This window comes from Paramormyrops kingsleyae, chromosome 16, assembly GCF_048594095.1.
Source record: "Paramormyrops kingsleyae isolate MSU_618 chromosome 16, PKINGS_0.4, whole genome shotgun sequence".
NCBI lineage: Eukaryota > Metazoa > Chordata > Actinopteri > Osteoglossiformes > Mormyridae > Paramormyrops > Paramormyrops kingsleyae.
This window is the reverse complement of record NC_132812.1, coordinates 25105683-25570193: the sequence shown is the minus strand read 5'-3', so window position 1 is coordinate 25570193 and position 464511 is coordinate 25105683. Positions and strand designations below refer to the sequence as shown.

Here is a 464511-nt window from a genome sequence, read left to right as displayed (position 1 = left end):
GGCCACCGGACACTGTTTCAGACATGAACATGAGTACTACTGTTCTTTTTTTAAGGTGTTTCTAAAAACCTATGTAGCAAACACTGGGACTGAGTTACTCAAAACGAAGAAGCAGCTAACTGAGGAACAACTTCAGCGGCGGAAGGTGTGAGGAACCCGGTACCTAACAGACAGGGAGAACGCGCGAATGGAAATCAGCCACGGTCTTACGGACAAAAGCAACAAACGGAGAACTTCCTCCAGATTCCTCAGTGTTTTGTGTTTGATCTTTTTGTACTTTTGAAGTTCTAGCAACACCATTCATACATCATCTGCATACTTATCATCAGTTTCTTTTTTTTTATCGCTGTTGCTTTAATAATTATAATAGATATTGTTGTGTTACTTTGTTATACTGCCAATTATCGCTTTCATTCCGGGGATCTATAAGTTTTGCTGGTGTTCTTTTCTCCTGCAGCACATTATTATTACCTGTTACTTATTATATTCGACTTAATATCGAACAAGAGGGCTTTCTTGACTCCCAAGAAAGTTCAAAACACTCATTTTATGTTAGCATAAAGCCACCCCCCCATTGGGGATACAGAACACTAAAGGAGATTATGAAAGGACACACTTGCCCCCAGCAACACACATTTTCTATAAGGTTGCTTTAAGAAAAATGTTCCTATCTTCCTATGATTTAAGGACAACAGGATCTGATAAGGTAATAACTTAATTGATCCCAGGGGCAATAGATAACAGCTGATATTTTAGTGTTACAAGTAATTATCCTCGAAGTATTGAAATGTGGCAACATGATCTCTCTTACCATAAGTATTTAATGACCATTTAACTAACCCAGTGTTTGTGTAGCTTATCTTACAGCGTGACTTAAAAGGAATAGTACAAGATATCTGGACAAGTACAGATAGGTGTTAATTATTGAATAGTAATGGGGCAAAACTAATGTTAAAGTATTTTTGATGGCTGAGTGTAAGACATTAATTATCTCTTTACTGGGTTATTGGCAATCTGTTCATTTTGTATTGACACCGTAAAGGGTGGCATTAGGCAAGTGCTAAGTGTTCACACAACGTGCCCCAAAGACACTTTAAATAAACATATTAGCGGATTAGAAAATAAATAAATGGGAAACATGATGTGTTTCATGTGAAACACGTTCTTTTAAATTAAAACGACACCATTTTTAGTTTAATAAACGGCTGAACAGAAAGGAGAGGCTATTAATTATCTCATTCAGTGCTTGTAACTCCTTGGAAGGGAACGTAAACATTACATTTTGTTTTTAATTTTTTTAAAGAAATTCTGAAAAGTGCACCGATGTGGCGGCTTAACACCAGCTGGAGCAAAATGTTTTTCCTAGACGTCTGTAAATTTCTAAGGCATAATTAAAACAGAACTTGAATACTAAGAAGTACTAAATATTTAATCGCTTACTTGGATAAGGCTGAATTTCGGGAGGGGGGTGGCAGGGGGGGGGGTTGTTACCAAAGTCACAAGATTAATGTGGTTAGCTCGCAAAAATATTTTTATTTTAGTGTTCATGTATAGGCATTATAAATTATTAATGTACAGGAAAAATAAATACTGTTTGAAGGCCTTAATACAACATCATGACATTTTAGTCCACTGTACTCATATTTACATTTTTATTCCATTTTCTTACTTCATTTTATTACAACATTTTAATTTCAATTTTGACTTCATTTGACGGAACACATCTTGATATTTTTATTGCCATATAATAGAAACGCCAATTACACTGATTTTAACTGTATTATACATACTCACCAAGTACTCACCAAGTATACCATGATTGCTGGAAGTATAGCAGAATCATTTCGAAATTGTGAATAGCTATTTGCAGACATTACAGACATTTATCACACTGACAAATTTGGAGGAAGGTTTTTTTTTTTCCAACAGGAATCTGGAAAGGTTGTTCCTCAAGACTTACTACTGTATGTTCACTGAGAAAATGTGAATAGTATTTTTATAGAGGGATGAAGAATCGGCCATGTGTATTTGTTAATAATGGGGAATGTTTCTTTGGGATTTGTATATTTGTTTTTTTATTATTATTGTTGTTATTCTCACCATGAGATGAGTTTACGTTTTACGTTAAACACAGTTGTCTACCGGTGGCCTGATTTTGTTTCTGTATATATCTGTAATCTGGAACTGTGAGTTTTGATTTGATGAATTCATGACTTGTAGCCCCGCCCCCCCCCCCGTCATTCAAAGTCACTCCCCCTGTGCCTCTCTACTTAGCTTCGTGACCTTTGTGTTTTATTCAGTCTCTGCTCACATAGTAGGATCTGGTTTCAGAGTCTGGTGTACGTACCTTCCTCTTCTGCTCATTTACACTTTTGTAAGTAATGGAGCTCTGCAGAGACTCTGAGGAGAACTTCACTAGACGCTGAGGAGTGACCCCCCCCCCCCCCCCCACCCACCCTGCCACCCACATGTCCAGAACAAGCAGACAGTACACACCAGTGTTGTCAACCCCATTTCCACACTGCGTTGGGGTCGAGGAGGGAGGACACGGCTGAAGAGCTGTTCCAGATTTCCACGTACGACTCATTCATTCTTCCCGGGAAGCTTTTATCCCGGTCCGTGTTCCTCTGCTCCCTTGTTCATAAAAATCATGTTTAGTTTAGTACAGAATGGTCATCGCCTGTTGTACACTCATTCACACTGTTCGCTCACTGACAGTAACTGTAAAAATGATCTGATGGTGGCAACACTGGTGTTGACTTTTCCTTCCACCTTCCAAGGCTTTATCACCCTCCAGGCTACTGCATTTAAAATACAGCCCTTCGTTTTTGTTACACGAATCTGTCAAAACTATATTTTTAATTTAATATAAATAAAGATCAATACAGTATGGTACGATGTGTGTGTCCAGTCTTTGGGGCACGGTTGTAAGTCACTGTAAGCAGTGGCACAGCAAGAGATAGGTGAGCCTATGATCTGCGGTGACCTTCTGAGCGAGATGGGCTTCAAGCTTCCCCTGCAGCTGCTGTCTGATTCCTGCACCCTACACGCCACAGAGTGTGTCTTCGATTTGGAGACTTTCCAACATGAACCGGGCAGTCAGTCCTTCCCAGGAGGCCCCCAGTCCCAATAATTTGTTTACGGAATCCTTAATTCAGCTTCTTGCTTTCCGAATCATTATGTAAAATTCAGGCCATACCCATGAAATGTTCCTCAACAGCAGGGCGGCGCTGCAGTTAAAGATGTGACCTTGTGATACAAACATTGCCGTGCTGCTTCATGGAAGACTCTACTTTGTGGGCCTTAAGCAACATCCTTTATCTGAATTGCTCATGCAAATATTCATTCATTCAGTGATAAATGATAAATGCTTTATTTGCCATTTGCACAAGCACATGTACAGGTACTTGGAAATGCTTCTCTTCGCAAACCCCATTTAGCTGGGGGGTCACGGCGCAGGGTCAGCCAACGCGCATCGCCCCTGGAGCTGGGGGGTTAAGGAATATCTAGCTGTAAAAACACGATGTGAACCTACAACACAAATGACCCAAAGTATATTTTGGCAAGTGCTCCAGTGCAGCATCCAGCTCTAAATACACCGGTAAGTTTCTATAAACAAGCCTCAATCGAGTACATATTTAATCATGGAATATCTCTATCTGTACATATCACTTTTATAAAGTCAGTATTAGGAGCATACCATGTAAAGTTGTTTTTATGACCTGGATTATCTTTCTCTGCTGGTACAATAAGATAAATTTAACAATAACACACAGCTACCTGCAAATGAGTATCGTCTTTTCCAGTGTTTCCTGACCCGGTCCCTGCCGAAGACAGTCCAGGTGTCTGCTCCCTCCCTGCACTAGGTAGCAAAAATATGTCTGGGAGCTGGGAGGCAGCAAAATTGTGGACTGTCTGGGTCCCGGAGGACCGGGTTGGGAAACACTGGCCTATTCACGTCAGCTAGAAGCCATTGAAATGCCAGTGATTATGCTGGGATGCAAGGCCAGTTTTTTATTTCGCGGAAAAGCGAAGATACAACAGGATGAAAGGGTCATGCTGTGTGTTCTTGCTCAAGTACAGGATATGAATCTAGTATCTGTGCTGCTTGCAGTGGAGTTATGACTTTGCACTTCGCAAAGGTGTCTAATAAGCTGGAGCCAGTTTCCACAAATACCCTTTATTAAAGGGTTAGCATTACATTTCCTGGCAGTCGGTGGGGAAACACGACAATCTACTCATCAGCGTTACCGGTTACAGGCAATCTATCAGCCGTCTGCCAGAGTGTAATCTCTCTGACCGAATTGCATTGGCAGGAATATCGTTTAAAAGGTAACAACATGATTACCATGAAATTGGCTGCTATCATTACCACAGGTCATATTTCTCCAGTCAGTTTCCTTCAAGTCTTCGATTTACTGCATGGCAGGTGGCAACAGTGGCTTTCTAGTGACAGAATGGGCCTCTCCTTCCATGATGGAGCATCTGGCCCAGTCATTTTAGTGGGCAAACATGCAGACGTATATATAATGATCACTATTCCATCAAGGGAATGGGAGGAACAAACATGGAAGAATGTAACGGGAGTGCCGCCCCGACGGGAGGCACATAGCGATGTCCACATTGCCACAGATCAAAATCAGGCAGGCATGACTAAAGGTTATATCGTAAATCATTAGTACTCAGTATGGAGTCTCAGTGGAAGCCCAGACTAGCTACCTAAATTGGCTCCTTGACAGCTGTATACTTGTGATTGTGTCATCGGGCTCACTTCTACATGGCTTTGAACAAAAATAAATAAATAAACGTAAATGTAGCGCATTGACGGTAGGTACACGATGACACATGACAGGGCAATTAAAATGTGGAGACAAACATAAAAAGGCATTGCAAGATAATAATTAAAAATGCTATGCAGTGCACTACACATAAAGTTTGTAGACCTACAAAGGAATCACCAAGGATTTCCATCAAAGCCTCTGTCGACAGTGTCCCCGTCCCCTTATTAGTTACAATGCAAAACCGCTGGCGCTAAATGAAGCATCCTTAACTGCTACCAGAGATTATACTGGCAAATTTATTTTTATGCTTTTGTCCCGGGTATATTTAAAACTAACATACAATCGCTATACATTACTATGCCACTTGTTAGAACAGTAGTTAAAATAGTACTTTAAAAAATCTTTAATACTTGAATTGAGTTAACTTCTCAACGCACCTCTCAAAATGCTGCTGTAAAACGGGGACCTTGAGACAAAACTCTTCATGCACCCAATTTCCTAACAATACAAGACACCCCTTCTGGTTGTCTCTCGGCGCCAAATGACCGGGCCCCACGCGGGGGTTGGTAGACGGTGTAGTGTGAGTTCATGATTACACTCTTGCTATACAGTAGTTGGTATAATGCACTAATTGGTTCCAACTGTTCCATTTATCCAGTACAACCAATACAAACGATGGGTTTCCACGGAATAAACTGAAATTAGAGATCCCTAAATGATGTTCTGCCCTCCATGTTGAATTTGTCCATAAAGGTTGGATCAATTGAGTACTAAAGGATAGATAGTAAGAATTCTTTAAAAAATAAATATGCGTTATGCTTACTGTTATATGACATGCCCATTCGTGTTTGATTGTATCCAAAAGCTCATTATTTTAAAAGTGCTTTGTACCTGCTCTTTTCCCCACGACCCTGAACAGGATAAGTGGTTAGATGATTGATTTTTGTTTGTTTGTTATAGCTGGGTATTTTGTTTTTATTCAAGATGTTCAGATATGTTTATGTACTTAGCCATTATGCCACGGTCGCTCCTGCAAATTCGGATTTTCGAGTTCTGCACATCGAACATTTCTGTCTTTTTAAAGTAATTCTGCATCCAGAACATACAGATTTGTCACTTTCTGTGTGTCGTCTCCCTCTAAACTTTCCTGCTTCTATAGACATGCTTGGGGAAAATTATTGAAAAATTACCATCCGACGCAAATAGCAGTTATATAGGTGGCTTTGCCTTTGATGGATTTTTCTGCTTTGTGTTTCTCGGCTATGGATCATAAATAATAAACATTTTTTTTATGTTGCAAAACATATTTGACATTTTGTGTACTTGGCAACGTACTTCACCAGTTAATGAAACAAGGAGATGTTAACTTTTTCTAACGCAGGCCTACTTGTTTAATAAGGAAATAAAGTTGGTGTTAATATTCCTTCTGAGTCTTACATGAATGTCAAAGTGGCTGGAAAGGTATGCTTCAATACCTTAGTTAGTATTATTACTCAAAGAAGGGTTATGGTTGAACACTTAAATGAGTGCAATTATCCGGCTCCCTCAGTCTCTTACAATAGACACATAAAGCGCACAAAGCCACAATGACAGCTTTTTGTCGCTGACAATGCTCAGGTAATTGCGGTCTGTCACATTTCAGGAGTCTATTCTTGACGGGTCAACTCGCAAAACAACGTGCGGATCTCAGTGCAATAATTTATCTCCAAATGCTTTGTCCAAATTACCTCATGTAATTCGTCTTAGAAAGATTATGGTATATTGTTAAGCTCTGAAACTGTGCCTGGAGAACATAGGGGATTGCGTAATTTAAAAAGAGGTTGAGACATTATTTTCATTTTCCTTTTTCCTTACTGTGTAACTATATGAACCTAATAGTCTATTGAATGGGGTGTATGGGATATTAAAAACTTCCTTTATACACAACGAATATACACCAGCTAAACTCTATGTTAAAAGGAGACGGGTTAAGCTGGAATCTACTCTTGTATGAATGAAACGTAAATCATGTAAACTTTCCTACATTTATATTTTTTTAATGTTGCTGGCCAGAATTTTATTGTTACACTGTTATACTATACAATTAGGGTGGCTCTTAGGTTAGCTATCCATCTTTTTGTTGTATTTTTTTTTTTATGAAACCACTTATGGTCCTTAGCACACTTCAGGAGTCATGGGATATTAGGGCAGGGCATTTGTCCCCAGGACACCAGCCTATCAGCAGGGCAGACACGCTCACAGATCTCTGCACTGGGGGCAAGTTACAGAGTGAACACCACGAGAGAGCCGGATTATTTGGAAGAAATCATGCAAACAGTCAGGATATAAACCTACCGGTATGAGGCAACCACACTACATCTCTTTACCTTTCACTCTTATAAATTCAAGACTAGGCCTATTCAGAGATGGTGGCAGCAGAATACGAACAGGAGGGCAGCTGAAATGTACAGAGAGGGCACTGACTTTACCCAAAGAATTATGCTTGCTGTGCACAGCTTTACGATTGATTAACAAGTGTATCATTACACCACATACTAACAGATCAACAAAACCCAGATCGTATAATAGCACTCTGAGCTTGATTTTAACAGAGCCAACAACATTTACCAACATAAAGCGAATGAGCGCTTTAAGCAACAACCAAAAGCTAGATAAACTAAGCTAGCTACCTTCATGAAATACTGTGTGTGACGACTGCGTGCGTTGAGCGGGGAAGCAGGCAAGAGAGCCGTGAATGCGATCAAAAACGGGGTTTATTCACGGTTGACAAGACGACAGGGGAGCACACAGCAAATTCACGTCAATGACAGACCTGGGGAAACAGACTTGAATGCGGACTAAATACACAAGACAAGCAGAAAATAACAGGCAACTGGTGATCACAATCAGGGTAGCACACTTAGGTAATGAGGGGGCGTGGCACGCACGAGGATCGTACGAGCAGGTCATGACACTGTGGAAAAGTTTCCTAGGAGTTGACACAACAAAACCCAACAAGCTTAGGGCTACACTGAAAAAAAATGCACTGGGGTTACTTTAAAAATTAAGGCAACGTTTTGCATGTATTTATAAGTAAGTTCAGCTCAAGTAAATTTCAAGAAAACTGAATGAAAGACTATTTGTTCACATTTGTATCCCAATGCAGTTCGCGCACATACAAACACCCACAGTATGCCAACTTAACCTTAAGTGGTTTCTATCTGATATTTTGAGTCGGTCTTACCAAATGATTAAATCATTTAAATTTTTACCGTTGTTCTGGAGAAGCACAAAAAGTTGGGGCCTGTATCACAAAGCTGGATTTTTGGATTGGACGTAACTGGATTTAAGGTATCCAAGGTAGTTTAAATCAACTTCGTTCACACACATTTAGTATAGACTACCTTAAATCCAACAAGTTATCTTGCTAACCCCAAAAAAACCCAGCTTCATGATACAGGCCCCTGCTCAAGAGACATTCATCTTCAGTTGTATGGAAATATTTTGGATTTGATACTGCTATGGAGAAATGGACCACATGCAGCTCCAACAAGCCAGGGTTTTATTAACAAAACACAAAGGGAGAAACAGTAAGGTAGGGAGCAATACCGGGAAAAACGATACCAAAGGTAGGAAGGAACACAGAAAGCTATAATAACTAACACAGGGTAACTACATCAAAGAATCATGCAGCCACAATGAACCACTGATGAACAGAACAAGAGCAGGCACTTAAATACAGTACTAAGAAGACACTGTGCAGGACAGGTCAGAACCATAACCAAATCAACCAATCACTAAGGACTCAGGGCAACAAAGAATAGGTGGGGTATATTACAATTAACAGGCACTAGACAACAGGAAACATTAAGAAACACTGAGGGCTATCTACACAAGGAGAGACTAGAAACACAAGTAAAATAGAATATAAGGCACGGACAGGGTAACAATAAACAAGAACCCAAGAGCAAAGATACATATTAACCAGAAACTGGGGGAGAAAATAAAAGCAAAATACTAAACAAAGGTGAGACTGGCTTCAGGCTATCGGTGAACGCATGAAAGAAGGGAAGTCTACCTGTAAGCTAGACCCTCAGCCCACCTGCCCACACAGCAGCCTGGGAAAGTAGAAGGTAACACCAAATGATGGCCAGTGGACACTGCTGGCCAAAGAGGGAAGAGACACACGGGACAGAGTCAGACCGGCACCGACCCGGACAGATACGTATGATAGTGAGCAAAAGAAAGTCACCTGTCAGCAGAACTCATGGCAACAGCAGCAACTTGTCTGACAGACTTTATTGGTCGATTTGGTTTGGGCAAACTCATTTTTTGCTTTATAAATATCAGAATATTTTTTGCAAAAAAAAATCACATCATGATATAAATGCAAACTGAACATTGCCTCACTTAACGTAATATTTTGATGCTACATACTGTAGATACAAAATGATGCCAAATTTAACATGCAGTGGAAAGTCTTGTAGCAATTTGAACTGCTACTGCAGCAGAAGTGTTCCAGAAGCATGTCAGATAGCGCAAGCAAATCACAAGGTTTCCTTCACTTGGCCATTTAAAAAAATTGTTGGCTTTTAACCATACTCATGATTATTCTTTAACTATATACATGTACATAACTTTTATTTCAGTGTTTAGTATTTTTTTATGTTGCATATACTCTTCTAAACATTTTAAGTAAAGCATGCATATTTAACTTTATAGTAGTAGTCTATAGTAAAAACTGGGTTTTTTGAGTAACAAGTTGTCTGGCCACAAGTGTTTTTTTTTTTAAGTGTATGCTACGTTAGTTAGCTCACATTTATCCAGACAACCAATCGTGAATGTGACTTTGGTTTTTTAACAAATTATGCTGAGCTGAATTATGTATCAGTATTTTTAAGTGAAAATAAATTAAATTAAAAAATAAAAATAGACCTTAATCTTCACTGAGGGGGTGTAGTAGTCCATAGGGGTGTGGGGGGTATGCCCCCCCACTGTGACACCGGGCCGGGGCCTATGAATGTGTTCATTTATTCCAGGAGTTACATAGTTGTGTTTAGCAGGGTTGCCAGCTGCCACGCATCTGGCACGACGCTCACACTTCCACTCTCACGTGTATGTAAGAAATCTTATGGCAAATCTATGTTATTCCATCGTAAACCTAAAAATAGCTACATCTAAAGCACTGGGGTAGTTTGCCAACGTAAAAAAAAACTGTTACTGTATATGCATGTAAATGCATGAGCAAACTTGTCTCGCATTGAAAATCTCAGCCAGCCAGCTGACCAAAGTTGGCAAGCCTGCGTTTAGCCTGTTGTAAGATATTATGCAGTCTTACCGTTCTGGGTGGTTCATTCGGCCATAAAGCTTTTTCTTTCCCCTTTGGTAAGGAGGGCTGCGTAGTGAGCTTGCTGACTTGGGGGGGGGGGGGGGGGGGTCATTGCTACACTGGGAAATGCACTCATCAGTCAACTTCCAGGTGCTCTTTTTGTTTCTTGGTTTTAATCCTTACATCCACTTCACTGGACCACCCTGCGCTTTATGCAAACTTGGTGTGTTTTGGCTTGAAATCGCTCCTGGAGTGGGAGTGGATCTTGAATGTGCTTTTGAATGCACTAAAATAATATCCAAGCTGCAAACGATCTCAAGCATTTTCTTTTCTGCATTACCCGGGATGAACAAAATGAAAATGCGAACGTCGTACTGTTTTCCCTGTAGAATTGGAACTATAGAGTAAATAGGTGCAAAACGACTGCGTTAATTGTGCGCTCGCTGCTTTGCAGTCACCTGCAAGGTCGACTCCATCTTCAGGTGGCTTTTTTAGCGACAATTGGCAATCAAGAATGAACTGAAACGAAACAACTGTGAAAATGAGTGAATGTGCGCTCAGCCGTTTGTGCAGATAATTGCGGTCATTTGACTTTTTTGTTCTAAGAGGAGAAGAGCTGGGGGGAATTTCATAATGGTGATTTCCAGTGAGTGTCCATCTGCTGATTCGATGCCAATGGTATTATAACATACATATGTTTCACGTGATTAGGGGGCCGTGAAAAGGACTTTGAAATTAGTGGCGGTTTGGCATTTTCTTTTGGCCTGCAGGATGTGCACTTTAGTTAAGGACAGTTAACTTTTTAAAAATGATGTACTTCCCCATGTAGTGCATTTATTGCGAAAGACTAAAAAATGAAGCAGAAACGTTAATTGCCTTTTCTTCATGCAAAAGGCCTTTAAGTGTATGAGTTGCATTTACAAAAGTGCTGGTTTCTTGCCAGTGGTTCTGTTTGTAGGAGTATCTGACTGAAGAGGACTTGCAACACATCTGAAAAACAAGCCTTTCAGACCCGGTTATTTAAGATAATCCGCAGACTTTGTAGTGAAAGGTTTAATGTGGGGTGCCTGTGCTCCTATCTTATGGGCAGTGATACGATTAGTGTGTGGAGTTTGGTAGAAGAAAATAGTACCCACATTAAACATCGCACTACAAAGTCTGTGGATTATCTTCAATTACCAGGTCATGATTTCTGATAAGAGACATTGTTGTTGAATTTTTCAAATATATATTTCTGGCACTTTAAACACCACAGAAAGAATGCTATTCACTCCCATTATATTGAAATGCCATTCACCCCCATTATATTCGAATGCCATTCACCCCCATTATATTCGAATGCCATTCATTCCCATTATATTCGAATGCCATTCACCCCTATTATATTTGAATGCCATTCACCCCCATTATATTGGAATGCAATTCACTCCCATTAAATTCGAAAGCCATTCACTCCCATTAAATTCGAATGCCATTCACTCCCATTATATTCGAATGTCATGCACTCCTTTTAACATTTGCACAAGTTGGTTGTCTTGAGCACAACTGCCTGTTTAGTAACTCGAGTTTTATCACTATGACAACATATTACCCTGTATAACCCCATGAAAATTAAACCGAAAAAAAACACAAATCACATGAACTATGGCTGGACACAAAACCCATCGTTGCAATCATTCAAACGGAAGGCATGGGCTAGTGATAGTATCTAATACAGCCTCAGGCCCAGCGATTATAGACAGTACAGTATGTTTACTTTTTAAAATATCAGAATTTCTTGTTTTTAAATTAGTCTCATTTCCTTTAACCTACTCTCGTAGCCAGATGAGCTCTGTTAAAATAGTTTTCAAAGTTTTCGTTTTTGTAGTAGAAAGTTTTGGTATTTTAATATGATTGTTTCTGACTTAAGTAAGGATTGGATATGTCTTGTTATAATAAATTTCTGTAATAGTACCATAATACTGTTTTTTTTTTCTTTCTTTTTACTGATTATTCACATTTTTTCCAGTTGAAGTGTTACTATTTCATTTGAAATAAAATTTATATGCCCTAAGAAACAAAGCAAATTAATTTTAAATGATTATTGCTATTCTAACACTTCCAAATAAATAAAATGAATCCAAGCTCCATGAGACACGCCGCTTCAAAATGAACTTTCCTCTCATCCTGGAGCCTAATTGTTTTAATGCGGGATTTATTTGTTCCGTTAAGATGCCAAATCGAGCAAGAAAGCTATTACTGCACCATGATGTGTTTTCAACAGAGGGAGGGGTTTATTTCTTACAGGGGAAAATAGAAATTGAAATATTGAAAGCAAATACTATGAAAAGAGCCTTAAGGCAGCAACATTGATTCGCAGAAATTACCCAGAACTGTTTATTGAAATTATGAATTGACAAAATAATTTTCAAATGTTTTGTTATACAAGATAAACCAAGGACTCTACAAACACCTATTCTCTTTCTTGCCAATAGTTACACTGTGGAAACAATTGCCCGCTCAGACAAGGACATAGGATGGCAGACAGACCAATAGAGATGCTGTCCTGTCATACTGTCAGTTGTACCACCACACCTTCCACTCGCTATAGCTGAGCTCTTTTAATGTAACACCAAAGATGGAAAAAAAGCAGAGCAGGGTGTTTAAACTTGTCTTACCCTCAGCGTGTTTAAAACTGAACCCAGATCTTTGACTTAGGGCACTCAAGGTTTACCCCATGTCATTTGTACAGTCTGTTTAAATTATACCCAACGTCTTGGGATATGTATTCAATGTTCCCTCCGTCCCTGAGCTCACTCTGCTGAAAAGGAAACTAGCACAGACCAGCACAGCTGGTTACCAGCATGACCAGCATAGTGTATGCTAGCTATACCAGCATATGTTGTGCTTTGGTGCTGGTGGACCAGTATCATTGGTGAAATATTGCTGGCAGACCAGCTTCATATGTAAGTAGACCAGCTACATCAGAACCACACCAGGATTAAGCAGCACAGACCATCAAGGAAATCATACTGGTCTAGGCTGTTTTTCTTTTTAGAAAGCCAGTGTGTTTCCAAGAGTGCCAGCAACAGGGGTCCCACTTCAGAACCGTAGCAGCAATTTCCATCCATCCATCCATTTTCTGTAACCACTTGTCCCATTCAGGGTTGTGGGTCCAAAGCCTGTCCCACAATCTACAGGCCCAAGGCAATGAACAACCCAGGATGGGGCACCAACCCATTATAGGGCACATTCACACAGCAGCAATTTCCACCAAGTTTATTTAATCGCTGATCTCTGGAAGGCATTTGATTTCAGCGGTATATCCCTAGTGTAAATTATTTAAAGATAAGATCAAAGTTTGGTGTGTGCTGGAGGTGTGCGCTATGTATGAATTGAAGGGATCTATTTGAGAGAAGTGTAGCTCTGTGATGTGAGGCTTTCAAGTTTAAAAACTGCACAAACATTTTAACTTTAAACTTGAGTTTCATGTCACTCATGAGATGTTAGGCGGGGGGGGGGGGGGAATGGTACATGTGGGAATTAAAACATGACTAGCGTGTGGTTGTGGGAGGTTTGCTGGGTGTCGTCGCGGCATTGCATCCCCTGGCTCCGTGTGCAGTGTTTGCATGCTCTCTCTCTCTCTCTCTCTCTCTCTCTCTCTCTCTCTCTCTCTCTCTCTTTCTCTCTCTCTGTATACAGGCAGTCCCCAGATTAAGAACGTCTGACTTACAGACAAATCGTACTTATGTATTATATTGATAATTTGAGTTAAATGCAGAGTGTCGTAACAATGAAGACATACACTACTTTGTGATGCTCATGAAAACATTGCGCAGTCTCAGCGATTCATCATCTCAAGGTCCAATACTGTACAGTTACTTTTATTATTATTATCATGATTATTATTATTGCATACTGTATATTTGTTTTTGTTGACTTACCTACAATTTCTAATTAAAGAAAGGCTTAGAGACTGGATCTTGTTCGTAATCTGGTGACTATAAATTGTCCTGTGATGGCATCTACTCCAAGTATGGACTCTAACCCAGGATTACATGAATAGCGTTGGGGATTTTTCCTTTGCTGCCAAAAAGTTTGGGATATAAGGCTTGATTGATAAAAGGTCTGACTGTCTTATGACTGCTGCTTTGCTAAATGTGCTGTATTTATTTATGCATGGGCTTGGGGGTTGGGGCAAAGCAGGAGGGAGATCTGACTGGCATTGTTCATGTATTTGATTTATGCTGCATGTCCTTCCTCATCAATATTAAGTATACATCTCTGGTCTTCTTCACCCAAAGTAACACACACTGAAATCTTCATCCCAGCCGGTGGCAGGAGTCTCCAATATTTCACTCTGAGATTTAGCCAAGCTAGGTCCTTTGCACTGGCAATACCAAGCAAATATTTATTTGCTCAAGCATACACATACATACATTCACAGAAACACAGAACCAAATACCAACCCAACTGAGGGCACATCTGACCACGAGCACTATGAGATGGGGGGGGGGGCGGAGCCATATTTGCAGGATATACAGGTATGTCTTTCTTCTTGCAGAAATGACTGTTCTGTTGTGTCCCATTCTGCTCAAACCCTAGGACTGAACACAGATACTCCTGAATAAAGATCTCATTCCACACTCAGCCAAATGTCATGGTCTGTTCAGCAACCCCAGCAAAAGAGAGGTTCACGATGTCGCTTGAAGCCGATAGCAATCCTTCCCTCTTCCAGTCACTCGTCTTGAGCAAGGTCCCATTGTATAAGCCTAAAGCTGGAAGAAAACGCTAGCCCTTGTTTCAGCACTTATGAAAGGATGTTAAATCTAGGATATCAGTGAAATTGAGCACTTTGAGTGAAAAACATAATGCATAATTATAACACTCTGTGTCACAGAAGATTTGCGAGTGCAAAGTCTGAGTGTTTTTCGTTTCAGAGCCTGTGCAGTAACAAGTTGAGCAAACTGCAGGAAAAGCAGGGCTCGTTCCCAACAGCACCACCAAGTGGTGGGGATGCTCAGGGAGACATATGTCTGTTATTGTTCTGTCTCCATCTGGCCACAGTAAATCCTATTCTGTATTTGGTACTGATGCAAGAAATGAGGTTTCAAATTCTCGCAGTAGGTAGGACGACCATATGCTGCCAGTCGCTGTCTGGTCAAACACAACGGGAATGAATAGACTGAGCAATGGGATGCTGGTTAATTCAGCAAATGCTCTGCAATGCAGGACGACAGCACTGTGGCTGTAAAGATTCCCTTGCTTGTCCCCTGATGAGCAAGGGGGCTGTCCTTGGTACTGAAAATGTATAACGTTGCTGTCTGGGGTGCTGATTTTCAAGGCAGACGTGGCGCAAGTTTTGGGAACCAGGTGTTGGTTGAAAACTACATTTACAGCGTCACTGATGGAACTTCAACCATATCAGAGGAGCAAATACACACGGCGCTTCGGCAAACGCAGTACCGCATGCCCGTGCGCACCCAGGCCAAACAGATTAGCCCAGGAAAAATGCAAATGCGCACGGGAGGACGTATATGAAGAAAATCCATCTTTACACGCTATGCGTTTTGGACGTTTTAGAAAACAACAAAGCTATTTTGATATTGTTTATCAAGGGCGGGCTAATTAAAGTGTCAAAATTCATTGTACACACTCCATTCTCACCTTGTCAGAGGGTAATTGGGAATATCAATCTTGTCTTCCACACCCCCCCTCCACTAACCACCCCCCCCACTAACCCCCGCCTAACACACAGCACATCACAGTCCCTCATTTAACTGCATGACTTTGTTACCAAAAATATTTCAGAATAATTACTGTCGCCAACATAAGGCACGTCAGGCACAATTTAACGGTTCTAACTAGCCGAGGCCCTGTCCAGAGTGCAGCCCTCATTGTGTGACCCTAACAGCTGCTGCTGTCCAATGTTTACTGCTCAACCCGTGTGCCATTAAAGCGCGCGCTAGTCTGTCACATTAGCGGCTCCCTTTCGCGTCACCAAACGCACAATCCAGGACAAAAGTTCTCCTGCAAATTTCCACCTGAAAGGGACTCAGTAGAAGCTTCTGGAGGTGGAGACTATATCAGAGAGAAAGAGCTCTGAACAGCTCCTGAATCAGCTAGATATTTATGCTGTAGAAATTCAGCTCATGAGCCTAAGCTTGAACCTTGATCTCTTGTTTTTGAAGTTTCTCTCATCCGGAGTGACTTCATTTTTCCTGTATTATATGACAGGAACTGTGCTGTCTTTTAAGGTGATGACAGGGCAACTTTTTGAGCAATGTTGCCAGGCAACTGCCAACCAGGTGAGACAACGGGCAAAAGTCAAAGTTTTTTAAATAGAAATGTGTTGCCCAATATCAATGGGAAAGTGCCTGAGCAACACTGGTCACCAGCACTGCCTGGCAATATTGCTCAAAAAAGTTGCCCTGTGTATCGTCACCCTTAGATTAGCCACGCAGCTCAAAGGCTCTGTAGTTTGTGACGTTTTAAGTCTCGACCCCACAATCTTCAGGCTTCCCTATACGTGTCCTCAACCCCAACGCTTCATATTGCCCTTGCATCATTGTCCCCAGGGGTGGATAGTGATTTTTCACGCCCCCACCTGGGGTCTTTAATGACCCACCCTAGTGAACACACCTGGACCTACGGGGCCACGGAGGGAAGCAGGTGTCCTCGTGCCTGGACTGTATGTTTCTGCGGCTTATCACTGGATACTGCTCTATCCTATCCTAGCTGTGGTCCTTTCCTGCTGATGCTCTTGGGACCAAAGGTGTGTTTGCATACATTGTACCATCAGCACTGAAGCGTATCTTTGTTTTATAAATAAATTTTGATGATGGCCTCCGAGGATGCACTGCATATCATTTTCATTTTACACTTTCTTAGCTGATGTTTTTATTCAGTGAGTTATTTTTTTTCCCTACACATTTATAAAGTAAACTCTTTGCACCAGAACAGGTCAGGTGTACTACCTTGCTGAAGGGCATGTCGGTTCCCGTCATTAACTGTAATGTCACCCTCCATCGTCCCCTGATACGATGACAATTTGTGACGACGGGTTAATCTTGAACCTGGTTCTAGACACAATATCACCGTGGACTGTGTTTCTCCTTGATCCTTTCCCTTTTTGTACCCCCTGAATACTCCCCCCAAAAAATAATAATTCCATGCCTCATTTAGGATCCTCATCACCCCGGCAACAGCACATGCAATAAGTAGCTGTTTGCACAGCAGAGCCGGTGGCCCAATCCCACGGGCTTGTGTCTTAAAATACACACTGTAAATGTGGCTCTCTGAAGCAGACATCACTCGGCTGCGTAAACATCCCTCCGTCTGAGAGAGGCAGCACGGTGACGTCCGGGGACGCGTTTGTCACAGAGCATCACTCGCTTTGGCCCCATGTCTGTGACTGAGAACTGATCGGTTACCATTCAGCTGCCACAGGCTCGCGGAGTAAATAAATGCTTCTGCCCTGTGGCTGTTGGATTTATTCCATCTGTGAGGAGCTACAGGTTTTCCAAAAATGACCAGACAAAAGTAAATTCGTCTCAGGTTCCTACACCAGGAGCTTCTAATGGTGGTTTATAGAAACATGTAGCTACAGTACAGGACCAATAAAATATGTCGAAAGGTTTATATCAGTAGATGTATCGCTGTTGACCATTTAGTGTTTTGGCCCGAGAACAGAACTCAAACCCATAAACCCCTGTAGCTCAGAAGTTTGTGGCTGTCTACAGATGGAACAGATGGAAATTTCATGATAATGATCATTTAAATCATTATAGTGTGCTTCCCCCAGCTTTCATAAACTGTACTTTATCCTCCTGCAAGTTTGTTTACACTATGATTTTTTTTTTTATTGGAAACAATATCCTGCCATTCAGGGCGTCCCCCAGCCCTGTGACTTATGCTTCCAGGAATAGGCAGGAAGAAGGAAGGTAGGATGGATGAAATATATGTGATTTTTTTTATGCTATTTTCAGAGAAGAAGCTGCATAGTACATGAATTTTTTTTTTTAATCAGCATTTAGGTCCATGTTAGTGAAACACTGTGTGCCTGTGTGCATGTGTGCATTGTATTTACAATTAGTGGCATGTAATGATTTATTGTTTCTAATAAGTGGTACAAAGGGTCTCCGTGTGCTTGAATGTAAGCTGAGGAAATGAATAAATGTGTCCTCTGGTGCTGCCTGACATTTACCGTGGATGTAGAGGGAAGCTGTCTCCCCCTAGAGGGAGAGGAGAGACATGCAGCCAGTGTTCCAAAGCAGATGGGAGGTCTGATCAGGGGATGCAGAGGTAATGTGCGATGGCGTGAGCTCAAAGCACCACACTGGCAGGGAGACGGGGGGGGTGTTGGGGGGGGGGGTGTGCCGAGGCTGACTGCAGGAGGATCATGGTTTATCTTTGCCCATCATTTGGGGCTTTGGAGCCTCTGACTGGTCCTGAATCCCAGGGTCTGTAGGGAATCCAATTGGAAAAATCACATTTTGTACAATGACAGACGCGGAAGGGCCAGGGAGGGGACGTGGCTCTGGGCCTCACAACTCATCGCGGTTTCCGAGAATGTGATCTCATCTGGGGCTGAGGAGGACAGCAGCAGAAGGGTGAAGCCAGGCTCCGGAGCCGCACGGCTTACGGCTGCTTGTTTACTTTCCCTAAAGTGGGAACCGTGCAACTTTCTCAACTTGATTCATTGCACAAGTTTGTTCCTTTGTCTGTGTTTTTTTACGGCTACGACTTTTAGCAGTGGCCCCTGTTCTCTAGCACAAAATTATGTTTTGGGCCTCAAAACGCCCCCCCCCCCATATTTTCTTTCGTAGAGGTTTTGGACCATTTGTTGTTCATTTTTTATTGGCAAAGCATAAATATGATGTCCGGTGTTACAAATAGCGCGTTTAAAATAAATGATCACATCATGGCAGAGAGTAAGAACAGCTTTCCTTAGCATTTTGATGAAACTGCTCATGGTTCCTTTCTTTTGCAGTCTTCATTGCTTTTTCTGTTTGCCGCATTCATTTCCCAAATTGAGTTATTAAAAAGTTCAGGTGAGGAGTCGAACCTTCAATGAAAATGTTGCCCATCGACGCCAAGAGGTCGTACTCTTCAACAAATTGCTGTGTCAAAAACTACTCTCCAGCAATCTATCCATTTGAAGTGCGACTCTCAAACGTATTGCTAAAGAAACATGGAATTATAAGTTATACAAAATTCAAAATGAATAATTATAAAGACTGACCAGTATTATGGAAAACATGAAAAATTTGGTAAACTACTGATTTACAGTCTTTCCAGATCCAAAGCAGGCCTCTTCACCCACACTTCCTGTTTCCTCCACTCCTCACCATGTAATTGACAGGCTCTTGAATACATTAAAAGATTAGGTCATCAGTAAAAAGTCCTTCTTCTTACTGTGTTGTGTTCTCTTACCAATGTGACATGAGAGTGGCAGTGTTCATATTTATATTTCTGTGTCTTGCACCTCTCCTCGCCTCAAAACCCAATAGTTATGTGTCTAAGGTGTATATAAAGCTTTTTGAAATCACATAATAGCACTTAGAACTACAGTGATGGTGTGAGTACCGTGCCGGTCATCATCCGCTCGCTGAAAACATACAGCCCCCCCCCCCTTTCTCGCTCCGCTTTCTCCTGCTTTTGAAGTCAGGACGCGCGGTGGGGCCGTCCTCTGAAAGTCAGGCCCGGGCGAGTAAACAGAGAAATGCTGGCTGCGACAGCTGAAGGAGAAACACCCCTCTCCTTGATGAGATAAATATTATGCTGCTCATTCTGCCAATCAAGTACATCCTGTCAGCGGCGACGTCTTCCAGCACCGCAGAAGATGCAGAAACGTGCTCTGGCTGTTGTAAGCAGAAACAACGGTAAATGGAGGGGAAAAAAAACAACATTTTTTGTCTTAAATGGAGAGGAGAGGGTGTTTCCCCCCCAGAGTCTATGGACACAAATTGCCTTGACTAAAGAGTGAGCCCCAGTCTGATTACCTGCACTGCTACAGGAGATTTGATTGGTTGTGGTGTAAAAATAAAATTAAAAAAAAGGTATGTTGGAGTGCCAAGATTGTCTTTTCAACTTTCTCTAGTTCCTGGTGACATTTATTAAAGAGTGACCATCTATAGGGCAACATGATGGGTGGGGCCAGTGTTCTGGTCTCTGATTGGAGCACCGCTGGAACATTCTACCCAGCTCTCTGCCGGTCTGTTTGCTAGCAAGTAATCATCTTCATTAGTCACGCTGTGCAAGGCGCAATTACAAATTAGGTAGCTTATTAGGACACATTAGGTGATATGTAAATCCATGTAAACGTGGCTGCGCCAAGCACAGCGTCTCGCCGACGTATCTGGTGTTGGCGGATAATTGTTGCCAGCAGAATCGCCGGCATGCGGACGCCTGTAGTGATGAAACGCAAACAGCAGCCATCTTCACTCAGGTTGAGTAACCAGAGGTGTGGCTGAGGCTTTTCGTTTAACAGCTGAATCATGTGAAAAGAGCAGCGATTAGGTGAGTGGGCTGTAGCATGCACCTTTAAATCCTAACGCAGGAATCAATATTGTACCCTTTTAAAAAATTCCTCTAGTAAATATTTAACAGTTTGCACAGAAATTCAACTTTGACCGAAACCACATACAGAATAAATAAATAACACAGAATGTAAATTGAACTGCTCTACAACGAAACAGATAGTACTTCTTCAACTAAACAAATGTCAGATACTGAAAAAAATCCTAGACTTATATAAATTCAATCTTCTTTCAATATTCACCTGCATTTACCCCGGTATCAGGCTCAATAGGTTGCCAAGACTTGATTTTTGTGATTTGACACAAATCTAACAATTAGAGAATCAAAACAATAAAATTTAAATGAGACATTTATACAAACTAAACGAGTTTGTTGAGTGGCTCGTAATTGAGTAATGCATTTCAAGGCACTAAACAAATTGCAGACAAATTCAGGACTGATCATTTAATTAAAGCCAAGCGTTACTAATTGAACGTTTAAGTTTGCCTTAAGTTTGCCTCTTCCCATGCCCCGGATGTCATTTGATTCTTTGTGCAGCATGAAATCTGCCAGAGATCCAGTGGCTGAAAGGACAGGCAGTGTTTTTCAGGTTTGACACAGCTTGTTGTCATGTTTCCCGATTCATGACATTATCCGTTCAGGTGAATTCCGATCCTGCCAGGCTATGGGAACTGGAGCGCCGTAATTGGAACCTGTCAAATAAAGATAACACGGGAAAATCCAATTAGTCATTAATCTCAGGTTTTTTCCTCCCCCAAGGACCACATTGAGAAGGGAGCTGGCGGGTAACGCTGGATTTAAGTTAGCAGACTAATGAGCAGGGTTGTCCACCGGGTGAGAAACCTTCAAGGACACGTCCATGCAGAGCCCTGCTGCCCCCTGCAGGGGAACAGGGTTGAGTGCTTGTTGGCATAGGAGAAACATCTCCCAGTTATGGGTCTAAACTCGGCAGTTTAGCAAACATAGCGGGGTTCAACTGGTCACGCTTCCCAAGCCCCACCCTCCTCCATAATGGACTGGTCTCTGGTTACATCTTCGGCTAAACGCGTATGTTCAAAGGCACCGGAGGACATTTGGAGATCAAGGTGCTGAAAGTCGGTATGACCAGTAATGGCCAGTAGCTGAAGTTCTCATGTATCATCGGTAGCTTTCAATAGCTAACAACTGTAGTCTTTTAGGAGAAATGATCAAAAAGTTGCCTGTAAGCCATTGCAAGATAATAACCATTGCGTTATGTTCTTCTTTGACGACAACTACTGTATAGGCACTGGCACTGCTCTGCTGTATTCTGACGCTGCATGACCATCAACAGCCAGAGGGGGCGCTGAAGCATCCTCATCACCCCTACTTTCAAGGCTACTGCATATTAAGTTTATTCTTGATTTGAAGCGCAGAACATGTTTTAGCACAGCACAAGAACCTTTAAAAAGGGTCCTTTAACAGGCAGCATTCTGGAAGAATGTCCTGCAGAGAGGAACTTTTGATGATGTCGGTAATGAGTAGATCTGTTTACGAAGGGGTTGTAGTCACATCCCCTGGCCGCTATACAACAAAGCCCTCGCTTCAAGTAGTCCTCTCTATTTTATTTATTATTCCCGAAACCATTGACAACGTTTTCTTCACTTATTCATTGTGTATGTGCGCTCACATGTTTGTATTATATGCAGCTGTATAAAGAAGAGCAAGGGCCACAGTGTCTCTTGAATCTGGATGCATCCGGTCACCATGGCAACTGCTGCCGGGGTAAACACTCTGGGTGGTAAAATGAAGACTCGATGCACAGCTGATGAAGTTCTCTTTCCCCTCGGTGGGGGTTTCTTCAGGGGGAGCGACGTATCTCCAAGTGGGTCCCACTTGATTGAATACACCCGATTTCATTTATTTGTTATAATTTATTTATCTCTATCAGCTCTGGGTGGCCTGATCGATTTTCGATACCGGCATGTCATTTTCAGGGTTGGGGGGGCGGGGGCGGACCAGAGGCTCTTCCAGAAGCTACAGGCCCAACGCAGGGACAGTCACACACCATTCACTCACACATGCACATCTGAGGGCCATTTGGTAACTCCAGATCACGTCAGCATTTTTTTGAGCTGTGGGTGGGTGATCTGGAGTTACCTGTAGGAAATCCCACAACGGCACATGGAGAGCATGCAAACTTCATACACGTGGAGCCATGGCAGACACTCAAACCCTGGTTCCAGAGGTGTGAGGTAGCAGTAATAACCAATGAGCACCCCCCAGTGTGCACTGCATAAGCATAAGGATTTTGTTATTGTACCGTATAGCAAATGACTCCAGTACAGATGTTCATTCATCTCCCTAGGCTTCTGGTATGCTGCAGAAGCCCAAAATTTCCATGGTCAAGTTTCGGTCTGGACATCAGGGGAAGAAGAGCACAAGACCGCAGTAGATGAGAAGGGCAGCCATCATCAGCGGTTGGTGTTATCACCCCAGCTTTGAGGGCTCCTGCTATCCTAAAGCACAAATCGTAGCCCCCAAAGGTCTATAAGGCACCCACGATGCCAATTTGTGGTCCAGTGATGGAATAGCATGCGTCAGTCCAGCGTCTTTTGGCCACCGACGTGTCTATTTGCACAGTGGTTTGGGAGTTGATTTCACTTCCACTTGTTCCTGCAGCAGTAAACACCATTGGGGAAATCTCTGTGATTGTAGCTGCATTTTATCCACTGTGACCCCAGTGTAGGCGCCTCTTATTTATATGTACACTTTCACACCACTCTAATGGCACTTTAGACAGAAAGGGTGCCCCCTAGAGGGCCCTCCAAAAGAGCACCGCAAATGCCCTTCAGACAGCATAACCGCCTCTAAAACCACAGTATTCAGGGCCCCTCCCAAGAGGTGTCGAAAAGCAAGGTCAGACCACAGCCACTTTCGCCTCCCCACCCCCAAACTTCCTTACAAAAACAGACTACCTGCATGCTATTTGTATTCTAACCATCCGTGGTATTGGTATAAAAAGAGGGTAGGCTGGTGATGTTCATTTTTCCAGCATATTATTTATACAGTAGGCTGACTCTTTTGTCCTTCTATTTTCTGCAGGAAAAGCCATTAAGCCTAATCTTAATGAATTTGGATGGGGTACAATGACGTCCTTGGCCAGCTGATTGGTGATTAGTTAACTCCGAGCACAGTCTCCCTGTGGGCCTCTGTGCAGCCCCACACCAGAACTGATACACGGCCTTCAGTGATTAATCATCCATTCCCAACAGACCCAGGAAAGTTTCCAGCCTCTTATCGTGTATTTTTTGTATCTTGTTACTTAGCATATATTAAGGTTTGTCTATTTATGCATTTGGGGGGTTTTTTTTACGGAAGTAATTCTGGTGTCTACCTCAAGGGCACAGTGGGTGCGCTCTTCCCTGATTTTGAATGTGCAGCTGTTGATCGCAAGACAACAGAATCCATTGGGTGTGAAAAGCAAGAACCCTTGGCTGCCATAGTTACATAGCGGGGAAGTTGGAAGTGGTTGCCCGACCCTAGAGGGCCAGGAATGCAGAAGTTGAGAGGAATGCTTGAGAGGGATCTAGATTAGGTCAGCTGTGATGAGGTTGACTTTCAGTTGATGGTATGACACTGATGACATGCATATTCGGGGCATTTAGTGGATGTCCTTCGGAGATATAACAGAATAAGAGGTGCTGCTTGCATTGCCCACACGGGAAACACCACCCAGGTTGACAATGCTGAGTGACACCTGGGTAATACAAGATCCAGTTCAAAACCACTCACTGCTTTGTAATGCCACAAACATACTGGGCATTCTCACTTTAACGGCACAGTATTTTTAATCCTAAAATTCATACCAGAGACAGTGACACCATCCTCGCGGGATTGTTTACAGCTCCAGTTTTCGCCCTGTCAGCAGGTCTGCAGTGACAGAAACAGTGACACAGTAACCAGTCTCCCCAGGCAATCAACCAGTTATCCTATTAGACACGGTGCCTGTCATTTCATTAGCACCGCCCACAAGAACAAACCACTTATAAAAGTTGACGCCTTTCACAGGTTTGGAAGGCTGTTCATGACTTAACTTATGCACACTTTCATAAGAAATTTGCTGGCAGATATTTAAAGGAACTGCAGCTGGTACTGATCTTATCATCAAGACCTGCTGTAGCTGGCTCTCGTATGCGTGCAGGTCAATAGCGCTTATTTTACTTTATCCTCCGGCTCGCTGCATGGTTCCACGGCTATTTTTAGGCATTGTCAAAAAAAACAAACGATCTCAGTTCAAAACCTACCCTCCGGCTCTATTTTGAACAAAGGCCCCATTTTTCAGATTCCATAAACAATTTGTGTCAAAGCTACTCGTTCTCTTTGACAGCTCAGTGACCAGCATCTCTCCGGCTTGGCAAACGGATGTAATTTCATTCTGTGCATAAATATCGGTTCCATTCCGCGAAAGCGGACACACGTACGCAGGACCGACAGCGCTGACAAGCAATTACTGCTCCGTGTCTCTTTCGGAGCTTATCAACAGCAAGTCCTCCAGACAGCACACAGGCCGTGTGCGAGCAGGCAGTGAAACAACTCCAGGTTGGAAATGATAACAGAATCTTCTCATTTCTCAACCCTAAAGATCAAGTACATCAGGCATGAGTCACATTTTAAAAACAAGACATATCACTCCTGGTCTGCCTGTCAGGCCGCCGGCTATCAAAGGCAGTAAATGCAGTTTTCATTTACAATACAAAACAAAATGGGCCTCATATGTGAGCCAGACCTGCTCTTAATCTATCCAAGCACAAAATGATACCCGTGAATTAAAAAGAAACTATATGGAGATAATAATCCTTAATGTCCAATTGATGAGTATCCAGATCTTCTGTTGCCTAACTCCCACACTGGCATCTGATGCACTTAACTGGCTTGAAAAAATGGGTTGATGTTTTTCCCCCAAGGGCATGTATCAAAGGTGTGTCATAGTATTGAGGCAAATCGGTCCTCCAGAGGGCGCTATGGTACATCAGCCACCGGGGTCAAAGGGCAGGAAGCATATTAGCCTCTGCTGGCTAGCATACAGCGACAAACCCTACAGATTCTACACCCACATTGACAAAAGTTCTTCTTGGTATCAACTTCACAATTATCCGATTTGGATAATTTGCAACGTAAAGGAGCACATTACTGAAAATTCCAAAGTGGCTTCTTTTGGTATTAAAAATCTTTTGAGGGATGGATATAAACCTTCAAGGGCAAGGTGCTGCACCACCGTGACAAAAATTAAATGTTCATCGGTGTAAACGCCTTTAAGATGCATTTTAAGGTGAATTTATAGCTCTTAGATTATCTTGGAGGGAGTTTCTCATCTGACCGTTTCCAAACCTAACAGCCACGGAAGCTCTGTGACTGGTAATTGGGGTTGGGGTCGCCCCTGGCACTCCTCCAGCCCCCGGGTGCCCCTTCCACACTGCCCCCCTCCCCTCCCCTCCACCGCCACCCTGATCCCTATGAAAGGTTTTGCAGTAGAAGAGGTTTAAGTGGGAAGCTTCCATTAGTGTGATGAATGAGCGAATAAGAGGCTGTGAACACTCCTGTGAGATCAGACACACCGAGTACATAAAAGGTAAGGGTCTCTGTCTACCGGTTTTCCTAACCTGCCATGTACATTTTAAAGGGAAATGTTCCCGTTAGGATATAAGCCCTGAAAATTACACCATGTGGGGAAATTCTAAACACTAAAATAGCAATTTTTTTGAATTAGCCAGCTTTTAAAAAAATTAAAAGTTCCAAAGCTCTCTATCAATATTCATAGGTAATGCTATTTTGCTGGGGTGGAGTCAGAAGCCCCCCTTTTTGCCTTAATACAGCATTACAGCTCAATGAGTAGCTCTGGAGTCAGCTGGGGAGGGGCTCAGATTCTGGCCCCACTGTGTGGAGTTTGCATGTGTTTGAGCGAGTGTGTTTGCCCTGTGATGGACCAGCATCCTACCCAGGGTGTCCCCAGCTGACTGGGAGAGGCTCTGGGGTCACTGGGACCCCATACTGGATGAATGGTACGGAGGATGAATGTTGCATTAACATGAGCTACACTAAATAGTCCCCACAAAGACAGGTGTTATCAGTGTGTGTGTGTATGTGTGAGTATGTGTGTGCGCGAAGATGTGTGTGCGTGTGCCCGCGCGTGAGTATGTGTGTGTGTGCGCGACTCCCCATTAAGCCGAATTTAATCAATGTCCTGAGAGCACATTCTCCCAGGAATACGGATGTTTCCGGGTGAGCGATACACATTTTTCCGACACGCTTCCCGTTTCTCCTTCCTGTTTATCCCACCTCCTCGCTCTTCCCGGAGTTTAATGCCCTGCCGCCTGCTTCCTCCATAATGTGCGCCATGGGATTCAGCCTTCGACGCTTCACGGAACGTTTCTGCTCCGTAACGACTTTTTCTCCGTCATCGTATTTAAACTGCTGGCTCATTTTCTAGATTTAGACGCGCTTAAATTAACATTTAACTGAATTAATTCCTGGAACTGTGCAATAAATCAAGCCCTTTTCATGCTTTCTATAATGGCTGTCAGTAAACCTTTTAGACAGCAAAATATTTTTATCTAGTGGCAACACTCAGATAATGGTTGAGTTTTTGAAGGCTGCGACTAAAGTTTAATCAGTTGCAGATGTATTTTAGAAATAATTGAAGCGTATGTTTACAGTATGTGGGGTGTAGTTGGCGCGTATCTGTCTTTGGTTAGGAATTTGCTGGAAGGGTCACACAGGTTCGATGCTCAGTTGAATCATACCCTACTGGATGACAAAAACAGGGTAAAAAGGGAGATCAGTTTGGGACGGGGGGAGGGGGTACTGTTATTAGTTCAAAGAACATTCCTCTCAAATGTTTGTTATTCACAGTAATTAAATTAATGAATAAAATACTAAAACTGTGTATCCAAACAAAAAAAAAATAGCAAAGTTGTCTGGGTTTCAAGAGATTTGACAAAAATTATTAAGTATTCAATTTAAACGCAATTTTACACAAACATGTTCCTGAATCCCCATTTACCTTGATATATCCAATATCCTTGGAAACAAAATGGCTATTTCAAATATAATTTGAGCTCAGTGTGTTTTGCTTGGCATCAGAACAATATAACGTTACCCCTATGATACCTAAAATGGTTAGATGGAGGGTATCCAAAAATCACAAGTTAAATAAATGTATTACTCTTGCAAAAATAGATTGAAATGCACTTTCCAGCTTCCCTGGATTGTGTAATATAATTACCAGGAACTTGGAAATAATGGAAACATAACGCTTAAAAACTTGAGGTTGTCCGTTTGCTTAGTACATGCCCTTGTCTTGAAAGGTAGATGCAGGGTGGTTTTTGCAATCAAGGTCAGACACTTAATGTAATCGTATTCTGAGGGCGTGTTGCATGGAGATGTACATCCTTTACAGATCCTTCAGAAGATTCTGAATGCTTTTAATGATGCATTAGTAGCCACTCAGACCAAACTCACAAAATCCAGCAGAACTCGCAACCACAGGCTGCTCCGGTATCTCCACAGTGGTGCCTGCAGAAAATTTTGATTGGGGTGCCCATCACAGCCAGCCATATTTATGGTGGCGCCTGGGGGTGGGGGTTTCTGGGGAATGGTAGCTGAAAGAGAAACGGAAGAGAATTAAAAACTTTCCGGGGTATTGGCCGATCGATGGGCCAGATTTATTGAAGTTTGGATGGCTACCCCTTGCTGGGGGGGTCATGCTACTGAAGTCCAATTGGCATGTATGTGTCGAGCACCCTTGGGGCTCTTAGATTGGCTAAAATCATGGTCCTCAGGCACCGGCAAGCAGACACAGACACACCTGCTCATGGCTGGGGACACGCTCACCTTTGTGGGCGAGGTCACCCGTATCTAAGGTGCACGCGTGGCCGCTCGACGACGTCAGCACACAAGGTCACGCACGCGTACACACAGACGCGGCGCGCAGATGTCGTCTTCAGCTACCCCCGAAGTGCCGTGAGCAGCACAGCTTTTTTGCCTGTCAGCGGGTGTCAAGAACGATTAGATAGCTAGTCACCGGGAACCAGGAGCTAGCAAGATCCCCGCCTAGATACACTGGGGTGTACTGGGAAGGAGGGAGGGAGGGGACATGTAGGGAGTATGATGAGGTGTGGCAGGGGAGTGGGAGGGGTGGGGAGGGGGCCAGGAGCCCCCGGTGCGTGACAGAAACTCTCATTGTCCTAGACCCAGGCGGACACGTTCCAGTTTTGCATGTACAATGAGATTGTGCAGCACGTCCAGAAAATACAGCAGATGGGTCTTGGGCTATAACTCCATTCCCTGAAATGGAAGCACGCTGGCTTAGACATCTCTTCGCCACCCGCCCGCACCCCCCCTCAACACATTGGCATTTTTACCAGGGCACACAAGCCAAAGGCACCGCGATTATAATGTCAGCTTTAGGCCGTACCAGCATCAGGCTCCTCTGTCAGTGTGTGTCGAGTACACTCAATTCCCAGCTCCTCCTCACAACCGAAAGCGACCGATTCATTAAAAACGCCGCGATTCCCCTGGTCATAGATGACGTCGACGGCTCACTGGGTGCTGGAGAATACTGACCCCCCAATCAGAATTATAACTTTAAGGAACAGATCTGCCTCCTTTCGCAGGACATGCTCTCTCTCCCTTCATCCCTGCTTTTTAACACTCCACCAGTTGTGTCACTTCAAAGATATTCGGCATCTTTTCAATATATGCTGCAACTGTTGCATGCCACCATCCCCTCGGCACATTAATTAATCAGTATCTCTTTTTTTCCAAGCTGTACGTCTTTCAGGCAAATGTCATTTCCTGGCAGGCTGGACATCATCTGCTCAGTGGCAACGGTGCAGCCATGGCTGCCTCTGGCAAGTGTCCCCCCGGTCCTGAGAGTGGAAAAAACAGCGAGCAGGAACAAATGCAGCAGCGTGAACTCACCATTCTAAAAATACAGTCATCTGATAGTGAAAGCTGGCTCTTGGCCTTGGCTGAAAGACACGATTACGTCGCTCTCCAATCTCGGGTGGTAATGCGCCAAATTTTCGCTGCTGCGACCCCAAGTGACTTAATTACTCGACTTTGGGTCATTTATATTCGCCACAAAGCTGAACCTTGGCCACATTAATGTCCATGACGGTGTCCAAGATCAACCAAGACCAGCAGCTTCTACATCTTATATGTCATACAGACACAGCCTTAAATTCTGACCTGGATTTAACCGTGACTGTTAGTCAGCTCTTCGAGCACTGTGATAAATTGGCATTCATTAGCATTTCAAAGAATGCTATTTGCAAAAACAGCATAAAAAGTACTTGAGGAGGTAATTTGGAATTTGGGAGTTTGGATTAGAACTAATATGAATAATTGTGTTAAGAGATTTGAATAAAACAGTGAAAGGCAATAACAAAATGAAAGCAATCTCAGGCCCGCTCACTCAACCGGGACCCAGCAAAATGTTAACGAACATACCAAAAGGAATTGCTCAAATTTCCTTTCGATTGATGAACAAATGCCAGGAGGCATAAGCCTCATATCCAAAGATGGCCTTCCTTTACACTGCTTCACCCCTTAGGCCGTCTAGGCCAGAGTTTCTCCATCCCCAGACAGTTCACGTTTTTGCTTCTGGGAGCTGGGAGGGAGCAAAAACGCAGTGTCTGAAGGTCCCTGAAGAGCAGTTTGGGAAAAGCTGGTCACCACATCGAACGTTACAAAACAGCTTTGTGGAAGGTACAGCAAGAGAGTGATCACCGAATAAAGAGGTGTGGCATTTCACTCTTTCAGGATCACTCTAGCTCAGGCTTGGAGTCCAGTGTGTGTCTTGGAGTGAATCTCTCTATGGTGAAGACTACTGGGCCAGATGGGAAGACAGCGGGGGGGCAGGCACACAAAGTGGCAAGAAATCTTCTCCCCTCCCCATTTCGCTCCTCTCTTCCTCTCCACTCCTTGGTGCAGGCCAAGTCGCCCTCCCATGTGATTCTAACAACATGTTCAACCCAGAAGCCATTTTAAGTCTTTCTCTGCTAGGAGAAAGACTTGAAAAATGTCTTGAGTATGTCTGCACAAGGGCTCGTGCAGATTCCATTAGATATGTGCGAGCAAATTACGAGGAAAATGTCCCCACTTAATAAAACCTTTTTAACAGCTTTGTGTACTATATGTCTTTGTGGTGTGCGTTACTCTTTAATTGCATTAATGGCTGGTCCCCCACAAAGACAGAAACGCGAGCTCGTATGTTCATGCATTTAAATTGGCTGTGTTGTTTGCGTTTGGCTAATTGGGTGTCCCTGTGCGTGTATGTGGGTGTGTGAAATCAAAGCTTTTTCATCTAGCAGATAAAAGCAGGAGGCCTAGTAGATTGAAGTCCTTTCACAGGGCAACAGGAATGAGTTGTGAATAAGCAAGTAGAGGCATTCTGAGCAGAAGCGTGACTTTAGCTAGGAGAATGTTCCACTGATGTCATTTACTGATTGTAAGTGTATGCTCAGTCTTGATAAGCTTAATGGAATAGGCTGGTCATCATACACAGTAAAACTCTGTCATCCAAACAGACTTCTCACTTTCAGCTCAATCTAGCCCGCCAGTCCGAGCCTCAACCAATCCAGGCATGAGGTCGTTCAAGCCCTGGCCAATCTGAGGCTCAGGTATTACGAAGCTGTTTTCACAGTTCCAAGGTGGGGCTTCATCTATCTGCATCAGCTGAGGGACGTGTTTCAGCACTCAAAAACTTACAAAAAAGAAAACAAAGAGACAAACGTAATAACACAGTTTTGTCGACTTGGTGATAGATTGCAGCATTAAGCCTAAGCTAAGTATTTTTATATTACCAAGGATATGATAAAATTTGAAAAAACAGAAAATAAATAATAAAACTGGTTTATTGCAAAGTGGAAGAGCATGTCCAAATTCTCTCATGCCGTCAGGGTGGTGCTTGGCTGTGAGTGGGCGGACGCAAGAGCCTCTGTATTTCACTCCTACGCCGTCTTCAAGGAAAGACAAAGCTCCGGTCTCTATCCCAGAAGCCCCCTCCCTCCATACTGGTCTCTGGGCCAGAACACACAGCCCACCTGGTGCCTCTGAATCCACCCACGCAGGGCGGAGCCCCCAGTGCCGATTCAATTATCGCTATTCATTACCTGAAGATCAACGCTAAAGGCTGGTGTCTTCGAGATGAAATGAATCGGTCATAGTAATCCTCAAATAAAATATAAATTGCTATATAAATGGGGGGGGGGGGGCTCTGATTGTGTGCTATAAAAATTCATAACACCGCGCTGCGAGCTAAAATGCTAATTGGATTGCGTTACGGAAACATCAAAAGAGGCGCAGCTTTAAAATGAATTCAGCAAATCTTCGGTTTTGTGGCTGGGGCACTTGAGTGCCGTAAACTTGTTATCGACGTGCTTGATTGGGCCTCTTGTTTCAGCCGTGGCAACGGCCCTGGGGAGGGGGAAGCCAGCGGCACGCAGTGAGTCAGAACAGGCATGGGGCTGGGAATGGGGGGGGGGGGCTTCATGATCGCTGACCGCAACTCAGCTCCAGCCGGGTTCCTGCCTCCTGTATGGTGTGATTAAAGCACTGCAATACTACCCTGGGACCATTTTTAAAGACTAAAACACCAAGAAATACAATGGTGATTAGATATAGATAGATAGAGAGATAGAGAGATAGAGAGATAGATAGATAGATAGATAGATAGATAGATATGGAAGACCAGGGACAGTTGCTGACTCGAATTTGATACCTGTTTACTCATTATTGTATCTTCTTTTAGTGTAACGTTTCATAAGTGTCAGAGTTGTTGCTCACAGCATGTCTGCTAGCAGACATGAAGGTCGTACCGTCAGGGTTAGTTGTTGAAGTGTGTTACAAGTCCATTCAACAGCTGTCTCCGGTCTCCTCTTTTATATTACATATATATTGCTAGCAGAACCTACTACAAAGAGTGAAGTCAAAAGGATTCCAACTGCAACCGATTACAATGGAAGAAACAGCAGGAACATGAGTAAGAAAGGCCTATTGAGAAACCTGAGGTAGAGCCCAGATATTAGTGTGAAATTCACAGCCATGAGACGATCGAACGGGCGCCCAACTCCCTGCGGTGAGCCCCCTGTTCAGCGAGTGCTCTGTGCTCCGTTGCCCAGGAGGGGAGCTGGCGGGGGGGGAGGTGAAGTCACAGCGGGCAAACGAGAAGGACAGAGCGAACGTCTGGAGGAGAGCGGCTGTTCGGGGATCGCGTTGGCGTCCACGTTGGAGGCACTGACTGCAGCGAGATCGAGGGGATGGAGATTTAGCACAGTCACCAATTCTTAGATTCAGATTTGAAAACACCCTTTGTGAAGATTGCGAGCAATCATTGGGCTGAAGATACATCGAGGTGCTGGTCAGGAAGCATGGAGATGTGTTTACAGTCATGTGATTTTCGACCTTGTGAAGGGAGTGATTTAAGGCTATATGCATACTTATTTTCAAACAAATTGGAGAATGAGAATGATCAAAGACTAACTTCTGGATGATCACAATGAGGAAAAGAATGACACTGGTATACAGTGATTTTGGTGTCAACGATGTCTGAACGGTTTTATATTAAGTTTATGGTGCTGATTAAGAATATGATGGTTTTGCCAGATTGGCTCTAGTTTCTGAGATATTTAATAGTTAATTAATTAACGCAACACGTTTGAAAAACATTCAGAATTGCAAGAATATTTTTATTTTAGTTACAACTAGTAAGTAAACAGTCTAACATCATACAAAAAAGAAATAAAAAAATATCTAACAGTGACAGGAAAAAGTTATGCATGATTTGATTAATTAATACAATATTAATTAGTTATTAATTGTTATTAATGTCAATGCTTCAAAAAACGCTGTGTATGCGATTTGCTTTTATGTGTGTCATCAGGATAATCACGTTGGAGACTCCAACAGTAGTCTGCCATCATGTGTATGTCCCATCTGCCTTGATATCTCTCCTCCATCACCTTCATATCCTGGTGGAACCTCTCGCCTTGTTCCTCGCTGAAGTCTCCAAGTTCATCTGGAGATCTGTTTCAATGGCTATGGAGATAGTGCATCTTTATGCTCATATTAACTCCCAAACTTCTGAAGTTAGCAAGCATATCTTGCACCAATTCTTCATAATTGTCTGCTCTGATTACCCAAGTAGTTCTTCACAACAGAGACAAAACTCTTCTAGGCCGAAGCCTCAGTGTCAGTCAAGCATTTGGTAAAATTGCATTGTTGATGCAGGCTCTTCTTCATGAAGTCATAATTTTTACATGTATTTATATACTTATTAAAACATAACTTTTTGGGTCTAAACCAAGACTGGGTTGACAAACTTATACTGCAGCCGACTTCTTTCCTCTCAAATTCACAGTTGAATTCGGGCTTCTAAAAGTCGCTTTTATAGCATTGTAGGCCTACAAATTGAAATACAATATAATTATATTGGATATTTCATTACCTAAGGCACTGTTAAAGATTCAAAAGACAGATCAAAAGCTATTGCATTTGTTATCACACACAAATCACATTATCATCGCATCGAATGCATTATTTTTATGGATGTCCATTATCCCAAAAGCTAGAACCAATTCAGCGAAAGTAAAGGGAGTTTTGAATTCAGCACCCTCGAAATACCCTAAATCCATTCAAACAACCTTGGCACCTGAAAATTTTTTTTTGTAGACCTGTGTTATCAATTCCAACAAATGTTCATTAAATATAGTAACAGGCCTTGGAAATCTGCTCTGTTTGCTGCTTCTTTATTACATCTGTGAATGAAAGGGAGGGGCCTATATGAGTGAAGGGGTGGGGCCTGTGAGAGGGAGGGGTCTGTGTGTAGGGAGGGAGGGGCTACATGAGTAATGGCGCTTTTCCACTGGCATACAGGAATCGAGTTGTACCACAAAGAGAGACTAATACTACGTTCACACTGTCAGCTACATCGTTCAATTCCAATTTTTCAGATCGGATTTGTCTATCTATGACTGTAATGTGAACGCATCGGCCCTCCGAAACGTCACGCATGCGCACATTGATACGTTTTTACACGGGTAAAAAGCTAGTTGTAAAATTGGCACGTTGTGCGGCCATGACCGCTGCGCTGATTCGAGTCTTTTGCCTCCATAAACTTTGACTTCAGGCTCTTTATTTTTCTTTGGCATTGTAGCCACGTTCATTTGTGTCTGCGCTGTGCCAGTTACTTGGCAATTATTTCAAATACTACTCTATTACGATAGGTTCCTTCCAGTTTACCTTGAACAGATTCATTTCCCCAAATATCAATTAAATCCCCAACTTCTCCATCCTTCCACTGACTGTTATCGCAGCACATTTTTACCTTCCCGCGCTGCCGGTGCAGACTGATGATGTCAGCGCATGTGTATGAGCAAAAAGCCACATGAATTCCGATCTGAGCATCACATTCAGGTCGCATGGCCGCGAATCGGATACGTATCAGATTTAGTACCACATATGTAAGTAGCACAAATCTGATTTGAAAAGATCAGATCTGTCTCACATTAAGGCAAAAAATCTGTTTTGAGTCACTTCAGCATGGCAGTGTGAACATAGCCTAATTACTCACGGTTCCAGCTCACTTCGGTTTTCCACTGCAGAAGGGTCGGCTCACTAAAGGCATTGCCGGGTTCAGAGAGTGATAGTGATGTAAAACTGAAGATACACTTATTTACTTTCACACAGTATACATCAAGGTTTACTATGTGCAATAATAATTTTTTTTTACTGTGTGACAATTTCCGCTGGCACATCTATGAGACCTGCTGTGTTATGCAAGTATGAAATGCTAACAGAATTAGCATTCACTTGTAATCTCCATCCTAGTTCATCCCAAAGGTGTTCCATGGGGTTGAGGTCAGGGATCTGCGCAGGCCAGTCAAGTTTGTCCACACCAAACTCACCCAACTATGTATTTATGGACCTTGATTTGTGCACTGGAGCACAATCATGCTGGAACAGAAAAGGACTTTCCCCAAAATTGGAAGTATAGAATTGTCGAAAATGTCTGGAATGCTGAAGCATTAAGAGATCCCTTCACGGGAACTAAGGGGCCCAGTCCAAACTCTGAAAAACAGCCCCTCCTCCACCAAACTATACAGTTAGCAAAATGCAATTAGGCAGGTAATTTTCTCCCGGCATCTGCCAAATCCAGACTCCAGACAGAGAAGTGTGAGTTGCCACTCCACAGAACATGTTTCCACTGCTCCAGTGGTGGCGTGCTTTACTTCATTTGAGGCTTGATGATGTGAGGCTTGCATGCAGCTGCTTGGCCATGGAAGCCCATGGCATGAAGCTCCCAGAGTATAGTTTTTGCTGGAGTTAATGTTTGGAACTTATGTTGAGTCGACAGGGCATTGGCTACCTCTAGGCACTCTGAGCCTCTGCACTCGGCGATCCCGCTCTGATACTTCACGTGGTCTGCCACTTCCTGGCAGAGTTTCTGTTGTTCCTAAATGCTTATACTTTGCAATAATACCATTTACAGTTGACCATGGAATATCTAGAAGGGAAGCAATTTCACTAACTGACGTATTGCAAAGGTGGCATCCTATGACAGCACCACACTTGAATTTAGAATTTTGATGTCTTTATAATTATTATAAAATGTAAAATTATAAAGTAGCACAAATAAACCTTTTATGGGTTGGTGTGTTCAAACTTTTGTCTGGTACTGTAAATTGTAACCCTTCCTTCTACTATAAGTCGCTTTGATAAAAGTGTGATAAATCAGTTAAATGTAAATATATACATATTTACACTTCTTTACACAGTGTGTAGTTCGAGTACGGAATAGTCTTCCTGCTCGTGTAGCGCAAGCTAAAACCCTGGGTTCCTTTAAATCAGAGCTAGATAAGATTTTAACAACTCTGAGCTATTAGTTAAGTTCTCCCCAAACGAGCTTGATGGGCCAAATGGCCTCCTCTCGTTTGTAAATTTCTTATGTTCTTACAGTATATTCTTATATTTCTTGCTGTTTTACTTAACTCAGTGGGCATTCGGTGTGACAGGTCTCCCGCAACGCCAAGGTCTCCTGAAGCCTCCTGCTGTCCTCCAGTATAATATGCAATAAAAACAATTAATTTGAAGTCACTTTCTAGCCATACATCAATAAACACTTTGGTTGCTCATGAAAATATTTATAGGAATTGAATTGAAAATATACTTTGAATATATATTCATGCTTTAAAAACTGCAGAAATACATCACTGATATCATTGCCTTTAGAATATACATCTATTAAATGCAATATCATATAAATATTGCTCAACTTTGTTCATGCCATATATTTTGGCTTAAGGCTTATGCTATTAGTTTTTAGCTTACTGTAACAATGAAAAAGAAATTGCATTTGATTTGTTGTTATTTGCAAGCTTCTTGATTAGTTCTATGTGGGCAACCACGTTTATAGATAATTTGCATTTTAACCCATTGCGTTTTTTTTCTGAGTGGGTGGGGGAATCTCTGCAGCTCAGTCTGTAGGGATGAGAGGTAACGTGTCAGAAAGATGGTGCTATCTAGGTGTCAAACCCACCAGCTGAGACCAGCAGAGTAGCTGGAGAATTGGGGATGGTGGCGTCCTGCTGTCCCACAGATTTGTTCCCTGCAATGGACTGGATTCCTCAAACTGTGGCATTGTTGCCTAGGAGACTTCAATTTTTGTTTGTTTTGAAAATTCTCTGGCTTTTTTATGCAAGTCAGGGCCACATCTATAGCCTGGAGCAAAATACCAACCGGATTTTGCATATTAAATTTGGACCGAAGCTTTTTCTTCAAGATTCCAGTAATGTGTTTGCTGTGATTCAAATTATACTTATATGCAGGGGTATAGTTACAGATGGATGGGGGAGGGGGGCTGAGTCTTTGCTGGTGGGGGGGCGATGGTAATCATAATATAAAAAGCTATTAATGACTTAAGCCAAAAAATACACATTTATTTGGGGGAGCTAAAAAAACATTTTTTATTCGGGCGAGCTAACCCCCCCCCCGCCCGCCCCCGCCCCCCCCTAAAATGGGTCTAATGATGCCCCAGCTAATATGTCAGCACCATGAGCTCTACACAAACTTGGCAGTCGCCCTCTAAAGGGAACCTGACTACACTGAATGATGATGCATTAGTGCTGATGACCGTTCTCAGTAGTGACTAGCAAATCAACAAATGCTAATATAAGAATATTATTAATTTTAAGCCTATCCAATTTCCGTTCACTGTATTATTGTGGCTTTGCCATGATGACTGTGGCTGTAGGGTCACTTTGCAACGATCAGCAGTTGCTTAAAGAAGTTGATTTGAGGAAAATGCAGTTGTACCATCGACCAAGTTGCTTAACTGAAATGACTTAAACATTCAGCTCCTTAATTGGGTAAATCGTGGGCTGATTTAGACTAGGAAATGTATTTTAATCAGTATTCTATACAATTATAAATGTATTCATGATCAGATGTTACACAGGGCAGACTAGCTTTAAAAGCTCTCTTATGAATGGATTTCATCTTAATAATTTATACCCTTCTCGCTTTCTTACAGTACTGAGGTTCGTAATACAGGCCTGGATACCATTTACCTGTGGTACCTAAAATGCCAAAGTCCTGTTTCTAAATCCTCTAAATCTGTCTGTATATCAGTGCCAGTAAAATAACAGAAACCAGAGAGATGTGGTCACATAGTCTCTGTTCTGTAAACATATATATTATGCACCCAAATACACAAAAAAAAACATAAACTCTTGTAACGCAAAGTTCGACAAAAACAGTGGTATGCAAGTAGAACTTCCACTTAAAGGTATCCAAGGTTTTTTTCAGAATGAAGTGCACAGTTTTTACTGAAGATGATCAGAAACTAACTATGCTGCTAGACAGAAACTCATTACATCTTTAAATAAATTGCAATTGAATTGAATTGAAATTGAATTAAGACTTAGTTGAAGATTTAGCAGAGAATGGATGAAGAGAAAATGCAGTTTGTTACAAAATTGAAGGTCAGAAAAACAATGAACTCAGAACTCTTCGCTCTTTTTACGGCAGTTTAACACAGAGACACGATAAACATCTATCTCCTTTAAAAATGCCAGAAAGGAAACAAATTATTGCCCAGTATGTCTGAGATCGGAGGAGCCAGACAAGGGTTCTGCTAACGGATTTCGATGCGCGTAACAGATGTCTGTTCGCTCCCCTTTCCAGGCTGAGGAAGCTGCTGATGCCACCAACCACCAATCCTATTGGAGGACTGTCATGATCGCCCTCACTGATTCGCTCACGACTGGACGCTCGTTCAGAGTCCCTTAAGGATGCAAAGTATGAATGAGAAAGCGGAGAAAGCTCTGGGACACAGCTCTGTCCTCTTCTGAAAACGTAGGGCAATACAGCTTGTTATGCAAAATTCTTTCCCCATTTTTCCTTGTGCAATTTGTTTTCAGATTAAATGATCTTGTGCTAAATATTACAGGAAATCACAAACTGCACTAGCATGTCACTGGGGAATGCACGGTGGAAGTGTGCAATGTGACTAAACGAGTACCTAATGTACTATTATTTGTATACATTCACATTTTCAGAGAAGAAAAACTTTAAGTCACCGATGCTGCAGTAATACACTGAGAAATGTGCTCAGAGATCCTTCACAGGACAATATCCATCCTCCATCAAAGACTGAGGAAAGGGACAAGTTATATGTTTAATTGTGACCAGCACCAGTCAGTTGTAAGTGCGTGTCTGTGTGTCTGCATATGTATGTGTGTGTTTTGGCCTTCTGTTTGTTGGGCAGGGTGTGGTTTAAATCATTCATAGAGAGAGAGTCATGCTTTGAATTGTTACTAACCTAACCATGAGCAGTCTCTCTCAGTGCTTGTCCCGTGTGTAAACATGAACATATCAAAATTATAGAAGATACTACATTGTAGAAGCATAAGCTTGTGAAATACAAGCTTAAAAGACAAACTAGACCTACAACTGTTAGAAAATTACCTATGTATGTATATTTCCCAACAGCAGTGAATACATTAAACTTCTCAGTAAACTGTCTGCTTGTTGACGGCTTTGTGTCTATACAAAACAATCTTAGAGATGTCATACTTCTTGTTTTTTGAGACCAAAGCAGTTTCATACCTAGGCACCCTTGTTTTCTAACAACTTAGGGGCTAGTGATGTGTAAATAACCACAGTACAGGGAATACTTCACTATTAGCAAGCTACTTTGATCAAGCATTTCCAGTAATCATTTGATAATTGGCAAAGCCTTATGGGTAATAATAGAAACAACAGTATCGGTGTCAGATTGTTTCTGGGTTCTTAACAAATCCATGTATGGCAAATCAGATGTCAAGACATGGTTTTATTAACAACAACGCAGAATATTAGACCACTGGTACATTTATTTATTCAGCAGAAATCAGAAAAACACAAGAACAGTCGTCTTATGTTCTGTCCTGAAGTCTGGCTATGCAGCTTCTCAACTCTGATCTGACTCCCAATGGTGTGACCTCAGCCCATTTTATAGGTCTGTTTGGATCTTCTTCTTAAATGCCATATCCTGATATTTAATGTCCTCAGTTAAAGGAACCCATAAATTCAGAACCTGTGTTCCTTTGAAGGACTGTTGATATCCTCTGGAGCTATAGAGAGAGAAGATGAAATGTGTTCCTATAAAACCCCGTCTGTATCATTTTAAACTCATTGGGAAACTTGTCATTTGCCTTTTTCTCCTCTTGCTGACAAAATCTGTTGAAAGAGGGTGTGAGGAATCTTCTCTTCTCTTAATTAATGCTTCAGTAACAGCGCAAAATTTAGGCAAGACTGTGTTGTACTTTGATCAGAATGTTCTGCGGTGTTCAGTACTGACACTACAATGGCCTCACCATTCTCCGGATTTCAGGCACTGCTAGCTTCCCAGTTAACTTGCCTGTCATAAAATCCAAAGAGCTGCAATGTGCTCTGTTTGAAAACGTCAGTATTGCTTTTCTTTATGGGCAAAAACCAAATATATGGCCTTTGGTATTGTACTGCTTAAGGGCATTAGTCACTGTACACAGCAATAAGAACATAAAACAGTTATAAGAACACAACAGTTAGTACTGAAAACAAGAGATATTAAAATGTTTTATTACTCTATAGTACTAACACAGTAATAGAGATTTTTTTCCTTACAATTTGAAAGGAATAACATTAATACACTTTTTTTTTTTTTTTTTTTTTTTTTAATGTAGTTACATATTTTTAAAAAGGCAGGAAAGTGAATTAATTAAATTCCACGAATTCGGTGGATGTGTTTGCAGGCATCTGCTCTTTCACGAGTCCCTGAATGCACAGCAGCTCCTGGTGTGTAATCAGAAGCCATTCAGAGGGACACGACGCAGGTGGGGGTATGAGGAGGACGAGCGGCGAAACAGCGCAAACTGCCAGCACCCGCACACGTCTCCATCCACCCACCGTTTGCCCCCCCGAGTGCTCGAACGGTGCAGGTTCATGGGGGGAGGGGGGCACTGAGATTGATCACAGGCAGCACAGAGCAAAAGGCAGGGGGCACTCTGGATGGAACGCAGGCCAGTCCGTCATGAGATGCACACCCACCAACGCAGCCGCAGTATCTCAACTCCACGCCTCTGTGCTCAAATCCCGACTTTGCTGTCTGTGTGCATTTTGCATGCACTCTTGCAGTTTGGTAGCCGTCCTTCTGTTTCCTTCTGCAGTCCAAAGACATTTGTGCTTCTAAATCGCCTATAATGTGTGCATATATGTCAGGGTTCCCTAGTTCCGGTGTGGGAGGGCCGGTTTGCAGATTCCAGTGTTCAGACACACCTACTCAACCTGGTAATTATTTGATTAAGGTTTGTGTTGAACAGGGAAATCTGGAAACTGAGGGATTCTGGCCCTCCTGGACCGGACTTTAGGAACCCTAATGTATGACATCTGTGATGGACTGATATCCCATCCAGGGTATCCTTGGACTGCCTGGGATAGACTCCAGGTGACCTTCTTCCACATAAGTGCTTAGATAAGCCTTTCAAAAAGCTTTCAGTTTCTACATGTAAGTGCAAAATTTGATTTATTTTTTATTGCCCTCCAGAATCACGCTGCCTCTAAGACAGTTACACCCCATAATGTACCATTAAAATCGAATTATATTTTCTAAATCTGTTTCCCTAGTCCTCCTTCATTTTACTTCAAACCTTTTTCCCCAATTAATACTAATTAGCTGATGAATTAACGTGCTCGCAATTAATGATGAAACGATGGTCATGGCCGTGTGTCAGCTACAGTATATGTGTTCACCCCTCTCGTTTCTCATTTTCCATCCTGACCCTGCGGAAGCTGGCAGCTAAATGAACAGACGGTGGCCATTAAAGGCTGGCGCCCCGCTTTCCTTTAAAGGCGAAATTATCGGAAATGCCGCACATTACGACGCCGGCTTCCTGTTGGGATGGAGACAGAGTGATGATCCTCTATGATCTCAGCAATAACGTGTAAAAGCGAGAGGCCGAAAGATAAAGGCCTTCTTATTCGTTAATCGCAAATCGGCAGCTAGACGTTTCCTGCCCCAAAGGTGATCCCCATGTACTGGGCTGTCAGCTGTGTCATTCACAGAACCACTTTGCTTGGGGGGGGGGGGGGGGGGGATTCAGTCTCTCTTCAGAGCCAGAAGTTAAAGCGTCCCTATGGCACTGGACTGCACAATGGAGAGTGATGTCACCCATTTCAATGATGCTGTTGCTCACCGGCAGGGTGAACATTTTAGCCCTTTGGGAAGGGATATTAGAAGTGGACTTATTTATAACCGGTGCTCCATCTGCGGCTGGCAAACCTCGACTGATGTGCAAGGTAGCTGCTTCAGCTACTCAGCCGTAGCGGTAATGAAGGTAATTGGTAAGCAGTAATGACAGTCCCGGAAAACAAAAAGCTTTGGCGCCGTTTTTCGAGTCCCCCTTTCTCACCACTTCACTCTCCGGCTTCGCAGCAAATGAGATTAGCGACCGCCGAGTACCATGGCCCTTCGGGGAGGGCGGGAGAGGGGCTCGGCGCACCAGAGACTCTCCGCTCATCCGCCAGCCAGAAGGGGACCCCATCTGCCTCGCGCCCCAAACACGCGCCCTAGACCCACAGCAGACATGACATGCATGAGCCTCTGTGGGTTACATGCTGTAACCGAGTCCATGGTGCTGTCATGGATTGCCGACCAGGGGGGGGCAGCCAAGCCCACGCCTGGGTAACTACCTGAGCGTCATTAACAATGCATCCACTCAACCATCCACCTATGTTCTGTGACCGCTTGTCCTATTCAGGGTTGGCAGGATCCGGAGCCAATCCCAGAATCCATGGCCACAAGGCAGGGAACAACCCAGAATGGGGCCGTTAAGAATGCAATGAAAAACCTGCCTACCAATAATTGAATTCGGGCTGATAAATCTGCGTTAATAAAATCGCAAACTCTCTCCGCGTTTTGTAAAAGCAAACAGGCATGTGGAGGTGAACTTTTGCGCCACCCCCATGCCTCCCGCCCCCGTTCAGATGCATCCCGCAGTCCATGGATACCCTGACATCCGCCAGGGCTTTTAAGCTCCTGTTCTCTCGTTCTCCACCTCATCACACCTCATCAGTCCTGATGAGTCAACCAGAGTTCATGGTCAGGGGCCATTGCGGAAGGCATGGTGAGGCAGGGTCTGTGTCATAAGGTGCCTAATTAAATCTGACTTACTTTAATGGGACGGATTTTAGAAACTTGTAAGACAGCCTGTTCTCATTCCTTCTCACTTAGCGTGCCTGTTACTCACCCGGCAGAGGAGCTGCAAGGGATCTGTTACGCTTTTTCTGCTGGTCCATTCAAAGTGAGTGAACAATGAATAGCAGGGTCAAATTTAGCTTAAAAAGGCGTGAGAGAGATAAGTCCTTGGATCCAATTAAGATTGTTTACTTTAGAACGATGCTTTAATGGTGGGAGGAGCGCAGCACCCAAACTCACCCCTAGGAGTCCCAGCATGCATTCAAGTTAACCGACGGAGATCTGTTATTGCGGGCCAATCACGTCGGCGCTATGGCACATCTGATTCGCTGGAAAAGTGGGTGTGGGAGGGAGCAGGGAAGGAGGCAAGGGCGGGGCCATCCTGGTGGGCGCATGAGGATGTGACATTTCCAGAGGCGTGCTGATTTGTCTCCATCTATCTCAGCGATGCAGGAGTCGATAAGCCGATAGTTCAGGTTTTGGGGGGGGGGGGGGGGAGCGTCCTGACGCGGGCCACCCGGGAGACCGCCCCTCCCCATCCGACACGCGTCTCTGCACCTGACACATCTGCCGCTGGCCCTGGTGCGTCGCGAATGCGTCACTCTGCTTCTTAAAATGCGATGGAGGGGAGAGGCTTTTAATTACTTCCACACATGCTGCAGGTGATCAATGATGATCAGGGGTGATTTGCATTTTGTTGATTTTTGGACACTAAGTCCACAGCTAACTTTTATTTGCCTTTTTATATAACTGGGTACTTGACCAAAGTGGTTCAGGTCATGGTGGGAAACACTTTTTCCTTACGCTCAGGGGCACCGCTAGAGATTTTGGGCCCCCCAACCCAGACCAATCCAATCACATTCCAAACTCTGAACCCCCCTCCCCCCACACCTACAGGGTCGGGGTTCAAACCCTGTTGCCATTCTGTGTAGATATAGTTTGCATGTTCTGGGCATGCTCAGTAAGCCCACTCGGTGGATACCTGCCATTGGTGGTTCTTGAATACAGAGGATTGAATACTAATTCTAGAATTCTTGAATATTAATTGCCATAGTAGATGTACCTGGTTTAATACCCTTATAAAGGTGTAAAATGTTTGTGATATAAAATGCATAAATTTCCGTCAGATAGTGTTAATGAATTACTTTTGAAATGAGATAACAGTGGTTACTGTGGTGTTTGCCAACCAGCTCGAATCATCGGTCTGTGTCATAATTGTTAAATGCAGAGCGATTCCTGACTACTCAAAGATAATTCAGTCATATTTACATATGGAAAATACAATAATGGAAAAATGATTTCTGGGCTCTTATAAACTCTGCTCATTACTACAGCTGGCAGGTCTATCTCAAACCAACAGAGGAGAAACAGCAAACATGTAGATGAACTTCACTCTGTAAAGTCTGGTATTTTAAATGTCACATGGCTAGTTTTCATACGTGTCGCAGAATGTTATTGTGGCTGAATATATCTTTTACAAGCTACTGCAAGAGGCTAAATAAAAGGACAACCCACATACATTTTCGGGGAGATAGTGTGATCTGAGACAATGTCCTTCAGTCAAAAATCATGCCCCAAAGTTTATTACACCCCTATACATCGTAATGGTCCTTTCCTTACATTGAACAAGATTGATTTGATGTTTGATTAGCAGGGAAGTATATTTCACTGTATATACCGGCCATCTGCATTTGGTAAACTCCAGGGATTGAAATAAAATGTGAGAAAGGCATTGCAAGACATTACACTGACTCCAAGGCAGACTGCGTGCAACAGCTCCCCCTGCTGGAGACAGAAGGGTGACTCCACACTAGCCTCACCAAAGTATGTACGCTTCTTGGCCATGTTCAAGTGCAGCCTTCATGAGCCGTCATTCATTTTTCACTCATCAGAGCTTTTGCTGTGGAATTTGACGGTTTTGTTTTTTGCGCCGTTTTGCAGGTTTCTCCACCTGTCAGTCATGCTGAGGAGGGAGCGATTGTTCACAGAAATGTCCCGGCAAGTTTCCGCTCTCCAATTCTTGAAACAGTCTGCTGGCTACCTCTGCTTTTGCCGTCTGAGGCTTTAAAAGGGCTTGTTCCAGATTATTTAACTAAGCTTCTTATTCCAGTTGATCCTCAAGGTTCACTCTTAGTGCTTTCAATTACATAGATCATAAATGATAGTGAGGCCCTTTCTTACATAATCACTGGAGCAGGCTACAAGATTTTGCCCAGGAATCAGATACTTTCTATCTTTAAATATTGATTAAATATATTTAAGTAGACTTTTTTTCAGCCTCACTTGTTCATTGAATAGCTGATGTGTCCAAAATATCTTACATTTTTATCTTGCTTGCCTGTCATGCAGCATGACGACCTTTGACCCCTCTGTCATAGCCATGCGCCTGCCTGCCTGCCTGTGTCTCACTTCTACGTTACTGAGCCAAAGGTCATTGCACAGATCAAAGGCTTGTTCTTTGGGATTTACCTTGTTTAATGGAAGCATGTATACATTTTTGGTGGTTCAGCAGGTAGTGTTATTGCTTCGCTCCTCCTGGGCCCGGGGTTCAAATCCTGCCTCTGCTCTTTGCGTTTGCATGTTGTTGTGTGGTTTTCCTGCCATGGTCCAAAGACATGCAATAGACTAACTGGGTGACACTTTACTTGAGGGGGACACAAATAATGCAGTATTATGGTATTACTTATGTATTAATCCACCACATACTGATCTCATGTTGGTTCATCAATAATAAATCGTGACATCTTTTATCTCGAGTAATTACAGTATTTGCCACTATATTTGTTGACCTTTGTGAACTACTGAAGGAACTACTGAAGGAACCGACTGGAGCAACTAATGAAGGAACTACTGAAGGAACGACTGGAGGACCTACTGAAGGAACTATTGAAGGAACTACTGAAGGAACGACTGGAGGACCTACTGAAGGAACTATTGAAGGAACTACCGAAGGAACGACTGGAGGACCTACCGAAGGAACTACTGAAGGACCTACTGAAGGAACTACTGAAGGACCTACTGAAGGAACTACTGAAGGAATGACTGGAGGAAAGACTGGAGGAACAAGTAGTGAATAACACATGTGAAATACTGATCTCATGATGGGTTGATTTTGTTCATGGAGGTTTGTGTAGAACATGGCCTCAGACCTGCAATCAAGATGCTCAGTCCCCTCTATCAGTCAGCGACTGGATTAATGGGTTAACCTGAGGTCAACGATATATTTTTCCAAAAACACTTTACCTGTATTTAATAGGTGAAATGCATAAAAACATCTCTGCGGTGAGTTGGCGCCTACCCAGGGTTGGTTCCCGCCTGCGCCCATTGTTCCCGGGATAGACTCCGGTCCCCCCTGCGACCCCAGTTGGGATTATGCGGTTTCGGAAAATGGATGCATGACATAAAGAGGTCAAATCAGGGACATGCAGTGGGGTTGGGGGTGCCTGAGCAATTGAAAGTGTTCCATTCTGAGTCCAAAGTGCCCCCCATGAAAAATACCGCTAACTTTTGAAAAATATCTTTCAGAGAGGAGTTGTGAGGCCTGCACTTAGAGCAGCAGCCAGAGAAAACACCCACATAATACTGCCCCGAGCAATTTGCTGATCTATGGTCACATAGTGACCAACGGGTTGCACAGTCAGCAACATGTCTTTCCACTGTCCACCAGAGGGCGCCAGAGAGAAGATGCCACTGCTCACCTGCCCGGACGATGCAGTAAAACAATGGTGATAATCTTACATGCAGTGCCCCCCAAAGGACTTGGGTCACATGACAACACCTCCAATAAGGTCATTCCTGCTGAAGCTCCTATTCTGCGTTACATGGTTAAATGAAATAGACAGGGATGATATTCTGTGTGGAAGGTAGCAATGCGGTCAAGAATACATTTACAGCTCGGAGATTCCAGCATTTAGCCTCATCCATCCAGCCCCTGTGGCTGAAATTGTAGTGCGATCTCCATACCAGGGCCTGAAAATGGCACCTCCCAGTTACGTTCCTTCCTTCTGTCTTGGTGACGATGTTTTGTGGCTGGCAGATGCCAACATGTCCATTCTTCACTAATTCAGTTCACACAAGGAACACAAGCTACGGCGTTATCACCAAAAAAAACATCATAATACCAGTAATGGTTCTATATTCTCCAAATGCAATTAGTAATAGCTGAGCCAATCTGAACCGGTAACACAATCACGGTGTTCAGGTTTAAGTGATATAGTTGACTATGACTGACCTGTTCAGCCAATTTAACTAACAATATATGTATGACCTAATCAGTTTCATCCAAATCTGCCACATCTGACTGACCTTTTCCATTCTGTGTGATTTGGAGTCAGTGTTTATCAGACTGCTGCATAGTAACTAGATGGGTAGCAGTAAAGGTTACACTGATGCCCACTGAGGGAGCCGTAAGTTAGCCTGGCATTCATGGGCAATCAGCCCCAGCATGGTGGCAGGCAGAAAGCTGATAAACTGTGATCTTAGCACCTCATGACACAAAAAGTAATGAAATAGCCCCTCATTACACGTAATTGAAAAATGGGGTCTATTTTTACCCCTCTCAAGGACTTTATCAGCCACATTGTAAACTAATCTGACTGATTAGTGATTAACTCTGTTGCATAATTAAGCCGGTGATTGTTGTGGGTAATAAGTCCTGGGTAATAAATGTAGATTCGGAACCGCTAACATTTACACCAAAGTGTGGCTCATATGCAGGAGGTAAGAACAATGACTTCTAGTGTCTAAGCTTTATGGCTGTTGCTCTGATTGGATTTAAATATATTTTTGCAGGGGTGCAATATTCATGGCCAGTTGACATGCATGTGTAGTAATGATAGGGATTTACTGGTGGTTTCCTGTCTCACGTGGTGCTTTAATACAGAATTTCAGAAGGTAAGGAGCCTACCTATGGGCTCAGCAGCAGAGCCTCCATATCTGTAGGTCATAAACCTACGGCTGAATCCTCTACTCCACCAGTTGCCCCTGATTTTAGTTCAGACAGTATACAGAGGAATACCGTATGAGGCAACACAAAACAAAACTGTTGACCTTAATCTTTTTTTAAGCATCAAATATTCCTCCTTTGTGCACATTCCTTTAAAATATTACTTTATCAAATTCAATAACGCCAGAAATTTACCAAGTGTCAGTTCAGAACAGCTTGGGATAGGGAGCAGAACTGTGTATGGTAAGGAACTTAAAAGGAAGGCATTTTATGTAGCTGTTCTGCGTGGGGAAAACATGCTGAAGTACCTTGTACAATAAACCGATTTATCAAAGGGGGGGGGGGCTTCACTCTGGGATACGATAAGAATAAAAGCTCAACTTTTACTGGTTCCGTGTCCCTTGCTTGAATTTTAGCTTGACTCGTAGTAGCCATGTGAGAGGACAGCAGACATTGTGGTTATGGATCTGGGTTTGCGACCAAAGGATTCGATTTCTGGAAAGCAGAGATTGCTGCTGTAGTCTTGTGTAAATACCTAGCTTGTTTTTTTTTCTTCTTCTTTTTTCTCCAAGTGAACGCACATCTATCTGAAAGTTTGCCTGATGCAATGATGACACTGTTAAAAACAACGGGGTGAAGCCTCAGAAGCTCGAGACATCGGTGGTCCCAGGACACTTCGGCCTTGACATCTGAAGTGTGCGACAGGTGGTTGAACAGCAGGATCAGCCATGACTTCGATGAAAGATCTGCTTTATGAGTAAATGTAGCTTCACACTTTGCATTCATCATCTCCAGATTGTGTACTGAAGCTTCCGGGACTCGGATGCCCTTTAGTAACCTGTGCAAAAACTATGTGACTCTGTGGGATCATTTTGGCTCAAATTCGGTCATTTGTGCCAAGTTGGTGGCGACGGATTTTTTGCTTATGTTCTTGGCTTCGGCTGTGATGTCAACCCTGGTAAGAGAATTTATGCTCTTTTCTGGAAAGCATTGGAGCCTCCTATTTATAGTGAGAGACATGCAAAAATAGTCCTTTGTTGGTTTTAGGAGTTGAGGCCACAATGTCAGAGGTGGGAACAATTGTTTCCAACACTTACCATCACAGGCCAGTAGTTCAATCAATACTTCTCAGGGGGGAGAGACATTTGAGGGCTTGCTGCTTTCAGATTCTGCTTCAGTCTCGCCTTGTTCAGAGGTATAACCAATGTTATATATGAGGCGAGAATAATTTGTCCTAAGGCAGAGAGAGTTATCGCTAATGAATGAACTATGCCTGCAGAGGCCCGAGGAAATCGCATTTTGTTGCTTAGCTGATAAGTGCCCACTACTGCATTGGTTTTGGAGGTTTCTGCCACAGATGAGAGTACAGAATAACTCTATCTGTTGCAACCAATACTCCGCCCTTCATTAAATTATAATAAATGGAAGAAGACTAGATATTTGAACAATGGATACCGGTAATTGTTATCCTCTGCACTCCTAGCCCACAAAGACTCTCGATGCCTTCCAGAGGAGAGATAACCGCAGTGTTTAATGAAGACCCACCTCTGCGGATCCCAATCCATTATCCTCCCCTCAGTTCCCCTTAATGAGCTGAGTCTCAGTTGCATGACAACTTCTCCTCATGGCCTAGACGGACAAAAGAAAGAGAAACAGGTTTGGGAATTCCTTAATTCCCATCGATCCTGCTCTGCAGATCAACAACAGACCGTTTGCCGACTCACGGCTCCTTGATCTCAAACAAAATGACGCCAGCCAGTAGCACTGCCCAAGGGTGCGATCGGGGCAAAGGGGGGGGGGGGGGGGCACGAGCAGCGTGGCCCTGAGAGAAGGAGCTCACCCCGGGAGCCACGGAGACAGACAAAAACAACTTCTCTGTCATCCAAATGAGACTATCCAGACCCCCCCCCCCCCTTCCCCCAGGTGTCAGTCCCCCCTTTGCAGTGTTTGTTGGGAATATGAATTATCAGGCATGCAGGCTGCGTTCTGCATGGCCAACGGCTGTCAGGAGAGGAAGGATGAATGGTTAGAGACAGAGAGCAATGAGACAGACAGAGGCCTGCGGTGACACACCCCCCCCCCACCCCCAGGAAAAAAAACTCACCCCCAGACTGACACCGTGGAGATATCAGCACCAGGATACGAACTTCAGTGTGACAGATGCTTTTATTTCCACACAAACCACAAATGGGTTTTCGTCTTTGGCGCAGTTTATAATTGCACAAAAGGCTGTGCCGTGCTCGTGAATGGCGGCATGTACGTACGCGTTTGCGAGTGTTTTTAGCCGCGTGTTTATATAGTATCGGTGACTGTGCTGTGGCAGCTGGGATCAAAAAGCAGCTGAAACTCTTTTAGAGAAGGACATTTTGTTGTTTTGGCTGCTCTACGTGATCCTCTTCAAAGAAGGACCTGACATGGCAGCCGGCATCACCGCTGGAAAAAACATCTTGTATCTGTGAGTGGTTTTCACTGCAGCTCTGTGATCTAACTCTCTAAAAATACAAGTTGATGGAGGCCAGCAGGCCCGGTTGAAGCAGCAGTGATTAGCAGCACTATACGGCTCTCAGGTAAATACCAGGAGCAGGTGTGGCTCATCAGAAGCCAAGTGGGACAGAAAACCTACTGGATAGTAGCTCTCCAGGACCGGAGTTGGAGACCCCTGCTATAGGCCCAGGTTATCCTACGACTGCCAAAACGAGGTTTCGTCGAGCTAGTAGAGCGCGAGACCAAATGCCAAGGCGTGCAAGGAAGGTTATCTTTGCAGTCAAAGGCAAAAGCGGAATATGTGACGGACTGGGTGCCAGCGTCTCTGGAACTGGAGCAAAACGTTCAAGGAATATGAAATCACAAGAAGATCTAACTTATTAATGGGGAATATACCACATGTTAAACAGAATATTGTTTGATTATTCTTAACCGAACACCCTATCAAACATAATCATATTGTTTATTGGCAGTACAAAAATTTGTCTAGCTAAATATGGGAAGAAGGATACCTCACCAACAATGGAGTAGCCTTTACTAACAGAAACCTAACTGGCCAAATTGATCTTTATTGTTGCGTGATACACTTTGATACATTTTGATTTGATGCAAGGGGCATCTCACAGAGATGTAACCCTGCAACCCTTACCTGGATGGATGGATTGAATACTGTACCAGGGGTATGGATAAGTATTGCGTATTTACACCCTTATACGTCCAAACCACTACCAGGTATTCTAGTATTCCAGGCAAACCTGGGGGATCCCATCTGTCCAACTCAAGGTTATACTGGTGAGTGTGTGTTTTACACTAAAATGCATTCGTTGCTGCTGATGTAAAGAACACTACTGACTGCACGATAATGACACTTACAGCCACAAGAAACCATTGAATACAAGACAAAATATGATATATAATAAATGAGGATAATAACTCCATACAGGTACTTTGGTAGGTGAAAATATAGTAATATGCAGTACTACTGTTGACTGGCCTTTTTCTGTATAACATTAAACAGAACTGCATAGTTAAAAAGGATGTCTTTTTGTGTGAGCCTCTGTCTGTACTGCTGATGATATTACCCGGGTTTAGTTGTACGGTATCTGTTTTGATATGAATGGGATGACATCTTTACAAATATCCTGTCTCAGTGTATCTGACTGACCTGTTCTTCTGTTTTCTTTTTACTGACCCTATTGCATGAAGTAAAATCGCCCTATTGAGTTACAGTTTAATTCATGATTATACTGAATAGTCAAACCATACAGCTGAAAGCAGGCATAAAGTGTTTGATGCTTGTAAAACAGAAACATCAAATATTCCTTCACCTTGAACAGACTTAAATTTATACAGAAGGACATGAATTTTCTTTTCTTTTTTTTAAATCACTGTCTCCTATAATAAGGGTGCAGTATTCAGGACCTCGGGCCAATCTGTTCTTAGAGAGCAGGCTGGACCATTAGAATACTGCCCTTCTTGCTGGCCGCTCTGTCCAGCTCCAGAATCGAGCACCTGATCATCTGCCTTTTTTAACCTGGCTAAGAACGTGATCACAGCATCCTTTACTGCGGGAAAGTGAAATTGCTCAGGGGCCACATGTGTTCAGTAGGATATGGGCCCTGCTCTGTTCACTTCAGCTCCCGTCTAAACACGCCCGTCTGAGACTAACCTTCTGGAGCTCAACAAAACAAATCTTGCGATTCCTCCAGTGAGTCAGTGCAGCGTAACACGTTTCGCTCTGCGAGGCTTCATCTTGCATGGAACATTTCCTGCATACTGCAAAATTCTTCCACCAGGTGAAAACGCAGTCAAATGAAAAAAATATAAATCCTATGCACAATGGCTAAAAGCACATCATTGAGGTGAGAGATGCTGAAGACCTCCCCTAAACATCCCATAATATGTGAAATACCCTCTGGTACTCATATTCTGAAAATGGGAGCCAACATGCAAGCGACTTCCTGGCTTAATCGGAGCAAACCATGTGAGTCCTAATTGCAGGGAGGTCACATTTCCCTCTGACAGTTGGCGCAGTCCGACGGGCCATCTTCACAATCAGGCCTGCCTCCATTTATTGTGTAATGTAGCGCAGTCTGAGTCACAAATGCATTCTGACAGCACTTGGTCCTTTCCCGGGATGCATCTCATTGTCATGGCACACTGGATCTCTGCCTTCTGTATTAACTGGCCAATTAGGCCCAGTTGGGGTAGCGAACGAGATTGACTTTTGGTGCTGCTTGTGTCTGTCTTGAACAACTATGGCATAACAACACATACGTACAAATGTAAGATGTTAAAATGAATGAAATTTTCTCAGTGGGCTATAAAAAGACTGAATGAATTTTTGTTGCAATTTATTAGTGAGTTTGTCATCTAGCGAATGATTCATTACATCTAATCAAAAATGTGTTCTCCATGTTTAATTGTCATTACTTTTCCAACAAAAAACACTGACTATAAAAAATAAAGAACAGCCCCGGCAACGCAGTCTCAATTTAACTTTTACTTATGTATGTATTTAAAATATCTAAAACCTACGTGAAGCAGGAATTCACCTTTATGTTGCACACCTGTTTGGTACTCATACTATTCAGACGTATCACAATTAAACCGGAAATATATCAGGAATAATCGTGTTTGACGTAAACTTTCAAATCTGTGAAAGCAGAGAGATCTCGCAAACCCATAGCGAAACAGAAATAATGTAAGGATCGGCTCTGATCCACCGCCTGACCCACAGCCACGCCCCCTATGTCGTTCCTGTTCTCCAGAATACTGACGGCTGTTACTTATTGCCGAAATTGGCCAATTCTATATAACCGCTCTAACATGTGTGCGGAGTTGACTCATGTGTGTTTACTGAGTGTTATTCTGTCTCCGCCAGCTATCCCGAGCAGGGGCGTAGGTTTCATATTAACATTGGGGGATGACGGGTACGTCGGCGTCATAGGTATGACGTCACGTCACCTTATAAGGCGATTCTGTAGTCGCAGTGCATACAGTTCATTTTTTTTCATAAACTATTGCAGTTCTAATTACAGTATATAAAGCAAAATGTATGCTTCCATTTTGCTGTTATTCATATTCACTAATATAGTACTTTACGTGCATTAAGTCCCACATTATGTATGCTGAATTTGCGGGAATTATTAAAATTATAGACAATCTGTGAGAATCGGCCATGAATATCAGGTCATTCATTGTGGAAAAAATGACCTCACTTCTGGGCCACTGTGACACCCCTGTCACTCTCCTGCACCCCGTCTCTCCCACAAACATGTCCTAACTTTCTGGAAAGAAACACATAAAATAGCAACTAAAAGGTCCTAGAAACCCATAGAAGTAGATATGGAAGATTTACGGAATCTCTTCTTGGCAATAAATGGGATTTCTGGCAGCACTGTTTATGGACTAAATGATTCTGAGTTTCTGGTGACTGAATATTTACTTTATGGTCTTTTCCAAATAAATACCAGGTCTGCCCCCGTTTTTTGACGGCCTTCCTACTTATTTTTATGCCCTAACTGCAAACACAGTGGGATGAGAATTGTGACTTCACACCCACCCGGTCACGCCCCCTTCTGGCGTCGGCAACAACAGCCGGTCCTGCCCACGGATGATGGGACTCCCTATTTCGGCCCCGCAGCGGCAGCAGGTCCGTGCGAGGTATTGTTGGCATACCACTACTGAGCGCTCTAACTCTCTGTTCTCCCCGAGTTACCCGCGCCTCCTGCCTGCCCTCCTTCCCGTCCGCCCTCCCCGTGACTCCCCTCGTGGATTCCTCCCCTTCGTGTGTCTGCGTCCTCGGACAGACTCCCCGGCTCTTCGAACCCTTGGACCCCCTCTCGACTACGGTATCTGGACACGTTTTGGCTTCAGGCGATATATACGGACGGATTCCTGGAAAGACCCCGCTACGACCTCTGACCCCTCTCCGTCTCATCCCTAATAAACTTGATAGCTCGGAATGTTCTGTCCTGGTCTTGCATTCCGGTACAGACTGACACAAACACTATTTACCGATGCATTTTCAGCATTGCTGATTCTGCTACGCTGTTAACCAACCAAGCTAGTTGCACAACCAAATAAGATCATCGTTTATGAACCTTGATTGACATGAGATGATTAAATTCCACCGTTTCACATAGCATTTTATTGATTAACTGCTGGTTATGATACAAGGCCTTCACTGAGTTAAGTTTACATACAAAGCCATACCACGCCTCTGCGCTCACCACTCTCTGTGTTACAAATAAAACATGGGCATGGATAAACTGACAGATTCAGGGGGCCAAGCACTTTACAGGGGCACTTGAACATATAAAATGATAAAATATTATATAATGTAAGGGGGCGGGGAGCAACAAGGTGTCATTTTGTCGGGGGGGGGGGGGCAGAATGATTAGCTACTCTCCTGGTCTGGTCTCACACCCTTCTAACCTGATGGTTGGGTCCTGGTCATCATAGTAGCTGCGTTCAAACCTTTAAGTTACAAAACCAGAATGAAGTTAAATATTTCCATACAGAGGAGGCCAGGTTCATTACTGTGTGTTGAAAAGGTTTTGCACATTTTTGGGTTTCCCCTCGTTTAACACACCTGATTCAACTTCTTGTGCTAATTACCACACATTTGTGGTGGAACAGGGAAAGAACTAAGCTACTCAGGGCTCCGGCCCCCCAGGACTGCAGTTTGACACCCCTGCTCTTTTCACTCCCAGGAGGTGCTCTGCTCAGAAGGATCTTTGTTTTCTCTCTCTCCGGGACACAAAGCGATCTCACTACCAGTAACGGGGCACCACTCATCCTGAGCGTAGCACACTCACACCACATCATCGCAAATCCAGCCCAAAGGCCCATTTTCTCAGCTGGATGCCCAGCATAATGGTAAACAGGGAGGGGATGCTGGCAATTAAGAGAATGGGTGCAAAAGGAATCAGCGTGAAAGGACCTGATGAATCCACAGGATTGACTGAGAGGAGGGAGATTTCCATGTGTGTGTGTCCCCCCCCTATTCGGAGCAGCTGGGTCAGCCCCAGTGCCTGGAAAAGGTAGGTCAGCAAGACCCTGAACAAGGGGCTTTCCCCAAAAAAAAAAAAAAAAAAAAAGAAATCAAGAAAATCGCAGAATCCTTTGTTCTTATTTATTTATCTTCTTCCATATTTGGTTGGTAGCAATGTAGTAGTTTGTGGAAGTGTATGCTCCACAGCGTCCCCTATTGAAAGCAGCCTCCTGGAATCTCTGTCGTCGCATATTTGCATCCTCCACTGGAGCATAGCTGGGAGGAAGTTAACATAACATTCTTTCAAATTCAGAGAGCTTATGCACTCTTAATTAAAGGGAATAGAGAATGCAAGCCCAAGCCTTGTGTCCACACCGGGGAATTTATTACCCCCCCCACCCCCCGGGACTTGTGATAATTCTGTTTTCAAACCAGAAACAAAAGTACAAGGAATTGTGCAAGACCAGTGTTTTATTTCAATTAATATATGCCATGTAATATCACGGTGCTGGCAATGGGAGTGCCGGAAATGTACGGAAATTATAATAACAGGCTTTCAATAAAATATTCATAGCCCACAGCTAGAAAATTACACTGCAGCCGGGTAATTAAAAGCCATGTCTAATTTAAATACTTGCCTCAGTTCCTTACTATATATATTACTGAAGGAGTTTGGAAAGTGCTTTTTTCTGTGTGTTATGATTCCACAATACCTGGGGGAGAGGTGGTCTGTGATTGCAGGGAGCAAATTAGTCTTTTTGTGTCTCTTTAAAAAGCAGAGGACACCATGCAGCCAGTCTGTTTCATCTGTTTCATCATACCTAGTATTTATAGCCAAAGAAATGCGACTTACCGTACAATTTCATTTTTTTCTGGTTGGCTGATTATGGGTACCATTACCCATAATTCAGCAGCCACCTGATCTGGGCACCTGCAAAAAGAATGGGTGAGATTGGGGAAAGAATAGGAGGGAGGGGAGTGGATGAAGGGGCAATGCAACGCGAACACTCAGATAATACCTTTGTCTTCTGATTCTGGCGTATTTGTCTGATCCCTTTCTTCTGAGTTTACTCCTTGGTTAAATGATAAAGTTTCCATTTGAGTCACAGCGAAGCCGTTTATTGCTTCCGAGCTGGACTTGTTTTTCTCTTTTTAATCAAAACTTCTCATTTCCCGCTTAGGTTGATGTTTGCTCCCTGGACGGGCTTCGGTTTCTCATCGGCGGATGCTTCTGACCCCGGGGGCGATATCGCCGGCCGCACTGTGGCTAAACAGCACAGTTTTTTCGGTTAAGAAAAGCATCTTGCTTTGGAGAAGAGAAAATGCAATTTAGGGGACAGGCTGCTAACAGAAATCGAACCGTACAATAGCACAGCGCTCCTGCCACAGTAGCACTTTGGTAACAGACTATACTTAGTGTGTGCCTTGATTCCAAATGGGTGAGTTTGATCATCTCACCACCCAGCCTCAAAAAATACTTATTAATCGGTGTTTGTCAGAGGGTTAGAGAAGACATCTGTAAGGTAAAGAGAAACCAGCTTTTAGGAAGGCGTCCATTGCCGCAGTATCACTAATCTGCAGTTCCTCTGCAGTCAATGCAGTGCTACTGCAGATAATCATAAAGAGCAATGTTTCTCAATGCAGTTCTTAGCTGCCCCCTGACGGTCCGTGTTTTTGCTCCCTACCAACTCCCTGCAAGACATACCATATTTTTGCAGTAGGGAGCTGGGAGGGAGCGAAAACTCGGACCGTCTGGAGGTCCCCGAGAACCGCGTTGAGAAACACTGTCATATATGACTCCGGCTCTGCTGTGCCACACACTGGACAGGGGGGTGAACTGCAAGCACAGGTGCAGTAAAGGGGCTGAGCTCATGACCGCAGATTCGAAGGGAGAAATTCCCAGCAGGGGTCGTGCCCATGTAACCTTGAGCAAGGTGCTTAACCTCGATTTGCTTCGCTAAAATATACAGCGGCATAAAGGTAGATAAGGCGTGAAAGTGTGGAAGTGACCGGGTCATACCGTCTGCCAGGCAGATAGTCTCTCTCCGCCCTACTGTATGTGGCTATTGCCATCAAAGTGTTCTAGGCTAAGAAGAATTTGTTAAAAAAATTATTGTCTCGTCACACTTGTCCTCTGAGACGTGAGCAGGCGAGTCCTCGGCTGATCGATGAAGGATTTGGCGCATGGGGAGGCAGAGACCCGTGGAATAACGGGACGGCATTTGAGATGGCAGTGGGCGAGCGAGCCACTGTGACTTTGAAGCATCGGCCCGTCAACGTTATCTGGGATGATGCAGCCTGCACTGGGCGGAAGAGGGAGACGGATCCCCTCTTCTCTTTCATGGGGAGGCGGGGGGGGCAGGCATCTTCCTGTACATCTCATCCATATTGTCTGCTGGTTAAGTGTGGAGGCGGGTGAATCGATGAACGTTTCAGGATTCTTATTACACCGGCCCGCTGTGTCGCTGACGGCTGCCATCATTCTTTTGGGCAGGAGGAGGCGAAGTTGCCCCGCAAGTTGCCACAGGATACCTGGCCCTGGGTCACCATAGCTGCAGTATAATAAATGCTAATGTCCCTTGTAGTCACAGTGTGTAAAATTAAAGTGTCCAACGCGGTAGCTGAGAACCTAACTCAGCGAAGACGGAGGCTGGAGCTCTCCACAGCACTTTAACCCCTTACATCTGTGCCCCAGCTTTTGTCGACGACCTGCTCCGGCAAGAAGATCCGCTTCGGATTTACATGCGCTGCAGTGATTGGTGAAGTCAGTCACCCACGTCTTCGTTACACAAACATCTCCAGATACTCATGGGAATCCAGCGCTGCCGGATAAACATGCTGACTTTTACCCGCAGCATCCACCGGGCGTATTTCGGAAACCTCCCCTCCGTGGATCTTCAAGCAAGCAGAGGCAAAATTTAGATGCGGGGCGATCGTTTTGTTCATGCATATTTCACCCTCCACTGAGTCTCGGTGCAAAATTGGGACAGCTTATAAATCAGATTTATTAACATAAAGAAAAGCCTTACATCAGTCTTTCAAGTTACTTGTTAAATTTATTCAAGGCATCTTATAAATCAGCAAAAAACACTCATGTGAAAGTAGGAAACATCAAAAGGGGATAAATGGCTTGCATGCTCTCTAAGCTCGTCAGAGACCCCTGATGTCTTTAAGAGATTCTTGTTCTTCTGTGGGACGCTGAGGAGCTGCGGGTGGCCTGAATGGGGAGTGGGGGGGGGGGGGGGGGCATTGTCCCGTCGTTGTCTGAGAGGACACGAGGTCGGCAGTGGTGGCAACCACAGAGTGAGGGTCTTTTTAAATGTGCGACTTCCCCAGCCGGCTGTGGGACACCGCAGAGGACCCATAACTCACACACACCCAGAGCCATAATTCAGCACTGCATGGCTGCATCTTATCTCCTTTTATTTGCCACGTCTGCTGCTGGGGGGGGGAGGGGTGGGGGCTAAAAAACAAATTACCTCTGATAAGTAGGAATTTGCCTCCGCGTTTCCGGGTCAGCGATAAACTGCTCTGCCGCAGTCTGACAAACGGAGTCTGGGGCCCGTTTCCCGCTCTTCCATCTCGACTGTTTTTATGTCATTTAGCTGCCCAACGGACCCCTTTGTGCAAAACGATCCGTTAGCCCGGCTGCCGTGTTATTTACAGTTATTTACAGTTTCACACCACCAGACATCGCTGAGGTGCTCAGCACTGAGCAGCCTGCACTGAAGGGCCTTATCCTGATGCAGGAACTGCAGCGTCTTTGGTTCCCGAAGACATAACGGCCAAGGGACACTGCTCAGTTCAGCAGACGGAGCACAGATTACAGCGGACATCGAAAGGCATGCACTCCGGCAGAGCAACAATAGCAAGGGGACGTGGGACGGGGGGGGAGGGTGGGGGGTGATAATGGGCGAGGTGAGGCGAAAATAAAATCTATGGCGTCAAGCCTGTATCAGAGAAATACAGCCACCTACATGCCTTCGAGCAGCGACCCCAACTAATCCAGGGTCGATCGCATTTTCCAACCCTATTTATTTCTTCTTTGGTTCGGGCGGCCAGCAATTTACTGACTGCTCTCTAGTAATAAACCCGATTTCTCCTTTCTATTTTTTCCCCAAAGAGGACAGATATCAAGGTAACTAGGCAGTGCAGCACAGAGAACATAAAACACCAACGTCTTATTCCATCACTTTTATTAAGTTCAGCCCCCCTGTTTGCCCTGTGTGTTAGTGTAGGCGCTGTTCCTGTGTAGGGTCTGTGCCTATCAGTAGGCTTGAGGTTGTACCTCGAGTCAGACACTATGAGTCGGCTGAGAGGAGAATGTTGTTAGTTTTAACCATTCGGCAGGGATGAGTCTTGTAACTTGTCAGTCAGTATATGTTAGTACATGTTAATAAAGCTCTACGTCGGACCTACTGTGAGTCGGTACCTGCCAGTTAGGTTCAGTGTGATATCAGTCAGTGTCTCACCTTCCCCGAATTCTCTAGGTGGGGGGGTCGTGCAGTCCCTCGGGGCAGAAATTTGTGTAGTTTGGATTATTGCAGCTGTGTTGCGCAAACAGGACGCGCCGCCATCTCTCAGCGGCACGGGCAGAGCTGGCGTTGACGTACCGCTTAGCATTTTACGAATGTTTGCTGAAAGGGAGCCGCAATTGCCGGGGCTCTTAAGCTCACAAAGTGCCGCGATATTAAAGCTACTCTGACTGCACAAGCGTCACGTCACGGGGAAGCGACTCCAAGTGTCTGTTCAAAAGAGGGCCGCTTTCAAAAGCCAGGATGTAGACATCTCCAACTGCATTTATGGCTCATGCTATTTGATAAAGTACTCTTGTTGAACCATACAGGCCTGATTCTTCTTATACTGTACAAGATAAAATTATATGATTAACTGTATATGAGTCAGAGGTCTTACACATCTAGATGGATGTTCCTATTGATATTTGACTTGGATTTGATTTAAGGAAGTTGGTGCTTGAAAACAGGAAAAGTCAAAAAGTCACGCAGATATCAAAAGAGAATTTTCAAAATATAGATAAAAACATTATACATTAGTCATTTATAATCTGTACATAAGTTTACATGTATTTGTTATTTAATGAGTGAGTTTCAGAAGACCAAATATGCAGGAAAAAAATCACAGGATGAGAAGTTAAGTGGTAAATGATTATGCACGTTGTAACATCTCTTAAGAGTTTAAGCTTAAGCTGGTTGAGCTGGTTGACCAATTTATGATAAATACAGGTGTGTTTTTGCATGATCGTTTGATGGTTTAGTTGGTCATACCAGCTTATGACGGTCATTTTAACTGATTTAGTTGGTCATACCAGTATGGTCAACTTGACAGGCTGGTCACACCAGTATGACCAACTGATGACCCAACCAGCTAAACCATCAAAAAGCAACAATAGCTGGGACATGACCATCGAAGACCATCTTTGACAATAAGTGGGTATGGCCAGGGCATGGTGAAGGACGGATGGTCCGCGGTAAGGCACCAGGGGAAGGGGATTTTACTGGTCGGACACGAAAGGGTAACAGGAAAATAAAAGGCACTATGAGGGGTCTAAAAAAGTCAGGTAGGTAAAACGTAAGAACTAAAACAGGGAGCAGCACAGGAACAAACACAGCAAATACAGGGAATGAACGACAAGGCAACAAGCAATGCAACTGAACTCACGAGAAGAACAGGACAGGAACTGAAATACATACACGATGAGGAAAAACAAGAGACAGGTATGGGCATTTAACCAGCACTGATAACACAGGGGCACAGGTGAGGGTAATCAACAGACAAAGAATCAAACACCAGAAGAGGCTAAAATAACAAAGGTAACAGACCGATACAACAGGGAATAACAGGGAGCAAACGCAAGGAACTGTAGCAGAAATACACAAATACATCATAAACTAAGAGAATATAAAGAAACACACGTTAAATTATAACCCACAACAGAAGGGGACGCCTAGATGACATAGCCTAGGCTCAGCCCATTAAGCCATGCAGCAGCCTGGGGAGTAGGGAAAAACAAATCAAGCTAATACCAAATAGGATGACCAGTGACACCTGCTGGCGAAATGGGAAACAGATAATGAAAGGGCCCAATCCTGACAGATAAGGGTGGAGGTTTTTAGCTGTTTTTTTTCCAGCAGGAGTCATCAACATACAGTACCAAGCATGTCTAAAAAAGAAGATATGAACCATTTGTAATTTGTATATGTTGTGCTTCAGTAGAAATGCATTTTAGCTTACAAGAGCCTGGAGACCCATGAAGAAGGTGAGTAGAGCGCCATCAGGGGAGCAGTCTGAGGAATTAAGCAGGAGGAGCATGTTCAGGTGCAGCTGAAGGACAGGAGGTTGTCATTCATGTGAAACCCGTGTGTAATATTACAGCAGCCTACCTGAGCTCCAGCAAAAGGCGATTTGCACGCGTGTGGGCTTCATCTGACTCTAATGATCCACTCAAAAGCAAAATCGGAGTCTAGGAGAGCCTCTCTTAGGAAACATTCACAGCATTTCAAACCGAAATCTTGAAAACTGGACTCTTCACTGAAACTTGAATTAGTCAAGCAGCTATAGAAGACGTATAATAGACTGTGGATAATTACCCAGAAGAATGCAGATTCATGTCCTGAGAACGGTCATGCACCTATAGTTATGTATACCTTTTGCAGCTGGTGAACATAACCACTGTACTGTGGAAAACAAAGACAGAACACCTGGTTGCTGCTGTGAGCAGGACTTGAACCTGCATTGGGAAACCCCATTGGATTTCAAGTCAAGATCACTCAGCCATCATAGCAACATTGGAAAAAAAAAAAAAATGGGTCTACAATTATGTAATTAGTGCTCATATGCTGGTTTTTACCTTTGTCAATAAACAGATATTCAGCATAGACAAAATCAGTCTACTGGAGTATCTGTTGCCATATGTAATGCTCGTGGGCTTTACGTTGAGTTAGAATATTAGATATTTCTCTGTTTATGAACAAGCTTGAGTGATGGCTGAGATGATATGAGATGAGAGGGAGTGGCTACTTTGAAAATAATCACCAGTACAGGAACCCGAGGTCTCACCAGTCTGGGTCTCTTATTTATTCTCTGGAAGAGGAATAATCTATATATATTAATCAGCTCCATAAAATGAAATGCCCATCTTAAGCTATGGCAACGAAGGCCACTAGATATAATCATTCAATTGCGTATAACCTAAATAAACTAGAATTCCTAAATAAACACAGTGAATTCAGGATGCATTTAAATTAAGATTTGCTTTTGATTATGCATGTCTGTTTAAAGGCAGCTTATTACAATACTTTGTTAAACCATCACATACCTTAGGTTGGCGCCCTGTCCTGGGTTATTCCCTGCCTTGCATCTGTAGATCCCGGGATAGGCTCTGAACCCCAATGACCATGCATAGAACAAATGGATGGATCTCACACTTTTAGCTGTCCCAAGAGACAGGTGTTCAGAATAGCCTTTCAGTTGGTGTGGAGATGGGGGCATGAGGTTTTCTGCGAGCTGTCAGGAAGGGTGAGGTGCAGAATGGTCTGAGGCTGGTCCCACCTGGGGGATAAGCAATCACGCTTGCTGATTACCTGTGAGCATGATACCAGGGTCCTGCAACCAGCCATGATGAAATCCAATCAAACACCTAAACAGCGTGCAGGGGAACATGGAAGAGCTTTCTGCCCCCTATCAACCACCCAGACCAAAGCTTTCAGGGAGCTGTTGTATATCACAGTTAGGAGTAATTCTGGAGCCATTCTGGAGTCATCCCTGTTATGGTGACGACCCCAATACTGGTTTCTGGTCCTTTCTAGTTCCTTACCAGCACTGGTATAAAGCTCAAAGAGTACGATTTAAAAATGGTGAGTTTTGCTAGATCTTTCAAATGTTGCTGATATGGCAGAATTCATTAAAAGCATGACTAAGCTTTAGTGGGGGGAAAAAAAGCAAAATATAAATAAATAAATCCTGAATTTTAATGGTTTTTAGCAAGATTTGAAAGGGAGGTTTGTATTAAATTTTGTTGCAAATGGAAGTGCTTGTGCACATGGTACGAGCTATAAAAACTGTTCTTCACAGTGTCTGAAAAGTAAACATGAAAGAACAATTGGCAAAAAATAATAATAATAATAATAAATTCAAAAGTAATCAGAGCTGTCATGTTTCTGAAGGTGTAATCAGAGGAAGCTTGAAGCTGTCTTCACTGGATCACAAGGGCCTTGAGAGACACTTTCAGGTGGGTACAGCTCGTCTTTTGTAATGTCTGAATGCAAGTACAGATTATCCATTGTGTCTAATTGCATATCCTTTCCCGTAACAAGGAAAGACGTTTCCCATTTTCATGGTAATAATGAAATGTATAATTTCAGGTACATTAACAACCTTTTCAGTTTCTGAAAACAATATGAATGGGTTGCGAAATGGATTCCCTGGATTTATCATTACATCGTTAATTAAACGTGAATATAAGGAAATGCAAAAAAAAAAAAAGAATAGTTTATATTATATGGCAATAGCAGGGGATGGGATCATATTAAAATCGTTAGGTAAAGAGATACTGCTAATGATATAAAGAAAAAAACCTGACAACCAACAAACAAAACTGAGACCCTTTAGCAAACCCCAAGTCATGGGTCATCATACTGATGTTACATCACTGTCACTGTGTCCCAGCACCCCCTGCACTTTGACAATGACTGGCACTTGCCTCCATATCTTGGACTTCCCAGTAAATTAAAATTTCAAAAGTTGTAAAAAGGACAGCATTGACTCCTTCCATTCCAGATATCTTAAACAATGTATTACAACTCACACGTGACCTTTGCTGTGAGCTGCTATTGATCCAAATATTGCTAGAAATTAAAAAAAAGTAGTAGATGTTTTTTTTTTTGCCGTGTCTGTGTGTTTACATTACGATCATTAGCGGTATGTAAGACCAACTGTCATAAACCAGGCAGAACATCAAGGACACAGTATATGCTTCAATTACGAAAATTTGGAGGATACAACAACTGCAACTTACAACCAACCATGGAAAGCAGAAATGTATTATGGGTAAATGTATCATGGGTAATGTAAATGGGTAAATGTTAATATTAGAAGAAGCAGCCGCCACATCCTACTTGCCTGACCCTCCGGTCTCGTCCCTAACGTGGCCCTGATGAGCCAAACCTGTTTGTTGCCCCTTGTTAGTCCTCCTGTCTGCTTGTGGCCTTCCCGCTACCAGTTTCCTCATTTTGGATCCCTCGCAGTCCTGTTTGTTTTCCAGTCCATCTTTAGTTTTATTTTAATAAAGCTCCTTTTGTTCTCCTAATGCCTTCCCAGGAGTCCTTCATCCTGTGAGTCACAACAGCAGCTTATATTGTCGGTTGGTGCCCCTGTCCTGGGTTATTCCCTGCCCTGCACCTGTAGTTTCCAGGATAGGCTCCAGAACCCGTGCACAGATATAGAAAATGGATGGATGGACGGAGAGATGGATGGATGTTTACTGCTGTAAATGCTATATTGCTGTGCTGTATTAGCATGTATCTGCTTTAACACACACACATGCGTGTGTGCGCATAATATATATATATATATATTATAGATAAAAAAATACAAATACACCCTGTGTGATAAATGGCATGCTAATAAATAATGAATACAAGAAAACATTAAATGCTGAATATCAACAAGGAATCAAAATCTGTTTACATACTTTGGAAAAGCTTTGATTAACTTGGTTGTCAAAACACAGATCATGTTAAGTTACTACTTGTGAACATTTAAGAATTTTCTAAAATAGCATATGGCCAGTATACAGTTTGATAAATTCAGATTGTCACTTTTACTTATTGATTTGTTTATTTATTTTGCTTGTTTATTAAGAGTCCCTAGAAAACAGCATTTATCAAAATTGGATGGGAAAATTATTGTTTAAAAAAAATCCCAGTACGTTTCTGCTTCCAAGATCCATGTCGTCTTTCGCACTCTGGGGAACATGTAGTATGACTTGCACTTTGGCACTCTAGCCATTGAACACTAATCAAACAAAAAACAAACCAGAAACCAAAGTATCATTTAGTGAGTGCTGGGTGAAATCCAAGTACTGAGGAAGTACAGACACACACATACAGGCACAGTCCATTTATTCATATCTTCATGGGGATTCTCCATTAATCTCTATAAGCATAACCCTAATCCCAACAACCTAAGCCACTATCCAGCCCTAACCTTAACCGTAAGTAACCAAACAAAATGCGAGACTTTTGGCATTTTTAGGTTTTTGATTGCAGTCACACATTTTTATCAAATTGAGGTTATCTTTGCAGGGACCAGAAAAAATGATCCCATAGGTAAAACGTTCCAGGTTTTTCACATTGTGGGGAAATACTGTATAGTTCCAACAGAAATTGCAAATACACACACATTCACACACACACACACCACGCCTGTTTTGACCTTCATGTGCAGTTCACAGGATAGTCACAGGCCATTACTTTCACTGGTGAAAACTGGCACAATCTAAGCTAATGTGCATCTGGCAGCCAGTTGTATCAGTGTCATGTCATAATTTCGCAGCACGATGCTGCCATTGTTACTGATCACATATTTCATCCATATTTCACATTTCATCAGAGTGTAATGCTGGTGCCAGCTCGGGTCCTCCTTTTCCAAACACTGCAATGCCTCACAATTAATTATGTTCCATTTACTCCAGTCATCAATTTTTTTTTGGGGGGGGGGGGGGGCTTTATTACTCTGCTGACAGTTTCCCATATGCTTCCAGTGGGTTTCTAAAGCTTGGTTACCCATAATCCCCCTGGGCTTCTCTCCTAACACTGAGCTGGACCACTGGTCTAGGCCAGTGTTGCTCAACCTGGTCCTCAGGGATCCCCAGACAGTCCATGTCTTTGCTCCCTCCCAGTTACCTGGCAGACAGTCCTGTCTGGGGGTCCCTGGTTGAGAAACGCTGCCTTAGACTATTGAGCATTGCAGGGCATCTGGCTTCAACGAGACCAGTCAGATCCAATTAGTACGAATACAGCATCGTCTATGACCAATATATGTATAACTGAGGTTGATGTGATACTAAGCCTAGCTAAACTCAAAATAAATAAATCGCAGGGGCCTGATGGCATCTTACCTATAGTTTTAAAAGAGATGAGGGATATTATTAGCCAACCTTTAACTTTAATATTCCAGAAATCTTTATCTGCGGGTGTGGTACCATCAGAGTGGAAGCATGCTAATATAACACCCATATTCAAAAAAGGGGATAGAAGTAATCCAGCAAACTATAGGCCAATCAGTTTAACTAGCATTACTGGAAAAATAATGGAAGCTATAATTCAAATGAAAATGGTAGATTACCTAGATGCAAATAACATTATAAAGGATAGCCAACATGGATTTAGGAGAGGTAGATCCTGCTTAACGAATCTACTTGAGTTCTTTGAGGAAGCTACAAGTGAAATTGATCACAAAAAGGCCTATGATGTGATTTACTTAGATTTCCAGAAGGCCTTTGATGTTGTCCCCCACAAACGGCTCTTGCTAAAGCTTAAAGCTGCAGGGATTTTAGGAACTGTGGCAGTTTGGATCAAAAACTGGCTAACTGACAGGAAGCAGCGAGTAGTTATTAGAGGCACAATGTCACAGTGGGCCTCCGTTCATAGTGGGGTACCGCAGGGTTCAATTTTAGGACCACTATTGTTCCTAATTTACATTAATGATATTGACACAAATACATACAGTAAACTGGTAAAATTTGCAGACGACACCAAGGTGGGCGGTGTAGCAGATACTGATCTAGCAGCAGAGAGGCTTCAAAGGGATCTGGATTTAATTAGCGAATGGGCTGATACTTGGCAGATGAAATTTAACACAGATAAATGTAAGGTAATCCATGCAGGGAGCAGAAATATAAAGTACAGATATTTTATGGGTTCCACTGAAATAAAGGTAGCTGATTACGAGAAAGATCTAGGTATGTATGTTGATGCTTCCATGTCCCACTCTCGCCAGTGTGGGGAAGCAATAAAAAAGGCCAATAGAATGTTGGGTTATATCTCTAGGTGTGTGGAGTTTAAGTCAAGGGAGGTGATGTTACACTTGTATAATTCCTTGGTAAGACCCCACCTAGAATACTGTGTGCAGGTTTGGTCACCATACCTCAAGAAGGACATTGCTGCTTTAGAAAAGGTGCAACGAAGAGCTACGAGAATGATTCCTGGTCTTAGAGGAATGTCTTATGAGGAGAGGTTAGCGGAACTGAATCTGTTTAGCCTTGAGCAAAGGAGACTAAGGGGGGATATGATTCAGGTCTATAAGATTCTAACGGGTCTGGATGCTGTTCAGCCAAATTACTATTTCAATATTAGTCTAAATACTAGAACTCGTGGCCATAAGTGGAAATTAGCGGGAGAACATTTTAAAACAAAATTTGAGGAAGCACTTCTTTACACAGCGTGTAGTTAGAGTATGGAATAGTCTTCCTGCTAGTGTAGTGGAAGCTAAAACCCTGGGTTCCTTTAAATCAGAGCTAGATAAGATTTTAACAACTCTGAGCTATTAGTTAAGTTCTCCCCAAATGAGCTTGATGGGCCGAATGGCCTCCTCATTTGTAAATTTCTTATGTTCTTAAGTCATGACCCTGCTGGTTTAACAGTGCATGTTCAGATTAGCACTTTCAAAACAACCACCTCACTTGTCATAAAGTGAAGTGTTTCTCCATAACAGAAACACAGACTCCTGTAATGGCTGACACACTTCAGTACGGTGGGGGCCTAATTGTCATCAGTCTGCCTCAGTCCGCTCTCATGTAGTACTCCTCCACTGAGCCAATGACACACACACACACACACACACACACACACACACACACACACACACACACAGCAGCATGACCAGGTCATATGACCACCAAATCAGATGCAGCGTTCCTGTTTCACTTGATTTATGTGACTTAAATTTAATTTTAATAAATAGAATAACAGACCCTCAGCTCCTCAATAACCGAGAAGGTGTGTTGTGTTTAATGCAGGATACACACACATTCTCACTATAGCTGGGTCCTTTTAAAAAAATTCATCTCATCTCCAGTGGTCTACTGCTCAGGGCTACAGTCATCCCTTCCTAGCTGCAGGTGAAATCCGTGTCTACACGGAAGTCATTTGTTCTTGCCTGCATTTAAAATTTGGAACTTTTTTTCTGCTCAATTAATTCAACTACTTATACATCTATGCCGACTTTGGTGGTGTCCAGAAGATGCATCAGTTAAACCAATGGCGAGAATTAATAATCAAGGAATTAATTACAGCAGCAGGTTAGGTACCGTGTTACTGGATGTAAGTTAGTCCTCTTTGTTGTTTTAATGATATAACTTGCTATGAGGAAAACTATACACATGAATGAAAGCATCTCTAGAGCTTAGGATCAGTCTAATCACATCCCCACAACCTTCTAAGACCATGGAGGACAAAAGCATTAGATCACAGCATTTGCTAAGACATGGAGTACCTGCGCGGGTGGTTTTTAGAGCGATTTCACCCCCCGGGACCTCTGTCAACTGTTAATCATACCAGGGTTTCACAGGGCAAAATGTTGGAGAGACATTTCACTGCAAGACTGACTTATCACTGCAAGACTGGCTACAGACTGGAGAGTGAACAGGGCCTGGTGATAGGGATGAGAACAAAAAAAATTCACCATGGGTGAAACCCCAAAGTCCAGGATCGATTTTTAATCCCAGTCCATCCATGATGGGAAGGTTTCAAAATGACACTGCGATTTTGGCTCGATAAAAACAGGCGCCAGGGGCCATGATGAGATCCCTAGTAACGACGGACTCAGGTTACTAGTTAGTTGATACTTATTCAGTATTAAGTCAAACCCTAGAGTTTGTGGTTATCATGGGTGGTCATCATGTTTAACCCAATAGGAACCGATGAAATAAGTAACAGAAAATGAGTTGATAGTGAAAGATAATCCGACCCAATACTGGGTTCAAAGCCTTGTTTCACCCATTGCTACCATTTCTGCCGCTGGATGCTTTTATCGCATGACTGCAAGCTACATTGCGAAGGTACAACAGAAAGCTTGAACCCTCTGGTTACAAATCCACATTCAGACCCTAGAAATTATCCTGCATCACATGGCAGCCATAGGTCCAGAAGAGCCATCTGCTGGTTTATATGAGATGATAGGTACCTGCTGATGCTGGAGTAAGGTAATCTTCTTCTGTACATATCATCACCTCCACAAGGGGGTGTGTTACGCAACCCAGACTCAAATCATACATATGGCATCTCAAAAAAGAAATTGTGATTGACCTACCCTTCTTTGTTAATATTTTTCTATGATGAGCATTATCATCATGTAATTTGCCTCAGGAACTGCCAATTCATAACTCCCTGATAGGATGCAATATTGCCTAACTTTAGCCTGTATGCATCAAAAAATGGAAAGTTAAGCATATTTTGTGAATCCTCAGGATTTAAAAGCCCTCTCAATAACCCTTTATTGCGTTCATCTGCTCCACGGTCGTCATTCCTGTCTATCGGATGGCTGGGTGTTTTATGGGAAATTACTGACTATAAAAATGCACATGTTCCTCTTCCCTAGGCTGATGCATGGCCCATCGTCTGAGTGGTGACATCGTCAAAACATCATGACAGATCTCCTGCAGCAGTCACATGCGCATGGGAATCACGCAAACATGTTTTTCTGTTGACACCCAGGAAAGGAAAACTGACGGTTAAGTTGAAGTGATTTCGGTTTTTCTGTACAATGAGAATCACTCTAGAGAGCTGTCATGGTAAATATCAAAGGAATAATTGGGAGGAGATGCTCAGTCATCACTGGATGCTACTGATGCTAATTGTGTAACAGGAAACAAATTAAACGCTTTCAAAGGTGGGTGTTTCCCACTGTGGGGAATTTTGGCAATGTTTAATATGACGTTGATGGGATTCCCTTATTGTGATCTCTGCAAAGGAAACCTTAAAGTGACCTAATGAAACTGGTACTCCAATAGACGAAGCACAGGATTCTGCAGGTTGGAGTAGTGGGCATATCGAAAGGATAGTGGGCGCGTCAATTTTCTTTGCCGTGTTGAAAGGTGGGTGTGTCAACAGCATTAAGTGCGGCAAAATGGGTGGAACCACACATGTGCAGCAACTAGCTTTGCATTTTCTAGAAGTATGGTAGTAAGTGCAAGCAAGCATAGGAAATGTCTTACACTTTATGAACAAATATGAAACAGGAATTTAATTATGTCTGCCAATCATAGTCGTTGCCTTGCCTACGCATCAGACAAATGTCAGGTCTCTTTCTCAAATGACGTTTCTTTTACAGCATTTTCAGCCAATAGAAATAACCTTTTGGCACACCTGCTCTACTGCACACGTCACCTTTCGACATGCCCACCTCTCGATTTACCCACCACTCTATCCTGCAGAGACTCAGTCTCCTTTAGTATCTACTCTACCAGCTTTCACATTCTACCATTGGGTTGCAAATAAATATTTTCCAGTGACACATCCATTTTATTGTCTTACATTTTCAATCACTTTATTCTCTAAGTTTCAAATAAATAAGGGAGACACCGAGAATGAGGCCAAAGCAGGGGTCACATTGTTATGAGGGCTGAGCCAATAGGGCACATGTTGAAATGTGAACGGAACGTTAAATGAGTGAAAGGAGTGCATGACCGGCGGCACACAGTAATGGTTTAGCGTGCTCTAGGCTGAGCGTTAGGTGCGACACCGTGCAGCGTCCTGGATATCGGGCGATTCCATCACCAACAGGGAGCTTGGGTGACCCCAGGCAGCAGCCATGTGACTAACATGAGGTTACGGGTCAGCTGAGGACACCTGACATGCATTGATGTCATGCTGTGGCATAAAAATGTGATGGACACGTGAGGATACGAACTATGGGGGGGGGGGGCTCTGTGTTACTGTGTCTTCCTTCACACATCCACCTTACAGTGGTCATTTGGTGTCGCCCAAAGGCTTCGTAGATCAGAAGCAATGAGTGTGAGTGGCTGAGATAATGGAAAATTGATTAATTTGCTGTGCAGGCACATTAATGTCTCAGCCTCTATCCATCTCCCTGCAAACTGTCAAATGTTTAAAAAAAAAAATGCATGGGGCACAGGGAGTGCTCAGTCTCAGAATAACTAATAGCACAATATACCCTGACAAAGTGCACATGTACACTGCTAAAGTGTATCCATGTTCAGCTGGAACATCGGCGTATGAGCCACATAACAGCTGGAGTTCTATTGTACAAGGTTAGGCTTAGCGTATATGGAAAGGCTAAGTATCCAGCAACTGAACATGGGGGATTAGAATCCCATTCCTAGCCAACAGTAGCGCTTACACTGAAAGCGCAGAGTATTCTGCATCTAATCAAATGTTTGCCTTAGTAGGTCGATGGGGTAGTGCATGTGTAGCCATGCCAGGATACTTCCATCTCAGTAGGCACAGAATCAGACAGTATGATGACCAGTCACTTTCACCTGTTACTAAAAACAAGGGCAGACTTGTTTTTCCTGTTTCCTTTGCCTAAGTGTCAAATTTCAAGTTTGATTACTTCATGCTAAATTAGACAGCTTTGACAGTTGAAGTATGACTGACATAATTCCTCAAACTAATAATTTTGACTTTTCAAATATCTAATTATCTAGGGGCATGGAACAAGGAAAAAAAAACATGCACCTACATAAAGCAAATTAGTTAAAGGTGAAACATGGAAAGCTCTGGAATATAGTTCTAAAGGATTCCTAAAATGCACTGCATTTTACTATTCCGTTTGAATGCAGATCCAAAGAAGCTGCAAGAAATGAGGTTATACCTAAACAATTTCAAACAGATTTTCCCTTAACCTCATTCTTGTCCTGTGTGGAGGCAGTACATGCCTAAGACATTTAGGTTATCCATGTACAGCAATGTGTCACAGGGTGTAAACATCTCAAAACTAAATACCACCACCATTAAGGTCTCATGGGATGTGAGCTCTCAGAAATTAGAGAATTGCTCTTTAGGAAATGGAATGTGAGCAGCTATTTCCTTGTTTGCCACTGAAAGGTGAGCAGCTCCAGGATTATGATGGATGAGATGAGCTGCTAAACAATTGCCATTACCATTGCAGGTGGATGTCTGTGGATGGGAATGACCAGGTGTGTGGCTGCTGTGACACCAGCTGTGGACCTGCAGGTGTAGCAGGTATGCTTGGCTCTGCCCAGAAGATGCTCTGGTGGCTTGTGTTGGTGTGACTGAGGCACCCTTCTTGCCCCTGCAGGTGCTCAAGGCACAGGTGTTCTGGGTCCCATTGCTATCCAACAGGGTCCTCCCATGGGTAGTCAGCCTGGACAGCTGTATATGCTGAAGGGATAGGTACCTTCTGCCCTGTGCCAAGCTGTGCATGGTACCAGGATGGAAGGAGCCACCTAACTTACCTGCCATATTTTGCATTGTTTGTTTTTCCCCCTAACGTGGTGGTTGCAGGTGGACTATGCTGGAAACCAAGGGCACTGTGTTATGGTGGGGTATAGCAAAGGAGGAATGAATCACGCAGCGGCTCCGATAAGTTTTAAGTTTCATTTAACAGAAACAAACAGAAAGGGAGAGACCGAGAAAAGGGACTGCAAGGGGTCAAAATAAAACTGAAAGTGGAAATAAGGACAGGGAGCAAAACAGAAAACTACAATAGGGAATAACCATCAAAAATGCAACAAGCCACAATGAACAGCACAAGAGCAGGCACTTGCATATATACAGACAAGGCTAACAAGGGGCAGGTGCAGACCATAACCAAATCAACCAATCAGGATAGGCACATGACAAGAAACGGGTGGAATCAATTGCAATTAAACACAGAAACCTAGAAACCTTAACACTAAAGGCAAACACTAGAAGATACTAGGAACATAAATAAGCAGAATAAAATTAAGGCAAATATAAGGCATCAGTAGGGTAAACCTAAAATAGATAGTAACAGACAAAGGAAAACAGTTAACCAATAAATATTAAGTAACAGATGAGGCTGACCTCTGACCAGTGTTGAACTCAGCCCCTGAGCCACTAGCTCAAACCATTGAGCTATATAGGAGCCCAGGGAGCAGGGAAAAACACGGAACGAGGATGGCGAAGTGACACTTCTGACCCAAATAAAGCACATGTATTATTTGAAATGGTGCAGTTAGCTGCTTAATTCTTGGCTCCCAAATACATTTTTGGACTGCCCAGAACCCCCAATCAGTCACATCACACTGCTTGCTGCTCATGGATTTTTGACTCACCATTAGATGGTTGGAAGGTCTCAGTAGGGTCATTCCAATGATTTCATCCTTGGAGCTGAAAGAAACCTCCTTCCAGGGAAGGCATTTAATGCATGGAGCTCAGGGCCTGAAAGTAGTCTGGCCTGGTAATAAGGTAACCAAAGATGATGTTAGTTGACTAGCTATGTAGTTATCGAAGTTAAGCAGATAAAATTAGTCGTATAAAGTCAAGAATCATAAATCTGTCATGGATCCGGGCAGCTCAGACACGAGGACGTGGCCATCGGGCACAAAAAAGGGTGGACAACCCACTAGCGGCTCCAAGAATAAAAAGGAGTTTATTAAACAAAACCGAAAACACTAAAAACACAAAACCGAAAGGACCACGAGGGTCAAAAACTAAAGGGGATAATTAAAGACTTAATATCACAAATAACAAAAACTGGGACGGCAAACAGAATACAAATCTAACCAAACTAACAAAGCTTAGACAAGCAACAACAATGAACCACTAGGGAACTGAACAGAAGCAGGAACTAAAATACTAAGGGGTAACGAGACTAACACAGGACAGGTGAGACTAATTAACAAAGACCAGGGAAACAGGGCACAGGTGAAACTAATAACTCAAAGGAACTAAAAACAGGGAAACTAAGAACAAACCAAGGAATAAGAAACCAACACTGGGGAATTACAGACAGGTAAAGACAAGCAGGGCCACAAGGAACAAAACAAAAACTACAAAATCAAACACAAGAACTAGAGAAACTCAAATGAAACACTAGGGAGCAAAAAATACAAAAACAGAGGAGGTGGGATTCAAACACAGGACAGAAGGGCACACAGACAACCACATGCTCAACACATTGAGTCACATAACCAGACAGGTAACAGAGGAGAACAAAGACTAACATAAAGAACGGGATGACCAGCAAATGCCTGCTGGCCAAACGGGGGATGGGACACACAAGGACCACAACAGGGGCTGACCCTGACAATATCAACAATCATAAAACAACAATCATAAATACAATATTTACTATAACAAACAAATACTCAACAGATGACTTCATAAAGCATATTCCATTAGATGTTAGGTGCTATCAGTACACAGAGAATGGACATATTCCATCTATAGTAAAAAGTCACGATTGTCAAAAAGTAAAGATAAAATTTTCATCAGTTAGGGATGACATACCACTTCTGCACAGGGTACTGTAGATCATCTCCCCTTAAAATTTCACTTGTAACTATTTCTTGCAATCTGTTTTTCGCATTGAATACCAAACTACTTTTTTACTGCCAAACAATTTTATTTTATTGGCAAACAAATTTACTTTATTGGCAAACAATAGCCTTTGGGTCAAAAGTATTCATGTAACAATAATATCAAGGTATATATAGAAAATTTTAACAGAATCATTATAATAATGCTGCCAGTAAAACTCATCTTTAAATTTGTTTATTGTGTTTTGTCTCTTTTTTTGGACAAATAGGGGTGTAGTGATGTGGAGTGTCTGTACCTGTAACTGTATAAAAGAATAGGAAAAGAACAATTATACTACATAAGTACAGAAAAGACAACCAGCGTCAAAGTACCCTTTTGCTCTTACTGTTGATCCAGCAGACTGGGGTGTCCAACATCCGTCTTTTTTTATAGAATCCTGTAGTGTCACTTTTAATATTTCTTTTAACGATATCAGTGTCATTTTACAGACTGGTTGTCATCGATCTGCACCAGCCCCGAATGGTATATTCCGATTTTGGATTATTTGTGTTCTCTGATTAATAAAAGTTCTGTTTAGCACCTGCACTTTCCTCTGAGTGGATGTTTATGGGTCTCGCTAGGTACCAAACTTACAAACGACTAGAGAAATGTTTTTTTCTGTTACGTGCCGTACGAGTTTGCAGGAGGTCCTGGCAGATTCTTCGGACTTCCCGCCCTCGTCGCCATTCGCCGGCTGGGTCTTCAGCTCCGCCCACACGCCTTGTCGTCGGCAGCTTGTCTGCCATTCATCTTGGCTCCGCCTCTTCTACCGACCAGACCCCGCCCACGACGACTCCGATGCGCCGCTCGTCATTTCCGGGTCCTGCGAAGAAAAGGCTACAGTTCGCAACACTCGGGAGTCGGGAGCTCTGCTCATTTCTTGTGTGTTTGGTTTGTTTATTGGTTTTGATTATTAGTGTATGACGGTTTTGGTTTTTGGTACTGTCGCTTTGGTTTGATTTGTTTCCTGGTTTATTTGATCTCTCGTTTGCCTTCTCCCTTCGGTACCGTTGCTTGTGTTTTGTGTGCTTGCTGTGTGTGTAAGGAGTGACTGCCTTTTTGTTTTGCGAGTCGTGACGATTTATTGTTGGTTTGTTTAGGGAGCTAGGTGGTAGAATTGTTGTTCTGTTTATAGTTTCTTTATCTCACGCAGGATTAGATTGGGTTCGTTCGGTAGCGGTGTTTTGTTTGTTGTTTTGACCTTGTCACTCCCGAAGTCTGTTACACCTGTTGTTTGTGAAAGTGTTTGTGAGAAATAAAAAAAAATAAAAAAAAAAAAAAACTGAACATAATATTTAACAAATCGGACATCTAAGAACTACAGCCTGTCGCCAGGTTACGATAGGGTTACGTTCTGATAAACCTAAAATAAGGCAAAAATATCGTAAGGAGAAAAGGCATTTTAATACAGTACACCTATCCTAACAAGCATTATAGCCTAGTGTACCTTAAAAACATGTTTTGAACACTTACGTTAGCCTACGATTGTGCAAAATAATTAACACAAATCCTATTTTATAATAAAATGTCGAATGTCTCATTTAAGTTATTGAATAACATACTCAGTGCTTGAAGTGGGGAAAAATAAGTGCAGTTATTCTAAGTTTCCGACATTTGACATTTGTGCGGTGAAAAAAAAAATCAAGTCTTTAGGATGTGTTGGTTCAAAAACGATTTTAATTTAATCATTCTTCCAAGCAATAACCTATAGGTATAGGCTACTTTTTCTAATTCACAAATGGGATACTGAAAAACCATTAAAACAACATGTAGTCTTTTATCGGTCTTGTGATATTGTCTATTCTCGCGCCACTGTCGCTGCGTCGGATCAGTTTCAGTAAGTACCGGAACGCAGAAAAAAGTGGCGGAACCCAAAAGACGAAAATACAGAAGTTCCGGAACTGTGTTCCGGCCCACTTGAAGCACTGAACATACTGGAAGTGAAAAACATTTACCCATCGTAAAGTCAAAATATCGTAACGCGGGGGGCGTCTGTAGTGCTGATCCAAACCCTAGAAATGTACGACCAGATTGAATACTTAAAATGGCAAACACAGAAAACAGACTTTCTATCAGAGGAATCATTAGCACCAGTTCTTGCTAAATAATGTGACCACGGTAGCTTCCTGTAAGTGTAGACAGTGTATTTCACCATAAGATGACAGGATATTTTTATCGCATGTTTCCCTTATCTGACTATTTATTTGAAAGGGAAACACTGCACCATATGCACAACGAAACAAATTCACTTGGCCACACATCAATGAGGTTACTCTGTGGACCATTACGCATCTAATAGGGAGTGTCTTTCAATTTGATACAAGTGTTGATAGAAAATATTGCAGGTATGGGTATTATTCATAGTGTATTTCTGCTTTAAGCTCCAGCACCTGTTTAAAAATTAAGCACTGGTGGAAATCAATGTTAGGGGCAATACCATCACCTACTGTTAGTGAGAATCAGTTGCTGACACTGGATTGTATGTGTATTCTGTATTTCATTTATCAGTAGCAGTATATCATGACCTAGTCCCTACCATTGTTGAAATGAATTAATGCCTTTTGTCACTATACACATGTATAATGGGATTAAGAGCAGCTCCATCAGTGCAAACATGTAGACATGACAGATAGTGCAAAAAGTTCTACAGCACTATATACATATGGAAGAATAACTAAATAGGGTTTAAATATAATACACAATGTGATATGCAGTGTGGGTTATCACATTTAGGTATTACATGGTACTAATGATCATGTGCAGTGAGTAGTGGATTTTGGATACAGAGCAAAGATATTGCAGTTAATACTGTTTAGGTAATGGATATTGCACAGTTGATAGAGGTCCAGGGGTTGGACTGTGTAGTCTACTGTTCAGTCAGTGCATGTGTACATTTAGGGTGGTTATGGCTTTGTGGAAAAAACTTTTGCTGTGATGCACCTGTTGCACCTCCCTAAGAGCAACAAGTCAAACAGATCAGAGCCAGGGTGGGAGCTGTCCTTGATGTTTTGCCCTGCTGAGGCAGCAGGAGGGGTAAAGATCCATCAGGAAGGTGAGAGGGCAGCTGATATTGTGCCGCTTTTATTACTCTGAAGCCTCTCCCTGTCTGCCATGGTGCAGCTGCTGTACCATACTGTGATACAGTACATCAGCAGGCTCTGATGAGTGGTAGAAGGTCAGTAGCAGGTTGGAATCCAGATTATGCTTCCTGAGGACCCTCAGGTAGTGTAACCACAGGTGAGCCTCCTTGGTTACATGCCGTGATGTCTGTCCAGGAGATGTCAGCAGAAATACCAAAAGGTGTGGACCCTCTCCACACACTCACCATTGATGAAGAGGATGGTTAAGTCAGTGCTGTGCCTCCTGAAGTTGACTGATCTTCCTGGGGTTCAGAGCCAGGTTGTTCCAACCTGAATTATACCTACACCCTTGCAAGTGCCCCAGAATGCACAAGTGCTTCAATTCAGTATGATCACTTACATGTTAAAGGTGATACCAAACCAAGCTGTGGTGCTTGAGATCACCACATTGAAGGGAGGCCATCAGCCACTCCCCAGAACAGACTGAGGGAATCAGCATTCACTTCTGACTAGCCTTGTCTGTTGGTTCCAGGCCCTGATCCCCATACAGGGGGAACCTTCCCTGAAATGGCTTCCTTGGTGAAGGAACCACCAACACCTTCCACCTAAGGGTATGGCTTTCCCACAGGGTCCCTTTCCAGTCATGAAATCCACAGGCAGCAAGCAGTGGGAATTCCTAGGCAGTCCAGAAGTGTACTTGGGAGCCAAGAAATAAAGCAGACAACTGCACCATTTCAAATACTACTAGTGCTTTATTCAGTCACAAGACAGTGCCTTTGGTCTCCAGCACAGCTGCCAGAGAGGGAAGCAGCACAGATCACAGCAGGCAAGTTAATTGGCTCCTTCCATCCTGGTACCATGCACAGCTTAGTACATTAGGGCAGTAGGTACCTATCCCTTCAGCATATACAGCTGTCCAGGCTGACTACCCATGGGAGGACCCTGTTGGATAGCAATGGGACCCAGAACACCTGTGCCTTGAGCACCTGCAGGGGCAAGAAGGGTGCCTCAGTCACAGACACAAGCCACCAGAGCATCTTCTGGGCAGAGCCAAGCATACCTGCTACACCTGCAAGTCCACAGCTGGTGTCACAGCAGCCACACACCTGGTCATTCCCATCCACAGACATCCACCTGCAATGGGGAATAGCAATTGTTTAGCAGCTCAACTCATCCAGCATCATAATGCTGCAGCCACTGACCTGTTGGCAGCAAGAGAGAAGGAACAAGCCTTGTGTTGGGAATCCACAGGCACAGAAGCCACTGTTGCTCTCAGGCTGCAAGTAATGAACATCTAGGGGACAACAAAAGCATGCTAGCTGCCAGTTCATTTAAGCATGGAAATCCTGCATGAGTGCCTGTACTCACTGAGCTCCTGCCATCTTGAGAGAACCTAAAAGCATCCAGCTGAAGCTGCAGCTTGTCATCCTGCTTTCTGGGCAGGAACTGGGAGCGGGATCCTGTCACCTTGGCATCAGTCAGGCACCTGAAGGCCAGGCATGTCAAGCAGCATTGCCCAAGTGGCCTCATACACAACCATACAATGTTACTCACCCAGAGTTCTGCACAAAGGCATAGCTAGGGACAGAGGACACATCAGGGACCAAGGTGGCCACACAGCTGTCCACAAAGACACGCAGGGGCTGACTGTTGCCCACAAGGACAGAGGCTTCGATGTTCAGGACACTTCCCAGGAAGTACACATTGGAGGCCCTCTCATTCTGCCATGCATCTGTACAGAGGGCACATGCACTTGAGGACAAGCCCACAGAGCAAAGCCAAATACTGTATGCTGCATGAATCCCTTGCCTACCATCCATCAGCCTCAGTGAGAAGCTCAGTTGTGCCTCAGCAGCCATTGTGGCATAGTAGGGGACCCAGGTTGGCACCAGGGCATTGCTGCTCACATTTTGTTTCCTAAGGAGCAAGCATGATTTAGAGATCAGTGGTCATTGACACCAAAGAAATGGTCCTCTGCATTTAACCCATATGTATCATGACATGCAGGGGGCAGCTAGTTCAGCACCCAGGGAGTAGTGCCTTCCTGGTCAGGGACTCAAACCTGCAATCAGTTACCAGTGATTTTCCCTAACCATTAAGCCACCACTACCCATTTGGTACAGTCACTAGAATGAATGGCTCCTATGGCTAGGAAGCACCAAAGCATATGGGGCATCCTCACCTCAAATAGTGACACTCAATGCCAACCATAGCACCATTGGTCCTCACAATGGGGAGGCCATTAATACCCCTGGGTGTGTAGACCAATGCAAAGCTGTAGACCAGGGCATCAGCAGTCATCTGGAGAAGATGAACATGATTAGCACTAGCATAGCCAACACAGCAACCAGCAGAAGGAAGCCCTCATACCGTCAGTGTACTTCCACAGGCCTGCAGTGCAGATTGAAACTTCACTGTGCCGGAAGCATCCTGCCCAATGGGTGCGCAGCCACCGAAGGTGATGTCTGATGCATTGATTGGCTGACCATTACCAAGGAGGATTGGTTGCACAAGCACCACAACAGAATCCTCCCCACATACAACACTCACACTATCAGGGCTCACTTGCATTCCAGTCACAGATTTAACCAGAGCAGGAGCCACTTGCTTGCCCAGATAGCCAGTCGCCGCCACCTGGGGAGCGCCTACGCCAACCTGATAGCCGGTCGCCAACACCTTGGGACCACCTGCGCCAACCTGATAGCCGGTCAAAGCCACCTGGGGAGCGCCTACGCCAACCTGATAGCCGGTCGCCAACACCTTGGGACCACCTGCGCCAACCTGATAGCCGGTCGAAGCTACCTGGGGAGCCCCTACGCCAACCTGATAGCCGGTCGACGCTACCTGGGGAGCCCCTACGGCAACCTGATAGCCGGTCGAAGCGACCTTGGGACCACCTACACCAACCTGATAGCCAGTCGAAGCCACCTGGGGAGCACCTACGCCAACCTGATAGCCGGTCGAAGCCACCTGGGGAGCACCTACGCCAACCTGATAGCCGGTCGAAGCTACCTGGGGAGCACCTACGCCAACCTGATAGCCGGTCGACGCTACCTGGGGAGCCCCTACGCCAACCTGATAGCCGGTCGAAGCGACCTTGGGACCACCTACACCAACCTGATAGCCGGTCGCTGACACCTTGGGACCACCTGCACCAACCTGATAGCCGGTCGAGGCCACCTGGGGAGCCCCTGCACCAACCTGATAGCCGGTCGCCAACACCTTGGGACCACCTGCGCCAACCTGATAGCCGGTCGAAGCCACCTGGGGAGCACCTACGCCAACCTGATAGCCGGTCGAAGCCACCTGGGGACCACCTACACCAACCTGGAAGCCGGTCGAAGCCACCTGGGGACCACCTACACCAACCTGGAAGCCGGTCGAAGCCACCTGGGGACCACCTACACCAACCTGGAAGCCGGTCGAAGCCACCTGGGGAGCAACTACGCCAACCTGATAGCCGGTCGAAGCTACCTGGGGAGCCCCTACGCCAACCTGGAAGCCGGTCGAAGCCACCTTGGGACCACCTACGCCAACCTGATAACTGGCTGCCACCACCTGGGGAGCCCCTAATCCATTCTGATAACCTGCTGGCACCTGAGGGGTCTTCACTTGAAATCCAGGCTTCAGTTGAGCTTTACAGCTACAACCTAATAAAAGAAGCAGCACTATAACCCTCTCATGCACTGCCATTGTTTCAGAGCTGGGAGCAAAGCACACTGATTTGGCTGCTTTGCTTGCAGACTATATTGTAGTTGCTGAAATCCTCTACACCTGCCAGGCCTGTTCTGATTCGTCAGTATGGAATCCTCACCATGCAGGGTTAATCAAACACTGCTTGGGCTCTAACGACTGAAATACATTTTTCTACCAACAGTTACTTTTTTCCCAGCAGTTATCAGTTTGGTGCTCTCATGCTGTAATAGCCCACAGCACACATACACTGAGATTTTACTGGTGTTTTTTTTGGCTTTAAATAATATTGACTTCCTGGCACATGACTGCACATGGCCAACAATTATATTTGGTACATATTGTAATGTGGGCATATCTACAACCCCAGACCCCGCCGCTTTTATTATTATTTTCCATAATCCTATTTCATTCTGACTGGTCAGCAGGGTCGTTGTTAATTGTTAATTCGAGCGTAAGGAGAGGAAAAGCGTCTCTCGTCACTTTAGAGGGAGTGCTGAAGTATGAGCCCACCTGCTATGTTAGGAGGTTCCTCTAGGGGCGCTACTGATTACACGTATCTACCAAACCTCACAACGAAAATGTTCCCTGTAGTCGGTGCATCGATAATGAATGAAGCGATGACTTATTGAGGGTTATGGCGCCGAGTGTTGGGTAGATGATAAAGCGTGTTAGTCGTCTTGCGAACAAAGCTAACTGCTACAAACGGGTGCTGTGATTAAACTTAGATCTAATACATTTAGTGAATATCTACGTACAATTCCGAATGTTGCGTTATGGCGAAGCACCATGGACGCGGGTGAAAGGCCGGTATTCGAGCATTTACGTTTATATTTGAGTGTTTGTTCGTGTTGCCCACTATCTCATAGTGATTGCAAGGTGTTCACAATGTAATTTATCCTTGAAAATGGGATTAGATCTCTGTGATCGGTTCAGTTTAGGGTATATACTGAGTTATATGAGCAAGAAGAGTATACTGTATTCTGCAGTTTCATATTGTTTTATATTCTTAATTTTGTGAGTCGCGGGAGTGAATCTACCGCAGCGATGTAAATGCTCTACAAGCCAAAACAGTAAAACCCATATTGTGTTATTTCCATACATTGCAGACGCTGCATCCTTATTTAAATGAGTTGCACCAGCGTGGACTGACGTGCCGCACTTCTGGTCCATAACAGGATTGTCCCTGTCCTATTAAAATACCTGTCTCCCCAAAATCCATTTTTTCTGGTATGTGACAAAACACATGACTTTATAGATTAATCCTAAAACAAGTAAATGAGCACCATTTGCACGACATATCGAAATGTATCTTCATACAGCCAGCCGTCAATGAACGGTTTAATGTCTTTAATGGACTTAACGTGGGCTGTTGTCAGTGAAGCAGGTATGTCAGTGTCAATAAGACACAGGCTAATCTCACGTTATATTCCCAGTTAGCAATCATGCTACTTAGCTAGTTCTCTAGATATCAACGTTAAGTTGCTAAAATTAGTCAAGTAATCCATACAATTAACGACAATCATAAACACAGTTGTTTACTATAACAAACAAATACTAGTTTGTTATAAAAAGTAGATGACTTAATAAAAACATGTTTTCATTAGTCAATTAGATGTCATGTGCTATCAGTACACGGAGAATGAGCGTATACCATCTATAATAAAAAGTCTCAATCGTCAAAAAGTGAACATACGCAGGTTTCATCAGACAGCGATGATATTCCACTTCCGCACAGGGCAGGTCAGATTAAAAGGACACCCCACTTTGAAATTTCACTCTTTTGCTTTTTCACATTGAATCCCAAACTACTTTATACTCATGTATTGTTAGAATAATAGGCTGTTGGCACACAATAGTCTTTGGGCCAATTCATCCTTTGTAATGTCTAATCACTACGTTACAAAAAACATGCTATGTGTAAACTTCAACAGCTGGAGGACCTTTGCCAGTGCGAGACTGCTGCCATGAAACTGCTAATTAACCAAGTTATATCTGGCAATGTCTCTGCAGTCTTTTGCCAACCAGAGTTTTTCAAAGGTATTGTCCGTGGTTTGTGCACGTCACTGACATTTCACATCCCAGGGCCTGAGGGCATCGCTATGAGTATGGACATATCCCTCCACATGATGTGGCAGTACTGTGCGTGTTTAAGGGGGGTTCTGGGCCAATTTGTTCTGTGCTAGGGCTGTCCCGATATCAGATTTCCATAACATGATTATCGTGGCTAAAAGAAATCACGATAATATTATCTTGGTATCTATAGGGCGGTGGCAATATAATCGTGATCATATGATGCGCGTGCAATAATCACCAGGGGCTAGCCATTGCGTACGCACAAAACGGTCCTGAAAAAGGCGTATGCAACTTCCCATGCAAACATTGCGATCTATAGAACCAAACCTGACGGTAGAATTTGCGTACCCTTACAGAAACACTGCCCCATACATATGAATATTTTAGAGAAAAATTGTGATCCTGATGGAAATGGTGAATTGAAGCCAGATTGTAGAATGAATGTGAGTGGGATCATTGCACCAAGGATTATGCCTTGTGCTTGTGAGCCATAACTCATACATTTAATTTCAGAGTGTATGAACTCCACAAAGAAAGGACCTAGGACTGAACCCAGGACCTTCTTGGTGTGAAGCAGAAGCAGTAGCACTAACCACTGTACCACCATGCCACCATGTTGGACTTTAAACTGTAAAAAGTACCTCCACAACACATGTATTTTTTCCTTGTTTATCTACAATATCTCCTCTTCCGAAAGATGTTGAGGCTGTTGAGCTGTCCCTTTCTTCACCGCCACTTCAGTGCTTATAATTCGCTTCCCAGATTTACTAAAACAGTCACATGTGGTATGCTCCACTAACTAAATTTATTAAAAATAAGAGTACACTGAATGTACAAGTTACTAACTTTTGGGCGTCACAATATGCCTCTCAATATTTTAGACGTACTACTAATCTGCTTACCAAGTTGTGGGGGTTAATAAACATCTGTATAGTACCAAAAAGCGGGCGCCCAGACAAATGTTTACGGCCATCATATAAAGCCCTGGTGATTATTACGTGTGTGCCATATTATTGTGATTATATTGCGACAGCCCTAGTGGTATCCTTAAATTTGTTTATTGTATTTTGTGTCTCTTTTTTTGGGCAAATACAAGTGGAGTGAGGTGGAGTGTCTGTAACTGTAACTGTATAAAAGCATAAGGAAAGAACAATTATACTACCTAGGTAGTGAAAAGACAACCACGGCTAAATCACCCTTTTGCTCTTACTGTTGATCGACACTTCCTGCAAGTAAGTCAGACTCGTTTCCGGTGAGGTTTGGACTCTGCCAGGACTGCCCTTTGTCAGCAATTCTGTTCATAGCTTTTAAGGACAGAATTTCTAGGCGTAGCCAGGGCATTGGGGGTGTCCGGTTTGGTGACCATAGGATTAGGTCTCTGCTTTTTGCAGATGATGTGCTTCTGTTGGCTTCATCGGACCGTGACCTTCGGCTCTCACTGGAGCAGTTAGCAGCCGAGTGTGAAGCGGCTGGGATGAGAATCGGCACCTCCAAATCCGAGACCATGGTCCTCAGCCGGAAAAGGGTAGAATGCTCTCTTCGGGTCGGGGAGGGGGTCCTCCCCCAAGTGGAGGAGTTTAAGTATCTTGGGGTCTTTTTCATGAGTGAGGGAAGGATGGAACGGGAGATCAACTGGCGGATGGGTGCAGCGTCAGCAGTGATGCGGGCGCTGCATCGGTCTGTCATGGTGAAGAAGGAGCTGAGCCACAAGGCAAAGCTCTCATTTTACCAGTCAATCTACATTCCTACCCGCACCTATAGTCATGAGCTATGGGTAGTGACCGAAAGAACGAGATCACGAATACAAGCGGCCGAAATGAGTTTCCTCCGCAGGGTGGCTGCTCTCTCCCTTAGAGAGAGGGTGAGGAGCTCGGTCATTCGGGAGGGACTCAGAGTAGAGCCGCTGCTCCTCCGCATCGAGAGGAGCCAGATGAGGTGGCTCGGGCATCTGCTTAGGATGCCTCCTGGACGCCTCCCTGGTGAGGAGTTCTGGGCATGTCCCACTGGGAGGAGGCCCCGGGAAGACCCAGGGCACGCTGGAGAGTCTATGTCTCTCGGCTGCCTTTGGAACGCCTCGGGATTCCCCCAGAGGAGCTGGATGAAGTGGCCGGGGAGAGGGAAGTCTGGGTCTCCCTGCTTAGACTGCTGCCCCTGCGACCCAACCTCGGATAAGCGTTGGAGGATGGATGGATGGATGAATATTTAGGAAATATATCCTGTCCCCAGGTTACGATGGGGTTACATTCCGATAAACCAATCATAAGGCAAAAATGTATGTTAATACAGTACACCAAACATAATAGCCTAGCCTACCTTTAAAAATGCTTTGAACACAATATTTAACAAATCGGACATCTAAGAATGTGTCGCCAGGTTACGATAAACCTGTAAGGCAAAAATATTGTAAAAATGCATTTTAATACAATACACCAAACATTATAGCCTTGCCTACCTTACAAACATGCTCTGAACACTTACATTAGCCTACAATTGGGTAAAATAAACAAATCCTATTTTATAAAATGTTGAATGTCATTTAAGTTATTGAATAACATACTGAAAGTGAAAAACATTTACTCATCGTAAAGTCAAAATATGACAGACCATCGTGCCACCGGGGAGTATCTGTAGTGTTGATAAAAACACTAGAAATTGACAACCAGATTGAATACTTAATGACAGATTCTTTCGATCAGAGGAATCATTAGCACCAGTTCTTGCTAAATGTGACCACTGTAGTTTGCTGTAAATGTAAACAGTATTTATTGTAAGAGGATTTTATTGCACAATTCCCTTATGAATCGTTTGAAAGGGAAACACTACAGCACATACACTGAAAAAAATTACTAGACACAAATCAATGTGTAATAGAGTGTCTTTCACTTTGATGTAACAAGTGAAGATAGGAATTGCAGGTACATGTTTAATTCTTAGTGCATTGTCAGTGCACTCCACTTCATACTCCGTTGGTTTGTTCCAAGCTGTAGCACTGATTTAAAAATTAAGCACTGGTGGAAACCAGTGCTAAGGTTAATACCCTCACCTACTGTTAGTGTGAACCAGTTGCTGATACTGGATGGGTATTCTGCATTTCATTTATCAGTAGCACTGTATGACCCCTAGTCCCTACCATTGTTGAAATCAATCCTATAACCTTCTATTCAGAAGAAGCACTTGCATGTTACAAAGGTGATGCCAAACCAGGCTGTGGTGCTAGAGATCACCACATTGAAGGGAGGCCATCAGCCACTCCCCAGAACAGACTGAGGGAATCAGCATTCACTTCTGACTAGCCTTGTCTGTTGGTTCCAGGCCCTGATCCCCATACAGGGGGAACCTTCCCTGAAATGGCTTCCTTGGTGAAGGAACCACCAACACCTTCCACCTAAGGGTATGGCTTTCCCACAGGGTCCCTTTCCAGTCATGAAATCCACAGGCAGCAAGCAGTGGGAATTCCTAGGCAGTCCAGAAGTGTACTTGGGAGCCAAGAAATAAAGCAGACAACTGCACCATTTCAAATACTACTAGTGCTTTATTCAGTCACAAGACAGTGCCCTTGGTCTCCAGCACAGCTGCCAGAGAGGGAAGCAGCACAGATCACAGCAGGCAAGTTAATTGGCTCCTTCCATCCTGGTACCATGCACAGCTTGGTACATTAGGGCAGTAGGTACCTATCCCTTCAGCATATACAGCTGTCCAGGCTGACTACCCATGGGAGGACCCTGTTGGATAGCAATGGGACCCAGAACACCTGTGCCTTGAGCACCTGCAGGGGCAAGAAGGGTGCCTCAGTCACAGACACAAGCCACCAGAGCATCTTCTGGGCAGATGCAAGCATACCTGCTACACCTGCAAGTCCACAGCTGGTGTCACAGCAGCCACACACCTGGTCATTCCCATCCACAGACATCCACCTGCAATGGGGAATAGCAATTGTTTAGCAGCTCAACTCATCCAGCATCATAATGCTGCAGCCACTGACCTGTTGGCAGCAAGAGAGAAGGAACAAGCCTTGTGTTGGGAATCCACAGGCACAGAAGCCACTGTTGCTCTCAGGCTGCAAGTAATGAACATCTAGGGGACAACAAAAGCATGCTAGCTGCCAGTTCATTTAAGCATGGAAATCCTGCATGAGTGCCTGTACTCACTGAGCTCCTGCCATCTTGAGAGAACCTAAAAGCATCCAGCTGAAGCTGCAGCTTGTCATCCTGCTTTCTGGGCAGGAACTGGGAGCGGGATCCTGTCACCTTGGCATCAGTCAGGCACCTGAAGGCCAGGCATGTCAAGCAGCATTGCCCAAGTGGCCTCATACACAACCATACAATGTTACTCACCCAGAGTTCTGCACAAAGGCATAGCTAGGGACAGAGGACACATCAGGGACCAAGGTGGCCACACAGCTGTCCACAAAGACACGCAGGGGCTGACTGTTGCCCACAAGGACAGAGGCTTCGATGTTCAGGACACTTCCCAGGAAGTACACATTGGAGGCCCTCTCATTCTGCCATGCATCTGTACAGAGGGCACATGCACTTGAGGACAAGCCCACAGAGCAAAGCCAAATACTGTATGCTGCATGAATCCCTTGCCTACCATCCATCAGCCTCAGTGAGAAGCTCAGTTGTGCCTCAGCAGCCATTGTGGCATAGTAGGGGACCCAGGTTGGCACCAGGGCATTGCTGCTCACATTTTGTTTCCTAAGGAGCAAGCATGATTTAGAGATCAGTGGTCATTGACACCAAAGAAATGGTCCTCTGCATTTAACCCATATGTATCATGACATGCAGGGGGCAGCTAGTTCAGCACCCAGGGAGTAGTGCCTTCCTGGTCAGGGACTCAAACCTGCAATCAGTTACAAGTGATTTTCCCTAACCATTAAGCCACCACTACCCATTTGGTACAGTCACTAGAATGAATGGCTCCTATGGCTAGGAAGCACCAAAGCATATGGGGCATCCTCACCTCAAATAGTGACACTCAATGCCAACCATAGCACCATTGGTCCTCACAATGGGGAGGCCATTAATACCCCTGGGTGTGTAGACCAATGCAAAGCTGTAGACCAGGGCATCAGCAGTCATCTGGAGAAGATGAACATGATTAGCACTAGCATAGCCAACACAGCAACCAGCAGAAGGAAGCCCTCATACCGTCAGTGTACTTCCACAGGCCTGCAGTGCAGATTGAAACTTCACTGTGCCGGAAGCATCCTGCCCAATGGGTGCGCAGCCACCGAAGGTGATGTCTGATGCATTGATTGGCTGACCATTACCAAGGAGGATTGGTTGCACAAGCACCACAACAGAATCCTCCCCACATACAACACTCACACTATCAGGGCTCACTTGCATTCCAGTCACAGATTTAACCAGAGCAGGAGCCACTTGCTTGCCCAGATAGCCAGTCGCCGCCACCTGGGGAGCCCCTACGCCAACCTGATAGCCGGTCGCCAACACCTTGGGACCACCTGCGCCAACCTGATAGCCGGTCGAAGCTACCTTGGGACCACCTACGCCAACCTGATAGCCGGTCGAAGCTACCTGGGGAGCCCCTACGCCAACCTGATAGCCGGTCGAAGCGACCATGGGACCACCTACGCCAACCTGATAGCCGGTCGAAGCGACCTTGGGACCACCTACACCAACCTGATAGCCGGTCGAAGCCACCTGGGGAGCACCTACGCCAACCTGATAGCCGGTCGAAGCGACCTTGGGACCACCTACACCAACCTGATAGCCGGTCGAAGCCACCTGGGGAGCACCTACGCCAACCTGATAGCCGGTCGAAGCTACCTGGGGAGCACCTACGCCAACCTGATAGCCGGTCGAAGCGACCTTGGGACCACCTACACCAACCTGATAGCCGGTCGCTGACACCTTGGGACCACCTGCGCCAACCTGATAGCCGGTCGAGGCCACCTGGGGAGCCCCTGCACCAACCTGATAGCCGGTCGCCAACACCTTGGGACCACCTGCGCCAACCTGATAGCCGGTCGAAGCCACCTGGGGAGCACCTACGCCAACCTGATAGCCGGTCGAAGCCACCTGGGGACCACCTACACCAACCTGGAAGCCGGTCGAAGCCACCTGGGGACCACCTACACCAACCTGGAAGCCGGTCGAAGCCACCTGGGGAGCAACTACGCCAACCTGATAGCCGGTCGAAGCTACCTGGGGAGCCCCTACGCCAACCTGGAAGCCGGTCGAAGCCACCTTGGGACCACCTACGCCAACCTGATAACTGGCTGCCACCACCTGGGGAGCCCCTAATCCATTCTGATAACCTGCTGGCACCTGAGGGGTCTTCACTTGAAATCCAGGCTTCAGTTGAGCTTTACAGCTACAACCTAATAAAAGAAGCAGCACTATAACCCTCTCATGCACTGCCATTGTTTCAGAGCTGGGAGCAAAGCACACTGATTTGGCTGCTTTGCTTGCAGACTATATTGTAGTTGCTGAAATCCTCTACACCTGCCAGGCCTGTTCTGATTCGTCAGTATGGAATCCTCACCATGCAGGGTTAATCAAACACTGCTTGGGCTCTAACGACTGAAATACATTTTTCTACCAACAGTTACTTTTTTCCCAGCAGTTATCAGTTTGGTGCTCTCATGCTGTAATAGCCCACAGCACACATACACTGAGATTTTACTGGTGTTTTTTTTGGCTTTAAATAATATTGACTTCCTGGCACATGACTGCACATGGCCAACAATTATATTTGGTACATATTGTAATGTGGGCATATCTACAACCCCAGACCCCGCCGCCTTTATTATTATTTTCCATAATCCTATTTCATTCTGACTGGTCAGCAGGGTCGTTGTTAATTGTTAATTCGAGCGTAAGGAGAGGAAAAGCGTCTCTCGTCACTTTAGAGGGAGTGCTGAAGTATGAGCCCACCTGCTATGTTAGGAGGTTCCTCTAGGGGCGCTACTGATTACACGTATCTACCAAACCTCACAACGAAAATGTTCCCTGTAGTCGGTGCATCGATAATGAATGAAGCGATGACTTATTGAGGGTTATGGCGCCGAGTGTTGGGTAGATGATAAAGCGTGTTACATTTAGTGAATATCTACGTACATTTCCGAATGTTGCGTTATGGCGAAGCACCATGGACGCGGGTGAAAGGCCGGTATTCGAGCATTTACGTTTATATTTGAGTGTTTGTTCGTGTTGCCCACTATCTCATAGTGATTGCAAGGTGTTCACAATGTAATTTATCCTTGAAAATGGGATTAGATCTCTGTGATCGGTTCAGTTTAGGGTATATACTGAGTTATATGAGCAAGAAGAGTATACTGTATTCTGCAGTTTCATATTGTTTTATATTCTTAATTTTGTGAGTCGCGGGAGTGAATCTACCGCAGCGATGTAAATGCTCTACAAGCCAAAACAGTAAAACCCATATTGTGTTATTTCCATACATTGCAGACGCTGCATCCTTATTTAAATGAGTTGCACCAGCGTGGACTGACGTGCCGCACTTCTGGTCCATAACAGGATTGTCCCTGTCCTATTAAAATACCTGTCTCCCCAAAATCCATTTTTTCTGGTATGTGACAAAACACATGACTTTATAGATTAATCCTAAAACAAGTAAATGAGCACCATTTGCACGGCATATCGAAATGTATCTTTATACAGCCAGCCGTCAATGAACGGTTTAATGTCTTTAATGGACTTAACGTGGGCTGTTGTCAGTGAAGCAGGTATGTCAGTGTCAATAAGACACAGGCTAATCTCACGTTATATTCCCAGTTAGCAATGATGCTACTTAGCTAGTTCTCTAGATATCAACGTTAAGTTGCTAAAATTAGTCAAGTAATCCATGAAAACGACAATCTTAAACACAGTTGTTTACTATAACAAACAAATACTAGTTTGTTATAAAAAGTAGATGACTTAATAAAAACATGTTTTCATTAGTCAATTAGATGTCATGTGCTATCAGTACACGGAGAATGAGCGTATACCATCTATAATAAAAAGTCTCAATCGTCAAAAAGTGAACATACGCAGTTTTCATCAGACAGCGATGATATTCCACTTCCGCACAGGGCAGGTCAGATTAAAAGGACACCCCACTTTGAAATTTCACTCTTTTGCTTTTTCACATTGAATCCCAAACTACTTTATACTCATGTATTGTTAGAATAATAGGCTGTTGGCACACAATAGTCTTTGGGCCAATTCATCCTATGTAATGTCTAATCACTACGTTACAAAAAACATGCTATGTGTAAACTTCAACAGCTGGAGGACCTTTGCCAGTGCGAGACTGCTGCCACGAAGCTGCTAATTAACCAAGTTATATCTGGCAATGTCTCTGCAGTCTTTTGCCAACCAGAGTTTTTCAAAGGTATTGTCCGTGGTTTGTGCACGTCACTGACATTTCACATCCCAGGGCCTGAGGGCATCGCTATGAGTATGGACATATCCCTCCACATGATGTGGGAGTACTGTGCGTGTTTAAGGGGGGTTCTGGGCCAATTTGTTCTGTGCTAGGGCTGTCCCGATATCAGATTTCCATAACATGATTATCGTGGCTAAAAGAAATCACGATAATATTATCTTGGTATCTATAGGGCGGTGGCAATATAATCGTGATCATATGATGCGCGTGCAATAATCACCAGGGGCTAGCCATTGCGTACGCACAAAACGGTCCTGAAAAAGGCGTATGCAACTTCCCATGCAAACATTGCGATCTATAGAACCAAACCTGACGGTAGAATTTGCGTACCCTTACAGAAACACTGCCCCATGCATATGAATATTTTAGAGAAAATTTGTGATCCTGATGGAAATGGTGAATTGAAGCCAGATTGTAGAATGAATGTGAGTGGGATCATTCCACCAAGGATTATGCCTTGTGCTTGTGAGCCATAACTCATACATTTAATTTCAGAGTGTATGAACTCCACAAAGAAAGGACCTAGGACTGAACCCAGGACCTTCTTGGTGTGAAGCAGAAGCAGTAGCACTAACCACTGTACCACCATGCCACCATGTTGGACTTTAAACTGTAAAAAGTACCTCCACAACACATGTATTTTTTCCTTGTTTATCTACAATATCTCCTCTTCCGAAAGATGTTGAGGCTGTTGAGCTGTCCCTTTCTTCACCGCCACTTCAGTGCTTATAATTCGCTTCCCAGATTTACTAAAACAGTCACATGTGGTATGCTCCACTAACTAAATTTATTAAAAATAAGAGTACACTGAATGTACAAGTTACTAACTTTTGGGCGTCACAATATGCCTCTCAATATTTTAGGCGTACTACTAATCTGCTTACCAAGTTGCGGGGGTTAATAAACATCTGTATAGTACCAAAAAGCGGGCGCCCAGACAAATGTTTACGGCCATCATATAAAGCCCTGGTGATTATTACGTGTGTGCCATATTATTGTGATTATATTGCGACAGCCCTAGTGGTATCCTTAAATTTGTTTATTGTATTTTGTGTCTCTTTTTTTGGGCAAATACAAGTGGAGTGAGGTGGAGTGTCTGTAACTGTAACTGTATAAAAGCATAAGGAAAGAACAATTATACTACCTAGGTAGTGAAAAGACAACCACGGCTAAATCACCCTTTTGCTCTTACTGTTGATCGACACTTCCTGCAAGTAAGTCAGACTCGTTTCCGGTGAGGTTTGGACTCTGCCAGGACTGCCCTTTGTCAGCAATTCTGTTCATAGCTTTTAAGGACAGAATTTCTAGGCGTAGCCAGGGCATTGGGGGTGTCCGGTTTGGTGACCATAGGATTAGGTCTCTGCTTTTTGCAGATGATGTGCTTCTGTTGGCTTCATCGGACCGTGACCTTCGGCTCTCACTGGAGCAGTTAGCAGCCGAGTGTGAAGCGGCTGGGATGAGAATCGGCACCTCCAAATCCGAGACCATGGTCCTCAGCCGGAAAAGGGTAGAATGCTCTCTTCGGGTCGGGGAGGGGGTCCTCCCCCAAGTGGAGGAGTTTAAGTATCTTGGGGTCTTTTTCATGAGTGAGGGAAGGATGGAACGGGAGATCAACTGGCGGATGGGTGCAGCGTCAGCAGTGATGCGGGCGCTGCATCGGTCTGTCATGGTGAAGAAGGAGCTGAGCCACAAGGCAAAGCTCTCATTTTACCAGTCAATCTACATTCCTACCCGCACCTATAGTCATGAGCTATGGGTAGTGACCGAAAGAACGAGATCACGAATACAAGCGGCCGAAATGAGTTTCCTCCGCAGGGTGGCTGCTCTCTCCCTTAGAGATAGGGTGAGGAGCTCGGTCATTCGGGAGGGACTCAGAGTAGAGCCGCTGCTCCTCCGCATCGAGAGGAGCCAGATGAGGTGGCTCGGGCATCTGCTTAGGATGCCTCCTGGACGCCTCCCTGGTGAGGAGTTCTGGGCATGTCCCACTGGGAGGAGGCCCCGGGAAGACCCAGGGCACGCTGGAGAGTCTATGTCTCTCGGCTGCCTTTGGAACGCCTCGGGATTCCCCCAGAGGAGCTGGATGAAGTGGCCGGGGAGAGGGAAGTCTGGGTCTCCCTGCTTAGACTGCTGCCCCTGCGACCCAACCTCGGATAAGCGTTGGAGGATGGATGGATGGATGAATATTTAGGAAATATATCCTGTCCCCAGGTTACGATGGGGTTACATTCCGATAAACCAATCATAAGGCAAAAATGTATGTTAATACAGTACACCAAACATAATAGCCTAGCCTACCTTTAAAAATGCTTTGAACACAATATTTAACAAATCGGACATCTAAGAATGTGTCGCCAGGTTACGATAAACCTGTAAGGCAAAAATATTGTAAAAATGCATTTTAATACAATACACCAAACATTATAGCCTTGCCTACCTTACAAACATGCTCTGAACACTTACATTAGCCTACAATTGGGTAAAATAAACAAATCCTATTTTATAAAATGTTGAATGTCATTTAAGTTATTGAATAACATACTGAAAGTGAAAAACATTTACTCATCGTAAAGTCAAAATAAGACAGACCATCGTGCCACCGGGGAGTATCTGTAGTGTTGATAAAAACACTAGAAATTGACAACCAGATTGAATACTTAATGACAGATTCTTTCGATCAGAGGAATCATTAGCACCAGTTCTTGCTAAATGTGACCACTGTAGTTTGCTGTAAATGTAAACAGTATTTATTGTAAGAGGATTTTATTGCACAATTCCCTTATGAATCGTTTGAAAGGGAAACACTACAGCACATACACTGAAAAAAATTACTAGACACAAATCAATGTGTAATAGAGTGTCTTTCACTTTGATGTAACAAGTGAAGATAGGAATTGCAGGTACATGTTTAATTCTTAGTGCATTGTCAGTGCACTCCACTTCATACTCCGTTGGTTTGTTCCAAGCTGTAGCACTGATTTAAAAATTAAGCACTGGTGGAAACCAGTGCTAAGGTTAATACCCTCACCTACTGTTAGTGTGAACCAGTTGCTGATACTGGATGGGTATTCTGCATTTCATTTATCAGTAGCACTGTATGACCCCTAGTCCCTACCATTGTTGAAATCAATCCTATAACCTTCTATTCAGAAGAAGCACTTGCATGTTACAAAGGTGATGCCAAACCAGGCTGTGGTGCTAGAGATCACCACATTGAAGGGAGGCCATCAGCCACTCCCCAGAACAGACTGAGGGAATCAGCATTCACTTCTGACTAGCCTTGTCTGTTGGTTCCAGGCCCTGATCCCCATACAGGGGGAACCTTCCCTGAAATGGCTTCCTTGGTGAAGGAACCACCAACACCTTCCACCTAAGGGTATGGCTTTCCCACAGGGTCCCTTTCCAGTCATGAAATCCACAGGCAGCAAGCAGTGGGAATTCCTAGGCAGTCCAGAAGTGTACTTGGGAGCCAAGAAATAAAGCAGACAACTGCACCATTTCAAATACTACTAGTGCTTTATTCAGTCACAAGACAGTGCCCTTGGTCTCCAGCACAGCTGCCAGAGAGGGAAGCAGCACAGATCACAGCAGGCAAGTTAATTGGCTCCTTCCATCCTGGTACCATGCACAGCTTGGTACATTAGGGCAGTAGGTACCTATCCCTTCAGCATATACAGCTGTCCAGGCTGACTACCCATGGGAGGACCCTGTTGGATAGCAATGGGACCCAGAACACCTGTGCCTTGAGCACCTGCAGGGGCAAGAAGGGTGCCTCAGTCACAGACACAAGCCACCAGAGCATCTTCTGGGCAGAGCCAAGCATACCTGCTACACCTGCAAGTCCACAGCTGGTGTCACAGCAGCCACACACCTGGTCATTCCCATCCACAGACATCCACCTGCAATGGGGAATAGCAATTGTTTAGCAGCTCAACTCATCCAGCATCATAATGCTGCAGCCACTGACCTGTTGGCAGCAAGAGAGAAGGAACAAGCCTTGTGTTGGGAATCCACAGGCACAGAAGCCACTGTTGCTCTCAGGCTGCAAGTAATGAACATCTAGGGGACAACAAAAGCATGCTAGCTGCCAGTTCATTTAAGCATGGAAATCCTGCATGAGTGCCTGTACTCACTGAGCTCCTGCCATCTTGAGAGAACCTAAAAGCATCCAGCTGAAGCTGCAGCTTGTCATCCTGCTTTCTGGGCAGGAACTGGGAGCGGGATCCTGTCACCTTGGCATCAGTCAGGCACCTGAAGGCCAGGCATGTCAAGCAGCATTGCCCAAGTGGCCTCATACACAACCATACAATGTTACTCACCCAGAGTTCTGCACAAAGGCATAGCTAGGGACAGAGGACACATCAGGGACCAAGGTGGCCACACAGCTGTCCACAAAGACACGCAGGGGCTGACTGTTGCCCACAAGGACAGAGGCTTCGATGTTCAGGACACTTCCCAGGAAGTACACATTGGAGGCCCTCTCATTCTGCCATGCATCTGTACAGAGGGCACATGCACTTGAGGACAAGCCCACAGAGCAAAGCCAAATACTGTATGCTGCATGAATCCCTTGCCTACCATCCATCAGCCTCAGTGAGAAGCTCAGTTGTGCCTCAGCAGCCATTGTGGCATAGTAGGGGACCCAGGTTGGCACCAGGGCATTGCTGCTCACATTTTGTTTCCTAAGGAGCAAGCATGATTTAGAGATCAGTGGTCATTGACACCAAAGAAATGGTCCTCTGCATTTAACCCATATGTATCATGACATGCAGGGGGCAGCTAGTTCAGCACCCAGGGAGTAGTGCCTTCCTGGTCAGGGACTCAAACCTGCAATCAGTTACAAGTGATTTTCCCTAACCATTAAGCCACCACTACCCATTTGGTACAGTCACTAGAATGAATGGCTCCTATGGCTAGGAAGCACCAAAGCATATGGGGCATCCTCACCTCAAATAGTGACACTCAATGCCAACCATAGCACCATTGGTCCTCACAATGGGGAGGCCATTAATACCCCTGGGTGTGTAGACCAATGCAAAGCTGTAGACCAGGGCATCAGCAGTCATCTGGAGAAGATGAACATGATTAGCACTAGCATAGCCAACACAGCAACCAGCAGAAGGAAGCCCTCATACCGTCAGTGTACTTCCACAGGCCTGCAGTGCAGATTGAAACTTCACTGTGCCGGAAGCATCCTGCCCAATGGGTGCGCAGCCACCGAAGGTGATGTCTGATGCATTGATTGGCTGACCATTACCAAGGAGGATTGGTTGCACAAGCACCACAACAGAATCCTCCCCACATACAACACTCACACTATCAGGGCTCACTTGCATTCCAGTCACAGATTTAACCAGAGCAGGAGCCACTTGCTTGCCCAGATAGCCAGTCGCCGCCACCTGGGGAGCCCCTACGCCAACCTGATAGCCGGTCGAAGCTACCTGGGGAGCCCCTACGCCAACCTGATAGCTGGTCGCCAACACCTTGGGACCACCTGCGCCAACCTGATAGCCGGTCGAAGCCACCTGGGGAGCGCCTACGCCAACCTGATAGCCGGTCGCCAACACCTTGGGACCACCTGCGCCAACCTGATAGCCGGTCGAAGCCACCTGGGGAGCCCCTGCGCCAACCTGATAGCCAGTCAAAGCCACCTGGGGAGCCCCTGCGCCAACCTGATAGCCGGTCGAAGCCACCTGGGGAGCACCTACACCAACCTGATAGCCAGTCGACGCTACCTGGGGAGCCCCTACACCAACCTGGAAGCCGGTCGAAGCCACCTGGCGAGCACCTACACCAACCTGGAAGCCGGTCGAAGCGACCTTGGGACCACCTACACCAACCTGATAGCCGGTTGCCGACACCTTGGGACCACCTGCACCAACCTGATAGCCGGTCGAAGCCACCTGGGGAGCCCCTGCACCAACCTGATAGCCGGTCGAAGCCACCTGGGGACCACCTACACCAACCTGGAAGCCGGTCGAAGCCACCTGGGGAGCAACTACGCCAACCTGATAGCCGGTCGAAGCTACCTGGGGAGCCCCTACGCCAACCTGGAAGCCGGTCGAAGCCACCTTGGGACCACCTACGCCAACCTGATAACTGGCTGCCACCACCTGGGGAGCCCCTAATCCATTCTGATAACCTGCTGGCACCTGAGGGGTCTTCACTTGAAATCCAGGCTTCAGTTGAGCTTTACAGCTACAACCTAATAAAAGAAGCAGTACTATAACCCTCTCATGCACTGCCATTGTTTCAGAGCTGGGAGCAAAGCACACTGATTTGGCTGCTTTGCTTGCAGACTATATTGTAGTTGCTGAAATCCTCTACACCTGCCAGGCCTGTTCTGATTCGTCAGTATGGAATCCTCACCATGCAGGGTTAATCAAACACTGCTTGGGCTCTAACGACTGAAATACATTTTTCTACCAACAGTTACTTTTTTCCCAGCAGTTATCAGTTTGGTGCTCTCATGCTGTAATAGCCCACAGCACACATACACTGAGATTTTACTGGTGTTTTTTTTGGCTTTAAATAATATTGACTTCCTGGCACATGACTGCACATGGCCAACAATTATATTTGGTACATATTGTAATGTGGGCATATCTACAACCCCAGACCCCGCCGCCTTTATTATTATTTTCCATAATCCTATTTCATTCTGACTGGTCAGCAGGGTCGTTGTTAATTGTTAATTCGAGCGTAAGGAGAGGAAAAGCGTCTCTCGTCACTTTAGAGGGAGTGCTGAAGTATGAGCCCACCTGCTATGTTAGGAGGTTCCTCTAGGGGCGCTACTGATTACACGTATCTACCAAACCTCACAACGAAAATGTTCCCTGTAGTCGGTGCATCGATAATGAATGAAGCGATGACTTATTGAGGGTTATGGCGCCGAGTGTTGGGTCACGTTGATGGAACGGAACTCTCACTTAAGTAAGACTGACTTGTCGAAATAAGTCAGACTTTCCCTTAAGCCTGCTTCATGGAATACCCCCAAGACGTCAAAAGAGTTGTTGTCGTTATCTGAGATAACTCCGAAATTCTCCCACACATCGGACTTGATTTTAGTGGAGGTATTGGCTACAACTTTAAACTCCCCACTTGCTAGTTTTCTTTTCAACTCCTCAGCATCCATTTCGAACAGCTGCAGGAGATCGCGCGCGCTTTTGAAAATGAAAGTGGGAGAGATTTCTGGGAATGCGCGTGCAGGTATATACTGATATGGATTTTACGTTTTTTCACCTTAAATGCAATGATTTTTTTTGTGTGTCATTAAAATATAGCCCTAGGGTTTTTTTTTTTTGGCACATGATGTTTTGAAAACCGCAATTTAGATCCGCGTTCTCCTGCATCCGATCCGACACAGTATATTTTTCTCTCATTTCATAAAAATTTGCGGGTACTCGAACCCGTGCAGGACTCTGCCTGGCAGGACCTTTATGGGAGAGATGGTCATTCTAATATAGATGGAGTTATGACACTAGTCTAATTGTATTAGTTTTGTAGCTTTTGGTTACAAAACCAACCTGTGTTTTTAATATAAGATAAAACCAGGGAAGTTACTTGAAATGTTTTCATATTTTTTCTATAATTGCAGATTTGCACAATAAATATTCTACGTTCACGTCTACTTTGAAATGTATTAACAGTTTATTATACAACTTCCTGCTGCAACGCCTTTGCTATGGATATACGTATGTTACACTTTCAAAAACAGTTATATTGAAATTTACAGATCAAAATATAGTCCTACCGCAATATATACTCTCTACCGTCTATGGTTCAAATTATACCGCAATATGAATTTTATGCCATATCGCACAGCCATAGTATACCGTATTAATGAGAAGCATGTTTTGAGGCCAAAAAGTTGTAATGTGTATAAACCCGGAGTATCCTTCTGTTTTGTAAACGTGTCGGACTTTAAACTGCAAAAAGTACCGCCGTTCTTAACCCCAGGATTGCCTGTATTCTGAGTTTACTACTAAAATAGCAAAGACAACGTTTCTGCACACTTCAGGTGTGATGGATCCAGCTGCAAGATCAGTCAGGAAATTAAATGGATAATAGATGTGTGGTGTTGGTACTGTCTCTTAAAAAGCGGGCTGCCATTTCTCTCTCCCTCTGCTTTTCTAATACAGGCTCCTTCTGTCGTATTTTTTATTTTATTTTTATTACTCATTAGCTTTTTTTTCCTGGAATATACTGTCATTGGCCTGTTAATAGAATGAGTAACAAAACAAGCTTATGTTAGATTAAAGTATTTACATCAGCTGAATTTTAACAAGATTCTGTTTTGAAGTAAGAGTTCACAAACACTGCGTGTGTTTGGGCGTGTGTCACCACACAAATGACGAACAATTTTGTAAACAATACAAAACAACAGACATTGTATTTATTAGTTCACACCCTTATTCCAGGACAAAAATGAATCTCATAGTGATCATCAATTTGGATGTAAAACACGACTGGGTCGAGGAATTGTGTATGGCAAGGACGTTTTTATATTAGCACACAAACAGCATGTTTTCCTAGTAATAAGTGGGACGATTACACCCAAAGGCATAGTGAGAATTTAACCTTGTTTGCTCATTTATGTCATCCCATCTGCCCAAGAGAGCATGGGCACTGTGGTGTTGTTACTGCTTAAACACCCAATGACTGTAATCATTTTTATTATTATTTAGAATGGACAGCCTTAATTAATAAGGGGAGCAAGAGGTTAGAAGGTGGATTGGTGACTTTATGTAATATGTGCCAAGTGCACTGAACTGTGCCCGATCACTGGCATCATTTGACACAAATTCTAAACTTTATTCGGCATTCTGTGAGCGAAGGATGGTACTGCAGCGATTGGGGGGGCGGATGGGTGGCATGGGAAGCAGCATCGACCCCCCCCCCCCGATTCTCATCTGGACACGTTCTTGTATCCAGTCTGCTCCCACATCAAAGACGTGGCCAAGCTGTCGCGCTTGCTGTTTACTACCTAACTAATGCAAGACGCCAGCAGACTGGAACTCAATTAGCCAGTGAAGGTTAACTAGGCTCCCCCATGACTCAGGTGGGGATAAAGCTGCTGAGATGGTACAGGCCATGGTTGAAAGCCAGGCTGATACGCAGACGCTGTGCTGGAGATCCCACACATCGACTCCTAGTTGCCAGCCAAGGTGGCTGTTAGGGCTGAGCTTGCTGAGCCAGTGTTGCTCCACTAAAGCAATAACATCCCCTCGACTTTGATTAATTACCTTCACTGGCACTTAGGTTTTGTATGAGTAAGCTATGTTCCCTGTGGGACCAGGGGAAGTTTCTTTCTAAGGGAGTGCTTCTTCCCTAATTCACAGTAACCCTCCTGTTATTCACCGGACAGGAATACTCATTTACCTATAAAACCTAAAAGACCAATTTGCAGTGCACATTGAGTATTTTTAGTTTTAGGGCTCTACATTCCTATTTTCAAAAAATAGCTGTACAGAATGTTGTCAGGTATTGCAGTTTTTAAAATGCATTTTTATTACTTGCATTAGCTGTAAATCCAAGCAGAAAGAGGTTTGTTCTCTCTGTACAGAGTGTGTCTGCAAGTCTTTTCAGTGGCCATAGTATATCCATGTCCCGATCATTAAAATGATAAAATATAGAACTTGCAAACTAAACAATATGAAATCCCCATTTACATAATTTTTTTGTTAGCAGAATGGAAGAATGTGAGGGAGTGATTATTCTGTAGTGTGGCTATTTATTTCATTGTTTGCTCACAGATCGATATGATATACTTAGTCAATTGTAGATGAACATGGAATGTTCCAATTATTCAATGCAATGAGGCGGAAACTTAAAATCATTCATTGTGAAGAAACCCTAAAACCACTCATAATCCATAATTACAAATAATTTGTTCTGCCTTAAGAGGCATGCTGACTTCCACTGTTCCACCCAGTGATCCAGGCACTGTAAAACCTTCTCAAAAGAAAGTTAAGTAATTCATTGTTAAGTCTAAGGTCTCAGGACCAGCAGTGTTTCCATTTAAACAGCAACCTTGTATTTATTTTTAATTATTTCCCCTTTCCCAGTTTTGCCACACCGATGCATTTAATGCAATATATACAACAAATTATGCCCCTTTGCTGCTGTATGCAAAAACACTCTCCTGGGATCAAGTAAGCATATCTGTCTGTCTCTCCATCCATAGATCCATCTATCTGTCCATTCAACAGCAGGACAATATGGAATTGGCCCTATTGACTATTCGGGCTGACCCACTGGGCTACTGGGTTTGGGGGTGGGGGTGTTGTGCTGACCTTATTTGGGTAGGGCCATGTATGAATGTGTAAGTTTGCTGAATATGTCAAAGGATCACCCAAATATGGAAAAATATACACCATGATAACATTTAAAGTGGCTTACAAAGAGCAGTGGAGCATCAAGGTTAGACTGTTACATATAAAAACAAGTTTACATTTGTTAAAAATGACTCCTGGGGGAAAGGGGTTCATCTGTTGCTGGAGGCTATTGTTTACCTGCTAAATGACTCATTTCCCGGTTGCAGCAGGAGTGGCAAACCAGAGTGAGGGAAATGACTTTGTTCAGCCCAATTAAACAACCCCGCAGGGTGGACAGCCATGCAGGGACATTTTTTTTGCCGTGATGGACATGACAGAATTCTTTTTGCCCTGCTGTTCCGTGTGCTGCTTGGTGTGTTGCGGCAGATTCAGCCAGGAGTCTGTATGGACCACTACGGGACCAGTGAAGACCCACTAGACGGTCATCCCTGAACCAGAACACAAACAAAATGGAATCTTGCCATTGAGCAAAAAAACAAAGTAGTGATGACTACTAGCTTTTTATCAAAAATATTCTTTCAATATGTAACACATCCTGATGTTTGTATTATGTACATAAATATGCAGCTGTTTGTATGTAGAACTCATTGTGGCCAGTTCAGCACAACACTGGGTCCTTGGCAGATGAAGTCTGATTCTGATTTTGATTCAAATTGTATTTCTATACCTGGTATTCCTTTATTGATATGTTTGACAAATATTTACTTTTGTTTAGATGTTTTAAATATGCAGTTGTGTACATGCCCAAAATTGTGTTGAGAAAGTGCATAATAATCTATCAGCCTCCAGGTCTGCTCAGACCCAAGTCATCCTGGTAACCACAGATAAACAAGCTTCCACACAAACAAACCGGGTCCCAGGAGACTGCAGTGCGGACTGAACGTTTTCACTGAAAGATAAACGGATGAAGAAAATGAAGGGCCTCCTATTCCACAGTTAAACAAAGGGAGACAGAAAGTGTAAAATCAATAGGGCTCTGATGCCACAGGGAGATCACACTGTTGGCATCTGCGTGTGGGCGGGGATTTTGCCGACAGGCCGTAGCTGATTGGTCGGGAGCCGTACACAGAGCAAGAAAAACAACCGAAAGGTCCCTACTGCTCACCTGCGACACCTGCTCCGGGGAAGTATCATCCTTTCCTCCTACTCATGATCAACACTGAGAACCGGACGCCTGTCTGGGGGGGAAGGGAGGCAGGAACCAAGACAGCATGGAAGAGAGAGAGAAAGATTCAGGTCAGACACTACCCCAGGCTCAGAGAATACTTTGGGTCCAAAGTTTTTGTTGTTAAAAACAAGGTTTATGGGTTGAATCTACTTTTGTATGTATCAAACTGGATCTGTTTTTTAGCTTTACTTCAGTCAAGTGTTGCTTTGATATGCATCTCTATACACAGTGTCTTGCCTGCTAATAAAATAATTAATGCAAGGTAATTCTATGGACAATATACGGCTGAGATGAACCAGCTCCTTCATTTAAAAAGGAAAAAGTAATATCTCGCTGAACTTATTCTCCTTTCACAGCATGGCATTCATTTTCTTTAGGCAGAAACTTGCAGTGTCTGCTCCACTGAGGGAACTCTGGCTAATTTCCAGTAGGGCTGTTGACCATAAACAGAGAAGCAGAGTCTAACAAAGGGTGCTGATGCTCATTCTTGCAAAACTACGCTATTATGCAAGATTTATGTGTCCTAGAAGAAGACCTCAGTACGGTACATCGGTTCAGTGCCTTGGTCACTGATTCATGTTAAGGAGCAGGCCATGGAGTCAGTAATGGGAGGATGCCCTCTGAAGTTCCAAATAATAAGCTTGTGTTTTGCTTTCTTTGTTTATAGAGTTTTGTAGGCGTGGCATCTTAACTACAATTGATTCATTTGTCCGTTCACCACAAGCTACACCCAGGCATGGATCACTTTTAACCAATTACTTGGAGTTCCAGCAAAATAATCCAGGTGTGTGATCTGGATTCATTCCCAGGGCATTATTAACCACACTATGATCCAGGCAGTTATAGAAGATGGATGGGTATGTTGTCAAACAGCACTGACCCAGAGCTGTATAACAGCAAACATTTTGAGCATTATTTGACTCAGAAGCAGGGTTTAATGTTCCCAAGGTGTATTGGTCAGCTGCCCTGATGACACGTATCAGGGACTCATTGCTTGCACTGATCCTCCGTTCAGCACTAGCCAACCCATGCAATACCTTAACAGCAGGGCTGTGCACCATTCAGACTTAAATTGAGAATGTACCTGAAATTCTTATTTAATTCATGAATTTGAGTTGAATTTCAATTGCAGTTAGAAATATATATAATATGCAGAATTCAGAATTTGAATTTGAATTTAAGAAAGTAGAATTAAAATGAAATTAAATTCACATAAATTCATATATATAGTATAGGTGCAGCTGTAACAATACAGCTTAATATTTCAATATGAAGTGCACATAGACATGTTAACATTCATACCATGTATTGTATCATTTTTACAAAAAAAATTTTGTTTTTCAGAATGAAGGAATGCAACAATTGCAGTGTCACCTATAGGACAAATAATTTAACTATGATGGAAGAGCATTTCATGCAGTCAGTCATACAAGAAACCCAGTGACTACTCTATCCATCTGACAATCCATGGATACTCACAAGAAAAGCTACTGCAGACTCCTCACAAACGGTAACACATACAAAAAATGCAAAGACAACATATCAGCCCATGGAAAAGAACTTAGAGGGTGAACAACCTTTCTTTCTGACATTCCAATTGAAATTACAATTCAGCATCCTGTGTGGTGTGGCCAATTCAATTCAAATTCCTATTCATTAATGTATAAATCCTGAATTTTGCCAATTTGCAAATTTGGGGCCTGCATGTTGTAATAAAAGTCTGTGTGATTCTTGCACCAATTCAAAGTATTTGAAAAAGGCTTTTCTGAAAATCTTTTATTGGCCAGGCCAATTTGTTCTCTTGGAGAATACAGATCCTTCTGCATGAAAGGTTTCTGTTGAGACACGCTTGACCTTGGAAATGTTGACCCTGCCTGGGGCTTTGTTGTCTGCTTTTGGTTAAATGTTAAACATATGCAGTAAAAAAGAAACAAAACAAAAGGCCATCTTGTGAAGACTTGTGGTAGGTGGGTGTCTGCTGGAAGAGAGTAAGCGAAAGGCTAAAGGAAACACCTCCAATTTAAAAAGTCACTAGCGTGAGTTAGCGTGAATACAGAGAGATGCTGCATTATTGTCTGTGATGCTAAATGATCCGGAAGCTTGCAGAATCTCGTTGAAGATGGTAACAGACTGTCCATATTCAGTCATGCTGGTTTCCCTTCTGTGGATAAGTCTTATTACCAAAGAGAGTAACCCTTTACTCGTGGGGCACAAGTACTTCGTAGTAACTCAGTTACTACTCAAGTACAAATCATGAACGAATGTAGTAGCTACTTCATATAAAAGATGCATCATGATTCATTAATGATGAATAAACATGAGATCAGTATTTCATTTGTTATTCATGACGTGTTTCTTCAGTAGTTCCTTAGTAGTTCCTTCAGCAGTTCAGAAAGGTTTATCAAATTCACAAATTTGGTAACTGTAGTTACTGCTCAAGATAAAAGATGCATCATGATCCATCAATGATGAATGAATATGAGTTCAGTTTGTAACTGAGACTTAAATATTGGTTAATTAATACATATGTAATTGCATAATACTACATTTTGTGTGCCCCCTCAAGTAAAATGTTACCCCAAAGAGTTGAGAATCAAGCCAATATGGTCTGTTTCACAGTTTATGTCATCCCAGGGCAGATATACCAAGATATCTTAACACTACATGAGATGTTTAATCACCCCAAAATACAGGACAGGACCATTTGGAGAGAAACCATTGCCTTTGATGGAAACAGTATTGCGGTTCTTTGCTATTGAATCACCACTATGGGCCTGGTCAAACCTGAAGCTAATGAAGCTATGCATGAAAAATGCATGCGTCTATTAATACTTGATTATGTATTAGGTTATTATTAATCAAGTGTATATAATAAGGGTGCAGGGTTTCAGGAAAACAAAAACACATATTGAGGAAATGCACGTCTTCACAGTGTTCTCAGAAAATGAGGAAGCAGAAAAAAAGGAAAATAATCTCCAGTGTGGATTTTTACTATTTTCCTCGACTGCACACAAATTTTTGGTCTTTTTCAGTTCAAGTGAAATGGCACCTGATAGAAACCTCTGTCACGAGTACGGCAGCAAGGAGTCCCGTGCTCTTTGAGATGGACTGCGAATGCTGGTCTGGCTGATCAAGGGGCAATCAATAGATAAACTGGGGGATACCTATTGCTGCAACCTTCTGGCCGGAGACACCTTTCCAATCCCAGATCAATACCGTTCACGTCCAAGGGGAGAAGGCCAACTGAACAGAAAAGGAAACATTTCTGCAGGAGTCTGTCTTCTGCTAAATTATTAAAGAGCTGCATACCATAACCATACCCAAAATGTCAAGTGTGTTTAAATCCCGTTGCGGTTTCCTAACTTTGTGAAGAAATATTATTTTTCCTCTTTTTCAAGTGGTTGAGTTTATACACCAGACTGGGTCTCTCTGTGCTCCATCAACTATCCACCTGGGCCATCTGATACCCTTCTTACTGTGTTCTGCTTAGTCTGGAAAATCTACGCACCAGTACAACTTACTGGACCAACATAATTGAATATGTGTGCCTACTGATTGTGTGTTCACATTGAATTTTTGAACTGAATAATTGAAAATGACACCTTTTCTCATATCCCTTGCAGTAGTAAAAGCTCAATATAGAAAGTTTGGGAGATTTTGGCCACTGCAGTGCATGGTCAAAAAAGTTCTGCAGATGTTTATCTTCAGCCAAGCCTAACATAAGTGATGTAAAATCAGCCACCAACAACCAAACTCTCCAATGTGACTATTTGCTACATAGGTTATTAAGCAAATACTTTATGAGTCATACCAAGTGTGGTAAAGTAGCCCTTTAGTTTCTCTGCCCGCCCCCGTCTATAGAACAAGCTTCTTGAAGACCGGAAGGTCTGCCAAAAATTGTCAGCTGATTTAAATTAGGCCGTAAGATGTTACTGTTTGCTGCAGTTTTTCAATATATGAAATCAGTGGCAGTTTATTCATGCACTGCCACTGCAATGTAACTTATTTTTAGTTAACTGTTTATTTGTTTAGGCTTTTGGGTTTTTGTTTTTATTGTCTTTTGAATGCGATTTTGATATCTTCTGTTTTAATGTATCCCTGTGCCTCTGCGAAGCCTTGAGTCGGAATTATGCTGTATAAATAAATTTGCCTTGCCTTACTCGCATTATAGACCTCAAGAGGTTACCTTCACTCCATGACCTCAGCCACCTCAAGTGTAAGAAGGCATTGATCTCAACCACTTCCACAAGTATCATGAGTCACTCCAGAGTGACATGATGAAAAAACACAAAATGACACGCATTCTGAAACTTGCCAGGATGCAGCCCTACCCCGCAATGGCGCCTGACACTCTTACAGCACACATGTCCTGTTCAGTTCCAGCAATGACTCACGCATTGCTCATTACTCCCCAGTGAAGATGGGAGAAGGTCTTTAAATAACACGAAGCATGAAGGAAGGACATAAACATACAGCAGAAATCCCAGGAGGGCCCCCAGTATAATACGCTCAAGCGTGGCACTGTTTCTGTTTCTGTTTCTGTTTCAGTCAAACGTTCAGCTGTAAGTTGCTCGAAAAATGCATGTTGTTATATATCATCAACTGAATGAGCTTTGTATTTGCTCTGGGCACTGAAATTTCTTGAAATTGAATGAAAATGGGGTTACATAAATGTGCATTCTTGCAGCAGTAAGGTGACCAATTAATCCATGGCAGAGAGGACACTTTGAGCTACTTCGAGTACAAACTACTTTAAAACTGAAAGGTTCCTGTTAGGTCAGGTTAGGTTGGGAAGCACACACTGGTACGGAGCGTTGCCACACCTACCACACGAAACACCTCAGGAATCCAGTTGGCGACCCCCCAGGCTGACACACGGTCCCGTCCCAATCTCCAGAAATGGCCATCTATCTGCCACAGTATGGCATTACGTTGGCATCCATTGGGCTGGTCCAGCTGCTCTGGTTCTCAGGCTCCTGTGAGCCGGATCACCCTTGAGGAATCGCCACACATGACCGTAGTGCCGGAACTGACGCTCCTCTGCAATGCAGGAACTTCCACAGAAATTCCAGACTCTCCTGAGCAACTGCTCATTCAACACAGAGTCAGACCAGTGGTACCCAAGGATTCTCCAAAGAGACAGTGATTGGCTAAATAGTTCAGTTCTTCCCGTGCTTTGACTGGGTGTTTCCTTGACTGGAAGACTCATCTAGCTGTTTCACATTAATATTAGTGAGACCTGCATGATTATAGGAGACTGACCAACCAGCCCTCCTTTTAACTGAAATAGTTGACCAATTCTGTCCTAGCTCAAAGGGTCTTCCCTGAGATGGATTATCTGGTCACTCTATAAGGAGGGTTTACTAAACATCTACAGTGATCTCCAAAAGAGGTGACATGATGGGGCTCCATGCAAGAAGACAACCAAGTAGCATGCTTTATGTAATTCCTAAGACACCAGTATGCTCGCCACTTTCTAAGATCTCCTGTTTTGTCACTTGTAAGCTCCACATGATGTAATTAGTGTTATTTTATCATGTACCATACAGCAGTACACCAAAGGAAGTGGTACTCTGCTTGCTACCTTTCTTAAAAAGATGCTTCGACACAATGTCAGTGTTTCTCGTTATTGGCAAACAGTTTAAGAGCGCCATCTAGGGGATGGAATTGCATATATCAGCACCTGACAAAAAAAAATATTTCTGAGCTGGAAGGGTTCATATGATTCCCCAGAACCCCAATGAATCTGTGTTATTCCCCCGGGCATACTTTCCTTGTTTCCTTTCTCCCAGCATGAAACAGTGTTGCCTAATTAGCTCAAGGATTTAAAATACACAGGGGTCTTTTATCTGTACCCGTTAGCACTGCAGTTAAGTGAAGTCTTACCCTTTGTTCCTCTTGTCTTAGTGGATGTTTCTTTTGTCTGTTTTTTCTTTTTGTTTTAATGACTTTTGGTGCGGACTTAATATAGCATGTCACGACAAAGCCCTCTAGTGTTCAAAGCTTGTCAGGCAGATTATAGGATAAGGCTACACGTTCTTTGCCTTTTTGTTGGGTGATACTTCCAAACCCCTTTTGTATAAAAGGATGGTACATCTGTAGGGCACTGTTGGAATCAGAGTCCATGTGATTGTCTATACTGATGAAAAACGGGTCATTCCACAGCTGCTCGTGCTCAGTCAGGTGACACACTTCCCAGAAGCTTTTGTCAGCATTCACAACCTAGTGCCATGAGCGTCCCACCGTGTGCAGCCTCAAAATGTATCTCAAGTAGGTACATATAAATGGCAAACTGACCCACCCAAAAAAAAATATTTAAAGAACACTGTGCCAGATCATTTATATACGGTAAATTGGTCCATGATTCCTGAGTGAGTTTGCTGTGTCTCTCAGATGCAAAGTCGCATCCTCAGAAAGCAAAGCTGTCACAATCAGAAACCACAACTGTGTAGCACAGAGGTTTCTGCAGCAATCGGTCATCGCAAAAGCAGCAATGCACAGCAAGACCTAATAGGTGATATAACCAGCTGTGAATTAAATTATGTGCCTGGGGAACCACTTGGCATTACAATGGGAGTGACAGCAAGCATAGCCAACCTCCAGCAGATGTTTCCTGAGCTTGATAGCATTTGACCCATTATTTCTATATAAATCTGCCAGCATTAATAATTCCATTTAACATACATTAACTACTGCTTTTGCACATGGTCTGGGGATTTTCTTTTGTGATTATTTTTAATTTCACAAAGTATACTCAAGGTTAGCAATGAAGAAACGGCGGCAATACAAGAACTAATGAGGATTCATGCCAGCTTTTCCGGAAGCATCCTTTTGGAGATAACAAGTCATTAGGTGGCGGCCGGCCCCGCTCACCAGCCATTAGCTAAACGCTTTGTAAGCAAAGTTAAGTCAGCGGATCTCAGACCTAAAATTATAAACTGTTAGGAATATAATAGGAGACACGATGTTAGGGGAGCGAGTGGTGAAAAGCAGCGACTGAAGGAGCCCACCCCCCAAGCAGCGTATCAGTGGTGGAGGGGAATTAGATCCCCTGGCCGTCTTTATTTGTCTGCTGTTGATATGGAAGGTAATTATTCAGGTTTATCACAATGTGGATTTCGGTGTGGAGGAGCTAAAATTAGACTGAGCGGACAAAAAAAAATCCCTTCATGCAGCAAAAAGACCAGCAGACAGATTACTGCTGTTCTGAGGGGGGTTTTGTTTCAGTCCTATTCGACTCCAGCACAGAAACTTTTATCATAAGACACGCTTGATAACCCTACTGAAAAACACAGCATAGACCAGCACGATTTAGCTAGCTTAACTGGTGGACCAGTATAGCTTTGTTGGTCTACTTGCATATGAAGCTGGTCTGCCAGCAATATTTCATCAATGATACTGGTCCACCGGCACCACAACACAACATATGCTGGTATAGCTAGCATACACTATGCTGGTCATGCTGGTAACCAGCTCTGCTGATCTGTGCTAGTTTTTTTAAGCAGGGAATATTCTCAAATCATAAATAATGATTATAACTGTTAATAATTACCAGTTAATTATTCTTGGACTGACTGTTGAACTTAATTCTGAATGTCCAGCAGTTTGCTAATACTGTGGATAAACTATAATCCTGTGTATAAATGAAAGATCTATAATCTGATGTTGTGCATCTGGTTCCCATCTTTCTGCTCATTGTTTTAGCTGAGATTCAAAACGCGTAACTGGGAGTCCAACGCTGTTTAAACATGAAACATAATTATCATGATTAGGATGATTAATATGGGCACTAGAGAAAATACCGTATTTCTGCATGTGGAGGCTATAACAAATATCAATAAAACTCTCATTACTGAAACACTAACTGAAATTTTAAGTACGTTAATTTTTTTGTGGATTTGTGTGACTTTGGGTTTCATAATAAATACATGCTAATTAATGAATGTTCGTAAAGTCATGCTGGCTTGTACCAATAAATTAAATACAATGTGTTCGTTAATTTAGAAAATGTACCACTATATTCTTCTTAATACAATTAAGCACAGCAATGGGGTTCATTTAGCTAATTAATCTCCAATGGACATCACCATGATGTATTTTCATAAGTAAAAAATTAAGATGTAGAGTTCGAGGGAACAAAAACTGTGCATGAAGAAGTATAGAAACAGGTTACACTGTAAAGGGGATTGAGTTCAATGCGTCATCGAAACCTGACATTTACAGAGCCCTTCTATTCATTTTTGATGCAGATTCTGCTTCAGCGTTACTGCAGGGCATAGAGCGACAATATTGCGGACTTTTATTCCATGGGGTGCAATTTGAGTGAGCCAAACCAGTCATTTATCCAGATTAATGTTTGTTTAAGTAGTAAATACGTCTATAATAAATTATCATTACACCTTAATATGACTTAAACAAGCCACATTTTAAAGTATACCTTTACAATATAATTTTGTTTTGTTGAATATGTTCCAAAAACATTTTCATGTGACCAGTAGGGGGTGGAATTGCACCCCCTATAAAATCGCCTATGTAGTAGCTATGCACAAAGTGCGCATCTTACGGAGGGGCGATTCCGTATTACATGTTCTATGTTAAATTGAGCTGTATGTACAGGTGTCATATATACATATATATATATTTAGTGGATTGTTGGATGTAAAATTGGATGTAAAATTTCGTCACACCTATTTACAGTATGACCAGGCATGACGAGACGTCGGACTGAGTTTTGCTCTCCTTCCAGTTGCTGTCTTTAACAGATTTATTATAGAAATGTTTCATAGCATATAACAGTTCTATTTTAGGAGAGCAAACGATTTAATCTAAATCGAGTTCATCATAAATAATAATTACCTTCCTAAGGAAATGCTTCCCGGAAATTCATCATTTTAAATTGCGATGAATTGCCCTCACTGTGCTGTATAAGCGGTGTTGATGCACAAATGGAAATAAGTTTATATAACAAGTATACCTCCAGTTTATTATGGGTAATTTTAAAGGCGGTATATTTAAATCATCCCGAAATGAGAGGGGTATTACTTGAAACATTACGGTAACTGTTTATCTGTTCGATCTGCGCATGCTCGTAATTCCTAAACTGTTGTTCGAGAGTCGTGTTTGTTTTGCGTGTGTGTTACGAGAAAAAACAGCGACGTGTGCATTTTTAGTTCGGCAAAGTTGGCTAGAAATTAATTTAGCCTGCATTACTTCTAATGCTGTTGGGCGCTGCTTACTTTTAATTTTGCATGCGCTTTCTGGCTTAGCTCAGCAGCTGTCAGTCGCACACCTGCAGGGTGGGCGCAGCTTCCTAGTCCGCTTTAAGGAGGCGTGTGCCGAGCCTCCAGTCCAGCGGGAAAGTGCACAACCTGGCCAGGCTCCTGCCGCGTCAGCTGAGCTGCTTTCGGCTTGTCCCTTCGCCACCGGCCCGCGCCCAAAAGGCTAATAGCATTTGCCGGAGAGCTATGGCCTCCAGAGCCCTGAAGAACCCTTACAAAGACTATGATGGGACGCCAGCCTGCGCGCAAGGCTTGTTCGACGATAAAGGCAGAGTAAGGTCCTTACAGCCGGCACCTGTGCGTCAGGGGCGGGGGAGGGGACTCGCAGCAGCTGGGGTTGACTGGGGCGGGGGTTGTCGCTAAATTGTTGCGAAATTTGAGTAATCAGCTGTTATAAAAGGGGGCTCTCTTGATAAATTTTGCAGTTGGCCCCCTGCTATGGGGGGCCGCTTGGCGGGTGTCCCGATGGTTATGCTTCAACCAGTCGGAACTTGGACCGATGTTATGCCGAATTTTGCTTGCCGCAGATCTCAGCAGCTATAAAATCGGACTTTAATGTTCTTTTTACACACTTCAAAATCAAATGGTGTTAGCAGCTTGTGTCTTAGGCCGTTTTGGCTTAACAGTGTTAATGTCAAATAAGCAACAGTCATCCTGGCTGAAAAAAGGGGACGCAAATCTCGGCAAATCGGGCTCTCCTAATAATGCACCCCATGTAATAATAATAAACCTTACATATTTGGGGCTCTTTTGGCTTAGCTATCATCAGCTTGGCAATGTAATATCGTTTCTTTTAATAGACATTCAGATTACGTTGTTATCGGTTAATATTTTAGTCTGAAACACAGGAGATGTATTACTGCACAGCTATAATCAGCAGTTTATCTGACAAAAAAAACAAAACAATACTTTGTGTGGCAGTGCAAGACTCGGCATTATATATGTATCAGCCCACTGGCTGCTTATTCGTCATGGGAAGGCGATTGTTCATCCCCATGTAGTTATTCTAATTGTCCCGGCTCTTCAGCAAAAATGATTTACAAGGTGTGAATTGGTGCTTATTTGTATTTTATATATATATATATATGTATTATATATATGTATTATATATATATATATATATATATATATATATATATATATAAAATGCCTGCAGTCTTACATTTTTTTTCTTTGGAGCCTGTAACCTACTTAAGGCGTAGCATGATGGTGCTGCTCCAGGGACCGGACTTGGTAACCTAATTATTATCTTTCACTTATTCCTTGGGTCTCTCTGTCTCCTAGCTCACCTCTGATTTCATTGGCCGCCTGCGTGGTAAGGTCACAGAGCTGCTGTCCCAAATGGAGAATGGGCTGCGGTCTGCCGACCCCAGGGACTGCAGCGGCTACACTGGATGGGCAGGTAAGGATATTATCATCAGTGGTATCAATTGATTTTTAAATTGGAGCATGATTATTAGTAGCAGATTGCATAGTAGCTTAGTGGGTCCCACCTTGGCTTCATACTTCCAGAGCTGAGAGTTCACATTCTGCCCCCACTTTGTGTGTTTGAGTTTTGAATGTGTTTATACATGTTATCTCTGATTCTCAGACCAAAGACATGCAGTTAGGCAAATTTGTCTCTCTGAGTCTGTGGCCTCCAATGGACTGGCATCCCATCCAGAGTCTCTTCTAACCCAGTTTCCCCAGATAGTCTCTGGGCATATTGTGACCCATGCTGGATACCCTCACCTTCCCCCCCCAGGGGTAATTAATGTGAATGTGTGTTCCCCTGCCGCACAACAGGCATCGCCCTGCTATACCTACATCTCGACAGTGTGTTCGGGGAGTCCTCCTTCCTGCAGAGGGCGCTAGACCACGTGAGCCGCAGTCTACAATGCCTGACACGCCGCACTGTAACCTTCCTGTGTGGCGATTCGGGCCCGTTGGCTGTGGCAGCTGTGGTCTACCACAGGCTGGGGAGAAGCCAGGAGGCCGAGGAGTGCTTGGGCAGGTTAGTGTCAGCACATATAGCCCATAAAACAGCAGCATCTTTGTCATGCCATATCCATAGCAACAGACATAGCTCGTGGTTATTTGTGTCACAGTTACCTTGATGAACTAGAATCTTTTCACAAAAGCAACACTGGGGTGTCCAGTGGAATGGAACAGGAACTGAACCTGCAACCAACTCTCATATCAAGTGTTTTTTTTTTATTGTCATTTCAACCATGTACAGTGGGTACAGTACACGGTGAAAAGAAACAATGTTTCCCCGGGACTTTGGTGCTACATTAAACAACACAGGGCTACAAAGCTACACTTAATGACATAAAGTGCATGTGTGTGCAAACATGTGCAGACACTGCAGGACTATGCAGTAAGACAAGACAGTGGCACTAACTAAGACAGTGCAGCGTTGACCAGTGCACAGTGCACGTCACATACCATACTTTGTCTGCTACATAGCAAACAAGTATGCAAGTATGCAATTTGGGACGTACCCTGTGTCTCCATGCAGTCAGGGTTTGTGACCACTTTCCCCTTCACCTTCTCAGGCTGCTCCAGATGCACGAGTCAGTCGTGAAGGGGAAGGGGAACCTTCCAGACGAGTTGCTTTATGGCCGAGTGGGATACTTGTATTCCCTGATCTTCATCAACCAGCAGTTTGGGCATGAGAAGGTTCCTTCCCAGTACATACAACAGGTGAACTAGCACCTCATTCAGGGTTTGCCTTGTTACTATAATCACCGTTGAAATAATTTGTTGCTCTCCTTACACTAATTGTGCTGTCATTTTCCGTCGCTGTACACAGTGTAATGAATATGGTTCGTCTGACTTAAAGCCACACTTTACTTGTTAGCTCAGTTTATTTGCATGTAATCACCAGTACACTTAAAGGGGCCCTGTTACGCTTTTCCAGTTTTTCCCTTTCCTTTAGGGTTATATAGCTTTTTGTGCATGTAACTTATCTGCAAAGTCTTAAGGCTCAAAGTACTTGCCAAAGGGAGTAACTCTCACCACAGAAACCACTCTCCTCTAATCTGCCTGAAACGCCTCGTTGTAATTCCAGCCCTTACTTCCATGACATGGTGAGGTCATCCCATAACACAGTCCTTATTGGCCACTTACCTGCGAGGATCTGTCTGCAGGCTGCAAGATAGGGCAGAACATGTAGGGCAAACTGACCTATCAGAGCACATGGGGCTCATCGGGGGGTGTGGCTTAAAGATCTAACAGAGCTTTTCAGGCAGAATGAATAGTGATGTACATTAAGAGAAAAATTGTGTTTCTGGAACATTGAAGCATGTAAATCTATTCTGGTAGACCCCAAAAGTAAAATTACGAACAGTGAAAATGAGCGCAATAGGGCTTCTTTAAGTTACCAAGATATTTGAAACGTCTTGTCTGCGCTCAGCCCCGTGTTTGTGCCCCAGATTTGTGAGGCCGTCTTGGCCTCTGGGGAGAACCTGTCCAGGAAGCGGCAGACTCAGGAGCAAACGCCCCTGCTGTATGAGTGGTACCAGGAATACTACGTGGGGGCAGCACACGGCCTGGCGGGAATCTACTACTTCCTCATGCAGGTGAGCAGAGGGAGTTCCATTCATGCCAGCTGAATGCCAGCTATGCAGAATCGCACGTCAGAAGGAGAATCTCATTGGCCAGGAAATCAGGCACCTCTATCAGCCATTGGACCATCTCACCTTTCCTGTAGGGCTGGGCAATTAAAAAAAATAATAATAATAAATTTATAAATCATGTCAGCCAATGTCGACAACTATCACGATAAATGTCAGATTGTTGTTTCCAGTTTAAAAGCTGATTTTTGCTCTTGAGTAAAAGTTAAAGGAACCTGATGGGTAATTATGGTTTTAAACTATTCTTTATCGGCAGAACGTGCCCAACATTTTCTGAAGGGCATTTCACAGGTAGAAGTTGAACAGGTTATTTTAGTCGGCACCAACAGAACGCCGCCGCTCACATCATTTCTAGCCTTTCTGAATTCTCTGTGGATTCTTACTGTCTGTATTTTTCATGGACTGAATTTTACTGTGGACTAGTTTAGTTTGTCCCTGTTCAAATAAATAAACAATGTACAAAATACATTAACCTCAAAAAAAGGAGAGATGCTTTGTACCAGGTTATACCACTATTGCTAATTTACACCTGTAGTCCCTGGACCGGCTGGTGTTAAAAGTGTATAAAACTGTGAAAAATGCAAATTGAGACAGATTATTATAAAAACATTATCATATATACAATCCAATAGCATACAAACACCGTTTACATACAGTCATTCAGAACATTTCAACTCCCAAACTTCAGTGCAAACTACACTTTCACACATCAGCTCTATGAGAGCAGGTTTGGGTTGATTGGATTTTGCTGGATTACCCTTATTGGCCGGGTTGCTTTGGGTTTACCTGCCCTCCCAGTCAGTTGCCCTTTTTTTCGTTTGACTGTGTTGTCTTTAGTCTCTCTGCCTATTGCATCTTATTTGTTCAACAAACCTCCCGTTTGAGTTCTATGGTTGTGTCTATGCTTTCGCTCCCCTGCCGAACCTGACAAGCAGTCATAGAGGAAGGGTTAGGGTTAGGGTTAGGTTGTCATTTCACTGTGACGCAAAATGAGTCCTTGGCGACACGTTGGGTCGTAATTCGTATAAAACTTTCATCGAGCATCAAGTGATGTTGACATCGAGGAAAATTATATCGCAATAATTGTTATCGTTTTATCGCCCGGCCCTACGTAAGTTCAGAGTGCCCAAGTATCAAGCAATGAAGCAGCACCTCTCGGATGAGCCTGAAGGTGCATTGCCTTTTGTGGAGGATCCTTCGAATATTAAAAATAGAAACTATGCCCTGTTCCCCCTCCCCACCCCACAGCCAGGTTTCGGGGTGGGTGAGGAGAGGCGTCTGAGACTCGTAAAGCCCAGCGTCGACTACGTCCAACGGCTGAAGTTTCCGTCGGGGAACTACCCGCCATGCATCGGTGACTCGCGCGACCTGCTGGTTCACTGGTGCCACGGCTCACCCGGGGTGATCTACATGCTCCTGCAGGCCCACAAGGTGCGTTGAGGCGCTCTGAGTTTGCATCCCCTGTCAGGTTCCTTATCTGTACAGCAGTGACCCCTTGTGGCCATGTTAATGATTACATTTGCAAAAAGCTGATTTCTTTTTTTCATTTCAAAGTATGACAGTCGCCTTGGGCAACAAAAGCCATGTACCTCTGATGTTGTCCTATATTTGTTATACAGTCATATTTTTTCATTTTAGTGTCAGGGAGGCTATCATCGTGTATCCATTTATTTTCAACATAATTTTTCTTTTGTTGTAGGAGATGGAATAGAGGCAAATAGTTTTATTATCACCAAACAGACATATAGCTCAATAAGGTGAAAGTATTCATGGGGGCACATGCTTCGTCATATTTAGTGCATTGTGCTGGCACCTGGCGAGTGGGACGAGGTCACCTTTTATCTCCGAGCAGGTTAACTCCCCAAGGGCTGTTCTGGGCCTGCAAGAAACCATGCGGCGTATCTGGGGGGGGGGACCGAAAACGGAGCCCCAGAGCTTTTCATCCTTCGCTTTACTCTCCTTTACTCTCTTCCTTTCTTTTCTCCAGGTCAATGGTCACACATCAGTGCAAGCCATGTCACTGCATTGGAACTAATTCATCGTTACTGCCTTTGTTAGCACTAATTGAAAGTACAGTTCATTTATTATATTATAAAAACTGAGTGTAGGTGGGCTTGCTGATGGATGGGGGGGTGGAGTCACAGGGTGTGTCCAAAATCACGTACTTACACAGTAGGTACTGAATTTTGTCAGAAGTCTACTATTCGACCGTTAATGTAGTACATACTGTATGTATATATGAGAATAGTATGCATGCACTTGGACACACCGCAGTCGGCATCTTTCATACTCCCTAACGCAGATGCCTACTAATGACATAGCTTGACCTCCCCACAAAAGTTGAATGAAAAACCCAATGAAAAAACTATGAATTAAAAAAATGCATGTTTGAGTCGACTTGTGTGACAGGGTATTGTTTCCTGCTCATGGATGGCACTTCCTCTGCCATCTTGACAAAAATTTCTGCAGTGTACTTCGTGTACTTCGTCTCTCTTTGCAGATCCAGTGACCTTCTGGGACAGCATAGTGTCCATCGGCTGCACACTTCAGAATTTTGCATAATGTAGTATAACATCCTGGTACCTTTCACATGCCATCTCATCCTTACTCAGTTACATACTGCTCATATCGCATATAATATTTTGTCTTCTACATAGACAAGTATACGATTTCGGAGACGGTTTTTGTGACCTTTGACCTATGACGGACCCTGCTCCACTTCACTTTCATTGCGCATCACACACCCCCAGTGTGGGAGTGTATCCTGGGATGAGCTGTGAGGGGCGGGGCAACCAGTACGTAACACTGGTTTGTTACAAAGGACCGGCAGAGTATCGCTCATCCGAATCCCGGAGAAAACCACCATCGACAGAGCATCTTACCAGCATTCCTGACATTGTCTTTTTCTTTACGTAGGTCAGTGTAGTACCGTCTCCAGCTGAAGCCGTACGCTTATTGATGTCTCCCCCGAGCAGGTGTATGGTGGTGATGGCTACCTGGGAGACGCGCTGCAATGCGGGGAGGTTATTTGGACCTGGGGCCTGCTGCAGAAGGGCTATGGTCTGTGCCATGGGGCAGCGGGTAACGCCTACGCCTTCTTGGCTCTGTACAAGGCCACAGGCGACCTTAAGCACCTCTACAGGGCCTGCAAGGTGAGTGTCTCCCTCCTCCTGTGGTTCGTTTCTCTCTTCAGAGGCCGTCCATCACTCACCATCACGCAAAAGCCTGGTTCTAAGCTAAAGAAATGACTAGATCATTCAGTCGGCCGTGATTAAGAGGTACGGTAGCACCATGCTCGGGTAGCGGTGCAGATTACTGCTTTTGAATTGGATTGTGTGAGTTTTTCAGTGTTTTTCTTTATAGTATAAAGGAACAAATTCTTGAGCTTTTCGTCTCCTGTAGTTTGCGGAGTGGTGTATGGACTACGGAAAACATGGCTGCCGTACCCCGGACACGCCCTTTTCACTGTTTGAAGGTATCGGAAGCCGTACTTCTGTTAACATCGTTCTGGCCCAAATCCACCGGGGGACGCCCCCCCCCAAACAGGGATTGGCTGCCCAAGGCCTTTGTAATTCATGTGGTATGACTACTGTAGACGTTCAGGCTGCGTGTCGGAGATGCTCTGGACTCCGCCTCAGCGGCTCTGCAGCCATCAAGACCTGTTGCAGCAAATCTAGTCTGTGATGTAATTACTGTGAGTAATGCATCTGCTGAGTGGTACACATGTTAACAGGTCCGGGTTGCATAATGAAATGTGAAGTAATTTCATCACCAGAGCCATTATGCTCAGACCCAAAAGTAGTTATAAGCAGGTTTCATTGAGATATTAAGAGATCCATTATATACCAGGGAGATCTTTATAAACCACGGCTTTAGGCTAGTTAATAAATATATACTTTATGGTTTAGTTTCAATACACAGGGGCTCTTTCGAATATTTTTAATTTACTTTTTTTTTTTTTTTAAGTTTTAATAAATAAAATTCATGATGCAAAGTACTTCATATTGTTTGTAAATATGATATTGGAATCTAACATTTAATCCAAACACATTGATAACTTAATTTGACACAGTTCTTCATAAAAATGTGCGGAATCTCTAACAGCAGGGCATTATGGTACTTGTAATCACCACACCGTCGGCTCTCTGTCCCGTCTTCAGGTATGGCTGGCACCGTCTACTTCCTTGCTGACCTGACTCAGCCTCTGAGGTCAAAGTTCCCAGCCTATGAGATCTGATGGATTCCCCTCTGTCTTGGCACAATCACCCGCGCGGTCGCTGTTCATGCCTGCAAGCAAATCCCGCTTTGACCCCCGGCAAACGCCACCCCACAGCCCGTGCCACAGAGCTGCTGGTGTGGGTGTAGTGGAGTCAGGCTTGGTCTCCCTGTAGGTCGCTCTCTGGCTCCACCCCCATGATTTTTGGTTTGAAGACACTCAGGTTCAGGAGGTCTGGCAGGGTAATGCTTTGCATCCCCAATAAACGACACCTCGCCTCCGGACGGGCGAGTATGGAGAAGAAGAAGAAGAAGGACGGGGTAACCTGGTTATGGTGGGTGAACTAAGCATCCCTTCATAATTATTTTTTTACTAATATGTGATAGCACTTCTTTTTTGCTGATGTCAGTTTTTATATCCGAGTTTCAACTTTTTTCCATACCAATATGCACTTGTCACATAACTCGCCTCGATGAAGAGTCTCCTCTTTTCTTAAAATATTTAGTTTTGTGAGAATTTTTTCCCTTCACTGAACAGTAAAATAAAGTTTCATGTCACTGTCATTAAGCTGTTAGACCATTTCAGTTAATAGTTTTCACAGGAGGTGACTGACTGTGACCTGTCCTGTGGGGTATTTACCTATTTACTGGGTATTAATAAGGTACTCGTACTAATGTTTTCCATTAAGTAGGAAGAGTTCTGTAGCTTTCGTTTGCATGTAGCTGGTAGGTGATGTTTGGTGAGCTTTGTGGACATTAGCACCTTGGGGCTTTGCACACACTGCTGTCTGCTGTCCAGAACTGCTACTCATTGAAAAAATAATAAAGTGTTTGAAATCTGTCGCACCAAACCACTCTTGTCTGCCTTTTCTGTGATTCCAGTGCAAGGCCTGTACTGTGGTACCACAAAGGCCAAGGCACTGACCTCCAATCCTGAGAGAGACAAGGCGCAATAGAGATTAAACTTTTTGGTGCTTGGATGACCGTACCTATCCAGTCAAAAGCAGAAGATTAACAAAATTCACCTGGGTGGTTAGTCTGGTAAAACAAAAGTCTGGTGTGTTGCATGTGTCATGTCAGCATATTCAGACTTCGCTCATTAAATGTCCTGGACCCCAGTACATTGGCCCAATAATGGATGATTCAGTATTTAAAGATTTAGAGTTTATGATGTTGCTGAGGTATTTTCTATGAAAGGAAAGACGTCACTCAGCAGCTAGTAAACATATACTGAAGTTGGAACGATACAGGAAAGATTAGAATGACCCTGCACAGAATTCATGAAGCATTTGTAAAGTGCTACACTTTGGACAAAAGCGTTTGCTGAATAGTGACTCAATGTAGATGAATATAAACAGGAATGGACGTGAACAGGAGAAAAGCAGGGCAAACCTATGATCGGGAAACAAAGTAACAAACACTGGTGAAATAAGAACATAAAATTAAATAGGTAAGACCGGCCCCTGGCCAGCTGCAAACCCATGACCGGAGAGTCACTGAGCTATGGGGTCGTCTCATGACCTGAGCGAACACGCTAGGGCTAAGGGACAAGATGGAAGAAGAATAGGATGGCTAGCTAGCTGACCCTGACAAGGACATGATAAAAGTCTTTTTATCCAAAGCTATATGTGGTTATTTAATTTTTTATTTTTTTTTTCCTCTTAAAAAATTCTCCATCCACATGAAAATGCTGAAACGCGTTGTCAAGAGCATGTCAAACCAACAGGTAATACCATAATATTATAACTCTAACCGTAAAGCCTTGTTGGCCAATCAAAAGCCTTATTACCAGCTATGCTAGGCTAAAAACAGCTAATGCAAACAGCGATTGGTGCACGCTCTGACGTCAAACGGAGCGGACAGTGGTGCACAATCTGACGTTACAGGCCAAAAACTCTGTTTTCCCTGTCTAGGTGTCTACACTGAAAACGGAGTTTCTGAAAATCTTCACCCTGGACAGGGTTTTACAAAAGCTCCATTTTCAGTGACGTAAAACACCATTTGCGTGTGGATGAAAGGCCAAAACGCATAGAAAAAGCTACGTTTTTAAAAATACCCATGTAAGCTTGGACAAGGCCTTACACCAGGGCTATTCAACTCACAGTCCTCAAGGGCCGAGCCCTGCTGATTTTCCAGCCTTCCTTCACCTGTGAGCCAGGTGTGAAGCCTCTGACCAATCAGAATCAGTAATTATTAAACTAACTACCTGGGAGAACTGAAAACAAGGCCTGGATTTGGAATTGAGGGCCTGAATTGAATAACCTTACCTTGGACAATCCTTATAGCAACTGGGGGTTAAGAGCCTTGTTCAGGGGCCCACCAATGAAACTACCAAACCAAACCTGGGATTTGAACCCTCACCCTTCTAAACATAGGCATAGTGTCCCAGCCCGCTGAGCCACACCCTCCTTAGCTGAAAGTGCAGAAGAATCCCCTTCATCTACAGTGTACAGAGGTCTGCTAAAAATGCTAAATTAAGAATATGATGTTGAGGAGGGAGACCTACAGCAGGGTCGCCTTCCCATGTCTCCCTGGTTCAACTCTGACACCAACAGAGTGACCAAGGACTAGTGGCACCCATTGGTGAGTGAGGGCATTTGAGGGTCCCACCCGCCCTATAGCTACTGAAGCCCTATTTCTGCGTCGCTGTGTAATTATCTCTACTATCCTGTCCAGTATTAAGTTGCAGGTTGTGATAACCAACTCAGCTGTTTAAAGGAGATGCCACGCTTTCACTCCAAAGTTAGAGTTTACTTGCAGTTGTCATTATGCTGCCCTGTGTTTATCGGACCAGTCTATTTTCTTATGAATGGTGCATGAATCGTGATGCTAGACACGCTGCTCGGACAGGATAGATGTTCTCTTACACGATTAATCATGAGTGAAACCAGAGGATGCTGACAGCTCAGGCATGTGCTTAAACCCCCGGCACTGGAACATATCGATCTGTGATGAAGACGGTTTCCAGCATTCAGATTGGGTTTCTCTGACGACCCCCTAAAGGACCGCTGAGGCTTTGTGCGGCCTCGCGCGCCGTAATCCTCCGCGGCTTTGCGGACAGCTTTTAGCGGCGGGCTGGAGGAGTGAGTCGACCTCCTTAAGGAGCTGCAGCCCCTGGGAGAAGCCGCAGGAAACCTCACACCTCTGGGGGGGGGGTGCCCTTTAAATAGCTCGCATCTGTCCTGGGGTTCAGTTTCACTAACATTCCTGCCGTAGCGTGCAGTGGACCCCATCCACAATGGGCCCCCAAAGGTCTATGTCACTGACCCCACCCCGGACCCCAGAATCGGGGTCCTGCTGACCAGTAGTGTATGGTCTTGGTGCGGTCTTGGTGACGTCAAGACCCTGACCGCGCTATAGGTATCAGACATAGGTGAGGAGTGTCTGTGCAGCCCTTTCACTGCTACCCTTCTATCTTTTAGCCAAAACCTAACATCATTTTTTCGTTGGTGTCTCCAAAGTTCCTTCACCCCTAGCTTTCAGGTTCTCAGTATGGCCGTAATGCTCATTCGATCTGACACCCAGACTGCCTCCATTTTATTACAGCTGTCCAAACGGCCCCTTTCTGGTCACTGGTGCTGTGGCTCGATATACTTTCTTTGGCGTCATTTCAAAGCAACAGTCGGGTGACTGAGTCCTCCACGGCCGGCGCTCGTCTCTCGAGGGATTACATGGACAGGGTGCTGATGGGATAGGGTGACCCATCGGGCCGCTTCCGCTCTGGCTGCTCCTAACTTTTCAGAAACCGATGGAAGTAGCAAGAGCAGAAATCTCACGTCTCGCCCCCACTCCGAGGGGAGATGTGTTTTATGGGACGACCTCTAGGGGGCGCAGTGTGTACTAACAGCCCATTACTGGAAACTTGAGAATGTGATAAGACATCTCAGCGATATGACATTTCAGTCCTTTTGGGCTGAATGGATTCCATGACCTAAATGACTTAGCTCACTATGGTTTTCAATCACGTTAAAACATGTTATAACTGCAGTTATTCTTTCGGGGGATGTAAATGAAATGTCTCTGTATCCCTTTACTATTATAGCTATTCATCAGCTAAATGAAATTGATGAAAAGATTGCACACATTTTGACGACAAATGTGTTCACATTTGTTACCCAGGAGCTCAGTTAAGAAAATGCTCATGATTTCGAAAATCTGCTGGAAATAAAACCAGCAGATCTTCTGTTCTAACTCACCATTGCGTTGTGTTGTGTTCAGAAGGTTCAGGGAAGTCATGCTTGTTAAGTTTCCCATCTCCATAGATTTTATGCGAGCATTTTCAGTAAAGAATAACTGTTATATCTTTTACATTAGCTTGTTTTAATGACTGGCCTACTTATACAGGGTAATACCGGGTAATGCATGCCTCTTGGTGTCATTCATGTGAGAAGTTATTTATGCGTTGACTTTAAGCATGCTGATGTGATTGTGCTGGTTTCTTTCAGTATTTTCACATTTCTAAGCTAATCTCTGTGACCGCAGTGAAATCCACTTGGGAGATTGCAAGACTTCCAAAGCAAGCTTCATTTCTGCGAGACTCCCTTGGCTTCTTTGACTGAAAAATATCGCCTGTTCTCCCTGTGGCTCCAGCTCACAGGTGGCTTTGATTAACCAGTCGATCAATTTTTCAATGGAGCAGAAGGACCTTTGACCAGACATTTTTCAGAGGACCGACAAACGTGACGTCGACATTCGCTCATCCCTGAAATCAAATGCGCTTTGAGTGTTTTAACGCTGGCCTTTGGTTTGCTGTAGTGGCAGGGCGGAGACTTGGAGTCCGGGGGGGGGGGCACGGGGGTGTCACCAACCTCATTCCTGTGGTTCTACACACGATCATGTGTTTCTGTGTCTTCCCCCTGGCCAGGCAAGGGCGTAACTTTGGGTTGAACACTGAGAGAGCTGAGGTCTCCACCCATTTAGGGGGGTCCAGGGGCATGCATTGGTCAGTTTTAATTACTTAGGGGGTTACAACCCCCTATCAGATGAGATCAGAGAGGCCCGGACGTTTCACACATGCATTCACAGAGGCAATCCAAAGAGAAAGCAGCTGTATTAAAGCCACATTTAGGTGCTATAGTCCGTGTTGGAAGGCTGCAGCTTTGTCATGAGCGTCTAAATCAGGGAAGATGCATCCCCTAAATGACAGCCCATCGGAGGAAGAACCACAAACACCATGGCTGCTTCTCAACAGGCGTACCCGATCGTACTTGTGTACCTGTTTTACTTCACCTTCCATCGCCAAAGACCTGTTCCAATACTCAAGAACAGAAGTACAGAGGATTGTAGAAATCCCCGGATGTTGGTCTTGCCCCAAATCAGAGTCAGATTCACTTTATTTTCCCAAGTATGTTACACATACAAAAAATTTGTCTTGGCGCATGATTGACATGTAACATCAAAGATACAACAGTTACATCATTGCCAAACAAAAATTACTTCCCCTATCCTATTATCTTGTTTTTCCATCAAGACATTTGAAAGAAAGTTTTTGAAGACTGAGGCCACAGTTGCCTCCATAAGTTACACATACCCTTTCTTAATACCATGGCTGCCCTGCCCTGTGTCCCCATAAGGCGGGGGGGGGGGAGGCGGGGGGGGGGGGTCCTGACTCTAGTATAATTAGAGCGTCAAGAGTGTTCAGGGCTCCTGGGACAGGTGCAGGTTAGGAGGTCCAGGAGGACATGCCATGGGCCTTCGTGGGTGAGCGCCGATGACAGCTGAAGAAATGAGGCTTTCTGTGGTCCGGTCACCCCCCTGGGGGAGGGGTGTTCAGAGAAAGTAGGGCTGGGAAGCATATGAATGTCTTGGGGCTCCTTTTCCCCTGTCTCCTGCCAGGGGGAATAGCGGGGGCCTCAGGGACCGATTTAGACAAGGGTGAAGGAACCAAAAGTCATCTAGTTGGCCCTGTCTGGTAAGTGGCACTGGCAGCTGACAGTCCCGGCCCCCCATTCCCCCACTCCTCCAGAGCAGAGGGCTTTACGGGCTGCCCAGAGCTGATCTGGGGGGTGCGTGTGTCCTTGTTTCAGAATCATCTCCACCCTCTTCACTTTCACTATTTTCCCAACTAGGGTGGTGTGCTAAACAAGTGACCCGCCACATGACTCTGGTCAGAATGTCAATTAGACTCTATCTTGATTGCAAACAGTTATTTCTGGAAACTTTATGTATACTGAAGCATGCGGTTTCTTAAATGAACACTAATGGCAAAGCAGCAAACAGATCACCTGGATTTGATCACAATGCTTGTGTGTTTTTTGTGTGTGTGCTAGTAATTACGTATTACGTAATTTGCACTGGATCTAATGATTTGAGTTCTGATTTACTAACTAAATATAAATAAATACACAAGACGCCGGGGTGAGCCGTGGGGGGCCTTGGCCGTCAGACACCTTGCCACCATGACACAGCTTCCTTAGCCTGGATGCACCATTTCTTAGAATAGAACACGCTTACTAGTGTCCACATGCTCCTCTTTCATTCATTGGTTGAAATCCAAATGGGTGCATATTTCAAAAACCTGTCCGTACCCATGGTGTTTTCTGACTCCTCTTTGTAAGCGGGAGCAGAGCTATTGGGAGCAAGATTGATTCACTTGTAATGGTAGCACTTCACTTGACAGGGCACAAACCATATAATATTATGGTATTACTTATGTATCAATTAACCACAAACCAAGTTTTAGTTACACACTGATCTCATGTTAATTAATTAATCATTAATGAATTCTGATGCATGTTTCATCTCAAGCTATTACTATATTTGTACTATATCTGTTAATTCTGTAAACCCTTGTGAATTACTGAAGGAACAACTAAAGGAACTACTGAAGGAACAAATAATGAATAACACAAGTGAAATACTCATCTCATGTTTGTTCATCATGAATGAATCGTGACTTTTTAATCTTATCTCAAGTAGCAACTATTTGTTCATGATTTATAATGATTTGTACTTCAGTAGTAACTGAGTTATTACTAAGCATTTTTGACCAATCAAGTAAAGTGTTACCCTTGAAATTATCAACACCAAATGCTGGATAATCTCTAGAGAGTATGCAGCCACCGCAAAGATGTATCCATAGGGAGAAGAAGTGCACCGTTCAGTTAAGAGGCCGCTCTGGAGATGATGATGATGATGATGATGATGATGATGATGATGATGATGATGGATGTTGTTATCTTCCACCCATATTCTATCCAGATATTCTGATCACGGTCACAATGATCAGAATTATTAATTATTATAATTATTATTATTTGTTATTAATTATTATTAATTATCACACATTAGCAGTCTCAGATATTTCAATTTTCATGAAATGAGAGGATATGATCAACAGCTACCATTCCGTAAGTGTCTTTAAATAGGCCTAAGGATTTGTTTTATGAGCCGTCAGAGCGATCACGTTAATCGTTATTAAAACTCTTGGCTCGGTGGGTAGGCGTATTCATTCTGAGTTAGTGCCAGCAGGAAGGCATATCTTGACGGGCGGGGTTAGACAAACTGAACGATTTGCGATGGGATGTTATCATTTATGAAGGGGATGTGATCAAATGACCATATGCCGTTTGGTAACACTTTACTTGAGGGGCACAAATAATGTAGTATTATGCTATTACTTACGTATTAACCACAAACTATCAAAATAATCATATAGTTACTCACTGATCTCATTTTCGTTCGTTCATCATCAATGAATCGTGACGCATCTTTTTTCTCAGGTAGCTACTATATTTGTACTTCAGTAGTAATTGAGTTACTATAACTTACTACTAAGTATTTGTCTCCGTTTTGGACGGATTCTGCCATAGATCTTTGCCGAGGTCACATTGCGCTCATTCGGTTTGTGACTGCGTGGTTACGTACTTCGCGTCCTGATTGCACTGGTCTATGTTTTGTACAGGTCTACATTAGGATATTATTACAGATATAGATTGTCTAACTATAGGCTCTATGCACACACAGACATGCACACACACACACACACACGTGAAAGTTATCCGAACTACAGAAATAGACGGGTTGTCATTGTCTGTTTAAGAAATAATAATAAAATGATATGGTTATCAGTGGTAGTCATGCTGTGACAGACTATTTATCACTGGGGTTGCAGTTAAATCCGCGGCTATTAAACCGTTTTTTCCCATCCATTTATATTATATAGGCCTAGCTAAAAAATGAACATTATTCATTAATTTTAATATAGACTGAATTTCCATCCCAGCCATCTGCAAGCTGTCGATGCGGATGCTAGAAACTTCTAGGAAACACGTACAGCGAACCAACTGGCTTCCACAAAAATAAACCATGAGCCAAAATAAAATATTTGACTGTATTTGACCGTACTTCGTATTCTGTAAATTGTTTAGTCACGTGGGTGGCGGTGAAACGCACGAAATAAACCCATTGTTCACCTGGACTTATAATAAAGCTAAGGAGCGGGCTGCTTGTCTACGTCAGTGCCCACGGATAATAACCCCATTTATCGTTTCCCGTGCAATTTCTACGCTCTAAATAAACAGGTTGTAGAGCGGTCACACTATCTCGGCCCAATTCCATTTATAGAGCAGGCACACACCCTTCTCAAGACGCTGTCCAATCCGTTCACAAGTGTCTGTACGACGACGAAGACTGAGTAACATATGCACATATATATACTGCCATTCTATTCTTTAACGCCTTGTGTGTCGTCCAAGTTCACTAAGCTGCAGCTCACCAGTTCTTTTGGCACCTTGATCCCGGGCAGGAGTCGTATATATTCTTCGTCTTAAATTAAATTTTAGAAGAACGAAATGGCACCAAAGAAAGACGTCAAGAAAGCCGAGCCCGCGAAGCCGGCTGCTGCACCCGCACCGGCACCCGCACCGGAGCCTGCACCGGCACCTGCTAAGCCCGCCGTCGACCTGTCCGCTATCAAGGTAATTTTCATTTTGCTCTCTTCTATTGCACAGCCCCATTTTTGTGCGCTGAAAGTTTCATCGACTCATTCATTCAAAGGGCAGAGCAGTTCCTCTAAAAGTAGCCTACGCTGAGATTCCGTAGCCCGAAACTAGGTAGCACTACGTAGACGATTGCAATACAATCCCCGATGAGCGCTGTTAACGGTACAAACTATAGGTTAATAGTTTTTAATTGTCTGATCGGTGTTTGTAAATGTGATATAAGCAAAATATATCTTACTATTATTCAGTGTCTGATATTAAATATAGAGTGATTAATTGCTATTTTTGTGTTGTCAAGAGACCTAAGTTAATTGATCTTTCTGGATGATTGCCACAGATTTTCCGCCTGGGGCCGTCAAAGACCTCGGAAATAAATGGAACTAGATCACTAGATTACAGACAAGTGGCATCGAGCCTATAAAGATTTTTTCCTTTTTATTATTTAATTTGGTTATTCTTGTAGGAAATTATCCAACACACAAATGTGTGTCATTGTGCGCGTATTATTGTTGACTTTACAATTATGTTTAGTGCTGAAATTAATTTACATTTTGTTCATGATCAAAGTGCAGTTTTTTTATTCTAAGTAGGTTTCTAGCACATATTTAACTATAAATTGACACACTATGAAACGTAACAGACCAAAATGGTTTCTTCATGAAATACGCTGTGATTTTGTTAGGGATAGTTCTGAACTGTCTGAATGACTGAGCTCCCTTACAGGCATGAGGTCTGCGCACCTTAAGCCAACAAGCTCCAGTTAATCCAGATTGCGTCGAAATGTGGGAGGGCGGGGCCTGTCGGTTCGGTACCAAATGTGGAGCCATGATTGCATCCAAAAAAGGCTCTGACTACTCTATTTAACTAAGGAAAGAAGGAAACAAAATAGAAAGCTTAAGTTTACATGACCATGATGTATCGCTATATATGTACAATATACTTTCAGGCAGTAACCTAAAACACAAGATGTAGTCAAGATGGTGTTAGGCCTAATTATTGCAAGTGCAGCTTACACGTTGTACGCTGTAAAATAATGCTGTGTATTTCAATACCGTCACTTTCAAGAGCCAAAACTTTCAATAGCCACTTATTCATACACACACGAAAAAAGTGAAGACACTTAGAAAATACTTAAGTAAAAATAAATGTAAATGTAAAATGTTTTGACTTCGATTAGCCTATTTACTCTTGCTTTGTAAAGTTAACTAACCTTGATATTTGTCCAGTAGTAATATTTATCTGGCTTCAACACGTAATATACCTGATGATGAAAATTTCGTATAGGCTACTCTAAGTTGGGACCACAAATTCATGATATAAACATCAGCGGATGATCCATAATAAAAATAATAAAATCATACTCTTAAATAATAAAATCATAGCTCTTAAATTAGGACACTAAATTACCTATCTTATTACATTAGTAGAAATAAAAGGAAACCGTACATTTTTTTTTAACCAGTGATGTGAGTTACAAATGCATTGCTCGAATATGTTTGAAATACGCTGACCAAAGCGAATAACTATAAGTGACTTTTGGCAGTTCCTAAATATAGCACCCATCCTTCTAAAGACCCCTACAGTCAGGAGATTGGAGATCCGCTTTCAGGTTCCCGCAAGCATGTGGAAGAAGTCAGGCGCCGCTTATACTTTTTTCCCTGTAATAAATAGGAAATGTTCCACACATTCCTGCTCGGAAACTCAGTTTTTTATTTGCGTGGTAGATTTTTGTAAGTTCGAATGACATCACAAGTAAATGAGCACTGCGATGTGAGGACTGACAAGACCCGCTGGATTTTATAATATTTTTCTTTTTTTTTAAGCGATTGCATATTCACATTTTAGCATGTACTAATATGAAAATATAGGTATCTCCCTGTCCAAATTCCATCTTTTGAAAGCCCGGATATAAAGACTAGAAGCTACTCTGTCCCATAATGTGCAGTGAGGTCTCTGGGACACAGAATGTGTTGATATTAGAAACGCTACTGGGAAAACTAGCGTGAAGCAAAATAAAACCTAACGGAACGTCTTTTATGATTTGCGACACTGTGGGAGGGTGGGAGAGCAATGCATTCTTTCCACACAGGTACTGTACATCGCCAAGTGATAATAAATATATAAATTACTGGTGTAATTGGATCCATCACTGGTGCACGTTCCAGTTCTCCTGGGAATTCTAAGTCATTTTAAGGTGTGAAACGTTCTACTTTACACTCACTTATAAAATTTTCCAGCTGCGAGACGGCAATTAACCGGAGTGTAAAACGCAACCCACATCAAACGGATATCCTGCAAACCCCAAACACACAGAGCGTAGGTGGGATTCACACCTCCATTACCCACTGAGCCACAACGAGCCCCTCACCATTAGCACGGACATCTCATAAAATCCCAAAAGTTGGTATGAATATGCTCAGAATAAGAGACAGCTGCTACACCATTCAGAGTGTGAGAGTGTGTGTGTGTGTGTGTGTGTGTGGGGGGGGGGGGGGTAGTTAGGCTTTAGCACCCCACCCCTTTTTTGTATTAAGTATGCCCCCCCCCCCCCAGTTGAGACTCTGCCCCCTTCCCATTCATCTTTAACTGCGTCTGTTGTGTGACTTACGGAGATGTTCTTATATCAGAAGGTCTTGCACAAGATGGCTGGTTCCAAATAGTTTTGTTTCAAAATATCTATTCTCTGTCCTCTACAGGTGGAGTTTTCTGCTGACCAGATGGATGGTAAGTAAATTTTGGAATGTAGTATATGTTCAGAAGACAGATAAGTTTGAATGTGTGCATGTAGTGTATCCCAAGGAACCGAAGAGTATTTATCGTGGGGACACCCCTCCATGCGACAAAATGGATCGCTCTTGTCACCCCCTCAGCAAAATTTACGTGGAACCGTAGGGTTCCCCAAGGTCCAAGGCTGAATTTTAGGCCCAGTCCAGCCTTGTGTGTCTTACTGTATATGTTTTACCTTGTTTTACTTGTTTCGGTAGAGCACCGATCATACAGCGCAAATATTTAATCGGAAACTGCACTGTGTTAACAATCAGTTAATGAAACAACTAGCGTAAAAATAAATTAATATAACAATGCAATCGCTTGTAGCCTGTTGCACCAATAACTGGTGGTCCCCATTCTTTAATATTACAGACGCTCCTCTACTTACGAACTTTCAGACATATGAACAAAGAGGACTGTAAGTCCAAATTATATTAATTTGGGCTCCCGTTTCCTGTCCACAACATCAATTTTTTTTTCTGCGCTCCAATTCTGCCTAGTACGACTTCTGGCCCCTACTCCCGCCGCGCAGCAGCGTAGCGTGCGTACTCCCAGAATCCTAGTTCTTTGTACATGCTTATACCTTTAAAATGATGTTGAATAACGACTTACGAACGGCCGTTCGGAAGGTATCTTGTTCGTAAGTAGAGGAGCGTCTGTACTGTCCTCAGGTTTGCCATGTGATGATCGTACTGTTGGTTTATTGTTGTGTGTAGGCTTATTTAGGATAATGGCAATTATTGATGTTCCCAAAAATACAGATCGGGATATTTTTATCCTTTTCACAAGGCTGGCGCGCGGCCCGGTAAACCTGGCATTTATTAGGGACGCCAGACCACCTGCACCACATGCACAAAATAAAATGTATGGTAACACCACGATAATTGTAATGAAATTGCTCCCATCTGCATTTGTATACCTGCTGTATTAATTATAATTACTTCTATGAATGCAGGCATGGTTTGGGGGCATGGGTTGAGGACGGTTTTGGTACACGTGGAGGTGGGGTAGGGATGGGGATGGGGATGGGGACAGATGTCATCCCCAAGTAGCTCTCTAGTGCGCATGTTACCATGCGATGTCACCTGGAACCCTCCTTTTCTTGGCCAACAGGGGGCGGTGTTTGCTCTTTTTTTGTCAGGGGCGCTTGATATGTACACGCCGGCTCTGCCTGCTCCTTATCATATATAGGATAACCCTTGTTACATGAAAAATGCAACTACAGACTAGCAAGGAAACAGGCAGTCAGCCTTGATGGGTTTATGCACTGTCCTCTTATTTTCTTTGAGTAGCCTATATTTATTTCCTTCAGCACGTAGTCCAATATTGGCAGCTAGCTAGCGACTTCTCGCGGTCGGAGCTCTAAAAGCTGAATTGGTTAATTATAAAGAGTTTATGCTTAGTGTGGCAGCCGTGGGCCCTAGTGCTTTGTAGGCTGTATGTGTTTACTGAACGCTTGGCTGTAGCACCAGTACGCAAACCCGTGTGGCTGAAATTAATTAAACACGAACATAACAACAAGTATAATATTATTATTATTGGGGGTACTATGGGGGAGGACGTAAAAAGAGGCATCAACGCAACACAAACATACACATAGGAGGTATTCCTACTGAATAAAATAAAATGTCAACATGAAACAAGGGGAAATCCTGAAGACTTCAGGCAGTTCAGAAATCCCAACTGGACACATTTTTAGGTCCCAAAAAGAGGACAAATCCAGGAAAAAGAGGACGTATGGTCACCTTAAATTAGATACATGGATACTGAATATCGGCAGACTGATATAGCGATTGTTCCGTTTTATATTAGTCTACCATATCTGTACCACACAAATTGGTTAGAGGGGTTCAATGCAGCTCCACCCAAAAACTGCAGGTAATGTGTTGTGGAATTTAACGAGTAGCTAAATGGCCCCATCATTAGAGTAAAGGTTTGTGTTCCTCTGACTGTTCTGCCCATAGACTACAGAGAGGCCTTCGGACTATTTGACAGAGTTGGTGATAACAAGGTGGCCTACAATCAGGTGGCTGACATGATGCGTGCTCTTGGACAGAACCCCACCAACAAGGACGTAGCGAAGATCCTGGGAAATCCATCTGCAGAAGGTGCCGAAATGCCCCCTCCCTCATTAACATTCCCAGGCCAAGCCCCCACTTCTACAGTTACCAATATGTGGACCCTGCACTTTGCGGCTGGGGGAAATAGACCGATGGTTTACAATACTGTAGCAGCTTCCCTTCCAAAGCATACAGCTGCATGCCGTCCCAGTTTTCTGACTGTCACACTGTCGAAAGCTCACTCTCACTGGGGGGTGTTTCTAAAATCCCTGTAGCAGCAGAGAAGCACCAGTTTGGTTGTACATGCATGCAGAGATGGAAAGTTCAGGTTCAGAAAGTGAGAATCCAGACCAATATTTTGTTTTAACCAACTAGTTAGCTGGTTGGTTGAAACAAAATATTGGTCTGGATTTTTACTTTCTGAACCTGAACTTTCCATCTCTGCATGCATGTACTTTTTCTTAACACCCTGGTCCACCGACTCCATGCAGAAATGGCCAACAAAAGGGTGGACTTTGAGAGCTTCCTGCCCATGCTGCAAGCCATCGTCAACACCACAGAGAAGGGAACCTTTGAGGACTACGTGGAGGGTCTGCGTGTCTTTGACAAGGAGGGCAATGGCACAGTGATGGGCGCTGAGTTGCGAATTGTCCTGTCAACACTGGGTAAGAGTAAAGACTGGCTACTGACAGCATTTGGATGCAGTGCTATTTTAACACCATTAAGAGTTAAGCTTACAATTCAGTGAATTTTTTTTCATACATTTCAAAAATTTTGTAAAAATTTTAAATAGTACATCCCCAATATTGTAAATTACCTACAGAGTTGCAAAATCCAGCACAGATTTAAAAGAATAAAGGTCTGAAGATCAGTTTGCTGACTAAGACTTTGCCGGTGTTTCTTGGTCCTGTGTGTGCATGTACGTCGCGAATGTTTTTGCGCTGACCGGCCATCGATGCATCCGCAGGTGAGAAGCTGACTGCGTCCGAGGTCGATGCTCTCATGCAGGGACAGGAAGACGAGAACGGCTGTGTCAACTACGAGGGTCAGTACCAGGCCCCCTGATCTGTATGTCTCAGTCTGCAGGACTCCATCAGAAGACAGGCATCAAATTACAAACTGCATCATGCCCTGTATTACTGTATATAAAACATGCTGGAATTGTGTCTTGCTATTACCAGACTTATTATCTTTTACACTTGTTGAAATATATGTATTTTTACGTCTATATATTTGCACTCTTACGTTTACTTGCTCACGCGTAACAGTTCCTTTATACTGTGTTTTGCTAAGTTCACTGATCATCACAAATTTGAAAGACAGACAGACAGACAGACAGACAGACAGATAGATAGATAGATTGATAGATTGATAGATTGATTGATTTCAGTGGTTTCAGTGGTTTCAGTGGATTGGGTGACCCAAAGACAATCCAGTGTTTTCAACAGGTGGTGATTTTTTTTGGTGCATACGGCACCGACTATGTCCCATGTATTCTGTTGCCCCCCCGCCCCCCCCCCCCCCCCCCGCTTATCTCTTTCATGTCTCTCACTTCTCCCACTCTCTCTTCCTCCCCTCCCAGCTTTCGTCAAGCACGTCATGTCTGTGTAAGACGTCTCCAGCAGAAGTCGTGGAAGCCGACGCATATCTGCGGACCCTATGGTCTCGGGACGCCCACTCATTGTTTCTTAGACCAGCCGAGGAACAAAAAGGACAATGGGATGTCACTTCTCAGCCATTCGTTTCCTTTTTGCTTTTCTGTCCTCCCCCTCTCTCTGGAGGCCACCTCTCCACAGCAGAGCATGCCCACTTTTAACCTGAACCCCCTCCAATTTGCTGCTTGTGAAGGTTTGCCTCCTACAGAGGGATGGACCAGAGGATGTGGTAGAGGTGGGAGTTGCCCCCTCCCCTTGCCCCACCCCACCACGTCACTGCTGTACTCACTGGTGGTGCTCAAATACTTGCCATGACTTTGTACTTGACCTCCCATTCCCTCAACACGTAATTTATTTTTGGTCTGTCATTTCACAAAATAAACTTGTTAAAGGTACACCATAACCTGACCTACCTCTGTTCTTTCCTTTCACATTTAAACACCTAAATTTATTTTACATATAATACCATTGATTATCTGTTCTTGAACCAGTTTGATTTACGGTGAAATACACATTTTTCTTTTTCTTTACATTATTCATGCATCCTTTGCTGTATCCTATATATAGAACAGAGCAGAATCGCTGTAATTTATTAATCTCTTTGGGGAAATTGGGTTGTTTTTGCACATCCCAGCTTGCTCTCCATGAACAACACAGACAAACATGTTTTTATATACAAATGAGAGCAAGTTTTGGGGTCGGCGCACATTATTGCTCATTAACAGAATTTGATAAGAATAATCGTGGGCGATGAATTTGAAATCCTTTCTCCCTGCTCCCATCTCCTACTTTTTTCACACAAAAGTAAGCACTATCAATTATTTTTAGTTTAGCCAATGCCATTACATATCGCTACCGACATTTCTTCCAATTCCTACAGGTTTACATTGACTTCAAAATAAAACTAGATTAAAACAGGAGTGACCCAAAGTGTTTTGTTAATCATGACTCGGGGTAAATGGTTGTTTCAAGAGTCAGGTAATAGACAAAGTGAGAAATTGCAATGTGCTAAAAAATAACCTTATTGCTAATACTTCCCTTGTGATGAAATTGTCACAATTCCAAATTTTGAAATATGTTCATACCACTCTCAACACTAGGTGGCAGTATTCACGGCCACATTTGTCATGTGGCTTGTCCTGTCCTCCGAAGGGGTGTCAGTCACAGATCAGGTTAAAAAAATGTAAGATGGGGCAGAGGGACTCTTCAGAAAAACACCAACTCTGGTGGTTTAAGCGATGAAGTCACAAGGCAGACCAGCGTCTGCCGTAACAGTAAGTTTATGTTCCTGGCAGGTAATTTTAATGGTCAGATTAATTCATAGGCTACTCTAGGCTATAAGTGCAGGACTCCTGCAAAAAGTGGAACCTATTAAAAGTGCCTGATCAATCCATTCCCCCAATTTGAAAAGTTTTACCAAAGGCACAATTGCTGATTTGCAGATTACTGACGATAACGTTCGTTTTTAATTCTCTCGCATTTCCCTTTTAGCTGAAAAAGCAGCTCAAGTGGGCTTCCTCCCCACATCAGCCTAGAGCTCCCAAACAAGTTAATCCATCCCTGTCTGACTTAAGCTTGCCGCAATAATAGTCATCAGCCAAAATAAACCATGATATTTTATCAATAGCAATGGGGAAGTTGTCTTTTGACCAATCCCATCTTGCACTCTGTGAAACGCACACACATATAGGTTAAAGTTAGGAGTGTCCTAACATACAGAAACCCTAGGCCAATTGTGGGTTATTAAGAACCATGCCCAGAGCCCCAACAGTGCTATAAGTCTATTGGCACAGGGATTTGAACCAGCAACCTTCTGATCACAGGCACAAAGTCCTAACCAACTAAGTCAGATAGTGATGGTCATGAAGATACTTGCAGGGATGATGTCAACTAACTGACATCATGGTGCCAGGAGAGCAACCTCTTTCTAAACATCGGCAAGACCAAGGAGATGATTGTGGACTTCTGCTCGAAACAGATCAGCGTGCATGCACCCCTCTACATGCATGAGGCTGCAGTGGAGAGAGTCAGCTGCATCAACTTCCTGCGGGTTAACATCTCTCAGGACCTGTCCTGGTAAAAACTAAGACAGCACAGCCCAGCAGCCCCTGATCTTTCTTTGTAGGATAGAGACTTGGCATGTCCTCCCACATCCTGAGTTCTGCATGTGTACCATGGAGGGTATCCTAACTGGCTGTATCGCTACATGGTATGGAAACTGTACAGCCCATGGTCAAAATAACAGGAAAAGACAGCAAAGAATATCGCTGGTTGCAATCTGTCTGACATCCAGGAAATCTACACAAAAAGATGGCCAAAAAAGTCACGTTTATGTTCAAGGATCCAGCCATCCCAACCACAAAGTGCTTTCAGTAGGACCACCAGGAAAACAGCGTCAGAGCATCAGCTTACTAACAAACAGACTGTGCCAGGCTATATTTCAGGTAGCAACGCTGCTCAATACCTGATTAGTATGGAAAATGTGCACATTTCCATTTATTATTTATTATTCCCTTTCGGGGGTGGCACGGTGTTGCCATGGCAAACACTGTTGTCTTACACCTCTGGGACCAGGGTTCCGGTCTCTGCCACGGTGTTGTGTGTGTGTAGACTGTATGTCCTCTCTGTATCATCATTGGAGTTACCAAATCACCCTTAGGTGTGAGTGAATGACAAAGGACTGGCACCCCATCCTGGGTTGTTTCCTGCCTTGCACCCATAGACTCCAGAACCGTCCCCCCCCCAACCCTGAATAGGACAAGGTGTTTCAGAAATTGGATTGATATTCTATTTAGCAATTTCATGTATTGGTTTATTTATAATATATTACTCTTAACCGTACTTATTTCTTTACTACAGAGATAAATACATTTTGATTTGGTTTCACTGTCCTTCTCAGGGCTGGTTAGTGTGTTGATCGAAATGGTTAAAATGTCCTTTTATTTCCCCGTCGAGAGGGGGCGCTGTCGTGTTGATTACGCTGCAGTGCGGAATCGAGTCAGTTTACTCAGTGTCCTATTATAGTTAAAATGTATGTGAAGAAGCTTGTACGGAACTGCTTCGGCGGCCTAAGAAATGCCGCTTTTAGGGTCCCCGTCCAGCGAACTGCGAGTGCTACATGTGTCAGGTATGAATTCACGTATAATATCGCTGGAGTTCAGTCCGAAAGTACTGGTCTTTAAACTTTGCTTATGCATTAAAATGCACTCGCTTTGTGATCTGCAAATATGAATCTGTATTGTACTGATGTCTATCTATATTGATCCGGCCGAGGTTGTTAATTAGTTATTTATAAAGAAAAGTAACTGGTCCGTGATACGTTTTCAACAGTCAACTAACTGCAGTTGTAAGACATTCACCTTCATCTGTATGATATTGTGCCGTTCCGTATGCCCAGTGTTTTTGACCTATTAATCTGTTGCTAATACACGACGCAGCGCCAGATTGTTTACCCGGATCAACTCCAGCCATGAAAGCGGAAACATTTCTTTTTCGACGGCGATTTATTCAGTACTGCTTGCACACTCACTTTAGTAGAAGTTCATTTTTGTAATTAAATGCCGTGCTTATGTGCGCACAGCTGCCCGCCATTTTTTAATCTCTGGGCGCAGGATGATGATGATTCTACTACTACTATTATTATTATTATTATTATTATTATTATTATTATTATTATTATTATTATTATTATTATATTAAATAAATCAGTTGAGACGGGTTTTTTTCTTTCTTTCTTTCTTTCTTTCTTTCTTTCTTTAACAATTTGTATTATATGCACCAGACATGGGGCAGATCGAGTGACACAGGTCACTGGTAAGTCAAAAGTCCAAACCCTCAGCTGTGGCCCCCCGAACGCTTCGTGACTGTACACCGATTGTTAATCGATCGTAAATGCCTTCGTAACCAAAGTAATTCGTTTCGTACACTCCGAATCCGTCGTTATTTTCTACGTCGTTCTTTATCTGAACTTTCGCCTGCTGCCCTGTCACGATCCTGTCAGATCGCCAAAACAGAAGAAACACTGACGGTATTTTTTGGATGACGTATTAATTCTGATGATATAATGAGTCAATATTGCAATATAAAACTATAATGTCGACTATAAATTAGCGCAAAAGTGCCTCGTTGTTGTAGCACTTGTATGCAGTTTCAGTACATAACATGGCTGTGCACTATTCAGAACTGACTTGAGAATGACCTTGAAAATCAAATTCAATTCATAAAACTGCTTGAAAACACGGTGCAGCATCGCCTATAGAATAAATAATTTAACTGAAAATGCAGACTTTGGCTTACAGAAAACTGGAAAATGTTTGCAATCATTGTCAGACACACTGTATTGACCAAAGGTTGTTTGATAGAGCTGTCACCTAGCTGTGGTTGAATATTAAACCTTAAGTACTCTTCATAGGCCTATCTGTGAATGCAACACTGAGTAAATCATGTATTTGTAAATTCCATGCGACAGCTCTGTTCCCACGAGTAAGTGCCTGGAATCATCGCAATTACTGTACAACACTTCATAATCAGGCAAAAATTAAATGATCATAATGTTGTAAAATATGTTTAATGTGATTTTATAAGACAAAATAAATACACGTCTTCCACATCTTTTAAAGCATCAGCGACCAGACAATCAATAAGCTGAACATTTAGGAAAACTATCTATACATATGAATAAAAGATGGAAACAGCAATTCTGTAGCAGCACAAGGATTTAAAGCAGCACTTAAGAGTTTAGCCTCCCAACCCTAAACCTTGACTCCTGATAAAACACCTAATCTGAGTTATCAACTAATTAAGGCCTTAAGGAGCTGGATTCATAGTGTTAGGAAATCTTTAAAAAATTCGACGACATCACTGACAGATTGGCCGCAAGAGCACTGTGACATCTAACGTTAAAGTGATTTGCTAATCTGCACATCGGATAAGATAGTTGGACAAGATTCAATGTTGTCAGTGTCTGAATTTTTTTCCCCACGTTTTACAGATTACTGCCCCCCCCCTTTTTTTTGTACTTGTCATTCGCTTAAAAAGTTGTGTAATTAAAGTTCATCAATGGTTACTTCATGCTAGTGCGCTGAACTGCGCTCACCAACACATCTCTCGGTTCGTCCATCTCATGGCCGTGTTGTCTGCGTTGTTTATGGGCGCACACGGCACAGGACTTCTGAGGTTCTGATAAGAACTGTCAACGCAACTGTGGAGCTGGTGGCAATGGGGAAAAAAAAAACATTTGCTGAATGTACTATTTGCGTGTTACTTTGAGTAATATAGTATAACGTAAATGAATCATGTCATTTTTTAAACTGAATTGCATGTATTGTGTATGTATATACTATAAACTTGAAACAACAAAAAACAATAAACGTATACCATACTCACCAGTACTTCTTTTATGACCCCTACAGGCTAATCGCCTTTAATTATCTAAGATATGTAATGTTTCTTTCTTTCTCCTTGTTGAGCGACTGTTCCCGTCTTCTATCCCTCCCTCCCTAGGCTGCAGCACTCCCAGCCGGACTCCAGAGATGTCCGCTCCTATCGGCCAGAGACGAGCAGTGCCAAGACCCTGATGGACATTGGCACTCGCAGGATCTTCTCTGAGGATCACGACCTCTTCCGGCAGAATGTGCGTCGCTTCTTCCAAGAGGAGGTGGTGCCTCATCACAACCAGTAGGTGCCCTGATGCCACAAAGTCAGTGGGTAGCTGGTTCTGGCCCATTGTATGAATTGCCGTGTCTTACTCTGGTTACCTGTAGACCACATATTTAGTAGCTTGTGCAATAGAAGCCATGTCTAAGGTGGAGTCATTGTGTGATGTATTTTGAATAACGATGCATTTTATTTCTGGCAGTGTTTTGGGCAACTGCGGAGGGCCTGTGTGTATTCAGTGACTTGCATGTGATGGCTTCTGTTGACTGTATTTTTGTCTCAAGGTGGGAGAAGGCGGGCGAGGTGAGCCGGGAGCTGTGGGAGAAGGCCGGGCAGCAGGGCCTGCTAGGAGTGAACATCTCTGAAGAACAAGGGGGTGTTGGAGGAGATTTGCTGTCCTCTGCTGTCGTTTGGGAAGAACAGTGAGTCGACAGGTCCTATACATTTGTTAGCCGAAGACTTCCTTTAACATTTACACTTTTATTAAACTAAATTGCCCTAATAGTATCTATTTTTAATAACCAGTCAGTGAATAAATTGTTTGTAGCTTTCTACAATGTGTCTGCATGTTTGCGTATGATCACCTGTCTCCCAGGATGTACTGCAATTGCTCGGGACCCGGCTTCTCCCTGCACTCAGACATCGTGATGCCTTACATATGCTCGTACGGCTCCAAAGCCCAGGTCCAGCGCTTCATCCCGCAGCTGGCTGCTGGGAAGTGCATCGGTGCCATCGCCATGACAGAGCCCGGAGCCGGCAGGTAAGGCCAAGCGAGGTACTGTAAGGCGACATGAAACATAGTTCTGCGTTCCATTTACCTCGGAGCTGGGAGTAACGTCACACCCGAGTTAACCGCATTCTGGTACCACAAGTCGGAAAGCCACTCCGCAATACCAGGGACCTGTTTCAGGCAACATGATCTTGCTTAGCCAGATAACTTGTCAGATTTAAGGTACCCCAACTGAAATAACCTTTATCTTTGTTCACTTGCATTTAGCCCAGACTACCTTAAATCCGACAAGTTATCCAGCTCAGCAAGAAATCGTCCTTTCTAAAACAGCCCCCAATTCTAGCCAGTTAATTGTTAGCCATTGCTAGCAAAATCAGTTGATAACACATTACTTGGTTTTTTGCGTGTACAAACAATGTAGCAACACGTCCACAGATAGCGGTTGGACAGTACTGTGTATAAGACCAATTTAATGATACATTAATAAGTGCCTATGAACCGTATTAAACTACAGCTTTCACTGTATTCTGAGGTCGGGGTTGCAGAGGATCCACCAACTTTACGAGTCGGGATTCCGACTTCAGAGGGTGTTCCAGTCCAAATGTCACGCAGCATATAACCCTGCCTTCCTTTGCCTCCTCCCAGGCACCGAATTTGAACAAGCAGCTTCAAATGACTGCCATCTTATACCGTGTGCATGCGGTTTATTATGACTTTGACCTTGACATTTTGAGCCTTTTTGCTTTCCAGCGATCTCCAAGGTGTCAGGACCTTTGCCAAGAAAGATGGCAACGACTGGATCCTCAATGGAAACAAGGTGTGTTTTGGATGGATTGCAGTTCGGTGTCTTGTATAGACAGGAATATTAAACCAGGCGGAAAATCACCAGGTCGCTCCCCAAACCCCGGCAGGTGTTCATCACAAACGGCTGGTTGAGTGACTTGGTCATCGTGGTGGCTGTAACAAACAGGGAAGCGCCGACTGCAGCCCACGGCATCAGCCTCTTTCTGGTGGAGAATGGAATGAAGGGCTTCCACAAGGGTCGTAAGCTGGAGAAGATCGGGCTCAAGGCACAGGTGACCACAGACGGCTCTGAATTGCTACCACTTCTCTGTTCTTTAGAAATGTACGAGGAAGGATTCGCTTCTCACATGCCTCACATAGAGTCTCATACCCCATATGTCCCAGCACAACCTCCAGGCCCCCCAGGTCATCAGAAATGGGTTCTCTGATGATCCCTCACTCCAAACAGAAACTAGAAGGTGGCCATGCGTTCTGGGTCACAGCCCCCGGATTGTGGAACAGTCTCCCCCAAGCCATCAGATCTGCACCCTCTGTTCATGTTAAATCTCATCTTAAAAACTAGAGAGTATAAACGGGTTTTAAGTCATATTAACATTCTGAGGTATCCCCCTCTGTCAATACTCATAACATCTGTCTGTGTTTATGTGATGATTTTATCTTCTCTTATACCCCTTTATTAGTTTTCTTTTTTCTTTTTTTTCTTTCTGTCCTTTCCTTTTGGTGATCCTGCACAACACTTTGGTCAGACATATGTTTTATAAATAAATTTGACTTTGACTTTTGACTTTGGCTTGACCCCGAGCAGAGTCGTGACTTTCTCCGTGCCCCCAGGACACGGCTGAGCTGTTTTTCGAAGATGTCCGTCTCCCGACAGATGCTCTTCTGGGCCAAGTCAACAAGGGCTTCTACTACCTGATGAAGGAACTTCCCCAGGTAAGACAGTCCAGCTGGCCATGTATCTTCTGGGAAAACAGGAGAAAAGGTGTCGAGATTTTCCAAGGAAGGTTCTCATTCTGATTTCAGTCGATGAGCGATCCCTTAACCTGTTAGGATTATTTTGGGGCTGTGCAGACTGAACACTTCTCAGATTGGTAAAAAGTTTACTCCCCATCAGGAACGCTTGCTAATCGCTGATATGGCCATCGCCAGCTGCGAGTTCATGTTTGAGGAGACCAGAAAATACGTGACGGAGAGGAAGGCTTTTGGCAAGACCATCTCTCACCTGCAGGTGGGTGTCAGAGGGCTGCTTTACGGACGGGTGTACCTTGTGGTTTCCGGTTTGTTGGGCGGTAAAACCCTGCGTCTATCGCCCCCCCTCCGTGCAGACAGTGCAGCACAAGCTGGCTGAGCTGAAGACTGAGATTTGCGTAGGGCGGGCCTTCCTGGACAGCTGTCTGCAACTGCATACAGAGAAGAAACTGGATTCTCCCACCGCCTCCATGGCCAAGTACTGGTGAGCAGACAAAGGACTAAGACACACACACACACACACACACATACATACACCTCTGCCTATGGCTGATTGCAGTCACGTTAGTGCTCTCAGATTCTTGCTCTTGGTTTAATCTCTTCAAATGTCACTGAGAACCTTCTCTCCAAAAAGGGCCACTGACCTCCAGAACAAAGTGGCTACACAGTGCCTGCAGCTTCACGGAGGGTGGGGCTATATGTGGGAATTCCCCATCGCCAAGTAAGTGACCGCCCACCCATTAGTGTCAATAAGCTTCTACGGGGAGGGAGGGTCACATCTGATAGTAATACAACCCTTATGTTGACCTACAGCATGGCTGCTCATTCCCGCTTCTATAAACCAAAAGTCTTGGTCCTCTACTGACCTGCTTTCTCCCTCAGGGCCTTCGTAGATTCGCGCGTCCAACCCATCTACGGTGGCACCAATGAGATCATGAAGGAGCTGATTGCCCGTACCATCGTGGGCAACAACTGAGCCTATGAGAAGCTGATTTGAGCAGACGGACATTCTGTGTGCCTTACTCTCTTTGCATTGACCCCTCTGAAGTTGATAGACAGCCGACTACTGCTTTTCTATTTGGGAAGATGTTTAACGATAATTGCTGACGGATACCATCTGTTCCATCTACGTAACCTCGTAACCATGTGAAACTGTGCGGCAGAACATAACATTAAATATTTGAACTAAAATCGTGCCTGTAAAAGTAATTAATGATGGTTTACTGGTTTATTCCTGTGCCTATATTAGTGCTTAAAATGCACCTTTTCTACATCCAGTCATGGGATGTTAACTGTTTTGGGAAGATATAAAGCTTCAATCCGTCTTCCATCCCGAAAAGGTGGAATAGGGGTGTTGCTCAGCCTGGAGCGATCCTAGGATGCACCGGGCAGAAGTGGGGGACACCCAGGGTAGCAGACCGCATGATTCATTACAGGTTGAACATACTCAAACTTTATTTGATGTAAAATTACGTAAGATCCTCATACATTTCATTTCTAAATGAAAGTTGTAACTGTTGAATAAAAAGTCTTTGTTTTGCGTATAACTGTATTTTACTTAAGGAAAAACAATTTTGTTACAACTGAATGCATTTAAAGTCGGTGCCAATTAAAATAACGCGCTATACGGTCGAAACAAACTGAACTGCGGAGATTTTCCGAGATTATTAAGACATCCTACTTTTTATCAGTCAGTTTGGTAATGTATCTTGTCGTGCTACCTTGATTATATTTAGATTTATAAACAGGTCATATAATGTCATTCTATCAATAATAATAATATGCGTCACTGCCGTTACCTTCGTAACCTCACGAAAGACACAAGAATTTTATGTTTTTGTTTGGTATCAGTTTAACCAAGGACCTGATCAACACATGAAGGACCTGGCGTATGAAATGTGATCTTTGATAACGGACAGGATTGTAAACTGTGGATACTTTGTATAGTAAACCAGAGTAATGTGGATGTCCAACATATATGATTAACTATCTAAAGGGCATAGATAAATGGGAAAATTTTAACGAGAACTACTTTTGTTCGTTGTTATTGCTAAAGCAGTGAAGTTTATGTACAGTAATGTTCATTGCTTGCCGCCTGACATTCTCTCTTCATTAACACTGGCGAGTGAAACATGAATAAACAATCTATCCAATTATCTACTTTTAAACTACTACACATTTAAAGAAGAGATAAAAGAAGTGAATAACTTATAAAGGTTTTAATTGGTACTCCAGCAAAAATAGAGCTAGACTGAAAAGATTGGGACTAAGAAGGGGGCCCGCCGTCTCGGGGCAGGACTGGGGAGTTTATGGAGGGGTTGCGTGTCATGGGGGCCCGGTTGAAGGAATTTCAGACCGTCTACGATGATCTAATTCAATTGGTTTTTAGTAGGGAGAATTGTGTGTGTGACACCATTGACCGGTCAGTAGGAGGCGCTATACATCAGATTTCCCCACATGGGGACCCTGGATGTGAATGCGTGCAGTGCCAACTGGGCTTGCTGGAGGCACTGTGTCTCCTTTTATTGTTCGAGGAGCAAAGTCGGCGTGAATCTGCCGCTCGTTTCACTATAACCCTGCGATCAGTCGCTCCGACATGGCGATCGTGGAGAAGCGGCGTTACGGAGCAGCCAGCATCTGAGTTCCCTTTAAAAATCCAGAGGCGATCGCTATTTTGGGAAATAGGGAATTATTGTACCTTAATCCTTCGGTTGTTTACGCGTGGAAGGTCTTAAAGAAAAGGTGAGTGCAATTATGCAACGTAATTTGGTCCATACAGATCCATGTGTTGCAAGCTAACTTGTTTGAAGGGTAGATTAGTGTTACGTCGCCGGTTTCTACCAAGGATTTTGTTTTATCTTCAACCTTGCCTGTTATCGATGCGTGCATTTCACGGCCATAGTTTGTGAAGTTTACACGATTTGCACGTCTTGTTGGATAATCTGTTGTGCGCGCAAAACGTTTTGTTTCTGGGCATTAAGATGATGTTTTGCTTTTTCTATTTTATCTGATAATATATCCAGTTCTGAAGCACCGATTGCAGAATAAGACCAAGTAAACACGACGAGTGGCTAGTGTGATTTTTTCCCCCCCGTATCTCAAGGACGGGTGATAAAATAACCCAAATGCGCTTATGTGGGCTATTGTGGTTGGCTGTATTATACACCTTATTGTCGGAGCAAACGCATGCAAGACGGGACTGGTGGTGGTGGACCGCCTGGAGTCGTGTTTCCGAGTGATGTGATTATTTTACAGAAATATTTAAGAAAATAGTCCGTTTGAATCGCCCATTTATTGGAATGATCAGTTCACGGGTGAGCACATCCCGCTCCACGTCATTCATGTTAGCTGATACTGTCAGGCAGTATATAGAACGAGTAATATACCGGGATCCTGTTATTTATTATATTATTGTAATCCAGGGAACATGCATTTTCATTTCTCATTTTTCATAAACACGACGTGCTTGAAATCAAAGACATCCCTAGCTCTACGTGCTTCGGTTACTACCCCGATAGTCCGTTTTATTTATGTGATATCTAATCTTCACAATGTAGTGTCTATACAGCCAATATACACTATTGCATCAACCTGAAGGATCACTTTGCTAAGATACATACTCTGGGAAGCCACTGCTTATGATTATCTGAGTATATGGAGGCTTCATACATTTCCATAATAAATGAATAATTGCTGTAGAGTGTCTGTCTGTTAGTATGCTTACGGTATATCTCAAATGCAGCTGTGAGACCCATTTTAAAGCTTTTTATTCATATGAACACGGCTAGTTGGAAGGGAGAGGTCTTTGATCCCTTTTCTCCTTCATCCCAAACAAATGCGTTAAAAAATGCGTGTAATTCTTAATGGGAAGTGGTTTTTGGTGGATTCGTTTTAGCTAATGTAATAGTCTGGGGATTATGTTGTGTACACGTAAGAACATTTGAGAGTATTTTCAAATGCTTTTGAAATCAAAATGTGACAATGTTCATGTTCCTGATTTCGCTCGTACACAGCTGAAATGCAGGATAAAATCGGTACTATACAGGGGATTAGACCGCATGACTCACTGTAGAGAGGTTCAGCCTGAGGTAGCTGTTATGCTTTTTACCCGTTTGTTGCAAATTGTCAGTACTATCTCTCAACATCTTGCCTCTTAATCAGGTCAGACCAAAGTGCAGCAGGGACTGGCATTAACAGTGGGCTCCGATATTGGGGCTATAATGAAGCTTTTGTTTATATGAATAAGGTTGATAAAAGTAACACAAAATCATTCTTACTTTGCTTTAAAAAATCACGTGATTTAATCTCCTTCCTTTGCATTGTACTGTTTTTTTATGGTTGCAGCCTCATTTTTCATCCCCTCTGTGCTTACGGATATTTGCATGAATGGTTGCTGTGTACATTTGCAAATAAGGCCACAGGATTAGAATGAGCTCTTTTGTAGGCCTACAGGTCTGCATGTTCCTACACTCCTGAACTGACACTTGAAGCAAGTCAGGCTTTACCAGAGCAAAACATCAGCAACTTTAGCTAAGCCTAAGAAAAAGATGAGAAGCCCGTCATTTACTGAATGCCTTTTGTGAAATTCAGTGAAATAAAAGCATTTAAGTAACACTTAGATCAGCTTTTATAGCAATAAAACCCTTTCTAATATTCACATCTTTTGAAAAATATCTGCTGTAGTGTGCACATACATATGTAATCGTTTGATTATGTCTGGCAGCTGAGGCTTCTGGGACAGGTTCACTATGATGCAAGACACTGAATCAAAAAAGCACAGTTGAGGTTTAGTTGTTATTTAAACTGCAACTTGACTCAGCTTAGATGTAAGCTTAATGGTTTCCCCCTGAAAAAACACTGGGTTTCAGCACTAAAAATAGAACTTTGCATTTGGGAAGGGGAGGGGGGGATTGGTCTCTTGGGGCCGTGAGACATTTTTCAGGAGAGACGGAATAAGTTTGAGATCCTTCGGAAGGTATTCCCTTTGAGATGTTTTGTTTGTGCTGCTGAGGTTGACAGGTGTTGCAACAGGTCCTGACACGTGACCCTCTTCTGGAGGAGGGGGTCTTGGAATGGACTGTTAACACAGAACTGGCTGTAATGCAGGCCAGCTGTGTGTATTCCCCACACAAGTACGGGCTCGCACTGCAGCTAAACACCCTCTCCGACTTCACCAGCCTCTCCGACGGGCAGCCCCGTGGGCCTTTCCGCTCTGAATCTGAAGGTGTCCTTCGCGCAAGGCCTCACGTGGCCCCGTGCCGGACGGGAAACAATGGAGGCGTCACATTGTTTTGCGTCCGCCCCTGAAACAAAAGCCGGGTTAGTACACGAGAACACGCTGTCGCTCTTTAACGAGCACCGGCCCTTCCCTAAGCTGCAGAGGCTCGCAGGCTGACCAATCCCGGAGCTTTATGGCAGAAGATGAGCACATTCGGCCCAAAATAATCTCAGCCTGTGGACCAGGGGCTGCCCACATCCTCTGATGATGGGATCTGTAAGGCGTTTGTATGCGGTGGCCAAGCAAGCGCAGGGGGTCCCATCGGAATGTCAAGAGAAGCTGAGAAGCGGTAGGTGAGGACAGAGACTCATGGGGGAAATTTCAGTCACATGTGAATGATTTTTTTTTTATTTAACAGACCTATTAAATACAAAACAATTCAGATACAGCAGCAATTGTTTATAGTTCGAGCAATATGCAAACGCTGATCTGCAAGGCTGTGAATATATGTTGGAGAAAGGATGATTCACTACAGTTCACTTTTTGTTATGTCACAAGATAATAGTACATGTTGCAAAAAATATGTATTGGTCCAGTGTGGCACCGCAAGGGTCGCGTTGTTATGGGGTTCATCTGTACCTATGCTGGCCTTCTCTTGACCTTCATGCTCAGGGTTTCTCTTGGCGTCTCGTTGCGTGAAGGCCAAACTCGTCGCCATATAAACACAGCTGTGTCGTCCATTTACAGTCAGGCAAACTGCTAGTTAGCGCCAAGAATGTTAACGTGGGCGAACATTTCAAAAATTCCCACGAAGGCAAACCATCAGGCTTCTGTCGAAAAATTCTGGGAAAAATACTGACCTCGGGGAAAAGACGGATTTTATGACCTATAAACAGTGGCCTGATTACTATCTACAAGACTCAGGTAGTCTAACGTCTATGCTAAGCAATAACTATGCCTCCAGGCTCTTTTTAGAAGATGAGCAGAAAACATCTGATGGTTTAACTCCTGAACACGTGCCAGAAAGTGGCAGAAGTCCAGGAAAGTGGCATTTTGTACCATTTCTGCATTATTTTTATGGGCCAGTAGATGGCCTGATGGTTAGGAACTTAAAACCCAGAACCTGAGTCCTACAACCAACGAGTTGCAGTGTCCACAGGCGGGGTGCACAACCTGAACTGCTCCACTGAAAAATGTATGTTACAGTGTCTGCTGAGCAGTTAAAGAAAATGTTTAAGAAACAATCTTAAAGACCTCTAATCAGAAGCTGTGAAATTGCATAGGGAGGGTAGGCCTTGGTACCATCCAGAACCTGTTCTGCCTGTCCATTTAGCAAGATCATTGTGTCAAGATCTCGCTAAGGTGAGAAGAATAGCCCTTTGATTTTGGGGGTGCTGCTGGGGGGGGGGGGTCAGGCTGGGGTCTCTGTGAGTTTATCTGTTGGTGAAGCACAGGCTGTATGTCAGCATCTGGATTTTGATGTCACTCCTCTTTAGATACCAATCTTTAGATACCTACCATTTGTCTTTAGGCAGGCAGGAAAGGGAAGAGACGATCATAACAAATGCAAAAATTTGCCATTTCATAAACTTGTGGGTGCGCTGAGACTGTTCCTGATTTTTCTTTATTACGGAGTGGTGCTTCCCCTTTGCAATTGTCTGTGAGAAGTTCAGAGATTACACACTCCAGCTTCTTCAGCTTTCATTTCAAACCCACGCCAGACTGGGCCTGCCTCAGTCTCTTTTATTTGGAGGGCATCTGGCAGGGTTCTGATTTGCATATTTTGCCCTTACGCCAATGTGTTAGCTTTTTATGTTAAACACGCAAAGAAGGTTTACTTGACGGGCTGACCTGCAGACAGTGAATGAATGTGTTTCCGTTTGACGCTCCGTCAGCCCAGCAGGAGAGCTGGCCCCGGTCGTCACCTGGAGGTCACCAGTTCATCTGTGTCATGTGACTGATCTGTTTGCGTCCGCTGAGTGAAATGACTGGGTCCTGCTCCATCTCCCCCGCCCTCGAGCGACCCCCCCCCCCCCGGCTGTATCCTCCTTCAAGGCTTCTTGCATCACTGTACAAAGCCTGCAGTGTGTCAAGTGAAAATTGGGGTGGCTGACATCACAATTAAAAGAAGAGCGTGCTGGTGGTCTTTGTCCCCCCGCCCCTCCCCCCAAACTGATGCTGAGGTCATGTGTTAAGGAATGCCTTTAAGCTACAATCCTGATTTTTAAATGAAACAGGGCTGGTTCTGTCTGTATTTTGAGAATTCCCCCTTGTCTTTGAAGTACTCTTATGTTGCACAATTTCTCCCATGTCTCGCTGCATGCCGTGAAATGCTGTAATTGTCTGGTGAGCCGAGACTGTTCCAATTAGGCGTCATTTTGAAAAACTTGGGGAAACTTTGCTTAACAGCATGGTTCTTGTGGCACGAAATATGTACATACACGTTTTTTGTTTATCGCAGTAAGGAATGTTATAGCTTCTCCTGTCCTGCTTCGGGTTGCTGTGCTGATTGAGGTCTCTGCTCAGCATATGTGACAGATCAGCGGGGGAGCTTGTTGTAATTTTCTCTGTGCTGTTACCGAGTGGTAAACAAATTCTGTACTTTCATTTAAGAAGGTTGCTGGGTTTTTTTAACATCTTGAAGTAAAACAGGGTTTTTTCCCCAGTGTGTGTATAATTTGTCAATGTTAGTGTGTGAGACTGGCATCTTAATATGTGTGAAATAATACTCAAATGAAATGTGTCATGATTTCAGTGGGTCTGGAATGAACAAGTGGTTTTAAGAACTGAATTTACTCACTCCTTTTCACCTGGCTGCCTTTGGTCTGCTGTAAAAACGTGTTCCTCCATGCAGTGTAGCTGGCCAGCTCCTAGAGAGACATCGCACATAGACAGTACTATGCACCTTCGTCTCCTCTGGTGCCCTCGGGGGACAGGAGTACTGAGAACATCGGGGGGTTGGAAGTCAGCAGCATGTCATTGGATAAGAAGCTTTGAGGCTGTTGGGCAAACCTGGAGGTCATTCATCTACATTCATCTGCATTTCCAGCCTGTGCTCATGTCACCCTGGTGCCTGAAGGGATGTGAAGGACAGGCCTGAACCAGCATGAAGTCCTGAGATCAAAGGCGGGGTTGACCCCCGCTGGGTTTTGACACTCTTCGCTCTACGGTCCCAAACCCATCTCTGTAGTCTGGACCTTGTGTACTAGGTTGCTTTTTCACATAGAGGGTTCTTTTGAAACACCCTTCTGCTGCCTTGGTTATTCTTCAGTATAGATGTCAGCTGTCTGTTACAGACAGTCGCAGGCTCTTAATCTCAAAGTCTCTCTTGGTTCCAGTTGGGGAAAGAATATTGGATGCTGCCAAGAAAAGTCTCTTCCTCTTGCTATTTGTCCTGTATTGTTAGCACATCTCAAGCTTTCTGCCCTCTTTGTTGATGAGGACTTTCCACACATGGACGCATGAACAGGATGGGGGGCATTAGGAAAACTGGTGGTTCTTATGATAGATATATACTTGATTTTTTTTATTTTTTTATTTTTATAAAAACTGGTTTCTCCTGTGTTCCTGTGGATTCAAAAAGAATCAAGTAAGGCAGGTCTGCTTTGTGTTTCATTATTGAAAATAGACTGGTCATTATGTATATCACAATCTCTCCAATATGGCTATCGCTCTCACCAGATGCTGAGTTTTAATGAAATTCCTGCCGGGAGATCCCGCTGCCTGTTCCCGCCCTTTAATTCTGGTGATGGATTGCGGTCCCATCACAGTACCTCCCACTTGTGTCAGACTTGGTCCCTTGAGATCAAGATCCTTAAATTTCCATGGTAACCTGCTCGTCTATGCACTAAACCGGTTGATGATGCTAGCACCGCGAACTCGGGTGAGCGATCCGTCTTTGAATGGCTGTGATACGTCAGTCGTCAATCGCAGATAAAGAGTGAGGAGGAGCTGGCAATGGGATGTGGTGCTTTGACAGGGAAAAGACGACGAAGGAGGGATTTGGCCGTGTGTGTGCGTGTGACATTACCCTCTGCTGCCTCCCGTCCTCTAGGCAGGAGCGAGTCTGACCTGGGGACCATGGTGGAGCCAGAACAGAAGCCAACAGCGGGCCAGCGCCTCGGTGCTCCGGAGAGCCTTGGGATCAGTACCCTGGAGCCTGGCCACAAACCGCCTACCATGCCTCCAGGACGTCAGATCTCCATCAGGGTCCGCATGCTGGATGACACTGAGGAGGTGTTTGATGTTTCGGTGAGTCCTAACTTAGCACCTTAGTGCTCCGCCCTGCAAGCCCAGATTTAAGGGGTTTTGGGCTGCGTGTTGTTGGATGGTTTGGTAACTTAATCACGATGAAATTATGAAATGCTGTAGTGCTCAGGTTATTGTGTTCGATTGTGTTAGAATGCAAATGCCGCGGCTCAGAGTTTTACCATTGGCTGCTTTGGAGCAGGTTTTGGTAGTTTGCTCTCTAGCAGCACAGTTTCTGACATGGATGAGCTGGATGGGGATATTTTTGGCGATTTTCTGTCGCAAAGAATGTGACCTGTATCTGAGCCACAGCTGAGCCGTAACCATGCTGACCATGGCGATGCTCACTAGCAGGGCCCAAAGGAGGCCAAACCCAACTGGTTGCATCACCACCATCTGATTGGTCAAAACGCATGGTTCTGCACGTGGATTATCTGAAGGAAAAAGCGTATATTCTATATATGATTTATTATTAGTATATATTGATGCATTCCTGATAACTCAAAACGGAGGAAAAAAAGAGGAAGCAAAAACGTGGACTGTCCGGGGTTCCCCAAGGACTGGGTTGGGGAACACTGTCCTAGATCAAGGAACTTCCAGGAGTGAACACACCAAGTGATCCACCCGCATCTTCACTTTGTCCTAAGGCTTGCTACATATTTAAATTCCATTTAGTTTAATTGACACTTGATACCACTGATGACTGTCCAAAACTATCCAAAGCTCGTTGAGTATAGATCATTACAGCAGAGTGAAATTCAGTAACTGCCTTAAGGATAATTTAGAAGTACTCAGTCTGGAATGTCCTCATAGCAGCTCTGCCAACTGCCCCAAATGTTTTCAGAAGCAAGATTTAAATCCATGCCTCCATTCAGAGAACAGGATGCTCATTAGCGCTGGAGGCTGTTAATCGTCAGCCTGGAACCCGGCCCACTAGGTTCTCCTAATGAAATGTACTTTCCGACAGGATTGTGTGTAGCTGCATTTGTGTGAACATGGTTACCATGACATCAGCGATGCTGGCCAGAGGATTGTGGGATTGTGCCGTGCGAGGTGGAGATGCACTGCAGGAATTATTTTTATTACTACTAACTTCCTTATGTGTTACGATTAATAAACATGCTGACAAACTCAGTACTCGGTACTGGCAGCTGTCCCTTATATGTTTAAAATTAAATTTGAATACTGTTTGTGTTCATCCTACAGGCGAAGCAAAATGAAAACTGCCCATTAAGGCTATTAAGCCTTTTCGATTAACTTACCTCGCTGGAGGCCTGCTCTGCCGTGAGACGTCCCAGTTAATCACATTAACCACGCACTGGCAATTCCGTTCCTGTTTGTAACACGCAGTGTTACCCGCCATTTTTTTTTGTGTCTAAATGGAGCCAAAGAGCCAAATGTTTTCTTGATAGTGTTAGCTAAACTACTTGGGTAAGGGAGTGTATTTTTGCTACCGTGTGAATGCTCCCCAGCAAACAGGAAGTAGATGGGAATACAGGCCGCAACAGAAGGATGATTCCATGCAATGTTGTGACCTCAAATGGCCTAAAGTTCTGATTGCGTGATACATAATTGCAGAACTATAAGTACGAATGGTGTGTCAGCAATGAATATTAATGGCCATGTGACCAGGACACCAAAAGCATCTGTTCCCCTAATGGTTATTAAAAGGTTTTTTTTGTGCAGCGTGACCAATATGCTTGCATAATGTATGATCGCTTGCATCTGCTTGCTAGCGCAGGTGCCAACCCCACAAACACAGAGAAAAGTGGGGATTCGAACCCGCAGCCCTGTAAGAGTGAGACCACTGCAGCCACCCCCTGAGCCAGTGTGCTGCCTCTGATCCTTGGTACTCTGTGTGATTTTTCACGGTAAAGATAATTTATGGGAAGCTGTTGTCCGACTGCTCCTCCCACCAAGGTCATGTGGTCCACAGTCGCCCTTTGAAGGCCACTGAGAATTTAGCTTTTTGGCATTAGGGTGTAGATATGGCTGGTTCGGTCTGGCAGTCGCTGGTGTCTAGCTACACCCCTGATTCACTTCTGAGGATTCAAGGGATTTTCTCATGATGGCGTGTCTCCTATCAACTGTCTGGGCGCATTAGAATCATCGCAGAGGGGGGTGAAGCCTCATTGGTTGTCGGACTTATTTTAGAACCGTGTCCCAGACCCTCCTGTTTTTATGAAAGAAAGATAAAGTTTGGGATAAAATGTACAATAATTTTTTATCGGACAATATACAGGACAGATAATCCAATTCAGCTCAGAGCTTGGCTGGGGAGGAATTTTCCATCTACTGTGTGCTGTGTTTCTGGAGATGTCCACTGACTCATGCCAGCCTGTGTTTGTAATTCCAGTCTGCTATGATACCGTGATGAAAAGGCTCTAAACACAGTTGTCCATCTGGCAAGAATTGGAGGTGGAGGGTAGGGGGGGGTGGTGGTGTTTTTTAAAAAATAAACACTCATCTCCTGTGGAAAAGTAAAGAAGAAACCACTCATCTGTAAGCAAAGCATCATTTTTAGTGTCCAGCGTTTTTTTTTCATTTCACGGTGATGACACACAAGGAGTGAACATCCATGGAATATCTGAAGTATTCCCAACAGTAGCTGAAAGTGAAGATCATTTGTGGCATGAAGGTTTTTGGGATCCTCTTCCTCCTCAGTGTTCATTTCTAAGCCTTGTGGAATTAGCCTCCTCCACCTAACAGAGTCACACATTTTAATCGTGTGTAACAGATAAGATCGTTCCCAATAAGACCCCCCCCCCCAACCAGAGTGCTATGATCGGGATATCTTGTGAAGGAGTGAGTAGGAGAAGCATGGACATCATTAAAAAGGTTTTGTAGCTGCTGCCGATGACATGTTTGAAGTGCCTGTGTACTTTAGCAGGCAGAAGCTAAGCTTTTACTTTACAGAAACCATGAGGTGGTCCTGGAAGAAATGAGCACTTTGCTCCGTTGTGAAAACAATGTTTTAGTGCAGTTTTCTGTTTCTTGGCCTGGAGATTCTGTTGATTGCAGTTATTAATGTTTTGTTCGGGACTAAATGAAGATGAAAAATCTATCCCAGTGATGTTTCTGCCAGAATGACAAGGCATTCTCTCTCATAAAGGAAAAGTAAATCACAAGGCTTTTTTTCCTGGTTGTTGTTTTAAAGACGCTCCTGTAGAAAAACGTTAATTAAACACAACAAATGAGATCAATAGCTGTTTTTGCAGTTTCATAATCCATCTCAGGTCTCTAAAATCCACTGAAATTTAAATGTGAACTCCCCATGTGAATGGCTAACGTGAATCAGCTTGAAGATTAAAGTTCTGCTTATTTTGATCAGTCTTTGCAGAATGTTCAGAGTAGCAGTCAGACTTGCTGCTGAAAATATGAAACATGGATCATTTCCATAAAAAATGCCTATTTAAGTGCCATGACAATCTTATTTTTTTGCGTGAATGATTGTAGGCCATGGCTTGTGTTTTAAGTCTGTAGAACTGAACTATTGTCTCAACATGTAAACATTAGTCTCTAGATAAGATACCAGACTCTAGTCCCAGAGGATCAGATAACCTGTTTGCACACCCCCGTCTGTCTGGATGTGAACTCCCTTCGGATGACGTATCGGCAGGAGGTGCCATAGGGGGACCATCCTGTGTACTCGTGTTGCGTTTCAGTGTTTTTGGCCGCTTAACAGTGTGCCGTTCTGCACGGCTCATACCTGATGGAGGTTAGCAGGGACGTTTGATCCCGCGTTTGCACTTTGAAGCTTGACATGCGATATGGGGGATTCAGACTGACTCCATCGTGGCAGTCCCTCTTCTTCTAGCGGAACACACTGAATCACATCCATTCATATGCGCTTCTCTTGACAGGAAATTCCACACATAATGCTTCCGTAGATAAGTCTAAAACATAACCCCTCCTTGTGTAGCGCAGTTCCTTGTGTGAAATACTATTTTGAATACTGTTCTGATTTTTGCCCACGATTACATTTGGAAAGCCAGTTCTGATTAGAAATAAAATCGTGTTTGTATAGTTTGATTTTCATTGGTCTGATTTTGGAACAAAGAACTGATTTCCACAAATTTATCTTCACAGTGGCTTTACTTACACTACAGTCCAAATTGTATTGGCTGTTTTTCACGATGCCTGAGTGTTTCTTTTTATTATTTTTTTTGACTGATTCAGAGACCAGTTTGCAGTTGATATGAACTGGGAAGAATGAGTGGGAGGAACCAGATGAAGACACCAACTGCTTTTTATTTGTTTGCCTTCCCTGTGTCTCGTTCGCTTGGTCTTTGGGATCGTCTGCTTGGACGGAAAGACACAGACAAACGGCTACAAACAAAAGCTGGTGGATTTTGCTAGTTTCCAGAAATACTATTTTTTAGTGAGTGTTGGCTTGCTAGCTGCTGCTGGCCCGTGCGGGAACGCCCCGGTGTGGCGAGCGAGGAGAGCGAGCCACGGACGGGGAAGATGGCAGCTTCTCTTGGAATAACCTGTAGCCCACATAAGCGGCATGTGGAGGGCCTGACCTGTGGTGACCTGGACTTGGTTTCAGGCCAGATTCTGGAGACTTTGCTCTCCTCTTTGGGGGCAAGGGGGGTGGGGGGGGTAACCTCTCAGTTCTCTCTTCAATTTTGCCCCCAACCCCTGGAAGAACTCTAGTCCATAAGCGAAATGAGTGGCTTTGTTGTTTCCGTAAGACAATGTGTACATGTACACACATGGTCTTTAACATGTTTACTGGGATTTAACCAGCATGGGGGGTGGGGGGGGGCTTCTTCTGTGAGCCGGCTGTTAACCCCTGACCGGCGGGACCCCCTTCTTTCCTAAGGGCTCTGTAATTACAGGAATCCTTGTTGCCGTTTTCGGCTGCTGTAATTGCTGCTGGAAATGCAAAGTATGCAAGTGTGGCTTCATGTATCGTGCTGCCCCAGTCGGGGTGGGGGGGGGGGCAGATGCTTGATGGTGTCAGAGACACATCTTATTTTGACATTGTGAGGACCTTTTTATTAAAAAAATATGTGACTGCAGTCAAAAAACTAAAAATGACAAGGCTCTTGTATTCTGTAAGGTTAGGACTGGGTAGGGATTACGGTTGTCATTATTGGGATTAGAGTCTATCCCATGGAAATGAAGGGAGAATCTCCATAGATATAGATACCTAATCTGTGTGTGTGCATACATGTGTGTGTATGTGAGTGTCTGTGTGTGTGTGTGTGTGTGTGTTTTCTAAGGAGGAATGCCATGTGGGTGTCAGAAGAGCCCAAAGGCTATAGTTCTCCCCTCCAGTATACGGCAGGCATTCAGGCCGTTCGCCCGGGTGATTTCACACTCTTACTGGATCTGAACTATCGTGGATCTCATCTTGCTTCGCTGTACGGCTGTGAGGATAAGGGCACCCTACTGTGCCTCTGTCAGCCATTACCTTGGGCGTTCGTTATTTAAACTCCTGCTAGCCGCCGTGGCGAAGCGAAGCCTCTTGTCTCACCGACAGATCGCTCGTGTCCGTTTGTGCTGGACGCATCTCATTCCCAGTTAAGATTTTGTTTTTTAGGTCAATGAGTGAATGTGACCATCGAATGTTAAAAAATGGGCTTTTGTGCATGCATGGTTACGCCTATTGGCTGTTTTTTACATCCCAAAAATACAGGCGAGCACATTTACTGGCGTATTTTTTAATAATCCACGTGAAAGGATAGAATTAGCCTTTCCCTGAGGACTTTGTATCCATGAGCTAGTGCAAACAGATCTGTTTCCCTGTAATATATGAGCAAATACCTTCTCTGACTGGAACTGGTGCTTAACTCAGTGAAGATGGAAAACGCCTCCCTCATGGTCAGTAGTTAGTGCTTCATAAAAAGGCTCGTGATAAAAGCAGGTTTATTTAATTTCTCAGCGTTGCTCTGTGCGCAGTGGTTAAACATTTCATACTCTGCTCTGAATAATGAAGCTATTTTATTTCAGCTGACACTGATCCGTGTCAGTTTCATGCAGAGTTCCATGTTACCATCTGGTGGGCTGCGGTGCAAACCTTGACTCCCAAGAAAGAAGCTGATTCCTTTAAAAAAATTGTCCTGGCAGTTTATCCTGAGATCAGGGAAATCCCAGAAATGAATGCTGAGGGTCTGTTATCACCAATTAGCGCAGAGGTGCTTTTCTGCCAAAGAGCTGCTACTGTTTCTCAGGTGTCTTATGCCTCCTCGTGTGGTTTCTGCTGAATAAAAAAAGGTTCTGCATTTTCATAGCTCTGAGGGTTTGAGGAGAGAAGTGCATCTGGAAGCTGAAAGAACCTCTCCGTAGAAAGGCGTCTGTCGTGGCATTTTACGACATATTTCAAGAAGCAGCTGAATTGGCTGTGGTGCAAAGTGATGGGTTTGATAAAATCCTCAATATCACCCTGCATAGGAACCGTAAAGAATGCACTGCATGCCCTTGCTGTGATTTCCACGAGTAGTTTCCATCCTCAGTGAATGCTGTTAGCCTTTTATATTAAAACTCTGCTTTTGTGGCAGGACTGAGGCCCTGCTGTGGCCAAGACACATTTAAATATACCAGTGTAGGGAGCAAAATTGTGGACAGTCTGGCAGGGAGCTCAGAAGGAGCAAAAACATGGACTGTCTTGTTGGTCCCTGAGGACCGGATTGTGAAACAATGCAACAAACGAAAGGCGAAAATGACGAGCTAAACTCCATCAGAACATTTGTCCTCCATAAAAGATTTCTCCCTCCGAACAAACCGTCTTGTGCTTTCCTGCTGTAACCTGTCCTCATCTCGTGGGTGATCTAGGGGGAGATTACAGATTTGTTCGGCAGAAGATTCCTGGCGGCTGCATACCTTGTGTCCCGACGAGGAAAGCCCCCCCATCCGCGGAATAGTCACGGCCCGGGATCGGTCCTGCTTTTGGCTCTTGAGTGACTGTCTTATTAGCTGAAGATAAGGGGGGTTGGTAAATTGAGTAATATAATGTACAGGCTGGAGGCGTGGGAGGTAAACGAATGGAAGCAAAGGACAGAACACGTTTGTTTTGACAGAAAACAGAATGCTTCAGGATCCGGGGGGGAGGGGGGGTGCGTTTGTTTAACCGTGTTAACAAAATAAACTGCCTCACAATGCAACTACAGTGCATTTTACCATTTAAAGCATGTTTACTGCAGTAGTCCAAATTAAACATCCTCGTTATTTTTAAATATACCCCCCCACACCTTCCCTCACCATGTGTGCTATCAGCTTTATTTGGGGGGGGGGGGGGCGGCTATCAGATGGCCAGTGTTAGATGAGATGTTGTATGTTGTACAGGTGTTTTTAAATTTCTAGCACTGAATGTGTGCTTGTTTGCCAAATGGCTTTTTGAGTTCGATGTTGAACAGGCGATTAGCATTGGTCACCCTGCCTTGCCGGTCCTCCTGAGTGCAGAGCTGCACACGGTCACCCCTGGGCTCGCTGTACCGGCGACGGCTCTGGGCCTCACTAAACGTCTTGAATCGGCCGGCGGGGGGGCTGGTGAGTGGTGTTTACGTTCCCTGGCAGACCAGCACCCTTTCTGCCTTTACTAAGCTGATCCCTATCCATTTGTAGAGATATCTGGAATGTCTCCTGCTGCTGGTCTGTGTGTGTATGTATGTATGTCTGTATGTATGAAGGACATAAAGGAAAATAAAAATAAATTTGAAAAAATCTAAATTGTAAGATGTCTTATTTCCCCCAAAGACAAATAACCTAACATTGAAAGACACTTTTTTCCTTGGCTCTCAGGAGGATATAAAATGCTTTTTTATTCCCTAATGGGAATATTTTTTGATCTATGGAACCGCTGGTTCTACTCTGCCATTAGTGTGTGCGGCGGGGGAGGTGTGAGCAGGATCTCGAAGGTGGGGGGGGGCGTCGCTAATTTGTCCTTGGTTACGGCTCACTGGGAGCTGCATTGTCCAGCCCCACCCCCACGCCCCTATCGCCCCACCCAGAATCCATCCCAGCGTCCAATTGCAGCCTCCCTGGCAAGTGGCATGTTCTGATGGGGGGGACGAGGCTCCGGTCTCATGCAAAAACTCCCACTCGTTTCAGCACCTATGCCTGCTTTTTCTGGGTGTCGGTCTCCTAGCAACCACGCTCCAAAGCTGGCCCCGGCACGCACGCGTGGATGGACAGCACGATTAAGCCCTCGCTGGATGTGCTCCTTCATTGAAATCGGCCAGGCTTTTTGGATTAGCATATGGTTAGATTTTCTACTTATGCTGTAAAAATGCTTCATTAATAACTCAAGGAGTCAACATTTGATATTTAGAGCCTCACGGTTGGCTCCTGTTATGAGGAGATAACGGTTTACTGCTGTCTAGTGAACCTCAATCTCAGCGATTATGGACAAACCCTACTGACATCATCTCTAATGTACATACTGTGTGATGTTTGGATAGCTCTCATTTAAAGACAGTTTAAGATGCGGTCCCCAACTCACCATTGTAGATGCAATTACCTTTCTGGATGATTAGACCTGTGTTAATTGTCGCATTCATTATGCAGTCATTTCAGCCCCTCTGCTCCTCTTAGTGCTCCCTTCAAACCCCTCTGGTGGGAGAAGGCACCTGGACCCTCTGATGTATCTGCGCCAGATTAGGTTCTCTGGAGCACGTTATGCCAGATGGCCTAAAACGACAACCTACGTGGTGCCTGAGTTTCTGCCGTCTTCCCAAGTTCTCTGGTCGTCACGTTGACTGGAGTGACTGCAGGCTGTATTTTAGGCTGCAGAGGCGGTCTGTCTGGACCCTCCTGAGTACTCTGTGGGATTCTGGGGATGGATTAGAGGGAGGCCCTGGGGGCGGGGCGGAGCTGGCTCCCCTGGGTGATTTGCAGAGGACCTTCTGGGAGCAGGGGATCTTCTGAAGAGAATATTTCAACAGACTAATAATTCAGTCTGTCTGTAACCTCTGTGACGCTGTTAATGGATGGGACCGTTCATACAGTAATGTCTTACAATCTGTTGCCTCCCGTGTTCTTGCTTTCTGAATGGCATCAGACTACTGGAGAAGTCCTGGTAAAGTTATCTGTGGTGTCCTGCTCAGCTTAAGGGAGATCAGAGCAGTAATTCCTGATTTATCTCTCCATTGCACCTCATCCTACAGCTGCCACTAACCATGCTTTTTAACCCCAGTATAAGCCCGGATAATTACTGGTATAGTGCATCATACACCCTGTTCTTTCCATTAACCACAAAACAAACTGGTTTTTCGCCTAATGTGCAGTGCGTTGAATATAAGCATGTGTTGAGCGACCCGCTAAATCACTCACTGGAGGAGGAGAGCAGCCGGAGATGATCTCAGCTACGTGTTCATGCCCATCATTTGTATATCTCAGGTCTTTGTGTCTTTTTAAAAAATATATAATTCATTCACACGAATATATTTATAGCAGTGTTTGTCTGTGTTGCACTGTTGGTATAAATCCGTCTGCATGGGATCTTTGACGTGCATGAATAATGTAGGCTGTCATTTTTTAACCGTAGTCTTGCTACATCCGGTGGGGCCTGGATTCTGAGACCACAGCGGCCCAGTTGGGGATCGGGTCAGAGCCTTTTCTGTCATGGGCTGTTAAACTCTGTTTCAGTTCAGTCGGGTCCCCGAAGAATTCAGTTTAATTTTTGTTGGAATCTTGCTTGAATTGGCGTTTTGAAGTAATTCTGCAGGGGCCCTAGTCATTAATACTCACCCACTTAGCCGTAAGATGATGGGATCTTTCATTTACCCCGTTCCCTCTGCGGACAGCAGCGGATCATTGCGATAAACAGCAGTTACAGCATGAAGCAGTTCTCTCCCGATTTAGTTATATTGGAAGCTAATAAGGTCTCTAGTGCCCTCGAAGGGGATGCATGATGTCTAATATATGTCAGAATCTTTTTTTTGCTATAAAAGTATCACTTTAAATGAAAGGAGGTTACAGTCCCATGTACTTTCAAGCACTGGCTGGATATACTGACTCTCAAGCAGGCGGTGACCCAGAGATGAAGTAAGCACTGCATCTGGTGTGCAGTAAGCAGTGAGTGCAGTAGTTGTTAGATGTCTAGCCAAGGATAGTCAATGTCATGTTTTAGCCAAGCTTACACAGGTAGGCTGCCAAGTGTGACAGGAGAATGACGTGCTTCTTGGTTTTACATCAGTCCCTGTAGGTTGACTTTCCGTACGATGCATTTTTCCTTGTCATGGGACATGCATTAGTCATAAATGGAGCTTTACATGGGCCGCGTATCGAGGTTGACCGCGGCTTTCAAGACGCACACATTTACCGCCAACCGACCGAGGAATACCAGGAAACGGCACTGAGTTCACATGTTCAGTTCAAATGTCGTATCTTCTGGGAGTTTCGAAGAACCCGTTGCAAAATGGCATGACCCTATCAGGAACTCTGTCAATGAGAACCGAAATATGACCAAATTAAAATTTCGACCATTGAAATCGGATCCTCAATCTACTGCTGATGCCGCAGGATCGGCGTCCAGAGCTGGCGGCCTGGTTGTGATCACGGCTGACTCTTCCACACGCCGCACAAAAAAGCTTCAACCAACCAACAAAAATGTTCTACCAACCAGTGGTATGCAAACGAGGAGGAGTGCTGGCTTTGGTATCCCCAACTCCCCTGGCAGGGTCTGGATGTTTTTAGGGATCTGACTGTAAAAAGCATTTAGGACAGACCTCCCAGATTTTTCTTTCCATCACGTGGCCTGCGGGCTCAGTTGGACCAGAAGGTATGTTATGGTGACGTTGGTGCTGATCACCTGTTCTGTCTTTCTTGATCAAATCTTTTGGCGGAGAGTGTTGGATGTGTCTTTTTTTTTGTCTTCTAGATTGTTCTCTAGTCTAGGAATACGACACTGTTAGATTTATGTGCTTGAGGTCATGCTGTTGATCTCTGGGTAAGGAGAGCCATGATTCATCACGTTACAGTTGTGCTCCTGGAATTCTGTTCTCTGGGGATAATCCAGAACAAGAACTGCAATAGTAGACAGATTGCTTCTTTGTTTTTTTACTCTCTGTTGAACCATATACCAGCTTATAAATACTCCCACTACTGCCATTTCGTACCTCTGTCTCCGATGTGTTCGGTCGCTGTCAAATCCTCCAGCCGAATTTGATTTTTCAGCAGCTCAGCGGTGCGGTTAAAGGGTGGCAATAATGCTCCATCTCTGTCTACGAGCTGACGTGTGTCTGTGAAGCCAGGCGCTGCCGATCCGGCTCTCGGTTGCCATGGCGAATTCAGCATGCGTGTCCGAGGAGTCCGTGCCCCCCCCCCCCCCTCCCTGTCCTCCCGGTAGCCTCCGTCGCTACACCCTCCGGCTTTTAGTGCCTCAGCAGGTCACGCTGCTGCACGGGAAAGCCGACGTTTGGCCCTGTAAGGAGATAATTACCCCCAGCATGATTAGCATGAGGGCAGACTCCCCCACGCGCATTTTTACATTTCAGTCGGCCCTGCCAGGTATGCCTTGATCACTTTATAGCTGCTTAACCCCTTGGTGCGCCGAATGACCCACTTTTTCCTCGGACGGAGGGCATTGTTTTCTGCCTGTGCTCTCTGGTGGCTGGGCGCGGAGCTGCTGGTGTAGGTCCAGGGAAATATGAAAGTCTCCCCTGGGATGTAAGTGGGGTCGCATTTAAGGCTCCCTATTCTCGGCTTATTCCGCATTTTCATTGAGAATATCGTCTTCATGGTGAAAGAGGCACCCTTTTTTTTTTTCTTCTCCTAAAAATGTGCTATTATTCAGTGTCCCAAATGGTAGCTTCTGCACTGAATTGCTTATGTACTGAAATAGCATGCGTACACAAACTCATCACTCGTCAAGCTTTTGAGTTTTTCGTCGATTGTGCTCTTGAGGGATTGACAGAATTAAACCCCTGTGTTGAGTGGGAAATCGTGGGTTCGGTTTATTGATTTATTTGGCTCAGCCAAATTTATCTGGCTCCCCAAGCAGCCTGGCTTCCTCCTCCCATATCTCCATGCAGCCAAAAGCTGGGTCACGCCAGAGGTTGCCATCTGTCTGTGGCGCCCTGCTACGGAGTGGCAGCGGAGGAGCTCCTGTGGGGAACGGGTACGCTAAGCGATCCGACAGGCCGTCGTCCATCATCGCGGGCCGGAGCGTCCCCCGCCGATAAGGACGAAGGAAAAGTCTGGCATTTAGCCTTTCGCACCTTTTCTGGCTGCCATTTTCGAATCGGAGTGGCATTGAAAATGGGACGGTGCCTCTTTGGAAAGTGCTGGAACGTGTCGGTCCACTGTATCCCGCAGGCTTGCCAGCAGTGATGCATACTGGGCCTCGTAGCTGTGGATGCTTCCTGTTTTACACTTGAAGGAAATTATCTGTGTGCCACTCTGTTTTTTTTTTTTTAGCTTTTTGAAATGTTAGCCCATGTTTTCTCAGACGCGTGTCGATCTGCCATTTTTTGCGTGTCGCGTGGCACTGAGAGGCGGCACCTGCTTAGGTCATGAGCCCTTGGAATGAGCGGCTGTGCGTATCCCTGCCAGCCCATATTACAGACGCCGGGGTGGTGGGAGCGGCGGGGGTGCCCTCTCCTCGGCTCTCCCCGTATCCCAGGGAGATGGTCTGAGCTGGCTCGCACACCGCGGCCCCCCAGCTCACACGCAACAGGGGTGGGAGCCCATCGTTAAATTTTAAACTGAGCCAGACGGCGGGATGTCTTGGCGGGGGGGGGGGGTCTGGGAGGGTGTGGCGGTAACAAAGGAATTGGCCAGTGCCGCAGAAGTTAAAGACCTGGATTAAAGGGTACTGGGTTCGAGCCCTAGGAGGGAATCTTCTGTACCGCCCTGGAGTTCCAGTAAAATATCCAGCTATCTGAATGGGTGGAATTGCAGGCTGCGTCAGCTGAGCAAGAAATGGAAATAGAAAGCAGTGATGGTGGCTTATAGGCAGTAAAATGTTGATGGGTGTATAATGTTGCACCACAGGGCCTATTAAAGACACCCAGAGCTCAGCCGTTAATAAGGCAGCACGGAGATTGTGCTGTATGGGGGCGCACTGCCGCACTCCTTTACAAGGTAGCAATTCATGCCTCTCGTGCAAATATAACCTCACGATGCCCCCTGCCTATGGAATGCGTTATAAACTCCGTCCCCCTGGATGATCGCCTCTCCATCCCAAAGGATTGAAGTTAAATATAGTTCTATAATGACTAGGTTATGTTAAACTGCCACCGGTTTACCATCAGCGCTAGCTCACGTGCACAAGTGCGCCGGCCGCCTGCCGGGGCTGTCGCCATGGAAACGGAGGAGCCGTTCGGCAGCCGGGCCGGCGAGGATGCGGAATCGCTGTCGCTCTGCAGATGTTCTGTAAGCTGCTGGGGGATTTTCCATGCAGCTTTTGGCTTGGGGGGGGGGGGTGCGTTGAGATGACAGTGGAGCTCACCAGCTGGGCCTCCAGGTTTTGAGGCCTGTGATGCCCCAGCCCCCCACCTCCTGGGGTGCACATGCAGTTGTCCTCTCCTGCCGGAATGCTAACGAGCCCATTAGGCTAATCGTCGCCACGTGGCTTCCGTGCTGCGCTACCCGTGTTGCTCCAGAGTCTTCAGCATCACTGTCATTTTTGTCTGGTCCATCTGCTCTTTATATCGAGCTCCAGCTCGCCCTGCAAGGTTAGGTTAGGGGCACCTTGTTTTTGAGTTGGTCTCCTTCTTGTATCATTACTACTATTACATCAGTCCTCCGAAAATAGCTCCTCCCCCCCAAATTTAAAAAAGATTTAAGTAATTAAGGAAAGTGGCCTGCTGTCAAGTGTCAGCTTGGAGATTGCAAAGTGGCTTCAGGTGACGGAGAGGCTCAGGCTCTCGACCCTCTGCGGGGGGGAAGGTCGCTTTTCAAGGGAGGTTGCAAGGGGAACATCAGGTGCCCTGGACTTTGTCGGCCAGCTCCATGTTTCGGGCTGATCCTGCCCCATCGCCCCAGTGCTCATTAGGGTCCTTGTCACCGTGTCAGTCTGCACATGTGTGAGTATCATCTGTGGTGCCCCTACACATAAATTATGAATGAGTAATTAATTAGCACTGCGAGGCCGTGCCAGAACAGCACTGCCTGCTCTATAAGGACCTGCAGGGCTGCTGTAAGGCCCGCAGGTGGCATGGTGACTAAGGGCAAGGCAGTTACCTGCCCACATGCCTGGGAACGTCTGTCAGCCAGTGCCAGCTAAACAAAACAAGAAATATTAGTTTATAGTGTCTGTAATCAACAATAAGCAATAAGATGTATGTGTCATTACATGGCAGTCTTTTAAGTTTTCTTTGTACCAGTTTTTCACTACAGTGGGTTCTCATTTGGTGTGCATTTTATATACTTTTTTAAAATGATGTGGTACAAGTTAATAACATACACCATTTTATTTTTTGTGGGGGAAAAAATGTTGAGAATAAGTGGAATTTGAAAGAAGTGCATGTTTCTGGAGCGCAGCAGCAGTGTAAATTGAGAGCCTCTGTGAGTCAGCCATGTCTGTCATCGAATCATCACTGTCAGGAAACGGCCGTCCGCGTACTGAGGATGGAACGTGCTCTGAGTGACTGTTAGACTGCTGTTCTCGCGCTACTGCTCACTCGCATGCTGCAAACGGAGCGGTTAGCTAGGGCGGCCTTTTCACAATGGCTCCCCCTCTGCCATCTTGTCGCTGTCGTTACAGATCATGTTTTCGGTCATTCATACTAGTAAGAGTATAGCTCCGTGGGGGTGGCTCCTGAGGCCTGGCCCAGACGGACCCATGAAGCGTTTTTGGGGGCTGACACGTCTTGTTCCTTAACCTAGGAACCCAATAGGAAAGCCCCCCCCCCCCAGACCCTGCTGACTGCCGTTACGTAAAGCTGCCAAGAGCAAATCGTGTCGAGCAGCGATGGGTAAAATCAGGAAATCTAATTTGGCCCTCAGGCATCACAAGTGCTGCCAAGTTCCCGATGTTCTGCAAATTCCCCCTTTTTATCAATGAGCTTCTCTTTAGCTCCTTTTTATTTTAGCTCTCTGGAGCAGGAACAACAAGGCGTCTTTTGTGAGCCCTTCCGGTTTTCCATTCTTGTCAGAAGGCCGGTTTTAGGCGACTCATGGTGAGCCCTGTGAAAGCTGGCTTTCACCCACTGCGCTTACATAATGGGAGCTGTTCCTTTAAGGGGTGTTTCACAGATTCGGAGGCAGCCACTGGCCCGGTCAGCTCGGCCGACTTGGCCTGGTAAACAGCTGCTGTGGTCTATGTGCGATCTTAGCAGAACATGTCACCGAAATCCGGCCATTCGTCCAGTGGTGAACGACGGCAGACCACGGCAAACGGGTCACCAGAGCACTTGATTGGACATGAAGTGAAGGAATTGGAATGTTTCAGGTTCGGCACCTGTGTCCAGAGAACAGCTTTGCTGTGGTACACTTAGGCAGAATACGTAACCTGAGTCGATCCAGCTAAATAATTTTCTTTTCAAGCTGACTAAACTGTGAAATTCTTTGAAAATGAGCTAAGGAGTTTAAACCAGGATTTTTGTTCCATAGTAATAACACCGAAAGACCGAATAACAGTTCATTTGCTCTTGGCCTTACTTGCATAAAAATTAGGCGATGCTGGACTGTTACTGATTTCAGGTCATCCCGACCGGGTCCTGCTCAGTCTGTGACACGTCACCATCGCTATGGTGTCACCATGACACCCAGCAGCCCTGTGAATCATAAGCAACTCCTCTTAGTCATTACATTGGAGTCCTATCTCCTGTCCACGTCACATATAGGCTTACTGTTTGTGGATTTTAGTAGCTGCTAAGCACCAAAGCAGAGATCAAGCGAAATGAAATGTCTTAATCAGCCAGCTATTTTTGATAACTCTTTAAGCCTTAATGCTGTTTGTTTTGATTGTGGCTTCATCTGGATGATGATCTCTGAGGCGTTGAGAATCGTGAGAGTTGATGATAAATCATGATAATTCTCCTCCTCTCAGCCTCTCCTTCATGATCACCATATTAGCGCAACGTGTTGGACAGTTTAAGACCACAAACCCTTGCACGATTAGTCCTTTCATTCCTCACTACCATCTTCCTTCACTCTTGCTTAAAGCGAAAACATCCAAGAACAGAAGATGGAGCTGAAGAATGTGCCAATCGTTGTTAGATTTAATCGGCTGTTTGAGACATTCACAGACATTCTTCTCTCTATTGCTCACTAGCCTCTTAATTCTTTCCGTGAAGCGTGCAATAAATCACAATCATTTTAATTGTGGAGTGGAATGTGACCTCGAATGTGGTGGCAGTTTCAGCCCTGGGTGATTTAAACATGCAAACGTCTGGTCACCAGTCCAGCTGCCACACGTGGACACGGCATTGTCATGTGTGAAAGCTGTGTGATTAATGTGTCCCCGAGTTCAGCCCCTACCAGTGTCGGTGAGTGAAACGCCAACGTTCCTCATGTACAAAATGGGCTTGGTGTTCAGTGTAGGGATAGAAGCCCCTTTATTTTCCTCCAATAGTTGCATTCTGAAGAATTGATGGTCCAGTCCGTTCTATGAGGACAGTTTTTGGTTTACTGGAGGATTTGTTTTTAAGAAAGCAAAGCCGATTTCTCTCCTCGTTTGCTCCTCACTGAGTATAATGAGAACCTCTTCATTCCAAGGTCCGTTAAGAGTGTTTGGAAGGTGGTGATGAAGCACTATGTGGCCAGCTATTTGGATAGACAGCCAGGCCGCTAGGAGGTCTCTCAGCCATTGGTCTGACGTCAGGTGATGCCTTGCAGGTGTCCCGGTTCATGTCCCTTTTCACTTAAATTCAAAAGTCATTCTTGATGGAAAGATTGTCTGGCTATTGATTTGTAATGTCTACTGGGGTGACCGACAGTGACGAATGGGGCTTGGTCACAGCTGTGTCAGATTCTCTCTCTCTGGCATGAAGGCACATGGCAAACCATTGGCTCGAGTTCCCTTGATGTATTTTTAATGCAGGTTTTTTGGTCGCCCTGGGTATTCTCACTAGGGAAACCATCTCCCCCCCCCCCCCAGCACGTCCATGGACAGTAGTGTCTCCTCAGTTAGACTGGCTTGAAGCCAACTTTTACAAGGATGAGTGAAAATCTGCAGTATTGTGACAGGTGAAGAAACTTTGATATCGGGAAGTTTCTGCAACAATGAGCTATAATGATGTTCTTTGTGTACCAGCTCATGGTCTGTCTTTCTTTCTAGGTAGTGCCCAAATTCAGGGTGAGATTAAATTTAGAGAAATGAGGTCAAGTTGGTGGGCAAGATGTTCTCCTAGGATTTGGAGCCCCGGTGTCCCCATGACGAGGAGATGTGACATGCACTCTGCCTTACACAGCATTTCCCTTCAGGTTCCTTTAGTTGGCTTTTATGTTGTCTTGATTGGTTGGGGGAATTCATCTGATTCATCTCCCGCTGCGCTCTACCCGTAAAGCCTTTTTGTACGATAACTGACACGTCTGTGGAAGACATTTGTGGAAAATTCGTTCTCCCGAGTCGTCATTTATCTGCAGGACTACTGTCTTCCATACTGTTGGCACACGTGGTCGAGTAACATCCACTCACCTGTCTTCATTTATGATGGATGGGATCGTGGGCAGGTGCTTGGAGCCTGTCCCGGGCAAAATAGTAGACAGGGCTCGTCTCATTTGTTATAGCAGTGACTTATCAACACGGTATTCAGTTATTTGTCGGGAAGCCATGAGATGACTGATAACTGTTGTCCAAGTACTCAAAGAATCGGCTTGCAGGGGGTTTGGAGACAGCCTTCAAGAGAAGCTGTGATTCTCTTATTTGATGGTTGGCTGTCGACAGCCAGCTGTCAGTTTGCCTGTCTTCCAGCTGGCACCTTGGCAGTGACTCCTTATTGGTGCCACGCCTCCCATCAGCATTTGCTGTGCCCAGGCTGAACCGTCACGGCCTGTTTTACAGGAGATGATGAGAAGGGAACCGTCCAGCCTCATTCTTCATTTCAACCCAGCTTCCTCCTCTTACCAATAGATCATGCCGTTTAATGCCTTAGCTACTGACTTCGCTACATAGCTCTGTGTGAGCTGTCACGTGTAAAAATGGGAGTAGCCCTGGTGGACGCTGAATGTTTCAAGACATCCAGGTTAGCTTTGGAGAATTATGGGAAAATATGGCCGTTAAAAGAGGAAGTAACCAAAATTAGGCTCAAAAGGGGGGGATAAAAAGTACCACAGATTGATACAAGCTATGCCAGCAGCCATATTTAGCATGTCTGTTCCAGATATGCTGACCTGTGTGTTTCGCTCTAGCCCTTGGGCTGTGCTCCATTAAAATGGTAAGTACATAGGTAAAATGACCCATTGTATGCAAGCCACCAAACACCCTCGGTAAACCAGACTTTGGGAGTGATTTGTGTTTTTATGACTGCCCTGGGTTTGCCATGATCTTGAGAGGTTTGGGGCATCTGTGGGATTTGTTTTGCCCCTCCCTCTTACTCCTGATCCATGTTGGCATTACAGACATTGGCATTACAGACGTTGCCCACCTCATGCCCCTGCTCCCTTGACTAGGCACCCGTTCAGCATGCTGGACTATTTACAAGGACAGGAGTGTAGCCAGCCAAGCTTAATCTGCAGCAACTGCTTCTCCAAGGCTAAGCGGTATTAAGCATGACCATCAGTGCAGATGAAGATCATATCAAAGAGCTACTTGGTGTCAGAAGGTTTCAGCTGCCAGAAGTTATTTGTCATTATTTAACAAGTATTTCACTTAAAGGTTTTTATTAAAATATCCCTTGTGATTTACTCCCTGTTACTTGCCAATTGGTCACATTTCTTGTCCACTAAACAGTACATCTCCTGCTGATCTTGGACTTCTTTCTGGCTGCTAAAAAACTAATTGACATCGGGGAGTGACCATACGTAAAGATGAACGTGATTATTACTCTTGGTAAGCAGGGAGGTGGTGATATTTCTGTAACTATCTGATATGGACAAAACCAAACAATTGGGAAGCTGGAATCTTCTGTTTTTTGTCTGTTTCAGGTGCATCCTACAAGGAATCATTTATAATTGTCCTAGATGCTGTGTGTTTTCCTGACAGTGAGGATTTAGTCCATTTTTGCAGACAGGCTGTTCCTGCGAATGACTCCCTGTTCTCGATATGGGAGCTTGTATCACCAGTGAGTTCACTTAACAAGAGAGAGGCTCTTGGCTTGTTTGCTGTGGTGTTGGTCCAACAAGGAAGTCACAGGTAGGTGCTATATGAGTAATAATGCCGGGATGCCTCTGCCCAGTGTCCCACGGCCACTGGTTTAGGACCCCAGTATCCCACGGCTACTGGTTTAGGGCCCCATAGTCGGTAGGTCTCCTGGTGCGTAATTTCAGAGGCCCTGGATAAAGTGTTTGCTCAGCCTGTGGCAGTGAGAGAGATCCCTCTCTACTGAAGGGTCTTTGTTTTATTTTTACACCTCACTGTTCGTCATTCACTGGCTTCCTCTGAGCGGCACTTAAGCTGTGCTGAGACCTGCTGGCTTCTCTGTTTTCGGAGTTGTTCTTCACAAAGTTCCGAAAAAAACAGCCCTCTGTGTTTTTAGAGGGAAAATAATTTATGGCCTAAAGTTTAACTTGAGGGAAAAACGCTGAACATTTTTCTTACCTTACATTTTCCACTAACACATCATTCCTGTGTTTATCTTCTCTGTGGTGCAGCATATCGCTGTCGTCCACCAGCAGTTTCATATGGCAGGGAAGCGCAGTTCTGCAGTGTTCCGCACAGTTATGAATGCACGTGCAGATTGTGTCCCCTACACTTAACCTGTAATTGAATTTAATTAAATTGTAATTAATTTAGGCATATGTCACAGGGAATAGTGTGCCAAACACCTACATCTTGCAGTTCTAATAAGAGTCTCACTTTGAGCTCTGGGAATCGTTCCTCTGTTTCTCTGCGTTATACAGACTCTGCGGGGAGGATGGAGTCTGTGTCAGAGGCTGCGAGGCAGCAGCTGGCCTCACTTTCAGTGAAACAAACACGTTTGGCTGTTTCTCGCTCAGGGGCCTGTACTGGCTGGACAGGTCGGGGGGGGGGGGGGGCAAATGCACATTCGGCTGGCAGGGTCAGGTACTGCTTTAACTTCTCAAACGGAAAGTTCGTGTTTCCAAAAATCCATTGTTTCAGGAGCGTGAAAGAACACATTTTCTCAGAAACTACTTTACAAAACAAACCTAAAACAACTAAATGAGGCACCCTCGGCACTGCAAATAGAAATGTGTCTTTACACAGCCATCAGTGAATGATTTAAATGGACTTTTGTGGATTGTTGCCAGCAAGGCAAATTTTTTGTGTCCGTTAAAATTTGTTGTTAAAATTAGCAATATAAAGTAATCCATACAAACGACCATCATGAATACCAATGTTAACTAGTACAAACATAAATACTAGTTAAAGAGATGACTTCATAAAACATCTTTTCATTGGTCAGTCAGATATCAGACGCTATCAGTACACAGAGAATGAGCATATTCCATCCATAGTAAAAAGCCACAATCGTGGCGTTTTCGTCTGACAGTGACGATAGGCTTTTCGTCCTGCCAAATGACGTCCTCTATCCTTTGCTTACTGCAGTGGTGTTTCTGCTGGAGGTCCCCTCTTCCGTGTGCCGTATATCTTCAGATGGGCTCCAGAGTCAACAAGGACCTTGTGCTGGACATAGAGTTATAGAAGTCGCATAGATGAGTTAATTTTTTCATCACATCTGAAATTATTCAGATCTTGGGCAAAACATAAACACTGTCAGAAAGCTAGCAGCTTTTTCTGAGCTTGGTTGTGTCTGCAGTCGTTTTATCATGGATTTCCATGCTGTAATTTTCACTTTTTGTGGTAGTATTTTTGAGAGGTCTAGTAAATGAATGCTGACTTTTATCCTCAGGTCATGGCAGCAGTAGAGTGGCTGAGAACGTTCCAGATCTGTAATCCGAGCCCCTTACAGGCGCACACTGAGTAGCCAAGCTTTTCTTTGTGTCAGAAACCTGTTTCGCCCCCGTGGTCCTAAGCAATTTTTTCTGGAAGGTAGTATATTATCCCAGAATCAGACCTTAATCAGTGTTGTTGTCCTGAATTAATGGCCTTTTCTTCTTCTGTGGTGTCAGGTAACTGCTTTTGTGACTCAAGGTGACAGTCAAGTCTTCCGATGAGTAGTGTAATTTCTTTCTTGCTTGAATACCCTATTTTGCCTTCTGTGTCGCGCGCTGCTGTTGTTAATGGCTGTACAATATGCTTTGATGTTGAATCCTATTTGTTTTGCTCACCATGTGAATTTCCATGCACTTCCTGTAATTTGCCGGCATTTGTTGTATCTTAAAGAAGGCATGGCCGCTCCCACACACCAACGTCGTCCGGTAGGTCTTTACTCCCAGACTTCCTGTCTTCTGCCTTTTGGCTCATCACTATCCATTGAGAAACAGCAGCCTTCACAGACCCACGGCAGCCTTCACAGACCCACGGCAGCCTTCACAGACCCACGGCAGCCTTTTCCGACCCACGGCTGGCTTTACCGACCCACGGCTGCCTTTACCAGCCCACGGCAGCGTTTACCAGCCCACAGCGGCCTTCACAGACCGATGGCGGCCTTCACAGACCGATGGCGGCCTTCACACGCCCACGGCTGCTTTTACAGCCCCATGGCGCCCTTTACTGGCCCATGGCTAAATTTACAGACCCACACTTGGCTTTACACACCCCCAGCTGCCTTTGTCACTGCCACGCTGTCTCTGTGGCCTACACCCCCCTTGATTATGACAGGCCTTCAGCTCAGGTGGAGGTGCCCCCGCCTCCATGCGTCACCCCTAAGGTGACGGTGTCTTGGGTAGAGGTGTGGAGCCAGTATCATAACCTGAAAATATGCTGGTGGAGCTTAGTGACTCCTTAGCTCAGGTTACGGCCGTTCCCCACTGGCAAAATCAGAACTTAAATTGGGTGCATTTTGCACATTCGGCTGATTGATTGTTTTCCTGCCCGTGAGATTGACATCACTGGGTAAATATACATGTCTGTACCGCTCATCTGATTGGGTAAAAATGACCATGGGGATCATAGGTCATGGGAAGCGGGTTGCAGCTTCATACTTCCTCCCTGTGCACGGGATTCCCCAAGTGCCGATCCCCAGCCGAAAGGGGAATGACCACATTCTGTGGGTCTGTTGGGGGACGTGAGTGTGAATCATTCATTTGCTTTTTACGGCTCAATGTGGCAGACAGAATTTCTTCTAAATTTTTAGCAGAAACATCTACCCACAGCCAGAGCTGGATAATTCAAGTCCGGAGAGTAAAAGTCCAGGCCAAGATTTTGTTTCAAAGTTTAGTATAAAGAGTTACAGTCTGAGTCCTCAACTGGTTGGTTGAAACAAAATCCTGGTCTGGACTTTTACTCTCTGGACCTGAATTACCAAATTCTGCTGACATTATACCTCTTTTAGTCCTCTAATTAAATCACTGATGACAAATGAATCATTTGGACTAAGGAATGTAAATCACTGTGTGCCCCCATGCTGTGTTGGAGGAGTCGACGTCAGTCGGCAGGCCAAAATCTGAAAGGTTTCTTCTCGTACTGGACCCTGGACAGAATCGGGCATTCCGATAAACTGGTCTGTGGTCCATTTAGAATAAGAAGATGATGAGTTATTCATCTTAACATTACATCATGGACTGTTGTTTAGGAGTTACACAGAAGGGGAGGAATACCTCTGTTTTTTCTGCTTCCGCTTACTAGGACAAAGTGTTGAACTTTGGTGGGGGAGGGGGGCTTTCTCTCTTACTCTCTCCATTTGTGATTGCGACCATTGTGCTGACGCATTCCTGTGACTCTCAAAGTGGGAGCTCAGGAATTCCCCCGGGGATGAATCGCACCCCGAGGTGTGTTTGGCTAAGTTTGTATAGTGACCATTTCCACTTGCAATGTTCGGTCATCCCGGTTTGCTCGAAAGTTCATCTTTCTTGGCGCTGTGGAAAGCAGATACCTCAGAAACACCAGGCTGAAATGTATCACAAACCTTGGGAGTCTCACAGATATTTGAGCCCTTTTCTTTTGCCTTTAAAACGTCGGACATTCTGAATAGAAGCGACCATATCTTGAAGCTCCTGCCTTATCAGAACAATGAAGCGGATTTTTACAGCACCCTGCAAACCAGCAAAAAGTCAAACTACATTAAGCGGGATCTCTGCTACTTTGATAACTTCCGATACAGGCGAAGGTGAACAGAAGCTTTATCTGGCCCCCAAGCTCCAAAAGGCATTGATACTGACAGGCCCCACACAGTGAGGACAGGGGCTGAATGCAGAACCATCTCTGCTATTTATTCTCAGCGAGTGTCTGACTTCATAACAGTGCCTTTAACCCCAGTCCTTAAGCTTTCTCACAGTACTAGCAACGTCCTCATGTGGACTCCTATTCGAGGATTTGAGATGTTTCTCGCCTCTCAGAAAGCCTGGGGTTTATTCCATAAACGCTTCACAGTATGAATTTGGGAGTCGGCAGCCAAGCTTCCGTGGCCGGAGTGAAGGGCCAGCCATTTACCATTTCATGGAAGGCTGCTCGGAGCTGGACAGCGAGGCGGCCATATTTGTGGTTTCCACGGCGTATTGAAGCGCGTGCATTTGGAGCACGCAGAACGTCGCCCCTGGCAGAGGGCTCCCGATGTGGGTACCAGCGGGTTGAAGGTCGACCTAATTCACAGCCGGTTTGGAAATTCCAGACCTTCAACTAGGAATGCTGAGCACCCTCTGTACTCCGGACGACGTTCCCATCAGTCGCCTGGTCGGATCCTGGAGGAGACGGGATGAGACTGTCTCCTGTTGCAGATTTGACAGGCGGGTTCAACCCCCGCCACAGTGCCGGGAAAGGGTTAGCCTCAGGCTCTGTCTGCGCTGTGAAGGAATGCAGTCGCTGCTGGGATATTAGCAATGACGCTTTGATAGCGGGCTACAGTGGTGATTAGCCTCTGTAGGCTAACAAGTGGACTGAGTGAGAGTTTGCGCATTACACTTTCTGGTCCCTTAAAATATGAAATGCAGAAAGAGCATTGGCACTTGGGCCAGATCCCTGTGGTCATGCCAGGCTGAGAGAACTGACCTATGACTAGGCCTCAGACATGACTACAGATGTGTCGTTCGGCTGGGGTTGGAGAATGGTTGTAGATGCTGACGCCCAGGCCTGTTAGACTGCCTGCAGGGCGTAGACTATGCAGGACTCCTGGAAGACTGGGGGGCAGGGGCGGGTGTGAATGTAAAAGACCATTGAGTAAGAACGTTTTTATTGCGCACTGTTGCACCACGATGTGGCTCGTTTTGATGGAGGTGTCGTGTGTCTTATCCAGGTGCCAGCTTGGAGAAACCTCCGCCTCCAGTAGCCATGGGGCGCTGTTTGCTCAGCTGCTCTCCCGAGGTTCCCTGATTTGCCGTGACTCAGTCGGCTGCTTTATATAATTGCCTTTGATGTCAGGCTGGTCCTCTGAGGGGAGTTTCTAACCGGATGCGTGAGATTCGAGTCCCCTGCCATCCGATGCCCTTGGCTTGACGTTTGCAAACGGAGTGATGCGTGAATTCCAAGGAGACCTCATGGGCTGTTTAGATTAAGGTGGTTTAAATGTACAAATGGCAGGGTATCCGGCAGATCACCTTCAGCACTGAAGGGAGAAAGAGCCCTTGTGTTAGAGGATATAGCTGTCTTCCACCTTGCCCTTATTTACAAAGGCTATCCAGTGTCATCATTATGTCGTGTTTCTGGCATAGGCGTCCCAGGTTTTTCAGGGGAGGAACATCCTTCACAACATGCTTGTTCCCTCTGCAAAGGAAGTTGATTTTCTCCTGGGTGTGTCGAGGCTGCATTACTCTGTTCTGGTTCTTCAACACAGAAAAGGAACTTCTAAACAATGAGAGATATGTAAACACAAAGACAGTTACATCTATAAATATCTAATGCAGGAAGTGTTTTAGACTATTTTTTGTTTTTTTTTACAAATGCAGACCAAGGTTTTGTTTCAAGCATCCAGTTGAGTATAAAAAATCAGTCTGATTACTCAACTGGTTTGTTGAAACAAAAGCTTGGTCTGGATTTGTACTTTCTGGACCTGAACTTTCTACTGTTTGTAATTTATAACTTTTGTTAGTAACTTCCCCACCCCTGTGGTTATGATTGTATAAAGATATAAAAAACTAGCATTACTAATATACACACAGCTATTTACAAAGTACATTTATATGATATACCTGTACCCGACTATGCACTGCTCCCCCGCCTGATACTTGCCATGTATTAAATGCTCTAATAGACCAGTTTTTCCCAATCTGGTCCTCAGGGACCCACAGTCAGTCCCTGTTTTTGCTCCTCTCAGCTCCCTGCCAGACAGTTCACATTTATGCTTTCTTCCGGGAGCTGGGAGGGAGCAAAAATGTGGACTCTCTGTAGGTCCCCAAGGACTGTATTGGAAAACACTGCGATAGACTGTTAGCGTGAAGACTCGCTTTCCAGTTCACTCGACATCTGCTTTTAATCGGGGGTGGCCCATAGTTGGTAGTGAATCAGCTACTGTAGTGAACCCCCCCCATCTCCATTTTCTTCAGCTGCTGGCAAAAGCCCCATTGGAAAAAAAGGAGGAACTTGCGTAATTCTATAGTTCAGTGTGGCCTCTGCCTCTCTGTTGGTTTTACAAGGGTTTCCAGAACCTCTGTTTGGTGCTGTGCCTCTGCTTCTACTCCAGCAGGCTTAGTCATGGCAGTTGGGCCCGAATTCTTTTACCAGTGGTGTATCACCCCATCGGGGCAGGTCTGGGCTCCAGCTAAGTTGGTAGTGCTGGCACTCGCAGCCCAGCTCTGCTGGTGTGGTTGGATAGGATGGATGTAGTAATCTATGCAGTTGGGTTTCTTAGAGGAAGTGGGCTGCCAATTGATAGTCTGTTTGAGGACGGGACCTTGAGTAATGTTGACCGCATGTTGACATGGCCACCATGGTGGTCAGTCTCTCAGCCTTGATTCTTTGGTGTCTCCCTGGCTACATGGGTATCTGAGCATTATTCCGTGTCGTAGTGATTCATGGTGTCTCTGGTTTTGCTTTGTTCTGTGTTGCAGCAACGGGTTCCCGGCAAGGTTCTCTTTGACTTGGTCTGCGCCCACCTGAACTTGATCGAGGGGGACTACTTTGGCCTGGAGTTCCAAAACCAGCGCAAGATGACTGTGAGTCTTCGTCGAAAAAACGGCCTTTTGTTCATCGGAATTCCATCCCTCTGTTGTGAGCGGTGCTGATTAGTCCCCGTCTTGGGCTACAAAAGGTCTGTAGTGCTGAGCAGATCATCTCAGGGGCCATCAAAGAGAAGGCAGTTATCTGTGAGAGACAACATTTATATCCTCGAGCAAGAAACATCCACACAGAGCCAAGACAGCAAGTTAAATTCAAAAACAGGCAAATTTAACGGAGGGGGGTCACACTTTGAAGCCAGATGCTATACCCCCCGAGTTTCCAGCTCTGTTCCTTGCCACCAGCTGTGCCTACATACTTGGGGGAGTATCAGTGGACCCCCCACCCCCCCCCCCCCCCCCAAGCAGGCTCTGACTCCATGTTTGTTTCCACAGGTCTGGCTGGACCTGTTAAAACCCATCGGCAAGCAGATCACGCGTGAGTGTCCCCCCGGGGGAGCCCCCCCGACCCAGCCAGCACGCCATAACCGCAGGCAACAGGCAGAAGACGGGCCTGCAGAGCCCCTGCATGCGAGAATGTCTTATATAAGCAGGGCGGCTGGGCTTTCAGCTGGAACTCCTATAAATCGTTGCAAGTTTGTGTGGGGAAACAGGAAATTCTCAAAAATAGAATCGCTGTTTGCTTTGCCTTAACGTTTATTTTTAATATATCATTTCTCGTATATCAGGTTTAAGGAGTATGCGTGAATGATAAATATGTCATTGTAAAACTGTAATAAGGCGTGTCCTTGCAGAGCCCAAGAACACGATCCTGCGGTTCGTGGTGAAATTCTTCCCTCCAGACCAGGCTCAGTTGGTGGAAGAGCTCACCAGGTAAGCTGAGCAGCAGAGTGTCCCTGCCTCTCACCGCGTTCCTCCACCTCGTCTCCGGCCTCCATTGTTCCTTATCTGCAGCTGTCTGCACGCTGCCTATCGAGCCAGTACCTCCCCCCCCCAGCCTGGCTCGAGCCGGAACCCGGGCAGATTTATTCTGTCTTTTCTCCCCCCAGAGCTGGAAGATTAGTGGACCGGAGCTGCCCTCAGCTGTTCTTGAGAATGGGGGCCTTGTTTGGGTTATGGCAGGCTTCAGCAAAGCAACTGGCTGCTCGTCATGAGCTGATTGGTCCATCTGCTGCCGGTGGCCAGATTCGGGGCGCTCTATCCCCAAGAGCAAGCTTATGAATCAGAACGGCTCCAGGCGCCGGCATTTTCTGCATTATTCTGCAAAACGGGGGGAAGGACAAAGAAACATCAGCTGCCAAAATCAAGGGACAGCTACTAACCCCCCCCCCCCCCCCCCAAATGTTTCAGATAATTTCCTTTTAAGTTTAAAAAAAAAAATCTGTAAAACTATATTTCCGTTGTTGCAGATGTTTATCTACAAATTTCCAAAAAAAAAAAAAAAACGGAAATCTAGATTTAGGCTAACATGTCCTGGGCAGCCAGCAGTCCATTCCCGTCCCTTTTGGGTCTCTGGACTCAGTGTGCTGTGTAAACACCGTGCTGGCCTTTGCTCAATGCTGAATGCCTTTTCCACAGAACGCCAAGACCACCGGCTCCGGAATGCTGATTTATATTTGTTTAGCGTAAAGCTGTCTGTCCTGTCGAAGCTTTTCCCACTGTACATTAACTCTGCTTTGTTATTGTCCTCGCTGACACATGAATCCCGAGGAGACAGAGCCCAGTTTGTCCCATCTCTATCATGTCTGTGTGGCTGGTGCCACTTGTTTCCATCTGGCGTGTTTGACCAAGTACCCAAAGCATATCTCACACCTGGATATTTCCTTGGGCGGCGTTTCTCAACCCAGTCCTTGGGGATGCCTAGAGTGTCCGTCTGGGAGCTGGGAAGGATACAAGCAAATGGCCTGTCTGAGAGTTCCTGGGGACTATGTTGAAAAGCACTGTTCTAGCACAAGTGTGGTTAACAGCTTTCCTAGGGTTAGGGTGACTGCATAGCTCCACAATAACTAGATCGGCTGTTGTCTGTTAGCACACTGGTCACTTTCGCCCTCTTCTCTACCCTCCCAGGTACCTCTTTGCCTTGCAGATCAAATACGATCTGGCTTGTGGACGGCTGACCTGCAATGAAAGCAGCGCCGCCCTGCTGGTCTCCCACATTGTTCAGTGTGAGTCTACGGCTGCACCTGGTTATTAGAATTGTCTGATTTTCTGTGGTCTGTGTTGTTCTTTAAACTTTTTATAGAAAGTCCTTTACCGAAGGTGTAGACACGTGTCTTCTGTCTTTCCTGTTGCTTGTTACACTGTGCATCGTCCATTTTTGGCCGTTCTCCATGCAGAGCACGTGAAACGCTTGCGTAGCTCCTGGTACCCGGAGGAGCCCCACAGTAAAGGTTTCTCTCCTCCCCCCAGCTGAGATCGGGGACTTTGACGAGACGCAGAGCAGGCAGCACCTCCTCTACAATAAATACATTCCCGAGCAGGAGGCCCTGATGGACAGAATCGTGGATTTCCATCGCAAGCACGTGTGAGTCTGGTGGGCTGGCATGTGTGGGTGTGCTTTTTAAATAAGACATTTTTGTTATGTTTCAGTTTTGTTGAAATGGCTTAATTGACTTTATTGGAGTTGGGAGGACATCCATTAAAGTAGAAATGTTGCCCTTGTATGTGTGTGTGTGTGTGAGAGAGAGAGAGCAGTGTATACATATGTGTGCGTGCATGCATGCTATGTCACCATAATAATCCTTCATGCAGTTCAATTAAGTGGAAGAGATGGTGTTCATGTCTCATTAACAATTAATCCCTTTAGGAAAATGCCACTTGAAAGGTCAGTCACATTCCACCGGACTCATTCCGGACAGAGTCATTTCAGCAGAACCATTTACCGATTATTGCCCTGATCTGTGCCATCTACTGCACGTCTCTCAAGCGCAATACGGTCGCATTCCGTTTTTAAATGTCTTTAGCGTGGCTTTCGATTTTCAGAGTCGCATGGTCATAGAAGCAGCGTCAACATCTCTGAAACCGCGAATGACTTCCTACAGAAACGATTACAGTCGCTATCGAGTGTGTGAGTGGTGACTGATAGAGGGTGGGAAAGCCCCCACATCCTTTTCTTGTCTCCCCCTCGTATGGGCCCATCCAACTCGCCACCGACATTAACTCCCGCCTGTAATGGATGCCGTCCTGCTATCTGTACAGCTGGAGAGGGAGGGCCAGCCGCCGACAGGCCTGCAGTAGATATCGCTGCCCCGCGTCCTGCCCCCCCACCCCTCGCCACTCCCTTCCCATTTGGTGATAACGCCAAGACACCGTTCCGGGTGTAACCTCGCTGAGAATTCAGTCACTAATTAAGCACCGCACCAGGAAACAGGAAGTCATTTTCAGAAATTACTGAGGCAGGGAAGCTTCCTGTTGGAGGGGCCCCCCGGTCGAGCTGGCTGAGGTTTATGCTGGCTTTCACAACTCGGCCATGAAGGTGCATCTACTGCACGTCTCTCAAGTGCAATACGGTCGCATTCAGTGAACCCTTCATTATGATAGCTCGTTAAGTTAGGGATCAGGAACTCTGAAGTAAATGCTGCATACGCCTGGTGCGGAGCTTGGAAGAACGGCGAGGGATTTTTCCTAGATACACGAGCGACGTGACATGCAACTTAGGACAATGCTGGTGGATGTGTTTCCATTACAGTGCAGGCATGTCCCTACATAACAGTTTACTCTTTCTCAGAATTAATGTCACATGACGTCAGTGTCTGAGGTCCAATCGGGTGGTTAATTATGCAAGTCTCAGAGTGAGCAATTAGTTTGACAGTCATGGCTAATAGTTGTTTGCCACATTTCAAAGAAGTGTTTTATGACTGTTCTTGCAAGTTAATCTAATGCACAGTTAAATTACAACATTTTATGGGGTAAAATGAATTATAACTGATGTGGAAAGTATGCTGTAAACCATATGCAAGCTGATGGAATAGGACAATAATACAATTCAGTAGAAGCTGTAAATACTGATGATTTAGCTAGCTCGACATTCCTGATTAAGCCTCCTTGTTACTTCACAGGACATTACGGGAAGCTTTGAACACGTGTCAGTAATTAAAATACAGTTTATATCTGGACATTAAGGCTCCTTGTCTATGGAGGCACGATGTGAGTTACCAGATTCGTTTTTCTTCTCCAGAGGCCAGACCCCGGCTGAGTCTGACTACCAGCTCCTGGAAATCACGCGTCGGCTAGAGATGTATGGCGTGCGTCTCCATCCAGCCAAAGACCGGGAGGGCTGCAGACTGAGCCTGGCTGTCGCCCACACGGGAATCCTCGTCTTTCAGGTGACTGGCGGACTCTTCCGGTCTGTCACTAGGGTACAAGGTTTGAGAATTGGCTAGTATTTCTTAATTGGCCAGTTGGATACTCAACCTTTTGCCCTGCTTTTCTGATGGGAAATCCGTGCTTGTTCCCAGTTAAAATGGTCATTTTGATGTAGCCCATTTACAGTGCTGTTGTTTTATGATGGATAATTTGTTTTGTTTCGAAGAAGCCTTCCCTTATATATCCCTGGCTGAACGTTGAGAGTACATGTCCAAAATAAACATATGTTCAGTTCTGGGACAGTAATATATTACCCAGAATATACAGTAATGTCCTTTTGCCCAATAGAAGGAGAGGCTTCATTTCTGGTAGTTTCAGAGAAAGCCTCCTCATTAAAAACACCGCAAGCAGACAGTGAAAGCTATTTTTTCTTGTTTATAGATTTTCCCCAATGGGAACTGGCTTTTTCTTTCCTTTTTTGTGTGTTGCTGAAATTGAAGGAACGTTTATCATTGTGCTGAAAGGGCCATCAGACTGAGAGTTTTTTCCCCCCTCATGTGTTTTCTGAAGGGGCACACGAAGATAAACGCCTTCAACTGGTCAAAGGTCCGAAAACTGAGTTTCAAAAGGAAGCGATTTCTCATCAAACTCAGACCGGACCCAAATGTGAGTGCCTCTTTCATAGTGACCCCTGTCTCAGACAAAAGGGCTGCGTTATGGTACAGTGATAATGAATGATGATGATGAGGATGAAGACGAAGAACATCTTCGGTTCAGTTGTTACAACTGTAGAGATTGATGTCAGGTGTTTTAATAATAGGAAGGCTCTCAGAATAATTCAGCTATAAATTGTATAACAGTCATTGTGTGTGTATGGCTGAACATAAGCTGACCATGTAAATAACATTCTTTTATTTGCGGTATGAGTTTAAACTGAGATTAGAACCTAGAGAACCTTGAAGCAGATTGTCAATCTGGGGTCATATATTTTAATAATAAAATAGTCATATTTTATCCCCTCCTCCTTGTTGTGGATACCAGCTACTCAAAATTTTCCCATTTTACCTTCATTCAGCAACATGTTCAAACCTGCTTGTGCTGTCTGTAGCAGTCTGTACGGCTGACCTGCTACTGTGTGACTGCCCCCTACTGCAGAGCGCATGCCAGGACACCCTGGAGTTCCTCATGGTCAGCCGGGACCACTGTAAGGTCTTCTGGAAGATATGTGTGGAGTACCATGCCTTCTTCAGGCTCTTTGAGGAGCCCAAGCCCAAACCCAAACCTGTGCTCTTCACCAGGGGGTCCTCCTTCAGGTTCAGGTAGAGTCCGATGATGGTGCAGACACTGGGACAGATTTTTTAATACTTTATGGCAGTGTTTCCCAATCCAGTCCTTCGTGGACCCGCAGTCGGTCCATGTTTTTGCTCCCTCCGAGCATCCAGTAGGGAGGGAGCAAAAACATGGACCGACTGTGGGTCCATGAGGACCGGATTGGGAAACACTGCTTGATGGTTACGGAGATAATGATTTACTACATGGGTATCGCTGAAATAACTATGAGTTATTCCACAACATGTCTTACACATTTCTTTTCTCATGTTCTGTCACCTCCTCCTTCTCTCCATCACCGTCTTGTCCTCTCCATGTCTTCCATCTGTACTTCCATTCAGCGGCCGGACACAGAAACAGGTGATTGATTACGTCAAGGACTCGGAATTCAAAAAGATCCCTTTTGAAAGGTAGGACTTTGGGTATTTTGGAATTGTGTTTCTTTTAGGACATTGCAGGTAGTCTACAGTCCACTTTTAGCCTGCTGGATCTGGACATCGCCACAGAATGCTCTGGAAAGGTAGCCGAGGAGGCTGTTTGATGAAGCGTGTGTGTCCTGGGCTGAGCCGGGATGGGGCACCATTACCGGCCTCCCATTCCGCTTCTGTCTTCCAGGAAGCACAGTAAGATCCAGTCCAGCAGCAGCCCATCTCTCCTGCCCTCCCTGCGGCGCTCGGACGTTCCCACAGAGGTCAGTCGTGCTTCCAGCTCTGCTCCCATCCCTCATTTTAGCCGAGGAAGCCTTGCCGCTGAATGACTCAGTGTGGTCTACAAGCTTATGTTTAATTCAGCTGCCGAAAGCAGGTCAGTAAATGTAGACGGACCTCAAACACCTTCCATAGTGTGTATATTTATCGCCATATGTAATGATCAGTCCTTAGTAAGCACAAGTCTGGTTACTCCTCTTATTTATTTAATGTTATTGAGTTTATTGACGTATTTTATGAAGTACACTGTCAGAAAAAAAATAGTACCATTTTGTACCTTTGTCACTGGGGCTGTACCCTCAAGGGTCTACCAATTGTACCATAGCTGCAGATAAATGTACCTTTTAAGATACAGAAATGGACCATGAGGAACATTTTAGCTAGCATACAATTGGCAGACACCGGGGTACAGCCCCAGTGACAAGCAAAGGTACAAATTGGTGCCCTTTTTCTCTGACAGTGTAGGAGAAGGTGACTCTTGCTGTTGAGCCTGTTGAGGTGGCCGCCGTCCTCGTTGGTCATTGGTAGCCTGACCTTCTGACTTTGCTCCCCAGAGCACCAGCAGCACCTCCGGGATCAAGACCGAGTCCTCGAGCCAGCACAACTGGAGCTCGGCGGAACAGCAGGGGAGCAGCCCCTCTGCCCAGCACAATGGGGGAGGATGCGAGGCTCGGGTCGGCCCCGGGGCGGAGGAGGGGCGGGGCCAGGGGACCCCCGCTAGGCAGACGGCGGAGCAGCTGAGCACAGGTCCAGCATCCCGAGCCGCCAAGGGCAGCAGCTCCTCTATCCCATACATCGACTGCAGTGACATAGATAGCGAGTATGACCTGGCGAAGTGCCACGTCACACGCTCCCGTTCCCGCAGTAACGACACTCACGAGGACGAACCGGCGTTCTGGGGAGGCGGGGTTAACGGCGCATACCACCACGAGCGCGAGCTGCGCCTGGCCAAAATCCGGTACCGGGCCAGTCCGTGCCGCGACTCCGACGACGAGTCGCTGGACGCGTCCCGCTCTGGCAGCGCCCCCCTCCGCGCGCCACTCCACAGCACCCTGCTGGATGACGTTTTTCGCGCCTCGGAGCAGCGAAGCCCCTTCGTGTCTCGCCGAGTCCTGGCGGGCAGCAAAAGTGCCACCTCCAGCCCGCTGGTGACCGCTTTTCACCGGACCGGGTCGCTCGGTCACGAGCCCAATGGGCACGTGAGGCGCTGGGGTGACACCAGCCGGGTCTTGGGCACGCGTCCAGGGCAGCGTGACAGAGGGGCTCTTTATGGCAGTCACTCCCCCCTCGCCGTGCGCCCGCCGGCCCCCCACAAGCTACGAAACGGGCATAACCGCTCAGAGACCGACCCCTCGGTCCTCAGCCGCGGTGGCGAAACACCGGGCCGCCAGGCACGCTCCGCCATCACCGAGCGCCGCATGGTAGCCAATGGCCTGTGCCCCCCCGGCCCCCCCGGCCAACCCAAACAGAGCCCCGCACGCCGGCTTTACGGCCGAGCTGGCGTCGATCACATGGGAGCAGTCCAGATGATGGACGGCTCCACGAGCAGCGGCACCGAGTCCAGCGACTCTGAGTCGGAGGCGGGCATCTCCGTGGGCCACCCGCTCATGTACGGCAACCCCATCGCCGTGGGCAATGCGTCGCCCATGCCCGGGAGTAAATTCTCCTTTGGCAGCCTGTTGGACGAGGAGGTGGAGGACGACGCCGGCTTTAACTTTAGCGACGAGGACGGCTCGCGGGTCCTGAGCTGTTAGGGTGCCAGGCGGGGTTTTGCTCATTTCCACTTGGTCTTCGCCTCTGGTGACTGCGCACAGCCACCATGAGGTGTTTTCCCTCACATAAGTGTTGATGTTCCCTAAGTCTCTAAAGAGCTTTTCCCATGGGAAAGATATACTGGTTTAGAGATGAGTAGGGATTATGTTTAAATGCATCCCTCTCCCTTTGCGTGCAAAGTCAACTTTGCCCAGTCGGGGGAGGGGCCATGCGCACTCGAAACGAGGTCACTCTTCGCTGTTTTGTCAGACCTGAATGGTTTTTTTTGTCCGCTGGGGTTTGGGAAGCATCTTTGTGCCAAGCGGCAGGTTTAGATGGGAGCTGCTGACTTTGTGTCCAGTCTGGACTGAAGCCTAACGAAGCACTTTGTTCTCTCGCTCTCTGAAAAACCCCGGTGTGGTTGACGGGCAAAGCTGACCACAGCGGATCAGGGATTTCGGTTCACTGCAAACTCAAGCTAACCGATATCTAATGATAACTAAATTTCAGAATGAGCGTTTATTAATTTTAGATTTACCACGACCCTCACCTGGAGAAGTGGATTGAAGATTAAAATGGACAAAAACCTTGAGTGCAAAATGATTATTTTCCACAAGAGGATGTATAACAATCTTTGAAATATGAATTCAGTGCTCAGTCAGATGCCTTCACGCGTATTAATGGTAGGATTCAAAATGTAATTGTTTTATTTACATTTTTTCTTTTCCTAATAGAAGTCTTGATTTCACACTTGAAAGATTTTTAATAAAGGTTTCCAGTTAGTCTCGTGCAGTAGGTTAGTTGGAAGGAGATTCTCTTACTCTTAGATGTCGAGTAGATTAGTTTACACAAATGTAGTATTATTTACCCGTGGCATTGAATGTGTTCATCATAGCCTTAGATGCGTTTCCCTGGTGCGGTTTGTGGTCATCTCGTTTTGTGTGTGTGTGTGTGTGTGTGTGTGTGTGTGCGTGTGTGTGTGTGCGTGCATGTGTGCGTGCATGTGTGCGTGGCTGCGTTTCTGCTTCATGCGCAGCTGTGCTGTGCTTGTTGTGCTCAGAAGGCTGATCTACCTGTAGCAGAATAACCCCCCCCCCCCCCCCCCAACCCATGTAGTCCTCCAGCTCTCCTGTCGGTCAGATGCCCTTATGGGACTCGGCTGTAGTGACAGGTTGTGATATTCTACGCTGTAGGTGGGTCTTATTTTGGTTCAGATGAGAATGTGACCCAACCACACAGGGCTGTGAACCATTTCACACACTGTAATGCATATGGGGTTAGGGCCAGTGACTGTCGTTACCGCTGGGAACAGTGGTGTACCTTAAGGCTATAAACCGCTGTCTTCTCTGGACCGTGGCTTGGAAGAAACGTTCAACTCGGCTGACCGTGACGGCTGTGTCCATGTCGCCTCGCCGCTCGCCCTCCCCGGGCATGTTCCCCATGCCCACCGCTTGTTCAGCTGAGGTGCCGACCTCCACCAGCCCTGTGACACTCTCACTACCCAGCATGCACTGCTGCCCAGCCTCTCCCAGAACCGTTTACTTCCTTCTCTTTTTACAAATTCAAGATCTATGGAGCTTCATGCCCATTATTGTCATCTGTTTGTAATGTATGACCTGACTATCCTATCTGACTCTGTTTGTAACACAACGCTTGTTTCCTTTTAAAAACCAAAAGAAGACTCTGTCAAATGTAAACACTCTCCTGTCAGCATGTCCTTGTTGGAAAGAGATCGTCCACCACTTCTGCTTCTCTTCTTTTGCTGTTCTGCGGTGGCCAACCTACCTTTCCATGGGGGTGGGGGTGGGGGGGGTGGTGGCATTGCCGGCCAGGGTTCCCTTTGAACGCAGTGATCCCGTTAACTTCAGAGTTCGCTTCAGGATGCCGTAGCGTGGGATTATCTAGCAAGGGCTGCATGTTTGTGTAAGAAACGTCCATATTTATTCAACCGTTATGCATATCTCACTCACTTTGCTGTGATTTTTTAAATATTATTTATACAGCTCCCAAATTTTGTACTGTACTACTTACAAATGTTAAATGACCCACAAAAATGTAAAGATTCACATAAATTTTTGGTTTGCTCTTCTGATGATTATTTCAACTGTATTGGGATACAAGACCTCTGTGAAAGGTCTACAGTGGATTTTACTTTCTATGTTTTATTTCTGCAAAATGAAGAATTTGCTGTAGGTGGATCTCTTGTACTCTGCTAAGAAGGTTGGGTCAGTGTTCCTCAGGCTACGCTGTTGAGGTTAGGCAGCAGGAGAGCGAGAGTCACCTTGGTTACTGGATCACTGCGGTTTTAAAGAGACACTGAGCGCTGACTGTTGGCTTCTCATGGGCTGATATGCTGCATGCAGCTAACGTACTGCTTATGGGGGGGGGGGGGGGGTCTGAAAACCGGATTGACGCAGTACGGCATTGCTGTGCCAGTTCCACCCGTGTTCAGCCAACCAGACAGTCTATGTATATCGAACCCCCCACCCATTAAGGGTAGAATGCATGGGCACTTCTGCACTGGGGGGTACCACCACCCCAACACTCTGGCATGTCCCTGGAGAGTGACCCCCACCCCACCCTACCACCACCCCTGCTCACTGGCATGGCGTGTGTCCTGCAGTGTCCCCCACTGCGTGCCCACTGGCACACTTTCCGTTTCCGCCCCATTCAGTCCTCCCACAAGCTGCACTTTCAGTAAGTCTCACTGCAAGACTCGCAGGTTTTTTTTTATTTTTTTTAAACTAAAACGTTTTCTAAAGCATGTTTCGTATTAGCATTAACGTTTGTAAGCTTATTTTGTACTGAGCTTTTTTCCTTGAGCCGAGGTTGACTCTTCAGTCCTTTTCGTACTATGCTGTTAGTGTGTATTTATTGCAGCCTTGCGTTTTGCTGAATGCTCCGTCACGGCCGCGGTTGGCAGAGATACCTGCTGAAAGTGCTGCTTCTCACTGCCCCAAAACCAGAGCCCAGAACGCGGGACGGACTATGTAATGACGGCCCGGCGATACCCTGACCTGTCCTCTGTCCTCGATCAGCCCACGCCTCCTCTCCCTCTAAAAGGCCGTTGAGTTGGCACAGGCCAAGGCAGTTTTCATGACTGTCGGTTGGACTTTACGTTAAGACTTGGCGGGGGGCAGGGCTAAGTCTACACTCACTGTAACACCCCCCTTACATTTCCTAACTGCTGAAAGACTTCTGTTGAAAACTAGGCCCCGTTATGTACTTGCGACTGTAATACTTTTGTATATTGTAGCTTTGTATTGGTGTTCCTCTTGGCACGTACTGCATTCTGTTACTGTCTGATTTTCTATTTTCTATACTTTAACATTGTATAGGGTTGTGCACTAGTGTCAATAAAGTTGACCTTTGTGAAGTGGGAGTCCAGAATCTTCTTTAAAGACCCCCAACGATGTCTTGTGATCGTCCTAGATGCTAGAGTATCCCTGCCCTTCCGTCTGTGGTGGTGTTTAGTAGAACATTCTTAGTTTTTGTCGTGTGTTTGTCTCTCATTTATGCATTGGTGCTCGTGGGGGTGTGTCTGTGTAGCATGCGTGCTGGCCGTTTCGCACCATCCCATCGTCACTCCTCTTCTTCCATCACGTAGCCAGTTTCCCACCCCGTGTCGTAGATGGCTAGAGGTTTCAGGTTAATCGCTGTCTTTTTGAAGCCAGCCTAGCGCGCTCTGTGGACAGAGAATCCGTGTCGGGCAAGTATGCCGTCCAGAACCGTAGCAAATGTAGTCATGATGTAGTTGAATTAGGTAAGTCATTCTGTCTGCCGATTTTTGTTTTCATGACCTCTTTAGACTGAAAGGGGCTGAAATATGTTGACCCATCAGACCCTTGAAGCCATATTCATACAATTGGAGATCTTGAGGTCTTCACATGCCTCGAGCAAATTATTGCAGTTAGCTGTAGCCACAGACCATTTGATGCCCTGTTTGATGTTCCTTCTGCCTATTTGCATACACCCTAGCCTTAGACGTAAGAAGTACTCTGAATGCAAAAAGCATTTCCCACTTACTGTCTTTTTACACTCTTTCAGGAAGAGCATCCAACAGCCCACGTCTGTCAGACTCCTCGGGGGCGTCCCAGGGTCTGCTCAATGGGCAGAAGCAGACACTGACCCCAGGCCAGAGCCCCGATGGGCGGCAGCCTTCACCACTCACCAGCCCTCTGCTCAATGATGCCGGCTGCCTCCGGACCGACGACGAGGACGAGGTTCGGAGGAAGGTTTGTGGCCCAAATGGCCGTGACTTGTAAACAAGTTGGAGTGGGATCGATTGGGTGCTGGCAGCTTCTTTGGTGGTCAGCCAGAGATCCTCTGTGTGTACTGAACTTGACATGTCTTTTAGTTTCCTCCATTACATCTTCGATTTCAATCAGTGCTCACTGTTGCAGAGGTTCCCCACCGACAAAGCCTACTTCATTGCCAAGGAGTTGTTGACAACAGAGAGGACATATCTCAAGGACCTGGAAGTTATTATTGTGGTAAGTCTGTAGTGATCCAGTTCTGCTTACAGTTTGGTGGAAATGCCTTTGCCACAGGCCATATTGAATGTCACGGATCTCTTGAGGGATAGCACTGAGTCAGATTTAGGTGAGACAAAACATTAGTAAAACGTTTGTTAGCTTCCACCACTGATCCCTCCTCTCAACAATGACTGTTGGAAGAAACCACATTTTGCTATTAACTGTCAATTAACAGCTGTTAGCACAGCTATCTCCTCCTCTATGGTTTCCAAGACTGTACTCAAGGGAGAGCATGGCACCTTGACTCTCCATGTTAGTGGGTATGAGTCAAAACCCTTCTAATAATAATAATAATGAATCTTTTATTGGCCATTTGCACAAATATGAATACGGGTGCATCAAAATTTGTATATTTGTCCTCATTCTGCTCTCCGTAGCTTGGGGGTCACAGTGCAGGGTCAGCCATTGTGCGGCGACGCTGGAGCTGGGGGGTTAAGGGCCTTGAGACTTATCTGAGCCACTCACCGCCCCCACTCGCCTATTCTGTCGACTTTGCATGACTTCCTCGCGCTCGTGTGCTGCCGCACTTGAAAATGGATTTACAGTCTGAATTTAGACATTCGTCTTGCTTGTTATGTCGCCGTTTACGCACAGAAGTCCTTTCATTTTCCCTTTGAAGAGTCATTGAAATCTACCTCCTGTCAGAGGTTTCCCCACTTTAGCTTTGTAGGAAGGGCAGCAAGGAGAGCGGTGGTGAAGTAGGCCTGCATGAACACATCAACTGGTTCCTGGAGCAAGGCCTCCAACCTGAACCACTAAAGTACCCAGCTATGTAAATTAGTAGAATTGTAAGCAGCAACAAATGTAAATTTGTGTCTTATTATCAACAAAGCTTGCTGGTGCTGTTCAGCATACTGGGTTGACAGCTGCGGTTCTCTGATGTGCCGACACTGCTACCGCGGTGCTAGGCTCTCTCTTGGACATCTGCTTCTACATTCTTTCAGCTTGTGGCCCTTTTCTTTCAGTCCTTCCAGAACTCTGTGGCAAATGACGAGGCCATGCCTGACTCTCTCAGGAACATTGTTGTCTCCAACTTCGACCCCCTCTACAAGTTCCACACAGGGTTTTTGAGGGAGGTAGAGCAGAGGCTGGCTCTCTGGTGAGTTGAAGAACCTCGCCATGTTTTCTTGCTGAGTGACTATTGGTGTGTTTTTTTTTTTTTATCTTATCAGATTGTTACATTTGTCTGCTCAATTTATTTTTAGGAGATAACATTTTTCCGGCATACATGGATTAAAGTGAAATACTTAGAACAGGGGTCTCCAACTCCGGTCCAGGAGAGCTACCGTCCAGTAGGTTTTCTATCATACCCGGCTTCTCATGAGCCACACCTGTTCTCAGGTAAAAACCAAGTGGGACAGAAAACCTACTGGATAGTAGCTCTCCAGGACCGGAGTTGGAGACCCCTGGCTTAGAATATAAATGCTTCAGGGTTTCTTCAGAATTAATAGCAGTAAAACCATAATTTTGGTTTTATTACATTTTTTTTCCCCAAAAATTGAGTTTGTGCCAAATATTGCGGAATAAGCTGGCAAGATTTCTGTATATGCCTTGTTCATCTGTGTTCATAAAACTCTTGATAGTGGGTCTATTATCTCTCACTATCGATCTGTAAACCTGCCTTGTGGCGACTTCCGTGTGTAGCTCAGGCAGACAGTTGGAGAGGATCCAACAGGAAATTACATGCCTTAACATGGCTTCGAGAGCGATGGTTTCTATGGTAATGGATGAGCAGTGACAATGGGTCACCCCTCCCTCCCTCCCTCCCTCCATTTGTATGGACCGTCACATGGGAATCTGCTTGCATCAACTGAGTGGTTGATAATGCCTAGCTCTGCTCAAAGAAACTGACCAGGAGAGTAGTCGTTGTTAGAATCAATCTTGGGAAAAATAAGCTGACAAAAGGAATATTATAATGTTGGAATGTCTAATAAAAGATTAAACAGATTGTTAAATTAAAATTTAAATGCATCAGTGGTTTGAAGTGTGCTGGAGAAGCTGCCTTAAATTCCCCCCTAAGGCATTATATTCTGAGTGTCTCTTCACTGCATTTGATCTACTTTTTTAAGTTGGACAGCCTCATGCCGTGTGTGGTAATGAGTCTCGCCTTAGGAATTTGAGAAAGACCATGATAAGTGTGGATCATCTTCATTCACTTCCTTGTTAGGGCTTGCATGGATACTCCAGGCTTCCCTCTGCTGGTTGGTACATAAAATTGCAGAATATATATTATGTAAACCATAGACCTGGGGTGGGCAGTATTATCTAGAAAGGACTGTTGGATGCGGGTTTTTGCTGCAACTAGATTACTAATTAGAGGACTGATTGGCTGAAGAGTCCTCACACCTGGATTTGAACAGTGACCTAAAGGCTATCCCTGCATGCACACTGGCCCTTTGAGGGTGATTGCCCACCCCTGCCGTAGACTATGCTGTATGCCCGTATGTATGACCATGCTGAGGTTGATGTGTTCTGCTCAGGGAGGGCCGCTCCAACGCCCACATTAAAGGGGGCTACCAGCGGATTGGTGATGTCATGCTGAAGAACATCCAGGCCTTAAAGGTAAGGAGCCTTTGCCAAAATGCTGTTCACTGCCACCACATTGTCGACACCCACAGCTTGAACCAGGGCTGAGTGCTGAAACTGTATTGCTGGGTATTTGGTGGTGAATGATTCAGTGATTTGGTTCAGAATAAGTAGGATTTTCCAGGAAGTGCAATTCCCCGAAGCTCATTCATACTACAGGAGAGGTTCTCACAGTCTTAGCAGTTACTGGTATTTTCACCAAACCAAAATGGCGGTTTCAAATGACATATAGTCAGCATTTGTTGAAGATTGTATTCTTTGAGTTCCAACAAATACTGAAAGACAAGGCGTGGTGGGCAGTGTGCATCTCAGTGAGTTGGACACCTGTGTCCAGAAGGTCGTTAGCTTGATTCCTGTAGCTGACAGGCTAATAATATCACCATTGAGCCCTTGAGAAAGGTCCTTAGACCATGTAGCACTGTTAATACTATGCTGGTGTTCTTTTGCTGCCCTGTTAAAAATCTTCCACATGCCCTGTTATTGAAGCCCTGTGTGTTTTACGGGGAGCAGAGGAGCATTAAAGAGTTTGTAGGAGGAAGGCGGAGCTGTTTGGGATCATGGCTGTCTGATTGGTTCTTTGGCATTTAGACAGGCTGCATGCTGGGTCAGAAGTAACAGATGGAATGGGGTGGAGGGGGTATTATTTGGCTAATTAAGAGCCCCCTCCCTTCATACTTCCCCCTAAACCAGCGGATCGCGTTTGAAGCCTTTTTAATCACTCTAATTGTTATGCTCATTAATGAGCAGGGTCCAACAGGAAATAGCCACATGGGCCCCACCCAGGTTGTCCACTGAATTATGCCATATGACCCAGGCAGGGGTCTGGCCAGCCGGTCACATGTGTGTCTGGACTTTTTCATGTGTGGACCAGCTGATCTCCTTTGGAGCACCACAGGTGCATTATGGGAATGGACTCTGTCAGAAATTTGACTTTAAACCTTACCGTGATTTAAAGAGATGACCGTCCAACATAAGTAAGTGATGAATTATGGATTTTTATACTAGAGCAGTAATTCCAACATGGCCACCCACACCTGTTTGTCAAAGTTGGACCGATAAGTGGATCATTATTCCTTTGCTTTGCGCTCAGGTGCGCCGAGCGTCTGCCCTTCACAAAGGTGCCGCCCGTGGCCGCCGGTGTGTAACGCAGCCTCCCCATTCCCGCAGCAGCTCTCAGCCCACTTGCAGAGGCACTCGGAGGTGCTGCTGGAGCTGGAGACGGCGTGCCGCTCCTCACGCCGCCTGGAGGCCCAGTGCCGGGACTTCGAGCTGCAGAAGGCCTGCTACCTGCCTCTCAACGTCTTCCTGCTGCGGCCGCTGCACCGCCTCATGCACTACAAACAGATCCTGGAGCGGCTCTGCAAGCACTACCCCCCCACGCACGAAGACTTCCGGGACTCCCGAGGTAGGTGCCCGCGTGTCTTTTTTTCTTTTTAATATTGTCCAGTCACTGCCTCCTCCCCCCCCCCCCCCACCACTCTCCCTGGGATCAGCATCAGGATCATCACAACCTTGAATTCAATGAGCGGTTCTGTAAATTGCAGGACTGATATGTATGGTGGTGGGCAGCTCAGGAGGTTACGATGTTCGCCCTGGGATCAGAAGGTTGTCAGTTCAAATCCCATGGTCTGCAGGATGGTTTCACCATTGAGCCCTCGTGCAAGACCTTTAACCCCACACTATTAGAAAAAAGGTATCAACTTGTACCTGTGAGGGTATAATTACTTGTCACTGGGGCTGTACCCTCAAGGGTCTGTCAGATGTATCCAAGCTGTAGGTGCATGTACTTTTTAGTGTAATTTAAGGTACAGAAATAGACTCTGAGGAACATTTTTGTACCATTGGGGGTATATTTGTTTTTTGTACCTTGGGGAATGACGCTGTACCAGTGTGTACCCAGTGTAACAGGGCTGTACCAGTGTGATTCACCAGGGTTTGCCTGATCCCACATAAACATCTGCCAAACATCCTAATGCCTTTACGTCACATTCTAGGTCAGTCTTGTTTTTGTACATGCTAAGAAATGCAATTCAGATGTCAAAATCTGGTACGATTTCAGGTGCTTGAGCATGCCGTTGGATGTGAAGTTTTTAGTGAACCCATGCAGATTTTCCAGTGTCTGTTAGAAGTGACATATCTGTCTGATTCATATTAGGGGAACCAGTCATTGAACGGAATGGCGTTGATTTACTGTGGTGTAACAGTATCGTGGGAACGTTGAAACTCGGAGCATAGCGATGGAGCTGCAGTGAGAGCCATGTTTTTTTTAGAAGGACGAAGTGCAGTGTTTGGGTTGTGAAGCTGGTGTGACCACAGTGATTAGGGCTGATTCCTCCCAACGCACGTTCGCCCTCCAGCTGCGCTAGCGGACATATCGGAGATGGTGGCCCAACTCCATGGCACCATGATCAAGATGGAGAACTTCCAGAAGCTGCTGGAACTCAGGAAGGACTTAGTGGGCATCGACAATCTGGCCGCTCCAGGACGGGTAAGCTGTGTCTGCGGATCGTCCCCTTGGTGACCTCCAGGTCATATCCTAGTTGAAGCAATAATGGCTGCAGGTTTTTTTTTCCCCTTGAACAAACGGTGACTTTATTGTAAATTTCTGGCGTTTTCCCCATTGTTTGTTGTTCCTGCAGGAGTTCATCAGGTTAGGCTGTTTGAGCAAGCTGTCTGGGAAGGGCCTGCAGCAGCGAATGTTTTTCCTGGTAATTCCTGTTTTCCTGGATTTAACTGTAGCCATGGGTGAAATGGGGGAGTGTGATTGGGGGTGCCGTGGTTCAGCGTCAGTCGCTTCCCGATTTGACTCCAATGAGACCTGGGTTAATCCCAGAAGTTATTGACGAGGTAAAATAATCCCAGCCATGGCTTTTGAAGCCTTGTCCTGCCCATAGCTAAGCTGGACGAGACAGAAACCACTTCGTTTGGCATTAATGCTTTTGTTTCGCATCGTTTGCACCTTGTAACATGGTTAAAATTAAAGGGGATAGAATCGGATTCCAGGATGGTCCCAGAAAATTCCGGGACAGCCTCGCAAAGCACCAATCCCTTGGGTCTGGGTGCACATAACTCAGTTGGCACTGTGGCATTTGTTAAATGGATTCTTATATTCCAATTAATAAGGTGCCTGTTGCTTAATATCGGCACTTAGTGGACGGCATGCTGACAGGTTACGGTTGTTTAAGGTGGTCACATGTGAGCTTCGAGAGAATTCATCTGGCATTTAGGATGCAGGGGCAGGATTCCACTTCGTCTTAAGACGACTAAAATTCAGGCAGCCGCTTTTTGCCCTGTGCTCTGGTGTGCGTGTGAGTAAAAGGCGTCTTTCTGCCCGGCGACAGTTCAGTGACATCCTGCTGTACACCAGCCGAGGGACGACCACCTCCAATCAGTTCAGGGTGAACGGTCAGCTGCCCCTTTACGGCATGACGGTGAGTCTGGGGTCATGGGAGAGGGGCCACGGATGAGCGAATCGCACCCGAGACCAAGGCTGCTGCTGTTATATCTTAATACGGTGTAAACTTGTAAACAGAGAAGCTGTAAAAGGGGTTAATAAGACTAAGCTGAATATTAGAGCAGCTGTTAAGTAACCTAACAGAATAATGAGAGTGTGGGCCCTGCATGTTTAAGTCTCTCTGTGCAGCTACTAATTAAAGCATTAGGAAAACAGAAGCTTTGTTTTCACAGCCCAGTTAGTGTGGGATCCTCTGCGGAGGGGCCATGCGGTCGCAGTGAATGCGCACGCAATTACATTACAGCACCGCCGCTGACATCACTGTCCCCATCCAATCGGCGCCGCCGTCTTCCTATGTCCCCCCAGATCACCGAGAGCGAGGACGAATGGGGCGTGCCCCACTCCTTCACATTGTTCGGACAGCGCCACACGGTGGTGGTGGCTGCGAGGTAAGACCCCCCCCAGAGGCGTCTGCAACAGCAGGTTATACTGACGTGCCCCTAACAGAAGGGTCGCCATAGCAGCCAGGGCCTTTGTTACCACAAAAATCCATCAATTACCTGCACTACTTCATGAAGCGTTTAACTGGCACGGCTGAGAGCTCGTGTGTGTGCCCTCTAGTGGCCATTTCCTAACATGCACCTCATTAAAGCATTCAAAGTTGAATTCAATTTCAGCGTTTTGCTTCGATTATTGAATCTGTTATTGTTTTGGCCTGAACGTAAGGCTGTTTTTTTCCCCAAAAAATTCCATCTAAAAAAACACATTGTCCGACATTCAAGAACTAGAATATAAATGTCATTATAAACATACAACAGAAGAGAGCATAGATTATCTGCCTCCTGGCCAAACGTAATTCGTCAGTTTTGGAATATCAATGTTTCAGCGCACCACCTGGGCAGGATCCCTGAGGCAAACTTTTTCATTTGTTTTGATCCCACCCACTGTCCCCAATTGGCTGACATAATTCGACTTTAAAATAACTGTCATGTCCCTTATTAAAGTGACTCAGCCATTCACCACAATACATTCTGTGCTCTTTATGCGGATCTGCTTCGTCGAAAACAACCTGCATCCTGGGATTTGAAGCCTTAGATACTTTAGTCTGTTTAAAGCATCGTCATCCAGTCATGTTAGGTTTGCACCTGATTGATGCCCAGTGAGAGATGCAGCCTTTCCCCAGATTACGATGAAGTTACATTCTAATAAACCTATCGTAAGGTGAAAATGCATTTTAATGCAGTACACCTAACCTAACTAACATCATAGCCTAGCCTAGCCGACCTTAAACATGCTAAAATACTTCTACAGTTGGGCAAAATCATTAACACAAAGCCTATTTTATAATAAAATGTTGAATATCTCATGTAATTTATTGAATAATGTACTGAAGGTGATAAACATTTACCGATCGTAAAGTCGAAATATCGTAACCTGTATGTGCCAAGTCTAACTACCCCATGAATTCATGGAATCAAACCTTTGGATTTTCTTTCACACAATCCTCTTTCAGCTCCGCGTCTGAGATGGAGAAGTGGATGGAGGACATCAGGATGGCCGTTGACCTCGCCGAGAAGAGCAGCGGCCTTTCCTCTGACCTGCTGGCCAGCAGCCTCGGCAACAAGAGTAAGTTGTCCCGGTTTTCTGTGGGCCGCGGTGCTGCATGCGATGGGCAGACCTTCCTTTCCACCTTCCTCCCTGTTCCACAGCTTAGCTGCTCCCATATCATATGATCACATCTCAGTCGTAATTTAATTTGAACAAGTTTTGTAAACTCCGTCTAAGTGGCAGGAAGTATACAAACAATTCCATTCTCGCCTCACCCCTACACTTCCTGTGTCACGGTTAGCAAACTGTTTAAAGGGGATGGAGATTGGGCACCTGCTTGAATTCCAGGATGACGGCCGGCCAGTCTGACGGTCCACACTTCCAAGTTCTGTGCGGAAAAACCTGTGTCACGGCAAAGCCCGGCTGCCTTCGTGCCAAACCCGGCACCGCCACGCGGCCCGAAGTCCACCTCAGCTGCTCGGGCCTGCTGCCATCCTTGTGTGCGGAGATGAGCTAGTGACCCGTTTCACTAAATTTCCCAGAATCCCCTGAGGACTCAGCCCTGGAGCAGGAATCTGAGGATGACCTGAGCGCCTCCCGTACCTCCCTGGAGAGACAGGCGCCCAACCGCGGCAACACCACGGTGCACGTTTGCTGGCACCGCAACACCAGCGTGTCCATGGTGGACTTTAGTGTTGCCGTGGAGGTACCTGCCCCGGCACGACACCCCCGCTCCGTCCGTGTGTCTGTGTCTGTGTCTGTCGCTCTCAAACCGGAGTCTCTGTCAAGCTCACTAATGCTCTGTCTTCTTCCTCCTTGCCACACGTTCCTACTCATGGGGCGTTAATCCCAGCCAATCCCCGGAAGTCCCTGCCGTCGTGCTGCAGTGTTTCTCCTCAGGCTTTCTGATGACTCGCTTTCCCATTTCTGTGTCGAACGCTGCTTCCGGTCTTTCACACTAGTGAATTTTAACACCTTAGACCCGTGTTTCCCAATCCGATCGTTGGGGGCCCGCAGTTGGTCCATATTTTTTCTCCTCCCAGCTCCCAGTGGTAAAAGCGTGGACTGTCTGTAGGTCCCCAGGGACTGAATTGGGAAGCGCTGCCTTAGTCTGGCACTATGGCTGTCTGTGCCTTAGCATTGGAATCCATGGTTGTGCCACGTGGACTGATTTTGTCGCTTGTGATTACGCCCCCATTCTTGTGGGCATCTCCACTGACCAGCCGTCCTGGATGATGCCCCCCCGCCCACCCCTCACATATAGTCTATCCTTTAAAATCGAATCACCCCCCTGTTCAGAAGCTGTTGTAAGTCGTCGGGAGAAAACATGGGCATCGTTAGGTCCGATCACTCAGGGCTATAGCTCCAAGAATTTTAATCCTATAGCCCCGAGTATTTTATCCCCGATGCCAGTCTTCCTTCAAAGAAAAAAAAAAAAGCCCGAGGTGAACTTGACTTAGCTCCTGATTTTTTTTTCTATAGCTAGAAATGCCGCTGGGAGGAAATAAAGCTTTAAAATTGCGGTGAGTGAGAAGGTGGAGCTCCAGGCGTCCAGCTCTGTCGCCTGAGGTGCTGACCGGCACTGGTCCGCCCACATTGTTGACATTATTAAAGGTTGAGTTAATGCAGCCATTGATTGACTGCACACAGTAATCCCCAGCTGTGGGGTTTAAAAAGGTCATTTTTTCCCATCTGTAACACTGTGTTTTAAGTGCAAAGGGCATAATTGTTTACAGGGTAACTGGAGCTGGTGCTAACGGGGGTCGGGGGTGGGGGGTGGGGGGGGGGTACTGAAGTGTAAAATGAGCATCACTCCTAACATGTCCTGTTAATTATTCTTAAAAGCACCAGTCTTGCTGGGTGGCACAGGAAGCCCTTTCAGCTGTTTTAATGGCCCTTCAGCCCTACCTCCCCCCCACCAGGCCCCCCTCCCCCCCCACCAAGCCCCCCCAAGCAGCTCATCTGTTCGAATCTGTCTAACCTGCTTATTACATGTTCAAACTATTCAGCCTCTGTCTTTGTCCTCCCTCTTCGTCTGTCTCTGTCCGCCTGTCTCTGTCCGTCCGTCGTCCTGACCCCTTCCCCTGTCCCCTGCCTTGTCATGATAGAGGACCCTAGGCCAGTCACTTCCTCACTGGCGCCCCCTTTTGGGGGAGCTGTGCCGTTCTCTCTTGTCTGCTGGCACCGAGTTTACAGCATCTCCTTTAATGACACCTGCAGGAGTTCAGAGGTAAAATTGCCAGGCAGATGAGCCCCGGGCGATGAGCACCAGCCCCTCGCATGAACTACTGATTTCATCTCCGATTCCCTCCCCCCCCCCCCAAACCCTCGACGCGTTATTCGCGCATGCAGGCTTCCAGCATGACTGTGAGTTCGGCTGGCTGTGATAATAGCTGTTTATCGTGAGTGAATCTGCGTCAGCCAAACCTCAGATGATAAGAATCCCCATCCTGGCATGCAGCCTCTTCACCGATCTGTGTATTTTACACCTTAAATCAAAAAGCACAAGCTCAGAGCAGCTATTTATCTGTGTTCCTGGGTCCACAACTGAATCTGCAAGGTCACTCGCAGTGTTAACATCCAGGCCGAAATAAAATCCCAGGTTGATGCTTGGCTGCATCACGCAGATCGACACTACTGACAGGGTACATGAATTTAGGAGGAAGAAGAGGCTCGATGGAAACGGTGTTTCTGGAATTTACCTCAGATTCATAACGGGGACTGTCTATAGCAGTGGCTGCCAATGCATTGGCCGTGAGCTTGCAGTTACCCACAGGGAGCCAATGATTAGCCAGCATAACATTTATTAGAAATCAGGCTTCTTTTTTTGTACGTCATGTATAATCCCAGAGCTCCCAGCTGTTACTGTCCCCACCCCACCCACCAAGATTCCATTCTGTGTAAAAGTAGGTTGGAGACCCCTGGTCTATATTATACCTACGAGACAGTAAAGGCCATCTATGTACTAGGTTCACGCACACACAGACATGATTTGTAATTATATCTTTGTGGGGACTCTCCATTCATTTCTATGGGGAAAACTCTAATCCCAACATGGCAACCTTAAAACTACCCAGCCCTAACCTTAACCACGAGTAAGCAAACAAAATACGAGACATTTTAGGTTCCTTGATTGCATTCGCAGATCTTTGTGAGTACCTGAAAAATGGTCCCCAAAATGTTTTATCACATTGTGGAGAACAATTGGTTCCCACGATGTAATATAAACATAATCCACACACACACACACACAAAGGGTGAAGAAATGTTTAGGGAAGACATTTTACTTCATAACTCCCTTATATAGACGTCTCCTATTCCCCGTCGCTGGCTTATGTAAGTCTGTGCCTGTTCTTTGTTATTCCTTATGAGTATTTCCTCTTCTAATGACAGAATGAATAACTGACAGCTTTGACAAGCCCCCATAACTGCCGGATTCATCTGTTTTACTCGTCTCCCGCCCACTAGAACCAGCTGTCAGGCAATTTGCTGAGGAAATTCAAGAACAGCAATGGCTGGCAGAAGCTGTGGGTGGTCTTCACCAACTTCAGCCTGTTCTTCTACAAGACGCACCAGGTGAGGCGAACGCCGTTGAGGTGCGAGCTCGTCATAGTGGGATAGGCCAGGAAGGGGTCAGGGGTCACACAGTTTGCTCTCCTGACCTGTGATTGTTTATGGATTAGATAAATGTTTCCTTTAACACTCAAATCAGAGCATTCACTGACAGCAGCATGTGCTTGAACGGCATAGCAAGAATAAATAAATGTATTGGTTTGTGTCAATACTTCACTGTTTTGTGTCAATACTTCACTGTTTTGTGTCAGAACTTCACTGTTTTGTGTCAGTACTTCAATGTTGCCTGAGGTTGTAGAATCTGGTGGTGCCTCTTTCCCAAACTGTTTTTATTGTCATATGTTCACGTGTTCCGACAGTTTTCCATCAGGAGATGCAGTTCAGAGTCATTCATTGTTACGAATGCGAGAAACTGCAGCAGGGTTTCGGTCGGTATAATCCAACCCCTTCTTTCCGTAGGATAATTACCCCCTGGCCAGCCTGCCCCTGCTGGGCTACTCCGTCACCATCCCCTCCGAGTCGGAGAACATCCACAAGGACTACGTCTTCAAGTTGCATTTCAAATCCCATGTCTACTACTTCCGATCCGAGAGCGAGTACACGTTTGAGAGGTACTTCATGCTGCCGTCTGAATCCAAATGGCCGCCCTCTCAAAATGTGTTAACAAAGTAACAAAAAAGTCCAGAAAATCCCTCTCTCTTCCTGCTCTTGCTATTTTTGGCTCACTGTCTCATTACCTCTTACCATTTATGCTTCAAATGAAGGGCAAACTTGTTATACGCTGAGAAATGGGTGATTGAGGCAGGCGTGGAGGATATTTTAAGCCCTAATTGCCTCCATGTTTCCAGTGTCCCTCTCCCCCCCCCTGGCAGGGCGAGTGAGCCACCGTGTCTCCTCATCACAGCCTGGAGGAGCAAGCTAATGACAGCCGGTCCTCAGAGACTCAGCCGGTGACACATAAATCGGCCATTTTAATTAGCCCTCGCCTTTTATTCGTCCCGAGTCTCAAAATGAATTGTGGGAAATTGAAGCCGATAGTTGCAGCTGCATATCTGGAGGAATGAAGACGGGGGGGAAACCGTCAGCGTCCCCATCAGACAACAAAACCATGACACGTCTGACACTCTGCTTTGGTGTCCTTTCGGATTCTCACTTATCAGACTGACCATTGAAAACCCTGGTCTGTCAGAGGTCCAGGCATGTTGCTTTTCAGTCTAACTCGGCTCTTAATAGCTATGGTGATGCCATTATCAGGATATGTTTTAAGTTCACTTGTGGCTCCAGATATAAATCAGATGTAAACACACTTGCATCCAGGAACCTCCTGAAACGGAGCCCCTGCATCAAAGGCTGGTCCCTGAAAAAAAATATACTTCGGGTTCACAGTGAACTTTGATGCGTATGGGTTTGTTCAGGACTAACACCCTCTCATGTTCAGGCAGGTGTTCTCTGATCTAGATCTATCCTCAGGAACTTGGGGTCACGGGATGACGGTTCCATACCTGTGATGTACACCAATGCCATCAGCGTGTCTGACTCCCTGTCCGTTCCCCGCAGGTGGATGGAGGTCATCCGCAGTGCCACCACCAGCTCCAGCCGTAGCCATGCAGTGACTCGGAAGGAGCTCCACCTCTATTGATCCAAAGGCCACGCCCACTCACCCTTTTATGGTCAAACCAATTCCTTATCCTCAACACATCGCACCACTTTGTGGCATCAACTTTATTTCTGTTCTTTGCAGTGTTTGATACTCTTTTTTTAATACTTTTTATTTAGAAAAGGAAAATGAAGAGTCGTGTGCGTCCCACAGCACTGGTGCTCTTTAAAGGCTGTGCGTACACTGGCTGTCTGTGATATGAGGCTCTTACGCTGCCTTTTGTAGGATTGAATTTTTTTATACAGTTTTTTAAGATTTTGTGAACCACTTTCTGATTTTTACATGTTTTGCATTTTATTAATTGTTTTTTTTTTTTAAATACAGACATTAATTTTAATTATTTTTTTTTTCAAATGGATGGCTTTCATTTCAGATGTGGCATAGAGTAAATGTAATTAAAACTCTGCTTGTTATTTTCTTTTGAGAGAAAAGGCTGCTTTTAAAACTGCTTGAGTGAATATCGATTCTTACCAATGTCTTTATACATTTTACTATGTTACTGGTTGGATTCAGAGCAATGGCTGCTGGGGAGTCTGTGTACGTACTTAAAGGGAATGTGTATGTGTCTGAGAGAGCATATGTAATTAATTACAGAGTAAGATGTCCCTAAAAAAAACTTCATTATTGAACACAATGCTAGTGAGATGTTACTGTATATTTTAAGAGAATGTTATCCATTTATATATAAGACATGCTTTTAAGGCCAATGATGTTTTGGGTGGCATTGTTAGTTTTGTGGAAGTATAAAGCAAATTCTATTCCGATTGGGTAAATATTATCAATTATATATTCAAACCCTTAGGTCAGATGTATATAACATTGTTACTTGTTAATTATGTATACTTTATTACATGCAAATCCTGGAATGGATAGTTTTAACAGAAAATTGTATTAAGTACATTTGCAGAACGTTGTGGTCTGTGGATCCTATGACCCATTCAGAGGCCAGGCTTTTGTACCATATTACAAGTCCTTCCCCTGATCAAATGAGTGCATACTGAAGTGTTGGTGTAGTGTGGTGTGGACAGGAACATCAGCTGTAACAAGATTAAATGCTTTATTTTCCTCAGAAAGCTGAGAGCTCTATGGAAATGAAAGCAATAAAACAAAATGTGACTATGTGTTTGTGTGTTGCTTTTGCTATGCTGTTTAAAGTCTTCTGTATATTATTAATTAAAATATACTGTAGTGATTGCTGGATGACTCTTGACACAGATAGGTGTGCTGCTTTCACTGGTGAGTTCACAACCTGCCCCAACAGAGCCCTTACAATATCTGCACCTTTTTTGAACCTGTGGTGTAGTGTTGTAATTCATAGCACTGGAATAAGTGTCATTCAGCATATCGTGTTGAAAGCAGAGGTAGGTAGCTCAGGTCCAGAAAGTAAAAAATCCAGACCAAGACTTTGTTTCAACCAGCCAGTTCAGTACTCTGTGACTGAGACTCTTTATACTCAACTGGTGGGTTGAAACAAACTCTTGGTCTGGATTTTTACTTTCTGAACCTGAACTATCCCCCCTCTGGCTACTACATTTAAATGCCATTACTCTAGTGGGTAGAGCCAATGTTTTACTTTACGTTCCTGATTTTGTATTGGCCTGATTTAATCCCTTTGTTTTTGAATTCTCCTAGGATACTCCTAGAAGTGCTTGGCTTCAAAATATACTACATGTAATTCCAATCTTTGCCAATAGGTGGAGCAACAGTTTTGTAAATTGAATTTCGGCATTTCCTTCCTAAGGAAGTATTCTGTTTTTTAACAGCATATACATGTGATGTATCATTAACGTGAAATACTCCTGCAGCATAAGAGGCCATCACACTAAAACCACTCACAGGTAAAGTGAATAACATTGCTTATCTCATTACAATGGCACCGGTCAAGGGTGCCATTATATAGGAGACAAGTGATCAGTCAGTTCTTGAAGTTGATATGTTGGAAGCAGGAAAAATGGGCAAGCTGAATTGTGATGGCTAGATGCCTGGTTCAGAGCATTTCTAAAATGACAGGTCTTGTGAGGTGTTCCCAGAATGCAATGGGCAGGACCAACCAAGACGGGTCCAAGGAAGAACAACCGGATGTGCATGGGGAGCGAAGGCTAGGCTGTCTGGTCCAATCCCACAGGAGAGCTACTGTAGCACAAATTGCTGTAAAAGTTAATGCTGTCTATGATGGAAAGGTGTCAGAAAACACAGTGCATCTCAACGTATGGGGCTGCATAGCTGCAGACTGGTCAGACAGCAGCAGACCAGTCAGAGTGCCCATGCTGACCCCTGCTCACCACTGAAAGTGCCCACAATGGGCACATGAGTGTCAGACCTGGACCATGGAGCAATGGAAGAAGGCGTGAAGAAGACAAGATGGCCTACATAATCATTATTGCAGACCAACTACACCCCTTCATGGCAACGGTATTCCCTGATGGCAGCAGTCTCCCTTGGCAGGATAATGTGCCCTGCCACACTGCAAACATTGTTCGGGAATGGGTTGAGGAACATAAAAAAGAGCTCAAGGTGTTGACTTGGCCACCAAAATCGAGCATCTGTGGGATGTTCTGGACAAACGAGACCGATCCATGGATGCCCAACCTTGCAACTTACAGGACTTAAAGGATCTGCTGCTAATGTCTTGGTGCCAGATACCACAGGACACCTTCAGAGGTCTTGTGGAGTCCATGCCTCAATGGGTCAGAGCTGTTTCTGTGGTATGAGGGGGTCTGCAGAATATTAGGAAGGTGGTTTTAATGTTATGGCTGATCAGTATATTCTCAAGCCAGGTTTTGATGCAAAGTCCACCACATGTAAGTTCACTTTCAGTAAAAACCTAAGAGCACAAGGAAGTTTTACATGACTAAACTGAAAAAGTGCCTGTTTAATAATGGCAAATCTGCTGATACGAACTGCCAGAGTTCTGCTGATATGAAAGATGAGAGTTCAAAGATTAAATTAATTTCCATTTATGGGAAATATGTTTGTATTAAATGCACTTCCAAATACACCTGAACCAACATCTACAAGAGGCTTGGTCCCATATGCAAATTTGTCACCAGGGACAGCCGTGTCTAGGATATGTGGTACAGAGACTGAGAGCAAATGGTTTCTTCATTTGTAATTTGACCGTGTGCCGAGGGATTTTAAGATTTCAAAATTTTGCCCAGAAGTTCACACTTGGGGGAGACTGGCTAGGTGACTGAACCTCGGTGTTAAAATCTGTGCAGATGTATGCTATTCGAGAAATAGGGGAAGGTTTGTAGGTCGGATATTTTGCTTCGTCTATATATTCAATTTTATACTACAATTAATTCGGAGGGTAAACCTGTATATTAACTCCACTGTGTCAGTAAAAATGCACCGAAATGTTGACTAAACAGCTGTATGTGTTTCCACATGCCTGACATGCTGAACATGTTACACATGTTTTACACATCAGCCGTGTTAGTTATTTTCAGATGCTATTATGCTCCGTTGCGTAGGTATCTCCAATTTGGATTATATAGCTGTTGGCAGGTGGATTGGATTTCCCCATGCTAGGCTACTTTTTAGGCATTGGTTCCAACATATGCTTATGAAGTTGATCTGTCCAGCACTGATTTACAAATTATGTCCCATAATTATAAAAAAAACAGCCACAGTGACTCAACACGAGGTGCAACAAGTAGGGATCTTTCGCTTTCTTTTTTTTTTATAGTCCCATGAAAATCACGCGTGATTTCCCCCCAGAAATTTCCGTCGGCACGCTAGGTGAATTCTGCGATGAGATGACTGAGATGTTGGTATCGCGGGGGAGTTTAGGGAAGCGTTGGGTCTAGATGTGGATTTGGGTGAAGCTCGGTTTGATTTAGATCAGGAGGAGTGGCGAGTTGCTTGCCCAGAGAGCTGGCGCAGCATGGAGAACCGGGACAGATCCGTATAAGACGGTGACAGCGCACCGGGACAGCCTGTTATGAGAGCTGTAACGCAGAGTGTATATATACACATAAGGCTAAACGTTACAGGACAGACTATTCTAAAATGCAAGGGATTAGTAAAGAGAGAGGCTTCTTACTGCGCTTAAGATGATTCTGTTTCAGAGTCACGGAGCACTCGGTTTATAGGGGATAACGGGAAGAAAAGCCGGCTGATGGTTTCTATTGGGACCTCTGCACCTTTCCGCAGATTCTCTTACTCCTTGGATATAAGTTGATGAAAGGCTCTTTTCGGCGATGTCTCACACAGCCCACTCGGAAACTAGGAAGTTCACCCGGGGTCTTAGCAAACCGGGGACCGCGGCCGAGCTGAGGCAGAGCGTCTCCGAGGTGGTCAGGACGTCTGCGATCGCGGTGAGTAAAGTCCATTCATTTCGCATTGCTTTCACTGTATTTTTAAGTGCGTTTCCATCGCGTCTCAGCCGCGGATACGCTTTGGGAAAGGAGTTAATTTGCATGGCGTCACACCTCGTATCTGAAAGCATTTATAGGTTAACTTGCTGCTTGCTGTTAAGGGGAGTTTTCGCCCAAGGAGTGAGTGAACTTTGGAAATCTTCCCCCAAGAGTCCGTATCGGCGACATGCATCGCCGCGACCTCCAGATGACGCAGCTCCCGACTGCAATCGCGATATATTTCAGATGAGGGCGGCTGCGGCTGCCGATCGAAGCGTTGCCGCTTAGTGGGCCGGCATCGCCTTGGCTTAGTGGTATGCGAGCGGCTATATCAGATCAGTATGGGATCTGCACGCCGGAACGGGAGGCTCCGGGCTGGCGGGGTCTCAATTACCGACAGACGCAGAACTGAAAGGCGATGATACGGTGTTGCTGAAAGCTCTGAAGTTTGCATCTGAGTTTGAGTAACAGCAACACTAAGTGCTCCAGGACATGGGAGCAAAGCCTTCGTGTGGTGAATGTTTTATTTCAAAAAATAAATTAAGAAAAGCAATTAATTATCTCAGAAACATGCAAATTGATATAGGCGTGTTAATCGTCACCTCTGAGGGATTATTTTAAGACTTACCTAGTTAGGACTGGGTGATGATATTCACGGAAGCGAAGGATGTCATGGGGTAGCTTCAGTTTGCTGAGCCCCGGATATTTCAGAACTGACATTGTCCATTTTCTACTGTTTTACTTAAGAAGGAAGTAGAAGAAGGAAAGACGCATCAAGTTATATCTTTGTATTTATTAACACTGCATATCAGGATTTCTTGCTCAGCCGGAGAAAATTGGAGTGTACCCAGAGGAAATCCCCCACAAATATGGAGAGAATATGCAGATTGCACATATGTAGACCTGGGGCTGGGATTTGAACCCCTCCAGTTCTGGTGGGGATATCAGAATGAGGTTTGTTGGCCATGCAAGTTCATACTTACAGGACGTCTGGCTCGTCATGGGTCTAATAGTGACGTAGCTGGGTAAGTGTGATGTGGCATTACACCCCACTGAGCCGTCCTACCTACCTTTAATCTACTGACACCTCAAGGAGGACCATGTCCTACGTGCCACTCCAGAGTGAAGCCTGGTGTGAAAAAGGCCATTAATCTTGTAGGTGACGTGGTGACGTCCAGCTGAGCAAGAGTATTGTCTCTCAGGCACATACAGCTTAGGAGTAGTGGTCGTCTCTTAGTGCACTCTGACACGAATAGATGTCCTAGATAGTTTTTCTCAGAGGATGCACTTGTGTGATTGCTTTGTCCCAAGCATCTGAATTACCACAGAGAATTTTATGGGTAAAAGTAGATCTAGACACTGAAAGGCCAGTAGGTGGAAAAAGGGGATGTGTGGAACGTAGGCAAACATCATGTGTCTTGGTTATGGACCTGTATGGTTGACTGTGATCCCTTAGTTAACCCTTCAGGTTTGAAGTCCAAAGCCCTGACTCCCCCCATAACAAATAGTATCTGTCACCTGCGTCACATTCAGTTCTAAAAAATCAGTTTGAGGTTGTTGGGATGCATCTGTTCTGTGTTTAGCTGTAGATTTAGGCTGTGAAGTGAGTTGAGCTCTTGGCCATACCCACATCCCGTGAGTAAGAATCGTTCCTGTGTCCCGCGGAAGGTCAGATTACCATGATGTGTGTCAAGTGTCGGGCGTGAGTTGCAGCTTCAGTGCTCTTGAACCCGGGTCATCCCGTTGGCCCGCATTGGTAGCAAAACTCTTCTGTAGGCGATCCTGGTTCTTGTGGTTCTCAGTCTGGTTCTCAGGGACCTTCAGACAGTCCATGTTTTTGCTTCCTCCCAGTTGTGGACTGTCTGGCAGGGAATTGGGAGGGAGCAAAAACATGGACTGTCTATGGGTCTCTGAGGACCGGATTGAGAAACACTGATCTGTTTCTTCTTGTAGCTCTGCTATTGCCCCTCCTCTTTTGAGTTTTTTAAGGCTTTATGAAATGCAGATTTAGTGGCAAAATCAGTTATAACATTTAGACACAACTTAGTGATGGGAGGGATGAGGTGTGAAACCTGCAATTCATGAAATTTTCCAGTTGTAACACACTTTCCGTTGGTTGCTTTACTGGTTCCCAGTGGTAATGACAGTGATTGACAGCCGTGGTGAGTCCCACCCACTATGGGTTTCTCAGGTTCATTTCTCACATTGCTAGGTGATCCACTGATGAATGGATGGAAATGGCTCACAGAGGGAGTCAAAGAAGAACGAGGGGTCAGTTTTGGGCCAGCTGCACAACTGCAGTCAATAATGCATGTTACATTTCAACCAGCGGCTCCCTACCCAGAATCCAGTTCACCATGCCCTGACCATTCCTCTGTTTGTGCAGACAGCGGGGATAAAGGGCAGTCGCTGGCAGGAATGAGACCCACGCCATTGGGAGTTTATTTCTGTGAAAGGTTTTGCATCATGTGACCGGAGGGTAAAATGTTCCGGTCCCTTCTTCTGAGTTCCGTGGGGTGCCACGAAGGCCCAGTGGTTGGCATCGAGATGCTGAGAACTGAGAAGCATGCAAATACGAAGTCGTTTGACCCCATGTAGCTCTCCTGCAGTTCCTCGTTGATGCTGTTTTTGACAGTTGACTTGTGGTTTTACCTCTAATATAGGCCTAACCTCTGAATCATCTATACAGCCTTCAGGAATATGTTGATTGACACCATGGTCATTCCAGACATGTTAATGACATGGTGAGCAGGGCTGGCTGTTGAGAAACAACACTTGGAAACATGTCAATCAACGTTTCATAAGGATGATGACTCAATTACACGATGGTTAAACCAGTCAGTGACTGACAGCGTACAGTAATCCTGTCCACTATGGGTTTCTGAACCCTGTTCATCTCATCACTAATGCTAAGCAATAAAGCTAAAAAAAAAGAATAAAGTCTGAATGAAAGTACTTTATTAGGGGTGAGCATAGAGGTATAATTAGTATGAAAAATGAAATACTAATTGGACCAGTTGTCCTAGGGGATTGGCTAAAGTGGGAACTGATAAACTGGTCCAGCTGGGAATGGGCCGTAGCACTTTGCAAAATCGTGGTCATGGGAAAAGTGTCTTCCGGAATATGTGTGCAGACAGCCTCTGAGTTTATGTACACCTGCCATAGCAAGGTCTGAAGACCAAGGTCCCCATTTCGAAACCTTCGTCCCCCGCCCGCAGGGCTGCCGGTCTGGCCCGGTGCGGTCTGAGTCCGCTCTGTCTAGCACAGGAATGAAAGGAAAAAGGAGCAGAACCAGTTCTTTATCTGCCCGGCAGTCTGTCTTCTAGGTCTGCTATCGTACTTGCTTGATGAGGTACCAAACGACTGAGTCAAAGATTATTTGCATATGCATACCAAACGTGGAATTTCTGCAGGAGTACTCGCTTGGAACGTTCTTTCATGGACCGCAAGCAGCTGAGGGTCTGTCTGGTTTAATGAAATCGATGCTGATCTCATTTACAGCAGGGGAGCCTTATGACAGCCAGGGACTTAAAGGGAGTTTATTAAAGTCCCCGGAGAGGAAGCGCGGTCCGGAATGAGGCCTCGGTGTGCGGACCTGCCTGATGGCTCCTGTGGAGACAGGACATTGTGGACAGCTCCTTTCAGGTTATCTTGTGGGTTTCTCTCCATTTTTACCCAGGATTTCCTATTTGGGATTAAATAAAGTTTAGCTGTCCAGTGAGGTGCCTGATTGTCTGCCATCATTATTTATGGTTCAAGTGACCCTTAAATCACCTGCCGCAACCATAATGCTATTGTGCAGACTGAGCGTGTGGGAGAAAGTCACAAGACATGCAACATCAGCATAATTCGGAGTGTCCCCTCTGCCCTCACATGCTGCAAATCCCTCCAGGTCATCTGTCTGGTGCCCCCCCTCCCCCTCCCCATTCCCCAGCTCTTCATTGAGGCTCTCAGGCGACCCAGGTGTTGTAACTGAGACTGGGGGTGTGGCCATCAGGGCAGTGTGGGAGACCCAGGACCGGGGGCCATCTTCTCTGACCTCCTTCGTGCTCCCTGTGGATGGGGAGGTGCGGCCCCGTCTGCGGCTGCTCGGGCGAGCCGGGGCTCGCTCTGCGCACGGCAACGAGCCGCCGCTGCCTGCTGGGGGTGTTCAAAAGCCGCAGACCGTCAAGGATATTCCCGGCGCTGCGTGATTTACGACGGAGGGGGCCCGGCGTAACGTGAGGAGCGAGAGCCGCGCCCCCCTGGGCCGCTGTGGTTCAGCAGGAACCCGGAGCGCCGTTGGCTAATGGTCATACGAGATCCAGCCGCGGCCAAGGCTGCCCCGTCCAAAAACAACCCTGTTTACTCCTGTCCTCAGGCTGAACTGGAAATTCAAATACCAGAGATTCATTAGAATTTACAAACACACCCCCCCCCTTTTAAGCCAAAACACATAATTAGGCACGGGAGGAACCGCAAAAGGGTCTGCCTCTCATTTTTTCTTTGTTATTAACATTACTAGCATCGCTGACTATCAGTTTTCTTCTGCTGTGGATGGTGGCCCATGCTTGGTGTGTGTACACACTGGGGGGGGGGTGCGTTTGGGCAGCTTGGGTTACAGAATCTCAGTTCTGGAGCTTCAGTGTTACCTGCCCAAAGCGTTGGTTCTGAAGGAAGTTGAGCTGCCCCACTGGTGGCATGTTTTTGATGGGCAAGAAGGGCCAGGAAGGAGAGCTGAATTATTACAGCCAAGTGAAAAGGCGGTCAGGGTCACCGGGGTCACGGGCCCAGTCCCCCCAGCTCTGGGATCAGGCATGTTGACGTGTTAGGGAGTGGTGATGGGTGGAAGTGAAAGCAGGCCCACTCAGACTAGGGGAGTGTGTCAGTGAGGAAACCCTGTGTCATAACACCTATGCCTTTAGCTTTGGGCGTCTCTGTAGTGTCGGGTTTATTTTAAGTTCCTCGTGGTCGTGTCCAGCGGTATCCCAGCTTGGGGAGTAAGTGGCCAGCCTGGGGCATGACGGCACTGCAGGTTTGGGGTCCTGAAGTGAGCACCTGGTGTGATTCTCCCACTGGGGCTGCGTGCTGGTCCTGGTTGGCGCTCACTCTCCCGTCCAGGGTCACATGGCTAGCTTTGGGGCGCTGACTCCTTACTGCATCATCTGCGCAGGCTGCCTGCGGGTACAGGGTGTGCCTGCAGCTCAGCTAATCATACAGAGGCCCCATGTTACCAGGACCTTTCATAAAGAAACGGGGCGTGATCTAAGGCTGCATGATTCTGGGTAAAACATGAATCATGGTTGTTTTTTTTTCCACTCAACTTTGCAGAACCGAGAGGGCACACTTCAGGGTTTTAACAAACAACTCACTTCCAACTGCAAAAAATGCCAAACAAACTTGAACCAAACTCATTTCCATCTGCAAATAATGCCAAGCAAACTTGAACCAAACACCTTCAGTCAAATATTTGCTACAAATGTCTTTGCTACAAATTTGTCGCGTTAATCCAAAAAGAAATCCACGAAAGTGAATGTGACCCCTTTTTCAGTTTGAACACAACATTATTGCTCGGGATGAGGGGTATGATCGCGATTTAAAAACGATCAGTCATGCAGCCCTAGTGTGAATCATCTTCTGCAAAGATAGTGGGTCTGCAGAGTTAGTGAAGGAATTACTGTTGGTGGAGCTTGGACCTACAGGTTCCTTCCAGCAGCGTTTCCCAGTCCAGTCCACAGGGCACACTGGACGGATCCACATTTTGTTTTAACCCAGTTCCCAGCACATCTGTAAGGTAGTTAGAGCTCCTGATTGCTTGAGTCAGGTGTTCTGGGAACTACGATAAAACAAAAATGTGGATCCGTCCAGTGTGCCCTGCGGACTGGATTGGGAAACACTGGCTTACAGTGTCATGGGACCTGTGGGTTAGGCCTCTGTGCCTGTGATCAGAAGGGTGTCGGTTTGAGTCCTGTCACCGGCAGAATAGACACATCTCCTTTTGGCTTTTGAGCAAGACCCCTAACCCCACAGATAAATGTCCTGACCCTGCATTGGGCCCCAGGCCTCACGCTACTGTATTTATGTGTCTATGTCTCAAAAGAGAGCCAGATGCCATGTTCTACAACAGGGGTGGCCAGTCTTATCCAGAAAGGGCCACTGCATATGTGGGTTTGTGCTGCAACTCCCTAATTAGGTTACTAATTAGAGGACTGACTGGCTGAAGAGTCCTCACACCTGGATTTGAACAGCTGACCCAAAAGGTTTTCCCGAAAACCCGCATAGACAATGGCCCTTTGTGGATAAGATCGGCCACCCCTGCACAAGAAGAAACATTCCAGTGTACTTGTACTCATACTTGTGCCGATGGCAAATAAAGCAGAGAGAGAATAGGGGAAAATGAGCAGCTTGTTTCCCCCCCCACGTTTGTTCTCTGTGTATACATACATTTCTGGTGAAAGGGGGTAATTTTATACACTCTTCCTCCTTTGAAGAGTCTGGAAGGTCCCTAACTGAGGAGAGCTGGCCGTAGATTCATCCTGGGGATGCTGCTCCACGCTTCTCTGCAGACCGAAATGTTTACGTGCATCACAGTGGCACGCACCCTCGTGCCGGGGGGCAAATGTCGGGTAGATGGAATTTCTGGAGGGGGGACTGACTATTGCAATTGATCCTGTGAAATGAATGGAGGTGTTTCTGATGGCATGCGTTCGAAACAGAGGCCTCGTGTCACGAGCAGAGCAGGGCCCCGGCCAGGTGCCAGAGTGGACCGGTCCCGGTCTTGTAGGGACCTGTATGAAATGCCACGGTGAGAGAGAGCCTTCATTGGCTCACACGCATCCCCCCCCCCCCCCCATGCATCAGGCACACGCACACTGAGATTAACTGGGAGCAGCCAACTCCCTCGAACCAGCTCGTCTGGAGCGAGGAACTAGGCGATGCTTCTTTTAATTCCTACAAATATGCGTTCGTTTTACTCCCCACCCTCCCCTGCAGAAGTTGCTGTGCCTTGAGACAAGATTGACTGCAATACTGGCGCCGCCTGATAGATGAAAACTGGAACCGCGGTTGAAAGTACTGTTACTCAGACGGGGCGCGCCGTGACACACGAAATCCACGTAAAGGGAATGATCCAGGGCTGCGTGCAGGTGACCGTCACATTCACCCGTGCAGGACTGGTCACCTCTGGGTAACTAAACCCCATGCGTGTCTGAGGAACATAGCGCAAATGCTAAGGTACCATTTACTGAATAGATGAGACTCATCCCTGCTGCTGTTGTTGTTGTTATTGCTATTGTTCTCTATCTGCCCAGGTCGGTTGTGTCCCTCCCTGCCCACTGCTTTTAGAAGGTTTTTGTCGCAAGTGACAGAGCTTCTCCTTCGGAGAATTTTCCAAAAAACGTCATCTCGTCAGAACTGGAATTACCTGTTTTTTTTTTTTTTTTAAACCAGCCAGCAAATATGTTGTTACTCAGGAACCAGTCTATCACACTTTAAAAAAAGCCCTTTTGTGTGTCTGTGTGTGTGTAATGAGTGTGCTTAGTGACTTCATTAACCCTGACAGTAGCAGGGTGTGGTAATGGCTTCATTTAAGGGCAGGAAGTGACTTGAGAGTGCCCCCCCCCCAAAAAAAAAAAATTTGCTGCAAGTGTGTGCATTAGCTTTGTGTGCCCCCTGAGTGACCCAGAGACCAGTGAGAAGTAAAATATCCATTATTATCACCATTGTTATGTAAGGGTTAACGCACCACAAACTGTGCATCACATACTTTTAAATGCACAGCTGCAAAAGTTAAGAACCACATCTGGAACCATGTACAGTGATCCCCCGCTATATCGCGGTTCCGCTATATCGCAGATTTTTCCCCGACCCATCACAGGTCTCTGCGATGTATGTATTCTTAGCCCGACATCCACATATCATATGTGTTTACACAATGTGTTTTAATAAGTTTACATGTGTTTAAAGCATGTGGGAGGGGTATTTTAATGCTTAAACTATAAAAAAATATAGTTCATATGGTCTTTCTATATCGCGGATTTTCACCTATCGCTGATGGGTCTGGAACATAACTTGCGCGATAGGCAGGGGATCACTGTATATGCGATCTACAGCGTGTAGTGCACAGCGTGTAGTGCACAGCGTTTAGTGCACAGCGTGTAGTGCACAGCGTTTAGTGCATTGCCCCACTTATACCATGGTTACTACTTGAGCTGTTAGTAACGCATTGCTATAAAACAAAGGTGACAATACGTTTGGCGGTAATGAGTTATGTAGCTAATTAACTTTTCAAATTAAATAAAGCAATTAAATGTACTGCATTTTAAATGGGCTTGTTACTCATTAGTCTTGAATGAAAACATTAATGGACAAATGCAGCCTATCCCCTTATAGTGGCACAATGAATGACTGATATTAGGTACAGTGATAGATAAAACTTGACAGTCTCGCATTGTCACCGCGGCAACACTAAAATAATATAACTAGCCAGACAGCACACATAAATAGGCACAATGACTGCACACACTATAGGGTATATACCAAACAAACAATTTAACTGATCAAAAGTTATACATTTATTACTTTAAATATTGACGACATGACAGAACCAGTAACAATAGGCCTAACAGTTATGCTGAACAAAATTGTCCAAAAAAAAAATGCTTGCTGAAACACGTCTTAGCACATGTAATAATTTAAATATTGCTAATAGCATCCATCCATTTTCCAAATCGCTTATCCTTTTTGGGTTGTGGGGGGTCCAGAGCCTATCCCAGAAGCTACAGGCACGAGGTGGGGAACAACCCAGGATGGGGGGCCAGTCCATCACAGGGCACTCCCATGTACCTATGAGCAATTTAGCAACTCCAATTCGCCTCAGCATGTCTTTGGACTGTGGGGCGAAAACCAGAATACCTGGAGGAAACCCCATGACGACACGGGGAGAACATACAAACTCCACACACATGTGCAGAGACTCGAACCCAGGTCCCAGAGGTGTGAGTGGTATGTGGTATATAGGCATTAATAAGAGAATTGAAATAACACAAGTTACTTTCCCTAGTAACTACTTTTATTTGCAATAATTGGTAAAGTAATTGAATTACTTTTGAATGAAGTAATTAGTAACTTCACTACTATTTTCAGTAACCTCTACAACACTGGTTACTTCATATTTGGCTGACATGTTTGTACCTAAAGACATTTATTGGTAGAACTACTTTCTTCGGCCAATGATTAAACATTTCAGTTTAGTTTCCACTAATTTTATCTTGTGTTTTTTGCATCTGGAATTTTAAGTAACATTAGTTAGAATTAAAGATTATGAAAGCATATTGATTTACCACTGTGATTCGCCTGCCTGGCGCTACATGTGCGGTTATGGAAAATTAATCGACACCGTTCTGACCAAACAGATTTGGAAAATCAACAGTGTCGTGGTGTAATGTGTATTATTTGTTTATTCCGTTAGCAGACACTGTCCCAAGAATGACCCATAATTTTATGTATTTTTTTAACTCAGCAGTTGTACCTTACTCAAGGTACTGATTTCCTTAATTGTGAGCATTTTCCAGAAATTTTGGTGTGGAGACTACATTAATTCTCATGTTTTTACTATTTTTACTGCTTCCATGCCCTTTAATGTGCTAATTACTGTGTATCTGGGGAGCATGTGATAGTTTTATTGTTATCATTATTATTTTCCTCTTATTTTCCTTTGATCTTAGTAACCAATAATCATCATCAGGGTCTGGTCACTTGAGGAGGAGCGAAAACAACACAAGATAATTCTTACACTCTGCAATGAAAATCCTACTCTGTATATTCTTCCAGTCCCCAGTAAACACAAAATCGAGATACAAATTAAGGTGCTTTTAATAAGGATAAGGCTAAATCTTTATTGTCATTGTCACTTGACAATGAAATTGAAAATAAGACAATAAATGCAATATGACAATAAATATAATTTCCAGATGCCCAGCTTTTGGTGCCTCTATATGTCTCTGCATCTGTATGTATCTAAATTAGCCGTATCCTGTTTTTTTTTTTTTTCTTTTTGTCTAAAAGACTAATTACTTTGAGGACATAAAGAAATAAATGGTGGAACATATTTGTTCAAATGCTTCAGTAATTATCCATAGTCTTATTTCATTATTTACAAAGGGATGGTCTCACCAAACAGGTTCTGGTATCTGAGCTGTCCTTCTGGTTTTATGTGTCCGGTTTCTGAAATTCCATTAATTAAAATTAGCTTGGCATTTTAGTTATGTAACTGAGTTCTGATCAGTGGCCACACTCGTCCTTGAGGGGGCGCCATTCTGTTTAATTCTGTGCAGGAGCTGTTTGTGATTCTCCTCATGAGATGCTGCTCTGTAGAATGTAAGCTTTGTGTGGTACTTGGTAGCTTGTGGTTGCTGCTTGGGGATTGATGTAAAGGGTAGATGAGGCAGCCTCAGAGAGGTGACTCACCTGCTACAGTGACTCTCAGCCTGCAGTGTGGTCATGACTCCTAGAAGTACCCTGTGTCCTCGGCACTAGGTAGCAGATTCACAATTCAGACTCCTGTGGTAGAGAGTGTGTGTGTGTGTGTGTGTGTGTGTGTGTGTTGTGCAAAGGTTTTACAGTGTGCTATAGTAATCTGTCTAGGAGTCGTGTGAGGATGTGTGTAGGACCCCATAACTGGCTGTGTGAGATTTTGTCCCTCTGCTCAGCTCTTGTTGGCATTCAAAGCTGTCATGTGGTGGGGGGAGGGGGGGGGGTTGGCTTTTAAAAGCTGTTGAGCTGTTGGTTGCTTAATGATAGATTCCTAAGCACAGCAGGGGCGGCCTGGGACTACAGGCCAAGCAGTGGAACTGGTGTACTGGTGTACTGGTGTGGAGCCGAATGTCTGTAGGTGGCATGGTGGCAGAGGACCTGGCTGCCTTGTCATGTGCTGGGATCTAAGTGAAGGAGCTGAGGGTGGAACCGCTAAGATCCTTGAAGCCATAAACTGGTTTAGTTGAATATTTGGCTGTATAACTGGGGGGATCCCTTTCAGTTGTGTGCTGGTGTTTGCCCTTGAATATGTTGATTTGGACCAAGTGATGTATTAGCATTAAAAAATAATGATTAAAAAACAGAAGGTTTTGGTTGTGAGTTTTGTTGACAGTGTCTAGCACTCATATTTGCTTCTTCAGGAAATTGTTTTCCAATGGAGCTTAGTCAGGTATTTAAATGTTTTTTTTGTCTTTGTGTAAGTACAGTAAGTGTACATTTACAGTTAGCCCATTGGTTCGCTTTTCTTAGAAGTTGTTTATGATTTTTATCAGTTTATACTGTGTGTTTTAGAGGAACAGGTACAGATAAGCACCCTGCTCCTGGGGGGAGTCTCTGTGGGCACTTGAGGGGGGGGGGGGGGGGCGCTCGGATTACGGGTCTGTTTCCTTAACTGCATGAGTAGCCATTGGCTCTCAATCCCCCCAGTTCTGCCATGGTTGTGACCTCCCTCTCAAGGATTATTTTCCAAAGGGAACAATTGCAGGGTGTGTATTTTTGGGCCGGGGTGCCCAGATGTTTGAAGTTGCTTATCGCTGGGCCATTTTCCGTTGGATGCCTGAGCCACTTTCAAGGAGAGAAGTGACTCTTTACCTCTTTTGTCGGCTGTGTTTTCAGCAGTTTCGGTGCAGCGTGCCTTCAGATCATGGTCCTCCCGGTGCAATAATGCCTGGAATGCGCAGAACTTGCATTTTAATAAATGAAATAAAGGTGACAGATCAAGGGCCATCTGTTTCCTCTGCCAGGAAGGGACCCCGAGAGGTGGTCTAACCCGTGTTGTCGAGCCCCAGTGATTCTTGGAAGCCACGCCCCCTGACCGGCAGCTTGAAAGCCGCCGCCATCGCTAGCTGACTGGACTTTGCTTCTGCCGAAACGCAAACAGATGCCGCGAGTTTCCCTGAGGAGTTTCGTTGGTTGTCATTCTGTAGGTGGAGCTGCCTGTCTTGTGATAATTTTTTTTTTTTATTGTAACTGATTTCTTAATTTAGTTCAAAACAGTGATGTCACTACTGGATAACCTGTCCTTTTCCTGTAACTGGTAATTTGGTACCGGGCCTCAGCGATCCTATTTGTAACAACATCAGAGGTCCCTCTTTCTGCTCGTTTGACGGGCGTCATCCAGGCCCCCCGCTAATTTGCCGGGCAATCACAGCAGCGTGTCCGGCACTGAAGAGGACACCGTATGCTCTCCTCACCATCCCGTGGCACGCAGCCCCCCCCCCAGGCCACACCACTCGAGAGGATTGCAGCTGATTAGCGGAAGGCACAGGCCGAACCAGTTATCACAGGCAGTTAGATTTGTGGCCGTGTGAGGATTGCAGGAGGAAAAGGAAAAGCAGGCAGACTGTGCTGGAAGGTCGGGATGGACTCGGTCATCTCTGACAGGTTTTCTCAGGAGTCCTTCGTTATTCCTCCAGGAAACAGAAGAGGAGGATTCAGCTATTTAACACCCTTCCTTTTTCACCGCGTTTGAAATGACACAGCTAGAGAGAGGGATTGCGACTATTAAAGGGGAGTGACTGTGTTTTTACAGCTAATTTCCCCCCCCCCCGGATGCTGGTGGTGTAGTGACACGTCAGCCTCTGTCACTCGTGGCCCCTCCCACATTGCCCTTCCTCTCCACCCTGCTATTTCTGTCCCGTTTTCTGTCATCCTCTTCATCCCAGCTTCTCCTCCTCCGCCGGGCTTTACTTTCATTGACAGTGACATCATGAAGCACGTGAGATGGCATTAGTTTGGTGGCTTTAGCAGTCACATATCAATGGGGGAACATACTTGTCTTTCCTAAGGGTCTTTGGTCCAATTTCCAGCTCTGGCCCTGGGCTTGGAGAGCTGGACACTCTTCAGATCTTGTTTTCCACTCTTACTGGGAATTATTGTGGAATGTATAGTTTAATTTACAGTCTTTATACACCTGCCAAAAGACAAAACATGGTCTTTCTCTTCCATTTGGCTGGTGCACTTAATCAGAGCAACTTACAGCTGCGGAAAGTAAATTAAAACACTCCCTTTGTGTGGTGTATGGTGATAAATGCACCGTAATTAACTCTGGCTGAAAATTTATAGGGGAGCTAGAACCAACCAAACGTATCATACACAATACCATGATCAACATGCTGCTTGGGGCGGTGAGTGACCCTTGATCGGAGGGCCGGTTGGGGCCCCGGCCTCGACAGAATGATCACGTGTTCAGCAAGGCCCTCAGCCCCCAGCTCCAGAGGTGCTGCATGATGGTTGACCCTGTGCTGTCACCCCCAAGCTATGGAGAGCAAAATGGGGTACGTAAAGAGACAAGTGTCTATGTATCTGTACTCATACTTAAAGGATATACCTTAGTACTTAAAGGATTATATATATACTTAATAAGACATCCATTTGTCTTCTAACTGCCAATCCTGAAGGTTGTTTGGGCTCCACAGCCTATCCCATGCAGCAAATAGCAGGGATACATCCAGGATTGGGTGGCAGTTTATTTCTGCAGTCATACGCTATGGGCAGTTTAGCCTAACTGCATATCTTTGGACTGTTGTAGGAAACCTATTCAAGACAGGGAGAACATGCAGACCCCATTCATTCAGCAGAGGTAGTATTCAAACCCCCAGCTTTGGAGGAATGAGGCAACAGGGCTAATTGTAGATCCAGTGTGCCAGCCCTCTTCTCCAACTTAAAAACAAGAATCTTCCAAGAGCTTTATTTTGGTATGCTGAATCTTGGAACTGTCTGAAGGAGCGTGAGAGTAGTTGGTCTGTGATCACTGAGAACTGTTTTTTATGGCGGCCAAGAAGTCTCTCAATCATGACAGTGCCGGTAAGGGGGAAAATGATGGCTGTGAGGAGACAGATGGTAGGAAAGTGCATCAGAGCACGTGTTTCAGGCTGGGCTGCGCGGGAGGTGTTTTGCATGAGGGTTTTAAAGGGGAAGTCTACCATGAGATTAATTACAATTTTATATGCAGTCACTGCAAGTGTCCTGTGTATTGCACGAGCACCTTTAACAGGGAGCTGGTCTTTTTTTCTGAAAGACGTCAGTCTCTGGCTACTGTATCTGATTCATATTGGAAGTAGAATGTTCCAGTTCTGCAAATAGTCAGTATTTTATATACCCACCCACATGTATTTCTCAGTGTTTGCTTTAAGCAATGTGATATTTACATGTAAAGACCGGTTTTCCCTTAACCATTTTCAGTTTGTGATAATCAAGTAAAAATTAGATATAGCTACGTAAAAAACAAGGAATTGTTTTGAAGAGTCAGCTGCCAGGGGGTAGGAAATAAAATTCAAAATTTTAATAACAAAAATGAAAAGTTTTAGGTTGAACATAAAAAAACAACATGGAACATGGATAGATTTAAGTGGAAACTGAATCTTGTGCTGGCTGAGTCACATGCCTGATGTAATGCATCCCAGAAGTGGGCTCTTTTCCCACAAATGGCCTTTTGATTTTTGTTTTGTTTATTGATCTAAACTCAAAACATCCATCCAGGCGAAACACCGACAGCGTTCGGTTGGTGTTCTCCTCGCTTGGCTTGAGTCCTTCCCACAGCACGTGTCTCAACCGCATTTTTATAAAAGTACCGTTTACATTCTGTACTGAGACCAATCTCATTAGCTCCCTGTTCAGCTTTCCACATTCCAGACACGCTGCAGGCACGATCGCCTCGGGGATTGGGGTCGGTGTCACAGGCCTAGAGCTGCTGCTGGTTGTCCCTGGTTGTTTATATAATGCCTGACTTTCGGCTGCTCTGCTTTCTCATCACTAGGGGGGGTGCTGTCTCCATTCTTCTGGATCTCATGGAATTGTTGCTCTCATATCAAGTCGGGTTCTGGAGCATTTTCAATTTTTCGGGTCATCTTTGAATTATGACTGAACCACAGGGGAATTCTCTGCTGTGTTAACCTTCCATGGGAGCTGGTACAGGAGGAAACTGCCTCCTGTTTATCAGGCAAAACTGAACGTCTGCTGCCTGTCAGTGACCTGTTCCGTTCTCCAGACCTCTCTTGAGGCCTCCCCTCCATTCAGTACTACTTTGTTTTGGCTGCAGGGGCCACAGTGTGATGGCAGGCAGATTGTTTTTTTTATGCCTGTTGCATTTTAATCAAGTAGAATCGGTTGCCTCGTCACGGTTTTCCTTGCAAACTGGCTCGGGGTGACCCATCAATGGCCAAGTTTTAGCCTTGAACAATGGGGGCCGCATCCCGCAGTAGGTCCGTGAGGTGGGTGCTGACAGTGTCCAGGCTGCAGCTCGGGCCGGCCTTGCTCGATACACTGTCAGAAGAAAAGGGCACCAGTTTGTACCTTTGTTTGTCACTGGGGCTGTACCCTCAGGGGTCTACCAGTTGTACCCAGATTATCGGCAGTGGTCTTTCTGCCACACTGGCACTTTGAGAGTCTGTGGGGTTTTAGTATATAAAATGTGGCAGGGATCCTATAACTGGCAAAAAAACATGGTGAATACTGAACACAAAAAAGTACATAAGCCTCCCATGGAGCACATCTTCTACTCCGTTACCTCCCATATACACCGATCTGACTCCCAAAGAGTCACAGCTATAACACTCAAGGAAATTCTTATTTACTCTACGTATTAATCACATTTCATTTGCGACATTTGTTTATATTACTTTTCCCAGGTGAAATGTTGTTTAAAGAAAAAAAACTTTTGAGAAAAAATGAAATGTAGTCACATCAAAAACAAACTATGAAGTAAAACGGAGCAACGATAAAATGTTTATAGTTTTATTATTATTTATGTTTCATAATTATTCCAGGTGGTTTCAGTGAGGTAATTTGGCTGATGTATCTACTGTGAACGGTTTTAGTAATTGAATATTAAACATTTAATAATTAGAAGTAAACATTTTAATTGATCAATGAAAATAGTCGCGCGGTTTAATCGGTCGTTTCGCCTTCTCTCCTCGCGCCAGCCGGGAGTTCGCGTTTTCATGTTGGACGGACGAGCAAATGAACTATAAATCAAACAAAAAGCCAGGATTAATCTCTCAGTGAAGAACTCCCTGTTTTTATGACCGCAGTTATAGTTTCCGTGATGTAGGTTGCATTCATTTAAGGGCCATGATTACTTCGAACGCCAGCGCTGCGGTGCCAGTCCACGACGTGAAGAAAATGGAATTCCGGACTGCGCCGACTTTATTTCAGCATTTATTTTTAATTTTATTTTATTGTCGGTAGGATCTGAACGGTGTTTTGTTAACTCTTTAGCGGGCCGTTAACGTGATATTAAGGGATAAGTCCAAGTGACAGCTCGTGTCTTCTTCATAACGGAGCCTCTATGAGTATGTGAATATTCCGGCCTTTCTCCTCCCAGTGTCCCCAGACCTCTTGGACTTATCTGACGGGCTTGTGCCAGTACGGTGGCGATCGCGCGCTGCAGTGGTCATCCGAAGGCCGGTCCTCCCTCCCACTGGCACAGCAGGCATGTGTTGGCTCTGGCTCTACCCCAATTGGCACGACCGATTGAGTGTCTCTTCCAAATGACCGTCATGCCCGTTAAGCATCCCGGGATTATACCACCACCACGAGCTACATATTCGGCTGCCCGGGCCCAGGCCTTTGTGGGTCTCCGCTTCCTCCCCATGCTGTGCTGATGGGTCTCCGCCAGGGTGCACTACCAGCCCTGGCCTCTAGATGGCAGCTCTGCCTGTGGCTTGACATTCAGGATGGTGAGCAACTTGCTTGCGGAATAGACACAGATTTAAGCTCACTTTGTGACAGCGTAGCTACATATTTCTGCAGTAATTTGTGGTCTTATCTGACCAATTTCTTCTTTTTCATATGTCCCTGGTTATCCAGGTTTGTAGAGTTTTTGATTGTAGCCTGTGAGGGTAGGGTTACAGCAGGCTGGAGATTTAAGCAGATATTTGTTGGACACGGTCACTCTGTGGGCTCTGACTACCGCACCCTTTTCTGTTTTGTCTTCTGGCACAACTGGTATGATGTCTGACAGCTGGCTGTGGTCCCCTGAAATTCGGTGCACCCGCGCAGGTCTGGAAAGCAAGGACCTCTGAGTTTAAGCTTCTCAATGCCACATCTGTCAGTTGTTCCGAGGCTCCTGATGTGAAGCTAGAACACTTCTTTAGGGATGTGATACATCAGCTGTATGCTTTTATTAGGGCTTTATGATAAAAGTTTTATAGTAAAAGCAAGGACTGAAAAATGACTTGAAAAGGAAAAGAAACTGAACTTCAGTTTCTTCCAAGCAGTGAGACTCCTCAACCACAGCACATAACAGACAACGACACCCACAGTCTTCTACTATCCATTTCCATAACTTATAAAATATTTGCATATCTGCACTTTATGGCACACTTTATATACTTTATATTTATACTTTCACAGTTCTATGTTATGTATACTTATGTGTATTATATATATATATATATATATATATATATATATATATATATATTATATGCACTTTATCTTTCTGTGATGTTGCTACTTATTCCTTTTGTATGTGTAGCACAGCCGGGGCACTTTTTGCCAGAAAAAGCATTTCACTGTGTGTTGTAGCAGCTATAACTACATGTGACAAATAAAGAATCTACATCTACATCTTAGGGATATAGAGACCATCCCAAAATACCAAACAACAGGGATGAGCAGGAGCAGAATCCCACTGCCTGTGGGATTTGTGTTCTGCCCCTCTAGTATACATGTATATGGGTATATGAAAATGGTGACATTTGGTCTGGCTTCATATGTCACTAATGTATGGCTGCTGCTGCCTGCCTAGTGACAGTTACCAGGGCAGTTTTTGTTGTGATTTGTATTTGAATTTAGCCGGTGGGGTAGGGTGCAGTGGGGTGGGGTGGGGGGGGGGGGAGTGCCAGGTTGCCAGGTCACCAGGCCTTTCGTCACTCAGGAAAGCAGTCGTCCTGAATTACATGCATGTTTATAAATTTAAGATTAAGATGGATTTTATTTATTATACTTATTTATTATTATTATTATTATTATTATTATGGATTTTAATTGCATGCAGGTACATATAATGCAGACAATGTGGATATGGTGCAAGCAAATTAAACCATACAAATAGAATATCTTGAAAAACAGGATTTTGAAATATGAAGGAAATAAATATTTTAAATAATAATTACCAATGGTATTTGTTCAATGAATGAAAACTGATAGGACTGGATTTGTAGTATCGCAAAGATGAATTGCTTCTTGACATGTTCTGGCTGGGGGTATGGGGTGGCATGTCGGAAGACGGCATCTCTGTGCCTGATGGCAGCAGGTAGAAACACTGGGCATATTTGTTTAGCACTCAGACGTCACTAAAATATGATGTTATGCTTGCTAATGGCAGTTGCAATTACAAGCGCCCAAAACAAAACAGCATTGTGATTGGATCATGTGTCTCAGGTGATTTGGGGAGCAGATGCATCTAGGCAGGAAAACTAGGGCGCCGAAAACTGAGGCATCTGGAACTCTTCCTTGTTGGTGAGGTTGACCTGCGTCATGTCACATAGGATGAGTAACATGCTTGCATGGAGATTGCCGCCTCCTAAATGGCATACAGACAGACCTCAGAAAGTCTGTCTTCATCATCACACACCAAACCAAACAACCTTCAAAGTGTTTCAGTAGAGGATGGAATATAGCCTTACTCAAAAACAGCAGTGGCACAGGACGTCACCTGACACATGTCAGGCATCACAAAAATTTAGTAAATGTATTTCTCTTAGTGGGTTAAAATTATTTTCTGGGATAGATGCTGCATGTAGGGTGCTGAATATTTCACTCTTCATATATTCTGTAAAATGTCAATATATGAAGAAACTGTTTTGGGGAAAAAATGCGTTTTAGTCAGAGGCATTCTGAACCAGTTGCTTCTTGGTCAAGCGTAGTTAGACTTGAGTGGTAATATTCTGTCAAAAGCAGAGGGTGCTCTGGATTTCTGAGGTTGCACCAGCCCCTGGGTGGTTAATGAAAACTAGGCATCTAAATGAAATTGGATCCATTAATCTAGAACGTGTGATGTCATGGGCTTGAGCACATCTGTTCATATGCAGTGAGTGGAGTTTTTTAGACCAGTTGCACCCTGCAAGGTTGGAAGCTGGAGTTGTTCATGATAGCAGTTGGGGTTCAGGTCATGCCTGCTGGGCACAGAGGGGAGTGGTAGCTTGCTTTAATGGGACCCCCGGGCACATGAGATATTGGCCAAGGGATGACCTGGTTTGTACTGCCTGAATGTGCTGGTTTGTCTGATGAAAAGACTGACTCTGTTTGTTGTGGTTCTTGGGAGGCTGGGTGTCTGGGTTTTGTGACATGTGTGTGTGTCTGTCTTTCTGTCTGTCTCTCTGTATCTCTCTGTTTATATCTGTTTATATGTATAGCTCTCTGTTTATAGGTGTGTGTGTGTGTGTATATGTGTGTGAGTGTGTGTGTGTGTGTCAGATATTTTTCAGTATGCCAGTTTCTCTGTGTATTTACCTGTCCAGTAACCTGACGGGCCACGTGACCCCCATAATACTTAATCACAGAAAAACATTCTGGTATCTACCTCAGGCTTTATCTAAACTAATCTTTTACATCAGTAATGTCTGATTGTGACCTGCCATTTTAATTATAGAAGATGCAATTTTTAGTCTTTCATCGGATATTATATTTCATTCCACAAATGCAGTACTTTACTGTATATGGTTTTTCAGGGGAGTATCTGAGCCATGTTTAGCTTTCCCTGCTGGGACATTTCCCTCCAGATTATTCCCTGTTGACATTGTCAATATTTATTTAATAGCCCCCCAGTGTCTCTCCCTAGGAATGTAGCTTATGTCCTCATTCTTTATTTCACCTTAATTACAGGTGAAGGGTAACCCTTCCCCAGCCTTCAATTTAACATAAGTAACGAAACAAAAGACTTGTGTCATTTTTAGTTTTCTGATTGCAGTCACATTTTTTATACAACTGAGTTTCCCCTTGTGGGGACCAGAAAAATATCCTCACATGATCAAAATAAGTTTATAATCACATTGTGGGGACATTACAGTCACAATCACCAGGTTTCATAAGCTCTAAAAAAGGAATGAACAGATTTTTCTTCAAGAATGATTTTGAAAGCCAGAAAAAACACCCCCACAATTTTCTAATGCTTTAAAATTTGGCTTTAATTTTGTACAAAGTGCCCTCTCAGACCAGCAATCCAAATCACCTCTCTCCACTTTGCTTCTGACGATCTTTATTTCAATAACTTTTTGAGAATGTACATGTGTTTCAGGCTTTGACATTCAGACAGGTATTGGTGTGAATTGTAAAAAGACAAACATGCAATGCTGAAGTTGTCAGCATTCACTCTGGACCATAAAATGGGAGGGATTATGGATTTTTTACCCAAAACAAGCAATGTGCATGAGAACAAAAAGAGCTGCAATCTGTCATAACTCAAGTGGTAACACTGGAGATTACACTCCGCATCTACTGGGAATGCTGGCACATTGACTGCAAAACAACGGTTCAGAGGTGAACTGCATTATAGGTTCTCCACAACAGATTTAAATTACGGTTGTCATACTGAGGACTAAGGTTATATCCGTAGAAATGAATGGATGAATGGAGTTCCTCCAAAGATATAGATACCGTGTGTGTGTGTGTGTGTGTGTGTGTGTGTGTGTGTACGTACGTATTATACTGTATGGTGTTGTGTATTTACCTTGACATATCAGTCAAATGTTGATGGGGCCATGATAGGAAGGAGAGAGAGACTGAGAATGTGAGGCAGAGAGGAGTTCATCATCATCATCATGAGCATCAGAGGCAGATGGGAGGTGTGGCGCATTCAGAGGCAAAGCTGAGTTCAGCTCAGCAGTGGCACAGAAGCAGTCAGGATCCCAGGCTAAGCACAGAGCCTCCCACCGGCTCTCCTGGAGGGCGTTCCTCGGAGCAATGCGGACTGGCTCCCTAGAGAATGGGCTGCAGCACCAGCATGATCCTTCTCCAGGGCCTGCGGGCCGTCCTGGAGGGGAATTGCAGCTACGTCTGCCAGAGTGACGCTGAGCTCGGCGGTCCAGAGGAGGCTGACCGGACCCCCAGCTGGAAGGAGTCGCAGAACAGAGTGGACCTGGCAGCATCGGTAACGTGTGTTTGTATGTGTGGTAGCTTGGTGATATGTCTGTGATTTCTTTTTGATCAGGGTACTGATAGCACTACTACACAGCTGTCTGGCAACCCATTCCCGGTCCTAATTAGCAGCAGAAAGTCCCTTTGCAAAGCCATAACTGTGTCCCTGCAAAAAAAGCCTGGAAAGCAGGCAGACAGTCCAGAATGCTGTATCAGAGGAAAAACGTTCTGGGAAAAACCAGGGTACAGGAAAAAGAGGGACACAGAACCAAGATGCTGCCAGATTTCTGTGCAGACCTGCAGAAAGTCACCAATCAGACAAAAAATGTCTTAAAATGAGTTTGGGTGCCTAATACGTATGGGCTGTGACAGAAAAGACTAAAACAGCAGACGTTTCAAGGTGCTTCTGAGCGTAGAGCATTCACTTAGTTTGTCGTGTTTCTCTGCATCTATGTGGATAAGCAGCCTGCTTCTCCCTGTTACGCAAGGGGTTCAGTACTGGCTTCCAATCAATGTCCGCACTAAGGCTAGAAACGGCGAGTATTAGCTTAGTGTCCTGGTTGGGAGTCTGTGAGTGGTGCTGCCTTCCCACCCACTGTTCAGAAATGAACCCCCTTATCATGTACCTCCCCCTCCCCCACATATCAGTTCAGGTATTCATGTCTGTGCTTCTTGGTTGTTGTGTAGTGAATTTCTTAGCAACGGAAAATGCATCATTGTTTGTCTTGAAGTCCTGCAGTCATTTGAAGTGCAGGGTGATGTGAGACTGATTGTCCCAGTGGTCAGGTCTCCTCCCCCACCCCCCCACCCCCATATACACACACACACACCCATTGGTTTGTTTTGACCTGCACACTCACTTAATAACCCAATCGGCTGTCCTTGTTTGTCAGCAGCAGAGACATTGAAAGAATGGCTTTGTAGCTCTGTAAGGAGGGCTAAGGAAACCCTGGCGTATTTATAAGGGATGTTTGTCAGTCATGGGTGTGGGAGACCTAAAAGGGAATTCCCAGCGACATGCCCATCTGTCAAAGGGCAGACCGCACCGATTGCAACGTGTCCTGGCTTTGTAAGAGACACTGTACTTTTCTCTCCTTTTTGTATGTTGTATGTTTACACTGTGGTCCTGAAGACACACAATTTCATCTCACCCTGTACTCTGTACTTGAATGAATTGACAATAAAGAAATCTGACTTAATTGTTATATATTTAACTGTGATCGTGTATATTATACAGATGCTCACAAATTAGTCTAACATCAGGGTGCAGTTTTGGTCCTTATCTGCTAGGTCTTTATAGTGACTTACACTATAACTTATTGTGCTAGGTTAATCGGAAGTGCTGTACACAATGCCTCACTCCTTCAGCACGCACATGACATGAGCCTCAGATGCAATTTGCCCTCTGGAGCTCTGGACCTCTTTGCCAAAAGTATGTTTAGCGTTAAAAGACATTTTTCCACATTATCTCTCACTCCCTCTCTCTTTCCCTCTCTCTTTTTGGCATGTGGAAAGTTTGACGGCTGTCACTCGCCAGCCAAACTTCTGTACACATGAGCTGGGCCATTTCCCAGAGTGCTTTGCTGAGAAACAGTATGTTGTCCTTTGACTGAAGGCAAAAAGGCTTTTGTCCAGATTTTTTGCTTCTAGTTGATCAGCAGCAGAGTGAGTCGGAGAACAGGGATATTTTTTTAATTAAGTTTCAGTCACTGGAGAATTATAGAGAGGAAATACTTTACTCTCAGTAACATTCTTTTGAGGACTTTTATTGTGATAAAGAACTATAAAGACATTGGTCAGAAACTAAGGTCTATTTCTGGAACTTCTCAAACGTAACAGTAATAGGAAATTAATCTTCTATTAAGCTATATTTAATATTCCATTGATTCATCACCCATAACTGTTTTTCCTACAGAATCACGGTGAGCCGGTATCCCAGGAAGCACTGGGCATGTAGCAGGGCCCACGCTGCACGCTATGGTCTAGATATAAGAATATATTTTTGGTCTGATTTGTGAACATAAGTACAGTGCATGTTGGTACCGGTGCATTTTGGTAGCTGATCAAAATGTGAATTTTATCTTGCGGTGGTAGTACTTTAAAATTTGCTAGCATTATTAGCAGGAGTTAGTTTTTTTTTAATATTGTGGGCTTATGTTTGCTCTTTTTAAATTCAAATTAAGATTAAAATTGTGCATCACACAGATTTTTTTTTTTTTTATAAAAACCAGTTTCAAATTTAATTTCAGTTTTATTGCTTGTATTGGAGACTCATCCAGAATTTTGATCTGGAGAGCTGGTACAGGAAGTAACTTGGTTTGGTGTAAGAATGTAATGTAGCTGTTTGACAGCTAGGGGGAGCCGTTCCAGTACGGTGAGATTTTGGCTGGAGGTGTGGCATCATCCTCACTGATGGGTCCCAGCAGAAACAGCGTTCCTAACAATGGTACGTTCTCTTTGCTCCCCCACTCCTGCCGGTGTTGTGGCTACAGACAGTGCAAACATAACATCACTTCTAGTCAGGATTTACCACAGAGAAATCCTGACTCACTTCATGGGGATGCTGCGGCAAGACACTGCTAGCGGAGTGATTTTTGTCCATGTTCGTGTTGACCAAAAGGGTCCCATATGTTTTTGTTGCAGTGAGAATAAGTGGGCTAGGTCAATCAGTCCATTGTGTTGAGGGATTTGGTCACTGACATGGCTTTGATGGTTATTCCGGGAAAACGGCAACATTTTTTCTTGTCATTAGTTTCCATTTAGCTGCCTGCCACAGTCGAAGTGAGTCATAAACAGGGGCACCATTTGTGACGTTGCTTTTGAAGGTTAGACCTGGTCCATTTGTCCATTTCCTTGCCAGATCATTGCAGGGCATGCAAACACACTATGGGTACCATAGATGTGTCACTCTAGTCTGATCATATGTCTTTGCAAAAGAAACCCTGTGCATCATGTAGGGGACAGACGTAGTAGAGTAGGAGTGGCATTCAAACCCCCAACCTTGGAACTATAAGGCTGCAGTGCTATGAACTTAGCCTCTATTTTTCCGGTCTCTCTCTCTTGATGATTTTGATAAGTTGCTGGAGTCAGAATATCCTTCCGATGGCTATCTGTGTAATCCGACGCATCCAGTGTTACTTACATCCGCGGCTCGCCGAAGAGGCATTACAAGTTTAAAATCGAGGTTCGGACACTCAGCAGGGATTTTTCCATTGACCCCGTCAGCAAAAGTTTTAAATAAACGAATGGCAAACAATAAAAGTAACTGGGGGAGAACTAACTTTGAAGAAAGTGGTAAGCATTTAAGACCACAAGAAGAACACAATCTGTCTTCAGAATCTTAGGGGAGAAGATCAGATCCAATGTTAACAGGATAAGATGACAGTGTCACTGATGATGGGACGGATAGTGTGGTACCTTAACCACAGGTCATCAAAACATTTCTAGCAGGAGTATTGGTCTGTCTTGACTTATCTAGGCCTATAAACAGCTGGTTTGAAATTCCTTCTAAACAAACAACAGGTCTATGAATGATAAATAAGTTTAAACTTCCTATTATATTTATATAAATATATATTATATTTATATTATTATATTTTTCCTATAATTGTACTTCTTATGGTAAAATATTTACAGGATCGCTTTGTGATTTATGTTCTGCTGCCCGATAATTAACTAATTTATTACTGGCCATTGATTCATTCATCACGTGAAAGACTGTATGCTATAGATTTCCGATTTCAAAAGGGATTATCTGTGGTATAATTATTAAGCCCCGCAGGTTATAAAATGGATTGTTGTAATAACTGCATATCTACTTGTTGAATGTGGAAGTTTTACATTTAATGAAAATCACCTAATGGGGGGGGGGGGCATGATAAATCATGGAATATGACTCTTTACCAGTCATTTGAAAAATATAATAGTTTCACTTCAACATTTATTTTGCCAGCGAATAAGTTGAGGTGATGGCTTCTTGTTTCCTCTTTAAACACAGATGTACCACGGCCCTTTGAGTGATAGGCCCTCACACTGCTGACTTACGCTCAGTTCTCCATTGGGTCCCTTCAGTGTCTGTACAGGAATCAGAGTGTCTCTGTCTGAACTGAAACCTGTCTGCCTGTGCACTATCAGGCTGCTTCTACGAAGAAGTTTCCGCCTTTCTAAATGTCCGTGTAAGCGGGTCAGTGTGTGCTAAGGAGACCTCACCAACAAAGGCAGGAGCTGTGAAGTCTGGCACCCACACCATCCTGTTGGCATAAAAAGTGCAGAGCACAGTGCTTCCTTTCATAGGTTGTCTATATCTGGTTACCATCCTTGTGGTTAAGTGAGTCGTTTGTGTCTTGCATGCTTACTGATATTTTTGGTCACTTCCACGGTGAGTTAAAGGATGGGGGCCTAAAAGCCCGTCATCCTACCAGCTGTTGTACGTGGTTTGTTTTTGTGTGTAGGTGGTTTTGCATGTTAATGTCTGTGTGTCCCGGGGTAAACTCCAGGTTTGCTGTGCCCGCAAGCTGGTTCTGTGCTGTGGAAGATGGACGGACACGGATGTGTGTTATGAGGAAGTCCCCTCAGTGTGGCCGCAGCCTTGCTCATCTCTGCTTTTCTGCAAGCTTGGCTCAGCATAAAAGCCCAGTGGTGCTGTACGGGAGTTCTGCTTTCTCCATGACCTGCGCAGCTGTTCCAGGCAAAGCGAATACCTGGGCTCCCCCCTCCCAAGTTCACTCGTGACACAAACCCCCCAAATCTTACTCTGTGGTGTTGAGGGGGCAGGGCTTACTGTACTGTAGTGTAAGAAAAGATCCTGTGAGCATACACACACACTCGATGACTCTGCAGCCTGTATATAGGTGAACGCATACATATGTGACCAAACATACACACACATACTTACACTTACATTTATACAGATCCAATGACTATGGCAGGCCTGCCCACATGCACACACAATTTCCCATGCCGCTTTCCATCCTGTGTCCCTTTAAAGGCTGGATAGATTCCCCCCCCCCTTTTATTTCTTTTTAATTCTTTCCCAGTCTGTGGTTTGAGGTTGTTGACAATGACTGGCAGGTGGATGGGCTGGTTTCCAATTACAGGCCGAGCTGCCCTTGTGGGAGGAGCCGGAGGAAGTCCTGAAAGTCGGTGTGAGTAAAACGCCCCCCCCTTCCACCCCAAAACAAAGGCAGGCCAGCTGAGTGAGGGAGTGGCCGTCCCTCCCTACCGACCGAGCCAGCGAGTCAGCGAGGCCAGGCCAGCACTGTTAAACACCAGAGTAGTCTGCGTACAGGGACTCTTCAGAAGTCAGCTGCAGCCTCACTGCAGGGCCAGCACCGGAGCCCAGGGACGAGCTTGGGAGGGAGGTCTGGCCGTCGGGACGCCCCTGGAAGGGGCAGCTATTTCTCAGCCATGCAGGGGAGGGCCGGCAAGGCAGGCAGGAAGGAGCTGGTGATCGAGTCCCCGCAGCAGTATCGCAGCCTGCACCAAGTGGACCGAGAGCCAGATACCATGCCGCAGGTGCCGGTGAGTCTCAGACTCCAGGCTGTGATGCCACACTGGCCAGTGTCTCTGTCACCATTCACTTGGTTGTTTTTGTCTCACTTTTCCGTCATTCATGTCGTTTAAAAAAAAAAAAAAGTTCAGTTTAAGCATTGAAGCTGTGCTGTAGCAGTGATTCAATGTAAAAACCTGTGGCTTTGCCCAGTCGAGTGTGGCGTTCCTGGCTGTGCTCGTCCCTGGATTTTATAAGTCTACAGTTTTTACCTCAACAGGTGTCTGAATATCTTTCAGCCTTTCAGCTCCACGTCCGATGCTCGCGATGAGAATCCCGTCTTCTCTTTTATTGGGCCACGATGATTCCAGCTGGAAATGTCCTTTGTCCACCTCCGTGGGGAATAGCAAACTTTGCCAAAACTGCAGGGGGTGTGGGGGGGGGGGAGGTGTAATGTTTCAACTGGGAGCAATAATTGCAGCTTATAGCTACAGTAAAACTCATTCTTTTCAGCTCAAAAGTCACCGGTAATGGCAAGAGGTGAAACTCGGGTTTAATCTGTCATCTGTTTTTATTGTTTGCAAGGGAGCGGTTCTGTGACTCGCAGGGCTCCCAGTGACAGTTACTGTGAGGTTCGTGTCTGTGCTGCTGCCAAGCTCGAGTTAAACGGTTGAGGCAGTTTCATTCATTTGTTAGGCGAAAAGGAGGTGCCTCCGTTACACTGGATTATATTAGGGATAAGCTGGGAGGAGACTGAGGCGGGTAGCAGGTGACATTTTGCCTGGAGTGAGGTGCAGAGATACCTGAAAAGGCAGCTGTGAGAAATGCTCGAAGCATGTAAACAAAGAGCCATAACGCACATTCTTCCTGACGCTCTCCTTCCATCCACATGCTGGCATGCTGCCCCCTATCCTGCTTCCCCATGGGGTGCACGCGTCTGTTCCTGTGCTGCTCGGGAGGTGGTCAGATTCCGGGAAGCAGCTATCTGTTCTCTGGGCCGCCTGCGAGGCAGGCTGGACGAATGCAAAGCGGTGGCCTTGGAGATTTGGGGGTTAGGACTGCCAACAGAAAACCGGAGCAGTAGGAGGCCCAAGCAGCCTTGTGAAAATCATACAGCAGCCGCATTGTGTGGCTTCAGATCAGCTTTGGGGTTGATTAGCGGCGCCGGCTTTTCTTAAGATGACATGACACCTTTGGCTTTGTGACTTGTACCTTATCTTCTGTTTGTATTTGGGATCTGAATGGGCAGTATATGGGTCAGGAACTATGCACCCTATATCACTCATTCAGAGATTTAGTCATCAGTTTGGTGATCGGACCCTGATCTAAACTAGAGATAACTTCACTGCAGTGTGGCTGATTTCAGCACTGTATTCAATAATCTAATAACACTTCAGGGTGGTAGAGACTCATCTACTATTGTGTGGTGGCCGTGTACAGACATTAGCGCAGAAGGACTACAATGTCTGAGGGTCCTGAGGGTCCTGAGGGCCTGTCTGCAGCTTCCTGGTCCCTCTGGTGTGTCAGCCATCAGAATAGACACCAACACCAGCCCTGCTGTCTCCTGACCTCCGACACCTCACCCAGACCTCCTGCTGTGTCTTCTTTTTTCCTTCTCCTCAGAATTTCTTCATATCCCTGTATGCCAACCAGTTGATGATGCTTTGATGATTTAGACTAATAGATCAACAGCCTCCTGATCCTCCCCGCAAAGGGGCCCATTGACCCTTTGTGTGGCCCCTGTTTCTGTGGGCCCCAGTGCGGTTGCACTAGCTGCGCTGCCTATCGTTCCATCAGTGACTCCAGGCTCACCCTGCCTCTGTAAGGTGTAGAAAGTGGAGGGTGACTTCAGTGGGAAGTGTAACAATGAAGGCAGTTTTTTGACAGGCATTGAAGACATTCACTTTTATATAATAAACTAGGGTCCCACTTTACAATAAGGCTACCCATATAAAGAGTTTATGAATGGTTTATAATCTGGTTATTAATTAGGTTGTAACACTTTGTAAATTATTAATAGAGAATTTTAAACAAGTTATAACACAGTTTTCTTTTTATGAATGAGTTACTAACATTTACAAATGGCAAAGGGAACCTTATTCTAAAGTGGTACCTAAACTAGTAATAACTTTTGTTCAGTGCTTCTTCTCTATTGTTGTCTTTCCTTCTCACTCTCTTTCATTTTTTTTCCCTGAGTAATAATAATGGTGTAATCAGAGGGTAGACAACAGAGCCATCCTCTGCAGGTCCCTACATGAGCTACTGTATCAGCTGTCCAGGACCACAAGACCCCTAGAAACAGCCACATTTCCAGGGCTCTGCCTCTGAGGTCATGCTTTCGTTATCAGGCCCAGATGTAGAGGCTTGTGAACGCGGCAGCCCTGGCCTGCACCCAGGCTTGCCTAAGCTCCCGCACCCTTGGACATTAGATGGTGTACGTTTGTACACACACATGCACATGAATGCACAAATATGCACCAGCTCACACGTACCGACGTGCAAGAACACTAATTGCATGGTAATATGTATAATTACATAGTACAAACCACCTCCTGGTCACAGTCATGGCCTGGAGCCTACCAGAGGCTGGGGTACACCCTGGATGGGACGCCTGTCCATCGCCAAACACAAAGTCATTTAGAATTGCCTACCCTCATGTCTTTAGACTGCAGGAGGAAAACTGTGCTACATGGCAGACGCACAGAGCAGAGGTGGCACTGAAACTCCCAGTCTTGGCAGTGTGAGACAACAATACTACCCCCTGAGCCAGCATTTGTAATAGGATGTGGTATATCAGTCTAGGCAGCATGAGTTTTGGGCTCATTAATGAATCATCTCTAGGTGCTTCCAGGCAGACGCACCGGCACGTTCAGGCTCGTGTCTCCCCTCTTACCCAGCCATATGGCTTGTGACGTGGGATGCACCGTCGCTAATAATGTTGCCCTGTGGCTCTCCGAGTCGGGCCTCGCTCCCTGCACTGGGCCCACGCTCTGTTAGCGCAGCCTGCCTGCTATCAAACGCAACGATCTGATTCTTGTACAGCGGTTCAAAGCTTCAGCAGGGAATGAACCTTCCAAGGTTAAGTCCACAAAGAAACCCTTTCAGTTAGGGGGGTTATAATGTCCTGGCTTATTTTCTGTTCCCTTTTGTGAAGTTCTGCATAAATATGAATGATGGCAGAGCCAGGTTCTGGCAGCTCTTGCAGGAAATGTGATAACACCTTTTTCCCCCACACAAGTGAAACCGGTCTTTGTCCATTGTGTGGGTGCTACAGTGATTGTGATGTACTGAGGTGGGAGGGAAGGTGCAGAATGACATTGAGGTTTTGGAGTATCAGGCCTATTTCCATGGTGTTGAGCCCTTGGCAAACACACCCATGTTCATTGAAAACCAGTGGCTGTTTCATTGGCTTCCCACTGAATGTGGGTGGAGTCTGTGCTATACTTTCAGTATATACTTTCTGTCTGTGCTATACTTTCTGTACACATTTTCAGTCTTGGTAGACCGGTGTGGTGCATCTGAGGTTCCTCTGTAGTCCTGCTGTCCTCTACTGGTGCGGTCCTTGCGTCGGGGCCCTCCTAGTGTGCTAGGCTATGTGCTCAGATCCCTCCATTACACAGGGCTGCCCTGGGCCCCAGCACCACAAAGCTACTCAGATGACGCTAACATGCCCCTGATGCTAACGTTTACCAGGCCTGTAGCACACTGGATTTTGGATCAGGTTCAGTGTGGAGCAAGAGAATTTTACTTCTGTTTTTATTTTAATGTTATTTTTCAATTTTGTTTCTTTTTCAATTTAGTTGTAGTTTTTTTTATCCAGTTTTATGGGTTTTTCATCATTTTTGTTACAGCTTGTTGCAATTTATTTTAAATTTTAGTTAAAAATTACCCAGATGAAAACACACAGCAGAAAATCTATTACAAATAATGATAGAGCTCTAATAAACATTAAACTAGTTCTAGTCTAGAGCATAACAGTCATTTTGTAGCAGAGTCTGTCTGTTTAAGAGCAGGCAGTTCCACAGCAGTGGCTTGCATTTTGCACTTTGGGTTGAGGATTTTGCAGAACCATATGAAGTCCATCTATTCACACAACCTACTTGTCATCCCTGATTCAATAAATTATTGAATCAGGGCGTTCTCCCTATTTTTATGTTTGAGTGAGTAAATTGGCCAGAGAGCTCTTTAGCACCCATGCAGTTATTGTCCCTGTGATGTAGTTTTAATTAAGGCTGTCAAACTGTTAGCATAAGTCATCATGTATTATTATTATTATTTCTTTGAGTATGCGAACGCATACATTAATTTTAATACCCAAATGGGAGAATAGTATGAGCAAAGATTTTTAATGAGGAACTATACGTAGAAGTGGACAATATGGCAAAATGTATCATGATTTTTTTTTCATATGTCGACATCAATAATAATCATGATAAAATTCAAGATATTATTTCTTTATATAAAGGTTCCATTTTAGTTTAAAACTCCCTTAGAATTGCCCTAAATGAATTGTGGTAAATTGAATGGACTGGAAATTGAAATCTAATTTTAATAAACAAATCATACTAAAGTAAACTTTTTTTTGTCATAGGGCGTAATGCCGACAGTATGGTTTGTTCCTAGGATTTTTCTCTGACTACCTTGTAGCTCGTTCCAGGGAAAAGGTTTTACGTTGCTGCCAGAGTTATCTCCTGTCCCGTAATGAAAAATAAAATGCTGTGTCCTGTTTTTAACCAGTGCGGGAGGCAATGTGTCCTGTATTTGTTCAGATATGTTCAGATTGGAAACATCAGTTGCTGGTGTTTGTGGCTGTAAGCGCGTGGATTGTGTATGTTGCACTGGATGGCGAATACTTAATGAGGTGAAATAAGTTCACAGCATTTCCAATTTGTCGGCACAAGTTTTCGGCAGAGTTTACAGTACACAGCACCCGACTTTTAACTTCAAAAAATACTGCCACAACTCCAGCATCTTTTTATCTAGTTTATACACAATTTCTCCTTTTTTAAAAGATGTGTGACTGCTGAACTGTCACTTTCTTCACCAGGACTTGATGTTTCCTCTGAAGGAGCAGTTTTCTCCTCCATGATATTACCAAAACAGTAGCAAACAGTACCAACGCTGTCGACCATGCTGTGCATTTGTTGGACATAGGTTGTCCGTTCTTAAAAAGCTACCATATGATTAGTTGGAATTGCATTTGTTTCTGATGTGTGCTATCAGCCAATGTTCCTTATCGATAGTTTATCGAAGTCTCATTTTCTTATCATTAAAATTTTATATGATGATAAGTAGATATATTGACCAGCCATAACTTATAGTATTTCTTTCTGGTTGTGAATGGCACAAGAGCTTCAGTCACATGCACAGAATCCCAAAATTCACAAATGAAATGAGAAAATAGTCAGATCGAGTGTCCTTGGGAAGCTGATGGTGGGGAAAGTTGAGGAAACTTTGACTTGTTTCATTTCATTTTAAAATATAAATACATTTCTGAAATTACTGAATATACAGACTACAGAATCTTTTTTTGATGATATTGCAACATGTCTGTACAGTATATGCGATTAATTGTGATAAAAAAAATAATCGTTTGAGAGTCCTGATTTAACGTTACCTCCTATTTTGGTCCCATTTCTTGTCATGCTACTGGAGTCCTCAACCACTTTATAAACATGTTTGTGATGGCAACATAGGTGTACCTTATTAAATTAATTAGTTGGGTACATTCCCTTAAGCTGTGCACCACAAACTCAGTCATTTACATCCATGACACACTTGCTCTTATTAAAGCTTGCATAGTAAGTACAGTACTCCAAATGGTTTCATACTGTGGTTTCACATTTGCAAGCAGTCTCTTCATCTGAAAGAAGTTAATCTCAAGCGCATTCATCATTGTGTCAATTTGAGACACTTATAATAGGCTACGTTCACCGTCGATTATTCAGAAAGGCCAATATTCGCTACTGGCAGACTTTCAAACTCAAAATAGAACCTAAAAAATAGAAATCGCAATTTTTTAATTTCTACTCATTTTATTTGTTAGTTTTGTAATTATTTTAATTTCAGTCCGGTTGTGTCTCACACTTTGTTTCATTTTAGTTTCATTTTGATTTGAGATGCTTCTATCATTTTAGTATTTGTTAATGATAATAACCTTGGTGCAGAAGCAGGGCAAGCTTTTGGAAGAATTAAATATCACGTTTGTTTTTGTCCTTTATGCAGGTTACGTCCTTGTCTCATGTCTCCAGGGCTATGGGTTGAAATGTGGTTCTGTGCAGTTTGCGTGGGTTTCCTCTGGGTACTTCAGTTTCCTCCCTCTGCCCAAAGTCATGCACGCTGGTTATGAACTTCCCCTAGGGTGTGTGTGTGTCTGCCTGCAGTGAACTCATGTTACACGCTGTGTTTCCTGGCATGTAACCCTGATGGACGTTCATTTTGGGTTTGGTGTCGCTCCTGAGCTGTGAGCCCGCCTTTGTGTTTTGTCACAACTATGATGTCATTCAAACCTGGTTGGTATCATGGTGTGTGCTTCAGGTGTGCTGAAGGCTTTCCCTTCAGAATTATGAAACGGGCTCGAACATACCCACATTTCTCGTAAGCAGTACCTTATGCAGCAGATATTAAGGCTGCCTGACCTTAAGTGACCCCCGACTCGGACTAAGATCAGTACAAGATTTGAAACATCCTACAGGGCTGTCATTTTTTGTTAGTTCTCAACCCAGCATTGAAAAATCTGGATTTGGTAAATGCTGAAAATGAAATGGGTATTTGAAATTATGAGTGACTTGTGGGACATCCTGCTTAGCCTCTACTCTATCATTACTCTGCTCCTCCAGGCAAAGCCCAAGGTAGTGGAGCCTCTGGACTATGAGAGTGTGCTGCTTCAGAGGAGGATGCAGATCCTTGCTGACATGCTGCGGGACATGCTTCAGTTCCCCCTCGAGGACTTCCAGGTAAGCCATCATGTCACCGCTGCCTGCAGGGTCATCGTAGACTATGGGGTTTCCACGGGTGTGACATCAAGCAAACGCCCAGGGCATCTCAATATCTGGTGAAGCCTCTTTAAAATGGGAACATGCTGGAATGATACAGACCCCTTGACACGGTTGCTATGCGAGTTTAGTGCTCGCTAGTATGCATCACCATGGTGACCAGGTGTTTCTCTCACATTAGGCTGGATTTGATCTGCCCAGAGTACTCATTATTGCTTTGGCCTGGCAGACCATCAATTACGAGTACTTCAAATACTCCATTAAAGCATGGTTGTCTTGAGGGGTAGTACCTTTAACATGTACACATGGCACAGTAATGCTCCTAATATGAATAATACTTTTTATAGCTACTTGCCATTTGATTAATTTAATGGTCCCGTTCTTCTTTGTTTAATTCTGACGCATCTGATAATTATAAAGTGGAAATACTTGTTCTTACTTTGGTTCTTACTTTGGAACCTAAGGACCTAATTTCTGTCTTGGTACTATTTGATAAATGTCAACTAGCATTCTATCCAGGACGTTCCCCTTTCTTGTGCCCTGTGCTACCCCCCCAACCCTGGATGGATGATTTACATCGTGTAGTCTACATATTCTGAGGAACTTTAGAAACCAGGTCACCTCCTTTAAACATGCCCGACCCTTGGACTGGACGACAGGATTGCTTGTTTCCTTGAAGGAACTTCTTTTTATTGTTCCTACCACATGGAGCCAAGGAGTTCCTTTTGGTTTAAGTTTTCCTCCATGCCTGTCACAGAATGAGTTTGATTATTGCCTGGTTGGCTCAAAAAAAAAAAGTGAAATAAAACCAAAGAAACAGATTTCCAATCCACACAAAGACATGAGTGAGGAAGGCATGTCTGGGGCTCATTTCTGATGATTTTACCTGGTTCATAATGTGACCCTCCCTGTAGTGGAAGATGAATGATTTACATCTGTACATGGTCTTGTGATCCATAGCACATTTTACAACACTGAGCTTGATGAACTTCACTACTAGGAAAGCCTCTTTACAGTCTTGTCATTTACATACACATGTTTTAGTAGTATGTTTTTGATTACTACTTTAGCATCTGTTTTTCTCCTGTAATTACAGAAAAGCTTTCACTCTCATTGGTCAGAAACAGTTGTGTGGTTTAACAGCTTTGAGAATCGTTTGTCTGTAATAACACATCAGTTATCTAGGTTGCGTTCCAGTCTGGCATAGTCAGACTGTCTATATGGGTGTGGTCCTGTCCTCCTCTGAAGTTCAGTCTAGGGGGATGGGGGGTGGGCCTGCTCTGAGTCATCAACTTCTTAGGAGTTTACAGTGGGTAGAGTGACAGGCATTTTGAGAAATACCGCAGGTCACTAGAACCCAGTATTATGCTTTCCCCCCATTACTGAATTCGGTTCTGCACCTGTGGCCCATTCCCACTTGGTCAGAATGTTCCATTGCGTATAGTGTTGGTTGACCCGTCTTTTATCAGAAACCAGACCATGTCCTGGAGCAAAGTGGCCCAATCAGACTCAAAAGGAAAAGAGGATTTAGCTGTTCAGGAAAGCGAAATGTGAGATTCAGTTGCTTGGTCATCGTCTGGTTTCATGCATTTAGGGAAGCTGGAGTTTAATGCTACACAACCCTGATTTAATTTATGGCACTAAGCACAAAATTTATTCAGTGAACGAATTAAATGGTTTCAGGGTCGTGAGACTTTGTAAGAAACAAAACTACCAAACGAAGGTAGTTTTGTCACCTATTCGCTCTTTGAAAAAGCCCTGCAGAACCATATGCTATGAAGCAGAAGAAAGTCTCAGCGACTTTATCAAACATTAGTTTTCCCCAGTTCCACGAGGGAGGAAGGGTCCCAGTTCTGCCTACCAACAGGGTAGATGGTGTTCAGACCAGCAGTACTGGCCAGCTTCTTCATGACAGCTGTTTCTCATTCTTGCTTCTCGGCTGTTGGGGAGTGTTTGTTTTCAGTTTGTGGTGTGAAAAAGCAAGTGCTTGCGGACAACCCCCCCCCCCCCCCCCAGTATTGCTGTGACCGCAGGCTGTCTGCTTTGCTTGGTATCTTGATTCCACCATCTGCATGACAGAACGCAGAGCTGGCACGTTGCACCAGATGACAATCTTATGTAAGCAGAGAGACTTGCATTTTCTCCGGGTACACATTTTATTATGAATGATATTTTTATTTTTCTCCTATGTTATAATTTTGAAGCATTTGCATTATGGCCACCGTTCTCTGTTCAAGATCCTGAGGTAAAGCCCTATAGTTCGATGGAGGGAAATGAAGATGAAGCTCTTTCAGTTCTTTACACTGGTTGCATACTTCTCCATGCTAATTCTGCATATAGCCTGGTTCTTCACCCTAGAATGCGAGATGGACTAAAGCTGGTTTCAATTGACTTTCACTGCTTAGTGATAGTAAGAATTTGGTTTTTCTGTTGATTTCAGTTGATGTCAACAGAATGTCATGGTTAAAGTTAAAACCAAAAACCTCATTTAAGCTTTCGTGAGGCTTAACGCCTGGCAGTTTACATCAGAATGGTGCCCAAACTGACTAGCAGAAAAATAAAACACAACATAACTCGCATTCTCTCAAAATAAAACACTTTCATATGAGAAACCTGAACTTGCACAGTTTCAAGTTCAACATAACTGATGCATGACAACAGTAACTATGATTAAAACACACAGGTGCTGGTATAGACTTCAGAATTCAAATTTACCTTCCTTTCAGCCAGATTTAAATATTCCGGCTTGTCTTATCTGGTGTTTGGATACAGTGTAAGTTTCCTGACTTTTTAATGCTGTCTCCTGTAAGGTTGGCTGGCCATTTCCCTCAATTAACAGGTGAATGGTGCATTAAATATCAACAACAGACAGTATATATCCTAAGTGGTAAGTTTCCCCCCAAGGAAATTCATACTTATACTATAATACTCCAAAGGTGCTAGACGTTGTTGTTGTTAAAGCGCCTCCGGACATCCCCTTATCTTGGAGCGCTCCCCGTCCCAGCATCCTGAAGCTGTCCATCGGCACACTCCAATGTTACTGGGAAATGCATCCGGGGCTGTCGGCGGGTGGAGCAGCACATTAACTCTGGCCACAACCCGGCAAACTTTGGCTGGATACCATAAGTCACATATCACCAAAATTAATCACATCAGGTTTGTGTTATTTTTCTAGTGACCTTAATTCCTGTGGAAATTACATTCCACAACATCGATCAAGATCTCATCTGTGGGGAGAACTTAAAGTCCTCAAACTGCACTGTAATGCTCACTGTGAAAGTGGGTCTAGTTGGAATACTGTGAGGAGGGTGCAGTGGAGAAGAACTAAGAAGGCAAGATAGATGAGGCAGAAAGGACCTTCTTGTGTACTGTGGTGAGGAGCCAAACATCTTCAAGAGCCGCATAATCCTCACTTTCACTGTAATCACATTGAATAGCCACCGGGCATACTAGTATGTGAGGTATTTTCATCGGGAGCCCGGATCCAGGGAGTGACCTGCTGTAGGTCATGTCTGTGGCCCCCAGGCTGAACAGTGCAAAGGAGTGCCCTGCCTCACCTGGCCGATCTCTCACTCCTCTCCCCGGTGGATGTGCAATCATCTGTGGAAAAAGGACAGTGTTTGGGTGCTTTGTGAAATCCTGGCTTGCCAGATAATGTCTTGAAGGCTTCTTGGGGAAATTCTGCCAAGCTGAGGCTACTCACCCAGAAAACCGCAGGGCCTGTTCAGTGTCCTGAATGTAACCTGATCTGCCTTGCTCGTTAATGATACTTCATTGCTGAAAGCATACTAGGTTGAAGCTTCTTCCAAGGCAGACTTGAAACCACTGTTTCAGGTTTATGGTTTGTCTGTCATTTGTGAAGCAACTTTTAGATACTTATTGTAGATATGTAATGCAAGGTCAACACCAGTAGCAAGTAGCAACTGCCTCCTTGAATAATATCTATTTTTAATGTTCCTTAAGAACATGACACCTAATAAAAAAAACTGCTTTTGCTGACTACTAGTTTTAAACCATCGCTTTACTGGTATGTCCAATAAAAACACCTGAATATTAATACTCAAAATTGCTGTGCAGTTAATGTGTAAATTCAAAATGCAGAGTTCCATGCTGCTTTGGGCTTAGACCATGTGGAGCAGAATGCCATCTGCTGAGAGATTGATTTCTTCCATTTTGATTTTCAGATATCAATTCTTCCACGCCTCGAAAGGACTCTCTACTCATCTCTTCCTGTAAATGCAGAGCTAGAAGCACAGGATCTGTTCGTCCAAGAGGTAAGATTGCAGTGCTCTAACTGATCTGTGACCATGATAGAATGAGCTATTGAATAAAATGAAGGCCAGCGCGCTGCTCCTAATTAACCGTCTCACCATCTAATTAACCGTATAAACAGATTTTTTTATGCAGGCCTCTCTGGATGTTAGTAATCCTCTACCCTTGATCTGGCATTGGTCTTGCAGGTTTGTCTTTGTGCAATAATTAATACTGAAATCATCTGTTAACATTATGAGCCACTGGCTTGAGGAATAGTTGAACAGTTGTTATAGTTTAATGGTGTTCCAATTGTAGGGAATCTCACAGGGTAACTTTGCTGTCTGCTGGAGCTCTTTTCGTCTGGAACACAAAGCAGTAATCAGTCTTAGAAAGAGTTTAATATCTCTGTTGTTATCATATAGTCAATCAACAAAGTAGCACTGGTCATGAGTATGGCCACCTGATGCATGTGTGTATTTCTGGACATGTGACGTTGTTCTGGCCCATAATGAAGCTTTTGGGGGAAACATAAACATCACAATAACTTGTGCCATAAGCCAAGTTCTGGAACAGTCATAATAAAAACTCCTTTTTCAGTCACACTTGCACACACACCCCTTTGGGTGTTGCCAATGTATAGCAGAGCTTTGCTTTTTCTGTTCTCTTCTGTATCTAATCTTTCATACCGTCATACCGTCCAGAAATCATACGACGGTATATGCCATTCCGGTATTTTTAAATCTTGCCAATAACATTCGAGTAGTTTCTTTTTGTGCACTGTCCAGCTGGTTGCTACCCCCATCTCCACAAATCTCTGTTCCTCTCTCGCTTTGATGTTAATTGTCTTGGTAAAGAGAGAGTTCCATTGATTAAGTGCAGGATGACATCACCAGAAACATCTGTGTCGGGTCCTTCAATGCCCCCCACACACACACACAAACACACACATGCACTATCATTCTTTCAGTCTTCCACTGTCAAATTCCCGGCCACACAGTCACTGGGAATGTCCCTGTTTCTTTGTGTGAAATGCTATTGTGATAGTTGCTTTGACAGGAATTTATAATAATGAATAGAATGTGTGTCTCCTTGTAGTACAATTCATCTAGTCTAACATTGCTTAACAGCTGAGTGTAAAGGAAATGGTCATCATCCCTATGCTGTGACACTTAAGTCAGGGACACATTGTTCCACACCCAGTGTAGAAACATCAGGGACAACAGCCCTCTACTAATTGCTCTTTGCAAATTAGTTTGAATATATGGTTTTCTGCTAGATGGACAGTAATACTGGTTTGGACTTCCCCCTTTAAAGACATTTCTTATTATATTAGGTTTATATTAGGTTATATAATTTTGTCATGTCAAACTTTTTTATCAAGCAAATTTAATTAGAAGATTGGTGCTTTCTGAATTACAGTTTTCCCTCATATCTGCATTAGTCAAAGTTTTTTTTTTCCTCTTGTACACATTGTAAGTCCTACAGCAGCTGTCAATGTCACGTGCCCCCAGCATTCAGGGAACACCCTGCTTCCCCTCAAAAAAAGTTGTTAGGCTGGTGAAATGTACACATGTCAAGGAATGCGTGTTCAGTAATAAGGGCAGGTGCTTAGGAATTTGAGCGATGCACCTGCTATGAGACATGATCAGCTGCACAAGTATTAAAAATTAAGCAAATCTCAAGCCTGTTTTTGGAACCTGTGTTTTGGCCCTGAGCTACAAACATGCCGAGATCAGGCTCTTTCGTAAAACGGAAATTTAATAGTTTTAATATCGAATTGCTACGCCCCTTGCAGCCTGGCATTGCCCAAAAATAAATACAAATAATGGTAGATTAGAGCTTTTTCTTTGGGGGGGGCAGTGATGTGGTGCTGCACGTATTGATAATGACCGGGGAGCTTCCAGGCTGATAGAAAAGATTCTACCGCTTTGCGACTGAGTCTGAAATACAGGGATCATTTTTAAGGTCAAAACTCTACCATCTCTTGTTGTTTTTTCATGTTTCTCTCTAACTTAATTTCTCTTTTTTCCGAAAATATAAGCACTTATTTGCTTCATTTCCTCCCACAGTGCATCAGGACCTACAACTCAGACTGGCACATTGTGAATTACAAGTATGAGGACTACTCCGGAGACTTCCGTCAGCTTCCAAAGTAAGCCCTTTGTTTCATTTAGTGACTGTACAGTGTAGCATATGTGGTACAGATGTACCGCTGGTACATTGCTTTGGTGTTTGTATCCCGTGGTCCGAGTTTCAGATTCAGTTTGATTACCCTCCTTCTCCCACTCTGACAGCCATCAGAGAGCCACAGCTAATCCTCCAAACATAAATGACTGGACTGTTGTGATGTTGGCATGATTTCTATGAGAGGAAATGCTGGTTTTCCTGCTGCAGCGACAATGCTGTCTGTCTGTCCTCACGGACAGCCGTCTGAGGCCAGGGCATGCCCCCGTCGGTTTGGAAAGGCCTCCCACAATCCTTTGCGTCCCCGTGTCCTCAGTCTATAGTCAGTCCATCAGCAGCGAGCAGTGGGATTTCCAGATGTTCCATGTGTTGTGGGAATGAACTTGCTGACCTTTATACCCCCGCAGGATATGCTCTTCCCGTTTCTTCCCTGGGAGAGAAAGTTGTCCTTGAGCTTCCATGCCGTCATGGGATTTTTCTTCATGTTTGACGTTGGCTTTTGTTTAGGCCGGGGATGGCTAGTTCCTGCCTAAAATGCAGGAAACATTTGGATTTTCTAAGGCTCTCAGGGCCAAGATTGAACCGAAATATGACAGACGTGTTAAGAGACTGATGCTGTGTTCTCATGGAGCATAGGTCTGGAGGGGATGTAAATTTCTTTGGCCCCTGTTTGAAAGAAGGAAAAAACTGAGTAACAACTAATTTGTTTCACCTGGGAGCTCAGTACAGAAGCACTGACACCTCTCTGTTAGGCCGAACCTTACTGGTGGAAATCCACCAATAAAAACCTCCTCATTCCCATTTGTCTTGCAGTAAGGTCTTCAGACCAGAGAGACTGCCCGTCCACGTGTTCGAGGTGGATGAAGACGCAGACAAAGATGAGGTAAGGAAGGTTCCTGGTCTGGGATTGACCCACACACCATTACCCTACAACTGCAAGTCGCAGAAAATATGCTGTGCATTATATTTGGACAACTATCAGTCCGGGTTTCAGCAGTTCTGGGTGTAGCCATTTCACTCTGCCATTTCACCTTGGGGAACTTGGGATTTTTGACATTTAGGGCAGACAACAAAGATGTTGGCCCGTTTGAACTGCACACCAAGCGTTTTTTTATTATTACATAACCTTCTCTGCGTTTTCCTTTAAAAAGTTGAGACTTTTTTGGTTAATGAATTATTTTGGGGTTCATCACGTCAAGTTAATAACTCATTTTGTCAAAGTTTCTCACAAATGCTAAACTCTTATTTAGGTCATTTGACTTGTGTGGAAAGTACTGCTTGGTTCAAAGGGGAGTGGAGAAGATGTTGCCCACACTCGGTACACATTGTGTCAAGTTCTGGATGATGTCAAGTTTCTCTGGAGATGATGTTAATACATTTATGGGGAAATGAGACATTGCCATAATTCCTCTCCTTGACAGCTAGCTGATAGAATTTTCGTTGCAGCTTAAAATGAACCCTCAAAATCTTCCTCGGTGTTTTCCACTTTTTCATCTTCATCTACGCAAACCACTCAGAGTTTCGACTCTTATTTGCTCAGGAAGGTCTTCAGAACTGAGGGAGTAATCGTGGGTCTAAGCTGACCACCATCCGGGAAGTGGTCGAACCTGACTAAGTGTTTGGGAAAACCTTCTACAACTGGGACTTTCCAGGAACATATCCCATTACAGTAATTACTCCGCACATGTTTTATTCTGCTAATAAATCCTGATGCCAGATCATTAAACCTTTGGGGTGTTGGTTTGAAGCAACTGTTGTGACCTAAATGAACACCACAGAATAAAATCTGCAGTTGCCTTCACTAATGACTGTAGTGACATGGGTCTCAGAACAATGGATTAAGTTCTTTTGATGCCATTCTGTCTCATTCTTTATTAATCAGAAGCCTATAAATACCAGTGTAATTGGTTTAACAGTGTGACTGAATCTAGGTTAACTTCTGAGTGAAAGTTCACTGAGATGGTCACGAGGTCAAATGCTGTAAACTTTAAATTAGAAAAAAAAACATGGGAACAAAGCTGTGGATTTATATGCTTCAGTACTGTGGATTCCTCAGACTGGGGGGGGGGGAAACCTCCCTGTAGTGTCCTGTGGTGCCTCATGCTATTCCAGGCAGCATGGCTGTTTTGACCCAGGCAACGGAAGGCAACGTTACCCCATGAGGGCCTTCAAGAAGATCTCTCAGTGCAGAAGGAATAGAAAAGTCTCATTGTTTGCATGTGTTTCAGTGAAATGCTTGGTGTGTTTACTTGTGCAAAGGTTAACTTGGTTTGCTTTTTTTGATACTTTTATGATACAGCTTCATTAAAATGAGGTTTCCTATCGAAGGTGTTCGATGCAAATGAAATCATTACCCATAATTAGCTTAAGAAGTAGTTCAGATTCCTTATGAAGGAGACTGTTTGACGTGGAATCTTTTAAATCCACCTGTGAATAATTCTCCAAATAGTGTGAGTACTGCGGTTTCAGGGGCAGTGTTGATCTTGGCATTGGCCAATGGCTTTCTGTAGTGTTTTGGGTTCAGTGAAAGCCAGCGCTTATAACCGAGCCAGTTCTCCTGGGAGCAGCTGCCTCTGGACAGTGCGAGGATGAGTAGTAGCAGACCTCACTGCCGAAGATGGGCCCACACTATACCAGAATCTTCCATCCACTGTCACCTCAATGAAAGGCCCCCATTTTACACACTTGGTTTCCAGAGGCCCCTGAATGGCCATCTCTGATTTTACTCAAGGGTACAGTGATCACACAGCACTTCTGTGTATGAACAGGAAGAAAAAGAACATTTTTCGGCAGATGTTTTCTTCATGAAATAAGATGATAGGAAAACAGTTGTGTCAACAGCTTCCTAGATTTTCTCCCATTATCAGGAATGTGTGGTATTAATCATCCAGAGCTAGGAAAAAATTTGTAATGGGGGAGGATTGTCTGAATTGATTTATATGTAATTATGTGGCACTTATTCGCAGTTCAGATGAGTCGGTTGCAGAATGTGTGAACGCTTTGCCTGATCTTGCACGACTAGGCCACCATTAGCCTGTATGTAATAGCTTGTTCCTTCTTCCTCAGGACACGGCCTCTCTGGGTTCGCAGAAGGGAGGGATCAGTAAACAAGGCTGGCTCTACAAAGGAAATATGAACAGCGCCATCAGTGTGACCATGAGGGTGAGTCCCTCACAGGGTCATCATCTGATCGAATGACTGAACCATAACCTAAACTGGCCTTCCTCTCTACCCATGTGTATAGAGCTACAGGAATGTGGAATGGATATTAGATCAATGGAAGATTGTTCTTATATTGCAATAACAATGAAATATGTCTCATTTTATGAAGTAAGTTTGATGGTCTATTTTGCAGTCTTTCAAGAGAAGATATTTTCACCTAGCCCAGCTGGAAGATAGCTCTTACAACCTTAACTTCTACAAAGATGAGAAGATCTCCAAGGAGCCCAAAGGAAGTATATTCCTGGACTCATGTATGGGTGTCGTTCAGGTAACCATCCATTCATTCAACCATCCGTCCACTTTCTAGCTGCTTATCATGGAACATACGGCAGTATGAATCTCACGGCCCATGTCAGATACATGACTGATTCAGCACATCACTATTAGTTTGGTTCATGTTGCAGTTTGTATTTTGTATTTCAAGATAAATTGGTTTCCGTGCTGTACCGAAATTGCGCCAAACCTTGAACCAAAAACCTCAGCTTGTACCAAACTATAAATTTTGTGTACCGTTTCGCCTCAAGTGGAAACCGTTGATTTCAAAATAAGAGTTGCTTTGATAAAATCAATGCTATGGATTCCATCATAATTCAGCTCAAGGAATATAACCAGTGGTGGTACCTTGCTGGAGACTTAATTGATCGTCGATCAAAAAGTAATTTGTGGTTATTTTCATAATACTGAGGAGACCCAGTTCCCCATTGCATACACATGTCACTGAGGATCAGGTGGTGGCCTTCAGTCTTCCTATGAGGTCTAGTTACCATCCTGGCCTGTGTGTTCTCCTTAAAGAAAGCTACCGTTTATAGTATAGTACGCTCCATGTGACCCCCTCCACACAGTGTGCAGATTCATGGACCCACGGGCCAGGAGCTCCCATACACGGATTTGCTGCTGATTTTTATAGCTTCAGCAGGACTATCTGGGAACTTGCACTTTGGTTAAAGGGAGAGTGGCCAGAAAATAAACTTCTCAAACAAGCAGTCCAGTAACTTGCCTGCTGTGGCAGCAGAAATTCGTCAGACGCCTGAAAAATGTCCTACTGTTTTCCTGATTCATCGGAGGCCTCCAGTTCAGCCACGTGGAAGTCCCCCTCCAAGCTGTTTTTATGCTTCAGTAGGCCTTAATCCACGTTTGTTTTCCCACACCATCATTCATCTCCAGCTTCAGGGAGTAAGTTCCCTCTGCACACCACAGTCGGATGTTGTCACCAAAGAACCCATATCCATCTCACTGTTGAGCAGCAAAAAGGGAACTTTGTCCTGTCAGCTGACCTTTGTCATCCCATCTAACAGCTAATAGGAATGGTGGCTAAGATTGAAAAATGACTTTTGTGAATTTGGTAAAACCACAGCAGCCTGGACTGCCCCACAGTAAGGCCCTTCACATGGTTTCCTACTATATATGCGAAATGAAGGGGTAACAATTGTGTGTATATATTCTAAGCGTCTGCCATCTCAAATTGAAACATCAGTTCTGCTTTAGGATTCTGAAACCTGTGGCTACAGCCTTGCCCTGGTTCAGTCAGGGTATGTTCTTCTTTGGCTCTGATAGGTTCGGTTTCCATAATAGCAAACGTCTGTTTCTGTAGTCAATAGCGGCTTTATTCTGCTGACTTGGCTTAATAATGATATTGACTTTTGAAGATGCGAATAACTTGTTTTCCATCCTTTTGAACAATTCATTTTGTCTAAAACCTCTTTGTCGAGTGAATGCAATTGCAGCTTGGCTCTTTGAAAGGCTATTGTTGTTTTAGGTGCCAGAGAGGTGTCTTTGTAAATTCTGGAACCCCCGATTGATCTGGAAAACCTGATTAAGGTTCCGCTCTCCATTCTCTCGTCCTGGCAGAACAGCAAGGTCCGTCGCTTTGCCTTCGAGCTGAAGATGCAGGACAAGAGCACGTACCTGCTGGCGGCCGACAGCGAGGCCGAGATGGAGGAATGGATCTGCACTCTCAACAAGATCCTGCACAGCAGCTTTGAGCTGGCTATGCAGGAGAAGAGGAACGGGGACGTGCACGATGGTGGGTCTAAAAACATGTCCTGTGAGGATATTCCCACAAAACAAACAGCGTGGACTAAATATTCAGAGGTGGACATTTCAGGTCCAGAAAGTAAAAATCCAAACCAGGATTTTGTTTCAACCAACCAGTTGCGCATAAAGAGTCACAGTCACAGAGTACTCAACTGGCTGGTTGAAAAAAAGTCTTGGTCTGGATTTTTACTTTCTGGACCTGAAATGTCCGCCTCTGTAAATTTTATATATTTGATTTTTGTTCCCCCATGTTAATCATTGTTTACTAAACATAGATATAAATGAAAAGGACAGCATAGAACACAAATTGTCAGACAATCTACCACAGGCAAAAGAAAGTCAAAATCCAAGAACTGTTGGCTTTGTAGCAGTTATAAATACAGAGCTCCATGTAAGTGCTCTGAGCCCCAGTTGTCACACCACAGAGGGGTGGCCTGTTAACCCCACAATCTGGATTATCTGTGTACTGGCATCCTGGAACGGCCGGCAACCAATATACCCTGTCTGCCCCTGCCATAGCCATGGCATTTGTGCCAGCGTTCCCACGTGGATGGACCCATCTTATTCACCACTGCCTTACGTGCAGAGGACCAACCAGGCATTAACTGCTCAGGTCCTTCCATCTTCCGAGCCCTCAGCTGGGATGGTTCTTCAGATCTACAGAGGGTCTTAATCAACTTACATGTTAGCCTTTTTAAATCTTATTTAAGGAAACCATACCTCAGCGATTCCTTTCTGACTAGTTTCTACTTACAGTGATGTTCCGGTTTTGAAAGGAATAAGCAGATAAAGTAAATAATCACAGTGTTTGTGCATGTGGAATAAACTGCTGGGATTCTCACTGGTTCTGAATAATCAGGAACGCTCTGTTTTCTTCGCAGATGACGAGTCAGGAAAAGCAGATGGTTCCTCTGCGAGTCTAGACAGCTTTCAGGTGGGCACTGGTTCAGCAGTGAAATTCACACTGCACTCCAGTTGTACCTTGTGCCAGGATGTTTTTGCCAGCTGTGAGCAGACTATAGGTCCTCTCATGTCAACAGAATAAGATGTTACATGTTTTTGTTGGGTGCTTTACTAATATGGTCTGAACCGCATCTGTCACAGCTTTGGAAAAAGTTTATTTAAGGCTTGTGGTAGTGGAGTTGGTTCTGGCCTTAAGAGGGAGAATGATGTAGAACATTTAAATAATTTCACTGCAATATCCAGCTCTATAGATCAATCAATGTGTTCTGTATCCTACAGCCACAAGCCGGGTTTAATCTCCACCATGCTATATTAGCCATTTGTTTTGGGGAAGCCCACATTCCTTAGGCTCGGTTCCTAAAACTTGGTGTTCTACAGCAACATCTGCTGTCCCTGTTAAATGGTTTCCTGTAGGGCTGTGAATGGTGCTGGGCTGACGCCGCACCCCTTCCTCAGCATTATATCATCTGACCTACAGATCGAAAAAGGATGCGATTGGCTGTCTGCACACACATGGGGGGAAGCGTGTACTGATCTCTGCCACTTGACATTAGTAGCATTTGTTGATGGAAGTGATTATGACCAGAATAACATCAGGAAAACTTAGCTAATAAAAACAGCAAATTACTTTGGAGAAAAAAAAATTCAGTTGTTAAGTGTTAAGGCAAATTTTGTTCTCAATGATGTATAATGATCAAATATTTGAATATTTGAACATGTCGTTTCTTATTATAGTATTGGACTTTTTTCATCCTGTGGTATTCAGAAAATCCTGGATAATTGTACTTCGGTATGTGTCAGGAGAGAGTGTTGAGAGTGTCACCTGGCAAATATCTCACCAGCTTGACCACAAAGTGGCCAGCTCTCCTGGTGTAAATGTCCTGGGACAAAACCTGACCATATGTCCGCAGGTGTGTGTGTGTGTGTGTGTGTGTGTGTGTGTGTGTGTGTGTGCGTGTGTTTGAGCTGTGAATCTGAGGAACAACCCAGTGACTCAACTACATTCCAGAAGCTCCCACCATACCTTCAGAATCCTCTTAACCACCCGCCCAGCCCTTGGCTCTGCCCCACCCAGTCTGAGGTTTGACAGCACTGTAGTCATGGTCCAAAATGTGGGGTCAGATAGCTGTGATTGTCACTAATAGATTATAACTGTCATACAGATAATTGGGTAATAAAACAATTTCACACATCCTACTGTAGTTTGCTTGCAGCTCACTGCTACAGTTTGGGTTCAGTGCATCAGTACAGTTTGAGTTCAGCTCAGCACAGCGGGTTTCCTGCTGGCAGCCAGACCTGTTATCACCCGTTTCTTTGGCATTTTTTATTTAAGAGTTATCCTGATGGATTCCGGGCCTCCACTCATCCTCTGATGGTATATTTCTGATTCTAACAGTGTAAACAAATGTAAACTTGTTGGGGCACATGATAGTGTAATGAAACCAGATTTGATGATGATGTGTTAATTCTGCTTTCTCCAGAGTGTAAAAGACATTGAATCTAGGCTGCGGAACGAGGTGCGATTGAAGCTGTTTGCCCTGGATCCAGATACTCAGGTCAGCAAAACAAAAAAATAAAACAGGAAATTGTCCCTCTGACCCTCACCTGTCATCTAGTTATGGTGAGCAGATGTGTAATGATATTTATATTTATTAATCCTATTTTCAGAAACTCGACTTCTCAGGGATTGAACCAGACATCAAGCCGTTCGAGGATAAGTTTGGCAAACGTATTTTGGTGAAGTGCAACGAGCTGTCGTTCAACCTGCAGACCTGCGTGTCTGAAAGTGGAGAAGGCCCCACGACAAACGTGAGCCACTCCAGGGCCTGCCCTTCTCTTCTCCATTTCTCCATCTGTCATGGGGCAGAGGGGCAGTTGTCATGGTACCCTAACCTGCATTCCGGTGGCACGGTTCTGATGTAGTTTTTCCCAGGGTTCCAGTAACCGTTTACATTTCTTTCTTTGGCAGAAGCTAATATCCAAAAGTATGGTCAACCAGGATCCATCACGCCTGTAGCAGTTAGGACCCAATAGTGATATGATTACTGTGCCAGCCATGGGATTGGAACCCACAACCTTCTGCACACAGTTATATCCATAACCCAATGAACTACACAGTGCCCCATAAAAATATATGTCAGGATAAGATGTGGTGCACAGCGAAGGCTGTACATTAGTGTCTTTATTATGATATCTGACACTGCGCATGATGCAGCCCAGGGACCGATAATTTTCTTATTCCTTGTGGCTTTGTACATAGTATGTAGTGTTTGTCAATTCTTGCTGTCGTGGTGCGTAAATAATCATTTCAGTTTAGTGTTCTGTTTCTCTTAACACAAATCTTTTACATTTTTGGGGCTTGGGTCTTTTCCCAAAATTAACCTGCATTGTGCCGTCTTCCCCTCTCCCTACTACGAAATGGGATCTATACATTAGGCAGGCAGGCTTGAGTCTTCAGGATCTCAGCTCACAGCTTCAGATCAGCTGTTCTCAGATCAGTGCAGTGCACTCAGTATTCCCCCCCCCCCATCTGCCACAGGTCAGCCACTTGTCTTGCATCTCAGTTCAGGCTAAGTACAGTACCTTTTAAGAGTACAATAGCAAGTCTGCCTGGGATATGAGTCAGGCCCTTAATCACCAGCTCACCTTGGGTACTGCACATTATTTATAATGATTAAATACCTGTCAGAGGTTAAGCCTTCTGACAGATCACATTGCTCTTAATAATGCAACTGCTGTGTTGCTTCCTGTTATAAAATGTGTTTACGTGGGTCACTCATCTACTCCTGCAGGTCGAGCCATTTTTCGTCACATTCTCACTCTTCGACATACAAAATAGCAGGAAGATCTCGGCCGACTTTCATGTGGACTTGAACCACCCATCAGTCCGGCAGATGGTCTCCCCCGCTAACAGCCAGCAGGTGAACTGGGGTGGTGACAGCCCCCTGGGGAGGCCAAGGTCGGTCGGCGGGCTGCGCGAGGAACTGCTGCTATACCCGAAACAGGTGGGGATTCCGTGTTGAATATCCTGCAGGTTGCAATCTAGGGTGCAGCCTTGTAACAGAAAGATGCCCAGCTCTTGTCTTAGGAGAAGTTCTGCTTGCAAGGAGAGAGACAGACTTGTTACCTCAGTAATATATGGGTATAGCAGAGAGAGCCATGTGACACAGGGATGGTAGGACGAAATCGGAAATTTGTTTACAGACAGGCGTGGTGCTGAATTAAAAAAATTGCAAGAAAAACAAAAGTGATAGAGGATGACATATTGGTATCTGAATAAAAAAAAAAAGAAAAATAGATAGATACACACTCAAAACAACCGGCTTGGGATACTGAACAACAGCAGCTCTGGGTTGGGTTAAGCATCAGAGTTTATTAGGGAGCAAGAAGAAACAAAAGTCAGTCTTATATAGTTATTATGAGCAAGGAAGAGACAACATGACTGAGGAACTTGTTACATGCCCCAGAACATCTGCGTCCAAGCCCCGTTTCCCACTTACAAAAGGTCAAACAGTAGCTCTGTAAGTCATTCTGGAGAAGAGTATCTACTCGACAGGTACAACAACAATAATAGCATATACGGTTAACAATAAAAAATGTTAGCAGAACCATTTTAAAGAACTATCCCTCCATGCCCTTGTAAAATGCAAACGCTTTGTAGCAACTGTGTATGAAGTTGTCCAGCACTGGTTTTCACAGTTGATGGAAATGTGGGAGGTCACTGCATGCCTGTTTTATCACGGCCTAATCTGAGAAAAACCGCAGCATGGCTAAGGCCACCATCGAAGCTGCCGACAGAGGTGTGGGGAGTCTCAAGGCCGTTTCGGGATAACCGAGAACAAAGGCGGATTATTACCTCAGTGAGGAGAGCTGTTTGGAAGAGAACTGCAGAACCAGAAGAAGCATTATCTGGATGGGGAGACCTCTGTGTTTTTCTTGCCTGTGTGATATTTCATAACCAGGTGGTCTGATTGGTGCAGGTGCTGTAAAGTTAGGGGGCGCTCTAAGTGTCAGTGGTTGTGTCCTTCCAGGGAGTGTTCTCGGTGACGTGTCCTCACCCCGACATCTTCCTAGTGGCACGCATCGAGAAGGTCCTGCAAGGGGGCATCACCCACTGCGCCGAGCCGTACATGAAGAACTCCGACTCTGCCAAGGTATGGCAGTGGTGAGCCAGTGAAGACTGTGGTCTCTACATCAGTGAAAACCTTGAATAATTAACACCGAAGCCATCAGTTGAGTTTCAGGGAGTCGCTAATATTAGATAAACATCAGTTCGAGCACCAGGTTTTCCAGTAGGTGAAGCTAACTGTTTTTCCTGCTGTCGATATATCTTGGAGTTCAGGTTGCACAGAAGGTCCTGAAGAATGCCAGACTGGCATGCAGCAGACTGGGCCAGTACCGGATGCCGTTTGCATGGGCGGCAAGGTAAGAAGGAGAAGATCAAATGCAGATTGGAGAGAGACTGGAGAAGCCCTGTAACTGTAGAGGAGATTCTCCCAAAAGACATAGACAGGGCCGCGAGTAGAATGGTGGTTGTTAATGCCGAGCTCTTCCAGGGGAACTCCTGAGTAATATAAATAATTTGAATTCCTTTTGTGAAATACCTAGCTGCATAAATTGGTGCAATTTTAAGTATAAGTAATAAGCAACAAAATAATAGCCATGGTGTTTTATAGCATGCCACTAAAGCAAACATCGCCTAAGAGCAAACAGAAAGGCCATGAACATTTTCTACAGAGCTTATTAAACTGTGCAGTGGCACAGAGTCTTAGTCAGCATTTTCCCCTGAAGGGCCCATGTGGTTTGGTTAGGTCTGGCTTTTTTCAGCCAAGATAAAAACCTGGCTATTTTTCAGCCGTGCCCTTATTCATGAGGCGGCTTGCCTATGCCAGCTGTCTGCTTAATACATCTCAATCTGCAGTGAAAATGGCTGCGTGTCCTCTGTCCCAAAGGAGGCCCGGATCACCAAGCTCTGTTTGTGTTTCCAGTGGCTCCACTGTGAGCTCACATCAGAGGAAACCCTGTTGCACTTAACAGAAAGATGAACGGAGTGGAACCTTCAGAGGATGTGTAACACGTTGGAAGCTGCACTCTTTTCAACAGAGGTCTCTTCTTGTGCTCCTTCACAGGCCCCTGTTCAAAGACTCCTCAGGGACGCTTGACAGAGTCAGCCGCTTCTCCCCTATCTACCGGCAGGACAGCGGCAAGCTCTCGAACGAAGATATGCTCAAGCTTCTGGCTGATTTCAGAAAGTTAGTCTGTCTCTGGCCTGTGGACTTTCTCACTGAGCTGATCCAAGACATATTCTACAGTGACGAGTACTTATAGTATAATGGGCAACACTCTCCTTGTCCGATTCATCAAGCTAATGTAGATTAGGCTCTGTCAGAATTTTGACGTAATTTTCCTGAGGGAAAGTGAAACGTTCTGTTATTAACACACAGATTTTATACTCCTGTTTGTTCAGCCAGTTTCTGCACGTTTAGCAGATGTTTCCCTACTTTCTAGTCTCTGTATTAGCTTAGTCTGGGCCAGTGGCTCAGGGTAAAACATATTAATGGCATTAATTGGTGTTTATTTTCTTCTCGTCTCTAGGCCTGAAAAGATGGCCAAGCTCCCCGTAATCTTAGGAAATCTAGACATAACCATTGACGGCGTTGCCCTGGACATGACGAGTAAGCTCTCCAAATCCGAAGCATGCTGAAAACACATTTTTCTCCAAATGAGAATGCTTCTCATTGGTGCTCTTCTCTCCCCCTACCCTCCCCTTGTGAGCATAGATTGTGTGACTTCATCCTACATCCCAGTCAAGCAGTTTGACAACAACAGGATAGCCGAGGTCTTCTTCGAGGTGGAAGAGTTTGTGCCATGCATACCCAAGTGCTCACAGCCCTTCACTGTGTACAACAATCACCTCTATGTGTATCCGCGATACCTGAAGTACGATGGCCAGAAGGCATTTGCCAAGGTTTGAACACTGGTTTGAGTTCCGTTGATGTTGATACCTGTGATGACACATGCTCTCAATGCATCTTCGTGACAGGAATTCATTCTTAGATGCAAATATAAACTTGTACAGTATCACGGCTCTAACTTGTCTTCAGCCTCTCTGAATGGGAAGGATTTTAGATGTTTGTCTATCTAAGTTGAACGTTAGCATCAGTGAAATCACTAGTTAGATTAACTTCTTGAAAGGGGCATATAAATAATTCATCATTGTAGACTGTGACAGGCATGTGTCCCTCCCCAGGCAAGGAACATCACTGTCTGCGTTGAGTTTAAGGACTCTGATGAGGAGGAGGCTCAGGCACTGAAGGTAATCTCCTGGTCACATGACCCCGAGCAGGCCCACCAGGGCAGTCTCTATCAGTCTGCCTTCCATGCTCTATGACTGAATGTTGTCTGGTGTCCCCACAGTGCATCTATGGGCGACCAGGGGGGCCCCTGTTTACCCAGAGTGCCTTCACAACCGTCCTGCACCACCAGCAGAACCCAGAATTTTACGATGAGGTGAGAATCGATATTTTCTACTCAGAGAAGCGTGGTTAATCAGTGTGGAGAGTATGGCCTTTGTTTACCATTTTGTATGTGGGGGTCAGCTGCTTGCTCACTGCTCTCGCCACTTCTCCCCCAGATTAAGATGGAACTGCCCACTCAGCTCCACGAAAAGCACCACCTGTTCTTTACCTTTTACCATGTGGGCTGTGACAACAACAACAAAGCCAGCACCAAGCGGAAGGAGGCAGTAGAGAGTCAAGGTGGGACTCCTGGTGTTACGCACCCCCACGAGCTGCATGGCGATTCCAACTCCTCCTCCTACCGGAAGGCTAGGGGGGGGGCAGATACTACGTTGTTCGGTAAACAGAAGTACTGCAAATATCTCACTTCTGCTCTTTCTTATTGACCTTCCTGACTCTACCTCCTTCAGTGAAATCTACTGAAATCATGATGTCAGTTCTAGGCCTTTCTGTGACTGGCTTCTCTGTGCCATGTCCCTAGTTGGCTACGCCTGGCTCCCCCTGCTGAGAGATGGCAGAGTGGTGACAAACGAGCAGCACATCCAGGTGTCGGCCACTTTACCCGCAGGGTATCTGGGCTGCCAGGAGAGTATTGGCAAGGTGAGCAGCATGGTGTTTATATCAGGGCTCAGTAATCACCTCTTATTATCGGCAAATTAATTCCTTAGAAGATTTTGAAATCATTTGAGTGCTGAGGATTTTGTGAGTGTTGTTATATGGTGTGACCCAGCTGTAGTGTTTTATGAAGTCATATAAATGTGTGTGTGTGTGTATATAGGATGGATGGATGGATGGATGGATGGATGGATGGATGGATAGATAGATGGATGGATGATAGATAATGCATCAGTTTCTTACCTGTGTAATAGTCATCGATATCAGTCCACTGCAGTTACATATGAAAATTCCTGTTCATCCATGACAGAGTCCTGGCCCTGACATTAAATGGGTTGATGGTGGGAAGCCACTGTTTAAAGTGTCTACTCACCTGGTCTCCACTGTCTACACTCAGGTGAGAGGCCAGCAGGGCTACACTTATAATTACATGTTTGGAAATTTTGAATGACATTTGTGTTTTTTTTTCATCTGTTTTTGTTGGCTTCATTTGTCATCTCCGTAGGATCAGCATCTACACAACTTCTTCCAGCAGTGTCAGAACATGCATTCTGCTGCCAAGCCACCAGAGGAGGAGGTCATCAAGTACCTGAAGGTGAGGAGAGATGGCAGGTCACCACCCTCTAACCCCAGGCCCCCACACCGCCAGCTGTCGCACCACCCGCGCATCTCCAGGTGTTTGGGAAGCCTCGGGGTTCCTGCTCGTCCTGGAAATCCCGGAAAATAGTCAACCAATTTTCCAGTCATGGAAAACATATGGAAATTGAGAGAAAAAGTAAAATCTCCTGGAAAATTTTGTACTGTCCTGGAAAAATATTTCAGCAAACGAATAGCCATATGAAGTTCTGAATATATTTTTACACAAGTCGGGGTCACACAGCGTGGTAGCTGCTGCCGAGGCGCTTGTTGGAGATCTGAGTCATGAGTGCGGGAACTTCCATCCATCCATCCATCCATCCATCTTCTGATCACTTATCCTGAATGAGCTTGCGCTTGTTGCCAGAACCTTTTCCCAGGCAGCACAAGGCATAAAGCCGGGGTGTACCTTGGATAGGATGCCAGGTAGAGGGGCACAACTAATCATACGGCATTTCCTCCTGCAGAGCCTGCATGCCATGGAAGGTCACGTGACGATCAACTTCCTGCCCACAATACTCAACCAGCTGTTCCGAGTGCTCACCAGTGCCAATGTCGTCGATGTGGCGCTCAACATCACCAGGCAGGTGGTCACTAAGGGGGTCACTAAGGCTGACAATATGGTGGTGCTGGTGTTCATCAAACTTTAGTGAAGTCCAGTCCCATTAATGTTTCTCGAAGTGCAGTGAAGTACAGTTTTATATGTTTTATCTGGGCCTCCTTGTCTGACTTCGGGCCTGTGGCTGTTTGCAGAGTGATGATTCACGTCGTCAGCCTTTGCCACGAGGAGGGCCTTGAACACTACCTGCACTCCTATGTGAAGGCAAGGCTCGTCTTTCTCCTGCTCCCACCCATACCGAGGATGGCAAACATCTGACACGGTCTAACATCTGACATCCCGCCACGCCAGAGTTTTTAACGTAGCGCTGTCCTCTGCTCTGCAGTGTGTGTTTAAAATGGAACCATACTCCAAGGCCTGCGAGAGGACTGTGCACGAGGAGCTGGCTAAGAGCATGACCGCCATCCTCAGAGCCACCGATGCCCAGACCAGCAGCAAACTGCTCAAGGTGCCTTTCTCTACTTCAGCTCTCAGTGCTGCAGCTCACCCTCTTAAAAGTGTCTAACTCCCATTTCTTTTTTTTTTTAGTATTCCTGGTTTTTTTTTGAAGTTCTAGTGAAGTCCGTGGCGCAGTACTTGATAGAATGCTCTAAAGTAAGGGTAAGTAAAAGCACCTGTGATTTATTTGTGTTAGCAGGGCTATGCAATCGGGCAGCGATGGAAGACGACTGGGTTCTCGTTTGGTGGCTGATAGGCTGGTCCTGTAACACCTGTCTGCTGATGTCCTCTCCTTCTTTAGCTGGCCAGGAAACAGCGATTCCCAGTCTCCTTCCACGGCATTGTTGAGACGCTGATCGTCATGACGATGCCCCACATCACGCAGGGGTGGAGGGACTACCCGGCTGCAGCACGTAATGCCAATCACAGCCTGGCTGTCTTTATTAAGGTAGAGGTCTCACCCACTGCCGTGTCGTTGTATTGCCGGTGGCATGTGGCTGTGACGATCAATGTCGATAGTTTTCATAGTAGTACTGTGTGATTTCTGCCTGTTCGTCCTGAGTAATGGGATTTTTTCATTTTAATCTCATACCTCATTGTTTTCACAGCGCTGTTTCACCTTCATGGACAGGGGCTTTGTGCTTAAGCAGATCAACACCTATATGAGCTGCTTTGGGCCAGGAGACCCTAAGGTAGGTCCAGTCTTGTGTGTTAATGACCCAGATAAGTGTTTTTGATCCCCATTTTGGTGTGTTAGCGTTACTGTAAATGTATTGTGTTATCTTCATGTTAGAGTGTGTACATGTGTGTGGATTAGGTTTATATTACATTGTGGGGACCAAATGTCCCCCACAATGTGATAAAAATCTGTTATTTTTACGTTGTGGGGACTATTTTTCAGGTCCCCACAATGATCTATGAATGCAATAAAAAACTAAAACTTGTATTTTGCATTGTTTGGTTACTTATAGTTAGTATTAAGGCTGGGTAGGGGTTAAGGTCATTATGTTGGGATTAGAGATTTCCCCATAGAAATGAATGGAGAGTCACTACAAAGATATAATTACAAACCTGTATGTGTGTGTATGGGTGTGTCTGTGTGTGTGTATGTCCACACATCCATGTTAAATATACATTTTCTTCCACAACTTGACTTTGACACGTCACCTGATCTGTCTGTGAGCGAACACAAGGGATGGTTTTCCTGGCTTGCAGAACCTAAAATCAGTTTCTTTTTCAGATTCTCTATGAGTTTAAGTTTGAGTTCCTGCAAGTTGTCTGCAACCATGAGCACTACATTCCCTTAAATTTGCCCATACCGTTTGGAAACAGCCGAATCCAGAAATTTCAAGGTATATCTCCCCACTTTGCAGATAAGATCATTCAAATGTATATTTCCTATTCATTTGTGATCACCCTCAGGAGGTTGAGTTTGGGAATGTTTGGTTAGTCTTGCCTGATCAGATACTGGACCATAGCAATGAGCTTCACTGGCTTGGGACAGTAAGTATCTGTGAGAAGATTCTGGCTGTGCAGAAGATGTGCTGTTGCAAACAGTGAATTTAAGGGTCAATTTACTGAGAACTTCAGTAGTAGTGAATATAATCAGAATGTAATCTCTGTGCGTTTTAGCAGCGTCTGGTTTCTTGCTGTCTCAGCTTGACGACCTTTAACTGTCACTTATTTCTCTGTCTGTCTGCTTTTATTACTCTTTTCCCTCTTTGTATATTAGCCTCACTTTGCCCTGACTTGGAGTCACACGATACTCCTGTAGGTAGGTGCAAGATGTGCTGCCTGACTTTTGGTGCAATGCAATAAGCACTTTGAAATCGCATCTAAGATCTGAGGGGCAGAATGAATGAGTTCTGGAGACACCATTGCCTCTGTCTGCTATGTTGAATGAATGACTTGTCCCCTTGTTTTATGAATGTTGTTTCATGAATCGATAAAATCTGTCACGTGGACTGTAGTTGGGCTGTTATTTGTTGAGCCTGGTTGTATTTCTCTCATTTGACTGTGTATTTTATATCCACTCATATTTTTCATGTCACTGTGTGTACAGTCATGCGCCACATAACGATGTTTCGGTCAATGAATGTCAACATATACTGTAAGACAATGGTCCCATAAGATTATAATGGAGCTGAAAAATTCCTATAGCCTAGCAATGTCATAGCCATTGTAATGTTGTAGCACAATGCGTTCTCATGTGTTTGTGGTGATGCTGGTGTAAGGAAACCTGTGCTGCCAGTCACATAACAGTTTAGCATATACAATTATGTATTGAAGGTAAACAATTGTTACTGTTATGTATTTACTTATTGTACTTAAGCTATACCAAATAGCCTAGGTGTGTCTAGTACCATCTAGGTTTGTGTAAGTGCACTCTACGATGTTCACACAATGAGAAAATAGCCTAATAACGCATTTTTCAGAATGTGACCCTGCCATTGAGTGACGTATGTAGGGGCATTGCTAAAGATTGTGGGCCCCATGAAAGCATATCATATTGAGCCCACCCAATCCAGTTATTTTCCAATTTTTTTAGGGCCCCAGTCACTCCAGGGTCCTTGGAATTGTCCTAACTACCCCCCCATCCCGGACGTATCCTGGATGCATGACTATTTGGTTAAAATTGGTGATTTGATAATTTTGCAATAAAGATTTGTTGTGGCTCTGTATATTCCTGAAGATTTTTTCAGCCAAAGACATTTGGGAAAACTCATGTTCTTGAGAGCTTGAAATTTCTTTTTTTTACGGTAGATATATCAGTTTGAAAATAGGCAGTTAGACCAGTGCTTGATCAATTTCAGCCCATGCGTCAGGCCATTTTTTTGTGTATAATCAGTTATGTCCACTGATCACTCATTAGATAAATACGGTGGTTAAGACAAGCTTTTTTCAGCTCTGCCTCCTGTCTAAGGTTAAACCTTTCTTAAATCACTCTGATCTCGAGAAAGCTATTAATGCTTTTATCAGCTCTAGGTTTGATTACTGCAATGCCCTTTATTTTGGCATTTCTCAATCCCTTATAAATCATCTCCAACCTGTACAGAACGCTGCTGCACGTGTTTTAACTCCTAAGTGTGCACACATTACGCCAATATTCATGTCATCTCACTCGCTCCCTGTACATTCCAGAATCTCTTAATGTTTGTTTTTAAATCCCTAAATGGCATTGCTCCACCGTATCTATCTGAATTATTAACCGTCAGGAGACACAGCAGAACCCTACGATCAGCTGGCCAACTTCTTTTAGAGGTTCCAAGGTCTAAATACAAACAATGGGGAGATAGAGCGTTCTCTGTAGCTGCACCTAGTCTGTGGAACAAACTACCCCCAGAGATTCGTACCATTTTTGACTACAACCATTTTAAATCGAAACTCAAGACTTATTTATTTCGGAAAGCTTTTAATATTTGGTTGGGGCTGACATTTTACTGTTTCATGTCCCCCACGCTGTGTCTTTCGACATTCTATTATGTTTTTATGTATTGTGTTTCTCATATTTGTTGTAGTGTATTTGTGATACCTCATTCTATTTTAAATTCACCAAGTTTTTATTTTACCTCCTATTTTTATATTTTTGTTTTAATTGTGAAGCGCCTTGGTCACTTTTAGTGTTGTAAAGTGCCATATAAATAAATGATTGATTGATTGATTGATTGTTGCAATAATTTTGCATTCTGTATAATCAGTGGTTGGATGTTTGGGCCACTGGACACTAGAATTTCTATGAAAAATTCAGTGTTGTGACATTCACTTGCCTTACTTCCATAAAAGTTATTAGTTGCCGAAAAAGTAGCATTGATTACTGGTGACCATACGTCTTCTGCCCATACGAGGATCACTAAAATTATCACCTACTGACCATTTTATATCCATCCTGTAAAAGGGAGTAACTTGATACAGACTTAATGCAGATTTAATAAGAATTCTGTACAGATTTTTAGCTTTGTTAGGCTCTGGTAGTAACATTATGTTGACATCTTGTGTAACATCTTGAATAAATCGATGTTACACCATGGATGTGAGGTCAGTGAAAATATTCAGTGTGCACAAAGTCTTATTCTGTTTCCGTGGGCTCATTATGCAAGAAACAGGAGAAAACACTTTGCCAGTTTACGCAAGACCATCCTTTTGGGAGGGAGGTTCATTTATTTTGTTTGTGTTCATGATCGTAGATGTTTTGTGGGAGCAAATAAAGTCATAATTATGATTGTGAAATAGGTTTGTTTTCCATTTTGAGTCTCATTGTCAGAGGCACACCCCACAAATATCCCTCGAAACGTAAAGCATGAAGCGGAATTTCTTAAGCATGGAAATTCCTCCTCCTTTGTTTTGCTTGACCTTGACTGTTGTCTTAGATGTTAACTGCATGAGTCAGTAACATAGAAAGGTCAGTTTTTCAAATTTAAGTTCCGGAGTCTGATTTGGGGAAGTAGTGTAGGGTTAGGGTTCGCGGAGCTAGAGACCCAAAATTCTTTGATGCTCGGGCCAAGCGGCATGTCTCTGAAAAGGACCTCTCCCTCCTCTGTTCCCTCATGCTCTCCTCCCTTCCCAGACCTGCAGCTGGACTACTCCCTAACGGACGACTTCTGCCGGAACCACTTCCTGGTGGGGCTGCTCCTGCGGGAGGTGGGCGGAGCCTTGCAGGAGTGCCGGGAGATTCGCCAGGTGGCCATCCACGTGCTCAAGAGCCTGCTGGTCAAGCATACCTTCGACGACCGCTATGCCTCCAAGGTAGAAATCCACCCAACAACACTCTTGATAGTTTAAGTATTTAAGGATATGGACCATTTGGGACCCTGGTGTAGTAACTTCTAACAAGATACTTAAACTGCACTGCTCTTGGTAATATCTCTAGATATGTAAAATTATAAATCACTTTAGAGCGGAGATTCTCAAACTTTCTGGACCACTTCGGATCAAACCAAAGTAGCTAAGTACCACTAAAAAAATAATCACAGAAACCTGAATGCATGTTTGTGTACACACACACACACATACACACACACACACACACACACACACACACATACACACACACACACACACACAGACACATACACAAACAGACACACACACACACACATAGAGTCCATGTATGTATTTATACATTTACAATGTACAAATATATTGTAAATTTATATATTTACAACCGTCCATTCATTTCTGTGGGAAGAACCCTTATCCCAACAATGGCAACCTTAACCCCTACCCAGCCCTACCCTTAACCATAAGTAACCAAAAAAAATACAAGACTTTTGTCTTTTTAGCTTTTTTAACTAAGTCACAAATTTTTAGAAAACTGATTTTCCTCTTGTGGGGACTGAAAAAAAATGATCATCACAACATGAAAATAACATGTTTTTATCATATTGTGGAGACATTTGGTAATATATACATAAACTACACACAGACATCACGTGGCATTGTAGTGGTGTGGCAAAGCTATGAAATATCAGGAACCGGTGCAGTGAGGCTGAGCAACTGATGCGTTCAGTATTGATCACGCTACATTATCGCACTCCAAATGTGTGTCAATATGGAAAATATTTGAATCAACTTAAATATGGTTAGGAAATGTTACTTTTTTATATTAATGAATCTTCCTTTGATTTCCATTTTCCTATTTTCTTTCTGTGCAGACACCAACTTACCAGGGTTCTCACATACCATCATCATAGATTCAAACATTGACTATCTGTGACTGGAATTCAGTCATTTTTCTCTTTGCAGCTTCCCTCCCATAACATTTTCTTCTTACTGAAATTTGGAACAACAGAGGTGCAGCCAGTCTTGTGCAGGGTGTCTCACCACGGCTGAAATGACTTCCCGTCTTTCAGATGCAGCAGGCCAGACTGGTCACCCTTTACCTGCCTCTCTTCGGCCTGCTCCAGGAGAACGTCCACAGACTTAATGTGAGGGACGTGTCCCCCTTCTCCATCAACCAGTCAAACAATGTAAGAGTGCCCTCTAGTGGCGACCGCAGAATCGCAACATGAACAGCCTCTGTGACCCTTGGTTCTTCTCGTAAAACAAGAATGGGAGAGATGAGCTTCTTCTGCCCAATGCAATGGCAACTCCACAGAGGCCGGGAAGCAGCTTGGACAACAGCAGCAGCGTGCATAGGGAGGTGTTTGGGGTCTTCTCCGGATCAGGTAAGCATGAGCATGGTCAACAGAAAGCACAGAAACCGGAGAAAACTTATTTAATAAATGTATCAGTGCTGCAAAGCAAAGTGCCTGGTTTCATCAGTAACTATCAAGTTGAATTAATCAATGTTACTCTGAAGTCTATGAAAAGGTACACTGCATTACTATCTAAAGGTGCCTGGTTCTGGACCTCAGTGAGCCTTGCTGTAGTACTCTTGAGCAACGTATTTAAGCAGGTGACAGAGGTTCCCCCCCCTCCCCCCACACAGTTTCCCCACACACCCCCTCGACGCCCAACCCCACTTCGGTGTTCCATTCTGACTCCCGGGGCTCCCTCGTCAGCTCAGACTCCAGCAACAGCCTCCTGGAGAGGACCAGTGAGAAGACCAACTCGCTGGACAAGGTGAATACCTCCCCTTCGCTCCTTAACCTGTCGCACACAGTCAGCAAAACAGTCATGGTGTAGAGCAGTGTTTCTCAAACTAGTCCTGGGGGGCCAGGGAATTGGGACAGAGCAACAGCGTGGACTGTCGGGGGGGGGGGTCCCCAAGGCCGAGTCTGAGAAAGCAGGTGCCCCCAACTATTCTTCCCTGAGGGTTAAATTCCATCAGCAGCACAAACCCCAAAGGTCCAAAAAAATGGGAGGGGGCATGAATAACGATTGAATTTCACTTCAGTTTGGCGTACGCCAGTTGGTGACCACTGGTCCAGAATGAATGGTGTGGCTACTTGGAGAAGCCCGTGCTTTATTTTGCCCGGGGAGCTGTGGTTTTGGTATTATTGCAGATATCAGGGCGCTCAGGTTACAGCACTGGGTGCATTATGGGTAAGGATGGATGTGCCGTACCTGTGACCGTTTGTCCTTTGTCACTGAAGCACCATAAAGGGAAGCCACTCAGAACATGGATCCCTACAGACGACCGGGTCCGTGTCCCACCATAGGCCAGAACGCAGAGGGCCCCTGCGGTCCTACCTGTACACTAACCTCACTGCTGACCCCCCCTCTCCTCCCGCCTCCGCTGGCAGAGGGAGCGCTTGACCCGGAGACACTCGGCCTTCGTGCTGCCGCTCGTTCCCGAGGTCGAGGACCCTGCCACGCCCGCACGCACCAAGCGCACCACCCTGGAGTTGCCAGAAAATATTGTGCATGATGGCATTTTGCTCCAAGTACAACATTTTTATTTGATGTTCAGCCCAACACCCAGTTCCCTTCTTTGTCTTGAAGTCTGCATGAGAATGATGTGTTTGTGTGTGACTGCGTGCGTGTTTGTGGATGCAGGTGTGCATATCTGTGTGTGAGTCTGCCCGCAGCTCTCGAATGATGTGTTTGTGTGTGACTGCGTGCGTGTTTGTGGATGCAGGCGTGCATATCTGTATGTGAGTCTGCCCGTAGGCCTTGAATGATGTGTTTGTGTGTGACTGCGTGCGTGTTTGTGGATGCAGGCGTGCATATCTGTGTGTGAGTCTGCCCGTAGCCCTCGAATGATGTGTTTGTGTGTGTGCATGCGTGTTTGTGGATGCAGGCGTATATATCTGTGTGTGAGTCTGCCCGCAGCTCTCGAATGATGTGTTTGTGTGTGACTGCGTGCGTGTTTGTGGATGCAGGCGTGCATATCTGTGTGTGAGTCTGCCCGCAGCTCTCGAATGATGTGTTTGTGTGTGTGCATGCTTGTATGTGGATGCAGGCGTGCATATCTGTGTGTGAGTCTGCCCGCAGCTCTCGAATGATGTGTTTGTGTGTGACTGCGTGCGTGTACGTGGATGCAGGTGTGCATATGATTGTCAGTGTGCCCAAAGCCCCACCCACTATTCACCACCAGATTACATCATTGCCTTCCTGGTGGTTGGTGCCCCCCCCCCCGCTTCCTTACTTATCATAATAACCTAATTAAAATCTGTCCTGTATAAAGTGAGACAGTGCTCATTTAGCCTCGCCATGGAAACCCCCCGCCCCCCCTCTTCTTCAGACGCCCTCCCAGCTGCCATCTCTCTTTGTATGGGCCTCACCCAGCTAAAATCTCTCCATGACAGTGACGCTGGTCTTCTTGGCTGAGCTGCTAACACACTAAACACACTGAACGCCTCCTCTTTCAGATGCCGTCAGCTTCTCTGTGCGCCATTAGGTTATCCATGAGCTTCTGACCATACGTGTGTGTAAACAGTAATACGAGCACTTCGGGGGGAGGGAGCTGGGCTGGGGTCCTGACTCTTTTTTCCCCCCACAACTTTGTAGGCCCAGCATGGCACCATTCTGCGCTGTGACAAGCTGGATCAGGCTGAAATCAAGAGCCTTCTCATGTGTTTCCTGCATGTGATGAAGAGCATGTCAGCAGGTAAGTCCTCGTTCGTGCTGGAACGCAGCTTGCTGGCATGTGCTGACTGGCCACGCCCCCACGCATAAGAGTCACAGCTGGGTTTTGTCTTATCACCTGGGTCTGACCCCCTCGTGTCTCCCTCAGATGCTCTCTTTGCGTACTGGAACAAGTCCAGCCAGGCTGAGCTGATGGACTTCTTTACACTCGTAGAGTGAGTCTGGCCCTCTGACCACATTCTCGCTTTAACACAGTCTGAGAATTTGACCGATCTGACCACAGCCCCGGGAATAATGGGGCTTATCAAACTGCGCCATTGCAGTCTGAACTTTTAAGCTCCTCCAGCTCCCTCCATCGGTGCCTCATCTGACTATGAACACATGAATTCTGCGAGAAAGTTCTAAATCTGTCTTTGTGTTTCTTAAAAGACCAATGCAGATTTTCTGTTTGCAGACTGTGTCTGTATCAGTTCAGGTACATGGGGAAGAGATACATTGCCAGGTAAGGTCGTCCTCACTGGGAATTCTTTGAGTACAGTATGTCAGCTGAAGGGTTAAACTTATAATGACAACAAGAAAAGAAAAACACTGTCACAGGGTCATTTGAAAATATTCCTCCTAATAAGCTAAAGCAAAAAAGTATAATTGTCTCATAACAGATGTATGGATGTGTTTTTTAGTAGCCAATGCGGAATTCTGCTCCATTATAGACAGACACACACACACACACACACACACACACACACACACACACTCTTCTGTCTGACAGTGGTCTGTTGCGGGCTCTGGGTCACCTGGCGGTTCTGGGTCACCACTCTCCTTAATCCCCTTCACCTCTCTTTCATTCTTTTGGCACTCGAATGCTGGCAAGTTTAATGCGCTAAAAATTAAAAGTGAGACGCGGCTCCCGGCCTCTTCTGCTTGGGTAAGACACCGGGGGCCTCCGGCTCAGCCTCCCGCCTCCCCTGAGAGCATGACCACTTCCTCCTGCCCTCACGCCGAAGACTCATGCTGTCACACCACGGAGCATCGCCAGTTTCCGTCATGGATCCTGCTGCCTTCACGTGCATGACTGACAGACACCCCCACCTCCCCCACCCCTTAGCGTGACCACGCTTGATGACCGCGATCAAGCTGAACCCTAACCTTCTGCATGTGCATCCACTGGAGTCCTAGACTAGCGTTGCATCATCTAAGGGCTACCTAAAAACATCTGAAGGACAGTTTCCCTTCCCCCTCATGTAATTCTAGGCCCCACCCGTGCGTCCCACATGTTCTTCTAACCCGCTTGCTAACCCTGCCGTGTCCCGTTTCCTCGTCAGGAACCAGGAAGGGCTGGCCTCCCTAGCACAGGACCGCAGGTTTCAGACTCTGCCTGTGTCCCGTAACAGGGCGGGGATGATGCATGGTCGCTTACAGAACCTCAACAACCTGGATAACACTTACACTTTTAACCACAGTAAGTCCACCCCCATGCTCCCCATTCTTGAGGCCCCACCCTCCTATTTCTCATCCTCTTCCTTGCCACGCTCTTCTCATCTCTGCCCGCGATGCCCGATTTGACCGCTGCCCGCACCGATTCCCTGGTTGGATCTAACAAGCAGCAAAATTACTGTACAGGGAACATTACAGCCTGAATGAGGGTTCCATCCAAAGGTACCGAATTAATAACAGTACTTTATAATATGTACTGAAGTACCTAACCCAAATTAAATGTACATTAGTGTGCATTATTGGTAAGTTGGTATTCTTTGCTATAAACTCTACAATTTCTATCAAAGTAATTGGAAACTGAAGGACTAAATACTTGTTAAATGAAGTGGAAATAAGAACACATCTCCTGTTGGACATTTTATATGATTTTGAACATCATATAATGACCATCATCCACCAAAAGGTTCATGGGAAGGTGAGGATTAGAACGAGTACCAACAAGTTCCAGGATGTAGTAGAATTTCCTTTTGGGCGGCTGGTTTAAATGTAGCATTGACTTGAGGTGGAGTTCCTCGGCTAACATTTGCAGTTTGGGCTGCTCTAAGGTATTTTGCCACTTAATTGAACTGGCTTTCTCTGTGTTTTCAGTGTAAGAAAGATTTCAAGTGTTCTTGGAATTTCTGTAGACCATGGTAAGAGTGGAGCAGGCTGGAGCCATCACGAGCCGTGACAAGCCCGTTAGCCTTAGGAGCATGGCGTACCATCTGGGAATGTGCCTCTTAATCTTCTGTCTCCCCATCTGCCTTCATGCGTCTCCCTCTGATATTTACCCCCCTTTGACCATTATCTAGTGATGGGAGCAGTGAGGCTTTGAAAACCATGATGGGTGAGATTACTGTGTCCAGTCACTTACTAACTTCCCACTGTTTATTTTACTGGTTTCTGGTGGGTGAAACTGGGCAGTGTTTATACAGAGTGCAGCCATCCCACCCTATGCAGGCTTCTAAGCCTCGTTTCTCCCATCACTATGGTCACTTCTCGTCTTCAACTATATTTCCAAGCATTTATATTTACTCTAAATGCCTTCAAACTGGCTTCTGGCTTCAGGCACACCATTAGTGACGAGAATAACTGCACTGGTAGTTAAACTTGGTAACCATGACAGCCTGTCTTTCCTGTATAAAGAGACGGGATGAGGCGCTGTCGCGGGTGAGAGCCTCAGCAGAGTCCTGTTGTGCGTTACCCCCCCACAGCCTACAGCCACTCGGACGCTGACGTCCTGAACCAGTCTCTGCTAGAGGGGAGCATTGCTACCGAGGTCTGCCTCACTGTGCTGGACAACCTCAACATCTTCATCACAACGTTCAAGGTGCACTGCCCCCCCTCCGCCCCCACCCCCAAACCTACCTTAGCTCTGTCTCTTACCAATGGCCCGGCATGGAGTTCTGAATCTTCTGGAAATAAGCAGTGCATGAGGCCAGGGACAAGGCTCCCAGTTACTGCTGTCGTTCCCTTGGGTTCAATCCTGAATTTAGTGATTGCGTTTATAAATCATCTAGACAGAGGGATTACAGGGGGAGAAAGTTAGGATGATTCCAAGGGCCCTTGAGTGAAAGGAACCCAAATAAATTTTAGAACATAGTTAGATTGGTCTGGGTTGGGGGCAAATATAATATGGTGTCATGGGCTCCAAAATCTGTAGCCACATCCCTGCCTTTAGATGAGTAGTTTCAACCACTGTTGAACCAGCGATCCCCAAATGAATATCGGGCAGAGATGGGGACTTCCTACCATGGATGTGTGATCAAATAAGTAAGAAATAAGGACCTGATGGAAGAAAGGGAACAGAGCTTGCTGAGTGACTCCCCTAGCAGTAAATGTGCAAAAATTAATTCACAAAGCAAAGCTGATTAATAATGATCAAAACAATCAAGTACTGACTGCTTAGTTGTGTAATTTTTTCTCCCCTTTCACTGTTCCTGTGAGCTGGGTTTGTTCCTGTCCTGCCGACTGCTGTCCTAACGGGACGCCTTGCTTCCGCAGGCCCAGCTATGTGCCGACTACGGCCACAACCCCCTGATGAAGAAGGTGTTTGAGGTTTACCTCTGCTTCCTTCAGATCAACCAGTCAGAGACTGCCCTCAGGCAGATCTTCGACTCGCTTCGTACTTTGATCTTCAAGGTGAGAGCCTTTCAGGAAGCCTCAGAGAATGTTGAGACTGGATTTCGGGTGAGGCGAGATTGGGTTCAGTAGGTGGTTCCCAAAGCTTGAGGAAGGCCTTTAAAAAGTCAGGGATCTCTTGCCAGCTTCGCGAGAGCGTTTCCGTGGCGTCTGCAGTGATGCTCTGTCCGGCCTCTCTCCACGTCCTCCCCACCAGTTCCCGTGCGCGTTCTTCGACGGACGCGCAGACATGTGCGCCTCCCTGTGCTACGAGGTCCTGAAGTGCTGCCATTCCAAGCTCAGCTCCATCCGCGGAGATGCCGCCCGCTTGCTCTACATCCTCATGAGGAGCAATTTCGACTACACGGGCCGCAAGTGCTTCGTGCGCACCCACCTGCAGGTGGGAGAGGTTGGGGGCTCGCTGCTTTCAGCATGAGCCTGTCACTGGGGGTCATGTCCATCAGCTTGGTACCAACCATTCGCTGCTCGGCTGGCACAGGTGGTGATCGCCGTGAGTCAGCTGATCGCCGATGTCATCGGGGTTGGGGGAACTCGCTTCCAGCAGTCTCTCTCCATCATCAACAACTGTGCCAACAGCGACCGGACCATAAAGGTCAGTGACTCATTTTACATTTTATGAGGTCTGTAATATTGTGCGGCTTTTCATCGCCAAGCACATAACTCCATGCTGTGAAACCACAATGAATGAATTATAGTAGCAGAACATGGCCAACACTGTAACAACGCTGGAGGTCACAGAGGTTATGGCTTTCTACACTAAGCACTGTTTAAAAATGCAAATCCAACCTAAGTTTGCTTGGTTTGATTTGTATGTGTTAGTGTTTGTTAGTGGGAAGTCCCTAACCCCATATAGTGCCCTTCAGAATTATTGGCACCCTTGGTAAAGACCAGTGAAAGGGGCTGTTCCCTTTATTACAGTCCTGGTTGTTTCAAACTTCTTAATTATTGCACTAAAAGTGGATTTGGGCATTTTCAGGTGTTCAGCTATTTTTTTTTTATAGCTATTGCTGATTTATGAAGGTCAACACGATATTATCCCACCTCATTTGTGTATTTGCTGCTCTTACCCATTGATGAATGACTTATGGAGTTTGGCCAGTGTCTCTCCTCATATTTATACTGCAGTGAAACAGGACGCCATGGGTGAATGTTTAAGAGTCCCGAAACATTCAGGTGAACATAATAAAGTAAACTATAAATTGCAATATGCTTTGCTAAGGATTCTTTTGCATCAAAGTTTTTCAGTATGAGATTAAGCTAATTCACTACAAGCGCATTTTTTCGCAACCTTTTACTCACGTTCACAGAGGGTGCCAATAATTCTAGAGGTCCTGTTAAGTCCTTGATAGGAATTAATCTATAAGTATGACGCGGAATAGTACCAGTCACAGTCACCCATCACATTTTTCACCTGACACCCCAGTACACGGCCTTCCCGTCGGACGTGAAGGACCTGACCAAGCGTATCCGCACGGTGCTAATGGCCACTGAGCAGATGAAGGAACACGAGCACGACCCCGAGATGCTGGTGGACCTGCAGTACAGTCTGGCCAAGTCCTACGCCAGCACACCAGAGCTGCGTAAGACTTGGCTGGACAGCATGGCACGCATCCATGTCAAGAATGGCGACCTCTCTGAGGTCAGTGTGCCCCCCTCTCCCCCCCCTCCCCACTGTCCAGGCTTCCTTACTTTTCACCACCTGAACACCAAACCCTGTCTGTTTGTAACACAGGCAGCCATGTGCTATGTGCACGTCGCGGCATTGGTGGCCGAGTACCTCCAGAGGAAGGGTGCGTACAGACTCAGCTCTGACATGAACTTGCAGCTGATGGCCACCAGGTGGCACTTTGACACTTTCTTGTCGTTGCTGCATGGGGATGCGGCACCACTCACTCACATGGCTGTCCGTGTCACAGGCATGTTCAGGCTGGGCTGCACAGCGTTCCGCGTGGTCACGCCCAACATTGACGAGGAGGCGTTTATGATGGAGGACGTGGGCATGCAAGACGTCCACTTCAACGAGGTGTGGTCATGATTTTTTGGATCCAGAGATTTTCTGGTTTTGTGCAGGAGAGAACTTAATAGTGGTTGAAATTTTCACCACGTCCCCCTAGTGGCCATTGTACACAAACACTGTTCATGCCTGTAGGATGTGCTGTTGGAGCTGGTTGAAGAGTGTGCAACCGGCCTGTGGAAGGCCGAGCGCTATGAGATGATCTCCAACATCTCCAAGCTCATCATCCCCATTTACGAGAGGCGGAGGGACTTTCAGGTACTAGGAACTCCTCAGTGAAGCTTACATATGCACACTGCTCACAGACTGATTAAGAGGTGGTCAACCCTTGGCCTTTACAGTTTGCTGCTCTTACAGTCATGATCCATGAAGCACAGATGCACATTTATGAAGGTCTTCACCATCACTGATGGTCAATCTATGTGTGTGTGTGTGTGTGTGCATCGTGTAGAAACTGGCTCACATTTACGACATCCTGCATCGCGCCTACAGCAAAGTCGCAGAAGTCATGCACACAGGAAAGAGGTTGCTGGGAACCTACTTCAGGGTGGCCTTCTTCGGTCAGGTGAGGCAGCACTGCACAGAGTAACCAGAGCCTTCCTAAAGGCCACTGGAACATACACTTTAGGAGTAACAACCTGGGCACGGACGGGCTTAAACTTTACGGCTTTTCTATATGTGTGCTTAATCCTCCAGCTAAGATGTCTATAGGAGGTACTTAGCTGTAATTTGGTAGATTTTCCTGATTTGTTTTCTTTGATTAACAGCTCACCTGTGCATGCATGAGGAAATCCTTTCTGATATAATAAAAGATGCATGAGTACGTCTGACTTTCCCTACAGTCAGCCTTTAATTTAATGTGATCTTTCTGCTTCTTCCCCCCCCCCTTAAAGGCAGCGGTAAGTTGGGCTCTAGGCTTCTGTCATCCTTTGATTATTTGTTTGGAGTGTGATGCTCCGCTTTGCTCGTTAAGGTCCTCCCAGGGGCTGTGATTAGCCAGTGCTGCAGGCGAGAGCCGATGCCTTTAGCGTGGCCCCACCCTGCTTTGTGTTTGCAGCATGCACACGGCTGTAGTGAATGTGTCACTTGTGCGAGAGTTTATGGGTCATACATACGAAAAGGTATTAGGAGGCGAACTCAAACCCCATTAAACCGCTTGTGTATGATACAGAAACATATATAATTAAAATGTAAAACATGCAATGTAAAAAAATACTATTGTTGGCATATTTTTTTTCATGTTCTGAAGTGTAGCTTCATTTCTGTTACTGTTGATGGTGATTTTTACAATATTTCTGAATATTCCACGGAGCTTCATGAACGGCACGTGTTTCGCTGCGTGTTTGTCACGCTTAATGCCTTGCGTGTCTCCCGTGTGTGTCAGTGCTGCGGGGTCTGTTGTCAAGTTCTAATCGGTACTGGGAATGACTAACTGCTGTTCTGTTTGTGTCCCTGGCGCGTAGCAGTACCAGTTCACAGACACTGACACTGAGGTAAATGCAGGGTGAATAAGTCAGCAGTGCAGCGATCCTGGCTGCAGTCTCAGCTCTAGTTTGTTCGTTCGTCTGTCTGGCTGTTTCGTTTGCTAATTTTCGCACTGGTCGCTGTAGTTAGTACTTAGAAAGTCACTCCCCATCAGCTCCATCCAGCTCATCCCTGACACTTGGCATCTGTCTGTGGAGGGTGCCTCCTTCACAAAGTCATGTTTTTTATTTTTATGATTTTGTTATTTAATATTATTTATTTTTGTTTGACTGTTTTTTTCGTTAATTAACCATGGAAACTTTAAAAACCCTCGTGCATGGTGAACTGCACAGATAAAATAATTAAGCAATTATTTTATAAATTGTGTCAGGCTAATGAGAGAGGTGCACTTAATGCATTGTGAAAATCTACATATTTGTGAATGTGCCTCGTAGGGATTCTTTGAGGATGAAGATGGCAAGGAGTACATCTACAAGGAGCCCAAATTCACCCCCCTACCCGAGATCTCCCAAAGACTCTGCAAGCTCTACTCTGATAAGTTTGGCCCAGAAAATGTGAAGATGATCCAGGACTCCAGCAGGGTAAGGAAACCATCGCACCCCCCACCCTCCACCTAGCCACGCTGCCTGCCCCCGTCTGCAACAGGGCGTAACGCCTGCAACACATATGAAGTACATCGTTTTCTGTTTTTTTACAGTCATTGAAACTATTGAAAGTATTAATCTGAACTTGGTCTGCCACCTAAACACACAGCTGTCAAGTCTCCCGTTTTGGCCAGGAAACTACCATATTTTACCCCTCTTTCCCGCCGTCCTCCCGTATTAGTATTTTCCCGTAAATCTCCCCTATTATAATAGAAGAATATTATAAAAGAAAAAATTCCTCTGCCTCTCCAAACTGAACTGTCAGTAGCCTCACGAGAACTGCCAGCTGCAGTAGTCTGCAGGTCATTTACAACATTAACCAGGCCATAAACGCGGAGGTTAAAATGGCAATGCTGTGTGCCAAAAACAACGTTACTTTCACCTTCTGTGACGACTTCAACAAGGATACAAAGTCTGCAACAAATCTGTATAATAAGTCATTATAGTGAATGCCAGAGAGCCACATGAGTGAACATGAGAAATTAAAAGAAAATGTGTAATGAAAATAAAATGTAAATCACAAGTGGTTATTTTAGTTTTATCGCGGTGGATGCCGGAAAATTTCCCTTATTTTCAAATCCAAAACTTGACAGGTATGCCTAAACACTGTATCCGTTACAGATTTTTGCTTGAAGACTTAAAAATAACAAACTGAATCTCATGAAGGAGAAAAAAATGGGAGTTGAATCTCTATCCTACTGGGTCACCAACACAAGATCATATATAACATGTATAAATTTATAAAATTATTAATGTTACATTGGATGTATAAACCAATTAATGTTACGTGTTACTCATTAAATTCAGTTCTGATTTAAAAGCCAGCCAAAGCTACTAATGTCTCCCCCTCCCACAGGTCAACCCGAAGGATCTGGAGCCGAAGTACGCGTACATCCAGGTCACCCATGTGACCCCCTTCCTGGAGGAGAAGGAGCTGGCCGAGAGGAAGACGGACTTCGAGAGGAACCACAACATCCAGCGCTTTGTCTTTGAGACGCCCTTCACCACCTCGGGCAAGAAGCAGGGCCTGGTGGGGGAGCAGTGCAAGCGGCGAACCGTCCTGACCAGTACGTGCTGCCCGGGGGGGGGGCAAACCGACGTGATGAGCCTGCTGGAAGATAATCCCCAAGCTTTGCGCATTTAGCTGGACTTATTAGTCGCTCAGGCAGGTCAGAAATCTAGAAGTTTACCCCTTGTCTTGCCTCCCTCCCCGGCAGCCACGCACTGCTTCCCGTATGTGAAGAAACGCATCGCAGTGATATACGAGCAGCACATGGACCTGAGCCCCATCGAGGTGGCCATCGACGAGATGAGCGCCAAGGTGCAAGAGTTGAGGCAGCTGTGTGCAGCCAGTGAGGTGGACATGATCCGGCTGCAGCTCAAGCTGCAGGGCAGTGTCAGTGTGCAGGTGAGCAATGGCCACCACCCTAGGAGCATGCACACACACACACACACACACACACACACACACACACACACACACACACACACACACACACACACACACACGTACATCTGTTAGAACTACATGAGTCTGATTGCATGCAGCAGCACGTCTACTGCGTGTTTATCACACTTAATGCCTTGCGTGTCTCCTGTGTGTGTCAGTGCTGCGGGGTCTGTTGTCAAGTTGTTATCGGTCTACAACTGGTTGCTGCCGTCTCTCTCCTCCAGGTGAATGCTGGTCCACTAGCCTATGCCAGAGCATTCCTGGATGACGCCAACAGCAAGAAGTACCCCGACAACAAGGTCAAGCAGCTCAAGGAGGTCTTCAGGTGAGACCTGTGCCTGAGCTCTGGTTTTGAGGGAAAATCGGTGGGGGCACTGGAAAGTTGGTGGGACATGGTTGTCTCACACTACCCTCTGATCGTGCATAGGCAATTTGTGGAGGCCTGCGGCCATGGCCTGTCTGTCAACGAGCGGCTGATCAAGGAGGACCAGCACGAGTATCACGACGGGATGAAGGCTAGCTACCGGGACCTGGTCAAGGAGCTGTCTACTATCATGCGTGAGCCGGTAGGGCTGGGGGATGGGCGCTGGGGCTCACTGCTCATGCTTGATAAGTAGAGCATCAATTTAGCCTTGACACCAATCTTAGTCCCCCACCAGTGTATACCAGTCTTAGTCCCCTACCAGTGTATACCAGTCTTAGTGCTCCACCAGTGTATACCAATCTTAGACCTCCATTGGTATTTAGCAGTTTTGGTTAACTGTCCTTCACTGGTGTGTACCAGCCTTAGTCCTCCACCAGTGCTACCAGTCTTAGTTATCTGTCTTTCTCCACTGGTGTATACCAGTGGAAAAACCTTTGCACACCAAGTCCAAATTTTTAATCAAAGCTTAATTCACACCCCATTGTGGACTTTCTTCCTTACACTGTTTCTCTTTGAGTTTGGCTATATTTATCCGATTTATAAATATTACACCACAGAATACTGTAGCTTCAAAATAAAGCACAACGTAAGGCCTCGCAAAACGTCCAGAACCAACATGGATTATTTTTTTTCTGGTCAAAATAAAAAAGTGTCAGCTTCCTTAGGATCTGGTGCCTCCCCATGTGCATTTTTTTAATCTGCCATCCAATAAAATCGTTACTGAGTCTGATGCGTTTTATTATTATTATTATTATTATACTTGCAAAAATCTGCAATATGAGACAAAATGGAGTCGTCAAGCTGTGAGGATAATTTTATGGTCCTCGCACTTCTTCTTAGCAGGAAAATAAAGGGAAAATACTGGGTCCATATGATCCTGAGGTGCCATCAAGAGCAGGGAGAATTTCACCTGCTGATACAGGAACTGCGGAATTATCCCAGACTTTCAAGGTGTATTTCAGAATGGCAGTGGTCCAGTTTGATACACTGCTAACAATGAGTTTAATAGCTAATCCAAATTGCCAGGAAAAGTGCACTCTAGGCGATTGGTGTGCAAAGGCCCTTAGTCCTCCACTGGTGTACACCAGTCTTAGTGTGTCTCAGTCCTAGTTAACGGTCTTAAGAACAGCCGTTAATAATTGTGCAATTGGAGTATATCTGGACAAATACAAGTGTCATTCCTCTTCGCCCCCTCCTACAGATCAGCCCAGTGGAGGATGGGGTCAGGACCCCCCTGCCTGACTCTCTACACATCTTCAACGCCATCAGCGGTACGCCCACTGGGGCGTCCATCCAGGGCATCCCCAACTCGTCCTCTGTGGTCTGAGGCGACCTCTGATCCCTCTCCCACAGCTGGCTTTGTGTCACGGGTGGAGGACGAAGAAGGAAAGAGAGAATGAATGTTTATTTTAGTTTTCTAAGCTGCTTCATTCTGACTCACTTTTCACACCCATTCTGATGGTCCAGTGACCTCCGTCACACAGAATATAGAGAAGCCTTCCCGTGTGCGATGTGTAGGGTGATATTCATCCAAGCCGACGAGGAGGAGAATGGCAGAGGGCAGGATAAAAGTCATTGAAGTGAGGGGTAGAATAGATTCATGTCTACGTCCGTGATCCTTGGCTGGATCTGTTAGGGGTATATGTACTGTTCCCTGTGAATACACTCCATCCCAACTGGAACTCAAAGGCGGCAACATCAACACCACACATGCATGGAGTCCCTGGTGTCGGCTGGGTTCGCGCTTTTTCCACGTTCCCACGTTTGTCATTTTTGTATGTAAAGTGTTACGATGTCCAAGGAGTCAGGTGTGTAAGGGAGGGGAAGGATGACCACTTTAGACTCTGAAAAGAATCTAGTTTGTCGCAAAGAACAATATAGATGTATATCTTTCTGTATATGAAGAGACGTTATATTTGTAGGCAGATCTTATTTTACAGGGTGGGTGCTTCTTCGAAGGTGTCATGAGCAGGCCAAGGTGTGCGGACCGGCGTGGCACCTGCTGAGTGTTCCTGTACATAAACCGAGTGCAATATCAGTCTGGGCGGGGCATCTTGCTGTGCTCTTACACTGTGAAGGGTGTCTGTCTGATCAGTATGTAGGAGCAAAGCAAGCGCATGCTTGGGGGGCCGAATGTAATATGAATCTTTTACCATTTTCATGTGTATTTTATATTTGGGACATATAGGGTCTTTTTGTTTTTATTTAACAAAGTCACAGTTCTGCTGTATTTAAATGGGAATGTTCCTTAACGCTTTTCTTTTAAATAAAATCCTCTAATTTCTTTGCTTTCGCTTTGTGCTTTTTCTGAAGATTGCCAAACACGAGACCTTGTGATTGTATTGCACAGCATATTTAGATGTGAAATATATTCAAATATATATTGAAATGAATATTAACATCTATAATAAAGCTTAAATTTTACATCAAAGTAAATAGGAAACTAATCTTTTCCGAGTGATAAATACGGCAGGATAACATGATCTTGGCATTAGTGAGAGAATATTTTATGTTCTCCATCTGTTTTGAAAATGAAAATATATACATAGACCATGGCTGCACTTGGCATCCATAAGTCAGAAACAATGCTGACACGAAGGCAACAGATGGCAGGCAGTCCTGTCCAAAGTACCAGAAATGTGCCCTTTTAAAAGCTCGTGGGGCCCTTGATATACTCTTCAGTTTCTTTCAGTTTCTCTATTCAGCCTGCCTTCCCGGTCGTCGTGAGCGCGTGTGACAGCTGCACGCTACCTCCCTGCAACAGACGGTGAGCCCTACTCAGGGTACTGTACTGGTTCCAGTTGGGGAGAATATGTTGAAGCCACTGATGTGGGAGAACCATATGGATGTTACATGAGTCCTGTCTTCAGCAAGCCTTGGGTTATCACATGATGTAGTGAAATCAGAGACGGGCTGTTGTAGAAGCTGCTTGCTGGTTTGGCAGGACCGGCTTCGAGGTGCCGACAGAGTGTTTCTCCCTGGGTGCTACAGACGCCCCTGGTTTTCATCAGCGTGGCTCTGGAATGGATTCAGATCAATGTGAGCGAGCGGTTGGCCTGGAGACAGTGAGACGGTAGTGAAAACGGAGAGCTGTGGTTAAAGCTCGATTCACACCCCAGTGTGGACTTTCCTCCTTACACTGTTTCTCTTTGGGTTCGGCTATATTTATCCGATTTATAAATATTACACCACAGGATACTGTGGCCTTGAAAGAAAGCACAACGTAAGGCCTCGTAAAATGTCCAGAACCAACATGGATTTTTTTTTTCTGGCCAAAATAAAAAAGTGTCCACTTCCTTAGGATCTGGTGCCTCCCCATGTGCGTTTTTTTAATCTGCCATCCAATAAAAATCATTACGCACAGAAACCTTGCACACTGAGGCTGATGCATTTTATTATTCTATAATTGCGAAATTTGCAATATGAGACTAAATGGAGTCATCAAGCAGTGAGGATAATTTTATGGTCCTCTCACTTCTTCTTAGCAGGGAAATAAAGACAAAACACTGGGTCCATATGATCCTGAGGCACCATCAAGAGCAGGGAGAGTTCTTAGCATCTGCTGCCTCCCCATGTTGTGATCTAAGTGAAGCATGTCTGACCGCATGGATCCAAGCCCCATCGCTGATGGGCAATGTTAGTCACCCACAACTGGGAGGCCCAGAGGTGACAAAAGGCCTCAGGTTTGTTGGGTGGGTTCAACCGAATCTGGCTGCCCCTCGTTTCCCTACTCTGGGCCCAGCACTTACGGGTACAACTGGATGGCTCTCTCCCCCCAAGCCTGCTACATTTGGCTTTATATGCTGCCATCGTTGAGTCACGTTGACTTTTTCCAAGATGTGAGGAACAATTGAAAAAGAGTTCCTTATGATTGTGTTGAAAGCCGTATCTGTAAAGGGAACTGAGCAGCAAGAATTTAGACACACAAGCAGGTTAAAGTGGACAAAACTGGTCCAAAATATAGATCTTTGGAACCTTGTTTGGTTAACAGCTTTCAGAGGAGGACTTGTGAGGGTTGTCGGATCAAAACTTACAATGATGTGATGCCACACCCGTTTTCAGTAGGGCAGGAATGCGCTACAGGCTGACCTTCATGCTGTTTATGGGCAGAATTTGCACTGTTCACAGCTTGACAGCTCTTCACTGGGTGTGCCAGGTTTGTACCCAGACGTCTCACATTCACACTGTCCTTGAAGGGCTTTTGTGTTGTGATGATTTTCTTTTATAAAACCTATAATGAAGTACATGCTAACACACAGTAGCATAGGTAGTCCTCTAAAAAATCGGGTCAGTGTCTTTTAGTGAACATTTCTGTACATCACGAGGTCCACTGCAGAAAATACAAATTCCATGTTCCTCTCTGAGCCAGCAAGACGCCTGAAACATGGAAGGCAACAGCATGCATATTACTGCTGACAGGACAAGCCCATTTCAGATTTAAGAATATAAGGCAATCGTCGACAAAGATATCATTTAGCTGTGACAACGCACTGTTTATTTTTAATATACATATAAAGTTGAGGTTAGCTTTCAAATTTAGTAAGGTTTCATTTGCGGTTTTCTTGTTAGAGCAGCAAGTCAAAGCAACTGCTATCCACACAGAAAAATTCTAACCACATTACAGTTTTCTAGTGTGTTGCCTGCCACACAAGCCCAGCCTGAGTCATATAATAGCACAGAAGTGATTATTATAGGTAATTTAGCAAATCCATTCGGACGGATCTCTTCCTTGCTCGGTCACAATGAGAGTGATGGGAACAGCCCTTAGTATTGACCGCATAAATATTGCTTAATGTCACTTAAACGAGCAACCGGGAATTATGGGACGTGTCAGCCAGAAAACACGACCCCGCCCTCGGGAACACGCATGTCCAGTAACTGAAACCCTAAACACTGCAGGGAAAAAAAATATTACTGGATGATCTGTGAAGCCACATCCAAATGTTACGAATGGTTGTTATCCTCCTCTTTTTTTATTTGACGCTGATGTCTCCGCAACTGCTGGCATCCGATCCGGAGCGTCAGCCAGCCTTCTGTGACGGGTGGCGGGTACAGGACACAGGCCACCCCTGTGACAAATATATGGGTGCACTTGGTGATAGGAGAGACACGGCATCCAACCCCAGCATGGCTTGTATTATTGACAGTAGATGTGAGATCCCACCCATGCTGATTTTTGTGGATTTGTTCTTCCCTTCCGTATTCCATTACATTCATTTTCTGCTGCAGGTGGATGATTCAATAGCCAGGCCATAGAAGGCAATAATGCAATCAGGTAAGTGAAGCCATTGTTTGCCCTTCACATGCAATCATGACGGGTTATGATTAACTGCTCCTAATAATAAACAGCCCTCTGAAATGCCATGGGGTGTAATATACTATATTTAAAAACAACAGGTAATGTAGTGCCATTCCTCTAACTTCCATAAATATATCAAAACACAATTCAGATTTAGCTGAAGTAAGTATACATGTGAAGTCTTTTGGCTCAATGTGTTATTTAACTCCTCTGGTTTTTTTAATGTAATGAATGTGACTATGAATGTGTCAGGGTGCGAGATTGCGAAAGAGTTTGAGTCTGCCTGCCTCATAAGGCCCATAAGTGGCTTTGCTCTACACATGAACCAGAATGATGTTTAAGTTGATTAACTCGGAATCCCGAATGGATCAATATTTCCTAGCTGTCCAGCTTGTATCGCTACACCTTTAGCCACCAGATAAAAAAGTGTCTTTGACACGATCAGACTGACAGGTCTGGCTGCGTCTGGGCTGCTGTTCCATTGAATAGAGTCAATGCACAAAGCGGGAAAGTTTTTGCTGTTTTAACACAATAATGTACCATCAAATACCCAATGAATTTTTCTAATGACCGTGTACCTTCTCATTTAAAGGGGTTGGCATTTCAGAGCTCATATGCTTCAGGGTGTACAGCAGCCAGTAATCTAGTAACTGCCAATAACGTAACAAATTTTCCATTCTTAATGTAATAAAAGTTGATAATGTAATAACTGCCCAATAATGTAATACATTTTCTGAACCAATAACGTAATAACTTTTGATCATAATATATTGTTACTATATTATTGGGTGGTTATTACATTATCGACTTTAATTACATTAGAAACTGAGAAATTTATTACATTATTGGCATGTTATTACATTATTGGGAGTCATTACATTATTAGTTGCTACAGGGTGGTTTGTTCTGGTGGTCTTTAGCCAGGTTTAAACCCTGCAGTTGCATTGTACTGAATACAGTATTTACGAGGCTGTCAAAGTAATTTATCAGGCGCCAGTAGGTGGCAGTATGTTACACGTTTCAGCGGAGTGTGACCGACGTCGGGCTGCTGGGGAAACACAGGCTGCGCTTTGTATTTTGCTTGACGCTGCGTGCGTTATTCTCCAGTGATCGTCATCAATAGCTTATTCCATTTCCGCTAATTCATCGAACATAAACGCGTACCGTTATTTATTTTCATAAGCAGTTTCTTTACATTACTACATAATGCGAGTTTTTTTTCTTAATAATAAAAGAAAACTAGGGCGAGACAAAGGCTAGCGTGAAGTTATTCGAGCATCCCCATGTCCTCACAAAACATGACACTCCTGTGCCTTGACTATCCCCTGAGCGTGCAGCCGCAGCATCTGGAGGGTCTCAGGCTTGTAGTATCACCCACTCTCAGCTAAGGCGTGTCAGACGCAAACAGCTGGAATTCGGCCGTGCAGCTGTGCACTGCATGCCTCACACTGCATGCCTTACCCGGAGATGAAACGCCCCGCAGCGCTTCAATGCCTTGACGGATCCCTGGGACAGATGCGATGAAATGTAAGCGGTTCTTAACCGCCACGTTTTATTCGCGGTTCCCGGTGATTGCATGACAGTAATTATTCAAAGCTGCAGGACAACACGAAATGCAAAGCATGTGTGTTAACGGAGAGAATCCGACAGAAGGTATAAGAACCTGTAAATATATGCACGACTGATTATTCACCGTGTGCGACATCCTGCAGCTGTCTGTTGTACAACGAATAATATCGTCTTTATGTCATGTGAAACCTTATGTAGGGCCCTTGCACTGTTGGCCTTAAAACTATTATCTAAACTTAGTTATATTTACTCTTTCTTCAAGAATTTTAACTAGGAACTAAATTACAAACATTTGAACTATGTCATTTTAAATCTTTAAAGTATCGTCAATCAATCTAATTCCATTTCCATTGATTAGCACATTTTACAGGCAGTTACGCTGAGGTCGCCCGTCACGGGACATTCCCGTTGCCTGGGTGACGCGGGCACTGTTGCGCCCCCTGCCGATGCGCGGGCGCCACTGCGCGTCCGGATCCGCCCTGATGTCACAGTGACAGCGCTGACAAGATGGCGGAAGGCGCTCTGGCTGAGTGAGGCGGACGCTGCTAACATCAGTTACACAGAAGATCCTTTGCGTTGTCCCCCCCCTGTACTGGCGTGTGGCGGCTTTCGGGTTATAGGTAACGCTGTGGTCGGCCTGGCCTTGGTGGCAGTAGCGCCGGTCACATGCGCCTTCGGCTCTCCTGGAGGTGGTATGTTATAGCGGAAGACGAGCTCTAGTTAAGCTAGCGGCTGGCCGGCTCTGCCAAGCCGGGCGAGAGCCTGCGCCCGCTTCGCCAAACATACGCTTTGCTCAGAGTACTTCCCCCGCGGACGGATGCTTTAAATCTACCCCGGTGTCGGTCACTGGGCGGCGCGGTCCTGCCTTGCCGTTTACATCGCACTGTGCGGCGAAACATCTTTTCTTTGGTGCCGATCCAAGAAGAAGCGGAGCCCCGACGAGCGGCGACGCGCACGCAGAGTTTCCGCGAAGCCCGGCCGGCTGATCCGGGACAGGAAGAGCCCAGCGCCGAGACGCAGAGCGCCGCGGGGAGCGTCCTCCGGAGAGCCCAGTCAGCGTACTCCGACACACACACGCTGCTTTCCTTCTCCTCTTCTTCACTCTGCGCGGCGCCATGGCTCATTCCCCGGTGCAGAGCGGCCTGCCGGGCATGCAGGTGAGAGAGAACCGCCCTGTGATCCTGGACGCCAGACCCAGCGGCTCTGCCGGGGGCGCAGCCTTACACACTCGCCCGAAGTTTTCGGTTAGTCGCCGGCGCGGCGTGCCGGACTCTTCGGGCCGGTCGTGCATCGTCTGCATGCGGTTTGCCAGCATTCTGCGTGCCAATGGGCTGCCCGGGCGGCTGTTTATCGGCGCAAAATCCTCATCCGTGCAAACCGGGTTTTCCGGGTTAAAATCCGGGGTCAGCAGCAGCTACCTGCGGCCTGCACGGTTAAAGATGCACCCCCCACTTATAAAATTTCAAACACCGCGTATCGTATTTGTTGCATAGCTGAAAGTTTGGTGTGAATAAGTTATTAGAACTATGCATTCCCTGCGATTTATTATTATTTCCTAGCTGCGTATTTGCATGTACCTTGGCCATTTTTAGTGCTGCAGTCCCCGGACTCCCGCTACGACTGTGGGCGAAAGTCGCTCATCATCCTCATTATTCTAATGGGACGTTATTGAAGTGGCGACACGGGAGGAAGCGCCGCTGTTTATGCGGTACCGTTTCGGCGGAAGCCTTGCGAAACACCCAGCTGCTCCTTTCCTTTCTGTCGTAGTAAATGTCTGTTTGAAAAGCGCAGTGAAGTCATGAAGCTGGACTCGTAGCAAATTTAAGACTTAGGGGACTGCAAAAGTCGGCGGAAAAAATGCAAGCCTGTCAAATTTACACGGGCAGGGGCATGAAAAAGTGTCGTTAGTCATATTGTGCCACGAGAAGTGCTTCTACGGAGGATGTGCTGTCTATCTCTCATGGTTATAAAATGGGGAACAGTGGTTTCCTAACCTAAATCGCGTAATTTTTTCTGCTGGGCTCCTCCCCCACTCCACGTGTTGTTGTTTTTTTAATCGGATTCTGCTTCAAAACATTCCTTAATTAAGTCTCTCACATAATTGCTTATGATAAAACCTTTATTTATAGACCAAGACGCAAGATGCTGTATCCTCTTAATAATATATTAGGGCAATTATTGTTTTAATCACTTGCCACACCCTGTCGGTTTGGACTCATCACAATGGACTCATTTGTCTTATAAAACCTGACATTAAAGAATCATATATGTGTAATGCGTTGAAGCTAGTGGTTCATTTATGTCCGAATTCTGCATTATGTGCATGTAATTCAACATTTTAAAAATGATCTGTAACTGTGTGGAGACCAAAACATCTCCTTGATCTAAGGGGAAAGATGTTGGCGTGTATAATCTGAACTTGTCCAAAGTTACCCTCTCTGTGCACTTCAGGTCTTAGTTAAGGCAGAAGTTTATTGAGTTCTTGGTCTTTTTGGTGCAGTGGCTGTGGGTTTAATGTATGAACAGTTACTCTCAAGTCAACTAAGGACTTAGTTGTTTATTTTATTTGTAGGATATTTGGCATAAATCCCAGTGCTGATCCAGGGTTCCAGGGCACTTGTAATGAAAATATTACATCAAAATTATATTTATTTGTTTTAAAAGTTAAGCCATTTGTATTTTGTTTCCCGTCTTTGAATCACCGACAAATATCCTGGTTTCGTACAATTTCCTAAATACCATTATTTCTTTAAATAGCTACATGGAAAACTGGGTGAAATATTTGATTATGGGTAGCCATTTTTGTTGTCATAATTATAATATTATAATATAATTATAATATATAATTAATATTATAATATAATTATAATATTATAATTCTCACAGTTCTTGTAAAATGTGGGGGGGATTTTCAATTTAGCACAGGAATTCACAGAAGACAGTGTTGATATGAAAGGAGGTGTTGCCATTGGGACCCAGATGGTGCTGATAGCTTATTGGACCTATGAATTTGACTCCATTTGTATCTTTATATTAATCTGAATGCAAGGGGCTGGTGTAGCTCATTGGTGTTGCTTTAAAGGTTCCCATTGCTGTTCATAGTTGGGCATCCTGTAGTGCAGCTTATGAGTCTTCTGTTGATTTTTCGAAGTCGACCATCATTCATCCTCATAGCCGTAATGGATAGTTTCATGGTAGGCTGTCCGGGGGGGGGGGGGGGGGGGTGCACGCTGTATTTATCTCCTGTAATGTGCAAATACAGTAACGTTGAAACTTTCCTGAAAAGAATCAGTAAGGCTTGAGTGTGTTTTTAGCGTTTTGTTGGCACAGTAAATGGATCTCCCTTCGGTTATTCATAAGTAACCTATTAACCTGGATATCGGATATCGACCACCCCTCCTGGTCTGATCACCTGTCAGCGGTCACCGTGACCTTTGTTGTAATCGGGAATGAAATCAGCACTGTGTATGTGTTTGTATGATAACTTACTGATGGTTTGGCCTACAGGGCGTGTGCTATAGACAGGCCTGTAGATGGTGATTTGTCGTCTCAGGGAAGGCACCGCTCTGCCTTACGGAGGTTAACTTTCCAGTCTCCTCCTTTGGTGTTAAAAGCACGCAAGGTCACGTTCTTCTACTTTGGCTCCCATTCGGTCTGTAGGCAGCACCTGCTGGCCTTCGGTGAGCCCAGTGTCAGGTGCTTGCCTTGTTGGCATGATGTCAGCTAACTATAGGAGATGCAGATGGGCATTAGTGCTAAATGTGACCAGTGCTGCACGTTCTGACAGCATATTGCCCGTCCTTCGTTATGATAGAAATTTCTTGTGCATGCTGCTCCCTTTTGTCTGCAGATCTGTTAGCTTGGTTGTTGTCTCTGTTTTTCTTCAATCAGCAACCTTTACTTGAATAAGGGTGTAAATGTATGTATGGGTGATTTTGTTTGTTTTTGTTTTTAAATATGGCTGTTTCTACCGATGCTTATTTTTGTTTTTGTTCTTGTGTAAAAGATATTAGTGATAGTAGTTGGTATGTATGTAATTCTGGGTAAATTTCGCCATTTCGATAACAAAAATACTGCACCCTTGAGCTTTAATAAAACGATAAAGATATCTACTTAAATTGTCATGCTTAAACCTCCTAGTGAGCAGTACTATGTAGAACCTTGGGTGTGGGGTGAGTTTAATCAGCCTGTTTGGAGGTCTGCAGCCAGAGACCTTGAAGGACATGGTCTCCTGGACGCCAGCCAGTGGTTCTGCCTTTTTTTTTTTTTTTCTTTTCCCCAGCAGCACCCAGGAAATTGAGAATTGCTAAAGGAGCAGCCAGCTGAGCGCTTATCATACCACATACGGTCCAACATGTGCTCTGCGTAGTCAAGAACCTGGAACCTGAGTCACACTGGTACTTTCACATCATTTAGATCAACTTCAAAAGTTTCAGATTCTTTCTAAAATAAATGCTAAATAACACAGCTTGATGTAAATTACTCTTTATAGCCACAAAACAGAAAAGATTATACCCTTTGGTCCTGGTAGGTAACCAGTTTCAATCTATAATTTTCAGTCAAATTACTATAGTATTGTGCCAATCAAGCTAGCTTAGCCCACTGTGTTTATGCTGGGATTGATGGTAGGAAAACCTTCCCAAAATGCCATGGAGGAACCAGGTGTCATGGTACTGTCCACCTTCCCAAGGTGAACTAGAGGCACTCCTATTTTTTTTTTTTGGGACCTACGTCATCTCACCCACCAGTGATTTGGGCCCAACCTACTGCTTCTATAGTTCCTCTTTGAAATGAGCTTCTCCTCTGCTGGGACGTTTTAAAAATGTCTGAATGCACCGGGATTCCAGAATCGTGACTCGGAACATGAAATTCAGGTCGCGTTATCACTTAGCTTGCTCGCGATTTCAGACATGCCGTGCATGCAGTGCCGTGGAGTGGAATGTCGGGCGGTCCGTGTCAGGCCACACGTGCATGCCTGGGAACTTTTGCGTACTGATGATGGTGGCCAAAACGGCATCTGAAAAACCTATATGCTGAATTCCTGTCCCTGAGGAACTGTGAACACACTGTGGAGGGTATATCACTGGCCTGGAGGTCTCTGAGTAATTCTCCCCTCAGGCAAACCAAATTACGAAAATAGGCACCAGCATGAGCCCTGGGTGGTTGTGCTGCTTCAGTGAAGGATGACTAGGTTACATGTCGACAGGTCAGTCCACCAATCGGAGGGCTGTTTGCGGCTCTCTTGTGCGGTGGGTGGAGCTGGTGGGAGGTTGTCAGCAGCCAGTCAGATGCGAGTGCCGAGCTCTGAGGGCGGAGCTTTAGCCGGCACAGCGAATGTGCTGAGTGTGGAGATATCAGCTGTGTTCCCAGTGTGTGACATGAGAAGCTGGCACTACTTTGCTTTCTCTCCCACTCTAGCCAGTGTGACTCGGCATGTTGGAAAATCTCTCTCTCCCCCCCCATCTAGTTCCCACTGTCCCTCTCTCTCTTCCCCTCTGTCTCCCTCCCTCTCTTTTCATATCTCTTTCTCTCTTCCCCCTCATTCAGGACGCAGCCTTCTGCCTTTTTTCTTCTTTAATACCGACAGCTGTGCAAGGCCTGCCACAGATGTTCGTCGCATTGATGGAACGCATGGAAAAAATAAAGCATCTAAATAAGACCCAGTCTTAGAGCTGTTTGTGTGTGTGTGTGTGTGTGTGTGTGTGTGTGTGTGTGTGACAGGGCTAGAGCTTTACCTTGGTTTTCATCTCAGACAAACAGGTTTGCCTGTTTTACTTGTTAGTCTCTTAAAGAATGAAAGTTAGTGAACAGTCAGCCACTCGCAAGTTTCTCTAGATCTGACGTAGACTGGTCTGTTGGTTTCCATACAGTATTTCCTGTAATACCCACAAGATTGATTCCCCAGGTGATTCCGTGTTCAGGGCTGTACCAGTTGGCCTGCAGGGCGTGACTGTCGTCAGCTGAAAGACGCACTCCTCCACATCCCAGGCGGGACTGTGAGCAGCTTCGTTAAATAAAATGTGACCCGCGGGTTTCCTGCCATGATGGCTTTGCCGTTGCATTTCACTTAATTGCATATTTTTATGATTCATTTGCCCCTGTTTGTTTAGTCGTACAGGCATTAAGCCGGCCAGCCCCAGAGAGGCCTGAAGCGCACTCTGGTTATGAAGACATGCACCGTGCACATCCACACGCAGGGTCATGTGACTTGAGCGTCACGCCCGGCTGCTGTTTGTGTCTGTGAGTCACGCTCGATTGGCTTCAGGAAGCCTCCAGTAAGGATTTTTAAATATGAGTGTTCAGTATACTGCCTGAACTTGTTTTTGGATATACTGCACCTCATTAAGCCAAGTAGTGCCGACCCAGCTGGGCCTGGAGCTCACGTCCTCCTGTGCGTCGCGGTAAGTGGCGTGGCTGCCTGAATGCAGGCTGGCGGTGGGAGGTTTTCCGTCGTGCTGATGCCGCATCTTCTCTTCAAATGCCGATTCCTCTTAAACGTGCGTCTGGCTTCTCTGACAGCTCTCTGAGAGCTGACCTGACTGCGGAATATTCTTACTCACACAGAGGTGGAAAGTTCAGGTGCAGAAAGTACAAACCTGGTTGGTTTAAACAAAATCTTGGTCCGAATTTCTACTTTCTGGACCTGAGATTTCCACCTCTGTACTCACCCCAGGAGCATTTGACCGCTGTTTTGGCTTTTTCCTCTGGTTGTGGGAATATTGAATTTTGCTGGAAGTCCTGCTATTCCTACACCGGCCCTTGATTCTGAGTTTTGAGATCCGAGTTGTGTTCATGCAACCTGACACAGAAGTGTGTTAAAGGGATGGAGTACCACGTGCTTCATACGCACCATGTGTGTGTCCTTCGTGCAGACGCTCGGTAGTAAAAGAAGCTGACGTGACGAGCGCTAGCAGCAATATAATTGTAGACGAGTGTAATTTGACACTCCAACAGAATAGTAGTCTGTCCTGATTTTGTTTTCGTTTGATTCATTTATCCAGTGCTTTTGTCCAATGCGACGTGGCCATTTAGGAGCAGATACCCAGAGAGTAAATCTATTAGGATAGAATGACGGCATTCTGGAACACAACAAAGTGCATAGTGCAGACTGAGCAGTGGGACCTGCTAGAAAAACGTCTTGGCGTGAGGAACAACAGTGTTCTTCTCAGATAATGACCTGTAGAGGAGGGCCAGTGGTGATTAGTGGTGATTTTTGCCCCCTTGTGATGGGACAGACTGCTTGATGACCTCGAGGTGCCACCATGCAGACCCTATCAGTTCCAGAAAACACATTCCAGCTTGTGGTACTCATTAGCGTTAATTACTTATTCTTTATGCATCTAATTTAAATATTGTGCCCAATTGAATGTTTGGCTGTACATTTTAACGGGCGTGTGAACAAACAGAGCATGCAGGTCTGTGCAAAAGTGTTACACAGTCAATGAAAATGTGTAAATGATCATGTTGGTGTCAAACTGTCTGTCAAAGTATCAGCTTATTAAAACCTCTGCTAAACTCACCCCAGTATTTACCAACTATCCAAAATACTCATGTATTGTTTTCGAGTCGACACACCCCTTATGGCTAATCAATACCTCATTGAGCTATATAAATTAATTCATTACCTGATTGATTGATTTGATTAGCTGAGTCGGTGGTGAAATTTTAAAAGGTACATGTAATAACTGGGGTGCCCAGAAGCTCAGATCGCGGAGAAGCGTCCGTCTAGCTATCCACGGAGATACCAGTGACTTTTTGGAGAACAGACCTAATTCTTGTTTATTTTTTATTTAGTTACTGTTGATTTTCGTATATTCAAATGTTAAATTGATTTTTCACTGTAAATATACACTTACTATCCACGTAGTTTAGCTTTAGTCTTTGACTGCCTAAGACTTCTGCACATTGCTGTGCACCCACAAACCGCAGCTCCGGAGGCCCAACCTTATGGGTGTCTTAGCTTCTTAAAGGGCCGGGTGCATCACGCTTAATGAGTCAGAACTCTGACGCTCTATCAGTCTCCTCCATTGGTGTCAGGACATGCACCCTTATGCCAGGACCTGCTGATTTGCTTTGACGTTTCGCTTTTGGAAATGCCAACTTCTTGCAACTCAACATCATTTCCATAGCTTTTAAAGATGAGTTTCTGAGTCCATTTGGCAGCGAATTCAGAGCGTTCAGACATTTTGAGGCCACTGTGGTTGTGAGAAATGGCAATGATCTCTCACGCAGAAGAATTAGCTCATCAAAGTTTGCACTTTTGGGATCTCAGTGATTGAGGCGTTTGTCTAATCTGTCTGTCATTATAAGCTTGTAAGCTTTCTTTGAGAAGCGGGTTCTGGTGGTACTTGATATTGATATCGTGAACGATTTGGCCTCTGGTTTTGTGATGCATTGTGAGAGATGTCTTCTCAAGCAGGACTTTGGTGAGGTTAGCTGTGTGTTTATGGTCGTGACTGGAAGTCTGATACAGGCGCGTTCTTTAATAACTAAAACATGTCATTCTGGAAATTAACTCTCAAACCTTGTTTTACCTCTCCACTCTCCACTGCCAGAAGAATGAAAAGAAAGACCTATGAAACTAGACCTGCTGCTCTATGAATGTCTACCAGTGTCTGTGTGGTACTACCTCTGCTCACTTTAGCTATATCATGCACACTCCAGAACCTTGTATGCCCAGATTGGACGTTGGTTCCCTCATTGACTGTAAGGGGTCAAACTGCCTATTTTCGAAGTTAGATGAAGATTAGGGTGATTTGTGCCCCCCAGTCTTAAGGTACAGAGTATTGTATTTTTTTTTTTTTTTAAGCTAATTAACCTGGAATGTCCATCCATCTATCCTCTCACTGTGCCTCCTTGCCAGTGTAGCACTGTAACCTGGAATGTAAAAATAAAGATGAATATGCTTCATAAAGGAGTACAAGCACTTGTATGGTCCTATGATCATGACAGAGTACATGTTGACTGTAGCCTTGGTTAACCCTAACCCCCCTTGTTCTCCCCCCTCTGCCAGAACCTAAAGGCGGACCCAGAAGAGCTGTTCACCAAGCTCGAGAAGATCGGGAAAGGCTCCTTCGGGGAGGTCTTCAAAGGCATTGACAATCGGACTCAAAAAGTCGTAGCCATTAAGATAATAGACCTCGAAGAAGCAGAGGATGAGATAGAGGACATCCAACAGGAGATAACTGTCCTGAGCCAGTGCGACAGTCCCTTTGTGACGAAGTACTACGGATCCTATTTGAAGGTGGGTCTCTGGTGTTCCCACCCAACACAGGTGGACCTTCAGTGGGCCTATCTCTCATAATAGATGGGATCATTATGACCTTATGTCATTCGATGGCTGTGGAGAGCCATCCCGAAACATCCATGGGTACCGTTCTGCCTGTTACTCTTGTTCATTGTGGTGTTTGTTGCTCATGACACTGAAGAATGGAGATGTTGTTAAAAGTGAAACTGGCCCTCCTGAATAGAGGCATATTTAATGAACCTTATTTAATGGTTTCAGTTCAGTTAACCACCGTCCTTTTTTAGTTTCTAATTTTGAAGTTCTGGGCTTTTTTTTGTCTCTGTTTGGGCCTCTCGAGCTTCGAGCACATCCTGCGGCCGTCATACACCCTCAGCCATCTGCATCACGTTGGCCGACCCTATGAAGGCCCTCCATATATATTTCTGACACAAAATGTCATTTGATGGAAATCACACCCTTGGAAAGATGAGTTTTACCTTGGGGTTTGTTTTCATCGGAATATCGGAGGTGGGATATGCGGTATTCCCTTCACTACCTGCCTCTTGTCGATTTCCCACTATATCCCCTAAGGTTACGAGTAGAAGCCAGTCTCATCTCAAGGTTTTTGTGCGTTTGTACCAGGCCACACGCTGCATTCTTCACTTGTGGTTGCAGATGTTCTCTGCTCAGTTAGCGTGGTAGCCAGCCAGGAACCGCAACCGAGTCGACAACAGGAACGGGCTCCTCCTTCGCTGATGCGCTCAATGGCTGCCAAGTGTTCGTGTCACGCTTGGGTGGTTTTTGCTGATTTGTGGAAGGCTGACTTTGACCTGGGTTTGATTACTTTTGCAAAAAAATCTATTGGGAAAAACATCGATGTGTAAAGCAGTATGAGAAATGCCCACTACTGAAGAGGCCGGGGAAGGAGCTGCAGTTTGATCTGGCATCTTTGGGACGTTGTGCCGTGGGGAGATAGTACCAGCTGGCAGAATCCTCTGCAAAGACAAGAAGTTTATAGTACAAAGAGCCAGTACTGCTTGATTATGGCAATCATGATCATTTTGGTCAATACCAAAATCATTTTTACTTGGCGTGATTGCACACTGACTTGGGAAATATCGTGCGTTTATTGAACTTATGTTTGTAACACTGAAGATAACTGATAAATTAAAAAGTTGCTGAAAGGGGGTGTGCTGGATTTATAACAAGACAAAACAGGACCATCTGTGCGAAATGAAATGTGGCACAATATTTTGTTTTTGGAACGTTGGAAGCAAATGTTATAGCTGAAATCAAAATTCAGTTAATTGCCCAGCCCTGCAACGAGTTCCGTGTAACTGTTTGTTTAATCACCTGGTGCAGTTTTGTGATTAAACTCGTAGCAGATTTAGACTTCTGGAAAATGGGGATATGTGTAGGCAGAGGATCTGATTCCCAGGAATACCTAGTTTGGTAGCTTGGGAATCTCACAGGATCTGCTGCTGGTGGTTGTTCCATCTACCCCGAAGTGGATCTGCTCTCAGCCTTCTTCCTAGCGTTTAGCTCGGGATACTGCAGCCGTGGAGGTAAGAGGAGATGTCTGATTAATAGTTCTGCTGACCTGCCTTCTTTCAGCGGGATGTGGGATTTGGGAGGCCTGTCCCCTGTGCGTGACGCTTGGAGAGCCCTTAGAGAGAGGGTGGAAAGCACAGCGGGTCCTGGTCATCTCTCCGGGGACCGGTCCCGGGCCGTTAATCACGACCCGCCGTCTGTCTCGCATGCTGCTTCGTGGCGCTTGCGCGGCAGATCGATGCAGTACCGTGCCGCCCTGTCCCTGCGCCATTCCGGCAGGTTAGGGTCCACCCCCCCACACTCCCTCCGTTCCCCGGAGATGAGGGATTTGGGGTCTGTAGCATGGAAGAAACAGCAGTGAGCTGGATCTTCACCATCTGCTGATTTCCGCCGTAGTTTGATCATTAAAGCTCAGAACGTACTTTTTTTTTCCCCCCTCTTCACCTATAGAAAAATGTGAGAAACTGAAGTGACCCCCCCCCCCCCCCACCTCCTTTTTTGGTTTATTTTTTAATATATTAATTCCTTGGTTTTTAATATCGCTAGCTGAGTGTCTTTGTCCGGCCCTCAATGGAGTCTCCATCATCAAAAAAATAACCTGAAAGCCTCTTGAAAATTGCAGAATGGTGAGAAGACGCGGCGTGCACCTGCAGGTCACACTTGGCTGTCCGTGCGTCACGCTGCGCCTCACCTTCATGGCCCGTGTCACATGACACACGCTGCTTACGGCGCCCCCGCCCATGTCAGACATCCTTCCACCCTGTCGCCACATGCATGTCTGTCTGCCTCTTCAGGCGGATGCGTCACTCTGGAATGGAGCATCGGGTGATGTGAATTTCTCCCCATCAGCCTCCCATCTCGCCTTTGACGTCTAATTAACGGTGATGGTTTAAAGCCAGGCAGCCCGCAGACGGGCCCAGTATGTAACCTCGGTGTTCTGCCCCCTGCCGCCGATTCCTTTGTTCAGCTTAAATTGACTGCAGTGCCCCCTACTGGTCTGATTGTTCACGTCTGGCCACATTGACTGTGCATGCGCGTGAAAGGCCCTCTGCGCTTGGCTGGCTGGCTGGCAGGGCGGGTCTCCCACATCTGCCCCAGGCAGCATCTCCTGACTCATCCTTTGGACCTCAAGCTGTGTGCTGATGTCTGATTGTGCCCCTCCGGCTCCCAGTCTTATGCTGCGTGCAGGCAGATCGCAGAGTTTCAAGTACATCTATAGTCTCAAGCTGAATAATACCCTGCAGCTTTAATTTCCAAACGCCTGTGTGCCCTAATGCCTTGGCAGGTAGTTTGGCAGCCTCAGTGTAATGCCTCCAGGTCTCAGTGTAACAGTGATATTCTGGGCTTAGTCTGTACATCTATTTTTCTTTTTTCTTCCCTCTTTTTTACTGAGCCGATTCCCTCGGCCAGCCGCTCTGTGGGTGTTCCTGTAGTAACACATCGGATGCCGCAGGACGCACTGCTCCGATCGCTCCGGCCCAGCAGGGGGCAGTCACAGAACGGCTTACGGCTGGAGACGGGGATGGGGCAGGTGTGACAGTGCGCAGGCAGCGGGGCTCCCAGAGGGCCGTGTCAGGCTCACAGCCATGTCCGTATCTGGGTGCTTGCTACATCTGTTTGATAACGGATTTCCTCCTGTTTTACCGAATGACTCACACAAGGAGTGGGGAGCACTTTTTAAAACATGTACTTTCAGGAGCAAAACTATCTGTCCCCTTTCCTGCGGGACCCCCTGACCTTTCCAGTGCGTATATCCCATTTATAATACTCTAATAATAGTGTAGTACTGAATTTTTGTCTGTGTGTGTCGTACTTGGTACTTAATGAACCATTATTTAATAGTGCATTCAGACTGCCTGTGTTAAACATTAAGGTTGTATTCCTGTGGTGATTTGGTTGGGGGTCGTTCTCCTGCCAGGTAGCGTTCTTGCCATCTTGCTCTGGGGTGGCTCTGTGCCCCCCCCCCCCCCCACCGATCCATGCAGTATTATTGTAATAAAGCCAGGCTTTCCCTGTCGGTGACCCCCCTCCCCCATAGCTGCTGTCAGGAGGGAGGTGAAGGACATTAAGAGCCCCCCAGGAGATGCAGGCGGCATGAAGAGCACTGCCACTGCGGAACTGTGCCGTTCATCCCAGGGCTCTCACTGCATGCTCAGGGCTCCAGGTCACTGGCACATAGGCATGCTCCCATCCCCCCCCCCCCCCCCGCTTGCGACTTTTACAGACCAGAGGCGGGGGCCAGACTATGACGCTGGACGTGGTGCTTCTGCGTGAGCCGCCAGGCCATACATGACCTTTGAACTCCAGTGCTACCCTCCCGGAGGCGTGCTCAGACCCCCGGGAATGACCCATGCTGACATGCGGTCGCATCTCATTTCCTCACATTGGCTGCCCGCTACTGGGGGTCCTTTGCGACCCCGGTGGGCCCTAACAGCAGGCATGGCCTCAGCATGTGAATGCGTGGAGGAAGCTGAGGATGCCCCCTACAGACCAGGGTTTGAATGCGCAGCCCTCTGCTAACTGCGCCCCGATCGACTGCCCCTCACTTATGAAACGGGTCAGAAAGGTGGTTGTGTGTGCAGTCTGCACTGAAAACATCTGTAGCAAAATAATACACAAAAGAAAAACAAGTGGGGCTAAACTGATTTAGCTATTACTGCAAAATCAATCTTAATTGATTATAAAATCTTTTAAAAATAATCAAAGGCCAACATGTGTGTGCGTGTATGTTTTTTGTCTCCGTGGTTAGCACTGACTTTGAGAGCATAGTCCATGTAACGCTCATGTCACTGTGTTTCAGGGCACAAAGTTGTGGATCATCATGGAGTATCTGGGTGGCGGCTCTGCGCTGGATTTGGTGAGTGTGATGCCAATGCCGTGGCTTTGCTCGCCGCAGAACCGGCGCCGGTTCCCGACAAACTCTCACACCCGGTCCGTCTTTCGCAGCTGGAACCGGGGGCTCTGGACGAGACACAGATCGCCACGATCCTCAGAGAGATCCTGAAAGGGCTTGAGTACCTGCACTCAGAGAAGAAGATACACAGAGACATCAAAGGTACATAATCTGGCCATTTTAGCCCCACAAGCTTGAGTTGCCATACCTGCATTTGGGAGGATTATTTCTTCTTTTGACATCGGGGCAATTTTTCACACCTCTTTCAATCTTTTGAAGTTAGATGATTGTTTAGATAGCATTTTTGAAAATTGCATCTTTTCTGTTCATCTTCAAAGGAAGTTGGCATGATGTTCAGTGAGCTGTTCTTAATAATCACGTTTTCCTCAAGTTTGTCTTCTGTGTTTGTGTTGCGAAACGATGACGGGTCTCGTATTTCCTGTCACGTCCCATCGGTGAGACGCTGACACATGTCGGCGTGCGTCGACGTCTGTCTGTGAGGGATCTCCTAAGCTGCTGTCCACCGCTGATGCTTCTGCAGCTGCCAACGTCTTGCTGTCGGAGCAGGGAGACGTGAAGTTAGCAGATTTCGGCGTGGCGGGACAGCTGACGGACACGCAGATCAAGAGGAACACGTTTGTGGGCACGCCTTTCTGGATGGCGCCTGAGGTCATCAAGCAGTCGGCGTACGACTCCAAAGTAGGTGTTGCCATTTTGGGTCGTGGGAGGGGGGTTCTGTGGGATCATGGGCATCAGGTGGGTGACATCTAAAAAAATACAGTGAGTGTCCCCCCTGGAACCAGGAATCGGGCCTTCAGGACGTTCTGCATTGAATCTGCGAAAAATCAAGGTCTGCGTTAAACGGTCATGTGTACCTGAGGTCCGAATGTCACATGCCAACAGGGATTTACACATGGGGTTTACACGCTGTGACGTCACTGCCTCCCAGTTGTCATCACGGGGTCACAGCCTCCCAGATACCCCCCCCCCACCCAACGCCGCAGTGTAAATACCATCAGACTAACTTGTGATGGCATGAGTCACACACCCTGGTGCAGCAGAGCGTCCAGCTCACCTGCCCGCAGGCTCCCCCCCTGCGTCGGTTTCCGTTCCAGCTAGGGAGAGCAGTCTGTGTGAGCCCCGCCCTCGTCATTCCGCCTTTATTTATCTCCCCCCATCTGCCATCGGCTGCTGCTCTTCTGAGGGCTGTCCGGCGTCACGCAGGAGTCGACAGTCTGTGTGGTCATTTTCCCTCCCGGGGGTTTCCCCATTTGTACTTGCTTTGTGATCTTAATAATGACACCATGTCTGCAGTCCTGCTTGCTGAGTGATTCACAGAGTCAGAAGACTGACTTCTAATGCATCTTCTAGTCTTTGTAGATCTATGTCTGAGCTGAGAATGACAACAGGTATAGAATGTAATGGAACATACAATCCCTGAGCACTGGGGGTCCCGAGAGAGAGATTTTCTTTAGACCACAGGATGGACTCCGTATATATATGCTGTACAGCCAAATGTATGTAGACACAAACTTGTCCAACATCTCTTTCAGAAAACGAGAGTTTAACCAAGGTTAATACAAAGCTGGTCCACCCTTTGTTGCTTGTAACAATGCACCATGTAATAATGCTGCATTGTGTAATAACGCGACAGAATGTAACAAATTGAATAATAATGATGAGATAATAATAATGGTCCACCTTTTTTCGAGTTATTACATAATGCACTGTTATTACAAAATGCGGTGTTACTCGGTATGTAACAATGCATCATGTAATAACATTGCATTATGTGTTAACTCAAATTTAGTTACATTTTGTTAACACATAATGCAATGTTATTACATAAGTGTTGGAACATTTCTGGTGGGGTTTGCTGCCACGGATATTGATGTTGAGTGATCAGGTCCCTTTCTGTGAGCTTTGGTGACTGACTTTGTGAACTTACAGACGTTTTGACCTTCAGTCACTTCACTTTCTGTTGACCAGGACAGCTCTCATAGGAACTGATTGGTTAGATTGATGGCATCCTGTGATGGTTCCAGCTAGGAAGTCATAGCCTCTCCTGTATGTCCGCCCGCTCTGCAGCAAATGTTTGTTGCAGGAGAAAACATAACTGCTTAATTAGTCATTTCCACTAATTAATACGGGTGTCCACATACTTCTGGCCATACGGTGTGCGCATGCGTTTTACCCCATTCGTGACTGGGCTGCCCTCCCTTGCACAGTCGAGGTGCGGCTGAGTGAGCGCCATGTTTGGCTCTGGGTGAGTTGAACTCTCTGCACCCGTACTGGCTGTGATGTGAACTCCTGGTCCTCATCGGGATTTCAGAAGTCTCCAAAAACAGGGAGCCCTTCCATTTCCTCCCATAAGATCCAAATAGTACTCTGTCCCCAAAACACAAGCTACTACGTTGAGGTCTTGTGTGCTGTGTGAGGTGTTGGGTTTGTCTATCGTTTAATCAGACACCCCACACCTAACTGCACCATCCCTGTCGCAGGCGGACATCTGGTCGCTGGGCATCACGGCGATAGAGCTGGCGAAGGGAGAGCCCCCACACTCAGACCTGCACCCCATGAAGGTTCTCTTCCTCATCCCAAAGAACAATCCGCCCACGCTGGAGGGGACCTACAGCAAGCCCCTCAAGGAGTTTGTGGAGGCCTGCTTGAACAAGGAGCCCAGCTTCGTGAGTCTGCCGCATGGCCGCTGGCGTTTGTCTGCGTGCCCGTCAACCCGGCCTCTGCCTCGGAGGCCTGAAGTGAAGTTGATGGTGCTGTTAAATGAGCCAAATTGTTTAGAATCAGAGGCAGGTAATGTTGGGGTTACTGCCAGCTAGTTAAGAGGTTAATTCCCCGTTTAGGATCAGTAGAGTATATCTACGGATCTAAGTGCTCAGAGGGATCATTTTAGTACTGGGCTCCGTATCCAGCTTTTCGGAGGTGTTTGGCCTTGTTGGCCGTGTTGCACGCGCGCGCTCACGCCAGCCAGATGCTGTGACAGTTTCCCACTGGCGTTTCCTTCCTCAGAGGCCGACGGCCAAAGAGCTTCTGAAGCACAAGCTGATCATGAGGCACGCCAAGAAGACGTCCTACCTGACAGAGCTCATAGACCGCTACAGGCGCTGGAAGGCAGAGAAATCCCGCGAGGAGTCCAGCTCGGACGAGTCCGACTCGTAAGGGAGTCCCAACTCTCTCTCTGCCCCTGTCCTGCATTCACTTCAAGTCACTATAACCCATCTGGGGAATTTTACGCTTCTTAAACAATTATAGGCTGCAATCTCATTTATCCAGAGGTGTTTTAAGGTCACCAACTCGGATAAAGGGTTACAAAGTCGTTTGAAGTTGGAAGGGGTCTTGGGGTTGTGAGGGAACCCAGTAACGAGGCCCGTTGTATCCTGCCCACCAGGGAGCACGACGGCCAGGCAGCAGGAGGCGACGACGGTGGCGGTGATGACTGGATCTTCAGCACCATTCGGGAGAAGGACCCCAAGCGGCTGCAGAACGGGGCTGCGCAACAGGAGGAGCTGGAGAGGAGCGAGGTGGGAGGGCAGGCTCGACGCTTTGCCCACTTTCCGCCTGCCTCGTACCTTCTCCCCCGTGCCAGTGGTGGTGATTCATCCCTCCATGTCCGCTCGTGTTCCCTCCTCGCTGGCAGGTAGCAGACTTACGGAAGAGGCCTCCATCGCAGAGCCTGTCCACCATCATCTCCCCTCTTTTCGCTGAGGTAATGGTTCCCGCACCCGTCATCTCCTGCACGTTTCTCCTGGCCTGTCAGCTTGGAATCATGGGAATTAAAAAATAAATAAATAAATAATAGGTGTCAATGTGTGACGCTGCTGTCCGACATCCTGTCTTCTCTTGTGTGTTTTTATGACCAGTCATGGTTTCTAGCCTGTAGCAGAGCAAATGCATGTTTGATACTCTGCGCTCTTTATCATGCTCTGAAAGGGTTTGGTCTTTGGTAAACCACCCTTGCCTCTTGTACAGTTGGTGCTGTTGTGTTCATCTCGTGTCTGCAGACCTCAGCCACTCAGATTCCCATAATTGCTCTTTACAAAACCAAGCTCACCAGCTCTGCTCTTCAAAAGCTTGCACCGAGTTTGTCTTTGGCCTTGGTTTTTGCCTGCTGGATAACTGTAGGGTATGAGCACGTCGGAACACATTACCGGCAGCCAATTCTAAGCCAGTGATGAAATGGGAGATTTCATTGGTCAATTGGTGTTGTGTCTGTTGACCCATATCAGTCAGCGCCAGAGTTATAATGATTGGTGTGAGTGACACAAATGAGCTGCTTACTTGCAATGAGAAAAGTCCTGAGGCTTAAAGGGGTGGTACTATGCTTGAGTTAGATGGGCCCAAGGATAAACTCTTGGTTGCAGATGCTACCAGATAGACCCTGAGACTTTTTGGGTATTTGAGGGCTGGTTGGTCATTTGATGAAGCTGAATGAGATCCTCTGGTGCAGTAGATGGCCTCCCTCGCTTTTCTCACACCAAGAACCTTCTCAGGGCATTTGGAGACTGTGGGGATGGAACTAGGGCTGGACAATAATTCAATATCAATATATATCGCGATATAATTTTTTTCAATAACGGTGATACGATTTTTAAACACATTTCCGATATTTCGATATACATATATACTGTATCATATAATATACAGTATATGAATAATCAGCCTGTTTTAGTTTAAATGGAAATATATTATTGTTAATAAGCTGAGTCTGAGAGTTTTTATTTATTTGATAGTTTATTTCACATTTCTTGTTTGTAAAGGCTAAATACAAATAAAAAGTGAACCTTATTTTTTTTTTGTACTGTGTTTATTTTTTAAAAAATTATATAATTTTAATAGGAGGAGCCTGGAGGTATTATAGACTTTGCAAATTCAGTTTGCAGACATCCATTGTGTGTGTCCTCGGCAGTTTTTTCCTGAGGCTTTTTAATATTGTCCATATCGATATCGGAATTATATCGTATCGACCAAAATTAAGAGATATATCGTGATATAAATTTTTGCCATATAGTCCAGTCCTAGATGGAACTGAGCAGAATGTGTGTAGGATCAGTCCCGTAGCAGATGTGCCTGGTGGGTGGAGGTCATCCACCAGGGGCACCAGAGCGGCGACGTTGGCCGGACCGATTGGCATGACCCGTTTGGCATCTGCTGATGGCTGCCTCTGCTCCCCCCTAATCCCCGCGGCAGCTGAAGGAGAAGAACGAGGCATCTGGAGGCAAGCTGGAAGCTCTGGAGGAGCTGAGAGAGGCCATCTTCCTTGCCGAGGAGGCCTGTCCAGGGATCTCAGACTCCATGGTGTCCGAATTGGTGCAGAGACTCCAGAGGTAAGGGCTTGCTAAAACACTTGGGGTGTTCTGTAGCGCCCTCTGCAGGGTGGCAGTGTGTCTGGTGACTGACTGAGCCTGCAGCTGATATAGCCGTCTGCATAAACGTGTACCTTTTAAAGGCCAGTTTATGTATTTAGATTGAATATCTGCATTTTTACCGCAAAGTGTGGGTGATTTGCTGCTTAGCAACCCAGTTGCGGTCTGTTTGTAGAAACGCACATGAAGGCAGTTTATGGTTTTTTAGATGCTGTTTGCGAGTCTGGTTTCTGTGGGGTTTGTGTCTGCTTCTCCTCTCACAAATCCGTATGACCTCACGTTACTCAGGAGCCATATCTAGACAACCTAACAGTTCCTTTCTCGGCCCATCTGTTTTTCCGAACTAGCCTGTCGTAATAGGGCATTCCGCACAACTTGGGTGCGCTGTGGAGCTAGTCATCCACGCCCCCACCCCCCTTTCTGTGTCCCACAGGTTTTCATTGGCTGGGGCGTCGTCCTCCAACCAATAGGAGCTGCCGTCTGCCCCCAGGGAGGGACAGCAGCCCCATCACAGCCATCAGGTCCACCACCTCCAACATTCACAAGCCGAAATGAAGTCTCTGGAGGGCCTTCAGTTTTAAGAGCTTAAAGCGAATTTATTCTACTTTTTTGTCATAGTGCACATATAAATAGCAGGAGCATTAACAGATGGAGGGTCCAGTAACTCTGTCAAGGTGGGTCGTCAGCAGTGTCCTGTCGGACTTGCACGTGTTTGAGGTCCAAATGCTTGTAGGATCTCTAGCTAATGGGGGCTGAATCTCAGTATCTGCTGTGTGAGTGTTTCCATTCCTTTTTAAATAAATAGCTGCCCCCTTTTCTTCCGCCGTTTGCCCGGATAGATTAAAAAAACAAACAAAAAAAACTATACGAAGACTGCATCTGGAACCTCCAATACAGTGTCTGAAGATGAATGTGCATGTGTGTGATACTCACATGATACTCACGCGTGCACATGAAGATCATCCTTAACCTTGCTAAGGAGACGAGCATCTACTGAAACCTCAGGTATTCTGCTTTAAGTGGACACGCCCTCCCAGAGATGGAGGTCAGTGTGTTGGGTGGGTGTACAAAAGTGTGTAAATAGTCATTTTTACCGGCATTTGCGTAAAGAAATCACTGTGTATAAACAGCCAAGTGCTTCTGTAGATAATGTTAGTAGGTAAATATTTAAAGTGAGTGTCTCACAAATGGCCATAACTGAAAATTGCCTTGTCTTCGCTACTCCATGTTCATTTTTGGGCCTTTTGTTTTCCTTTTTGTTTTTTTGTTTTTTTTTTTTTAGAAAAATAAATTCTTCAAAGGTTTTATCATCCGATTTAAATTTGAAGCCCTGTTGTCTTTTTAAATGACTACTGAAGGTAACTCGCTGTGGGGCGGATGGCAGATCCTCGTCCCCGCACCCGGTCGCATTAGACCTGATGAGTGCTCCTGCTGTTCTACTTGATCTTGTCCCAGTGAGCAGAGTATCTTCTTTAGTACAGTGGGAACATTATGACCAAATTGATCTACGCAACTCTGTTTCAGGGCAACCTTGCCCCTGTCTGCTTAAACTTCATTATTCCTTTTGTGTTTTAGTGCATCGTCGCACCCGTTCCCTTCCTCAGCCGCTCCGGTGATTTTTAGACGAGGACCCCGAGCTCCCCCGGTTTCACCTGAACTGCAGCCAGGTTGCGTCGTCATCCGCATGCGTTTTAAAAGTCATGGCAAGCGACTGTCATGGTGAGCTTCTGATGCATAGCCGATGGCTTGTTTTGCATCCTTGCATCTAATTGCCTTTTGCTCTACAAACCCTAGGCAGCCATAAGGAATTAGCATAACTATATATATATATATATATATATGTGTGTGTGTGTGTATATATAGGGTACAACTCATCTGTGACGAAGGACGTCTGTGAACACACATCATAACTTGGCCGCCACCGGTTTAACCCATGTGTAAATCGGTGACTTTCTGCCAGTAAAAGAGCACATGTGCTTGGCGTGGGAGCGGCGTGAGGCGCGTGGCTGCGGCCCCTGGGGCAGTTTGCTGTGCAGGTTTGAGGGCAACAGGCTCGGTATATGTCACATTCGCTGGGCAGGTTTGAGGGCAACAGGCTCGGTATGTGTCACATTCGCTGGGCAGGTTTGAGGGCAACAGACTCTGTATATGTCACATTCGCTGTGCAGGTTTGAGGGCAACAGGCTCGGTATGTGTCACATTCGCTGTGCAGGTTTGAGGGCAACAGGATCGGTATGTGTCACATTCGCTGTGCAGGTTTGAGGGCAACAGGCTCGGTATATGTCACATTCGCTGTGCAGGTTTGAGGGCAACAGGCTCGGTATGTGTCACATTCGCTGGGCAGGTTTGAGGGCAACAGACTCTGTATATGTCACATTCGCTGTGCAGGTTTAAGGGCAACAGGCTCGGTATGTGTCACATTCGCTGTGCAGGTTTGAGGGCAACAGGATCGGTATGTGTCACATTCGCTGTGCAGGTTTGAGGGCAACAGGCTCGGTATGTGTCACATTCGCTGTGCAGGTTTGAGGGCAACAGGCTCGGTATATGTCACATTCGCTGTGCAGGTTTGAGGGCAACAGGCTCGGTATGTGTCACATTCGCTGGGCAGGTTTGAGGGCAACAGACTCTGTATATGTCACATTCGCTGTGCAGGTTTGAGGGCAACAGGCTCGGTATGTGTCACATTCGCTGTGCAGGTTTGAGGACAACAGGCTCGGTATATGTCACATTCGCTGTGCAGGTTTGAGGACAACAGGCTCGGTATATGTCACATTTGCTGTGCAGGTTTGAGGACAACAGGCTCGGTATGTGTCACATTCGCTGTGCAGGTTTGAGGACAACAGGCTCGGTATGTGTCACATTTGCTGTGCAGGTTTGAGGACAACAGGCTCGGTATGTGTTACATTCGCTGTGCGTGCAGAGACCTGCTTCAAACTCACAGCCGTGTAACTTAACACATTCTGTCTGATTCGCCATCTTTCATTGGTATCAAGTTTCGTTTGCAGCAGTAACTTTAATCAACACCCCACACTGGGTAATTTTTATTACACGCTGCGTGATGATTAATTTGCATTTAGGGGAATGTTTCACCTGTTTCAATGTGAGCAAGGTAATCTATCCCAGGAGGACGCTATACTCTGATGCAGAGAGAGATGTGGTTGATTTTGGTTTTCTTTTGGTCATGCAGACAGGTAGGAACACCCCCCCCCCCCAGATCCCATTAAAAAGCAGGCTCAGGTCCTCCCATAGGTGTTCTGTGTTTAAGTACCGGATACCAGTCTATCCGATAATTCCTGTCACCCTGTAGTCTCTCAGAAAAAGTGCCATTCCTTTCCATTAGCCCTTTTCGGTAGCTGTAAATGCACCTTGTGAAGACTGTTCAGTTGATTTTTATTCTGTTGCACTTTGAAGCATTTTAGTATTTAAAAACTGGTACTCAAGGCTGCAATGTTATGTCGTTTCATACATGATTGCTACTGTACCTTTGCAAGTATGGCAATAAAATAGGTTGTCAGGATGCATTCAGCACAGGTATATTGTATGGAATCAAAGGATAAATACAATATTTTTATAATTGTAAAAGAAAAACTATTGTAGTTCAGAGTAAATTTTAAATCTGGTCATCTATGATAGGATTACATATTACAGAAGTTGATTTCTTTCTGTAACATTGCCGACAGTTTAGTCACATATACTCCTTGCTCATGTCATTAAAAACACAAAGGTATTTAAATCCTTGTAAGCTTAAGTGACTGAGGAAAAATAAAATTCTAATTTACACAAGCCGCTCTCATTGTCTTCTCTGGACTCTCAAATATTCAAGACAAGTTGTTTAGTGCCCTCTGGTAGTTGGTGTAGCAGATACAGTGGTATAGAATGTGAATCCGCTTTCTTGGCCAATGCTCATTAGACAAGTTTACCAGACATCACATCCTGCCCCTAGTTGGTGAGCAAACCATCCATTTTCTGAAACTGGGGGGCCAACCCATTGTAGGGCACACTCACACACCAGTCACTGCATACCTATGGGCAATTTCAATTAACCTCAGCGTGTTTTTGGGCTGTGGGGGGAAAGCCAGCGTTCCCAGAGGGGAAACCCCAAGACAACATGGGGAGAACGTGCAAACTCCACACACACACAACGCAGGCAGAGACTTGAACCCGCGTCCCAGGGGTATGAGTGCTAACCACTGCACCACCATGCCGTCCCGTGAGCAAACCACTTTAATTGTAAGTGAAGTAGATCTCATAACCTAACATAGTATATACTTTGATATTTACAAGTAGGGTTAGTCAGTCTCCCAAATCAGCTGGGTTCAAGGGCCCAAAAATAAAATGACTCCCCTCCCAGGTGTGAGATTTGAACCAGTAACCTTCTGTAACCCCCCGAGCAACACACTGCTGGTTGGCTGTGTGCAACTGCAACAAGCATAGCTCAGAAGTGTAGTCAACTAACTGCAGAACTGTGCATCACTCTTCAAATGGAATTGAAGATATACTATACCATGTTATTCCCGTTCCTTGCGTGATATTACTACACAGCCTATTGTCTTCATTCACATAAGGAAATGGTAGTGCCGTTTCTAGCTCGCGAAGCTAAATCGTGTCTAAGGCGTTTCTGCAATCACATGCAAGTTCCTTTTTCCAGAAGAATAGGCTCTGCTACCACCTACTGGACAGGCTGCAGTACTGCCAACAAAATAGGATAAAATAGAAAAATCCCAAATTCTTGTAAGTATATCTCTTTTATATGGAAGGGGGGAAAAATAATATAAAATTTTAGTCGAAATTTCGACTTAGTTATCTCGTTATTTCGAGATATTAAGTCGAAATTTCGAGATAGTTATCTCGAAACAAGTTTCTAGCTTTAACAACTTTTCACGGAAGTATGGTGGTGCATTTTTAATGACAGAATCGTGTTGTCCAGTACACAGACAACGATGCACACCGATTATTTTTGCGCTTCAAACCATTTCGTGATTTGTGCAAAGTCGTGTTAATAGCTAATATAATAGGTCCTTTCAGCTGTAATGACATGGTGGTTTAGCATTTTGGGCTCATGGCAACTGATGCACACCCCTTTGTTTCCCAGATTGCTTTACGTACGAATTTTAATTAATATTTGAATGTTCGAATGTATCCGTATAATGTGCAATGGGACAATACATTAATGGATTAATAGCTTTAAAACTAGACACTTCTAGTGAAGTGTGCTTTGATCAGTGGACTACAGGGATCAATACACACCCCTTGGATTTTAATACATTGTATCCATATTACACAGCATGGGGGTAATGCACTAAAGGGTTAATAGCTCTGAAACTAAATGAGACAGCCATGTCCTATGCAGTGTGCATGGATCAGGGGAACCTGGGGGACAATGCACACCCCTTGGATTTTCAAGATAATTAATAGTTGTTAGAGAGAAAGTTAATACATTGTATGCATATTACATGCCATAGGGGCAATGCACTAAAGGGTTAATTGCTCTGAAACAAAATGAGAAAGTCATGTCCTATGAAGTGTGCCTTGATCAGTGGAGTCTGGGGGCAATGCACACCCCTTGGATTTTCAAGATCACTTTCTAACAGTTATTAATTATTACATCGTATCCATATTACATGCCATTTGCTCCATTTCGTACATATTGACAGTTAATTGATAACACAAATTAATCCATAAGTAAGTTGTAAAGTGTGATTTAGGCAGTGCACCGTGGGGCAAAGCAAATGTATCACAGCTGAATTGCTTGATTGCGTGTTTCGTAATCGGTGTGCATCGTTGTCTGTGTACTGGACAACACGATTCTGTCATTAAAACGCCCCACCTTACTTCCGTGAAAAGTTAAAGCTAGAAACTTGTTTCGAGATATTAAGTCGAAATTTCGACTTAAATTATATATTTTTTCCCCCGGTGGCGGAAACGGGCTTCCATACTTTTACGTTCACTCTTCACCTGGCTTTTTCCTGCATTAAACGGGGCTCTACGCTAACTTTTGTTAGAACAGTTGTGCCGCTAAGATAAAAAAATTTAGGAGCACAGACAAGCCAGTGTAATGGAAAGGTTAAGAATAACAGACAAAACTGACTAGATTTTTAATTTTTGTATTTCTTTTGATGTTTTATCATATTCCACATTACAATTCATACTGTAATTCCGAGTGGCTTTGCCATGCTTTATACGTATATAGTGCATGTAACCGGTTTATCTGTGTTGTGTGAATATTCTATAAAAGAAACTATGATGCCGTGTCGTGATAGCAAATTAACAAATTCAAAATAAACATTTTATGTAATTATACATATTAAACAAAAATAATCCGGCTACATGCATGTATAGTACCAAATTAAAAAGTGAAACATTTTCGCTAAATCAGCATAAATATGCTCTGTCATGAAACCGTACAGCTTAAAAGTTTTCAAACGCAGTATGTATTTTACAAAATGTTGGTTAAGTAGACGTAATGTACTGTTTTTTTTAAGTTTACGTTTTTTAAGAACGGTATAATGTTTTTTTAAATATAAAATCAAATCTCACTCCAGCCAGCTGACCAAACTTGGCACAAGAGTTGCACAAGAACTCGTGGCCATAGGTGGAAATTAGCGGGAGAACATTTCAAACTGGATTTAAGGAAGCACTTCTTTACACAGCGTGTAGTCAGAGTATGGAATAGTCTTCCTGATAACATATATAGTGCAAGCTGAATCTTTGGGTTCCTTTAAATCAGAGCTAGATAAGATTTTAACAACTCTGAGCTAAGTTCTCCCCAAGCGAGCTCGATGGGCCGAATGGCCTCCTCTCGTTTGTATAGTTCTTATGTTCTTATTGGCAACCCTGCAATTTATTTGAAATGAACTGCAATGCACTGTTTCCGGTTGAAACAGCTTATTATTCTGTTTGCGTTGTTGCTCCGACAATTATAAAATGAATATCAGAAAACATTACATATGACACTTTTTATAACTTTTCGAAATAAGACCGCCTATACCCAACCGTAATAGCGATTACGTGTACTTAATATATTATAATATATACACCGCCTGGCCAAAAAAAAAAAAGTTTCCATTTGAATTTTTCGTTGGGCCGCCTTTAGCTTTGATTATGGCGCACATTTCTCATGGCATTGTCTCCACAAGCTTATGCAACATCTCACCCTTTATTTTCATCCAGATTTGCATTCAATTCTCACTGAGATCCTGTATTGACAAGTGAGTTGAACCACTCCATAAAGGCTCCTTCAGCACATCCCAAAGACCTTCAATGAGGTTAAGGTGGTGACCAAGTCATGCGTGAAAATGATTCCCCATGCTCTCTGAACCACTCTGACAATTTGAACCCAATAAATCTTGGCATTCTTGTCAGGGAAGAAAAAATCCATTTATGATGGATGGAGGTGTAACCTGGCCATTCAGTAGATTCAGGTATTCAGCTGACTACTTTATTGCTGCTTGACGTTGCTGGGCTGTAATAATGATCCAGTCATTGGCTCTTAAGTATTCGCTGATATAAATTTAAATGGCTACCTTTTTTGGCCGAGCAGTGTATATCTTTAAAATTTAGGACATGCTGCTCCACTCAAAACATGAAAAAAGTAATATATAATATATCCAGTCAGTGTGACGTGTGACTCAATCACTCACTCAGAGATTGCATTTTGATGATTCAGTTTATCTTAGGCAATGTTACAAGTAACTCACACCAGTGCGCCTAAATCTTTTTTCACGTTTGCACACCGTCCGCATATGCGGGTAAAATAGGTAATGCAGCCTTGTTAAGGCTACGACTGATTATCCCTGAAATACAAATATAGTCAAATCAGCACTGGCCAGTCAGCAAATACCTCACAGCAAGTTTTTATTCATACATCCAAAAACAAAGATCAATTTGCCACGTTATATACAGATATTACATACAGTGTTTTTACACATATTACATAATTTGTACACAAGAAAAATATACATAAAAATGTAAACCTTTGTATACAAAAAATACCTTAACTTAAACAAGGACAAATAACAAAAGGTGACTAGATTATTAGCTCGTCCTATTATCTTTAAAAACAGTAATACAGTACATTCAATGTATAGGAATTTGTCTGCCGCTCTGGATCTCGGCTGGTAACCAGAACCTTTAGAGCTGTAGAATAATTTTCTCCTTTTGATACTGGGGGGGGGGGGGGGTCTCCTCCCTACTTGAGCAAAAACACAAGCTATAAATCCCAGCTGGCATAACTCTGTACTGCTACGAAAGAACACCAGTCGAAAATGGGACTCAGCACATTAAAATCCATCCATACTTTGGGCTTCATGATCCCTAAGACTTGGGGAGGCCCTTCCCCACAGCTGGGTCTGTGTCCTGACAAGGTCAAAGAGAGGGGGCATGTCCTAACAAAGGTCAAAGGTCAGAGCTGGGGAGGGGATTAATGATCCTGAGAGCCAATCGTGGCTGACCACAGCCAAGAGGATGTAGTTTTGCTGCTCCTGTACTAATTCTACAAGGCTGCAGGTACAGTGCCTTCTATCGCAAAAGCCAAGAGTCTGAGTTAGCATTAGCCAAGGCTAAGAGTATAAGTTAGCATTAGCCAAGGCTAAGAGTCTGAGTTTGCATTAGTCTCAGGTTTGCAAATTTCACATCAGTGCTTAAGGACATCCTCAAGTAAGAGTCTGGAAAAGCGACCCAAAAAGTTAAGGACGTTTGGTTTATGGGCGACAGCTTCTATCCACCCCCCCCCATACTCGGTCCAGCTGTTTGGCGGCAACTGCTGTGTGGACTTTAATAGCTATCAAAAAGTGCACCAAGCCATCATAGATACTCACAGCTACTTAATTAAAGTTGCTCAATAGAAAGGGACACAAATTCCACAACACACAGCCTACTGCATCCATTCAGCCTGTGAAGAGAACAAACCATCACGAGATGATTCTGATAGCTATTAAAAAGCTCACAGATACTCCACAAAACACTGGCTCCATCAGTTATAATTCGCAAATAAGTTTTCAATTTTCATTCCATATCACTCATTTTGACTCACCAATAAAACCCAATGTTGAGACCGCTACTCTATAAATATATTAAATACTTATAACAATAGTTATAATATTCCAGTTCCTAAAAAAACGCTACCAAAACCCATGTTTAGTGCTGTAATAAAACCATCGGTAAAGCAGTTGGAGCAGTTACACCAGGTAATTTCTTTTTGACTTCCCACCTGTTTTAACATCCGGACGCTTAAAGGGACGGAAGCCTCCAGTCAGACAGCAGTATGACACGGGTCACCTCGTCCCCCCGGCCAATGAGAGCTGGGCCCTCCCCTGTCCCCCTGAGCCCCCCGGACACGATTCCGCTCCCACTACACGGACGCCTGTGATGCTCCCAGAATTACAGTCTCTAAGAAGGACCCCTCTGGCTCCCAAGCCGCTTAACCGGGCATCTCAGACACAATGGCGCACGACACTGTTGGAGTTTCTGAAGCATAGACACCATACCCCACCCCCCACTCAGGTAGTCACGATCCAGGGCGTCCTGTGAAAGGCCGCTTTTGCACTGAGACTGAAAGAGCACCACTGAAAAGATTTGGGACACTTTGAACCAATGGATGTTTTGTTGTCTTCACTGACAGGATAGAACTTTTTGCATTTTTTCCAGGTGTTACATACTTCTCCTTCCCAACCAAGGATAAGCTCCCTGACCCGAGTGACCATCTGCTCTTTGCCAGACATTCAGTTTTCGTGATATTCCACAAATTTCTCTTTAGGGTTTTATGAGGATAAACAGGCCCAGCACTCTAAGTCTGCTATGAATGGTTAATTGGTGAAGGTATGAATACAGAGGCGGTGCCAATACTATGTGCTGAAATACTCTGATAAAAAAATAATAATGACAGGTTATTGCTTGAAACTCTGGCATCCAACCAAGAGCCCAGAAGGGATCCACAGTCAGAGTGCGGCCTGCTCAGACCTCGGAGCTTGAGTTTCTGAGTCTGATAGAAACGGCGTGACCTCGAGAGCAGCCCCCCAGCCCTCGGGCACAATCATCAGGCTCGTTAATCCTTAACAGCGTAGCAGGCGAGGGAGGGGCGGGTGCTGTGGGAGCCCCCCAGGGGGTGACACAGCCCGCGTCACGCTGGCGACTACGCTGTGCTAGCAAGGCGGGTCGCAGACTTGGGTGGGGCAGGCCGAGAGGGCTGTGATCCGAAGACCTGAAGAACGGATCAGCAGCTCACCAAACCAGGCAGGGCAGCTCCAGCCAGCAGGGCGGGGATTCTCTCTCTCGGACGACGTCCCTCTCTGTCCTCCCTGTGGCCGATGGCGCCCCGGAGCTGCGGACACACAAAAAGGGGAAATATCACATGACCAACAAGACAGACACACTGAAGCATTTTACACTGAAGCTCTTCTGGAGGGAAGCTGAAGCATTTACACTGAAGCCCCTCTGAAGGGGAGGGCGAAAGCATTGAAACTGCAGCTCCCCTGCTCTCACCTGGTCCTCTGCGTCCTGCACTCCGCACACTCCCAGGTCACTGCTTGCTGAAGGGGGGCGCCGTGTTGTTGGCACTGGCCGCGGTGGCGCTGGCGATGGAAAAACCTGTAGGGGGAGCCGTAGAGCTGTGGCTGGGCTGAACGTCCTTGGGAATGCCGCTGTGTGACACCAGCTGATGACCGAAGACGGCGCTGAACTGGGGGAGCTGCTGCTTGGGCTGACCGGAGGTCATGAGGTCATGAAAAGAGGTGGAGGACGAGGAAGCGGCAGACGAGGAGGGGGCGGGAACGGTCAGGCCCGTCAGGCCGCTTGGGGGGAGAGCCGAGAGGGCAGCCGTGGGCTGGATGGTAGCCGAATGTGTGCTGGAGGGGGGGGTGGACAGGGACGTGGACATCAGGTGGCCCTCGGGGCCAACCAGACTGCCAAAGTGCGTGGGGTCAGTGAGGGAGAGAGGCAGGCTGCTCCAGGGCGAGCGGGTGGGACACGGCACGCCGCTGAGGGGGACCTCCAGCAGCAGGGGTGGCTCCGTCTGGAAGGGCCCGGGCCGGGGGGACGACATGTGGTCGCTGTAGGGTGAGGGCACATGCTCGCTGCCATAGTGCGGGGGGGCGGCCAGCGGGGCCTCAGCCTCAGCCTTGGCCAGGAGGTGGGAGGGGTGAGCCGGAAACGTCCGGTCCGTCAGGAGCCCAGCAGGGGAGGGGGCGGCGCCCCTGATGGCGGCGGTCAGGGTCGGGGCAGGCGGGATGGGCGGGGCCTGGGGCGACGGCGCCGGCGGGAACGGGCCCCCGGCCGAGTGCAGGAGGTTGTCATCCAGCTCCAGGCTGGTGAAATTCTCGGCGGGGAGGCGTCCGTTCAGAAGGTCGCCCATGCCCCCACCCGGCGTCCCCGGCCCGGTGAACGTGGCCATGGAGCGCTGGTCCGGTCCGTCCGGCTGGGACAGCTCCCCCATGGAGCTCAGGCACACCAGCGAGTCCGGGTAGGAGCCCATGGCCTGGAGGGCCCGGACGAGCTCCTCCGCCTCCTCCGTGGTGGGGAGCAGCTCGCCGTTCTTGCCTGACAGACACACACGTTAGGAGTCAGGGAGGTCACTGCAATTTACAGGCGCTGCGGCTGCAGCTGATTACCTTCCTAACAAGGAAGCATCAGGAAGTAACCGATTAATCCAAGCTACCGAATAACCCAGTAACAGACTTTGCCCAGCCAAGCAAGAATCATTAGCAATGGTAACCAACCAGCAAAATGGGAGAGATAACTGATGGACAGACTATTAGAATCAATATGTGATTAAGAGAGACGATGATACCTTCGAACAGATCGAAGTCCTGCAGGTCATCCGGAAGCCTGGGCAGCACGTCCGAGAAGTCCTCCTGGTTCAGCTCGAGGTCATTTGGAATGTCTGTGATGTCATTGGTGATGTCATCTGGAAGCTCATCTGCACTCAGGTCCGGAGTCGATGGACTCCTACCGCAAAAAGGAAACATATACATTGCATTTTATATAGATATATACACAAACACACACACATACATTTATATAGAAAAAACTGGAACTAGAAGCCTAATACTAAAGGAGGAGACAAAACTCTGCACAAGGACCTTGATGTTCTACCCTCGAGATACTAAATCTGTTTGTACAGAAACAGGAAAATTATTAGATCCCGTCAATAAAAGCTTTAAATACACATCAAACCGATAAATATATTGATTGTGATATTAAAAATAGCTGAAGTCTAAGGAGAGGCACCAGAGGGCGCTGGATGTGTACCTGATACTGGCAGCTTGTGAGGGCAATGAGAGGCTGGAGGGCATTCCCAGGTTGCCCTGGGGCACGGCGGGGGGGATGGGCTTCTGCGGCCGCCGGGGCCCTCTCCGCCTCTTCTTCTTGTGTTTCTTGGTGAGCGCAGGGGGCTTGCTCTTCTTGCGCGGTTTCCGCTGCTGTTGGTGCTGGATGCGCCGGTTACTGTCGCCCCGCAGAAAGTTATCCTAGAAGGGGCCGGGCGAGAGGCAGGGCGCTTAATGACACGTGAAGCAGCAGCATTATCCTGCGCGCGCGGCCGGGCGGCCGGGGCGGCCGGGAGGCTCACCATCTTCTTGGCGTGCTCCTCGCAGAGCGGCGTCTGGTGCGTGATGTCGAACACGGGCACGGGACACTGCTGGCCGTCGGCGAACTTGGCGGTGCAACTGCAGAACAGCTGCTGCGAGCGGTTCAACAGGATGTCTGTAGGGGGCAATCAAGGGCACAGAACTTTCCGGAAAGAAGGCCACACACTTGAACCTGGGTGCAGGAGGGCATCTCAGACTTTCGAACCTCTCCTACTATCGACCCACCATTGGTAGTTACTCGTAAACACCCAGGCTGAGAGGTGTGCCACTTGCCCTGTCAGGTTTTCCCAGAATGCCATGGGTAACTAAAAAGGATACGCTGGAAACAGTGCCGGGTGAAGGGCAGCGCCCTGCCGCGGCAGGCCTGGCCCCCAGTGCTGCCCGTGCAGCATCCAGACTCTGGACTGGGCGGCGCAGATGACATCCTGGTGCTGTGGGGAGACAGAGCCACTCCTCAGAGTGTTGTCCCTCCAACAACTGCAGTTTTATATCACACCACTAGGGGAGCTCAAATGCCACAGGGTAAACTGGTATCTGCTTCAATAACGGCTTTATCCCAATTAGTTAACGGGAAATGGGTTGAAGCCTCATTTCTCCAAAACCTGAGCCATTAAGCACTCCGGGTAGAACATACCTGGTTGGTGCCCGGGGGGCACTGCGCAGTTCCTGGATGAGGCGGCCAGTACAGTCCGGGTCCTTGCTGGCTGCCTGCAGTAGGGCTTTGCGGAAGGCATAACGGTATCTCTTCTGACGCATGGCTGCTCTCTCCTGTCGGCAGAGGAGCTTGTATTTCTGCTGCAGGAAGCTACACAGTCGGACCAGCCTGGTGGTGCGGGGGCTGTCGGCATCTTCGTCTGAGCTGCAGGGGGGGGGGGGGGGTTCACGACAAGAGATCGGGGTTAAAGAGGAGACGGAGGAGAGCGGTGCAGCGGCCCTCAGCGTGTTCTGGTCACTTGCAGGTCACATACTCGTCCTGCAGGTGTCGCTCCTGCGCCCTCCGGGAGCACTCGTACGACAGAATTCTCTCCATCTCCTCCTCCTCGTCATCCGTGCTGTCCTCGGACCAGTCTAATCCTGCGCACAAAAGAACGGACACTGCACACTCAGCATTAGCCTGACCGTCGCTAACTCCTGTGGGATGCCCAAAACCATACTTACATCAATTAGGCTGATTCAGGCTACATCAGGTAGATTCAGGCCTGAGCCAAACTTTATGGGACAGACTGTTCTTTCATTTCCCTTATTTGGTTTCTTTTACAAAGGAGTAACAATCTCCTAAAATGTCCCGCAAGAAGGTTTCAGCTGACCGCCTTATGAAATGAGGGTCACAGAGCAAAAGAAGGGAACAGAATAGAACGAATAAAAATAATCCCTGAATTAGTACACCCTGCTGAGCATGCTGAAGCCTTAGGAGGACAACAGGAAGACGGAGTGGGTTCTGTACCTAGGTGAGGGAAGAGGTCGCCATGCTGCCGGTGTCTCTTGGAGCAGAGCTGCACAAGGCGCCGAATTCGCGCCAGGCAGGCGGGCGGAGGGGAGAACTCCACAGGGTGCATCACCACCACACGCCTCTGTGGACTGCCCTGGCTGCCAGGCGGCAGGGGCGTGGCAGTGGGTGTGGTAGTGGGTGTGGTCTTCCTGCTGGGGATGGGGCCCGTGGGCTGTGTGGGGGCGTTGCCACTGGCTGGAGAGGGGCCAACCTGTGGAGGCGGGGCCGCCTTGCATAACAAACCCTGTGGGGGCGTGGGGCAGCTGGGGGCAGTCAGGTATGAGCGCTCAGGTTGCTGAGACGGGAGGGCGGGAAGAAGGGGAGAGGACGAGCAGGGTGGCGTCTGGCACGGTCGAGGGGAGGGGCTAAAGCGCTCTGGTGGGGGCAAAAGGGTGTTTGAGTTACACAACCGTAGCGCTGGGTCAAGCGCTAGCCTGCTCTGCAGCCTCTTCCTGACCGCGGAGCCCTTGCGCGCGGCAGCTCCCTCCTCCCCGTCCGTCTCGTCTTCGTGGAAGGCGAATGGGTCCAGGAGCTCCAGCTCGGAAGGGGCCAAGAAGCGGCTGCGGGTTGGGGAGGGCGGCGGCTCATCCAGACCGTTGGGCGTCCTCAGAGCCAGCGGTGGCACCGTGATGTTGAGGGCCACGGCCTCCAGGTGGGGGCGCCCGTGCATCTCGTCCAACACGTCCTGCTTCTTCTTCCTCTCCTTCTTGGGGATGAAGCCCAGGACCTGCAGGTGGCTGTTGCAGTATCTGACAGGACAAAACACATGGAGCCGATCAAGATACGGGTCGCAGGAAAGACACGACTGCTGAATGAGGAACTGCAGGGCACAGGAAAGACACAGAGAGGAAGACGACAGCTGTGGATGGAGCGCTCACCTGCGGTCCTCGGATTTGGGGATGGGGTTGGTGCACCTCTGGCTGTTGTACTTGGCCACATACTCGCACTGCTTGAACGGGGCGGTCTTGTCCTCCAGGACATGGCGGATACAGAAGGCGTAGCCGTTGAGCCTGCGCTGCTTGCACAGCTTCGGGCTGTACGAGCACAGTGGCTTATTGTCCACCTCCGAGAAGTGTATGTGTTTGCCTTCAAACATCACGTGACTCTGGTCCTTGAGAACATCAGCTGATGGGAGAAGCGGGAAAGGTCAACCTCTCGCTGGATGCAGTGGGGCCACCGAGTGGCGCTGCGAGCAGCCGGACATGGCAGGAAACTCGGCTATGCCCAACTCTCTGGGATAATCAATGTTTCACAGTCTGCGTGAATATTGATAATATTTTTAGAAGTCGTCCAAACAACCGCTCCTGCCTTGCTGAGCCTGAGACTATTTTCCGTAATTAGACAATATTTGTACTGAACCATCATTTTGTGCATTATCACGTTAAACGCGTTCCTTTCCAAAAGTCATTATCTGCAACTATATGTCCTAAAATAATGGCCATTTGATAGGGGTGCAAAAAGGGAAAAAATTAAAGCCTGTCTAAGTCTGATGCTGTCACAAGGCACAGTAAATATTTAGCTACATGCTCAGCCACACTGACAATTTACATGCTGCGTTTGCCAAGTCACACATAAGCCAGACTTAAGGGAGATTAAGCCTTGATTCAAAGCAGCCAATACAGTTATATTTGTGTTAGACAATACCTTTGTTTTATTTGTATCTTTAACACACAACTCAAGAAAACAAAAAAAAATCTTCCACAGTATGGAAAAATCTATAAACCAGAAAACCTGTCTCCACTGAGCCACGAATCTCTAAATCCCTCACACTCACCGGTACCACTGCTACTGTTATTTTTGCCAGAATACACTAACTGTATGAAATATCCCTACGATTTCCATTAAACAAACAATTTATTAAACTTGTCCATGATATTAAAAGCAACATGATACCGTGTAACGTCTATATGCGGAAATGGAGAGCTTGATTTGCTCCTTGACTTATTGGAAGTTTTGATGGCCCGCAGTGGAATATGCAGCATTCACACTGTCAATAAATATATTGTAAATTAGAGAAGTAAATAATCCAGCATCCGGCCTGATCGCTGGCACTGCATGCTCAGACACTCAAGGCATCAAAACACAGTAACACGTGGATAAAACGGAGAACTGTGATCCCACCGAGTGTCAAACCGAGTAAGGAGTACTGACCTAAACCGGGGGGCGGCAATCGGCAGCATTATTCACACTATACTAATACTTACAGGCGATTTACTATCAATTTCTGATTGTTAAAATACGCGACTAAAAGGCACACCGATCGTCAGCGTGAATTTCAATCATTAATACCACTGGTGATAACAGCTTCCAGTATAAAATGTCAATAACGCCCTAAACGGTCTAATCGTTACCAGCTAAACTTGACCATCAGCAAACTTAGAAACAGCCAGAGGGGTAGTTGGTTGGTTGGTTATGTCCTGTAAATGTATCTGGATTGATGCAGTTACCACCTGTTACATGAATCTCGTCTGATGTTAACTGAATGACAGTGTACATCACCAACCCATTACCAATAATGCAATATTGATCTTAAATAATAAGGCGATCAAGAAGGTCCCGGTTGAAATGCTAAGCGTTCGGCTACATTGGAGAAAATAGTCTCTTCTATTTCAAACGATGTCACGTTCACTACTTTAAAATAAGGCACAGTGCTACCAGTAATGAATATAACGATTTGACGGTGTCGGTGTGGAAACGCAAGCGCTGGTGCGCCGGACAAAGTGTCGATCTGGCTGCACGGGCAACTTTCAAAACGGCGACAAAAACTGAGAAACCCGGGCGACTCGCAAATTTCATTAAAATATACGAATAACTACAAACTGGACGCAACTTGCTGAAGTTGTAATATTAAGGAAATAGCCAAAAAACGTTGCGCACTGGCAAGGGTTTAAGGCGAGCAACAAGGAAGCACAGCTATTAAAAAGTACACAAAGCACTTAGCCCCAGAAACCGAATATAAAAAGCCATATAAATTACTTACTAAGTCCATCTTAGCGCAACTCGAATAGCCGAATGCGAAAATACTCCACTAATGACTTAAAAAACAAGTTCGTGTGGCGGCTGGATAAACATATTTTTAAAATATAGCATCAAACAAAGGGAACGTCGATAAGGCCCTCCAAACGGGCCTTTAAAACAACAAAAAGCAATATTATTCGTTGCCGAAGTACTATAATCGCGTAAAAATATTTTTAAATTGCATTTTAATATTTACGGAAAGCACGTTACACGAAAATATGAAAGTGAAAGTAAAATAAACCTGCAAGATTAAACGTTAACGGCGGCCTGCGGGACCTTGGCATCCCACGGCCTCGCGTAGCCCCGTCAGCGGCCTTGACTGGCAAGGCTCCCCGCTTCCTCTTCCACTCGAGCCCCAGGCTTCGCGGCAAGTCGGCTTACCTTCAATTGGTATGTGCAGTATGTAATATCCACTCCGGACGGAGTCTGGAAATGCTAATTATAAATAACCGGGCTATATATGCACTGATTTTCGGTATTTTTAATTTAAACGAGCCTTTTTCTATCCGTGAATGTTTTTGCTGGGATCCATGATTCAAATAAATGTAGTTTATCTGCAACAAAAAATAGCAGTATAGAGCTTGTTGGGGTTTTAGTTCGGTCATCAGCAGACTCTCCTTACAGCACCACTACCGGCACTGCGGGGACATGACAACAGCCGACTGTACAACAACAACCTCTCCTACCATATTGGAAATTTAACTTTACACTAAACCGGAGAGAATGCATTGCATTTGTGAAACTGGCAACTTTCGGGACTTTGTCCTCCTTCATGCATTTGTTAAACAGTATTTGAAAAGGTAACCTGTTTGGGGCGCAAGCACGTTTAACTTGTTTAGACAAAATGATGAGAGGACGCGGGGCTCCCGTCCCTTCTCTGTCCGCTTGCATGTTTTCAGTGTAATTGTCAGTGGGGATTCTCAGTCCTCTGCGTACAGTCTCTCACTTGGGCCGATCACGTATACTTTTCAGTATTACTCCTGGCATGGCATCGTCAGTAAACCGTAACTGATTTTAAGTTACCATTTTAATTCTCTCCAAAGAACCATACCAAAAGTGCAAAGAAAAATTCAAAACATTTTTTTTACAAATATCCCCGTAGCCCCTTAGTGTTCGTCTTAACACAATAACTTTTCAACATTTGCTGCGCCTTTTCACCACAATAATCTTACATCTCCACTATCTTTTTCTTTGCATGTTGTTTGATTAGCGCCTTACGTTCACTCTCATTCATTCGATTATTTGCTTTACAATTATTACCAATGACATTTACCAAAAGCAGAGTATTAAATGGTTACTCTAAGGTTATAATAATGCTTTGGACATTAATAATCATTAACTGATCATTTTCACAGAATATTAACTTAGTTACCCAAGGATATTTTGAAAATCTTATTACTTCATTAATGTGTAAATAATGCCAAGAATCCTTGATCGCTCTACCAAATAACTATAAATTTATATACAGCTGAAACATAAAAATATGCATGTTTTGAAGAAAACAAAATAGCTTGCATTGTACATTTTTATTCACACCATTTAATCTTTGTTACAAATACGCATCTCATATCTTCAATGCAGTAGTGCACTACACTCATGAAGATAATGTCACTCAATGTAGGTCTGCACCACAAATCAGGTTTAACTTAAGGGTAAATGTCATGAACTGTGCTAAGCTTGTGCACAGCTCGAAAGGGGAGTGGGGTAACCGGTGAGGGACCCCCACAGGTTTCTGTTGGACCACAGGACTTCGCTTCAGCAGATGGATGGCTCCTCCACGGCCTGTGCGCCCTCGGTTGCAGCCTTCACGCATTTGGCCATGGTTTGGGAGGCTCTGCTGATGGGGTCTGAGGACAAGGGTCACAGTGCGTCAGCAATACAAGCCACATTCTCAAAATCAGGGGCTGGTGTTCACAGAAGGTCTGTGCCTACCTGTCATGTAGAAGTCCTTCACTGTGAGCTGAGGGGGCACCAGGGGCTCAGACAAGAGTGTCTGGTTGACAGCCTAAAAAGAAAAGTAAAGGGACGTGTAAAGGTGCACAAGCAAAAGCGTCTCACCAAATAAGCAGTTCTCGATAACGTAAAGCAGAAGATTCGAAGCAGCTGCAAGGGCAGCCTTCATACATCCATCAAGAATCGGAGCAAAATCATCGTATAAACAAACAAGCGGGCGACCTTCAGACTGGAACTCAATGTTCTTCTTGCGCAATGAAATACTGGACTGGCTGACTCATAAATTTGGCGACTAAATTAATATTTGGCATGTATAAATGACAAGTTTTAATAAAGATAGCACATCTGTAGCCTCTCCATCCAAGGCTCTCTTAAAAGCCTCTTTTAAAGGGAGCCAAGGGTGTGGCAGGAAGAGCATTCAAAATAGAACACGATTAATAACAAAAGTCCTCTAAGAGGTCTCTAATCAAACCTATTGCAGCTCATGGGCACCAAACTGACCTTTGACAGCTCGTTTGCCTGCTTGAAATAGTTGGCTTCCTCCACGTCGTCGTAGCGCACCAGGTTGGGTGACACCTCAGCTAGCCTGTCACGCACCCCGTCCAGAGTGTCATAGGGGAGCGTTACACCAACCAGCTGCAAACAAAGTCACGTCACTGGGAGCTGACTGGACACACCCACACCAGCAGTGCATCCAAACAAACCATCTTTGGGAATGTTCGTAGTTTGAGCACCAAGCAAAGGATGGCGGCATACTTCTGAAATGGCCCTGATGATTTTCCAGTCCTCCCTGGCCATGCCCGGTGGGGTCACTGCCACCCTGGTCTGCTGGGCCCGCCCCTCAGTGTTCACATACGTGGCACATTTCTCCGTGTATGCCGCTCCAGGCAGGATGATGTCAGCCATGGGCGCCCCCATGTCTCCGTGATGGCCTAGACCCAGGAACACGCATAGTTAGCTAGGTAAACTCTGGAGTCTAGCTTCCCCTAAATAAAAGATCTGGCTGATGATCGATGAACACTGAAAACATAGCCCCATTTATTCAGCTGCATTTAGTTGTATCCATGAATTAAAAGACGTTCTTTAAATTCTGTTTATTTTTAGATAACCCTTCCCAACATAGGTACTCTTAATATATGATCTAGACCAGGGGTCTCCAACTACCGTCCAGTAGGTTTTCTATCATACCCAGCTTCTGATGAGCCACACCTGAGGACAAGGGTCACAGTGCGTCAGCAATACAAGCCACATTCTCAAAATCAGGGGCTGGTGTTCACAGAAGGTCTGTGCCTACCTGTCATGTAGAAGTCCTCACACCGGGGAAGATGGTGGTGCAGGAGGTAGTGCTATCGTTCGGCAACCTGAGGGTTGCAGGTTCGAGTCCTGACCCCATCGAAGTGTCCTTGAGCAAGACACTGAACCCCAAATTGCTCCCGGTGTGCAGGTTGGTGCCTTGCATGGCAGCCTTTGCCACTGGTGTGTGAATGTGAGTGTGGATGGGTGAATGTGAGGCATGTATTGTAAAGCGCTTTGAGTACTCGTAGGAGTAGAAAAGCGCTATATAAATGCAGTCCATTTACCATTTACCATTTACCTGTTCTCAGGTAAATACCAGGAGCAGGTGTGGCTCATCAGAAGCCAAGTGGGACAGAAAACCTACTGGACAGTAGCTCTCCAGGACCAGAGTTGGAGACCCCTGATCTAGACAGACTAGAAGACTTCAGAGTCAACAACAAAGGAGCAAGAAGAATGCAGACCCTGGTAGATGATGAAGCTGTTTTTTGGCAGATCCTGTCGAGTGATACAGCCGGCTTCTGCTCCAAGCAAAAACAGCACCTTGGGCGGATTTTTCCTGATGGCTTCCACACCAGGCTTGTAGCCCAGGTCCAGTGCAGCAACCTGACTGGCCACCCTGTCAATCACGCAGGAGGTGGATCATTGACTGGATTATCCCAGCTCTCATTGGTTACTTGTCTCAATGCCTCACTTGTCCCATCACTGGTGTGACCAAATGAAGTCTCATAAACTATTTTCTGTATTTTTTGACCCCACTAGATGATACACTTGGTTTGCTTTGCGGCACGCAGAGCCCTTTTTTTGAATAGGCAGCACCATCTAGTGGTGTCAGAAATTATAGCAAATGGTTCATGAAGCTTAAATTGGCCATTACCAAGTCCTGCTAAGAAGTTACCTGTGAAGGACATTGAGAACCTTCCAGCTGTCCTGCACACCGCTGCTGGCACGGGCATTCTGGGCAATGGTGGACACCAAAGCATGGAGCGCAGTGCCATCACCTCTTTGGAGGCACGCGCTGCCTACTACCACTACGGGGTGCTTTGCCTTTGCCAGGATCTGGGGCAAGAGAAGATGAGGTCAGGAAGGGAACTGAGACTGTCAGGGATCAGCAGTAAGCATGGTAAATCGCTCATGGATGACCCATTATTCCATGAGCAGTGAAGGGGATTTTGAAAATAATAATTTGCCAACTACCTGGCAGAAGGGGTGTGTCCCAGCAGCAATCTCCTGCAACACCTGAGCAGAATCCCCAAGGTGTTCATAGGTGTAGCTGAGATCCACTTGATGTCCCACCAGGGCCACCTGCAGATCATTATGAAGCCAGCTGCAACGGGGGGACCAGAAAATAAGTCACATAATGTGCAAAATTAGTCTTACTTTTTTTTTTTTTGGTCAGACGGACCCACCTCTTTCTAACACGAGCATTGAACAGAGGAGCCTCATAACGAGGGTTGGTGCCAACCAAAAGCAGCAGGTCCGCCTCTTCCATGCCGCCGATGCCAGTGTTCAGCAAGTAGTTTGATCGCAGGTCAGACCTGCCAACAGAACCGGCATCTACGTTAATGGCAACCTAACCTGAAACCACGCCCCATATCATGTTGCCTTGATCCCTCCTGCGTACCCAGCCCCAGCCATAGGGAAAAGCTCCTCAGTACACAGGCTGTCACTATTCAGCCGGTTCAGCAGGTCCTTCAAGGCAACCAGCGCCTCCGCATCAACCAGGCCGCCAGCAATGGCTGCCACGTCCTTCCCCTGCACCCCCTGGAGCTGCAGTTCAAAGAAGGAAAAGATAGATTATGGGACTGCAGTCACCCCAAAGCACCCAAGAATCACAACATTAATGTAGGCAACACAGAATAAAAAAATCATAACATCTGCCAACAGAAGACTGGGGTGCACTTCGAGGTAAGTTTGACATACCCAGAGTAGAATGTTAAACAGTACTGGTTATCAACTCAGTAACTGACTTGGGATTTGTCTGCGCATGTTCGCATAAAAGGGGTGGGCGGCAGCATGGAAAACTAAAGGTGCCAACTAAGCACCACCATTTGAGATGCAACAGGTAAGCAATACCCCCCAAGCATTTTTTATTTATTGTCAGCTCCCCCCTACCCCCCAGCAAATTTAATCTGTTCCTAGCAATGGACCAGCACCAAATACCTGTACTGGGGTACAAAACTAAAAATAAAACCTTAGTATTTCTTGGTATTGGTTGGAAATGCAAATAAGTGGTATAGCTTATGCTGACTATTTAGTCAAAGTTCAGCACTTATATCGGCCATGTTTTTGGTGCAAAGGAGGGTTAGCATTAGGGTGAGGGTAACCCTGTTTCTAATCTGAAAGCCTACACTCAAACCTGCTTGGAATAGGTCAGACATGGAGTGGAAATGACCATGACGATACATGCCGTTTAAAAGGGAGCCAAAGACCCAAAGACAGCCTCAAGAAACCTCACTAAGGCAGCAAACTCGCTTCGTAGTACATCCCTCAGGACTCAAACTACCATCATATGTTCTGTTCCAACTTCCTGTTCTTTGTATTTACAAAATCTTGGGTTAGACAGTTACTGTGACTTAGATTAAGGCCTCTCTACCCCTCACCAAAAACCGAGCACAAACATTAGCTAGCAGTTCAACAAAATGCCGCAAATCTGATCACAGAATATCAGGCTGCACCACTGCAATGAGTGTGTATCGACTTTCAGCAGCGTAGGTGTGTAGGTCTGCCTGGAGAGACTCATACCACGCCAGCAACTCGCGTCAAGACGTCCTCCCAGCCAGTGGACACCAGCTGCCCTGAGGCATCCTTCACCATGGGCTGAGTGAGCCGCTGACGCTTCAGCCCATCATACGCGAAGCTGTGGGTGGGAAGGGTGTGAGGTGAGTCTGCTGGCGCCCACACAGCGAGCTGCAGGGGTCTGCCCTGAGCGGAGAGTCACCGCGGCCTCACCGCGTTTTATCCGAGATCCACTCCTCGTTGACGTCCTCGTTGAGGCGTGGCAGGATCCTCATTACCTCTCCCCCCCTTGTGCTCACTACAATATTACTCCCCACCGCATCCAGGACATCGATCGATTCAGTCTTCCTATAAGCAGAAAGATCTTGGAGTCACCTGCCTGTCCTCCATCCAAAAAGATAACTTGGCTTTCCATGGTGGAGATGCTGTCAGAGCGAGTGGAATGGAATACCTGGTCTCCCAGGGCCGGGAGGTGAACGCATAGGGTTTGGAAGTCAGGGCCCCGACGGGACAGATGTCGATCACGTTCCCCGACATCTCGGACATGAACATCTTTTCCACGTAAGTGCCCACTTGCATCTCGTTGCCCCGTCCTGTGGTGCCCAAATCATCCACACCTGCAACTTCACTGGCGAACCTATGAAAGGGAAAGAAACATTTGTTACCCTGAGATCGAGGCTACCAGGGGGACGGGGGCGGCATTAGCCCCCCAGTACAATGCCACACCCTGGAAGTCAGCCATGATCATGTGGCCGTCATGGACAAGCTGGCTGGTGTTGGCGCCCCCACTCATGCGGCTCACCGAATGCAGCGTGTGCACTGGATACAGCGGGTCATGATGGTCTTAACGAGGGGCCCGATGTTTTTGTCCTCCACGGCCCTCTTCCCCTCTGTGAATCGGCTCCGGTCGCTACCGAACATCATGGACTGATCCTAAACCCAGCAGAAGATGCAAAAGGAGCTCACAGCAGCAATTCCCTTTGCCCGTTGGGCCACACCAATCCATAGAGACTGGATACAAGAGCTTAGAAGACTCATTTCTATTAAAACAAAAAACAACACTTACCTCCAGTTACGAGTCTTTTGTAACATCTAAGCTACACTGCAGAAAACTACAGTGTAGAACTACACCAATTATCGTAGTGCCAAAATCATAAAATTTGCATATTTTTAAGATATTCATTCCAGAAAGTTCTGTAGTGTTATACTTTCCTCGTTTGTTGAAGCTGCCTGGCACAAAAAAACCCTTGTGGACCACTCCCTGTTCTACCAGTAGACTCTACCAGAACCAGATTTTCTGTGGGTTAAGTCTCCCACCTCCTCATGTTTACCTGAAGGTCGCACTCTCCTCCCTGGTCACAAATGGGGCAGTCCAGAGGGTGATTGGCCAACAGAAATTCCATCACACCCTCCCTACGAGCAAAAACATTGTCACAAATGTAGAAAATGAAGAATACTGCTGACTGACATGTTGTCAAGCAGCAGCAGGCGAAATTAGCGTTTTACTTTAATATGAAAACGTATATAGAAATATAAAGATCACTGACACCATAACAACCATACCTTGCTTTCTTGGTTTTCTCTGAGTTGGTAAGAATGTTCCAGCCCTTCATGACAGGCATGGCGCAGGAAGCCACGGGCTAGGAGATCAGAATATAAAGTCATCACCATGACGGTCACAGAATAAAAATCAAAAACAAACGAAAACTGAATTGGCTCAGGGCTTGTTCATTCCTCACCACTGTCACCCGAGTCCTGAGCATCGCCAGGACGAAACCACACCGGAGTATGGAATTCACCCAGGCTACATGGGTGTTATTGATGTGCAGTTGCCAGTGTCACAGGTGAACTGAATGTGTTACATTTTCCCTACTAGTTGTGCATAGTTACGCTGTAGTGTTACGCATGTAACAATTCACCTAATTCACATTTAAGTTCGATTCATGATTCAATCTTCCTACAATATTTTTGAGAGAAAAAAAGAAACATTTTATTACCCAAAAATGCAACATCTATTTTCCTATTTTTTATCAACTTAAACATCCCGTTATTTAAATTAAGAAAAACTTTTGTTTCATTTTCTTAATACCCAACAATAATTATTTACAAACATTTGGAAAGGTTTGAGTAAAATATAGCAGTCTTTCAACTAAAATATTCCTTTTATTAAAAAAAGAAATAAAGTTACTAATAGGGTGACCAGATAATCCATGTCAGGGAGGACACATTGAGCTACTACGGGTTTTACAAACTACTTTCAAATTGAAAGGCTCCTATGCTCGGCTAAATAGTTCAGCTCTGCTTGTGCTTTGACTGGTTTGTTTCCTTGACTGAAAGACTCATCCAGCTGTTTCACATTAGCATTAGTGACACATGCATGATTATAGGAGACTGACCAATCAGCACACAGCAAGAACTCAGTGCTCAGTTGAAATCCAGGTCCGTTTAATTGAAATGGTAATTTACAATTCCTGTCCTAGCTCAGATTGTCCTCCCTGACATGGATTATCTGGTCACCCTAGTTACTAACAAATAGCCCTTTCTTAATAACCATTCTGCCATTCCATAGTGCTATTTCTGCAGGTTGGTTGGTTGGTAGTGGAGCAGGCCAAGTTACAGATAAGACAAATTAAGAGATTACACTGCCTAATAATAATTTGAGCTATATCAGTTAATTTCTTAATTTTTATTTCCACGATTCAAATCATCATAAATTTGTACTGTGATTTATCATCAAACAATATATTGTTATGTGCCTATGCGGTACTACGGTAAAAAATTAGGAAAGAAAAATCCAGAGTGAGATTTAAAGATTCAAATTGAAAGCACATCCATGATGCAGTGGAATGTTTGCTCCGGCGATCCACACCTTTGGGGCTTTTTCGATCTCCACCAGACACATGCGGCAGTTCCCGGCCACGGAGAGACGCTCATGGTAGCAGAATCGCGGTATCTGCACCCCGACCTTCTCACAGGCCTGTGTGACATCCAGAGAAGCCACTCAATGTTTCAGAACACACAGATTTTCTCACAAGTATTAAGACAAAAGTATTTAAAGTCGAGCCACAAAACACATCCAAACCCTGCCTTGGTACTGCTGTCTTGTGGTGAAATATGCAGCATTACGCCCTCCTTTAAGCTGGAAAGAAATTAAAAACTAAACAAGCAGCACAAATATTTCAGAGGTTCGTTCACCTGCAGCACTGTGGTTCCTGGCTCTACCATAACAGGTTTTCCATCCACGAACACCTCCACCAGGTTACTGGCTGCGGTAGCAGCTGTGCGGACTGTAACACACATGAAATAGATCAGGGCCCAGTTTCTCGAAACCTTCTTAACGCTATGCCATCCGTAAGTTCTATCTTTTAACATAACAGGCTGAAATTAATTTCTACAGTAAATACAGCGAACATCTACTGCTGTCTGATTTTGTACCGATAATAATTTGAAACAGCTGAAATGACAGCGAAAGGAAAAACGATTATCTTTGGATGTTGGTTAAACAAGACTGTTAGCACAATCTCATATTTAACCAGACCTGGCAGCATCCCTAATCGCCACCAGGCATATCAAGCCTATTACAGCCTAATGCACCGTTATGAGACCTTCTTTAGAGCTTATCTGCTAGAACAACATGCTGAGAAGGGACAGACCAAACGCATTACCTAAAAACGATCACATACAAATAAATATATAAAAGAGGAAACATACCATTGCTGGTGGCCGCCGCAAACCCCTTGGAGGGGGCGACACCGGACAGCGCGCGGGTAACGGCCGGCAATCGCAGCATGACGCCACCTGGGCATTGGAAACCATGACACCACGTATCAGGAAAATGACTCCACTGCATACAACGCTATTTTGCCTTATTAATGGCGCAGAACAAGCAATTCTAAGAAACGAGGTCCCCTTAACATCGATCAAGGCAAATCTGCTCCATCGCCCTACAAGCTTCTGTCAGCAGCAAATCAAAGCCCGGCGCGTATAAACCGTCCCATTTTTAGAAATAAGCCGATCAGTGACCAGCTGGCCAGTTAACATCCAGCAATTATGCATTTCAAGTCGCGACCAGTGAACCAGTTCTGTAAATCAACAATTAAGAGCTACGTTTCAGTAAAGATGATGAACATTGCATGCTTCTCAAATACAGCATACAACACTGTTCACTTCTGGATATGGAAGCTTTTTTGTGGGGGACGGACGCATAAACAAACACAGGTTACATGGCATCTCTTTTACTCATTTACTTTTATTACAATTCAATTCTTATACACAGATATATCACTGCTTGCCTGCACTGTTGACAAGATCATCCAAGTAAGGCGGTCACAAAAGTGTGACCGCACACAAATGGCTAGAGATGGGTAACATAAACCATAAATCAACGAGACTGCTAACTCGGTTTGCTAGTTAACTTATAAATTTAAATTACATTTAGAAGACCCTCACGAAAAGTGTTTTCTATAGTGCATAATCAAATCATAAGCTTCTGATCTGGTATCTCACTACAACTTGCTAGCAAGTCAAGGACACGGAGAGCACGGAGCCATATCACTGGTAACTCTAGTTTAGGTCACGTTTGCTCAGTCACTATAGAAAACAGCACTTACATACTAAACAACGCATGCAACTCAAATGGAATTCTGTGCTTTATAAGAATAACAATCCAAAGCAGCCTGATATTATATTTTACCTCGTCGCTACTTGGCCTTCTGGACTAGAGCAGCGACTCTACGTCACACGGCAATGGCGACTTCGGGTAAAACCGGAAGGGGTGACGGAAGCAGCCGAACTCCCTCGGGCCTTTAACTTCCAACTAAATAAGTAAAAATAAAAATCTAAATGAAATAAAATTAAATGTACCTAGTCGGTTGTATCAAAAATCATTAAAATATACAAAATGTGTTAGTCACTTATTACCTTTCACCTTGCTGTTTCGTAACTTCCGGTCGATTATTGTGCGTTAGTTCAGGCTGTATCTAATTTGGTTGCATCTGCTTTGCAAATAAGTATATGTATTTGTTACGTTAATAAAAAGTTAATTGTATAAGCATTCGAAAATGTGTTAATCTCTTGTTTGTTACGTTATTAGCGTTATGTGTACTGCTACAGTTCTGAATGAGTCACAACGGCAGCCTTCAATCAATATCGTGCATGCTTAGAAGTTTTCTACTAAGCAAAAAAAACTTGTCATGTAAAAGCTAAACTTCTACTGTTTTAGTCTTATATACCACCTTGTTTGTAATTTTAATAAAGACGCGATGTTTTGTTTTATTTCCCATTTTGAGCAAATACATTTGCCAGCTCTCGCCATTTGATTGGATAGTAACCATTACGTGACAGGAGGAGCCAGTCTGCTGCCCTATAAATGATCTGACTTAAACCAGTCGCCCTCTTTCCTCCGTTATCAAAAAGCAGTGTGTTGTGGTATAACAGGGCGCGAGTTAACACGTGGGCTTACAATGGGCCACAGTGAATTATCAGATCAGCCGAAGATCCCCGACTGCTGTTTCGGCTATCACCGTTATCAAGTGGTAGGTGTTTTTCTCTTTTGAATTCTTTACCTATGAAAACGTTAGCAGTCACTTAAAGCTGATTAAGTTGAAAATAGAACCCGTATAAAATTCAGGTTTCTGGTGTGAACAAAACTATGCAGAAATGCCTCTAAAGATGTCGAAAGAAATGTATTAAGATGTTTTGCTATCTAAACGTTGGCTTGGGCCTGACCATGACCGTCTGTTCTCCATTTCGGTAGTAGGTTTGCAAATATGAGCGACGTGTGTTTTTGATGTGTAGCTACTTCACAGCTTAAAGGATATTTGAGTTATGGATTGTAACTTGTGTGTAAACTGCATATTTGCTTTTTCTCCCCACCACACAGGATATGACATAGCGTGTGGCATGAGGTGAACTTTGCCCACCACCTGAAACTTGCCGCATTAGGTCATGCCATCTGTCGTGATGTCCCAAGTCAGGGCAGCCTGAAATAGGCCAGGTAAGGACTGTCTTCTCTGCTGTGGAACATCGTGCAGTTTGAGGCTAAGTGATGATTCATTTCACCATCTTTCGCCTGAGAGCGTGATGCACATCTCTCTACAGCCTGATTAGCCAATGTCTGCTGCAGTGTATGTGCTGCCCATGGTGTACATACCCTAACTGCATTTCCCTCGTGGTCTTCCCAGAGTGACTACTCTAAACGTGACCGTAGGCTTCAGTGCAGTCCAAGAGGGCGTTCTCCTGCTGAAGCAATCGTATGTATCTGCATTGTGTGGTGAATAGATTGTCAACTGTGTTAATTTAATTGTGATAAGCTGTCTGTTAAAAATCCACAGACGGAGCTGTAAGCAATCTCCCAGCTGAGATGTGACGAGGTTGGGAGTTTTTTGTGATTAACTGGAGCTTTTTTTTTCCTTGTATGCTTCATATGCTGTAACAATGCTAAATTTGGCCGTTCGGTGGATTGCACTTGTGCATTATTGAATGGGTGTAGAGTCCACTGACTGGTGCCAGGTAATCAGATTAGGACTTTGTTGCCCGTGACTCTCCAGATTGTGTAACAAATGTGTACAATAATAAAAGCACTACTGCAAATACTGGTTTGCTGGTCTTGCATCTTGTGTGAAATTCCTTTGCCCTGAATGAAAATGTAACTTCTCTTCGACGCTCGTTCCCAAGACGTCGGCTGGGTTCAATATGCAAATGTTGCGCCTGCCTGAATCATTTTGTCACAGAACGGAATGCGATATTCTAGTCCAAACGCCATGTTTGTACAGTGTTAATTTAGTAATTTATTGAATACTAACGAGACAAAAGGAAATCACTTTTAAAAAGTCCCAAGCGAAACTTGGAAATGCTTCCGCTCATTACATCCTCTAGCTGACCCTTTCGTTTGGTCGAGCTGTACCACCAAGCGGAAACTGGTATAAGATCCCCACCAACCCTTACAAAAGTGCAGTAAGGTGTAAATATTCAAGCTACATCTGCTTCCAAGCAGTGTGTGATGGCAGCAGCCATCTTTTTACCGGGAGATGAGGCGCGTCGCGCGTGCTGACGTCACAGCCACCGCGGGAGGGAAAGGGTCGGTGTACTTAAATACGGCGCCGACGGGTTCCGACTGGACCGGCTATCGAGACCAGATGCGAGCCAATCGGGTGCGACAAAGCGGCGCTATCTGCGATCGTCGTCGTGATTATTGCGCGTCTTCGCAACGGGCACTAACGAGCTCGGTTCTGCTTGTTTCGCTACAACCTACCGGTGGTTGTCCGTGGGCCTGACAGGTGGAAACACGCGTAACTAGCTGCACAGACGGACTAGCTGCTCGCCTGTCCAGCATTTCTGCTGTTACGAGACTGCGGTTACAGAAACTAGCGTCACGGATATTTTTCCTCTTCACGCTAGTGGACGCTGATTGTATTTTGGTGTTTATGGACCTGAGTTTTCATTCGCTTTTTTGACAGGCCTAGCTAGTTAGCTGTTAGCTCCCCTTATGTGGCAGCCAATCAGCGTCATCATCATAGCGGAAGCGGCTCAGAAGCCTGGTCACGTGTCTATACGCGGTAAGAGTCAGTCAGGCCCGTAAAGGCAAATATTCGGATAGCATCATCAAAAACTAGGCGGCTATGGAGTATAATACGATATCTCGATGCAGAAATAAAACGCCAGCAAATCATTGTTTTTCTACTGAATGCGAAGCGCAAATCGGCACGTTTGCATTGCATTTAACTTCCAGAAGTAGCGTGTTGTCAGAATAAATTAACTCACGTTTTGCTATTTCAGTAGCGTTTGTGAACTGCTTTGCTTGCTGTTTTTAATATCTTGTTATATAGCGTTAGTCGTGCTTAATGGAACACCCATAAAATATTAGAGTTGTATTCATTATTTTTATATATGCTAACATCGAGATACACGGATGTGTATAGTACGTAGACGTCCTGTTGACAGCGTGGCGTCTGGAAGCGTCACTTCGTTTTTGCAATGATACCACTTTGAAACAAACATATAACTGCACCTTTATGTCAGATACATAGTATGCCGTAATTTATACTTCATCCGTGATTTAATTTTATTGAACTTTGTAAAATAAGTCGATCCTTGACTAATTGCTGGGATTTTGTTAATGTCTTGTTTTTTTAATTCATCATTTTGCTTCAACATTAAACACCGCTAGTAAAATAGAACAACCATCGGATTCAGATGAGAAATAATTTCTGTAATGTAAATTTAATAATCACATCACTACTCACTTCCTTATAGTTGTAAAGTTGCTTTTATTTGTATACAGTATGGATATATCAGTTTTGGCCGTTTTTAGCCAAAACATGGTTGATTTGTAATTCTGTTAGGGCATGATACTTTTAGGAAATTGATATAATAGGTTCCTGCAACCCTGCATAGGACAAGCGGATATAGATAATTGATGTAATGCCACTGTTGATAATATTTTTGCCGTTGTGTTTTCGTATAATAACCACTCGGATCTTTTTTTGAAGATTTGACAGTGGAAATCATCTTGAGACTTCTCCTAAGAAATGCTGGTGATTGGGGATGATTCTCTGCGCTATGATTGGCCAGTCTGTGACGACACAATACCCTGACTCATTGTGAATTCCGTACCAACTGCTGCCGGAAATGTAAGTATTTAACAGGACTGCCATCCTTAAACTGACCACAGATTGGATTACATATTTGCAATTTCTTTTTCCCTAAAGAAAGTATTAAATAATGTTCTGCCCTAGACTGAATTCTTTCTGTAAGACTGCATTTGGCCTGATGTCTTAACTGAGTATTTAAGACCAGCCCAGTGATTGATTATTTATGCCTAAAAGTACATGCAGTCACAATGAAAGAAACTCAGTCGCTGCAACATTAATGGTTACGCTCGTGTTGTTGTGTTTCCTCAGATGCATGATAAGACGATGCCTGCTGAGGGGCGCTCTTCTCCCTCCGGTCAAGGTAAGAGAGGGGAGGACAGAGCGAGGGGAAAGGAAGAAAAATGCTACAGCAGAGCATTTGAGAAACTAGCTTTCACCAGAGTTGCTGACTGCAGTCAGGCATGGAATTGCTGACTTGCGAGTCAGATGTAGAAGGGCTTTTCTGCTCCTCTGCCTATTAAATCATAGGTGATGGTATGTGCCTAAAGTGTGCCCTGTGGTTTTTTGGCAGAGGCACATCGAGGCCAGCCTGAGACTGTCAGTAAGCAAGAGAGGACCAGCGCGTGAGTCCACGACCTGTGCCGGGGTGTGGGGGCATGATTCTGTTAATTGAATGGTGTGGGTGCCTGGCGATGGGGTTGGGCCCATGTTATATATGTACAGCACATGTGGCCTCGCTGGGCCCTACTCTGTCTGGTTCCTCGTATGTGTCAGTGACGTTTGAGGGCTATTGCCTTTAGGATGTACCTTAATACTTAGGCTCCTCTCAGTCTCAGGAGCAGCGCAGCTGAGCAGCCTGTCCCCGGTCCCTCTGGCGTCCCCCAAAGGCAGGGCTTCTGCGGCTTGTGTCAGGTCATCTACGACAATGTGGAACAGGTACCAGACCCTAAACTTCCCAGCTGAGTTGTTTGCTCACCTCACAGTGTGCCCAAACAGAGGTGAAGGGTTTTATAATGAGAGGAGCAGTTTGAACAGCAGAAAGAGCCACAAATATCTGTGTGGAGACATCTTTCAGTTTAGTGCATTCAGGATTTTAGGGCTGACTGCAGTCTGAATAGATGAGTTTTGGTTCTTTTCTCAGGGAGCAGGGGGATTTTTGCAGTCTGGAGGCTTAGGAGAAGCCCAATACACTGCACAGATCAATGTCAAAAAGACGAAGTGCACCTTATTTTCTGATCTTTCACAGCTGGAACAGTTAGGCTTCCTGACTTATAGGAACCCCGTGTTCTTGAAGTTATCTTAGGTTTGATGAGATCCTGTAGATGTCATATTGGGATTGAGATCTCATAGATATTCTGGTGCTCAAGGGTTTGATGGGCACCAATAAATGTCATGTTGCTGTAGGGTTTGAGATCTTGTAAATATGCTGGTGCTGTGGGGTTTGATGGGATCTCATAGGTATGGTGTCTGCAGTTTCCTTGACAGCCCTCTAGGTAGTATCCGGTATTTAAATTCTGAAGACCTCTAGCAGATAGCAAGCTAAGAGAGACCAATCAGGAAGTGAGAGGTGAGCGTTTGGGGGGGGATCTGACTCGCGCAGCAGTTCTCCGGGCATGAGAGTTCAGTGTGCCTTGGCATTCCCGTAGCACATCCTGAGCTCCAGACACCGGGAGGTGGTGAGGGGAAGCCGGACATGTGTGCCAATCGGGAGCCTCATGGAGCGATTCCTGCAGGACGTCATTCAGCATCACCCAGACCACTACAACGACGTCACGTGAGTAACGGTGCCATTGTCTACACAAACCTGTTCATGCGGTCTCAGGCTGGGTGACCGACAGCTGTGCTCCATGTGAGCCGCAATCTTTCATCCATCCATGTTACGTAACTGCTTAGTCGGCACAGGGGCAAACCACGCCGCCTTCCGGAATGCTTGTTCTGGTGCCGGATTTACACCTGGAACTGGGACAAGGCAGCTTGGTGTCCAATTATCTGCTGAGGTTAAGCAGTCTATTCCGTTTCTCGGAATTTTATTAGACTTGCGTACTTAATTTTATTAGTGGGTGAAAAATATGTGAAACTTATAGCTCACAGTTTGATCAAAATAATTATCAAAATCTGGAATTGTTCTCAGAATTGTCTTAGTTTGTCAATAATAATTAATTGTGTAGAATTTCAAAGATTGTTTTCAAAGTACCACATGGATGTGATATTTTAACCAAGTTCCCAAGCCTGATCCCTCACAGGGTTTAATGTCGTGTGATTGACAGCTGTGAGACGGTCCCTAACCCTCACAGGGTTTAATGTCGTGTGATTGACAGCTGTGACACGGTCCCTAACCCTCACAGGGTTTAATGTCGTGTGATTGACAGCTGTCAGACGGTCCCTAAGCCTCGTTTGGTGACCGGAGAAGCAGCCAACATTTCGATCCCTGTTTGGAATCAGATGCCAGTAAGGGCCTTTTGGGAAATTACATTTTATATTAGTCTGCCAATCACTGAATTGGCCTGTCTCTACAAAGACCCATTATGATATTGTAAAAGTTTTATTGACATTTTACAGTCAAATTCTTTGTTTGGCTGTGTGTGAAATAACGGAATGAAGAATTTTTTTTTAATTTTTTTTTTTTAATAGTGTTAAAGGATTTTCATAACGGATAGTGGCATGTCGGGAAGAAGCCTAGGGGTGGGTTGTTACCAGTCCCGGTCACTTGTACTGTCTCCACGTGGTTAAGCAGGTTCAGGCTGTATCTCACAGCCAGATGGTTCACACGTAGGTCTGGGCTGTGTGATTTTCCCTTTTCCAAAGTGGCAGAACATTTTGGGGAGGGGGTGTTAATGGTTCAGATAATATACATTCTCACCTTTAGTCTAAAAGGAGAGTTGTTGATAGCCTGCGTGTTAAAATGTTTTAAATATATGTAGCTGACATTATAGTTTGGGTATGTATGTGCCCTGTAATGGACTGGCGTTGCATTCAGGGTATACCCCTGCCTTGTGCCCTCTGCTGCTTGGGATGGGCTCCCGGCCCCCCCACGACCCTTACCAGGAGTTTGGAGAATGAATGGATGGGTTAAATGCTACTGCTATCATCTCTCCTTTATTATTTTGATTATTGGCCTCCGTGGGCCAGTTGACCTGTTGTTTATTTTGTCTTCACAGGCCGACGCATGCTGATCTCCCATCCCTGAACTGCCCTCTGGTCCCAAGGGAGGAACTCTCTGACTTGTGCTGTGTGCTGGAGGATGACGGGGACACGGTTGGCACCCGTGAGGAGATGCTCAGCACTGATGATAACTCCTGCCATTTCCTATTTGTAGAAGATACTGGTGACTTTCGAGAGAAGGGCTCACAAGACACCAGGAGTGATGTTGCTACAGATACTCTTGTAGCTTCACGCACAAGTAGGTCGTCAGATGGAGATAAGAAGAAGTTGGGCCAAAACCGAAAACCCGTCAGCAAACACTCCCCTATAAAGGGCTTTTTACACAGGACTAGTTTTAGGCAGGTCCCAGCCCCAGTGTGTGCTCATAGCGCCCAAGTACCAACCGTCAGCCAACCAGTTAACTTACCTGGTCCTCTTCATCGAAAAGCTCACAGGAAGACAGATCGACGGAGAAATAAAAATGACTCCGCTTCATCTAGTTCGCCGGCTCCCAGGGCTAGTAAATCCAGGCTGGATCCTCCACAGAAACTAGAGGCCAGGAGGCCAGCTGTGGGGCCATCAGTACAGCCCAGCTTGCAGGGTATCTCCAGGGTTCAAGCTCCCCTTAGTGACCATTCTGAAACAGTAGAAAATGTGATAGAAGCGGTGATTCAGAAGTATTGTTATGGATTCAGTGATAACGAGCATCAGGGAGAAAAGGACAGCTTCCATTTGAGTCTAGGCTCAATCACCAACCCAGATTTTTCTGATTCTGGAACTAGCCTGGAATGGGATGTCCCTGCTCAGACTGTGTCAGAAGTGGCCAAGCCAGACGTAAAAGATCTCGGTTATCTCATGGAGGTGCATATAAATTTGGAGGACCAGAAGTACAAAAGTCAGTTAGACAATGCACTGAACCTTCTGCCTGAAGAAGAAAAGAGCAGCAAAGTGGGATCAGGGGGAATGAGAGAGGAGACTGATGGGGAAGTTCTACCTGCATTGCCACATGTACCTCAGTCCTTTGTTGGAAAGACATGGTCCCAGGTCATGTATGAAGATGACTTGAAGATTGAGGCCATGGTACGAGAATTCAGAGAAGGACGCTTCCGATGTTACTTTGAAAGTGAGTCCCATGCAAAATACAGAAAAGGGAGCAATAAGCAAAAGAGTAAGGAGGGACCTTTGGCAGAGGATGTGAGGGCAAGTGGGGATATTATTCCCCTCATGGACCATCCTGAAGATGACGCCTTCTGTGACAAGGGGTTCCAAAAGAAGGCAGGCCGCAGGACATGGAGACTGGCCTCCCGTTGTCAGGTAGTGAAGGTCAGTCACAGCACCCAGACCACCACACTGTCTGGACCTGTTGTCAAAAGCAGAATCTTGGAAAAGTCTGCTATGTCCACAACTGGATGTGAGGTCCCACAAAACCTTAGCATAGAAAGGACACCTGACATGAAGACCAGACTATGTGCATTAAAATTGCCAGAGTCATACAGCAAAATCATGAGCCCTTTGCAACCTAAAACAGTGGTATACGTCCTATCTTCCCCTGACTCTGGTCCAGGCCCCTTGAAGCCCCTCACCATCAGGAAAGTTGGTCGGAAACGAAAATCCTCAGAAAGTGAAACTGCATTAAAGTACAAGTACAAAAAGACCCCACTGAAGTACTATGACCCACTGACCAACAGGATCCTTAAGACTCCACCCAAGGGAATGGTTATAGGGAAACCCAAAATGCTCCCACATGTTCGGCAACTGTTCAGGAGCCTCAGCCCAGACATAAACAAGGAGAAGCAGTCTGTGGAGCAGAAAGAGCCACAGAGCTCTTCGAAATGTCGGGGCAGCAGCATGCCAGACTTCTGTGCCTCTACGTCAGGTTCATGTCTGGAGAGTATTGGTGCTTCTGAGCTGGGCTCCTCTGTTTCGAGCAGGAGGGCGCTCTTCAGCCGCTCCTCCTTATCAGGCAGTGGTCGTTTTCTGCCCAGGGCCCTCACTCCTGCTCCTTCTACTGAAAGCACCGCAAGGGGACTTCCCACTGAGTCTGTCGAATCCATTCAAAATACTCCAAGGAGGGGCCATAGACGTGAAAGGCAAAGTCCTGGAGTAGAGTGTCTGAAAGAGAAGTCTTTAAATCCTGCAGAAAGTCCCTCGCCTCCTTACAGACCTAGAACAGTCTCGACAAGATTGACGACCAGGAGAGGACAAATGATAACGGAGCTCCCCATGAAGCCCTGTGCAGCGGGACAACAGTCTAAGCCAGGTGAACACAGGAAGCATCCGCCCAAGGGGTTTCTACCGAAAGCAAAGGCCCAGGGTGCCCCCCAGCACAGGGAAGCACCACAAAGAGTCACCAGGAAGAAGCCAGCCAGAACTAAAAGCTCAGTGAGGACCTCCTCTCAAACCCCAGGCATGCAGAAAAAAAGTACTGGAACCCTGACTAGATCCTCCACCAGGCACCTCTCTGCACCCCTAGGCCCTCAGAAACTGAGAAAGAGAGTGAAGAGATAGGACCACCCTAGGCTGACTGTAGCTACTTTCCCCTGTGGGGAATCACTACTTAATGCACTAATGCCAATGGTACTGTGGAATCACTGTCATTCAGCCCTATGAAAGCTATATGAAAAAAGGGGAAAGGAGTGACCAAAATGATGCTGATGTCTATCCTCATTGAAAAATGGTAATGTTTTGCACAGGGTGTAGCTCCAGAGGGGAATATAAACTATTATTTTTTGTTTTTCTACAATTAATCAGGTTATTTTTTTAAGTTTATAATAAATATTTTTCTCTGAGGTTGTCTGTTTAATAATTGTAAATTAAAGTTGTACATGCTTAGTGTGAAGTGTGTTACAGTGGGTGTCTCGTTCAGTAGGATTGCTTGCTCAGCCTGAGTTCTCAGCATCTGGAGCTTTTCCAGTGCTTCCAAGAACATTGTAGATAATGTGAGCCGTACCCGAGTCCTACGCGTGCTGACATGGTCTTGGTGGGTTTGCTCAAGAGTGTGACCAAACTGAGCTGGTTGTGTCACCAACATCTGCATGGAGATGCTAGTAATGTGTCGATATGCATAGATTATCTGAAGGAACAAAGGGCATATCGCTTGTTGTAATGTATTGATGCATTCCCAATTACTCGGAAGTTGAAAATTTCCAACCGCCTACTTGAAAAAAGCACTATAGAACAGCTGAACTGAATGGATTTGTAATACTAATTCTGCTAACGTTTAATGCTAGCAACGCAAAGTTTCTCACAAATGTGCTAGGGGAAACTAGCATATAATAAACCCCGGTGTACACCATGTGAACAGTAAATAAGCGTTTCATCAGTTTTACGTCACTGCTGCTGTCTAAGTCCAGCAACACCTTTACTGAACCGACCCTTCTGCAGTGGAAAATCGAAGCAAGCTGGAACTGTGCTGTGACTAGTTTCAATTTGTAGTACGGGTTGGATATGGCCTGGTTCCTGTACACCAGTGGAAAAGCACCAATAGTTCCCAGTGTATTTTGCTGCCTTTCCCAGTGAAAACCAAAGTCTAGTTCATGTTCACATGGGCCTCACTGACTGGCTAAGTAATTTCACTGGGGTATATGGTGTCCCTCATTCATGGCTGGCAGAGAGAACTCTCAGTGTTAGCTAGGAGCCTGCAGCTGCCCTGTGGGCACAGTGTACTTGTCTGTCCTATAACCAGGGGTGGATAATTCAGGTCCATAATGTAAAAATCCACACCAAGATTTTTTTCTCTTAACCAGTCCAGTAGAAAGAGCCACAGAGCATTCAATTGTTGGTTGAAACAAAACCTTAGCATGGGTTTTAACGTTCTGGACCTGAACTTGTCTTCTCTTTGGATCTCCATGTGCTTGAATCTCCCCTTTTGTCACCCAGAAGCTACTTGTGACAAGTGCATCACCTCTGCAAGCAATTTGGATGGATACAGTTCACATGTTTTCAAACAAGTGACCATGATGTAGTGAGAAACTATTTTTTTTTCTTTCTTGAATCTAGTAGCGGGTGTTAGATAGAGGCTGGGCTGCAGAGAGCTTTGGGCAGGTGACAGAGCTCAGCTTAGATCTCCTGCTGGGCGCGAAAGTTAGCGTGAGCAAAAAGCTTGAGCTGTGGATGGGTGTCTTGTCCATTTTTATGCTGAATGGATTTGCAAGAATGCTGGCTTGGCATCTACCTGCAAATAAGGTCAGTACACTGCCAATATGCCCCCACATCCACCACAGTGACCGCAAAAATCAGTCCATACAGCTGACACCTACACATCCTGCATGGTGTCCACATACTCTGGATAATATTAGCTGAATTTACTTTATAAGCAGATATTTTGTAATTTACATTATGTTGTATGCTGTGCAGCATATTATCTCATTACACTATATTATATACCAAAGCATTCTGTTTTCATTTCTTTTTGTTTTTGTCATGCACACATACATTCAGTACTGTGCTAGATACTTCCTGGATTCATTCAGACATTTGGAGAATGCTTTTCTTGTTAACATCAGACACACGCTCAGTTTTGTTTATGACGGGCTGGGTTTAGCACCGGCTGCGGCTGTAACTGCCCTGACACTGATATTCCCACGGGCCGCGGAGCCGGGTCCGGTATGACCTCATTCTCCTTAGAGGACGAGCGGGCGCGCCACCCACAGGCTGCGCCCAGAGGTGCAAATGGGTATGATAATGCGTTTGTAAGACGGGAGCGAGTAATAGGAACGGAGGGAAAGGGGTGGGTGGCGAATGCTTTCTGCACTTGCGCTGTTGCAGCGTCAGGATTAGTTGGCTTGTTGATCTCGGTGTCTAACCGCTGCCTTCCATCAAAGCCCCCTCTCTTTATACCTCCACGCCCCCGCCCACCTTAATCCCCTCCCTTGCAGGAGTCCCCTCTCTTCCCGCAGGACTCAGGAAGGGTTTCTCATAAACAACTTCTCTGCCATAAGGATGGGCCACAGACCGATCGCTGCGTTGACATGTTAATATCAAGCTTTTCTTAACCATCAGCTATGAATCATGCTTCTGACTTTGCTTCCAAATCTGCTTGTGAGCATCCTGGGGTTCTGGTTGCACCCATTCGGTTATGCTTCCACCGGTATGTGAAATATTAATCCGGTTTTTATAGTAAGGAAAATGATTGTTCTAACTTTGACAAATTGTTATGCATTTTCAGTTGTTGTTTTGTTGATTAGAAACGATTTTCGTATTTTCTGTGTGTTGCGCAAATGAAGAACAGGTGAAAGTGCTGTATAATTAAAAATTTAGCATATTGTCTCATATTCTAGCTGCAAACTTAAAGAGAGCATTTAAGAAATCTTTTAAAATATTGATGCATTAAAAAGAATTAATCCTTTAGCGTTGACATTGACAGTAAGTTGTTCAAGCGATAAAACACGCTGCATTAGGAACTGAGCTGGTCTCTTTTGATAGATAATATTACAGCAGTGATTTCAAGGATCCAGAATTTATTTCGGTGTGCTGTTAACTATAGCATAAAAACGCAAGTAGTTATTCTTCTGTTCACATAACGAGTGACTTAAAGTAACCGCTTTGCTTAATAAGTTAACGATTAAATAACCGCCGCAATCAGTTTTGTGTCAATGTCATCGGTTTCTGGTGTCACCCGAAATTCACGTCATGCAAATCCGTCTTGTCGGGATTTATTCTGCAATATAGTCTTTGATATGGGTTTCAGTGTGTGAGCTAGACGACCTCATGTACCCGTGTTTTGATGCATTACAATGCAACGTAAAGGCGTGTGTTGCAGTGATGGAAACCGGAGCCGCTAACACAATTTTATCAATCCTTATATAACTGAAAAGGAACATTTGCATGAAAAGAACGTACAAGGGCTAAAAAAAGAACGCGGCCCCTTTTTGTTTTCCGCAGTTCCCCCGGCAGTAGAGAATGAGGCGATAAAGGATGCGGTGTTTGAGACGCTGGGGCGGGAGCAGCGGACTGCAGCAGCGGACACCGATAACAGCACACAGCACCCGTCCGAACATGAGATCATTTACCCCTCCCGACTCATCTACTACCTTAACGAAGAATCGGAGAGCACCTACCACGATTTAGACACTAGGGCAAAGAACCAAGGCACAGATGGACAGGTCAGTGGTAGACTCAACTGCTGCCGGGGCAGTCATTCTGTGTGGGAGCCACACTCTGCGGCAGTAACGGCACAGTGGCTGGCTAGTCTGCATTTTGGCATGATGCCTGTCAGGGAGAAGCCAGCAGTGGTGTCAGAGTTAGACACCTCTCCCTGGGGATGAAACTGCTGCTACCCAGGAGTCCATGCTGACCTCTGTCCTGGCACATCCTCTCTGCTGTGGTGCTCTGCATTGCTCAACACACAGTCCCACGCTGTGCTGAGATAGGCAGGTGGCCTGTCGCAGGATGCCGTCCCCCACCCCCGTCACCTCAGCAGTGACCTTCATAGTCCTTTCATCTGATTTTATTTCTCAGAAAGACACCAGTCCCTCAGTCACTCCTCCAGCTGTCCCTGATCCCTTGGGGTCCCCTGCATTTCAAAGGCAGCCTCTTCCTGCTACCCTTTTACTGGGTTTTGTGGCATCCAAAGAAGATATGGACAGAGAATCTCTTAGATGTGGATCAGTCACCATCAGAGAAGTCTTATTGTTAGAGCACATTGCCCGAACACCCCCAACACCATTTTAGGTCTCTACTCTAGTTTACATGATGGTCTACGCATAGGAGAGCCTTACCAGGCCATATTTGTCAGTGCTTTGAGGGGGCAGAGAAGATCAGGGGACATAGTTAGGACCAGATGGTCCTTATGTTCCATATTACAGCAAACCCTACCCCTGCCAAGATAGGCAAATGTGTTCTTGAATGGACGCTGCATCATACATCTTTTATGACCATTATACTGATGGTACAAGCCAAGGGATCCATTCAGAAAATGTTCCAGGCCAGCTGACACCCCATGCATGAAATTTACCCAAATGTCTTTTCTCGTTGCCACGTCTACGATTTGTAGCCCCCCTCCCACCCCGGCCGCACAACACCGTTGGCCTGTTTGAGCGTGCATCGCTCCTGTTGGCTGCTTCTGCTATTTTTAGGCTACATGATGACAATGATGACAGCACGCAAAGATTTTCCTCATCAGACCGACAGAGATCAGTTTGTGTTATTGACAAGCCGTATAAACATATACATTGTCTAAGATGTGTTCCAGGTTTCTATTTGCTCTTGCCAAGTGAATTATGGGAAATAAAATAACTATTAATCTTAATAACAATGCATGCCTTCATAATTAATTATCTTATTTTGCTATTTTATCGGTGTTCTAGTGCTGAATACTTTGTCTTTTTATTGACTTATTGTCTGTATCCTAGGTGGTCCACCTAGCCCAAGCCAGCTACCAGATCGAGGCCTTTGGTTCCAGGTTTATACTGGACCTGTCTTTAAATAAGTAAGTGCTGTTTGGGTCGAGCCTCATCTTCCTGTCAAAGTTTTGTTTCTGGCTAAAATTCAATGCACAAGTGTTATGAACATGATGCTAAAGACAATTGCTTGATTGTTTTGGGCACATCGGCTTCGGTAATTGTCTCTCTGTGGGTGCTACTCTACAAACATCATGGGCAGATCACCATTGATGCTTTAGATCAGGGCTATTCAAATCACGGTCCTCAAGGTCCGAGCCCTGCAGATGTTCCCGCCTTCCTTTACCTGTGAGCCAGGTGTGAAGCCTCTGACCAATCAGAATCAGTAATTATCAAACTAACTGCCTGGGAGAACTGAAAACAAGGCCTGGATCTGGAATCGAGTGCCACTTTGAAGAGCCCTGTTTTACATTCTGCAAGAGCCCGTCCAGTTGTTAGTGGTGATGACTGGTCCCATTTGTCGGTCCTTGTTATTTGACTTTTTCTAGTAGGCCACTGGCTGATTTCATTATTAACAAATGTAATGGCAGTGTATGTGTCTCTAAGCTCTGCTGAACAATGCAGCTGCAAAGCAGCTTAAAACAGGCTATTCCAGGTGGTGGCATTTTCCTCAGCAAGGGCGTTGTGGCGTGAGTCAGGTCTTTTTTTCAATCAAGCAGATAACAAGATTTTACTGAGTTTAGCACATTTTTAAGCAAGCTTGTCACAAAGTGGTCCACTGTTATTTTTTTTCTTTCTCAATAAGAAGTTAGAAAAAATGCAAACTGGAAATACTGAGAGAATTAAAGTTTCATCTTTAAATAATGTGGTCAGTGCATTGCTGCAAAATATGGCGTGTAAATGTGCATGTTCTCAGTGATGTGGTGATGTACCATATGAACTCTTGAATGTCTTGGAGCTGAATGGCGCAGTTTGTCAGGCCACTTATCCATTTGCGGCCTGTGAGTGATTTTTCATTTCATACGTGTGGGCACTTCTGTGTCCTCCTGTCCTCAGTAAGAGGGCTTGGAATACGTCGTGTGTTAGAGATGGGATGGTCACTACTGAAATGTCAGATAATGCAAAAGGTCAGCTAGTATGTGACATTAAGAACTAGTATGTGACAATAGAACACCTTCCCAATTCTCATTTCCGGTTCACTGTTCATCCAGCCCGTGGTTGCAGGAATTCGGGCCATTGGGTGGCGCTGTATTTTCATAATGGAATAACAATTCACCTGAGTAGCATGTCGGGTTTCCCACTACACGGATCCCACATTTATGGTAGGCAACACGTGAAACACGGATGTTGATTCCATGCCCAACAACTCTGGGGTGACGACACAACACCGCTGCACTCAACCCATCATGGGAGACTAATATATATATGGTGGATGATTATAAGGTGGAACAGAGAAGTTACTTAAGGAACCCAGACACTCTATTGCTGGTTGGCATATGGACGACATCCCACAATGCAGTGGGCTGAAATAAATGAGGCCCGCTAGGTTCCTCTGAGGTCTGGACGGGGATTCAAATAGTGCCAATACTGGAGAAGAAAATGGCTGTTCTGGCGTGGTTGTGTAGGACAGTTCAAAAGAGAAAAGACCAACGGAAAGGTCAGGCTGCCTTGACCAAACCTGAAAACCATGCTGTGGTTTGTCTTATGGAGGAATCCACTCTCTTTCATTATTAGATCCACTGAATTACTGAAAATGACTCTTCTGTTAAATATGTAATTTAAATTTATTAAGGGACTGATTTCGCCTTATCAGTGAGTTGTGGTCATTTCCCTACTGATACCATGGTCATACTGGGATTAATACAGTTTTCTGCATGTTTTCCTATATTTGTTGTAAATCTTTTACTCTAAAACTCCGTCTCCTTATTTTTCAGGTATTATATCCTGTTTATGGGTGTAACTCTGTAGTGGTTCGTGAGGCAGGTCAGGTTGGCTCCTTCTGGGAATTTTGCATGCTAGGCTCATGACTACACTTCCTGTCATGTTTATCTGGGAAATTTACAGCAGATCCAGGCTAAAATATTCATAAATCAGGAAGCCCTCAATTTAAAAGATTTTTTTCAGGTTTCAGTTCTGCACAAAATCTGCAAAATGAAGCCTGAGACTGATATCTTTCGGCGGGCTAAGGCTCAGTGAGCAGCACTGTACCCTAACACCTCTAGGGTGGCATTAGGGCTGGGTATGTAGTTGGCATGGTATATTTATGTTCCCCTGGTTCTGTAATTGCTTCTGAGGGCCAAAAACATGCAGTTTGGCATGTGCATTCCTTGCATTGGTGTAACATCCTGTCCAGGGTGTATCCCTGCCCTGCACCCTCTGAATTCTGGGATAGGCTCCAAGCTCCCCCCTCCAACCATGAACTGAATAAGCAGTTGGAAGATGGATGGGTATTGGCCAGTCTAAATATAGTAATGTAGGGCAGTCTCCTCTCAAAGACATATTTCTTTTTGTGGGAAATTATGTTGACAATTGTGATGAAAACTAGGATATTTTGAGAGAGAGGTGCGAAGCCTCCAATCACGTTGATGAAACATGAACTCTTGCTTTAGAAGGAATTTAAAAGACTAATTTATAGGATAGAGACCATGAGAAATGGAGGTGGGGGGGGTTTGGGGATTGGTGCTCTTGGAAAGTGGGGGAGATGGTGGTTATAGGGGTTGATGATCTTGCTGTAATAGTTGACATTAGCTCAGTCATGGGATGCCTTAATCACAGTCATTCCAGACGAAACACGTGCCTTAATTACTGTGTAACCAGGGTATTTCTCAGCTGGGATTCAGCCTGAGCAGCATCTGGACGCCGCTGGAGATCTGAGATATCAGCAAGACATGGATATACACACTCTCACCCTGGCCATCATCCTCGTGGATCCCCATGTACACGCACAAACCTCGTATGCATTTACATACAAGCACGCTGACAATCTGCCTAACCTATTCATGAAAGGATCAGCGTAAACAGGTTGACAACGGTGTAGACTTCTTTATATTGGATGGTATAGATGATGCAGATCACTTTTTGCAAAGTTTGGATGGCTTCTTACAATGTCTATCTTATGTAGACTACTTCATGTCAGAGAGTAAAGGTGGCTCCCTATTAAGGTAGTGTGGACTACTTCCTGTCAGAAAGTACAGATGGATTCCTGATAAGGCAGTGTAGGCTGCTTTGTGTCAGAGGATTTATCCCATTTACCCCACTTAAGTGCAAGCACACTAAGACACTAGACCCTAGACACGTATGTTGACGTAAGACGCAAAGTGTGCAAGTGTATGTAAAGAGCCCAAGTGTATGGGCAATTATTGAAAACGATGGAACACACTTGATATTTGAAGAGGTGAACAAGAAACACACTGCAACTATGCTGTCATTTGTGTTGGTTGCATTTGGGGTTGGCCTTCACTGTGGAGTAGACTATGTAAGCATTTGTTATGCAGCTGTGCACACTTGCATTGAAAGTTCTTTGGAGGTATGTTGGGCTCTGGTAAGCCGGCAGACTTCCTCATGTTTTATGTAAACTTTAGTCGTCACTGATGCGGTGCATTGTGGTCTATATACTGAGCCAAAGACTGCTGCCTTTGCGTTATCTGTCAAAGTGTGGATAAAGTTGGCTTATTTGAGGAATGGGACACCCTTGGATTCTTGCACTAAGTGTGTGAACGCGTCTGCCAAGTGTGGTATTGTGCAAATGTGTACGTAGTGGGGCAAATGGGACCAAGTCAGAGCATAAAGATGGCCTCCTCTTAAGGCAGTGTAGACTGCTTCCTGTCAAAGAGTAAAGACTGTTTCCTGATAGGCATTATTGCCTGCTTCCTGTCAGAGGATAAAGGAAGCCTCCTGTTACACAGTGTAGTCTGCTTCCTGTCAGAGTAAAAATGGCTTCCTGTTACACAGTGCTGACTGCTTCCTGTCAGACAATAAAGGCAGCATCCTGTTACAAAATGTAGACTTCTCCTTCTCATAGCATAACGGTGGCTTCCTGTTACGCAGTGTAGACTGATCCTCATGATTAGAAGGAGATGTGTTTCCTGTAAGAGTAAAGATGACAGACTGGCATATATACCTTACTAGATCAGTGCCATAGGGGTAGGAGGTAGCTATGCATTTGTATGTATGTGGGCTGTTTCCTGTTTATGTGTGAATGTTGGCAATTTCCTGTTTCTGCATATGAATGCTGGTAGTTTAATGTTTAATGAAATGCGGTATGTCAGTGCAGCTGAGTTTCAAATGGCTTCTAGCTCACAACAGCACTGTCTACCTGAAAGAGAGCAGTGTGCACTGCTGACTGTATTACCCGTGTATCGGATCTCCAGAATCGACGACCATGAATTCTGTCCCCAGGGAGGGAATGTGCTTTTATTTGGGTTGGGCTCCAGCAGTTCAAACCATCGCAAAGCAAGTAGCCTGTCTGTTAAAGAGCCAGACGTGTGGCCGACGCCCTACTCAGGGCCTCCTGTTGCACCCTGGGATGATGCACTTAGCCTGGATTGCTCTGGAAAAATATCTTCTATGTGAGTTGCTTTGGATAAATGCGACTTTTAAGGAACTTAAAGAAACAAGTCAGTGTCACCCAGGTCCCAGGGGACTCGGTGAGCTTAGAGTACATTTCACACTTTTTAAAATTTCTCTAGTTTCAACTAAACCAACACACACAGGCACACACACAAGTTTGTGTACCTATCTAAATGGGGACTGTCCCATTCATTTCTATGGGAAAAACCCTAATCCCAATCACGACACTCTTAACCTCTACCCATCCCTAACCTTAACCATAAGTAACCAACCCAAATACAAGACTTTTGGCATTTTTAGTTTTTTGATTGCATTCACAGATCTTTGTGGGGACCTGAAAAATGATCTCCACAATGTCAAAAAACAGGTTTTTATCACATTGTGGGGGGGTGAATTGGTCCCTACAAAGTAAAATAAAACTAATCCACACAGAAACACACACTGCACTGTGGCTTTATTTCCCTCCCCCCCCCCACATCCAAACACAGTCTTCCCTGGCCCCCACACACCCGCACACAGGCTGCAGCACTTCCCCTCACCTCCCCTTCTCACACTCCTCCAGTCTTCCTTGTCTCATCCGTCAAGCTAAAAATATCTCCTCCCCGGAGGCTCTCTCTGGCTGTCTTGGCCGCCCAGCCTCCTCCCCCCCCCCCCCCCCCCCCCCCCGCGCCCCCCACAGCCCAGACTCTCAGAGCCCCAACTTTGCCGGAAAAGGCACAGCCTCACGTCGGCGGTACCATGCATCGGGGACGAGCCGCAGCCACAAGGTTGTCTGGGAGATTCAGCTCTCGGGCATGGGGGCTGCGCTGAGTCAGACGGCTGGCCAGCCAGGAGGGCATCGTGGGGAGGGTGCTGCCCCGGGCGGTGCTGGGAAGGGGCTGAATTAGGAGTGGGGTGGTCCCATGTGCTGGCTAACATGCTAGATTGATGTTTGGGATCCGTGCGGGAAAACTTGGGTGTGTGTGTGTGTGTGTGTGTGTGTGTGTGTGTGGGTGGGTGGGTGGCTGGGCCCTGTCCCCAAGTGTGTGTGTGCTCTACCTCGTCCCTGAGTGTGTGTGTGCTCTACCTCGTCCCTGAGTGTGTGTGTGTGTGCTCAGCTCTGTCCCTGAGTGTGTGTGTGTGCTCAGCTCTGTCCCTGAGTGTGTGTGTGTTCAGCTCTGTCCCCGAGTGTGTGTGTGTGCTCAACCCTATACCCAAGTGTGTGTGTGTGTTCACCCCTACATCTCTGTCTCCTTGTCCTCCTACCCCAGGTGTCCTTGTCAACAGCCCCATCCCACCAGCCAGTCCCTGCTATATCTAATGGTGGTTGGTGGGGGGGTAATGATGATGAATGGCATTGTTTGAATGTTGAGAGCCAGGGTGTGCTGTTCGGTCGGGGGACACCTGGATGCCCCGCACTCACACGCCCAGGGCAGCTGAGGTCCAGGCCGTGGGCTACTGGTCTCTAATACAGTCGCTGAAAGTTTAAAGCAGTGTTCTGCTTCTCTTTTTTGCAGTGACTTGCTGTCATCAGACTATGTGGAGATACACTATGTTAATGGGAAACCCATTCAGGCAAAGGTAAGACCTCCTTTCACTCTATGACAAGGTGGAATTTCAGCCCTCAGGATCTCAATCGGAAATCTCATTCAGACATTTATATTAATACACTATCTACTGTATGGCTGGACAACAATGAAAAGCAGTGGTGGGAGATATCAGATTTGAAGCCTGTACTGGGTGGGATTGTACCTCAGTTACCAGCTTCTGTTGGTTGAATCAGCATCTGTTGGTTCTTTTATTGGTTCTAATTAGGTTAAAGCAGGCAGTAATTGACAATCAAGTAATTCATGGACAAAGAGTAGGGTTACCTCAGATGTGATTAACACTTTTATTTGTAGAATCTTCAGGAACTCTTAGAGCCGAGTGTACGAGAGATGTTCTCCGTTGTGTGCCGTCGGTCTTCAAGCATGTACTGCGATATTGTTTTTTCGATTACGTTTTATTCAGCCCTCTGTGTCATACTCTGCAGAGCCGTGCAGGATTTAGTTCCAGAAACATCCTGTGATGGGCTGTGATGTGTCGAGCAGTGATTGGCCGACGTGTCATCACTGCCCCTGTTTTATGCAGCGCTCATATTGCTGATGCCCATAAATCTTTTTTTATCACCTACCACTTAATCGCCCACTGTAGCTTAGTAAATTGTCCAGAATTTTAATGCAAGCAAGTATGACAGTAACACAGCCATCTTAGGTTTGGTTTCGCGTTTTGAGAATGGTTTTGTTTTCATAACCATTTTTTTTTTACGCCAGTGTCTCTTATGAGAACTCAGTGTTCTGATCAAAATATTTGCAGATGTATAAGTGACATGAGCTAAGAACATTATTAATGATGTTATTAGATTAAAAATGGTTAGTTAATTATAGGGATTGTGTGATTAAAGTTATAGATGAAGAGGGAGTGGATGAACCCTAACTGTAGCCGCTGAATCAGGAATGAGAGCAGGTACAGTCTGGGGATGCTGATTCAGCATTTCTGAACGCTTCCTGCAATCCCCTTCTGGGACTGCAGTCACATGACCATGGAGGGTCAGTCACCAGCCCACTGCAGCAGTGCAGCATGGGAAGGAGGAGTCAGCTCCTCTCACAGGCTGCCAGAGCATGAGCAGAGCTTCCAGGTGGGACTCGTCTGCCCGCGAGGCATTAGACAAACAGCGTGTTCAGCTCGGCGTGTACTTGCTGTACATGCAAAAAGCACTTAAAACCACTCAACACGGTCCATGGCTGCTCACCTTCAGCATTGAGGGGATTTCTTTGCCAAATCTTTCCACTGAAGGGCAAATCGCTGCACCGCAGGCTGACGTAAGGGTGTTTCGGGTACGTAAGCGTACTTTTGGCCACTCGCGGGCAGGCGGTGACCTCGATCCCGTCGCTTCCCGCGGCGGGCTGTGGTGGGTGCCCAAACCCCCTAATGAGAACGCGGAGCTGAAATAGAAAACCCGCATACACAGCGTTTCTGACAGCTGAGCGCACAGAACAGAGGCAGTACGCACTCAGCTGTGCTCAGGAACACGCTTTGTGGCAAGTAGCCAAAGGTGTGAGTTTCAGGCCGGGGAAGGTGCATTACCTTGCTGGGTGCTGAGACCCTTATCTGCATTTGTGACAGATCTTAACTGCAAGGGCTTCTGACTCTTGTACCGGAACAAGAACAGAACCATTTCTTCCATCCCAGTGCGAGTTCACAGCTGTCCCTGTGAATGCACTCCTTGCTTGGGCCATGAATTGCATGTTCATTCGGGAATAGTGTGGTCCTGTCTGGATTGCCAGAGGCGGGAATGACACAGCACATGGGATCACTGAAATTACAGGTGGAATAAATCAAGCCAAGTCAAACTTTGTTGTCATTACAAAATACGCAGGCATACGGTTAAACAAAATAGTGTTTGTCTGAGACTTTAAAAGCAGAATAAACATACAAGACAAAGATAGACAGATAGACAGATAGATAGATAGATCGATAGATAGATAGATAGATAGATAGATAGATAGATAGATAGATAGATAGATAGATAGCAGCAGAAGTAGAGCAGTGGGGATAAGTTTTCCATTTGTTATGTTATTTCAGTCATTACATGGGTTTGGTTTAGTCAGTAGATATTATACCGGACAGCCAGTAGTGACATTATATGGGACAGCTATGTGTGACATTATGCTGGTCAGCCTTTGGTCACATTATACTGGACAGCTAGTGTCAGCAGTTGTAAGGTGGTACTCAGGAAGTCAGTGGGCTGAATGGTTGGCTGCAGGTGTAGGAGCTCTGTCTTTTCTCTCTGGTGCTTTGAGCTGTGGCATGACAGGCACCAACTCTGTCCCTCCCATCTGTCTGACTGCCTGCCTGTCTGTCTGTCTGTCTGACTGCCTGTCTGTCTGTATGTCTAACTGCCCACCTGTCTGTCTCTCTATCTGTCTGTATGTCTAACTGCCCATCTGTCTGACTGCCTGCCTGTCTGTCTGTCTGTCTGTCTGTATGTCTGTCTGTCTGACTGCCTGCCTGTCTGTCTGCCTGTCTGTCTGTCTGTCTGTCTGTATGTCTAACTGCCCACCTGTCTGTCTATCTATCTGTCTGTCTGACTGCCTGCCTGTCTGTCTGTCTGTATGTCTGTCTGACTGCCTGCCTGTCTGTCTGTCTGTCTGTCTGTCTGTCTGACTGCCTGTCTGTCTGTATGTCTAACTGCCCACCTGTCTGTCTCTCTATCTGTCTGTATGTCTAACTGCCCACCTGTCTGTCTATCTATCTGTCTGCCTGACTGCCTGCCTGTCTATCTGTATGTCTGTCTGTATGACTATCTGTCTGTATGTCTAACTGCCCACCTGTCTGTCTGTCTGCCTGCCTGCCTGTCTGTTTGGATCCCTGTCTTTGTTCGTGACCTGTCCCACTTTTCTCATTGTGTCTGTCTCTGTATTATACTTCCCTGTCTTCTCTGAGTCTGTCTGTATTTTTTCAATCTCTCTCTGTCTGTGCATGTAGGGAGGGGAGCATTGCTATTATCACGGCCAGGTGAGGGGAAACACAAACTCACGCGTGGCACTGTCTACATGCAACGGGCTGCAGTGAGTGCACTCTGACCTCTCTACCTGCTTGCATGCGTGTGTGTGTGTGTGTGTGTGTGTGTGATGCACTGCAGATCAGGCTCCCTACCAGTAAGTTGCAGTGTGTTTTGTGATTTGACTTTTGTTTTGAATCATAGTTTTGTGGTAGTATGAATTTGACATCTCCAACTATTATAATTGTTGGGAAAACTCAAGAGTGTCAAAAATATTAATAAATCAAAGTGACGACTTGTTCAGGGCTCACACAAAGTCTTGGGAAGTTTGCTTAATTCTGTCAAAATGTTGTAAATTTATCAATTTCATAACAAAAGTTCATTCACAAGCAATGCTTGACATATACAGTATGTACACATCTTCTGCATGGACATTTTTTTTTTTGAAATGTAAAGTGTCATCATATTTTGACTGACTTCAGTTCTGTTCTTGCCATTTTGCTATTAATTGTAATTGTAGTCACTGGCTCCCAAAAGGATACTAAACAGAAATGTTTTGTGTTTTATGTTTTTACAAAGGTCTTACTTATTAAAAATCAGCCAATGAGGCTGCTTGTCAATGGACTTTTTAACTCAGGACAGCTGTTCTAAAACTATAATTTGGGTTTCCATTTATTACTACTTGTTTTTCTTAAAACCCTTGGTTGCATCTAATGTAGTATACATTTTTGCAAAGTAATGATTTTGTTAAAACCAATAATAAAAATAATTTTGCAACATTTTTACTGAATTAAGCAAGTGTCCCAAGACTTTCAGCAAGCAATATATATTTGAATAAAAGATTACAGTGTTACAGGATAATTTCTCTATTAATTTGTGTCATTTGTATGCAAACTGACAAATGAAATTGTCAAACAACAAAACTAAGTAGACTAACACCAAACAATTTTAAAATTAAAGGAAGTAATTCAATAATTATTTTATTGACTTCTAATTAACATTATTTACTGTGTTTAATGGTGTCTATATGTAATTGTAACTGTATTTCTGCTTCCAAAGCATGTTGCAGAGAATCTGGGGAAATGTCACATTTTTTGGTTGAAAAAGACACAGAAGTGTGAAAATCAGGAAAGTTCTTCTAAGTTCTCATAGCAACCATCTAAGGCACAGATTGGTCCTTCGTTACGCCCTCCCACGCTGACATGGGTGTTGATAAATTTGACTCAGAATGTCCTGCACTCAGTGAGTTTTTGGGCCTGTTTTAACTTTCTGTTGAAGGTCGCGCTTTCGCTGTCCCCAGAGTGTCTGTGGTTGTCCCCTCAGGACAGGACACCTCCGTGAATCAGGGCAATATAATGGCCAGCTTTGCAAATGGATGAAATCTACCAAAGTTGTACTACTCACAGGTTAACCCTGCCAGCTACCCGTTCGTTGGTGTCTCCCTGACTTACCCCAAGTGTGTTTCTCGTGTCCCTACCTCAGCGGAATGTTTGATGATGGACTCCACATGTACGTGATCGAGCCCCTTCACCAAACACACTCCATGGTAAGAGCGAGAGTGTCATTCCCCTGGAAACTCTCTGACGACCGTTGCGGCTCCCAGATCGCTCTTCACCGCATGTATGAAGACTCCGTTTCACATGCTACACTTTGTGGCACGGTGGCCTCTTGGGTCAGGGGTTCGAAACTTGCACCCCTGCTGTGTGTGTGTAATTTGTGCATGTTCTTCATGATTTGCCAAAAACATGTGGTTAACTGGTATATTGAAATAACCCATAGCGTGTGATTGTTTGTATGAGTCTATGTCCCAGCAATGGACTGTCCAGGGTGTCCCTTGGCCTTCTGGGATTGGCCCCAACTGATGCCATCATCCTGTGCAGCAGTTTCCCAATGCAGTCCTCAGGACCCCCAGATGGTTCACATTTTGGAGCAAAAATATTGACTGTCTGGCAGGGAGCTGGGAGGGAGCAAAAACATAGATTGTCCTGGGGGCTCTGAGGACCAAGTTGGGCAAGACTGTTTTAGTGAATAAGTCATACAGATGAAGGATGGATGGATGGTTTTGTGCCCAAGTCAAGCCACATGTTCTATTCATGCAACTGTGTTTCTAGCTCATTTGCTGCCTGTAGGCTGCGTTTTGCCTGTCTTTCTGTGACCTTTGACCTTTCTGCACTCAGGACACGGTAGCTCGACCCCACAATCTACGGCGGGGCCAGACACTGCTGTGGCCTACTGACGTGGATGAACAGTGTAGGTATCTCTCTCAGTTTGTGCCTTTTTCCTCCCCTGGACCTTTACTCTGTGGTCGGTCTCCATTTAACAACCAACCGTAAGCATAAAGCTGGATTCAGACACCCCCCCCACCCACCCAGTTATCGTGACAATACCAAAATGTGACCCTATTGTGTCTCTACAGCGAGCGAGGAGCAGGCGTTCGCCGACCTGGAGGACCTGTCCTGGTTGAAACGCAGGAAAAAGCGTGAGGTGGGCACTATGCTTGTTCTTCCACCGCCCAAGATTCTCCTTCCTGTCTCGGGAAGGCGTTTGCCTTTAAAGCAGGCAGATATTACCTGATAATATTCAGGTTAAACACCTGACTGGGGGCGACTACCCGCGCCAGTTTTCCTTCCAAACTGTCCTCCGGAAAAATGTTATGACCTAAAAACTACCTTGACCTCAAACTTCGTCCTTTAAAGTTACTTAAATACTTTCACGGCTTCCCTTTCAAATGCCCCCTGATTTTCTTATCTCAGTGTTACCGGTCTGGATCTCCATGCAGCCATCATCACTACTGACCGTTTTCTCACACACACACACACGTCCGCCATTCCTCTCTCAGGATGAGCTGAAATGTTCCGTTCTCCCTGCAGATGCCCCGCAACACATTCGAAGAGATGAAGTACCTGGAGCTTATGGTTGTCAGCGACCAGAACATGGTGGGTGACAACGGCCATCTTCTCACTGAAATAGTTACACTGGTACTCACAGAAACGGGAACGCAGAACAAACGTTTGTGCTTGTATCTGACACAATGTGATAACAATGTTATAATCCAGATCTGTGAATAAATACGATATTAGCAGTGTTTCATATCCACACACAGGGGGCGATGTGTCCTCTGTTCTGCTGTCTGTCCGGGACTGGTAGTGCAGTGGCTACAATTCCCACTAGAGGGTGCAGTACCGCAGTATGACGGAAAGATGTCATTATCCCTGTCTGAACACCCATGATGTATGTGTCTGTGTTTATTTTTTTTGTCACATCTCTATAGCAATGTTTCCCAATCCGGTCCTCGGAACCCAAAGTCGGTTCATGTTTTTGCTCCCTCCGAGCTCCATGCCAGACAGTCAGGACCAGATTGGGAAAGCCTGCTCTATGGTGTTGTATACTTGGTACACAGTGATGTTGCTGTTGTGTGTATGTCTGTATTGTTAAACCTCAGCACTCAAGGAGTGGTTGAAATTCATCAAAATTTGAAGTTTTCTCAAAATGTTCATGGTGGAGTCAATGGGGTTTGGACCTTGTCTTAACTGAACTTTCCCCCATCTGGTCCCCATGCATCCTGCAGTTCAAAAAGCAGAAGACCAAACAGCACACCAAGAACTTCGCCAAGTCTGTGGTCAACCTGGTGGATGCCGTGAGTAGGCCTTCTGCAGATGTGGGATGTTTACATTTGTACCAGCAACCTTCAGCTTCTGATCCATGATACTACCAGAGTTGGGTAATTCAGGTCCAGAGAGTAAAAGTCCAGACCAGGATTTTGTTTCGACCAACCAGTTGAGCATAAAGAGTCTCAGTCACAGAGTATTCAACTGTCTGGCTGAAACAAAATCCTGGTCTGGACTTTTACTCTCTGGACCTGAATTACCCAACTCTGGATTCTACATACCACCTTTGTTCCATAGCTCATGGAGAGCATTGATGTGCCAATGAGCTGTGTCTGCTCTGGGAACTCCCTGCATCGTGAACCCATGGACATATTACCAGAAGTGGAAAGTCCAGATCCAGAAAATACAAATCCAGACCAAAATTTTGTTTCAACCAACCAGTTCAATATATAGAGTCACAGTCACAGAGTACGCAACTGGTTGGTTGAAACCAAATCTTGATCTTGATCTGGATTTGTACTTTCTGGACCTGAACTTTCCACCTCTGCAGATTACTCTCTTCACTCCACACCCCTGTTTGATCTCAGGTTTTCAAGGAGCATCTGAACACACGTGTGGTGCTAGTTGCCGTGGAGGTCTGGACAGATGAAGACCGTATCCCCATCAGCATCAAGCCATTGGAGATGCTGCGTGAATTCTCCAAGTATCGGAAGAGCTACATCAAGCAGCACGCTGACGCTGTTCACCTCTTCACGTAAGTCCCTCCCCCAGCCCCCCCCATACCCCGTTCAGCTACCTGATTGATCATTGGGTCTCTGCATTTAAGCACTCTATCAATCATATCCATATTACCAATTCCATGAATTCCATGGTGTGGAAATTTTGTTAAAAATGAAAAAGAAGGGCAAGTAGAATACATTTAGAAACTAGGATAGAAGCAAGATAGTCAATATAATCAAAAATGTCAAACTTTGTTGCAGACAGTAAGCCATAAAAAATGGGTAGTATGTATATTTTTGGTATTTACCTTTTTTGGAAGGACGGGACAATCACACAGTACATACAAACCTTTCATCTAAATCCTCCAAGTCACACTGGTCCCTTCCGTCACATTCACACACTCCCACTGGCAAATCCCAAGATCAAATCGCTTAAAACTCTCCTTGACTTTGCAGTCTTTCTTAAACGTCTTAGGGGCTGTCTGGAGATGTTTCACCTGTTATTAATCTCTGTTAATGAACTCAGAAATGACTCCTGGTGGACGAACGTGATTAATTCTGAGTGGCACCTATTCTCCGATCCCTTGGCTCACCCTCTTGTGTCCCTCACAGCAACGTAACGTTCCACTACCCCAGAAGCAGTGCTGCTTTCTTTGGGGGTGTGTGCTCCAACATTCGGGGGGTTGGGGTCAACGAGGTAAGGTAGTGGTCATCATGGAGGTCGGGGGAGGGGTCGGCTTGTGCACACGAGCGAGCTCACCGTGTGTGTGTCTGTGTGTGACCCCCTGCAGTATGCCACCACCTGGACGATGGCACTGTCCCTGTCCCAGAGCCTGGCGCAGAACCTGGGAATACAGTGGGACCCAGTCAACAAACGAAGTATGGGATCGAGAGGCACGCTCACACACTGAGTCACACTCATGCACAACACTCACTTGCTTATGCACCACACGCTCATGCACAACACGCTCACGCACTGATTCACGCTCACACACTCACACACAACACACTCACGCACAACACGCTCATGCACAACACGCACATGCTCACGCACTCACTCACGCACAACGTGCTCACGCACTCACACACACAACGCGCTCACACACAACACGCACACGCTCACGCACAACACGCTCACGCACTCACTCACAACACGCACACGCTCACGCACCACACGCTCACGCACTCACGCACAACACGCACAAGCTCACGCACAACACGCTCACACACTCACGCACAACACGCTCACGCACTCACGCACAACACGCACAACACGCACATGCTCACGCACAATGCGCTCGCGCACTCACACACACAACGCTCTCACACACAACATGCACACGCTCACACACAATATGCTCACGCACTGACTCACACTCACGCTCACGCACTCACTCACACACAACACGCTCACGCACTCACTCATGCTCATGCACTCACTCACACACAACACGCTCACGCACTCACTCATGCTCATGCACTCACTCACGCACAACGCGCTCACACACAACACGCACACGCTCACGCACAACACGCTCACGCACAACACGCTCACGCACAACATGCTCACGCACTCACTCACGCACAACGCGCTCACGCACAACGCGCTCACGCACAACGCGCTCAGGCATGCGCCAGTCCCCGAGCCCTGGCGGCATGTGGGACGCTCAGCTTCGCCGTTCTGCTTGTGGATCATTCCGGAATGCAGCGTGACAGTGACCCGCTCGGCCTGACACGTCCACAGCGCATTAACATGGCCCTTTCTTTCACCACAGCAAGGTTTATAATTAACCAGAATCATAAATATGCAGATGTTTCATGTTTAATTATATCATTAAGGATTGTGATTTTTAGTCATCCGGCAGGTAATGGGGTTTGTCCAAATGTGAGTGTTGCAGAGTGCGTTCATCTGTCGGGGGGAGTTCAGAAAAGGGCAGATGGGAATGATTCCCCCTGAACTTCTCTCTCTCTCTCTCTCTCTTTCTCTCTCTCTCTTTCTCATAGAGGAGTGTGGCTGTTTGGAGGTGTGGAATGGCTGCATTATGGAGGACACTGGGTAAAGCTCTCTCCACACACACACACACACGCACACACACACACACACACACACACACACGCACACACACACGCACACACACACACACACGCACACACACACACACACACGTGTCTGTATTCATATATTAGTGGGGACCATCCATTCGTTTCTTTGGGCAGAACCCTAATCCCGATGGGGTCAGCCTTAACCCCTACCCAGCCCTAACCTTAATAATAAGTAACCAAACAAAAGACAAGTCTTTTAGCATTTTTAGTTTTTTTATTGCAGTCACAGTCCAAAATAACCCCACAGCTTAAAAAAATTAGGTTTTTATCACATTGTGAGGACATTTGGTCCCCACAATGTAATATATACATAACCCACACACTCACACAGCCCTTTGCCCCAACGGCTGTCACCGCCGTGTCCCCCCCCTCTACAGGAAGAAGTGTACCGTTAGTAACACGGGGTGAGACACGCCCCCCTCCCCCCCACTCGACTCCACATCCTGTCCCTCTTCACCTCCCCCCTCTGATGACAGGGTTACGCAGCCCCCGGATTGTAATAACAGAGGTGTCCGGGTTCAGTACCATCTCTCGCCTGCTTGGGGGGCACAGGTTGGGTCACGACCTCAATCTACATGTGAAAGCCCCAGCATCACACCCCCGACATTTCCTGCGGCAACAGAGGCCCCCACCTCCTCTGCAAAGCAATTTTAACATGCCCGTATTATTATGTGTATCTACAGTATTATTTATTAGTTTATATATTTATTATCAATGAGGGTGACTGGTTAGCAGTTCTTAGCATCTAGTGATTGTTAGCATTCATGCTACTTTGGCCTGTGAGATACAGGCTTCTCCCGCGCAGCTAAAACCCAGGCTGGTATGGCTGGCACCGAGGCCTGGCATACGGTGGCCACGTGGTTCCAGCTTGATCCTCTCCCCCCCCCCCCCCCCCCCCCAGGGTGCAGCACCCGCGCAAGTTCTCCAAGTGCAGCATCTCCGACTACAAGGATTTCCTGCTGAAGGGCGGAGGGTCCTGCCTCTTCAACAAGCCGACCAAGGTGAGCATGCTGCCGTGCCGCGCCGACCGGCAGGGGGCGCCGTCGCATGGGCGTGCCGCTGAATGCACGCTACTGTCCTGTGCCGGCAGCTCTTTGAGGTCACCGAGTGTGGAAACGGGTACGTGGAGGTGGGGGAGGAGTGCGACTGCGGCGCCAGAGCGGTGAGTAAGGCACTACTGTCTGCGTGCGACCGAGTGCTTTTAATGTCTGTGTACTCACTGTGTATGTGTGTTTGCTAGGAGTGCTACAAGGAGTGCTGCAAAAAGTGCTCCCTGTCTAACGGAGCACACTGCAGTGACGGCCCCTGCTGCAACAACACCTGCTTGGTAATGTGTGTGTGTGTCTGCCAGTGTGTGTGTGTGTGTGTCTGCCAGTGTGTGTGTCTGCCAGTGTGTGTGTGTGTGTGTCTGCCAGTGTGTGTGTCTGCCAGTGTGTGTGTGTGTGTGTCTGCCAGTGTGTGTGTGTGTGTGTGTCTGCCAGTGTGTGTGTCTGCCAATGTGTGTGTCTGCCAGTGTGTGTGTGTGTGTGTCTGCCAGTGTGTGTGTGTGTGTGTGTGTGTGTGTGTCTGCCAGTGTGTGTGTGTGTGTGTGTGTGTGTCTGCCAGTGTGTATGTGTGTGTGTGTCTGCCAGTGTGTGTGTGTGTGTGTGTGTGTGTCTGCCAGTGTGTGTGTGTGTGTGTGTGTGTGTGTGTCTGCCAGTGTGTGTGTCTGCCAGTGTGTTTCAAAGTGTGTTTGCGTGTGCTTGTCTGTGTGTATCTGTGTGTGTCTGTGTATATTTCTGTGTGTGTGTCAGTGTGTGTCACAGTGTGTCTGTGTGTGCGAGTCAGTGTGTATCTGTGTGCGTGTGTCACTGTAGATGCCGCTCCCTTAACACCAGCATGCACATTCAGGATGGATGTCATACGTACAATGGGAATGTTCTTTGGGGCGGGGTCTCTATAGCCCCCCGCCCTTCCCTTTCATGCACACGCGCCATTTCCCCTCTCTGCCAGCTGTACCCTCGGGGCTTCACCTGCCGCTTCGCAGTGAACGACTGCGACATCTCTGAGACGTGTACTGGCGATTCAGGCCAGGTCAGTCCTCCGCCTTGTGACTGTCAGCCCCCCCCCCCACCCCCACCCCACTACGCACCTGCTGACCGATGTCCTGTCCCTCCGCAGTGCCCCCCCAATCTGCACAAGCAAGATGGCTACATGTGCCAGGTGAACCAGGTGGGTATTTGGGCAGGTCAAGTACCGTGGTGAATAACTCACGATGTATAATACAGTGCAGTTCTGGGGTGACAATGCCTGTCAGCTGCTGTTTGACTTCCACAGGGTCGCTGTTACAGTGGGGAGTGCAAAACCAGGGAGACTCAGTGCAAATACGTCTGGGGCTCCAGTGAGTACAGTGCTGCATCTGACCCCTTTCCCGGGCTCCTGCCCTAGCTTACTCGGCTCCTGAGATATATACGCCTCAGGGCGTCAGGTCATAATCCCCTCACTGCGGTGGGCGAGTTTAACTGTAAGCCAGAGATGGGTCGGGCCCAGTGATGCGAGCCGCCCTCCCGGTGGGTGGGGCTGTGACTCGCCCGTGTCCTCCTTCCCTGCAGAGTCTGGCTCGTCAGAAAAGTTCTGCTATGAGAAGCTGAACACGGAGGGGACGGAGAAGGGGAACTGCGGGAAGGATGGAGACAGCTGGGTGCAGTGCGGCAAGCAGTGAGTGAGCCCTTCCTCTAGGGGGCGCCAGGCACCCCGCAGAGCCCAGTCAGGGGCGCAGCACCGTCCATACTAATGGCGACTTCACTGCGTCCCTGTAAATGTCACGTCGGCCTCTCAGAACACCCTATAACACTCTGAGAAGCCTCTTGTGCCTACAGTGGTGGTGGGGGGGGGGGGGCAGGGGGGTACAGCCATTTCCAGGCTTGGAAATTAATGAAATTCCTTCCATCCATCCACTCAGTCAGCAGCTTGATCCGGACACCTGGGGCTGATTAATCACACGTTTGCACCTGTTTATCCCCAAAGGAATAACACAGCAGAAATTCCACATGAAAATCTCCTTTCCTGTTCGTTTTACCTTCATTTCACCTACACTTCTCCCTGTCTCAGCCCCTCTCTCTCTCTGTCCCCATGTCTCTCCCTCGTTTTTGGCGCAGTGATGTGTTTTGTGGGTACCTTCTCTGCGCCAACATCGCTCGCGCCCCCCGTATCGGTGTCTTGAAGGGTGACATCACCCCCACCTCCTTCAATCACCAGGGCAAGCTGGTGGACTGCAGGTGAGACCCTGAGCAGCCCCCACCGTGCACCTCAGCATACTGCAGCACCAGTAACTCCAACCAGGGGGCGCCAGCTCCACTTCCGTTCTCCTCCACTGCTACTCCCCTCATTTATGCCCCGCCCACCAGTGGCGGACATGTGCTTCTAGACGACGAGAGTGACCTTGGCTATGTGGAGGACGGGACGCCGTGCGGGCCTTCCATGATGTGCCTTGACCGCAAGTGTCTGCCCATCCAGTCATTCAACATGAGTGCCTGCCCTAGCGGCTCCAACGGCCTGGTGTGCTCCGCCCATGGGGTTAGTAAAGCTCAGGCCATTGGTGCGTGTCCAGATGAGCTCCACCCATGTGGTGAGTAGAGCTCTGCCCATTCGCCCATATCCCAGCATGCTCCGCCCCCCTGGGTGAGTCCATTCCCATCTGGCTCAGGTGTATTAAGCTCTTCTAATAATGGCCAGCTGTGCTCCACCCATGTAACTAGTTAGGATTTCTCAGCAAATGAGATTTTTTGAGGTTGTTGGACTGTCCTACCCATTGGTTGTGTCCACGTTTGTCCCTCCCATGTAGTTGCCTAACCAGGCATGCAGCAGTAAGCACATGATTGGCTGAGTGTAGCAGGGGCGTGTCCATGCGTGGGCCTGCCACATCCTCGTCGCTGCTCCGCCCCCCTCACGCCTGCCCCTCCTCCTCCAGGTGTGCAATAACGAGGCGACCTGCACCTGTGACGCCACCTGGGCAGGGACTGACTGCAGCATGCCCGACCCCCCCAAGGAGCCCCCGCCCAGCGAGGATGAAGGACCGAAGGGTCTGTTCCCTTCCATTACAGTCGCCGCCGGCCCCAGCGGGCATGTTGTACATTACGCTTGTTCCTATTGGCCAGCCACTGTGATGTCACTGTCGAATCATAGGGGCAGCCTACCTATTCCACCCAGCGCCACTTTTCTCCACGCTAAGCTGATGATGTATTTTTGAGGCCCTCTTGTGTTTTCTCCGCACGTAACCAAAGCCTCCTGTAGGAGCCACTCGTTATGGTGGAATCTATGGCTTTACAAGGGCTGGTATGAAAGCCCTGCTCTACAGATCTCTCCTCACACACGTGCACGTGGGAGAGGGTCAACCTGGGGAAGTGGGGGGTGGGGGGCATGTTTTCAAGCTTCCTCACCACACTCTGTTAATACTAAGATAGTAAAATGAGAAGACTTCTGGGTAAAGACCTGGACTGAAGTTTCCCAGTAGGGGATCGTCTGCTTTACCTTTAAAAAAAAAGCTGCTTAGCCTGAATTTCCTTGGTGACATTTTCAGCTGTATAAATGGATGTGGATCGCAGGTCATTCTGGACTAAATGTACTGTGCTTTTTTTTGTATGTGTTTGCAGTGGTGATTTACTGGAGCTGGGGGGAGCCAGCTGGGAGATGTTGTTCTGGGGGAGGGATTGACACGGGCGGGGTGAAGAGGGGGAGGAGTCGTGGGGTGCGCCTCAGAGTTGCCGTGGCGATGGGGAGCCCTGTTCAATGATGCTTCTCCCTTTGTGCAGGGGGCAGATAAGGGCAGTAGCAGGGACCATACTGGCCCTGGGGGTGATTTTTGGAGGCACAGGGTGGGGAAGAGAGTAAGCATTTTTTCTCCCTTTCACAGCTCTCCCTCTCGTAGTGCTTCTGCATGTGGGGACGGTCACATGACCCAGCCTGAGCCCTGTGTGTGTGCGTCCCAATGGTTTTGCCCTCTGTGGTGACTGTGTAAATGTCACATGAGTGGAGGTGCCTTATTTGTCCTGTTATTGTTAATGGTATGTTTAACTGTGGGGTATGTGGGGCACATGTAAAAGTCAGAGAGAGTGGAATTAGACTCGGTGTAGCCTATCTGTCAGAGGGCTCTTGAGCTCCCCTTGTGTCTCCTGTTGGAATTGGATCTGGTTAACATAGCGCCAACCAAGGGCGTAACTTTGGTTTGAACATTGGGGCTTTGAGGTCAACACCCTTTTTGGGGGAGATACGATTATTGGGGGAATTGTATTAGCTGGTTTTGATTATTGACAGGGTTTACAACCCCCCATCCCCCCTGTAATTTATGCCCATGGTGCCAACCATGTTAGAAGTTGTTCAGTTATAGATGAACACTGACCCCCTGAGAGATCTGGTTGTTGCCGCGTGAGGCCGGCTCTCCTTGCGGGTTAGCTGTGCTGTGTGAGGCTGAGCTGCGTGGAAACAGCTTTCCACAAGGGGTAGATGTGCCGCGTGAGGCCGGCTCTCCAGGCCGGTTAGCTGTGCAGCAGTCAGCCCTACACCCGTGGGGCTCGCCGTCACACGGCCCGATTCGTCAGCAAAACGTGGCCGTGGAGACCCTGAAGTGCCCTTTTACACCATGACAAATTAAAAAAAGAGTCCACTTCTGGCCCAAGGCAGCTTCCTTGGATGTTTTTTGTTTGTTTGCTATTTGAGTCGCGTAGTTATTTCTGCAGTGATTATTTCTGTGTGAAAATGACCCCGAAGTCCCAGCTCTCATGTTTCTTTCCCCGTAACCTTTCACAGGTCCTAGCGCCACCAATCTCATAATTGGCTCCATCGCGGGAGCCATCCTGGTTGCGGCCATTGTGCTGGGGGGGACAGGATGGGGCTTTAAGTAAGCAAAAAAAAAACAACAACAACAACACAACGCCGTGCACCTTCTGTTGCTATGACGACAGCATCACGCCTGTCTCCACACATGCACACTGGAGATTTGAGTTCCTGCTACAGTGAGCCGGGGGGGGGGGGGGGGGCGTGGTTGCAGATGTGGGTGGGTGGCATCTGGAGACGCAGAGCAGGGGCCAGACAGAGAGCACGTTGGTGGCCCATGCGGGTCTGACACCCCGGCCACAGATGGATAACAAACAACAGTCAGTCTAGGATGGCAAGCCGGGTGCGACCAAGCATCACTGAACTGGGGATCTGGGGTGGAACTCAAAGGACAAGCCCAAAGAACATGGGATGAGGAGGGCTAAAACAATGTTTACCTGTAGCAGAACCTCAAACCGACTAGGCTGATCAGCTCAAAGCTTTAAATGCATGCTTCACTGATAACTTCTTCATTGGAACTGAACAGCTTTATGTCATTATTTATCATTAAAACCACAAAAGAGCTATCAAATGGATCTGAGTGAACTTGTTTAAGTTTGTTTCTTTTTTATTTAGAGGGTTAGTTTTCCTTGTCAAAAGGAAGGAGATTTGGTTGTAGTAAATATATACATGGTACATAATGTACTGTACAGGCCTGTTTCAGAGTTGTTTTGCTGGAAATGGATGGTGTGGGTTCTGGAAACAGCACACAGGAAACCCCAGGTACTATGAAGGAACATCAATAGAAGCAAGATAGTTACTGAACTCTCAGCCATATAAAATATTAGCAAGTTAACTGAAGAAGGATAGGTTAGCTTTAGCTTACAGAAAGATGGTGATGTGTTCAGGGTAGCTATGCATGTTAGCTTTAGCTTATAGAAAGATGGTGATATGTTCAGGGTAGCTGTGCATATTAACTTTGACTTACAGAAAGTTGGAGGTGTGTTCAGGGTAGCTATGCATGTTAGCTTTAGCTTACAGAAAGATGATGTGTTCAGGGTAGCTGTGCATATTAGCTTTAGCTTACAGAAAGATGGTGGTGTGTTCAGGGTAGTTGTGCATATTAGCTTTAGCTTACAGACAGATGGTGGTGTGTTCAGGGTAGCTGTGCATATTAGCTTTAGCTTACAGAAAGTTGGAGGTGTGTTCAGGGTAGCTGTGCATGTTAGCTTTAGCTTACAGAAAGATGATGTGTTCAGGGTAGCTGTGCATATTAGCTTTAGCTTACAGACAGATGGTGGTGTGTTCAGGGTAGCTGTGCATATTAGCTTTAGCTTACAGAAAGATGGTGGTGTGTTCAGGGTAGGTTACAGAAAGATAAAATGATAAAATAGGCCAGAGGAAGACAACCTTGGAGAGGCAGGTAAGGGCAGGTGACACGACGGGAAGGAGGATGCAGTGATGTTTCAGTTATTGCTCACCTGTCTCTCCGCATCTGTCTTTGTGCAGAGAAAAGTTTCGACAGGGCCACCTTCACATACTTTACTACTAAGAGTATCACCACACATTTGCAGTCCATGTGTGGTTTAAAATGACATAAATCTGTTTGTATGGTCTGATGTGACTGTAGCGGTAAGAATAGGTTACTATTGCAGGATCAGACTGTGATGCAAAACATTCTTGATGGTTAGAGTAGAATAGATCCTGCAGGCACCAGAGCATCTTGCTTCAAGCCCGTGCTAAACTCTGCATGCAGACTAGACTGCGCGAGGTCAGAGCGTCGCACAAAGGCTGGGCTCCACCCCGGTGTGCTCGCCTCGTGTGCCACTGCCATGATCTTTCTCCCGATCCGATATTGTCAGAGGGTGAGGGCGCATAGGGAGGCCCCATCCCGATTGATGGGCAGCAGCCTTTGTGTCATGGCCACGCCCCCACACGGATGCTCCAGGCTCCGCCCTAGCGCAGAGCAGGACCCCGGGACACGGCATGAGCTGGCACCGCTGTCTGCTTCGACCCGGTACAGACACGGCGCACTACACTGCATGACTGCCCATCCCCGCCCGCCTCCCCTAGACTGCCCAATCACAGCTCTGGTTGTGTCTCATCCTCGCCACCTGCTGGCACATATGCATGATTGGCCTGCTGGATGCCCCACATCGAGCCACATTCTGGACGGGTCGTTTTTGTTGATCTCCCTATTGCTGTATGTGTTGTCCTGTTGTCTCCTGCCATTTTTTACCACAATACTTCCTGGATGGTATTCTCTTTCCCTCCCGGGGGGGGGGGGGGGGTAGATGTTAATCCATTGGCTTCCGGCAGGTGTATAAACAAATGGGAAAACATGACGTATCCCACCCCTCTTCCAAGTGTGGTGTTGAAAGGCAGCCAGGTCAGTGGGATCAGGGCCATCCCTGCCTAGCAGTATCAAGCAAAGCTGGCGTCTCATTTATAAAAAGATTATAAAAATGTAAGAATGTACGCACGGAAAAAAAAAATGTGCGTACGCCACTCTCGATCTATAAATCGCAGATGATCGTGAAATTGTGCGTAGCTGAACGGTTTTAGAGCTCCACCTTGGAAACGCCCCCTAAGCAACTTCGTTAGCATATAAAGGAGCCCAAATTGTCTACTTAATTAGGGCGAGCCTTGAGGAATATTCAAAACACACAATACTGTGCTTATAATACAAACAAGTTTTCATGACACAAGCATCACAATTGCAAGATATGAAAAAAATATGGAAAGTATAAATAGATGTAAAAAACAAAACAAAAAGCAAACAACTATTAATATTACAGAAATAACACACAAGGACAGCGCAGCCTTTTTAAAAGCGGGATATTAAGCCAGAAATGGAAAGCAGAAAAAATAACAATTAAACACAGGTAAGGCATTTATTTACACATTTATCTACAGTTTTCAAGATCAAAATCAAAGGCGACAAAACGATCGCGTCACTGAGGACGCAACAGGCTTAAAACAAATATAGTGCAGGTCACTAGCTATGGAGAAAAAAACTTTACAGTAAAAAAAATTTTATTCATATAAGCAGCACTTTTAGAAATCGGTTTCTGATCCATAAACAGTTTGTGATTATCAGGATTTGAACCAGACCATGTTGATCTATGTAGTACAAGTGGTTCAATAGTAATAAGCATTTTATTTCAGATAACCTATGTCCTATTTTTTTATTTTTAAAAAGGGTGAGGGCCCTTCAGAGGAAGTTAGGACACTTATAGGCATATGTGTTACTCCTGTCAGATCCAGAAGAATTGCGTCCTGCAGAAAAATGAGTGTCCTAACTTGGTATCTAACTATCAGTTTTCGTGAAATACGCACTCGGTAAAATTGGGGCCATCTCACCACAAAGCTCTAATGGCATAACTCTGCAATTATTATTATTATTATTATTATTATTATTATTATTATTATTATTATTATTATTATTATTATTATTATGCGGAATCAAGCAGCAGACGATCATGCTGCCACTTTTAGATTTCTGAGTGCCTGTAGTACCCAAAACAAGAATGTTTTATGAATGAGACACCTAGTCTTTCACAGAAAAATGCTGATGGACTGGATTTCCACGTTCTTCGGCTCATTTGATCGAGATCATGATACTTTAGATGCTCCTCTGAGAAAACATCCCTCTCTCTCTGGGAGGGGCCTCCTCAGTCCTGCCCAAATGTAGGCATATCTTTTAGTCAGGATCAGGGTTTGATCTTGAAATTGGTTACGTCCCTGAGGGTGTGGCTAGGTCGATGTTGGGCGTCGTGCATGTGGCGTCCCGGAGAATGCTGGGATGCGTGGGCGGGGATGGTGCACTTGCTTATGCGCAATGAACTGTGGTGACCAAGTGTATCTCTTTGCCCCCAACTCCCCAACCACCATAACAAGGACTGTCAAGAAGCGTGGGTTTGACCCCTCCGCTGGTGGCATCTAAAAATGGAAGAGGATTCCCCAAGAAGGATCTCCAGGGTCGCTTTCACAGCCCACGGCTGGACTGCGTTACATGCTGCTGACTTTGGCATTAGTTTTACTTGAACAACAACAACAACAAAAAAAGAACAGTAACTGCTGATCATAGATTCTTGCCTCTCGATGCTTCCCCAAGGCTTCACCAACCTCTGTTCCTTCAGCGCCGACGGAATTCCCCCTTCAGACCTCCCAGAAGTGTCCGGGGGCAGATGAGGGAGGGAACGTCCACAGCGCTCCATTGTTAGGCATGTTTCCCGGTCTGGAACCCTGCTCACATTGAAGGACGCTGCATGGCTGAGGAAACTACCAGAAGCAAAAATAGCGAACAAAAAAATATATAGAATAAAGAAAGTGTAGAGTAAAAAAAAAAAAAAAAACAATTAAAAGAAAAGAGCACCTTGAAAAGGCAGTAAATGGCCAAGCCAATTCCTCGCTCAACACTTTCTACCCCACCTCTCCCCCCGGCCATGGGCGGGGGGGTTGAATCAGGGTGCTTCCTTCATGCCTTCTGGCTCACCATACCACTAAACCTAGCTAAGATTGTATATAAACCGCAAAACAAGTCCAGCTCCAAACATATCATCCTGAATTGACGTCAGCCGCTGTCCTTTGTTTTAGCATGTTGTCTAGCGGGTGTGTCTGGCTGCATTTAAAAAAAAAAAAAACTGAAAATAATCGATAGTCAACTTGGCCAAACAGTGACAGACAGACTGGCAACTGTTAAATGTCTCCAGGGGAATATAAACAAATTCTTTCAGGGTGGAGGGAGGGATCTGATCAGGCACAGAAGTCAGGGTCAAAGGTCAGACCGAGCAAACCACATCATGCCAGGTTGTCTGGGGGAGGGGGGTAAATTTGTGGGCAGTGGTTTTGAGGGAGGGGGATCTATGAATCCTGCTACTGGCATCCCAGAATGCCTACAACAGTGGCAGAAAGCCAAAGAATCGGCTGATCTAGCTAATGTCTACCGTTGCCCTCCATGGGTGGAAATACGGATGTGTGTTGGGGTGGGGGTTTCCTCCCCAGTCACATGCCCATCCCACTAAGAGCCCTTGTTACACACCCGCTGTCCTGGCTTGGCCTCCCCTAGCAGCTCTGGTAGCGCACTGCATGTAAACATAATACTTGGCTTCCAGTCTTATTAAGAGAGTCCCAGATATGCAAAGGACGATGCTACAAGGTAGGTGCATGAGAGCAATTAATCATTTAAACTTTTATTTACTATGCAAAGAAATGTATTGCACAAAACTTAAGGGTTAAATATGATCATAATAGTGACAAACCATTTTTAAATGACTAATAATAAGGCAATCTTTTATATGCTTGGCCACAGACACATCTTTTTAGCTTTAAATAAAATATTAATGATGACAACGACAATGATGGAATTTCTTAAGTGAAAGAACTTAACATCTGTCCAAAATATATGAGTCATTATTTATGTGCCGGAAAACCAAGTGGATTTTTTTTCTTAATCGACATTTCACCTGTGGTGCGTTTGGGTGACTTTCACGGGCCGCAGTTACACGTTCGGTGGCTGTAAGGACAACTGCCCGTGTTTGGTTCTGTATCGACTGCCATCCCACGTGTCCACAGTGCATCACGTCTGTGTTCAGATGGAAGGTAGCCATGAATAAATGACTAATATTTTACTCTGGTGGACATTACTGTGTTTTTTTCCCTCTTAAGGGTGCCAGTCATATTTTAACATTTTCTGGTGTTGTGTATCTCTTCTTGACCTTGACATACTTGATAAATATATTAAATGATTCATCCCAGGCTGAGCAGAAATGTTGAATGTTTCTACTTAAAACCATTTGGAGCAGAGAGAGAATATTGTCTCACAGAGCAGTTAAAACAATATTCACCGCTCATAATCAGTTGTTGGCAAACGTGCTCGTTTACCATCTTCTTTCGAACATGACCCCCTCTCCTAGAGGGTGGAAGTATTTAAAGTCACAAACCCTAAGACTCTTCACTCCATTTTAACTCCCTCTGTTAGGCCAGAGTTAATGGGTAGAGAGACAAATGACTAAAATACTAGCAGGATCTGCCTTAATCAGCTCTGATTTGTAGGAATGCCAGAATTTAAGGATTTTTATTTGTCACATGCAAGGTAAACAAACTGTAATCCACAGGAAAGGTGGCCAATGGCAGCATAAAAAATGTAATAACAATAAAAGAACTAAACAGAAAAGAATAAACATATAGTAAATATGTAATAAATATGCAACCGGGGGGCTCCATAAAGGGGGAGGAACATGACTGGATTGGTCTGGGTTGAGGGTCAGATATGGTCTGGTTTCTTGGGGCTCAAATTTCTGTAGTGGTGCTTCTGTACGAAACAGAAAGTTATAATGGAAAAGATAAGAATAAAACAGATGTGTGTATATATATATATATATATATATGCATGCATATATGGACAAGACACCTGGCCATTACACCTACAAGAACTTTCATGACATCCCATCCTAAATCCAGAGGCATTAGTATGGAGTTGCCCCCCCCCCCCTTTGCAGCTATAACAGTGTGTCTGGGGGGATGTTTGCCCATTCATACAGAAGAGCATTTGTCAGGTCAGGTACTGATGTCAGATGTGAAGTCCTAAAAGTGTTCAGTGGGGTTGAGGTCAGGGCTCTGTGCAGACCAGTGAAGTTCTTCCACACCAAACTCACCCGACTATGTCTTTATGGACCTTGCTTTGTGCACTGGGGCACAGTCATGCTGGAACAGCAAAGGGCCGCCTTCCCCAAACTGCTCCCACAAAGTTGGAAGCAAAGAATTGTCCAAAATGTCTTGGGTGTGCATATTACACAAAGCAAGGTCCCCCAGACACACTCCAAAATCTTGTGGGAAGAGTGGCAGCTGTTATAGCTGCAAAGGGGGGACCAACTCCATACTGATGCCTATGGATTTAGGATGGGATGTCATGAAAGTTCCTGTAGGTGTAATGGCCAAGTGTCCCAATACTTTAGTCCATATAGTGTAGCTCAAACAGAGGACATGGTACATGTGTGAGGAGCGAGTGTTTAATTATAACTCTTGCAGAGGTATTTAGTAATCTGGTGACCTGAGGGTAGAAGCTCCTGCTGAGCCTCTTAATTCTCACTGAGACTCTTCTCTACAGAAGCACTTTCCAGACCTCAGCCTGGTAAATAGGTGGTTATTTGGATGGGATCTGTCAATAAGTTTTTTTTTTTGTCATATGTCTTTGGAGGAACCCAGTCAATCTCTTATGCCACAGTTGCAGGAGAGGGAACAGTTTGCATGGGAGAACAACAGGACAACAACAGTGCAATAAGGGACAAGAGAAGAGAGTGAGACTAATAAATACACAATAAATAGCTGCCGCATTGGGGAAGGATGTGAAAATAGCCACAAAGGATTGCAGAGCGTTGAGAAAGTGCCAGAGTAGATGCCAGTCACTGGTTATTTAGCAGCCCTACAGCTTAGGGAAAAAAAGCTGTTCCTGAAATGGGTTGTGAAACAGCTAGTGAGGTAGAGCATGCATTTCATTTGCTGGGCCATGATTAATCTCAGCTTCTAACTGTCCTTCAGAATTGAAATCTATTACTATAAAGTTCTGTAAGTGGTATGTCATATGAAGATTGAAAGGTATTTTTTTTCTGGATGCGTTGCACTGTCCGCTGATTGAGCAGTTGTCTTATTCAGTTCTTGCTTTGTCTGAAAGTCGTTGCGTAGCTCATGCAAGCTGCTTGCGCATCCATTGGAAGCATCGCCGAGCTGCATTTACGCCTAACTGACTACTTGACAGCATGTGTGTTTGTAATATGCAATCTGCCTCACTTTGCTTTGGACAAAAGCACCTGCAAAATAAAATAAATGTCACCATAAACATCCATGAGTCACGGTGGTCAAAGGGCTGCATTCTTGGCGGAAAGTGACAGCAAACCAACTTCCTGTTTCAGCAGACTTGAGAAAAATAACCATGCTGATGACTCACCATTTTTTTCATGGCACCATTTAGAGGGTTTACAGGAGTCCGTGGTCCTGCCTGGGCAGAGTGGTGGCTCTGAGGCTGGGGATCTGTGCCAGCAATCGGAAAGTTGCTGGTTCAAATCCAGTGAACACCCGTAGTGATTCTACTCTGTTGGCTCTGACGGCTCAGACGTCAATCTGACACACGTGTCTTCCCTCCCTGGTCCATTAGGGGGACCAGAGAGTGGGGGTCGCATAGTATGTGTGGCTGCAATGTTGGACGGGGGGGGGGGGGAGCTAAGCATCTATGGTTTGGCTTCTTGGAGTGGTTGAGTGTTGCCTAGTTTTGTGCTACGCATTTGCAGACCCAAGACCTATTTATATAGGTTAATTCTAAAATGGGAACTGGGAAATCTGATCATGGATCAGTATAGAATTTGCTGGTTTTAAAATGCTTACATTTCCAACTTTGCCTCACAACCCTTCCTGAACTTGCCCAAATTTGGGTCGTGACCCACGGGTTGAGAATTGCTGATCTAGGTGTTCCTATATGCAAAAAAAATGTGCTACTTAGGGTAGGGGAGACCGGGTATGGTTGTAACATGGGGAGAGTCGTAACACCACCAATTCCAGCAATCAGGAATAGGATGAGAGTTATGTGATCATTTCAGTGTTTACATACTCCCTCCCTAAACCCACATGATGGATATCAAGGCTGGAAACAGGTACATGCAGATTTTACAAATAAAAAACAGATTTTGAGGTAAGAAAGTAATTTTTTTAACCAAGACTATATTTTGTTTAGCATTTATACTATTGCAGATAAAATCATATGACTTAAATAAGATTAAATTGTAGTTTCTCAGGTAAACTGTGATGTATTTTTCCCCTGCTAATTTCAAACCACTATCCTATTACAGCTAGTTAAACAATAGCTAAGAGGGGTGGGGTGGGTTGTAACACATCTTTAAAAAGTGTGACAACCATCCCCTTAAGTACAACTAAGGACACTTTCTTGATTTTAATAATTTTACAGAATGTCTAGACAGTGGAAAAGAAAGACTGAAAGAGGTGTGCCTGCCAGTGTTTTAAAAAAAGCATCTGATGAGGTCACGAGGAAGGGCAAGTCAGTCAGGTCAGCTGCGAAGGCACATGGGATCTGCCATGTAACACTGAGCACAGTGAGCAGATACTGCAAATCACTGCAGAAGCTGAGAGACCAGGGGTCCAGTGATCTTCCCAGTGTAGCTTACCACAGCATGTGTTACATCCTACCCCGGTAGTGGGGCAGGTTGTAACAAAGGAGCACCATGTATTTGTCATGAACTCACAATGTCTGTGATATTCTTGCAGAGGTTTGACTTGGTGCAGTTTGTAGCAAGCAAATGTGGCTACTGTATATAAAAGTTTCAAAACTCTAGCTCAAAAATTCAGTGAGTTATAGGTGGTAAAGCAAAATGTGTTACAACCATACCCGGTCTCCCCTACCTCAGCAGTCGACAAAGCAGATGAATAACCTTAATCAGGGATGAAGAGCACTTCACCATTCATAGCGTGTAGGGGGGGGTCATGCAATAGCTGCCTAATTATTTTTGTATGACTGTAACAGACTTGACTTAACCACCAGCCCCCCCCCCCCAGCCACCACCACAAAGGCTGCATTTAACTCTAACTGTGATGACTGTCTCTGGTGGCATTCCGCTAAAAGCCGGTGCCGAGTGCGGCGTATACGAAGCCGGCTCCGCGTGCGGCGTATATGAAAGCGGCTCCGCGTGCGGCGTATATGAAGCCGGCTCCGCGTGCGGTGCATATGAAAGCGGCTCCGCGTGCGGCGTATATGAAGCCGGCTCCGCGTGCGGTGTATATGAAAGCGGCTCGGCGTGCGGCGTATATGAAGCCGGCTCCGCGTAGCTCCTCCCCAGGAAGTCCTAGCGGGCTGTGGGATGCCTGTTTGTCCCCACTGGCTCTTCTGGTGCCCCACCCCCCTCCAAAGTTTTCGGATCTCGTTTTGGGGTGTTTGTGGCGGGGAGGGACTCATGTACAGTACATATATTCTATGCGTTTATAGCAGGGGTGTCAAACTGCAGTCCTGGGGGGCCGGAACCCTGCACAGTTTTTGGTTCACCCTCATTTAACACCTGATTCAACTCCTTGTGCGAATTACCACACAGCTCTTGAGCTGAATCATTTGTGGTTGAACAGGGAAAGAACTAAGCTACACAGGGCTCCGGCCCCCCAGGACTGCAGTTTGACACCCCTGGTTTATAGACTATCAGCATACATCCCTTTGTGATATTATCTCGTCAAACCATCAATGTCCATAATTGACACTGTAACGTTTCAAGTAGTATTATAGTATTTTTATACATAAATAGTAAAATTCATTCATAATTGTTAAATGTTATATATCATAAATTAGATTAGGTGGTATTTTTACTATTTTAAAAATACAATTTTTATTTACCGATGCACTGTAAATGAAATGTAAATAATGTACTGATGCTACTGGAGAGTGAATTTCATTTATATGCCATCAAATAATTAAGACAAACAACAGGTAGACTATAACAAACAAATACAGCCATATTCTGCGTAGTTGTTAATAATCAATCAATAAATAAATAAATACGTTATCACGGAGTGGTGATGCGAGAAGAGCTCCCTCTTAAAAATCGCCGTGGGGCCACCTGATCGGCGGCTGGAGGTGCGCCCTCCGCCACTGACGTCGCCGTGGGAATCTCAGTGGCTGCGGTCGCCCAGATCCGCACACATCGCCGCGGGCACGTCAGCGCACGGCATCGGCACCAAGCCCCTCTCAAGGTAAGAGCCGCTCGTCTCTCTCGCATCATCCTTACAAAACCCCTCCTTGGCAACTATATTTGTAAACTTTTCATAATTTCCGCTACTCTGTTTGTCCCCCCTCACCCCCCCAAATATTAAGCACAGTTTAACGAAGTCAAACTTACTGTTACTTTATAGTGAAGCGTTGTACATAATATATGAACAGAAGTATAGTTATATAATTCATAATATATTTTTTTATTTGTTCAGAACTATTTCAATAGATGTACAGCTAAGATAACTTAATGGTGTAGATACTGAGAGCAGATTTGTCATTTTATCCGACAGCTTTGCTATTTGATTTTTAAGGTTAAACACAAAGCGTTTTACGTTTGTTCATTGTTTTATTCATGCTAACAATTTACCGGCCCTTCGCGATTCATTTGATTAAAAAGTAACGTAATAAACACAGGGAGGGGTAGAGCCCCCTGCCGAAACCACCTTAAAGATCAGAAGGTAGCAGGGTGGTTAAGGAGCGGAACGCTTAATCTGAAATGCTGCATGAAATGGATAGAACTTGTTGCTTTTTATAAAACCATCGGCTAAGCAGTTAAGTGTAAATGAAAGGTCAATGAGTTTCTCTCCTGCAGATGAACAGTAATGGATTGATTGTGCGCTTGGCCAGGGTGCTACTCCTGTGCTGTGCGTGTGTGGTCCTGCTGCACGCCCAGGGTTTGGGTCCAGCCCAGGTGGACCCTCTGACGCTCAGCCAGGTGGACCCGCAGTGCTGGGATTCCTCCTCCTTACTGCTTCTGGAGCTGCGCTCGCCGCGGATCGCCGACAGCGTCCCTGCCTTCTGGGACCTCATGCTCTTCCTGAAGTCCTCGGAAAACCTGAAGCACGGGGCGCTCTTCTGGGACCTGGCCAGGCTCTTCTGGGACATCTACGTGGACTGCGTCCTGTCACGGACCCACGGACTCGGTCGGCGCCGGCTGGCCACGCCCAGCTCTCCTGCCACTCCGGCTGACAGCTGGTACCACTCTCTCAAGCACTGAGTGCGTTTTCCGTCTCTGCGGGTGTTCTTTATTTTTGTTCCCCTTGCAAACCTCCCCACAAAACAATAAACTAATTCTGTTTTCAACAGACCAGTGTTACAGAGATACAGTCTGATTTATACTTAGTATGGTGTAAAACCTCCTATTGTCCTATATATCTGTTCTGCACAGAACTGACAAACGTTTTCCAGATCGTGGTCCGTGTTGTTAGCTTAGAAGTTGTTCTGTTGGGTTTCATTCCCCTCTGGGTCACAGACAGACCTCCAGAAAGTCCCAGAATCTGTCACTCGGGACTGGATTGGGATAGAGGTTTGCTGGGTCAGATCATACCCCAGCGCTGTGGCTGTCAAGTGGAGCTCCAGCTTCAAGTGACCATTCGTTCTCTCCATTTTCTACCTTTTTTTATTAATAAAAGAGTGCATATCCTTTGCTGGTCTCCTGTGTTGTGTATGGAGCAGTGAATCTCAGAGATCTGGTCTGAAATGAAGGGCTGATGTTCCAGTGATTGGCCAGTGGACGGGAGCCGTCGGGCTGATCGTGTTCACGAGCCTGGAGATGGAGTTCCCGACCATCTCAGCTGCCTGCAGCAGGTCCCCTCCGGAGTCAGAGGCTGGTGCTGGAGAGGCGAAAAGGAGAATCTGAGAAACCTGAGAAGCACTTACAAATATGAGTACATACTCAAATTCAGTTTCTTTGCTCAAAACTTAATTTATAAATGAATATCTGTTGTTTTAAGTGACACAGAAGATTTTTCTCCTTGGTTGGAACCAGAGAGGCCACTCCTCTCATTCACAAAGCACTTGTTGGCTATTCATTGGCTGACTGCGTGAGATGTCACGTCCAATCAGCTGTTACACCTGGTATACAATAGCCTATCAGTGTTTGGGTCCTTACCTTTGACTCACTTTGAATGTAATCTCCTTTACAAAACCTTGTGTAATGAATGCTGGTTTTGTTATGGCAGTATATACTTGCAGTCAAGCCAAGCTTCTCAGATCTTCTACCCTGCTTCTAACTCTCCTCTGCCACTGGATCCAGACCACTATATCACCTTTCTGTGCTTTGACTTGTTTCTTCACTGATTCTTTTGAATATCAGTTTCATAAACATCAACTTGTGACCTGTCTGCTGCTATATTAAAGGTCCTATGATCCTCTGGTTATTCTTATACGTACACGTCTGGACATGTGTCCGAAACTCCCGGCTGAACTTGGAGACACGCAGACAGGCACCAACCTGTTTCTGGGTCCTGAGAAAGTGTTTGCTTTAGGTGCTGTACCACGTCAAACAACTGCTCCTCCAGTTCCACAGAACCGAGGGACCGGTTTGTGCTTCCTCCCCTGTCTCCTGTTTCCTGCTGGAGCTCGTGGCCTTGCTGAGCTTCCAGCTGCAGCCTCTCCATGTAGGTGGTGCATCCTGGCCCTTTCCCGGGCCCGTGAGCAAGAGTCATTTCAGGGGGCTGCTGAGAGCCTTCAGGGGTGGATCTACCACCCTCCTCCCGTGGGCTAGTCTGGTCTGTTTTCTCCTCTGGCTTCCAGTGCTTGTTTTCTCTGACACATTTCTTCTCATCTCTGGTCAGAGTCTGAAATGCGGTTGAGGGCAACAGCAGTCACAAGCATGGCCAGTCACTACTGGGCTAATGACAGTTTTCAAAGAGATGCTAAATGATCTGCTCTCGTAATTAAAACACAACTCAACTAGTTTGATAAAAGAAAAAAATAGTTGCATCTCTTACGTCCAGCACTTGCCGAACTTGGTGCAGTTCCTCTTGCAGGTTCTGGTTGTGCTGGGCTAGGATCTCCGTGGTGGCCTCAAGTTGGCTGCACTTCTCCTTCAGCCAGCTGTTCTCCGCCTGGACGCAGGCTCTCCCGACCTTAAGCTGCTTCTCTAGCTGCCTGATAAGCTGCATATGTAACGCTGAGCCCGGCTCAACCTGCCAGCTGCTGAGGCTGCAGACGAACGAGCGAGCTCGTCGCTGCTCCCTCTGTGGGTCCTGAAGGAGTCCCCGCATGTGGTTCAGGTCTTGCCTGACAAGTGATGCCTTTCCCTATATGATGAAACAGTGACGGTCAGCCAGTCACGGATGTGACGTGACACCGATTGCACAAACAACCCAACAGGTTTTGATCAGCAACCTGGGACGGCAGAACTGGGACTGGGTCTGTCTGCATGGCCTTCGACTCCATGGTGGGATGCGAATCTCTTGATTCGGATTCTGACCTTTGCTCTTCACCAGCACCTCCCGCCTGTAGAGTCGATGCATGAGCTCTGTGTGGGTAAAAAGCACAGATGTGTGTCCTCAGTAGGTAAAACTCAGCTCCCTCAAAAACAGACAAAAAGTTTGTATTATATCAGCTTTTCTGACAAGTATATTCCAACATTGCTTTCTGTTAAGGACAAACATGATGTTGTCTCAACCACGTCACACTGACATGCAGTTAGGTGACTTTTTCAATCACTGTAAATCTCTATATGAAATCATTTATTCAGCTGGATACTTTTATATGTTCACTGGTGTTATTCTCCAGTGCAATAGAGAGCTGTTGCACCCAGAATGCATTGCAGATCAGTCCTTTGCTAACACATGTGGAACGGTCCCACCTTAACTGGGCCCCAGTAAGGGTGCTGCTTTCCACCTCCATCCTGGCCGGACGCCTCCTCTTTAGCTTGTGTTGTACGCGGTGCACCAGTGAGAACAGCGCCTCCTTCAGGGTCGGCTGAGCACGCACAGCACATGAGCATGTTAATAGCCCCGCATAGATGACACACACACTCTGTTGACTCATTTCAAATGGACTTTATGCAAAGCATCAATTTCAAAGCACATAAAAAAAACAATTACAAAGGAAGCGATTTGTTTGTAAAATGAAATGGGCAGGCAGTCAGAGTGCACTCTGTTATTAAGGGGGGACATGGTGGCTCACTGTGACCCGGTGACAGGAAGCTTTGTACTGGGATCTTTGTATTGAGGGGCGTGGCTAAAAATACTGGGCACACAGATTCAGTTAATATGCACATCAGTGCTGACTCTTGCACGTACTTGTGTGTGTGTGTGGGTTATGTATACATTATATTGTGGGGACCAAATGTCCCCATAATGTGATAAAAGCCTGTTATTTTGAAATTGTGGGGACCACAACGGGAAACTGAATTTTATAAAAATTTCCGACAGCAATCAATAAATAAAGAAATGCCAAACGTCATGTATTTTGTTTGGTTACTTATGGTTAAGGTTAGGGCTGGGTAGGGACTAAGGTTGTCATTCTTGGGATTAGGGTTTTTCCAATAGAAATGAATCGATGGTCCTCACAAAGACATGAATACAAATGTGTGTGTGTGTGTGCATTGGGGGGGGGGGGGTATCACCTGAGTGCTGTGCACCTGCACCGCATGGAAGGGTCTGTGCTTGCTGGTGCCTCTCTGAGACACAAAGCATGTCTGGCAGAGATGGAGGTTCAGGCACTGGAGACAGCGGTACCTGGGGGGAAAGAAGCATCAGGAGGAACCTCCCCCACACCCCCCAATGGCCCACAGGTGCCCCACTACGCACAAGCACAAGCCAAACATGCGTGCACGGACCTGAGGCCCACAACGGGTGATGCTTTGCACACATGGCAGCGCACCGGGTGGGTAATGGCCTCGCCAAAGGAGATCCTGTCCAGCGCCGACAGCCACAGTAGGAGGCGGGGCTCTGACCGCAGCCAGAGGCTGAACTGTGTCTCCGATGCCCCGGCACTGAACACCTGAATCCCGACAGAACGCAAACCCCATCTTAGAACTCCCCTCCACTCCCTAGTCATGTCCAAATGAAGCTTCATAAACAATTTTCTGTATTCTGTGACCCCCACAATGGCACTCTTGGTTTGCTTTGGGACATGCATTCTTTAAATAGAGAGCGACATCTAGTGTTGTCAGAAAATATAGCGAACGGTTCACTAATGCTTCCACTGAGGAATGCTGCAAGGCCTTGCGTACCCCTGCGCAGCTCCATGAGCAGAATTCCCTAACGTAAACAATTCGTCACTTGGTTGGACACTCTGCAGTATATACCAGGACATACGGGGCTCGAGACGGGGCACAGTGCCCACACCTACCCACCTAAACAGCATGTCTCAACTGCGGGCACCAAAACCCCAGGTGGACACCCCAACAAACAGGGAAAGAACAGGTAGACTCTCAGAGCCCAGAGAGAGACCCACTCCTCAATGCTGGGGTTGTGATGCCATGCCCACTTGAGGACATGTAGCTTTTCTTATCGCCATTAGGCCCCCAGTTAAGGGTTCTTTGGGCCTACCCTGTGGAAGCAGGATGTCACCGCACTCTCCACGTGGCCAAACACACGGCTCTCCTGCACGGCTCCTGGGACCTGCGATGGTAGAATGAGGCGCTAGTGGGAGTACAAGGCGGGGCAATGCATGCCAGATAGAACCGGACCCTGCTCACTCCCGGCTGTTCTCTTCATCTCTCCCCTGTTCATAGCATTTCATCCATCCTCCAACCTCTTATGCAGTACAGGGTCATAGGTGGGGGGTGGGGCCAAAGTCTATCCTTTCCTATCCTGTCCTTTCCTATCCTGTCCTATTCTATAATATCCCATCCCATCCTATCCTAACCTAACTTATCCTATGCATGTCCTGTCTTATCATATCCTATCCTGTCCAATTCTATTCAATCCTAACCTGAAGGAGAACCTGAAACACCCAGAGGAAACCTATGGGACAGAGTGAGAATATGAACCTCCACACACACACAGACACACACACACACACACACACACACACACACACAGTAGGGGTGGGACCATTTTATGACACTTTCTAGGATTTATCAAATTAGCACGGGCGGTCCTGGCTCACCTGGCTAAGGTCGTACAGCACCACCCCCAGGCCACTCTGGGTCATCACTCCTCTGCGCTGCCCAGGCACCTCGCTGCATCGCACCGCCAGCTCGAACAGGGCTGGGACACACCAAAGGATGGGCGAGTGTTTATTTGACATTGAAGTGCTTGCCACCGGCAAGCAACTTCCTTCCTGGGGATGAGGTGTGGGACTGACAGGCGGGGTGAACCTGCATGCTTGGCTGACAGTATGTCCCCTGAGAGGGCTATCATCACCGCCTCCACAGCGTGCAGGAAGACTGTCCCGGTCTGCTCCCTGCTAGGAAATCACAGTTTTAAATGTCCACTTGAGTTTTTATTTATTAATCAAAAGTATAAGGAAGACAAAACATGCACATGCCAATTTACAGTGCTGTCTGGGGGGAAAGCAGTGTAGCTAATGGAAGTAACAGCATGTGACCTTTGGGACTGGGCAGCGAGGTTAATCTTGCAAACATGCAATGCAACCCTGAAAGAATCACAATGATATGAACTGGACTCTACCTATCAAACAGCTTGAACAACAGTCTAACGGTGTGCTCCGCGGCTCCTGGTCTTGCTTGGCCTGGCAGCTCCTGATCCACGCAGTCGAAGAGCCTCTGAAGACAGCTTTCCACGTCCCCCTTGGTTACAATATCCCCTGGAGCCACAGCCCGCCCCAGAGACTGCATAGCCGGACGAAGGGATCGCATCCTGACCGCGTGCGCTGCAACACCCACAGCACGCGCAGTCAACGCAAAGCAGCACGCGAGCACAGAAACCTAACATGGCCAAATGAAGGTAGGTTCTCAGCAACCTGTGCCTGACCCTTAAGCTCCACCTGAGCTACTGGCGAGGCGGTCGTCCACTTACTTTGACAAAGTTTCTGCAGCGAGCGTATCTTAAATGCTGCGCGGTACACAGCCGGCTGAACATCGCCGAGGTTCCCTGCAGACCAGAGGTTACGTAAGAAAACTACGCGGATACCTGCTATTTCGTTTATGTACTAAATTGAAAATTTAAGCCCTGAGAAAAATACAAAAATTTTCAGATTTCGTGAGAGTTATGATAGGCCTGCCTGATAACTAATATTTTAGAAGCCATTTATTAAAGAAGCCATTGTCGTTTAAATTACAAAAGTATCGTGCATATATTGTGCGCATATTCTCAATAACAATGCTTTTGAATAATAATTACATGAGATGACGGATTGTGTCAGAAGCCAGAAACGCTACACTTACCAGTTGTTTTCATTTCCATCATGTGATCGGTGCCCAGATCGACCAGGTAGAAATTATCATTTTAAAAGATACAGTACTTATGACTGCAGGAAAATGTAGCCTACATGTATCTCTGTGGGCTACATAAAACACATACTTGTAAAACTACCTACTTGTCAAATTAGAAAACCGTTACACTCAATTAGCATTGTCGTACTGTCAAGTCCATATTTTGGCATCATTGTTTCAAACAGCCCAGCGCAGCATCATCGTTAAAATATAAAGTTAATAACAATATTATCCTACTTAATACGAGCCTCTTCGGGCATGCATAATAAAGCATGTTTCCTGGACAACGGAACAAAACAATGCAAGTGGCACTGCACGCTGGGACGGTCTATTCAAGGCATTTCGAAGGGAAGTCGGTGGTACTGCGTACAGTGTCAAACTGACCGCGTCCCAAATACATTCGTCTGTAAATTATCGTAGTTTTAATGACTGACGCATTAATTGTTCGTTCTTTAATAACACGGAAAAGGAAGCGAGATGTAGGTAATACGCTGGATGAAGAGAACTGCTTCAAGCGTCCTCGGCAGGTGAGTCATTATACGGGTCACTTCTACAGTGTATAATTGGCTATTGTTTATTGTTTAAGTACTGTTTAAGTAAATAACTAATTTCATTTTAGTCACACAAGGGTCCACCATGTTTCCGTGGTACAGTTTTACTGAAAGCTAAACACAAAAGTCCGGTTGAGACCCGCGCCTGCTGCTGTGCGTGTGGCGAAGCCATAAGGAGACGATGATCGTGTAGTTATTGGAATATAGAAACAAAGCCAGCATACGGTATCCGCGTTTTAAATGTGTGGTGCACGCATTGACGTGGCATTACGGTATCAGCTAGCGTTTAGGAAAATAATCTGGATTCTTTACTGAATTATACTCATTTGTACGAAGTACAGGATGTACTTAAATACAATTAATTTCTTACTTTGACATAATGTATAAACAAGTCTTTCTGAAAGCTAAGGTCCTAGGCTATTTTCAGACAAAATTTGGTCAACATTTACTATACTATTTTCAAGAAAATCTGAAAGACAAGGTCCCAGTCAAGGTTTGGTCAAGTTTTACTGTAACATTTGAAAAATGCACTTTGAAATGTGTTAATAAGGGACCATGTTACCCTGGCTGGACTGGGGAGAGCAGGGTCTTGCCCTGTAGCCCAGCCTGGGATGGGAGCTTGAAGGCGAGCGGCATTGCCCGAAGAGAGAACATGGGTCTGTCCTGCTGGGGGTTCTCTGGTGGGAACGGAGCCTGAGCTGGTACGGGAGGTAGAGAGATACTGACTCGGTCTTGGTCTCTGGAACCAAACTCTTGGAAAGGGGCTGGACTCTATTCCACTCTGAAGTTGCCCATGGTGAAAGGCGCCGGGCAGAGGCGGGTCTACATATAGCCCCCCAGTTCGGTGCTAGTGAGCTGGAGTTCACCACGCTGAATGAGAGGGCCGCCTCCCTTTGACTTCGAGTCAGGGGGATGGGCTCTGACTGAGTAGATGCCAGATAGACCCGGTGGAACCAAACGCATAGCGAGGGTTTGCTGGGAATGTCTGCTGGAGGCCCCTGTCCCGGAGATATTCAACTCAATCCTTGATGTTTACTAAATTATAATTGTTCAGGGACTCCACTGCTGAGGCTGCGGTGCAGAGTTGCAGCCGTGAGGTTGTTGGTGCCAATCCCTTAACCTGGTGGTGGACACCGGCAGTAAAGGGAGCTGTCAGGCTGAAGAAGGAGTCCTTCCGAGCTTGGATAGCTTGCGGGGCTCCGGAAGCAGCTGACAGGTACCCGCAGGCCAAGCGGAAAGCGGCACTGGCAGTTAACTGCAGCTGAAGCAAAAACTTGAGTGTGGGAGGAGTTTGGTGAGGCCAACGGAGAAGGAGTTTCGGTCGCCCTCGAAAAGGTTCTAGCAAACCGCCAGACTTGGGGGGGAGCAGGGTCTCACCCATGCTTTTACAGCGGGGATCCAGAGCTGTTGATCTCAACTGGGGATATAGTCAGGCGGTGGAAGGGTGATTTTGAAGATCTCCAGAATTCCACTGGTTCACCTATTTGATGATGCATTATTGGAAAATTAAGGCCTGTCAAATGCGCATAAAACCATGGATGTCAAAGTGTGTTTTCTTGAAAATGGTACAATAAAATTTGACCAAATTTTGTTTAAAATTAGGTTGGGACCTCTCCGTTCAGAAGCTATAAGACTTTTTTATACAATAAGGGAAAATTTTAAGAAATGGTCTGTCAAACTTGGCTCATGTAACACAAAATAACAAATTCAAAGTGCCTGTTCTTAAAAATGGTACAGTAAATGTTGACCAGATATTATATGAAAATAGTTTTGGACCTTACCTTTCAGAAAGTATAAGACTCGTTTATACATTTTTCGAAAATTCTGAGAAATGGCCTGTCAAACATGCCTCACACAAACAAACGCGTATAGTGACATGAATTTCAAAGTGCCTTTTTAAAAAAATGGTACATGACTTGTTTATAGACTTATACAATATGAGAAAGTAAGAAATTAATTGTATTTAAGTACACCCTGTACATATGAATATTCACCCTTTTCTTATGCGCGATCGCTTTGAGCTGATCCCGTAATGTTATGTCTATACGTGCACCATACATTTAAAGCGCGGATGGTTTGACCGTGCTTCGGCAAAGCGCGGGTAGCTTGAACAAATTTTGTAAGTGTCTCTAATTAAAAATACATATTAAAAAGTAACTTTTGCTTGGTTGTTTGATTTAAACGCAAACGTAAATGTGTTCTCTCAAAGAACAAATGATACATAAATAAATAATGATAAATAAAAATACCATGAACAGGTTTTAGAGTAGACCTATTGAGTTAAAGTTCTGTATTAAAGGAGAGAATGCGTAGATAATCGCCTATAAACATGTAACAGATCAAACAGTTGTGCGGATTAATGCGATGCTCGACCATAACTGATAATATATTTCACCCATCCGTAACAAATATGGCTACTGCGGGTCTCACGCACCGGGCATGCGTTCATTATTCATTTTGCAAATAATACAGTGCATTATTTAATTGCATAATCATACTTCAGATTAAAGCGGATACGCCTGTTACGACTTTTAGGGTATCGGTATTTTAGATAAATGCTTTATGATCGTGTAGGTCTTTTTTGTGAGGTCGAGAAGAGTAAAAGTGAAAGCGAGACGATCCACCTTCAGTTACAAAGGCTTCACTGTTTTGTCTGCTACGATTTCGGTGCAGCAACATCAATATCAGCCAGTTTAAGGTAATTGTAATGTAATTCCGTTTATAACTAACAAATAGTGTGAGGAATGTGTCGTAAAGGTCGGTCATCACTAAGCGACTCAAATCATCGTTTTTATTGGGGGGGCGGAGGGTGTTAGTCGACTGCAGTCAACAGCTAGAGGTTTCTACGACTCACACTGACATGCAGATACTTTGATGAACTTGCATTAACTGCGTGATGTTAACATTTCCCTCTGCGCAGGATCTTGATGTGCATCGGAACGGCGCCATGCAAAATATCAGGGGAAATAAGATGGGTCTAATTGACGTGTTAATGTCCGACCCCGATTACATCTTGCAAAATCTGCAAGCGGATGCGCTCATCACCCAGCGGGAGTATACCATTATTAAAACCAAAAAGCAATCTGATGTGGACACCGTGACAGACATTCTGGATAAAATTATGAATAAGGGCGAGGATACATGCCGTCGCTTCCTGACACTTCTTCAGACAGATGATGTCCAGGAAACGTTCCCCAACCTGAAGCATCTTATTTGCCTAAACGTCCCCAAGCAAGACAATCAGGAATTCGCTGAGGTATAACCGAATGAGATATTCTCAAATGGTGCATTACTTTGTTCAAACTTCACCAGATTATGAGTGTTTAGTATAAATTTCATTTACTGGTCTGCTTTCTGTCACTGCCCACAGATCAGTGAATACCCAATGACAGACATTCCCAGAGGACTATGCGTAATCTTCAACAATGAGACGTTCACAAATCTGAAGAGAAGAGATGGATCGCAGAAGGATGCCGGTTCGTGTTTTCAAACCAGCTGAAAAATGAACGAAGGCTGCTTTTGTTTCGTTGTTTTGTTTTGGCTTGCTGTGTATATACTATCAGAGTCTGTCACGGCAACAGCCACGTGAGAAGTATAGGGGTAACTTCTCCGAATTTTAGATGTTTTTATATGAAGTTTCCTCATGTGGCAAAGAGAGTAACCACCAATGTGTCTGTTCCTTTTTGTCATTCTACAGATCGGTTGCGTGAAGTGTTTGGATGGTTGGGTTTTAAGGTGAAAATAGTTAAGGACCAATCAGCGGAGGAGATGCGGGACCATCTAAGGGGTTTTGGACAGCAGGCTGGTGGCCAGTGCTTCGTGTGCTGTGTTCTGAGTCACGGGACCCAGCAGGGCGTTTACGGCCGGGACGGCAAGGTGCTCGGCCTCAGTGAGATCTTGCAGCCGTTCAGGGCGGCGAGCGGCCACGCTCTAAATGGCAAGCCAAAGGTGTTCTTCATCCAAGCCTGCCAGGGGTCGCACATGCAGGAAGCTGTGTCAGCAGGATGTGACGAGGACCTCATGGACCTTGAGACCGAGTCCGACGGAGGTCCAGGCGGCACCATCCCATGTGACGCTGACTTCCTCGTCGGCATGGCTACCGTACAGGATTGCGTCTCTCTGAGAGACGTCAGGGATGGAAGCTGGTACATCCAGACTCTGTGCAGGATGCTGGAGCAGGGGAGCCCCAGGTCAGCCCCGCTTACTCGCCCAGTCCTCACACTCATCACCACTCAAAACTCTGCACTTACTGCTTAGGTTGGGTTGCCAATAGAATGACATTTCGCATGAAAACCCATAATATAAAAAATGCATCAATGTTGCACACAGATTACAGCAAAATTTGAAAGAATGTTTTATGATTTATATTAAGCCTGAGTTATGCAAACTTATTACTTCTATGTTTTATTTCTTTATAAAACAAGACTCAGATAGTCACAGGAATCCAGACATTAAACAGTGATTATGTTGTGAAGTAGAGAGTATTTCAACCCTGCATTGTCTTACTGAGGGGTAGCATAGTGGGTGGCACTGTGGCCTGTGGGTTAGGGGTTTGATTCCCACCCCCCAGCTGTGTGAGATTACATGTTTAGCTGCGTTTATTCAGGCTTCCTCCCGGTCCTATAAAAAGGTAGTTTTTATATGTGCCTCTATATAACCTTTAGTACTTAACTGTATCCAGGGGCATTGAAACTGGGGGGGGTGGTGTACACCCCAATATTTCATTTGGCTTCATTTGCCCCCCCCCCCCAAAAAAAAAAAAATTCACAGTAACACAGCTTGAGAGGGCCCAAATAATGTAATACATGTAGTAGTACACTCTTACTTAATGTATTAATTAGCCAGAAACTAAGTGTTAGTTAACGGTTTATGTATTTCATGCAGTTAAAGTGGAATCCGCTTATAGTGATCATGTCTGTTTGGGTGAAATTCTTAACCATAAGCATGTGATCATTATAACTGAATTATGTTGTTTTTCTTTATGTCTCAGGCAGATTTCCATCTAATTGAAATTTGTATATTTATTACATGAATATAAGGTAATAGAACGGACATCGTAGCCGTTTACTGACTCTTTCAAAATACAGTACAGCTCTTTCAAACGCTTTTCAAATCACAGTACTGTACAAATTAAATCACTGAACCATATAACTCAAATACACTATAATACAGTATTTTATTTAAAATACAGCTTATTGTGGTTTCATTGCTGCATCTCATTGACTCATTTTTGGCAGTTCATCGTAATCTTTGATGATAATATATTTGTCATTGGGAGAAAATGACTTTCTTTTATCTGTCGTGTTTTCTGTGTGCGCAGCATTAGCCTCAGGTAACTAGCCAGATGGGCTACAGAAAGGCAAAGTAGGGCTATCAAAGTAAAGTAAAAAATAATTATTACTGCAGTTTTATTTTTTTCCATATGTTGTCATGTATAAAAAGACCCAAAATAAACACTGAAAGCAGACTAATTATAAGCAAATTATATTATATTATTATATTATAACAGTATTTGTACAGGAATGATTCTGTCCGAAGCTTTTTGACCCATATAAGCAGTTGATCACTATAACCGTGATCACTATAAGCAGATCCCACTGTATATATTTGTTCATGACTTGAATAGTAACTGAATCACTAAGTTACTTGTGCCCCCTCAAGTTAAATGTTACCAAATAGAATTTTGCATTTATATTATTCCCCAATATAAACTCTCTCCTACACCCTTGACTGTGGGTGCGATTTGATGTCCTGGGATTCCTCTCGGGATAACCCCTGCCTCATGTTCTGTCCTTCTTGGTAAAAACTCCATGTTTACAAAGATCCAGTACTGGGTCAGCAGATATGCAAGGTGGATGGAATTAATTCTAGCCTGATCCCAGTAAACATTCCTGTTCTATATTCCGTTCTTTCCAGCGGTGAGGATATCCATTCCATCCTCACCAGAGTCAACGAGGGGGTGAGCAGGATGAAGGCGACCATGAAGCACAATGGGGTAGTTTGCCTGGCCAAACAGATGCCAGAGCCAAAATACACCCTGACGAAGAAGCTGGTGTTCAGGGTGCCTGAATAAGACAGCGGTGTCCAGGGGACTCCTTACCAATGACCCCCAGCATTCTCAACAAAGAACACCAAGTACATACTACATTTCTGCCACCTTTATTGCTTTTTTTCACAGTACAAAATACTTAGCTGGTTTATAAAGTGCTTTTTATAAAGTTAGCATGGTTCAGGTTCAGGGATTTTATTGTTGTCTTTTGTTAGTAATAACGAGCACACTTATGTAAAGTTTCATTTTTATGAAATAAATATTTGCTCATTAAAGGCTTCTTCTTGAGTGTGGTTCTTAGGCATTTGAAGTCCTTGTAAAATCTTCACCAATTCCATTACACATTACCTTAAATCAGGGAAAACCTCAGAGCTACTCTTTTATGAATGTTAAAGTATGAATATTATTTATAAAGCTATAAATGAAATTAATCTACTGACCAAGCGTTACATAAAAATGGCACATACATATACATTTATACAACAGCAGATTTGAAAAGTAAATGGTTTCACCCAGAAGCCAAGTCAAGCTGAAGCTTGTCTAATCATGTCTAACCAGAATAAGCACATTGTTTATAAGGTTGTTTACTTTGAAGAAGCAGGCTTGCCCATGCATGATACAGACACTATTGTTTCGGGAAATGGTAATCAGAGACATGAAGCTTCAAATCCCCATAATGCAAAGGGAATATCGTGTGCTGCCAATTAACACCTGAATTAACCCTCTTTCCACCGGTAATTGAACTGGCTCCTTTTGGGTTACATCAGGAAGCGATATACGGGGTACAGCAAGCCCCACCCACCACGGATTTCAAAGCCTTTCTCCTGACACCATATATCCACCTTACTTAGCATTCCCAAGCGTTGTTTCACTCAAGTGATCATTGTTTTACGGCTGAAGCCGCCTAATCCTAATTCTGATCTATACGACCCACACATTTCCTTGCCTTAGAGCTTTATACTAGGGTCTCCAGGGAGGATGATGAGGGAACCGGTGCTGCTGAAGACACACAAGGCAAGCAGTGTCTCAGTTGAATGGAAGGATCAGCTTCTTCGTCAGCGTGTACCTGGGCTCCGGCATCTGCTTAGCCTGTTGATATTCTCCACAGCTCACAGCACGATTCACCCGGGTCAGGATGGTCAGGATGTCTTCATTCCTGCCATAACACAGAGACAAAAACTTCCCATTGGTTCAACATCAAAATGTCGTAACACAGGCCTGTACTGTCATCCCCAGTCGTCTTTTCAACCCCAACCAGAGGAGCTGCTGGTTAGCTCTGATTGGCCGACTTCGCTCTGTGCTCTAACCTGTCACAGCCTGTCCTAAGCTGACGGCAAAGCTCCTGAATGAAGATAGAGCCTTGGGAAATACTGCGGAAGGATATGAATTCTTCCACCGTGGCCATGCTCAGGAGGAGGTCTGACTCATCGGGGATGGTGTCAGGAATGGCGTCTGGGATGATGCAGCCGTCGTCCGCTTCGCAGTGGTCCTCCATCCCATCGGACTGGATACTGACGGCCCGCTGCTTCTTCTTGCCCTGGCACGCCTGAATGAAGAATAGCTTGGGTTTCCTGGCCAGTGATGGACACTGGATGCCAGTGAAGGGCCGTGTAATACTGCGGATGGTGACCAGTTGGCCGTCCGTGCCGTACACCGCGCCCAGCTCGCCGTGGGACAGCAGGCAGCAAACGAAGGCGTCCATCTCTCTGTGGTCCAGCTGCCCAAACTCCTTCACTTGCTCCACAATTGCAGCCTGGGCCTGGTCTCTTCGTACTTCGACTTTAAAGTGCAGTTTGTTGAAGATCTCACTCAGGCTGCCTGAGATCGCAGAGAGAAGCGAACAAACATGACACGTTTAACACAACAGAGCACACAAGAGACCCTCTGTGAATTATTCTGCGTCAATACAAACACAAAAACGTCCATGATATAGTATTATCTATTTGGTAACGCTTTACATTAACTGCACCTTCATAATGCATTCATAGAACATTCATATGCAGCATGTAAGTATACCTTAACCTCCTAATACAACGTAACAGCTTTAACATACATTAATAACAAATATTATATGATAAAAACAGTCTAACCATATCACTGTATGTTTGTTATTGATGTATATGTTAGCTGTTAAATTATGTTAGAATGTTACAAAACACATGCTCCTTCTCAATGTTCTTCTTAATATTGGCCCATCTGTCAAGGATTCCTTCGCCTCTTTGAAAACCAGATATACGCATATGTAAAAGAACAAGATAGACCCCACTTTCATCATGCTCTGTCCCTCGACGATCTTTCAGAGGAACGCTGTTCTTCCTGGCCTCCTCAAAGTTGTGGTTGTTTATGATGAGACAGTATCCACGTGGCCGATGACTCATGTCATAAACTTCATTCTATGGTATTAAGACACACAGTCATCTCAAACTGAAGAATGTCTGCAGCGGGAGTCCTGCAGCATCGTTGATATGAATATTATGCAATTTATTTGTAAATCAGCTCACCTCATTAGTGGAGTTCAGTGGCCCTACACCCAGAGACACTTCCTGTCTATTTTCACCTGAAAAAAAGAAATTAGATGTCTGGGAAATAGTCAGGAGTTTCAGAATACCAGAGCAAAAGGTCAGCAAACATGTGTGAAGCAGGTGAAAACACTGGTATCGGCAGAGAAGAACAGATCAGCATCACCTCTGAGGGGTAAACGGTCATAAAGAAAACAACTTCAACGCCAAACACTACTTTGTGAAGAGAATGAAGAAAATGCCAGCATATTTGTATGTTAATTTACATGAATACATTTTAATTTATATTTAAATTACCTCTACTTCAGTGGATTATTCAGTTCAACAAATGGCCTTCGTGTCACCATTTTTGATTCGGATGAAATTTGGCAAGTGAATCACACATACCATCCAGAACTCAGAATATATATATTTTTTTAATTTCCCTTAGATATAGTGTCTTTTCTAAACCACCATTAGCCCAAAAAAGGTATTGCAGGGTGTTTTATATAAGCTGTAACTGTTTTAGTATTACATTTTCAGGTAATGGCGATAGCTCTGTATAAAGCTCAGGCAGAGTCCTTTCTCATGATATGGACAAAAATTTTTGCATTTGTCTAAGTTTCTTTTTCGGGGTCAGAGTTCATCTCCCCCTCCATGAATGGCCACTTCATTGTGGTGGAGGGGTTTGTGTGCCCCTATGATCCTAGGACCTGTGATGTCGGGGGCTTCTGCCCCTGGTAGGGTCTCCCAAGGACAATCGGTCCTAGGTGAGCAGCTGGCCTAAGTGCAGTTCATATAGACCCTATGAAGAAGAAAATGAAGAAGGATGTTACCCTGTCCGGATGGGGGAGACTGGGCCTCGGCCTGGAGCCAAGTCAATGGCGGGAGCTCACATACGAGCGCCTGGTGGCCGGGCCTCCACCCATGGGGCTCAACCGGGCATAGATCAAAGAGGTAACATAGGTTCGTTCCCCTGTGGGCTCACCACCCGCAGGAGGAGCCATGGGGGTTGGGTGCAGTGTAGATCCGGTGGCATTCGAGAGCTGGGGCCTTGACAGACCCATCGTTGGTTACCAAAACCGGCTCTCTGGTGGGAAAGGGGCGGGAGGTAGAGAGATACCGACTATATATAGTTGGGCTCACCTTGATTCACAGCTTGGGATCTAGAACCAAACTCTTGGAGAGGGGCTGGACTCTATTCCACTCTGCAGTTGCCCATGGGGAGAGGCGCCAGGCAGGGGTGGGCTTACTTATAGCCCCCCGGTTTGGTGCCGGTGCATTGGAATTTACCCCGGTGGACAAGACGATCACTTCCCTTTGACTTTGAGTTGGCGGAAGGGCTCCGAGTGTTCTTTACTGCGGCCGTAAAGTTGTTGGTGCCTGTCGTGGCGGCAATCCCTAAACCCGGTGGTGTCTGGCTGAAGGAGGAGTCCTTCCGAGCTTGTTTAGCTTGTGGGACTCATGAAGCAGCTGACAAAGCCGGCCAAGCGGAAAGCGGCTTTGGTGATTGCAGAGGCAAAAACTCGGGTGTGGGAGGAGTTTGATGAGCCTATGGAGAGGGACTTCTGGATGGTCTCGAAAACGTTCTAGCAAACCATCAGGCGACTTGTGGGGGGAGCAGGGCCTCACCCATGCTGTTACAGCGGGGATCCAGAGCTGTTCATCTCAACTGGGGATAATGTCAGGGATCTCCTGAATCTCACTGATGCACCTTCCTTGGGGGGAAGTAGAGCTGGAGGACTTGGAGGGGGACGTGCCTCTCTCTAGGGCTGAGGCCACTGAAGTAGTCAGAAAACTCTTTGGTGGTAAGGCTCCAGGGGCGGAAGACATTCGCCCTGAGCTCTTTCATTTATTTATTTTTAAAATCTATTTTTGAGCCTCAAGAAAGAAATGTGGGGGGAGGGATAAAAAAATTTCACATGGTAAAGTTCTGTTTATCTGCCTTCATATGAAAAATATCAAACATGTTGTTATTCAAAGGGGGGTTGGAGTTACGAGGCCCTGAACTTACAAAATAATAAAAAAACTACACACTAATCACAGTCCCTTTTAATCCATTTATTTCATAAAAAAAGTGTACCTGATGTGTAGCTTAAAGTGTGCAAAGTGTTTGATCTCAAGTTTGACAAACAGGTTAATGCAGTTGTCAAATCCAGTTTCTGCCAGCTCAGAACCACTTCAGAAATTAATCCTTTCCTCTCTTCAAGTCACCTTGAATTAGTCATCCATGCATTCATCTCCTCAAGGCTTGATTATTGCATCTCCCAATATACCAGAATCAAACAGTTGTTCAGGACATTGCCGTGAGGCTTCTCATTGGCTCCAGAAAAGAGCGATCCCATGACCATTACCCTGGCCTCTCATCACTGGCTCTCAGTCCACATTAGGACTGATTGATCCTCCTGCATGTTTGTCTATAAAGCCTTCAATAGCTTAGCCCCCACATGTGCCACACATCTCATATATCGCTGCACAACCTCCAGGTCCCTCAGGTCGTTAGAAATCGGTTCTCTAATGATCCCTCGCTCCAAACAGAAACTAGAAGATGACCATGCGTTCTGGGTCACAGCCCCCAAATTGTGGAACAGTCTCCCCCAAGCCATCAGATCTGCACCCTCTGTTCATGTTTTTAAATCCCATCTTAAAAACTAGAGAGTATAAACGGGTTTTAAGTCATATTAACAGTCTGAGGTTGATGGCCATGTCCCACATAAGTCCAGACATACCACTGGTCAAATTTACAGGGCCACATCACACCCTTTTATTTCTACTGAAAGAGAGATGGGAGATCCACACCCCTAACCAAGTTTCTGCTCAATTAGTCACTCAGTACTCCTTTAGAATGTGCTCAGCCAGCTTTCACGTTCTGTCACTGGGTGGTGCATATATACCATGCATGAATTTTATTGTGTTACATTTTCAATCACTTTATTCTTTAACCTTCAAATGAATAAGGGAGACCTTAAGAATAAAGCCAAAGGAGAGTTTGAAGTCACATTGTTAGCCGGCAGAGCACATGTAGGAACGTGAACTGAGCCAGTAGAGCACATGTAGAGTAGCACCAGTAATCATCTTGATCACACCACCACCACATTCCATGCTTTTCATCCATACCATGAAAAAAATAGGCCTGTGTTTTTGGATCTTTCCAATAAGCTATAACTATGCCATTTATCTATAATTATAAAGTTACAGCTCATAAGAACATGCTGCAAATTATAATTTTTTAGCTTCCCAGGTTTTGAAAGGGTGCTACATCAGAAAGGGAATTTGCTGTTTAGATAACAAATAATCCTGAGCTCTAGTAGGTATGTGTAATTCACGTGACAAATTTCACCAAAAAAAAAAATTAAATGGAGACGCAAAACCATTTTTGGGAGTTAGTTGAATTAATATGAAATTACCCCCGTGCCAAGCGGATGAAGTGGCGTAATTATTAGGTAGAATATAGCTACAAAAACAGGTCTCCCTCTCACCTGCAATATAATCTTCCAGTTTTTGAGACAACTGCTTGCTGCATAGTGAGCAAACTCTCTCTAGCTCTGTTAGATTATTCTCAGCCAAGAGGCTCATTTTCTCCATTTCCACCAGCAGCTCCAGAAAGGTCTGCGGCAGGCAGAACAGGACACCAAGTAAGCAGGAGTCCCACAGAAACAAGCATAATCAGACATTTTAATTAAAACCATAACACTTTACTTGACAGGGCATAAAAATTATAGCATTATACTATTACTTACGTATTTATTAACCACAAACTAAGTCTTAGTTACACACCACACTGATCTCATGTTAATTCATCATTAATGAATTGTAATATTTGTGAACTACAGAAGGAACAAGTAATGAATAACACAAGTGGAATACTGATGTCATGTTTGTTCACCATTAATGAATCGTGACATCTTTTATCTCAAGTAGCAACTGTATTTGTTCATGATTTGTACTTCAGTAGTAACAGAGTTATTACTAAGTATTCGTGCCCCAGCAAGTAAAGCGTTTCCATTAAAATGTTCGTATACGTCGCACCACTAAAACAGCCCAGACCCAGAAGCCAAACCCAGCCTCAGCGGGCCTGAACTTTACTCACCTTGCACCGCTGCTTTTGGCCACGAGGCATTCTCACCAGGTACTTCATGCTTTTCAGACAGTCCTCGGTCACATTTTCAGACAGTACATAAAGCATCTTCCTGATGTTAATTAGGAACATTAAACATTAACATTAAAATGTAATTTAAAGAAATAGTTCACACAAACGCTTAAAAACCGTGTATGAAACAGGGGAGTTCATTCTCACCGATAAGGAGAGATATTGGCAACTTGCGTTTGATTCCCAGGCTGAGGCGCTACTCGGCTGCAGCTCTTTTCCAGTTTTTGCCCCAGATCATTGCGTCCGATTGTATCCAGCAGCTTCTTTAGAAAGAGACCGTTGTCTTCCAGCATCGCTACGTCTTGTAGTATCAGGAATAGGTCGAGTCCCTCCTTCACACCCTCTAGTTTCCTTAAGGGAATGTGGTCCCTGCATAGGAATTTGAGTGCGGCGATGTCTTCCGTGCCGAGCTCCTGATCGATCTTCTGAAGCACCTCCAAGACCATGTTACTGAACGAAGCGCCCCACCGACTGCTGGGTTATACAGTGGCTTAGTCTCAGCAGAAACCGTAAAAACTTGTTCCGAGTTTGCTTCGCGTTACGAGATTATTTTAAGCGTCAAAACGAAGATCAACGTAACAGGATGAAATGGACTGCACTTAAATTTAAACCTGATTTCTCACTCCTACCGATTCCCCTTCCTATTCAACAGTTTTTATAACTACAGTATACAGCGTGATCTAACCAATAATACAGCAAAACAAACTATCCGGAGTTGCATACTGCCCGGGATTTTTTGGGGGGTGGATTCCTGACGACATGCTTGTGTCAGGTCGTGACGTAAACGCGTCTGCATTAAGCAAATAAGCAGCAACTTCCGCGAGTGTGAAATGTCATGAAACTTTTGAGCCTCGGTATAGCCTATAATAGCTCTAATATGTATGCATATATAAAACTCATTTTACTTAGTACTTCTTGAAATTAAAACTGAATCTAAACGACGCATTTTTAAAAATATATTTTGTAGGCGTTCGACTTTCAGTTTTCAAATATTTATCTACTGGGGTGGGGCGTGCAAACCCCATAAACACAGAGCCGGGGAAGGAAAGCCAACCGAGGACCCGATAAAAGTAAGTTAGTTGGTGCAAAATTAAACAATATCATTTCATTCTAATATATTCACACAATTACTCGACTACAACTCTTGAAATAATACACTCACGAGTACACAATACGTTTCGGTGCCTTTTGCAAGCACTAGGGCAGCGGTAAATAGGAAAATAAGGAACTCAGCCGTAGGTGCAGAAGTGTAGAATTAAAACAGAGGCGAGTAGTAATAATAATAATAATAATAAAAGACAGATTTCATTGTTTAAAATAAAATATTATTTAATATGGGCCAGACTGTGGGAGGGTGTTTACTTACTCGTGTTGATTTTATTTCCTACAAGCTCTTCAGTGAAGCTTCCCAGACACTCCCGTCAGATAAGGAGTCTCCCACCACGCCCTGCTGTACCTCGCCGGAATTGCCGAGACTAGGGTTCCAGGAAGGAGAGAATCTGCATATTGTTCTGCATTCTGTGCTGCTTTTGGTTTTAAACCAACACTCGACTAACTTCTTCCTGCCGCTTAAAACCCACAGACTTTTATGCACTTACAGTTTCATGTGGAAACATTTGAGATTATGTTTGGTCTTTATCAGAGCTGGAAAGTTCAGGTCCAGGCCAAGGTTCTGTTTCAGCCAACCAGCTAAGTACTCGGTGACTCTTTATATTCAACTAGTTGGTTGAAAGAAAACCTGGACTGGAACTTCCCACCTCTGGTCTATATTTGTTGGGGGTGGTGTGTATCTCATTGGGGTAGGGTTCTGGGCACTCACGGACCCTGTTCACTGACCCCAAACCCTGCTCTTACCTACACATGTGCATCTCTGTTTATCATGGTGATCAACCTCTGTGCTATACAGACAGTAAGTGGTACCTCCCGGGTATCTGAGTGCACATAAGCTCAGGGAGTCACCACAGCACAGTCCTCCTCGGCCCAAAAAAGCATATGGACTCAACTGATTACCCAACAAGATGTTAAATATGGGTCGTTCCATTTGAATTACTTATTACTACAGCCGAGTACTTTTTTCATGGTATGGTCACATTCAATGGTTGTATAAGTCAGTTTCTTTTTTCCCCTCAATGTTAAATTCATTTCATGAACTGCATTTTTTTAAGCAACATTTGGTTGTTAAAAAAAAAACTTGAAGGGCTTGGAGTCCTGCCTGATTGATTGGTCCCACCCACTTAGCAAATCTTGCTACTAGGGACCATCACACTCAGGTTTTTTTTTTTTGTGGGGGGGGGGGGGGGACCTGCTGCAGATGGATTTTCACTTTTGGGAAATAAATAGTAGGGGCCCTCTGTTTTAGGCTCACAACTCAAGTGAACATTCAGAACCTCAGCACTCGTTTGTCATTCTTAAAATCTGCTTTATTGGAGAAAAAAGAAAAACATCACCAGCAATGACTTCTCAGTTTCGAAGGGGGGGGGGTTGAAAGAGGTCATATGTACATTCCCCTCACTTGCAGTGAACCAGCCCATCTTAACACTTATGTGTCATATTGGGGCATGTAGTGCTGTGGACGGCATGATGCCGGTAAACCTGCATCCTGATTCGCTTTCAGTGCCCCAGGGGAAACCAGCCAACAGCCAATGACGATGGATCTCTGTCGCCAGGATCGGTAAGAGACGCCCCCTGCCTGTTAGCGAAGTCCCAAGGTTAAAACAAGCAATGTTAAACCCCCCCCCCCCACCACTGCAGGCAGCATTAGCACAAAAGCAGTTCAGAAACAGGACAGATTTGTTTACAGATATTTACAGATAATCTCATATTCGCTCAACGGTTTATACAATAAGGCAAAAACAAAGAAAATGGACCACAAAATCCTTACCTCAGAACAAAACAAATGATCTAGTTAGGTTTTCCATTAAATGGTAATTTTGCAACATATTACTGTTAATAATAAATACTAAGCCATCTGTTCCAATAATATTTATTAGTTAAAATTAATAAAAGTGCTGTAAATCAGCTAAACAAGCAGCCTGGAATCAGGGTCACACAGAAGTCACAATGGGGTCAGGGGTCACAATCAAATGCTACCCATATCCTGTTATCGATAGCTGTGGTAACCAATTAACTGCACCATATCACCCGTCCTCCACCTGTGCATCTTTGATTTGAACCCTGACAGTCAGTCGACACCTCAGGGAGTCACACTGAATATCGGATCAGAACATTTGTACAGCACTCCGAATGTGCTAATGTTGTTCCCCCACCGCCCCACCTCCTGTGCTTCCCCTTTCAATCTCCAACCTGCTTGTAATTCAAGCAGAGCTCTGCCCGCCATCAAGGCCGTTGACTCCAAACATTACCCTGGTTCTCGCTTTACCGTAATCTCATTTCAAGTGCAAGTTGGGCACTAACAGAGGTGCCTGAAACCCACAATGTGGAGTTACTGACCTCTGATATGCGTATCCCTGCTCAGGTTATCTACTGAGCTCTCCCAGGTGTCAACAAAAGCAACACACTTCATTTTTCAAATTGTGCATGATCGGCCTTCATCCGGCACGGCAAACTATAGCTAGGTATTTCACTAAAAGGCTGCTGCACTGGCTGTATCTAATCGTAACACTTAAATGGTTATAAGCATAATTACCACTACAATGCGTAAAAACCCTTCCTTGGAGGTAGACACCGTAAAGACTTCATCAGAACCCTCTGCAAGAAGTTCCCGCTTTTCTTTCCCAGAATCCAGTCTCTCCTCAAACATCACAAACCATCCCTGCAGTCGCTCTGCCTCATCATCCTTCCGCTTCTCTTACACCGTCATCTCCTTTCATCCTGCTACCCTCCGCCCAACATCCTCGCACCGACGCCGACTTGCACGATTCACATCTACGTTCCTGACCTTCCGAGCTCCGGGGGGACGCGAGGTGTGGACAGCCGGTCCCCCTTAACACTTGGCCGTGCCGTTACCCTCCGAGTTGCAGCTCTCGCCGTGTTCAGACAGCGAAAGTCTCCAGAGCTTAACGGCCAAATTAAACCAAAACAATGGATGGAGGTTTTTTCTTTATAACTAATGCATGACGCATGATTTGGTTTCTGGAAAAAGGGGTGAAGCATATAAGGCAATTTCCCTGCCCCCCCAATCTCAGTTGTGTCTGGACCTTAGGATTTGGGGGCAGATGGAGGAAGTGGAGCCTCTGAAGAATGCATGAGGTCTGGCTCCTTCAGGCTGCCCCAGGGGGTTATGGGTAGGGTGAGGGTGGTGGGATCCGAGGGCATGGCTCGGGGCAGCTGTACCGGGCTAGTAACACATGGAGCTCGGCCGCTCATCATAGCCGGAAGACTCTGGTTCCGCCGAAGGCCGTCCAGAAGGCTCCCCCTGCTGGTGGCCAGGATGGTAGCGGCATCCTGATTTCGGTGCCCATCTGACGCTACGGCATCTGCCGGCAGCACCGTGGCGAGCCCCAGCCGACGGAGCCGCTGCAGAAGCCCCACGCCGGCCCGGCCCGGCTTCAGCCCATACACATCCTGCAGGAAGAGCTCAGCGGGACGCGATGCCAGGAAGTTCTCAGAGCCGGTGGCGCCGGGGGCCTCAAATGACGGCAGGGTGGGCGACAGGGCAGGGTGTGGCGAGTTGGGGGGCGTGGCCGGTCGCTGGGAGGGCTTGGGTTTCAGCGGACGGCTCCTGGCCGACACCTGGGCGGAGATGCCCTTCTCCAGCAGCAGCTTGGCCAGGCCACGGGGACCCGACGGGCGCCGAGGGGGGAAGGAGTCGCCCAGGCTGAGGCGGCAGGGCGTGACGGGCGTGCTGGGGCCCGTGCGGAGGGAGCTGGGCATGTTCCCCAGAGTGGACACTAGGAGGCCTCCGACAGAGCTGGTGGACAGGCAGAGGAGGGAGGGGTGCAGCCAGTCACAAGCCACATTCACACAAGCCAAACATCCGGGACATGCCTGCGATAAACACTAAACAGTGGAGTGGCTGGTTGTACCTCGCCGTGACCTGGGTGACGTCACTGGGGTGCAGAATCCGGCAGGTCGTGAAGGTGTAGGTGGAGCAGGTGGAGCTTAGACACTTCCCTGGGTTGTGATCTGAAGAGGTACAGCCATTGCATTCTGTGAGAACGGTAAGTCTACAAAGCGTGGGTACAGAGGTGTGCGTGTTATTCCCAAACTCACCTGAAGAGGGCACCGAGGTGTTGAGAAGCTTATTTGTGGGATCGAGGGGTGCAGAGGGAGAGCAGGGGTCGGGGTGACTGGGAGGTGCAGGACGGGGAGGCGAGTCATGAGGGGAAAGCACTGATTGGACGGGCAAAACCACAGGCCTCTCCTGTCGCTTCCTCGTCTTCTCCTCCGGCGTGGATGCATGCTGAACCCGAAAGGTGATCCCGCCTTCCTCTTCCTCATCTTCTTCACCCTTCCTCTTCTCCTGGTCACCACAATGGCCGTCTGACGCGGACGCCTCCTTTGACTCGTCGTCGTCCTCCTCCGGATCGGTCAGGTGGTACACGGCGTCCTGCGGAAGGGGCCGGAACCCTTTGGTGACCACACCCGGGTGTGGGTCCAAGATGGTGGCCAGGTGAGGCTGGGCCAGCTGCTGCCAATGGTGCAGCGTCAGTGAGCCTGTGGGTCAAAGGTCTGTGTGTGTTACAGTTTTCACTAACAAACAGGGGCCTCAGGAAAAGCTTGACAGGTTACCATGACGATGCAACTGTTCATAACGATAAAACTTTAATCGATTCCAGTAGGGAAATTCTCTTTTCGCCTACCCCATCTGGCTCTCCATGACACACACACACACATATGCAGGCTTGGACAGTGAAGGGCAGCTGGGGGTTAAGGGCCTCGCTCAAGGGCCCTCAGACAAGTAACTATTTTGCCGAGGCTGGGCTCAAACCAGCAACCTTCTGATCACTGGCATAGAGGCTCACTCTGAATACCCGGACAGCAATGGGTTATTCCTAACGTCAAAATATTTTTACTGCAGACTTTGAAAAATCTTTCATGTCAGTCGCTGATGTCGGCCACGCTGTCCGCTATCCCACAATGCTTTGCACGGTACCTTCCATCGGCTTGACGATCTGCAGCTTCTCCGGCAGGAAGGTCTTGAAGCAGCTGGGGGTGACGGACATCTCCAGCAGGTTGGGGGCAGAGAGGGTGCTGCGGCTGGGGGAGCCGTAGCCGCTGCCTTTGCCCCCCTGGGCGGCTGCGTTCGGGGCTGATGGCTTCACGTTCTGCTCGGCCTGAAAGAAGCGCCGCTCGCACAGGAAGTTCTGCCGCCGCAGAGAGAGGCGGTGCAGCGCGGAGGAGAGGTCGTCCTCGGCGGCAGGGGACCTGGGGGGGTCCGTCTGCGTCCGCCCCCTGCCACACACACACACACACGCAATTAGAATCACAAATAGCACTTCTGCAAAACAAGAGTGGTGCTTACTGACACAAAGGCTACTGCTTCAACTGCAGCCCGATATCCTTACTTTCAAGCTACTTAAACTAAATGTAGTTGGTCAAAAATTCTTTTGACAAACATTTTTTTAAAAATGTGAAATGTCCAAAGAGCTGCAGCATTTGAGATTGTGTCTGCGTGAAAGGCTGGATGTTCAAGGTCCAGGACAATCCCAAGTGGTATGACAAAGCAAATGATATGGAAATCTATCGCACATTAACCATGGCCTGACTTTGATCGTTATGTAATAAACCTGGAAGTGAAATTTAATTCACTGGGTGGACGAGTTTAATGAACCCAAATTAGCACATGGAAGAGCCCAGCCTAGTGGGGGCATCGCACAGTGAGAAAGTGTTTTATTTTTGGTGACAATGAAAATTATTTGTCAAGATTACCCTATAGCAAAATGTTTTTTCAATGAATAAAAATGAGACAACAATGTCAGAAAGAAATTAATTTGAAATGGATTCAACCAGAAGTATCTTTAGTTAGTGCTGAATATAGTTGCACAATTGGACAATGTGGATCCAGTTGCCCTGCGTAAACCACGCAACTCTGACTGTCTCTAAACTCTTTATGCCTGTGCTAGGCTTGGCTGGATTTTATTGTGAGGTTCATATAAAAGCTATTTTAGGATTTCTACAATGTTTCGCATTACAACCTTTGCAATCTGCGTCCTTAAAGACCCAATGCTAGGGCATAACTTTACAGATGTTCATTTGGAAAATTGTAGAGGATGGAGTCCCTCTCTGACCAGTCTCTCTGTGCGTACACAGAAAAATAAGTGACATTTTCAAAGGAAAGTGATAATGAAGTATTAGACTATGACTAAACCTGTTAGTTTCATTGACTGCATGTACTATAGGTTTAGTCGACCAAATTTCCTGGGAAAGATGACAAACTAAACTGCATTTTCATCAGAGAGAGAAGGGTAGAGAAGATAAATGTTTATTGCCATCGTCATTTGACACCGAAATTGAGTGAATTTGGCAAATGCAGTCGACTCAATGTGAGGCATAAATGTAATAAAAGAATATATTAAAAATATACACATCATCAAAAGACCAAGACTCAAACTAAATCAAAATATGCTGTCAGAATGAACACTGGAGTTACAGAGACGAGCCTCACTTGCTGTCGCCCTCTGCTGGAGGCAGGGTGGAACAGAAGGGCTGAGCAGTCATGACTACAGAACTGCGCGAGGAGCCAGGGATTGGCTGGGAGAGCCGCTGCACTGACTCATTCACAGAGCGCACGGTCTGGAAGACACGCCTCTGGGAGCTCCTGTATTTGGGGGGGGAGGGGGGGGGGGAGAAGAGCCTTGGAGAAAGTTCTGGAGAAGCTGCATAGTTTATTTTTTGGCATAGTGTTCTGGGGGATGTCTCAGACTATACCAGTACACCCACTCGATCAAAGCTTTACATTTACAAAGAAATCTCATCTTTTAAGGTCATTTGAAAGCCATCCTCAAGTAGCCAGTGCCCACCTCTGGTCCTGAAGCACACTCTCATCCTCCATGCTCAGCTCCCTGTTCATGGATCCCTCGATCTCAGCAGCTAGGGAGTCCTGAGGGACAGACCCGAGGACGGCCGTTAGTGGTGCCCGGGGTGTGTGACCCCCCCACCGCGAGTGGACTGGGATCCCTGGACTCACCGCGGGGAAGAGCGTGTAGGGCAGGTGCCTGCGCACTCCCGCCGACTGCGTGCTCTTACTGCGCAGCTCCCGCACCTCCTCCTGGGACTCCTGCAGCATGCCCACGCACTCAGCATTCCTGTCCTGCACCTCCTTCAGCTGCAGGACAACGGGGCAGACAGGAAGGCCGTGAAGCCCACCAGGGGGCGCCGGTTAGCCTGGTCTCGGCGGTGGCCGAGGGTGGGGCCCGACTCACCTCCGCAGTCAGCTGCCTTTGGGCGTCTTTGGAGGCCTGCAGGTGAATGCGCAGCTCCTCCTTCTCCAAGGCCAGCTGCGAAGACACAATGTCACTGTCAGCCAGGTAAACGACACCGCCATGACAAGCCGTCATCCAGAGCAGCTCAGCTTGACTCATCTATACAGCCAGATGAATTTTTGCTAGGAGGAAAGCTCTGAAACTTAGGTAGAGCACAGGCCTGTTTGTGGGACGTCTGACATCCCTGTGCTTCAGGAATATGAGTGTGAAAGCTGCATATGAAGAGATGCTGAACCTGTACACACCTGCAGCCTGGCAAGTCATGCACAAGATCACATTCTGCCACACCAGTAGAGCGTGAGATCACATCCCTTCAGGGACCAGGACTGAGATCACTGGTGTCATTTTTATTTCTTTATTTTCCAGTTTCCCCATCCATCATATTCTCTCTGACCGGCTATGTCTGCCCTTTCCTTCCGCTGTTTGGGTTCTGCTTCGCTGCCTGCAGAGGGCGCTGCTCGCCGGCCCAGAAAATCCTCACCTCCTTCACCCTGTGCTGCAGCTCCACAATCTGGGACAGCAGCTGAGAGATCTCTTCCTGGTGACGCAGGACCTGCTCGTTCTTCTGGGACAGCTCGTCCGTCAGCGTGATCATCTGGCTGTTGGACTCGCCTGCCCTCGGGGAAACGGGAAACATCATGACCTCCCCCCCCATTCCAAATGTGCGCCCAGGTCACTGGTCCGCTTCGGAAAGCGGCGGCGGAACTCACGGAGCTCCTTGACGCAATCGTTGACCAACTTCTGCTCCTTCTCCTCGTATGTGATTGTCTCAGACTTCAGGAGGCAGGCCTGGGTGGGGGGGGGGACAGTTATTGATAGCCAAAGTATGTATGCATGTATCAATCCATATGTTTTTCATTTTAGCATATTACATTAGTTTTTATTTCCTATTCCATTTTATTTTTAATTATGAATTACGTAATTTTCCACTTCGTTTTTAAGGGCCACAGATACATTCGTTTTACGCCGTACTTTACTCCAAACTCTGTGCCGGTTCACACCATACATGGGGTCTCTCTTCACACCTAACCGGCCCTGTTTCCGCTTGAGGGCACAAACCCCGCCCCTTTTATAACCAACTACAATGACATCACGCTCAAAACTTCCGCAAAAACAGTGCGAACTTAAGCGATGCTCCTTGGGCCTTGACAGTATTTTCATTTCTCAAAAACTTAAGATTCATCAAATGTTTTGTTGATTAAACAGCTCAGCTGGAGGCTCAGCGTGCAGCCTTGAAGCCTAAGGGAGGCGCGGCCCTCGGAGACACACCTCAGACCGCAGCTCCGTGTTCTCCTCCTCCAGCTCCTGCAGCTTTCTCTGCAGCGCCTCCAGCTGGCTTAGGGAGGGCGACATGGCCGGGATGTGGCTGCGACGCAGCGGTGTGGAGCAGCTGGAGTCGCTCTCGCTCTCCTCCGAGGCGCTGGCCACTATACGCAGCAGCTCATCCTTCTTGCCCAGCTCGTGCTGCAGCTGCTGAATCTGGGGGTGGCGGGGGGGCGTTGGGGGTCAGATGTGTTCGTGAGCGCCTCCTGCTGGCCGGGGTGTGCGGAACACCCACCTGGTCCAGGGCCTGCGCCAGTTGCTCCTCCACAGCCTCGTTTCGCTCCTGCAGCACATGGTTCCTCTGCAGCAGTGACTGGCCGATGCGAGCGGCCAACTCCAGGTCGCGGTCCCTCTGGCAGGGAAACGAAGATGTATGATCAGCCGCAGACCACCACGGTCACAGCCTCGCATCTGGGGAGGTCATCCATAAAGGGATCGAAACGCGGAGAAGAAGTTCCGAGTGGTACCTCCGCAAGCAGGTGAGTAACCATGTCAATGTCATTGTAGGTCTTGGTCATCTGCTCCACCCTCTCGCCGCTGAGGACTGGGGAGCGAGAAACAAGGAGACACACTCAGCCTGAGGTCCAAACCCACCCTGCAAGCCTACAGGCCCAAGCTCAGCACTAAGCTACCCCTCTTACTACAGGCACACTAGTGAGAGCACGTCTACACAGGCTCCCCCTACAGTCCTACAGCGGGATTACAGCAGCTTCTACAGTACCCATCCCCCCAGTGTGCCAAGATGGTGAGAGAATGGAACTGTGGGCGCGAGAGCCAAGGAAAGAGAATGAGTGGGGGGGAGGAGAGAAAGACCAAGAAAAGGGAAGAGTGCGGAGAGGCAACAGGAAAACAGACATTACCTTGAGAGTGGCTGTGGGAGCCGGGGTGGGAGAGGCTGGAAGGTTCCAGAGCGAGGAAGGCTGGAGTGAACGAGGAAGAGAGAGAGAGAGAGAGAGGTAGGAAGAAAGAGGGCAGGAGGGAAGAGAGAAGTGCAAGGGAAAGGGCCGTTAATGACGGGGTCTAATGATGCTTTACCGCCCAAGACCTCAACTGAACCTTGTGCCAGTGGTCCCTCTCTCACCGAGAGCACCTACGCGAGAAGAGGAACAGGCCCTTAGTCTGTCTGTCCTCCGTGACACGCAGACCCCCCAAAGTCAATCCAGCCATTCACAGCCTACAGAAGATCTGAAGTCTGAAAGGCAACCGGTTTAACAATCACGCTCACACTCTCACTGGTCAATGTGCGGCACTCCCAGTAGGTCTCCACCATCAACACCACCCATTACACCAAATGGGTATATAAATATGAAGATGTGATAGAATTCTGAAATCCTCCCCACCCCACCCCACCCCACCCCACCCACAAGCATGACAGAGACCGGATGGGCGGGTTTTTCCAGAAACAGCCTCTGAACACCAGCAAAGCAGCATTTTCAGCGTGTTTTGACTGCAAGCCTTCAGGGTTGGCATTCATGTGTATCAGGATCCTCAGAGATTCAGCGTCCGCATCACCCCCGGGGGCCAAGGGCCTCTCCAAGGCAGAGCTGACCAAACACGCTTTCCACACCATTTTCAGTGCCGTGCCACTCAAGCACAAACAATACAGTCAAATTACCTTCTCTGCAGATTAAATGTCACTTTGAAATGTATTTCTTACCAGTTATGCTAAATGACACACTCCCAGTCCTCTGCATTTCTTTGGGAGCTTTTTTCTCTGCAGGAAATGACAGGCTCTAAGTGTCACCACGTTTTTAACAATGAAAACCATTCAACATTGTCCAATGTCCCCAGTGTCACTGGAGGTGACCTGTGGTCACGAGGAATTTCTGCTTGTCTACAGGGAACGGCTCTCAGTACTGCAGTTAATCCAATAGACGAGTATGCGACACAACAATAGCGGAATTCATGAGCCACTACACAATTAAACAAGCTGAGCTGCATTACAGCACACGGATGCGACACGCTACTGCGACACGTTTGTTTTTCCATGAAGGGTAACCAGTCAGTTACGGCGTCTGAATCGGAACGGTAGTAAAGGTGACGGATGGTTAATTGCCATGAACCAATTAACCAGCGTCTGCGTCCGAAGCTCCTCGATTCCCTGTCCCCCGCCAAACATGAGCTGAGAGTGAGGTGTCCCGCTACACGCCCTTGCTGACTGGTATTTATAGAAAGCATAAGTGGGGCAGCGTATATGACAGGTCTGCTGCCATGGCGATGGGGGCGGGGTCACCCGCACTCCATGACGGTACTTTGCTAGCATTCATGTGGCCCGTAACCACGCTCAGGAACACAAGCCGCCGCTATTCTTGGAAACGGCCGGTAAACTGCCCCCCCCCCCCGAGGTGGATGCAGGTGCATTTCCCGCGACGCTGCTCACAGTGACCTTGCGAGGCATAGATTTAAGGACACGCCCACCTTGCACGGCGAAGCTCTCGTAAAGCTCCTCCTTGCTGTCTGCGTTGGTGCCGCCGAACAGCGGCATGTCCCCCATTAGCCCCCCGCCGCGCCGCTCTGCGCTCCCTCCACCTCTACGCTCTCCTCCGCCACCTCCCTTGCTTCGTCACCTTGTACCAGCCGGTCGGATTCCCGTGCCTCTGCTGGGCACACGCACGGCTATCTCTAATGCAGGCAGAGGCGCGCGCACGCACACACACACACACACACACACACAAGCGTGCGCATCTCTAAACAAGATACACAGACACACACGCGTGCATCTCTAAAGCAGGAACATGCATATACACACGCAGACATCTCTGCAGCAAGCATGCACGCGCATGCACACACACACACACACACACACACACACCTAAAACAGTCTGGCCAATCAGCAACAACGGTAGCTCATCGACAGAGCGAAGGGCATCTAGGGACACAATGGCACACGGTGCCATGCAAACAGGAAGTCAACCCCAGAATCTACAGACGAGCTGTCGCAACACTCTCAGAAATACTCTGAGCGACTTATGGGACATTCTTGGATAAATCATCAGGTAACAGCAAAATACATACATTTCATTTCAGTCACGGAACACCACTGCCAATTGTACTCAAAGTACTATGGACATGTGACCACAAGATCCTCATGGTTACCGCCATTAAATGGAAAAGCACACGCATTCATTGTCATGGCATGCCGTAAACCGTCCGACACTTCGGAGAACAGGAACCACAGCAGCTGCGTCTCTAACGATGCCCATCATGATGCATCAGCACAAGCCAGCCCAGCGAGCCCCCGCCCCCTCCGCAGCAGGCAGGAAACTCACTCATGTAGCGCAGGGTCTCCTCGGCCAGCAGGGGCGAGAGGCCCTCGGGCTCCTCCGGCGAGCAGCCGGCTGACAGCACCCACTCATGGCTGTCATAGAGGTACAGCGACGGGCAGCCTGTCCCCAGAGACTCAAACTGGGTGGGGTTCGCTCCGTGCTCGCCACCTGAGGAAACACATCGACGGCGGGGTCACCGGGAAGGATGCATGCCGCAACAGCGCAGTTCATGCGACAGACGGAGGGGTTTGCGGGTGGGTGCTTGTGTGTGTGTATGCATACACTATCGATTTCAGCACAGCAGCCTGTGTGGCATTACACAAGATACCCACAAACGTAAGCGGCCACCCTGTGACAAATCTGAGCTCCGTGTAACAAAGCCACACGACCAGAGGACATGTCCTGTCTGCTGGATGACTGGTCATGTGACTCACCGGGTCAAGGACCTACAAACACCTCCCATCTTCAGGCAGACATGAGCAATGGAACAATGAAGAAACCTTTATTTGGGCCTCTGGCCTTGAACAAGGTTATCAGTGTGATGTGAGGGCTTTTAATTTAACAGGAGGCAGACTGGAGGTGCGTGTGATGTCCCCCTGTCCCCAGACTGGCGGTGCGTGTGAGGTCCCCCTGTCCCCAGACTGGAGGTGCGTGTGACGTCCCCCTGTCCCCAGACTGGCGGTGCGTGTGAGGTCCCCCTGTCCCCAGACTGGAGGTGCGTGTGACGTCCCCCTGTCCCAGTGCTCATCCTCCAAAGGCTACAGAATGTAGACACTCACCCTTGCCAGCACTGGAGTCCTTCTCCAAACTCATGGGCTTCACCTCAAACATCCTGCGCCCCCCCCCCAACACTCACACCTGGATCGGGGTAAATGAAGAGGGGAGCTCCTCAGAGGTATTACATCCTGCCCAGCCCATGTGGGGGGGGGCTGACGTAGCGTGGATCCAAGAAAGATAGAAGCTGAGATGTGGCTCACATCACCTGGAATACGGAGAGATGTGGAGTGAGACGGGATGTGACGATCACAGGTCACTATGGTGCTTAAGGGGAAACTTCCAGCACTAACAGACCGCTAGCCTGACCACACTGCACCTCCTCTGTTACACGAATACCAGTCGCGGAACGTCAGGGGACTTCAGATGAACAGAGACAAAAACGATGGCCTTCCTTTCCTTTCATCTAGCATAATTATCTTGCCATTTTTTATTTATTTATCACCTTTCTTTCTATTAGGTCCTTTTTCAATTTTTGAGCACAATCTATGGAGTAGATGGAAAAAGCATTAATACATACCGGCACACAGTGTCTGTGACAAAACTTATAACGTGAAACATAAACATGAGTTTTAATCCAACGACTGCGAAGAGAAATGCATGCAGGAAACCGTCACACAGCGAGAGAAAACGGGAAGTTTGGCACATACTGCGCTATTCTGACATCTTACCGACATAAGAGGTCATTTGGATAAATTTATCATAGGCTACCAAGATTTCAAAATATCGGAACAGCGTTACTTTTGGAAATACCATCAAAACACTGTATCACGGCGTAATGTCTGGACGGTATAGTAAATGAGACACCGCACAAGCCTGCGGAGCAAAGGTAACAGTCACCACAGTCAGGTGCTTTACCTTTGAAAGGTTCATCTGAAAAAAGCGTCCTTACATAAACGGCACCAAGGTGTGAATACAGCAATCCCAAACGCATAGAGATCCCTCAGAAATCCTCCCAACCCGGCCCGCCAGGTGCATTCACACCTCCAATAACTATGTTCTCATTACTTAATGAACCGGCATGAATCGGGAGAAATAAGCGGCGTGAGACATTGAATTTCCGCAGGATTATTTATCCAGTCACTCGTGCCGGGTCACGCGATCACCTCTCTTCGCCCTTAACCTGCAGATGGTGGTTAACCAGGGTGCGGACTGCATGACTAACTTAGCCTCATGTAAACAGGCTGGGGGGAATCGCTTAAGGTTAGCGAGGTCCGAACCAGCTTAACCCAAGATAAATCCGCAAGCAGCGTGGCGTTTTAGGGAGCCCAGTGTAACACAATGAAGCAAATCAAACAAGCGTTGGAAGATGGATGGAGATACAAGGGAGGCGTGTTTACGCCAATCCTTCCTTACCCCTATCGCACACGATTTATAAAATGAACGAATCGTTATTGCAGACTTTAAAACGCCGAAAATGCGCTATTGATATAATGTTATGCAATTTATTTACTGATAGAAGACATGAGTGATGGAATGGATGTCATGCATGGGAGCCTAATCTCTACTGTATATATATGGCAAAGGAATGAACGGGAACAAAACCGGTAATGAAAACCCCGTAGCAAACGGTGTCTCTAATCCAATTAATTGAAACCAACTCTTTAAACTTGAAAGAGATCAGGTAGTCAAAAGGCATGTTTAAAAAGCTCATTAAATGCAAATTTCAGATGGAGCGTCACGTGAAATCTTTCCTACCCGTTACTCCACGTCCGCTTCCGGAAAGTATCTTTAAGGCGCTTCTGGTCTATTGTTAATGTCCCTGAAATCTCCTAACGCTGCGGATCCCCAATGCCGGGGAGCATGGAGCGATAGCAGCAGCACAGAGCCAAACCAGAAAGGCACAGCCACGCTGGAGCCCGCAGTCCCGGACTTTGGCTCTCTCTCACCTCAGATCCTCCTATTTGCATCCATACCCACGCACTCACAGTAACAGCTATACGATATTTAATCAAAGGCTCCCGCACGCAACCAACAGATTTGTACGTACCTGTTGGAAATAAGAGAAAGGCGCTTTAATCCCGGAGACGCACGCAGTCTCCCTCCGAAAGGAGGGACAAAAGGCGCTGCGAGGAGCGCCGGAGGACGCCTGGGCGGGGTCACCGGACTGCTTATCCGGATCAGCACCGACGCGCCGTCATCTTTAAAAAGAAACGAACAAATTAGTTTCACACAACTGGCAACCCTCACGGTTCAGGTACCTGTTCACACCTTATTTCCCACAGAGAGATAGAAACGAAGCCAAACTAACCGAACCGTTATAAAAACACAACCCAGAAATTTTGCCTTGAACAAAATCGGCTGCGGAATATCAAATGTGCTTGATTTTTTTTTTTTTTTAATTAACCTGGATTTGTGCAAATTAACTGAACGCCTCGTTGCAACACCGGGTTATTGTGACCCTACTCTCTTTGGGCATGGTTGTTTTAAACACGCCGATCGCCATGTTGCGTCAATAAATGCGGACAGAATGAGGGCAAGTTAACCGTCAGTTTAATTTGGGACAAGATAAGAAACATATCACACTGAGCTCTTTCTACAGTTTCTGTAATGGGTAGAATGTGGGTCAAATAGTTACACATAAAGACAATCACAGTATGATCAAATAAAGAAACACTGTCGTCAGTGTTGTGGGCAAAATAGTGGCTTCGATGTCGTCATCACACGGGGACGATATTTAACCTTACTGTAGTGACGTATTTCATGACGTCTTCATCCGAGTTCCGACACGGATAGAGTTAATTGAACGCAGGATCAGTCTAGCCTGGATTAGAATGTTTCTGGCAGTGATTTTTAATGGAATTATTATTTTAGAATATATTTTATAATTTTACTATTCCCATTTTTAAACAAAAACGGTGAGACGTCCTACAAACCGTGCTGGTATACATGGTATAGACATTTCAAATTGGAACCAGTTGTAAATGTGTTAAATCACAGTGAAACTCGCTGTTTTCATCACTGCACTTCACAGTTAAATATTACGGAAAATTGCAATTTTGAGCACAATTTAATTAGTTATGATCAATCAAATAATCTTAGTGTTCACGTGATTTTTACTCACGTTTATTACTGCAAATTTACAGCGATATTTCTTTGAATCTGATACTGAAACAGTACAGCAGGAAGGAGCAAATGTTGTCACCTGTCTTCTATTCATGACAATAATATATCAGAAGTGTGTCTAATCTACGTTAATAGCTGGCCATCCATCCATCTTCTAATTGCTTATCCCGTCAAAGTTTCGGGGGACTTTCAGCCAATCAAAGGCAACACAGAGATGGGGTAATATGCTGCCTGTATGTCTGTATTTTGTAGCATTATTAATAGAGGGCCTCATTAGAAAACTAATATTGCCACCTAGTGTCCACAATAAATAATTACAGTAACTAGTAAGTTACGTATGGGCGTGTTTTTATGGCCTATTTATTGTAAAGTTGCAACAAAAATGCATGTTGCCTTGCGAACAATCACACACATGCTGGCCCATAACATGGGATTTTTTTGAATATCCACTCCACCTAAACCACAAATTGTTGAGTGACAAAATCTTGGACTGTCTGCGGGGCCCCGAGGGGAACACTGCTATAAACAGTTTCCTCCCTGCGGTGCTCATCTGTTATTTTTTATTATTATTTTGTTAAATTATTCATATTTATAATTATTAACACTTAATGGAGTAATTTTTAAATTGGTAATTAAATTTGGTACTGTAAAGAATAAAGGTCATATTTTGGTTATTACTTAAACATTCTTGTAGCACAGAGGTGGCCAATCTTATCCTCAAAGGGCCGGTGTGTATGCAGGTTTTTAGGATAACCTGTAGGTCAGCTGTTCAAACCCAGGTGTGAGGACTCTTCAGCCAATCAGTCATCTTATTAGTAATCTAATTAGGGAGTTGCAGCAAAACACTTCATGCTAGTGACAACCAAATGAAGCTTCATTTTCTGTTTTTTTTCCCCCCACTAGATGGTGCTCTTGGCTTGCTTTGGGGTATGCATTGAGCCCTTTTTGAACAGAGAGCACCATCTAGCGGGGTCAGAAAATACAGCAAATGGTTCATGAAGCTTCAGTTGGCCATCACTACCGCATACACAACGTCCGTTTCTGGATAAGATTGGCCACCCTTGCTGTATAGTTTTATATAACATTATCCACGCCATAAAGTAGTTAATATAGCTGAAATCTGAATCATGCATAAGATTGGCTTTTTAGGGAAAGTTCAGTTGGCGTTTTCTCAAGCGACACTTCACCAGTGTTTTCTAATGCTTCCTAGACCCATATCAAGGGCTGTCTATTAGCATCATGCTGTCTTCCTGTTTATGACCAGCAGGTGGTGCTAAAGGACTAAAGGATTTCCCACTCTGGCCTGGGAATCAGTTTACAAGATTTTTGTTTTCCCTGTGATTTTGATCATGTCAATATATTGAAACGTAGCCCACCAGCACCCCACTTAATATCTGTAAGGGAGATAAATTACAATGCCGAACAGTTGTTGATTTTGGGTAGTTTATAGTACCCTGTAACCCCTATCACAGTCACAGGCAGTTTGTCATATTCAAGTGGGCTGTGAAATCTCAGTCATCTGACAACTCTACCAAAATGCCAGCTAGCTGACTGATTTTCAGCATGGAAACCATATTTCCAGAATTCGGCCTAGTGTTTCTGTTGTTATTGGTAAAGCAGCCCTCTGACTGGACATGATTGTCCTAAGCTTGGTATCCCAGTTCATTTTGAGCAGGATAACCTTTACCTCACAGTGATTTTTACTCATAATGGCAAATTGCTCACTGTATACAAGTGGGAGGAATTTTAAGTGGGGCCGCCCTGCCTGCATTCAGTATATGGGCGTCATTCGGTAAACAGGGATAGCAGCGTATATTCGGCCGCAAGAACACAAAGTGCAGAAAACACCCGTATTTAACCACAAAAACTATCTTAAGTAAAACCAACACTCGTGAAACACTCGAGCAGACAGGAAAGTGAGTGCTGCCTGTTATCTGTGAAGGCCGTTCAGTGTCGATACAAATCCAAAACTGCGTTTTAGCGGTGACCAGTGGCATCCAGAAATCCCGGTATGGGGCGATTAAAAGGTGGGTGAGTCAGGATGTGCTCAAACCTCCTGCTATCTTTTTTTTTCCTCTAAAGTGAACATTTGTTTTTGTGTAGGAGTTCTGGAACTCGCACCATGTACTTGCACACAAGAAGAGTCACTTCACACGTCCCCTACCTTTATCAAGTCCAAAAATCAGCCGATAGCATCACCCAAAGACCCCTCGTCAAGGCTGTCAGTTTGTAGTTCACCCCCATTCTGGAGTACTGGTATTCAGGGTAATTTACCATGAACTAATGGTCCTTGAGTTGATAAATGTTTGTTATCCTAGTATTGTTTCAGTGTAGTGCTTTGCCTTGAGAGTTACATTTTTTAAAGGCTGAAGAGGATTCTTTTATTGGCTTGTTTATTTTTCAGCCTGAGACAGCATTTATAAAACAGACACGGTCAGAGGTTGCATTAATATATTATAATACATTATACCTTGCACAGGATGTCAGGTCTAATCAATCTCAGGAGCATTTATATTCGGACAGTAATTTGTTTTGAAAACTCTCACCATCTGGCGCCCGACTCAGGAAGGTGCACTAAGGAGCAGAGGACAAACGGGGCACCGGGGACGGCCCTGAACAGACACCAGACGACAGACTTTCTTACACCTTCCTTATTTTCTATCACCTTTTTATGGATCGTCATCTTCAGCAAAGGGCTTGAAGTAAAAGGCAGTTACCGGCTGATTGGCAGTGCCAGTGAGCAGGGACAGAAAAGCCGCGTGTTTATTCCGGACAGAGCTGCAGAAGAGGAAGCTTTACTGCCTTTTTTATTTGGCGTGGTGTGGGAGTAGATGGGGGTGTTGCATCGATGCATGCTGTTGGGAAGGGTGGAGCAGGGCTTACTTAGGGAACATTTTATAGTTGAAATGGTTAGTGAGAGAGAAAGGAAGGAGGAAAGAGAGAGAGATGGATGGAGGGATGGAGAGATGTGGTCTGGACAGCAGTGGCTTAGAAAACCGAGAGCCCACAGGTCCAACCAGCACCACAGTGGTAGCATGCTTCCCATTCCTCCTCCAAACCGCCAGCTGGCCACGCCCACTCCTCTCCTGCACCGGCTGGGTCGGGCGTCCGTGTCCGTCATGCCAGCATGCTGGGCCACAGTCTGCCGGGTCACGCGGGACCCCGTGGCTCTGTCGGGACTGGCTGACTGCTAGTTCTTAGCCCGCCAGGTGACAGGTTCACCGCATGAACCATACAGCCGACCGAGGGATTGCAAAAGTCCCTTTAAGCATCTGTGGCCGTGCATGTGTGTCTGTAACTCCAGATCAGCTGGCAGACTTGTGCTAGCATGCAGATGCATCATTGGGGAGGAGGGTTTAATTTTGGGGTGTTGCAGGTTCCTGGGGGGTGCCGATAAACACTGGGGTTCTCATTAAACCTGACTGACAGTGAAATCTAGAACCACTGAAGCAGTGAGGTGGAGGTGAAGGGTGATTAGCATTGGCACTGACATGCAGATGAACGCAGGAAATAGGAGACAGCATTTCCTGTCTCAGCTCTGATAGGAGAATCCTGCAGCTCTGCATAACCAAGACAGCGACGAGCCAGAAAGCGGTGGCTACATTTCTATGTTTGTTTTTTCTTCTTTTAGTCCTTCTTTCTTCTTTCTGTTTGTCCTTTGTCCTCGGAGCAATTACTCTGATAACCTGAAATTCCCACCCCTGGTTACACAATGTTTACGATGCACCTAGCTTGTCCAAACTCCATCATGTCCCATCAAGCCCAGTGGGGGGGGGGGGGGGGGGGGGGTTTGAACCCAAACTGTGAGTCACATTCAATAGAAGAAAAGTTCAGGGACGAGTGACTAGGTCATTGTCTGAGTTTCCCCGAAAGCTGGAACCCATGGAACACATGCAGTGCTATGCAGCACTGGGCCAGTAGAGGGAGCCTCTCATAGCCTAAACTCATCCTTATTGTACACCTGTTGTTCCGAAGGTTTGCAATTTAAGGAAGTCTAGATATTTCACTTGTAGATGTGCAGATCATGTCGTCCACAGGCATGGAAATCATCAGCTGTGTAGTGTCACTACCAGCTGAATCTTCTTTAGTTTTCATAGGTATATGAATTACCAGAAGGGGCAGTGTAGGCAGCCCCAGCACCGTGTGCCAATCCGCTGGTCCACCACGTGAGCACCTCTGGGCCCTTGCGTCCCCCTGCTTTTTCTGGTCCCGGCCGCCAGGCCTATGGTGGCCATGACGAGGAAATGATAAACAACGGCGGTCGAGACCGCGCGCGCTGTCGGACTCATTTAGAGAAACGTCATTCCTGTCTTCCTTCCGTTTTTTTTTCCCCTCCTCCCCTCAGTCTTTTTGGCCATTTTAGTGTATTTCTTTTTTTCCGAAACCCTCAGACATCTTGCTGCAGGGGTGTAATGGGCCCTTTGGGCTGGGGAGCCTGTATTTTTGTCCCGTGTTTTCATCTGCTGTGCCTGAGCTGGGAGAACAGCCAGGAGGTCACTGGGCTGCCTCTCAGAGCACCGTGCAGCAGCCAGCGCAGCCCCGGCAGACGCCCGCGCAGCCCAGGCAGATGCCCGCGTAGCCCAAGCAGACACCCGGCCAGCCCGAAGCACGTGGGCAGGTTCACACCATGCCCTCTGACCCCCGGGGTGAGACGCCATATGAGGTGGGAGAATGGAAATGAGTTTGACATGGTGTAATTGGGTTGGGGGGGGGCTTCCAGAGGGCTTTTGGGCAACTAAACTGGTCTGCATTACTCACCAGTAGATCCATGGGTGTGGGGTAGGGATCCATTCCAGAAGCAGACCAGTGGATGTAGTGGTAAGTAATACTGACTGGTTTAGCTATCCAGAAGAACATTCAAAACCAGCTGATAAGATGTTATGTTTATTGGGGGACCTGAACTGCCTCCAGTCACCCCAGTGGGCTCATTGAGTGGGGGGGGGCAGAGGGGTGGGAGGCCAGACGGGGCAGTGAGGAGTGGAGCGGCCCGCCACAGGGCACAGTCTTATAAAACGTGAATCATCTGCTGCCCAGCTTTTAACCAAACCATGAAATGCTGGGAATGAGAGGGCACTTAATTTAGACTCCTCGTTTTTTCACATCGCTGTGGCTGCTGGGCCTTTCATGGCAGACCGGATCGGGCCAGGCGGGCGTCGGGCGAACGGGGGTGGGGCAGGGGCACCCACTCCCCACCCACCCACCCCAGGGCTTGAGAAGTGAAAAGTTGTAGCCGGGGTGGAGTGGCCATGCACCATAGCAGGTGATGAGAAGGTTGGAGAAGAAGATGACGACTTCATCCTTAATCCTTGGGGCTATAGATGGGTAAGAATGGCATTCAGACACTCTCCTCATAGCTTTCTGTAGGGGGTGCTGCTTAGTTCTATATGTTTAGATGTGAGATCGGGGCCCTGTAACCCCGAATCTCAGGACCCGAAATTCAGCCCGTTTTTGGTTCTCATGAAACATGCTGCGGTTCGTGCTGCTCTCCAGTTCCGTTCCTTTTTCCTCGGGCCGGCAGCAACCTGGGCGGTGACCTCTATTTGAGCCGTGGCCCACGGTAGTGAGCTCAGGCCAAACTCCTCGCCCTCCCTTATGAACAATAAAGCTCGTTTCCCTCATTGTCTTCTGCTTTGTCCCCTCTAACTTACTGTCGCAAGAAATGCGACATCCTCTCTGCACGCTGCGTCGCAAGAAATCACACTGGGTATTTTTTTTTGGACTAATAAAAGTTATACGGTTACACTCCAACAAAGCGGACGGCAGGTAGGGACTGGCTCAAATCCCAAGAAGGGCCTTGATGTTGTACCCTTGGAAAGTTACTTAAGCTGAGGACTCCAGTGTCAGGTTACGGTTTTGTCTTTAACCCCAATGCCGGCAGCGTTTTGAAACGAGCCGTCGCGGTGAACGGCGTGGTGAAGGCTTGCGTTAAGATGCAGCACACTAAGGACCCTCACTCGTTACCTGAACATTGTCGAGTCCAGTCAAAGCTCTCCATAAACATCCAGCGATGCAAACTGATGTAAGATCATATTTCGATTTGCTTAAAGTGACAGGCGAGCCTCTAAAATCGACTCCACCCCCAGCGCCCAGGGGCAGGTGTCCTTCTACGATCACCTGACACCTGGAAGAGCAGGTGAGGGCGTAGCCACCTGACCAGACAAGCCGATGCCCAGGTGGCACCCTGCTGCCTGATCCCACGGCTGCCAGGCGCAGCGTCCCCATGTGATCTGCAGTCTGCTGAGACAGACCGAGAGACCCGGAACCCAGAGGCCTTTCTGGGGGAACATGCGCTTTCGACGTCCATCGCCAGGTGCTGTCGACCGCTGTGGGTCCAACGCTCGGGAAGGACTTCCTGGTGCGGGGGAGCAAACCCTAACCATTTTGGCAGACAATCAGCAGTATGATTAACGTAACGGCCGCAATTTCTTTTAATTACAGGCATGAAGAGGGTTTCGTATGCCTGCCTGATGGGGAAGCGCTCCGAATTTTGGTTTACATTAGGTCGACAGGTGCCAAGCCAGCCATCATATTTTCAGTCCTTGTTTAGTTCTAAAAATGCCATGGCTGCGGTGCTGTATTGGGTCTACCAGGGCCTGATTTAATCAATTTGCTTTTTTTCAGTTTATGTTAAAGCTGGTTCCTGCTCGACCCAAAGAGGACATGAGGAGTGGTACCAGAGGGAGCGGCCCGCTTCCTGTTTAACCAAGGCAACTATTGTTAAACAGTCAAACAGATTTAACCCCTTCTTTTCCAGGGGCACATCTGGCAGTAGGGGTGTTGGCTGATTTTATGTGAGTGCACCTCTGTGTCAAAGACTGCAAGCGACGAGGGGGAACGAGACGGGCAATAAGGGAGAAAAGGAGAAACTTTGAAAGGGGAGAAGACTGTGAGTAAGGAGCAGAGCCGAAAAAAGACTGGGAGGGAGGGAAGGGGGGGGGGACGGCTATTCACTGATGTTCCAGGATCACCTGGACACCGCAGATGACGCGCATGTTCTTACTGCATCAACCGCATGGTAAGGAAGGAAGAGCGCCGCATGGCCGCAGACCGAGCATTGGGCGTTACCCCGGCGATGCATCTTTAAAAAATGCGACAGATGTATTTTTGGTATTACCTAGTGTAATCTCCACGTGTACAAGCGCGAGTGCCAAACGCTAAGTCCAACGAGGACAGAGCCATGGAAAAGGGCATTTTTGGTTTGGTGTAATTATTATTATTATTTCGTCTGACCGCCTGGTGCTTTTAGGTACAAGGCGCAGAGTCGCCATTTCTCTGTGTGCGCTGCTGTTCTCCGCGCTCAGGCCGCCCCGCAGAGTGCCGTGGGTCCAGAGGTCTCTGCGCCATCGAGGTACTGCATGAGCCCAGGGTTAGTTTTTTTTGTTACCATTCCTTTTTTTTAGGGGTGAGGAGGGAGATTAAGCCATCATGGGCCCCATGTGGAGTCACTAAAAGGCGAACTGAAAATGCTTCGGGATTCCAGGGGGAAAACAACGCCGACCTTTGTTACATGTCAATAGGTCCTCAGTTCCAGGGTGACTCTCTTTCCTGGGTACCTCCACCGGGGCTCCTACTTGTTGATCGGCGGCGGAGCTGACCTCAGACCCTCACTTCCAACTAAACACTGTTTATGTCTCTCCTAGCCCCCCGAGGCTCAAGGGACCCCCTTCTCGGTCGCCCCTGTCCCCACGTCCACGGCGCGGCCCTCGCCTTCTGCAGGCTCACACACACACACACACACACGCGCGCTCAGTGTATAATTAGCACTGTCTCTGCCGTGCGGTTAGGGTTACCCAACGTGCAATCGTGGGGAAGCCACTTGAAAGGCCTTCGGTATTAAAGGACAAGTCTTGGTTGGGAGGGATTCTGTCATGCAACAAGAGTGTGTTTTTCACTTTTTTCCCTCCTTTTTAGAGCAAATCAGCTGCCGCTGTATTAGGGAGGCCGACCGCGCGCTGCGCTAACTTTAATCGCTCCGACCGCCGGAATGTGTGCCGGGAGGGGGAGGAGCAGAGCCCCGGTTCCAATTAAGGGTAAATTAAAGCAAGGCGCAGAGGAAGGCTGTTGGTGAGGCCAGGGACGTCCACGCCACGCTCCACCGGGCCCGTGCCTGACGGTGCGTGTGACAGCCAGCCTGCTGTCTCACCAAGTGCTTCTTCATTTTAATATGAAAAAAACCCTTTTAAACTTTAAACGCAGACATTTAGCTTTTCAAATTTACAGAGTCTTCTATAGTATTAATAATTCATTAATTCATCACTAACTTTATTGAACTGAAGCCATGTAAACAGACACTTTTCTTCAGAAATAATGTTTGCTTTGAAGAGAGCGTGAGATAGAAGGTGACAGAGTGGAGGAAATGAAAGACTTTGATTTCTGCACTCTGGTTGGCTGTGCCTGATTGGAGGTTGATGTGTGCGCTCTGTTCGGCAGTATCTGATTGGAGGTTGATGTGTGCGCTCTGTTCGGCAGTATCTGATTGGAGGTTGATGTGTGCGCTCTGTTTGGCAGCGTCTGATTGGAGGTTGATGTGTGCGCTCTGTTTGGCAGTGTCTGATTGGAGGTTGATGTGTGCGCTCTGTTTGGCAGTATCTGATTGGAGGTTGATGTGTGCGCTCTGTTTGGCAGTGTCTGATTGGAGGTTGATATCTACGCTCTGTTTGGCAGTATCTGATTGGAGGTTGATGTGTGCGCTCTGTTTGGCAGTGTCTGATTGGAGATTGATGTATGCGCTCTGTTTGGTAGTATCTGATTGGAGGTTGATGTGTGCGCTCTGTTTGGCAGTGTCTGATTGGAGGTTGATGTGTGCGCTCTGTTTGGCAGCGTCTGATTGGAGGTGGATGTCTGCGCTCTGTTTGCAAGTATCTGATTGGAGGTTGATGTGTGCGCTCTGTTTGGCAGTGTCTGATTGGAGGTTGATGTGTGCGCTCTGTTTGGCAGCGTCTGATTGGAGGTTGGTGTGTGCGCTCTGTTTGGCAGTGTCTGATTGGCTGACGTCTGGAACGCGCCTCATGAGTGGAGCTGTGTCCTGTCTGCGGGAATGGACCCTACACCAGACTGTGGAATGTCCTGGCTGCCTCTCTGCTGACCCTCTTCTGGCCTCAGCCTGGCCTCACTGTGCCCTGTGGCTGCTGCTGACAGACCCGAGGGCGTTTCATGATGCCCTGTGAAATTTAGGGGGTGGGGTTATCCCCCTGTCCCAGGGCTCAACTGCCAATCTATAGCCACAGTTACACACTCCCTGTCACTCTGATAGCTGTACGGTGTCCACCTGCATGCTTTAATAAATAAGAAAGTCCCAGGAGGGGATATTTCTCTTATGCCCTTAGGTGATGTAACTAATCCAAACTGAATGAGTATGAAATCCAGATTTATAAGCGATTAATGATTTCAACTGTGAGCTCTGTAGGTCTTTGTAGAAGAAGGTTAATGTCTGTGACCCTCACTCACCTGTTCTGGCGTCTATGATGCTCCATGCTTCCTGGGAATCTGGGTTTTTTTCACAGGCCTCTGGCACTGGCCCAGGGGTGGGTTCGGGGGGCGGCATGGAGGGCAGGCCTTCGGGGCCATGAGTCTGGGGAGCAGACGCAGGCGGCTGTCGACAGGCCCCGCGTCCCACGGGTCTTGTCGGAGCGGATCATCCGCAACCTGTTCCATGTCTGTGACGGGGGGAACATGTAACAGAAGTGCATTAATCTGACAAGAAAGGGAAAGAGGCCATTATTACAGAGAGTCCAGAAATAGAGTCTTTTTATTACAAGCCGGTCCGGTGATGGTGGTCAGGGAATTACAGGGAAGCCTTTGCACGCATAAAAAAGGTTTCGAGGCTGAAACCAGGAACCTCAATAAAGGCCGGATTAGAAAATCCGTCCCCCTCTGTCTCCTTTTTTTTTCACAATTTCAACATTTTTTCTCTTAGGTTTTGTTTAATGTTGGGATGCAGCAGGCTGTTTGGGGGCTGGTTTCTCAGCCCTGTGGTGAGAGAGACCGTTCCCTTGTGGGAAAGTGGTTACCACTCCTGAACTTTACATCTGATGAGAAAGACATGGTGAGAGAGGGAGAGAAACGCACAGTAAAGAAAAAAAAAATTAGATGGTAACCCATGGAGAGTTTAAATTTCACATCATCGCGTTTTAAAGAGAGACGGGTTCGGGATCTGGAGATGAGGCTTCATGTGGGTCTTTCTAATGCAAGCTGTGTCTCCTTGTCTTATAAACTCTAAATCTCACAGATCTAATATGGGACGCTTTGAGAAGCTTATGAGAGACCAAAATGGAGTCTCACTCACAGAGACTTACGGGTACCTCACAGAAGGTACTGGAAAGTGCGCTGTGGGCAAGGCGGACCCTGTCGTAATTACTGCAGTAATAAAGGCCGGCGGTTAGCTCCCCGCGCCGCGGTCACCCCGATGTGATTACAGATCGTCAGCTCCTGGCGGATATGGAGGCTTCAGTAGGGGCGTAATTCTCTGTGATTTGGGTGTCGCTGCCTGTGTTCTGCTGGGTTTTTATGGGACGTGTGTGTGAGATGTGTGTTGCTTAGACGTCTTGTTGTTTTGATGCCGTCGCTCCGGTCTGGAAGTAAACACCGCACCCTGGTGATGGGATACACTTCCGCGGCACCGTCCTCCGTTTGGACCCTCTGCGGTCAGAGTTGTTCCGGTATGTTCCGTGTGTGTCTTTCTGCTCTCATGACGATTGCTGGACCAACCGTAGCCCAGAGAATGAACTGGCCTTTGCTGCACATGGGCGTCTGGCTGGCAATATATTTATTTAACATTTATTTTTATAAATAAAGAGTGATAAACGCCTCTTTTTGTTACTAGAGCATTGACAGATGCATTCCCTTTGCATAGCATCTGTTTCTAACTGTATTTGTGTTTGCAGATTGAATAATAAATAATTTCATAGCAAAATCTGCTTTCCCTGCTGTACCAAAAGTGCATGAAACTGTGAACCCAAAACTGAGGTTTGCACTGAACCGTTCGTGTACCTGCTACACCCCTCTGGGGCAGTTTGTTCCATTTCTCTGATGAAGACTTAGGGAGGCCAGAGTTTCAGCCCAGGCCTCAGACAGGGCTGTGGGCAGCGTGGGGGGGGGGGGGAGGATGTGGCGTGATGACCAACACGGCGATGGTGGCGGGGATAGTGACGTCATCGCTGCCGGACTCGTCGTCTTCGGTAAACAGACAGATAACGTCACAGCTGGGTCCAAACTCAGGAGGAAAAACAACAAGCCATTCCAGCAAACTCTCACCACCACCACACCCCCCCCCCAACCCCCCCAGACAGCTGCGGAACAGAGGAGCGGAGGGAAAACAGACAGTCACATGCCAACGACCACAAGAAATAGCCATACACCGCCGTCCCAACAGCCTCCGACTGGGAAAGAGAGTCGCACACGGGCCATCCCTGCCGGAGTGGCCGCGCATCCCGCCGGCTTCAGTAATATGGGTGTGACCGTGAAATATGCAAATATTTTGGTCTGCGGAGGACGTCAGGACGGTGCCAGGAAGTGGCCACGAGATCAAGCTGATAGAAGATCCGTGGGATGAGTTGGACATGAGAAGGAGGGAGAGGCCCCTGGGGTAGCATCTTCAGGGAGCGAAGGCGAGTCGAGCATAAAATAAGCATCTTTGTGCCAGAATAAAAAGGAGAAGCTGTTGCACCACACACTGAAGCAGCCATTAGTCACAAAGGACGTAGGCGGAGCCTGGAGGCTGCCTCTCACTTTTAAGTCTGATCTACGGGGGGTGTGTGGGGGGGGGGGGGGGACGCGTGTGTGTGACAGGATGGCAGAACGATCGATGCGGTGAGGCTGAGGGACGTGGACCTCATTGGGGATCGGGATTTAACAGGGGGGGGCAGCCATTTCAGGGACACTGGAGGGGCAGGGATTTTGGGGAGACGTCCCAAAGCTGGGCTATCAGGCGAACGATAGGAAACAGAAGGTTGTTTATGCCAACCATGGGCAGCAGGGGGAGGGACGTTATGGCTGCTGTAAAGGGGGTGGAACTTTAGTGACAGGGGCCCTAAAAACCTGAGTAACAGGGGCCCTAAAATTTTTAAATGTATTTGGATTGGTGTGAGTTGGGGGCCCAAAATCTCTAGTGATGTTCCTGTCAGATGTATTTGAACAGGGAGGGGATGTGGTGTCCAGGTTTTGTTCTTGCACAGGGTACCGTCAGACGGAAAGGCCACAGGCTGCAGCAACCTCAGGTGTGCAAATGGCTGCCCCAGTATGGAGAGCATGGGAACTCCTCTAAGAGGGGCTGGAACTCTAACCCGGAGCCAGGAGCGGCGGCATGGTGCCCCCCCCCCGAGTGGAGGGAGCGAGTGGGAAGGGGGAGCTGGTGTTGGGGTTTGAAACTCAGAGCCTCTAATCCTGACACACTGCCTCCACCAATTAGAACTCCTTCAAAAGGAAAAAACAAACCCAGAGGGCATATTTAGTAACATTTTGGCAAGCTGTAATTACATGTATGGCTAACAGTCGTTTAACTGCTCGCTGCCCGCTGATTGACAGAGCGGACGGCAGGGAGCGACGGAGCGCTGTGCACGTCTCCATGTGCCAGGACCTCCCCACCCCCCGTCATCATCATCATCATCATCATCATCATCATCATCATCATCATCATCATCATCATCATCATCATCCACCCATTTTCTGTACCCGCTTGTCCTGTGCAGGGTTACGGCGGTTCACAGCCAATCGCAGAAGGTACAGGCGCACAGCAGGGAACAACCCAGGATAGGGCACCAACCCATAGCAGATTATTATTAGTATTATTTATTAGAATTAATAATAATTGTATTAATGATAATAATGATAATTTTTTTCTTGAAATTAATAATTAGTTAAATAAGCTGAGAATACTTAAGCTAATTTAACCAAACTAATTGCACTATTTTAGTTTCCCCCTGCCCTGAAATGACAAGAAATATATTTTTACAAATGAATTATAATTTCATTTTAAGGGAAACACACCGGGGAGGTTGTGTGCCCCCCCCGGGCCGGGCTGCCGGCTTTGGGCTGTGTTTGTCTGCCGTGCACAGGCACCTCACCCCCCCGGGGCTCTGCCTGTGCCGATGTCCCCATTAACACCACCTTCCAAGCTGCCCCCCCCCCCATCCTGCGGGAGCTCATCTGCCCCGCCTCACCCTCGGACTCTTGTCCTCCTTCTCCCCCCAATTTCCATACGCTGCCAAAGATGGGAGCCAGTGGCCAGTGCCGTCTCCCCAGTAGACAGAGCCAACCGCGGCACAAACACAGCAAAACAAGGCTCCCCTTTCTATCTCCCCATCGGGGGGGACTGATTCTCCAAAAATACCCACGCGTGTTCTGCTTTCACAGCAAATGGTTTTCTCAAATTTTTTTTCAACCCTAGATAAAAACATCTTTCAACAGTGCAGGATGTTCCAGTGGCACTAAGTAGTAATTCATGCTCTGAAGTAATTTGCTGTGTGTTTACTGAGGCTTGCACTGGAGAAGACAGCCAGACGATCACCATTCAGGTGTCCCACTCTGGCTTAGAATTACCATAACACCAACAATATCTCCACACAGCCATGAGATCAGAGATACATATCATCTGTACTTCTGTGGAGAAGTAATAATAATTTATACTTTATTAATCCCACTGGGGAAAATTGTCTTCCCATCTCCCTCAACTTGCTCTTCGTAGAGTAAGTTGTCTGCAAAGGGAAGCCACCCATAGCAGCACCCAGAGCTGGGGATTAAGGACCTTGCTCAAGGATCTGCAGATGTGCTGAGGCTGGGTTTGAACCAGTGACCTTCTGATTTCAAGCACACAGGCTTAGCCCACTGAGCCACACGCTGCTCAGAGCAAATCCTCTGGGCTGGAGTCCAGCACACCTAGGGGGTTGTGGGGTCTCACACTGTAAGGAGGTCTACAGACCCCAGGGCTGACCCTCCTTGGAGCTGGTAGATGTGAGATAGTGGTCATTAATATAGGAACCTTTCCAACATGAGAAAAAGCCATTCAAATACAAACATGAAACACAAAAGCCGCAAGACAGCCGGGAAGCGGAAAGGAGAGCTGGTTTTAGGAGAAGAAAAGACCTCAGGGGTCAAAGTGCATGGAGCAGCCCACCCACTGGGGCGAAATATGTACAGATTATGTTGCTACACTTATGTATAATAGCAGTATTATTTGATCTGAGTCCAAAAAATATCATAAAAATCATAATGAACTATACTACTGAGTATGTTTGTATATTTGTATTAATTCTATCTATCTATCTATCTATCTATCTATCTATCTATCTATCTATCTATCTATCTATCTATCTATCTAGAGTTAGCATGGCGCATGCGTCACCAGCAACACATCCAAACTCGGCCCAGTATAACAGCCGACAGACAGCCTTGGTCTTACCGGTGACTCTTTCTCCTATCTTTATATAATTTATTGGGGAACCAAAATGCCAGTTTTGACTTTCTGTAACCAGCCTTAGCCAGAACACAACTCACAGCCACAACTAGCATAATGATTTCCGTGTTGAACACCAACCTGTGAATTTAGGCTCCTCCCAAGTCAATAAATGTATTCATGACTGGTACACAGCGAATATGCATATTATTACAGCCCTACTGCCCAATTAATACTGAAAGCGAAGAAAGCCGAACAACATCTGAAACTTTCTAAAGGAAATTCACCTCTGTTCTCCACTTGGAGTGAGAGTCTGTCCCCGATGCCTGGAACAGCGAGGGGGGAACAACACAGGCTGATAGGGGGACAGGCTGATAGCGGGACAGGCTGATAGCGGGACAGGCTGATAGGGGGACAGGCTGATAGCGGGACAGGCTGATAGGGGGACAGGCTGATAGCGGGACAGGCTGATAGGGGGACAGGCTGATAGCGGGACAGGCTGTTAGGGGGACAGGCTGATAGCGGGACAGGCTGATAGGGGGACAGCCTGATAGGGGGACAGGCTGTTAGGGGGACAGGCTGATAGGGGGACAGGCTGATAGCGGGACAGGCTGATAGGGGGACAGGCTGTTAGGGGGACAGGCTGATAGCGGGACAGGCTGATAGGGGGACAGGCTGATAGCGGGACAGGCTGATAGGGGGACAGGCTGATAGCGGGACAGGCTGTTAGGGGGACAGGCTGGTAGGGGGACAGGCTGATAGCGGGACAGGCTGTTAGGGGGACAGGCTGGTAGGGGGACAGGCTGATAGCGGGACAGGCTGATAGCGACAGTCACCCCTGTGTGCTGATTCTCAATCACCCTTTTCAGGAAACCTTCCTTTAGGGGGGAAATAAACAATGATCTCCCTCGAATGTACCCTGGAGTGGTTCCCGACCCAGTTCACGTGCAGCACTGGCCCCCGAGTCGCACTTATGCGCTGTCTGTTTGTTACGCTTTTGCTGAATCTCATGTGTTCTATAGCCCTGTAGAGGCGTGACAACCCCTGTTGTTATTAGGCAAATGGCCGCAGCAGTCTCTGAGTCCACAGAATGTAATTGTCTGTCTGAAGGGCAAACAACAGAAGAATATAGCAGCGTGTTTGTACTTCCAGATGGTAAATATTTCTGTTTGAGCTCGGAGCTTGACCTAGGTGGAGATCGACGCTGAGAGATGTCTGTTATCTGCCCATCCTGCTTGAGACACACACACACACACACACACACACACACGTGTTTCTATTCATGTCCTTGAGAGGACTGTCAATTCATCTCTATAGGAAAACCCCTAATCCTTAGCCCCTACCCAGCCCTAACCTTAACCATAAGTAACTAAACAAAAGTCTTCTGGCATTTTTAGTTATTTGATTGCAGTCATAGACTTTATAAGATTTATTTGCCCCTTGTGTGGCAAAAAATGGTCCCCACAACGTTAAAATAACTGATATTTATCACATCGTGGGGACATTTGGTCCCCACCATGTAATGTATATCTACCCCCCCCCCACCCCACACACACACACACACACATGTGTTTATGCTTTTCTTTTTCTCTCAGGCTGACCACCACCCCCCCAGATCTGGGCAGCCCAATTAATGTACAGGCTGGGGGAGGCTGTTGACACCCCAGGACACCACTGTCTGCGAGTTGGCTCTGGAGGGACTTCAGGTGGGACCCCCCCCCCCCTTCCCGGTGGAGAGGGGGGGAACGGAGGCAGGACCCATGCTGCTGGGGCTGTACTGGTTTACACCAGTTCAGTTAGTGATTGTAACAGGAGGCGGGTGGACGGCTGGTCCCATATCAGCGAGACCCAGACGCCTCAGTTTGTAGGACGTCTGACTGGACCCTCAGGTACCGATCTGTATTAGTCTGTAAACTGACCTATTTGTGTACTGCAGGAGGTAAGTTTTAGCATTTGGGGTTAGGGTTAGGGTTAGGTATACATTAGGTTTGATGCTGTATATATACACTGTATAAATAAATAAGTCTCTTGAAATTTGAAAATGACGAGGATAAAATCTAGGAGAGTTGAAAACTGATTACCCATAGTATCTGCTTTGTGCATTTCAGTTCAAGCTCTTTTTAAATGACAGTTTCCCAGCAGTGTGAAGACCGGCGCCACACAAACGTGTACGATGTCCGTCACCGTCGTGTTGAACAATTCCCCGAATTTCCAAAGGATTACAAATCAGCAGACGGCAGATCGTGACAGGACCCAGCGGGTAAAAGGCAGGTGTCCCGGTCTTCAGATGCGGCAGCAGGAAGTCGGCTTTCACTGTCACAGGTAAAGGTGTGTCAGAAACACTGCATTCCTGAGGCTCAGGCCCCTTGGGATCATAAATCCATCTGCTGGTGAAATCATCCTCCACTCCTGAGCTGCGGACAGTGTCTTACCTTTAAAGCAAAAGAGTAAAAAAGGCTCAAGTGTTAAATATCATTATATTATGCTATACAGTCAAACAAAATTCTGATGGAATTAAATATAAGATGTTTTTTTTCTCTCTAATAAGAATCAAAAGTGAAATACAAAAGTGAAATATATGTAAATGCAAATATAAAAACATCTCTTGCTTTATTGTTTAGGTGCAAATAACTAAAATTCCTTAGGATGTCAGGAGTGGCATAAACGTCTCTGTTTTTTTGCTGGATGCACAAATCACAGCGTCCCCCGCCCCCCCAGTCCCGTCTGAAAGAAAACACGAGCTGTTTTTCCGGCTTGGTCCCTGTTTGGTTTCCCGCTCGATGGAGAGCGGAACGGAGCGTGCACAAAACAGGGGGGATTTCATCATAATAAGAAATGCCATAAAAAAACCCCAAACACTTGTGGGTGGGGGCCGCCGCCCCCGTGCCCAGCTGACCATTCGCCTGCCAGTGGCAAAAACAAGGACATTTTACGGCTTTGGCTCACATTTTTTGTTTTTTTGCACTTTTTTTGAATTTTTGCTCTTCATTACAGGAAGTGGCACCGAAAGCCAGCCCCTCTGGGAATGTTTAAACATGTTCCGGGGCAGCAGGTGGCATAACGCTTAAGGACACGGCCGCAAAGGCCTCGCTGTCCTACGCTTCAGTGATGTACCTGTGACCTGAATCGCTCCGGTAAAACATCAACCTGTGTTAACAGGGAGACTTTGTCAGTAGCTTTGAATAATAGCAGATTATGAGTCTGTTTTGGGTTTGGATGACGGCCACAGAGTGGGCCATGCCCAGCCCAATGGATCTGCTTGTTCTCCTCACCTGCGAGAAGAACCATCAAGCCTCTTGTAGCCTCCTCAGATACCCCAAGCTGCCTTTTATCAGCATGCATGAAATGAAATAAATGATTTTAATACAAGAATGCAGTGAAAATGCAGTGAAAAGCAGCTGAGTACCGCAACAGCTGCTTTTCACTGCATTTTCACTGCATTCTTGTATTAAAATCATTTATCCTGACAGTCCATGACGTACCTGTGACCTTAAAAAAGCTGTGTTTGTTGTCTGTCATGGGAATGACACAAACTTGATATTGAATCCAGTCTCCCGTAGCTGCTCAGTGGTCTCTCATGCTCACTAAGGCTGCTTGGCTTTGTCCAAAGTCCCCAGAGTGCCCGTCTCCCTGAAACGCCCCGCAAACAGAGCTCCTGTGTGGTTTACTGCCCGCAAACCAGGCCAAAGGAGCGCACCTCCAGCAGGCGAGGCGGGAAGACGCACAGGAGGGGCGGCGCAGAGTCGAGGGGCATCTCCCCTCTCCCTCCTGCCACTTGCACGCAGTTTCCAGTCGCCCTGTCCCCAGCTCCGAGTCGGACCCTCTAATTAGGGCTGCGGCTGGGCCTGCTGCCTTTGAAGCGGCACCAGAGTGCCGCCCCGGTCCGGTTGAGCGTGCGGTCCCACAGGGAATCACCCGACAACAATGCGAACAGATGGAGTAAGTGGAGCGCGAGCGCGTGGCTCCTTCTCTCTCTCTCTCGCTCTCTCTCTCGCTCTCTCGCTCTCTCTCTCTCTTTCTATACTTTGCTCCTTATTGTATGATACTGTCTCCCCACCCGTCCTGAGCTGGAACTTTGGGCCAGAGAGAGAGAAAGAGGAAGAGGAAGTGAGGGTTATGATCCTGGTGACGGGAAGGACAGGGTGGCCCTTTGATGTCACCCTCCCAGCCGCCTCCATACCCCATTCTGGGTTTTAGACCCCTCCTTCATTTACAGGTAAGGGATCATTGACTCAAATTAAAAAGCAGCATAAGCGTTGACTCACTTTTGAGAACATCCTCACCTCTCTGTTGTCCGGTACATAGCATTCGGTCATAATTTTAAAAAGGTCGTGGATCGGTGAAAGGCGCTGTATTTCCCATGGAGATGCGTTCTTGCCTTGGGTTGCCCGTTTTTTAACTGAATGGGTGCTGGACTCAGTTTAGGGAGTGAACTTTTTAGACCCTCCCTCAGCTTCTAATCAAACCCAGGCAGAGGACATAAAAATGCGTATAGACCATTCTGGTTGTGGGTCGACTGTTTACAGCATCCCACCTCCACCCCATCTAATTCCCACTAAACGGCAGGTTCCTGGTGACACGCCAGACCGCCATCAGCAAGCAATGGAGATAAAATACACACAAGGCTTTGGGAATATTCATACAGGAGAGTGGCCTGTGACCGCTCCACAGGGGACAGGCAAAGCCCACCAGACCTTCAGGAGTTAAGAAGCCTGTAAAATGCTAAATGAAGTAAATATAATGAAATGCTTATCTAAAAGAAGATGCATATACCTCCCAGTCCTGGATGGATGAAACATCTAACACCTTCCATGTGATATGTTGTTGGACACTTTGTATCCCAAACTTTTGTTTCTGATTTTCTTTCCCACATTCACTGGCTCTCCCTCCCTCTCACCTGCCTCTCTCTGACAGGTGCCGCCCCCCCCCCCCCCCCCCCCGGATTAGGGATGGTCTCTGCCGGACGTCTGCATGATGGCGTGTGGAAATGTGCCGTTTAATGGCGCTGTCACAGCCTATTTAAAGGGCCAGCAGTGCTGTAGTAAAACATAAATATAATGACAAAGTATTTTTGCTGGCGAATCCATTCTGAGCGGCGGAACATCGCCACGGCGACCGCGTCTGTGGTGAGAAAAACAGGCTGATGGGGGGGGGGGGCTGGAGACAGCGGAAGGGTGAGGGAGAGGCACCACGCAACATGTGTGCACCGCCTTTCATCTCCCTTGCTTCATCCACTCCTCTTTTTTTCCCCCTTCCTTTCTTCCTTTTCCAACTGGAGTCCATTTTGCCACTAGGAGGCGCTGTCACGGACGCATTTTCTGAAAATGCCAAGAATTCTGGTGCAAGGGCTTTGCTTGGATACATGGAGCTTGGGTTAGAAGTCGGAATATAGGGAAGGAGGGGGCTCGCGGGGTTTGAGGGCCTAATGAGTTTTTCGAGCAGCAGGGGGCGTATTGATTAAGGGTAACTCTACTCGAGTGAGGTTCTTTCCCTGAATGGGCTCAGCACTGATGAACCAAAACGCAGGATAGGAACACAGGCTGAGCAGCCACACACAAACAACAGCAGCCGCGCAGCACATGCGTTGACACCTGCGGGGCAGAGCATGCGGCAGACAGAGGGCAGGCTGAGCTGAGCAGAAGGCCATCCCCTGAGCGCTGATCCCCACACAGCCTTGTGTGTTTCCTCTCTGCCCCTGCAGGTCTGGTGCAGGTGACACGGTGCCCAGGCGTGGTGCAGTTAGGCATGGGAGCCAGGCTGTGGCACACCGCGCCCTGCGTCCGTCCGGAATGAGAGCCTGACCAAAGATGGAGCACTGGGGGCACGGGGGGGGGGGGGCGTTAGAGGGGCAAGAGAAGGCCAGAGGGGTAGGGAGTGTGGAGTCAAAAGGAGGGGAGTGGGCTTTACGGGGGTGGGGGTGGCGACAGGAGCCCGAGGTCTGTGGTGTTTGTGGAGTTATTCAGGGTGCTGGGCCGCAGGCCTCAATTAAGGCCGCTTGGCAACACGGCCGGCGAGCAGAGCGGCTGCGGCCGGCCGGACCAGCGTGCCCCGGCACCGGCACAGAGCTTTGTTTTCTCAGTGGGCCGCCCTGCTCCGCTCGACACTTTTAGCCGCCGCTTCCATTCCCCCCTCCCCCCGTCCTGCTCCTGCCGGGCTGCCCGTCTAGGGCCCCCATGGCTGACCTGCCGCCAGAGGTGATTTTGACGGCCGACGTTGCTTGAGGAAATGGTTAAAAAAAAAAACAAAAACATTTTTCGCTTCCTGTGTGAAGTTTGTTTTTCCGCTCTGGCTGAGGGGTCCCCGCAGTGCTGGGGGGGGGGGGGGAGTCTGAAGGGGCTCCTTTGACTGAAGACTTTCCTGGGGTGTCATGGGAAGGAGCTGACCCAGGGCTCGCGAGCAGGCCCACAGCGGTGGGGAATCGCAGGTGTGGGTGGCGCTGACCCGGCAGCGGCCTGCGAGGCCCGGGAATCCGCCATGAGCCCAGGGGGGACGCGGAGGACCGCTGGCGTGCCCGAGGCGCCACATGCACGCCTTCCCCGGAAAACAAAAACAACTAAAAACAGAGTTGTTTACCGGCTAATAAAAGGCGATCCCTCACGCCAGCATCCTCCGCCTGGCGCTTTGTTGGTCAGCCCCGCGGGCAGCCCGGGTACCCATGTGAGGGCCCTGTCATCTGGCCCCATCGCTGGCGGATGAAAGATGACTCCCGCCTGGCATCTTCTGAAAGGCGCCCATGTCCCTGTCTCTCGGCCCGGCGTCCTCTTATTTCACGGGGGAAATTAATAACTCTGCAACATCAGTGGGTTTCGCCTGAAAGGGGCCTGGACCGCCGCCTGAACCACTGCCATCGACGGGCTGCCGGAGCAGAGCCCTCTGGTCTGATTTAGCTGCCTTTAAAGGACGTGGTCCCTTTTCTTGAGGGCAGGAGGGATTTCGTGCCGGATCCGACCACTTCTGACGTATTGTCAACAGCCAAGTTCAATAGCACGGCCTGCAGGGAAGCATCTTTATTTATGTCCCCCGGAGAGTGGGGAGGGGCTGCTGCCGATGATCCCGCTCTCTAATCGCAAGCCTGTGATCTCTGGGCTCTGGGGGGGAGCCGCCGGATCCGGGTCCTTCGTCTGCGCTGGGTTTCACCTGGCTGTGGGCACGAAGTAGAGTCTACTGCCCCTGGGGCGCCCTGGGATGCTGGGAATGACCTCTGACCCTTTACGACAGACGTCAAAACGATGACTTTTAATTGAGCGGATCAGGACTGTTCATTTATAAAAAGATCCAGCCCGCTTCAGTTTGCTCTGCTTCCTGTACTTGTCCATTCTGATGCATTTGGCTCCTACTCTTCAGATAAGTACCATAAACTCCTTTGTCTTGGACTTATAACGAGTGCATGGGGAGGTGTGTGTGGGGGAGGGGGGGGGGGGTTGCCGGACCCAGCAGACCCAGTGTTGGGGGGGGGGGGGGCTAGCTGTGCCGTCCTGGGGTGCGCAGGAGACACGCGGCTGGGCAATCGGCTCGAGTGGCTCCCCTCACATTGCGTCTCTGTGCCCAGATAGGAAATAAAAAAAATAATAATCACACACACGGCTACCGTAATGTACATTTATATTTACGGTATTTAAATAAATGAGCCGTAAAAATAAATCAATGTAAACCACTGCACCCCATGAGTATATTTCGGGACCCTCCCCCTGAAAGCAGTGAGTGACCACTGGCTTCTGCAGGTAAATATTTGAGGAGCTAATTTTGAGAGTTTGTCCTCTTAGGGGGGAAAAAAAATTAAAATCACTGAACAGTATACATGTGTCCCCACCATATCTATTCTTGAGCGCCTTGGCACCCGTTCCTCAGGGGGGGGTTCGGGGAGGGAGGACGGTTGGGCATGTCTGGGTGCCCACACAGGCTCTCTTCTGTCTTTGTGGTGCATCCCTTCACACCTCAAGCAGAAAATAGAGCCTTTGTGAAGACGTTCATAACACATATGTCCACTGTCTCCAACAAGCGCCACATTCGCCACCCCTCCAGGAAAAGCCTGAAGGGCGGGGCTTACCTGAATACCGTGCTGTCATTGGTCACCACACCCAGACAGCAGCGTATTGAATTGCACCTGGACCACTACCCATCATAAGCTACAGTAACATCATCGTATCACTTACTGAAACCCATTGGTATTTTACAAAGACAGAAATAGTTTCTCCCCAATCTTAAGCTAATTTTTTTGTAAACTTCCAGCTGACTTTTTAGATTAGTCTATGCTTCCACTGGCCAAAGAACATTTATTTTAAATATAAGGGATTTTAAAGTTCCTTTGATTGCTTGGTGTCTAAATTTGAGTTTTAGTGGCCAGTAACATTTTAAAAGGCTTCATTCATGCACGACCGTCACTGGTATCGTTTATGTAGAAGGCGGATGTGCTGGAATGATGTGAGCAGCTCCAGTGTGGCTCGTTTTCACACGCAGACGTTTTTAATGAATTGAGTCGTCTCAGTGTGCCGGTCACTCATCAGCATGTGTGCAGTAACGGAAGCTCCGTGGGCCATGGAGACAGCCGGGTCCTCATCCTTCCAGTGCAGCCCCTGTACCCACCATGTTCTTCATCATGTTCTTTGCCATCCTGTGTGTCATTGGTAGGTGTCCAGCGACCTTCATAGTGATGTGCAGATAGGGGTCAGGGGTCCCTCAGACTGACGGTACCTCTCTGAGCTGGGCAGCGCCAGTGGAGGATGAGACGCAAGTGTCCCCGGCCACCTTTTTGACTGGATCAGAGTCATGAACCATTGGCCTTCCAGGTAAAGCCAAACCAGGAAGAGATGACGGAGCAATACTTGCTCCACAGCACGGATTGGTCATTTTTGACCAATCAGATTTAGCAGAATTTTACCCCCCCCCCCCCCAAATTGTTTCCAAAAGCAGGGAGCCCGGAGATAGCTGTGGCTCAAACTGGGCCCGTGTTTTGGTTTCTCAGTCCAAACCACCGCTCAAGCTCCCCGTTCTCCAGACCATCTTCCTGCGGGAGTCTTCCTCACGTTTGGACGTCTACTCCCTTAACCTCACAGGTCTTTAAGAGGTGCTGGGGTGCCCTTTAGGGTCCACATGTAAGCACAGTGCTCAAATGTTCATGAAAGAAATCCCCGAAAACACAAATCAAGCTTAAGCCTCACAGGAGAGTGCTGGGTCCCTTGTCACCTCTATGTCACAGCGGAAAGGACAGGAGACAGAAGCGTAGACGGACAGGGGACAGTGACAGCCCTAAAAGCTCACTCACAAGACTTAAATACAGCTCCTGTTCACATTCAACAGAAAATGGTTCTTGATTATTCCGCAGTGGGGTTCCTCTGAGGGGCTGTAGTAGGGATGGTTCATGATTCATATCTGTAACTGACAAGGGTTTAAATCCCAGAAGGGAAAATGCTGTTGTACCCATACATAGATATATGTGGGGGTGGCAGTCCCCTCCGGCTTACTGATCCCAGTCCCACTGCAAACTCGGTCCATTTCAGACCCTTCACTGTCTTTAGTCTTCAGTATAAATGTATCCTCCTGTATACGTTGTTTTGGAAAATCCCATATGCTGAGCAACTTGGTATTATTGACCATAACTAAGAGACAGCTTATTACAGCCACTCCCTCTGCAACAGCCCCTCAAGACACCCTGAAGACTGAAAATTATATTATCATTGGCTTCATTGCCGGCCAAACTGGCCTCATTGCTGGTTCTTTACAGATATTTTTGTAATGGTCAATCATAGTCCCTTCCTCTACGCCTCAAGCTGTGTTTTGAATTAAACGCGCTGACCTCAGCACATGGCTCATTTTTCCACATTTCAAACATTTTCGCATCCAGCCGCTCATTACTACAGTACTGTACACCGAGATGTTAATTAGCAGCAGCGCCCTGTTTGTCGTATTACTTGTTGCGATACAGAGGTTGCTGTGTCTGTGTGCAGTCTGAGTTAATAAGCAGGTCACCGGCGACTCTGCCCTCTATTGACGGGAGCTGCTGCAGGTTAATGGCAGTGGCGTAAGGAAGCGATACATTTCAAAAGGATAAACCCGATTCACAGATAGACAGCTTTACCCGAAATACCACGCTGTAGGTAGCGTTTAAAAACTAAGGAGCTGGATCAATTCTTGCGCACTTCTCACCTTGGCTTGCCACGCTGCCGCTTACCAGCCATAAAAATGTACGATGACACGTAAGTTAAACATAGCGCAGCCCTCCTTGATCAGACATCGAGTAAATTGATTTATTGCGACATGCACCAAGCGCGATTGGTTGATATTCTTCGCACACATTTCCAGCCTAAAGATATTTTAAAATTATACTAATTCAATAAACGAAAATCCACAGCAAGAATAGACATTTAAGCCAGAGAGGAAGTATCCATAGATTTATAGGATGAAATATTTGAATTTCCTGATCATTATGCTTATGACAAATAATTCTTCTTCTCTGAATCCATGATAAGCACAATAATAGCATTTAAATTATTTTTGTGTACAGATTATTATTTTCAAATATGTAATTATTTTATAAATTAGTTATAAGACACATAATTATACCCTGGCGTCTGACAGCCTATACTCCTAGCAACAAGAAAATATTTTCCTTAGAAATTTAAGAGAAATTATATTCCTCGCGAAGGCGCTGCCACATATAGTGACCTTCCGTATTCTGTATTGGTGTTAGTGAAGCCACGAAAATATTATAATTTATTTGCTAATGGGGCTGGGTGTGCGCGCCCCCGCCTCGGTGCGCGTTCACGCCGGCAGCGGTCGACGTTCAATCACCAAGCCCCTGCGTGCAAACGCATGTGCCGGCGAGAGTCCGAGAGTTCAGGCGGCTGCAAGCTGGTGTTTGTCTGCCAAGTGGCGGGCAGGGGAGAGCGGAGCGGGTGGGTAGTAAAAAGTACGGCACAGCCAGTGTGACCCGATGGGAGGAGAGGTAGGTTGGGACAGAAGGGCAGGGCTGGCAGGGTGCGGTCTTGAGCGGCAAACTGATCTTTCGGATTCCTTCAATTTCCATTTCAGCTGGGAATCGTGCGCCACAGGGACGCATTCAGAGCCAACCAGAAAAGCGCAAACCACTGTGGGGACACACTTTGACCACTACCCAAAAGCAAAGAACAGCTCCAGGTCCGTCTGTGGCCGTTTCTCACAGCAGCAGAGCTTTGAACCTGTCTGCCAAAATAAACGGACTTTCCTATTTATTCTCATGTCTGCACTTCAACTCAGAAAAGGGAGCTTCGTAGTGTGAAGGGGACGGCATCTCCTGCTGCTCCATGGCTGCGTCTGATTCGGCGGAGTCTCCTTTTGCGCACCAAGGATGGAGGGAATTAGGGACTCGGTGATACACTCCTAAAGATTGTGTCCACCCCCCTCCCGTACCCCGTGGGGAAAATAAGGAGCTGCAAGCGGGCAGGGGGTAGCCTAATACGACGGGGATTTGCGATCTTGCCACTCCGGCTCGGAGTGTCCGCCGGTGTGCCTGGAATGCGGCTGTACGCATGTTTGGCGTTTTTCACCGGCTGCGCCTTGATTCTCTCTCCGGTCAATGAGAGCTGCGGACCGGGAAGGGGGTACGGCAAGCGGCGACCGCAGAGGAAGCTCACACCGCTCTCATACAAACAGTTCAGTCCCAACGTGGCCGAAAAAACCTTAGGGGCAAGCGGAAGATACGAGGGCAAAATAACCCGGAATTCGGAGCGATTTAAAGAGCTTACTCCCAACTATAATCCCGACATCATCTTCAAAGATGAAGAGAATACAGGTGCAGACCGCCTGATGACACAGGTAAGACAGCCATGCCACGGATCTATCGCATTTCTACTCGACCGGGCTGCGGATATCAGCGCACTGGACGTTTACTTGTTGATCTGAGCGCCGATTGCACTTTGACCGGCGCTTAAACCTGGGCGAACCCACTTTATCGATTCTCGGTTATTGACTTTTTCCCTCTTAAGACTCGGTGCGAAGCAATGCTTACGGACGACTGCTGTTTACACAGGTTACATGCTAATCGGACCCGAATGCACGTTTCTGAAATTGCAACACGTTTGTTACTGGTTTGGTGTAATGGGGAAATCGACGCCTGCTCAAGCGTCTAAGACCAGTTTGGTTATATATTTTTTCCGGTGCGTCAAGTGGGAATGTGTCTCTGTAACCCCCTGGGATAGGCATCGTTAATGTGCAAACCTCATGGTTTGCTTGAATTCGGACCTTAGAAAATCAGGGCGTTTCTTACCAGGTTCAAAAATATATACTTTTATAATTAATTAGCATCATTCTTGCATTCGGGACGTTGCGTTGCAGCGACTCCAAATATATTTTACTCTAAGGTAGTGACTGCATTTAATCCCACACTATGTCCTTGTTTTGAGACGCCGTTAGAAAAACACCTTGTTGCCCAATTTAAACCCCTATGAACGGCGAGCGTTCACATGTTTGCCGTGAGGTTTAGCTTGATCTCTACTGGACAGTCAGTACGGACGGAGTCATTCATGTGGTTCGCCATTTGATTTACCTTATTTAAATTCCCAAGAATGATCATTTATAGCCTGGCCATGACTGCATGGGGCTGTCCACCTCACTGAGGTGCTTTCTCTCACTCCGTCTCTCCTGTCACCTTACACACGGTTACACATTGCTGAACGTTTACTTGACCTCGACACAATTTATGAGCTCCAACATGACTGCCGCCAACTGTTTAAAAGACAAACCGCTGTTTGTTTTTATTTTGGTTTTGCTTGTTTTAGCGTGGGTATAAAAATAGCAAGGCTCACGTACGTTTAAGCCTTAATTATACACATTTTCCTCCCTTATTCCTGAATCGGGGCTGATGCCCCCCCCCCCCCTCCCGGGAGCGCGCAGTCGGCCGGAGGTGCGCACAGACCCGCGCTGTCAGTGCCTCCGCCAATGTTTGCGCAGGTCGCGGTCACTGCGAAGGCTCCCCTACAGAAGCCCCGTCGATCTCTACCTTGAAAGGAAAACCAACAGAGTTCACAGGCTGATTTATGAACTTCAGTTCACTTTTCTGCGACCGCAGAAGAAAAAAAATAGAACTCGAAATCCACACCATCCTGTGAATAGGCATCTATTACGGATCTGTAATAGCCTCCTCTATTCTTATCCCCAAAGCACAAGGCACCCACATGGAAAAATCTGAATTATTTTGCAAGTTCTAAAATACGACTTCTGTCTTCTAGCGATGAACATTGTATATAACAGTGTACTTTTCACTTAGAGATTACCTGTTAGGGAGTGAAAGGACTAGAACTAAAGTAGGCCTATATTAAATATGTTTAAGTGGCGCCAAATAAAATACAGAAACGACCAAAAAAGATGAGGGAATGGTTGCCTTCCTTTAAATATGGTCTTCTGGAACATATGTCCATTTTCTGTTTCATAAATCAGTCTTGTATATCAGCGCTATTTGTTGGCTCGTGGGCAGCATTTCGTAATTTTTTGCTCTGAAATACTGACGTTAATTTAGAACAAAACACTGTCACACCGACCCCGGTCCATTTGTGATGACCTTTGCGTTTTGTCTAGTTTTGCGTTTTGGACGCAGATTGTGTAGCCTGAACGATGCAGTGTTTTAAAGTTTGTATGCAAATCATGCCGACACTATTTAATAGCTTACGGACATACAGCACTATTCAGGCTAAAAAATCAGGAAGAAATGCACGCGTGCAATTACTGCCTAGCTATGTCGGTGATAAACTTAGTCAAAATAAGTGCAACCGGGTTTTAAAATCATGGCTGTCTTTCATCTTGGCACATAGTCGGATAAATAACTTCACTCCATCCATCCATCCATCCATCCATCCATCCAGCCAGTGTTCATCCTTTTGTCACGTTAAAACAGGATGAAACACGCAGGTACGCAGTGGTACGCGCGCCTGCCTAATACACACTATTGTGCTTGGTGAACTTCACCCAGGCAAACAAGAATTTATCTGTTTGGTTTACAAGCGCAACATTCTTTGTGCGACGTGTGTTCATGTTGAGCTGTCTATATTTATTTATCTGTTCATTCGTTTATTATAATGGTCATCTCACTCTTTAATAAAGGCATAGCCTATTATATATTCCACGTGGATATTTCACTGCCTAAAGAAATCGGGTGCGTTAATTTGATACCGAAAGCTGTTTGCATGTGAACATTCACACTATGAAATGAACACCGGCGATTGCGCTCAATATCCGGCCCGGTCTGTCGGGTCAGTACCGTGATAATAGCTGCGGGGCTTTTAGTACTGTCTGGAGTAATTAATCAAGATAACGTTTATCAAATCTCCGTATTGTTATGGCTGGCCATATAAATCTCAGTAAACTATAAAGTCGGTGTATCTAAGTAGAACACTATCTGGATATTTCTCATGGGGAGGTTCGGTATTGGTGTGTGACAGTGATGATGCACCGTGCCACACTGATATCACGGGTAATTGAAGGATGGCTTTTCGTTTGTTTCCCTTTGTTTACACTCACACTCACCAGCTTTCCACCTTGGAGATTAACAGGAAGGCAGCCCACTCTGCCCCAGTAGCAAGCCATACTGGGATCAAGGGCACGCTTCAATGGTGAGGCGGGGCCGAGAGAAGGCTAGGAAGGTGATGAGCGTAGGGGATGGGGGGGCCGTCTGCCTGCTGGGGGTGTCTGAGTGTGGGTCTATAGGATGGGGGGTGGGGTCACACCTGCCTGAGAAGGGGCTAGAAGGCAGCCCCCTCAGGTTTAGTGAGCAGCAATGAGTGTGTTCAGTGATTCCCCCCCCCATGCACTCACATGGGGCCCGGCTAGCCTGTAGTCTTATGTTCCCGACTGAGCATTATGTTTCACACAGGCTGGGTCCCAGCGGACCCCGGCTCCCGTCATAACGGGGCTGCGTTGGGGATGGGGAGAGTGATGTGAGCACACACACACACACACACACACACACACACCCTGGTATTAGATCATTTAACTGTGCGGCACGTCCCATCCCTGCTTGGAGCTGAGCTGATGGAGGTCCGGGGGCCACAGTCCACGGGGGCAACACTTAACTGAATTATTTAACGCGAGTGTGCGTTCATCGCTGCGTGCCGGGATGTGCGGTGCGGGGTGGGGTAGGGGGGGGGAGGCGGAAATGGAGCCCTTGGCATCTGTTATCTCCCATAATGTGTGTCTGGTGGACTGATTTTTTTTTTTGGGGGGGGAGGTAAGGATAAGAGATCGAGTGGAGATTAGCCTATGGCCTAGAATCCAAGGGGGGGGGGAGCCAGCAGGGGGTCGCAGACACTGCTGGGGTCCGTCTCCCCGCACCGGCCAATCCCACGCCGCTGACATCTGCAGAGCGAGGGGGGCTTTCGGGCTGGCTAGTGCGCTAGGCGTTATCCATGGATGAAGACCGGCGAGACGGCGCTGTCTGTCAGAAGAGGGCGGAGACGACGTCTGTAAATGTATCACGGAGTGAAGCAATAAAGCAATTATCCACACCGCAGGAGCATTATGGGAAATGCCGCCCTGCCTTCCCGTGCGGCATCGATCGCTCCCGCGATCTTGAACTTTGTCTCCCTTTATGCGTTTGTTTGCTGGTGTACATTATGCTGTTTGTTTGATTGGGGGGGGGGGCTTTCCTTATTCTATCACGCTCTTCCCCAGTCACCATGTTTAATTGTCTGCTGTCACTATCTGTCAGTAGCCTGTGACATTCTGCTCGCTGCCTTGTCGTAGTGTTTGATAAGTGGGTGCTGGTGGCAGACAGCCGTGCCGGTGTCTCCGTTTGCTGGTGAGAGAGCATGCTGATGGCGTCACTTTTTCCTGTCTGGCTCCCGTTCCCCCATGTTTCCCATCTGCTCCAGCGTTGCAAAGACAAGCTGAACTCTCTGGCCATCTCAGTGATGAACCTTTGGCCTGGGGTCAAACTGCGTGTCACCGAGGGCTGGGACGAGGACGGCCACCATTCCGAGGAGTCTCTGCACTACGAGGGCCGAGCGGTCGACATCACCACCTCTGACCGCGACCGCAACAAGTACGGCATGCTGGCCCGGCTGGCCGTGGAGGCTGGCTTCGACTGGGTCCACTACGAGTCCAAGGCCCATGTGCACTGCAGTGTCAAATCAGGTGGGTGCTGGACCACTGTGGGGGGTTGGTCAAGGGCGGGGCATCTTCAGCGCCTTTCGTTCATTGGCTGAATGGTTGCCTGCCATCTTCGGGGGTGTGGTCACGTTTCCATCAGACTCCCGGGTGACTGAGGGGGTGCGGCCCCCTCGGGGGATGGAAGGCGGGGGCGGTTTGTTAGTGCGGGTGAGGTAAGCACCAGACCTGAAGAGACAGGTAACAAAGAGGAGGGGGGGGGGGAGCGGCGCAGAAGCCACATCATTACAGGACGAGGTGGCCAAGTCCGCAGGGAGCAAATTAGGGTGGGAGGGAGGGAGGGGGGAGGAGCGGTGACACAGACGGCACCCCCAGGAGTCGGATCCCCACGAAATCCTGACAAAGAGCACCAAAGCCAGCCAGACGTGAAGGTGCCCTAGTGGGGACATTCCGACAAGGCAGGAGATGGGAGTTGCGTCCCCCCCCCCCATTTCTGTCCCCTCCCCCTGCCCAGAGGTATGCCATAAGTGTGACTTACTCACTGGCTGATGTCTTGGTGTTGGGTACATCCAGGGTACAACGATGCTTGTTCAATGCCTGTATCAAAGCCCCCGCCCCCCCAACCCTGGAGTGCCCTGTGACACCACGCTGGTCATCTCATAGAAGGGCGTTGGGCAAAAAACCTGTCCTTGGAAGATGTTTCTAGAAGCAGCCTGTCATCGCCACGACGCACGGTGCAAACATGGGTGGAAACAGCTCTGGTCTTTTCTGTGGTTGGTTAACAAGCTTCTCTTTAGGTGTGGCCATTCGCACAAGCAGCGTGGTGAACACAGGCGGTCCTATGGCAGAATCCCATTGGAGGAGTGGACGTGTTTATGGATTGGCTATCCGGTGGCCTCTGATTGTACGGGTGTAATGCAGAGGAGGGCCAGGGTTGGTCAGCTGGGAAGTGTGGGGCTTTGGAGCCCAACTGTTGTGCTCTGGGGGACCTACTCCTGCAACACAGCGATTAGGTACGACAGGGATCTGCTTGGCATGGGAAGCTGAAAGCTCCTATTGTGGAGTCGCTTCACAAAGCCCTGCTCCGAGACCCTCTGGTCAAGCTTTTGATTTACACCCCCGGCCCCGCCCCCCAAAGCTGATGGCTGTCCACTGGGGCATCATTAATTCATTCTGCACCATCTGACTGGAGTGTCAGTGGTACACCCATGTGGCCTCACTTGGACACTGCGCTCCACCAGACTCCACTGCCAATACTCATCAAGTCGGACTCGGTATCAAAGTGACACGCATCCCGGTCCATTAGCCATCCTGCCGCTCATATCCCTCCATTTTCCTGAGTCATCCGGGGATGTGATGTGTATCGGTTGTGCTTTGGCTTATAGGTTTATCATGCATGCTTTTCTTTATTCAAGAGGTGACGGTATATATAAAGTCATATGTAAAGCTCTTTGTGATGCAGACATCCCACAGTCCGTCCGTCCATCCATCCATCCATCCATCGCGGTGTTGACCTTGGGCCTATCTCAGGAGGCCTGCAGCCCAATACTTAATCATTCTCTTCTCATACGTGCATCTGGCATGCATCCAGCCCCCCCGAGGACCTTGGTCCAGCCGCAGTTCAGTTTTGATTGGTGCTGTGGTTGAAACAGACGGATCTTCTAGAAAATCTATCTTCCCTGACGTCACTCCACTGCAGAATTTCCCATCTTTCCCCTTCCCTCCTCTCCCCTCTCTCCTTGCGGTTGTCTTTTTCTAGCCCCCTCTGCCCAGATCAGTTTGCGTTTTTCCAGGTGCCGATCTGGTTGCAGTGGCAGCGCGTGCGGGGGGGGGGGGGGGTTTGGGGGGGGTGTAGTTTCTTCCTTTTCACGTTGATAAGAAGAGACAGGACATCCAAAATGTGCAACATTAGAAATGAGGTGGATTGTTCTGGAAGAATTCAAAGAAAAGTAAATATGGTGGAACAAACATCAGCTGAACGGGAAAAAGAAAACCGCATGACTCGCTGTCCTCGGACATGGGTGACGTCACGACGTGACATTAGTGTGACTTCCCGGTGCTTCGTGAGCAGAAAATGAATACATTATTAAAGTTTAAAGGAAGGGTTTCCAAGAAGGAGCAGTAAAATTCTATCCATTTATTCCAACCTGTCTGTGGCCCAGAGAGACCCATCATCAAAGGGGGGGGGGGGGGGGGGGGCAGTCAGGGCAGGGCCCTTGGCAGGAGTGCAGCCCAGTCCCATTGCAGCTGAGCCCAAAACTTCAGGCTACAAGTCACCTTGATATCTCCTGTTTTTATTTACTGCTGTATTACTTACGGAGATTTACGGGGGCACTCCTCCTTTAATGGCCTAGTTCGGTCTTAAAAGACGGCTAAACAGCGAGTTGGGATCCTGCCTTGATGACACACAAGCTTGGCTCCCACCTGCAGACTGTATTTCAGGTCCCGTGGCCATTAAGCTCTTCCTAACGTTAGTTTACAGGAGAGCAAACCATTGGGGGGCTTCCTCACATACTGTTTTAAGGTGACCTGGGCTTCCCTTAAAGCTTCACAGAACCATGAACAGGACCTTTGATAGGCTGCTGGCCGAAATCCTGGCCGCACTACATTACCCAGAAGTCAGTGCACAAGGAGGTTTGATATCATTCCATACATCATACTATTCTGGGAGAGTTTGGGTGTGAAGCCCCTCACGGCATGAGATCTGGGCCTCGTAGTGGAGTTCCACAGTGGGGTGCCCCACCCCCCCAGCCCTCTGAATATTTATGGGATGTCGGGTCGGCATCGTCTCTCTGTTGTCAGGGTCACTCATAAAAGATCGGGCTCCCCAGAATCCTCACTGGGTGTTTTTAATATCCAACTGTGTGCTGGACTTGGGTGATTGCTGGTGCAGGCGTGTCTGAGTGTGTTTTTCGATTAGTCAGAGGGTGGGAGTGTGGGCAAGGAGAGGCAGAGAGGAAGGTTATTTGTTGACAGGCACAGCAGGTTACGATGGCGGTGAATAAGTTCCTTCAGATGATTAACCTGCTCCTTTGTTGTCCAGATGGTAGCGGCTCTGTTCCTTTCCTCAGATCTCTTATCTCAGGCTGACTTATCATCAGGCCTTGGTTCTCTTACCTTTCCCAAATATTTGTGTTAGACTCACCGGAGACTTGAGACACCAGTTAGCCCTCCCCGTTTCGTACCGTGACCTCCGTGCATTTCCTCTGGTCCGTGGCCCGGGACCTGCGATTGAACCGTTTGGTTAATTTATTACCTTTTATTGCATTTTTAAACGCTGAGCAGAGAGTGGGGGGAAAAAACGGGCAAATATGTAATTGTAGGTAGGAATGTGTTTGGGGGCACGAGCGAGGTCTGAAGGAGCGGCTGTGTGTGCGTGTGCGTGTGCGTGTGCGGGTGCCCTTCACGGGGCTGCGGTCTCTCTATCAGAAGTTAAGGGTTTGCAGTTACTGTGATTCAGCTGCATGCAGCCGAACAGGGAGCACGGACCTTTGGGAAGCCCCAGTCAGAGGCACGCGGTCCTCTGCGTGTGGCTGAATCCCGAGGTCTCGTCCGGGCTCTTGGGCTGACCGCTTTCTCCGTCTCTCCATGACAGAGCACTCCGTGGCGGCCAAGACGGGAGGCTGTTTCCCTGGAGGAGCTCGCATCATCACCGAGGGAGGGGTCACCAAGACTATGCGGGACCTGCGGCCAGGGGAGCGGGTCCTGGCCTCGTCGGGGGTCGACGGCAGAGGGGAGCTGGTCTACAGTGAGGTCCTGGCCTTCCTGGACAGCGACCCCGAGGCTCGCAAGCACTTTTACGTCATCGGGACTGAGGCTGGGGAAAGGCTGCCTCTCACTGCCGCCCATCTGCTCTTCGTCTCCGAGGGGAACTGCTCGGGGTGGGTGGCGGGGAGCGGCTTGCGGGCGGTCTTTGCCAGTGACGTGCAGCCTGGACAGTGCGTGGTGTCCGCTGCGGATGGCAGGGGGCGCCTGTCACGCGTGGCCTGGGTGCACATCCGCGAAGAGCGAGGCGTGTTTGCCCCACTCACACGGCACGGCACCGTGGTGGTCAACGGCGTCCTGACCTCCTGCTATGCCGTCATGGACCAGCACCACCTGGCCCACTGGGCTTTCGCGCCACTGCGCGCACTGTACAGCTGGGTCGGGCCGCTCGGTCGTCGAGCCGATGGCATACACTGGTATTCCAGCGCCCTCTACTGGATTGGGACGCTGCTGCTGGACTCAGAACGGTTCCACCCCTGGGGTGTGGCAGACCCTGAGAGATGAAGGAGGGCATGAAATAGGAGTGAGTGTGAGAGAGAGAGAGAGAGAGAGAGAGAAGGAAAAGAGGGAAGAGGGAGGGGAAAAAAAGAGGATGACAGATGAAAGGAAGAGGGATGGGAAGAAAGAGAGGAGGGAGGAGTCAGAAGAGTAAGAATGCTGGGAAAAGGGGAAGCTAGAAGGATCTAGAGACACGTCTGCTCTGCAGAGTCCCGGCAGCAGGAGGAGGCCTCGAGACTCATGGGAAAATGGATGAGGGAGACGCGACCTGGGTCCTCCTGAAGAGGCAGCTCAGGGCCACCACCCCCCCTGGTGGAGGGATTAGGGAAACTCAACTGGCAGCCAATGCTTAGGACTTCTGTAGGACTTCCAGGGGGAGAATCCTGATCAAGGAATAACAGGGTTTCCGTCACTTGTGTGCCAACAGAACCAGTGGGGAAGCCCTGGACTAGACCTGCAACACTGACACTGGACAGCAGAAGGCGTGCCCTTTCAGACACGCACACACACACACACACAGTCACACACACACACAGTCACATGGACCCCGCGCAGGTGAGCGCGCTCAGGGAAGCCCAACAATTCTCATGGCGGAAGGCTTTCATTGGAACTCGACCCACTGCTCATGGGGGCCCCTGGACGACGAGCGGTGGATGAAGCAGGAGGGGGGGGGGGGGTAGGGCGCCGTTAATCATTGGCAAGATGTCTACACTGAAAACCGGGCTCGTCAAAGACGTGGCGCAAGAGCCGATGCTGAACCAAAGCCGTAATCATCACGGTGGAGTGAAACAGTCAAGACGGAGATTTCATCAGCGTCTCGGCGACCAAACATGCCGAACTCCTGTGTGTCCCATTCGCTCCCCTTTGCTTAAACGCCGCTACGCTCTGCTGGGAATCCCGTTCTAAATGTGTAAATCCATTGTATTGCCTTGTTAGAAAGTACTTAACTATTTTATGCCCACATTTACTTTGTATTCAGAGAGATGTCTAAATGTCTATGATGTTCATGTCTTGGAAAAAGAAAATATTTAAAGATCTATTTTTGGAAATTAAATATAATGTAAATATCTGCTGGTCTGGCCTGCTGAGTCCTGTGTGGAAGGCCGTGTTTGACCTACGGCACCTACAATTCACAGCCGCACAGCATTCTGGGAATGGACTTATCACTTTGGCTGTAAAGTTGGTTGAAAGTGGTTAATTTATAATAATTGTACACATGGGCTGAATTGTGTGTGTGTCGAGGGGTAGTTAGCCTCTTTTGCAACAAGACTTAAGAGTTTATTACTGTTGTGTAAAACACAGTCCACAACTGATACAGCTGCTGTCCCAGAGGTCAGAGTTTCTGATGGGATTATGTATGGAATAACCCAGGATAAGGCGCCAACCCATAGCAGGGGCACACACATACACACAGATAGGCAGTGTAGTAACTCCACTTGGGACTGTGGGGGGGGAAATGGAGTACCCAGAGGAAACCCCATGACGACACGGGGAGAACATGCAAACTGCCATGGCGTCTTGCTCTTAGCAGAGAAGCGGGCAACTGACATGGTTATTTACCCCCAACCCGCAGTGCGCGGTTTAGGGTGACAGGAAGCACCCCGCAGCCCTGGTGATTTAATGCCTAGTGGCAGCCAAACGGACAGCAGGGGGAGTCCTACCATTCCCGATGACAAAGGAACAGCCAGTTTTACATTCCGACAACATGGGTTGTCAATTATTCTCCTCGCTGAGAGAATCCAAATCCACAAGTGAGGAAGAAAGGAATAACGATATGGCCTTGATTGATGTCTCAGATGACACCGCAATACATAATACCTCCACATGGTGGTAGTACACAGCATAACTGAGGACACGTGTTCTCATAATCAAACTGACCCTCATTTTTCAGCAGGTTCAACCCATACTGTCTGGGTATAACACCCCCCTCAGACAGAAGCACAAACTGTGAAGATGTTATCTTTTTTTACCTATGCATACATTTTTTTAGCAGATGCTTTTGCCCAAAATGACAAAAATGTTTTGATCAGATGGCAGGGACAGGAACAGGAAGTGTGACCGAGCCCCTGGAATCCGGCTGCACGTGAGCTTGAGAAGGGAAGGGGGGTGTTATTGGGGGGGGGGGGGGGGGGGGGGTAATGAGATCAGGGAAAAGCCAAAACTGACAGGAAGTCAGGATGGCAGAAGGTGTGGAACCTCAATCGCCAATGATAAACAGTCATGTAAACATGTAAACGCACACAAAACTACAGCTAGATAAATAAAACGCCACGATGATGAGGTCAGCTGATGGACGGAGGGTTTTAGCATTAGCCTTGTGATAATCCCCCCCCTCCCATTGGCTGACAATCAAGGCCAGAGTGACTGTTAAAGGACATAGATGTGCAAAACAAATACTGATAGTAATGATGATAAATGCTGTAATGACCAGCGAGGGGTGGGGACAGCCTTCAGTACCACGGACAGCAGTGCTCTGCACCTCTCTTCAGGGGTCAGTCCGGGTTAAGATTTCTTCTCACGCTGTTTGATGCCCCCTGCAGGCTGTCTGATGTATTGCAGGCAAATCTCCATTGGCTGTCCAGTTCCTGCTCCACACCCTATATATATATATATATATATTACAGCACTTCATTTGAGGATCTTTCTCCGTTCTAACCAAAGAAAAGTCTAGAACTGCAGAGGAACGGCAGATAAAGAAGAGACAGAAATCTGGGGTTCAACCCGTATTTATTGCCAGAGTTGAGACAGCTGGTCACAAGGAGTCGAATAAACACGTTTGTATATTGGTCAGTACGAGGTGAGCCTAGCCCCCACCCCTCCCTCACTAAAATCCACACATAGCACGGGGGGGTGGGGTGGGGGTAGGGTAGAGAATACTGCATGCGTACGACAACACAACTGGTCTGAAGGGGGGTTAGTGTTTACTGGTATATACACTAGGCATGTGCTACAGGACGCTGATCCATTACAGAGAAACATCAAGCGGGCACTGGGGGCTTCGGACTGGCCCGCCACTCGGCTGCTGGTTAGACAGTTAAAAGAAGGGGAGGAGCACCACCAACTGGCCAGGGGGTGAAATTACAGCAGGCAAAGAAAGAGCAGTTCACCGGAAAATGGGCCGGGCGGCTCAAAATCTCCCGTTTCGATGGCAACAAAATATCGAAAATTAGCACATGACTCCAGTTGAGGGCAATGCAGTACACGCACGAAGCACGAAGTACACATCCACCTTACACAGAGTGCTCCAGCATTCCAGGAAATAGCTACGCAACACGACATGATTCAAATGGCAGACCACGCAGGTTACGAGCCACAAGATCCAGTTTGTATACCTGAACACAGAATAAAATCCAGCAAATGTTTATTTCACCGTCATCCGCATTTATATGAGCCAGGGAAGGGGCTGAGATCAAATCCAAGGTCTTACCCAACATGCTAGCATCAGCCTCGGAAGGTTTTAGGAATATACAGCGGATCTCCTAGAAAATACAGTAGCTACAGTTCACCTTCGAGCCGCCTTCAAGTTTCTAGTAAAAATGTGGCAGTAACTGGGAATTACCACATGCTGGCCCAGACGACAGACAGTAGGCAGAACACCTGAACGCACATCAATGGGTGATTACAGATACTTACACTAATAAACCAGGTAGCCTGTTTAATTTCCCCTTTTAACCCACCGTATTAAAATACTTCTGTATAGAATCATCTAGAAAACAACAGACATACAGCACATTTTTAAACTCTGTCTCATGTCAACCAGTTAGAGTACACTCCTTATCGTCGCTAAACTAAATTGCGATAAAACATCATTAAGCCTCCGGGCGGTGCATTCCGGAAGGCTTTATCTCACAAATGATAATACTTCCAGTATCTTCCATCAGTCCATTTGGGATTTCACTATGGTTCCTTTGCTGTAGGGGATAACCCACGGGCAGGCGAGCGGACGTGTGAGGATCGGGGTGGCAATCAGACACAAACGGAGCAGGTGTGGGGGTTGCATCCCAAAAGCGCTCAGGGGTGGATCAGAAGTGGTCCAATCCCCTGAGAGATCCCTGCCACGGCAGCCAATAACAATCTGGCAAACGAAACGAACACCGTACACAAGCATCCAGGGATTTAGGCAATGAGAACTGATGGGCTCAGAGGGACCACTGAACCTGTAAGCACGTTTTAAATATTAAACAAGGGTTAACCCACTCGGGGGGGGGCACAACAAAACGAAACAGAATAAATAAATGAACCAACAGCACGACGACGAGCCGGCTACCACGTTTCGACACGCAGCTGAAAAGGCTTTCCCATGATGCACGGCTGGCCCCTCGTGCCCGGGCCCTTGGCTGCCCCAGGCAGACTTCCGGCACAAGACTTCTGGGCGTGGCGGCATTGGCGCAGGGCAGAGGAGGCGCCCCCCTGCCGGCGCTGCAGCTCACAGGCGCTGGGTGAAGTTCTCAGGGAACACGCCCTTGATCTTCAGCTCCTTGGTCTGCAGCCAGTCGGTCTCCTTTACCCCCATCAGCCAGCCATCATCCTGCAGACAGTCCAACGGGGAGAGTCTAGAGTTAGTGTCCTTTATTCTGCACGTGTCCCTGTTCTCAGGCAGGTTTATATGGTCAGTATGACAAGGAGCAAGAGACAGAAAGACTTGCGTCAGAAATCTGTTTCTATGTAGTAGACGAAATATAGTATGCGACTTGAGTAGTATGACCCAGGTGACATACTGCATGGAAACTGCGAAGTGTGCAACCGATGGATGCTATGCTAAGGCTACTGGAGCAGCAAAGAATGTTGCTTGCTCAGAAATCTTTGTCAAGATGGCAGAGGAAGTGCTATCAGGCAATAGGCAAGATGGGGACTATTGTGTGAACAAATGTATGCATACATACCGTACATACTACACAAACAGTCAAGCAGTAGGCTTCTGGTGAAATTCAGTACCTACTGTGTAAGTATGTAATTTTGGACCCTTGGACTCCAAGGCTTCAAATTAAATCACTAAAATCTGTTATCTATCTGCCTGGTGTTTTTGCTACAATCTATGTACTACGAAATATCAGTGTCCTATAAAGGTGTTTCGAGCGCATCAATATTCACACTGTGCTGATGGCGGCCATTGGTGGACAGGCGAGGCAGTGCAGGGAGAACCAACCTGCTCATCAGGGCTGTCGTAGGTCATAACCAAAACCACATCCCCGGCTTTCATCTCCAGCTCATCGGAATCGTTGGCTACATAGTCGTGCATCACCTTGACCTGGTGTGGTACACGGTTTTATGTTAGGCAGTTGTCCTCTGCCCTCCACTCCAGGACACAAATGACGTCTACATTCCATCCCCCCATCCTGGGACACATAGTCCAGGATGGCTCTCTCAGTGCAGTAAGGAGACCCTTATGGGCCTGGAGACCCACACATGCAGCGCCGCAACGACACGGCGACAGCTCACCTTGTAGAGGAATCCAGGGGGCATCTCCACCTCCTCTGCAGATCCGTTGGTTTCCGCCGGCTGCGGTTCCGCTGATTCGGCCGGGACGGCATTCTGAGTGGAAACGGACATGCAAGCTGGCACCGGCCGATGGACGACGAGCAGACTGCGAGCACGGGAAACAACTCTGGGCACGTGTAACATGCGAGCGTAGGGAACAACTTACAGAATCGACGGCCGGCGCGTCCGAGGAAACTTCAGCTTTGTCCGTCTGCTGTGGGAAAGGAGGACAGGCGTGTGAGTCCCTACCACTGAGATGCGTGGCCTGAGTGACAGCCTCACTGTCCAATAAGCTACACAGGCACCCTCTTAATGCTCCTCCCACTTCAGCTGCAGCCTGTGTGGCAACATCTCTGCCCAGTCAGCTGCGCAGACACCCTTTCACCCACATGCCTATTTGGGACAGGGGTAAGGGGTAAGACATTCTTCCTGAGAGCTGTCCAACCCAAACACCACCGAATGGGGGGCGGTGGGGCTGTTTCCAGGCAGAGGCCCAGTTGGGACATGAAGATCAGATAAGGCTGAGGGGTACAAATGAAGCCAGCATCTTCACTGTAGGCCTTGTGCATCCTACTGTGATAGCCACCGAGTACAGGGGCTGAGCCTGAGTGTCACCATACCGTCCCCAGCAGGACCATCAGAGAGAAGGCGGTCACAGACCACAACAGAACCACAGACACCTGCGGTAAAGAAAGGCGATGAGTAGGAAGAAAATCTGGGCCAATGACAAGAGGGAATTCGATGAATCACCGTGGTGGTGGGCAAGGACTCGTCACGCCAGCTGGCACGTGCCCCCCCCCCATCCCCCCCCCCGGCCAAGATGGAACCCGGAGGCACGGGAGAGTCATAGAGATGGGTGGAGTAGCCACACGGACAATGAGAGAACGGGAGGTTCTGGAGATAATTATCAGCCAATAGGAAATGAGCTTACCTCCCACGGGTCCCAAGACGCCGCCGCCTTCCGTGAGGCAAGAGGAGTGAGAGAGAGACAGGTAAACGACAAGCGTGCTCCTCGCTTTACAGGGGAGGGGATTTATGCTTCGTGGACGGGGATGCCATTAAATCTCCACCTTCGTAAATGTTCATACAGTGGCAGGAGCCAAAGAGGATTTCAGAAGGTCTTACGTAAGGCAGGGATATTAATGCTGCCGCACACTGTGGATTTTCTGCGGGGTTCTGCTCTGCCCTGTGCCGGGCCACCTGTCACGGCCTCCCCACATCCTCCGGGAGGGCGACACCCACCTGGGGGGAGGTGGGGGCGGCAGGGGCCCCTGGGCTGGAGGCTGGCTTCAGAGCATCAAAGTCCATGTCAAGCAGACTGCCCCCCGCAGGGGCCTCAAACTGCCACGAGAGGGAGAGAAACTGACTCTTCATTGGCCCATGAGGTAGGTGGGGAGGGGATGGTGCCGGGAATCATGGGTAATGGGTAGCAATGATAATAATAATAATAATAATAATAATAATAATAATAATAATAATAGGGTCCAGGTAACCCTAATGACAGCAGAGAAATGGGGTAAGAAGCTGGTGATGGGGGACTGAACCCAGAAGCGATGGCAAGATGTTTGATATGGAGGGACGAGGAAGATGACGAGGAAGAGGAAGGTGACACTTTGGGACTTGCTGACCTGCGAGGGGGACGTAACGCTAATGTCGGGCACGAATGACTCGCCAAACAGGTTGATGATGTTCTCTGTTTTCAGCTCTTTGGACGGCGTCAGTTTGGGTGGGGGTGGAACCGGCGGTCCAGGCTTCAGCTGGGGGTGGGGGGAGGAGTCCGAGAGCATTTTTGACATACACGCGAATGTGGTGGGGACAGAAATAGACATGGCAGATAGTTAGCAGACACTGGTTAGCGGCATGCACCTGAGTCCACGGCCGCATCCTGCCTGCATCCTACGCACACACTGCCATTTTACCTCCATTTTGTGAAGAGAGAAAATGAAACACAGGACCCCCCCCCCCCCCAGGGGACACCCTTGAACGTGGCATGGTGCCCACAGAGCATGGAGGGGGAGTCACGACGCGACTCGCTGCCTTGGCCAGAACCTCCGATTGTCACAGCTCCATATTTACAGGCTTCGTACAATAAGCAGACCTCAGTCTTTCCTGAGTCAGTCTACTGCTAAACCTTAGATTAGATGATGCTTCTCATGCACCCCATCCCATTTCAGGGAATGTTACCTTGGAAGGTGACTTGGGAATGCCTGGGGCAGGGGTCCCCCCAGGTGCGAGAGAGTTGTTGGTTTCACCCATGTTACTACAGAGCAGAGGGGACAAACAGATCAAACAGAATCAGCAGTGATCATGTCCTGGTGAAGACAGGACAGGTGACGGTGACTTTTCATTTCACCACCAGGGGGCAGCACTAGTGGACATTATCTTAGGGAGACCTGGATGCTGACGAGAAGCTAAAAGGTGTGTACGGAGTTCCCCCCCTTCCAGCCCGCACTCTGCGGGATTCCGTTTCCCCGTTTCTGCCCAAACTTGCAAGCATCTTGCCAATCAGACCCAGAACAGGCGCCGAGCAACCATGCAGCCTCCGTGCAGCTTTCTCATGCAAGTGTGGCAAGGCTGCCCGCCCAGGGCTCACGCCAAGACAGCCGCTGCAGACGTTCCCTCCCTCAGGTGGATGCTCCACTCTCTCTGAACACAACTGGCACTCAATCGAAGCTCAACATCGCCCTCTAGGACCATGCAACTGTGACACCTTGGTGTCTGACCCCCCCCTCCCCCCCACCCCCCACAACAAGCTACCCATTACCTCTTCACTTTGACTTCCGTCTTCTCAACCACTTTACCTGCCTTTCTGTAAAGGGGGGGGGGGGAGGGTGTTGGTGTGTTTAGTCTAAAATGTTTCCACCAACTCAAACCAGAGAAGGACGTGTTTGTTACAGGAGGACACCACCAGGGGATAAACCACACTCAAAATGACAGACGATCACGTGACCACAGGGGGGCGTGCCACAGAGTGGAGTGACCTACAGTAAAAGATACGGTAGATAGCTACAAGATAGGCTAGAGAGCCAAGCGTCAAGACTGCGGTAAATCAGACTCACTGTTCGTCCAGTTTGTTCAGCACGTCATTAAGGTTCAGACTTAGCTGCAGTGAGACAGAAAATGAGAAAGATAATGTTACGAGAGACAAAATAAGCAAAAGGAAGATCTAAAGTAGATTAACATCACTGAAATCATCACTGTAAAAGGCATCTCTTGCCTTGCCCATTTCTCTGTGAAACTTCTCCTCCAAACCAGCCACGCTCTGGAAAGTGTTGACATAGAAGCCAACTCGACTGCAGAAAGTGATAAAGGGATGCAACTCTGTAACATGCCCCATTACCTTGGACAACATGCTCGGAATTTAAAGATGGCCACCTTTCATCCTTCACTCAGCCTTACCTGTTCCACAGGGAGGGAAGCTCCTCTTGTAGGTCAACATTGATCTCCTCAAACACCTTATGGGCTCTCCCCAGCTCCTCCTCGGCCTGGACGACACCCCAGATGCACACATGCAGTTGGTCAAAAATCGCGGGGAAGCAGGACTGACCACTGAAGCGGTCTCCTGTGACTCAGGACTTCCGTCCCAAGCCTTCCTAACCTGTCCATGTCATAACGTGGCCATCGAAAGGTCGGCAGA

General features: G+C 45.9%; 22 protein-coding genes and 3 long non-coding RNA genes across 88 annotated transcripts in view; 13 read left to right on the top strand and 12 right to left on the bottom strand.

The window, feature by feature from the left end:
• Positions 1-49859: 49859 nt before the first annotated feature.
• Positions 49860-56917, bottom strand: LOC111852238 (uncharacterized). Its single transcript, XR_002840185.1, has 3 exons — positions 56793-56917; positions 56627-56704; positions 49860-49919 (listed from the first exon to the last, which is right to left on the bottom strand). It is a non-coding gene; the product is annotated as an uncharacterized lncRNA (long non-coding RNA).
• A 4538-nt stretch (positions 56918-61455) lies between these two features.
• LOC111852237 (uncharacterized) lies at positions 61456-75959 on the bottom strand. Of its 2 annotated transcripts, XR_011982986.1 has the most exons (4): positions 75664-75959; positions 74072-74193; positions 63110-63342; positions 61456-62078 (listed from the first exon to the last, which is right to left on the bottom strand). It is a non-coding gene; the product is annotated as an uncharacterized lncRNA (long non-coding RNA). The 2 variants fall into 2 exon arrangements; XR_002840184.2 differs by having other exon boundaries at positions 61456-63342.
• Positions 75960-79273: 3314 nt separating this feature from the next.
• LOC140578706 (zona pellucida sperm-binding protein 3-like) lies at positions 79274-79927 on the bottom strand. Its single transcript, XM_072700529.1, has 4 exons — positions 79766-79927; positions 79600-79691; positions 79458-79531; positions 79274-79383 (listed from the first exon to the last, which is right to left on the bottom strand). Exons 1-4 carry the CDS (start codon positions 79925-79927, stop codon positions 79289-79291), a joined length of 423 nt encoding a protein of 140 aa, XP_072556630.1. The 3' UTR covers positions 79274-79288.
• Positions 79928-82142, bottom strand: LOC140578705 (uncharacterized). 6 transcript variants are annotated; one of them, XM_072700525.1, is made up of 5 exons: positions 81557-82142; positions 80768-81388; positions 80580-80698; positions 80211-80314; positions 79928-80129 (listed from the first exon to the last, which is right to left on the bottom strand). In XM_072700525.1, the coding sequence occupies exons 1-5, from the start codon at positions 82088-82090 to the stop codon at positions 79948-79950; spliced, it is 1560 nt and encodes a 519-aa protein (XP_072556626.1). In that variant the 5' UTR covers positions 82091-82142; the 3' UTR covers positions 79928-79947. The 6 variants fall into 6 exon arrangements, with proteins under 6 accessions (XP_072556626.1, XP_072556627.1, XP_072556625.1 ...); XM_072700526.1 differs by having other exon boundaries at positions 81599-82142; XM_072700524.1 differs by having other exon boundaries at positions 80768-81514; positions 81641-82142.
• A 5536-nt stretch (positions 82143-87678) lies between these two features.
• On the bottom strand, positions 87679-98883 carry LOC140578707 (uncharacterized). Its single transcript, XM_072700530.1, has 12 exons — positions 98506-98883; positions 98107-98211; positions 90064-90210; positions 89770-89853; positions 89317-89727; positions 89129-89247; positions 88760-88863; positions 88501-88678; positions 88315-88432; positions 88149-88240; positions 88007-88080; positions 87679-87932 (listed from the first exon to the last, which is right to left on the bottom strand). The coding sequence occupies exons 1-12, from the start codon at positions 98827-98829 to the stop codon at positions 87838-87840; spliced, it is 1851 nt and encodes a 616-aa protein (XP_072556631.1). The 5' UTR covers positions 98830-98883; the 3' UTR covers positions 87679-87837.
• On the bottom strand, positions 96079-97917 carry LOC140578596 (zona pellucida sperm-binding protein 3-like). The gene is made up of 8 exons (XM_072700184.1): positions 97897-97917; positions 97529-97647; positions 97160-97263; positions 97005-97078; positions 96715-96924; positions 96549-96640; positions 96407-96480; positions 96079-96332 (listed from the first exon to the last, which is right to left on the bottom strand). Exons 1-8 carry the CDS (start codon positions 97915-97917, stop codon positions 96238-96240), a joined length of 789 nt encoding a protein of 262 aa, XP_072556285.1. The 3' UTR covers positions 96079-96237.
• Positions 98884-104036: 5153 nt separating the features above from the next.
• Positions 104037-105711, top strand: LOC111852208 (uncharacterized). The gene is made up of 3 exons (XR_002840180.2): positions 104037-104154; positions 104754-104870; positions 105431-105711. It is a non-coding gene; the product is annotated as an uncharacterized lncRNA (long non-coding RNA).
• A 7450-nt stretch (positions 105712-113161) lies between these two features.
• LOC111852241 (glutathione S-transferase LANCL1) lies at positions 113162-122047 on the top strand. Its single transcript, XM_023827899.2, has 9 exons — positions 113162-113637; positions 114649-114766; positions 115150-115357; positions 115902-116049; positions 116781-116927; positions 118230-118412; positions 119957-120133; positions 120384-120456; positions 121142-122047. Exons 1-9 carry the CDS (start codon positions 113551-113553, stop codon positions 121216-121218), a joined length of 1218 nt encoding a protein of 405 aa, XP_023683667.2. The 5' UTR covers positions 113162-113550; the 3' UTR covers positions 121219-122047.
• A 7798-nt stretch (positions 122048-129845) lies between these two features.
• Positions 129846-137025, top strand: LOC111852205 (myosin light chain 1, skeletal muscle isoform-like). Its single transcript, XM_023827795.2, has 6 exons — positions 129846-130114; positions 132835-132862; positions 134872-135015; positions 135459-135632; positions 135935-136012; positions 136550-137025. Exons 1-6 carry the CDS (start codon positions 129989-129991, stop codon positions 136576-136578), a joined length of 579 nt encoding a protein of 192 aa, XP_023683563.1. The 5' UTR covers positions 129846-129988; the 3' UTR covers positions 136579-137025.
• Positions 137026-139596: 2571 nt separating this feature from the next.
• Positions 139597-146327, top strand: acadl (acyl-CoA dehydrogenase long chain). Its single transcript, XM_023827797.2, has 11 exons — positions 139597-139749; positions 142125-142298; positions 142562-142699; positions 142873-143037; positions 143758-143824; positions 143919-144083; positions 144643-144744; positions 144926-145039; positions 145137-145264; positions 145415-145501; positions 145663-146327. Exons 1-11 carry the CDS (start codon positions 139652-139654, stop codon positions 145754-145756), a joined length of 1332 nt encoding a protein of 443 aa, XP_023683565.2. The 5' UTR covers positions 139597-139651; the 3' UTR covers positions 145757-146327.
• A 934-nt stretch (positions 146328-147261) lies between these two features.
• On the top strand, positions 147262-206937 carry LOC111852211 (FERM, ARHGEF and pleckstrin domain-containing protein 1-like). Of its 3 annotated transcripts, none has more exons than XM_023827833.2 (27): positions 147262-147522; positions 154053-154249; positions 180305-180409; positions 180806-180848; positions 181165-181243; positions 182438-182535; positions 182780-182894; positions 184548-184695; positions 185246-185341; positions 185831-185994; positions 186346-186414; positions 186620-186695; positions 187266-187458; positions 192511-192686; positions 192867-192956; positions 193964-194097; positions 195479-195560; positions 196752-196989; positions 197942-198072; positions 198224-198292; positions 198926-199015; positions 199405-199487; positions 200552-200664; positions 201129-201292; positions 204055-204162; positions 204619-204770; positions 205717-206937. In XM_023827833.2, exons 2-27 carry the CDS (start codon positions 154079-154081, stop codon positions 205796-205798), a joined length of 3069 nt encoding a protein of 1022 aa, XP_023683601.1. In that variant the 5' UTR covers positions 147262-147522; positions 154053-154078; the 3' UTR covers positions 205799-206937. The 3 variants fall into 3 exon arrangements, with proteins under 3 accessions (XP_023683601.1, XP_023683600.1, XP_023683599.1); XM_023827832.2 differs by having other exon boundaries at positions 192511-192698; positions 196755-196989; XM_023827831.2 differs by having other exon boundaries at positions 192511-192698.
• On the top strand, positions 187464-191839 carry LOC140578595 (uncharacterized; the record flags this gene model as incomplete). The annotated part of the gene is made up of 1 exon (XM_072700183.1): positions 187464-191839. A coding segment is annotated over one exon (1002 nt), but the record flags the coding sequence as incomplete, so codon positions are not given.
• A 2583-nt stretch (positions 206938-209520) lies between the features above and the next one.
• On the top strand, positions 209521-285618 carry LOC111852209 (dedicator of cytokinesis protein 9-like). 26 transcript variants are annotated; one of them, XM_072700316.1, is made up of 56 exons: positions 209522-210135; positions 243595-243711; positions 247935-248024; positions 250074-250156; positions 251002-251071; positions 253255-253350; positions 253544-253678; positions 255259-255433; positions 256326-256378; positions 257889-257963; positions 258076-258216; positions 259200-259412; positions 260439-260561; positions 260750-260832; positions 261537-261659; positions 262003-262082; positions 262188-262375; positions 262658-262723; positions 262825-262917; positions 263042-263165; positions 263407-263525; positions 263851-263937; positions 264046-264135; positions 264644-264759; positions 264930-264999; positions 265121-265243; positions 265324-265395; positions 265535-265681; positions 265842-265925; positions 266474-266585; positions 269798-269976; positions 271083-271199; positions 271280-271397; positions 271661-271794; positions 272418-272558; positions 273625-273724; positions 273851-273917; positions 274157-274204; positions 275025-275161; positions 276390-276505; positions 277180-277317; positions 277514-277696; positions 277796-277909; positions 278741-278956; positions 279050-279107; positions 279234-279340; positions 279467-279589; positions 279783-279896; positions 280225-280230; positions 280795-280824; positions 281251-281397; positions 282317-282527; positions 282678-282868; positions 283135-283235; positions 283338-283476; positions 284536-285618. In XM_072700316.1, exons 1-56 carry the CDS (start codon positions 210019-210021, stop codon positions 284659-284661), a joined length of 6426 nt encoding a protein of 2141 aa, XP_072556417.1. In that variant the 5' UTR covers positions 209522-210018; the 3' UTR covers positions 284662-285618. The 26 variants fall into 26 exon arrangements, with proteins under 26 accessions (XP_072556411.1, XP_072556406.1, XP_072556417.1 ...); XM_072700315.1 differs by lacking the exons at positions 280225-280230; positions 280795-280824 and adding an exon at positions 266966-267007; XM_072700312.1 differs by lacking the exons at positions 209522-210135; positions 275025-275161; positions 280225-280230; positions 280795-280824 and adding exons at positions 231000-231280; positions 266966-267007; positions 275785-275828 and having other exon boundaries at positions 263042-263264.
• Positions 285619-290705: 5087 nt separating this feature from the next.
• On the top strand, positions 290706-313036 carry stk24b (serine/threonine kinase 24b (STE20 homolog, yeast)). Of its 3 annotated transcripts, none has more exons than XR_011982879.1 (12): positions 290706-291359; positions 299216-299446; positions 303780-303836; positions 303926-304034; positions 304414-304571; positions 306374-306559; positions 306900-307045; positions 307279-307411; positions 307528-307596; positions 309078-309214; positions 309687-311861; positions 311906-313036. XR_011982879.1 is itself a non-coding variant. In XM_023827861.2 (11 exons), exons 1-11 carry the CDS (start codon positions 291318-291320, stop codon positions 309721-309723), a joined length of 1305 nt encoding a protein of 434 aa, XP_023683629.1. In that variant the 5' UTR covers positions 290706-291317; the 3' UTR covers positions 309724-313036. The 3 variants fall into 3 exon arrangements, 1 of the variants encoding a protein (XP_023683629.1); XR_011982878.1 differs by having other exon boundaries at positions 309687-311949; positions 312038-313036; XM_023827861.2 differs by having other exon boundaries at positions 309687-313036.
• Positions 313037-317090: 4054 nt separating this feature from the next.
• Positions 317091-327241, bottom strand: ino80db (INO80 complex subunit Db). Of its 4 annotated transcripts, none has more exons than XM_023827834.2 (11): positions 326723-327241; positions 324202-324448; positions 323279-324072; positions 322803-322929; positions 322469-322693; positions 322153-322265; positions 321816-321949; positions 321497-321714; positions 321036-321193; positions 319733-320785; positions 317091-319571 (listed from the first exon to the last, which is right to left on the bottom strand). In XM_023827834.2, the coding sequence occupies exons 2-10, from the start codon at positions 324417-324419 to the stop codon at positions 319770-319772; spliced, it is 3003 nt and encodes a 1000-aa protein (XP_023683602.2). In that variant the 5' UTR covers positions 324420-324448; positions 326723-327241; the 3' UTR covers positions 317091-319571; positions 319733-319769. The 4 variants fall into 4 exon arrangements, with proteins under 4 accessions (XP_023683602.2, XP_023683603.2, XP_072556375.1 ...); XM_023827835.2 differs by having other exon boundaries at positions 322803-322908; positions 326723-327238; XM_072700274.1 differs by lacking the exon at positions 326723-327241 and adding an exon at positions 326618-326722.
• A 611-nt stretch (positions 327242-327852) lies between these two features.
• ndufs1 (NADH:ubiquinone oxidoreductase core subunit S1) lies at positions 327853-337142 on the bottom strand. Its single transcript, XM_023827849.2, has 19 exons — positions 337020-337142; positions 336038-336124; positions 335522-335613; positions 335196-335303; positions 333890-333966; positions 333658-333739; positions 333129-333259; positions 332778-332963; positions 332540-332674; positions 332333-332447; positions 331212-331357; positions 330997-331125; positions 330785-330914; positions 330486-330646; positions 330052-330206; positions 329051-329226; positions 328796-328930; positions 328274-328346; positions 327853-328188 (listed from the first exon to the last, which is right to left on the bottom strand). Exons 2-19 carry the CDS (start codon positions 336114-336116, stop codon positions 328097-328099), a joined length of 2202 nt encoding a protein of 733 aa, XP_023683617.2. The 5' UTR covers positions 336117-336124; positions 337020-337142; the 3' UTR covers positions 327853-328096.
• Positions 337143-337699: 557 nt separating this feature from the next.
• On the top strand, positions 337700-346897 carry zdbf2 (zinc finger, DBF-type containing 2). Of its 7 annotated transcripts, XM_023827839.2 has the most exons (9): positions 337700-337860; positions 338208-338321; positions 338509-338577; positions 340816-340956; positions 341227-341278; positions 341489-341540; positions 341748-341853; positions 342564-342691; positions 344076-346897. In XM_023827839.2, exons 5-9 carry the CDS (start codon positions 341227-341229, stop codon positions 346564-346566), a joined length of 2829 nt encoding a protein of 942 aa, XP_023683607.2. In that variant the 5' UTR covers positions 337700-337860; positions 338208-338321; positions 338509-338577; positions 340816-340956; the 3' UTR covers positions 346567-346897. The 7 variants fall into 7 exon arrangements, with proteins under 7 accessions (XP_023683607.2, XP_023683606.2, XP_023683605.2 ...); XM_023827844.2 differs by lacking the exons at positions 337700-337860; positions 338208-338321; positions 338509-338577 and adding exons at positions 339232-339477; positions 342391-342484; XM_023827838.2 differs by lacking the exons at positions 337700-337860; positions 338208-338321; positions 338509-338577 and adding an exon at positions 339230-339404.
• Positions 346898-348880: 1983 nt separating this feature from the next.
• LOC111852215 (disintegrin and metalloproteinase domain-containing protein 23-like) lies at positions 348881-378342 on the top strand. 2 transcript variants are annotated; one of them, XM_023827846.2, is made up of 26 exons: positions 348882-349147; positions 349942-350162; positions 351411-351487; positions 357464-357527; positions 360474-360556; positions 361972-362035; positions 362667-362739; positions 362906-362973; positions 363360-363425; positions 364058-364126; positions 364685-364851; positions 365429-365513; positions 365608-365695; positions 366821-366872; positions 367821-367920; positions 368010-368081; positions 368160-368246; positions 368912-368992; positions 369080-369130; positions 369236-369299; positions 369511-369616; positions 370057-370176; positions 370306-370474; positions 370869-370980; positions 372704-372794; positions 376610-378342. In XM_023827846.2, exons 1-26 carry the CDS (start codon positions 349069-349071, stop codon positions 376653-376655), a joined length of 2355 nt encoding a protein of 784 aa, XP_023683614.2. In that variant the 5' UTR covers positions 348882-349068; the 3' UTR covers positions 376656-378342. The 2 variants fall into 2 exon arrangements, with proteins under 2 accessions (XP_072556377.1, XP_023683614.2); XM_072700276.1 differs by lacking the exon at positions 368160-368246 and having other exon boundaries at positions 348881-349147.
• A 5005-nt stretch (positions 378343-383347) lies between these two features.
• On the top strand, positions 383348-384825 carry LOC111852222 (protein FAM237A). The gene is made up of 2 exons (XM_023827860.2): positions 383348-383452; positions 384064-384825. Exon 2 carries the CDS (start codon positions 384064-384066, stop codon positions 384466-384468), a length of 405 nt encoding a protein of 134 aa, XP_023683628.1. The 5' UTR covers positions 383348-383452; the 3' UTR covers positions 384469-384825.
• dytn (dystrotelin) lies at positions 384818-390825 on the bottom strand. Its single transcript, XM_023827851.2, has 13 exons — positions 390565-390825; positions 390197-390271; positions 389849-390050; positions 389536-389624; positions 389325-389425; positions 388763-388834; positions 388048-388211; positions 387835-387946; positions 387070-387185; positions 386604-386736; positions 386204-386515; positions 385705-386050; positions 384818-385084 (listed from the first exon to the last, which is right to left on the bottom strand). Exons 1-13 carry the CDS (start codon positions 390584-390586, stop codon positions 384933-384935), a joined length of 1896 nt encoding a protein of 631 aa, XP_023683619.2. The 5' UTR covers positions 390587-390825; the 3' UTR covers positions 384818-384932.
• Positions 390053-397487, top strand: LOC111852221 (caspase-8). Of its 4 annotated transcripts, none has more exons than XM_072700286.1 (5): positions 390053-390124; positions 394084-394419; positions 394534-394639; positions 394861-395353; positions 397080-397487. In XM_072700286.1, exons 1-5 carry the CDS (start codon positions 390119-390121, stop codon positions 397234-397236), a joined length of 1098 nt encoding a protein of 365 aa, XP_072556387.1. In that variant the 5' UTR covers positions 390053-390118; the 3' UTR covers positions 397237-397487. The 4 variants fall into 4 exon arrangements, with proteins under 4 accessions (XP_072556387.1, XP_023683625.2, XP_023683627.2 ...); XM_023827857.2 differs by lacking the exon at positions 390053-390124 and adding an exon at positions 390901-391139; XM_023827859.2 differs by lacking the exon at positions 390053-390124 and adding an exon at positions 393202-393282.
• LOC111852220 (caspase-8-like) lies at positions 397307-405316 on the bottom strand. Of its 2 annotated transcripts, none has more exons than XM_072700285.1 (8): positions 405227-405316; positions 404008-404331; positions 403801-403900; positions 403190-403319; positions 399714-399769; positions 399479-399605; positions 398520-399030; positions 397307-398368 (listed from the first exon to the last, which is right to left on the bottom strand). In XM_072700285.1, exons 2-8 carry the CDS (start codon positions 404304-404306, stop codon positions 398239-398241), a joined length of 1353 nt encoding a protein of 450 aa, XP_072556386.1. In that variant the 5' UTR covers positions 404307-404331; positions 405227-405316; the 3' UTR covers positions 397307-398238. The 2 variants fall into 2 exon arrangements, with proteins under 2 accessions (XP_072556386.1, XP_072556385.1); XM_072700284.1 differs by having other exon boundaries at positions 404008-404334; positions 405227-405308.
• Positions 405317-406827: 1511 nt separating this feature from the next.
• Positions 406828-420037, bottom strand: LOC111852227 (trafficking kinesin-binding protein 2-like). 9 transcript variants are annotated; one of them, XM_072700327.1, is made up of 16 exons: positions 419955-420037; positions 419598-419748; positions 417613-417815; positions 416837-417001; positions 414428-414487; positions 414035-414111; positions 413803-413919; positions 413514-413723; positions 412955-413033; positions 412726-412856; positions 412185-412259; positions 411783-412087; positions 411428-411580; positions 409916-410214; positions 408846-409476; positions 406828-408730 (listed from the first exon to the last, which is right to left on the bottom strand). In XM_072700327.1, exons 3-16 carry the CDS (start codon positions 417662-417664, stop codon positions 408019-408021), a joined length of 3066 nt encoding a protein of 1021 aa, XP_072556428.1. In that variant the 5' UTR covers positions 417665-417815; positions 419598-419748; positions 419955-420037; the 3' UTR covers positions 406828-408018. The 9 variants fall into 9 exon arrangements, with proteins under 9 accessions (XP_072556428.1, XP_072556429.1, XP_072556433.1 ...); XM_072700328.1 differs by having other exon boundaries at positions 419859-420021; XM_072700332.1 differs by having other exon boundaries at positions 408846-408953; positions 409041-409476; positions 419598-420019.
• A 25783-nt stretch (positions 420038-445820) lies between these two features.
• LOC111852207 (indian hedgehog B protein-like) lies at positions 445821-456463 on the top strand. 2 transcript variants are annotated; one of them, XM_023827799.2, is made up of 4 exons: positions 445821-446004; positions 446091-446852; positions 450899-451160; positions 454729-456463. In XM_023827799.2, exons 2-4 carry the CDS (start codon positions 446553-446555, stop codon positions 455400-455402), a joined length of 1236 nt encoding a protein of 411 aa, XP_023683567.1. In that variant the 5' UTR covers positions 445821-446004; positions 446091-446552; the 3' UTR covers positions 455403-456463. The 2 variants fall into 2 exon arrangements, with proteins under 2 accessions (XP_023683567.1, XP_023683566.1); XM_023827798.2 differs by having other exon boundaries at positions 445821-446852.
• A 1643-nt stretch (positions 456464-458106) lies between these two features.
• LOC111852225 (myc box-dependent-interacting protein 1) overlaps positions 458107-464511 on the bottom strand; it is a 14228-nt gene continuing 7823 nt past the window's right edge. For 2 of the 6 annotated variants that reach the window (XM_023827866.2, XM_023827868.2), the window contains 12 exons: positions 464274-464359; positions 464092-464167; positions 463934-463977; positions 463639-463683; positions 463059-463134; positions 462503-462631; positions 462117-462215; positions 461806-461832; positions 461041-461088; positions 460836-460928; positions 460543-460644; positions 458107-459924 (listed from right to left, as the gene is read on the bottom strand). In XM_023827866.2, coding sequence (XP_023683634.1) covers positions 459823-459924; positions 460543-460644; positions 460836-460928; positions 461041-461088; positions 461806-461832; positions 462117-462215; positions 462503-462631; positions 463059-463134; positions 463639-463683; positions 463934-463977; positions 464092-464167; positions 464274-464359 — 927 coding nt within the window. In that variant the 3' untranslated portion in view covers positions 458107-459822. Of the gene's footprint in view, positions 459925-460542; positions 460645-460835; positions 460929-461040; positions 461089-461805; positions 461833-462084; positions 462632-463058; positions 463135-463638; positions 463684-463933; positions 463978-464091; positions 464168-464273; positions 464360-464511 lie in introns of those variants that run through there. The other 4 variants (XM_023827867.2, XM_023827870.2, XM_023827871.2 and 1 more) reach the window with 4 other exon arrangements.

Coding starts and splice junctions, on each gene's coding strand:
- LOC140578706 (XM_072700529.1), bottom strand. CDS start 79,927: ATGAGGCCACTTGGGCAATGCTGCTTGACATGCCTGGCCTTCAGGTGC. Junction 79,692..79,765: donor CTCAAGATGGCAGGAGCTCA/GTGAGTACAGGC, acceptor GTTGTCCCCTAG/ATGTTCATTACTTGCAGCCT. Junction 79,532..79,599: donor TTCTCTCTTGCTGCCAACAG/GTCAGTGGCTGC, acceptor TCCCCATTGCAG/GTGGATGTCTGTGGATGGGA.
- LOC140578705 (XM_072700523.1), bottom strand. CDS start 82,090: ATGGCAGTGCATGAGAGGGTTATAGTGCTGCTTCTTTTATTAGGTTGT. Junction 80,699..80,767: donor CCTGTGGAAGTACACTGACG/GTATGAGGGCTT, acceptor CATCTTCTCCAG/ATGACTGCTGATGCCCTGGT. Junction 80,130..80,210: donor CTCACTGAGGCTGATGGATG/GTAGGCAAGGGA, acceptor CCCTCTGTACAG/ATGCATGGCAGAATGAGAGG.
- LOC140578596 (XM_072700184.1), bottom strand. CDS start 97,917: ATGCAAGTGAGCCCTGATAGT. Junction 96,641..96,714: donor CTCAAGATGGCAGGAGCTCA/GTGAGTACAGGC, acceptor GTTGTCCCCTAG/ATGTTCATTACTTGCAGCCT. Junction 96,481..96,548: donor TTCTCTCTTGCTGCCAACAG/GTCAGTGGCTGC, acceptor TCCCCATTGCAG/GTGGATGTCTGTGGATGGGA.
- LOC140578707 (XM_072700530.1), bottom strand. CDS start 98,829: ATGGCAGTGCATGAGAGGGTTATAGTACTGCTTCTTTTATTAGGTTGT. Junction 98,212..98,505: donor TGGCTTCGACCGGCTATCAG/GTTGGTGCAGGG, acceptor ACTGGCTATCAG/GTTGGCGCAGGGGCTCCCCA. Junction 87,933..88,006: donor TGGACTTGCAGGTGTAGCAG/GTATGCTTGCAT, acceptor TTGCCCCTGCAG/GTGCTCAAGGCACAGGTGTT.
- LOC111852241 (XM_023827899.2), top strand. CDS start 113,551: ATGGCCTCCAGAGCCCTGAAGAACCCTTACAAAGACTATGATGGGACG. Junction 118,413..119,956: donor TGCTCCTGCAGGCCCACAAG/GTGCGTTGAGGC, acceptor TCCCCCGAGCAG/GTGTATGGTGGTGATGGCTA. Junction 120,134..120,383: donor ACCTCTACAGGGCCTGCAAG/GTGAGTGTCTCC, acceptor CGTCTCCTGTAG/TTTGCGGAGTGGTGTATGGA.
- LOC111852205 (XM_023827795.2), top strand. CDS start 129,989: ATGGCACCAAAGAAAGACGTCAAGAAAGCCGAGCCCGCGAAGCCGGCT. Junction 135,633..135,934: donor AATTGTCCTGTCAACACTGG/GTAAGAGTAAAG, acceptor ATGCATCCGCAG/GTGAGAAGCTGACTGCGTCC. Junction 136,013..136,549: donor CGGCTGTGTCAACTACGAGG/GTCAGTACCAGG, acceptor CTCCCCTCCCAG/CTTTCGTCAAGCACGTCATG.
- acadl (XM_023827797.2), top strand. CDS start 139,652: ATGTATGTGAAGAAGCTTGTACGGAACTGCTTCGGCGGCCTAAGAAAT. Junction 139,750..142,124: donor GCGAGTGCTACATGTGTCAG/GTATGAATTCAC, acceptor CTCCCTCCCTAG/GCTGCAGCACTCCCAGCCGG. Junction 144,745..144,925: donor TGATGAAGGAACTTCCCCAG/GTAAGACAGTCC, acceptor ACTCCCCATCAG/GAACGCTTGCTAATCGCTGA.
- LOC111852211 (XM_023827831.2), top strand. CDS start 154,079: ATGGTGGAGCCAGAACAGAAGCCAACAGCGGGCCAGCGCCTCGGTGCT. Junction 185,995..186,345: donor GGGTCCTCCTTCAGGTTCAG/GTAGAGTCCGAT, acceptor ACTTCCATTCAG/CGGCCGGACACAGAAACAGG. Junction 199,016..199,404: donor TGCCCCTTTACGGCATGACG/GTGAGTCTGGGG, acceptor ATGTCCCCCCAG/ATCACCGAGAGCGAGGACGA.
- LOC111852209 (XM_023827801.2), top strand. CDS start 231,116: ATGGGCTGCAGCACCAGCATGATCCTTCTCCAGGGCCTGCGGGCCGTC. Junction 264,760..264,929: donor GTGGCGCTCAACATCACCAG/GCAGGTGGTCAC, acceptor GGCTGTTTGCAG/AGTGATGATTCACGTCGTCA. Junction 274,205..275,024: donor GGGAAGAGATACATTGCCAG/GTAAGGTCGTCC, acceptor TTTCCTCGTCAG/GAACCAGGAAGGGCTGGCCT.
- stk24b (XM_023827861.2), top strand. CDS start 291,318: ATGGCTCATTCCCCGGTGCAGAGCGGCCTGCCGGGCATGCAG. Junction 304,035..304,413: donor GATACACAGAGACATCAAAG/GTACATAATCTG, acceptor ATGCTTCTGCAG/CTGCCAACGTCTTGCTGTCG. Junction 307,597..309,077: donor TCTCCCCTCTTTTCGCTGAG/GTAATGGTTCCC, acceptor TCCCCGCGGCAG/CTGAAGGAGAAGAACGAGGC.
- ino80db (XM_023827834.2), bottom strand. CDS start 324,419: ATGTTTGAAGGCAAACACATACACTTCTCGGAGGTGGACAATAAGCCA. Junction 322,930..323,278: donor CGACCTCTTCCCTCACCTAG/GTACAGAACCCA, acceptor CTGAGTGTGCAG/TGTCCGTTCTTTTGTGCGCA. Junction 321,194..321,496: donor TCACAAGCTGCCAGTATCAG/GTACACATCCAG, acceptor TTTTTGCGGTAG/GAGTCCATCGACTCCGGACC.
- ndufs1 (XM_023827849.2), bottom strand. CDS start 336,116: ATGCTGCGATTGCCGGCCGTTACCCGCGCGCTGTCCGGTGTCGCCCCC. Junction 332,964..333,128: donor CAGTGCACACGCTGCATTCG/GTGAGCCGCATG, acceptor TCCCTTTCATAG/GTTCGCCAGTGAAGTTGCAG. Junction 331,126..331,211: donor TTCCCTATGGCTGGGGCTGG/GTACGCAGGAGG, acceptor TTCTGTTGGCAG/GTCTGACCTGCGATCAAACT.
- zdbf2 (XM_023827839.2), top strand. CDS start 341,227: ATGCATGATAAGACGATGCCTGCTGAGGGGCGCTCTTCTCCCTCCGGT. Junction 341,279..341,488: donor CTCTTCTCCCTCCGGTCAAG/GTAAGAGAGGGG, acceptor GTTTTTTGGCAG/AGGCACATCGAGGCCAGCCT. Junction 341,854..342,563: donor TCTACGACAATGTGGAACAG/GTACCAGACCCT, acceptor GCATTCCCGTAG/CACATCCTGAGCTCCAGACA.
- LOC111852215 (XM_023827846.2), top strand. CDS start 349,069: ATGCTTCTGACTTTGCTTCCAAATCTGCTTGTGAGCATCCTGGGGTTC. Junction 351,488..357,463: donor CTGGACCTGTCTTTAAATAA/GTAAGTGCTGTT, acceptor TCTTTTTTGCAG/TGACTTGCTGTCATCAGACT. Junction 368,082..368,159: donor GCGACTGCGGCGCCAGAGCG/GTGAGTAAGGCA, acceptor TGTGTTTGCTAG/GAGTGCTACAAGGAGTGCTG.
- LOC111852222 (XM_023827860.2), top strand. CDS start 384,064: ATGAACAGTAATGGATTGATTGTGCGCTTGGCCAGGGTGCTACTCCTG.
- dytn (XM_023827851.2), bottom strand. CDS start 390,586: ATGATGGAAATGAAAACAACTG. Junction 387,186..387,834: donor TGCAGGTGCACAGCACTCAG/GTGATACCCCCC, acceptor GTGCGTGCTCAG/CCGACCCTGAAGGAGGCGCT. Junction 386,516..386,603: donor TCCCAGTTCTGCCGTCCCAG/GTTGCTGATCAA, acceptor TTCATCATATAG/GGAAAGGCATCACTTGTCAG.
- LOC111852221 (XM_023827857.2), top strand. CDS start 391,038: ATGACTGACGCATTAATTGTTCGTTCTTTAATAACACGGAAAAGGAAG. Junction 391,140..394,083: donor GCTTCAAGCGTCCTCGGCAG/GTGAGTCATTAT, acceptor CCCTCTGCGCAG/GATCTTGATGTGCATCGGAA. Junction 394,640..394,860: donor TGGATCGCAGAAGGATGCCG/GTTCGTGTTTTC, acceptor GTCATTCTACAG/ATCGGTTGCGTGAAGTGTTT.
- LOC111852220 (XM_072700285.1), bottom strand. CDS start 404,306: ATGGTCTTGGAGGTGCTTCAGAAGATCGATCAGGAGCTCGGCACGGAA. Junction 403,901..404,007: donor GCCAATATCTCTCCTTATCG/GTGAGAATGAAC, acceptor AATTAACATCAG/GAAGATGCTTTATGTACTGT. Junction 403,320..403,800: donor GCCAAAAGCAGCGGTGCAAG/GTGAGTAAAGTT, acceptor TGCCTGCCGCAG/ACCTTTCTGGAGCTGCTGGT.
- LOC111852227 (XM_072700327.1), bottom strand. CDS start 417,664: ATGTTTGAGGTGAAGCCCATGAGTTTGGAGAAGGACTCCAGTGCTGGC. Junction 417,002..417,612: donor GGACTCCAGTGCTGGCAAGG/GTGAGTGTCTAC, acceptor GTGTTTCCTCAG/GTGGCGAGCACGGAGCGAAC. Junction 411,581..411,782: donor AGTGTGCTTCAGGACCAGAG/GTGGGCACTGGC, acceptor CCCCAAATACAG/GAGCTCCCAGAGGCGTGTCT.
- LOC111852207 (XM_023827799.2), top strand. CDS start 446,553: ATGCGGCTGTACGCATGTTTGGCGTTTTTCACCGGCTGCGCCTTGATT. Junction 446,853..450,898: donor CAGACCGCCTGATGACACAG/GTAAGACAGCCA, acceptor CATCTGCTCCAG/CGTTGCAAAGACAAGCTGAA. Junction 451,161..454,728: donor GCACTGCAGTGTCAAATCAG/GTGGGTGCTGGA, acceptor TCTCCATGACAG/AGCACTCCGTGGCGGCCAAG.